At 39.2% G+C, this 576,716-nt stretch overlaps 2 protein-coding genes and 3 pseudogenes across 15 annotated transcripts; 2 read left to right on the forward strand and 3 right to left on the reverse strand.

The window, feature by feature from the left end:
* Window positions 1–16,144: 16,144 nt before the first annotated feature.
* On the forward strand, window positions 16,145–259,244 carry PLEKHA5 (pleckstrin homology domain containing A5). 10 transcript variants are annotated; one of them, XM_082851146.1, is made up of 30 exons: window positions 16,145–16,548; window positions 16,698–16,777; window positions 19,086–19,143; window positions 163,134–163,217; window positions 164,473–164,593; window positions 167,025–167,129; window positions 169,474–169,546; window positions 176,112–176,212; window positions 179,258–179,373; window positions 185,975–186,442; window positions 191,685–192,150; window positions 196,099–196,182; window positions 198,986–199,105; window positions 199,933–199,986; window positions 215,913–215,993; window positions 221,145–221,180; window positions 221,698–221,760; window positions 223,163–223,243; window positions 223,377–223,526; window positions 236,920–237,021; window positions 239,720–239,831; window positions 240,725–240,771; window positions 241,540–241,728; window positions 242,570–242,687; window positions 246,371–246,489; window positions 249,831–250,040; window positions 250,914–251,054; window positions 251,580–251,704; window positions 254,764–254,909; window positions 256,280–258,523. In XM_082851146.1, exons 1-30 carry the CDS (start codon window positions 16,457–16,459, stop codon window positions 256,372–256,374), a joined length of 3,837 nt encoding a protein of 1,278 aa, XP_082707272.1. In that variant the 5' UTR covers window positions 16,145–16,456; the 3' UTR covers window positions 256,375–258,523. The 10 variants fall into 10 exon arrangements, with proteins under 10 accessions (XP_082707272.1, XP_082707274.1, XP_082707273.1 ...); XM_082851148.1 differs by lacking the exon at window positions 241,540–241,728 and having other exon boundaries at window positions 16,146–16,548; XM_082851147.1 differs by lacking the exons at window positions 198,986–199,105; window positions 199,933–199,986; window positions 215,913–215,993; window positions 221,145–221,180 and having other exon boundaries at window positions 16,146–16,548.
* Window positions 194,201–195,376, reverse strand: LOC309968778 (ubiquitin-like protein 5; annotated as a pseudogene). The gene has a single exon. The product of its transcript is annotated as a ubiquitin-like protein 5 (transcript).
* Window positions 231,533–232,359, reverse strand: LOC309968811 (COMM domain-containing protein 7-like; annotated as a pseudogene). Its single transcript has 2 exons — window positions 231,855–232,359; window positions 231,533–231,639 (listed from the first exon to the last, which is right to left on the reverse strand). The product of its transcript is annotated as a COMM domain-containing protein 7-like (transcript).
* A 35,601-nt stretch (window positions 259,245–294,845) lies between the features above and the next one.
* AEBP2 (AE binding protein 2) lies at window positions 294,846–365,676 on the forward strand (the record flags this gene model as incomplete). 2 transcript variants are annotated; one of them, XM_082851152.1, is made up of 9 exons in its annotated part: window positions 294,846–295,516; window positions 315,685–315,892; window positions 321,345–321,452; window positions 336,979–337,165; window positions 340,240–340,364; window positions 345,201–345,268; window positions 347,341–347,454; window positions 349,785–349,811; window positions 350,372–353,955. In XM_082851152.1, 9 exons carry the CDS (start codon window positions 294,846–294,848, stop codon window positions 350,415–350,417), a joined length of 1,554 nt encoding a protein of 517 aa, XP_082707278.1. In that variant the 3' UTR covers window positions 350,418–353,955. The 2 variants fall into 2 exon arrangements, with proteins under 2 accessions (XP_082707278.1, XP_082707279.1); XM_082851153.1 differs by lacking the exons at window positions 349,785–349,811; window positions 350,372–353,955 and adding an exon at window positions 365,609–365,676.
* Window positions 365,677–515,461: 149,785 nt separating this feature from the next.
* LOC309968119 (lysosomal dipeptide transporter MFSD1-like) lies at window positions 515,462–516,767 on the reverse strand (annotated as a pseudogene). Its single transcript has 2 exons — window positions 516,706–516,767; window positions 515,462–516,580 (listed from the first exon to the last, which is right to left on the reverse strand). The product of its transcript is annotated as a lysosomal dipeptide transporter MFSD1-like (transcript).
* Between the last annotated feature and the right edge of the window lie 59,949 nt (window positions 516,768–576,716).

Here is a 576,716-nt window from a genome sequence, read left to right on the forward strand (position 1 = left end):
CAGCTCAGTGAGCAGAACGAGTATAAATTCCAGCCCCATCCCCCCTTTTTCTTAGCTGGGCATCTTGTACACAGCTCATACATCCTTACGTACAACAGTTCCTTCCCCCCTGCTCTCCTGCCTGCATCGACACTTGCACACATCTACACAGTACTGAATGAAATGTGACACATCCATCAAGATCCAGCTCAGTAGTACTTCCATTTCCAATCTTCCCTGGAGAGGCTTCTCCTCTATTACTTTATACAAGCCCTAGAGAAGCACCATGGGATAGTGACTAACAACACCAACTCTGAAGTCAAACTGCCAGTGTTTAAATCCCAGATCTGCCATTTATTAGTTGCATAATTGTCGGCCTGTTCCTTTATCTATAAAATGAGGGTAACATAAGTAGCTACCTCATAAGTTTGTTATGGATATATAGCAAGTTAATACATGGTAAGCACTTAAAACAATGTTAGGTACATAATGAACATTTAATAGGTATTTGGAATTTCTATAACAGCTGATGCGGGATACTACATCATTTGGCCCATTACATTTTTGTTAGATTTGCATGAGTCTAGTTTTTCCATTCAAGAAACAAATTTTATTCATTTTTGAATCCATAGTGCCTGGCAAAATACAGGCAAGAGGTTACTCAGTATATATATATATATATTTTTTAAGAAGATGTTGGGGGTAGGAGTTTATTAATTAATTTATTTTTCCTGTGTTCGGTCTTCGTTTCTGTGCGAGGGCTTTCTCTGGTTGTGGCAAGCGGGGGCCACTCTTCATCGCGGTGCGCGGGCCTCTCACTATCACGGCCTCTCTTGTTGTGGAGCACAGGCTCCAGACGCGCAGGCTCAGTAGTTGTGGCTCACGGGCTTAGTTGCTCCGCGGCATGTGGGATCCTCCCAGACCAGGGCTCGAACCCGTGTCCCCTGCATTAGCAGGCAGATTCTCAACCACTGCGCCACCAGGGAAGCCCCTACGCGGTATATTTTTGATGACTAAATGAATAAGCCTCTAGCACTTGGAGGCCAAGGAGATTCCTCCTTTGGGAAAACAGTGTTGCAGAGGGAGAGAGGCCCCCAAAGAATACTGTATCCTGTGTTTCTGGCCTGGAAATCCCAGATCCACTTACATGAAAAGTAGAGATGCAAAAGTGGAGATGGGCGGAGGGCGTGAACCTGTGGAGCTGAAGGAGAAAGCAAACTCACCAGAGTCTGAGGGCAAAGGAGAAAATGTCCTTGGATAGGAGACGAAGATCTTCCTTTCACATCCTAAACCGTGACTAATCTCCATTGAGAAGCTCCTCTTCTCTCTCATCTCCTTCATATAATAAAGTGAGATGGACCCTCGTGAAACTGGGCAAGGCTTTAATTGGATGGACTGAGGGATAATTGTAAATGCTAAACAGAGGTATTTCAGATTAGTCATATCTACATGCAGGAAGTTCACCAGCGACACTGAATGGCATTTAGCATACTGATTGGCACAGTGTTGGTACTCAATAAATACGTGTTGCATTGATCCACAAATGACAGAAAGAATAAAATAATGAAAGAATGAAAAGGGAGTAAATGAATCAATCAGATGCGGGGGCCAATCCACAACCTGCACCATGTAGGTGACTGGCTAGCGGTATCTTCCAAACCATGTCCCAAGGAACACTGGGTCAGGGACATGCTGAAAGGTCCATAATCATTTACATTTGAAAAAGGCAGCAAACTATACCATGGAGATTTTTAAAAATGAGCATTAGCTTATTAAGGGCTTTGTTTAGCTTTGTGTGGTTAATAGCATGGAACGTTTTTCCTCTGTAGCGTGTTCAGTCGTCTGGCTCTGATTGCTGAGAAATTTGAAGAACTGAATAATCTCAAAGTTTGAGAAACACATAAAGCTAAAATTGAATTATAGGCTCGAAAGATTAAGTATAATACACATTCAAAAACAAGAGCCATTTCTGGTCTGAAGCTGTGCCATTTTTCAAAATTTCTGTGGTAGTTGAATGCTGTTTTAATTTTTATGTTTAACATATTTTTATTATGGTAAAATATACAGAACATAAAATTTACTATTTTAACTTTTTTTTTTTTTTTTTTTTGCAGTACGCGGGCCTCTCACTGTTGCGGCCTCTCCTGTTGTGGAGCACAGGCTCCGGACGCGCAGGCTCAGCGGCCATGGCTCACGGGCCCAGCCGCTCTGCGGCATGTGGGATCTTCCCGGACCAGGGCACGAACCCGTGTCCCCTACATCGGCAGGCGGACTCTCAACAACTGCGCCACCAGGGAAGCCCTAACATTTGTTTTGTTGGAGGTTTACAGGAGCATCGTGACCTGACCTACATGGACAGCTGCAAGAACAAAGGATTCCAACAACAAGAAGTTTGCAGCAACTAACCACGTCACTCCCTCACCTGGTCTTTAAAGATGCTTTGTGGAAACCCTTTGGGAAGTTTGGGGTTTTTTGTGCACGAGCCACCCATCTCCTTGCGTGGTCCTGTAATAAACCTTTCTCTGCTCCAAAAAAAACAAAAACAAAAACAAAAAAAAACATAGTCTTTGTCAAATGGACACACTAAATAACAAGTACAACAGCCAAAAGTCAATTATTCCATTTGGATGAATTTTTCAAAGAGCATCTATCCAGCAATACACCCACTCCTTCCTTTACCATACACAATTATACATAAATATCTGTAGTGTAGTTACAGAATATTGGTATTCTGATTCCAAATTGACTTCTATTTGTTATAATTTAGCTAAAATCCAGTTTTTCATGAATAAAATGAATCTGTCTCTAAATTCTAAGTTTAGATAATTTACCAAGGGTATTGTAGAGTCAATTTATACTTTAGTTGGGAGATTAGATTATATGACCTGTAAGAATTCTTTCAACTGTAAGGGAAATATTTCAATTCACCCAAGTTTATGATGGACATTTAGTTTAGTCTATCATGAGGTTTTATATATGAACCTTAATTCTTAATTTTTCCCAATGGTAAAATATGGAATTGCTACGCTTCTCTAGGCATTTAAGAAAATGTAGATTTTCATAGTTAAAAACAGGTGAAAAAAAGTTTGTTTTATTATAAAGATAAAATATACTCAATAAAGACCTATTAGCAAATACAATGAAATAAGTTTCTAAAAAAAATCTAATTACTAAAAGTTAATCACTGCTAACATTTAAGTATGTGTCCTTCCCTGCTTTTCTAGTTATAAACAGACAGCCAGTTATATATTACAAACATTTTCCCATGTTAATAGTCCTCTAAAACCATGTTTTTAAAGACCATGTATTAACAGCATAGGTATACCAAAATGTGCCTAACAAAATCCAAATTCTTGGGCATTTATGAGAAAAAAAATCACTGTGATGAACAACTCTGTACATATAACTTTGCCCACATTTCTTATTATTGTCTTAGGATAAATTCCAAGAAGTATTATTTCTGGGCCAAAGAGTATACCCATTTTAAGACATTTGTCAAATATGACCAAGTTGCCCTCCAGAAAATTAATACCTATTCACCTCTCAGTGGTAGTATATGAGCATTCCACCTTCCCCACAACCTCTGTAAAAATGGATTTTTTCCCCCTTCAATTCTTTTTCTGCACCCAGTGTTAAGTAGTACTTAAGGAAAGAAATTGTCTTATAATTGTTTCCTTGATTCTCAATACAGTGCCTGCCATATAGTCTGCATTCAAGAAATATTTATTAAATTAAAGAAAGAATGAATATATATGATTCTAAGTTAAGCATGAGGTGAATATGGAAAAATAATAGAATGTAGAGGAAAAAAAGAAAAACTAAATAATGAAGCAGGAGGCTAGTTCTGCTCCTAACCAGTTTCATCACATCAGGCAAATAATTTAACATGTCCAACCTCTCCTCAGGACTGGCTTCGTGGACGTGCAACGCTACAGTCACATAGGGCCCTGCCCTCAGAGAGAGCTTCTGATTTGTTTAATGCTCTGCTGTCGCCGTCTTGAAACGCCTAAAAACTTTTTAACAAGGGCCCAACGTTTTCATTTATGCGAACTGTGTAGCTGGTCCTGCCTCAACTTCCTCATCTGTAAAACATGATAAAAAAAAAAAAAATGAGGCCCATTCAAGCCACAGCAATTGTGATGCGATGAGTTCTTCCTGAATACTACCCAGGTGGCTACTGTTGAGGTATGTAAATATCTTGAAACTATTTTGAGAGTCATTCTGATTGCCTGATGGAGATCCTTTGTTCTGTGAATCACTCAGCCCTTTTCTCTAACCCGTCTCTGTCAGTGATTTCCTCCAGCCTCTCTCTTCTGAATCAGCTTCATTATTGCACTGGATTATACTGTATTTACACCTGCAGTACTGCAGCCATTAAATTTTAGGATGAAGGAACTGGGAAAGAGAAAGTTACTCCTGATGATAAATTCCTCTGGTGCGAAAAGAAAGAATTATCCAATATAATTTTCTATGATGAGGGTATTGAGCAGAAAAAAAAAGAAAAACTTTGAAAAATGAATCTGAGCTTCGAAACTTTAACTCGCAGATAATCCAAATCATGGAATAGTATGGTTCCTTTCTTTCTTTCTTCCCTTCTGCCTTCTTTTCTTCTTTCCTTTATTCCTCCCTCCCTCCCTCCCTCCTTTCTTTCCTTCCTTTCTTCCTTCCTTTCTTCTTTCCTCCCTTCCTTCCTTCCTTCTATTTCTAAAAGCAATTCATCTCCACCCCCAAATTAAGTATCATGTCATAGACGAAAATTCTCATATACAACTCTTTCAGAAGGGAACAAAATCTCCTGCTCCAGTTTTATTTTGGAGTAGTCATTTTGAAACTAAGTGATGGACTATAGAGGAAAAATCACTGCAAGTTGCCCAGAGATGGGAACAGCATGCAAATTACTACTGATTTAAATTACCTTCCTTTCTTCTCCACTCTAGAAAAATGCCATGTTTATTTTAAAACATTTATATCTGAGCATTCCAAGCTATTTCAAGATGTTATCTGTTTCAACACGCATAATGAAATGTGGTGGGTAAATATTCCGCCATTTTACAGAGAGATGGAAAGTGAAAACAACCGGCCCAAAGTGACACAAGGCTGAGATCTCTGAGCCTAATGTTCTTTGCTGTTTCTCAAAATGTTTAATAAAGCACACTCCCGTTAATGAACTGGAACCATTTGGAAGCGTTTTTTTAAATGTTTCCTAAAATGTTTACTCTTAAGACTTCATTATACGTAAAACAAACTAGATGATATAAATCTACTTGACAACCTGGTCTTGCCCCTAATAAGTAGTGCTTTTCTACAAAGCATGTGTTCAGGAGAATGCTGATGATACTGGCATGGTTGGTGTTCTGAGCCTCTCCCTGAGACCTGGGTAGACAGAACACAAACACAATGTAACACATGTCCATCAATGCAGAGTTCGCAAAGACACCTATTTTGGTCCAAGTTTTCTGTCAGTTTTGCTCTTTGTTTGCAATAATGTGAAAACACATTGGCAATGTGTAGTCATAGGGAGTAAAGTAGTGTGACTATTTGAAAGGTCAACTAACTTTTAACTGTTATAGTTCAAATTAAGATTTCAAAGAAATTGTCTAATTCCCAGAATGAATTAAACTGGCTTCTGTAAGGGCCTGCCTCACTCTCAGGAAATAACAGGGTAAGCAAAGAGACCACCTGATTCATCTAAAAAAGTAATTAGGTGTTATTCAGGCATAAGGCAAACTTTGTATAAGTAATTTTGATGTGTGTGTGTAGATTCACACATTCATTCTTTCACTCTTTCAAAAAGTTATTATCTGACATGTACTAGGCAGTGTGTGATAAGGTAGATACACACACTATTACTTATCTGATGATACATCAGATAAGATTAGATTGAGCTGAGAGCAGCAGCAGATTTCCCCCTCCCCAAAAACTTCATTAGCTTAATCAAGATAGAATTTAATTTCTCCCACACTTGTAAGTCTGAAGGAAGCAGTTTAGAGTTGTTATGTTGGCACTACTGCCTGAAGTCCCTAGGGACCCAGGCTACATCCAGGTGTCTGCTCTGCATCCCTTGGGTGTGGCCTTTCTCTACTTCTTTCCAGATGGAGGTACAGCCATCCCATCCACATCCCAAGCAACAGATTGAAGAAGAGGAAATAAGCAGAACCAAGTATTTGCCAACCATCTTTTAAGGAAATTTCCCATAATCTGCCATACATTTCTCTTTTTACATCCTACTCACCAAAACCCAACCAAAGAGCTCATATCTAAGTTAAAGGGTGCTTGGGAAATGTGTCTTTAGTTCATGCATCCATGTACCCAACAAAAAAATTCAGGGGGTATCTAAGAGGGGAGAAGAGATGTTGGGGAAATTATCAATTTCTGCCATGCATGGCCCCAAACCTCTTGTACCTAATTCTCTAATAGAGCTAAAGGAGGGAGGAAGGAGGGCAGAGTCAGCTTACACTATAATTTACCAATTTCAAGATACTCTTCTCCCAAGGCAATAGAAATAAAAACAAAAATAAACAAATGGGACATAATGAAACTTACAAGCTTTTGCACAGCAAAGGAAACCATAAACAAAACAAAAAGTCAACCTACAGAATGGGAGAAAATATTTGCAAACAATGCAACCGACAAGGGCTTAATTACCAAAATATACACACAGCTCATACAAGTCAACAACAAAAAACCAAACAACCCAATCAAAAAATGGGCAGAAGACCTAAAGGGACATTTCTACAAAGAAGAAATACGGATGGCCAACAGGCACATGAAAAGATGCTCAACATCACTAATTATTAGAGAAATGCAAATCAAAACTACAATAAGGTACCACCTCACGCTGGTCAGAATGGCCATCATTAAAAAGTTTACAAATAACAAATGCTGGAGAGGGTGTGGAGAAAAGGGAACCCTCTTGCACTGTTGGTGGGAATGTAAGTTGGTGCAGCCACTGTGGAAAACAGTATAGAGGTTCCTCAGAAAACAAAAAATAGAATTACCATATGATCCAGCAATCCCACTCCTGGGCATATATCCAGACAAAACTATAATTCAAAAAGATACATGCACCTCTATGTTCACAGCAGCACTATTTACAATAGCCAAGACATGGAAACAACCTAAATGTCCATTGGCAGATGAATGCATAAAGAAGATGTGGTACATATATACAATGGAATACTACTCAGCCATAAAAAAAGAATGAAATAATGCCATTTGCACCAACTTGGATGCAACTAGAGGTTATCATACTAAGTGAAGTAAGTCAGAAAGAGAAAGACAAATACCACTTACATGTGGAATCTAAAATATGACACAAATGAACCTATCTATGAAACAGAAACAGAATCAGGGACATAAAGAATAGACTGGTGGTTGCCAAGCGGGAGAGGGGTGGGAGAGGGATGGATTAGGAGTTTGGGATTAGCAGATGCAAACTGGCATATATAGAATGGATAAACAACAGGTCCTACTGTATAGCACAGGGAACTATATTCAATATCCTGTGATAAACCATAATGGAAAAGAATATGAAAAAGAAAGTATATATGTATGTATAACTGAGTCACTTTGCTATACAGCAGTAATTAACACAACATTGTAAATCAACTATACTTCAGTTTAAAGAACTATTAAAAAAAAGAAATCTTTGTAGAGGTAGTGTTATTTAACAACATAACTCAGGTAACACTTTCTCCAGGAAGGCCGCCTCCACCCATGGTTGCAAGATGGATGTCCTTTTTACAAGCTCTCTTCCATCTTATGCAGTATCTATCATAACATTTATTACCAATATAATATTTGTTTATCTCTTCTCCACTCCCTCCCACCCCAAGTTGATTGTAATGCCTTGAGGGCCATAACCTGAATTTGTATTCTTTCTATTCCCAAGTATCCCTAGCCTAGGATGTGACATACATTATTAGATTCAAGAAAAGTGTCTATTACTTAAATTGGATAAATAAATAAACTTCAGATAGAGGCTCTCTAATCAAATATAATAAAGCTAGTTACCATAGAGTAATAGTATAATAGCACCAAACTTTTTGCTTACGAACAGAAGTGATACTTTTATTTTCATCAATATTTAGAATATCATCTAATCATCTGAGCATGTTAAATATTGTTGACAAACTTAGAACTCATTGCATTTTGCTGATGATGAATGTTATGACAATTATAAAAATTTAAAAATCATCCTATTATCAAGATTGCCCCCCCCCAAAAACTCTCTTAAAATACTTTAGTAGAAAACATGAAGAACTATTTCTATCTTCTCTATACAAATGATAAAGCTGGGCTCAGAATGACACAAGTGGAAATAGACTAACACACATGCCTCTAACCAATATTGTTTCTTAGGTTTATACCCTATACAATTCTAGCGGGGCAGACCTCCAGTGGACAAGACTGTTGTCAAAATGCGTTCGGTGGCTCAGTCTCTCCTTCCCTCTGTTACCCATACACAACTTTGAAAAAACAGAAATTTCAGCTGATACGATTTTTTTAAAGCCTTTTTCATTTCAGACCTATTCATCTCCTATGTAATTATTCGTAATTTTTTCTTGATTTTCTTAGGTCAAACATGCATGTTCTAAAAAAAAAAATGCATGTTCTTCAAATCAGAAATTCAACTGTTGGGATACTTCTGAATTTACAATTGCTTGGTTTTAAGATAAATGTAACCAAAATAGAAGAGCTTTGTTTAAAAGTTTCCAGTTTTTTTCCCCATCGCACTGTACACTGTTATGTTATGATTCATTCAATTACTAAACATTTGTTGAATACTAACTATATACAAGGCAGTGCCTATGATAATACAAAAATTTGCATTCACATTACATTTTCCTTAATTGGGACTATACAATACATTACAATTAGCTACAGGTATTCTATTTTAGGTTACTATTTATATAATTCTACATGTAACTGAAACATAGACAGTAAGTTGAAAACTGAGGAAAATTGGTTAAAAATCAAATATATACATATACATATATGTGTACATAATTTTCTATAATAAGATATGAGTTGTTGGGGAAAATTTTTCTTGCTTTAAGCAAGTAGTGACTCAAAATATTAAAGAAAAATTATTCAGAGAGTAAAACACTAATGATGAGGAAGGAAATGACTCCCCTTCTTTCTTTGTTTACTCCTTGGGCTTAGAGCATGAGATCTGATAACTTTTATCACTTATAGCTATACACATAATTAGTGATTGTAAGTTTATTTGTTTTTTCCTCCAGTTCATTCAGCTATCTGATTTTCTAAGTACTACGTATTATTTTTTATCAATATTACTTTTTCTAGGAAGAACTTATATTCAAAAGAAGGTTCCATAGGGCCCTTTAACAAGTTACAGACAATGCTGAATCCTTTCTGTCCTTCAATATCTCACTCAATAGAACTCAAATCTTAGTATTCTGTAAACCAGGTAGACAGCTCTATAGAAAGCAGCTATTTTCATACATTGCTATGCTGGTCTTGGGCCCATGCCATTTTTTTCTCTTCTATATGGGATATTCTATAAAAAGCTAAAGAGAATGTTAAACCTAAGAAAGGAAAGAAACATGACTCACTGGCAAGTTGCAGTAATAAAACACAGAATTAAGTATCAAATCAGGAGTGCTTCATAAAATATGGGGCACTATGTAAATATCAGTACCATTATTCAGTCACGTAAGTAAAGTTTATTGAATGCTAGGGGATAAAGATAAATAAAATATTTTCATTTAGGAAGTTAGGGAGGAGAAAGAGATGTCGACTATGAGAACAATTCAGTAGAGAAGATACGGCAACATGACGGAAGGAGCAGCTAGGTTGGCCCTGAGGAATCAGGGATGGTTTCCTAGTGAAAGGAAGTCTTGAGCTAAGAACATAAACGTAAGTAGGGGCTTGTTAGGTAAACAAAGAAGAAGACATTCTAGGGAGAGAGAGTAGTGTGTACAGAGACTTGAAAGAGCTTGGCTTGTTCAGAGAACAGTAGGCTGCCCTATATGATGACCCTGTAGGTGGGCAGGGCTCGGATCAAGAAGGGTCTCCAAAGCCAGGCAACAGCCTTTGGATTTGTCTTCTAAGGTTTTTGAGCCACGAGAGGATTTTCTGCAAGAAAGGAACATGATCAGATCTGCATTTTCAAAAAGATCATTCTGGTAACGGTGATGAATGCTCATATTAGGATATGAGGAATGAGGAAGAGGGTAACTTGGTGATATATTTAATGAATAATTAATACAATTTATTAACTGACTGGTTGTGGGAGGATGAGTCTGAAGTTTCTGATGAATTTCTTCGTGAATGCTGGGACCATTCACTAAGAGGGGAACACACAGGGTGGTGCAAGCATTTGGAGGAGAAGTGACTTGTTTGGGAAGGTTGAGCTTGAGTCCTGGGGGACCACCCAGAAGGAATATTCCAGAAGGAACATGTCTAGAAGGAAATTTGATATATGGTAAGGAGAGAGGTCTAGGCTGGAAATAAGATTTAGGAATTATTACCCTATCAGGCAGTGGTTCTCAGACATTAGTGTCTATAAAATCACTGCAGTGGCTGTTAGATGCCAATTCCTTGGTCTAATCTTCAGAGGTTCTGGTTGAATGGTCTAGGAGAGGCCCAGGAATCAATACTGAAATAAGCTTCCTGGTGACTGTGCTGCAGATGGTCTAGAGCAAAGAGCAGGAAGAGAACTACATGGAAGTGGCATCAAGAACCCCAAAAGTGGAAAGTTTCAAGGAGTGGAGGTGGTGACATGAATACAGCAGAGAGGTCAAGAAGTGTTGGAGCTGAGGGCTTCCCTGGGGGCGCAGTGGTTGGGAGTCCGCCTGCCAATGCAGGGGACGCGGGTTCGTGCCCTGGTCCGGGAAGGTCCCACATGCCGCGGAGCGGCTGGGCCCGTTAGCCATGGCCGCTGAGCCTGCGCGTCCGGAGCCTGTGCTCCACAACGGGAGAGGCCACAACAGTGAGAGGCCCGCGTACCGAAAAAAAAAAAAAAGAAATGTTGGAGCTGAAAGCATCCACTCAACTTGGCAGCCTTCAGGGGAGACACTGGTGACTCAGAAGAGCAGGTGCAGTGACGCGGTGAGAGCAAACACTGGCTGCAGTAGGTAGAGAGTAACTGCAGGTAAGGAAGAGACCTAGTGAATGAAGCTTGGTTAGGAAGGGAATCCCTCATGGACAGAATTTGAAATCTAATGTCCAAAGGACCAGGTTCAAGCCCTAAGTTTGCCACTTAATGGCTAGATTATATAATATCTTCATGGAGCCCATTTTCTTATTTATACTATGTTAATAATGTCTATGTACAGAGCCATATGTACAAGTTAAATATGATACTGCATGTGAAAGAACTTTGCAAATTGCCCTTCCAAATTTTTCTATTAGCAAACCATCTGAGTAGCAGAAAACCTAAACAGTTATATACAGCAGACATCTTACTTGTGTCTGTCCACTGTGACAAAACATCCCCACCTTCAGCTGTTGGAATGTTCACCCCATGAAAGCAGAGGACTTTAGAGCAAAAAAGAATCATACGTAATGTCCTAAATAGACCAATGCCCTTACTTTACAGATGAGAATCCAGAGGTGTGAGACAGGAATGGAGGTGAAATGATTTATTCAAAGTCATACACTAATTCATGGCAAAGACGGGCATAAATTCAGCCAGACTCCTGACTCACTCTAGCCAGCCCCCTCCACCTGCATAATAACATACTTCTTTTAATTCTCCACCATTTAAATTTTGGTCTTTCTCTTTTACAGCAAAGAGAGAAGAAGGTGATTGAAGCTTTGCTGACCGGGATAAAGGAAGAGGTGTTTAATTTGACCAAGTCCGGAGGTTCAAGGGTGAGTTCCTTGAATACATTTTTGATATCCATCCCTCTGAGTCTCCAAGCCTCGAAGCAGATGCCAACTTATTCTAGAATCCCAGCTGTAGTAGAGGGACCAGCCAGCAGCAGGGTTATTAGTGCTGCTACATATTTCTTTCAATTAATCCCCATTTATAATTGAAGAGCTCTCCAAAACATTAACATTAAAAGACTGCAGTTTGAGATAGGCCTTGAGTGGTTCATGGGACACCCTTAGAAAGCAAATGCTAGAGAAGGTTTGTTTCTATCAGAAGGATGGAGATGCTACTTCCACGCTATACTTAAATATTTACATCTCCATCTTCCTTTCTAAGCTGCCCAGAGCAGGCCAAGACTTTTGATTCCTCTCACCCAGCAGAATGGCTGGCACACCATATATAGTAGGGATCCTATAGATGGTTATTGAATGAATGAGTGAAATAGTTTCATCCATAACTCTCTTATCAGTTTATTCCTTAACAGAAGAAGAATCCCTAATAAATTGACTTCTGAATATTATTTTTCTTCCCTTAGACCCTCAATCTCCATCTTTTCTACCTAGATTTCCACTAAGCTAATTGTAACCTCTATTTTGCCCTTCCTCACAACTTTTCCTGATACATAACACTCTATAGTTGACTAGTTAAAGGAACTGTTTACAATATTCTTTATTTTGTGAAATAATAATGTAACAAAATATATAAGGTAACACAAATAAAGTTGGAAAGACAACCTAACCAAAGTCACAAAACTTTGTTGGTAGATTTTAACAAACATTAATGTGCATGAATGAGAAATGTTTCTTGATAGTAAAGAAGAAATTTCTCTCTAGAGCCTCTTTCTCTACTTTCCAGAGCTTACGCTTTTATCATTTCCTTTAAAAGGGGGAGAAACTTGATTTGCTGTTTTCTAAGATGTCACTTTGTTCTCTTTCCTTTCACATATTTTAAGAAACTTCCCTTTGAGTTTTTCTTGTCACAGTATGTATTTTTTCTGTTATATTTGAACTGGAAGCTCTTTAGGACAAGGATTGTCCTCTATATATGGACAGAGCGATGTTTACTTTTAGTGCTCAGTACTTTTAAACCTCTTCTTTTCTTCAGAGAAGGGGCACTAATCATAGGCTAATACACCTCAAAAAGGTAGATCATGATGTATGAAATGGAATAGTTTCATAAGACAGAAAATAAAAAAATACAATAAAATGCAGAGGTTAGATATGAGTTTAGGTCTGAATCAGTTATTGAAGAGGTACAGAGTGATAAAAAGGGAATATGTTACTGGGAAATAACTCTGTTGGGAGGTCAAAGCACTGGGAAGAACATGAAATTCAATAACCATCTGAGTACTGACTCAAGGTTGGGAAGGATTCAGTGATGAGGAAGACATGATTCTTCGCCTCCTGCAGTGAAGAAAACACACATGTACACACAACTAGAAAGCAAAGCGGACCTGCATAAGGCAACAAAGATACAAAGAAAGGACATTCTAGGAAAATTTAAAGAACAATACAGCTTTACTTATTAAGGGTGAAAATTATTCAGAGTGCCTCACATTCTAATGTATGAAGCTGGTTTTATTGGTTCCCGGAAGTCACGAGGGCTATTATTTTCCCAAATCAGGAGCACTTTGTATACGCCTCATTTTGTACATTGTCACTAAGTTTTTTATTTACTGCCTTTCCTAAATTTTGGGACACATGGAATTGTACTTAAGATTTTAGGTTACTATTTAAGCACAGCAAATGTGATTTCATAAGATACACATTTTTATTAAGTGAATCTCTATCACTTTTTGAAATATGCCTTGCATTAATGGATCTTGTAAATCAAAGATTCACAACTAAAAGGAATCTCCAGACAACATATGGTCCACTTAACGACTTCTCAGCAGTATTTGTCAAAAAGTCAAATGCTATCGCTGGACTAACAGGTACTAGATTTCTAAAGTTATTATGATATTAAAGAGTCACTTTAGATTTTTCAATCTGTAATGATAGTACAATATAAAGTCAATAGCTCTTGATTTTCTTGCTATGTTACATACTGACCACTGATGGTAATGTGAAACATTTCCTGCTATTCACTGATTTAAAAAACCCACATTTTTCCAGAGACTGGGCAGGAGATAAGAGGTCAAGAAGTAATGAAATGAAAGAGGATAATGCAAAGGAACCGAAAAGAGAAAAAGATTAAAGCGATGTTATTTTTTTCCCCTGTGTATGCAGATGGACAGGAAAATTATAGCAGTAATTGCAGACTCCTTTTCACCAAAGACAGAATGGCCTTGGGGAATTAGGGTATGAGAGAAAAAGTCCAGTGAAACTACATTCTCATCCAGGCTCCACCTGAGTTGCTAGATTTGGCCAAGGTCATTTACCCTTCTGTGCCTTAGTTTCTATAACTGTTGAAAAAGATTTTTTTTTTTAAACAACAGAAATTTATTTTCTTTATTTCTCACTCCTTTTTTTTAAAAAAATTTATATTGGATCAGTTGATTAACAATGTTGCGTTAGTTGCAGGAGTACAGCAAAGTGATTCAGTTATACATATACATGTATCTATTCCTTTTCAAAATATTTTCCCATCTAGGTTATTACAGAACACTGAGCAGCGTTGTGCTATAGAGTAGGTCCTTGTTGGTTGTATAAATATATTTATTTATTTTTAACATCTTTATTGGAGTATAATTGCTTTACAATGGTGTGTTAGTTTCTGCTTTATAACAAAGTGAATCAGCTATACATATACATATATCCCCATATCTCCTCCCTGTTGCATCTCCCTCCCACCCTCCCTACTCCACCCCTCTAGGTAGTCACAAAGCACCGAGCTGATTTCCCTGTGCTATGTGGCTGCTTCCCACTAGCTGTTTTATGTTTGGTAACGTATATATGTCCATGTCACTCTCTCACTTCGTCCCAGTTTATCCATCCCCCTCCCCGTGTCCTCAAGTCCATGCTCTACGTCTGTGTCTTTATTCCTGTCTGCCCCTAGGTTCTTCAGAACCTTTTTTTTTTTTTAGATTCCATATATATGTGTTAGCATATGGTATTTGATTTTCTCTTTCTGACTTACTTCACTCTGTATGACAGACTCTAGGTCCATCCACCTCACTACAAATAACTCAATTTCATTTCTTTTTATGGCTGAGTAATATTCCATTGTATATATGTGCCACATCTTCTTTATCCATTTATCTGTCTATGGACACTTAGGTTGCTTCCATGTCCTGGCTATTGTAAATAGAGCTGTAATGAACATAGTGGTACATGACTCTTTGAAAAAGATTATTTGCCTCTTTAGTGATTGGGAAGATAAGATAATTCTTTAGGGGCCCCAAAAAGTGGTCAGAAGAAGGTGCTATGAGAAAACCAAGTAGTACTATTATTATTGAGCTGTGTATCCTGTTGGCATGAGTCATCTTGCTGCAAAGACACAGAAGCAATTCCAAGTGTGGCTGAGCATCAGAGACAATTAGAAGGAGGCCAGTGCACTTAGCCGGTGTTAAGGTAGATTTTAGTTGCATTGAAATCTGCCCTTTACTCGTTCAAAAAAACCAAAGCCGGGGGACACTTTTAAAATAAGTATAGCAATGTGATTATACAAATAGACTTTCAAAATATTAAAGCCAGTTTGAATCCATGGTTTGCCACTTAGTACTATGACCTTGGGCAAGTTTCTTTAAACTTCATTTTTCCCATCTGTATAATAGCATCTATAGGGCTATTGTAGGGACTTAAAAACGTACAGGGTTACAAGGACTCAAGAAAGTTAGCTATTATTGTAATTTATAGGAGATAGAAGAAAGTAGAAATTCAGATTGATAAATAAGTGAATCTTTAAAAAAAGTAAGAAAAAGACAAGTTTGTATTTTATAAAACATTATATGATTCAAGGGGTCTAGGAAGAGGCAAACTTGTTTTGTCAAGTCTGAATCCACCCCTATTTCATGAGTCTACCGCAACCCGTCAAACCTATGATATCTCGCACACAAAACACAAACAGGAAAAACCTTCCGTGTGCTTCAACAAAAACAGCTTTACATTCTAAAGCCACCTATATATATTTATATATATATATTTGTTTGTTTGAAAAATCTCTTGGATACCCAGTAGCTCTTTTAAAACAAATCTCAGATGCCGTGTTTCTGTTGTTTTAAAGAGAGAGCAATCAGAGGAGCGCGGATTAGCTCCCTTTGAATCTCCCTGGGGGCTGGGAAGCCTTCAGGCAAAGCCCGGGGGGCAGGACGCTTTTTTTTTTTTTTTTAATCGATCTCCGAACCTTCGCTCCGGCGGCGGGGGCGGGAGGGGGGCGCGGGTGGGAGGGGTCTGGCCGCGGGGCGCGGCGCCGCTCACCCATCCCCCCACGAGCGCGCGGCTGGGCGGCCGGCCGGCGGCCGCGGAAGATGCGGAGGGGCGGCGGCGCGGGCCCTACCCAGCCCGGGCGGCGGGGCGGGCGCCGCCCGAGGGGGTAGGGCGCGCGCGGGGGCGCGCCGGGCCGGGGAGGCGCGCTCCGGCCGCGCTCGCTCCGCGCTCCCTCAGCTGGTTCGCTCGCTCGCTCCCTCCTCCCTCGGCAGCCGCGGCGGCAGCAGGAGAAGGCGGCGGCGGCGGCGGCGGCGGCTGGGGATCAGACATGGCGGCGGATCTGAACCTGGAGTGGATCTGCTCCCTGCCCCGCTCCTGGACTTACGGGATCACCCGGGGCGGCCGAGTCTTCTTCATCAAGTAAAGAGCTGGGGACGGCGCGGGGGCCCGGAGGGGGCGGGAGGCTGGCGACAGAGGGGAGCGAGCCGGGTCGGTGCCTCTCCGGCCCCCTCGGCTCCTCCCGCGCCCCCACTCAAGCCCCGTCTCGGCCCCTTCTCTCACCCCTGCAGCGAGGAGGCGAAGAGCACCACCTGGCTGCACCCCGTCACCGGCGAGGCCGTGGTCACCGGGCACCGGCGGCAGAGCACAGGTAACGCCGAGCCCGGCCGGGCCCGAGCGGAGTTGGCTTTCGCCGGGAGGAGGCTGCAGAGCCCTGGCCGCCCACCTCCTGCCGGCAACCTGCCCCGAGCCGCCGTCCCCGGGAGGCGGCGAGGTGGGGCGGAGGCCGGCGGGCGGGGGCGGCCGCAGGTAGAGGGGCCGGGGGACTTCCCTCGAGTCTCCGGACGCCCCTCTCCTCCGTCTTTGATCGCCACTAGCCCACGGCGCCCTCTGCCCCATCCCAACCTGCTCTTCCCCCACGCCCCTGGGTGGCCCACTCCCTTCCCCCGGGAAACCTGGGATCCTGAGTTTTTCCTCCCGCGGCCACTCCTGAGTGCTCCGACCGCCCCCCGGGGCCCCCCCCACCTCACCCCTCTTTCAACCTTTAGGAAATCCTTTCCCACTCCCCTCCTGCAGCCCGAAACCCTGCCTCTCGTCCGCGGGGAGAATGTGTCCACATCCTCCCCCTCCTCCCCGGGAGCTGCCTCCCTCCTCCTGTGCGGCTTCCTCCTCCGAGGTGGGACTTGTGGGTAGGTGGCTGTTGGAGGAGGAGGAGACGAGTTTGGGGATGCTTCGATCCTCTCCGCGACAGAGCGGCTTGGGAAATCTGCACGCTTTCCCTCGTGCCCCCGGAGGAGCAGCCGGGGCAGGCATTTGCAGCTGCAGTTGCTGGCCAGCCAGATTCGAAGTCCCCGGCGGCGGCACCGAGGTCGCACACACTGCCAGGAGGCGGTGGGCGTGCTGGGAGGTGTCCTGCGGGAGGGCACTGGTGCCCTGATAGGAGAGGGTCGCCGGCGAAGCATATCTTCCTGGTGCCTTGGGTAGCTTGTTTGAATGCTGCTTGTGAGTTGAGCTGGAGGAGAGCTGATTGGAGCTTCAGTGCTGGTCTGGCTTTCTTTTGTCATTCTTTGTGTACATTCTTGAAACTTGTTTGTCTTTGAAACGTAACATGTGTTCTCTTCCTGGCCTGCCTCTGTTTCGGGTGATTGGAAAGGCTTGAGAACAGTTTGGGTGGAAGGTGAGGCCGGCTTCAGAAGTCTGTAGAGCTTGCCCTCCGGGATACTTCTCCAACTCTGAGATTCTCTTAAAGTTGCCAGGATATTGAACAAGCCTGCCTTCTCTATTAAATTCTGGAGTTCAGCGAAGTGACTAATATCTCTAAATTTGCAAAAAGGTGGAGGAGGAAGGGGAAAGCTGGTATAGCAAGCATGATGAGGTTACATTTTTAAGGCATTTCTGACTAACGCGGCGTCATATTTCTTAACTCCCTGTCGTCTTTGACTTGAATGTACATTTCAGTGTTTTGCATACGTAAGTCAACTTTGATGGCCTCTTTGCCTTATGGATAGTAACAGGTTTGTGTCACAAGAGATAATATGATATTTATTTAGCCTAATCGTCTCGTGGAATTATTTTGACTATGTGAAATATAAATCATTTGGCTATGTGAAATATAAATCTTTATCCTATTTACCCCCAAGGATTTGATAACATTCACACCTCAGAAAATTTTATTATATGATTTCAGGTTAATTTTATTTTTGAGAGATGATCTTGAATTTTCTCTGGTTTGGTTTACTTTGACTTTGTACACACATCATCGGTTTTTTATTTCAGAGCAGTATTATGGTTAAATCCAAGACACTGGTGGTTTGTAAGTAATATGTAGCACAGAATGGTGCCATCGTTCACCTGCATTATTGCCAGGTTTATTACTTGAAACTTCACATCTATTAAAGTCAAGTCTGTAGAAACACACATGTAGGTATAAGTATGTGATTTCAGATTTCTTTCCCCCTAATTAAGTACTTAGGAAGTTCTTTCTCATCAATGACACTTCCTGGATGGATTCACTTATGTAGCTGAAAGATATGGTCTTACATAGACACAACATACCTAGGAAGAAGTGGGTGTTACCTTTTACGTATAGTCTTTTTCTTTGGTTTTGGGGGAGTTTTTGGCCTACCGTTCAAGGGTACTTACCTAGGATTACAAGGCATCCCTTTGCTTTTTTGGCTGCCAGGGCGTAGTTCCTCTCCGCTCTGATCAAAGTGTATAATTATGTCAGATAACCTCTAATATTGTTGATACTTTTCTGGTGGCTTTACATTTGAATTGCCATTTTCCCAAAAATGATATTATATCTGAGTTTTATTACCAGTCTAATGCTTTTGGGGGGGTTACAAACCTACTTAATAAATGAAAATAGCTGATCATGAAAAGGAATAATTAAAATGGTTTGAAACTTACTGTGCTGTTCTATCGATGTAATACTAATGGTGAAATGTATGTTTTTTTAGATTTGCCTACTGGCTGGGAAGAAGCATATACTTTTGAAGGTGCAAGATACTATATAAAGTGAGTTTTTTTAATTATGATTTTTTTCCTTGGTAATTCAAATGTTGTGATTAACCTTTGGTTGTGTGTCTAGGTATGATCATGATTTCTTAAGGTTTATTGTATTATATTGACTTTATGCTTTATGAGTGTTGGAATTTTGAGGTAAAAGATGACACTCTTAGTTTTCTTATGTTGTTTGCCTGGACCTTCATTGATTTGGGAGTTAGATCATTTATGGCCGCGGTTACATTTTTGGTGCCTCTGTATATATTTTTGAGTGATAGCGCATTACAGTATTTTGTCTTTAGTATGTTACCTTTTTTTTTTCTTTTTAAGTGAATTCTGTTCATGTGTATTTTGACCAGAACTATAAGTAGCAAAAGTGATGTAAAGCTAGATTACCGTTTGATGGACAATAACAGGACTGAAAATAAAAGTAAATAAATAAGGAGTATTTCACAAACATCTGTTGGAACATTTGTAATTTGCCTCAGTTTATTTAAATATATCTAAGTTTTAAAAATACATATCGAAATATTTTACTGGTAATTGTATTTGAATAAAAGGCTTTCAGTAGCACTTACAAGGGACAAATGACCAGTCCTAAAGTTAAATTAATTCTATAGAATATTGAAATAATTTTCTGTTCAGAGTTAACTTGATAGTACTTGGAGACAAATACAATGTTTGAGGGCAATATTATATAGTAAAATTTTTTATCCCTCAAGGGAAAATAAAGGTGGTTTTATCTTCATTTTAAATTAGAAACTGTTTACTTAAGAGCTTGTTTTTGTTGTTTTAAAATTTTTTGTTTAATTTTAAGGAACTGAGGCTTGAAAGAGAATGCTTAAATACAAGATTTGGTTGAGATGTCAGTGGTTTAATAATAATAACAGGTACCTAGCTAAAGGCACCTCTGTTACATTGGGCCCAGTAAGGTATTTTGCTGAGTGCCATTTTAAAGATGATGCCATACTTCACTAAATTATAATTACCTATATGGTTTTAACATTTTTTAGAATGATATTTACATAAAATGTTAAGGGATATGTATAGTATTAGCTATGCTTGCTTTTTTGGATGTAGAAATAGAGAAAGCAGAACTAAGATACAGGAATGGAGTATAGTTTCATGATGTGGTCCTTCTCTGGATATGTTTAATTTACATCTTTTATTTGGAGATTGTGCTGTGCATTGTTAGGTGGCCTAAAAAATAAAGGCATGAGTAAAGTGCAGAGTCACCAAGTATTTTTTCTAGTGGTTATTTTTATCCTGAATTAAAGTGAGTTTGTATTGCCATGAAAAGGAATGCTTCTTTTTTTTTCTGGACAAAGTATTGATATTTCTGAAGAAAGACAGTTTTTTTGGTGGAGTTCATTTATTTTTATCCAGTATAATTTTAACTACTGTACCTTAAGCCTAGCTGATCTACAGAATAGGAGTAACGTTACAATTCTCAATATTATTTAAATGTCGGTGAATGTGTACGTTCTTAGATGAATGTTTGACAGTACAAAATGTTATTATTCTGTGTGGGCCAAATATGTATGTTTTAATTTAGAAGTAGGCTGTTAGAAAGACTGAGTTTTCTTTTGTTTTACTAGCCGTTTTGATTAGAGTTTCTTGAGTGTCATGCCTAAGTAAGTTTCTCAGGCAAATGAGGACAATATTAAGAAAGTGGTAATAATTTTACTTTAACTCAGGATACATTTTTAAACTAGTGGGTTTTAGTCATGTGGTATTGATAGACAGCCAATCATTGTGTCCAAAAGTAGCAATAAAGAATTTATATTATGAAGGTAATTTGTTCTAAAATTGAGCATATTTTAGAAATATACACTCATTAAACTTCAAGTAAAATAACCATTGACAAATACATGATTTGCTGAATGTTGGGTGCTACTACCTTTCCTTTCTGGGTTATATCAGAAGACTAATTTCTTTTAAGATTAGTTAAATCTCTCATGTGGGCTGTAGTTTCTTAGAAATTTTTTACTTACTTGTGTTGTTATGAGCAATTAGGGATGCCTGATCATTCTAATATAATAGGGGCACTACTTTTATCTTAAACGTCACAATTTACAGAGTGCTTTCACATATGTTACCACGTCTGAATCTCATTTTAATCGTGGATGTAGTCAGAAGAATTACTCTTTCCATTGTCACACCACATAATAAAACAACAGAAACATGCCTTTGGAATTTATGGTCTGCAAAGACAGCAAGATGAGAAACAGCAGGAACATGAACTATATTTAGAATGTTCAGAGTAGGAGAAAGGATAGGAGTCTTCAGTAGGAAAGTGTTGGTGGATGTATTTCTCATTGTTGGTTCTTTTTTAGATGAAGGAAGGAGGTTACTGCTCAAATTATAAGAAAAACAGGTGATATAGTGAGCAGGGTGGATTTTATTCACAGGGGAAGAAGGAAGATGAAAGGCCAATAAAAGACACATTGACCATCTTGTTATTCCTAATCCTGCGTTCCTGGGAGGCTCCCAGAGCAAGAACTGAAAGAGACTGAAAGAACTTGAGTTGTTTCTACTTTAGTTCCCAAGTGAAGTACATTTAACTCTCAAGTTATTTCTCTCCTGAACAAATGTTGGTGTTTGTTCAAAATGGCAGAAGAAGAATTTATCTTTGCATAGTATTTTGGTATCAACGACTGCATCCCTGTGGGCATTAAGGAGAAGAACACTCTTGTGGGGAAGAGTTGGAAGGCAGGCCTTGACCCTCTAACACGTTGGAGCTCAGTCTTCCTGTCTTTAAATTAGGCTGGCTGGAAAAGATAACTTCTCAATTCCAGCCCACTTTCAAATTTCTTTGAATTTTATACTATTCTGGGAATTTACAGTATTCTACAAAATAATGAACTCACAGTGCCAAGAAGAGATGATGTGGGAAATGTGGAAAGTTACTTAGCTTTCCTATCCCGGTTAACTGTTTAATCTCCCTCTTTAAGCTTTGTGCAGATAACCATAGATAAGTCTAAGCAGAGCCAGAGCTGTGTTGTGCTTGCTGTCTTTCTGTTGCTGCATTTTGTGTACTTATCTTCCAGGGAGAGCTGTGTGCACGCAGTTAACAGTGCTAACTAATGTCAACAGAGGAGCTGATCAGAGTTGAGTTGTATAGATTTGAGCTGGATAATCAGTTTACTTTATACAGTTTTTGAAATTGGTTCTTTCATAAAAGTCTACAGTTCGGAAACAGAATATATAATATAGAGAAGGTATTTTACTTTAAATCAGTTTGGCCAGAAAATATTAAAATTTGAAAATTCTGTATTGTAAACATAAATATTTAGCTTTAATTTTTTATGAGAAAAGCTTGCTTTAAGCTAACCAGCCTCTTAATTATTTTATTACTTGTGTGTGTGTGTGTAAATACATATACACAGAGTTTGAATTTGATTATTGTTTCCATATTGCTTTTTAACACTTAATTCATGCTTTTTATCTTTAGGAAGAATGCTGAAAATTGCCAGTGATTTTTATAATTTATAAAGTATAGCTTTAAATATTCCAATAACTTAGCTCGTAAAGTACAGAAGATAATCTTATATATTTGAAGGTTATAAAACTTTCTGCTTACTCCTTGAAATATTACTTAATGACTCTGTAATGACAGGTCATGGTAGCTTAAAATGGATGTGTCATTGACTATTTCTTTGTGCTTCAAAGCTTTAAGATGGTTAATTTAAAGGGCTAAGTAAATCTTAAAACAGTGCTCTCCTAATAGTGAGAAACTTTGTTTTAATTATTTAGAGGTCATTGTCTTATGTGGCAGGTTTGGGGATCAAAAAATGTCTTTGCAGGGTAATAAAGTAGTATGTAAATTTTGTGAGGTTATATTTTCATATTGCTTTTTTCTTTCTTTTTTTTTTTTTTTTTGCGGTACGCGGGCCTCTCACTGTTGTGGCCTCTCCCATTGTGGAGCACAGGCTCCGGATGTGCAGGCTCAGTGGCCATGGCTCACGGGCCCAGCCGCCACGCAGGATGTGGGATCTTCCCGGACCGGGGCACGAACCTGTGTCCCCTGCATCGGCAGGCGGATTCTCAACCACTGAGCCACCAGGGAAGCCCCCATATTGCTTTTTTCTTGATTTAAAATTTTGAGTTCTGAAAATTGAACTTTTTCTTAGATATGCAAATAGAGCAGTGTTTGATTTTTGACTAATGAAGTTTCATTTCAGTATCTGCTATAGTTGGGTCTAATGTGTGCTTAGAATTTCAAACTAATCTGCAGTGATGGGAATTCTAGTATGAAATAGCCATTTAAGGTTGCAAGTGAGAGGAAAATCTGTTTCTTCACAGATTATCACAATTCAAACTATGAGTGAAGATGGAACATAGCTGCTACGAGAATGTGAGAATATATTGCAATATATTTGATATTTTAAATTGTTTGGTATAATAGTACTATAATATTATAATTAGACATAGCAACACAATGTTTCAGAACAATTCCTGGATGTTGTACATCTTTTTTGTATTCATAACAGAGTTTTTGGAATAAGTAATCCTTTTTTTAAAAAATTTTAAATTTTATTTATTTATTTTGTTGTGCTGGGTCAGCAGGCGGGCTCCTTAGTTGTGGCATGCAAACTCTTAGTTGTGGCATGCGTGTGTGATCTAGTTCCCTGACCAGGGATCGAACCCAGGCCCCCTGCACTGGGAGCGTGGAGTCTTAACCACTGGGCCACCAGGGAAGTCCCAGAATAAGTAATCCTTACATGTGTAAAGCACTTCATGCTGATTCGATAGGTACAGCATAACAACTGAACTATGACTTCAACCTTCAAGGAGTTTGTAGTATAGAGAAAAGCATGCAGTGTATTAAAAAAGGGAGATGGTGCGGGCCCCATGAACTTGGTTAGTGTGAGGCACTTCAACACAGCCTTCAGTGAATTTAATCCTCACAGTAGCCCCTAGTTTTCTTTTTCTCCCCACCACCACCCCTTTTTCAGGATGAAACTGAAGCTTAACGAGGTTAAGGGCCTGTTGTAGGTCATATAGTTTCACTATGAGTCACTAGCATTCAAATTAAGGTGTCTGGGCTGAAACCCTTCTAGACCTAAATATACAGGGCAGTATAAACAGATCCTATAGTATGTGTCTCTCCATAAGTAGGTTGCTTGGGGACAGAAATATCATTTGAGAGAAATAAGTACAATGGTTAGGTTAGTGGGCCAACCTACAAATAGAAGCTTGTTTCACCCCCTAAAAACCTGTTGACTAGCATTATTTTAGTAGAACCTTGGAATTTGGTCCTTCCTTTACATCCACTGAAGAGTGCTAGACACTGTTCTAGGTGTTTGGTGATACAACTGAGACCCGGCCTTCCTGGAGCCTACAAAACATGGAACAAACATGTAATTTTAAAATGGCGTCTGCATAAAAGAAAAGCAAAGTGTTTTGTGGCAGATTAGGAAAGTTTACCATAAAGAACAGTGTTTCAGTGATGAAGTGTGTTTAAGTTTCAAGGGTGGGGTGACAGGATTTCCACCCTCAGTGAATTTTATCTGGAATCTCATTGTCCTTTTTAGCCCCAGGAAGGTTGCTCGGCACCAGGCCCGCTCAGTGCCTTCTTGTAGTGCCTGCCTATAGCTTAATGCCAGCATCCAATGAGCCTCTGAGTAAATGGTGTCTGTACTGATGATGCTGGCCTCCACCCTCCCGAGGAGTTAATCAGGGTAGAACAGAGGAGTCCCCACAACTCAAGAGATTGCATTTGGAGAGCCCTTTCTGGATTTCTCAAATGATTTTCCCCTAATGTTGATAGACCTCTTTCTTTGTTTTCTTCTTATTCTCAAAGCTGGTGTAGTTTAGGAAGGGGGAAGAAATGGGGAGTAGAGAAAGAAGTGGTTGGAAGAGTCAAAGAGTTGGAGGCCTTGAAGACCGGTAGGATGTAAACATCCCTGTCTAGGCACCTCTGTCTGTTCTACAAAGACAAGGGGTTTCTCAGCACTTGTGGGCCAATACTCTCTCCTGGGACCTTTTCATTTTTCTGTAACAGATAATGTAGAAGTTGGGGTTAATGGTGAAAATTTACTTGTATAGATGTGTATGCATAAATTGGAGTTAATATAAAAAATGATGCTGGGGCTTCCCTGGTGGCGCAGTGGTTGAGAGTCCGCCTGCTGATGCAGGGGACGCGGGTTTGTGCCCCTTTCCGGGAAGATCCCACATGCCGCGGAGCGGCTGGGCCCGTGAGCCGTGGCCGCTGAGCCTGCGGGTCCGGAGCCTGTGCTCTGCAACGGGAGAGGCCACAACAGTGAGAGACCCACGTACCGCAAAAAAAAAAAAAAAAAATTGATGCTGGTTGTCCGTCAGATGGTGTCTTAAGAAGTCAGAGGAGGAAGGAGCTTACTTAGGCCGGGCTGACGTGGAAAGGCTTGAAGGAAGAGGCAGGAGTTGAGCTAAGCCTTAAGGGCATGGATGGAATTCAGATGGGTTGAGATAGATGACTGATAACATAAATTCATGGGGGTGGGGACATGTATAATATGTGTGATGAGTAGTGATAACTGCCCTGCTGGTGATTAGAAAATGCTAGGATAATGGGAAGTCAGAGGAGGAATGCTGTTAGGAGTACTGTTTGTTGTTGTGTCTGGTCTTTGAATAAAAGGCTGAGATTTTTATTTCTAGGCAAGCCCACTGCAGGTGTTTTTTGGTAGAGCATTAATAGCTTAAAGTGAAGGTTTTAAGGGAGATTTTAATATAGGCAGCTTGGGTTAGAAAGGGACAAACCTGGAATCGAGGAGTCCCATCCTGGGTCTGTCGCTGTAACCTGGGAGTTAGTTGCTGGAACCAACTTGGTAGCAGTGGGAATGGAAAGGAAGGAGGCCATTGATCAAAGATACTGAAGAGGAGTTGACAGGCCTTGGGAGTCTTGCTGAGCTGGGAGGTTGTCAGAGAAAGAGAGGTCAGAAGTTACACAGAAGCCTTTGTGTCTGAGTGGCTACAAGAGTGATTGGTACCCTTGACCAGAATAAGGGAATAGGTGGTTGGGGGGAGCGCTAGGTGGAAGTGTTAATGATGGTTTGGTTTTTGAGCTGCTTATCTTGAGAGGGCATAGCATTTTACGTGGCTAAAATCTGGCCTTTCCAAAGGACTCCCAACATTATCTTCTATTCCTCCCTCATGAATAAGAAATACAAACCACCCCCCATCCCCCCTGCCCCCACAAAATGCTATCTCAGCTACCTAATTATCTCCAAGCAGTATGTAGATCCAAGCCAGGAATGTCATATTCATCCATCCAATTATTCATTCAACAAACACTTACTGAGTACTGTGTGCCAAGTGCTTTAGGTTTTATGAACGAAACAGACATGGACCTTGCTCTTAAGGAGCTTATAGTTAAATTAAGGAGAGAGACAGCAGTATCATAATCACAAACATATAGTCGTAGACTGATAAATGCTATGAAGTATACATCATGCTTTGAGCAGATGTATTTGTGAGGACTCGGCCCAGTGTGGAAGAGGCCTTTCTCACAAACATAAGGAATAACCCTTCCTCTGAAAGGAGGGGAAACCTCTGTGTGTGAAACCCCACAGAGTGATGAGAACAGAGCAGTGCAAAGTCACCTGAAAGATGAATTGATAGCATCTTGGGCTTGAGATTGGACCATAACCTGAGTGAAAGCGTTGCTATAGCTAAAGAAAGACTTGGGGTGGGGTTGGTGTGATGTGGAAATTTAGAAAAAGGAGAAAAGCTGCAGAAGTTACTCTCTACTATCCGGTAGACAGCAAGGTTAAGCCAGTTGATTTGACTGTTATTCCAGTCCCAGTGGCAAGGTCTTCCAATTACTCAGTCTTTCACTGATGCATTTTTTCCCTTCACTTCTCTTCAATACATTTTGAACTCATAATGATGTGCCTTAGCAATTAGGTACAATCATTAAACAAAATAGACCAAACAACTTTACCCTTCTGGGGACTGGGATGGGGAAGAGAGAATATCAGACAAAGAAAATATAACTTTTATGGTATGTAAGAATATATAAATGCTGTAGGAAAAAAATTAGAGCAAGGTGTGTAGGATCCGGAGAGGAGTGAAGAGGGATGGGTGTGGGAGAAAAAGACAGTGGAATCAGAGAAGGAAGAGCCCAGCTGCGTGGCGGCCTCCTTGGTTGATGTAATTGGCTGTTACACGGGGAGATGTGGAGCCGTCGCAGGTCTGAGCAGAGGAGGAGATGCGTGGTCTGGCTTCGCCCTTTGAAAGGGTCAGTCTGACTGTTGTGTGAAGGTGAGACTTTGGGGCCTAGTGGAGCCCCTCCAGTGTAAGTTCTCTCCCTCAACAGATTCTCTCCTTATATTTCCTTTTAACACTTAACAGGATCATGATTAAATATTTAATTGTGTAACCCCATATTTCTTTTAAGCTGCCAGCGATTATCAGTGCCATTGATTTAATAATAGTAACAGCTTTTCAGAGGGGAGAGACATAACCATATTAAATAAACCCCTTGATCCTTAATTCAGAAACAGTATATTGAAAAAGCATGTTTTAAAATCAAGTCAATGCTTGCTTAATACCTGTTTGCCTACACTCCTTATGGTAGGTAAGCTTCATGAAAAGCAGCTCGTTCATTGCTGTGTTTTTAGTCCCTCAGCTTAAACTTTTCTCATAGTAGTTCCTCAGTAAATATTTGTTGATTGATGAATTTTGATGATGACACTCAACTTCATTCCATGCTATTCAGAAACGTTGTAATGTGGCTCTTTGTGAAATTTAAATATTCTCTTTATATGACATCTGTCGTCCCAGTATGAATTAGGAAGTCAGCTGTTTCTCGAGTTTGGCTTATGCGATTCTCCTCCAGGAGACAGATAGGATCTGCTCAGAGGCCTGATTATGGGACCAGATCCAGGATCAAGCCAAGATAATGCAGGGACCTGTGAGGGCTGTTGGGAGACAGCTGAATCCCAGACCTTGCCAGTGACCATGCCATTTCCATTTAGAAATGTTCACAGTTCAGGCTGCTGTGGTTTGGAGAATGGGGGAGATATACTGTCATCATTAGTATGAGTAAAGCAAGTGTAGACCACTGAACTCAGTGGGTCCTAGAGAGGCCTGAGAGAAATAGAAATTAGTCCTCACGAGGTACAGGTGACAGACATTTCAGAGCCACGCAGAGAATTCCTTGGTTACTTAGAAGTAGCCTCCTAGCTATTTGGGAATTATTCTCTGAAGTGGCCAGTAATTTCAGAAACACCCAAGAGAATCCCTCTGGACTGTTAACTCCTTGAAGGCAGGGACTGTGTCATGTCATCTTTATGTTTCCAGCACTTGACACATAATAGGCAATGAGATGTTTGAAATGAAGACCTATTACAGATTGTAAGAAAAACAAGTCATTGCCCAAATCTGAACATCCCAGGTCATTTTTCTGCTTTTCACTTGTCATCTAGTCAGGATTCATATTGTTGTAAATGTCAGTGACCCAAAGCCAACTATTACAAGCAAAAGCAAACTCTTTTCCCACATTAGTTCCAGGAGTGACACAAGTGAATTCTTCAAGACCCTTCCTCACTCACCTTTTTTCACTTTAGAAAGTTTTTCTCCACTTAACCATAAAAATGTTTGCCCATGGCCCCAAATTACACCCTTTTAGCTTTTTAACCCAAAAGATAAGGTTTCTTCTCTATTCCTCAATAAAAAAAATCTCAGACAAGGACTTTGACCACCTTGTATTACATGCCCATTGCTGGAGTGAAGACTGGCCCTCTGGTCTTCAGTAATTTTCTGTCCTTGGCTGAAACCAAGATTATTATCAACCAGCCTTCCAAGAAACTGTGTGATGAGAGAGGAAGGCCTGGTCACGTAGGAAGTCAGGGTGTGAAAGGCTGCATGATCAGAGATCTCCTGCTTCTCCCTTGTATACAGTGCACAGTGCTAAAGGCCAGGAAGGCCATGAACCTGAGCGTCTGCAGACTTCCTAAGAAGTGATATTATCAATGATTTTCAAGGATGCTTTCTGCCTTCCATTGAAGAAGAAGTAGTTGAAGATACGTGCAGGGTGGTTCAGGCCTGGACCCTGGAGAATGAAGAGGAAGAGTTAAATTCTGAGGAAGAAGCAATAGAAACCAATCCTATACTGGCTGCCTTGAGCAAGGGGGATTGAGGAAACCAACTTCGATTTGGTACAAGTGACAGTACAGCCTCACTGTGATCAAAACCTCCACCCTGCTACAGTGGGCCAGGGATTCCCTCTGGTTCTTCTGAAATCACTGGCCACTTCAGAAAATAATTCCCACACAGTGTCAGTGCTTGAGTAATGCTACCCAAACTTGCTTGCTACATGCCTCCCGGGGATGTTCTACATGCTTTCCACCCCCGCCCGCCCCCGTCCCTTCCAAGTGACTAAGATTCTTTACACATATTATTTCTTTGGAATAGACATGGTCTTCAAAAGAGAGAATTTGCCTCTGAGATGAAAAATAGTTTTAGACTTCATATTGAGTGAATTCCATCAGCTTTTGCTGAACTTGGTTGAAGGTGCATATAATACCCATTTTATTAAATATTTACAATGAAGCTGTTTAACCTAAAATTTAAAACTTAGTAAAAATAGGACAGAAGAGCAGAGTCTTCAGAAGAAACAAGGAATTACTCCTTGCTCATTTTTCATAGTATACAAAGCAATGGTGGAGAGAAAGTAACTTGTTAAACTTAGTGTCAATTTTTTTTCTGTTTGAAAATTCATCTGTTCCAGTTTTATTTTGAAAAATTGAATCTATCACAGAATATAGATGCATCTAATAATGATGGCATTTAAAAAAATTTAGTAAAGAAATGTCAGAGAATGATTCCAAATCTGTGTTTAGTGTGTGTCCTTTTTTCCAACCTGTTTTATAATGTTAAGTGTTTCTTTCTGATTATAGAAGTAAAACATTTGGAAAAAACTGAAGAGTATAAAGAAGGAGAAAATAAAATCACCTGGTTTCATTATGCAGAGAGAATTTCTATTAATATTTCTGTATATATGCAAAAATATTTTTAAAGATTTGGGTCTTATTGCTAGTACTGTGTCGAATGCTGTTTTCATTGAAGTTGTATCGTGTGTCCTTATGTCATTATATATTCAATGGAAGATTTTTTAATAACTGATGTTTTATCTTATGAATATATAATAGTTTAATCATCCCTCTATTTTTAGATGGTTATGTTGTTTCCAACTTTTTGCTGTGAGAAAAATCTTTATATAACATATGCATGTCTGTTTCCTAGACTTGGAATTATTGGGATAGGGTATGAGCTTTTTAAAGGGTTCATTACTTAACATTTTGCCAAATTGCCCTCTAAGAGATTTGTACAAGGTTATGTTCTCCTCTTAGTATATGAAGTGTATAAAAGTGCCCCTGTTTCTCCATACCTACAATAAATACTCCGGACAGATGAAATTTGAAGGTAACTGATGGAGAATCTGTGTGGGTTGTCATTAGTGATTTGGAGAGTTTGGAACAGGGATTAGTCTTTATCTGTTGCTACATAACCAACTATACCAAAACTTAGTGGCTTAAAACAACAATGATTTATAATTTCTCACCTTTCTTTGGGTTGACTGGGCTCAGCTAGGCTGTTCTATTTCCTGTGATATAACTGAGGGCCCTCCTGCAGATACATTCAGCTGCAACTTGGCTGGACTATCCCGTGTCTTCTCTCCTTGTGGCCTCTCATGACTTAGTAGTCTATCTAGAGTTTCTTGCTAACAACGCAGCTGGCTTCTAAGAGGGAACGTTCCAAGAAGACAAGCCTCTGGGTGCAAGCGTTTATCAAACCTCTGCTTGCATTATGCTTGCTCATGTCCTGTTGGTCAAAGCAAGTCACATGACCAAGGCCAAAATCAAAAGTGGGAGAGAACTACACAAGCCTGTGAATACCAGGAGATGTGGTTCATTGCAGACCGTTGATGTAATGGATTACCAGAAATAGTAAATAAGTTTCAACTAGCATTGCAAGTCTGATTGATGAGCAATAGCGCTTTGGAGCACTGTGTTTAGAAAAATTTGGAGATCAACTTCTGGATCAGTAGGAAAGCGTATTGTGACAAGTTAATGATGTTTGCAAGGGCTTAGGTGAGGAGGTTGGTATAATGGTGTATTTACCATCCTTAATTTAATATCTGAATTTATATCATAAAGCCACAAACGTAAACATGAAAGGCAATTCAAGAGCTTACATGTAAGCCCAAATACTTTAAAAACATTGGAGTACTTGAGTAAAGTGAGCCTTAAGCTTTTATTCATCCTGGTTTCGTACTGACAATTAATACAACTGGTAGTATAAGATATCAATAATTGGGCTTCTCTGGTGGTGCAGTGGTTGAGGGTCCGCCTGCCGATGCAGGGGACACGGGTTCATGCCCCGGTTCGGGAAGATCCCACATGCCGCGGAGCGGCTAGGCCCGTGAGCCATGGCCGCTGAGCCTGCGCGTCCGGAGCCTGTGCTCCGCAACGGGAGAGGCCACAACAGTGAGAGGCCCGTGTACCGCAAAAAAAAAAAAAAGATATCAATAATTGGCATCTTGTGCTAGATTAGTTTGCAAGATACCCGTGTTTCACACCAGGACTGCTCTTTCCCGTTGCTGAATGAAAAAGCTGTAGCAGGGTTCATAGATGAGGAGCAAGTACCTATACTAGTGCCCAAGGTCAGAGTATGGGTGGGTGGATGGCTAGATGGATGGAGACATAGTCTCATATATACGTATTTGCATGTGTGAGTGTGTGATTTTAAGAGCTTGACTGAGTTGTGAACTTGACGCTTGGATTTACTCATGTGATTTAACCAGTATTATCAGTGGCAGTATTTAAGAGTAGGCACTATGGCCTATGCCAATGGTCCCCAGCCTCTTTGGCACTAGGGACCGCTTTCATGGAAGACAGTCGTTCCACGGACGGGGTTGGGGTGTGGTTCAGGCGGTAACACGAGCGATGGGGAGCGGCAGGGAGCAATGGGGAGCGATGGGGAGCGGCAGATGAAGCTTCACTCGCTCTCCTGCCGCTCACCTCCTGCTGTGCGGCCCGGTTCCTAACAGGCATTCTGAGGGAGACCTATAGGAAAATGTTACTATTCCTCCTGATACAGTAGTGCGGGGTCTCTTTTATGCTTTTCCCTCTCACCCCATACTCTGCTCTCCCAGAGGAGGTTCTGTGCATGTCAGCAGTTTGGTGTGTGTCCTCCTCCCCCTTCTTTGCATACCTATACATTCATTTATTCATTTATTTTTACCAAAATGAGCTTGTCCTATATGTACAATTCTTTGACTTTTCCTTTTTATTTAATACCTTAGATCTTTTCGTATTAGTACTTAGAAGTCAACACTGTTCTTTCAGTAGCTACAAAATATTCATTAATTATTTAGCTGGACATTAATTATTTAGTTGGACATTTAGTGTTTTTCCATTTTTTTTCTCAGTTTCTAAAAATGTTGTCATGAACGTACTTATACATAAACTGTGGCCGTATGCAAATGTTTTTATAAAATAGATGTGGAAATTGCTGAGTTAGGCTGTATACGTATTTTAGCTTTTGATAAACATAGTAAAATCCTGCTAAACACCATAAATAGGGTCTGAAAATATTGAAGTGATTAAAATGCATAATTATAAGATTAATGAAAAGCAGTATTTTTCATTAAGTTCATGGAGTCACACACAAAAAATAGGAAAGTGGTAGAAAGTGACACATTGTGCAAAACTACATAATGAATCAGAAAGCCCCAAATGAAAACAGGGCATTCACCCCCTAAATTCCTTTTGGAATTTGAGTTGGTCCAACTATTGGAGCCCTTCGACAGTCACGTTCAGATTAATTTGTGGTTTTACTATTTGTGGTTTACAGTTAGGCCAACTTCCAAACAATCTTTACCATCTTATCCTCGCATGATGCAGTGTGTAGGATTATTGTCTCCTGTATCCTTGCCAGCACTTGGTGTTACCAGCCTTAAGTTTTGAGTAATCTAATGGACAAAAATGGTATCTTGTTTGAATTTGCGCGTTGTTGGTTTTGGCCATGCTTGTCATCTTTCCCTCTATTTGTTGCCTATTTGAGTCTCTTCTACAAATTGCCTCTTCCATATATTTTCTCTATTTTTCTATTGCTATTTTTCTTAATGATTTATGTCATTATGTACTTTTTTGTATTTTTGATATCTGAGCCAGTTAGCTTATTAGAGCTCTCCAAGGTATTTTTGCTGTGCACCCTGATAAGTAGAACGTTTTTGGTTATATACTCTCATTATATGTCTATTTATTTATATATTATATATGTGTATTGTTGTCAGTCTGTGTCATACTTTTTTTTTTTTTTTTTGCGGTACGCTGGCCTCTCACTGTTGTGGCCTCTCCCGTTGTGGAGCACAGGCTCCAGACATGCAGGCTCAGCAGCCATGGCTCTCGGGCCCAGCCTCTCCGCGGCACGTGGGATCTTCCCGGACCGGGGCACGAACCCGTGTTACCTGCATCGGCAGGCAGACTCTCAACCACTGCGCCACCAGGGAAGCCCCTGTGTCTTACATCTTAGTAAAGCTTATTTTTTCCCTGTTTTATTGTGTTTTAAAAATAAGTGTAAATAGGGGTGCTACAGCAAAGGAAACTATAAACAAGACCAAAAGACAACCCTCAGAATGGGAGAAAATATTTGCAAATGAAGCAACTGACAAAGGATTAATCTCCAAAATGTATAAGCAGCTCATGCAGCTCAATAACAAAAAAACAAACAACCCAATCCAAAAATGGGCAGAAGACCTAAATAGACATTTCTCCAAAGAAGATACACAGACTGCCAACAAACACATGAAAGAATGCTCAACATCATTAATCATTAGAGAAATGCAAATCAAAACTACAATGAGATATCATCTCACACCAGTCAGAATGGCCACCATCAAAAAATCTAGAAACAATAAATGCTGGAGAGGGTGTGGAGAAAAGGGGACACTCTTGCACTGCTGGTGGGAATGTGAATTGGTATAGCCACTATGGAGGACAGTTGGAGGTTCCTTAAAAAACTACAAATAGAACTACCACATGACCCAGCAATCCCACTACTGGGCATATACCCTGAGAAAACCATAATTCAAAAAGAGTCATGTACCAAAATATTCATTGCAGCTCTATTTACAGTAGCCAGGACATGGAAGCAACCCAAATGTCCATCAACAGATGAATGGATAAAGAAGATGTGGCACATATATACAATGGAATATTACTCAGCCATAAAAAGAAACGAAACTGAGTTATTTGTAGTGAGGTGGATGGACCTAGAGTCTGTCATACAGAGTGAAGTAAGTCAGAAAGAGAAAGACAAACACCGTATGCTGACACATATATATGGAATTTAAGGGAAAAAAATGTCACGAAGAACCTAGGGGTAAGACAGGAATAAAGACACAGACCTACTAGAGAATGGACTTGAGGATATGGGGAGGGGGAAGGGTAAGCTGTGACAAAGTGAGAGAGTGGCATGGACATATATACACTACAAAACGTAAAATCGATAGCTAGTGGGAAGCAGCAGCATAGCCCAGGGAGATCAGCTCGGTGCTTTGTGGCCACCTAGAGGGGTGGGATAGGGAGGGTGGGAGGGAGGGAGACGCAAGAGGGAAGAGATATGGGAACATATGTATATGTATAACTGATTCACTTTGTTATAAAGCAGAAACTAACACACCATTGGAGAGCAATTATACTCCAATAAAGATGTAAAAAAAAGGTGTTAATATTATTTAGTCTTTGTTTAAACTTGGAATTCTGTAAAAAAATTCTACATATTTCATGATTCATTTTATTCTACTACTGTAATTTGAGATTTAAAATTTTTCTTTATTATAAATGGTGACTGAATGATTTTGCAGAAATTATTCTTTTAAACTTCTTCCTAGATGTAAAAGAAAAAAAAAAACCAAAACCAACTTATTTCACTGTGAATCTTCAGTCTTTTGGTATGATTTCCTTTATTTGTAAATAACCTCTCATTAAATATTATTCCCAAAAAAACCAAAAACAGATGGGGTGCTAACCTGTCCACAGCCCAGTGTAGAGTCTAGTGTGCATTCACCTAGGAAATCAGGAGTTGTGAGCGAAATATGATTTAGGCCCTTTACAGGCCAGTTAGGTTCTCCAAGAAGAGCATGCTCTCTGTTCTGTGACCACAGTGTGCATATCTGTAAGCCCCTGGCCACTGAGTACTCTGGTGAAGTGGAAAGTAGCCAAGGGTCAAACCTTGGCTCTGTTACCTTTATTAACCACACAGCTTGGAGAAAATTGCTTACTCTCACTAAGAACCAGTTTCTTCATGTGTAAAATGGAGAGGGTAGTCCTTGTCTTGCCTACTTTATAGGCTTATGATGTGAGTTAATCTATGTGAATAAACTTTGAAAAACTGTAAAACATGGGGTACATATGAAATACCTGGGTACTTATTTTGCAAGGTCATAACATTGCGTATATAAGACAACATACTTCAGGATCATTTATGCAGGAAAACAGTTGAAAATGGCTGGCCTACTAATTGTGGTTCAGAAATATTTAAAGTCTTCATCGTGTGCAGATTTTAAACCTCTTGAAGGTAGAAACTATTACACATGATGGTCAATAAGTTTTGTTGTTGATGGTGTATGTACATTTAATAATATACATATTTGGTTTTTAAAATGTTTTCTATTTAAGAAAGCCCTGTGATTTAGGAATTAGAAATCAGCTTATTTGTGAAATACCCAGTGACACTAAGGAAGACTTTCTTGAAAGAGTAAAGTAGCTGTTGTCCAGGGCTGCAGAGAAAAGACAGGGCCTGGCATGAATATATTCTCCAAGATAGTGAAGAACTCAAGGCATTGTAATGGTAGGGTCTCTCATATAAGCAGTGGAACTGAATTATGAGGAAGGCGGTGTATGATACAGCGTACCCAGGAGTGATGATGAAAAGGCAGTTTTGAACATGGATAATGCTGTTTTTAAGAAATGTGTTTTATAATTTTTTTAAAAAATAAATGAATTTAACTGTAAAATAAATTATTATTGTCTGTAGAAGATAGTGGATGGAGGGAGGAGAAATAAAAGAACTGAACCCCTTGTCATTAATAAAAAAGAATAAGAAAATTGGGATTGCATATTTTACAATATTTTACAAGTATTGACACTCAGGCTCTGTAACGGTGCTGGAAAACAGGCGCTCTCAGGCCCGTGCTGCTGGCTGGCCAGGCCGGCCCATGACCAGTAGTGGCCTGAGTAGGCTGGGACTGAGCTGTGGGCAGTGGGCCAGGCGAGGTCACATTCCTTCTGAATACTCTCCCCTCCTTCCCTCTCCTTTGATTCTCAGAACAACCCCATGGGGTAGAAAGCAGGACAGGCCTAGTCCAGTTCAACTCACTAAACCTTTTATGCTCACCCAGATGAGTGGGAAGGGGTGGTGGCATGTTTACTTATTATATCTACTTTCAAAAACTTATTTAAAACTCTTGGAGGGGTAGAAGACAGTGTGCAAAAAACAAACGAAATCCTTTGTATATTTGGAAGAATAGATGTATTTCTCAGAAATAGTTCACACTGAGGAATTTCTGTATTTCAGAAAAGAATGATAAAAGGACTTTTTTTTTTCTTACACAGAGGAATTCCATGTCCATTTTGAACATTTACCTAATAATCTAGATTTCTACTATGTCAAGTCAGGCCCCCACCCCCCACCCCCTTTATTCTTTTTTTTTTTTTTTAAAGAAGATGTTGGGGGTAGGAGTTTATTTATTTATTTATTTATTTTTGCTGTGTTGCGTCTTCGTTTCTGTGCGAGGGCTTTCTCTAGTTGTGGCAAGCGGGGGTCACTCTTCATCGCGGTGCGCGGGCCTCTCACTATGGTGGCCTCTCTTGTTGCGGAGCACAGGCTCCAGACGCGCAGGCTCAGTAGTCGTGGCTCACGGGCCCAGTTGCTCCGCGGCATGTGGGATCCTCCCAGACCAGGGCTCGAACCCGTGTCCCCTGCATTAGCAGGCAGATTCTCAACTACTGCACCACCAGGGAAGCCCCTCCCTTTATTCTTATGTGAATGATTTTCAGTCCAGCTGCTGTTCCTTTCTCAGTGGAGCTGCAAAAGAAACTCTGAATTGGAAACAGGCAGTATTATTGGTAAGAGAAATAAAATCTTTTGATGGGGTTCTACGTCCTTTCTGTATCTACCCAGCCTGCTCTTAAAGCCTTCTTGCAGAATACCCTGAGATTAAAATATTTCACAATTTTTGGCTTCAATTCCTCAAAAACATTACAGGAGAAATGTAATAGATTATTCAAGTTGAATAGATATGATTAATCTTGCTGTGTCAGTTACTGCTGTATAACAAACCGTCCTCACACTCCAAGGCTTAAGATAATCACTGTATATTACTGAGCACAGGTCCCTGGGTTGGCTGGCAATTCCTCTAGTTTCTGTTGCATTTATTCTTGTCTGAGATCAGCTGTGGGTCAAGCAGGAGGCTCTGCTGATCTTGGCTGGTCTAAGATGGTCTTTTCTGAGATGGTGGGAATGACTGGGCTCTCTTCCATGGTCTCATTCCCAGTAGGCTTGCCCAGGCTTGCTCTTGTGGTGAAGGCAGGTGTCCAAGCAAGTGAGCCTTAGTGCTCCAGGTCTCTTGAGGCCTGGGCTCAGAATTGGGGCAGTGTCATGCACTGCTTTCCATTGGCCAAAGAAAGTCTCAAGGCCAGCTTGAATTCAAGGAGTTGAGAGATAGACTCCGTCTTTTGAGGGAGGTTGGAAAATCACATTGCAAATGCTGTCAGAATGGCCATCATTAAAAAGTCTACAAATAACAGATGCTGGAGAGGGTGTGGAGAAAAGGGAACCCTCCCACACTGTTGGTGGGAATGTAAGTTGGTGCAGCCACTGTGGAAAACAGTGTGGAGGTTCCTGAGAAAACTAAAAGTAGAACTACCATATGATCCAGCAATCCCACTCCTGGGCATATATCCAGACAAAACTATAATTCAAAAATACATGCACCCTATGTTCGTAGCAGCACTATTCACAATAGCCAAGACATGGAAACAACCTAAATGTCCATTGACAGACCAATAGATAAAGAAGTTGTGGTATATATATACAATAAACTACTACTCAGCCATAAAGAAAGAATGAAGTAATGCCATTTGCAGCAACATGGATGCAACTAGAGATTATCATACTAAGTAAATCAGAAAGAGAAAGATAAATGCCATATGATATCACTTATATGTAGAACCTAAAATATGACACAAGTGAACCTATCTATGACAGAACCATGGACATAGGGAATAGACTGGTGGTTGCCCAGAGGTGGAGGGGTTGCGGGGGGAGAGGGATGGAGTGGGAGTTTGGGATTGGCAGATGCAAACTGGTATATATGGAATGGATAAACAACAAGGTCCTACTGTATAGCACAGGAAACTATATTCAGTATCCTGTGATAGGGCTTCCCTGGTGGCGCAGTGGTTGAGAGTCCGCCTGCCGATGCAGGGGACACAGGTTCGTGCCCTGGTCCGGGAAGATCCCACATGCTGCGGAGCGGCTAGGCCCGTGAGCCATAGCCACTGAGCTGCGCGTCCGGAGCCTCTGCTCTGCAACGGGAGAGGCCGCAACAGTGAGAGGCCCGCGTACCACACACACAATATATATATATATATATATATCTCCTGTGATAAACTATAATGGAAAAGAATATGAAAAAGAATGTATATATGTATAACTGAGTCACTTTGCTGTACAGCAGTAATTAACACAACATTGTAAATCAACTATACTTTAATAAAAAAATTAACAAACAGACAAGAAAAACAAAAGTTGTGGATATAGGGAGAGGTGGAAAGTTGGAACCTTTTTGTAATCTGTATAGAACATGTGCCCCTAAATTTACTGAACCCATTTGAAGTTCATGGTTCCTCTGTCTCAAATAGGGGATTACACTTGATCCTGGTCACGCTGCTGATCATGCACTTCAGCTATGTAGAAAATTAAGTGGACCTGTGTGTATAAGTCTCTTCTTTATTAAATCAGTTAGTTCCTAACTCCTGTAGAGCAGGGTTATTTTTTTTCCCCCCTTTTCATGATGTGTTTAGTTGGTTTGATAGTCTCCCTGGGCTTTGTCATTTTAAGGTTCAGAATGGGTCCTAGTGCCTCAGTTGTGGGGTGTGGAGAAGATATTGTAGGTTTCAGTGTATTTAAGAAAGCTCTCAAGTATATAACCTCCCTTGTCCTACCATACCCAGAATCCATCGACCAGGCACTTGCTGTCATATTACCTCCCATGTTATTTTCCTCCTGGTACTTAGCACTGGCTCAAATTCTTGTTCATATACTTTTTGGTTATTTGTCTCCCCTCACTGAGCTATCAGCTTCCCAAGAGCAGGGACTTCCTCTGACCTGTTCACTACTGAATTCCCAGAGCTTAGAAGAGTGCCTTCCTCTCCTTAGGAGATGCTCAATAGAGATTTGTTGCATATTTATAATAAAAATTTTGTGATTAAGCAAGTCCGCAGCTCATTAAAACACAGCGTGTTATGTGCTATGTCTCTGGTACATTGTAGACACTCATTAAGTGTTTATGGAACCTTTAGGGAGGGTCGTGGGCAGTGGGAGCTCAGAGAAAATGAAGAGTTGGAGCCACCAAGGGTTTTTCCAGATGAATGCGATGAAAGACAGATGAGCAGGAGAGTTTAGAGTATGGTAGATTTGTTGAAATGTTAGACTGTTGGATTTCAGGCTGGGAAGGAAGGAAGTGGAGCAAGAAGGAATCTGAAGAACAGAGATTCTCCCAAGACCAGAGACCCCACAGAGGGAGAGTAGTTAGACGTGCATGCTGGAGGTCGGGGGTTGTGTTGATGCACTACGATCGCTGATGTGCTGGTAATTTCAGATTATGTGCCAGGTTATGGGCACGATGGGGTCCTGGGATTAAGGAAATGAATGGCTCAAGTGGTTGAAGGACCTTGAGGAGGGGGGAATTGACAGCTGTTGTTTGAGAGGGTGCAGCAGGACAGCTGGTGTCCTTAGGGGAAAGTCCTTAACAGCCAAGATATTGGGGGTAATGCTTTGAGGAGAGGTTTGCTAACAACGGAGCACCGCTTCCACAGGAAGTTTCTTTACAAGACAGAGGTGGAGTGGCGGCTAAATCAGGGACAGGCTGAGCAAAGCCTGGACAGACCCAGCAAATGGGTCAAGGGATGGATTGGGAAAGGGACTGGAGATGGTATGAACTTGGGCATTGAGAGGCTTGATGGATTTAGTTTCAGTAGAATCTTAGAGAAAAGTGACCCTGGGACTAACCAGACAAGAGGCCGTGACTCATTTGGCCAAGGGTAGTGGTCAGCCTGGAAGTTCTGAGCTCTGCCTGTGTGGAGGGATTTTAGGTGGAACTCATGGGAGTTTACATGAGTTCTAAACAGATGTGTTCTCATTTATTACTTCAGTATTTTCCTTGTAGGTTTTTCAGAATATTTTAAGTATCTTTTTAAATTAGAAATGGCATTTTCTAAATGTAAACTATTAAAAAATGTGAAACAATGATATATGCAAATACTAAAGGACAATGATTTAATCAATTTATGTAGCGCTATTTATCATCTAAAATCCAAGGATTAGGATTTTCAGATTAGTATTTTAATCTATTTTTTGGTCATAAAGTTTTTTACATAGGTATTAATCAAAGTAGATATTTTAAATGTAAATATTTAGTCTCTTTTTGCTGTTAGTCATTTTGAAAGTCCAAACTGTGTGGTGAACCAGAGCAGAATTTCATAATCTTTAAACCACAAAGTTGCCTAATAGGCAACAAAGTAGAAATGACAGTAGTGGAAGATTTTACAAAGTCCCAGAACCACCTGGCAATAATTTTAGGAAAAAACTTTTGACTATAAGCTCATAAATAGGGACTCTGTAACATAAAGAATAATTAATAGTAATTAGTTTCTTGCCTTTGAACCCTTTGGTCAGACTTGTTCCATTGAAACGAGCAAGGCAAGTTAAAATAATCTACAGAATTTAAATTGTCTGCTTGTGCAATACAGGTGAGTTTATATTACACAGCAACAAATTGTCTAAACTGTGGGTTTAGACAATAAACAAATGTTTATTTTACTACTATTTGTGTCTGATGCTAAGTACTTTTTTAAACTTCTTTTTTGAGTATGTGTTTTATTTTATTATGAAAAATTTGATTCATACCAAGTGAGTATAACATTTGTCCGACATAAAGAAAAATACGATGGTTGATCACTGCACCAGATACTCAGCTTTAAAAAGAGAGCATGTCTCAGACCTTTGGAGCCCCCTCTTGCCCCTCCTTGATGCCATTTCTCTGTCGTTCCCCCACCCCTTGCCTCCATGGGCAACCACCATCCTGAGTGTTTATAACATTCCAATGGTTTTCTTTAAATTTTAACCACATATGTTTGAGTCCATATACAATGCATGGTTTAATTTCCCCAGCTTCTTCTTATAACTTCATAAAAGTGAAGACATTCTGTATGTGATTTGCTTATTTTGTTAAACATAATTATTTGTGAGATTCATCCCAAATTGATGTGGTTCATTTTTATGACTGTGTTCAGTGTATGATTATACTACAGTATAAACATTACCCATTGGTGGACATGTGTTTGCTCTTTTTTTTATGGCTTTATGTGAGCATTATCATATGTCTCCTCATGCACATTTGCAAGTTTCTCTTAAACATATAACTATGAGTATAATCGAGGTGGTAAGGTGCATTTCGACTTCTTTGAATAAATCTAAATTATTTTCCGAAGTGGTTGTACTGTTGTACTCCCTACAGCAGTATATGGGTTCTTATTGCTTCATATCTTTGTCAGCACTTCATATTGTCCAACTTTTACATTTTTGCCAGTCTGGTGGTTGTCAAATGTTTCCTAATTATGGCTTTTACTTTGAATTTCCCAGGTTAATGAAATTAACCATCTTTTATTAGGTTCATTGTATATTCATGTTTCTTCCTCTGTGACATGTGCTTATATCTTTTGTCTACTTTTCTTTGTGTCTTTTTTCTTTGGATTTTGAGGAATTTTTTTTCTTTATTAAACATAGATAGTAATCTTTTGCAAATCTACTCTTTGGGTTTGTATCTTGCCTTCACTTTTTTTAAACGTTATACTCCCTTTATAGTTATTATAAAATATTGGCTATATCTCCTGTGTTGTACAGTATATCCTTGTAGCTTATTTTTATACATAATAGTTCATCTCTCTTAATCTACACGTATCTTGTCCCTCTCCCCTTTCCTCTTACCACTGGTAACTACTAGTTTTTTCTCTATCTCTGAATCTGTTTTCTTTTTTGTTATATTCACTAGTTTGTTTTATTTTTTAGATTCCACATGTAAGTCATATCATACAGTACTTGTCTTTCTGTCTGACTTATTTCACTTAGCATAATACCTTCCAGGTCCATCCATGTTGTTGTAAATGACAGAATTTCATTCTGTTTTTATGGCTGAGTTGCATTCCATTGTGTATGTGTGTGTGTGCGTGTGTGTGTATGTATATAAAATCACATCTTCTTTATCCATTCATCTGTTGATGAACACTTAGGTTGCTTTCATATCTTGACAGTTGTAAATAATGCTGCTATTGCTGCTGTGAACATTGGGGTGCATGTATCTTTTCCAATTAGTGCTTTTGTTGCCTTCACTTTTTTTTTTGATAAATTTATTTATTTTATTTATTTATTTTTGGCTGTGTTGGGTCTTCATCGCTGCGTGCAGGCTTTCTCTAGTTGCGGCAAGTGGGGGCTACTCTTCATTGTGGTGCGTGGGCTTCTCATTGCCATAACTTCTCTTTGCAGAGCACAGGCTCTAGGTGCACGGGCTTTGGTAGTTATGGTGTGTGAGCTCAGTAGTTGTGGCTCGCGGGCTCTAGAGCGCAGGCTCAATAGTTGTGGCGCATGGGCTTAGTTGCTCCATGGCATGTGGGATCTTCCCAGACCACGGCTCGAACCCATGTCCCCTGCATTGGCAGGCAGATTCTTAACCACTGTGCCACCAGGGAAGCCCTGCCTTCACTTTTTTTAAGGGATCTTTTGATGAATATATAATTGTTTATCAATCTTCTGTAAGTCATGGCAGATTTTTTTCTTTCCAGTCCTTTTATCCGTTTCCATTTTACCCTTTGTATTTCTTTATGTTTCTGGTTAGTACCTCCAGTACAATGATAAGTATTAATAGAAGCAACTACAGCTCTGACTTAAAAATAACTGCTTCTGGGGCTTCCCTGGTGATGCAGTAGTTGAGAGTCTGCCTGCTGATGCAGAGGACGCGGGTTCGTGCCCCGGTCCGGGAAGATCCCACATGCCGCGGAGCGGCTGGGCCCATGAGCCATGGCCGCTGAGCCTGCGCGTCCGGAGCCTGTGCTCCGCAACGGGAGAGGCCACAACAGTGAGAGGCCTGCGTACTGCAAAAAAAAACTCCTTCTTATTTTACCATTAAGAATGATATTTAATGAAGATTTTTAGAGGGTATTCTTTCTAGGTTAAGAAAAATCTCTGCTATTCCTAGTTTGGTAAGAACTTTTATTAGGAGTGAGTGTTAAATTTTATCAAATATTTTTTCTGTATCCATTTAGATGAATTTTTTAAAATTTGCTAACTCAGCAAATTACTGTGAATTGTGTTTACTACACTTGTTAATGGTAAGCCAGCCTATCATTCTTGGAGTAAACCCAACTTGGTCATGATGTACCTTCTCTTTTACACATTGCTCCATTGGGCCTGTTGATATTTTGTTTAGGACTTTGCCATTTGCGATAATAAGTGAAATTGCCTTGTAAATTCCCTCTCTGTACTGTCATTGTCTGGCTTTGAAATCAAGGTTGTTCTAGCCTCAAAAAATTAGGTGGAAGGTATTCCACTTTTTGTGTCCTGGAAAAGTTTGCGTGAGATTGGAATCAGTTGCTGAGAAAGGTATAGTAATAATTTTCAACTGTTGTGTTGACTTTTCATTTTCTCTGTGAAGTTCTGTTTGTTTTTTTTTTAAGTTTTGAAATTACATTATCAGGATGCATTTAAGTGTAGAATTGTTATGTTTTGTTAAGTGTAGACTATGTCATCAGAATGAAGTCAACATTTTATCCTGGGGAGTTGACCTCTACCTCCATTTACACTTATGGTCTTGCCTATTTGTCTGATTTTAATATATCATACCAGCTTTAACAAAATTTTTTTAATCTGGAAATTTAGTTTATATCTGTTGTGATTACTGGTATATTTAAAATTATTTCTGCCTTCTTATTTTGTGCTTTCCTCTTTTATACTTTCTACTTTTGCCTTTTTTTTTTAGAGGGGGGTGTTTAAAAGGGTAATACATATATTGTCTTTTACATTAGACCCAAAATACTCAGTAGTAGATAACAAATTTTCCCCTCAGTAGTTGACTTTACAAGAAAGATAGATTTCAGTATGCACCACAAGTTCAGTAAGAGGTTATTAGAGGAAAAGCCTGGTAAAATCCCTTCATAATTTTGGAAGAAGTTATTCTAAAGAAGAGTACTGATCTTTGTTTAGTGGGAGGAGTTAAATATGTTGGTTAAATGCTTTTCACTTTTTTTTGTTTGTAGTTATGGATGGAAGCAGAGTGTTTGGTGTGTTTTTTAGACTTAAACACTAGAATCTTCTGTTAATAGTCTGATATTTATACTGCCTTTCAGTGATTTAAAATAAAATGTCATTTTTTATCAGGACACCAGGCAACATCAAGTGACTTCTGTTCTAAGGTCTGTACTTTGTGGGCACAGAGAAATGGTAGGCTTTGTCCTGAGGGGTTCGTATGCCCCAGCATTATATATTGATGTTAAATCAATGTCAGGTAAGAGTGAGAAACCCCTTTCTTTGTATGTCAGTATTGGGCTAACCCTCTGGGTTCATACAAGCATGGCTGAAGCATAGAGTGGAAAATGAAGCAAAGAGGGGAGAAGCAGTAAAGGACCAGTCAGAAAAGCAGGAAGAACACTACTGGAGGTATGCAAGTAGACAGAATTGCCTGTCTGTAAACAGATTATTTTAAGGGTGTGCATAGGAACTCTTGGTACTTATCTGAAAGCTCGTTGTCCCATACTGGGAAGATCTCAGAAGCTCTATGTAAAATAACTGAAGTGTGTTTTTATATTATCAACTTTTTACCTGGTAAGATGGAAGTCCAGACAGTTCTGAACTTGTTTTGATCATGAGATTAAATAAAAATGCTTTTTATGAGATGCTTCTGAATAATGAACCCAACTCCATCTAGTAAGAGAGCCCCTGCCAGGAATGGAAGAAAGCAAGATTCTTTCTTATTAAATCCTTAAACCTTAGTTTTTCTTCAGGTCCCATTTGTGTACTGTCCTGTTAGTCTTCAGTCAGACATCTGCCTGATTACTGCAGTTTGAGGATCTGTAGATTTTTTAGTAAACTTTGGAATCCCCCGTATCTGGACTTCAGATGTAACCTACTTAGAATCAAGTGGAATATGTTTTCTTCCGCAAAAGAAGGTAACAGTTTAAAAGAGTGAATCATAGTCTTGGGCATACAATATCATTAATCTTTAAAATTTGTTAGTGCTCTGCACACAAGATTGCAAAGGATTCATGTACTTAGGTGACAAGATTCTATCAGAGATAGAATTACTTCTCCTAATCCTCATAATAAATCAAACACATGGGGAAAAATTGTGACAGTTTCTGGCTTCTGTGGCACTGAGTGTGATAACACCTACTGACCCAAATATCCTAATACGCCCTGAAACAACTCACATGGCTCTCTGAAGCTAACTCATCTCTGATTGAAGATCTTTATCTTCAGAGACATTCCTGAAAAGTGTACATTGAATGAACCATCCTCCTCTCTGTAGTAGTTGATACAGGCAGACCCAGGTGTACAGAGAAGGTAATTTTTATACTTAGTACTTTTGTTTGCTTTTTGAGAGGAATATTTGTATTAGGAAGTACTTTACATTTTAGAATCTTGCTTTTTGAGGTTTCCTATATCAGTTATTGTCTCTCAAGGTTAGTATTCCAGGGACCTCCCTGGCAGCGTGTTCTCTAATTGGCAGAGGGATCAAAAGGTTAGATAGGAGCGTTTCCTTGCTTTGTTTTCTTTCCTTTAGGGAATGGAGCCAAGCCAGTCATTACAACTTCTGTGAAACAGAACAGGAAGTAATTGGAGATTTTTATAGAGCAGTGTGGAAAACTGGCTCTTTACTTTAGAAAGTTGGTTGTATGGAGTTTCTCAGGTAAAAACCATGTGTTATTGGTGAAACTATATATGACACTGAATTCTTATGTTTCTTTCGGTCTTGGTAAGAAGGCACCCAAAAATCCAGTATGCCATTTAGAGTAAATGCTTCTTGGATCTAAAATGATGACACTGCTGTTAGTTCCTTAAGGTGATCAGCTTCTAAGACTTTTTCTTTTCTTTTTTCTAGCTTTATTGATAAATAATTGACATAGTCTAAGACTTTTTCTTAAAACAGAACTCCCAGCAGTAATATTTTCAATATAGCCTTCTCACACATTTGTTTGGTCTGACCTCTGGTTAGGAATTATGGTTCTGTTCCCCTGTTTTACAGAACGTGAAAATTCATGCATTTATTTAAATATTTGAGCCCCTTAATTTCTGTCAAACATTGAGCATCTATTGGGAATAATTAACCAGACAGACTTGGCCGTTACCCTTACATATGTTGTAGTCCAAACACAAAAGCCCTTACATTGAGTTAAATTACAAGTCAGAAGTTTTACGAATTCAAATTAATTTTTAATTTCATGAGAAAAGATGAAATTAACTGAATATGTTACATAATCTGCCAGGCCCTGGGATGCAGAGGTGAAATAGGCAAGGTCTTCAAACTAGAAATTCTCAGAATTTCATAATAGATTTTGATAGTTATTATTTAGTAATGTAATAATATTTATCTAATACCTACTGTTTGCTAGGTATGGTGCCAGATGCTAGGGATAAGACATTGCATGATAATAATGGGAGGGGATATTTTGGTTTGCTTTTTCAAATTTTGAGAAAACAGTTATTTGAATCAGAGACAACTTTTACTTGTATTTTAACTTTTTGTCTATTTGTTTTATGTAATATCTGCTGTTTATGGAACACTTACTACATCCAGGTACTCTGGTGAGTGTTTTACCTGCCTTACGTCATTTACTGCGTACATTTTACGGACCTATCCACCGGTTTCTGAGCATTTATATATTCAAAAACCTTAAAATGAGGACCTCAAACCTTAAAGAACTGGCAGAGTTGGAATTCAAACTTGGGATGGATTGGCAGTTGTGGGGCTGTACCCTACCCAAAAAGATCTTTTAGCAGTTGAGTTTTGTGGTAAAACTTCCATTTACAGTATAAGTAATAGATGATCAGATTAAAATTCACCAGATCAAAAAAGAGGCAATCGGGGGCTTCCCTGGTGGTGCAGTGGTTGGGAGTGCGCCTGCCGATGCAGGGGATGCGGGTTCGTGCCCCGGTCCGGGAGGATCCCACATGCCGCGGAGCAGCTAGGCCCGTGAGCCATGGCTGCTGAGCCTGCGCGTCCGGAGCCTGTGCTCCGCAACGGGAGAGGCCACAACAGTGAGAGGCCCGCAAACGGCAAAAAAACCCCAAAACAAAACAAAAAAAAAAACCCGGGACCTTGAAGAATGTCTTTTTTAGTAAAGTTTTGAATTTCTTATAGGTTCTGGGCTTCCATTGACCTTACAGTTCTCCATTTAAGAGACTAACAGAGGGCTTCCCTGGTGGCGCAGTGGTTGAGAGTCCGCCTGCCGATGCAGGGGACGCGGGTTCGTGCCCCGGTCCGGGAAGATCCCACATGTCGCGCAGCGGCTGGGCCCGTGAGCCATGGCCTCTGAGCCTGTGCGTCCGGAGCCTGTGCTCTGCAACGGGAGAGGCCACAACAGTGAGAGGCCCACGTACTGCAAAAAAAAGAAAAAAGAGAGACTAACAGAGGGAGTAGTGTCTAAAGTAGCTCTAACGAAGACATTCACCTGCTGTAGTGTTGCCTTGTCTCCATCTGAACATATCCCTGCCTCCCTGATTTCTCTGGCTAGAGTAGAAATCTTGTATCGTTTTTGAAGGGTAGAGAACAGGGCCATTTGCAGTTGTGATCCATGGCATTAACTGACCTTAGTCTGTACTGACTTGCTTTATTATTTCCCTAATTATCTTACCACAGCAAATCAGGTATGATTTTTAACTTGCCCATCTTTCTTGTATTTTAGGTTACTTGTAAGTGATGAGGCATCTCTTTTGTCATTTCTGATTTTAAATGGCATTAAATTAGAATTAACTCCTGAGTAATTCAACTGATGTTGTACAACTTAGAATATAAACCAGACAACAAATTACTGAAGCTAACATTCCAAGTAATCTCTTTTTTAAATTAATCAATCAATCAATCAATTAATTTTGGCTGCGTTGTGTCTTCGTTGCTGTGTGCGGGCTTTCTCTAGTTGCGGTGAACGGGGGCTACTCTTTGTTGCAGTGCATGGGCTTCTCATTGCTGCAACTTCTCTTGTTGCAGAGCACGGGCTCTAGGCGCACAGGTTTCTGTAGTTGTGGCGTGCGGGCTCAGTAGTGGTGGCGCACGGGCTCAGTTGCTCCGTGGCATGTGGGATCTTCCCAGACCAGGGCTCGAACCCATGTCCCCTGCATTGGCAGGTGGATTCTTAACCTCTGCGCAACCAGGGAAATCCCTCCAAGTATTTTCTAGTGTGCCTTTAACTTTTGCTGGGCACAAATGGAAATTCGCAGCCTCTGACTGTCATAAAAAGGGGTTGTTACTGTTTAGTAATACAAATTAAAACACAGCTGGGAATGAAGTAGTTAGCCCAGTCTCACAGACATTAGCCTCCTTCTGTTTATTTCCTCCTGTTTGTATTCCTAGAAGCAAACAGCTGTGCATTCAATTTTATTCTTTATTCCTTTACTTAAAATCTGGATCTCAAAAGAAGCAAACTGGGCATTTAGGCTTAGAAAAATTGCCTTATCTTTTTTAGTTGAAACAATGATTTATCCATAATGTTAAAAATTTTTTGTGAAGTAGATTTACCCACAATTTCACCATCACCCATTTTCATCTAGCTATAGCCATAATCTTTGTATCCTTTAGTAATCTTCTGTTTTCACTAGATGGTTGCTGTAACATTTTCTTACACTTTGTAGAGTCATTAAAATGTTAACCTCTGCATAGTATTCCATTGTTCAACGTTTCATTTAAAACTCTATGCAGTTCACTTAGTTCCAAAATAACATTACTTTCAGTAATGAATAACATCCATTTTAAGCTTACTGTTCAAATGTCTTTTCTGCACATTGTACTAGTTAAATATTAGTCTTCTCTTAAAGCCATTAATGTTGTGCAAATTAGCATAGGTTAAAAGTTTCAGTTCAAAGAAAGTCAGGTATGAGTAAATGAAAACTTTTAATTTGAACAGTTGAAATTACTACTCAAAGTATTTGAAGTATTTCTTAGTCTCAAATCTACGCAAGGCCTTGAGGGATGTGTCAGAGGCCTTGGTGAGTTCACTTTTTATGTAGTGTATATGTAGCAGTGTTCGCAATTTTTGTGTAATTGATAGTAGAAGGCTGTTGATTATAGCAAGTTGATGTGACTCCTTCAGCTGATAGTCTGTCTATAGTGGGATTAAGGTGATTTTACCAATTGGGCATAGTTGGCTTCTGTGATTTGTTTAGTGATAGGTCCCCACATATCTCTTATACATAACATATTATGTATCTGTCATCCACGGACTTATTTTCACTCTGTTAAATCTATTTTTTAGTGTATATTATAAACAACTTTTTGTAATATAGTGCTTTCTTCTAACTTTATTTATTGTATGACATAGAGATATACTATAATCCCAGTGTTGTTCATTGTTTTTCAGATAAAGTCCTTGATATTGGACACTTGGATAATCACCTCCTCCCCATTCCTATCATCATTATCATCATTTACCTTGTTTTTGTAGGCCAAATCATAAATTATTCCTTTTGTTTTAAGCCAAAGGATTTTTAACTTTAGTTATTATATGGCAGCCAAATGGGGCATAACAATATATTATGTGAAATAAAATTTTGTTTCTGAGTATAAAAGAAATGCTCCTACTGGGAAATATAGAAAATTAATACCAAAAAAAATACCTATACTCTGCCATCCACATATACAAACTGTTGACATATTTTTAGTTTTCTACTTATACATTTATACACATAAGGGAATTGGGATCATAGTATACACATTCATAACTTGATTCCATTAATATGTCTGCAATTTTTCTATTAAATAAATTGTCTTCTACATCTTTCTAGTAATTACTGGAAAAGCAATACATGCTGATGATAAATTCAGGCAGTTTTTATAAAGGGGCGTAAGAGGACTGAAAAAGTTCCTATGCTTTCAGCCCCACTAGTGACGATTTCTTATTCTATAATGATTACACAGTATTGTATTTTATAGGTGTATCATAATATATTTCATTGATTTCCTATTTTCAGTGGTTAGTTTTCTAATCCTTTTTGTTAAAATAATTTAATTCTATGATAAACATCCTTGAACATAAATTCCTTAGGACATTTTATTTTTAGATAAGTTCACAGTTGTATTGCTGGGTCAATGAGTTTGAATTTTTAATTTTTGACATTTTATAGTAAGGTATTTTTAAATTAAATTTAGTGGGAGGGTGCAAAGTCTTTATAATTTTAATGTTGTCCTAAGAAATAATTTTTTTGCTACTTGAATATTCTATGGCTAAATACTAAAATAAAATCAATAGTAATAATAGTGTTAATAATAATTATAGCTTATATTTATAAAAGAAAGCAGTGAGGTTTTTGCTGTCATTTAAATCAAAGGATTTGTTATAGAAACACATATTAATATTTTATATTAGAAGTGTTCAGAATATTCCCTAAAGAAAGAATATAGGAAAACTTAAGTATTTTTTATGGAATTTTTTTCTTTCACTCTTCAGTTTTACCCTCATGTTTTGAAAGGAAGAGAAAAGCAAAATTTTGTCTCTCTCTCTCTCTCATAGCTTATTTTGAGTTAATCATTGGTTTTTCACTGGGAAAACACTTCAGTAAATGTCATAAAACTTCCATCTGAATTTGCCAAAATATGTTTCTCTGTCTTTCCAAAGATTGAATTGTTAACCTCATTTGTAAGAAAATCCTTAATGTGTTCCGAGCAGACAGTTTAATAGTTAGCTACATATTAAAACACACAGCCAATACCCCTTTCCCACTCTGTGATTCCAATGTGTACCAAAGGTTACTATTTTAAACTCTCAGATTTAACAGATAGGGTCTTGCACAAAGTGAAAGTCAACCTTTTATAGATTCAGAATGGAACCTTTACTTTCTAAAGTGTGTTGGCTACTCTTCCTTCTCTAGGATTAGCAGGTATTGAGATACTGATATGTTGAGAATATGCCAGGGAAACAATTTCTAGGAGCAAAAACTTTTTGGCATTGAAAGAAGAGGATTTACTATAACATATGTGCTTTTGGAAATTAACCAAGATTGAGTTATGTGTGTGCCAGCTTCAAAACAGCACTGAGAATGTACTTTCCTTCAGGGCAAAGGAAAGAAATGTAATCTTGATTATTCAAATTAGATATCCCTTTTAAGAACAGAATGAGTAGATTTTTCTGGGGTCAGAAAGTAGTCTTACTTTTGTTCCCATAATATGAATTTGCACACTTCCATTTAAGTAAATGCCCCCCCCCCAAAAAAAATTAGTCATCTGATGTAAATCAGAGATCTTTTAAAAGCAATTGTACTATGATGCAATCATTTCTGGGAAAGTGCAGGAAGTTCACAATTAGGTTTATTGCTTTAGCAATTGCTTTGTATTTATGTTGAAATGCAAGTTTGTTTTAATATAAAATGGAATTATTATACATTTACCTTAGTTTAATGTTTTTCCTTATTACAGAGCTTACACTTAAGTAATTTGAATGAGAGGACAGGTTGCTACTCCAACTTTCAATTTACTCCCACTGGAAAGTTTTTAAACATTAAATTGCTTTACTTAACAAATACTTAGTGAGCTCCTACTATGTGCTAGGCAAGCTCTGATTTTTTTTCTGCCAGCATCTTGGTAGATGATTTTAAAGTGATGACCACTAATTTATGCATTATTCTTCCATAAGAAATGGGTTTCTGTTTAATTTTAACTCTCCTTCCATATAAGAGTGTTATATTGAACCTTTTTGGTAAAATGTTTTCTATTGAGGGAAAGAAAATGGGTAAGTTATGGGTAAAACAGATTTTTCTTGAACATGAAATTGCTGGACGTAATTCATCCCTTCAAGTCATTTCCGTGAAGACAATATTTTTTTTTCTTGCAATGTTTTAAGATTTAAAGGAACCAAAATTATAAGGCACCGTCTCTCTATGCACTTTCTAATTCGACCTTTCAGTTTTAGGATATATTCCTTGTCAGATTGCTTTGTGAATTTAAAGAATAAAGCACTTAAACATTTCATCTTGTAAGAATGTAGGCCTTGTGAATAAATTTAGATAGAAATTTTGTTCCAAGTATTATATTAGCAAGGTATTGATGAAATAATACTTGAAATTATAGGGGTAAAAACTAGACGGTGTAATTAGACGAGTACTGTAGTAAGTACGGAAGGGTCAGCATTCACAGTTACTTTGGAAAAACGTAGCTGGCTTTTTCATTTCCTTCGAGTGTTTACAGTCTTGGTGTGTCATCGCATCCCAGTATTTTCAAGTAGCAGTAGGATGCTGTTACATCACCTTGAGCTTAAAATATTCTTATTTGAACATTAATTGCTAGAATAACAAAATGTTTTTCTAAAGCTATTTTACTCATACATCAGAAGCAAAGAAATTCTAGTTTTATTTTTCTATATGTCTTGTAACTACACAATTTTTGCTTCATCTTTTAAAAGAGTAACATTGTATCATATAAATACTATTCCTCATGTTGATTTTCTGGATAATTGAGAATGTGTTTTGTGTATGAAAAACAAAAAAGGCATTTCATTGAAAAATGTTTTTATAGAGGTATAGCGTAGAAAAATAACCAATTTGTGTGTGTTTTAAAATTTATGTTAAAGCATTGAATTTATACACTGAATTTAAACTTGGCTTCGCTATGTGTATCTGGTTTTAATAATAAAGTGTAATCAATTAAAATTTGTACAAAATATCAAAATACCCCTTGTTATTTTTTTTTAAAAGATGTTTACCACTGTCTTAATATTTTCATCATTTCTTAAACTTTTACTTTCTTATGTTCTGTTCCTACATTTGTTTGGTGCTTTGGTGCATAATTAATAAAAGTAGTTCTTTGTCATGAGTCATGTTCAGACTTTATATGAATCATTTGTTTAGAACTTGCACAAGTGCATTGTCTCATAGAAATAATGTGTAGATAAATCAGCCAACTTGTGATGTGTAATACTGATAGTACTGGAAAACTTAATTCATCTGCAGTATTTTTGGGGGCAGATACATCCCTCTACTGTAACATTGTAAGGATTCTCCTTTGCCTTCCCCCTCCCTTCTTAATCAAGTGTGATGGAAACCTCTTTCTCTAGCTCTAAGCTTCGGCAGATGGCTCCTGGACTTGCTATAGGGTCTCCAGTGGAGTTTTGTTCTGGGTACATGGAAGCTGGGGAGAAGAACCATGTGAATATGAACAAACCTGGGCTTCCCATTTGGACGCTTCTTAGTCTGAACTAGGTGCTTGAGAACTAACCAAGTTAGTATCAAGAACTAACCAGCAGGTCCTCTATCTTCACTGTTCTCTATTCACCCAGTGCTTCTTTTCTTCCTGGCCCACTTCCAATGGGGACACAGTCTTACTCTTTCTTCTTCCTTTCCTGGAGCAGTTTCATAGCCCATGTGGTGGTTTCTCCAGGTATGAGTGTGTGTGTATGTGTTTCCCTTTATTCATTCCTTCTTTCCTTCCAACACTAGGAAGATGAGAAATCAAAACTCTTTCTGCAGCCCACCTCCCTTCCCAGCCCATTCCCTCCACTGCCCACCTCTCCCTATCCGACTGTCTCCTTGTTGTTTGATAGACCCCCTTCTGTCAGTTGTGTAGCCACACAGGTTATGGGTCTTTGGGCATTAAAAAGCTATGATTTGTCCAATTGAGAGTGACACGCTGACTACCCTAGACATTTTATCACTGATATTGGTGTTAGGGTTTAAGGAGCAAAGAGTCACAAAAGACGCTTCAGAGTTTAGGAGAGGAAATGTATTTAGAGGCTGTGAATATAAATAATAATCATATTTGAGGGGAGAGGAGAAAAGGGATGCAGAATTGGCCATAGGTTTTCCTCTTTGCCCTCTTTCTCTTCCCAAGTTCCTTGCATTTGAAGCCAGGCAGGATGGAAGAGGGGCGTGAGGAGGACAGACTGGGAAAGAGGAGAGAAGGAGGGGGGGAACCTCTTGGAATAGAGCAAAGTCTGCAGGGTCTTAACCATCCTTTGAAGCAGAAGTTCTTAACCTTTTTAAAATCTGTATTACACACATGCGCGCAACTGTATGATTGCAGAGCAGGCCAATTATATTGAAATATAGGTAGGACAATTTTCAAACATATTTGTGATACAGTAATATCTATATCACATTAAATAAAGTCTAAAAGTGAGTCTAATAACTGGTAATTTTGGAGTGGCAATGAGTGTAAATGATATTTCAGGATATCTGCAGTGAATATAATATGATATAAAATATCTGAATTTTCTTGTTGATAAAAATCAGAGGTGCTGCTAATACAAGTGTGGCCTGTTGTCTATATTCATAATTAAAGGAAATGTTAAATTTCAGTTAGAGATCAGTGATGGCAAAGAATAATTTCTTTCTCGCCTAACTTAATGGATTTTCTGAATTCCATCCCCAGATCTCTGTATTCCCCCGATACCTTGGGGTACTATTTGTATGTAGGCAAAAGAGCAAATTGGAGTCTATCTTCACCTTGTAGCCCCTTCCCAATGAAATAAATTATACCTGTAAATATAAAACGCAGGGAACGATTGTCATATGTAATAAATTATTAAGGAATTTGTAATCTTCCATCAGAAGCTGTTTTGCATATCAACAAACATCTACTGAGTGCCCGCGAAGCCAGGCACCAATCTAGGTACTTTTAGATAATTTATCTGATTTTGTATATTTTCTCTTATTTATGGGTAGCATTTAACATGTGCCTTTTTAAAAAGACATGTGAGGGGTTTCCCTGGTGGCGCAGTGGTTAAGAATCTGCCTGCCAATGCAGGGGACACGGATTCGAGCCGTGGTCTGGGAAGATCCCACATGCTGCGGAGCAACTAAGTCTGTGTGCCACAGCTAATGAGCCTGCACTCTACAGCCTGCGAGCCACAACTACTGAGCCCACGAGCCACTACTGAAGCCCACGCACCTAGAGCCCGTGCTCTGCAACAAGAGAAGCCACCGCATTGGGAAGCCCACACACCATAATGAAAAGTATCCCCTGCTCACTGCAACTAGAGAAAGTCCACGCGCAGCAACAAAGACCCAATGCAGACAAAAATAAATAAATAAATTTATAAAAAAACGTGAGATTCCCTCTTGCGAGAGCACCAGAATCACAACTAACTGCTGAACAATCATTGACTGGAAGACACTGGTACTCACCAAAAAAGATACCCCACATCCAAAGACAAAGGAGAAGCTGCGGTGAGACGGTAGGAGGGGTGCAATCACAATAAAATCAAATCTCATAACTGCTGGGTGGGTGACTCACAAACTGGAGAACACTTATACCACAGAAGTCCACCCACTGGAGTGAAGGTTTTGAGCCCCACGTCAGGCTTCCCAACCTGGGGGTCTGGCAATGGGAGGAAGAATTCCTAGAGAATCAGACTTTAGAAGGCTAGAGGGATTTGATTTCAGGACTTCGACAGGACTGGGGGAAACAGAGACTCCACTCTTGGAGGACACACACAAAGTAGTGTGCTCATTGGGACCCACGAGCAGTGACCCCATATGAGACTGAACCAGAGTTACCTGCTAGTGTTGGAGGGTCTCCTGCAGAGGTGGGGGGTGGCTGTGGCTCACTGTGGAGACAAGGACACTGGCAGCAGAAGTTCTGGGAAGTACTCCTTGGCGTGAGCCCTGCCAGAGTCTGTCATTAGCTCCACCAAAGAGCCCAGGTAGGCTCCAGTGTTGGGTTGCCTCAGGCCAAACAACCAACAGGAAGGGAACCCAGCCCCAACCCTCAGCAGACAAGCGGATTTAAGTTTTACTGAGCTCTGCCCACCAGACCAACACCCAGCTCTACCCACCACCAGTCCCTCCCATCAGGAAGCTTGCACAAACCTCCTAGATAGCTTCATCCACCAGAGGGCAGACAGCAGAAGCAAGAAGAACTACAATCCTGCAGCATGTGGAACAAAAACCACATTCACAGAAAGATAGACAAGATGAAAAGGCAGAGGGGCTACATACCAGATGAAGGAACAAGATCCAGCAATCCCACTACTGGGCATAAACCCAGAGAAAACCATAATTCAAAAAGACACGTGCACCCCAATGTTCATTGCAGCACTATTTACAATAGCCAGGTCATGGAAGCAACCTAAATGCCCATTGACAGACGAATGGATAAAGAAGATGTGGTACATATACACAATGGTATATTACTCAGCCGTAAAAAGGAACAAAATTGAGTCATTTGTTGAGACGTGGTTGGATCTAGAGACTGTCATACAGAGTGAAGTAAGTCAGAAAGAGAAAAACAAATATCATATATTAATGCATATATGTGGGACCTAGAAAAATGGTACAGATGAACCGGCTTGCAGAGCAGAAGTTGAGACACAGATGTAGAGAACAAACGTATGGACACCAAGGGGGGAAACCATGGTGAAGTGAGGATGGTGGTGTGCTAAATTGGGTGATTGGGATTAACATGTATACACTGATGTGTATAAAATTGATAAGTAATAAGAACTTGCAGTGTAAGAAAACAAACAAACAAAAGAACAACTAATAAACTCTCTTTGGGTTATTTTTATGGAAATATGTTAATATAGATGTTTCAGACATTACATGAAATTTCTAAAAATCTTATATATTCTGGTATAATGTTATAAGTCATAATTTTAGTTGTTACTTTAAAATATATATCTCAGAAATAACTTAATTTCCTTGTCAATTGCATTATTATGAACTTTCATCAAATCTTTAACTGTGGTCATTTTTAAGTCTTTTGTCATTTACAGACAGTTCTGGGTGTACTCTGATGCTTTTGCAAAAATGTTGCCATAAAAGGGTTACATCTTTAAGGAATCCATGGAAAAGACTCTGACAAGTACAGGTTTCTGGTAACTGACTATACTGCTGAACTGAATGAAAAAGCATTTTCGGAACTCTAATGGAAAACTGATGAATTCATAAAAGTGCTAACAAAAGATCAAGATACAAAAAAATTAATTACATGGGACTCAGTGAACTGATGAGGATGATTATAATTTTTGTGAGTTTCTTTTTGAATAATAATTTTAAAAAATCCCACAGGGACTCAGAGGCAAAAAATATACAAATCAATTTTCACTGCAAAATAAAGGAGCTGTTACAGTGGAGGATTGCTGGACTGAATGTCAATATTATGACATAGTATGAGTGTGTTTCGTGTTTGGTAATTGCAATCATCGCTTTTGTTGTGTTCATCCACTTACAATGCTTGGTGTCAGTTTATTTATCTCTTGTAAAAATAAAATACAGTGTGTGTGTGTGAAAAAAAAAAGCAAACAAAAAAAATGATCATCTCAATAGATGCAGAAAAAGCTTTTGACAAGATTCAACACCAATTTATGACAAAAACTCTCCAGAAAGTGAGCATAGAGGGAACCTACCTCAACATAATAAAGGCCATATACGACAAACCCACAGCAAACATCATTCTCAGTGGTGAAAAACTGAAAGCATTTCCTCTAAGGTCAGGAACAAGAGAAGGATGTCCACTCTCTCCACTATTATTCAACATAGTTATGGAAGTCCTAGCCACGGCAATCAGAGGAGAAAAGAAAATAAAAGGAATCCAAATTGGAAAAGAAGTAAAACTGTCACTGTTTGCAGATGACATGATACTGCTATACATAGAAAATCCTAAAGATGTCACCAGAAAACTACTAGAGCTAATCAATGAATTGGTAAAGTTGCAGGATACAAAATTAATGCACAGAAATCTCTTGCATTCCTATACACTAACAACAAAACATCAGAAAGAGAAATTAAGGGAACAATCCCATTCCCCACTGCAACAAAAAGAATAAAATACCTACGAATAAACCTACCGAAGGAGGTAAAAGATCTGTACTCAGAAAACTATAAGACACTGATGAAAGAAATCAAAGATGACACAAAGATGGAGAGATATACCATGTTCTTGGATTGGAAGAAATGATATTTGGAAAATGACTATAGTACCCAAAGCGATCTCCAAATCAATGCAATCCCTATCAAATTACCAGTGGCATTTCTCACTGAACTAGAACAAAAAATCTTAAAACTTGCATGGAGACACAGAAGACCTCGAATAGCCAAAGCAATCTTGAGAGAAGAAAATGGAGCTGGAGGAATCAGACTCCCTGACTTCAGACTATACTACAAAGCTACAGTAATCAGGACAATATGGTACTGGCACGAAAACAGAAATACAGATCAATGGAACAGGATAAACAGCGCAGAGATAAACCCACACACCTATGGTCAACTAATCCATGACAAAGGAGGCAAGGATATACAATGGAGCAGACAGTCTCTTCTATAAGTGGTGCTGGGAAAACTGGACAGCTCCATGTAAAAGAATGAAATTAGAACACTACCTAACACCATACACAAAAATAAACTCAAAATGGATTAAAGACCTAAATGTAAGACCAGACACTATAAAACTCTTAGAGGAAAACATAGGAAGAACACTCTTTGACGTAAATCACAGCAAGATCTTTTTTGACGCACCTCCTAGAGTAATGGAAACAAAAATAAACAAATGGGATCTAATGAAACTTAACAGCTTTTGCACATCAAAGGAAAGTATAAACCAAACGAAAAGACAGCCCTCAGAATGGGAAAAAATATTTGCAAATGAATCAATGGACAAAGGATTAATCTCTAAAATATATAAACAGCTCATGCAGCTCAATATTAAAAAAGCAAACAACCCAATCGAAGAATGGGCAGAAGACCTAAATAGACATCTCTCCAGAGAAGACATACAGATGGCCAAGAGGCATATGAAAATCTGCTCAGCATCACTAATTATTAGAGAAATGCAAATCAAAACTACAATAAGGTATCACCTCACACCAGTTAGAATGGGCATCATCAGAAAATCTACAAACAACAAATGCTGGAGAGGGTGTGGAGAAAAGGGAACCCTCTTGCACTGTTGATGGGAACGTAAATTGATACAGCCACTATGGAGAACAGTATGGAGGTTCCTCAAAAAACTAAAAACAGAACTACCATAGGACCCAGCAATCCCACTACTGGGCATATACCCTGAGAAAACCATAATTCAAAAAGAGTCATGTACCAAAATGTTCATTGCAGCTCTATTTACAATAGCCAGGACATGGAAGCAGCCTAAGTGTCCATCATCAGACGAATGGATAAAGAAGATGTGGCACATATATACAATGGAATATTACTCAGCCATAAAAAGAAATGAAATTGAGATATTTGTAGTGAGGTGGATGGACCTAGAGTCTGTCATACAGAGTGAAGTAAGTCAGAAAGAGAAAAACAAATACTGTATGCTAACACATATATATGGAATCTAAGGAAAAAAAAAAGCATGGACTTGAGGATATGGGGAGGCGGAAGGGTAAGCTGTGACAAAGTGAGAGAGTGGCATGGACATATATACACTACTAAACATAAAATAGATAGCTAGTGGGAAGTAGCCGCATAGCACAGGGAGGTCAGCTAGGTGGTTTGTGGCCACCTAGAGGGGTGGGATAGGGAGGGTGGGAGGGAGGGAGATGCAAGAGGGAAGAGATATGGGAACATATGTATATGTATAACTGAATCACTTTGTTATAAAACAGAAACTAACACACCATTGTTAAGCAATTATACTCCAATAAAGATGTTAAAAAAAAAAAGACACATGCACCCCACTGTTCATTGCAGCACTATTTACAATAGCCAGGTCATGGAAGCAACCTAAATGCCCATCGACAGATGAAGGGATAAAGAAGATGTGGTACATATATACAACGGAATATTACTCAGCCATAAAAAGGAACGAAATTGGGTCATTTGTAGAGACGTGGATGGATCTAGAGACTGTCATACAGAGTGAAGTAAGTCAGAAATAGAAAAACAAATGTATATTAATGCATGTATGTGGAACCTAGAAAAATGGTACAGATGAACCGGTTTGCAGAGCAGAAGTTGAGACACAGATGTAGAGAACAAACGAATGGACACCAAGTGGGGAGAGCAGCGAGGGGTGGTGGTGATGGTGTGATGAATTGGGCGATTGGGATTGACATGTATACGCTGATGTGTATAAAATTGATGACTAATAAGAACCTGCTATATAAAGAATAAATAAATAAAATAAAGGCAAAAAAAAAGTCACAAGACCTTTCCCTTAACAAGGGAAACAAACAAAAACAAACAAAAGACGTGAAATGATTGACAAAGCACAATGCAAAATACGATACAAATAAAATCAGAGGTAAGTTAGCTTGACCAACATCATAGCTAGTTAACTAGGAACAAGAGTTTGAACCCACCTATGTTTGTCTTTCCGCCATCCTGTCTGGGGTGGAGGTGTTTATGCCCCCAAATGTTACGTGTGCTGTCTGCTGCTGGTGAGTTCCAGTGTCCTCTGGAAAACTGTGGCTGACTTCTTGTTCATGTTTTCCATTCTAAGTTTTTCAGTGTGGGTACTCACCCAGATCATCTTATCCGCTTTTTGGGAAAAATAACTCTGGCATTTGGGGTCGTTACAAATTTCTAATTTCTGAGTCTCACTTTGGTCCTCAGTAATACTCAGTGACCCTTTAAATGGTTTCTAATACCTCTTCAGAGGTTATCCAACAACCCCTGTCCCTTCTCTCTCCAGAGAAGAGTAAGGCTGCCTGATAAGAATTTTGTTTTCTTTCACCACCCAAACCAAGATACAGTTTTATCCCATCTTTGCTTCCATTCTGTCTGTTTTAAAGGAGTGACCTTTATTCTTTTCTTCCAAGAGAAACTCTTCTTCCCCTTCTGTTGTTGATCCCGTTGCAACCCCGAAGTCTCGAATGTTGCTTATATCAGCGGCCCCCAACCTTTTTGGCACCAGGGACTGGTTTCGTGGAAGAGAATATTTCTACGCACCAGTTGGGGAGGGAGGATGGTTCAGGAGGTAATGCAAGCGATGGGGAGGCCCAGATGAAGCTTTTCTCCTCAAAAACAGCCAATTAAAGAACCTCCTGCCAGGAAGTAAAAACAAAAACGAAAACAACCTTGCTCTTTCCTCCATGAAGACTCTGGTTTGGGGGACACACGCATCCACTCAGAATGTGCAAAATACCTTAAAGGTTATGGTTTTGGAGCTGCTGAAAAATTTTCTCCTGGTAGGGTGAAGATGATGTTCCCACAGGTGGACAGATTACCGGTCTTCTAGGAAGTATCATGTGAAGTTTGGTTTTCTTATTTGGTATTCTGTAAGTGGCTTTGTAAGGAGTATGAACTCTTATACCATTAAGTCAGGCTTACATGCATGCATCCTTATACCTGGTCCATCCCTGATGCTTGGCACACGTTTGTTGTTTTATTTAGAAACCTAGGATGTGAGTACCTCACTTCTTTGTTGTTTAACCCTTGTTTCCTTTCAATCATAGAGTAAAGCTTCAATCAAAAGCATCTTATTTCTGAATAGGAACCTTTTATGTTAGCATCTTAGACATCATTTTTACAGATTTTGGGAGAGTGTTTAGTTCGCTCACATCCTTAATCAGTTTTACATAGGCAGTGATGGAATCTTTGACATTCAGAGATAAGGTCTGAAGCATAGAGTATAGAAAAGAGCTCAAAGTAGAAACCTGTAATACCTGTTCAGCTTGTGCGGTAACCAAGACAGGGCAGGTTCTCTGCAGCATCTGCTCTGGGGAACTTCCTACGCTTAGTGATTTATAATGTCTTGTATTCTCTCGAACTTCTGTATGTCTTGGTCAGACTATTTAAAACACACAGACCACATTAGCGGGTGTGGCGACATCCTAGTTACACTGTGAGCAGTTATAAAGAGGGTTCCCAAACGGGAAAGTAATTAGTATTGTCCCAGGTACCATTATTTACCTGCCCTTTCAAGTTGTAAAATATATAGACGTGTGGAAGATTTAGTAACTTTTCAGTAGCAAAGATTTATTGAAGGCTAACTCTGGAGGCACCATGATTGGACCCTTAGGGAATACAACATTGGGAAGAGATCCCATTCCTAAGGGGATATGCATGTGTAGACAGGTTTACAGACTAGGAAATTGGATTTCACTAAGAAACTCTTTATTTCATCTTGAACAAGTAGTGAACAGGGTGTTGTGATGTAAATCCGAAGGTAGCTGCCCGTTCTTCACTGAAATACCAGAGGTAGCTGTGTGCCTGGACGCCAGGCTCGCTGGCTTTTGTGTTGCTCCTCCCACCCGTCCCTTACTTCCTGTAAAAAAGTAATGGAGGGCTTCCCTGGTGGCGCAGTGGTTGAGAGTACGCCTGCCGATGCAGGGGACACCGGTTCGTGCCCCGGTCCGGGAGGATCCCACGTGCCGTGGAGTGGCTGGGCCCGTGAGCCATGGCCGCTGAGCCTGCGCGTTCAGAGCCTGTGCTCCGCGACGGGAGAGGCCGCAACAGTGAGAGGCCCGCGTACCGCAAAAAATAAAAATAAAAATAAATATAAAAAAAGGAGTGGAATATTGGCAATTGCATTTAGTGTTCCCATTATACTTATTTTCACATTTTACTTTCATGAGTGACTCATTTGAACTTAAAAATATGATTTAGAAATTAGGCATTTTAACTCCAGCTCTTTGCTTTGTATTGACATCAGCTATATTAATATTTATCCTGGACCAAAGGACCCCTCTTATTCAGCTCTTAGGAGGAAACCAGTCGGGGCCCCTGCTTATCCTGCTGCCTTGCAAGGCAGAGGCTTCTGCATCATCTTCAAGCAAGGGGTCAGCACTAGCCTTTCTTGGGGAGAAGTGGGGCCAGAGACTTCCAGGCCATCTGGGAATTCAGAATCATTAGTGGATGGACACAGATGTCCACATCCCAAGCCTCAGCATCTCACTTCTTAAAAAAAAAAAAAAAGAATTCCCTTTCACTCTTTTCAGAAATAAATAATATTCTGAAATTATGGTGCCCAGCATTTTCAGCTAACTGTTGTGATACTTGTTAGTACAACGATTTTTCAGTTGGTCAGTTTGATTTTAGAAGTAATTATGAGAAACTACTATGTTTATTACCAAGTGCTCTGGAATACCCATTTACTATTTAAAAACCTAGTTTTTATTAAGATCTGATTTTTTTTTTTAGGTCTACCTACGTTTAAGCTACGTATTTAAAGACCATTGTACCTAGTAGATGACAAAACTATTTTTAGAAGCAAGGTATTTTGTGATTAAGAAGATAGACTTTGGAATCAGAAAAACCCAGATTTGAATTCCAGCTTTAACCTTATTAGCTGTGTTTTAACCTTATTAGCTGTGTCCTTGGGCAAGTCATTTAACCTCTGCATCTCAGTTTCCTCATCTATGAAATGGGGTTAATAACATCTAATTTATAGGATTGTTGTAAGGGCCAAGTGACGTAAAGTATGAATAGTACGCAGTAAGTACTCAATAAGTGATGGCTGTTTTTTTCTGGCCATTCCTTTATGTAAGTTGAATAAAAGTAAAAGATGAGCACTTTTCTTTTAATAGAATTTGTTGCATGAGCAGAAGGTATTTATAGCATGAGTAGAAGGTATGAGCAATTAGATCTCTTAAAATATATACTTAGGGCTTCCCTGGTGGCGCAGTTGAGAGTCCGCCTGCCGATGCAGGGGGTGCGGGTTCGTGCCCCGGTCGGTCTGGGAGGATCCCACATGCCGCGGAGCGACTGGGCCCGTGAGCCATGGCCGCTGAGCCTGCGCGTCCGGAGCCTGTGCTCCGCGACGGGAGAGGCCATGGCAGTCAGAGGCCCGTGTACCGCAAAAAAAAAAATATATATATATATATATATATATATATACTTAAACTCTTTCATGTGTTTTATGACATGGAATTTTAGAAATTGACTTAACTAAAGGAATCAAAGAATGTTAAGAGTGTGTTTTCAACAGATACTTACATAAAGCATGCCGTGTTCCAGGTCTTTGTACTTTTATAAATATTAATACAGTTAATCCTTGTAACTAGGAAGTAGATACTATTATTTTCGACATGTTACAGAAGGAAACTGGGGCAAAAGGAGATGAGTGACTTCCCAAGGTCACACAGGTGATATCTGGTCCCAAAGTGCTTACTCTTTTTTTTTTTTTTTTTTTTTTTTTTTGCGGTACGCGGGCCTCTCACTGTTGTGGCCTCTCCCGCCGCGGAGCACAGGCTCCGGACGCGCAGGCTCAGCGGCCATGGCTCACGGGCCCAGCCGCTCCGCGGCATGTGGGATCCTCCCGGACCAGGGCACGAACCCATGTGCCCTGCATGGGCAGGCGGACTCTCAACCACTGCGCCACCAGGGAGGCCCCCAAAGTGCTTACTCTTAATGTGACACTATACAGCCTCTCCTAGTGCACTTTTTTTTTTCTTCTATAAATTGTGTGGGGGCTTTAAGAAAAAACAGTAACTGTTCTTTTCTAATGCCAAAACATAAAAGAAGTCCCAGGTTAGGACAGGATTGAAGAAAATTTAATCTAAATTTAATACTTGATTTAATATTATCTAGCTTATTCCAGGTAATATTGACCTCGTTGAAACTGCAGCCATGCAAATACATCATGGTACTAAATGTCTTGTTCCTGACGTTTTATACCTAAATGGCCAAAGATACCAGTGTTACCTAATTATGTCTGCTTTTGCCTCTGTTTTTCATTTGAGTGTCTGGCTATCTTCTCCTGGGCGGGATCTTTGTGTCTGTACTCAGCTTTCACACACTGTTGATTATCACCCCTAAATGGTCTGCCACATCCCAAATTTGTCCTTTTGTACCTCAGCTGACTAGTGACTGTGAGCCAGGAACTTGCGTCCCTGGCACCTACTCAAAGACTGTCAGCTGTCCAGGAGAAGTTCCAGATCATGCAGTTTACCAGTTAAGTGTCAGGTTTCTGTGTTGGTAGCTATTATATGTAATGATAAACAACTTTAAAATTAAAGCCCTGTGTATTTCACCTTTTCTCCCTTTCTTCCTTTTGAAGGTAGTAGTGATCATGGCAACGTCAATTTAGTTTTTCCTAATTATGTAGACCATTTGACCTGTGATTTGTCACTCTTTGTGACCCTTGTGTCTGTTACTGTGCAGTCCACCTTACATTTTGTTTAAATTGAGTTAGCAAATTTATCGAATAAGCCAGCTTTAAAACTTCTATACATAGGGCCTTCCCTGGTGGTCCAGTGGGTAAGACTCCACGCTCCCAGTGGAGGGGTGAGGGTTTGATCCCTGGTTGGGGAGCTAGATTCCGCATGCGTGCCGCGACTAAGAGTTTGCATGCTGCAACTAAAAACAAACAAAAAACTTCTATACATTCTCTTTCCACTATGAGAAAATAAAAAGTGAAGGAAGTTGTTGCACATATTCATCCAGACAGATAATCCCTACTCTCTGTTTTCATTAACGGGATGATAACTGTTCACACACCCAGGCCCCACCTTACCTTACCCCATACTTACCCAGTTGTTGTATCTGTTCAGGATGGTTTCCCTTTTTGCAGTCCCGGCTTTGTCCATAGACCAGTGATGAAAGCAGCCTCTCCAGGGTAACCTTGGAGCCGTAATCTGATCTCAGATTCTTCTGGGAACCAAGGAGAGCTAAAATGTGGCATTCAAAAGGGGTGAACTGAATGTAGCTTCCTTACGCAGAAGACGGATAAAAGTGGCAGTAGATGCAGTCGCTTATTTGATTTAGGAAACCGCAGAAAGAATTCTTGATTTTGGTGTTGGCATCACGCTTACATGAGACTCTGCAGGTCTTCTGAGGCTTCTTTTTTTTTCCACTTTGGAAACATGGCTGTGGGCAGATTCGCTCTTGCAGAGATAATGTTTTTATAGTCCTTAGCTATGCTGACAGCTTCAGGTTTTGAAATCCTGTCATTTCCCTGTAGGTTTGACCCGAGATACTTTCATGCCATGGTCTTTCATTTCTTCCATTTTCTCTATTCACCTGATCGACCAGAAGATGTGAATTCAGCCTCTCCTTTGCCCTAGGTTGTGTGTTCTTCACCAGGGTTACTGTGGTGAGCACAGATGTCCTCATGGAGCCTTTGTTTTGGTGGGGGGGCAGGCAGTCAGTACACCAGCTGTCACACAAATCAAGGTCAAATTGCAAGTGTGATAAGCTTGGTGAAGGAGGGGCTCACAGTGTTCTAAGACCTAGTCTGCAGGGAGCTGACTGAATCAGACAGAGATCCACAGGATAAATGGGAATTATCCAGGCAAAGACAGAAAGGGGGCTCATTGTAGGCACAGGGAAACGTTTGCCCAAAAGCCCTCTGGAGGGAGGAAGCGTGGTGGGTTTTTGTAGACGGAGAAGTCTGGGGCAAGCTGAGGCAGGGGAAGTAGGCACGGAATCATTACCAAACAGGATCAAGAAGGCCATGTTAAGGATTTTTGTGTTTGTCCTCAGAGCAGAAGAGTGCCAGCATCACATTTCTGTTTTGAAAACCTCATCCAGTGAGACGAGGTTAGAGAGGCCAGAATAGATGTAGAAAAATGAGTTAGGAGGCTATTGCAAATACCATTGTAACGAATTTTCAGATACAACATGGTGCCCATGTTTCACTATCTTTGTGCTTTGTGTTGGGATTTCCCTGGTGGAAGCTTGTCTTTCCACCTGACTTGCAAAGGACTTTGAATCTACTTGGAAGTAGGTAAAGGGGAAGGTTACTTGAGACCCCTCACTATCTGGCCACGTGATCGCAGATGATTAACTGTCCGTCTTAGAGAACAAGCTCAGGTGTATTGAGGTCCAGGTGCTATCTTGCCTTCTGATGATTTCATTGGCTTCTTATTTATTTGTCTATTAGATATGTGACTGGTGGTGGTGACGGTGGTGCTAGCAGCAGCAGCAGCAGTAGTGATAGTTGCAAATGTACAGTATGTCAGACAGCGTCCTGGGTGCTGTGCATATAAACATCCATTTATTTCTTATACAGTCTCATGTGATGTTCGACCTTTTATTCCCTCTGCTTATAGATGAGGATGAGGCCCAGAGAGATTTATGAAATTGCAGAGCAGGGTTTGAACTCAGGCAGCTTACTTGTAGGAGCCAAGCTCTTAACCTTTCCTTTAAGTGGTGAAAGGTCAGAAGTGGCCAGTTAGTGAGGTTAGAGCCCGAGGTCACACTGCACAGTGTGTCGTGGGTGCAGGACTCCAGCCCAGGCACTCTGATGTCAGAGCCCACGTGATATTTCCATGTGAATTACAAGCATGGGGAGAATAGTTTTCTGTAAGTCAAAGAAGGTCAGGTTGCAAGTGTCGACAACTAATTCACTTTACAGAGTGGCGGCCGATTTTCTTTTACTGTTTTCTAAACATTATTTTACATCATTGAGAACACATTTATATATAGCTTTGAAATCACATGTCATTGTAGAGGTGCACTGTAATTAAACTTCCTTTAATTTTAGATAATAAATTATTTTATGTTGAGAATAATTAAAAGCATATGGTACTTACCCACCAGAAGGGAGACAATGAAAAAGAAGTGTTGACAAGGATGTTGGAGCAGCTAGGACTCTCCTGTGCTGCCGGTGGGAGTGCAAGTTGGCGCCATCACTTGGCAGTATTTAGTTTGGTCATATTTACTAAAGCTGAACATATGTATATCCTGTGACCCAGTAATTCCTCTCTTATGTAAGTACACAACAGAAATATGAATATATGTTCACTGAAAGACACGTATAATAACAGCAGAAAAACACTGGAACCTACTCAAATGCCCGTCAGTCGTAGGTAAATAAACTGAGGCATATTCACACAATGAAGTGCTGTACGGCAATGAGAAGAAAAGAGTTTAAAACTGCGTGCAGCCATAGGGTTAAATGTCATAAAGATACGTTTTTATGCATATCTTTCTAGATCTTTTTAAATAGTTACGTGCACATACAGATTTCCTTAAAAAATGAAACTGCTGGTATTCTACGCTACTAGTCAGGGTAGACGAAGCCATGTAGGCCTGAAATGTCATGGCACAGACACAGCAGTTTATTTTTCTCCCACACAGCAGCCCAGGGCAGATGTTCCAGCTGGGGGTAGGGTGGGGCTGTTTCCACTCTTCGCAGTGTTTCAGGAACTTGGTGTCTCTGCCACCTTTAGCATGCAGCTCCAAGGTTACAGCTCGGCTCATATTGTGTTGCAGAGAACGTACTCACAAGGCACAGCAAAGTGAGTGTGTCAGGAGGAAGGATGGGGGCGGAAATGTAGTCTACTGTGTGCCCAGGAAGAATGTACTTGAATAGTTCACAGTCTTGGCCGTGCACATCATTTTTATTGTTTTTCGTTTTTCTGTGGGTTTTTTTGTGGTACGCGGGCCTCTCACTGTTGTGGCCTCTCCCGTTGCGGAGCACAGGCTCCGGACAGGCAGGCTGAGCGGCCATGGCTCATGGGCCCAGCCGCTCTGCTGCATGTGGGATCCTCCTGGACCGGGGCACGAACCCGTGTTCCCTGCATCGGCAGGCGGACTCTCAACCACTGTGCCACCAGGGAAGCCCCATTTTTATTGTTTTTTGATCTGTTTCCCGCCCCGCCCCCCACTTACTAGTAGTACATTGTGACTATCTTTTCATGTCAATGCATAGAGATATATCTCACGCTGTTTTTTAATGGTAGTAGATTATTTCATTGAAAGAATGGGATGATTATAATTTAACATGCTCGTATTGGCAGTTTTTGTTTGATTTATTTTTGCCAAGCATTAACAATGCTAAAGCAAATCCTTGATAAGAAAAGTGTTTTCAAAGACTAAGTTATTAGAAGTAGAATTTGATGGGTCAAAAGGTAAGCCCATTTTTAAGGTTCCGATACACATTCCTGTATTGGTCTCCAAATTGATTGTCTTTGGTATCCATTTTTGTTTGATAAATTAGTCATTTTCTTTTGATTTTTAATATGTTTTTCATTTGTATTTTGATTGTCATTTCTTTATTGCCAGAGAAGTTTTTGTTCTGTTGTAGTGAAATCTATCAGTCTTTTCCTTTTTTGATTTCTGTTTTTGGCGTCATGCTTGGATTTATTCTTGGCTTTTAAAAGTAGCTGTTTCCTTCTATACGTTTGTGTTTTTATTCTTCATATTTACATTTCTAGTCCACCTGGAAACGGTTTTGCATAGAGTTTAATCTGTTTTTGCCAAGTAGTTGGTTACTAGTCGCAGTAGAATTAACTTTTTAAAATGTATAGGATTGTATGAACACATATAAAACTATTATGAAGTATTTTAAATTATCCTTCTAATTAATGACTAGGATGCAGTACGGGAGAAAGTTTTCAGTTCTCTGGGCCGTTTGAAGCAGAGAGAGCCACATTGCCTCAAACATAAGGCAGCATCACTAAGCATTAAACACTGTATCGTGGAGAAGGTGAAGTCCCTTTCGTTGGCTTGGAGGGTATGGTATGCTCTTAGATTTAGGAAATCTTCTCTCCATACTCCGAGTTGGTCCCCAGTTATAGGTTTATCATCTAATTACATGAGGCTCTACTTGGCTGCCATTTCCTGTGCTCTTCATGCCATCTCACACCGAGTCATGGGGAAGGCGGGTATACCTGCGAGGCTGTGTGCTGAGTGAAGTTAAAATAGATTCTTTTTAGTGGAAACTGGGATCATGATAACTTTAGCGACTGTGGGTTTTTGTTTTTGTTTTTCAACTTTGTTCTTTTTTTTAACATCTTTATTGGAGTATAATTACTTTACAATGGTGTGTTAGTTTCTGCTGTACAACGAAGTGAATCAGCTATACATATACATACATCCCCATATCTCCTCCCTCTTGCGTCTCCCTCCCACCCTCCCTATCCCACCCCTCTAGGTGGTCACAAAGCACCGAGCTGATCTCCCTGTGCTATGCGGCTGCTTCCCACTAGCTATCTGTTTTACGTTTGGTAGTGTATATATGTCCATGCCGTTCTCTCACTTCATCCCAGCTTACCCTTCCCCCTCCCCATATCCTCAAGTCCATTCTCTAGTAAGTCTGTGTCTTTATTCCTGTCTTACTCCTAGGTTCTTCATGACTTTTTTTTTTTAAGATTCCATATATATGTGTTAGCGTACGGTATTTGTTTTTCTCTTTCTGACTTACTTCACTCTGTGTGACAGACTCTAGGTCCATCCACCCCATTACAGATAACTCAATTTCATTTCTTTTTATGGCTGAGTAATATTCCATTGTATATATGTGCCGTATCTTCTTTATCTATTCATCTGTCGATGGACACTTAGATTGCTTCCATGAGGGACTGTGTTTTTAATGAGCACTTTATATTACTTTAATTTCCTTAACGTGTGTGAGTATTCAAGTTACTATTAAAAATAACCGAAGTTCTTGAGCCTCTCTAGACATTATATTAACATAATCCTCTCCTTCGGTTTACATAACATGCTTTGAGCAAGTCTGTATATGTGCAACAACTGTAAGGTCTCTGGAAGAAGAAAGAGGAAAACCTCGCTTGCTTGCTGTATTTTGCTTACTCAGCAGTCACACCCAGCTTCTGTGAGCAACAGAAAGAGAAGCAAAATTTGGTTCCTGGACTGGTGACTCAAGCGTCAGCTGGAACCACCTGTCCAGCCTCCCAGGCTCACAGTTAGTATTTGTTAAGGTTCCTTGTGCTGCCAGGACAGAAACTCAAGTCTAACCTCATCAAAAGAACTTATTTGTTAAAATGGGTCCTTGAAAGGATTCTTGGGGAGCTTGCCGTCTTGAATGAATTGTTGCACAGGCAGATTTTGTGCGGGGCAGGGATCAAGGGCCCTAGCAGTAGGAGCTTCTGAAGCTGCTGGAGCTCTGACCATCTCTTCACGCCAGCCTCAAATTCCCAAGAGAGAGAATCAGATTTGCTTTGTGGATGGGAGACAGAGCCATATGTGGTATCAGTAGATTGAATCATAATAATTTGCTGTTATTGGGCTGTTTTTGAACCAAAAAAGCATTTTTTATGCTTCAACTTTAACAGTGTAGACGTGGCCTTTAGGGCTCTTTTAAGTGTCAGGAGAACTGTGGGGTGGTGAGCCTTCCCAACTAATGTCTATGACATATTCCTTTGATCTTCTCAACTCCGCGAATCTCATCTGATTTCCTCATGTTCTTTTCTATTTTGCTATAAACACCGAGAAAAACTCTTAACCCTAGATCAGCCCTATGCAGGGAAGCTAAATACTGCTGGGGAAAATGACAACCCTTGAGATGGCTCTCTTCCACTTGTCATTGGATGCTGGAGATCTTCCTAGGCGTCATCCTTCTGTAAGGCATCCTTCGTAGTTCTTGGGTTCTTTAAGCTTCTATATGTTGTCTCCCCCAACACCCAGCCCCTGAAGGAGATCTTGATTACTTTTGAACCATAGAGTTCAATCCATTAAAGCCTTGTGTTTTAAATAGAGACAGCCTTCAGATTGGATTCAGGATATAAGCTGTCGCAGATAAACAGAAGGAACCAACTCCTGGCTACCATTTTGCTTCATTTGTTTTGAAGTATTCTCCTTGGCTGACTTAATGGTTTTTGAGATTTACTTTTCACTGAAATCATGTATTTGGATTCCATCAGTGGAAAAAATTTTTTTCTGCTTTATGTGTAAATAGGCTATCATAATACAAAGTAAACGTCAGAGTTTGTACAGCCACAGTGAGTTATACCTTATTTACACCATAGATGAAACAGATCAACTGTGGCAAGTACATTTGTGGAAACCACAAGACTCTGAAGTGGACGCAGTTTATTGCTGTGATTTACAAACTAATAGCTATCTAGCAATTTCTTTTGGGTAGGAGAAATAAAAACTTGGTACCAATATCTTTGCCTTGGTTTGAATGTTAAATTTACTTAAAATTCTGTATCTTCCCACGTATTCCTCTTCCCCCGTAAACACACCTGCACACGTTCTGATTTTCATAATGCTTTATTACAAATAACATCAATAAGAAAGAGCTCTTCTTTCCCTTATAAGGAGAAGGGTGTAATAGTAGTGGGTAATGCCAGATTTTGAGATTTCTTTTAAAAATGTGTTATATTCAGAAATACAGTTAAAGGTAAGTGAATGATGGTGAAATAGTAAATCAATTATGGTGAAATAGTAAATCAATATTCTGGAGTCAACTTGATGAAATGGAAAAAGCTGGGCTTTGGAATCAGCCAGACTTGGCTTCGAATCCCAGACCAGATTCTAAGCCATATAACCCCTTTGAGTCTCTTGTTTCTTTTTCTGCAAAGTGAGATTAACTACTGTCACACAGGATTAAAGTAACATACTTTGAGTTCCTGGTACATAGTAGACATGCAAATAATGAGATGCAATAGTTATTATTTCAAAATAACTTATGAAAGATAAAACAAATTGCTTGGTTTATTTTATTCTGATAGTAGTCCTAGGAAGTATGTGTCATCCTTCTCTTTCTATGCTTAAAGAAAAATTGGGTTATCCCTAATGGGTTTAGCAGCTTGGCTGATGTCATACAGCTAGTTTAGACCCAGTGATTAACTTAGACCAGTTTTCAGCTTTATCTTTGGACCTAAGTAAAGGTCTATTTAAAGATTATCAAGTTAAAAAAAAAAAAAAAGGGTGGGGGGGGAAGTGGTTGTAAACTAAAGCCACCACTAACGAATGGCGTTAGTGTTGCTTGCCTAGTTGGTTTCCGCTGATACTACATGGAAGGGAATCAGAGCCCTCTCTTCCTGTCCAAGTACTGGGAGGGCCTCAAACACCTTCTGGCCTTTACCCATCCAGTTTACAGTGATTCGTATGACAGTGCTGAGTTGACTGCCTCTGTCTAGCAGTGGTAGACTTGAGTTTCACACTGACTTCTGAGACACTTTGAAAGATTGGCCAGTGGTTTAATACCTACTTTTCTAGGGGAAAAAAACAAACAAACTACTGCATTAAATTCAAACATTGAATCTAAGATGAACCCAATTTCATAAACATTAAAATGTGAAACAGAATGTATATGCCTCCAGGACTTGGAGGGCATTATGCTACGTGAAGTCAGAGAAAGTCAAATGCTGTGTGACAGCACTTACATGTGGAATCTAAAAACACAACAAACTAGTGAATAAAACAGAAAAGAAGCAGACCCACAGACACAGAGAACAAACCAGTGGTCACCAACGGGGAGAGGGGAAGGGGGGGAGGGGCAATACAGGGGTGGTGGGAGAGAAGAGGGTTATTATGGGCTTATATGAAATCATTTGTGTGAAACTTTTAAAAAGTGTAAAGCACTATAGAATTTAAAGCATCTTTCATTCAATTTAAAAATATATATACATCCAGGAAATATATAAATTGAAGAACCCATTAGCAAGTCTTTTTTTGTGACCTTACATGTGTTTATACAATTAGGGTCTCCCAAACCTGTCTTCTGCATCCCTCAGGATCATCGGTGGCTCCCGTGAAAGGGCTTAGGTGAAAACCAGGTTAAGATTTAATTGGGCCACAGTCTCTTAGACAGAGCTTGGACTGGGCATCTGTCGGGCCATTACTGATAACCTGCAGTTCTTCTACTTCGTGTACCTTTTTCTCTGCTCTATTTTCTAGAGCAATTTTAGGTTCACAGCGAAGTAAAGAGGAAGGATATCTCCCATACGCCCCCTGCCCCTGCACATGCATAGCCTCCCCATCGTCAACATTCCTCACCGGAGTCCACTCTTTTTTGTAAACTGTTTGTCATTCATCCTCTTCTCATTCCTCACGCAGCCGTGTGAGATAAGACATGAATGTTAAGCACCATGTGTAGAGAGAAAGCAATATGCAAAAGAAATGAATATTTTATCAGTATTTACTATGTATTGTTGATTGTGTGTGTTCTGTCTGTTCTAGAACTGCCTAGCAAGCCCTAGCCCTACGTGAACCACTCTAGGAAGTAGCCTGCATATAAATCCTGCATTAAAATGTAAAACAAGGTCAGGTAGAAACCCGGATCCCAGTGAACTCCATCTCTTGCTAGTTTTCATTTATTGGTAAAACACAAGTGTGGGACCTTTGCTGTATGATCAAAAAAAAAATCTTTTTGTGGTTGGCTTATCTGGAATGTTTCTCTTTTTCCCCCTTAAATTTAAAAATAAACCCTGTACCAAACCTATACTTGGGTATTGAAGTTTCTGTGAGTATTTTGTTTCTAAACAAAAAAGTTGGAAGTATAAAAATGAGTGAGGTAAAAACGTTTAATTGGGGCTTCCCTGGTGGCGCAGTGGTTGAGAGTCTGCCTGCCAATGCAGGGGACACGGGTTCGTGCCCCGGTCTGGGAAGATCCCATATGCCGCAGAGCGGCTGGGCCTATGAGCCGTGGCCGCTGAGCCTACGCGTCTGAAGCCTGTGCTCCGCAACGGGAGAGCCCACAACGGTGAGAGTCCCGCGTACCGCAAACAAAAACACAAAAAAACAAAAAACGTTTAATTGTATGAGGGACACTGGTAAGGTAGCAATTCAGAAGAATCTTAATGACGCCATTTTTATCTTAGTCCTTGACTTTAGCCTAATTAAATTGTGGGAAACTCGGGTCATAAATCGAAGAGTCACACTCTTCAGTTGGAAAGGTTTCTTCTTAACCTTTGGAGTGGAATGGATCACCCATCTGACTTGTGGTAGGTGGGATGGTGTTATATGTATAGAGATTCATTTTCAACCTGGCCTTAAAGACATTCAGTGAATAATTTAATGGCTTTCTTTTGTGTTTTAAGTTTTGATTTACCATATTTACACTCTGTGTTTACAGAGTGTTTTTTTTTCCCTGTAAACAAACTGTAAGGGGGAAGAAAAGGGCATCAGTGACTGATTATCTAAGGTTTTGTTGTTGGGCATTTAAACCCAGTTAATGGAGATCAATAAATTTCTGCACAAAATATGACTGAAATCTCCCTGTAATTATTTTATAGGTAGTTTATCATCCTTCATTTTTAGAGTCCACATGATTTTTTGAAACTTGGCTGTCTTTCCTTGTATACTTCAGTTAAAAGTGAGCAGCCTGGCTGGCTGGGAGGGTAGCTGAATTACTTGGGAGGGTGACTGTGCCACAACTCATATACTTCAAAAACCACAGTTGTAAAACTCTTGTTTATAGTTGTCATCTGTTACTGTTGCTAATTTCTGATTGTCTTTGGGAATTTGTCCAATAAGACAGTTGTACAAAGTTCATAAAATCTTAAGTGAAAATTTTTCTGCAGTTTAAGATGTAAAATGAGAATCATAGCTACAGTAGAGATAGAGATATTTCTCCTAGTCTCTTTCTTCCCACTACTCCAGAGAGAAACCCCAAGCAGCCTGGCTTGACTGAGGGGCAGGGGGCGTATGGAAGATCTCCTTCCTCTTTACTTCGCTGTGAACCTAAAATTGCTCTAGAAAATAGAGTGGAGAAATGGGGCGGGGGTGGGGAGGTGCTAGAGAAAAACAGCTTTTTTTTATAGCTTGAGGACTGTAATGCCAAGTTATGTCCCCCCAAACTGAGATTATTAAGAAGAAATCAGTTGAGGGGGTGAGCATTTAAATTCTGTCACAGACTTTGATAAAAGGTCTGGGAAACATAGAGATGATCAGCTCCTTTAACTGCACCTGGGAAGATTTTAATATTTCTTTGAATATGAGGATAAAGAAACACTTGATATTGGCTGTGAGTTCCAACAACACCCTGTAAGAATAGCTGCTTGTAAGTATAGATTTACCCTACTTAAGACAGCTGAATTAGCTCTTCTGAAATTTATGTGGATTTATTTATATATTTACTTAATTTAAGCCAGAAAAATGTTTTAAAAGAACAAAGTAGGAGAACTCATACTACTTGTTTTCAAGGCTTACTCTAAAGCCTCAGTAATCAGGACAGTATGATCTCAGGGAAAGTCTATAGAATAATAATATAGCAGTGGGATAAAATAGTCCAGGAGACCCACAGAAATATGGTCTATTTATTTATTTATTTTTACAAAGGTGCAAAGGTATTGCAGTGGAGAAAGGTTAGTCTTTTTAACAAGCAGTGCTGGGACCACTGGGAAGTCATATGCAAAAAAAGAGAGAGAACTTCAGCCTGTATCTTATGCTTTATATAAAAATCCAAATGGATCATAGATCTAAATTTTAAAACTATAAAACTTCTAGAAGAAAACATAGGAGACACTCTTTGTGATATCATGAATACTATATTCTCTACCATATTCAGTGGGTCAGTCATGTGCTGCTGGGTTCTGAAGTTCGTGGTAGTGATTGTCGGCCTTGTGCCGGCCGGGACTGTGTTTTGCACCTGGGCAATAGAATGGGAAGTTGTTTTGTTTTTTTTTTAAGGAAAATCGCCCCTGATTTTCCTTTCTTATTTATAATAGACTCAGGCACACAAAATTGTGCCATCTGTTTATGGGAAAATACTGTTTTAATTTCTTTTTGTTGCTAATTTTCAACCTTTGCCCATCAGAATAGGAAGGAAAGGATCCTCAGAAAAAGACTGGCTCCATTCTTGGAGCCAGCTACAGTTGAGGGTGGAGACACCAGTTCTAGCTGGGACCAGCACTTTTTTCCCCCAGACAAAGCCATGACATGGTGCTAGTGCTTTTTATTAGCAAAAAGATCTTGGGATGCACAAATCACTCACCATTCGAAACTGTCACTATCCTACTAACTAACCCCTTTGACTCCCTGGAACCGAGTCAGGAGTGAGTAGCCTGGGGATGGCCTAAAGTGTCATGTTTGATTTATAGTAATTAACCATCTCATCAGAGGAAGCACCATGTATTTTTATCTTTTAAGGCTTGAGTTTGGCCAAGTCTTATTGGGATCCAATTCACGTTAGTAGTGCGGAAAGGTCAGGGGCTACACCCTGTGCCCTCAGCCCTCAAAAATCAAATAGTTAAGTTTCAAGTGTTGGAAATGTGAATTTTTCACCTTTCAATTCTCATAAACTAAAGCTACTGTGGCTATAGCAGTGATTTTCCACCTACATAAAATTTGTGTTTGAGACTTTTTTTAAAACACAGTTTTTAAAACTATAAAATGAATAAGCATAGGCATCATAGTCTTGAAATAATTATTCAAATGGGAGAAAGGTGATTTGTGTTTAATAATTTTATGAGTGGAAACATGAAAACTTGATCACAAATCTCAATTGATTTTATGGGTAGGAACATAAAGTCGAATACAAGTCTAGTTAAATGTGATATATCTCATTTAAAACAACAGTTGAAAAAATTAAAATAACATAGATGCCAGTGAGTGGCATGATATTATTCCAGCAACAAGAAGCTTTTAATAGCAGTGGACTCTTAAATAGGCTTATTTTTTATTTCTGCTAAACTACTCATAAAATGATTATAGAGAAAATTTGAAGGTGGTAAGTTAATGCTTTGAATATATTCAGTATATGCGTGTTTTCCCAAGTTCCTAACATATTGAGTACTTTAAAAAAATGAAACGTCTAGGAAGTGAGATATTACAATGTTGATAATCTTGTTACGATTTAGTTTTATTTTTTTAAATACACATATTTTTCATTATTTATATTTATTATTATTTTTTTACTCTGTAATGATCAAGTTATTTCATTATGTCCTTCTATAGGTATTTCATGGTTCTATGAATCTGTGAAGAAAATGTTGAAAGCTCTTAGATTTATGGGATTTATACCTGGAAGCAGTCTTAGGGATCATTCTGCCCAACTTTTTCATTTTATTGAATGAGGAGCTGATTCTTTGAGGCTGAGGTGACACCTATGGGTTATTCAGCTTATTGGAGCAGAGCCGAGACCGGAATTAGATGGACCCTGGCCTCTTGGCTGTTCCCCTGCATGATGCTGTGTCCCTGTTAGTTCCTTCCACACTAGAGTGCCACTTGGTTGCATTTTTATTGATCTTTACAATAGATTTATACATATAAAAACAAATCTACATGTGATCATTTCTGTTGGACTTGGACAGAAGTAAGTACAAGAATTCTTTTTTTTTTTGCGGTACGCGGGCCTCTCACTGCTGTGGCCTCTCCCATTGCGGAGCACAGGCTCCGGACGCGCAGGCTCAGCGGCCATGGCTCACGGGCCCAGCTGCTCCACGGCATGTGGGACCTTCCCGGACCGGGGCACGAACCTGTGTCCCCTGCATCGACAGGCGGACTCTCAACCACTGCACCACCAGGGAAGCCCAAGAATTCTTAACAAGCAATTCAAATGACAAGAAAACTACAGCCAGTTTTCATAATTATTTTTGTAATGAAGGAAATTTTATCGAGTGACCTTGAATATGTAGCACTTTAAAATATTTGATTCCCAGTAAGAAAATAATGAGCAGACTAGTAGACAATGTGGGTAAAAGATGGGAACAGTGAAAGTCAACTCACACTAAAACAAATACAAATAGCCACTAAAAATAATGCCAGCTGGAATGAGCTATCCTATTCACCTATCAGATTGGCCAAGAATTAAGTGTGGTAATGCCTCGTATTAGTGAAGGCATAGAGAAATAGTCATTCTCTTTTACTACCTGTGGGAATAGTCAAATATAATATGCTCATAACCTTCGATCTGTAAATTCTACGGCTGTAACTTTGTCCTACAAATATAATAGTAATAGTATGAAGTTAAACTTTTCATATAGTTTATAATGATGTGCAAGGATGGTTATTGAAGTTTTGTTTTTATACATTTACACAGATCAAAAAAAAGCAAAAACTGGTAATTGCTCAAGTATCTTTTAATAATGAACTAGTTATATAAATTATAGAACTGTAAAAAATAATAGAAAATATATGTAGCAGAAGATTGGTATGTGTTGAAGTCCAAGATTTATTAAGAGGAAAAAACAAGCAAGTTTTAGAGATGTTTGTATACTAATAAAGATACACATATTTATGTTCTTTCTATTTAAAAATTCTGGTAAGATACAAATGAAAATGTTAGTAATAATGTATGTCTTCTGGGTTTTATTGGGTTTTGATGAGGAATGTTGAGGATAGAGCAGAGGAGATATATATACATACATATATATATGTACTCTCTACACATATGTTGGTTTTGTTAAATTTTTTTAAACAGTAAGGTGTGTTCATTGTTAAAATGATTTTGCTTATTAACTGCAAGTCAGGAAATCTTCCCTTATTTTGAAGTAATTTTGAAAAACTTGTTCTTGATTTCTTTATAAGTTAATTTCTCTTAAAGAAAAAGCATATTTAGTTCCAACATTTAATTAAAGTTATTGAGAGTCAACCAGAAAAGTTTCAAAATCAGTAGAATTCTACCCCACTCATGTCCTATACCCCAGTCTTCGTTCAGGAAGATAGGTTCCTAAGAAGTACATATATCAAAAGTCATAGAGGTAATTTTATTCTTTGACTCTGTAATTCCATTTCTGGGTCTAGGTGCTAAAGAAATAAAAATTTTAAATCTTAATCATAGTAGAAAATGACTGTAATACAAATGTCTAGCAATTGACTCCCATTGACCAAACCGTGAGATAAGACGGAATGTTATGTTGTCTTTACAAATACTGAACACAGATAAGGTATGCATACAAAATAGTACCAGTGGTTAAAATAATGCTTTTTGAGTACCAGACATGCATGGTAGAAACCATGTTTCCTATTATATTAAATCTAGACATTGCCTCTGTTTGATAGAAAAGGAAACTAAGGGTGAGGGGAGCTCAGCAGTTGTCATGTAGATGAGCTTTGTTTTGAAGCCCCAATGTCAAAGCCCATCAGCTCCCACTCCAATCCATCCATACACTCAGAGCACATGCTGTCCTCAGGAAGAAGTTCTGCACTCATCTTTTGGAAATATTGCTTAAATAATCAGTAATAATGATTTTAAAGCACACCAAGAGTAGATCTGGAGCCTCTTTGAACTCTGGGACGCCCAAGTGGTGGTTCCCTCCATATCTCATTTCCAATTTATAGCTGAGAATAATCAGACCTGTACTATGACCTCTGTGTACTTCTATAATTATAATTTATAGGTAGATTTGTAATTTGAAGGATAATTCATAATAAATGATTTTCCTGCTCAAAAATGCTTGATTTGTCTTTCCAGCAAGCAGGAGTACTTGCTGCCATTGTTAATTTTCTATGATTTAGGCAACACGGATGATCAGTTTCTGTGTGCATACCTTTGTGAGTTAACTCTAGAGGTATATAGGTCCTAGCTTTGAAAATGAGCAAATCATTCATTATGGAGTTGAGCCTGTGATGGTGTCCCCATAATTTCCATACTCCAGTTTACAGCTTCTGCTGCTCCTGGTCTGCAGTGATCAGGTTCCAGAGGCCTCTGAGCACCACACCCCACCCTCCCCCACAGCCTTCAGGGCTGGAACCGACCCCCAGCCCCCACTCTGTCAGTCCCCTTGGTCCGTTACTCCTGTGTGCTGCTCAAGTATTATCATTTCCTTTGTGCATCTGTGACATGAAAGAAGTGGAGGAAGCACTGCTAGCAAAACACATGTTTATAAAAGTGTAACGCAGATATCGGTTTGAATTTCACTCGTACCTTCCATTTTGTTCAGAATTCATTATTCCCCAGGTGAAAGCTGCAGAGAGAGATGAAATGTCAAAGTAATCTCATCATTAGTTAAAGACATATTCAGGGATTTTTGAATTCTAGGCCAGCATACTCAATTTCTAGAAAAACAGGGAAATCAAGACCTGGAGAAAACAAACAACCCAATCAAAAAATGGGCAGAAGATCTAAATAGACATTTCTCCAAAGAAGACATACAGATGGCCAAAAAGCACATGAAAAGATGCTGAACATCGCTAATTATTAGAGAAATGCAAATCAAAACTACAGTGAGGTACCACCTCACATCAGTCAGAATGGCCATCATTAAAAAGTCTACAAATAACAAATGCTGGAGAGGGTGTGGAGAAAAGGGAACCCTCTTGCACTGTTGATGGGAATGTAAATTGGTACAGCCACCATGGAGAACGGTATGGAGGTTCCTTAAAAAACTAAAAATAGAGCTACCATATGATCCAGCTGTCCCAGTCCTGGGCATATATCTGGAGAAAACCATAATTCCAAAAGATACATGCACCTGAATGTTCATTGCAGCAGTGTTTACAATAGCCGAGATATGGAAGCAACCTAAATGCCCACTGACAGATGAATGAATAAAGAAAATGTGGTACATATATACAATGGAATATTACTCGGCCATAAAAAAGAATGAAATAGTGCCATTTGTGGCCACATGGATGAATCTAGAGATTATCATACTAGGTGAAGTAAGTCAGAGAAAGACAAATATCATATGGTATCACTTATATGTGGAATCTAAAAAAATGATACAAATGAACTTATTTACAGAACAGAAACAGACTCACAGACTTAGAAAACAAACTTATGGTTATCAAAGGGGAAAGGTGCAGGGGGAGGGATAAATTAGGAGTTTGGGATTAACATATACACACTACTATATATAAAATAGGTAATCAACAAGGACCTACCTACTGTATAGCACAGGGAACTCTACTAAATATTCTGTAATAACAAATGGGAAAAGAATCTGAAAAAGAATATATAACTGAATCACTTTGCTGTACACCTGAAACTAACATAGCATTGTAAATCAACTATATTCCAATATGAAATTAAAAAAAAATTTTAATCCAAAAAAAAAAAAAGACCTGAGAGACAGATTGCAACCGTGGGGCTTCCATGAAATAGGCTGTGCGGTATGATGCTTGACCACGCTTTCCAAGGGGGTAGTTAATTTTATTCTTAATTTTCATGATTGAAGTTACAAAATCCACATAATGAAACAGATTGTGCTGATGTGCACAGAGGTAGTATGGAGCCTGCTTACCTCTGTTTGGTGAGATACTGACAGGGTTTTCCTGGTTGACGTGCGTCTGTCCTGAGCAGAAAGTGGTAGAACTTCGGCTTCCTCCGTTTCACTCCGCATCTCTTTCACCGGGTGTTAGTTTCTTCATCTCTACAGAGGAGGTGTGGGCTATCATGTGATGATGTCTGTTAATTGCTTTCTTTAAAAAGGAGAAAAGAAGAAGTAGAATTATTTATAGTGAGTGGTGGTATGTTAGCCTAATTAGTTGAAATCTAGAAAGCCATGTATATCTTACTTACTTGGTTTATTCTGTTTGGGAATAGAAACCAAATGCTCTGGAGAAAGCAGGGAAAATCTTATCTTTGTGTTGTTTTAATTGCAAACACACATTGCCTGTTTCAGAAATTCTTATGACTCTTCTTATGACTAATGATTACATTACATTTTAAAGCAAGGCATTTAATTCCTTGGCACTGGGAAATCAGTTTTGGGGGTACAATTTTTTTAAGTGTGAAATTGACTCTTTTATAACTATTCTTGAATACTTTTCCATTCCTTTTTCTTTTCTTTTTTTTTTTTGATTCCATGCATTATTGTTAAAGACCTCAGCATAGCAATATTATTTGTATTGAAACAGAAGAAACAAGTGTGATACTCTGGGATCACAATTTTATAAATTTATGCATACTGCTAATGACTGGAGGGGAGCCTGAAAAACAATTGGAATTGCAAAAGAATGAAGTGTTAGTTGCATACAGATTTTGGGGATATAGGTTTTTCCCTGGTGCATGGGGGAGAAATGGGCTTTTCCAGTAGTTAACAAGTAAGTTAATTTCAGGATAGTTGAGATTTAGCCTCTTGTTTGTAACAGAATAGTAATATAACTTTTTTTTGTGAAAGAGATACAGAAAAAAAAAATAGTTAGAATGAGGTAGAAGGTAACCTGATAAATTTATATGAAAAAATGGCATTTATTTAAGCAAAAGTCTTTCAGAGCCTCCCTCCTCTCCTATATAATTAATGTTATACTTAGTTTTATGCTTTGTACCAGAGTGCAGTATACCAGTGATCTTTTTAGAGCTTGGGAATGCCAGAGGTAGTAAGCAAATCTCAAACTGTCGGCTTTGAGATTTATTATGTGTGTCTGCTGTTTGAGTCCAAAAGGGCTTAACAGCTGAATATAGATTTTTAAATCACTGTTGGGATTTAAATTTTTAGTCTGAAAGACTAGGTCATTTGACAGTAGTCAAGGGCATTTTCATTCTCAAGACTGTTCTGCAGGCCCAGCAGAAAGCTCCTCCCTCAGCCCACGAGGGGCGTCATTCTCTGGGCTGAGGCGTTCTAATCTGGGGTGTTTCACACACAAAAATAATACAACACAGGGGGATTTGTTCTGTAGACTGATCCAGCAAGTGGGTTTTAAATTGGCAGCGCGCAGATAGGAAACAATTGGTCCAGATACCGAGGATTAAAGGTATTTAGAATGTATATTGTGTTATTACGTTTGATGTGCAAGAAATTTTTACACCTGAAAGTTTGTTTTAGGAACTCACCAATATGAAGACTGATCAGTTGGGGAAAAAATTTGACAGTGATTATTGCAATTATATTTTCAAAGATACATGCAGTACATTGATGGTGTAAAATATGTTGGTTACGTGAGATTTTTAAATTAAATGACTGATTGGATGCAATATACATATTTTTTAAATATATATCTATATTTATATAGATCTTTGAAATATAGTATTTTCTTTTAAAGAGAAGAAAGGTTCTGCAGGCTGTGCTTCTTATTCACTGGTTCCTCAACAGACATCCGCAACAGCATTCAAACTTGGGCTTATCAGAGACCAACCAAGTCAGACCCCTCTGGTGTGGAGCCTGGGGTTCTACTTTTCAAGAACCCCTCAGATGATTACAGTGCACAGCCAGGCTTCCGAGCCACTGTTCTAAAGTTCTTTGTGTTTCACGTGGAAAGGCACATAGTTGAAAGAAATCTTTTAGTTACCTTGTAGTAATTGTAAAAAGAAAAAAAAATCAGTTTAGTTCTTTAATATTCTGGAAAATATCAGATTAAAAAGAATACCTCCCTCTCTAAGAAATAATTTCATTCCTTACCTGAGATGCCCGGAACTCAACATAACCAAATAGAAGATGGCAGAACAGCTGATAGCTGCAGACCAACACTGGCATGAGTTAGACTTGAACTAGGCTTAGATTGTCAAGCAAGTTAAATTCAGCACCAAGCTGAGGTTAAAGGGGGGAGGCATGTGAGTAAATGAAGTAGAACAGTAGTACTGTGTTACCTTTTAAAGAGGTTTGAAATCTCTGGTTGAATGAAGCATAGTAATTTCATAGAACTGAAGTGTAGACTCTGAAGGCTTAAGGTACAGTGGCTCACTGTAATTAAAAGTGGAAATGCTGGAAAGCGTGAATGTGTCTATGTTGATTATTATTTTGGTATTTTAAAATGCGATGCATGGAACAGGTTAGTACATTAAGATAATTAAGGTAAGGTCGTGTAAAGAAATGTCACTGGAAACCTGAGGAAAGTGAAATGGCATCAGGCATTTATAATTACAAGCAAAGATAAATTTGCCTGGGTTCCTGTTTTGGTACCAGTGGTTGGGGGAGGGGTGGTAAACAAAGATATTTTTGCTGACTGGTCACGCAACTGCGGGTCGGATGTGACTCATTTCATCCATTAGCTTAATCAGTAAAACTGAGTGTGTTTAGATCTGGAGGAATTCAAAGATGATTACTATATAGTCCTTGCTCTCAAGAAACCTGTAGGTAAACAAGATAATATAGGTGTGTAGGTGAATAGAACATATACCAGTAACAACAATAACAGCACGTTGACTTTTTTCATTGATACAGTAGTGGGAAAAGGGGTTTGTTTACTGGAGAAGCCAGTGCTAGAAGGGTTAACTCATGTACCGTCAGTTGTTAAAGTCATAGTATTTAAGTGGATAAATAAAATGGTGCTTAAGAAAATATGTTAAGGATCTGATCTGGGAGTGGGGGATCGGTCAGGAGGGGAAAAGGGGAAGATGGTAAAAGGAGGTACTGCTTCGTGGTGATCTCTGTATTGCAGTACCGGGGATTGGGAGTTGGGGTCCATCTGGTGGAAATAGAGGCATAGCTTGGCACTGTGGAATAGGGCACAAGGTCCAACCTTCTGGGAGAGGGGAAGGTAATGATTAGCCGTATCACTTGTGTCGGCCAAGTGAACTAAGACTGAAGGAGGAAGCCACTTCTTGAAGGGAACTGCAGTAAAAATCAAGAACTCTATATACCAGCTACGCTGCCAGCTACTTGTGCCATTTAATCCTTGAAACGGCCCTATAAGGAGGATACTATTATGTTCCCCACTTTTCAGTTAAGGAAGCTTAGTCCAGAGAAGTGAACAACTGCCCTAAATCACAAGGCTGGGAGGTGGTAGAGCCAGGATTTGGATCCAGGGTGTCTGACCTAAGAGATGACGTTGCCACCTCGTTTAGGCTAAGTGGATCGTTAGTATCCAAAGCCAAAGGGAGCTGGGCAAGGCAGGGACTGGTGACCGGTACAAGCAGAATTTTTGAGGACTTTGTGGCTGGTGTACTACTTTTTTTTGGGGGGGGGGCATGGTTTTTGATAGATGCACAGTCTAGATGAATATCATGGAACAACAAAGGATATGGAAGTGAGACAGCGGCAAAATATGGGCCCAAAGACTGCATTTGAATGTGTCTTGCAGTGTTTTGAGGCAGTAGTACAAGGTGGAAAGGTAAGATGGGATCTTTTTGAGATCCGGAAAGGATTCCTAAAGTCAGATTCTTAAAAAGGAACTTAGGTTTTACTTGATTATATTCTGGAGAACTGAAAGCTTTCAAGTGAGACATTACATGACTGAAGCTGATAATAGGATGTGAGTTAGAGTATTCTTTTTATCCAAGGGATTTGTTCTGCTTCAGCGTGGTCAGAGTGGATGTCGAAGGTAGAAGATAGAATGAGTCAAAAGTTGGTTGAACAGGGAGAGTGACGATGTAAATAGTTTCAAACAACAGTAAGTGGGAGGAAGATGTTGCTTCCACTTACTGTTGTTTGAAACTGTTTACATCATCACTTTCCCTTGGGAGAGTGAGGGTGGGAGAAATTTGTGGAGCCCATTCGGCGCCGAGAGGCCCCAAGTACTGTGCTTACAGATTGAAGGCAACGATCGAGATGGACATCATCCTTGCGTGATGCTGATATCAGATAGACAAACCCAAGTCTGAAGATTATTTAGCTGTGTGACCCCAGACAAGTTAATTGGTCTGTCTTTTTTTTTTTTGCGGTACACGGGCCTCTCACTGTTGTGGCCTCTCCCGCTGCAGAGCAGAGGCTCCGGACGCGCAGGCTCAGCAGCCATGGCTCACAGGCCCAGCCGCTCCGTGGCATGTGGGATCTTCCCGGACCGGGGCACGAACCCGTGTCCCCTGCATCGGCAGGCGGACTCTCAACCACCGCGCCACCAGGGTAACCCCTGGTCTGTCTTTTTAAGTCTCAAGTTCCTTCTGCTAAAGTAGGATTAGTAGTAGTACCACCCTCACTAGCATGAGGAGTAACTGAGTTTAGCTCAGTGTATTAGTTTTATGTTGCTGTTGTAAAAATTAGACACACTTTACTGTTGTAAAAATTAGCCAGCAGTGTTGCATCTCTCCCAGCCTTCCTGCATGGCCCCACCCCCCCTCTGACTCTTCTGCCTCCCTCTTCCATGTTTAAGGGCCCCGGTGATTCCATCGGGCCACCCGGCTACTCCAGAACAATCTCTCCATCTTGTCTCCCCATTTTAACCACGTCTTCAAAGTCCCTTTTGCCATGTAAGGTAGTGAAGTAACCGAATCGCGGGTTCTGGTGATCAGGACGTGGATATCTTGGTAGGGGGGTACCCTGTTACCCCTGCAGTGCCACCGTGCCTGCAAATTGCTACCATTTAAGCAATTTCTAGTACTATTAGTATTATTATTGTCATCATCATTACTGTTAATGACAGGATTACTCGCCGCTAGCATTTCATTGGTAACAGTGTCACAGCACAGCTGAAAGCTTTATTTTCATTTGCTGGATCTGTTGGATCTGTTTGGCTCTACTGGATCTGTTTGGCAGAGATGTCAATCTGATAATATAAGTAGTTTAACTTGAGGTGGCATGTTAGTTTTTAGAAGTACTCAGGAAGGAAAATTCTGAACTCTTAAGTTGTGCAAAGATATTTTTTTCCAGATAATAGCATATGGCAGTCATTAATCAGCCTTGTCATCAGAATGTAAAGTTATGTGTGCCATTTTATTATTAATGATTTGCAAATAAGAGGACTGGTAACTATTTTCTTCCTAATACATTTCTAATATATCTGGTTGGTGAGAGACTACATATTATATAATTTGCTTTATATTTTATGGTTTAAATAGTTGTTTTTGAACAGCAAGTAGTTATATTTGTAAAAAGCAGAAAAAAATTTTATGCTGTTGGCTTGCTACTTATTTTTTTAAATCTTCAGATTTATTTATACACCAATTAAAGCCCTGTAAATTACACTTGAACAGGCGTTAATACGAGCATCTAAAACGTTAAGTTTTTTGTTTGGCCAGATGAGGGCACTTTTTCTTTACATTTCTGGAGTTTGAGCTCTGAAGCAGATTTGTTTTTCTCCATCCAAGCTGTTACTTACTTTCTGTTATTATTGCCAGTGAGAGAAATAGTTCTGACATTTTTAATGTTTTGATTTTGTTGTATTCTTAGAGGTTGATCTTTCCCCAAAAGGAAGAAGCTTCAGCTTCTTGCAAAATTTTTGTATATGGGAACTTTAAAATGAATGACAATTTCTGTGGTACAGGGTAGTTTTAAGAAATACATGTATACGTGATTTGTAGTTTTGCTTATAATTAGTAATAGCAGTTGAAATTTACTTTTATCCTAATTCGAGTACTCTGTCCATAGCAAGATGAAGTGGAATTAGATGGACTCTTCGTTTCCTCATCAAACTTCTTATGCCTACTTTACATTGAATCAGTGTCACTTTGTATCTCCATCAAAATCCAAGTAATGAAGAGGAAATAAAATACCAGAAATATTTTGTCTTAAAAACAAACACCAGGGCTTCCCTGGTGGTGCAGTGGATGAGAGTCCGCCTGCCGATGCAGGGAATACGGGTTCGTGCCCCGGTCTGGGAAGATCCCACATGCTGCGGAGCGGCTGGGCCCGTGAGCCATGGCCATTGAGCCTGTGCATCCGGAGCCTGTGCTCCGCAACGGGAGAGGCCACAACAGTGAGAGGCCCGCATACCGCAAAAAAAACAAAACAAAAAAAACCCCACCCAAAACCAAAAATAAATAAATAGAAAAGATAGACCAAAGGTTAGATAGATGTAGCATGTTTAACTTTTTTATTTGTAGTGCTGGCTGTCAAGGGCTAGGGTGAGTTGAGTAGGATAAGGTTTCTAAGGTTATGTGTGATGGTACTAAAAACAGTACAGACTGCAGTTGCTTCGTGTTGATGTGAATAATCTAAGGAGAAAACCAAACAGAGTAATGTTGAGGATTATTTAAAAGGCCCCCCGTCACAAAGCTCTTGTCATCTCACCGCAGATAAAACACGTTTACAACTTCTTTTGAAAGTTAAGTTTCTGAACAGCAATGAAACAGGGAACTTGCTTATTAAAGTTTAAAAAACACTAATGAAAATAAATGTCATCAAAACTTGATTGACTGGAAGGAGATTAAAAAGGGGAGAAACCACCATGAATGAGTCCAAAGAGCAAGTTTGTTTAAAATTGTGCACACGTTTAAAAGTCATGAGAAGGAATGAATTAGTTTTAAGATATACGTATAGCAAGATGAGGATGAAGAATACCTCCCTGGAGTAGAGTCAAGCAAGCTGCTGCTCTCAAGTAACTCTGGAAGCGGGTAGGGGCATCAGCTTAGTGCGCCAGCCGACCTTAGTGTCCCCTGTGACTGCCAGGCCGCGCTGTGATCACCGTCATCACAGCCCTTACTATGGGCACTAGCTGTGCTGCAGGGGCTTCTCCTTCACTTACTCTCGTCAGCGTCCCTGTGAGACGCATATTATTATTCCCATTTTAAAGATGAGGACATTTAGGCTCAGAGACATTAAGCAATGCGTTCAGTGCCACAAAAACTAGAAAATAATGTATTCTCAGGCCAAAATTCATGTCATAAGAATTAAACACACTTTAAAGATAGGAGGAATGTCACCAAGAAGCAAGGGCTTCGGGTTGAAAGGATGGAGTTCCCAGTCAGCTCTGTCTGCCTCAGAAGGCCATCTGAGCTGCTTGGTACCTACGAGGAAAGATTTGTTATGGCCTCAGCAGCACGCACATCTTCGGCCTATCAGTGGACTGTTCCTGTTAGTCCCTCGGAGAGAAAAAACAGAGTATCCTAGTGTTTAATATCTACCAACATTATTATTTTTTTAACCTAGGGGATTACTAAGAAAAAGGAAAGAAGACAGTAGTGGCTTTTCACCTTAATTCTGTTTCTGTTCCCTGACTTTTTGTTTTATAAATTTTGGTAGTGGTCTTTTGCCTAGACACATACTGTTGGAATAGTAAAGCCAAACTTTTTTTTCTTTCTGACAATCCTTTTTAGCAAGTAGTAAATATTTTAAACCAGGAAAAGTGTAGATCTTTAATAAGAATCCAACTTTTCTCTCCCTTTCATTAAACATTCATTGGGGGCTTCCCTGGTGGCGCAGTGGTTGAGAGTCCACCTGCCGATGCAGGGGACACGGGTTTGTGCCCCGGTCCAGGAGGATCCCACATGCAGCAGAGCGGCTGGGCCTGTGAGCCATGGCCACTGAGCCTGCGCGTCCAGAGCCTGTGCTCCGCAACGGGAGAGGCCACAACAGTGAGAGGCCCCGCGTACCGCAAAAAAAAAAAAAAAAGAAAAAAAGAAAAACACAAAAAAACAAAAACATTCATTGGGAACCTTCTATGTACCAGCCGCTCTGCTTGGCCTGTTGGATACAGATGTAAGACAGCTGTGCCCTTGCTGTTGGTTTATAGTCTGGGGTGGGAACTCAGGAAGTACACCAGTCATTATGGTGAAATGGGATAAATACTGTGACAGCGGGCGGGGTGCCCTGAAAGCAGTACCCCAGCCTGGGCAGGAGCGGGGAGGGACGGCGTCACGGAAGGAAGATGTGACGTTTGAGCTGAATCCTGAAGCACAGGTGATCAGAGTCTTTCTCACACAGATAACTGAGAGAGAGGAAGGGCTGGGTTTTAAAGGAGAGATGTTTGTTTTGGATATTTGGGGTGCGGTACTTAGGTTCTGAGGTGTATATTTGGTTTTTTAAATGTGGGAGTGGAATTTTTATAAGGACTTTTTTTTTTTTTTGGTCCGGAGGTGAATATTTGAGACTCGTTTGAATAGAAGTGACAGAAAAGATAGATTAGTGATAGAATAAGGTAGAAAAAGAGGGGAGGAAACTGGGGAGTGAATGCCTGAGAAAGTCAGAGAGGTGCCCGGAACCTCAGTCAGAAGCCAGACCCTTGCTTCGGGAAGAGGTGACGCGGCGTCTGCGGACCGGGTGCAGTGCCCCCACGTGGATTCGGACGAGGAAGGCACCGGCTGTGGTTAGGCCTCCAGTCAGTGTCGTGCAAGCTTAGATTTCAGTAACGTTTTAGAAATGTGCCTGTTCTTCTCTAAGCCTTTTTTACACTGGTTCTTGACTTTGGAGAGGGCATCCAGGGGCCTCTTTGAAGCCGTGTACAGACGTCGATAGTGTCTCTTTATTTTGTTCCCTGCCCATCGTCCTCTTTCTCCTGACAATCTAACCTGCATTTTCTTTGGGAAATAACTCCCTGCTGGCTCTCAGGCCTGGTCTTGCCCTGTATTTGATGCACACCTGACCTTAGGAATGTGCACGTGATGTGACTGGACCAGTGAGACTTGACCCTGGGACTTTGCTGAATCTCTGGAGGAAAAGAATCCCTTTGGTTGGATTTGAAGCTGTAAAGGTGTAAGCTTAGAGCTGTCCTCATGGGACAGGAGACTCGGGGAGGGAGCGGGGTGAGGGGCTGAGACAGACAGACACACACCCCTTTATCGTGTGAGTTGAGTCTCTGGATCGATTCCTGGACTTTTCAATTTTTTAAGCCAATAAGTTTCCCTTGTTTTGTTTAAGTTCTTTTGAATTGGATTTTCTGTCATTTGAGGCTCTAAGAGTCTCTCATTCCTCTGAAGAATACTATGTACTTACGTATTTTAAATCCTGCAAATGATTCAGGGGTTTACAGATGAGTAGAGGCCCACTGAACAGAATTAAATGCTTTACTCTGTTCAATTATTATCAGTAAGATTTGCCCCACAAATGTAGATTCAGTATGGTTATCATTAACTAATTTATAATGGTCATTCTTGGGACAGTTTGATCTTTATTACAAACATACGTGTAACATTTTGTTTTTTTTATTGTAGATGAGGGGAATGGGACATTTTTATTAATGCCTTTTAGATTAATCGAGGGTTAACCCATTTATCTCCTTCAGCTTCTTTCAGTAAGGATATCCTTTTGGACATGTTAGGATTCCATTTTATTCGTTATCTGTCTCTATAGGCTTATAAATATTCTTGCCAACCATAAATCTTAGATCTAGGAATCAAGCCCATGAACCATAAAAGCAACATAACTTGCCAAAGACCGCATAAAATAAAATATGAAGTCGTCCCTGGCTCTAGCTAAGTTAAGTAACTCGAAGAAAAAGGAAAATGGTTTTGCTAATTTTGTCATTAGGAGTAGGCTTCCAATTCAGTAGAAAATGATGGATATTTTAAAATTTAATTCAATAAAAACTATTTACTAGAAGGCAACATTAAAAATACTAGGGCAGGGGCTTCCCTGGTGGCGCAGTGGTTGAGAGTCCGCCTACCGATGCAGGGGACGCGGGTTCGTGCCCCGGTCTGGGAAGATCCCACGTGCCGCGGAGCGGCTGGGCCCGTGAGCCATGGCCGCTGAGCTTGTGCGTCTGGAGCCTGTGCTCCGCAACAGGAGAGGCCGCAACAGTGAGAGGCCCGCGTACCGCAAAAAAAAAAAAAAAAAAAAATACTAGGGCAGTTGGGAAGTACTTGCTCTGATAAAAAGATTTCCAAGGGCACTGTGACATCTGCCCTCTGTGTTGAGTTAGTGAGGCTGGCCACAGAGAGGGTGATTATTTCTTTCTGGGCACTGCACGTGCCATGGATGGAGCTTCTCCCAGGCACACACTGATGCTTGTTTGGGTTACATAGAACAAAAAAGTTGGATTATAATCACCTGTGGAGAGCTGAGACCGTGCCTGAATTCAGTCTACTAAATTTCTTGTTTTCTGTAGAAAGAGACATTTCCTAAGAGAATAATACCAACTCATTTCTAGTTAGTAGGTAGAAGAAAAGGAGTAAGAGTAAAAAGGTTGGATTGAAATTGAGTCCCAGACCACATTCCCTATGCTCTGGTCATGTGTTCCTTGATATTGGTCTGATGTTCTCAGCCTCCATGCTTGTTTGTCTTATTCTCTATCTAAAATACCATTTATGATTTAGTTTTAAATTATGTAATTTATGAATTAGCACTAAGTAGCATTAGTATATGAAGTCCTGTACTCTAATGCAGCTCACACTCCAAGAAGCTTTTTGAGGCATTATAGTCAGACTTAATCTCTTCCCACTTATGAACAAGCATCCTCCCTTTCTCTGTCCCTCCATTTGTGCAGACTATATATTTTTTTCTTACTACATGCTTTAGGCATTGTAAGTGCTAGTGGGTCAAAGAAGAACAATGTGCCACTCCTGCCCTCTGGTGGTTGAAAGAAACATTGCAAACAAGTGACTATAAAGATCTGTGTGCTGTGATTCTTCATCAGCCTTGGCATCATCCGTTTCTTTCATTCCTGCTGCGTTTATTCATTCACTGATTGGTCAGTCATGTAATGAGCATCTTCTGTATGACAGCCTTTATCAGTACTCTAATGGTGCCTTGTCTTGTGTAGCAGCATTCTGGGCTTCAGTAGCAACAGTTTACACATGTGAGGTCTTTCAAATGGAATTACAAAGGCATGCTTTCCATGTGTCTAGATCTGACTTTCTGCCTCCCTATTTGGGTTGCAAAGTGTTTTCCTATCTGCATCTAACATTTCTAGGCCTACTGAGCTTCAAATTGGTTGTACATGTGATGGATGAAAAATAAAGAAGTATTGTACCTTAGTTTTCTCTTGCTGCCTGACAAATTATGTCAAAACTTTGCAGCTTAAAACTGTAAGCATTTAATATCTCAGAGTTTCTGAGAGTCAGGAATTACGGAAGTGACCTAGCTGGGTGGTCTGGCTCTGTCTCTTAGGGGAATGTGGTCAAGGTGTTGGTGGGCTGTAGTCGCCTGAACGCTTGGCTAAGGCTAGGATATGCTTCCAAGTCGATCCTGATCGGTGGGAGGCCACAGCTCTTCAGGTCATGGTGCTTGGCTTCCCCCGGAGTGAGCGATTCAAGAGAGAACAAGAGGGAGGCCTCAGTGTCTTCAATGACCTCGCCTTACAGGTGAGGCAAGAGGACTGCGAAGGGCGTGACTGCCAGGAGGTGAGAATCACTAGGGGCCACCTTGTCTGCCGGCCACCACGTGTTACAACGCCATGTTTGTGAGCCTCTGTCAGTGAATTTGGGCCCATATGAAGAAGACACTAGTAAATCTTCAAATGGAAGTATTTTAGAGTGAAATAAAGGGTTGAAAAATTAGACCAGCTCATCTTCACTTTAATTTCATTCTTCATTCCCCTGGGAGAATGCCAATAAGTCCTCAGTGCTCCCAATCTCATGCTTTTAAACGGAGCACTTAGAAATGAGTCTCGTGAGAACAAATTTTTATGAATGTGAGACAAACATTTTCATTTTTTAAATCTGTGATCTGTTTCTGTTTCTGTGCCACTCAGTGGTGAGAAGTATTTCTGCAGAGAGGATGCTTAGTGATGGCTGCTTGTTTCTCAAAGATTCTTTGTCAAATTACTTACGTTTTAATTTGATCAGTGAACACCATTTTGGGTCTACGGTCTGTCAGAACGCTGCTAGCCTCAACAAGGTTGTGATGAAAAATGGCAGATATACAGATGATCGGGTGGTAAGGGAAGTGTGACCACCTCATGCATATGCAGGTTTAAACATTGCTAGGTTACTAAGCACAGATGTGAGCAGAGCTGAGAGTAAAGTGCTAGAACAGAATCTTACTTTAGTATTAAGAACATCGGGTCTTTGAAGTAAAATTAGAAAGGAAAATTAAAGTTGCCTCTCCTCTCTGCTACCTTCCCCCCAAGTAATTTTCCTCCCTGTTTTCCATCCCATCTTAATACATGTTTTCATAAGTAAAATCTGTTTTCAGGTTGGTGTGTTCATTTTGAAAGTACAGCAGTGCCACTTTCAGCATTGTAAATGGATGGGAAAGGAAAATATGGGAGGATATAAACAATTTAAAATATTAGAATTCTATTGATCTGGTTTTCATGTCATGGTTTCAATACCATTATAGAAACAAATCATATTAGAAATGATATTTCTAGCTATGCAATTTTATTGATGCTTCTGGTAATAGCCAACCTAGAATACACGTTTCCATGGAATAATTATAATAGCTCATAATGTTTATCTTTAAGGTCTTATTTTGCAGATATGACTCATGAAATTAATATATTAATAAGTTTGTAATCCCCAATGGCAAAAGGATAGATGATAATATACATTGAGATTATTTCCTTTAGAACTTATTTCATTGACCATATTGTATCACATTGATTGATTTGCATATATTGAAGAATCCTTGCATCCCTGGGATAAACCCCACTTGATCATGGTGTGTGATCCTTTTAATGTGCTGTTGGATTCTGTTTGCTAGTATTTTGTTGAGGATTTTTACATCTATGTTCATCAGTGATATTGGCCTGTAGTTTTCTTTTTTTGTGACATCTTTGTCTGGTTTTGGTATCAGGGTGAAGATGCCTCATAGAATGAGTTTGGAAGTATTCCTCCCTCTGCTATATTTTGGAAGAGTTTGAGAAGGATGGGTGTTAGCGCTTCTCCAACTGTTGGATAGAATTCGCCTGTAAAGCCATCTCGTCCTGGGCTTTAGTTTGTTGGAAGATTTTTTAATCACAGTTTCAATTTCAGTGCTTGTGATTCGTCTGTTTATATTTTCTGTTTCTTCCTGGTTCCGTCTTGGAAGGTTGTACTTTTCTAAGAATTTGTCCATTTCTTCCAGGTTGTCCATTTTATTAGCATACAGTTGCTTGTAGTAATCTCTCAAAATCCTTTGTATTTCTGCAGTGTCAGTTGTTACTTCTCCTTTTTCATTGCTAATTCTGTTGATTTGAGTCTTCTTTTCTTTCTTGATGAGTCTGGCTAAAGGTTTATCAAACTTGTTTATCTTCTCAAAGAACCAGCTTTTAGTTTTATTGATCTTTGCTATTGTTTCCTTCATTTCTTTTTCATTTATTTCTGATCTTATCTTTATGATTTCTTTCCTTCTGCTGACTTTGGGTTTTTTTGTTCTTCTTTCTCTAATTGCTTTAGGTGTAAGTTTAAGTTGTTTTTTGAGATTTTTCTTGTTTCTTTTTTCTTTTTCTGTTTTTAACTTTTTGTTTTATAAAACAATCATATACTTGTAAAGGAATCTTTATACTTGACTTTACTATTAGTTTTTAATAAACATTATCAAGGGACTATATTAAATTCTTACATTTTCCATATATCAAAAATGTGGAACGCTTTATGAATTTGCGTGTCATCCTTGCACAGGGGCCGTGCTAATCTTCTCTGTATCATTCCAATTTTAGTGTATGTGCTGCCGAGGCAAGCACTTTTCTTGTTTCTTGAGGTAGGATTGTATTGCTATAAACTTCCCTCTTAGAACTGATTTTGCTGTTTTGGGTCGCTGTGTTTTCATTGTCATTTGTCTGTAGGTTTTTTGGGGGTTTTTTTTTGTTTGTTTTGCGGTACGCAGGCCTCTCACTGTTGTGGCCTCTCCCTTTGCGGAGCACAGGCTCTGGATGCGCAGGCTCAGGGCCCAGCCGCTCCGTGGCATGTGTGATCTTCCCAGACCGGGGCACGAACCCGTGTCCCCTGCATTGGCAGGCGGACTCTCAACCACTGCGCCACCAGGGAAGCCCTGTAGGTATTTTTTTATTTCCTCTTTGATTTCTTCAGGGATCTCTTGGTTATTTAGTAGCATACTGTTTAGCCTCCATATGTTTGTATTTTTTACAGTTTTTTTCCTGTAATTGATATCTAGTCTCAGAGAATCGTGGTTGGAAAAGATACATGATTTCACCTTTCTTAAATTTACCAAGGCTTCATTTGTGACCCAAGATATGGTCTATCCTGGAGAATGTTCCATGTGCACTTAAGAAAAAAGTGTATGCTGTGGTTTTTGGATGGGGACTGTCCTATAAATATCAATTAAGTCCACCTGGTCTAATGTGTCATTTAAAGCTTGTGTTTCCTTATTTATTTTCATTTTAGATGATCTGTCCATTGGTGAAAGAGGGGTGTTAGAAGTGCCCCACTATTATTGTGTTACTGTCAGTTTCCCCTTTTATGGCTGTTAGCATTTGTCTTATGTATTGAGGTGCTCCTATGTTGGGTGCATAAATATTTACAAGTGTTATATCTTCTTCTTGGATTGAGCCCTTGATCATTATGTAGTGTCCTTCTTTGTCTTTTTTAATAGTCTTTATTTTAAAGTCTATTTTGTCTGATGTGAGTATTGCTGCTCCAGCTTTCGATTTCCATTTGCATGAGATATCTTTTCCAATCCTGTCACTTTCAGTCTGTATGTGTCCCTAGGTCTGAAGTGGGTCTCTTGTGGACAGCATATATACAGGTCTTGTTTTTGTATCTGTTCAGCCAGTCTATGTCTTTTGGTTGGAGCATTTAATCCATTTACATGTAAGGTAATTATCGACATGTATGTTCCTATTACCATTATCTTAATTGGTTTGGGTGTGTTTTTGTAGGTGTTTTCCTTCTCTTGTGTTTCCTGCGTAGAGAAGTTCCTTTAGCATTTGTTGTAAAGCTGGTTTGGTGGTGCTGAATTCTCTTAGCTTTTGCTTGTCTGTAAAAGTTTTATTTTCTCCATCAAATCTAAATGAGATCCTTGCTGGGTAGAGTAATCTTGGTTGTAGGTTTTTCCCTTTCATCACTTTAAATATGTCCTGCCACTCCCTTCTGGCTTGCAAAGTTTCTGCTGAAAAATCAGCTGTTAACCTTATGAGGATTCCCTTCTATGTTATTTGTTGTTTTTCCCTTGCTGCTTTTAATATTTTTTCTTTGTATTTAATTTTTGATAGTTTGATTAATATGTGTCTTGGTGTGTTTCTCCTTGGATTTATCCCGTATGGGACTCTCTGTGCTTCCTGGACTTGATTGACTTTCCTTTCCCATATTAGGGAAGTTTTCAACTATAATCTCTTCAAATATTTTCTCAGACCCTTTCTTCTTCTGTTTTTCTTCCGGGACCCTTATAATTCGAATGTTGGTGCATCATTTAATGTCCCAGAGGTCTCTGAGACTGTCCTCAATTCTTTTCATTCTTTTTTCTTTATTCTGCTCTGCAGTAGTTATTTCCACTATTTCATCTTCCCGGTCACTTATCTGTTCTTCTGCCTCAGTTATTCTTCTATTGATTCCTTCTAGAGAATTTTTAATTTCATTTATTGTGTTGTCATCATTGTTTGTTTTTCTCTTTAGTTGTTATAGGTCCTTGTTAAACATTTCTTGTATTTTCTCCATTCTATTTCCAAGATTTTGGATCATCTTTACTATCATTACTCTGAATTCTTTTTCAGGTAGACTGCCTATTTCCTCTTCATTTGTTTGGTCTGGTGGGTTTTTACCTTCCTCCTTCATCTGCTGCATATTTCTCTGTCTTGTCATTTTGTTTAAGTTACTGTGTTTGGGAGTCTCCTTTTCGCAGGCTGCAGGTTCGTAGTTCCCGTTGTTTTTGGTGTCTGCCCCCAGTGGGTGAGGTTGGTTCAGTGGCTTGTGTAGGCTTCCTGGTGGAAGGGACTGGTGCCTGTGTTCTGGTGGGTGGGGCTGGATGTTGACCTTCCGGTGGTCAGGGCCGTGTCTGGCGGTATGTTTTGGGGTGTCTGTGAACTTAGTATGACTTGTAGGCAACCTCGCTGCTAATGGGTGGGGTTGTGTTCCTGTCCAGCTGCTCGTTGTTTTGCATGGGGCATCCAGCACTGGAGTTTGCTAGCCACTGGTTGGAGCTGGCTCTTAGTGTTGAGACGGAGATCTCTGGAAGAGCTCTTGCTGATTGATATTATGTGGGGCTGGGAGGTCTCTGATGGTCCAGTGTCCTGGACTCGTCTCTCCCACCTGGGAGGCTGAGTCTCGACACCAGGCCGGAGCACCGACACTGCCAGCTGCACAGCTCAGGAGAAAAGGAAGAAAAAAACAAACATAAAAACGGACAGATACAACCTCAAACCAAATGGTAAAAGCAAAACTAAACAGACAAAGTCACACAAAGAGACGTACACACACACACTTGTAAAAAGAAAAAACAAACGAACACCAACAACAAAAACTTAAAAAAAAACAGACAGAACCCTATTACAAATGGTAAAAGCAAACCTAAATAGACAAAATCACACAAAGAAACATACACACACACCCCCACACACACTTACAAAAAGAGAAAAAAGGGGAAAAAATTTTTTAAAAAGGGAAGAGAGCAACCAAACCAATAAACAAATCCACCGATGATAACAAGCACTAAGAGCTAAACTAAGATAAACAGAAAACCAGAAACAAATCAGACGCAGAGACAGCAAACCCCAAGTCTACAGTTGCTCCCAAAGTCCACCGCCTCAGTTTTGGGATGATTGGTTGTCTATTCAGGTGTTCCACAGATGCAGGTACATCAAGTTGATTGTGGAGCTTTAATCTGCTGCTTCTGAGGCTGCTGGGAGAGATTTCCTCTCTCTTCTTTGTTCGCACAGCTCCGGGGCTCAGCTTTGGTTTTGGCCCCGCCTCTGTGTGTAGGTCACCTGAGGGCGTCTGTTCCCCACCCAGCCAGGAGAGGGTTAAAGCAGCGGCTGATTAGGGCTCTCTTGCTCACTCAGGCTAGGGGGAGGCAGGGGTACAGTAGTCATAATTGGAATGCGGGGCGAGCCTGCAGCAGCAGAGGCCAGCATGACATTGCAACAGCCTGAGGTGTGCTGTGTGTTCTCTCAGGAAAATTGTCCCTGAACCATGGGACCCTGGCAGTGGTGGGCTGCACAGGCTTCCGGGGGTGTGTGTGTGGATAGTGACCTGTGCTTGCACATAGGCTTTTTGGCGGCAGCGTTAGTGGTCCATCCCCGTCTCTGAGGTCCGCACTGATCGCCACAGCTCGCACCCGTCTGTGGAGCTCGTTTAGGCGGTGCTCTGAATCCCCTCTCCTCGCACACCCCGAAACAATGGTCTCTTGCCTCTTCAGCAGCTCCAGACTTTAACCCCGGACTCCATCCCGGCTAGCTGTGGCACGCTAGCCCCCTTCAGGCTGTGTTCACGCAGCCAACCCCAGTCCTCTCCCTGGGATACGACCTCCGAAGCCCGAGCCTCAGCTCCCAGCCCCGCCCGCCCCGGCAGGTGAGCAGACAAGCCTCTCGGGCTGGTGAGTGCCGGTCGGCCCCGATCCTCTGTGCGGGAATCTCTCCGCTTTGCCCTCCGCACCCCTGTTGCTGCGCTCTCCTCCGTGGCTCCGAAGCTCCCCCCTCCGCCACCCGCAGTCTCCGCCCACGAAGGGGCTTCTAGTGTGTGGAAACCTTTCCTCCTTCACGGCTCCCTCCCACTGGTGCAGGTTCCGTCCCTATTCTTTTGTCTCTGTTTTTTCTTTTTTCTTTTGCCCTACCCAGGTACGTGGGGAGTTTCTTGCCTTTTGGGAGTCTGAGGTCTTCTGCCAGCATTCAGTAGATGTTCTGTAAGAGTTGTTCCACATGGAGATCTCCGCGTCTTACTCTTCCGCCATCTTGAAGGTCTCCTCAGTCTTACTCTTAGTATCATTTTTTCCAGAGCTTTTCCGAAGCTTCATTGTGACTTTTTCATAGAAAGAAAATCATCAGTTCACAATACAGCCATCGTCACCTTGAGCTGTTTTTGTTCATCCTCTCTCATTTTGGAGTAATCTTGAAATCTTCCCTCCTATTAGACAGTTTTAAGAAATGTTTGGCTCTAGTTATTTATATTTTCAGTGGTAGAAATACTGCCTTAATGCTAGGAAAACTTCCTCATGGATAATAATGCCTTCCTCTTGAAGCATTACAAATTAGTAAGTGAATTATCCGTTGATTGGATACATTTATTTTTTATTTACCAAAATAAATGCCTTTTAAAAAAACATTCATTCTTTGATCAGCTTAATGCAAAGCCTGTACCAGGCACTACAGAAGAGAGAACTGGAAGATAGTTCTGCACGGAAGATACGTCCTCTGTCTGCAGCGCTTGTCATAAAAGCAGAGAGCTTTTACCTACTGCATATTAGTAATAATAACGAGAACGTTCACATTACAGAGTTAAAAATCAACTTATAAGCCCAGTGTATCTGATTATTTCTAGCATGTTGGGAAAGTGAAGGTGATTCATTTGGTCAGTAGTGCCAGTGATCTCAGGGTTATTTCAGGTTCCCTATGTGATCTTCCTCTTCTTGCTTGCCTTACTCTTTCGAGACAGCCACTGAGTGTGTTTCAGAAGGGATGTCCCCAAGGAAAAGGGACTCCCCTATTCCCAACCCTCAAGATGGACAGAACTGAAGTTAGGAAAAAGCCGATTTCCACGTGGATTTTAAAATATCAATGTGAAAACAAAATGAGCAGTGAAGCCCAGGTTCTTAACAGACAGAAGAGAAGTCGGAAAAGGAAAGCAAGATGGTGAGAATTGGGAGAGTCTGGTGACTCATTAGTTTTCTAGGATGTTAATGTATTTGGCATTTTATGTCACTGGTGTTAAACTTTTTTGACCACTATCTGCAACAAGAAATACATATTATTGGGCTTCCCTGGTGACGCAGTGGTTGAGAATCTGCCTGCCAATGCAGGGGACACGGGTTTGAGCCCTGGTCTGGAAAGATCCCACATGCCACGGAGCAACTAGGCCCGTGAGCCACAACTACTGAGCCTGCCCATCTGGAGCTTGTGCTCTGGAACAAGAGAGGCCGTGACAGTGAGAGGCCCGCGCACTGCGATGAGGAGTGGCCCCCGCTCGCCGTAACTGGAGAAAGCCCTCGCACAGAAACGAAGACCCAGCACAGCCAAAAATAACTAAATAAAATAAGTAAATAAATAAAATTAAAAAAAAAAGAAAAAAAAGCTGAATAGGACCTTAAAGATCATTTAATCAACTCATTTAAAAAAAAAAGAAAAGAAATACATATTATTACATGACCTAGTGTTCACATACAAATACATTTCTTTATATAAAACTGAAATGAAAAATTATTTTTCCCTTACTACCTGTACCTTCTCTTCTGTGTCATTATTTTAAAGTGCTGGCAGAAAGCATCCCATTAATTGCATTTCATTATCCTCTAATGGGCCAGACCAGGGGTTAAAAATACTGCCTTGGGAAACAGTGAGATTCACATGGGCAAGAATAGAAGTGAAGTAAGGATTGTTTTTTGGATGTAACTGTGATTGTGGGTTATCTGCCAGTTTGTAGAAATCCAACTACTTTGATCATCTGACACACAGCTTTCCACCCAGCAAGTGTCAAGTTACTGTTGAAGAAACACAGCACAGCAGTCATTACTACCGTACAGCCAAATCAGTTGTTGCTTATATCAGTCTAGTCCCCTAAACTCATCCTGTTGCAAGACAGGAGATGCTTGTTGATCAACTGCAGCTGCCACTGACCAAAACAGCGATACAAAATAAGCTAAACTGTAACTTAATCAGACGAGGAGGATCCCCTGTGACTTCAGATCACTCCAGAACTTTGTACAATAACCATTTCTTGTCATCCACAGTTCCTGCAGGGCAGGAATTGAGCTGCTCAGTAGGGCAGTTCTGGCTCAGGGTGTCTTATGAGCTTTTAGTTTGATGTTGACTGGGGCTTGGGAGCTGGGGATGGAGGGTCACATGGCTAGCAAGTTGGGACTGGCCAGTTGGTTTCTGTCCACATGGACCCCTTCACCGGGTTATGTGCCTCTCGACATGGCAGCTGGCTTTGTCCAGAGCGAGCCATCCTAAAGACCAAGACGGAAACCCAAGGAGGTGCGATACATAGGTGTGCGTACCAGGAGGTGAGGATCCTTGGCTATCTTAGAGGCTGGCTACCATTCCTTAAAAGAATATCTTTATTGGGCTTCCCTGGTGGCGCAGTGGTTGAGAGTCCGCCTGCTGATGCAGGGGACACGGGTTCGTGCCCCGGTCCGGGAAGATCCCACATGCCGCAGAGCGGCTGGGCCCGTGAGCCATGGTGAGCTGAGCCTGCGCGTCCGGAGCCTGTGCTCCGCAACGGGAGAGGCCACAACATTGAGAGGCCCGCGTACCGCAATGATAAAATTTAGAAAATGGGGTTCATGAGGAAATACTGAATCATTAAGCAAGTAATATTTAAAGTGCAGAATTATGAAAAATTAGTTAAATATTGGGAAGAATCTAAATGGAATTAATAAGGATAGAAAATAATTTAGTAAAATTAGTAATGCTAATCATTAAATAAGTAAAATGACCCATCAACTGGTCAGAGACATGTGTCACTAAATTTTTACAGAGTAGACAGAAGACTGTCATACACATTTCACTTAATTGCTGCTCTAGATTAGGCATTGGAAACAGTGGCCTGTGGACCAAAGCCAGCCTGCTGCCTTTTTTTGTAAATAAAGTTTTATTGGAATGCAGACACATCTATTTGTTTACATGTTGTCTATGACGGCTTTCTCACTACAAGAGCAGAGGTGATCACTGTGACCAAGACTGTTTGGTCCACAAAGCCTAAAATATTTGCTGTCCTTTGCAGAATAAGTTTGTCGACCCCTGCTCTAGATTTAGATTTTAGACTTTTAAATACAAGGTTAGGTTTTGTACTGTTGATGAGATGCATAAATCCAAGGACTGTAGCATGTAAGTGGACTTATAAACACAAAGGAAGGTGCAGTGTTAAGTGTTTTTAATTTTTTTTAGAAGAAAACTCTTTAATAATTAGAAGAGGGGTAGAATATAGTGAGATTCACAAGAATAATGCTTCATTAGGGAAGACTTTAATTAGGATAATTCATGAGCTTCATTCACATGGGGCTCGTGGGGGAACACATGAGGCCAACATTAAAAAGCAAATGTGAACATTATGTTGACTGAATTAGGTTATTGTGAAAAAGCAATTTAAAATTTTTAATCAGTTTCTTACTCTGAATTGGAAGTGAGGAGTATTATTATTTACTTGGAATTCTATTCTGGTTTATGATTAGAGTTTTGATTTCCTTTTTTTTCTTTTTAACATGAAAATATAGTCTTAAGAACATGCCCCTGAGTAATACCCATTTTCTACCCATGTACAGTGGGATGACTTGAAGAGATACAGGTACTTATCAGTCTTATAATATGCTGCAGACAAACAAGAATGAAATTTCTGGGTAAGAAGCACAAAGTTCAGGGCTCAGGGTCAGACAAGTGAGGACAAGATGCTAGGTACTTATGTGCAAGGGTTGCAATATATTTCTGATAGTACCAGCAGCATATATTCTCCAACTGGATTGGTTTTATGGTCATTATTAAAAACTACTTTTCTAAACTAGTGAAAAGAATTTATACCAAATATAATATACTTTAAGAATATGGTATAAAGAAGAAAAGATTTAGAGATGAAGTTATTAGTATTCCCTGAAGTTAACAGCTACCATTTATTATTGGGTACTTACACTGGGCCAGGCATTGTGTCAGGTACATTTCAAAAATTAGCTCCTTTAATGCTCACAGTAACTCCATAGGGTAAGAAATGACGTTATCTTCACTCAGAACATGAGTAAACTAAAGCTCAGAGAGTTTAAGTTGCCCACATTTAGTAGCAGGACTAGGGCTTGAATGTGGGGGCATCTTGCTCGGGTCTCTCCACACCACGCTGCTCACCTGGGCACCTGCCACCTTGCTTCTGGCTCCTGTTGGTTTCCTTTCTGTTTTCCCTTCTTCCCATCTCTTTTTCCCTTTCTCATTTCCTTTTTTCCCTTTTTATCAGTTAATTGCATAACTGATAAATGCTGTAGAAAACAATTTATAAAGCCCAAAAGGGTACAAACTATCAATAAAACATGAAAGTCACTTCACCCAGGCTGCCAACAGTCACTGTTCTCTCACCTGCTTCTGGGATGATGTACATGCACCAGAGACACCTGCCAGGATGGGACACACAGTTCTGCCCTGTTCTTTTTGACAGGTGCACGACCTGTTCCATAGTACAGATACTTTAATTTATGCAGCCATTCCTGTTGAGTATCCTTTCAACTCTTGGCATCTTGTTTTCCCTCTTTGTTGCTGTTTATGTAACTTTGCCTAATGAGCTTCTGGTGTTTGCCTTACCTACACTAATGGAGACGACTGAAGTGTATCTGTGAGTCTAGATGATCTTTGAAAAGCCATAGTTACGTTCTTCTACGACCTTAAATGGTATTTTATTGAGTGTAAGTTCTTGAATAGGATTTTGTTTCTGTGTCATGAAGTCTTGTAACCCTTTCTTAAACTCCTTGAGAAGTGTCCTTCTTTGCTCATTTGTCAACAGATTACGTTTTGTATGTCAATTCTGATTTAAAGTTTTTTAGGGATCTGCTATTTCAAGCAGATGTTTTAAATTACCACAGAAAAGTAATTTTTAGAGTTGATTTGTCATAGGTCATTAAGCTGTAAAATCATATATATTGTTAAATCTATGTAGTGAAAAAATTTGAGCCACAAACTGTCAGGAAGTAATTTTTCCAAAAGAACATTAAGATAACCTAATTTCTGGTGTCATTTTAGTAATTTATTTAAATGAAGATCACAATTTACCATCATTGTTGATATATTGGTTAATTATACTTTTTATACGGCAGTTTTTCTTATTTTGGAAGGTCTCTTTTATTTTTTTTAGAAAATCAACTTCTCTAAAATGCAATAGGACTTCGTGTGCATAGTGGCTATTTGTATATAGCAGACACTGGTACATATTTATAAATGATAGAAGAGGGGGTGGATGGATAGATGGGTAGGAGGGAGGAAGGGGAAAAAATAAAACGAAAATTAAAAACTTATCATGTGTATCTAGCAAGAGTGTCTTACAAAGCAAGAAGAAAACCTACCCTGTCTGCCTCTTGTTTTAGGTACATATAAATAGAAGAGAGACATGAGGTGGCAGAGAAGAGAAAACATGAACTCCTTCTAACCCCTTCCCTCAATTTCCTAACAGTGAGACTGTGGGCAACCTCTGTCTGTTTCACCTTTTTCCTCATATAGGATGTGTAGTAAATCTATCTGACAGTATTCTTTTTTTTTTAACATCTTTACTGGAGTATAATTGCTTACAATGGTATGTTTGTTTCTGCTTTATAACAAAGTGAATCAGCTATACATATACATATATCCCCATATCTCCTCCCTCTAGCGTCTCCCTGCCACCCTCCCTATCCCACCACTCTAGGTGGTCACAAAGCACCCAGCTGATCTTCCTGTGCTATGCGGCTGCTTCCCACTAGCTATCTATTTTACATTTGGTAGTGTATATATGTCCATGCCACCCTCTCACTTCGTCCCAGCTTCTCCTTCCCCCTCCCCGTGTCCTCAAGTCCATTCTCCACGTCTGTGTCTTTATTCCTGTCCTGCCCCTAGGTTCTTCAGAACCTTTTTTTTTGGATTCCATATATATGTGTTAGCATACAGTATTTGTTTTTCTCTTTCTGACTTACTTCACTCTGTATGACAGACTCTAGGTCCATCCACCTCATTACAGATAACTCAATTTCATTTCTTTTTATGGCTGAGTAATATTCCATTGTATATATGTGCCACATCTTCTTTATCCATTCATCCGATGATGGACATTTAGGTTGCTTCCAGGTCCTGGCTATTGTAAATAGTGCTACAGTGAACATTGTGGTACATGTATCTTTTTGAATTATGGTTTTCTCAGGGTATATGCCCAGTAGTGGGATTGCTGGGTCATATGGTAGTTATCTGACAGTATTCTTGTACAAATGAAAGATCAGTCATACATCCACAATACCTGCAATGATTCTCAACAGGTTGGTACCATATTGCTGTTGAAGCTGCTTCTCTGGCTTATGAGTTTTTAGCTCTTTTTCTCTATTTTCTTTCTTTCTTTTTTTTTTTTTATAGCACAGAATAAAGTGACCTTTATTATGTTCAATTTTTAAGACTAAATGTGAATGATATAGTGAACAAAGATATGTAAATGCATTTTAAAGGATTTACTTCAAACTTAAAGGAATAATAAGGTTCATGATGTACAGTTGATCCTTGAACAACACAGGTTTAAACTGCATGGGTCCAATTATACATGGATTTTTTTTTTCAGTAAATATATACTACTATAGTACTACACGATCAGCAGTTGGTTGAATCCATAGATGCAGAACTGCAGATATGGAGGGCTGACTGTAAAGTTATATGCAGATTTTTGACTGTGTAGAGGGTGGGTGCCTCTACCACCTTCTGTGGTCAAGGGTCAACTGTAGTTATTTGATAGGGAGTTAGATGGGCTATGGAAAGAACACATAGATAAATTATTCACACTAACTGTTGGATTAGAAATTTGGTTCCATGGATTTTGTTGTGGCATGCTTTTTTTTATATATATATATATATACAGCAGGTTCTTATTAGTCATCTGTTTTATACACATCAGTGTATACATGTCAATCCCAATCTCCCAATTCATCCCACCACCACCCCCTACCCCCGGCTGCTTTCCCCGCTTAGTGTCCAAACGTTTGTTCTCTACATCTGTGTCTCAGTTTCTGCCCTGCAAACTGGTTCACTTGTACTGTTTTCTTTTTTTTTTTTTTTTTTGAGAAATAGAGTAGTGATTTTTGAGTGGTTTGTAATTAATAGAATGAGAAAATAAGCAAAATGGGCTTTTTGGATTCCAGAATTGATTGATGATGTTGACATTATTAAAAATTTTAAATCCTTATATGATGGCTGTGGCAAATCGTTAAGTCCTGAGAACCTATCTTCTTATTACATTTAGAAGTGAATATACCGCCTGCCAGCTGGACCTCCTTCCCTGCCCTTCCATAGAGATGGCTCTCTTCTCTACTGGCTCCACACTGCACTTCCAGCTTTAAGAACCTCTTTGTTCTGGTCTTACTCATACTCTTGGCAGCGTTCAGCATAGTTGGTCCTTGACACCCTTTCCCCCTTGGCTTCCGTGACATCATGTACTTTTGGGTTTCATGCTGCTTTTCTGGGCACTCCTTGCTGGCTCTTCTTCTGCTCCAGCCACAGTGGTTTCCCTGCCATTCTTCAGATATGCCAGTGATCTTACTTATTCCTACCTCAGGGACTTAGCACTGCCCTTTCCCTCAGCCTGGCCCTTCGTGCACATCTCATCTTTTTTTTGTTTGTTTGTTTGTTTGTTTTTGCGGTACGCGGGCCTCTCACCGCTGTGGCCTCTCCCGTTGCGGAGCACAGCCTCCGGACGTGCAGGCTCAGCGGCCATGGCTCACGGTCCCAGCCGCTCCGCAGCATGTGGGATCTTCCCGGACCGGGGAACGAACCAGTGTCCCCTGCATCGGTAGGCGGACTCTCAACCACTGTGCCACCAGGGAAGCCCCACATCTCATCTTTTGAATGAGCTCACCCAGACCCCCATTTAGCTCCACCACCCTAGCCACACCCTTGATTCCTCTATTTTTTCTTTTTTTCACAGCACTTACCCACCCTGTCATACAACACAGTTTACTTATTTGTTATGTTGTATTTGTCTTCTCTGAGAGAGTGTAAACTCCATGAGGGCAAGGGTCTGAGTTTTTCACCCATATTCCAAGCACCTGTAATAGGCGTTGTGGATTGATGAAGGCACAGCATCTGTCCCGTGTTCCCTTTTCCGTCACCTCATTCACTTCCAAGGCGCTTTGCACACCATTTGCCAGTCACCCATAAACCCACATCTCCAGCCAGACCTTGTCCCCCTTCTCCACCTACTGACCTCACCACATAGTGTCTCATGGACCTAATCAGAAGAACAGTAAAATCTTTGCACCTTCCTTAATTTCTCTCTTTCCTTCACTTACCCACCTACTCGCAACCTCCAATCAGCAGGCTCTGTTGACCCTTCCTCTGCCCAAAAAGCATCCTAGATCTGCCCGCTTCTCTCTCTCTCTCTCTGCCATACCTCACAGCTGTGCCACCATCACTTCTCACCCAGACAATTCCAGTGGCCTCTCAACTGTTTTCGCTTCTCTTCTTGACCCTTTACAACCCATTCTCCATGCTGTAGCCAAAGGTGTCTTTTTAAAATGTACAGATGTACAAATCACATCACATTACAGCCTTTGAGCGGCTTTCCTTAGCACTTAGAATAAAATCCAGAGCTCCTTCTCTGGCTCATAAATCCAACACCAGTGGACCTGCGACCTCTCACACCTCATCTCTCAGCTCTTTCTCTCGCCCACCACACTCTAGTCCCTGGGCCTTCTTTCTTCTCTTTATATATGGCGGCCTTGGAGCCTTTACACTGTCCACTCTGTCTGGGTTTCTTTTCCGCCTTCTCTGCCGTTGTTCAAGCCAGTGCTTAAATGTTACCTCCTCAGGACTTTCCTTGGCCATCCAGCCTTCATTCAGTCATTTATCTTAGCATAACCCTCTCCCGCTGACTTGTAGTCGGCCCTCCATATCCACGGTTCTGCATCCTCGGATTCAACCAACCACATATCGAAGATACTTAGAAAAAAAATTCCGGAAAGTTCCAAAACACAACACTGGGATTTGTCTTGCACCAGCAACTATTTATGTAGCATTTACATTCTATTAAGTATTATAACTAATCTAGAGATGATTTAAAGTATACGGGCTAGGTTATATGCAAATACTGCACCATTTTATATAAGGCGCTTGAGCCTCTGCAGATTTTAGTGTCCTTGGGGGGATCCTGGAACCAGTCCCCCGTGGATCCTGAGGGAATATGGTACATTCTTTGTTTATCGAGTTTCTTCCCCAAGGGAAAGTAAGCTCCGTGAGAGCACAGACCTATTTGCTGCTCTCTCCCTGGTATGTAGAACCGTGTCTGGCACAGAGTTGATGCTCAGTCACTGTTTGTGAGTGTAATGAATGTAGACAATAATATTGCACTATAATGATGTAACGTGATAAATATTGCTTCAGTGGCAATCATAGTACAATATATAAATGTATCAAAGTAACATGGACACCTTAAATTTACAAAATGTTACATGTCACATTTATCAAATAAAAAATTTAAGTAAAAATAAATATTTGTGGGGACTTCCCTGGCAGTCCAGAGGGTAAGACTCTGTGTTTCCACTGTAGGGGGTGCGGGCTCGATCCCTGGCTGGGGAACTAAAATCCCATATGCAGCGCGGCCAATAAGTAAATAAATATTTGTAGAATGAATGAATGAACAAAGGGAACAAATTGCTTTTTTTAGGTTATAAATTTCTGTGATACTTATGATAATATTTTAACCAATTGACTAAGAATCCTTAGAATGGAAGGAAATTGACTATTCTGGTTTTGGGGAAGAGACACTAAGAAATACGTTCTGTCTCTCAGTAGAAAGCAGAAAATCGTTCTGCCCCACCCTCGTTTTTTCTTTTCACTTACACAATACAATATTTTTAAAATATGTTTCTCTTATGTCTTTATTTGGAAGCAACATTTTGCATTCGCTTTTGTTTTTCTCATAAAGCGCCAGAGATTTTCGTATAGCCTTAAGCATTGTCTATAGCAAGAGACAGCTTGAATTCCAAAATAATGTATAATTACATCTATTCATTATCTTGCCACACGCTAAGTAGATGCTAAGGGTTTGCCACTGCAATAAAAGTCATTGGGGTATTTAGGTTTACTTTATGAAAATATGTTTTAAAATTTACAATTCTCCTTTTGTCAGACAGTAACAGATTATTGTGCAGAAGATATTCCTTTACCAAAGGCTTTTGCAAATATATGCCCTGGATTTTGCAGAGACTCGTCCTGTTATTTATTTATTTATTTTTTTAATTGTACATTGCCTGGGCTCGCTTTATTGCTATATATTTGGGAAAAAATCCCAGTTGTATTAGTTATTAAGATTGCATATTTTAAAAAGTCACGGGGCTTCTACTCTTTTTTCTCGTTGATACGCTCTGAAGATCTTTGAATTGGAAAGCAGTAAAATCTGAATAGGACTCTTTTACCAACAAGATGTATAGCGTGAGTACTAATGACTGATTGTTACTGTGTTGTACTGAGGAATGTCATCCGTTTGTCCCAAAGAAGGAAGTGGTGACAGTGGTGGCTGTGGCTGCTTCTAACTTGTGGCTTATTTCTCCTCTTCAAGAGCCTGTTGCTTGGGGCTGGGAGTGGAAGTGGAGATTGACTGCAAACGGGGCATAAGGGAACTTCTAGAGGTGATGGAAATGTTCTTGAAGTGGATGCGGTAATGGTTGCACGACCTATACATTTACTAAAAGTCACTGAATCGTGCACTTACCAGGTATGAGTTTCATGAATGTAAATTTAACTTCAATAAAACTAAATAGAAACCGGTTTAGTCCTCCTTGCCTCATGTTCATTACTTCTCCCTTAACTATCAGTTCTTCTCTTCACAGTTACTCTCGTCTCTTACCCCGCCTCTTTTCCACATTGTCTCAGCTATTGAAAATCCTTTTTTTTTTTTTGATAATTCTGCCTCCTTCGTAAGCTTACTGCCCTTCAGATCTCATTCAGACCATGGGTTTTGGGGTCCAAAATTTTGGATCCACATTCCTGTACTGATTATCAGTGACACTGGGTAAGCCTCTTGAGCCTCTCTCCAGATCTGTAAAATAGGTAGAATAATAATCAGATCTATTGCATAGGGATGTTGCTAATATTAAATGAACCCATATGTTTTTAACATTCTGTAAGTGTTATTTATTGCTTTTCTTTTTTTTTTTTTAAGCATCCTAACAGTTGAGTTAGTGTAGCAAGTTCCTGGTGAACACACCAACTAAGGAATCGTAGCATAGCTGTACCACTTGCCAGCTGTGTGAACTTGGGAAAGACAGTTAAAAAGCTCTTTGCCTTCATCTTCTCACCTCTATTTGAGATTTTAAATAAAGTTATCACGTAACGTTGTTGCAGGGGCAAATGATGCAACCCTTGTAAAGTTTGTAGCACAGTGTCTGACAAAAAGTAAGCCCTCAGTAAATATACTTGTTATTAAGTCTCTTGAGGACTCAGTCCCACCTGAGCCTTTCCTAAGCTGATTTTCAACCCCACAAGGCTATTAAAAAAGTGTTCCCGGGGTCTGTAGTGGTGAACCCCAGATGTGTATTTCCTTCAGCCAATAGTAGATATCACCAGGGAGCTGTCAGGATGCTAAACTCCACCTATTTCAAACTGAGCTAACTCTGCTTCTTGTCCGCTCTCCTTGTGCTGAATCACTCTCCCTGAGATGCAACCCTTACACCCGTCTTTGGCATCTGTCTTCTCTGGCTTAATTAGTCGCCTCACTGCACCCACTTGCCCCAACCAGAATCCTTATAGTTGTACTCTGGTTTTCCATCTGTTTGACCCCTCCATCCAGTCCAGCACCATATCCTATTGATTCTGTCCTTAAAATCTGTCAAATTTATTATTTCCTCTCCAGTCTTCCTCTTACTGTACTACTTTTGACTCTCCCTCTAATTCTCATATCAACGATCAGTCCCCAGCCATTAATCTCCCTTCCCTCATCCATTTTCTGTGGACGAGTTACCATCAACAATATATTTAAAAACATAAATAGGACCATGTCAGTGCACTATTTAAAATTATTTCGTGGGAATTCCCTGGCAATCCAGTGGTTAGGACTCTGCACTTTCAGTGCCGAGGGCCCAGGTTCAATCCCTGGTTGGGGAAGTAAGGTCCTGGAGGCTGCATGGCGCCGCCAAAAAAAAAAAATTGTGTCTCTGAAGAGCTAGCAGTGATACATGTGTTCATTCATGTGCTTAGTGCATTCTAGAATTACTTGTAAAGTCTTTCATAAACTGTCCGTGTGCCTTGCTGGCCTCTTTCTGCTTTGCTGCCCCCATACCATGCACACGCTTCCCGCCTTTCGCCACCCGTACGCATCTGCCCTGGCTTTCTGCCTTGCCCGTGTTGTTCCTTTGTTTGCTCTGAAAGGTCCTCTGAGGTATCCAGCTGCCTTTTTGTACCAGAACATCTTCATTCTTCCTGCCAATCCTGCTCAAATTTAACTGATCTGTAAATCATGCAAAATTATTGTATCTTTAACATCCTCCTTTCCCTGTCTCTATCATTGTCTTTCAATTATTTATGTGTCCATCTCGCTCTGTAAACTGATGGGTACCTCAAACAATGGCTCTTAATCAGAGGAACCTCAAAATCATGTAGGGAGCTTCTTCATAACGTCTGGCCCCCACAACGAGTGTGCAGACTGAAAGATTTCTGGACCCTGAACGCGTGTGCTTGAGTGTGTTTTTGCTACCCAAATGATTCTGCTGTGACCCTCTGGTAAAAAACAAAACAACAAATTGTAATATAAGGCTCGTATGTTCATTTCCATTCTCCCTCCTCCCCTCCGCTTCCTGTGGTGAGGAATGAATGCCAGGTATGTTTATTACACAGAGAGATCCACCCAACCTCGCATGTGTACATGCAGTGAAATGCACTAGAACTGTGTACGGTCTTCAGAGGTCTCTCACTCTTCATAGACATAGGTTATATCTTCTGTTGAATTTTTACAGATTCATCCATTCTTATCAGGGTAGCATTTAGGAAACTTTTTATCAGGTTTTGTGGGTAGAGAAAGCGTAAGCAAGTAAATTAAAGAATGAGTGATGAGAGAGAAAGATTTAAAAGAAGAGAAAAAAAAACAGGACCTCTCGGTAAAATCAAAGGATACGTGTAATTACAAGATGACCTCAAATTTGAATCAGACAGCTGAGGTCAGATTTTTAGGAGAGAGGAAGTTCAGTTTGAAGAGCTGTTAAGTGATACGGAAGAATTCAAAAAAGTGCTTTGGACAAGGGATTTACTATGCCATGTGCTGGAATAAATGCCTCTTTCCCCTGTTTTCGTATCTGCCTGTCTTTCCAAAGTTGACTCTTCCATTCTGCATTTTAACACATGACCCTAACCCTCCCATTATTCAGGGTATAAAATGCTTCTGGCCAGCTGCTTCCAAGTACCATCCCAGAATAATGAGCTTCTTTGTCCTCTTTTCCCTCGTCCCAGTGTTGACACTTTCTGGTCCCCATACCAGTTCCCAGGTCCTCTGCTGTCCTCCCTCCCAGTCCCTGACCTGGCTGTTTCCTCTTCCTTCCCTCTCCTTTCTGGGCCAGATCCTCACTATTCGTCTAGGCATTTCAAAAAGTTCACCCCCTCGCAAAACCTTTTCTGAATTCCCCTCATAGCATGCTTTCTGTCTTCCCTCCAAACTCCAGAACACAGAGGAACCTCTCTTCTGCCGTGGTGATCTCACCTTAGTTATTTGTCCTCTTGCCTCATCGTCTGTAAGCTCTGCTGGAGACAGATAGTCTTTCTCGTTTTTTCTTCCACTCCACCTGCATTGCCTTGTACCATGTGTCATATATAGATTTTTTTTGTTTGTTTGCTAGCTTTCAGTGAAGAACTTTTCCTGTCTCATTCAGGAATCATAGAGCTTTCCTTGAGTACTTTAGGTAACTTACTCTTTCTGCAGAATCCTCACCCTGACATGTACAGTACACAAAACTTACTAGACTTAACAGTACACCAGACATATACATATTGACCGTTTTTGATAATTTGCTTTTATTCTGTGTTCCTTCACTTCCTGTGCTTTTTCCTTAAAGATAGAATGTTTATGTAGCACACAGCACCCACAGACCTTGTAGTTGAACTTATGAATTTTTCTTCGGTACATTTCTTTGGTACATGCTTTGGTAGAATGCTAAAGAAACTAGTGTGTTGGTACGTTTCTTTGAATGTAACACTTTTGTTTTCTAGAAGGGTATTGGAATTAGATGTGGTTCCATAAATGGTTCTCTGTGTTTGTTTGTTTTAAAACTTTAACATTTTATTTTTTACAACCTCTCTGAACCTTTAAGGATCTTGTCCCACCATTTATGAGGGACCTTATCCCGGCTGCTACCATGGAGTTTGTCTATTTCCTACGCCTTCTTACTTTCCCAGGCCTTCTGTGTTAATTTGGGGGTTGGGGGAGGAGGGAGAGAGTTCACAAAATGAGACATCTGTAGCAGGGCGGGGTATACGTAGTTTACAATAGGGAAGTGGTAGAAGTAACCAAGGAGGATTGTGAAGAAAGGAAAATCGTAAATTAGCACATGGGCCCATTTAAAGGGCAGCCCCACTCTGTCAGTGGTTTGCTGTCCCAGGCTGGGTGTGTGTTGAGTGCATGGACACTTCCTAGTTTGCTTGTCTGCCCAAGGTGAAAATGGGAAGTGGACATTTGAGAATTGTCTGGTTGGTTTGGTGGGGCTGGCTGTATCTGCTGTGCTAGGTTTCTGTTTCTGGAAGACTGAACTGGTCATGGTGAGCAGAGGATAAGCTTCTTGACCATATTTCCATCATATAAAACTGTATGGTCTTTGCAGCAAGTTACTCAACAAACCAGGCAAATTAGTTACTTGGTGACAGAAACATGCATACACAAACTATTTGGTTGATTTGTGTCTGTGTGGCATTTTGGTAAGATTGTTCTTGAAAATGCAAACAAAAAAAATTAAGTCCTATTTAAAGCTTTATCAACATTTGGGTGAGGTCTGTTTTATATAAGCATGTAATCTGTTATATAATGTATAATCTATAGGTGAGAAAGATCCTATTTGCTATAGTTTGAAGAGAGCAGACATTTTTAATAAACACACTGAACATTCTAGTTTACTGATACTTACTAATATTTCCAAAGGAGAAATTAAAATACTACTAGATAGTCTGTAGATGGCTTTATTTAGTGAATAGGCAGGAGGACAGAAGAAGAGGTTAAAAAGTGAAATATGAAAGGCTTATAGTTTGCTTAATTTATCAGTGGTCAAATTTATTTTTGAGGATCACATCCTGGATATCTTGAAATTTCCAGTTCATTCCAGCATTTTGTTTGTTTTTGTTTTTTTGCGGTACGTGGGCCTCTCACTGTTGTGGCCTCTCCCGTTGTGGAGCACAGGCTCCGGATGCGCAGGCTCAGCGGCCATGGCACATGGGACCAGCCGCTCCGCGGCATGTGGGATCTTCCTGGACTGGGGCACGAACCCGTGTCCCCTGCATTGGCAGGCGGACTCTCAACCACTGCGCCACCAGGGAAGCCCCATTCCAGCATTTTGGATGCTTATGTGGACATAGTTAATGAAACCTAAGGACTTGTTTGAATAACGGTATAGGAATAATCATTTCCAGTCACATCACGTTAAATGAACCAAAAAAATCATGAAGTTAAAAACAAATCAGTTATCATTGGGTGGTTCTGTTTAGTTTATTGCAGTAAATGATCTTCGACTGAATTTGCAGCTCTCGGAGTTTGGAAGTAGGCCATCACATGCTGACATGAAATACCAAGTCATTTAAATTAGATACCGAGCATGCTCATATGAAGTACTTATTCTTGGAGGCTGCAGTGTGGTTCAGTTTTCTTCTAGCAGAAATAGCAGAAAAGAGATCACGGTGTGCCCTTTTGTCATCATTCTGTCAGAGAGCCTGTAATTTGTCTTTGGAAGCCAGAGGCCTGAGACAAAGAGAAGAATGCAGCTTTTAGCCAAAGGCTATTTGGTGAGTTAATTAGCTGTTTTATTCTATTCTGTAATTCCTAGCAAGGCTCTGTCTTTACTTATCTCTGCTGCTTGTTTTGTACTAAGCTGAAGCTTTATGTAGCAAGTAACTTAGCTGAGACTGGGAGAAAATTGTTTCCGCTGTCCAAATCTCAATCTTTTGAAACATTTTCAGTATATTTCTCAGGTGACAAGTTTGTAAATTGCTATGATGATATTCCTCCGTATTCTCCACAAGTTTCATTTGCTCACTGGTGCTGAATAACGCTGGCAGAATTGTGTGCTGAGGGAGTTCAGGATTTGTCTATGTGAACAGTTTAACATTTCTGTTCTTGTATTTTAATTAAATTGTGATTTGTGCTTTCACACTTTTAAACTGTATCTAATAAAGTAGTGGCCTAAGAGCAAGAATTTAGCCTAAGAGCAAGAATTTTTAAACCGTATGCAATAAAGTAATAGCATAAGAGCAAGGACTCTTCAAAGAGAATGACAGGCTCCGTTGTGATGATATGTCCATGTATGTTACATAGGTGGTTCAAAAATAAATTGGCTCTATAATATAACTGGTCATTTAAAATACTCTAAAATAAAATGAGATTGACAACACTTTGTGAAATATGTTACAGTTATTCAGGATTCATATTTGGAATTTGTTCTGTTTTTAGCTATTGAATTAGCTACAGAAGTGTTGGAAGTACAATAATAGTTTTGCCATTTGGGACTCTTCTCACTTCCCTTGAGCTCATATATGGTGATTGCTAGGCAGATAATCTTACTTAAATGTTTTGTGATTATTTTCTGTTATCCAACATGTTCATGTTTTACCATGAAGTTAAAGGGGGGAAATCTTTTTTTGCAATTTTTTGTCATGTTATCTTCTCATAACATCAGGCAACATTTAAAATCTGTAAATTATTATTTCATAATGAACATGATTTTTATTATATATTTATAATAGATAAACTTGGCAAGCAAATCTTCAGGGTATTCTCCTAGAAATTAAAATTGCATACTCTGCTCGAGATTAATCGTTGTATTTTTTGAAGATTTGAAGAAAAAGCATAAAATTACCATGATTTTCCTTGGGGGAAAATCATGTTTGTGAGTAAACGGAAATGTCAGGTAGGGAATTTGAGGTATAGAAGGTGCATTAAAGAGCTCTAGAAAAACGATGAGGGGGTGGGAGGAATAGGAAAAGAATACTAAAAGCCCGGTGCCTTCAAACGCCAGGCAATTATGTGATGCTTTCCTAAAATATCTTTATTTTGAGAGCTGCCCCCACTATGCCATTTTCCAGGATTGGCACATGTGAAGGAGGTGGGTGTATACTTAAGCTTGTATATTCATGGAAAAGGGAGGATTAGCAGTTAGAGATGAGCACTGCATGACAATACTCAAAAACTCTATCCCCACTTCTAAATACTGACTCACTTGTGTGTCCTTGGGTGGCAGCTACACCCTGTTTATTTACACTTATTTTTAATATAATATTTTACCATGGTAATAGGAGGTTCATTTAAGGTTTCTAAAGTAATAAGATGATTTCTTGGACTGTTGCAGAGATTCATGAGGGCTGTAAGTCATTCACAGATAGCTACTGTGGGGAAAGAAGCAAGTATTGCTTTTACAGAGTCCTATCAGCTGTTTTCTTTTTTTAATCAAAAATATTTCAAATGTGTAAGTTCTCTGTGGTCTTCAGAAATACACATTCCATGTCTATTATATAAGTAGAAGATTACAGATTTTAACTTTTTCCCCCATATTTACTCACGAAATAATCATGAAATTTGCATGGCAAAATGATACTTTACACTGCTTTCTCTTACGTATTTAGTCCCATTTACCTCTAATCATAGATCTTCAGTAGAAGAGAAATGGATAATAAGCAGAAGATTTATTAAAGAAAAATATTAAGGAATACTGGGAAAATGAAAAGACAGGACTATGAAAAGAAAAATTACTGATGACAAGGATTTCTTTGCCAGGTTTCTAAAGATTAAGTGTATACCTGTATATTTTGTTCATTTCCAAATCATTAAGTTCAGGTACTCACTTATTAAACTTAGCATCTACCAGTTAAGGAGCATTTATTTCCATAGCTTTTATGGAGTTCAGTAGTGCTTAGAGATCCTGAGTGGTGTTACTTGAAAATGGGGGCAGTGGTCAATTAAGTCTGGGTAATAATGGGCCAGGAGGCCTTGTTTATAGCACAACTTCTTGGCCTTTAACATCTTGTTCAGAACTTTTTCCTCTGGAATATGGTTTACTTTTGAAAAGAAAAACCAATACATGGTATTAAACATTTAGCAAACATTATAGTAATTCTGAACATGTATTTCTTATGTTGAAATATATGGAAAAGTGAAGGAAGAATTATGGGTTTGCATATATCTTCCAGAAAATTACCTCAGTTCTTTTCTCATTTTGTATTTAGAAGAACCGTCTTAGAATTACAATGTAAATGGGATTTAGAGGGTATGATTAAATTTGGTGATAGAAATGGTGATATAAGCTAAAATTACATTCTTAAAAGCCCCAAATGCTAGAAGTGTAGGCAGTGAATACCCTGTGGAGGATTTGGGGCACAATATGACCAAGTAAAGATTTTGATAATTCTCACAAGTTCTAATTCATACTCTTAAAGTTACGCCTAGATTAGTCCCATGGAGAAACAAATTAATTTTTAAAATATGATTTGTAATGGGAAATAACGTGTTTATAATCTGTTGGGCCTGGGTTCTAATCTAGCTTTTGCCACTTGTAACTGTAGGCAAGTATCTGCATTTCTCTATTTTCTGTGTTTTCAGTAGTAAACAGAAATGTCAGTACTTTTCTTTTAGATTTATAGGAATTGAATTTTATAAAAATAACCCAAAGATGATGTTAGTCAAAAAGTAGGTGTTGAATAAATGTCTGTCTCCTTAATTTCCTCTCCAAACAATTATAGATTTTCTGTATTAAAGTTTTTTCAAAATATTACCTATCAGCTGTCTGAAATATCAGATTCATAGAAGTATACTGATTTGTAAATAATAATGTACTTGGAATCTCTTTATAATAATATATTTTTAAAACCTGAATGCATACATGATAAAATGTTAAAAGGGTCTCAGTTGCTTAGCCAACTTCTATAAATAGAATAACTGCTAGATACCTGTTATGTTCCAGCTGTGTTTGACCTGGTAGACAAAGTGATAAATATTTTAGCTAAAAAGTACCTCAAATTTGTTTCTATTAGTATATAAACAATGTTAGATAAATAAAATCACACTTATTGAAGTGTGAACTCCTAACTTAGTGGAAACCCAACTGTACCTGGTACACAATAGGCACTTACTAAATGTTTATTGAATTAAAACATTTTCCATCTCATATTTTTCAATCCATATCAATGAATAACCTATTTAATATTTAAGAGCTTATATTTTCGGTTCTTTTTGTTTCTTTACTTTTGTGAAACTTGCTGTTTTTTAAAAAACAAAGACCTTTTCACGCTACTATTGTTTAAGAAACACATTAAAATTATCAGACTCTGTTATGTAATCGCCTTATGAGCCAATAATAAGAATAGATAGGGCCTTTTTTTTTTTTTTTTTTTTTTTTTTTTTTTGCGGTACGCGGGCCTCTCACTGTTGTGGCCTCTCCCGTTGCAGAGCACAGGCTCCGGACGCGCAGGCTCAGCGGCCATGGCTCACGGGCCCAGCCGCTCTGCGGCATGTGGGATCTTCCCGAACCGGGGCACGAACCCGTGTCCCCTGCATCAGCAGGTGGACTCTCAACCACTGCGCCACGAGGGAAGCCTGGGACTTTTTTTTTTTAACTGTAAACAATTCTTTGTTGACCTTGATAGAATTTTACAATTACTTGTAGCCAAGAAGCCTGGAACTCTGTGGCCCATCCATTGAAAATTTGGTTAAATGTGGCCCAACAAAGTCCTTATAGAGAGCAAAGTTGTTCAGCTATCAGAGACTGAATGGGTGTGTGGATTGGCACTGGAAGAATACCTCAAATGCTTTGTCTTTGGGGCCATAGCCATTGTACACTAGCTTCTCTCTAGTACATTTCTTCTAACACTGGCTTTTTGGCTAATTCAAGGTCAGTTAACTAACTCGATATTAAACTTTTAATGAGAGCTCAGGGGCATGAATGATTTAAGATATGTGCGTCAAAATATACGTATATGTAATCCCCTTACTTAACCTAACGTGACATGGCTCTTAATAGATGCTCACTAAACCCTCAGCAAATTCATGTGAGTTCCCCCTCAGTCTGTTGTTTCCTCGATGTTGTGCTGATGGTGCCCAGATTACCTGCTCCAGTTCAGGTTGTCAGCCTCTCTTGGTTGCACTTCCTGACTTAGTGGCTTCCTGGTTCTTTTTCTCATCTAGATCCTTCTTAGCAACCTTTTACCAAGTACTTGCTTGCATTTATAGCTCAGACATTTAGTCCAGGAATCACATTTCAGTATTTGTGTCTTAGGTTCGTTTTGCTCTTTCTCCCTGTTAATCTTGGATTCGCTCATGCATAAGCCTTTTTTTTTGGCCATCGTGCCGCTTGCGGGGATCGTAGTTCCCCGACCAGGGATCAAACCCAGGCCCCCTGCAGTGGAAGCGCAGAGTCCTAACCACTGGACCGCCAACGAGTTCCCAGGATGCACTCATCCAGATCTTTGCTCGCACCTAGCACAGAAGAAGGGGACTTTCGGTTAGCCACATGCATGGGATCGGTCTTGCCTAACTTACTCTAAACATTTTCAGTTTTGTGTAACCTGTATTTCCGCAGCTGTCATCAGTTTGAGCAATAAAAAGTAAGAACTACAGGTCAGAATAAACGTTAAAAATAATAACAGCAACAATAACAATAGCCTTACAGGAATTCCCTGGTGGTCCAGTGGTTGGGACTCCGTGCTCCCAATGCAGGGGGCATGGGTTGTATCCCTGGTGGGGGAACTAAGATCCCGCATGCTGCATGGCCCGGTGAAAAACAAAAACAAAAACAATAGCCTTACATCATTTCCAAAAAAAATATCTTCCTCCCACCCGTGTTAAGCTTAATGTTCGAATGCAAACAAACCGTCTCAGGCTCTACCGTTTCTAGAATGTCTTTGTTACGTTTGATTGACCAGCTGTGGGCATGCTCTCCTAGCCAAATCTGCCACACAGATTTTCTTAGGGGTTTTAAGCCTTAAAACGGTTTGAACTACAATGTACTGTAATAACCTCAGAATGACTTCTCCTCAGCAGCTCTTTAGCCCACTGGCCCCGAACTGAATTTTAAACTTTTTCTCTTCCCTCATGACGAGGTGCTAGTTCTTCCCCATTATCCTGAATGCTGCCAGGGAAGTTACAGAACGGCCTTTAGTTTCCTTGAGTCTCAAGCCTTCTGCCTCTTCAGTGAAACACATCAGACTCACGTGGAGGTGAAATACCTGTTGGCTGGTCCGCCGGCCCACCCACTCACTTGAGGGGCCCTTTGTTTTGATTTTCTTTGAAAAATTGATAGTTTGGTTTGGTTAGCAGTTGAGGCTCTTATTCTGGCACCTCTGTTAAATTTGAAATTAATCCAAACTGTGTTTTTTCTTGCTTTAACCTAACAAGTGTACAAGTTCTCAAATACTATTGTATTCTGAGAAGGGCGGGTCCAAATGGTACCGGATCTGGGGGCAAGGACTCCTACCCCGAGCTACTTGGGAGCCTGAGATGGGCTTGGTTGCTTTACCCCAGGACGCTCTGCAGATTGAATTTCGGTCTTGGTTGGTTTCTGAGAGTGGCCATAGACCAAGTTTCTTATTAAGCCTAGCATAGAATTGGTATTTTGGTGGTTTAGTAGCCATATTTACTCCACTGTAAAGGACTAGACATTAAAAGTGCAGTTTAGAGAACCTTTAATGAAAAATCCGTGTCTTACTAAAATCCTGCAAATATTCTGAGATTTTTATTTCTGACATTTTTCACGTATAAGTTTAAAATCTACTTCGCGAAGACAGAAAAATCACAAGTCGAGAACAGAGGATCTGTGACTTATTTAATACAGATGGAATTTCCCCTGCCCAAAGCCATCATTTAGCATGGATGGTTTCCAATGGAAGAGGTTCAGAATTAAGGATAGGGATCTTCTCCAGCCTTCTTCATGTCTGGTAGATAGCTTGTCTGCTGTCTAGCACACATCTCTGAGGTTTTTTTGAATGGTTCTGATGAACTATGTTAGAAATTTTTTTCCTGTCTGTCAGAAAGGAAAGTATGCCTTGGATATAAGAATAAATTTTTCTTGGCGCTATACTTTTTCCTTAAGAATAAATCTCTGAAATTGCAGTTTAAGTCAATGAGAAAGTATGATTTTTCTCGACTAAAAACAACTTTTTAAGTGTTTCAGAAGCATATCTTTCCTTTGAGGCCAAGTTGCTTATGGCAAGAAAGGGAGAACTGTGGCAGTTAACGTCTAGCCAACAAAATCCATCTGGGAGATGGATAATTTAATCTTAGTAAATAGTGCAAAAATCTTTCTGTGTCAAAAAATAGAAATTGTAGGGCAAAGGATGTGAAGATTGGGAAACTTAATCAGCATGTCTGTTTCCTGGTTGGTCAGAGACGTTCTCATTTTCACTACCTTTTTTCCTCTACTTCCCTAAAGAGTTAATAATGAAGCAAGGGTTTTTTCCCATAACCAAGGAGTTGACCGGTTTGTAGATTTTTAGCAGTGGCATTTGAGACAGTTACTGATGTAATTCTAGACATCAACCTGAAGCTTAGCACATTGGATGCTTTTTAGGACTTTTGGAGGAAGATTACGTTGTACCCTTTTTCTTTCTTAATACTTAAAAATTACCTTAAAAATACTGTAAAGGTATTATAGGCCTACAAAGGATAGGGGTAAAAATACCCATATACTCACTATCTAGTATAAGAGGAAAGAAATTGCCAGTACATTTTAAACCGTGTACTGCATGTGTACCATTTACGACTGCATTGCACATTTCAATTATTTTGGCATAGCTGAGAAGTGATTTAATATTAAATGTATAATTCCTTATTTAATGTTAGATTTCTATCATATATTTGTAAATAATTTTAAGAGACAACAATATATTGTTCAGTTTCTCTTTTTTCCTCCTGTTTTTTGTACAACAGATTTGAATCTTCGATAGTGTTTTCCTCTGTATAAAATTGTTCTCAAGAGTAACTGAAGCTACTTGGTCAGGTAACTAAGATGGTGACTTTCAGCAGTATTGGGGGATCGTGTTAGGGCTGGAATAGAAAGACCATAGCTGTAGGAGCAGTTTTTGTAAAACAGCTGGACTGTGAGTATAAAGAAAGGAAGATAGTGGAAGTTGCTCCTTCACAACTTTGGGACTTTGTTCTTGGGTCTTGTAAAACCCCCCTCCCCTGGCTAAGTAATGGTCCCTGGATGTGTACTGATCATGTTCTAGTCCCTGGAACCTGGAAGGTCACCTTATATGGCAAAGATTTTGTACCTTGAGATGGGGACATTATCCTGGATCGTGGGAGCTGGGACTAAATATAATCACGAGTGTCCTTATAAGGGGAGGTGGGCAAGGGGAGATTTCAGGCATAAGAGGAGAAGTCAGTGTGACCCCAGAGGCAAAGATGGAATGTTGGGGCCGCAAGCCAAGGAATGCCAGCAGCCACCAGCACCTGGAAGAAGCAAGGAACTGATTCTCCTCTAGAGCCTCCCTGAGGGATCGTGGCCCTGCCAACACCTTGATTTTGATGCAGTGAACCTAATTTCAGCCTGATTTCTGGTCTCCAGAACTGTGAGAGAATAAATTTCTATTGTTTTAAGCTGCCAATGTTGTGGTAATAGTCCTAAGAAACTAATAGAACACCACCAAACTGGGTTCATTGGGACACTCACCTTCCACCTTTGTCATGTCAGCCTTCACAGATCTCTGCCAGGCTGCACAGTTCCTTCTATGAGATCTGTCACACTATCAGTGTGTAGGTATAATCTCACAGCCTGAACGAGGTACCCAAAGACTTGGGTATTATTAATCCTACTTAGCTCTGAGACTTTGAGGAATTCCTGTGTAAACATACCTGCCTTGCTCTAAAAAGGATTGAGACAGCTTGCTCACACATGTGAAAGCAACACAGGGAGAGAACTTTAATTTAAAACAAATAAGAAAGATGACACATAGAAAAATAGTGATAGAAAAATAATGAAGTCAGGAGAGACTTTGAATAAGTCACTTTACCTCTGCTGGCCTTTGATTCTCAACTTCAGAAATAGGCCTGTTATTACCATCCATGTGCGGATTAGGTTGAAAATTATAAAATGCTGCTAATGTATTAAGGTGTTTTATAATTGTCATTACCATGTTTTACCCCATGACCACAGTGTTTGCTGATTGAATTATTGGAAGAGATGGAGTTCTTTTTCCTCTTTGTACGTTAACACAAAACATCTTGCAAATCATACATCTGATAAGAGACTTGTATCTAGAATAAATTTTTTTAAATTCCCACAGCTCAATCATACAAAGATAAATACCCCAATTTAAATATGGGCAAAAGATCTGACTGAACATTTCGCCAAAGAAGAGTAAGTACCTGCAAAGATGCTAGACATCATTAGCCATCACAGAAATGCAAATCAAATCCATAATGAGCTATCACTTCAGACCCACTAGGATAGCTCTAATCAAAAAGATGGGCAATAACACGTGTTAGCAATGGTGTGGAAAAATTACAGCTCTCCTCCATTGTTGGTGGGAATATAAAATGATGCAGCTGCTTTGAAAAGCAGTTTGATAGTTCGTCAAAAAGCTAAACATGGAGTTACCAGATGACCGGGTAGTTCCACTCCTTGTTGTATATCCAAGAGATTTGAATACATATGTGTATACAAAACAGGTACGTGAACATTCCTCCTAGCGTTATTCAGAATAGCCTCAAAATGGAAACAACTCATGACAGCTCGTAAATGGATGAATAAAATGCACTCTATCCATACAATGGAATACTGCTTGGTGACAAAAAGAAACGAAGTACTAATACATGCTATAACATGAGTGAGCCTTGAAAACATTATGCCAAATAAAAGAAGTCATTCACAAAGGACCACATATTATGTGATTCCATTTATATGAAATATCCAGCATAGGCAAATCTGTGGAGACAGAAAATAGATTGGAGGTTTCCAGGAGCTGGGGAGAGAAGGTAATGAGTGACTACTCACGGGTACAGGTTTTCTTTTGGGGTGATGAAAATGTTCTAAAATTGATTATGGTGATAGTTGCCTAATTTTATGGCTATCTAAAAACAATTGTACAGTTTAGGGCTTCCCTGGTGGCGCAGTGGTTGGGAATCTGCCTGCCAGTGCAGGGGACACGGGTTTGAGCCCTGGTCTGGGAAGATCCCACATGCGGAGCAACTAAGCCCGTGAGCCACAACTACTGAGCCTGCGCATCTGGAGCCTGTGCTCCGCAGCGGGAGAGGCCGCGACAGTGAGAGGCCCGCGCACAGCGATGTAGAGTGGCCCCCGCTCGCCGCAACTGGAGAAAGCCCTCGCACAGAAACGAAGACCCAACACAGCCAAAAATAAATAGATAGATAAATAAATAAATTTAAAAAAAAACAATTGTACAATTTAAATGATTGAATTCTATGGTATATGAATCCAAAAAGCTGTTATTTTTTAAAGTAATGCTAGATCATCGTAAAGAAATTAGAAAATACAGAAAAATGTAAAGGCCATAAAAATTACTGGTAATTTCACCAACAGAGAAACCAAGAACATTATTTACATATTGCCTTCTGGTTTTTGTCCCCATATGTGTAACCCCCCCCCAATGTATACACATTTTCTTTCGTAATGGGTACCATCTGGAATATACAATGTTATAATTCTACCTTTTCACTAACAGTTTATTTTGAGCATTTTCCAAAAGATTTTTAAAATAATTTTATTGGAAAAAATGATACATGCTTATTGTAGAAAATGTTTTTTAAAATGAACAAGTAAAAAAGAAAATCATTCATGATCCTGTTTTAATATTGATATTTTGCTGGCGGCTCTTGATTTTTGTATGTTCAGTTTTAACCTGACGGTATTGAATAATGGCTGTCTTAACTTCAAATGACTTTTCCATATCTAATTTATGTGGCTTTTCCCCTTATTAGCTAATGCCTGTTAGCTCAGTCTGTCTTTCAGTCACTTCTTTTTAATTTCATTTTGAAGCACCAGAGTTACTGAGTAGTAAGATAGAGGAAGTAATTGAATCTCAGTCATGCTGAGTTTGAAAAAGTAGATGAAATTAGTGATTTTATGCTTCTTTCTATTACAAGGATTAGAAAAACTTTAAATATGGAGTAGCATCAACCGAAATCAAAAGAGAAAGAATTCCTTTAGTTTTAATAAAAATATAAAGCATCTGTTAAACTATTACTTCTATGTAAATGTGTTGATAAGTAGGTTTTGAAAAGTTAATCTGTGCTCACATGTTTAGTCTTCGTCTTAAGTATTTATAACTTTCGAAATGTTATGTGATCAGTATGCTCATAAATTCCCCAAATATTTCATGTACTTCATGTTAGCAGTTGTTGAGTGCCTGTTATCTCATATAATCCTCACAACTGTCTGTGGGAAAGGTATTATTATCCCCATTTCAGAAACAGGAAAGCATGTTGAGAGCGGTTCTTTGAAGTTCACAGAGCCTGGTAGGTAGCGGAGCCAGGATGTAAACCCAGATTTAAGTAACTTCAGAATTCTTCATCTCCAACCTGAAGAACTCTTGTGTTTTTTATATTGTTCCAACCCCCGTGCTAGATTCTGGCGAGCCTCAGACAGCTCTGAATCTGACCAGTAGAGGGGAACAGGGTCTAAAAAGATAATTTCTGTCAAATAATTAAATAAACATTTACACATTCCAGACCAGGTGACCTGAATCTCCAAAGAGGGGCGAGGGATCCTTCTGGGGCGAGTACTTAGGACAGGGAGAGAAGTGTGCAGCGTGGGAGATGGCACAGCGGAGGAGGTGATCCCTGCTGCCAGGGACCTGAGAGCGTGGGTGGCTCCCCAGAGGACATGATGTCTGTGCTGGGTGTTGAACGATGATTCAGAATTTGCTAGGCAGAAGAGCAGGGATGGGTCGCAGTCAGAACAGAGTGACCAGCAAGACTAAAGGCTTGTAGATCTCTTCAAGGAGCAGTTATTCCAGGGCTGCTAGAGTATTGGGGGTGAGGAACTTGGGGGCAGGAAGCTCAGGAGGTGAGGAGGGCAGGTCCCTGTAGCACTGGTGGGCCATTTGTAAGGGTTTAAGTAGGAGAGCAGAGCAGGACAAATTTGTGTATTAGAAAGATAAACCTGCCACGGTGTGGAGGATACTTTGTAGGAGGAGGAGGCTGGGCCTGGATTCCTTAATGTTTGAAAGTGAGACCAGGATTTCAAACTCTGGCAGGAGAAAGGGAGAGAGGATTGGTGCAGTGGATGTTAAGGTGGCAGACTCTTAGGGTTCGATGAGCTGGGAAAGGGGAGAGCAAAGGGGTGGGGAAATCCAGCATTTGGATTATATTTGAGATGAGAAATTTAGGAGAGAAACAGGTTTAGCTGGGAATAAAGAGGTTTGGACATTTTGAGTTTGAAACATGGGTAGGATATTCCTTTTGCCGAGAGAGCACAAATTAGTTATAAGACCCCACAGAGCGGGGGAAAATACCAGCCAAGAGATGTAGATCAGAATGTATAGGTTTAATGAAAACACCAGTATTGTTATTGTGTGATAACTGGAGTCGTTAAATAAAGACTGAATTACATCGCTTAAGGATGGAGAGTGTAAATGAAGGGGGATTGAAGATAGAACCTGAAAGGAAACCGCATGTCTGTGGGGGGCAGAGGAGACCTGGAGGAGATCGTCAGCAGGAGAGAAGCAGAGGAGTGAGGTTAGGAAAACCAGGACCATTAACCATATCAAGTGCTGCACGTCAGTCCTCTGAGGCGATGGCCAAGAAGCGGCCTTTGACTTTGTCCGTTAGGAAGACATCAGTGACCTTCACTGAGGGAGAGGATGGAAGTGGGGTGACAGTCAGTGGAGGAGTGAAGGGAGGCAGGGGGAGTGCACGCAACCAGTGTGAACTAGTCTTTGGGCTGAGAAAGAAAAGAGAAATTCATTGACAAGATGCGTTAAAGAATGGGAATGGCTAAAGTGTGATTTTTAGCTGGTAAAGTAGGAGCCAGGAGAGAGGAGATTGAAGATGCAGGAAAGAGAAGAAACATTGTTAGAACAAGGTCCCAGGGAACTTGGGAAGAAAACAGGTCAAGGATATAAAATGGGGGGCAGGCATCTCATCTTCTGAAGACTTGAAGGAAGAAATAAGAATGGACGTAAATTACACTTAAGATTTGAGCTGTAGGGCAACAAATGTTTACTAGGGGGCACAGGAAGGATTAGGTAGGTAGCTTAAGGAGAGTGACAAAAAGTTTTAGAGTGGCTGCTGAAGTAAAAGCAGGTTTAAAAGTTGCTGAAGTAAAAGCTGAAGTAAAAGCAGGTTTAAAAGTTGCCTGCCAGGCTTCCCTGGTGGCGCAGTGGTTGAGAGTCTGCCTGCTGATGCAGGGGACACGGGTTTGTGCCCCGGTCCAGGAAGATACCACATGCCGCGGAGCGGCTGGGCCCGTGAGCCATGGCCGCTGAGCCTGCGCGTATGGAGCCTGTGCTCCACAACGGGAGAGGCCATGGCAGTGAGAGGCCAGCGTACCGCGGAAAAAAAAAAAAAGTTGCCTGCCAAGTGGTGTTAAATCTGAAGCTGGAAACCACGAATTGTTAATCACATCAATCTGCACGGGTAGATAGATGCTGCCTTTTATTTGAAAGCAAGCATTTTCTTTTCTTTTCTTTTCTTTTCTTTTCTTTTCTTTTCATCCCCTCCCCTCCCCTCCCCTCCCCTCCCCACCTCTCCTCTCCTCTTCCCTTCTTTTTCTCCAGAATTTATTTGCTTCCTAAAAACTAGTCCTTCCCTTCTTTTGCAATACTTGAAATCCCTGTCAGTTTGTTTCTTTAGGTTAGCCAAAAGTGTTTTTTTTCAAATGTGAAATATAAAAACATTATTTATTCTATAAATAATATAGAAGCTATAACAGAATCTAGACATTGTTATGTGCTGTCTAGCATGCAGAGACAGACGGCCAAGGTAATATGGACTCTGACATGTTAACAGCTGAGATTTTAGCCATGTATGTGCATGTGCATGTGTGGGTTGCGTATATAGGGTGGTCTCATTTATACCTTTTTTGGAATTAATTCTCAAGAAGAGAATTGCTGGATCACAGGATGTATGTGGATTTAACTTTAGAAAATACTGGCAAACAGTGTTTGGAGTAGTTGTACAACTTAGGCTTGCAAAAGCATTGTGAGAAAGTTATGATTGGCCCACATCCTCACCAAAACAATATTGCCAGTCATCTTTTTATAGATTGTTATTCTACTTTGGCCCTTTGCATTACCATATAAATTATTGAATTGGTTTTAATTTTCACAAGAAATCTTGCTGGAACTTTGATTGCAATTGCACTGAATCTGCAGATCAATTTGGAGAGAACTGACATCTTCACAGTATTGACTTTTTGTGATATACCATGAGATATTCCTCCATTTCTTAAGAACTTTTAAAACTTCACTCTGTATTTTACAGTTTTCTATGTAGAGGTCTTGCACAACTTTTGATATGCTGGTACTTTATAATATACATGGAATGACATACATGTGCTTTAGAAATGGGACAAGCAGGTTGAATTCCTAATTATAATTATAATAGTTGTAAGCTCTAAGCCAATAGTCTATTTTTTATGGCAGTCCACCCTATGTCAAAAAGAGGTGGGATGTGTGTGGGTTTTCCAATCTTTTATGCAGCAGATATACTACCATGTGCTTCATAGACATTACTGTGTGTCAAGCACTGTTCTAAACACTGGGGAGATGGTGATAAACGAGAGAATAAGGTACTCGGAATGCAGTTTACTAGCGGAAAAGGTAAGAAAGCTTGACTAAAGTGGTAGGTAGGCCAGAATTGCAGAGTATATTTGGGCACCAAGGAGTTAAGAGGCTAGGCAAGTATGGGGTGATATGTAGGGTATGTAAAGAGGTTGGCATAAGGTCTAGCACATTAGTACTTGATAAATTTTAATTGTGCTGGTTGCAGCTGTTGTTACTACCATACCTGTTGTGGGAAAAGATGGGGACAGAAGTCAGAGTCTTGGAGAAATACCTGTGTTTAAGGGATCTGAATAAAAATACAGCACATGAAGAAAGTCAGAAAATTAATCCAGAGAGCCTGGGTCAGAACTTGGGGGAATTCAGTATTGTGGAAGCCAAGGATGTAAAGATTTCCAATTGTCAAAAGATGCATGGACATCAAAGGGATGAGAAAGAAGCAGAGACCATTGATGTAGCAATTATGAGAATATTGATTGACCTTTGAGAAAGCAGTTTTAAGTGGCATGATTGGTAGGGACTCTCTAGAGAAGTTTGGCAGAAGGAGAAAGATGGAAGAAGCAAGGGAAGAATGCTTTTACATTTGAGAAAACTTAGTAATATTTGCAACCTTTAGGAAAAATTGAATGGATTACATTAATTTGCCTATTGCTGTGAAACAAAATCATCCCACAGTGTGGTGTTTAAAACAGCAGTAAACATTTCTGCGGATCAAGAATTTGTCGTATGATTGAAATGAATTATTTTTGCCTAACCTCCAGCTCTTGACCTTCTTTGTAAATAAAAAGTTGGGGACACCAGAGTTGGTTTTTTTTTTTTTAATAATACCAACTCTTTAACCTAGTTGTCAAGGACACTACAGAATGAGGAATAAATATGTTTAGTTCTCATTTGGGAAAGGAACCTTACTTTCATTAGACCCAACAAGAACAGGAGATAGCAACATATTCTTCTGTATTAAAAATTCATGATCTTAGCAGCAGTATCCAAAAATGCTGTAGAACAGAAATGTTTCCCCATAAAATAAATTATTTTCTCTGTAAAAAATATGTTGAAAGTTGTATGTATGATTGACTTTGCTCCAGTGGCAGGGAGGAGGGGATTTCAATAATAGGTATATCTGAAGCAGAAGGTAACACATGTTGCCTGGATTGGGAGGGTAGGGTTAGATGGGTTTCACTTCTCACTCTCTGCCTAAATGAGCTTTTGAATCATCAAATCATGTGTATATATTTCATTTATTTATTTCTGTGTGTCAACAGATTATTCTAGGCATTGGGATCATTGGCCTATTTTGTTCTATTTTCTTCTATATGTCATTGTATATTTTAAAAAAACTCAATATTCATTTTAAATAAAAGACGCACTATGTATGTAGTGAGATATAGTATAAAATACTTAAAAATGTAATTATATTTCCAAACTTGAAATGCAGTCAAACCTCTTAATAACAAATCTGTTGATTATACTTCTATTTTTAATCCCCTAGGGCTGTAGATATATTTTTTTTAAGTTTTGGGGGGTTTTTTTGGTTGGTTGTTTGGTGTGTGTGTGTGTATACGCTTTGTTTTGTTTTTAGAAACAACTGCAAAAGATTTGTGATTCATTTGGATATATACTGCTGTGGATTACCTCTGTTTCTTGCTTTTTAAATTTCCTACCATGAATTGGCAATCATAATTGAAATAGAAAGACTAACTTACTATATGATGAGTGCTTATAGGTAACCTACTGTTATTTAAAAAGCATACTAATGTAACATTTCACATATCCCTATATTTTAAAAATACAGTTAAATTGTTTTTAATTTTAGGCTTCAGTTGAATTTTTTTCCCTATGGATTTTTTTCAGAAGGAAAGATGATCTTCAACCTAATGAATGGCCTGAATTTCTGGTATCATTCAGGGAAAGCTGTCTCTATAAGATCTTAAATAATTGGTTTAGGTGGATCTGGAAGTGTGTGGCGGGGGGGTCATTTAAAAAATGGGAACAATAGAAGCACCTTTCTTTCTGGTTGTGTCAAACACTATAGAGTAACAGTTAATACATACAGTTGCCAAAGATTTTTTTTTCCTCAAAAAACAAATTCACACAAAGAGAAAGTCAAAAACATCTTCAATAGATGTTTTTTAAAAACCAGTGGTTGAATGCATCCATCACATTGACTCATTGAATACAGTTATAATTCCTAAAGAAAATAGAGAAGTTAATTTCCTTTGAATTGTAATTAGCTGTATCTCCAGGTAAAATGCCCAATACCGCTTGAGAAAAATGACCAGTTAACCGACTTGGAATCTGCATCGTTAAGTTCTACTGAGATATGGAAATGGAACATAGATGTTTGCCAAAGCTCTGATAGTGGACAGGCTATGCCATTTATGTGGCTTGTATTTTAAACAATACAACTCTCAATCTTTAATAAAGCCAGAATGTGCTCAGAATTTATAATGAACTTGTTCAAAGCTCTGTAGTGCACTGTTTTCGTGAATGTACCTTAATTTCTTTAATTATTTCTCCATAAGAGATTGTGACATTTGGGACTGATTTCATTTTATGTGCTGTTTTTTAGAAAAATAAAACCAAAGACTCAAGTAGTTAGTTATTGGTTCTGTTTTTGCTGACCTAGATGAAATGATGAGATTGATTTATAATGTGTTCTCTAGTAAATTATGTAAATCTGAACAAAAAATAATTCATTAAAAATGTCTCTATCCCACAATAAGAAAACAAATAATCCAATTAAAATATGAACAAAAAAAGATCTGAGTAGACATCTTGCCAAAGAAAATATACAGATGGCCAATAAGTATATGAAAAGATGCTCAACACATTTGTCATTGGGGAATTGCAAATTAAATAATAGTGAGATAACACTACACACCTATTAGAATGGCTAAAATACAAAAAAACTGACAATACCATTTGCTGGCAATGTTGTCAAGCAATAGGAACTCTCATTCAGTGCTGAGTTCAATGCAGAATTGGAAGACAGTTTGGTAGTCTCTTATAAAGCTAAACATAGTCTTACCATATGATTCTGCAGTCATGCTTCTTGGTATATACCCAAATTAGTTGAAAATTTATGTCCACACAGAAACTTGCACATGAATATTTATAGCAGCTTTATTCATAGTTGCCGAAACTGGAAGCAGCCAAGATGATAATCCTTTAATAGGTGAATGTATAAACAAACTGGTACATCCATATATAATGGAATATTATTCAGCAGTAAGAAAAAGTGGACAAGCCACAGAAAGACACAGATGAATGTTAAATGCATATTGCTAAGTGAAAGAAGCCAGTCTAAAAACTCTACTAACTGTATGATTTGCACAGACATTCTGGAAAAGGCAAAACTATGGAGTCAGTAAAATGATCAGGGGTTTGAGGGAAAGGAGGGACCAGTTGAATACTTGAAGCACAGGGGATTTTTAGGGTGGCGAAATTATTCTGTGTGATGCTTTCATTGTGGTTATCTGACAAAACCCATTGAACTTTACACACAAAGAATGAATCCAGACTATATGCAAATTCTAAAAATCATTTAGGAGGTCAAGGGATCCCAGGATAGGATGCAGACTGTGACAAAAGAAGCTAGCTGTTACAAATACATGACACAACCTTATTGGACAGAGTGGGGCAGAAAGGTGCTGACCAAAGCGACTATGGAAGTGAATGGCGTCTCTAAGACTAAAGACAAAAGAATGTACATAAACACTCTATTCTCTAAGGTCAGGAAAAACAAGGGAACTCTGAGAAAGTGTCACAGCCAAGAAAACGCCTAACGACATGATGACTAGATATAACATGGTAACATGACTAGTTAGCATGGTTAACTGTCCAACCCTCTTTCAGATTATAGGGTACAAACATCCTCAAACAAAGATGCATTTTTAAATTTTTCCAGAGTTACAGTTGATTTGGATTTAGGCATGTCTGAGTTCATTTCGTAATTAGTGCCGAATTGGTGCGTAACAATTTATCTATTATGTACACCAAACATTTCTGTACTTTATAAAAATCTTGATAGAAGTATCTTTGGAAAATGTAAGCAGTGCCTAATTTAATGATTTGTTCGTTCTCAGCTGTAGGAATTACAGAGTGCAATTGTGTGTGTGCACCCCTTACACACAACACCCCCTCTTGCTAATAAGCACACTCAATAGTTGTTGAATGAAATAGTGAATAAGTGAAGAGCTGGTTCAAGCACTAGAAACTTTCATTTATTCACAACCCGCCTCTTCCCATGAAAAATTTGAAATGGCCTGTAACAGAAAAGACAGTAAATTAATAACATATAAAGAAGGGAGGTGAAAAATCAGTGCCAGAGAAAATACATGTTTGAGTCAGACCCAGAAGTGTACGTAAATATTTTTTGAAATAGAAGCACATCAGGTTTTCTTTGAGCTACTCTTTAATTCTGGGATGACATGCCTGAGAGGGAGGCGGATACTGTGAACACGTGCAGTTGGGTCAGGCGTGTTGCCATCGGGGCGGGGAGGCTCTGCCCTCCCTGCCAGCAGCGTTCACATCTCCCGACACCATGCTTGGGGACATAGCTGCCAGTTTGCTTTGGTATAAATTTTTGCCCAGTGCACCAGCTCACACAATCCCAGAGATGTTACTAGATAAACATTTGTTTTACTTGGGTGGGAAGCACACTAGATGTGAGGGAAATTTTTTGTTGTTATTTCCTTCAATTATTGTGCACATCAAATCTATGACTTTATCCAGATAGCTTTGCAGTTAGTTAGTCCTGGCCTAATTTTGATTCCTGCCCCCGAAATGTTACTGAGGGCCTCCTCCCCGTAGCCTCTGGGTTCTAGGGGTAGAGGTGTGCTCTGCTGTTGTCTCTGGGATCTTATTCCCTGCTGTGGATGCACACACTGTGCTTCTGATATCCGAGCATACACAGGTTATGAAAATGGTATCACAACTGCCTCCTGGTGGACGGTGGTCGTAAAGTGCCATGAGATGTGAGAAGCCTCCCACTTTCAGAGCTGTTACATGTTTTTAAAAACATCCTTCTTGAAATAAATGAATAGGGTACTCTAAGCATGTTTATATAGTTCTTATTGTGAGATGGTAGCTATACTAGTACTTTTGAACACCAGCAACTCATCTGGGAAATCTGGGACTTTCAATCTATAGCCATAGTTGTTTGTTTTGTTAGAATAAATAGTTGCTTTTGGGCTTCCCTGGTGGCACAGTGGTTGGGAGTCCGCCTACCGATGCAGGGGACGCAGGTTCGTGCCCTGGTCCGGGAAGACCCCACATGCCGCGGAGCAGCTGGGCCCGTGACCCATGGCCAAAAAAAAAAAAAGTTGCTTTTTTTTTTTTTAACATAAGGTTTCATTTGGCATTTCTCAAAGCATGGTATGCATGTCACTGGTAGTATATTAAATGATTTTTAGGTACGTTGTGAGCTGAGATAAGCCAACTTGGGCATTTGCCTCTGTTAATTCAACACTGGCAAGTACCTGTAGCCTCTGACGGTTACAGGTAGACGTGACCCCTGTATACCATCAACTTGTGAAATATGTATGTTTTGTATTTTTAGAATCTGTCAGCATTGTAGTTCCTCTCTTGCAGCCACAGTGGGACAGCAGTTGTAGGGCAGTAAAGGATGGACACCCATAAGAAGGGTTTTTGCCATCTCTTAACTCCCTCTGTGAAGGCGAGGCAGTACCAGCTATTGCCTGTGCTGCTGATCCCAGTCTACGTCCCTAAGGGCGAGGATCTCAGTATCTAAATATTTCATGGCCCAGGACTGCTGCTGTTGCTTGGCCTGGAGGAGAGATGATAGCAGCTGACAGGGGTTCCCTGCTGCCTCAGCCATAGCCCAGCCACCTCCTGTTCCTGTCCACAGGGCAGAAATTCCGGACCCGTGCAAAACTTGCTTACCACATCGAAAACATCTGCAAACAAGGAAACTTTATAGACAAAGATGGAATTTTAATTCCAGAGTGTGTGGAGTTTTAACACAGAATTGCAAATGTTGCTTGTTCTTTTCCCTTGTGAACAGTTGTATTGTACGGCCTGCCTTCTTGGAAGGACCAATCTGATCCTTGTAGAACATTTCCATTAAAACAACAGCGGTAGCAAACTATCTGTTTATCCCATCTTTCTCTTGAGAAGCAAAAACAGACTTACAAAGTGATTTCAGAGGGTCCTAAACCACCAAGAAATCTCCCTGGGGCTCTCCACAACAGTAAATAATTAGGTTCTATTTCGTTTGTAATTTAGATGAGAATGCTTTTTAACTTAGCTTTTTCCTGAATGAGCTGGGTGGGCAATACCATTTGTGTTGTGGGAATTAATCTGAAATTCAGTATAATAGACTCACATTTTAAACCTTAGAATGCTGGATGTAATGGAGAAGATCCCAGATTATATCCAATCAGAGGAAGAGTTGTAGAATGCTATGCTGTATTAAAGCAAGTTGAAATATTACTACTTCTGATCAGGATTGACTAAATCCCAATGCACATCTTCCTTCACATCTTTACGTATTTCATATTACAGCTACATTAGATATTTTTTAATTCCTGTAAAATTCATATAGCATAAAATTAGCCATCTTAAGGTGTATGATTCAGTGGCACTCAGTATATTCACAGTGGTAGGCACCGATCACCTCTAGCTAGTTTCAAAATAATTTCATCACCCCGAAAGGAAACCCTGTGCCCATTAAGCAGTTGGCTCCCAATTTCCCCCTTCCCCCCCAGCCCCTGGCAATCATTAATCAACTTTCTGTCTCTATGGATTTACCTTATCTGAGTATTTCTTATAAATGGAATCATACAATATGTGATGTTTTGTGTCTGCCTTATTTCACTTAACATAATGGTTTTGAGGTTCAACCAGGTTGTAGCATCTATCGATACTTCATTCTTTTTATGGCTGAATAATATTCTGTCGTGCGTATATGCTGCATTTTCTTTGCTCATTCACCCATTGATGGACATTTGGGTTGTTTCCACCTTTTGGCTTTTGTGAACCGTGGCTAGGAATACTTGTGTACAGGTGTTTGTTTGAGTACCTGTTTTCGGTTCTTTGGGTTGTATACCTAGGAGTTGAGTTGCTAAGTTGTCTGGTAATTCTACGTTTAACTTTTTGAGGAACCACTGAACTGTTTTCCATAGCAGCTGCACTTCTACATTCCTGACAGTACTACGTATTTATGCTGGGATCTCGAACTGACTCTGGGGCTTCCAGATGAAATTCTGAACAATCGAGATGTGTTTTTTTTTGGTCAGATAACACCAGTATATATTTTTTTGGAAAATTTTCAAAGGAAGCCTGTGAAAGTGATCCATTCCTAAAGTTTGTATTTGAGTATCCATAATTTGTTATGCCGTTGATCTTCAGGCATCTGAACAAAACTTTTAAGAACAGTGTTTAAGAACTGAATTTACTCTGTTATTTAAATTAATATATCTAGTCCTTTCTTATTTTGTCTTCTACATCTAATATGTAAATAACACTTTTGAAATATTTAGCTGATCTAGCAATCAGAGAGTAATGGACACACAGATTGCTTAGAGTAGGAAAAAGTTTCTGACTAGTAATTTTCAAATCAAGTGTTTGATTTGATTGACAGTAATTTTACTGCATAAGGAAGTGGGTTCTATCCTTCCAGTTTCCAGTTGGGTACATCTTTTCTTTAGTTTTCTGTTGGCAGCTTAATCTTCCTTTTGTTGGTCGTTGCTAATGTTTTCCAGTCACTTAATGCACTGAACTGGTTTCTCCATGCTGAATTACATTTTGATTCGTTTAAACATGGCTTATTACTTTGTCACAGAATGTGATGGACCCCTTTTGGTGCCTAGCAAACTGCTGTTGACACATCCCTCCAACTTTCTTCCTGTTGGAAAGAGTCCAGACTTTGTTCTAGTGGTTGTTTCCTCCGTGTGTTCTGGGAAGGTGAGCCTCCTAAGCCCCAGGGTATAGATCATAATTATTCTTAGGGAGTTAGTCCTATGCCTTATGCCATAGGTAATTGGTTTAAGCTGAAGAACTGTGAAGGCTTTCTTCATTTTCTTAAAAAAAAGAAACGTAAGACAGGAATTCGTTCCCTTCTTTACCATAAGAACATGATACTTGGAGCTGCAGGGGCAACAGTGGAACTGTGAGAGAAAAGTAAGGGATTCACAGAGGAGCCCCGCCCAAGCGCCCTGACATTACTGAGCTTCTGAGTTAGTCAACCCAGAGACTGCCCTGCCTCTTCTTGCCATTTGAGATGCTAAATTCTTCATTGTCTGAGACACTTTTAAATTGATCATTCTGTTACTGAAAGCATCCTAACTCATACCAGAAGATAGATAGAAAATGTTTTGTTAAAATGTGAAAAAAACAATATACTTCATAATTCCCGCATGTAAAATTCATGAAATTTTATAGGTTAAAAAAAAATTTTTTTATAGGTAAAAATTCAGGACATTTTATAGGCTGAGACATTTTCTTTAAACGCCTTCCATTTACCATTGAGGTAACTATTATCCTCCATCATATAAATTATAAATAAAGATGGGTTTTACCTAAGGGAAGAAACAAGTAGGACTAGTTTTGTTCACACATACATACCAGCTCCTCAACCTGTTTGTGCCTGAAAGTAGTTTTGTGGCCTAGAATGTAATGCCCAAACTAAACCTGCTGAATCAGAATCTCCTGAGCTTTGGTTTGGTAGTGTGTATTTTAAGCCAGTTCTCCCATGATTCTGAGGCAACCAGTATTTGAGTTTAGGAATCACTGACCTAGGATAAATGTCTAAATTTCTCAGTGCTTTAGAACTCTAAATACTGCTGCCCCTTTTTGCTGGTAATAAAAAAGTATTTGAATTTCACATTTCAGAAGCTAAATTGATACCGAGACATTGACTGTCAAAGATATGAAATACATGTGAAAGTACCATTCTTGAATTTGTCCTTTGTTCTCTCTGCACTGTTTATTTAGCGGCTTTGTTTAGACATGGCAAATATTGTATAATTTGAGGAAAGCGTTTTTTTTGTTTTATTTCTTTCCTGTTCTGTTTCGTATACCTTGTAAACCACTTTACTTTTTCCTAAACACATTGTCTTAACTCAGGACTCTTTTGTTATGGAAATCGAACTCAAACTTTTAGGCAAAAAGAGGAATTAGATGGTTTATATACTCAAAGTCTGTAGAAGGCATGGGTGCAACTCTGGGGAGTGGCAGTAGGGTTTGGAAGTAGTAACCCTTAACTCTGCAGGAGTTTTGCTGCTTCTCACTGGTGTTTGGCCTTATTATCTCAGATTCCACCCATCCTCTGTGGGTTTATGCTCAAAGGCCATTTACATTTGTCTCTGCATTTTTGATCCACGTGTCTTTCAGAATAGTAATTGTTATTGCTTAATGAGCTCTAATTATGTGTCAAATACTGTTATAGGGGCTTTAATGTTTGTATTCATCTAATCCTTATAACAATCGTATGAGGATGGTGCTGCTGTTATATCCGTTTTAGAGGTGAAGAGCTGAGGCACAGAAGAGGTACAGTAGTTTTCCTAAGGCCTCACCTAAGCTTCTGACCTAGGCAGTCTGGTTCCAGAATCCATTTATGCTATAGCATCTCATACTCTTACTTGTTTTTTTATTTATGTAGTTATTTACCCACAACTAGTTTGGACATTTCATTTCTTTTTCTTTCTTTTTTTAGTTCTCCCACAGGAGCCAAAGCAAATGCTTCTTCTGCAGAAGAAGCAATATCTTCAATAAATGTTCGTTGAATGAATTTTAAAAATCTGTTAATAGTAGCCAAGGAAATTAAATCTCAACCCAGGTTTGTTTAATTTTTCTTTTCAACACTGGACAGCAGTATGTGTAACATTTCTAATAAACTTCTAATGTAAGGTATTTTCACTTAAAAGCAGAAAAAACTTGTAGGCCAAGGAATTGTGCAAATGAGGTGTAAAAACAAAGAAATTACTCCTCCAGTGCCAGAAATGTGAGTGTAGAAGTGTAGTACATTAAAACCTGTTTTGTTTTGTAAGGGAGAATACTCATACCTCGAACTTGGCCTTGGCAGGCAGACGGTCTTGAAGTTGTTGCCACAAAACCACCCGATTGTGTCTGTTATATAATGTCATGAAGAGAAAGGGATGACTTATGAGGACCTTTCGTGCAGTCATTTGTAGATATAAATGTCTCTTTGGTCCCGAGGCTATGTCTCAATTATGGGTCTCCATAACATACTACATCCTGTTCTGCGGTAGTAAAACCTTTAAAAAACATGCATGTTCTCTTGCCTCCTTTCAAAAGAGTAAGAAGTACTTCTATTGACTAAATGAAGCCGACACACAAAGCACCATTATAATTAGTTTCTCTGAGGCCTGTTTTTTGATGATAATGAAACCGGTGACACTGTCATATGTTTGATTCTATTCCCGCATCAAAAATAGGCCATGTATCTTCCAGGCAGACGGTATAAGTGTAGAATCTATTTAGTACTTGAATAATAGATGTTTTGTTGGTAAATCAGGCTCTGTAGAAAACCAGTTAGATTTTATAATTTCTTTCAGAATGAAAGTCTATATACAGGTAGAGTGTAAGTCACAAACTATTGTTCAAAAATGTATATTCATCCAGAGTTGAAGTTAGGACCTAGTCAAGGAAATTAGGTGTAAATTTGTATTTGTTTTCCTTGGTTGTTGATATATTATTTCATATTCATCAATGTGTTCTGGAGTCTGAATTTCTTTATTATGTTAGAATTTAAGATTATCTTTTATAAAATGCAAAATTTAACATTATCTTTTATAAAATGAATTTCTTTATTATGTTAGAATTTAAGATTATCTTTTATTATTTCCAAATCTAATTTTTTATTAGTTACCATTGGACGTTAAAGTACAAAATTAGCAAAGTTTTCATACATTACTTGTTGTGCACATACACTTTTACCTGGAATTTTTCTAGAATTGAAATGGTTGCAGTTAAAATATAGGTAAAGATGCCAGAGCCTATCAAAAAATTGACTACTCAGAATCCATTTCTTTCCCTATCAAGTGAAAAGCACCCAGAGACAATTTGGGAGTTTAGATATTCAAAGGAGGTATAAACATAACCAGACATTTCACCTGCAGCTCCGAAGTTGAGATGTCATTTGCTAGTCGTGAAAGGGAAGAAAGATGATCGGTTTTAATGCCCACATCATTGCTGCCTTTTAGATTTTATCTCTCACTTTGGTTTGTATTTGGTTTTATAGATGTGTAAGCTTATTAGAGTTAGTCCACTTTCCGTGAGTATATATGTTCTATTTATTTTTCAGACTAGTTGACAAACATCTTTACTAACAGATCCTTTGAGATATAGGTGTGTATGACTGCACATTTTGTTGGTCATGCTAACTGTTTGTGATATGTATTACTGCAGCTACCTGAGTGAGGGAAATTGGGGGAAATCTCTCCAAGGAGGTGACATTTGAGCTGGACCAAAGGTGTAAATTGGTAAGATACACAAATTATGACAGAGTTCACAAGGAGGAAGTCATGGCTAGCAATCTCACACAAGAAGTGGAAAGAATTTTAAAAGGATTGGAAGAAGGCTTCCCTGGTGGCTCAGTGGTTGAGAGTCCGCCTGCCGATGCAGGGGACACGGGTTCGTGCCCCGGTCCGGGAAGATCCCACATGCTGCGGAGCGGCTGAGCCCGTGAGCCGTGGCCGCTGAGCCTGCGCGTCCGGATCCTGTGCTACGCAACGGGAGAGGCCACAACAGTGAGAGTCAGTATCTTATTAAACTGGCCTTTAAGGGCCAGCTTGGCCATCAATGACCTGAGAACTGGATATTTTCAAATTAGAAGGTTCCTTGTCCTGTTAGTAAGCAAGTATATTGTAGCTACCACTCCCTGGGGAAGAAGACTCTAGTGGTATGAAGGACTTTTTCATTATAATTGGTTCCTTCCTAAGCAGGTGTTTGCGGATTAATCTGATTCTTAAACCATTCAGCTCTTCCAATTACTTTTTCCAAGGGTTTGCTGTGTTATGAAATTTTAGCACTAGTAGAAAACCCAGCTGGTAGTGTGGAACAACCCTTGAACATTTTTGTGTAGTGAATGGAGAATATCTGAACTCTTACATCAGAGTCAAGTGAGGATGACTCCAGCGCTCACCATGATTGTCTTCCTTAGTGGTGTTGAGTTGGTTTCTGTGCTGAACTTCAGTTGATGTAGCGGTTACCTGTCCGAGCACTAAGTTCATGGGACATTTGGATTGTCTCTCAGGCTATCGTTGGGGGTGAGTGTTTGATTTCTGTGAGTTGACAGATTTACTCTTTACCTGATTGCCACCTTTTAACAGAAGATAATGAGGATGTGAGACACCGTAGTTTTGAATTATAGCCAGTCCTTTGTATCCAAGGGTTCTGCATCCACTGATTCTACTAACTGGATCAAAAATATTTAGGGCGAAAATTCCAAAAGGTTCCAAAGAGCAAAGCTTGAATTTGCCTATTTACATACCATTTACAATGTATCATGTATTACAAGTAATCTGGAGATGGTGTAAAGTATGCTAGGGGCTGTGCGTGTAGGTTATATGCAAATACTGTGTCATTTTAGATAAGGGACTTGAGCACCCATGAATTTTGGTATCTGAGGGATGAGGGTCTTGGAACCAAAGCCCCACAGATACTGAGGGACGACTGTATTTTTAATTTCCTTTTGTAAATTGATACCTTGATGTTTCTTTTTTAAGTCATGAAGATATGGTGGTTGATATGCCAAGACGAATTAATTTGGAAATTTGGGAGAAAGGAAAAGGAGTCTAGCCGTATTCTTACTTTACCTTTGTAAAGTATGTACCTCTCCATCTGGCTATTTATCTGTATCCTTTATAATATTCTTTTTAATAAACTGGCAAATGTAAGTAACTCTGTGAGTTCTGTGAGCCACTCAAACTAATCAGTCACACCTGAGAAGGGGGTGGTGGGACCCTCCATTTATAGCCAGTGAGCCAGGTAACAAGCTGGATTTGTGATTGGTATCTAAAGTTGGGTGGGGGTGGGATGGGGCTGGGGGGACAGTTTTGTGGAGCTGAGCCTGTGGGCCCTGACGCTATCTCCAGGTAGATTGTGCCAAAGTTAATTGCCTGGTAGTGTCAGAAGAAACACACCTCCGAAATATGTGGTTGCGGCCTTCTCGTTGCACTAATATTTTTCTGACCTGAAAGATCTGCATTAATTAAGTGACCTTGAAGCTAAAAATCAGTAATCAAGTGATGGGACATTTGAGCACTTTGTGTCATCCAGCACTGTGAGACACAGTATGGAAAAGACATTGGTGGATCTGTTTCTCACCCATTAAAAGAGCTTCCGCTTTGGGTATTAGTGACGAGTAAATGGGCACCAAATTATAGAGACAGTTGGGTGCTGGATTGAGTCGTTTGGATTCATGCCTGTTTTGCAAAGTGAAGGCTGGGGAACCAGGTCACATAATTCAGGGTCAGTGGTGGCATTTTTAAGAACTGAGTGGGCAAGAGTTTTAAATGCCACTGAGAAGCGAAGTAGCCAAGAACGGGAAAATGACAGTTACCACAACTGAATCCTCAGTCATTATCACCAAGAGCCCTAAAGAATGTCCTGAAGCACATTGTTTGGTGGCACATGTTTTGGAGGCCCTCACTGGACTTTTTTTCTGTGGCTTTTTAACAAAGCATGGTTCCTGCCCTGTAGTGTAGAGATTCATGAAAAGAGAATCAGGATTACTTGAGATTTAGGATTCTCTACTGATTTAAAGAAGTTCATTAGCTCTGACAAGGTAATGCGGCAGACATCCATGATCTACCTCAGCTTCCTTTCCTAAAAATGTTGTTTGGGCAGAATCAAAAAAGCTAAACTAGCCATCCCTGACTTTGGGGGAAGCAGGGCAGAATCTCACGAGGCACCTGTAAGAACTGTCCTATTGGTATGCTTTTTTTTTTTTCCTTAAATGAATAGTTTCTCTGTTAATTGGGCACCTTTCGTAGGTGTAAAATTTAGATTACATCTTAAATTTGTGCTTTCACAACTACTGCTACCTCTAACTGAAATCTCCTCTTGAAATAGGTCAGCTGTCATTTACTGTACGTTGTTAAGTCTTTTCCAGCTTCCCCCAGGCATTTAGCCACTTCCTCTTCTGTGCTCTGCAAATCAGGTTATGTTATAATGATCTGTTTATAGCTCTCTCTTCCCTATTAAACTGTCAATTCCAGACTGTTCTGACCTTGAGAGGAGGGGCCTTATCTTAGTCCCTCTTTTATGTTCCTTGCTCAACCACACTGTTCTACCTGTGGAGATCCTGTAAACCGTGGGTGGTGGGTGGAAGGACCTGAGCCTCCCAGGTCCTTGAGAAATAGTGCAGGGTGCTAGTAATTTCATAAACCAAACACTGGTCGGCTTGTTAGTTCTCGGTAACCCTGGTAATCTTTCAGAGTCTCTTTACAGATCTCTGCTGCTCCATTATTGTTTTTCTCCTGGCAACCATATAGAGAACCACCATGCCACTGTGATTCTGCAAACATATTATGCTGCCATTTTATTACAGAAATGTTTGCCTTCAGATGGGATAATTTTATAGCATATACAACAGTGACTGCACCTAAACCAGATCTGCTAGAATAACATACAACTTCCTTCTTAGTTCATTTTAAAAGTGTTTTGTTAAAACTGTCCTGATGGCGTGAACAGTTGAAGACTTACATAACACAAGGTCACATTGGTTTGGGGTAGATATAATAGGCTTACTACATTTTAACCTTCAAATATTCTGCTTAAACATTGTTATGATTTGTGTCATTTAAAAGGGGCTGTCCTTTGCTTTTAGAACTATAGCAAAAGTTATTTTGTTGACTTCTCTTTGACGTTTTCAAGAATGGGTTTTGTTTTCCTTTTTAGTGTGAGAAGTTTAAACAGAGACTAATTGAGGCTAGGAAAACCTTCACTTTGAAAAAAAAAATAGGACAGATCCATGAATGACTGACTACTTTTCTAAAACATATGCAAACCCTTCTGGTTACAGCAAACTGTGTCGGCTTGCTTGTCTATATTTCAAGCTACATGATGAAACAATTTTGTTTTCTCAACTTGAAATGCTATTTTAAATTTTTGTTATAGCAGTTTCCTATGAAAGGAGTGTTTCAGCTCCAGTTATGTTACATGCTAAATTTAGTTGTAAGACAACTTACTTTGATGTATCTGCACATTTTTATGTCATTAGCATTCTAACAGGATATTTCCAGTACGTTTTGTAAAATGGTTTGTCCGTACTCTTGTTAAGAGTCACCATTTTGGTTGAAGGGCATGAAATGCAGAAGAAATATAGTCGGTCATTAAATATGAGTTAACATTTAATCAAACACTTGTTATGTGGTAGGCACTTTTCCAATTTCTTACATGGTTTTTCTCATTTAATTCTCACAAAAATACCATGAGGATTAAATTGTTATTTTTATTTTCCATGTAAGGAAATTGAAGCATGGAGAGGCTAAGTAACTTGCCTGTGGTCAGAAAACTATTGAGAAGAAGAGCTGGGCTTGAACTTGGAGTCTTCTGACTCCAGAGCCTACGTGCTTGTGGCCATTAGGTAGACTGCCTCCTGTGTGAATAAGCATATGAAGAAAGGTTTAACCTCACTTGCAATTAAAACACACACACAGGACTTCCCTGGTGGCACAGTGGTTAAGAATCCGCCTGCCAATGCAGGGGACACGGGCTCGAGCCTCCGTCTGGGAAGATCCCACATGTCGCAGAGCAGCTAAGCCCGTGCGCCACAACTACTGAGCCTGTGCTCTAGAGCCTGCGAGCCACAACTCCTGAAGCCCAGGCACCTAGAGCCCATGCTCTGCAACAAGAGGAGCCACCGCAATGAGAAGCCCGCGCACCGCAACAAAGAGTAGCCTCCGCTCAGCGCAACTAGAGAAAGCCCACGTGCAGCAACAAAGACCCAATGCAGCCAGAAATAAATAAATGAAATAAATAAATTTTTAAGATAATAATAATAAATAAATAAAACACACACACACACAATTATAACCGTATTTTCTGTTAGATTTGCAGAGGAAAGTAATTGTCAATACCCAGTATGTGGGAAAGGAGAAATCTAATGCACTGAGGTATAAATATAAATTGTTACCTCTTTTTGGAGGGCCGAGCGTGTGGATATTGAAAACATGCACATGCTTTGACCTGTCCATCCCACTTATAAGAATTATCCTACACAGCTAAATACAGAAAAGTACAAAGGTGTCTAGACCGTGATATACATTAAGCACTATTTATAAGAAAAAATTTAAGTGTCCAGTAGGAATCAGGTTTGGGGAATTGTGATGTGCGGCCATCAAAAAAGAAAAGTTAGGGATGTAGTTACTGACATGGAAAGCTGCCCATGGCATATTGTTGAATTTAAAAAGCGGGTTGTAAAACAACATATATAGTTTGATTTCCTTATATTGAATAAATATGTATTTATATACACACAAACTCTGGTCTAAAAGAATGTTCACCAAAATGTTAACAGCTGTTATCTTTACTGCTAGTTGGTATAACTTAGTGATCAGATGTATGGGTTTTGAAGTCTTGCAAAGTCACTTACTAGCATTGTGACCAGAGGCAAGTTCCCTAACTACTCTGTGCCTCAGTCTCTTCAGGAAAAGGGAGATCATTACAGAACCTACATCTTTGGGTTCTGAGGCTCAGATGAGTTTGTAAAGTGCTTGACATAATAAGTGATTAATTATTATCATTATTGTTATCATTTTTAGGTGGTGGGACTGCAGGCAATTTTAGCTTTCTTTATACCTTTTATTGGCAGAATGTTTTGAAATAAGTATGAATCAACTTTGGAAACAATAGCAACAAAACAAATGTTTTTAAAGGAATCATTTAAATAGGTTTGCTTACAGTTTTAACAGAAAATATCTGTGAAGAGCTAAGGTTATTTAAAATTCCTCCCAGAACATTCTTCACGAGCTGTTTGCAGCCACATATGCTGGTACTTTACCCTGTGCTATGTGCCAACTTTAAGGGAATTGAAATCATATTTTACTCTCATGGCTGGAAGGCATGCATAATCACAACAAACTCCTCTGGAGAAGCTGCCTCAGTTTGCAGCTGCAATGACATACTGGTACGTGACGTCAGTCTGGTGTCAGACTGGCAGAGTGGCAGGCTGGCCGACAGCCACAGTGCATTTCCTGAGTGCTCAGTCCTCACAGCGCTCATTTGGGAGCAGCTCAAAGACAAAGCAGTGGAGTGTGATTTTTATTCCAGTATCCCCTTTTGCCTGTAGTTGAATGTCTGTTTACGAATGTGATTTTGGTGGAGGCTGGTGAGTAATCCTTGTTACTTTCATGTATAATAATAAATAGCTGATGGCTAGATGAGTGGTAGTCCTTTTTTCTCAGTTAATGATCCTCTGATAAGTAATCTTTGTAGCCCTAGTGCCAGGCACAGTACCCAGTGCAAAGGATTTACATATTATAAATATTTCTATAACTGAAGTGTTGTATTCTTGTAGAAATGTAAATGCATTGTTAGGCTTTTCAAATGACTTGAGGATTTTAAGATGTAATCTTCCTTTTGGTCTCTCCTTAACTTGAAGTTGCATAAATGCACAGTAGTTGCAAATTGCTTGAAAGCCTAAAGATTTTTGTTTATTGTTTTAACTTCTTCAGAGGAGAAGCTTGATTTTTTCTTTTTCCCCCTTCACTAGAGCCAAATGAATAATTCTCAGAAGTTCCTTTGGAGGAGATGCAAACAGTACTCATTATATAATACTTTCATTAAAAAGTATATTACTAGTCTAAATTAATTAACAGCTGAAGCTGCTAGTTATTTAATTCTTTAATTATCTGGTAATGTGATTCAAAACAGGAATTCACAAAGTAAGATCCTCAAAATAGGAATCCTCATTTACCTAAAATTTAAGAGCAATATAACGGCAGGAGATTATTATAGACGATATTTTGGCATTTAAAGTAATTAAATTACTACTGCCTTTGATTGTAAAGGCCGGCAACATGCCTTTAAAGATTTCTTATTAGCAATTTTAATTCATGTCTCTTTGAATTGCACTATATGAATTGATTTAGTTGTTTTGAAATCATTAGTTTAAGAAGTAGGCTATGTTGGGTAAGTTTTGTGTGTGTGTGTGTGTGGCTATTTTGGGTTTTTTTTTCCCCTTCATTTTGAGTGGATGAATGATATTTTAATTTTAATTTCATACTATATAGTATAAACTGAAGCCTTTAAAGCCTTATGCTTTGTCATTTCTGGCATAATTCTTTTCTTGCAGGTTCAGTAGCAGCCTTGTGATTTCAAGGTCTTTTAGAGGAATTTTCCAACAAAGTTTTCTCTTAAAGAACAGGCACTTTTTACGTGTAAGTCTAGTTGAAGAAAAGACAATACGAAAATTCTTAATAAATGTAAATATTTTCACATGAATTTTCTGAAGCAATTAAAGAATAAGACTATTTGTACATATTTTTTAAGTGAATAAGATAGGTACTGAAAGGAAGTGATCTAAATCAGTCGTTTATATGCAAATGTGCGAAGATATCAATAATTGCCTTATTATGACTCCTAATACATTGTATTTCTTCTATATTTAGAAGCACAGGATATAGAAGTAGGGTTTCAACTTTATTTTATTTGACTTGACAGTCTTAATTCAAGATCCACAATTTTTCCCATAAGCTGCAGAATTTTCAGCTGAAAATTCTGCTGAGAGCTAGAAAGTATATAGAGAATTCATTAATATTTTTATTCCCTGTAAAATTTATCTCAAATCTACCTAAAATATTTTAACATGGTTTTAAAATAGCCTATATTTTAAACTTAATCAGTAAGTTACTGTAGTAATGATGAATTGGTATATATTCAGTATACATTCTAAACAAAGATGTTTTTGAAGCATTATGACATCAGAGGTCATTGGCCTAAACGCTATTAAAGTTCAAGTGAAGACAAGCTACTTAAACTTTTTTGTATGAACAGGAAATTAAGTCTGGCAAAACACAAAAGAAGGGAGGATGAGCAGAGCTTGTTGAGGGGGGAGGAGGGATAACCTGAAATTGACTTAAAAATCTGACTCAAGTCTAAAGCACTGGGGATAAAGTGCTTGTCTGTTTTCTAGTGAATAAGGTGTGCTTTGAGGAACTCTTTCCACCAAAACTAAAGCCTGATGGTAAAATATAATTGCTGTATTCTTCAAGTTTGAAATTTAGCTTAATTAGTAAACTCAGATGGAATAGTAATTCTTTAAGCCCGTTATAGTCTTGAACTATATTTTTGTTTCCTAGTAGGGACAGTACAAAACCTTGTGCTTAATAGATGCTTAATGAATATTTGAGCATGAATAAGTGAATTGATGAAGCAAGTGAAATGAGTGAGGAGAGTATCTTGATCCTGTATTAGAGAGATTTCATCTTTTCTGGGATGATGAACACCTTCTAGTTATCTAACCAACTAATAGCATGCCGTGGCCTTGCATTCTGTTCGAAGGAAGTGTCTCCAGAGTAGAATGCGGCCATCGCAGTGGCCTACAGTGGCCATTGGAGTTCATTGCCGGCTTTGCTCACTGTGTCTCGGTCTCTGCTGTGGGAAGTGGGCCCTGCCCTGGTATTCTGAGTCAGATTTCTGTCCAACTCCTACCTCATCTGTAAGTGAGAAATCTCTCAGTACTTGAGGATAATGATTTGCTGACTAAACTGAGCCTTAGTTAAAGTGCTGTGTGCGTCACATAAGTGCATTATTATTTGGACCTTTTCAGAGTTAAAAATATATATATTCCTTTGAAATTGAAGTGACAGAGAACCTAAGAATGGAGCAAATACATTGCTTCAAAACTTATATAATAAAATTTTTATATGTAAATATATTTTCACTCAAAGCCTAGATTTTCAGCCCCATTTCTGTGCCCGCATCCCTTCAATCTGTGCTAAACTCTGGCCACATCCGAATATTCTTGCTGATTCATGGAGGCTCAATTCAAATGGCAGCCACTTCTGTGCCACCTTCCGCACTCTTCCCCTTTCTAAGCAAGATCAGTCCCTAATCTGCCTCCCCTTTGTGTTTCGTTTTTGGTTATATTACTCCTCCTGTTTGTTTATGTATAACTTTGTTAGGGCTGTGTATCATCAGTGCCTGTCTCATATTGAATGAATGAAAGTATATAAGTTACACAAAAACACAGCCATTTTGAAAGAAAGTACTGTTTTTTAACAAAATCTTTTTGTTGCATAAAGGTATCATTTGACTTATTAGTTAGTAACTCCCTTTTTGTTCTTGAAGTGGTTGTTTAGATAAAGCTCATGCAATATTAAAATGATTAAAAACTATGCAATGAAGGATAGTAAAATTCAATGATGACTGATTTTTTTTTTTTCTATTTGAATTGAGCTGTTCAGTGTGTCAGCTTGATTCTGTTGGGAAGAATGTTTCATCTACAATAAAGTAATTGGATCTTTTTTGCAACTGTGTGGTTATTTAAGTGTAGGTTAGAATTAGGTTAACTTTTTAAAGTAGTGTATAACCACCCACAAAAGCAAAAGAGATGGTGTTGAAATTCCTCTTTTCTCATTTGTTGTTTGCTTCCTTCCCAGTGGTATAGTAAACTTACGTTTAATGCATGTTACAATAAAACATTACTAATTAGCGTTCATTAGTGACTAGCAGAGTTGTCTGAATTAATGAAATCCTAGGTTATATATATATTTTAATGCCACATTATTGCTTTTAAATGCTAAGAATATTTCTGACTACTGACATGTTTCCAAGTTGGAGTTCTGCTTAGTTTTATTTTAAAACTCCATTAGATTTTTGTAATTAATAGTTTTTTTAATACAAGTGACTGTAATTTTTCAAATAAGTATTCTTGAAACCTCTAAAATACACCCTGTGATCATTTTTACTCTGTTGTGTGGTTTTACAAGGACTTCTTCCATAGATCATTCAATAGTAAGCTTTAACCTTAGATTAGTTGTACTTCACATTAAAGATAGGTCAGAGAGCCAGCAACTTTTTAAAGCAAGGGTGTGACATAATCTTACTTCTTTTCAGGAAAGCTAACTCTGCCTGCACATTCAAGTTTAGCTCCTGTTTAGTGAGGGCTTTATTAGGTAATGGATGGTGGTGCTACCAGGTACTTGATCCTTTACAAAGCCCCATGGAGTAAAGTTTGTTGTGGTTTTGGTTTTGGTTCCTGTTTTACAGAAAGAAGTTGAGGCTCAGTGAGGATGGTCTAAAGGGGAGATATCCTGATTAAAATGAGTTGGATTTGGACGTTAAGAGCCTTGGAGACATAAGAGCCTAGACTAAGGCAGTGATGGAGATGCCATTAGCTGTCTACTTGCATAGGGTAATTTCTGGGTAGCATCCAGAAATGTCACTTGATTCTTGAGTGCTTGACAGAAAATTACTCTGGTGGATTAGCTTGTACATTCTAAGAGCCATTTTTCTGTTTTAACCATAAAGTGTCATTTAACCTTCCCATTTAAAAGCTTCTTAAGAATCACTTATATGGCTTCCAAGTGAGAGAATTATCTAAATTATTTTAAGCATTTTTGTGTATAATGTAATTTATCAAGTGATCTAAAGTATAGCTGTCCCATAACACTCAGGATGGATAACAGTTATTAACGTGCTGGGTACATTTTGTTCGTAACTAGCATGGTGTTAATTGAATTATTCTTACACTACTTCCAAAATTATTTAAAATCTATTGTAAAATTTATTTTGTAGATTCTACATGAGCATATTGGTTTTATTCAGGAAGATTTTTTCAGAAGATGATTTAGAAATTATCTGTAAATACAAAAAACTAAAACAGATGAATTTATGTCTCATTTTTTGAATTTTTTATTTTTTTCTTTATTTTGTTCCTAGTCTATAATAATGCTTTCAGCTTTGTACTCTTGCAGCGTTGCCTCATACTCCTATTTTCCCAGTGGAAAAAGCAAGTTTCCTGTTCCTGTTGGGTGATTCTGTAAAGCCCATTCTTTACTGTTGTTGTTATTTGTACTTAAATTCTTTGGGACCGATAATCAAATGTGAGGTTACATTTACAATTATGTTGTGATAATGTTGTCTGAGCAGCTAAGCGTGGAAAATGATTGCAAAGGCTTAGAAAATAAGAAGATGGAAAAGAAATACTGGGTTTAAGATTAAATTGGAATCAGAACAGGTTTCATTACTGTGCTTCAGATAGAAATAGTCTTGGGGTGATGCTAAGCAATGAGACAGAAAGGAGAAGAGGGAGGATACACGTCCATGGTCTGTGCAAGAGGGAAGGACCTCCAAGGAAAGGATTGTGTTGTGTTGTGCTGTGTTTGTTACATTGGGAGAAGATGTAGGGCAGAATGTAGAAGTCCCACTGGCTGAGATGAGTCAAGGAAGGGGCAGCTGTTGAAAGGGGGGGAAGGGGGACTAAACAGGGCACAACTGAAACCTTGGGGACACGTCTCCATGTGACTTCTGACACCTTCGTAAATGCTATGAGCCTCAGTTTATTCACACGTAAAGTGAAGATAGTAATGCAGACCTCAGAGGGTCTGTGTGAGGATAGATGGTCAGGTTTCCAGTGTAGGGTGCGACAGAAGGAGTGTGTGAGCAGCACTGAGTGTGACTTCACGTGGTGATTACTATTTAGGTGATGATTTTAATGTTTATTGTTGGGAGCGAGGATCATCGAGGCCCTCACACCTGTTCAGTCCTTCATTTCCCCCAAGAAATCTGAGCCAGTCCATTTCCTGAATGATGAGAGGAGAGAGGATAGATTATAAAGGGTTAAGAGTGTAGGGAGAATTTGTAGATGTGGGTAAGTGAATCACTGAGGTTTGAGCAGGATGTCTGGAAGCAGTTAGCTCTACGTTAAAGGCAAATGGCATTTAGAACTAAATGTGGGGAAAGGAAATATATACTTTACATGTTTTGCAAAGAAAAAAAAATTACAGTCTTTTAGATTGCTGACTCAATGGTTATTTCTCCACAAAACTAAGGCTCAAGAATTCAGTTTCTCTCAAGAAAAGGCATGGCACTTTTAGTGTTTTCTTTTGTTCTTAAGACACTGCTTTTAATTGTAGGCATAATTTTCCATACTCCAGTTTAAAAATAAATTGCAGGGCTTCCCTGGTGGCGCAGTGGTTGAGAGTCCGCCTGCCGACGCAGGGGACGCGGGTTCGTGCCCCGGTCCGGGAAGATCCCACATGCCACAGAGCGGCTGGGCCCGTGAGCCATGGCCGCTGAGCCTGCGCTCCGCAACGGGAGAGGCCACAGCAGTGAGAGGCCCGCGTACCGCAAATAAATAAATAAATAAATAAATAAATAAATAAATAAATTGCAGAGTCAGTCATTGTGGTAGTCAGATTTTAACATAACATTTTTCTCCTTTTTATTTAAAGGAAAATGAATTTAAATAGTTATCTGCATAGGACATTAATCAACTTTACATTTAACAATATTTTAAAATTTACCCTGGACCACCATAGAACCAATTGTGGAATTCATAACTAGAGAATAAAAATAATATTTAATAACTAAATCACTGCTACAAACATGTTTTTTAAACCTAATTTGAGACTGAGTCTCAGAGGGTAACATGCAGCGTTACGATTTCTATTGATAAAAGTTGTTCAACTTTTTTCTTTTTCTTAACTGAAGTATAATTGATTTACAGTGTTGTTAATTTCTGCTGTACAGCACAGTGATTCAGTTATACACACATATATGTATATATATTCTTCTCCATTATGTTTTATCACAGGATATTGATTATAGTTCCCTGTGTTATACAGTATGACCTTGTTGTTTATCCATTCTATATGTAATAGTTTGCAAAACTCTTCAATTTTAAAGTAAGTTGAAAAGTATAATTGTCTGATAGTGTAATGAAACCAAGGCCAAATTGAGAATGTACAATATTCTTTTTGGTTTGAGTGGAAGGATCTTGAAGAGTTGTCAGTGAACATCTGAGCTGTTTGCTGTCTGGTTTTCTACCTAAATTTGAGAAATACAGTCGCTTCCATAATCCCCACATCTCTCTGCCTTGCTCCAGTCCACATTGTGGGTATGTGGCAGCTTGTGTGGGTTGGGCCCTTGTAAAAGTCCAAGTCATGATGGTGGCTTCTCTACCAGGGTTGCAAAAAGAATTGCCAAACCACTATGATATCCTATTTTTCTTAGACTAAATTAAATCCTTCTTTCTCTCCCATAAGGGAAATACATGATTCTGAGCAAATCATACAAATGGGTTTGCAGCTGAATTTAATAAGAGACAACCAAAATCTCTTCTGTGGGACAGAGTTTTCTAAAATAACATATTTTGTTTGTGCATAGTGGATAAATTTTCAACCTTCTTGCCATGGATACACATATAAAACACTACCTAATAAACCTTGCTTTGTCTAATGTATTACTCAGAAGAATTATTGGCTGTTATTGACAATGTTACTAGCAATTTCAATATTTCTTTCTTAAATTAAAAAACAGAGTGGATTTTGTAGTAAAGCGGTCATTGGTGTTACTCGTGAAGCAAAGGTATTTAAAAAAAAAAAACCACAAAAACAAGTACTCCCGGGGAGAATTGCAGTACTAAGAAGTAGCCAGTATATAGTTATTAATGGCCAAAACATTAAAAAAATTTTCCTAACACCAAATGCAAAGGCAACAAAAGCAAAAATAAACAAGTGGGACTGCATCAAACTAAAAAGCCTCTGCACAACAAAGGAAACAATCAACAAAATGAAAAGGCAACCTACCTAATAGGAGAAGATATTTGCAAATCATGTATCTGATGAGGAGTAATAATCTCAAATATATAAAGAACTCATACAACTCAATAGCAAAAAAAAAAAATCCAGTTAAAAAAACTGGGCAGAGGGTCTAAATAGACATTTTTCCAAAGAAGACGTACAGATGGCCAACAGGTACATGAAAATGTGCTCAACAATACTAATCATCAGGGAAATGCAAATCAAAGCCACAGTGAGCTATCACCTCACACCTGTTACATTGGCTGCCATCAGAAATATAAGAGATAACGAGAGTTGGTGATGATGTGGAGAAAAGGGAACCGGGAATGTAAATTGGTGCAGCCACTGTGGAAAACAATATGGAGTGTCCTCAAAAAATTAAAAATAGAACTCCCATGTTGATCCAGCAATTCCACTTCTGGGTATTTATCCAAAGGAAACAAAAACACTAACTCAAAAAGCTATCTGCACTGCCCCCCACCTCCCACATTCACTGCAGCATTATTTACAATAGCCAAGATACGGAAACAACCTAAGTGTCCATCAGTGGATGAATGGATAAAGAAGATGTAGTGTGTACATACACATACATGTACATATGCACATGATGGAATATTATTCAGCCATTAAAAAGGAAGGCAGTCTTTCCATTTGCAACAACAGGGATGGACCTTGAGGGCATGATGCTAAGTGAAACAAGTCAGACAGAGAAAGACAAATACTCTATGATCTTATATGATCTTATATGTAGAATCTTTAAAAAGGGAGAGAGAGCTTATAGATAACAGAAAACAGATGGATGGTTACAGAGGCAGGGGAAAGGGTAGGGAAGGTGAAATGGGTGAAGGAGGTCAAAAGGTACAAACTTCCAGTGTTAAAATAAATAAGTCATGGGGGTATAATGTACAGCATAGTGACTATAGTTAATAATACTATTTTACATATTTGAAAGTTGCTAAGATCTTAAAAGTTATTATCACAGGAAAAAAAATTTTTGTAACTGTATGGTGACTGATGTTAACTATTAACTAGACTTACTGTGATCATTTCACAATATATTCAAATACTGACTCATTATCTTCTATACCTGAGACTAATATAATGTTATATGTCAATTAATTTCAAGTTTGAAATTAATTAATTAAAACAATGCAAAGGAAAAAACTTTTTTTCTGAGGGTGTAAATAAAACCTCTAGAGTTTCTAAAGTTCAGCTTAAATCACCCTCTTTACCTTCCCAAAGCTTCACAAAAGAATAACCTGGTAAAGCATTTTCTTCTTTTATCAGACAGAACAGGAAAATCTAGTTTTGAATATGCTAGTACCAGTATTTTCTTTGAAAACCTATGTGAGTTGCTTTCTCTAAGAAAAATGAAATGTTTCCTTAGCTAATAGCCTTTCCCTTCTCCTCCTTCCTTGCTATTATAATATAACCTCATTTTATTCACTTTCCTCTCTGTGAGCCACAGACAAAATTGTGAATCTTGAATGGTGTGAGTTCACTTACCATTGATTGAATTAGACGTAGACGCATATGTCTGGCTAATGAGAGCCTGGACAAGGATGGCCAGGGAGCTCTTGGGAAATTTCTTGAAAAGGAATATGTAAGCAGAGACTTTACTTTCACCTCTGGACTCTATGGTCTGCATGTGATGTTTGGGACCACAGCAGCCAGTTTGGGACTATGCAGATGCCTAACTAAACAGGACGAGCCAGTCAGTGTTGCCGTATATTATGCAGTCATGAATTATATCTCCTTGAAATCTCAAATGTTCTTATCTTTAAATCAGGAATAGCGCCTTTCCATGCTTGGTTCAAAGAATATAATACCATGTGCTGTACTGATTCATTATATGCAGCATTGCTCTAATTTTTCATTTTAATTTTTCGATCTAGTACTCTCAGTACTATATTCTTTTTTGAAAAAATCAGACGAATCCTGATGTTTTAAAGAACTTGTGAGGGTATTTTACCTATTTATAAATATCTGATATAAAATTTACATTTACGCTCAACAAAAGTTGTAAAGGTTTGGCCTTATTGTTGGATGACAGGAGTTTTATAACCAGATTTCATGTGTCAGTTCATAGTCAGTTGTGTTAATAAATACTTCATCTTTGACCTTGCGTAGTTTGAAATAACACTCCATTAAGAGTGAAACAGTTCCTTCAGTGTTACTGAAGTCGGTGTTCCTGACTTTCATCATTATACTAAAAAATTTAAACACCATATTAGCAGACATCTTTTTTCCTCTCTTTCTAAACCTGTAATTTTATTGGGGTTTATATTTGAAATGTGCATTTTATGCATCTTTTTAGTGTATGGGAGTTGTTTCCTTAGGGACGTCGTTGGTTGGAATCCTCCCTCTGCTCTCCTGCTGAGAGCAGACTAGCAACGTGGACTGAACCAAAAAATGTCTTCCTTCGGCAAGCCTGGAAATGGACACCCATCATCCCTGATTTTCAGAGTGCTGCCCCACAGTCTCAGTTACTCTTCATATAACAGAACCTGCCACTTAGAGTTGACTCTAACCCACTAAATTTTGTTTCCATAAATAGGTTATAGGAACCATGTAGTTTATCAGCTTATTCCCTTTTGATGTAAAGCTCAGAACTGCTTAAACAGCACACCTTTGCCCAGGTTTTCTGGTACAGTTACCTCCATGATGCATTGTTCACTTCACAGATAAGATCTGAAAAAGAATAAGGGAGTAATGAATTTCTGTTCCATCTGCAGTAGATATGTCATTTTTAATTTGTTTTTTATATAATTTGGTGGAAATATACCATTTTATACACACACTGATTTATTCATCTTAATATCTTTTAAAACCAAATTATTATTGAATGGAATAGTTCCATAAAGGCTGGAATTAAGGAGGTCTTTCATTTGATTTTCTAGTTTTAGTAAATGATTAAATGTCTAGTAATAAATAGTGAAGAGGGCATAGTGCCAAAGAACAAGCAATTTGTGTTGCAATGTGTCCATTTCTTGATAACCTTTTCTAAAAATGGCATCGATTCAATCCTTTATCTGGGCCTTTGATAGAGCATGATCCTCAGATTCAGCTGTTGAATATGACCAATTTCCTTCAGTCCTGAACTCTGGAAGAGCAGAAGCCTTTTTTGTTTTTTAAGTGTTGTCTGTTACTATTTAAAAACCTTCTCGAATACTGCCTTAAAAACATAGCTACTCTTGGACTCCCCTGGTGGCGCAGTGGTTGAGAGTCCGCCTGCCGATGCAGGGGACACGGGTTCCTGCCCTGGTCTGGGAAGATCCCACATGCCGCGGAGCAGCTGGGCCCGTGAGCCATGGCCGCTCAGCCTGCGCGTCCGGAGCCTGTGCTCCGCAACGGGAGAGGCCGCAACAGTGAGAGGCCCGCGGACCGCAAAAAACAAAACAAAACAAAAAAAACATAGCTACTCTTGCTCTGGAGCTTTTATATTAGAATTACTTTTCTCCTCTATTTTTTGTTTTTGGACATATTAGGGGTATCTTGACCAGAAGCATGAAAGCCAAGAGCAATCACAACTTTATTCTTTTACAATAAATACTGAGTAGTGGGATAACATGTGTTTTTAAACAGTTTTGGGGGTACGTGTTAATATGAACTGTTACGGTTTAAACAGGTGACTGAACAGTAGTCTGATGACGACAACATATGCTCAAAGTCCTGTAGTGCATAAAAAAAGTAAGTAACAGTTATCGAGGGCTTGTCTGTTCCAGGCCATGTTTATACTCTTTACTCTTAACATCCCCACTAGACAGTAAGTTCCATGAGGACAGTGATTTTTATGTTTTATTAACTGCCATCTCCAGGTGCCCAGAACAGTTCTGAACAAATAAAGTAACAACCTGTGACATAGCTACTGTTACCTAATTGAGGCAGTTGGGGCATGGACAGTCACAGTAACTTGCCTAAGGTCACCTAGCTATGGGATTAGCTAGAGCTGGGATTCACACCTAAGTAGTCTGATTCATGGACCAGTGGTCTCAATGGCTGCTTCTGTTGTCTCTAGAGAAGAACAGGAACACAAAGAAATAATAAGTGTGGCTTATTTGGTAGAGTTCATTGTTAGAGGGCTATGGTGGTCTAACGCAGGGCTTATCAACCTCAGCGCTGTTGATATTGGGGGCTGGATACTTCTTTCATGTGGAAAACTTTCCTGCACATTGCAAGATGTTGGGCAGCATCCTGGCCTCTACCCACTACATACCAGCCCCAGTTGTAACATTCAAATATATTACCAGACAATGGATGGACAGCAAGGTCCTACTGTATAGCACAGGGAACTACAGTCAATGTCCTGGGATAAACCATAATGGAAAAGAATGTAAAAAGGAATGTGTATATATGCATAACTAAGTCAATTTGCTGTATAGCAGAAATTAACACAACATTGTAAATCAACTGTACTTCAATAATGTATATATTACCAGACATTTCCAAATGTCCCATGGGAGATAAAAATCATTCCCAGTTGAAAACCACTGGTCTAAACCTACACATTAAACCATCACAGACAGAAGTCTGGAAGAGTTAGGTGGAGGCGAATACTTGATCTCATATTTAGAAAAGTTTGGACCTCCTCCTATGCCACAGTGAGTCAGAAAGAAGGGAATTAGTTTGTTCTGTGACCATAAGGGTATTTTATATCAAGACCTGAATTTTATCCCTTCTTTGTAAGGATTCCTCTAGAAGCACAAATTTATATAAAACCATATCTTTTCAACTTTTCCCTTTCGGTCATGAAGAGCATAAAATCTCTGGCAAGGGTTTTTTGAATAACACCTTGTCTAGTAAAGCTTCAAATGCATTTTTAGTAGCACAGAGGTATGTTAGTTCATAATTTAGTAGTACAGTCACTTTTGCTATAACAGTATCTGAAGATACAGTATCTGTATCTTCCTAAAAATCGCCTCTCTGTGCAAAATTTGACAATGAAAGCATGGGGCTTTTGTGGAAAATGGGTTTAGGGGCACAGCACTAAAAAACCTCATTAGTAACACATAAAAATAAAGATAGGAACCTAGTGAAAGTGGTAGCGCAGTTTCACACATATTAAATGGTTAGAAAATACAAAAATACTACATATACTCTCTGCGTTGAGAAAGCCCTGCAGTTTGCTTGTGGAAATGGAATTGGAAGGGTTTCAGCTTGTGAATTATTGGGAACTGTTGGAAGTAGGGAGTTGTGAAATTAGAAAAAGTTGTATCACTGCATGTGGATGGGTGTGTTTTGTAAAGCAGGCAATGAACTGAAGTAGCTGGTGGACGTTTGAGAGTGTGCAGGTGTGTGATCTGTGTGCTCCTAGGGGCTGCATCATCAAGGTGCAGTTTCTGCACTCACCTAGACTTTCTCATGGATGGGATCATGCATAAACAAATGCAGGATTTATATGACACTCAAATTGTTCCTTAATATATGAATTGAATTGGAACACACTTCTACATGAATGTTATAGGAAAACTGATGGTACTCTTGATCTGAATTTTGAGGCCCTTCAAAAGAGGAGGGAAAAAAAAAAAACCTTTGGACTACAAAAAGGATGGCGAGTGTAGGATGAAAAGACACCCTTTGTAAATAATGCTGGGGACAAACTGGTAGAATTGAAGGCTGGAATCTTGTCTTCCCTGCCCCCTCGTGGCCCTAAGCAGTCACTCCTCTTTTGCACCAAGGAAGGTGGTCATGACATGATACCTCGGCCAGCCACCTCCCACAGTGCCCAGTTGCTGTGTGTATTAAAGAACTCATGTATTATGCACTAAAAGAATCCTGTGCATTAACAGAGATAGCTTTTTCCTTATGTTTTCAAAGGTTCATTTGGATTTCATTTACATTGCTGTCATTTATTGGCACTCAGTATGCTTTTAACTCATATTTTTAGTTTCTGTAATTTAGACATTATGTTTATCCTTTACCATTACGGTACTTAAAAATGCAAGATTAGTATAAAAATGAAGTGTAAATGCCAACATAATAAGAAGGAATGGTTTTGAAATTTAAAAATGTGTATAAAAATAGATTTGCACAAGAGCAGTGAGAATTGACAATCCTATCAGGTAGTGGAAAATTACGACGTTTCAACAGTTAAGACTGGAATTTGGTTTGGCTGATGTTTTGGTTTGTCATACTCTTAATTTATTTTAATTCATTTTTAACAAAATGATTAGAAAACATTACTCTGATTTTTTATTTGCTAAGTATGTTGTTTTATGGGAGATGACAATTTTGTAACTAAACTAATTGCCTATAAAACCTCAGTCTTCTGAATTTGGATTTTATAGAAACCTAGTAATCTTGAATGACTGTAATTTAAAATATAAGTCAGAACAAATAAATAAACATTTCAGAGGACTTCTGTGTTTATGTTACAATTAGGTGTACATAGTAGGAAAGATTATTTCTTTCGTTAGAGAACAGCGAAAGACTTTCATGTTAGAGTATCCTTCGAAATAAATGAATTTTTCTGTCAATTTAATATCATAACATTAAAAGAAAATACATTGGGTACTTTGGAAAAGTAAAAGAACATAAATATGTTCATTTTTCATATTGGTTTTAGTCACTGAACTTTTAACTAAGATGGAATGCTAAGATTTTTATTTAGTTAGTTTTACTTTAAGACACTGTGATCTTAAAAGTACTTGGACAGGGCTTCCCTGGTGGCGCAGTGGTTGAGGGTGTGCCGATGCAGGGGACACGGGTTCGTGCCCCGGGCTGGGAAGATCCCACATGCCGCGGAGCGGCTGCGCCCGTGAGCCGTGGCCGCTGAGCCTGCGCGTCCGGAGCCTGTGCTCTGCAACGGGAGAGGCCACAACAGTGAGAGGCCCGCGTACCGCAAAAAAAAAAAAAAAAGTGCTTGGACAATAAAAATGTCAATTTCATTGAACTAGCATCCACTTTCCGGGAAAAGAATGTTTGTGTGCTCCTTTTTTTTTTTTTGCAATCACTCCGTTGTCACAATAGTCAATATATAATTTTTTTTAACTGTATACCTTTTCTTTTATACGGTTTTAGTTTTATTTAATAAAGTTTCCAGTACTTGAGTAACCAATAAAAATAATATTACTGAAAGTTCAGATTTGGAAAAGGAACTTAAGTATCTGAAGTTTGCCAGAAAGTTTGTGGCCTGCGGTTATAAATGTCCTACAATACAGATCACATGTAATAATCTTTTAAGATTAACAAAGCAGTATTCAGTACAACATCTTGACAATTTCCTCCATAATGAGAGTAAGTTTTCTAAGATCTAGCACACCAATGATTGATCTTCCTTACAGGTCGCTTTGTGGTATGTTACTAAACGGGAAAAAAATATTTGTTTACAAATGATGTATTTTTTTTATTATATCAAATGTATACTGCATATTATTTTGGGCATCTGTTATTTTTGGCTTAGATAAGTAGTTTGGGATTTTTCTCCTCTCATTTCTAGAAAACAATAGGAAGCCTAAAGGTCTTATTCTCCAAAAAATAGTCACTCTTTAATCAAACCAGATTTTTTTTCGGCAAACATAATAAGTAGATTTTTCTTTGCTTGTGTTGTTGTTTGTGCATTTCATTTAAGATTTTTGTTTTCTCCTTCAGATTCCATTTTTCTATAGCATACTTCAGGTATCATAAAAATCAATCCCATTACATTATTTATGTAAAGATTCCTTTGTGAAGCCAAAACGCCATAAATTATTGCTCTTCCAGTGGTACTATGTTTTAATGTGCCAGTGCCCATCTGGTAGTACTGTTAGATTTATTTTTCCATCATGAATTTGGCATTAGGTTTCTGTAACGTACCTAGATTTATTTTTCCATCATGAATTTGGCATTAGGTTTCTGTAACGTACCTAACGTATTGGGATACTAAATAATGAAGGTAGGTGGATACTCATACTTTTCTGTGGCCCACCTGTCACGTAAGATGCAATGATTGGGGAGTCAGATCAACTTACTTTTGTTTATCCAATAGAAGAACAAATTGAGGTCATACTGGCGGTGGGCATGGGGTTGGGAGTGGTGAGTCTAGCTGTACTGTAAAACTGTAAGTAACATTTACACAAACGTGTACACACGGTAGATAGTAGAAAAGGTTATGTAGGAGTGTCAACACCTGGGGGTTTGAATTGCATCTCCTTTATTCACTAACTTTAATGTTGCTATAAAGAAATGGCTATTTTGCTACCAGGATATTTTTTTAAAGTTTGTGGTAATGGCATGTACATTTTCTCTTATTCTGTTTTCTTCCAGCCATAATGAAAGGAAAGTGACCTGTAAACATCCAGTCACAGGACAGCCATCACAGGACAATTGTATTTTTGTAGTGAATGAACAGTAAGTAAAGCGTTTCATGGAATGCCTCTGTTCAAAATGGGGTTAGTATAAGTGTCCATCAACAGATGAATGGATAAAGAAGATGCGGCACATAGATGCAATGGAATATTACTCAGCCATAAAAAGGAACGAAATTGGGTCATTTGTAGTGAGGTGGATGGACCTAGAGTCTGTCATACAGAGTGAAGTAAGTCAGAAAGAGAAAAACATACCGTACGCTAACACATAAATATGGAATCTAAAAAAAAAAAATGGTTCTGAAGAACCTAGGGGTAGTACAGGAATAAAGATGCAGACGTAGAGAATGGACTTGAGGACATGGGGAAGGGGAAGGGGAAGCTGGGATGAAGTGAGAGAGTGGCATGGACATATATACACTACCAAATGTAAAATAGCTAGTGGGAAGCAGCCTCATAGCACAGGGAGATCAGCTCAGTGCTTTGTGGCCACCTAGAGGGGTGGGAGGGAGACGCAAGAGGGAGGAGATATGGGGATGTATGTATATGTAGAGCTGATTCACTTTGTTATACAGCAGAAACTAGCACACCATTGTAAAGCAATTATACTCCAGTAAGTTTAAAAAAAAATGGGGTTAGCATTGAAATTGCTGTTATCCGTACTTAATACAGTACAATTTAACAGTTTTCTTATCTGGACATTTGCAGTCAAGTATAATAACAGAATGCCATCTGTTTACTATGTATGGTATAGAAACATGACTTAAATTTTTTTTTCATGAGGAATGTAATTCCAGAAGCTGTTTTTACAATAGGTCAGACACAGATAGTAAACTCAAGAGCGCAGGATGCAAGGTCAGGGAAAACTGTAAACTTGGTCAAATTATTAAACTAATTTGTGGGATCTCAGTTCCCCAACCAGGGATCGAACCCGCGCCCTCAGCAGTGAAAGCACAGAGTCCTAACTACTGGACTGCCACGGAATTCCCTATCATTGTTACTGTTTTCAATATTAGAATCGCTAATCTTGTAATTAAATTTTTAATGTTCCAGTTGGATGACCAAGTAGCATATCTGTATTAAGGCTTATTAAAATAAACATGATATTAAGTTGTGCTTAATTATTTTTAAAGTAGTTATAAATATTAAGCTCCAACTCTGGAGCTTATTAAGCTCTAACTAGTACCCAGCTGTTTTGAAAAAGTCAGACACCAGCATTGTTAAATCTAGGGAAATGTTATTGTGCAGTAGTTTACATAAACAGCAAGTTCTAGCGTTCTGGCATATTATATTTTCAGGACCGTTGCAACCATGACATCTGACGAAAAGAAGGAACGACCTATAAGTATGATAAATGAAGCTTCTAACTATAACATGACTTCAGACTATGCGGTGCATCCAGTGAGCCCTGTAGGCAGAGTAAGTTACTTTGCTTACTGTTAATTATTGATAACTGGTGTAATTGGTAATAGCTATTACTCTTAATGGACTTAGAGTTTTAGAATAATCATTTCATTTTTATTATTATGTGAACCTAATTACGTTCGAGGTAATTGACATAAGCAGTGGCTTAGAATATAAAGTAGTAAGCTTATATTTTAATAATTTAATGATTTTTTAAATATTGTAGAGTTCAGATTTGGAATAATTTTACAAATGTAATGGATGTTTGTGTGAGAAAATGGAAGTTTATTGAATCAACTTAAGTTTTAATGGTGAAGGTTAATATAATGGCCTAGAACTCCCATTTTCTGACTATTAAGTATACCTAGAATAATATATATTCTATCATATTATACTGTTTTCTTTAAAATGTAAAATCTTTTACTGCTAAAGGGAAACCCATCAAGCCACTGTGCTTGATGACTGATGTGTTTAGAACCCATGATGTGAAAAGTGCCATAGCCACATGGAAACAGTAGTGGGTGGTTTTTCTTTGTAATCAGAAACAAAAATGTTAATTGTTTAACCTCTAATCCCAGACTTGTGTGTCTATAAAAGTTTGTAGTTGTTGCTTCTTGTACTTTAAACCATAACGTTAATGTTTTAAATTTAGAATTTTAATATTAAAATGTCTTCAAACTCGTAGAAAACATGCTGCTAAACCTGAATAAATAGTTGCTGTAACATTAATGCTCAGGTCCTAAATTAAGGATAGCAAGAAAATCAAGGGATGATAAAAGGATTTTCTTTATTTAGAACATAATTGTGTATTTTATAATAGTAAAAGAATTGTAATAGTAAATTATGGTTATTGTAAAGAGATGGGTAATAGACAATTATCTATTTTAAATGCCTGGTAAGGTTTTTTAAATGAAATATTGCAGAATATTACAAGTAAATATAAATTTTCAAATAATGTAAATTATTTCTAATTCTTGTATAGCATAAAACACTAGCAGGATAACACAGCATTTTAATGCTTGTAAATTTATACTAATTAAAATCTAGAAAAGTGACTTACCAGTTGAGGGCCAGTAAGTCATTGTCTGGAAAGAAGGTTGGAGCCGTGCCTTACACTTTACACCCAAAATTTTCCAGATGGATCAGGTGTTAAAGCGGTAAAAACAAAACTCTAAAAGCAGTACAGAAAGCAATGCAGGTTTTTTAAAATAAACTCAGAATGCAGATGGGCTGTCTAAAATATGACATAAATCCCAGAAGTCAAAATAGAAAATGAGAAATCCAACCACAGAAAACTATCATGCATGCATAATATCTGTAATTTATATGATAATTAAAGAAGGATACTGAAGAGTAGGTATTATGTATGCAGCTATTTGAGGAAAAAAAAAGAGATATTCCATAACTATGAAAAGTTATTCAGATGGATAGACACATATATACACAGTGGTATCAGTCGCCTCACAGGGTTGTGTTTGGGTTGTTTGGGTGCTGGGGTCCAGAGGTGAGAAGTAGACTGGTCCTTTTGTATCTTTTTGTAACATTTGAGATTTATACTGTGTTTAAGCATTATATGTTCAAAAGTAAATTAAAATGTATCCCCCAAAAATGGCTGATATTGGGCCTTAAAATTCTATTATGTACTGATACAAGCCTCATAAAAGGAGATTCTAATGTAATGTGCTAGATTTCCAAAGATTCTAGATAAGTTGAAAAATAAGAGAGAAATTGATATTACTTACCTTCATAGAGAAATTCAAATTCAGCTTCTTTGTCTTTATGTTTGTTGGTTACTGCTATCATTCCCACCAAGATAAAATGTTCGCAATAAACAACAGCAGTATTTTAAAAGATTATGTGTACTTATAAGAATATGGTAAACACCATCTGTCTGGTATTATCCACATTCAGAGTTTGTCCGTAAAGAAGAAAACACTACATGACGTTAAGCAGATCCTTCCAGTCTTGTTTTGACTTGATGTGATATGTTTGTTTCTATTTTATCTGTTAGATTTGCTCTTGTGACATGGCACTGTTAACTTGCTTTAATTGGAGCAACACGATTAAATGCAGATATAAATCAAAAAGTGCTGTCATTTGGTTTATTCTTTAAAATGTGTTAATATTATTTTTACTCAAGGTTCCTTCTATTTAGCAGGTAATGCCACACACTGTGCCTTTTTAAAAAATTGTACACGCGGATTTTAAAGGAGACATTTGTGATCCTTCCGTAATATCCTAGAGGAGGAAAAATCTTTGTGCAGAATTCTTACATTTGAAACAGCTAAGACACAAAAGTGGAATTGCAGTAATTCATCTGAACAGATTAAATCCTGGAAGTTTCAGAGAAATCTGGAAAGAGATTAAAATTCTGAAGATGAAAAATAAACTCAATATCTAGGCATTAATACCACATTTTCTGTTGGGCTTTTTTTTTTTTCCTTAGACTTCACGGGCTTCAAAAAAAGTTCATAATTTTGGAAAGAGATCAAATTCAATTAAAAGGAATCCTAATGCACCTGTGGTCAGAAGAGGTTGGCTTTATAAACAGGTATTTTTTTTTTTTTCCTATTTGATGTGAAAAAAGGACAGAATCAAAAGGGACCTTTTCTGCCGAAGGCACCTAAGACAATTGTATAGAGTGGAGAAAGAACTGTAGTGGTCATCCAGATTCTTCACTTCTTATTACCATGGAGAGAGTTACGGGAACAATGGAGAAGGAAAAAGTAATGGATGTTACTTAGAGATATTGTGGGCGGGGGTGGGCAGGTATTTCTGAATTTGAAATTAAATATATGCTGGCTGAAAATGTTAGGAACAGCATGCTAAAATTATCTAGGCAGAAATATTTTTAAAATGGAAAAAAAAACAGGTATTGCACATTTTTCTATCCTATAAAAATCATTGAAGAAATGTAGAATTATGTACTTCTCTGCTTTAATTTATAGAGAAGTCTGATCATAAGTTGAAATTTTTCTGATTTTTTCAGATTTTTGCTTCTGTGCTCTCAAGACCGCTCTGTTAAGTGTCTGTACTGTTTTTTCTTTCTTTTGTTTGGTTGATCAAGCATGGGTCACTCAGATACCCTGAGAAGTTGGGGTTTGTATAGTTGCGTTACCTGGGAAACCTGGTAACTAAGCTTTTTTGGAACATTGTTGTACGTTTTGGAATTAGTAGGGATGCATGTACGTTGGACTTGGTGACATCTATTTGGATTACTTAGAGGCTTTTGTTTTCTTTTTCGCTTTCTAGTTTGCAGCTGGGTTTCAGATAAATGAACTCCAGATAACTGAGATAACTCGGCATTCAAGACCTTTATCTTTCTTTGTCCTGTCTCTCTGATTCTACATGTATACAGATGATGCAGAGCAAGTTAAATATTAGTCCATTGATAGTGTTAATTTATTCTGTCAAATATTGCTAATTGCTTTCAGATGGCCTAATAATTATATTCAGTAAAATTCATAATGACTTTGTTACGAAACATTCATTAGACCTTGCTCTGTCTGAAAGTTGGGTGGCAACTAAACTACTGTATTGGCAGAAGACCCACTTAAAATCCAGAGAGTTCCCATTCAGATTAGTTTCGCCAATTTCTTACTGAGTTGATTGGATATGTAACTTGGATACCAACTTTTCATTTTTACTTAAAGATCATTTACTATATTTTAACCATCTGACATTTAAACTTATCCAAGCTAAAAGGTTTTTTTTAACTAGACTTTCTGAGTCCAAATTCTATTGAAATAGCTCCGTGTGATATTGAGCTTTGTAGAGGATATAGGATTCCTTATTTTAAATGATTGCTGTTCTTATTTCTTGATCCCTTGGTTAATTTAGTATTGCCAAAGCGTTACCAACCAGTTTCTCTACCATGAGTGTTTATTTTGTAATAGGTGTGTGACTTACAGAGAATATTTGTTTGCAGAGCCGCTTAAAGATCTAAACTTTTTAATTATCTGTACTAAAGAGATAATTAATTAGGAGATTGAAAATACCATGTAATTTGGGAGGGCGGGGGAGAGCTTTCCTTAGTGTAGCTGTCAATTTTAAGGACAGATCCCTTACTTCAGGAGATTTTTACCCATATAATTTCTTCACTTCTAAAGGCATTTTTAGATGATAGTCACAGCTAGAAGTAAATTAAGAAATATAAATCAATGCACATACAAACTGACCTCTTTTTTGCCTTTGTGTGTGTGTGTGTGTCTCAGTCTGGGTCTGGGTTTCGTTTTCTCTTGTGGTTTTGCTCTAGTGCATGTGGGAAGGTAATTTTCATTAAAATTGTGATTTTGTTGGAGCTTGGCATTTTTATTACCTAAATAACTTAGAAAAAGCTGCCAAGTAGGTACTCTTTTCTGCTGGATAAGCAAAACCCAAGCTGTCTGTGTAAGAAGAAAAAAAATGTTTATGAAATGTGTTTATATGCTAAGGTTCCTTTATTCGCAGTCATTTAAAATCACGTTACCTTTGGAATAATTTCAAATCACATACTTTTCTTCTTGTTGAAGATTACCATATTTATTAAATCTGGTTTTCCAGAATGCACACGCTGCTGCACAGTTACATTATTCTCATGCTAGCAGACGTGTTCAATAGAGGGGATTCCAAATTGCTTGCAAATAGGAAACCAAATCACATTGCTTCAACAGAATTCCTTTTACATGACAGTGTTACTCTTCAAAGACCAGTGTACTTGGGAATATCTTAATATGATACAAGTCCCTAGACAACAAATCCAAAATTTTGCTTAGCGTTATAGCTCGATTTCTGTATAGCATATGTCAAACACACCTTGTTTTAAAAGCTTATTTTAAACAAATAAGAAAACCAGAAATGAGTTTTAATTTTCTGAAATGAAAAAAAAAATCCTTTAATATGCTGATCTAATGCAGGACAGTACTGGCATGAAGCTATGGAAGAAACGCTGGTTCGTGCTTTCTGACCTTTGCCTCTTTTATTATAGAGGTGAGTTTACCGTAAACAATAGAATATATGTTAAATATCAGATACTCTTTTAAAGAGAAAACATTACAAATCTTTTTGCTATTTTATTATCAACAAATAGTATCAAGAAAATCTTTTCTTTATTGACATGTAATTCTGAGTAAGGCGGAGGGACAGAAGGATATTGTGCTTCAAGCAGATTGGTCTTAGTTTTGGTCCAGTTTCTGTAATCTGATTGTGCTGAACTGATTTGTTTTGTGTGAAGAACATGTGAGTATTCACTCTATAATGTTATCCTTGAATTCAGTGCCTAATAGACGAAAAACGTTAGTTTGATGTTTGATTCTTTTTACTTGTCAGTTTTGTCAGATCTAGCCATCAGTCTGTTAGATATCCCATTCTCCCCAGCAAATGATTTTAGTGCATTAGATTAGAGACTGCCATGATGTACTAGCAAATAAGAAAAATAACATAGAATGTATTTATTATGATCCCTTCCAGCCCTTCACACACACACACACACACACACACACAAACACACTTTTTTATAAAACAAAAAGACCTCCATGAAACATTGAGAAAGTTACAGAAGGGTTACAAACCAGGCTACTAATGTTGGTGGAGAAGAAATAAAGGTATTATTAAAGGCAGTCTTCATTTCTCTCTCTCTCTCTCTAATTTTTTTTTTCTTTTTAAAATTTATTTATTTTGGGGCGCGGCAGGTCTTAGTTGTGGCTCACAGAATTTTTCCTTGCGGCACACGGGCTCTTTGTTGTGGCACGCGGCCTTCGCTCTCCTTGTGGCTCAGGGGCTCCAGAGCGCGTGGGGACTCTGTAGCACGCGGGCTCTGTAGTTGAGGCACGCGGGCTCAGTAGCCCGGCAGCACGTGGGATCTTAGTTCCCTGACCAGGGATCCAACCCGCATCCCCTGCGTTGGAAGGCGGATTCTTTACCACTGGACCACCAGGGAAGTCCATCTTTTATTTTTCTTCTTCTTCTTTTAATGTTTTCTGGTTAATAAGTTGTTGATTAATAACAATTTTAAGTCAGAGTCTAGAGAAGTCTCTGATCACGTGCCATGTGGATCTGTTAGATACCACAAAGCTGGTATGAACAGAGAAAGGGGTGCGTAGGCTGTGCTCTCCCTAGAAATCTGCTTCAGCTACAATATAAAATCATGAATTTGGACAACCATTCCTTCTTCCCTAAAGTCTGGTTGGAAACAGTCACTAAAGAATTAGATTGTCAGTGCATGATTACTCATTTATATACCACAGAATACAATAGAATTTTAGAGCCTATGAGCAGTTTTAAAATTTACCTTGTGATTGTCCGGAAAAAGGTGTGACAAAATTCTGTGGTCATCTATCAAAGCAACATGTGCATATTGACCTTCAGATTTAGAAATTACTAGAATTGTATTCATCTTTCCCCCCACTGAATACTGTGGTTGAGAAGTACTGCTGAGTCAGAATTAACCAGACCTATCAACTTTCATTTTGTCATAGAGATGTTGGTCAGGCTGCAGCTGTGGCATTATCTTTAGTTAAGTGCCAGACTTACTCTACAGTTTTCCTTAAAGGTTTTCCCAGTCTTGCAGAAAGTCAGGATTTGTAACTCATACATTATTCCTAAGCTTATAATTTGTACTTTTCTCCCTTTTTCAGTACGTTTTATAGACCATTTAGAACTTTAAATAAGAACAAGAAAATGTTTGTTGCTTCTCATATAAAAATTTCTTAGTGTTAATTTGCAACAAAAAGCTCACTGAGTTCCTTGTCTTTTGCTGTTATTATTGCTCATGGAAAGGTGCTTGCTACTTGTCACCTTTATGAAAACAGAAAAACTTTTAACCTAATTTTTAAAAAGTAAAGGTGAATTCAGAAGCCATGTTGAGTATGAGATTCCATATTATTATTAACCATATGCATTTTACATTCAATGTATTTATTAATTTTAGTACAGTTCCCCAGACAGGAGGAATGTAAAAAAGAAGATATAGAAAGGAAAGGTATAACATTTAACTCACTTCCATTCTTCAGATGGTTGGAAAGAAGCATATGATACTACACTCTCACTATTTTATCAATAGGAAATGTCAGATTTTAAATAAAAACTATCAGATTTTAGTGAGATGATCATAATAGCTTGCAATTTTTGGAGTGTTTACAATATGCTAAGCACATAACATTATGATCTTGTCCATCTTTTCCTCACAGCCACCTGATAAGGTGGCAAATCTTATTATTCCCATTCATACGAGAGGAAACTAAGGGCAGCAAGTTCAATTGCTGGCCTGTCTCCCCAAGCAAGTCTCAAAGCCAGGATCTGCACCCAGACACTTCTCCTAAACACCCAGATCTCGTCTTCTCTCTCTCTCTCTTTTTTTTTTTTTTTGGCCACGCTGCACAGCTTGTGGGATCTTAGTTCCCCGACCAGGGATCGAACCCTGGCCCACGACAGTGAAAGCGTGGAGCCCTAACCACTGGACCGCCAGGGAATTCCCAATCTCGTCTTCTCTTGTACCCTGAATACAATGGCCCCATTCATTTCTTCCATATGTCTCAAAGCATTTAATATACTAACATACAGAACGTGCTGTCAGAATTTTTTGACAGGTCAGTCTGTGTTTTACGGATATGGGAAATAATTCAGAGAGAGAATAAGAGCTTTGCTGTTTTTTTGCAATAGGATAGCATCCAACACCAGATGGAAGCTCAGGTTCCCACTGTTCTTTACAATATACCAGGCATATCGTGAACACTGTGATAAAGTACTGAAATTGCTCTGTTCTGTAGTCAGTCTATTGATGAAGTTTACCGTGGGACGCAATTCACTCAACGAATGTTTACTGAGCAGGACCCGCTTCGTTCCAGGTATTTTCAAAATAGCAGTGAAAGAAGGCTTCCATGAAGCTTGTCATCTAGAGAGGTCAGGGAGACAGTAGATAAACTCAGATAAATAAACAAGACCATGGTAAGTGTTTTTAGGAAAATAAGGTCATGATATGAAAAGAAGGGCATGGGGCAAGGGCCTCTATGGACCAGGGCTCTGAGCCGATGTTTTAGGTAGCAAGATCCCAATGACAAGGAGGAGGCAGAGTGAGCAGAGCATTCCAGGCCGGGGGGAGCAATAGCGCAAAGGCTCTGTGGTAGGAAAGTGTTCGGGATGTTGAAGAAGCAGAAAGAAACCAGTGTACCAAGCAGGGAGGTTAGCAGTAGGGAAAGAGATGGATGGGAGATGGATGGGAGATTGCACCAGTCTTGGATTCTGTTGGAGTTTAGGGTCTGCCCAAGATACCATAAGGAAACAGCTGTGTATTTTTAAGCGTAAGAGTGATATACTTTTGATTTACATTTCAAAAAGCTCACTCAAGCTGCTGTTAGAGAATGAGTTATAAAGGGGAAGGAAGGAAACAAGAGTTAGCAGTTACTGTGTAGAAATGATGATGGCTTTAGACTAGGGTGGTAACTAACAGGGAGCTTTTTTTTTTTTTTTTTTTTTTTTTTGCGGCGTGCGGGCCTCTCACTGCTGTGGCCTCTTCTGGTTGTGGAGCACAAGCTCCGGACGCGCAGGCTCAGCGGCCATGGCTCACAGGCCCAGCCGCTCCGCGGCATGTGGGATCTTCCCGGCCCGGGGCACGAACCCACGTCCCCTGCGTCGGCAGGCGGACTCTCAACCACTGCGCCACCAGGGAAGTCCCAGGGAGCTCTTTTGATGCACCAGACATCTTATTAGGTGGTAGGATGCAGAAATTAACAATATAAACCCTTCTCCTTATGGAACTCACAGATTAGCAGAAGGAGTCTGAGAAAAAATGTTATAGTATTCAGTTGTGTTGATGAGTGTTGACCAGGCCTGTGCAAGGAAGGGATTAGGAAAGAAGGGTGATCTTGACAAAGGACTTAGCATGTACAAAGCATGAGTGAGCATGACATATTTGTAAAATTTACATATAGGACTTAAGGAATGAAGGTTATGTCTGAAGACGTAGCAAGAGTAAAGGCTAAAAAGTAGATCAAGGCACAAAAGGCATTTGTTTGTTATTCTAATGAATTTAAACTCCTGTCTTGAATACAAAAAATAGTATCAAGATCAAGTGTACATTTTAGAAAAATCACCGTAGCACTTGAAGCCAAGGGACCAGTTAGCAAAATATTGAAGTATTCTGGCGAGGAACGATAATGAGTAACAACATTCCGGTCTGTAAGTTACTTACCCAGCTGTGACTGTATGTATTTCTTGTCTTGTTCCCAAACGTCTTTAAAGCGAAAGAAGGAATGGGGCAATCTAAAATGTCACTTGAATCCGCTAAAATGTTGAGATTTTTATGGTTCCTGTCCCAGGTTGTGTTCCTCAGGAAGCGAGCCTTGTGATGGAGATCAGGGTGCAAGAGGCCTACTGGGGAGTGCTCTTGGTATCGGGACCTGGGCCTGGGAACGGAGGGAAGTAGGATAGAGCAGAGGGAGAAGTTAGGCTGCCGTGCAGTCTAAGAAAGGCCTGGCCGACTCTCCGTGCCCAACTAGGAGTTCGTTCTTTCTACAAACATCACTCAGTTCCTACCCTTCGCTTGGCAGTATACGAGGCCCGCTGGGTGATAGAAACTAAGACAGTTACCTAGGTAGAGTTAAGACAGTAAAAAAATATCAGTAAGACAGTTGCCTAGGTAGACAGTTACCTAGGTAGAGAACTATAAAGAAAGCCATGATTAGGAACATTTTAGTGATCTAGCAGGGGACTCTTCGGTTAGTCATTTGACAGATGAAGATTTTATATGCCTTCAGTTTTATGTAATAATGGCAGTAGTTACTGAACACTTAGTATGAGCTGAGTGCATTATTGCGTTCATTATGTCTGTTAAATAATTTAACCCTCACAACAAGTTCCTTAGTGGTAAGTCTTGTTTTCCTCAGTTTTGTAGTAGATGAAACTGAGATGCCCAGCATCAGTAACTTGCCCAGGATCTCAGAGCTGCTTGGAATCTGGCCAGGAAACAGTCCATGCTAATCCAGTGAAGTCACCCTGTGCTTATTGATGCTGCATATTCTGAAATAACTTTAGGAAAGTTATTTCCTAAAGTTCCAATTATGCAACATAGAAGAAGGTATTATTTGATAAAAAATGATCTTTTAATAAAGATGACTTCAAGCTGTTTCTGATTATATGCTTTATATAAGCATAAAGTTGGATTTAAAATTAGAATATGACTCAATTATAGAAAGTTGTCATGTTCTCTATAATTGATGTCTGCTCTCTGCCTCTTTTTTTTTTTACCTTTTAGAATAAATCTGCACTTTTGTTCATTCTTACTTGTATTAGTGAACTGTACCTGAGTGAGTACAGTATAGTAAAAGCAAAATTTTGTCCCACTGTTATGAGAAAAGCTATAGAAATAACCTCTAATGTGACTTTTTTCTTTTGGAAGTTTTACCATATAGTCTAGAAGTGAGGGGACAATAAGTAAAATCCCTCGTTAAGTTCATAATAATAAAAAAACATGGTAAGCATAATAAAAAGAATTATTTCTCATTTATGGTTTTTCTCATCGGTGAGTTCATCAGCCTAATGCACAGCTTTATTAACTTGTCTTTGGGTCTCTAACAATGTACTATGTGTATTTCAAGTTTCATAAACATCTCTGCCCCCAGGCAGCAAGTTAATAATGTGAATCTATACTGTGCCGAGATTAATGTTTTATCTTTTTCCTGGGTATATTTTATGTGCTTGCCTTGTAGGCCTGTAATTTATTCCCATAACTTTATTGTATATTGTAGCGACTGATTAAAAACAACCCTTCAAAGATATATGCTTAAAAAGCGTATGATTTTTATAGCATAGTTTACAATAATGTGTTTATGTGTATCATCATTTATTCAAAAGTTTTTGAGTATCTGCTACTGTTGTTCTAAGTGTCTTCATGGAGTTACATTCCAGTGGAGAGAGCAAGATGATAAATAAAAAACTAAAACATACAGTGTATCAGCAGTAATTGGAGTGGTGGTGAGGGGAGACAGTGGTGGAGTTCCAGAAGGAGAAGAGAGGGCTTTGGGATGGGTCAGGGTGGGAAGCACTTTAAAATAGAGCAGTCAAGGAAGGCTTTATTAATGAGAAATTGAGCCAAGTCTGAAGGATGTGACAAGTGAGCCGTGCATTTGTCCTAGCTTTAAAATGGTTGCACATTTATATCCTACCAGCCATGTGGGTGGATTCCTTTTATAAATTTTCTGTGTCCTCACTTATATGCTAATGTAGTTTCAGTGAATCACATGTCAAAGGGCTTTGTAGCATGCAGTCTATATGCCAAAGAAATGTATGCTGTTTTTCTGTCTAATTGACCTTTTTCTGACATATGGGCCAATTTCTGATTTGCTTAGGATAGGGAAGCGTGTTGAAAGTAAAGCAGTATATATACTCTGCTATTTAATATTTTCTTTTAAAACCTTACAAAGAACTACCTAAACAATACCTGAATTCTTCATTAATATATGAAAATCTTTTGATTTTTTGCCAAAATAAGTTTCAAGAAAATTTATTCTGTTTCATGAGAACATTTAAAAGTCTAATCAGATGTTCAATTATCTCTTAGATGAGAAAGAAGAGGGTATTCTGGGAAGCATACTGTTGCCTAGTTTTCAGATAGCTATGCTTACCTCCGAGGATCACATCAATCGCAAATATGCTTTTAAGGTAAGGAAATGATCATACTTTTTTATTCTGCATTTGCATCTTGCACTGATTAAAAAGTGGATATTGACCATGGATTATTGCAAAAAGATATTTTAGTAACAGTTATTTTTATATTTAAAACATAATAGTGGTCTTCGGGTCGAGGAGGAGAGTGTCCCTTTAATTAGGCAGTATGTGCTCAAATATTTAGGGGCCAAGGGTCTTTTATGTCTCTACTTTCAAATGGTTCTAGTTAAAGCAAATATGTTAAAATGCTAATAATTGATGGATATAGCTGTAGGTATCCTGGTGATCATTGTACTGTTCCTGAAAGGTTACTGTATGTTTGAATTTTTTCATAGTAGATTTGGGGGTGGTGTGTTATTTAACATAATACATGTGCATTCATGATTTTATAGGATATTTACAAAGATATTCTTGGGTCTAAGTACTTCATGAACATCAGATAGTTTTGAGAGAATATTGCAGTTGAAACATTAAATCTATCACTAAATCTAAGCAGACCTGAGCCTCCCTCCCCTAAGTAACAATACCCACCCATCTCTGCATCTCTGTGATGTGCTGGCTTGTAGAGCACCCTCAAGTAAGAGGCCACTTGAACGCTCAGTTGGTTATTTTTGTTTTCAAAGGCCATACTGCATTCTTTGCTTTATGATTATGGCTGAAATAAATTTCAGAAGTCACCTATTTTTTTTAAAACCAGTGTTAAATTAAGAACTCTGAAGGGTTTAAATTTTTCATTTTAAGGAAAAGAGGAAATACAAGGGTAACATATGCTGTTATTTAACAATGAAAATGTTTGCACCATTATAAAATTGATTCAATTTTTAATTCCTGTCCACTTTTAAAGAATACTCAGGACTGCAGCTGATTTACAGCTTTTGCCAATTAATGTGTTACATTATTAGCTGTGGAGAAAAGAGAGGGAAAGGCAGGAGTGGTGGGAGGGTGATGGGTGACCTCAAAGAGAATGTAATATCTGAGCAAAGACCAGTGGCTACAAGGGCAGTCGCTACCCATTTCAATAAATGTTATTAACAGTATGAACCAGAGAAATGCTATAAGATGCTATAGCAAACTCTAATACTGATAACTTGAAGTAATAACTTTTTAAAAGTACATTGCCCAACTCTGTGATACTAACACTGTTATTTGGGCACAGGTTTAAATTTTTTTGTTTGCTCATCAACTTGTCAAATGTTTATTGAATTTGTACTAGTCATAGGACATTTTGCTGGTTCTTAAACTCTAAAAAAACATAGATTTTTTAAAATATATAAATAAAATGTTAAAATAGCAGTAAAAGTGACCATGCGTGTTAAGTATATTGTCTCTGTAATTATGCGGCTTAATCTTGATTGGATTTTATCTGTAACGAGGATAATGATTTCTATTTCAAATTCTCTTCTCTGCCATGTTGTTTTCTCTGAATTTATGAGCCACTTTTACTACTCAGTCCGTTGGCACTGATGCTGCTGCTTTCACAGTGGTAAGTAGAAGTTATAGACAATTGTTGAACAAAACTGTGGAACTTAAAGCTAAATCGGGAACTTTGCCATCATCTTGTAAATATTCCCATTTGACGGATCACAAGCTTGGGTGTGGTTTGTTAGTGTCTTGAGTCCTGGCTACACCTGGGTCTTCTGAGCACCAGCCCAGTGTTCCTTCCGTTGATCACAGATAGGGGCAGTGGTCTTCATCCATTTCTCCAAAACCCCACTCAGCCAGTCCAGTGACTCTTGGTGGTGGTTTTAATCATTTTAACAACTGGTGGCATTTGAGCTGTTTCTGTCACGTGGTTTCCGTAGATAGTGTTACATCCCTTACATGGTCAAGTGAGATTTGTTGGTTCTGTAAGTTAATTTGCTCACTGTGTTGATTGAATTTATTTATATCCTGGTTCTGAAAAAGATTCTGAAGCAGCTAATTTGCCATTGTAAGTAAAGCAGATAGGTAGTCAAGATCTCTGAGTGAAGTGTGTGGCTCCAGATTTACTCCTCTCGTCTCTTTAGACTAACTCTGTGCTTAGTGCCCTTCCTTCTGCCTCATTCTATGCTGAAATAGCTTTTGTTTCTTTTTCCTTGTCCTTCAGTGTCTACCAGGGAGCTGTCACAGGCATTCTTAAATGGAAATTAAGAATGGTCCCCCCCACAGAATTCCCCACCCTGGTCTTTGTTTTCTTTCTTTCTTTTTTTTTTCCCCTTCTTTTTTAAAGAAATTTTATTAAGTCTAGTTGATTTAACCATGTTGTGTTAATCTGGCTTTGTTTTCTGCTCTGATGTAGCTACTGCTGCTGTCCATCTTTGCGCTGCAGGCCCAGGGCTAAGCTGAGCACTCAGTGCTTGGACTTGGGTAGCTGTCCCTCAGCAGCGCCTTCTTTGTGTTGTTTTCTGTTTCTCTGGATAGAGGCAGATTGCCACCATAAAGAAAGAAACCTACTTACCAGTTATATAGGCCTCAAACCCAGTGTATTTACATTTTCACTCTGAAACTTGAGAAGAAAAGCTAAAGGGCAGTGCCATTTTGGGTCATTTATAGATTTTTTATGTTTGTGTATAGATGTCTGTAAGGATTAGTCAACATGCTTTAAACAGCAGCACCTTTTAAGGGCTAAAGGAACTGGTAACACAGGAGGGAAATGCTATGACATGTACATTTCAGTGACTTGTGTTGCTGGTTGCTCTGGAACATTCTTGAATAAAGAGATGTGAATTGTAGTAAATGGAAATTGCTAGGGATGTGTGCATGGAACAGGGATGGCCAGCTGCTTCCTTTCTTACCTCTTTCCCCTCCTATATATCTTTTTTTTTTTTTTAAGAAAAAGAAAAATGGTAAAGTTAGGAGAAAAAATATAATATGTATGTATTTTTCAATATTGAATTGTATTTTTCTTAAGTCCCTCATTTCTATATCGTTATGTAAGACAAGTGTGCTTTCTTTGAAATTGGATAGTAATGATCTGTGTAGAGAGCCACTGAACTTTCTTTCTTTTTCTTTTACAGATACCATATTTCTATTTAAAATGATCGTGCCATTTTCAATCAGGCAGCCCATCCAAACATGCGGACCTATTATTTCTGCACTGACACAGGAAAGGAAATGGAGTTGTGGATGAAAGCCATGTTAGATGCTGCCCTGGTACAGACAGAACCTGTGAAAAGGTAAAGGCTTGTAGGGAAAATAATGGTGATTTCCACTTACATTTTATTCCATGCCTTGCAAGTATGTCATTATCATAGTACATATCATTTTAGTAGTCATGATATGAAACCACTTCTTTCTCAGAAAGCAAGGATTAATTCATGTTTTATATTAAACTAATACACCTTTAGTTAGTTTGAAATACCACCTGCATTTTTTTTTTCACCATTTCAGCAAGTCTATGACTAAGTCCACATCCTTTATTTTATTTTTTTTTTTTAACATCTTTATTGGAGTATAATTGCTTTACAATGGTATGTTAGTTTCAGCTTCACAACAAAATGAATCAGTCATATATATACATATATTCCCATATCTCCCCCCACCTGCGTCTCCCTCTCTCCCACCCTCCCCATCCCACCCCTCCAGGCGGTCACAAAGCACCGAGCTGATCTCCCTGTGCTATGCGGCTGCTTCCCACTAGCTATCTACCTTACGTTTGGTAGTGTATATATGTCCATGCCTCTTTATCGCTTTGTCACCGTTTACCCTTCCCCCTCCCCATAGCCTCAAGTCCATTCTCTAGTAAGTCTGTGTCTTTATTCCTGTTTCACCCCTAGGTTTTTCATGACATTTTTTTTTTTAAATTCCATATATATGTGTTAGCATACGGTATTTGTCTCTCTCTTTCTGACTTACTTCACTCTGTATGACAGACTCTAGGTCTATCCACCTCATTACAAATAGCTCAATTTCGTCTCTTTTTATGGCTGAGTAATATTCCATTGTATATATGTGCCACATCTTCTTTATCCATTCATCCGATGATGGACACTTAGGTTGTTTCCATCTCCGGGCTATTGTAAATAGAGCTGCAATGAACATTTTGGTACATGACTCTTTTTGAATTTTGGTTTTCTCAGGGTATATGCCCAGTAGTGGGATTGCTGGGTCATATGGTAGTTCTATTTGTAGCTTTTTAAGGAACCTCCATACTGTTCTCCACAGTGGCTGTATCAATTTACATTCCCACCAACAGTGTAAGAGGGTTCCCTTTTCTCCACACCCTCTCCAGCATTTATTGTTTCTAGATTTTTTGATGATGGCCATTCTGACTGGTGTGAGATGATATCTCATTGTAGTTTTGATTTGCATTTCTCTCATGATTAGTGATGTTGAGCATTCTTTCATGTGTTTGTTGGCACTCTGTATATCTTCTTTGGAGAAATGTCTATTTAGGTCTTCTGCCCATTTTTGGATTGGGTTGTTTGTTTTTTTGTTATTAAGCTGCATGAGCTGCTTATAAATTTTGGAGATCAATCCTTTGTCAGTTGCTTTATTTGCAAATATTTTCTCCCATTCTGAGGGTTGTCTTTTGGTCTTCTTTATGGTTTCCTTTGCTGCGCAAAAGCTTTTAAGTTTCATTAGGTCCCATTTGTTTACTCTTGTTTTTATTTCCATTTCTCTAGGAGGTGGGTCAAAAAGGACCTTGCTGTGATTTATGTCATAGAGTGTTCTGCCTATGTTTTCCTCTAAGAGTTTGATAGTTTCTGGCCTTACATTTAGGTCTTTAATCCATTTTGAGCTTATTTTTGTGTACGGTGTTAAGGAGTGATCTAATTTCATACTTTTACAGGTAGCTGTCCAGTTTTCCCAGCACCACTTATTGAAAAGGCTGTCCTTTCTCCACTGTACATTTCTGCCTCCTTTGTCAAAGATAAGGTGACCATATGTGCGTGGGTTTATCTCTGGGCTTTCTATCCTGTTCCATGGATCTATCTTTCTGTTTTTGTGCCAGTACCATACCGTCTTGATAACTGTAGCTTTGTAGTATAGTCTGAAGTCTGGGAGCCTGATTCCTCCAGTTCCTTCTTTCGTTCTCAAGATTGCTTTGGCTATTCGGGGTCTTTTGTGTTTCCATACAAATTGCAAAATTTTTTGTTCTAGTTCTGTGAAAAATGCCAGTGGTAGTTTGATAGGGATTGCATTGAATCTATAGATTGCTTTCGGTAGTAGAGTCATTTTCACAATGTTGATTCTTCCAATCCAAGAACATGGTATATCTCTCCATCTATTTGTATCATCTTTAATTTCTTTCATCAGTGTCTTATAATTTTCTGCATACAGATCTTTTGTCTCCTTAGGTAGGTTTATTCCTAGATATTTTATTCTTTTTGTTGCAATGGTAAATGGGAGTGTTTTCTTGATTTCACTTTCAGATTTTTCATCATTAGTATATAGGAATGCCAGAGATTTCTGTGCATTAATTTTGTATCCTGCCACTTTACCAAATTCATTGATTAGTTCTAGTAGTTTTCTGGTAGCATCTTTAGGGTCCACCTGCATTTTTATTCCACCTTCCCTCTTTATTCATTTTCACCTATCAGTGTACTGAGGTGAATGCAGAATCCTAACATTCCAACTGAACGTTCTTTCTTCTTACAGAATTATGTTTAATTTCCGGTAAGTATATTTTCAATTGCTATCTTAAAAGTACACAAGACAGTGTTTTTTAAGGTTCTGAATCTTAGAAGGGAATTTATATTCATGAAGTTAATTTTATTGTGTTTTTGTATTATGTTGGATGTTTTTCAAGTTTAATAAATTAAAATAAAATTTTTTGATGAGTTTCATTTCTTTTGCATTTCTGGGTTAATTCTGATTGTTTTATGATGAATGTCTCCAGAAAATAGTTCATCAAGCATTTAGATTATTTCTAAATATATCTACTTCTTGATGAATTCTACCTTCTTTCTTTTAAAACTCCAGGGCTTAGATTCTTCAGTGATATAAATATGTACTGTTAAAATTGATCTAAGTGTGATTTTTTTCCCCTGCTTTAACATATGAATCATTTTAATATTTGACTATATTAAGAACTAGTGAGGGCTTCCCTGGTGGCACAGTGGTTGAGAGTCCGCCTGCCGGTGCAGGGGACACGGGTTCGTGCCCCGGTCCGGGAAGATCCCACATGCCGTGGAGCAGCTGGGCCCGTGAGCCATGGTCACTGAGCCTGCGCGTCTGGAGCCTGTGCTCTGCAATGGGAGAGGCCACAACAGTGAGAGGCCCGTGTACCGCAAAAAAAAAAAAAAAAAAAAGAACTAGTGAGAGGAAATCTCTTTCTAAAATATGTAAATAGCAGCTGAATAATGGGCTTACAACATTTTTGTTATATATTCCTATAATTTGAAGAAAGATCTATGATACAGTTAAATTTTTCTTCCAGTCAGCAACAATTGAGCGCATATCTCATATAAGGAAGATCGCTAACTTGCAAATTTGATCTTTTTGCTCTCTTCTCAGGAAATTATATGATTGTTACATTGTAAATCTCTTTTTTTTTTTAAAGTGTACCTGTTAATAAAGTCTTTTGACTGTGTTGGTTAAAAGACTCAAGTTGATGCTATATAAGTAAATTTGTGTTTATTTTTTAAAGCATCTATTCCAAATTAACTAATCACTAGTAATTAGAGCTAGGGAAAAGTATGGAGAAAAAAAGGAAAGAAGGTCCAGGGTTGAACTCTGGGACACCTATTTTTAAGAGTAACCACCTCGGGGCTTCCCTGGTGGCGCAGTGGTTGAGAATCCGCCTGCCAATGCAGGGGACACGGGTTTGAGCCCTGGTCCGGGAAGCTCCCACATGCCACGGAGCAACTAAACCCGTGCACCTCAACTACTGAAGCCCATGAGCCACAACTACTAAATTCCACGCTCCTAGAGCCCATGCTTCGCAACAAGAGAAGCCACTGCAGTGAGAAGCCCGCACGCTGCAGTGAAGAATAACCCCCGCTCGGCACAACTACTGAGCCTGTGCTTTAGAGCCCGTGTGCCGCAACTACTGAAGCCCATGAGCCACAACTAGTGAGCCCACGAGCCACAACTACTGAAGCCCACATGCCTAGAGCCCGTACTCCACAACAAGAGAAGCCACCGCAATGAGAAGCCGGCGCACTGCAACAAAGAGTAGCCCCCGCTCCCTGCAACTAGAGAAAGCCTGTGTGCAGCAACGAAGACCCAATGCAGCCAAAAATTAATTAATTAATTAATTTTAAAAAAAAGAGAGAGTAACCACCTCAACCGTATACATTTTCTGGGTTGAGAACTAATAAAAGGAAAATCTGCTTTTGGAATTCCATGTGTAAAAGCGACCTGAATGGATGTAAAAATGAGGTGATTATGATTGACAGCTAGAGAAAATTTGTAGGTGAAAAAACTTCATTGAAAATCTTAAGATAATATTAAGAGTAGAATTTTCAGGGAATTGTTTAGAATACAGAAATCAATATAATAATTAAGATATAAGATTGCCAGGTAATTTCAGTATTATGTGTACACTTATCCCAGAATTTCAACTTCCATTTTCTTTTCTTATATTTTCCACTCTAAAAACTAATAATTACTCATAATTTATGGTGATAAAGATGATATTCAATATTTTGTTTTGACTGTGACAACTATTCGTTGATTATGTGCTCACAGCAATTTTTAGCCAGTTGTGTTGATATAATTTGCCCTATTAGCCAGGAATTATTGAATACCACCTAATGGCCCAACCTGGTGTCAGTCGCCATTATCCTCTAGAAATTATGTCCTTTATTCTACTTCTAGCTCTCAGCATTGTTATTCTGCCTTGGTAGTCTTAATCATTCAATATGAAGGTACCTAATTACTATGCTATTTCATTTCATAAGATGGGGAGATTTTGTTTACTTGGTTTTAAGGTATTGGGCTCTTTTTCCCGTGTGGCCAGAATACTTACAAATGTTTATCACGGCATATCACCTAAGAGATAGAACATCCAGTTTTTAACTAGATAGTTCATTTCTTCTAAATTTATAAAGTATTTAACCTATGAATTACAATGTCATTGTCCCCGAGTGTGCAGAACCTTGATGGCATTAAAAAATCTAAGCATAATGTACATTCTCTGAATAATTTCCATCTCTGGGCCCATTATTTTCATTTTCTATATTTGCATGTATTTTCTGCAGTAACTTAAATGTCACTTTTTAAAATTGGATCACAAGTTTTACATTATTTATGTTATCTTAGCATACATTTCTGAATCAGTTTTGGTTCCACTTAGAGAAAAGTCAGCATGTGTCTTTTTTGATTACATCTCTTAAATCTCTGAGAAAAAAATTGAGGAAAAACTCATTGCAGTTCTAATTTAAAATAATAGCTTTTGGTAGACAAGAGGTAACTAGTTTTAAAAAACCTTTTCAGATATTTGATATTCAATGTTAAAAAATCCTCCCCACCCCTGAATTTAGCACGGATAAATGTGCTTTTAGTATAGATCTTCTCTGACTTTTATCTTTCAAGGGAAAGAAGCTCTATAGCATATCTTAGTAAACGTTAACAGTGTCTGATATTCCTTCCAACCTGGAAGCTATGAGTTTTATCTAACATAAATATATGGATAGTCCATAACTGTACTCCAAAGAAAATAGTCACATTTCCTTTTATTTTTTCTCACTGATTGTATTCCTAACGAGCTATCTCTGTATAGCTGTATAGGATATGTATAGATTATGTATTTTCTACACATCACTGAAACTGGCAGCAATAGCACACTTAGGATCCAATAGGAGCATTATTATGTATTGAAATGTGCAAGGTTGGCCACTTCCCGAGAGGGGCCTCCCTGGTGTGGTATGATCTTGGCAATTTCGTGCAGGTTCAGACACTCAGCTTGGTCTTGTCAGATCCTGGAAGTGATTGGTCTCAGGGAAGCTGATTCTCATCAACAAGACCCAGATACAGCAGCTGGCATGGTGAGCAGTAAAACTGCCCAGTGGCCCAGGCACATACTGCTGAGCAGCCCATTCTTCCTGCGGTGATGTGGACACGAGATGCCAGATTCGAATCCACAATTGCTTGATGAGATGGAATGGTAGTGGTAATAGAGTCTGTGGCAGCCACTGACTTACTTGTCTAGTCCTCACAACAATCTTGTCTCCTTGGTGCTACAATTTTCCCCATTCACCACAGAGAAGATTGAGGCTTGGTCAGTTTCTGCACCTTGCCCAAAACGCAGCTAGTAAGAGGTAGAGCTGTCAGCTGAGCACATGCAGTCTGGCTCCAAGAGCTCTTACCTGAAACTCAGGTCCTCTTGAACATAGACACAGAGAGTTAATCAGTCGTAGGGTTCAGGTCTTTGATAGCATCAGAATGTAATTTCCATTGCCACAAACCAGAATCATGTTTGTCTCCTGGTGAGTTAACCCTCCTGGCTGGAAACCATGTTATTTCAAATGACTAGTTACTGTGGTCTTTTAAGTGTGGATTTTTGTGGTTTCACTGTCAAAGGGCAATCTTATTTGCTTTCTTTCCAGATTTCTAATGGTGGGGACACTCATCACTTTTTTTCCTCTAGTGCTTTATACGCTGTATATTTTAGGTTTAATTTTTTTTCCTCTTTCTGTTTATACATTCTGGTTTTGTACTTGAGTTTTCATACTACAATACTGGGGATTTGTGCAGACTTCTCTGTGACCATTTCGGGGTTTTTTTTTTGGTAAAGTCGAAGGTAATTTTATGTTTTTCCTAGATTGAATCCCAGAAATAACATGTGCATTACTTCATCTGATTTACTCTGGCTTTCTTCTCTGATTTCAGAGTGGATAAGATTACATCTGAGAATGCACCAACTAAAGAAATCAATAACTTTCCCAACCATAGAGTGCTAATTAAACCAGAGGTCCAAAATAACCAGAAAAACAAGGAAATGAGCAAAAATGAAGAAAAAAAGGCATTAGAAGCTGAAAGATATGGATTTCAGAAGGATGGCCAAGATAGACCTTTAACAAAAATTAGTAGTGTAAAATTGAATTCTCTGTCGTCTGAATATGAGAGCGGGTCAACGTGCCCGGGTCAGACTGGACACTACAGGCCAGTCAATGTGAATAGTTCAGAGAACAAAACGGTCAATGTTAGCCTGGCAGACCTTAGAGGCGGAAGTCACCCAAATACAGGGCCCTTACACACAGAGGCTGATCGAGTCATACAGAGAACGAATTCAATGCAACAGCTGGAACAGTGGATTAAAATCCAGAAGGGGAGAGGTCATGAAGAAGAAACCAGGGGGTAAGTGTCTTGTTATGTTCACAAGAAACCTTGTGAACCCAGGTTTCTTTCCTGTTATGTTGGTGGGAGACTGATTTCTGAGATACCAATTCAAAGTATTGAGTTCAAATTGCGTTTGAGATATTACAGCTTCATTACTCATCTTTTTTTGATAGTAATCATATATCAGTGTTTTTTCTCTGCCTCTCAGTGTTCTGTCACCCAACTTTACTAATAGCAAGGAGTCATCCTCCCTGGCCCAGCACAAGAGAAGGCATAGGCTGTGGGTACAGATCATGTTTGTTTGGGATGAGGAAAGTCACAAGACCTAGCCTCACCCCTCTACATGCACACGTGCGTGCACACGTACACACACACGCGCACACACACACACACACACAGTGAGAACTTGTGTTCACTCTCCCCACCGCCCTGCTGTTTTCCACTAGTAGCTTCTGCAGCTTGGTGTAATACAAAGCTCTCCTGAGACATGTAACATGGAGACCAGAAAGGCTTAGGCTCTCTAGTTCTCAGTCTCATTCCTTGGCTTTCTTAAACTCATAATGCACATGGCTAAGTATTATATTTATTCATCTAAGCATTTATTCATTCATGTACACATTTGTTCTTTCATATACTTATAGTATAACTACTCTATGGTAATCATGGGGCCAGAAAGTGAAATACTGAAAAGATATAGTCCAGATTTCTCACAAAGGTTCTTAGTCCAGTAGAGGAGAAAGTTAAACAAACCGGTACAGTATATGGTGATAAATACAGTGATGGAAGAACAGAATGCTGTAAGAAGATGTTTCAGGGACAACCAACACCACCTAAGTGTTCAGGAAAACCTCTTTGGAGGAAGTGAAATATGGGGCAAGATATGAAGGATGGTATGCTTATCTTGGTTTACATATGCAAAACTGATAGAGCTGGGAAAGGACTCCGAAGACGTGAGTCTGGCTTAGGCACAACTGCTGTGGTGATGGATGGGAAGCGAGGCTGGAGAGAGAAGCCAGAGGAGATGTATGCAGATCGGTGTTTCAGCAGTATCATCCCTGCTGCAGAATCTGGAGAATGAATTGGAGAAAGTTCAGAAACTATTGGCATGAGTGAAATGAGGAGAGGAAGGGGATGTATTCACGATATAATTGACAGGGCTAGTTGGGTGCTTGGATGTGCTTGATCGCAAACTGGTCTCGCTCAAGTCTAATTTGAGCGGCTGGGGGAAATCAAGAATGACGCCCTGCTTTTTGGTCTGGTCATCAAGCGTTGTCCTGTGCCTTTCACTGCATAGAGAAGGTTTGAGAAGGGAGAAGGTAATGAGTGATTGGACAGGTTAGATCCGAGGTGCCTGCAGTCTGTATCTCCAGAGAGAGATCTGGGCTTGAATAAGATTTGGGGTGTCATCATTATATCAGATATGCTTAAAGGTAAGGATGAAAATCAGAAAGAACATTTACATTTAAAGGGAAAAAAAAGGATGGTGAGCCTGCAAAGGAGACCGAAAATAAGGGCTAGAGGAAACGGAGGAAAAGCAGGTGATTGTGGATGAGAAAAAATGTTGTGTTGTGTTGTTAAGGTGGGAAGCTGGTGATGCAAGATTTATAATGTACTTTAATGAACTAACATAGTAAAATTAACTGAAGACTTACTGTAACTCTTACCTCTCGATAGTAGGAAACCAGAAAACAACGAGTTACTAATGTTTTGGTTAAAAGGAGATGAACTTTTGTAATAGTGGAATGTCCTTCCGGTCTGGGTGGCTGTCTGCCAGTCTCTTCTCTCAGGAGTGCAGCTCAGCCAGGGCTGCAAAACCCGACTCCCGTGATTCAGTTGCTCACTTCCGTTTTCTTCTCCTCCACCCTTGGTGCTCACTTTTCTAATTTTCTCAAGGGACAAATTGTGAGAAACAGTTGCTGTTTCAAAAATAAAATTTGATTAGAAGAAAAGCCAGAGGTAGTTCTGGGCGGTGGGGGGGAAGAAAGGATGTTTGAAAGTACTTACTTACTTATACAGGTAATTGTTTTCAGGGAAACAATAATAAAAATCCCAGCCAGGGCTTCCCTGGTGGCGCAGTGGTTGAGAGTCCGCCTGCCGATGCAGGGGACACGGGTTCGTGCCCCGGTCTGGGAGGATCCCACATGCCGCAGAGCGGCTGGGCCCGTGAGCCATGGCCACTGAGCCTGCGCGTCCGGAGCCTGTGCTCTGCAACGGGAGAGGCCACAGCAGTGGGAGGCCCGCACACCGCAAAAAAAAAAAAAAAAAAAAAAAAAATCCCAGCCAGAAGATTTGCTGCATCTCTACCCAGCAAATTAAATCTCACTTCTCAATAGAAGCACTTTTCCTCAAATAAAATCATACTTTCTTAAGGTTGAATGGGTATAGTTAAAGGGGTTCAGTATCTGGAAGTTAATTTTTTTTAATTGTTGAGCATAAGTATTAGTTTTCAAGCACTTGTTAAAGCCCTTGGTTGAGTATAATTAACACACATAAAGGCTCTTTATTTTGACTGCAGACCTTCAGCAGCTTCGGAAGGCTAGTCTTAGGTTATTTTGAGCTAAAGTTTTCTCCACGTTGCTCCTCCAGCTTCAGCTTCACTGACTGGAGTCCAGTTTGGATCACTGAAATAGATCATCTACATTATCATATGAACTTCATGCTTAAGAAACAGTTGCGAGGTTTTATAATGAAATAATTTTTATTGGTGGGAAGAAGCATGATAGTAATACATGGTATAATTGGTTTTGTGAAACTTTATGAAAGGCTGGCTTTTATTCCTAAAGTTCTGATAGAAAGAATAGAGGTTTAATATGTAGTCATATAGTAGATGCCTGCATCTGTGAGCAGAGCCTGAAAGTTTCTTTGTGAGTAGCGGGCACCGTTCAGATGCCGGGAGCCTAAGCCATTGTTCCGCGTGGCAGAATCACAGGTCAGGGTTTTCATGGTGTTTGACAGGCAACTGCTGATGAATGGAGCACTAAACCTGATGAAGGCACTTACAAAGTTCGTTTCTTAAGCTTTCACTTAAAAGTAAATCACACTTTGCTTAATTTGAATTTCTTTGGGGAAAACCACTGAAGGAGAATGTAGTTTTTTTTTTAAAAAGAGGTCTCAAAATGGTAGAAAGTATATGGGATAAAAATAAATATACTTGATGACAACCAGATTTTCCATTAAAACTCTCCAAAAGGAGTTCGAAAGATGGCAGAAGAGCCTTTTATACTTTGTGATCCCTAATTAGCCAAACTTGGTAGGAAAATAGCCTGTTGTTAATGATCATATGATAAGTGTTCAACTTCAATATCCATCTCGCCACAGGTTCCAGCTCACGTGTTATGAATGCTTGGGTTTCGTGTAATCAGATTTTCTGAACTGGAATTTAAACATTAGTCCACAGGCAGTTTTTCATGTACTTTAGATCGAAAATGTGTGTCCCTTCTTTATGTGATTATATATGATCTTTTTACAGATTTCCAAATAGGGTATAAAGTTAATATTATTTATGTTCTCAGTATATGCTTCTATGATATAGTTCTATGCCTAATCCAGAGCTTCTTGCACAGCAAGGTCTCTATAATATTTCTTGAGTTTATGAATGGCCAAATAAACCAAGGTATATTGGGGTACGTTGCTTGAGTGCTAGGGCAGAATTTCTTGGATGGAATCATCGTCTCCCTGTCTGACACGCTTCCTAAGCATATAGCTGTGGGGTTGCCAGCTCTGGACTTTTTCCAGTTTCTGGCTTGACGGAGAAGGTAGGAGTAGGAAGGGAGACCAAGCAGGGGAAAATTAGGAAATGTACGTGAAGAGAAAGCAGCAAAAAATTAAATTCTTTCTACTGCTTATATCAGAGTATTATTGGGTACTTGTCTCCCTCACTTCAGCCCAAAAGTCATCAGATGGTTGGCCCTTGTGTAGTGGTTCTTGGGATGGAGGTATGGGAGGGAGGGTGACGGGGATAAATTTTGAGCAAGCCTGTTTTAAATCAAGACATTGAAAAGCTGAGGGATGATCAGCGTGATGAAGGAAATTCAATTCAGGGGAATGGTTGAAGAGATTGGAAGTATTTCAAGTACAATATAAGACATGGGATTTTAGAGTTGTAAGACCACTCTGTGATCAAATCATCTTCTAGATGAGAAAGCCGAATCCCAAAACGTTTCAGTTGGCCAGATATCAGTAGCATGTGAAGGACTCTAGCACTTTTAAGATTATGCCCTTCCTTATTTAGGGGTATCTTTTTATCTTTAAGTATATCATTGCAATAGAATAGTAAAGTTTTTTTAAAAATAATTTTCATACTTTTGGCACAAATTTTAAAACAGAAAGTTGATAACCCCAAGTATTAAAAGGAGTATGATCTCTCGGTCTTCGCCACACACACACTTGAACTTTCTCTCAGTCCCAGAGGCGTAACTTTTCTAAGGTCTCCGCACTTAGTGCGAAAGCAAGAATGAAAGCTTGGCCCTCCTGGTTTTTGATCAACTGCTTTTTCCCACTTGACTAATAATGAAGTTCACTAATATTAAAACATTGTAAAATTCCAGAGATTTGCAGTTTTGTATCTGAAATATTATACTGGAAGTATTTTGTCTTTAAATAATTAAATTTTGAGCTTTGGCTTCAAGTCATTTTTATTTCTCAAATTAAGAAAAGTTATCAAGGGAAATTATTCCTTCAAGCCACAAATGTACTGATTGATGTACTTCTTCCCATAAACAGTCATGCTCTCAGAAGGCCATGGTACAGTAGAGCATCACCACCTGCAGTCCTTCATTTCCTGTCTTCACATTCTTAGGCACAACTCAAAACCTCTAGTGTTCCATCCACACGCAGAAACCCTATTTAACTATTCTGGTGAGATGTGTGAAGATGAGATTCTAGGAGTTTATTTATATAAAAACAAATAAGATATGAGGACAGACTTGAGATGAGATCTTGAACATTCTTATTTCTGAAAAAAGTTTAATACTCTTCTTTCTTGCAATAAAACTGTACCTTGTGTGGAACTAATAGTCTTTTATGTGAGTGACATAGATGCTGTTCACTTAATATATTAAATCCATTGAATTGAATTTCATAAAAAGATTAAAATCTGTTCATTAATCACTTGTACCCTGTATAATACTTTGGTCTTTAAAAAAAATAAGTCCTAAGTATATATTTTACCTACCAAGAGGAAAAAAAAATTTTACTCTAATTTAGAATCTGGGAAACAACTCTCCTTCATTTTTACATTCCAATTGTTCTTTTATTTCAGAGTAATCTCTTACCAAACATTACCAAGAAATATGCCAAGCCACAGAACCCATATCGTGGCCCGCTACCCTGAAGGCTATAGAACACTCCCAAGAAACAGCAAGACCCGGCCGGAAAGTATCTGCAGCGTAACTCCTTCCGTTCACGACAAGACAGCTGGGCCTGCGGCCGAAGAGAAGCGGAGATCCATGAGAGATGACACCATGTGGCAGCTTTATGAGTGGCAGCAGCGTCAGTTTTATAACAAGCAGGGCACCCTCCCTCGCCATGGCACCCTGACCAGTCCTAAAACCATGGTTAATATTTCTGACCAGACAATGCACTCCATCCCCACATCACCTTCCCACGGCTCCATAGCTGCTTATCAGGGCTACTCCCCTCAGCGAACCTACAGATCAGAAGTGTCTTCACCAATTCAGAGGGGAGATGTGACGATAGACCGCAGGCACCGGGCCCATCACCCCAAGGTAAGACGTCTGTTCATCCAGGCTTCACTGCTCCTCCAAGGATGCTGCGTTTTACTTCTAGTACACGTCTCTCTTTCTCTGAATGGGAGAGACAAGAACATGGGGAGGAGGTAGGCAAGGCCAGCTCTTTTTTTGTTTTAAAAATTAAGGAAGAGTATTCTGCAGTGTCAGAATCTCATGTAGAAAACCTAAGCTTGCAATGCTTCATCCCTCAGGAGCAGCTCTTTGGAACAGATGCATTATGTATTCTTCCCTGCTTGATAGCATGTCTCATCAGCTTTCTCTGTAGGGTAAGACCACACATATTTTGATTGGCCCTTCATACACTCAAATTCTACGCCCACCCTCTTCTAGCATCCCTGCAGTCCTGTGTCAGGCCTTTCATGTTCTTTGCTAAGATAAAAGTGCTAACCTCAGGACTTTCCTGGTGGCGCAGTGGTTAAGAATCCGCCTGCCACTGCAGGCAACCCAGGTTCCAGCCCTGGTCGAGGAAGATCCCACATTGCTGCGGAGCAACTAAGCCCGTGCGCCACAGCTACTGAGCCTGCGCTCTAGAGCCCGCAAGCCACACTGCTGAGACTGCGTGCTGCAACTACTACTGAAGCCCGTGCACCTAGAACCTGTGCTCTGCAACAAGAGAAGCCTGCGCACCGCAACGAATAGTAGTCCCCGCTTGCTGCAACTAGAGAAAAGCCCGCGCGAACGAAGACCCAACACGGCCAAAAATGAAATAGATAAATTAATTAATTTTTTTTTTTAAAAAGTGCTAACCATATCTTCTAACCAGCGGAAGATATGGCATATTGAAATACTCCTCAGGTGCCCAATTGCATATTAAAGTAACAATGCTTACTGATATATATACTTTTTTTTGCTCAGCAGCCATGACTCACGGGCCCAGCCGCTCTGTGGCATGTGGGATCTTCCCGGACCGGGGCACAAACCCGCGTCCCAAACCCGCGTCCCCTGCATCGGCAGGCGGACTCTCAACCACTGCGCCACCAGGGAAGCCCACTTTTTTTTTTTTTTTTTGGTCCATGCCTCGTGGCTTGTGGGATTTTAGTTCCCTGACCAGGGATCAAACCCATGCCCTCATCAGTGAAAACGAGGAGTCCTAACCACTGGACTGCCAGGGAATTCTCTACATATACTTTTTAAAAAATTAAGTTATAGAGATCATGCTTTAATTTGCACCTTAAGTTGGTATAAGCCTTGCTTAGTAGATTTTTTGAAGTGAATTCGAGTGCTTTGCATCAATCAGCTTTTCATAATGCTGAAGCAGTTGTTTTGATCAGTCACCCTATGTGTGCAGCTGGGTCTCTAATGTCTGTCCTAAAGTGAAAAGGAATTTTCCTGTCACTTTCTTTTTAATTCTAAAGAACACCTTGCTTTATTCCATTTTGAAAAGCACCTTTTCTTATCCTTGCGATGGGCTGACTCCTTCAGTTACATCATTGCATCATTACATCATTGCATCATACATCATTTGCTTGATTTTTCCATAAATAAGCATTAGATAGAAATTAATAAGTCAATCAGGAATTTTCTTCAGGAGGAAGCTTTAGTTTGTCTCACCAAAAAAAGCTCACTTTGAACTCTGCTGTAGCAAAGGTCAATATTTTGTCACTTCGTACATCCAAAGACTAATAAAAATAGTAACAGTATTCAAGAGAAATCTGATCTAATACAAATTATCAGTGCGTGGCTGATGAGTGTTTTCATGGCCAAAATTCATCATCTCTTACAACAGCAGGTATGAGATGCGTGTGTGCTCTCTAGCCAGTTTTCCCAGTCAACTAAACATCTCCTCCTCCCGAAAAACTTCTCCAACATTGCCAGTTTTTCTTTCAAACTGTCCCATCATCTTCCTTGATGTGATCAGTGGTTCTTAAAGTAGGGTTCATGGACCCTTAGGGAGTACCTGGGGGGGTACCTGAGGGTCCCCATGACCCTTTCAGGGAGCCTGTAAGTAAGCTCAGAATTATTTTTATAATAATAATAAGGCATTATTCATTGTGTTACCATTTTCTAATAGTGCGAAAGCAACAGTGGGTAAAAGTACTAGCACCTTAGCCTAAGTCAAGGGAATGGCTCAGACTATACTAGTGGTCATTGTAATGCTTCACTGCCACAGACTTGCCTTAAAAATAAATCCCTTTGATGAAACAGTAAAAAATAATTTTATTCAATCTTGACTTTTCATTCCATAGCATTTTAATATTCTGTGTGATGAAATGGGAAATGTACTTAAAGCATTTCTCTTTGCATACCAAAGTGCTAATAGTTGTCTCAGGGAAAAACACTTGAGTGGTTATTTGAGTTGCCAGCAGAACTAGCTCCGTTTTTGTTTTTGTTTTTGTTTTTCAGCCTCTAAGTTTTTATTAACATGGGTTTTCAAAAATAAGCATCCAGGGACTTCCCTGGTGGTGCAGTGGATATGACTATGCACTCCTAGTACAGGGGGCCTGGGTTTGATCCCTGTTCAGGGAACTAGATCCCACATGCATGCCACAACTAAGAGCCCGCCTGCCGCAACTAAGGAGCCTGCGAGCCTCAACTAAGACCCGGCACAACCAAGTAAATAAAATAAATAAGTATTAAAAAAAAAAAACAACAAACAAGCATCCATACTAGTGTTGTGGGAAGAGGGTGGGAGAAGAAATTATGCTGTATTGGTAATAAAGCTCCAGGTTCATCCCGTCATGGATCTCATAGTCCCCCAGAGACACGTGGTCCTTAAAAATCATGTACCACTTCTTCAAAACAATCTTGTTCCAATGGGTGCCAGTTTGGGCTGCAGTCAGCTTCTAAGGTCCCCGATGGTGTCATCAGTATTGCATTTAACTCGGACCTTCGTCCCTAGACGGTCGTTGCAGACAACCTCGATCATCCTGGCTGGAACTCGAATCACCCAGAACCATCTGATGCCACAACCTTCTCACTCTAGTGCAGAGCCCAGGCCTTTTTTTTTTCTTCTTTCTTTGTTTCTTCTTCTTTTTTTTTTTTTTTTTTTTTAATGAAACACCATTTTTACTTGAAAGAACGAATGACAAACTATAGTTGTTCAGACTTGGTATTTGACAGACACTTCCTCAGAGTGAAACGTTAGCCTGTCACTTCAAGGAAAGCAACCCACAGTACCTGTCACCGACCACAACATTTGAGCTTTCAAGCAAAAATCAGAATTTTGGAAATCTTGTATCTGCCTCTGTGAGCTTGACAGCTCTCTGGTGCTTAAAGGTCAATGATGGTATTAACAGATAGGCGCTACTGATCTTGTAGACTAACATGTGCCAGCATTTGGAACATCTGCATAACCCACTGAGCCAGTGTTTTCTGCATGGCCAGTGTTTGATGTCTCAAAATCATGGATGGGTAAAAGATTCCTTTAAAGTGCAAATAGACCAATGAATGGATGTCAGTGTGACAGAGTACAAAAAGTTCATTGATACGGTTTCAGACACCACTTCGCAACTAACCTTTAAGAAAGTACCACTTTTTGACCTTTAGTGCAGTATCAAAGAACATCTGCAAATATCCAAAAAAGCTATTCAAGTTCTCTTCCCTTTTCCAATTACATATATCGAAGGTGGCTTTTCTTCATGTACTTCCCCTAAAAGAGATGATCACAACAGATCGAATACAGAGGCAGATATGAAAATCCAGCCAGACATTAAAGAGATTTGCAAAACTGTAAAATAATGCCACTCTTGTCACTAAAATCTCCTTTTTAAGGATGTAAAGGGCTCCTGAGACCAATAAGTTTGAGAACCACTGAGCCATACTGTATGGAATTACTCTGTTCATCAGTGTCTGTATTTTAGTCCTGAAGTTTTAGTATCTGTCTTCTTTCATAAGCACCAATAGCAATTTTAAATGGCATTTTATAATATAATTTTCATCACTGACATTGACCACAGAATTTATACTGTGCCTTCATCTTCCTAGCACGTGTATGTGCCTGACAGGAGGTCAATGCCAGCCGGCCTAACCTTACAGTCCGTTAGCCCCCAGAGCCTCCAAGGCAAAACGGTGAGTACGATATCTTTATTTACCATATCATGTTTTATTTATGTGCTACCCATGATAGCACACATCTGACATAGCTTTTAAGTTTGAGTTTTCAGAGAGGTGCCTCCCAGAGAAAAACCATTACTAGTTTTGTGGAACAGATGCTCGTCAGTAGGATTTGGAATCATGTCGCCATTTCAGTGTCTTCCTGATACCTTTCCCTGAACGTCTGGCTGCCTAAATACAAGATTCTGTTTTCCAGAATCTTTATAACCTGGGAGGGTGTCTTTACTTTATAACCTGGGAGGGTTTCGTTACTTCATTGAATGTTAATATCCTCTTCCTTAAAACGGAAGTTGGAGTAGTTCCTTAGGGAAACAAATCCAGCAAGCAACTCTGTGTCTATAGTCAAACCACAGGCCTGTCAAGTTTCTCCTGTGGATTTTTATATAGATTAACTACCTTAGAGCAGAAAAGAAACCGATTTACATATTTATGCAGAGAAAGAGAGACTGTTAGAATACTAAATTCAAGCAAGTACTTACCTTTATCATTTCATAGTCAGTGTTATTCCTGTTCACACTGGAAAGGAGTTATGTTACCAGGACACTATTACTCTTCAAATTAAAGAGAAAAGGTGACTTTTCATCACTTCATTTTATTTTAATGGCATTCTTTTATCAGGGGAACTATGCTTTCATATTAGTAGGTAGTCTTAATTTCTGTAAAGATATGATTTGAGGACCATTCATTATTTAAAATCCTCTTCCTGCAGTAATCAAAACAAGTTTATCTTCTATGTATTTTTCAAACATTGTTTTATTTCATCTCTTACATGCTTAGATATGAGGCAGATTTCTTGGCTTTAAACTGCTTGTGGTTTACTTATTAAAGGCGATAGATATTGCTTGACTATAACTAAAAATTCTTAACTGTTGGAAATTTTAAACATTAGATCGTTGATCTGGCAAACAGACCTTAATCATAAGATAATGCTAAGTATCATATTATGAAAGTTTCTCTTCTACCTTGCTCCCTCTAGTGGATATTTAGGACAAAATGTATTTACCACGTCCTCCTTTTGGAGGAATCAATTGTGCCTCTCTTTATTTTGCCACAAATTTAAACATCTAGCAAACTTATTGTAATCTTTCATGCTTTTGAAAATCTCTTTAACTCCATAAGTAATAAAGAGTTTTAAGGTTTCTTCTTTTAGTATTTCTGTCACATATCCCTCTGGGTCTTAGGCTATCTAATCCCTTACCCCACTCTCCTTTCTCTCTGGCAAGACCTCTAGAGCTTGATATGACGACATAAGATATGGACTGTCTCACAGTCATGAGGTCACAAGATGTGGTTGGCCTCAGAGCAAAAGCATCTCTTCTTTTCCTGTTAAGAAGTTTCTTCTTTAAGTCACACATGCACACACATTCTTTTGACTGTTAAGAAGCTATTGTCTCCTCTGTGTGGATACTCAGAGAATCCAATAGTAACTATGGTTTACTTCTGACATTTTTTCCTCTTGAAGGCAATAACCTTTAATGTAACTTCAAGTAACACTTAAAATTGATTTATAACAGATACAGACTACTATACATAAAACAGATAAGTAACAAGGATTTACTGTATAACACAGGAAACTATTCAATATCTTGTAATAACCTATATAGGAAAATAATCTAAAAATATATATATATATATGTAACTGAATCACTTTGCCATATACCTGCAACTAACATAAAAATCAACTATACTTCCATTTTCTTAAAAATATATTTTTTTATGGAAAGTAAAGAGCAACAGCAAATGAACAGAACAGAAGAGACCTAAGTGTAACGCTGTGCTGTCGGCAAAACAAGTCAATCTCGGGAGCGCTTTTTGGCTCGGAAGTTTTAAGAGCACAGCTGTAGCTCTTAAGTGAACAGAGTCTCCCTGTGGTCTCTGTGCAGTTTTTAATCATAACAAAGCTCAGTCAAACACCGAATGATATTTTATGGCCTGTAAGACTGCCAATGACCATACTTTACTGCATTTCTAACGAAAAGAAATATATCGGATTGGCCTGTTAAGGAATTGTATCTACCTTTGAAAGTTTATTCCCCTCAGAGATCAGAGTAACCAATCAGGAACCAAAAGTTTCTCTGCTCTCCGCCAAGGGTGGAAGGAGGGTTTATGCGCACATGGAAACCTTCTGTGTGTAGTAAATACATTTTTTTCTTCCTTAAAAATAAAAACTGGTCTTTTGGTCAATATAAAATATCCTGTGAAAACACTAACAGTGACATTTAAAAATATAACTGGGAAGCAGTTAATAGATCTCAGGTACTGACTGAGCTTCATGATGTGAAGATGTCATCCAAGTTTTACATGAATTTTAATTCTTTTTGTTTACCTTCTGTTCTCTAAGATAGAGTGTTGGGCATGCAGGTATTGTTCTATTGCTATAAAAGTCTTAGGTGTCATTTTTAAACATCTCATTAAATTGTATTTTAATAATAGCTCTCATGTACAAACCTTTATAATGGTGGGGGGGTTTTTGGCATTGCACTTCTTTATACTTAAGATTTAAATTTTCTCTCATGAGTTCTGAGAAAATGCCTTAATAGACTGTTGTTTTGCTGTATCTTACCAAGTAATACTGTTCCTTCTATTTCTCTAGATATCTATGCATTTATGTATGACCTATCATCATAGTGCCTAGGCACTATGTTTGATGTCAACCATAAGAGGATACTTGCCAAGAAATCTTGGTTTAATATCTGTCACTTAAGACCACAATTAATCTGTTTTCCACTGTTTGGATTCTTAAATTGTACTCCTTCAGCCAGAGGAGCTTACGCTGCTGCTTATAAAGCTGAGACGGCAGCAGGCGGAACTGAGTAGTATCCGGGAGCACACGTTAGCACAGCTCATGCAGCTAAAGCTCGAGGCGCACAGCCCAAAGGTCAGCTATGGAGAGATGTGTCTGTGTGTCTGCTCTTGTCACTCACGCTGAGCCATTCATTATTAATCGGTTTGATCAGCGTCATTCCCGTGAGCATGAGCCCATCCCACCACTGCGGCGACGACATCGGGATCTCCTATTGACCCTTTGAGAATTCCCTTGGTTATACGTTATTAAAGGAAAACGTGGGTCGGCTGCATTTCTTCGTAGCCTTCCACCCACCCACTCACCCACCAACTCTTGGTTGTGAGGGAGGAAATGCATGCAGACTTCAGAATACTATTGTCATTCCTCAAACACTAACTTCCACCTCTGGTAAAACAGGTATTGAAGAGTCCCGTCGTTTCCCATGAAGTATTAAGTTGAGAAGTGATTAGCGTTTTAATAGTACTGCCTTTTGAATGTGAAAGATTAATTCCGTGTGTTCTTGATTTTTAAAATGAACACACGTAAACATTTCTCAAAGGGTTTAATAGCCTCTGGTTATATGAGAAACATCCAAAGAAGTAGTAACATATTGCAGAAAAGAATTAACATGTAAAGCTTCTAACCTTGAGTCTGCTAAAGCCATTTGAAGGATTTTTCTGCTTAATGTTTCAGCTTATATGCATGTCTACTTAATTTCTTACAAAACTAAGTGTAATTTATAATCATTGAATGCATCATCTGTGCCGTTTACAGGGGAGCATGTGTGTGGAAGTCGTTGTGTGCTGTGGTATAATATAGGTTGTGACAAACTACCTGTTTTCCCTGTTTCAAAATTGACCTTTTCATGAATTCCGCACCCTCTTTCTCTGTCCGTTTGTACCTTGATTGATGCCTACTAGAATGAAATCCTTTCACATCACCTTCAAAGGAACACCATATATTTGGATCATCAGGTGGGCCTTGAAGAATTTTTCTTACTTCTCATACCTTATGTTTTAATGTTTTCAATGTAGTACAATTTTCGGGCTACTCAGATATTTCAGTCGTTTTGCGTTAATAGTGTGACTTTTACAAGTGGCAGGCTAAGAGACCCCTCACCAGGGGAATTCAGGAATACCAGAATAAGCAGGTTAGAAAGGACAGTTGTGGAGATGAGGTGGGCTACAAATGCCAGCTCTCTGGAAATTGAGAGCCTGGATTCTCTAGATTCCTTTTTTCTTATCCCAAGAATACTTGTACTTATTGGCTTGTATCAGCTTGGAGGTGACCTAATTAAAGAAATAGGCACCCAGCTGTGAATGCCTTGTTGAAGCCCAGGAGGAGGTGGGTGTGGTGCTCTCTCTATTCCCAAGGGGAGGTTAACGATGGGTAAATGTTGAAAAGTGAGTGGAAGTTGATGAACAAGGACTGACACTCCTAAATGTTGGCGTCTATGAACTTCCCTGTTAATATTTAATTTTAATTTGATGAGGATTTTTTATATGTTCTTAAACATAAAATTTCTTCTAGTGGATGCTTTCTTTTTGCATATAAATTAGGCTAGAATTTTCTTTAGCTTGTTTTCAAAACGTTCAAACTTGAATATTTTATCAAATGAAAGAGGTTACTGCGGAAAATGCTGTAAGACAGTATTTTCATATTTATATTTGCCCTGTTTGAAACAAAATAATAATGTACTGCTTTAAATTAGTTACATTTAAAGAGGGATTTTGCATTAGGATGACCCTTGAAAGGATGTTCAATCATTTTTCTTTTAATTTTTAAAAGAAATATGCTTTTGTTAATTTGTAATTTATTTTCCCACAAAATGTTTTCATCATAGTTTTACCTATTGGAATGCTTTAGAAATCAGCATTTCATGAATCCAAACTCTAATCTTCACTTCAGAGACTGGTGCTATTAAATTTAACCACAGTGTACATTATACAATCTAATAAAGACATGTTTGCCAACAAAATAGTAAGATAAGCCTTCCCTCAAAATTCCACACTGCCAGAAAGCTTCTAAGATACATGGGGAATAACTTTCTTAAAAGCACCTCTGTCTATAAAGCTAGAGGTCGTTCTGACAAATGATGGGATATTACAAAAATTAGGGTTCAAAACGGCGAAATGAATGTGACTCTGAAGTTATCTAGAATCTCTGGAAATAAACTTAGTGGTATATTAATCTGTTGTTAATTTACTGCTCACTTCAGCAAATCAAAACTGGCATTGCAGACACACAGAACTTGAGCAGCTCTTGGGAAAGGACAGGTGCATATATCGAAAAGACCACCGTTTGCTAAGATGATGCCTCTCCTCACCTCCCTTTCCCGGATTGAGCTGTTTCTTCCCTTGGCCTTAGTGGCCCAGATTCAGTTGAGGCTTCTGTTCCTGTCCTTTGCTCCCTTGGCAAGGTGACTTCTACAATCTCAACTTGTAGGCGACGCGCTAAGGAGCGCCGCTCTAGAAAGTGGAAAAGGCAAGGAAATGGGATCTCCCCTAGAGCCTCTGAAGGGAGCATGGCCCTGCCCACACTTTGGTTTTGGCCCATTAAGATGATTTCCGACTTCCAGCCTCCAGAAGTATAAGAGAATAAATGTGTGTTGTCTTTTAATTAATTAATTAAAATTAAAATCTCAACTTTGTATCGATCCTCTCTGTTCTGTCAACATGTCAGCAGAGCTTTTCCAGTAACTCACCTTTTTCTTATATTAGATCCCAAAATAGTTATATTATTCCACTTTTAAAAGTTTGTGATAATGAGAAGAATTGTAGAATTTGATTGTTTAAATGATGATTTGCATTGAAATAAGACTATTTCTGATGGCAAAAATTGGACCATTTTTAGATAATAATTTGACAGTGCATAAAAAACATGGTGAGGGCTTTGCCCAGAAACTCAGATATGCCTAAATGTGTACATCCTTAAGGTTTCCTTAAGGTTTCCTAAGGAAAAATCTCTCTTTAAATAAATCAAAAAATTTTATGATTTCAAATGATTGCATTTAATATAAATGAAATATTTACCCTTGAACTGTCCTGTATTTTACATCAGTAGTAAGTTTATTAAGTTATGTAGAAAGAATTCTTGGTAATGTTGAATTTTAATGAAATTTTTCACTCAGCTCAAACATTTCCAGCTTTTAATCTTGTTACTGCCAGTAGCCGATTCTAGGTGACCAGGTGTATTTTTATGGGCATTATTGGTTGCCTGGGTTTATAAACTGATTCACGAGTTTTATATAATTATAAATTTGAAAGTAGATTTTAAAACCTGAAAGTCAGAGGCTCTGGTCACATTTTATAGAACTGTATATCATACCAAGAGAACAGATACTAATTGATACTCTTCCGACACTTATTCTGCTTGCTCAAATAAATCATCAGAATAACCTAAGGCCAACATTTAATTGATTTAAATTCTCTTAATCCCTATCACTATTCATGAAAAATAGAACCAAAGGGTAGTCTCTGAGTTACTTCAGAGGTAAATTCATTTCTGATACTATAACAAATAAAAAATAAAAATGCCTTGTCTGAAATTCTGAAGATTTACATATTATACAGTCAGTCGAAAACTCTTGTCTTCTGGTGCCATATCACCATCATGAGGACAAGTCATGTACTGAAGTGTTTTTAAAAATAACAAAAGCTGTACTAATTATATGGTATAATTTTCTTCTGCTTTTTGTTTTATTCTGAAGTACGCTATTATAGTTTATGTTTTTATAGCCCAGTTCGTAGACTGTTCAATGTCTACATTTCTTAAGACGAGCCTAGGTTTGTCATTTTTATGAATTTTAAGATAAAGCCCCAAAGTATAACCTGTGAAAGTATAATAATCCTAACTGGGTACTTTATGAACCTCATCCAGGTTCTATTTCGAAAATGAATAAATACATAATATATCAGTAACTCATTTTCTTCTCATTTAGCTTAGTCATCACTGAACGTTAGAGAAGCTTTTGGGTACCGTTTAAGTGAAACTTGGAAATTTCATCCTACAGTATACCTGTGGAATGGATTTGACATTGTCTTTTCCCTCGTTCATTCCTCTACTACCAGAATATAGGAGAGGGGAGAAAGGTCATAAGTGCAATCTTGCAGTGACCCTGTACTTGCCAGGAAGTTGGAGTAAATTCGAGATTATCAGCAGTTGTAAGGGCATCCCCTCCTGGAGAATGGAGTGTCCTGTTGCTGTTCTTTGACAGTGAGGGAAAAGAGACTGTCTTGATATATTTTCTTTTTTTCTCAGAACAGGGCGGATTGAGCATGAGTTTTAGAGCAATATGACCCTGCTGAACATGTATTTGATGACTAGGAGTTCCTAATATTTCGTGGAGCCACGTGCATATCATCTGTTTGAAGCCAGCGTAACAGGTCCCCATAGAAGCTGACTGTTATCAACCTCCTGCTGTTCAGCTGGGGCATATATATCCCCTTCAGCAGGTCTAACATGGCGAGTAGGGACTTCATTTTCTTACTCTTGTCCCTTACGAGGATTTCCTCCGGTATCTAGTTCTTGGCTCCTGTAGTCTGGACCAGGACTGGTTGTACTGAGCAAAGGAATGAAGCTGGGATCGTAGAAACTAGAGCAGGGGCTGAGGAGAGGGAACTAGGCAAGGCCTCTGTGGGTGAAGAGGTAGAGCAGGGGCTGGAGCTTCTTCGATCAGTCGTAAAGGGAGGATTTATAGGATTGGGGAGATGAGGCCATGTTCCCATCCCTTCATCCATCTTCTTCCCTCCATTTGTTTCTTTCTTCCTCACTTGCTTTTTCTTTCTTTTTCTGTTAGTGATTGAAGAGCAGTTATGAGGGAATTTCTGCCAGCTTTCCATGTAGGCCATGGTAACAGAAAATAAGTCGCTTAAGAACTGAGATGAAGAAATGTGTAGGGGGCTCCCCTGGTGGCGCAGTGGTTGAGAGTCCGCCAGCCGATGCAGGGGACGCGGGTTCGTGCCCCGGTCCACATGTCGCAGAGCAGCTGGGCCCGTGAGCCATGGCCGCTGAGCCTGCTCGTCCAGAGCCTGTGCTCCGCAATGGGAGAGGCCACAGCAGCGAGAGGCCCGCGTACTGCAAAAAAAAAAAAAAAAATTATGACATTCTGGCTCTACCCCTGTCCCTTCAAGAGTCACTGTAGTTAACTGCATCAGAAACAGCTGCATGAGAACGGGAAAGGAAGGGAAATCCCTCAGTCAGTCACACCTGTGTTGGGGATGGCCAAAAGTTCTTTGTGAAAAGAATATGACTCTGCTATGGATAATTTTATGAAATTCACTTGCCCCTACCCATCTGGAGCCATCTCCCCCCGCCCCCCCAGCATGGAGCATACCTAAGTCATTCCTGAATTTAGCATCAAATGGTATATTCTTTAACACCAGATGGCTAAGGGACCTTATCCTCAAATTTTCATGGAAAAGCTGGAAGTTTCTCATAACAAACCAGTTTGCCATAGTACAAGAAAGGAAAAATACAGCTCAAGCATACCTGTGATGTTCTTTGTTGCATGAAAATGTTGAAGGTTAGCAAGTCAGTAGCTCAATCCTTCTTTTATCAGCACATTTTTTTAAAGTATGAGCAAACGCTTGAGAGAAGAGTCATTTTTGATCATACTAACCTCTAAAACATCTTGAAGAGTAAGCTGAAGTTTCTAATTTGCAAAAGTTTTATAGTAGCATTCAGGTTTTATAATGTAATTCTTTTATAAAGATTAATATTTTATGAGCCGTTCGCTAAAACTACTAGTGACTTTTGGAAGAAGTCTGATATTCTATTAATATTACTGGTTGCTGTGGACATTGCTCATCAGCATGCTTTCTGTATCCTTTCAAGAAACCGCAATGTAGAAACAGGAACTCTGACCACTTTTAAACATACTTATGCCAAGGGAAATGCAAAAAGGAACAGTTAACTGGGTGTATGTAATTGGTACTGAAACCATTCAAGGTAAAAATCTCAGTACTTTCTTGCCTTTTGTTCTTTGTGTTCATGAAAGACAGCTTCCCTATAAGGGAAGAAATGCTAACAAGATGATTGAAAAGATTCTTGATGGCTTTCATTGTTGTCCATTCAGCAACCTCATTCTATTGAGCTATTAAGCAAGATCCCATTTTCTCTAATATTTGAAGGGGTCCTAGAGCTTCTATTTTTAGGGATGACTGAGAGCTACAGGAGCTAATGTTTGTAGGGGATATAGAAAAGGCATTTGAAAAAAGCAAACTGGAAAGTTGAAAGAATATTATTGAACACTTACTGACCCAAACTAGTTACATAGTGTAGAATATCTGTATTTTCTTTTGCTGTGCTATTCAAAGCATTCCTCTCTCTCTCTCTCTCTGTCTCTCATACACCATTCCTCCTTTTTTCTTTTTCTGTCTCTCCCTTCCTCTGTATATTTGATCATAGAAGTGGGAGAGGGAGATGACACTGAGAAAATTCTTAATCAGGATATGACATCATAATGGCAGAATATAAATAAATGGACAGTGGGTAGATTAGAATTTAGAAAGTGGAAAGATTTAATACATGTGTGTCAGTACTCTGATCTCTCAGCCTATCGGATGCTTAACCATTATTATATGGTTCTCCTGTTTCTTACCAGTGACTCATCAGGCCCTTCTTGAAAGCTGTTTTCACCCCTCTCAACCCTAACTGGGGAAGTGCCCTGTTTCTTGGTGTTCTCTCATCTGAACATTCATCTACTCATTATTTTACTAGTTCTCTCTTTGTTACTTTTCATCTCTAGCCCCTGGGTTTCTCCCAGAAAGCAGAGCCTGGGATGTGGGCTTCCTTGGTGTGGGCTTGTTTGCAGGAAGTTTATTTTGGGAAGTGCTTCCAAGGTACAGGAGTAAAGAGAGTGAGACTATATACTATCAACTACCATAGGCAACTGGGGCCTCATCTGATACTTGTTAACAAATAGAAACCCAGCTGAACTAGAGAAGAGTACTCACTCCCGTCTTCCACTGACCAAGGGTTGTCCCTTGAGACTAACTCTCTAGCACACTGAGGTTATGCATACATGAGCACCCAGTGGGTTCCCATACACCCAGCAAGACCTGAAACCGAAGATGTGGAGAGGGGCACAAAAGGCATCTAAAACACCACTCGCTGCAGTTTCCGTTACGTAGTTATAGTTGCTCACAGAGATCTCCATTTGGAAGTTCTGCCTTCAGTACATCTCCAGCATGTCCAAAATTAAGGTTGTTATCTGATCCCTCAATTCCCTGACCAAAAAACTGAAAGCAGAAGTGGTTCAAAATATTGGTCACCTTTAACCCCATTGATGTAACAGACATTTATTGAACACATCATCCTTGGGGAAGAGCTTGATGGACTTCGAGAAGGATTAGGACCTTTCTTTAGCTGTTTGCTTAGACCTAGAACATAAAGTGGGAAAAGAGGAAAGTCTCCTCCAGCTATGGCTCGGACAGCCTCTCACAGCCTGGTGGATGAAAAGAAAAACAACTGGCAGGCTACTTGGAAGGACCCCCAATGTGATGGTCCTTGGCACCCTGCCTGCTTTTCCACCACTTTGAGTGTGGAGATTCTACAAATTTATAAAAATGGCAGAATTAAGTCATCCAGCCTCCTGGAGTTGTATTACGTTCTCCTAATATTTCATGTGCCCAACACCAACTCCTGTTAATGCTAACGATACCTTGAAACTGGAGTTAAAAGTACTTTCAAAACACTTTTACTGAAAACAGGAAAATCAGGCGATTCTGTAGAACCATCCGAACAGGTTTTACTTTAGCTGGTACATAATATCTGCATAGTCAGGATCATAGAAGCCACCAAAACACCTTCCACGTACTAGCTCCTTGTTATACCATTTAGTCAACAAATCCTGGCAGTACTCAAAGCACCTGCCTCATTGCCTTTCAGCTAACTCAGGAAACTTCAAACTCCCGGTTCCCTACAAAATAAAGTCTCTTTTTGGTTTGTCACTCAAGCCCTCGTTTCATCACCACCAGCCCCTACCAGCCTGTGAAACACTTCCTCCCCCATAAACCCTTTTCTGCAGCCAGCGCCCCATCGTTTCTCAGATACTACAGAAGCACCCCCATTCTCTGCAATGTGCACCTGCCCAGCGTCTGTCCATCCTAATAGCATAAGTATCACTTCACAGTTTTCAAACTGCTGTTATATACCGTGTCCCATCTGCTTCTAATACTTGCCTCTGCAGCATGTGGCCGGTTACTTTTATCCCCAGTCACGTTGAATGACTTGTCCAAAATCACAAAGCTGGGATGAATACCTTGTATTAGTGAATTTTCTTTCTTTTTTAAATCTATTCTTCCTTCAAAGTCAGGAGTTGTTCTTGTACCTATAGAGTAGTTCTATTTCAGGTTGCTGATCTTTGTTACCTGAAGAATACCAGCTCTTGGTTATATAACTGGTTATTCTCCTATCTAACAAGACGGGAAAATGAAAACAAAATTTCCCCACCCCTCCGAAAATGCATAATATTTCTACAGTTCCACAGTTTATTTACAAAAGCAGCTATTTTAATAAGCCAATTATTGTGGCTTTTGTTTGCTTCTGTCTTATTTGAATGTATTTTTTCAGAAAGTTCATTCAGCAGAGATTTATGGAGCTCAGTGTCAGGCAGGATGTTAGAGCTTGCAAAGTGGAATTGTAAATGATTTTCAAAGCTCAGGAAGGAAACAAAGTTGAGCATAAATGCCAAAGTCATTTCTGGGATCAACCTAAGGATGTGATTATGTAGTTAAAACATAAGCTGATAAATCTTTGAATTAATGGTAGGAATTCTGCTACTCAGTGCCAATTTTAACTCAGTAAGAATACAATTGCTATTAATAAAACCCAGATCCTGTATCTAGAAGATATTTTACTTTTGATTTAAAGCTCAAATGTATTTTTCTAGTAGATTTACCCATTGACCAGAACAAATACTTTTTTTTAGCTAACAGAGATGTAAGATTTTCACTTTCGGAATGTTTTGTCCCTTTAAAATAGTATTGTTTTATGGTATTGTTTCACAAAATGCTTGCAAAGAAGAGAAATATGTGACCATTTCAAACACAATATTTATTTATTTCCACAATAAAGCATTTTTACAAAATGGATTTTGAGCTTTTTTAATATTTTCAGTTGCCTGTGGATGCCAGGAATAAAGATGGTGGCATCAGATAATACATTACTTAAAGTTAAAGGAACATTTTTTTTAAAAAAAAAAAAACCAGTCCTTAATAAGGAAAACAGGTTTAAGCCACTGAAGTAAAAATCAGATCTATAAAATGTATCCTGTAGCCAAAAGGATTTTAATTTTATTTTAAATTCTTGAGACTCGTAGGTGAAAAAGGATGAAACTCACGGTAAGTAAATTATATATGTAAATTATTTGGAAAGACATTAGCCTAGACCGTAAAAGTTTCCTTCAAAATATACCACAGGTATGTACCTCAAAATGGTGGCTTAAAAAATTCAGCAATTTAAATAAGGTTGTGTGTAGACATTGCCCACCTTTTGTTCTGCTGGATTAGGGGTGTTTTCATATTTCTCAATAAATGGACCTTATTCCTGAAGCCAGTACTTAACAGCATCAGTCAGTCTAGAAATGCTTTTTTTTTTTTCCTTCTTTTCTTTTAAGGAAATGTCGGGTACATTTGACTTCTGTGTTAGTGTCGCAATTTGTTTTTTCTTTCTTTGTTTTTAATCTGTGTTTCTCCCTTGAAGAAAAAGAGGATATGTTGTATGGTCTAGCTACATCATTTAAAGTACCACTGATTTTTCTGAATACATACAATAGTAATACTTTCCCAAAGTTTTACATTTAGAAACCATACATAGCATAGAAGAGTTTGTTCTGATTGCTGTAAAATTTCCAAAGAAATAGACCTCCATACTTTGCCCCATCGTCTATAAAAAGACTTATTTACATTCTTCTATTTAAAAAGTCACTTCAGATTTTCCTGCTTCCTGTTAAACAATGCGTGGTTTCTATAGGTAGTCATACCCTTCAATCTCAGGTTCTCGGACTTTCAGAAGTGCCTGGAATGAGAGTGGAAGGCATTTACATTGTCATTATCCAAATGACCTGTTTACAAAGGCCCCTGCATTCCTCACAGCTTCACCCTGGGCATGTCAAATTCTCTAGCCTTTTATTTTTGCCACACATCTTAGAAGTTTATTGATCTAGACACAGGAGGACATTCTTGAGAGATGGATTCTTCAGTGATTAGGCTATCAGGGTTTTTGGCTATTGTTAAGACAGATTCCCAACTTAAAAATTCTTTTTCTAAGGTGTCTTTAAGAACTCAGGAAAAATCCATTTTCCATTTGAATGGAAAATGACAGCACAGAGATGGGTTATCAGTGAAGGACAAAAGCTCTGTAGGGCGGATAGAAATCATCCTGACTTCTTGCACCCGCCCCCAAAAGAGGGAGGAAGCTGTTACTGCAGAATTCAGACTCGAGTAAACTCATTTACTCGACAGAGCTTGGGCAGATGTTTTCCCTTATGGGAATGAGATCCAAATCTAGGGGGAAATTATACTTACTTTACTGGTCTAGAATTTCTAGACTTACAATCCAGTATAATAGCCACTAGCCATATGTGGCTACTTAAGTTCGTTACACTTTTATAAAAATAAGATTCATTTTCTCTGTCACACGGGCCACATTTCAGGGGCTGAGGAGTCATTGGTGTGGCATGTTGGACTACACAAATGGAGAACATTTCCATCATCAGAGAAAGTTCTGTTGGACAGTGCTATTCTAGATGAATCATTATGTAAACTTTTCAAAGAGCAGTTAAGGGACTTCCCTGGCGGTCCAGTGGTTAGGACTCTGCGCTTCCACTGCAGGAGGCTCGGGTTTGATCCCTGGTCGGGGAGCTAGGATCCCGCATGCCGCGCGGCCAAATAAATAAATAGCAATTAAGCCACTACTTAACCACTTCTTAAACCGAAAGGGGGATTGGGAAATTAATCTTCCCAAGGATAAATTATATGCATGATTGTCCTGGCTTTGCTCACTGCTAGTCTTTCTTCTTCCCCCTAAAAATTATTCTGGAGCATTTATCTCATGACTTACAATATCCTGTTCCTTCTGCATCCCTAGCTGGTCCAATTTCTGTAGAGACAGAGACTTTGAAACGAATAGTAGAAGTTGCCACTGGCAACTGGAAATTGGATTCGTAATAATACCCCGCCCCACCACCCCGTGATTCTGCTGAGTCCACTAATATTATTAATAAGGAGATTCAGTTGATTTTTTAAGGGGGTTAAGTCTCTTAATGCTGTATTTCATACAAAGACAAGACTATTTTAGTCTACATGCAATATACTTGTGTTTAGATCATTAGTTTGAAATTTTTCATCTTTTGATAGTTGCACAGGTATCCTGACCAATATTTAGTACCAACTCATCAAGACGTTGAAGAATTCCTTATTGGTGATGGTTGAATTGGTCCTCAATGACTTAAATTAGTGCCAGGGTAGGACCATTGTTCTCAAACCTGATTTCCTGTCATACCTACCGGGGGATCTTCAGAAAGACAAAAACAAAGTACAATTCTCAAGGCTGTCTGCCCCCCAGCCCCCAGTGAGAGTTGCCAGAGCCCACTCTGTTTTGAAAACTCCACAGGTGATTTACTTTTTCTCCTCAGTCAGGTTTGAGAACTACTGAGATAAATAATGACAAGGAAAGCCAAAGAAAGAGGAGATGTCTGGGGGTTTTTTTGAAACATAAAACACTATCTTAGTGCTTTCTAACCTTATTCCTACATGGCCCACATAGAAAAGTGACAGTAGGTGTGCACACCTTGACAGAAACTTGAGGCCGTGCTGTTGGGAGCGTGTTAGGCACTCTGAGGACTGAGGTGGTCCCCAACTCCAGACACCTGGAACCCTTTCCAGCCCGCAGGTGTCAGTTGGGAGGTTCCACTCAAGATCCTGCCAGCTGTGACACGGTTGCATAGAATTGTGTTGAGTAAGTTTTTTGGTGATGGGTTTTTAAATCAAGATATTTCTAACAGTAACATCAAAGGATGCTCTGTATTCATACTAGCCCAACATACCTCAAACCTCAGAAAGAGGCTAGAGTTAAGTATCTCATTTTCTAGGTGGTTTTTGTAAACATTTGGACTTACACATTTCAAGTAAAAATATGTCTTTGTTGTAAACAGAAATATATTGGCATTGCCTAAGTGTATTTCCAAGATATTTCCACTTAAGTTTTCTTATTTATTGCTGAAGTTAATTATGAAAATAGTGTCATCCCCAATTCATACATTCTCATTTTTATTATTATAAAATAGTGGGCCTTTTATAATAGCTTTATAATTTAGCAATTAATTGGAAACTAAACCTGTATTACCGTTTAGTTCAAAGAAGGAATTAAAGCAGGAAGCGAAGCATTTAACTCATTTTCAAGTAAATTATTAAACATCCCCCAAGTACTAATTAGTCTTTCTCTTGCTCTGATTCCTTAAAACAAAAATACATTAGCTATTAGCAGCAGTGCCTTAATGCTGCCTAGGATTCTTGTAGTAGTCAAACCAGAAGAGAATTGCTGGATAGTCCTTTTTTTTAAGAACTGAGCATGAAATTCTAAGGTGCTCATGGAGCATCACGTATTTGGGGGGGGAGTCATATTTTACTGCTTTAATTCAAAAGCTGTTGTATAAAGTTTACGTAGCAAAAGCCAGATAGCATGTGCTGTTTCAGTGTAAATTTCAGAGATGATCAGTTTCTAAGTTTTAAAATACAGATATTTCATGAAACAAATGAACCTGTCTACGAAACAGACTTACAGACATAGAGAACAGACTTGTGATTGCCAAGGGGGAGGAGGGTGGGAGAGGGATGGACTGGGAGTTTAGGGTTAGCAGATGCAAACTGTTACATATAGGATGGGTAAACAACAAGGTTCCACTGTATAGCACAGGGAACTATATATATTCAATATCCTGTGATAAACCATAATGGAAAAGAATATAAAAAGAATGTATATGTATATGTATAACTGAATCACTTTGCTAAACAGCAGAAACTAACACAACATTGCAAATCAACTATACTTCAATAAGATAGAGATATTTCAGAGGTGATTTAGTGAAAGAAATCACTAGCCTATTTCTAGGATCTATTTGGAGAGAAAGCAGATGTAATATTTCCAATTCAGTAAATCTGGAGAGTCAAATTTCAGGCAGATCATTGAAATTGTTTAATGTGGACCGAACTCCCATTTTGTGGGATCCTGAGTACTGTGTTTAGCTGGCCTCAGCTGTTGCATGCCACGTGCAAGGAGAGTGCCACCACATACAGGACCACTTCCCTGTGCAGATTTTTCTTACAAGCCCAGTCATCCTAACAGCCCTTGGTCAGGTGAGTGTGGTGCCCAGGGGAATTCTGAAATACTTCTGCTCCTTCTGTCTGCAGATAGACTTATCCCATCTCTCTGACTTGAGTAAAATGAGATTCCCAAGGAGTATGTAAGCTGAAGAACATTCACTGTTACCAGATTACATTTGACTTACTTCAGCACCTTGAGAAAGAACATTGTAGTTACTTCTGCCAAAAGGAATCTTTAAACCAGCCTGTCACCTTCATGTTTTAATGGTATTGTCTACATCAGAGATTTTCAAATTGCGCATTATAGTTATCTGGGAATCAGGGTCTCTGTTCTTTTCAAGTTCCTCAAGTGATTCTGGGTTAAGAACCACTGGTTGAAATAAGCTTGAACTTTGATTTCTGAAGTAGCCAGTAATAAAAAGGAAAAAAGATATTAATAAGATAGTCATAGGTATTTACAAATGCATTGGGGCAGCTTACTTTTTTTAGTTAGTTAACATTTCTTCAGTCAATTTCTGATGTGGATACAGACTCATACGGCAGAATAAAGGTTGTGAAAACAGTTTAGATCAGGGCCTCGCTGCACTAAAGGACTCCCAACAGCTTTGAACATGATACAAACACATGTGCTAAAATTTTTTCTTAGCCTCTTTGTGTCACCAAGGGGTGTTTGCCAGAGGATATAGTTGTTCCATTAATCTAGTTTATTTGGTATTTATTTTTTTTTATCCTTGACTAATAACATTTATTTTTTAATGAGAAAAGCAGTATCTATTCAGTGGAGAAAATTTGGGAAATGTAGAGAAGTATATAGAAAAAAAAATAATGATCTGGTCCCACAATTTAAAATAATTACTGCTAACATTTTTCATTTCTTTGCTGTACTAAATTGTCACTTTCCAAAGATGCCTTCTAATTTTAATATTCTAGGATTTGATATATACATTTGAAATTTTTCATAATGAAAAACAGTTCCAGAAGTGATCTCTGAGACACTCTGTACACTTTAAATGTTATTTTTTGTTAGACAGAGAAAGACAGATACTCCATGTTATCACTTATATGTGGAATCTAAAAAGTAAAACAAACGAATGAATATAACAAAACAGAAACAGTCTCACAGATGTAGAGAACAAGCTGGTGGTTACCAGTGGGAAGACAGGAGTGGGGAGGGGCAAGATAGAAGTAGGGGATTAAGGTACAAACTACTATGTATAAAATAAATAACCTACATGGATATATTGTACAGCGTAAGGAATATAGCTAATATTTTATAATAACTTTAAATGGGGTAAAATCTATAAAAATACTGAATCACTGTTGCACACCTGAAAATAATATAATACTGTAAATTAGCTATACTTCAATTTTTTACATTTAATCTTTTTTTTAATGTTATTTTTACTCTTAGTATTTTAGTTTTTCTGTTCCTAAATCAGTGTCTTCCTGCAAGATCCTTCTCAGTGACTTAATATTTAATGATCTTTGACAGGTAAATTAAAGAGTCATTTTTAAATCACAAATGTGGCTTCCCTCTATAATGTACATATTTACCCTCTCAAAGTATACCACTAAATAAATCAGGCTTGATTACCCTTCTGCAGAAATCATACTGTCTCTTCTCCCTTTATAAATACATTTCAAGTAAATTCCTCAGGCCTAGAGGCTGAACACTAGTCATTGATCTGCTCCACTTAAAGGTGGGAGCCGCCATATTGGCAGACCCAGCCCTTTGACAGTGGCCTCTTTGTAGTGCCAGATTTCCGAGACTCCACGGCAGTTTCAGTTTGCCCTTGATTGACTTTTACATTTGGATACTCTCTGACCTGCATTATTTCTTAAATATTCATGTGCTCCTGACCTTTCTTTCAAACCCCAGCCCCTCTACCACCTCCCCCCAACCCCCCAACCTCTGAGTCACGTACTCTTCTGTCTAATTTTCATGGCATGCTATTGAAAAGTAGCAAGTATAGATGAGATTGCTTTGAAAATCAAAATTAAATAATACTAAAAAATGAAGAGAGACTTAAGCTACCTATGTTATACAAAGTATGTATCAATGCAGTCAAATGATTGAGCCAAAAACAAAGGCAGTTACAACTGTTCCAAGATCAACATTTGGTTAAGATAAAATAACCAGCGTTCCTTTAAAATATAAGCATGTAATAAGCATTTTTTTCCTGAAAGAAAAATTTATATCTATAGTTGTCTCTTTATGTTACTTTCCAACACTGTAAATTTTTTTCCTGTACTGCATATCAACACAGTTCTTACCTGTGTGCATGAGATGTCACCTATAAATGCCTTGGTCCCTTATTGGATAACATTGGGGAAAAAAAGAAGTTTGAGTTCAACCGATGAGTAGATTTAACTGATGTATAGAAGTTTGAGTTTAATAAGTAAATGTGTAGATTTAAAAGCAAATTACTTACCTTGAATAAAACTTTTTAAAAGTAAATTAAACCAGTCATTTCACAACCAAAACAGGTATTATTGACATGAAACATTGGTAACTAGACTGAAAATAAAAATGTCTAGGTATAAAGTTTTCAAGATTTAATTTTTACTTATGCATTTAATATTAGTAAATTTTTGTTGCAGATTTAGCTAACTCAGTAAAGTAGCATTTGTTAACCATGATAGAAATGCTTATTTTCTATAATATGGGGGATGAAAATTATATAAACCAAGTATTAAAAATTGCAATTATAAACAGACTTGTCTGCTTACAAATGGTACAAACTTTGTTGGCCTTTTACTATATGTATATATATATATATATATATATATATATATATATATATATATATATATATAAACTGTCTTTTGAATGCTTTAATTCTTGAGTCCAGAGCCTGCTAAAATAAATATTTTTCTAGAGGCAGTAATTAAGTACAATATAGCTGGAAATGTGAAACATGGTTTCAGCCTTTTAAGGACCTAGGGAGATTCACTTAGTCTTTGCTGAATAAATTTTAGTTTGCATGTCTTGGAAATCATTCTACATACAGTGTTATACTTTGAGAAAATCCAAAATAGAGTATATATAAGTGTCTATCAAGATTAATAAAATGTGTGATTGTCTAAGTGACAAGATATATTATTATATTATTTGTAGAGAACTAAAATTTTTCTGAATAACCTTATAAAGAACTGAATATCATTTTAAGCTTTTTTTTTTTTACTATATAAGTAATTGATTAAGTCATGCCATTTTTCTCCTTTTAAGTTTATAGGTTGTCACCCTTTAGTTTATCCCTTGAATCTTGATGCTTTTATTATCTATTCTAGTATTATAGGAATATTCATTAATTGACAATATTGGTTATGTTTATAAAGTAAAACCTTTATTGCAATTAGTAAGCTTTTTTATAACCTTGGAAGTATTTTGTAACATTTAATACTTGTTTGAAATGGTTTATATTAAGTTGATTCTATGCAACCTTGGGATAATATGTAAACAACTGCACTATTAGGAAGATATTAAAGTAGAGGCTATATTTACAGTGTCGTCTTTCAAATCTAGCTATGCTGTAAACTGATGTTTGCTGTATGCTCCTCCTGATTTGAAATAGATGAAAGAAAATGAACCTATTATCACCATGGTTCACACAATGATTGAGAACTCGGCGCTAAGACCCCAACTGTACCAGCAAGTAAGGTCTTGGACAGTGAATGATACTGCTTTATCATCTGCAAAATCCCTCAGTGACAGTTTTGGTTTATCCTCAGAGTTACTCATAACATTAGTCTTTTTCTTATTCCATTTTTTGTTTCTGTCTTTTTGGAAAAAACGCAATTCATCCGTGCTTTTCAAGATGCTGCGGTTCTTAGCATGGCTTTGCTGAACATTTCGCTGTTGGATATTAAGTGTGCCATTTTCCTGAAGTTTTTGTGCAGAGTATTTGATTGATATGTACTTGGAGGTCTGCAGTACACTTGCAAAATTTTTACGAACTTGCCATTAATTTTGATTAACTCTAAAAGCATAACTGATTTTTAGGGAAAACTTTAAAAAAATATTTTTTTCCTTTCAGCGGCTGCCTCCCTACCCCGCCCCACCCCACCCCAATGTTTTAGGAATAGATTATATTTGTATGGGAGTTATTTAAAGGTTGTTTATGTACTGTGGTATGGTAAAAACTAAAGATAGCCATTTCTTACCATACTGGGAGTATCTTCTCCCCGTATTCTTTTCCGTCTTATGTAGTCGTCATCATGATCATCATATCTTACCCCATTCTTTTCCCTAACTCAAAATATGTGCCATGGAGTTGGCTGGCTTTAATTTAGGACCTTGGTAATCTGCAGATCTGCAAAAGAAGTCATGTTATACATTCCTCTCCAGTTTTTTTGTATTTCATGGTCTAAATGTTCTTAGCTGTGTGTTTTGCAACATCAGCTTCTTCCACTTCAACCCCCTCAAATTACTGTGGCCTACGACCTGTTACAGTATCTTAAAAATCATACAGAGGGAGAAAATTAACTAACATGAAAAATGAATATATATTTTGATTAAAATATGTAAAAGCACCTGGTAAAAAGAAGCACCTTGAGCTCACACTGGCTTTAAAGGCCTCTGGTTTGCACTGGGCGCCTTGAGGGTCTGCATCGTGGGCCTTGTAAACTGGGAGACTGAAACAGTTGGCGGGTGGGAGACTCACTTCTGAGCACAGTTTTCAAAACATTTAAAGTCTGTTATGTGACTGAGCATAGTTTTTAATTAGCAATAAGGAGATAAAGTACTAAATATTTAAAGTTAAACAGCTTTTCTTTTCAAAAGAAAATGGAATCTTACCACTCCTTTTAAAGTCACCAGATTTTAGAATCTTGACACTTCATTCCAAAAAGCCACACTGACAGCCTTAGCACTTATTCTGGAATTGATACCTTTTTCAGTGTCTGAAGCTGTCAGCTTATAATTTTATATGATGCTGATTGATGTGAGATCAAAGGCCTTCTGTTTTAATAGGTTATGGTTTCATTTTTCACATTTTTTATATTTACAGTAAGAATGAGAGCTGGGATTTTCTGTTCCATTTGGTTTGGTTTTTCTTTTTTTATATTGATCGGTAATCAAGGTTGATGGTGCAGAAGTCATTGCTGATTGAAATCACTCAGTTGCACTAAAAGTTCTTACTGGAGTCCTTCAAAAATGTGGAGGTATCTGAGACTGGTCTTATATAGCATCAGTAACCTTGAATACTGAAAGAGTAATAGATTCATATAAACATATTTCCTCATCTTGATACCTGAAAGAAAACAACCTGATATTGCATAGAACAGGAAGATCTGAATGTGTAACAGCAGCAGCCATGCCTGGGTATGACATGGGCAGCCAGGTAATGAATATTGACTGTCAGTGCTATCAAATCTAGGGAGTTTTTAGACGATACTTTTCTTTAATCAGCCAGTAGTAAAGTACATAATTATGGCAGAGCATCATTGGTAGATAAAAGTGACAGATGCATTTCTTAAACTCTGTTAATATAAACTTCTGTAAATTGAAATTACATCATTTTTTTTTCCTCCAGATTTCCATTATCATGTTATTATTCAAAGAAAACCTTTGTGAAAGTTTATATTGTACACCTGATGGTTTGCTTTTCTGACATTGCATTGCAATGCTGTGTTAATAGGTTCCTGAAATTTAGCTGAAAATAAAGTGGCAATATAGTGTTTTATGACCAGTTTTTCTGAATCATAGCCATTCAGGTTTTCTCTCAGGAGAACCTCTGTGTTTACATCTTCCTAGAAGAAGGAGGACACCTGAGAAATTACCTGGGCAGTAATTTTTTTTTTTTTAATTTTTTGGCTGTACCACACAGCGTACAGGATCGAGTTCCCCGACTAGGGATCGAACCCACACCATACAGTGGAAGCGTGGAGTCTTAACCACTGGACCACCAGGGAAGTCCCAGTAATTTCCTTAAAATTAGTCAAAAAAAAGAACCTAAAACTGAATCAAAACAAATGCTAAATGAGCTTCAAGTTGAAAAACTCCTCTGCGTTTATTAATCATTCTACCACCTTTCACGAGTACCATTTTGTACCAGAATTTTTTTTTTTTTTTTTGGCGGTACGCAGGCCTCTCACTGCTGTGGCCTCTGCCATTGTGGAGTACAGGCTCCGGACGCGCAGGCTTAACGGCCATGGCTCACGGACCCAGCCGCTCCTCGGCACGTGGGATCTTCCCGGACCGGGGCATGAACTCGTGTCCCCTGCATCAGCAGACGGACTCTCAACCACTGTGCCACCAGGGAAGCTCATGTACCAGAATTTTTATAACATACTTAATATCAGTGAGATTAGTCACATGATAAATAATTGCTTTAAAGGTTACAGACTAATTAGCAAATACATACAGTCCAACGAGCATTTTTGAGTTTTCATAGAAATTAAAGTCTAATTTTATTAAATATTTCCCCAAAAGTCTTTTTTTGTGTTTTGTATATATATTCATATGCTTTTAAAATATATATACACATATATATATTTCACATACTTCAAAAGGGTTACTATAGAAAGTTGAATTTTAATTGGCAAAAGTGATTTTGTTTTAACTTAATACCAAACCAGTTTTTAAAAAGATTAAAAGATACCTTACTATGAAAAAGTTCTGACTTTGTAAACATAATATACATATCCTTATATAGTCAGTAGTCTGTATAATACGCTTCTGAGATTGAAGCTTGAGCACTGCTCAAGCTTATATAATTACTATGTAGCCCCCTTTCACTTACTTTTCTAGTGTTGCTGAGGTACCTCAAACAAACGTATTCAAACTCAGAGCTTTTTTGCTAAAGATGAGTTTGAAAAATGCTAAAAAGTATTGCCATGAAACATTATTTCATGCAGAACTTGAGTTAATCAGAATATTCATGAAATTACATTTTTCTTCTTAGTAGAATTTTCATATTGAGGACAAAATAGTAAACTTCAATTCTAGATGGAAATTTTTTTAATAAATTATATTCAGGAATTCCCTGGCTGTCCAGTGGTTAGGACTCTGCACTTTCACTACCATGGCCCGGGTTCAGTCGCTGGTCGGGGAACTAAGATCCCGCAAGCCATGCGGCATGGCCAAAAAATAAATTAAAAAAAAAATTATATTCATCTCTTCTTAAGAAAAACTTCAGTAATTATTATCAGTAATGGGAAATAGGCCATGCTTAAAAGTTAATTATTTAAAGAATAATCTTGTTTTCTCATGCTTTCCTTCTGACAGGCAAAAGAAATGAATTCAATATAGTGGAAGGTTGATTATTTTAAGATTTTTATTAGTTGATATTTAATTATCTTTATTGAATAAGTTGATAAAAGGTTTAAATAAATTTTCATTGGTACCAAAAATATAGGTACAGCAAAATAAATCTAATATATATGTGTAATATTATTTCTATGGCTTTAAGGAGATACCACTCTAAAGTTATAAGTACACAGTACACATCTTTCTTTTTTATAATAAGCCAACTGATATGAAAATGAATATGCAGTAAGATTCCTTAAATAAAAATATTAAACCATTACCCTAAATATTTCTTACAAATTCTAAGTATCCATTTTAAAATACTTGTCTTTTTTTCTTTTGACCGTGGGATATAGGGTACAAAGCATATTTTAATCTAGATATAGCACTAGCCACTAGTTATGTTCAAATTATGCATTCCATGGTTTAGTAAAGCTGTTTGGCGTTTAACTTTAAATATTAAATAAGCAAAGTATATGTAGACATTTAGTAGCTAAGGCTTTACATCTTTTATTTCTTAAAAATGAGAAATACTGATTTTAGCATTATCTCACATTTTTTATTCTGGATCTAAGCATTTTAAAACTTATTTTTCATTACTTCCTTTTTTCAAGTGGGAATATAAATTATTTTCTTGGTTCTAGGTGCTTTAATTTAGAATGACAATTGACACTTCTCAGGACATATTCAGTGGTCTTTATTTTAAAATAGTGCACAAGTAATCTGACTTTTGTCATCAAATTCATTTTTCATGTGATGTTCACTTCTATGAAAGTTTTGTGGCTTAATAATCACTGTGTATACCCCTAAGTAGTCACAGAATCATTTGCATGAGGTACGTGAAAGCAGTGTCTTGAAGTGAAACATGGAAATCCAGGATTTATTATTGTATGTTTGGAATGCTTACATTTTTGATCTCCTGATTCCCACATTCCTAGACCCACTTAAAGTTATCTGCTGTTTAAATTATGCCTCTTGAGATGTAAATGTCAAGCAGTATTTTACAGACAGGTCATACATAGTTGTAACTTTTACATTCTTGTGCATTTGTATATGTATATACGAAATTTAATTTTCCAATCTAGAATGTAGTTGGGATACATTACTCCTATCCCCACTTGGAGAAAAAGTATACCATTTAGCAAACATGCAATGAGCCCCAATTACATTTTCCTACTATGTTTTTTGTTACTGTCTAGCAGACAATATAAAGTTAAAACACAAGAGAGAGAGTGCAGTTTTGCCTGCAGAGGCGCTATGATGTGACCTGGGGTATAACTGATTGGGATGGCTTATTGAAATCTTGGTAAACACCATCAGAAATGAGGATTTGCTTGACCAAAAGATATTTGGAAGAAGCTGAAAAAAGGATGTTTAAATACACTGAATAATAATTCACTACAATATAATGAAGCAAATGGTGTCAGCAAACACATAACCAACTTTTTATGCAATTTGACTGTCCATAGTTTATAACATAGGCTTTTAGTTTTAAGAAGTTTTTGAGTGCTTTACCCCTTTTCGATTAAACCCATCCTTTTCTTCCATTATCTTTTAGTTCTTAAGACAGAGGAACAAGATAAGTCTATATTGTGTATGTGTGTTTATATATTATGTATATGTATACAACGTGTTATAGGTTTTGTTAATAATATTGCACTAAGATGTGTTGGCATCTGAGTGTACACATACACAGTTGTGTGATTATGTGTATACCGTGAAGGTACGGTTTTGACTGTTGAAATATGCCTGATTCAAAATTTGATTCAACACAGTTGCTACGATTGTATTTGTCAATTTTTCATTTAAATAATGTGTGTCTCGCAAATGGAAAATGTAAGGTGCTGTATGATTTTGTTTGGCCAGCTTATTATTTTGTTTGACAAGCCTAAGTTAACATCATTCTTATGTATCTTGCATATTGTATCACTGTTAAATAATTTTCTATTTTTGTAATGATCTGTGTTTGAATTAAACTTCTAAAAGTATAAGAATCATTAAAAACCCATTTTTGTTACTGTTATATAAATCTAAAATATTAACTATAAGCTAATTAAATGTGTATTTTTAAAATTATTTTTAAAGTTGTTCTATGACATTTTCTCTTATAGCTGTCACAGGATGAATGTAGAGGCACATTATACAAATACAGACCTGAAGAAGTAGATATTGATGTACGTATTAGCATGCGATATATTATCAATGCTCTGTCATACTCTCTGGCAAAACACTGGAACTAAGCATGACAAAAAATTTCCTCTTCCTCTCCTGCCGTCCAAAATGACATCAAATAAGTAACGTTTTCTTCTTTTGCGCCAATTAAATCCTCACTTCCTGATTTATTCCCTGCCCACCCCACGCCCATAGCAGCTGAACATAATTTAGAATCATTTAAATGAAAGTAAAGACTATTTCTTATATAAAATTATGCAGGATTGGAGACAAAGTAAAATTGTCTGTCATCTAGAGAAAGTATTAGCCTCAAGAAATTCTGTCACTGCATCCTTTGTTATTGTTGTTAATCATATTTTACATCACTGACGTCCCTATTTATATCTCATTCTTCCCTCCTTTCCCCTGGTTTTATTCCATTGAATTGTACCTCCTTCTCATTTCAGTTGTATCCCGTCTGATGTAGCTTGAGTTGTGTTGTCTAACAAAGTTAAGGTGGTTACTTTTTTTTTTTTTTTTTTGCGGTACGCGGGGCCTCTCACTGTTGTGGCCTCTCCCGTTGCGGAGCACAGGCTCCGGACGCGCAGGCCCAGCAGCCATGGCTCACGGGCCCAGCCGCTCCGCAGCGTGTGGGATCTTCCCGGACCGGGGCACGAACCCGTGTCCCCTGCTTCGGCAGGCAGACTCTCAACCACTGCACCACCAGGGAAGCCCAAGGTGGTTACTTTAATGGAGAAATGGCAAAGAAAGTGGAATCTCAAATTTCTTGCTTTCTTATCATTATGCAGTAATGTTTGGGACATAGTTACAGTTTGTCCAGGGTTTTTATTTTCAGACATGCAGTGAACTGGTTTATTGCGGGATTGAAATTTTATTAAAGTACCCGCTCATATTTTTATAATTTAATAAATTGGGGTATTACCAAGAATTTAAAACATTAAAACTATTGAAAGTGATTTTTCTCCATTAGCAATGTTTTTAGTTAGAAGCGATTTTTCTGAAGAACATAAGAACATAATTTTAAAAATATAAAAACAGAATCCAGTCTGTGTTCTAATTAAGGACTGCATAAGTTACTTAACCTATCCAGCAGTTTGTAGAGAAAATATCTTAACCACATTAAAATGATTCATTAAAGTTATATGAGACTGCCTGATTACTAAGAATCTTTCGAATTATGTAGGTTAAATAGTATGGTTGAAATGCTTTTTCACTCTATATGCATTTTTTAAGCATTCTATCTTTCAAGGCTATATTTTGGTTTTTATTTTACTGATTGAAATAAAGACTGACCTAATTAGCTATTCCATGGCTGTTTTAAATGTATTTTTTTTATTATGCCTAAATCCAATTACAGGGAAAATTAAAAATTGCTAACAAAAGATGTCTTCTCTTGTAACCTAGGTCAAGTTAAGCCGATTATGCGAGCAAGATAAAGTGGTACATGCTCTGGAAGAGAAACTTCAGCAGCTCCACAAGGAGAAAGTAGGACAATGATGTTTATTATCTACAATTGATGTTACTTTATATCACTATTATCAGGACACTGATAACTAAAGTAAAAAAGAATTAATTCGATGATGCAGAATATTAAGTGTAATCATTTTTATTATAATAGTACACACTTGAGCAAGCTTTGCTGTCAGCCAGCCAAGAGATAGAAATGAATGCAGATAACCCAGCAGCCATTCAGACCGTGGTGTTACAGAGGGACGATTTACAAAATGGACTGCTTAGCACATGTCGAGAACTCTCTCGAGCCACTGCCGTAAGTAGCAGATTTTCTGTCCTAGTGAGAGTCACTGGAATGTTACGTAGTTCTTTTTTTCTTTTTTCTATTTATTTATATCTCTATTTAAGTGGGCTTTCTTTAGGATTTTTCTTTATTATAACAAAAATTTAATTTGTTATTAGTTAATAATAACAAAAACAAAGGGTGGTCTTTGTTTTTTTAATTAGTGGGGCTTTTGTTCTTCGTGAAATAGTTTTACAGAGAAGATAAATACACCTGGTTATATATTATGAAAATGAAAATTCTTAAGAATGTTAAAATTTATTGTGTTAAGAAAATAAATGTTTTATTATAATAATTTTTGGAAGGTAGTAATTGGATTCATTTAACCACCCATTTCAATTATAGGCTCCTGTGAAATGCTTTTAAGACGCTGTCAACATTACCATTTTATAGCTACAGTGTGATCTAAGTTTAGATGATAGTTTTGAGTGAGAAATATAATTAGCAGAGTCTTTTAACCCATAGTCAAGTTACTTGATAAAGAGTCTCTTGGGATTACCAAATCTAAAAGTCTTACTTAGGGCTTCCCTGGTGGCGCAGTGGTTGAGAGTCCACCTGCCGATGCAGGGGACATGGGTTCATGCCCCGGTCCGGGAAGATCCCACATGCTGCGGAGCGGCTGGGCCCGTGAGCCATGGCTGCTGGGCCTGCGCATCCGGAGCCTGTGCTCTGCAGCGGGAGAGTCCACAACAGTGAGAGGCCCGTGTACCGCAAAAAAAATAAATAAATAAAAATAAAATAAAAGTCTTACTTAGAGTATATAAATTGAGTGTTTTATGAGTTTAAACAGTCTACTTTAGATCCTGTGATGTCATCATTTCTAAAGACAGTAAGAGCACCCGCCCAAGCAGCCCTTTGAAAGGGGAAAAAACCACCTGTTATAGAAAACTGCTAACACACCCTTGTCTGTACCTTCAGTGGGCTGTTTAGGGGGCAGCTACTTTTTAAGAAAGTCCACAGACAGTATAGCTTAACTAAGAGAGGTCTTTCCAAGCTGCGAAGCTACCAGAATCTCAACATGACTTCAATTCTAAACACTAAATTCACATTCCAAACATGAACTGTTTTTAAAGGAATATGCCATGGTTTTATATAAATCAAAACTTAGTTTTTGTGCCTCTTAAGTACCTTATATTTAATATACTTATTCTTTTTTAAAAAAAAATACTATTATTGGAACTTCCCTGTTGGCGCAGTGGTTAAGAATCCGCCTGCCAATGCAGGGGACGTGGATTCCATCCCTGGCCCGGGAAGATCCCACATGCCAGGGAGCAACTAATCCCATTTACCACAACTACTGAGCCCACATGCCGCAACTACTGATCCTGTGTGCTGCAGCCACTGAAGCCTGCGCGCCTAGAGCCCATGCTCCGCAACAAGAGAAGCCACCGCAACGAGAAGCCCGTGCACCGCAATGAAGAGTGGCCCCCGCTCACCACAACTAAAGCCCACACACAGCAACAAAGACCCAACCCAGCCCCCCCCCAAAAAAAATGTGATGAATGATTGAACTGAATGACTTACCCAACATTACAAAGCAAATAAATGCAATGCCCAGAGGTCAAATGCAGGTCTTCTAACCATAGTCCTGAAGACTTAGATCTACATGGCTTTTTATAATATCATCATAGAGAAACTATATGAACCTAAAATGTTGTCTGCAAGCGAGAAGTCATTTAGTTCGTCAGTGATGGGTAAGATTTGGAAGAAAGAGGAAGTCCACACAGGACAAAATGCTCTGAACCATAGCCCAGAGATGAGAATGTGCAGGATATGTTTGGAGAAGCAAAAAATAGAACTGACTGGCTGACTGAAATAGAGGATGCGGATTATGAGATAAGAAAGGGGAAGAGGGGTTAAGCTGTCAGTTCCAAGCTAATGAAAAGCTCAGTATCCCTGTGACAACCTGAGTCAAATCAAAATTAAGTTAGAAACTATTTCATGATGTCATGTCTGTTATGGAAAGTTCTAGGGATGTACAATGTTCCATTAAACTGTTACTTCTTCCCTTACCAAATAGGTTTCATAACTTAAATCTGATCAGTAGGTTTAGAATTTGCTCCATCCCAAGGTAACTCCAGTTGTGATGGAAGTTTTATCAGAATATGTTCAAAGAAATTAATCATGTTTGAGTATCTCATTTTCTGGTTGTTATCCCATATAATCACTTTCCTGGGTTTTTTTTTTTCTTTGCCTTTAGCATTATTCAGTGGTCATTACAAACCCTCAATATGTTCTTCTAAGACATGTTTTAATGCATAGAATAGAAAGTATGTTATTTGTGCCTTTATGTAAACATACTCATTTTTGTAGCTTAAGGCTATAAATGGTGTGTTTATAACAACATACTGGACATATGGTTGGCACTCAATGGATGTTGATTAGACATAAATTTGAACTACATTTATGCCAGCAGAATCCCAAAGGATTCCTCTGATTCTTTCACAGTTGATTTGGGGCCTTGGTTCAAATCCAAGCCTTGAGTTATAAAAGATACAACATAAGAGGTATAACATTAAGGGCTCCATAGATCAAAGCCTTGATTCTGAGAACATCTTCTCCTCACCTGGTCGGCCACTGAGGTATTAAAACTAGGATTAACACAAGGTAAACATGTAAAGCAGTGTTCCCTTTGTGTTTGATATAATTCTTTTTTTTTTAATTAATTTATTTTATTTTTGGCTGCATTGGGTCTTTGTTGCTGCACCGGGCTTTCTCTAGTTGTGGCGAGCAGGGGCTACCCTTCGTTGTGGTGTGCAGGCTTCTCATTGCGGTGGCTTCTCTTGCTGCGGAGCATGGGGCTCTAGGCACGTGGGCTTCAGTAGTTGTGGCACGTGGGCTCAGTAGTTGTGGCTCACAGGCTCTGGAGCGCAGCCTCAGTAGTTGTGGCTCGCGGGCTTAGTTGCCCCGCAGCATGTGGGATCTTCCCGGACCAGGGATCAAACCCGTGTCCCTGCATTGGCAGGCGGATCCTTAACCACTGCACCACCAGGGAAGTCCCTTGATTTAATTCTTTTTTTAAAATAAATAAATAAATAATTTTTTTTTTATGGCTGCGTTGGGTCTTCGTTGCTGTGCATGGGCTTTCTCTAGTTGCGGCGAGCAGGGGCTACTCTCTGTTGCAGTGCATGGGCTTCTCATTGCAGTGGCTTCTCTTGTTGCACAGCGCGGGCTCTAGATGCGTGGGCTTCAGTAGTTGTGGCTTGCAGGCTCTAGAGCACAGTCTCAGTAGTTGTGGCGCACAGGCTTAGTTGCTCCGCAGCATGTGGGATCTTCCCGGACCAGAGATTGAACCCTTGTCCCTGCATTGGCAGCCGGATTCTTAACCACTGTGCCACCAGGGAAGTCCTTGATTTAATTCTTGATGCAGCATCTCCTCTCCCTAAGCCCCACCCACCAGACACACACATGCTTTAAGCATATAATGACTTTGTGTGCTCTCCTGGCCTCTACTTCTTTTTTTCTTTCTTTCATTTTAATTTTTTAAATTTTATTCTACTTCTTTTTAACCTAAGCCTGATTAGTGAGAAAAATTTTTATAGCAGTCAGTTATACCTTGAAAGTTTTCAATGTGTTGCTGTCTTTGCTTAGGTTTTCTTCTGAAAGCAGAGCCTGGGATGAGGACCTGGGCTCAGAAAGTTTATTTGGGAGTGATTACAGGAAGCAGAAGTGAGGAGGGAGTGTGGAGAATGAGACAGGGAGGGAGAAAAGCCAATAGAGGTTTCACTTCTGAGTTGGTCACCGCTGTGGGTGACCCTCAGGGGACCGTCTGAGGAAATGAGCTGAGAATGTTTGAACATGAGAATGTTTCCGAATTTTCCGCTGAGAGGCGGAGAGGCTAGGGTATCTATCACTCCTTGGTCGAAGTTGCCCCGGGGTCCTTAATTCACCCACATTTCCAATCCACCTTAGCTAATTGACCACGAACGCTGGCACACGTGGAGCTGAACCACAGTTTCTTGAAATCAGGTGGGCAGAGGGCATAAACATCTGCTGCAGTCACCTCTCTTGGGGAGTTTACATTAGGCCTTGTCTCTAACTGTAAGAGACATATCCTCATGCTTTATCCGCTTAACAGGTGCTGCTTTTATTCTTTCCGACAATTCAAGGAGCCAGGTAAAGCAGACGCCATGCACATGTCTTAGATGAGAATGTGGGGCTCATCCAATAAAATATATTTGTATTTCTATATTTTGTACATATATTGTCTGGTTTGGTCCTTAAGCAAATGCTTTGCAAAATAGATATAATTATTATCTCCATTTTATTTTCATTTTTATTACCTCCACTGCACAGATGAAGAAGAAACTCGGGTTCATAGAGGTTAAATGACTTGCGAAAGTGACATAGCCAATACGAAAAAGTCAACACCTAAATCAAGGACTTTTTCAATTCTAGGGCTTCTGTACTGTCTATTCCACTTCACTGTCTGTGTGGTCACTAATTTGTACTTTCTGAAACTTGGAATCAAATCTAGATTCTCTTACTCAGAAATCTCAACTTGGGATTTCATAGTTCAATCCTGGGTTTTGGCACCAAAATAATTAATTAGTTAATTAATTAAAATTGGACTTTCAGATATCAGAAAACAAGTATAAAGGCCCCCAGTCATCCCGAATGGCTGGTAGATGGCTTATGCGTTTATCTACTGCAGAATAGGACCAATATATGAAATAATAGTAAATACTGTGACTATTTCTGGAGCAGTTCATTGAGTGCCAGGTTCCATTATAAGTGCTTTTACATGTACTTAAGCCACGTAATAACCCTTTGACAAGGGTACTGTTATTACTATGTTAAAAATGGAAAACTGAAGCACAGAGAGATCGCCCAGGGTTACATAGTGAATAAGCATTATGCATAGACTTCCATTAAACTTATTTATGTTTTAAACCGGCTTCTGCATGGGAGGGCCATGAGTAAATGGAGATTTTAGACTAGAATGGATAAACTTAAAGGGGCAAGGGAGGAGGACAAATGAACCTCCTTGAGGAGAAGCTTGCACATTAAATGTTTTCATATTCTCATTCTCAGTGAAACAAAGAGCTACTGAGAATTATGGTGACAGCAAAGTGTGTTTTTTTTTTTTTACAGAAGATCTGTTGACATCTATGAATTGTCACGAATACGCTTTGAAAGATTTCAAGATAGTTTTTAAATACCCTGGTCATTTCATGATCACAATACTGCATTCCCAGAAATAGAGACAGTCAGGTGTGATACACCTCCTGATGTGCTGCAGTGGAAAGTACCCAGCAACACTTGTGAGGTTTGGAAAATCAAATGTGAATCTCAGCAAGCCTCAATATCCAACTAGGAGTTTATAGGAAATACAGGAAACAGAAGAGCAAACTAAGCAATACCACAGGAATTCAATTAACAAAATCTAGCCTTGGAGAAATTCTACAGAACAAGTGACCCATTCTCTTCAACAAATAAGTAGCAAGGGAATAAAGAGGGGGGTGTAGGGAAATCGTTATAGTTAAAAATATTTTTTAGGAAATTCCCTGGCAATCCAGTGGTTAGGACTTGGCACTCTCACTGCTGGGGCCCCAGGTTCTATCCCAGGTTGGGAAACTAAGATCCCACAAGCCTTGCGGTGCCACCACAAATATATATATATATATTTTTTTTAAATATTTTTTAGAGGAATACATATTAATGATTTAAATAAGTAAGAATTTGCCTGTTATTTTCATTTTCATTTCTTTTCTTTAGAAATGCATACTGATTTATAAATGAAATGATATGATGGCTGGTGTTTGCTTTCAAATAATCTCACAGGGATAGAAAATGGATGCTGTAGATGAAACCAAATTGGCCACGTATTGATAACTATTGAATTAGGGTGCTAGTGGGCTACTTTTGTTTATATTTGGAAATTGCCATTGTGTATGTCTGAGAAAGGTTAAAAGAAAATTCACAAAAATGCTAACAAAAGGGTAGCATAATAATAGGTCTTTTTTTTCATCTTATCCTGTATTCTAATTTTTCTACTTTTTTAAAATTTATTTTATTTTTGGCTGCGTTGGGTCTTTGTTGCTGCGCGTGGGCTTTCTCTAGTTGTGGCGAGTGGCAGCTACTCTTCGTTGGGGTGTGTGGGTTTCTCATTGCAGTGGCTTGTCTTGTTGCGGAGCATGGGTTCTAGGCACACGGGCTTCAGTAGTTGTGGCGCATGGGCTCAGTAGTTGTGGATTGCGGGCTCTAGAGCGCTGGCTCAGTAGTTGTGGCGCAGGGGCTTAGTTGCTCTGCGGCATGTGGGATCTTCCCAGACCACGGCTAAACCCGTGTCCCCTGCATTGGCAGGAGAATTCTTAACCACTGCGCCACCAGGGAAGCCCTTTCTACTTTCATAATTATAAAAATTTATTATATCTTCAATTTGTACAGTAAAAAGTAACGACTTTCTTTGAGATGGAATATTGTTTTGTTTCAAAGAGAAGATTAGAAGAGAGACTAAATATATGAGTTAATGATTATAATTAGCCAATGAGTTAAAGATTATAAGTAGTCAAAACAGATGACTATAATTGTTATCGTAAACTAGAAATTTAAAATAAAGGTGGCTCTATAACCATGCCTGATTTAGTTGAACCTCACTTTATACCGTTTGAATTTGGTCCCTTGCAACATCTTTTTTGGTTTAAAAAAGCCAGTATTGGGGAATTCCCTTGTGGTGCAGTGGTTAGGACTCCACGCTTCCACTGCAGGGAGCCCAGGTTTTATCCCTGGTGAGGGGAACCAAAATCCTGCAAGCCGCGCAGCATGGCCAAATAAATAAATAAATATTTAAAAGCCAATATAGTAGTCATTATTAGATAGTATAGTAAGATATGTGCTTAGTAAATAGTGATTTTTATTTGAGATGCAGTTATGTAGTAAGGCAAGTATAAAATCATAAAAGGCATTCTTTTTTTAAAAAAATTATTCAAAGTACTAAACACATTCTTAAAAATCTATGGCAAGAAATTTCTACATCCTGAAGGTAAAAACGAAATCAGATTGACTTTATCTTGACTGATCTCAAAAATCAACTGCTTCTAATACCCAGTTGACAGAATTGTTATTGTTGAGTGGTAGTGGCCAAAATTAATATCTTTTGTGCCTAATCCCCAAAACATAACAGTAAATTTACATAGCGCAGTATTTTAATTATCCAAGGTTTAGTAGTGGACATTAATCTGTAATATTTAAAATTGAAGAGTTGGCGCTTAAGAAGCTAATAGTCACATATCTATATTATTGCCTCGTCTCTATTTTGAAACAGAAAATCTACTGCCAATTCCTTACCAAAGCCTTATGCTCCATTTTTTTTTTTTCTTCAGAACCTTTTTTATTCTTCTTCTGACCACCAGAGAAGGTCAGCTTGAACCAAAACAAGCTGAAATAGCCTCAGAAGGCCCGCCTCATTACACACAACAGGGCAAAACCTGAAGTGAAGCCTCAGTTTTTTTCAGAGCAGACTCAGCATGTATTCTTACACAGGTGTCCACTAAAGACTGATCAACAAAGCACCACCACCACAAACATACAAACTCTGTTGGGGGCTCCCCCGTGTGTCATTCACGGAGTCCGCCTCTTCCTCAGCCATAAGCAAGCCCTTCCTTGTTCTTTTGCGGGGGAAGGTCCTCCGTGCATAGAGCGATAGACCATTTGTTTACTCTGGAACTTGGAAAGGAAGGTGACTCAACTTATTCCCTCCCCTGCATCTGAGATGCAGTCACTTCTCTGAATATGTGAACGGTGACCTGGGAGATAGGTGGTAGAGGGTCCCTCAACAAAGACTCTTCAGGACCAGCCTGTCAGGCTCCTTAAGTACTTAATCCTTTGTTTTTCAGAAACCTTTGCACCTGGGCTCCCAAGGGGCAAGCAGGTCCAAAGGAGCGGCCACAGGCCTGGGAGCGAGCGGCCTCTCTGAGCAGTCACGGGGAGGAGGAGGGGGCAGGGAGGGGCGAGGTGGAGATGCAGGGGGACAGAAATCAGCTGAAACACTCCATGCTAGTTCTGACTCGCTCCATCTCGTGCAGGAAGCTGTAGAACTGAGGCAAGGTTAATTCTATGTATAAATTTTCCGTTTGGGGCTTCCCTGGTGGCGCAGTGGTTGAGAGTCCGCCTGCCGATGCAGGGGACACGGGTTCGTGCCCCGGTCCGGGAAGATCCCACATGCCGCGGAGCGGCTGGGCCCGTGAGCCATGGCCGCTGAGCCTGCGCATCCGGAGCCTGTGCTCCGCAACGGGAGAGGCCACAGCAGTGAGAGACCCGCGTACCACAAAAAGAAGAAAAAAAATTTTTCCGTTTGATTTCCTTTCTTAACCACCAACTTTAATTGTAAAAACCTACTTCCCACTTTTTCCAGTTCTCTGCTCCCAGACGTCACTCCAAATGTCCACTCCATATCTATAAGCTGGTTAATCATCAGAGTCTGACCTGTGGCCCATCGAGCAAGGGTGGGAGCATTCTGTTTCCACTTTTCAGAAAAGTAGGTGGCTTTCTCTTCACTGAGACTCAGAGTTATGAAATCAGCCTGGACCTGCTCAGCTGTGAGACTCTTCTTCAAGGCACCATTTGAAATCAGGAGGAGCTCTTCACGATGCTTCTGACGGGGCTGGGGCTGATTTGCTTGGTGGTGGCAAATTCAGAGAGCTGAGCCAGAAACCTTTCCATCTCTTCTGGCTCAGTGAGGCAGTGGAAGAGCACTTCCTTCAGGGCTGAGAACTTCTGCGCGCCCAGCTGGTTCAGCTGCTGCGCATAGCCACCCATGGCCCCGGGCACGGGTCGGATCCTCTGTGCAGTGCCGGCGGCGCATGGCGTCCGCTCAGCCCCACGGACCCCCAGCTCCCGCGCCTCCCCAGACTTCCTCCTTCACGCCACCCTTCATTTTTAAAATAGAAAACAGAGCAAGGACTTCCCTGGTGGCTCAGTGGTCAAGAATCCGCCTGCTACTACAGGGGACACGGGTTCGAGCCCTGGTCCGGGAAGATCCACATGCCGTGGAGCAGCTAAGCCCGTGCGCCACAACTACTGAGCCTGCACTCTAGAGCCCACGAGCCACAACTGCTGAGCCCGCGTGCCGCAGCTACCGAGGCCACATGCCGCAACTACCGAGCCTGCGTGCTGCAGCTACTGAAGCCTGCACACCTAGAGCCCGTGCTCCGCAACAAGAGAAGCCACCGCAGCAGAGAGTGGCCCCCACTCGCCACAACTAGAGAAAGCCCGTGCGCAGCAATGAAGACCCAATGCAGACAAATTAATTAATTAAATTTTTAAAAAATCCTCTCTCATCTTTTTGGTAGTCTGGGGTTTCATTGCCTCTGAGGATTACAAACCTACTTGTAGTTTGTTTATTTTTTTCCCCACGGTGGCCGAGTCTTGCCTCAGTACAGACTATAAAGAAGTAACCACTATTAAAATGTACTTGTTCCAAGCCTTAAACTTGGACTAAGTCAAATTTTTAAAAAGTTTTCTGCCATCCCTCAAGCAACTCCACACATTTTTTTTTTTAAACCTTTGTTATAGTAGGTCACATTCTCGGAAAAGTACACAGGTTTAACTGCGCAAACATGGCTAACACCCGTAGCAAGGCACTGAATTCTACTAACGTGCCAGAAACTTCCCTCCCAGTGATGGCTCCTCCCCAAACACCACTGCCTGACTTTTAAACTCTACATTAGCTTTGCCTGTTTTTCTGTTTTTGTTTTTGTTTTTGCAGTACGCGGGCCTCTCACTGCCGTGGCCTCTCCCGCTACGGAGCACAGGCTCCAGACGCACAGGCTCAGCGGCCATGGCTCATGGGCCCAGCCGCTCCGCGGCACGTGGGATCTTCCCGGACCGGGGCATGAACCCGTGTCCCCTGCACTGGCAGGCGGACTCTCAACCACTGCGCCACCAGGGAAGCCCTAGCTTTGCCTGTTTTTGAACTTAGTAAAAGTATAATCATGTAGTATATACTATTTGGCTTTTTTTAACAGTATGAGGTTCATCCACGTGGTTGTAAATTGCAGGATTTAACTCATTCTCTTAACTGTATGGCATGAAGGTCCATGTTTTTATTGAAAGCACTGCTGTGTTTCCTGACTTGTGCCTGTGATTTTAAGATAATTGTATATTTGCAAGTCGTTACCCCTTTTAATTGCCTTAGTGCACCTATATATTATCTTCTTGACAAAAAAAAAAGAGTAATCTCATATTTAAAGATTTTAACGTTGTACTTGTATAAGCCACTAAATTCTTTAATGAAATACTCAGCCAGGTTTTAGGAGGACTGATGTTATGCCAGTGCTGCCTCTTTTCTTTCTGTCCCCGTTGACTTGTGTTACCACCCTCCCATAATCATGCTGGAGGAGCCCAGAGGTAAAGGCAGAAACAGGCCCAGCAGGATAATGGGACTCAGGCCAACTGGTACAGTACAATGGCAGGACTTTCCAGGTTAGGAAAATTGAAAGTATATTGTGTTTCTTCACCCCTAGAATATTGGTAGAGTAACCTCTACCTCTCAATCTCTATTTTTCCTGTGTTTCTATAAGAAAGACAAGAATTTCCACCATCCTAAAATGTTCTTGTATTTAGTTGCGTCTGCAGCACCTTTGGTCTCCCCTTGAACTTTTCTACAAAAGAAGCTCAGTGTCAGCCTGGCAATGCCATCTTACTTCATTGCTGGGCTGCCACTGGGTCTGTTATCCTCATTTTACCCTCCCTGAAACCTTCAAAGGCCCACTATTTAAATTTGCAGTTTTTGTGGTGCTTACAATTTAGAAGATGGCTAGAAGCAATTTTTCTTTTCTTTTTTGGGCACGCCGCATGGCTTGCAGGATCTTAGTTCCCCATCCCGGGATTGAACCTGCGTCCTCAGCAGTGAAAGCGTGGAGTCCTAACCACTAGACTGCCAGGGAATTCCCTTTTTTTTTTTTTCTTTTCTTTCGTTTTGCAGGCAATTTTTCTTGAAGGAGATCAATATCCTTATTGATTCAGGTGAAAACAGTTTGCTGAAGCCAAGTCAGGAGGGTAATATTTACACAATATAAATGAGATTAAAATCTTTAGTCATTTACCACTTTGCCTTTTTAAAATTTAATTCACTGTGAAATCTGCGTAATAACTCCCTCAATTATATAATATAGAGATGATAAAAAAAATCTCCAGTGGTTTATCTCTGCTTTTTTAAAAAACGTAATCCAGGGCTTCCCTGGTGGCGCAGTGGTTGAGGGTCCACCTGCCGATGCAGGGGACACGGGTTCGTGCCCCGGTCCGAGAGGATCCCGCATGCCGCGGAGCGGCTGAGCCCGTGAGCCGTGGCTGCTGGGCCTGTGCGTCCGGAGCCTATGCTGTGCGGCGGAAGAGGCCACAGCAGTGAGAGGCCCGCGTACGCAAAAAAAAAAAACAAAAAAGAAAAAAGCGTAATCCATTGTAAAACCCGCTTATGGACTTCCCTGGTGGTGCAGTGGTTAAGAATCCACCTGCCAATGCAGGGGACACGGGTTTGAGCCCTGGTCCGGGAAGATCCCACATGCCGTGGAGCAACTAAGCCCGTGTGCCACAACTACTGAGCCTGCGCTCTAGAGCCTGCGAGCCACAACTACTGAAGCCCCGTGCGCTTAAAGCCCATGGTCCTCAACAAGAGAAGCCACCGCAATAAGAAGCCCGCGCACCACAGCAAAGAGTAGCCCCCTGCTCAACGCAATTAGAGAAAGCCCGCCGGCAGCAACGAAGACCCAACGCAGCCATAAATTAATTAATTTTTTAAAAAACCTTATAAGGAGACATCTTAAATTCAAAAAGCAGTTATTCCAAATGGCCCAAATTTTAACACTCATTTTAATTTTTAAAGGTAATTTTCATTGCCTAAGTTTTTAAGCAATTGTAAGCTAGTTGCAGAATATGGAAAATAGAGAACCTCTAGGAACTTGAATATTGGCTGCTTTATTTTTTTTTTAACTGTTAAGATAATTTTCAGTAACCTCTCTTCTACATTCAGTACCCTCTTTTCTTATCCCAAAACTATTGCTGTTAAACTAACATTTCCCAGGGGAGCTTTGCTTAGAGCAGTTCAAGTCAAGAAATCTATGGTCAAGGGACGTTCTTAGACAAGAGTTACTAATTCATTTTACAACAGCATTCAGTAAACATTTGTTTGTATCATGTGTGCCAACACCACGCTAGATACTGGTGACAAAATAGTGATCAAATATAGTTCCTGTCCTTAGTTTATCAATTTGACCTCATACCACTCTCTGAAATGTCTGAAGAGTACGTACACTCCTGTGGAATAGCTTCCCTGAAGCAGAATGACATGACAATGTACTTTTGAGCACTTGTAGAATTATTCTATATTAAATAGATGACAGGTGGATAAGGATCAAGTATGAAAGTTTTCTCTGTGATTTGAGGGTTGGGGGTAGTTCTTTTTCCCCAAAGGAGAAAAGTATAGGTGGGTAGTACCTCTATTGCGTCTCTAGGAACAAAATTCACTAGATTAGTTAGCTGAATTAGCTTCATTACATTACTGTAAATTTATTCTAAGTGAAGTCATGTCAGGCTTCTGGTGTTATTGAAAATCCAACATGCTAAAATACAACCTATTTAGTATTTTTATTCCTGGACAAATTTTAATCATGTCAGATAAGAAAGTGCTTTATTTATGCCTCTTCTGCATTTAAAAAAATCACTTTCAAGAAAAATTTAATGTATTACTATGAATAAAATAACACATTTTGGGCTTCCCTGGTGGCGCAGTGGTTGAGAATCTGCCTGCTAATGCAGGGGACACGGGTTCGAGCCCTGGTCTGGGAGGATCCCACATGCCACAGAGCAACTAGGCCCGTGAGCCACAGCTACTGAGCCTGCGCGTCTGGAGCCTGTGCTCCGCAACAAGAGAGGCCGCGATAGTGAGAGGCCCGTGCACCGCGATGAAGAGTGGCTGCCACTTGCGACAACTAGAGAATGCCCTCGCACAGAAATGAAGACCCAACACAGCAAAAATAAATTAATTAATAAACTCCTACCCCGAACATCATCTTAAAAAAAAAAACAACACACATTTTCTCAAAATAAAACTCTTTAGATATTAGAATCAACTGAATATTTTGATGTCATGAATGAATAAATAATAAATAGTTGAGGTGGGTTTGTTTGGGTTTTTTTGGTTGTTTAGGGTTTTTTTGGGGGGGGGTTAGTAATTTTGAGTATAGCAGCAGCACAATAATAAATAATTCAGTTCCTCAGTAAATTTTTCTTAAATTGAGCAAAAAAGAGAGGAAAAAAATAAAGGAAAATGAGTTATAAAATTTTTTATGTTGTCCATTGTAAACTACAGGATTAATAACACACCAGCACATTTTCTCCATTAAAGTAATTAAAGCTCTGATTTCAGGAACTGGAACGAGCATGGAGAGAATATGATAAGTTAGAATACGATGTAACTCTCACCAGGAACCAGATGCAAGAGCAGCTAGATCGCCTTGGTGAAATTCAGGTACAGAATTATAATATGTTTACATTGTTTTAACTGGCTTTGACTGGTACTGTACAACCCATCTTGTTAGCTTCATGCACACCGTTAACAGTTTTTGCATTATTGGCTACCTAACCTCTGGGTTTCAATACTTTCAATGACAGGAATCTTACGGTCTCACAAAGTAGCCCATCCCTCACTGTTTAAAAGTTCTTTATCCTATTGGGCACATGGTGAGCCCTAGAGTGTTCTGTGCTCCTAGCTAACTATGTCACTTAGCACTGAAGTGTCAAATTATCTTATCCATTCTATATTAAATCCCTCTCATTTATCAAACCGTTATTTAGCCTATTGTCTTGACTGCTATTTTATTAGAATAGAGGAAGATGCAGCACCATTTGGCATAAAGAATCCAGTTTTGTGAATAGGCAGATATGGAATGAAGTTCCAGGTGTTTGTTTTCTTATCTATAAAGTTGAAATAACAATACCTGTCTTAAAGTGTTGCCCTGAGGAATGGAAATAATACGTATTTAAGAAAATAATAAAAGTCACTTTATGCTTGTGACCCTATGTAAATTTGGTCATCTGCATTGGAAGCCCAGTAGACTCAACAAATCAATACAACAAATAAAGAGTAAGGTTGACTCATAGAATGTCAACTGTCTTCTATGCGTGCTGTCCAAAATAGTAACCACCAACCACGTGTAGCTGTTGGGCACTTGCAATGTTGCTAGTGTGACTGAGGAACTGAATTTTTAATTATCTGAATTTAAGTAGCCATGTGTGGTTGTGACTTCTGTACTGAACACTGAAGTTACTAAATACAATAGAAAAAATTGGTAAACATCTAAACCTCAACCAAGGGATCAACAAACTTTTTCTGTGAAAGGCTAGATATTAAATATTTTAGATGTTACAGGTGTATACGCTCTGTCACAAAATCTTTGGTGTGTGGGGGTTTTTAATAACCCCTTAAGATTATAAAATTTATTTTTAGCTCACAGGCCATAAAAAAGAAGCCATGGGCCAAAGCAGTTTGCCAATCCTGATTTAACCTAACAAAAATAAGCTCATCATGAAAGTTTAATTAGTATATTATAGGACATAAGAGAAGACCTGAATAAATGGAGAGGTATAATTGCTATACTATGTTCACGGATGGCCTGATTTAACGTTATCACGATGGAAATTCTTCCCATAAGCACAATTCCATTCCAACCAAATTTCCAGAAAAAATCAACAAAATGATTCTATATTTTTAGGGTATAATAAAGACCACAGTAGTTAGACATTTTTTGAAAAAATAAAGAACTAGGAAACACACCTTATGAGAAGTAGCATTACGCATGTAACCTTAGGCCAGTTACATAACAGCTTTGTACCTCAGTTTCTATAGCTGTAAGATGAAAATAATAATAATACCTACCCCTGTTGGGTTATTATCATGGTTAAATGTGTTGATTTTTTTTGAAGCACTTAGAATAGAACCAGGCAAATAAAACAGACTATATATATGTGTTTGTTAAATACATAAGTAAACAATGAAGACAATATAGAAAACTTGAAAAATGACATACTAGGAAGAAGTGAAGTATCTTTGACCTCTAAAAATTCAACAAGTCACTGTCTAGATTTGCAAAGAACTTTTTAATTTGGAGAAACAATGCATTAGAAAAACAGACAAAGAACATGAGTAGTTTTAATTAATGGAAAATTTAACTCACATTGCTAACAAGTGTTTGAAAAGTTGATCAGTGTAACTAGTAACCAGAGAAATTGCAAAATAAAACAAAAATGAGATTTTCATTGTACACCTTTCAGATAGACAAAAATATGTATATTTTTTAAATTAGTGCAAAAGTAATACATATTCTATATGTGCAATTATCTGATTTTTATAGTTTATATTCCCTCCCTATAAGTCTTTATCAGTATTCACATCTCAGGGCTGACATAACTGTTACAGTTATCGTACTTATTTACCTATTTCTTTTATAGTTATATTCTAAAAATGATATTTATCATTTTTGTATTTATCAATAAGAGTCATAGAGTTTTACTAGAATCTTACTAAGATGACCTTATTTTGGCTTCAGTTAGAGTATTTAGCCTAAGGGACATGAACTAGGGTAGTAAAGAAATAACTTTAGGATAGAGTAAAAATGGCAATAATCAATTTCAAAAACTGAAAATTTGTCCTGCAAATATATTTAACTCTATCAGTAAAAACTCTTCAAATTGCCCTTTCTTTTTTTTGTTTTTTGGCATGTCTCTATGTTCTAGAACTTAAGAGGCTAAAATACTTTCCTTTTTTTCCCCTAAAAATGTTTTGTTTAATTTGGGATTTGTGAGTTTCTGATCTGTTGTGTTTTTGTTTTGTTTTGTTGGTTTTGGTTTGGGGGAGGGTTCCGCATTTTTAGTCCCATCTAATCAGTATTCCTTCCTGGGATTGTAAGTAACTCAACACAGTGCGTATTGAAAAGATGTGAAATAGTGTGTGTTGGTCTGAAATATTAAATTTTTCTGTTTCTCTGCTTTTTTTCTTTTATCTTTGCCATTGACATTGCAAAATTGAGAAGATCACACAGATCATATTAAATATTCTTAAAACTTAATCCACTGCAATTCTCATTTTTTAAGTATATAATTAGTGGAATTTATAACTGTATTTAATGATTTTTTCCCCCTGTATGTGGTCTGTCCATTTTTACTGATAGACTGAATCAGCAGGAATTCAGCGTGCACAACTTCAGAAAGAACTCTGGAGAATTCAGGATGTCATGGAAGGACTGAGTAAACACAAACAGCAGAGAGGCACTGCAGAAACAGGTACATTAGCTTCATCTTTTATTCTGCACTTACTGACCATAATAATATATCTAAATGGAATAACACATAGAATTGGATTTCTCGTGTTATTTTAATGGATTTTTGACATTAGAAAACAGGCACTTTGTAATATTGAATCAGTACCCAAGTTTATATATAATATAGAAAGCAAAAGTTTGACCAACCACACTCACACAAAAATGAATCATTGTTTTGTGTCTATAATTATAAATGCACACAGTGTTTTGGTTTGGGGAGTTTTTTCCCCATAACAGAAAATGTTGTTTTTCATCAATATGTTTTTTTCTCCTTAACAATACAATACAATAACAGCTGTGTAAGAATCATTGTATAGATGAACGATAATTTATCCATTTCGGTGTTGATGAACAATGTAGGTTGCTTCCAGGTTGTTGGGTGGGTAGGTGGGGTTTTTTGTTTTTCTTTCATAAGCCATGATGTAACGAACATTACTGTGTACATAATAAACACACCTGCTAGTACTAACGGGTTCTAGGAAATGAGAAATAAGTGCACATTTTTCATTTTGATATGCACAGCCAAATTGCTCTCCTAAAAGATTATATCAAATCATACTTAAACCAGTAGTATTTGAGAAAACCCATTTCCCCATACTCTTGTTTATATTAGATATTTCAGTTTGTATTTTTTAATGTATTGGGGTTTTTTAAATATATTTCATTGAAGTGTGGTTGATTTACAATGTGTTAATTTCTACTGTATAGCAATGTAATGGGTTTTAAATTCAGAAAACAAATGAGGGGTTAGAAACTAAAGACTTTGTTTAAAATAAATGAAATTGTTCCTTTTTTCTGTAGATTTAGGAAAATATGTTTAGTGTAAGTAGTTATATTTTACAATTTTTTTAATAGGCATGATAGGATCAAAGCCTTTCTCAACAGTTAAGTACAAAAATGAGGTAAGTTTGGATTGTTTCTCTAACTATAAATTAATTTATAATTAAAACATGAATTAGAATTTTCTCTACTCATAACAAAAATGTTTTCTAAATATGTTTGAGTTACTGTTTTGATCTTGAAATTTTGCTGGTTCAGTAATTTGGTTCTTCTAACAAATGTGATCTTCTTCCCTTTTCTTAATGGAAAAAAAATTGAATCACTACTTCTCATCTATGTTAGAACTTTAACATTGTCATACTTTTTCTAATCTAAGTAATTTGAGTATTTATTTATCATTGTTTGGTATGATAAGTTGGCTGTGTATCATGCATACCATAAAGAAATGACAACTACAAAGAGATACTGTCAACCTAGTTGAAAGCATCTGTGGTCTTGAATTTTGTATAAAAGCCAATCAAAAAGAAATGTTCTTTCTTTTCTCTTAAAAATTAGCAAAACAATACAGAGTGAGATTTTTTTTAAATGAATTCTTTCCTTTTATTTTTAAAATGAAATACAGTAGTTTCATACATTTGTTTTGATGTTGAGCTTTAGAGTAAAGCTAACCTGTGTGTTACAGAAAAAATTAAATGCAGTCAAATTTAAAACCCAGTTATTGGCTGTCATAAACATTTTTTTGTTTTACTTTATAATATGAGACTCTTGGCTTGGCAGTGTCCCTTTAATTATCTTAAAGTGAATGTAAGTTAACTTACCATTGCAAAGAATTTCGATATACTTAATTCAATATGCTTATCTAAATAAGGTGACTATTCTACAATCTTTAGGAAGAGGAAGTAGTCCCACCTCGTCCTCCACTTCCTCGGTCCTATGACTTTACAGACCAGCCTCCCATAATCCCCCCTCTGCCCAGTGATAGCAGCTCCTTGCTCTGTTATAGCAGGGGCCCAGTCCATCTGCCCGAAGAAAAGAAGATTCACCAAGTTCAAGGATATCCAAGAAATGGATCTCACTGTGTAAGTGGCTGCAATAGCCACAGAATAATCAATCGTACATGCCCTCATTTTTCAAACTTAATTTATTTTAGACTCAAACTTTTTTTTATTATAACACCACTTTTAGCCAGCACTTTTTTGTTCATATATAACATTATCATTTGTTTTTCCTGTTTTAGTTTTACCATTCTTATTTTGTAATATTTTCACAATTTTAATAAAATTTCATAGTTTCTGCTTTTCATGAATATTTTCATAAAGTGGTTACTTTATGTGCCTGTGTTTAAGGAGCCATATTTTAAATATACCATTTCAGGATATTAGAAGCAAAATGATATCTTTAGATCAGAAAGACGCAAGGAAAAGAAGATTCTTACCAGGAATGATCAAAAGGTTGGGATGTGGGCAGTTCAGTCTAGGAAAACTGTTAGAGGATGTGGACATTGCCAAGGAAAGACATTACCCATGGAAACTGGAAAAAAGGAGTTTGGGGATTAAACAAATAAATGTAAAATGTAATAAGCAAGGAGAAGAGAACAAGGAGAAAAGGAATAGGGCTAATTGAGTTAATATGATATAATTATTTTTAGACTTTAGTTTTACTATGATAAAAATGTTCTGATGACTTTGTCCCTAAGAGGAATATTCTTAATTTTAAAATCAAAAGATATGCTGGTTAAAAATCTTTTATAAAGTCTTTTTTTCTACCCTGATTGTAACATATATATTAATTGTGTTATACCCAAGATAGCTGACTGAGGCTTTTAATTGTTAGAGTGTGAGTTTTTAGAGATAAACATTTTAAAAGAGACTTTTGCCTTTTTGTGTGTGTTTGTGTGTGATTACATATCTTCCTTTCAAGGGTCCAGATTATAGACTCTACAAGAGTGAACCAGAGTTAACAACAGTGGCAGAAGTTGATGAGTCTAATGGAGAAGAAAAATCAGAATCTGTTTCAGAAATGGAAACTTCTGTTAAAGGTCAGCATTTGAGATATGTTTTATCTCCTGCGTTTTTCAGACACCTTAGAAATAAATTTAGTTTATATGTTGACACAGTACATATACAAGTCCACAGTCCCTCATCTGAAACCTTTGGAATCTGATGCGTTTCTGAATTTAGAAGTTTCAGATATTGGGAAGATAACATGACCCATAAACCACACATCAACATGTCATCTCTCTCTGCTGAGACAAATATGGCAAAATGTGGGATTTTTCAGAAAAATAATTTCTGATCATAACCCACTAGTCAATTTTTTTTTAATAATCTGCTAAAGGGTCATAAAGTAAAGCTTGAAAAATAGTAAGTGGTAATATTCACATAGCTTTTTCCATAATTGGAATATCCTTCTAGGTTTTCTAACGCTGGGTTTTGTGGTGTTGTTGTTTTGGGGTTTTTTTTAATTAGAAAAAATACTGCCATCTTGAAAACTTAATATTTATATGCCTTTCTCATTCTCATCCAAATCATATCTTTTTCTCATTGAAAGTCTTTGTTAACTTTATCTTTTCATACACAGATGTAAGTGAAACAGTCATAGTCTTCGTCCTTACCATATTCGTGCATATAATTATAAATATGCAGGAAATATCAGACTGCAAACAAAAGTAAATGTTTTTGGCAAATAGGTAACTAGATACCTGGCCAATCCTCCACAGATTATAAATGCTGGTTCATATCATTTTAAATATTTTTGAGACGCTTCAACAAGTTGCAGAAAAGTAAAGAGGGGGATGTTCAGGCCAAAAATTATATGAAGGGTAGTGCATTAGTCTGCTCAGGCCGCCATAAAAAAATACCATAGACTGAGTGGTTTAAACAACAGAAGTTTATTCTCACAGTTCTGGAGGCTAGAAGTCCCAGACCAGGTTCTGAGAGGGTTTGGTTTCGGGTGAGGACTCTTTTCCTGGCTTGTAGATGCTGCCTCCCTCACATGGCCTTTCCTATGAGTGCCTGTAAATTCTCTGGTATCTCATTTTATAAGGACACTAATCTGTGGGGGCCAGGGCCCCACCCTTATGACCTCATTTAACCTTAATGACCTCCTTTTAATCCCCATCTCCAAATATAGTCACATCAAGAATTAGGGCTTCAACAGGAATTTTAGGAGGACCAATTCAGTCCATAGCAAGAGGCATCCAGGAAGTAAAGTGGAGCATGAAAGCCAGCTTTCACCTTGTGACAGGACAAAGCTCAGAGCATGAACAAATTAGGAGTCTGCTAGGAGACCCCCTCAAATAAAGCTGGGGCCCTCTGAGGGCTATACTCTCAGTGAAAACTGATTAACTCAATTTCATCAAAATTTAAAACTTTTGCCCATCAGAATGGAAGAAAATATTATCAGTACATATACCTTACAAAATCCTTGTATCCAGAATATATAAATAACTCTTGCAAATCAGTAATAAACAACCCAATAAAAAAGTAGGCAAGGGCTTCCCTGGTGGCGCAGTGGTTGAGAGTCCGCCTACCAATGCAGGGGACACGGGTTCATGCCCTGGTCCGGGAAGATCCCACATACCGCGGAGCAGCTGGGCCCGTGAGCCATGGCCGCTGAGCCTGCACGTCCAGAGCCTGTGCTCCGCAATGGCAGAGGCCACAACAGTGAGAGGCCCGCGTACCGCAAAAACAAAACAAAACAAACAAACAAACAAAAAAAATAGGCAAAAAAAGCCTTGGAGAGTTAACAAACCAGGTATACAAATGGCCAATAAGCACATGGAAAAGCTTACAACTTATTAATCACAAAAGAAATGCAGTTTTAATGCAAATAAAAATCACATTTCACACCTTCTAGAATGGCTAAACTTGAAAGACTGACTACCTAGTGTTGGTTAGGATGTGGAACAATTGGAATTCACACACATTTCTGAGGTGGTATAGGATGGAACAATGGTTTGGCAGTTTCTCATAAAGTTAAACATGCAGTCATCATAGCCAGGAATTCTGTATATTTACCTAAGAAAAATGAAAACATAATCCCTCAAAAGACTTATACAAGGGTTGTTATAGCAGCTTTAATTCATAATAGACAAAAACTGGAAGCAGTCATATGTCTGTCAACAAGAGTACGGCTAAACAGGTTGTAATGCTTCTCAGCAAAAAACTGATAGATGTATTTAGTCATAACAATGATATCATCTGAAATATGTTCTCTAATATGGCTTGAATTCTTCCTGGAAGTTTTTCCTCTTTTAAATTTTGGGTTTTTTTTTTTTTTTTTTTTTTTAGTATATAATCATAAGCTCTCATGTGATAAATTGTCTGAAGTGTACAGATCGATTACAGTGTAATTTATTTTGTACCACATGACTTAAAGTCGGGCTTTTAAAAATGGACCACTGACTAGCATAGTAGAAGGCTTTTCTTTATTTGAACTGTAAAAATTACTTGTAAGACATCAGTCCAGCTCTTCACATTCTCAAATATACAACTGTAATAAACACAGAGTTCATAAACAATATTAAAACTTCATTAAGCTGCAGATAGTTTGGTTCATAACCTAAAGGGGCCCTGAATGATTGACCACCATTTGTCTTTGGGGGGAAAATAAGATTTCATTTTTCTACTTAGTTAATGTAACTTTAATGAGCCCAAAGAGAATGATTTTTTTTTCCAGCAAACTATTGAGATTTGAATAATTTCTTATTTTACTTGTGTCCTCAGTGGACAATAGTGTATATATTCTGCTTACACAAGATGACTGTGGTACAGATGAATACATTTTATGTGAACTGATCCTTAGCTTTTATTGTTGTGTTAATGATTTTGTGTATGTGTATTGTTTGTTTTCTAATTATAAAAGTAGTGTGTGTTCATTTTAGAAATTTTTCAAAAATGCAAAAGTAAAAGTAACTTCAATTACCTATAGTCAACTATTGTTAACATTGTTGGTGGATTCTTTATTGAGGTGGTGCAGTGTGATTGAAAGAGACCAAATGGGAATTAAGGACGTTTAGGTAAATCACTTAACCCTTCTGGCCATAACTTTTCTCATCTCTGTGAGAGGATTAGATTAAGGTACTTTTTTAAATTTTTTATTTATTTATTTTTGGCTGTGTTGGGTCTTCGTTGCTGTGCACCGGCTTTCTCTAGTTGCGGCGAGCGGGGGCCACTCTTCGTTGCAGTGCGCAGGCTTCTCATTGCCGTGGCTTCTCTTGTCGCGGAGCACGGGCTCTAGGCGCACAGGTTTTAAGGTACTTTTAACCTGTGAAAATATTGTAAATACGTCATGAAGAAGCAGAGCAACAAGGGAAAACGGGCCAAAGCAGAAGCTCTAGCCATGCTGCTGCTAAGCTATATGTACTTGAGGAAGTCAGTTAACCCAGATTCTGCACTTCATTTACCTTCTTTTTTTACAGGGTTGTTGTGAAGATATATGATCCACTGCGTATCATTAAATTTTATAATTTTTTTAATGTCATCTGTTATCATCAGTAGAACTTTATTTCTAAAGCTAACCCTAAATTTGTCTGGTTAGTATCATTGCTGGCTTATTAGGTAAAACAAGTAACAAAAGGTTATTACATTTCCCTGTCTCTTCTCAAACGATACATTTATTTGCCTTCTGATTTTAAAAGCCTCAGAAATTGAATATGTCCAAGTAAAGCCATGTCATGTGAAGATGTTTTGTAGAACTTAATGCTGTTTTTATTTTTAGGTTCCCACTTTCCTGTTGGAGTAGTCCCTCCAAGAACAAAATCACCAACACCTGAATCTTCGACAATAGCCTCATATGTAACTTTAAGGAAAACTAAGAAGATGATGGATTCAAGAACGGTATTTAATTATACATTAATTTCCAGAAGGATTCTCAACCTATTTATTGCCACCTTGTATATGTTTTCATTTTTAGAGGTTTCTTTCAAAACTTTTTTTTGGGGGGGCCACACCACACGGCTTATGGGATCCTTCCCGGACCAGGGATCGAACCTGTGCCTGTGCCCCCTGCAGTGGAAGTGCGGGGTCCTAACCACTAGACCTCCAGGGAATTCCAATCAGAACTGTTTTTTACATACTCTTAAGAAAAATTTAGTAATCTTAATTTTTTAAATTATATTCAGGGAATGAACACCTCAGAGGACAGGCCTAATCTAGGTTTTCTTTGCTCAGACTCCACATGTGGTCTTTGGGGCGCAATTTGTGGAATCTGTTCTCAGATAGCTGCCCTATGTTACCTCTCCTGACACCTCTAAAAATTTCCTTAGGAGAGTGACAGACATGTGCTGTGGTCACCCAAGCTACTGGACTTCCAAGCCAGCCTGAGTTTGCAGGGCCTTTCCGCTGCAGTAGACTTGGAGTTGGCCAATCCTCTGGTTACAATGAGCAATGTCAATTGAGAATGAGAAGCAAATCCTGTACTTCACACTTTCATCAGAGATCCATTTAATTCAGACTGGCTTTTAACCCGTCTAATCTTGGTCTTCTTGGGAAGATTCTCAAAGGACTTAACTCCCTTTCCCCAAGTACTCTCTAGAAATTTGGGCTGCAAAAGAAATTTTACTTTTTATGTTTATAAATTCTATTTATTTGGTATGAGATAACTTAAAACTATAAGAAAAGACTGAAAGGTACAACAAATGATAAGATTTATGATTATTCTTGAAAAATATTAAAGTATGGTACAAAGTATATGCCAGAAATTCTGACAGATTTATATATATAAGAAATATAATGGTCCTGTAATACTGCTGTTCATAGAGTTAGGCATTTTTTAGTTTAAAAGGGTATTTTTTTGGAAATTATAATGTGAAATAAGGCAACAGAAAAAAAACCTTTAAAAATGCATGTTGAGATCAAACAGAAAGATATTAGTGGATTTATGTTATTCTGTAACTATCTTTTTTTTAAATAACTATCTTTTTTTTTTGCGGTACGCGGGCCTCTCACTGTTGCGGCCTCTCCCGTTGCGGAGCACAGGCTCCAGACGCTCAGGCTCAGCGGCCATGGCTCACGGGCCTAGCTGCTCCGCGGCATGTGGGATCTTCCCGGACCAGGGCACGAACCCGTGTCCCCTGCATCGGCAGGTGGACTCTCAACCACTGCGCCACCAGGGAAGCCCTAAAATAACTATCTTAAATACTACAGGAAAGACTTCTACATAACCAAGTACTGGGGGGAAAGTATAGATGACTAGTTACCTAATATTGTACCGGAAAGTCCTTTATAAGCAATACAGATACCAGAAGAAAATACTTGCAGTATAACAGACAAGTTTCATAATATTTGAGGAATTAATATAAATCAGTTATTTTTAGGGTTTTTTTAAACGGAAACTATGTAACAGTAATTCACAAAAATATGAAAATTGCTCAACACTGATAATCATTTTTAAAGTGCTAACTAAAACCCCAGTGAGATACTCTTCTCCAGTTATACTGGCAAAAAGATCTAAAAATTAATAATATCTGGCATTTTAAAAGAATAGATTTGTACAATACGATAACTTGGAAAAGGAAGTTTCAGTGAGACAACACTTTTGCACAAACACAGAAAAACCAGGAAGAATACATGTTTCTTGTTACTAAAAACAAAAGGAGGGCTTCCCTGGTGGTGCAGTGGTTGAGAGTCCTCCTGCCGATGAAGGGGACACGAGTTCGTGCCCCGGTCCGGGAAGATCCCACATGCCGTGAAGCGGCTAGGCCCGTGAGCCATGGCTGCTGAGCCTGCGCATCCAGAGCCTGTGCTCCGCAACGGGAGAGGCCACAACAGTGAGAGGCCCACATACCGCAAAAAAATAAATAAATAAATAAAAGGAAAGAGTGCTAACGTAGCCAACTTCCCAATCAGTATCTAGAATTTACCTTTATTTAAAAAAATTTTTTCACAAAAGCAAATGCTTTGTTTCACAAATGAGAAGCATCATTTCTGCACTCTAAGGCTTTTCATTTTCCTTTCAGTTTCTACGTGAGCTCTTCAAGATATTCTATACAATAGAAAACAGTTCTAGATCTGTAGCTACTGCCCTGCAGACACATTTTAGATTGCAGTGGAGAGAAGAGGACCTTGGCCGTTATCCTGACATACTGCTTAGTCACGGAAATACTTACCTCTGCCTGGGGTTCTTTCCAAAACACCAGCAACTCCACCAATGTCTCAGTCAGTTCCCAGCAGTTCAGTCCAGAGGACACAAAGAAACCTATGCATTCTATTCTATAGATCTTAGAATATGTTTAATCTCTAAAATTTCTGTTATATAAAACAAGCTAAAATTTCCTTATGACAGTTATTGATATACTTATTTTGGATCTCATACCAATATTGTTTTATATCTTTAGTAAGAAAGTGAGAAGTAAGAACTGGTTGTTTAATGTGACTAATATTTTTAAACCCTTCAGTAAACCATAAAAATGAGCCATGTAGGGCTTCCCTGGTGGCACAGTGGTTGAGAGTCTGCCTGCCGATGCAGGGGACACGGGTTTATGCCCCGGTCTGGGAAGATCCCACATGCCGCGGAGCGGCTAGGCCCGTGAGCCATGGCCAATGAGCCTGTGCGTCCGGAGCCTGTGCTCCGCAACAGGAGAGGCCACAACAGTGAGAGGCCCGTGTACCACAAAAAAGAAAAAAAAAGAGCCATGTAAATGTATATATGTATATAAAATATAACCTTCTGATTTATAGAAGATAGATTCTTCCATAGTTTTTCATGAACTAAGGATGTTTTCTCTACCAGTCTTTTCACAGTAAAAAATGTGTGACTTGAAACATTACATTTTTAGTATAATAAAAGAAATTGCTGATTTTTAGAAGCTATGCCCGCTGTTTTCTCCTAGTTTGAGTTTTATACAATTTCCTATCTCAGGGCCGTGGGGTAGGGTCACTCCAGAGCTGCCATACTTTTTTGTATTTTGTTTTTAAAAACAAGCAAATCCCCTCCTTAAGTTCCTCTTCTCTCCCCTCCCTTCTACCTCTTCTCTCTCTCTCTTTCCATCGCTGATCCTGCATCAGTGCCTGCATAAAGTAATCTGCCGTTCTGGTGTTATCTAAATGACATCCAAAACCTCCACTTGAGATTTTGCAAACAAAGTCAATGCATTGCAGGACATTTTTTATTCTAACATACTTTTCAGAAGTTATCCTGTCTTCAGATATTCATCTGTTTGTTTACTTTCAATTTAAAGGAAAGACCAAGAAGTGCAGTGGAACAGCTCTGTTTGGCTGAAAGCACTCGACCTAGGATGACTGTGGAAGAGCAAATGGAAAGAATCAGGAGGCATCAACAAGCATGCTTAAGGGAAAAGAAAAAAGGATTAAACATTATTGGTGCTTTAGACCAGTCACCCTTACCAAGTCCTTCAAATTTAAGGGATAATCCATTCCGGGTTACCCAGGTATATCAATTGCTTTTACTCATTCTTGTGGGTAAATCTAATATCACTTGAATCTTAGAATCGTAGAGTTACATGGTTGATGGGCTTTTAAATGTCAGCAACATGGATAGTTATATTATTCAACTCTTATAATGTGCCAGGACAGCTTAGTAAAATGGAAATAGCCCTGGGTTCAGAAAACCAGAGCTAAATTACTTGTTGGATACCCTCCTATACGTTGTGGACTTAATCTCCTCTACTGTAAATCAAATAAAGATACAACCTGTCCTATCTACTTCATGGAGATAGTAAGAAGATAAAAGTGCTTTCAACAAAGGTAAAATGCCATGCAGGTTAGCAGGATGGTCCCCAGTTCCCCTCCCAATGAAATGTGCATTACTCTGTATACTAATTTAGCATGACCTAAATTGTAGCGAGAGGGTTTCTAAAGAAAAGTTCTACTATTCATTACATTTTAACTTCAGTCTTATAAAGAGACACCATTCCGTTTCTTATTACTTATTTGTTTGTTTTGTTACCCTGATTCATAAATCAGAGCAGACTAAGGAACCTTTCCAGTGGCTTCTATCCCTGTTAGTAGACATGCACCAGCTGAAAGTGATTCCCTGTCATCATAGAAATCCTCTTTCTGTCTTGTCTAATGGAGAGCAGGCATTGCTAATGGTGGTTCAACCAATTAACAGTTGAATAACTGCACATTCTACACATTACAAAATAGATGAGTAATATATATGATTCCTCTGTTGTTTTTCATAAGGAAACCCTTGCAAGTGAAGAACCAACTTTAAAGAACAAAAAATTAATAGGTACTATCTAAAAACTATGCATGACCGTATAGTATGAATCTAAAAATGCTGTCTATCTGTTGAACAGACTCGAAGGAGGGATGATAACCTTAAGGAACTGGATGCCGTCATTAGAGAAAATGACGTGAAGCCAAACCATGAAACCCCTGCCCCAGAAACTGTTCGACTAAAAGAAGCTGAACCTCAAAATACAGATTTCAGCGAAGAGGTAGAGAGATTATTTTAGGACTGATGTTACAAAGGGGTGGATTTTTGAAGACAAGATCAAGTGAGAAGGTTGAAAATAGTTACGTGTCATTCTGTCACAGGGGCTATATAGCTCTTAGTGAAATGATAGGCTTCGTATAATTTGATTGATGTATTCAGCCACAACAAAAACTGGGTTAATTGAAAACTTAAAACATGATCAATCAAGGCTGGAATAAATTATCATTAACCCAATTAAAGAATCTTATATCCCAAAGCGGCTAACTAATGGCAATGTACCTTTTATTCTAGTAGCAAAGGACATTAATTTTTTTTTTAGTGTTTTTTTTAAGTTTTGAATTTTATTTTATTTATTTTTTATAAGACATTAATATTTTTAATGCACTTGAATATAAATTTATATTTCAGTAAATATTTGATAGGGTATGGGTTTTTTAATAAACTTTAGGAATCATTTTAGATAATTCACTAATATATTAAATGTGGTAAAAATGATTTGAAAAAGAGAATTTTTCTTCTTCTGTAGTTTAAAAAAACTGAAAATGCTTTTTCCGAAACACTTTTCACACCTGAGCCAAATGGAGTAAATTCTGAGGAAGTGGTGGATAAAGAAGAAAACAAAGAAAAGATGCCCAAGGATGTTCCATACAGGTAATAATTAGGAAAAACAAACAAAGGAGTCATTCACAAAATTGTATACCTGCTTAAAAATGGTAAACTTCAGAGTCAGAGGTCTTGGATTCCAGTCCCAGAATATCTCTTACGAGCTGTAGGATCTTGAACAAGTTACACAACTGTCATGGTTCCTCACTTGTAAAAATGAGGATAATAATCGTATCCATCTCACAAGTGTATTATAGGGATTAAATAAGAAAATATGTGTATAGCACTTAGCACTGTGCTAAACACCTAGCAAGTGATCAATAAATACCTTTTTTAAAAAAATGCCAGGGCTTCCCTGGTGGCGCAGTGGTTGAGAGTCCGCCTGCCGATGCAGGGGACACGGGTTCGTGCCCCGGTCCAGGAAGATCCCACATGCTGCGGAGCGGCTGGGCCCGTGAGCCATGGCCGCTGAGCCTGCGCGTCCGGAGCCTGTGCTCCGCAAAGGGAGAGGCCGCAACAGTGAGAGGCCCGCGTACCGCAAAAAAAAAAAAAAAAAAATGCCAGAGGCACACAAGCTACAGCAAAGTAAGCACCTCAGCGTTGCCTGTATAATGACAGACATTGATCAGATATCTAAGATGTCTGATAAGCGTTCCAAACATTATAGTGATTTGCAATTTATTTTTTAACTGTATTTCTTAACTAGCATTTTTAAATGCATATCCTCAGTCTCACCATCCATAAAAAAATTCCTAGTGCTGGAAAAGAGGAATGCTGTGATCTCATGTTATTAGGAATGCCTTTATCTCTTCAATGAATAGCAAGAGGGAACTTGAAAAATATTTGGCGATAGCTGATAAGAAAAAAATCTCTGCTGAACTTTTGTTAATAGACGTAGATTAAAACACATCCAGTATATTACAAATCTATGAGTTCATAATGATACAACAACAACAAAAAATAATTTGTTGGCCCCTTCAGAGGATGCTCGGGAATCGACTTATTGTTCCAAAACCTGGTACATAAAGAGAAAGAAGTAAACATTTATCTTACCTTTCCCAAACAAACTGCAACCAGAGAGTTTATGAGGAAACTCTTCTTTATTAGAAAAATTTCACTCAATAAAGAATGAGAGGGCTTCCCTGGTGGCACAGTGCTTAAGAATCTGCCTGCCAATGCAGGGGACACGGGTTCAAGCCCTGGTCCGGGAAGATCCCACATGCCGCGGAGCAACTAAGCCCGTACGCCACAACTACTGAGCCTGTACTCTAGAGCCCGCAAGCCACTACTACTGAGCCCGCGTGCCACAGCTAGTGAAGCCAGCGTGCCTAGAGCCCGTGCTCCACAACAAGAGAAGCCTGCACACCGCAACAAAGAGTAGCCCCCGCTCGCCGCAACTAGAGAAAGCCTGTGCACAGCAACGAAGACCCAATGCAGCTGAAGATATAGAAATAAATATTTTTTAAAAATTTATTAAAAAAAATAAAAGAATGAGAGACTTTGGGACTTCCCTGGTGGTCCAGTGGGTAAGAATCCACCTTCCAATGCAGGGGACATGGGTTCAATCCCTGGTGAAGGAACTAAGATCCCACATGCCGTGGGGCAACTAAGCCCACGTGCTGCAACTACGGAGCCTACGTGCTCTGGCGCCCACACACACACCACAACTAGAAAGCCCACGCACCACAACTGCTGAGCCTGTGCGCTCTGGAGCCCCCATGTGCCACAACTAGAGAGCCCACACACTGCAATTAAGACCCAATGCAGCCAAAATTTAACTAATTAATTAAAAAAAAAAGAATGAGAGACTTAGAATATCACTGCTTTGCTAAAACCCTATTAAAATAATGGATGAACAATATTCCTCAGTGCTGCTAAAGCTGTTAGCTAAAAAAAATTTTGTTTTGTTTTTTTTAAAGATTTTTTTTATGTGAACCATTTTTAAAGTCTTTATTGAATTTACTACAATATTCTGGTTTATGTTTTGGTTTTTTGGCCACGAGGCATGTGGGCTCTTAGCTCCCTGACCACCACACCCATTGCATTGAAAGGTGAAGTCTTAACCACTGGACTGCTAGGGAAGTCCCCTGATCATTTTTAACATCAGGAAAAGAGACAGACTATTAATGCAGTAGTGCAAGACAGCCACCTAAAAGAGTATTACTTACCTCCTTTTCCCCAAAACCTAAGTCTGATCAAGCCTAAGAATCGTATCAGTTTATAAAAAATATGAGGGATACAGTCATCAAAATCCAGAAATGTAGTAAATTATTGGACAGATAAACCAGGTTCTTTCCTAAATAAATGACAAAGAATAAAACGGGTGTGTGTGGTGGTATATTTTAGAGTAGACTTTAAGGGACTTCTCAGGCAAATACAGTGTATGGACTTTGTTGTGTGGATCCTCATTCAAACAGATAACTCTAAGATGATATTATGAGGCAATCAGGATCATTTGAGCATTGACTGGATATTTGATGGTATTTACAGACTGAATGATATGTCTGGAATCTGCTTTAAAATAATTTGGGGAGGACTTCCCTGGTGGCGCAGTGGTTAAGAATCCACCTGCCAGTGCAGGGGACACGGGTTCAAGCCCTGGTCCGGGAAGATCCCACATGCCGTGGAGCAACTAAGCCCGTGTGCCACAACTGTTGAGCCTGTGCTCTAGAGCCCGCGAGCACAACTACTGAACCCGTATGCCACAACTACTGAAGCCCGCGCACCTAGAACCCATGTTCTGCAACAAGAGAAGCCACCGCCATGAGAAGCTCACGCACCACACCGAAGAGTAGCCCCCGCTCGCAGCAACTAGAGAAAATCCGTGTGCAGCAACGAAGAACCAATGCAACCAAGAATTAATTAATTAATTAATTAATTAAAAAAATAATCATCATCATTTGGGGAGTAGGGGGCTGAGGGTTTAGAATGAAACAAGATTGGCAAAATGTGGACGAAAATGCCAACAAAATGTTAGCAATTGTTAAGTACAGATGGTGACATCTTTTATGTACAGTTAAGATTTTTCATAACACTAAGTTTGGAAGAAAAAAAATTAATTGCATTCTAAAATAACGAACTTTAAAACTTCCATCTATTTTCATTAGCCCTCAAGATGAGTCACAGATCCCAAATCATAAACCAGAAGGCCACCCTGAAGAAAATACAAAGGACAATATTCATGAGCAGGAAGAAACTGTTATTTCTTATGAACTAACTCCTGAGGCTTCTAGAGGAAGTCAGACAATGGCAGGTAGATATTACATGTTTCCTAATTTTCTTACTGGTGCTTCCTCTGAACCTCTGAATTTATTTGCCATGTGGAGACTCTAGCAAGGGAGCCACGCAGGGACGTCAACTGCAGACCAAGCAGCCTTTGCCTTCCCACACTTGCACCGTCAGGAGGGCTGCAGTTGCACCAGAGCACAGGGCCAGCCCCGCGTGAGCAGCTAGATCTGCCCTCTCTCCTGTCTTGGGCGTCACTTCCTTCTCTTTGTTTTGTTTTATTTGTTTTTTTAATCTGAACCTTTACACATACCTTAAGCTTTTTTCTAAGAAGAATATCTTTTAGTACTTTTCTCTGATGCTGGATTCTCAGAGTATTCATAAGCCTACCCCTTTGGGAACTGTGGAAGATTGAATATCTACACTAGTAGAATGGATTTACTTACTTAGCTCCTACTATAACCCACCTCTGGGTTTTTCTTTGGTAGTGGAAGATCATGATCCAGAGCATGTTAAGAAAAAATAAAATTTTCTGTGCTATTCTTTTATACTTTCTGGATTCTTCACACATCTTTTTTCTTTTTTTTTTTCTTTATGACTTTTGCCAAGGGATGGGGGTAGGGGAATCATCCCACTAGTGTAATGTATCAGTTTTGCATCTCATAGTCCATAAACAAAAAGCTATCCCTAGTAATTCTTTCTCCTCCCCCCACCCAACCCCGCCTCCAATCATTTTGCAGAAGGGTAAGTCCAATGAAATTCAATTATGCAGGACTGTTCTTAAGAGCATTTTCTGTATCTTATATACATATAACATGGAAGTTTATATCATCAGCCATGTTCCTTTGTAACCAGTATGAAGCACTTTTTCCTTTGCCTCTTATCACTCACAAGGCAATGTGTACAGGAATTCTCACTTTCTTTAAAAATTGTCATTGATCACATTCGGTTATTATGATGCCAAGTCTGTGTTAAAGGTTGTGTGGGTGTATTAAAACCCCAACATTTATACCATCTGCAGTATTTAGCTTCATGCAACTAGAAAAGCTTTTAAAAATGAGACCCAACAGGGGTGAGTCACTGATATACACCTGAAAATTAACCTTGAAGCCCCCCCAAAAATTTTTTTTTTAATTTTTCCCAGTTTCATTGAGATATAATTGGCATATAACATTATATAAGTTTAAGATGTACATGGAAAAAGAATTTTTAACCAGTCTTCAAGAGACATTTCATACTGAATAATCAGTTGCCAGAATAACAAAGAACAGAGCCGAAATGCAACTAAGAATTCCTTCCCGACACACGTTCTGTGTTGGGAATCGCAGCGTCAGGATTTCCTTCTCCGAAGGTGTCTCCAGGATTTTGATCTCGTCACGTTTTCTCGGTGTGTTTTAGTGCAAAGCCTGTCCCCGTCTCCCGAGTCCTCGGCATCACCCGTTCCGTCCACTCAGCCGCAGCTCACAGAAGGCTCACACTTCATGTGTGTGTAGTCTCAGAACAAGTACGTCGTTTCCTTTCATTTTCGTGCTTTACTGTTAGAGCTTTCAGCCTGACTTTTGTCGATTTGGTGAATAAAAACTGTGATGAATTGCGGCCTGTGTGTTAGGGATAGTTAGCAGAGCAAGTGTTTGAACCACGGGCAGTAACTCAAAATGTCCAACATCAGCCCTTCAATGATTTGCTACGTAACAGCATTTTCTCTGTCTCTTCTTTCTTCATCCATAAAAACAGCTAAACTTGGAGGGGAGGTTTTGCAGTGTTTTGCAGCTGTGCTCCCACCTAACAGTTTCTTTCCACCATTGGGTCTAAGAATTCTGTTCAAGTCGTTACATTTTGATACAGAAATGTTTTTTACATTCAGCGTGACCTATCTACCACCCTGGGAATTTGCTAATTATTTTTAAGGATAAAGAAAAGTTTATGGTACAGCCAACTAGGTATGGAATGTAAAATCTTTAAGAGCCATCAGAAATTATTTCTAAATAATAATTTTTTTTAAGTCAGGGAGGTAGCTTTTGGTTTTTTTTAGGTAGGGAGGTAGCTTTTAAAAAAGCCACAGGTGGGGGCAGGGAGACGGGGCCTTTCTCAACCAGTGTTCCTTAGACCACACTTTTAGAACCACGAATAATTTCCTAAGGTGTCTTACTTTTAAACTTTATCAACAATGGCTAAACTTTACCTCAATTTTGTACTTACGTACTTTTTTTATTTTTCAGAAAAGCTGTGAGGTATGGAGTGAACATTTTATGCCTTTTTCTGCACTTTTTTTCTCAGTATCTACCAGATCTTCTCATGTTTGGGGCCTTCGGAGTATCACCAATTTCTGTTAAACAGTTATAAGCTGAGCAAACACCTACAGACGTTATGAGCACGGCTACAAACATGTTCTTTGATTTTTAGGTACTCAAAGGAGTACAAATACCAACTTAGACTAAGTTTTTCATCCAGTAGTGCTCATTTTCTAGCCTCTACGTCCATTCACACCTTTTTGTAGCAGCTATAATCTGTGTCCCTTTATTTCAGCCAGAGGATTTATGTTTAACTGTCTTGTCATTTCTGTAACTTTTATTTGAGATCACGTCTGTCTGGAGCCTAAAAGAGGCTTTGTTTGTCGTCACTTGGTATCTCTTTAGGACTTGTTGTATTTGTTGTAGTCTTAACCTGTGTCTTGCCTCTGTCACTCATATATTTAAACTTTTAACTTAATACATTCAGAAGTGGCAGTTGCCACTAGTGACAGAATAACACCAAACAGGGATAATAAACATTATGCTCATTTTATTCCTCCTGTGCAAAGAATTGATTGATGGCCTCCTTCTGTCTTAGTGGTGAAATGTACTTTGAGAGCCACTCCCATTATCTCTTGGTTCAATAAACAGGTTACAATTCATTGTACTCGGACCATTCTGATAACAAGAATGTTCACAGTTAAAACTGGAGTACATTTCCAGGTTCCTTAAGTTGTTATTATTCACTTTTGTTTTGTTTTACTTTCATTCCAAAAGCCAGGAGTATTACGTACTAGAGTTAGGTACAGTGATTGCCGGATATTTTCTAGCTTTGTGGTGTGCAGTCACCACAACCAACCAGTGGCATTCAGACTTGCATTATTTTATAATCCATCTTCTCATTGTGCATGTGTCATCTTTCTGAACTAGTGGTTTTGGCAAGACTTAGGAAAGTTTTACAAATGACACCGCTATGTAGGCAGCTTAATATAGTATTACGTATTTTAGTAAAGTTGTGCAAACCTCTGCTCATTTTGTCAATCTTTTGGATTCAGCCACAAGTTTGGGTCCTTTTTTTCATCTGACTTGCTGTGCACATATTGCGTTATGTTTCTTTGCTTTGTGAATTAAGCTTATGGAAATGAAGAGAAGATGTCCTTCAATTGTATTATGTTTGGGGATTTTCATGGCCATGCTTGTCAGTTCTATTGCTAGAGAATGTGGCCCTTAGTTACTTCAGGAACTGGTCATTAATTAACTTTGCAGGTGTCAAAGTAATTTTACTTCTTTGTATTTTTCAGCTATACTGACTTCCGTTGAAACGATTCAAAGCTGAGGACATGGACCTTTGGCAATGTGAGAAGATATTGTACAGTATATTTTAAATCTATGAAATTCATAGTTCTGATGCTTTTGGCCACAGAGCATCATTTTATCACTTCTGGAAAATGTTTATTCCAAAACAGCTTTAATGGCCCATATGTACACTCAAGGTCATGTAATGTAATCTCAAGGTTATTATTCTGACACCAGCTTGCTGCTATGATTTCAGAGCACATAAGTAAAGGTGCTTTTTAGTGTGTGGTCTACAGCCAGAGCTTACTTAGTTGCTGATTTCCAGATTTTGATGTTTCTAAAGTCTAGGTGGATTTATATTTCTTTTCAATTTTCAGTACATAAATTTAGTTATTATTTCCAGTGAAGCTTGTTTTCCTTTTTTTTTTTTCTTCTTCCTCCCATTTTGGCTACTGCAATGCTTTGTTTCACCCTTGATTTGTAAAAATTTTATATATATATTTAAAATGTGCCATTTTATTACTGCTAAGTGAAGTATGTCTGTTTCCTGCTATAATTATTTCTCAGTCAGATTGCATTGTCAGCAGTTATGCCACACTCTTGTCAGCTTAGATACAAATGTTATCGCTTACTTTTTTCTTAAAAAGCAATTTAAAATGTAGGCATTTTGAAGTACTGGGCTTATACTTCATTGGACTAGATGTGTACAGCAATAAGCAGGTTTTCAAATCCAGTACTTAGTTTGTGTACAAATGTAATTATGTTCATTGTGTATATATTATACAATGAGCACATGTAATGTAAGTATTAAAGGCTACTTACTGTTGTTTAAATGCAAATGTTCATATCTCATTTCTTTTTTATCATGTTAAATAAATGTTGATGTTCTTAAATCACTTGTGTTAGAATTTTTGCTCTTCCCATCTAAAATGGAAAGTCTGAGACTTCTAGATGAAAAAGTAGTTAGTTAATCTTACTGGAAAGAGCATCGTAAAAGAACTGTGTCTGTCATCCAGCTCAGCTCTCCCACGTCAAAGTCGGGAAACTTGAGGCCCAGAGAGGGAAACTGACTTGGCCACAATCACATTACATTTAATGACAAAATTTGCACCAGCATAAAGCTTTTCTGACTTTTCAACACCACTGGGCAAATGTAGTTTTGTCAAGTCTTCTATACCCATTTCTGTTGGTTTCCGTGTCATAGAAGGCATCTGCAGCCTTGCTTTGCTTAGTGGACTGAACTTGGGGTTGGGGGCGGGGGCAGAGTTATTTCTCTGACATGGGTAACTAGAAACCGTTTCATCCTCATAAGCAGAGATCATTGTCTCTTACACCACATTCTCTGCAGATGTTCACGCTCTTCAGAATCAATTACATTTCCTTTCCACTATAACCTTTTGTTCAGGCTATATATTGTTCCCAGAGTACAAGGAAATGCAAGGCTTTGGGATTCCTATATAAAATTGCTGAAACTAAATTGGTGCTGGTCAGTCTTTTTTTTTTTTTTTTCATGCTATGTTAAAGAGGATTTAGATATAATTTAAAATGCAGATGTATAAGAGTTCATCTGCTCCAAACAGAAACACACAAAATGAAGTGCAAATAGATACAGGCTTTAATGTAGGAGGTGAATGAGAAGAGAGGTGAAAATGGGAGAAGAATGTTTAGCTCCTTATATCCATATGAACATGTTTACATATATTACCTTTTTCTAAAGACACACAGAAGTCTTGTCAGGGGAAATAGTCAACAGATTATGATTTCCCTTTAAGTCATGACACAATGATTGTTACCAATCTTTTATGGGTGTGTTGAGGGGAGAGTTGATGTTATTCTTTGGGATTTGTTTGGGGTGGTTCTATGTGGGGCTTTTGTCTTTATGTTTGCCTGGTATGTGTGTGTGTATGGTTTTACTTGAAGCACTTTTTTTTATAAATTTATTTTTATTTTTGGCTGCTTTGGGTCTTTGTTGCTGCACGTGGCTTTCTCTAGTTGCAGCGAGCGGGGGCTACTCTTCACTGCAGTATGCGGACTTCTCTCATGGCGGTGGCTTTCTTTGTTGTGGAGCACGGGCTCTAGGCATGCGGGCTTCAGTAATTGTGGCACACGGGCTCCAGTAATTGTGGCACACGGGCTCAGTAGTTGTGGCTCGTGGGCTCTAGAGTGCAGGCTCAGTAGTTGTGGTGCACGGGCTTAGTTGCTCCACAACGTATGGGATCTTCCCGGACCAGGGTTCGAACCCGTATCCCCTGCATTGGCAGGCGGATTCTTAACCACTGCACCACTAGGGAAGCCCCGCTGGGCCCCATTCTTAAAATTTCTGATTCTTTCAGTCCGGGGTGTGGCCCAAAAATTTGAATTCTAATTCTAACAGGTTTCCAGGTGATTCTAATGCCGATGCTCCAGGTACCACACCTTGAGAACCACTGGCACATAATAAGGCTCTGTGTTATTTTTTGAATTTTTGTTTTATTTACATGTGGTAGTAAAAAATTAGGATAAATTCAGTTTTTATTTACAAAGGTGTGCACAGAGTGTAGAAAAACTAAAAAAAAATAATGCAACAACTTAGAGATGTTCTACCCCTAGGCCCAAAGTGGTAAGGGGAGAAGTAAGTGGAACCCGTAGAAGAGAGTCACTTGAAAGAAGCCTTAATCTTTTTCCAAGAGACCAAGCCAGCCTCAGTGTATGCAACCCTGCAGGGATGGGGCCAGAGCAAGAAGTATTCCCATGGCACTGTCTTACTGCCAGGGCTCCCAATGGCTGAACCCAGTGGGATTCAGAAGTCACAGGAGTTGTGTTGAGTGTGGCCGGGAACTGACGGGGGTTTCCCAAACCTTCTCAGAGGATCCTTGAAGTCAAAACTGTTTTCATTATAACACTAATATGGTATTTGCCTGTTTCACTTTCATTCCTTCAGTAGTGAATAGCGGCGTTTCCCAAAGGCTATCTGACCTGTGATACGTCAACAGACTGAGTGCAGAAGCAGATGTGGAAATCCAGCTGTCTTCTGTTAATCCCGATAGAAAAGAGCGTTACAACAATGGGAATCAATTTTTTTTTATTAAAAAGCATGTTATTTATGTTAACACGTAGTGGGTTTATTACTGTTATTTTCGATGAATGAGAATATTTTAAATGTTTCTCAGCTTTAATTTCTATTGCCGTAAATGCCAATAGATATAACCCACAAAACAAGCTATTTAGAGTCCTCAATAGTTGTTAAGTTGTGAGAATCCTGAGACTCAAAAGTTTGAGAATCTCTCATATAGTCCTTAGAGGTCAGCCGCCTGTTGCAGGGCGCAGTTGAAAGCTTTGAGGGGCAAAGGAGATACCAGCCCACCTCCCTAAGGACAATGCTGCTTACAGTCACTACTTGCAGATCACCACCGGTCTGCTCCTTGAACTGAAAGCCCCAGCGTCTGTGAGTGATATCCAGAGCCTGTGGGTCCCTCTTGGGTCCTGCCGGCTGCGAATCATTCATAAAAAATGACTCAGAAAGGCGGCGTCCATACATGCACAAGTGTAGAAAGGCTGAGGCTCTCTGGAATATCTGTTCTCTCTTTTTCTTTGTCCGCTTCAACACACACTTTTGGCCTTGCCTCGGTCCCCAGCTGTGTTTGAATTTTTACTCTAGCCCCCATACCCAATTCATACTTCCTTATTCATAGCCTTGGGTGATTAGGAAAACAGTTCAAAATGGGTAAATGAAGACGTGCCATTCCACGTCAACATGGAGGAGCACCCCTGAAAAAATCCATTACGTTATTCCCCCAAATGATGTTATTTGTTATACGGTACGTGATTTATATGGAGACATTCGTGTCACCTGTAAGAAATTGCTATTCTCTGACTGCCGGACTGTCTGGTTCCACCCAGCGTAAGAAAGTGAATGATTCAACCCTTTGTATTTGAAGTAGCAACTCAAGCTGTTCAGAAACTTGTTCAGCATATACCTTAAAATAGCAGCAGCTCAAAGATCCCTAGCTTTTTTTCTTTTTTTTTTCCCCTTGGAGACATAACATATCTCACCAAGATCCTTCCCAAGTGTGTTGGGCTTGTGGAGACATCTGGAAAGTGCCGAAGAGCAGGCCTGGAACAGAGCTCGTGTCTGTAATATCCTACTGGAAAGTGACAGGGATGTAATGGAGGTGCTGGAATTTCAAACAAATTGGCTGCTAGCCATATCCCCCAACATTGCCCACAGCCAAAGACGAGGGAAGCAGCTGCTTCCAGTAAGTTCCCTGGTCTAACTCGCAATTTACAAAAGAAGGAATAGAAGCGTTCACTAAATGTATGAATTATCAGTGGTAATCAAAGATAGACAAATTAAAATGAGACAAATTACAATGAGATATCTTTTTTACCCATCAGTTTGGAAATGGTGCAAAACAAAGTGATAATGTAGGCTTCCCTGGTGGTGCAGTGGTTGAGAGTCCGCCTGGCGATGCAGGGTGATACGGGTTCGTGCCCCGGTCCGGGAGGATCCCACATGCCGCGGAGCGGCTGGGCCCGTGAGCCATGGCCACTGAGCCTGCGCGTCCGGAGCCTGTGCCCCGCAATGCGAGAGGCAACAACAGTGAGAGGCCCGTGTACCGAAAAAGAAAAAGAAAAAGTGATAATGCAGTCCACAGTCCATGTTGTGCACTTCAAAATTTGCTAAGAAGTAAACTTATACGATGTTATATGTCAATTATAGCTCAATAAAGCTGGAAAACAATTTTTTTTTTTTCCCTTTACGGAGCACAGGCTCCGGACGCGCAGGCCCAGCGGCCATGGCTCACGGACCCAGCCGCTCTGCGGCATGTGGGATCATTCCTGGACCGGGGCATGAACCCGTGTCCCCTGAATCGCTAAGCGGACTCCCAACCACTGCACCACCGGGGAAGCCCTGGAAGACAATTTTAAGACGGCAGATCTCACGTTAACTGTGCTTACTGCCTGCACGCACACAAAAACACGATGGGACACAGGGACACTCTGGGAAGGGTTAGATGTGTATATTCCCTTGATTGTTGTGATAGTATTACAAGTCTTTGAATATGTCTGCGTTCATCAAATTGTGCAGTTCTTTGTATATCAATTATACCGCTATAAAGCTATTTTGTTTTTTATAATATAAAAATAATAAGTGATAATATCCTGAGTTGGCAGTGTAGAGAAAGTTGTAAATTTATATAGAGATAGCCTGGGACCTGGGACCCACTACCAGAGTGCTTGCACCATGCAATAGCTTGGGACCTGGGACCCTTTACTGGCGTGCAGAGTGTAATAAACGCCTCCTCAAGCAACAGCATACAAAGAAACTATAAAGGACTAAAAATAACTGCAAGCATGATGCAGTCCCAGCAGTTATCAACAACAAGCTACAAAAAGGCCACAAAACTACTGCCATGTCTGAGGTGCCGGGAGCAAAAGCACGATACTGCGCATGACCCCTGCGCACAGCACCACCGAGGGAGGGGCTGGGCAGACCACCTTAGCCACGCCTCTGGTCCCACCCACCAATCCGCCTCACCCGCAGCCATTTGAGGAACCAGCCAGCCATACCCGGAAAACGAGCAAGATCACCTGTTTCTTGTTTCCGTTCCCTGGTGCTGCAGCACGAGCCCCAAGAAAGCCTTGCGTGAAGTTCTCGTCTGTCCTCTTATCAATTTCTATTGATTAAAGAGTCCAAGGACGCAGGTCAGTAATAATACAGGACTGGTGGGAGTGTCAATTGATAAAACGTTTCAAAAGTATTTAAAAACGCATACTCTGATCCAACAGTTCTACTTCTGGGAATTTTTCTTGGAAATAACCTAGTGAGTACCCAGCGGCATTTTGTGGTTTGTTTTGTTAGTGGTTTAAGTAAGGTGTCTATCTCATGCCATTAGAAGTCCAACAGAAGGGCATCCAGGGCTGTCTGGAGACTGAGGGATGCTGTGAGGGAACCGGACTGCCCCCTTCCAGCTCTGCTCTAGGCAGTGACTGCTGGACCTGGGGCCCCCAGGTGCAGGCCCCCTGGGGAGCAGGAAGCCCAGGAGGCAGTATTAGCTGCTTCCATTTCTGTCTCATTGGCCAGACCCAGATGACATGGCCACCGGACCTGCCGGGGTATCTGAGAAAGCAAGTGTTTATCTTTCCAGCTTTTAGAATTGAACAGGGCAGTGAGAAGGGAGTTGAAGTGGGTGTTGAGTAGGCCAAGCTGCAAAAAGTACCCCACAACCTACATGTCCATCTTTGGGGAACTGTTCAAATAAATGAGAGAATACAGTCACTTAATACATAAGCAGTCACTTCTTGTGGTGTGGTTAATCTATGAAAAGTGGTTCACTGTATATTAAGTGAAAAGAGTAGTTGATAAAATAGTATGTTTCATAGGACTCCATGTTGTTAAAAATACATGTGTATACTATACATTTGCAGAAAAACCTGATATATATGATAATGTTAATTCTGGATCTTTAAAGATTCCTACATTCCCTGAATTTTTTTGGCAAGCAATCATGTCTTAGTTTTAGAATAAGGAACAGAAAATAAATGTCTATTTTTAAGTTCTCACTGGACCTGAAACAGGAGGTAAACTAGTCAGTCAGTTAAAATCAACCTGATGAGGCCTTCTGCCCCCACTTGACCTCCAAATCTTAGCCTTACCATCTCAACTTTCTGATTCACTAAGTCTGGAGCGTATCCAAGGAAGCCGCATTTTTTTTTTTTTTAACCATTTCATGTTTTAGATGAACTGTTAGGAAGCTGTAATTTACATAAAATATACCCATACAAAGGGTACAGTTAGGTGATTTTTTTTTTTTTGGCAAATATGTATGCCCCATCTAACCTCTACCACAATCAAGGTATAGATCATTTCCATCTGATGAGGCCTTCTTCCCCTAAGTGACCTCCAAATCTTAGCCATGAGACTTTCTAGAATGATTCAAAACCAAGTATAACGAGAAAACCGTAACACCCAAAATTGTTCCCTTGTACCTTGGCAAATCATGTCCCCAACCCACCCCTGGCAACCTCCACCCCAGGCAACCACTGATGTACTTCCTGACCCTGTGGATTGGTTTTGCTTTATCTAGAGTTTTGTATAAATAGACTCATATATTCCCCAGTGAATTGCCTTCACAGAGTCAAAAATCAATTGAAAAAAGAATTTTATATACATAAAACATATATTTTATATAATATATATGTTACATATTATGTTATAAATTATATATAATAAATATGTAATATATAAAAATTATGTACACATTTTATATATAATTATATATATGTAATATAATTATATATATAATATAATTATATATATGTGTGTGTGTGTGTGTTTCTGGACTCTCCATTCTGTTCCGTTGGTCTATATGTCTGTCCTTTCCCCAATGTGACATTATCTGGATTACTGTAATATGTCTTGAAATCGGATAGTGTAAGTTCTCCATCTTTGTTCTTCATATTTGAGATTGTTTTGGCTAGTCTAGGTCCTTTGCATTTCTGTTTCAGGACTCAATTTGATAATGCTTTGTTAAGGATTTTTTGTGTTTATCCTTCACAAGCAATATTACTCTGCAGCTTTCGTTTCTTATAATGACTTTGTCTGGTTTTGGTGTTGTCAGATAGTGACCTCATACATAGAAGGGTTTCCTCTTCTATTTTCTGAAAGAGTTTGTGTGTTATTTCTTCCTTAAATGTTTAATGGAATTCACCAGTGAAGCCATATGAGCATGGAGTTTTCTTTGCAGAAAGGTATTTAACTATAAATTTTATTTAATTATTACATATAGAACTATTCCAATTTTTTATTTTTTCTTGAAATAGTTTTAGTAATTTATGTCTCCAGTGAATTGGCCCATTTCATTGATTGGCATAAAGTTGTTCATGCTACTCCCTTATTAACGCTTTAATATCTTCAGAGATGTCCCCTCTTTTATTCCTGATATTGATAATTTGTATATTCCTTTTCTTCTTTCTTAATCACTCTAGCTAGAGTTTATCCATTTTATTGATTGTTTGATGGATTGTGTTTCCTTTTAAATATTTTCTAATTTCCTTTGCAACTTCTCTGACCAATGAGTTACAAGGAAATTTGTTGTTTAATTTCCAGATATCTGGGCAGCTTTCCAGATAACTTCTGTAATTAATTTCCAGTTTAATTCTATTGTACTAAAAAGGAACATTCTGTAGTTTTTCAGTCATTTTACGTTTATTGGGATTTATGTCTCTAAATTTTCTCTATCTCAGTAAATGTTTCATGTGTACTTGAAAAGATAATGTTGTTCACATCCTTTGTGTCCTTCAAGATATTCTATCTTCTTCTATCCGTTGCTGAGAGCAGTATTGGAAGCTTCAACTAAAATTGTGGTGGTGGATTTGTCTATCTCTCCCTTTGGTTCTGTCAGGTTTCACCTAGCATATCTTGAAATTTTGATATTAGGTACATGCATATTTAGGATTGCTATGTCTTCTGAATGAATTGACTTTTTTTGTCATTATGAAATGTATTGCTCTTTAACTCTGGTGAAATTCCTTGTCCTTATGTCTGTTACCCAAAAACTGGGTTAGTCTCTTGGTGGGTATCAAGCCGAAAGACACAACGAAGAGAAAGATCTGGATAAGGAAGGATTTATTATTACTTGCAGCAAGTAGGGAGAACACCAGGGATCCTTCCCAAAGCAGTGTCTCCCTGTACACCAAAATTGGGTAAGTTTTAAGCTAAGCATTCATGCATATTCATGAAGGGGCTTGGGTGGTCCAGTCCAAGCTTTAGTTGACTGAAGTCACTGAGGATCAGAAAAAGTCAACATCATCATCCCTTAGATTCCAGTTAATCTGGTGGTTGAGCAACGGAGGAGGAATTTAAATTCTGCAAGACAGCACAAGACAGTGCTTTAGGCCAGTCTTTACCATTGAAATAGAACTGGGTGTCTTTACAACAGATTTGTTATCTTTGCTTTTGTTACTTCACTTGCCTGATAACAGTCCTCTGTTTCTGCATTTTTTGTTCCCTGAAGGTCATTGATTACTGAGACCTGTTCAAGGGCAAGCATTGTGGCCAGGCTTGGATCACAAAATGCCTTAGGCCAAAAATGGCTTCTCTTATGTCAAGAAAGCCCAGCCTGGTTCTCTATCTTCAGCGACCCCTCGCCTTATCTGCTGGCATGTCTACTTTGTCTGGTATTAATATAGGAACATCACCCTTTTTATGATTAGTGTTTGCATCATATATCTTTTTCTACTTTTTACTTTCATCCTACATATGTCTTTATATTTAAAGTGCATTTCTTTTTTAAAAAATTTTCTTTATTTTTGGCTGCACTAGGTCTTCGTTGCTGCACGTGGGCTTTCTCTAGTTGTGGCAAGTGGGGCTACTCGTCATTGCAGTGCGTGGGCTTCTCATTGCAGTGGCTTCTCTTGTTGCAGAGCATGGGCTCTAGGCTCGCGGACTTCAGTAGCTGTGGCACGCGGGCTCAGTAGTTGTCGCTCGTGGGCTCTAGAGCGCAGGCTCAGTACTTGTGGCGCACAGGCTTAGTTGGTCTGCGGCATGTGCGGTCTTCCCCGACCAGGGCTTGAACCCATGTCCGCTGCATTGGCAGGGGGATTCTTTTTTTTTTTTTTTTTTTTGCGCGGTACGCGGGCCTCTCACTGTTGGGGCCTCTCCCGCTGCGGAGCACAGGCTCCGGACGCGCAGGCTCAGCGGCCATGGCTCACTGGCCCAGCCGCTCCGCGGCATGTGGGATCCTCCCGGACCGGGGCACGAACCCGTGTCCCCTGCATCGGCAGGCGGACTCTCAACCACTGCGCCACCAGGGAAGCCCAACATGGTTGAGTTTTTTTGTTTGTTTATTTGTTTTGTTTTGTTGCTGAGCCATGAGGCTTGCAGGATGTTAGTTCCCCAACCAGGGATTGAAGCCGGGCCATGGCAGTGAAAGCTCCAAGTCCTAACCACTGGACCACCAGGGAATTCCCTCAACATGGTTGAGTTTAAATCGACCGTCTTGCTATTTGTTTGCTATTATCTCATCTGTTCTTTAGTCTTTTTTTCTTTTTTTCTTCTTTTGAATTGAGTGCTATCTCTGCTTGGGATCTCCCTCCCTGCACCATTGTCCTTAAAATGCCTCTGGAGCAAAGTAGGGCTTATCTCATTGGTTTCACTTCTCTCAGCTTTGTTCACAGTCCTGCACTCTTGTTGTCCACTGTCTGAAAAGAGTAGTTTCATATATTTGTCCAGTTTTCTAGTTGTTTACAGAGGGAGGGTGTATGCAGTCGCAGCCACCCAATCAGGGTTTGAAATTAAATTCTAGAATAAGTGGTGTTAAAATATCTAAAATAGGCCCAAGATGGAGTTGCTCACGCTAAGCCCCACATCAGCAAACCAAAACTTAACCAAGTTTCTCTCCTCAGCTCGCCCAGAAAAGGAAGACCTAGGTCAACCAGTCAGCGCTTGCCAGCTCAGCACAAGTTACCTGACCCAGCTAGAGTTCCCCTTTACCCATATAAGGAAGGTAGTCCGCTTTAACCAATCAGGGAATGCCTTGTACCTTCTAGCTTTTGTCTATAAAATCTCTAGCCTTGCACAGCTCTTTGGAGTGCCTTTCTGTCTGCTAGATTGGATGCTACCTGATTCATGAATTGCTGAATAAAAGCTTACTGGATCAGTACATTGTCTGTGGGCTTAATAGTATTTAACAAGTTTAAGTTAAGCAGAATTAATTAGAAGTATGTATCTACTAGGCAGGAAAATATTTCTAATACTTATTTCTGTTCTCATCCATTCAGCCAGGTTTTATTGAATGCCTACTAAGTGCCAAGCACTTGGTATGGCTCTTGGAGATGCAATGTGAGCAAAAATAGAGATGGCCTCTGCAGACTTTTAGTTTGGGTAAGGAGGTACTAACAGGAATTCAACCATGTGGTTATTTGTTCTAGAAAATTCCTATGAAAGCATGTAAAGGAAGCGATCTAGCAGGTGTGGTAGAGATGGTGGAAAACTTTCTCACGGAAGCAAATTTGAGCTGAGATCTGAAGAGTGAGTAGGAGTTAATTAGTAGAAGGGGAACAAGCCGGGGGCTTAGGACAGGCTTTGGTGGTAGAAGGAGCCTGAAATCGAGCCAGACGTGATTGCAGTCCTCAGCAGAAAATCAGCAGTTCTCTACTGCTTGAGGTATCTTGAGCAGGAGATTGACATGATCGGATCTGCCTTTTGAATAGATAAGTGTGTCATTCTTGTATATGCATACAATGGAAAGATTCCACTGCATTGAAAATAAACGGACCAGGACAACACGTTTCAGCATGAACACTTCACACTAACAGGAGCTTAATTGAGGTGCGGGTGGAGAGCAGTGGCAGAGTGACACATGCAATGTGACTTTATCTCTGTGAGGCGTTAAAACATTCAAGAAAATATACAAATACACAAAGGGACGCATACTAATGTTGTAAAAGTACACAGATACGTGAGGAAATGATAGCGGTACCTACCGTGCTGATATGGGTGTTTATCTGCAATATTTAAATACAGGTAGACTGAGGAGAGGAGAATATGATTGGAGAGGGTTACAAGAGGGACACAACCAGATGTATTTTTATTTTATTAATTTATTTACTTAGGCCACGCCACGCGGCTTGTGTGTTCTTAGTTCCCTGACCAGGGATTGAACCCAGGCCCTTGGCAGTGAAAGCACAGAGTCCTAACCGCTGGACTGCCAGGGAATTCCCTATTTTTATTTTCTTAACATGTGAGTTGGATACATGAATATACATTATTCCTTACCCCTTTCCGTATGTCTAAAATACTTTGTTAACATCACTTTGCAATGCGGAGACGAGATTAGAAAAGATCGAGAATAGATATGGAATAAGAATAATAATTGAGATGGAAAAGCTCTGGGAGATCATTATAGCCGTCTACTTGAGAGATGATGATGGCTTAGACAGGTGAAGTGACAGCAAGTTGGAGAAATCGCGCCGTATTTGAGTAACATTTATGTCTAAGAGGTAAAATCAACAAGATCAGCGTATGCTTGCGTCTGGTCCATGCGCCTTCCGTCCAGTTTCTTTTCTGAGGCTCTCTTGGTTATATCTGCTTAGATCTGATGCCAAAAGCTCTGTGCACCAGTGCCAAGTTCAATCTCGGAGACAGAGTTTGGGGTGAAGTAGAAAAGAATAGTTTTATTGCTTTGCCAGGCAAAGAGGGACACAGTGGGCTCCTGCCCCAAAATACTATGTGTCCCAACCCAGGAGGATTTGATGAGGAGTTTTATAGCAGGGGTTCAAGGGTGGGGTTGCTGATAAGATTAGGGTGTGTGCAGGGCCTGCAATCCTCTAACCTGGTCTCAGGTAATCTTGATGAGCTTCTCTGGTGCCTGGCCTCGGGTGGTTTCCTGGCTACTCCTCCCTTGATTAGCAACTGTTTGAATCTGCCCTTTGGAACTCAGGAAAGGTCACGGAGGTTGGATTCTATTTCCTACAAGCAAGAAAACGGGACAGAAAGGCTTGTGTGCCCAGGAGCCTCACAGGATCCTGCTCGGTTTCAGTTCCACCCTCAATGCCACTGTGATTTCCCACCTGGATTACTACACCAGCCTCTAAACCAAACGCAGAGTTACCTCTTACGTTCAGTCTATTTTCTTCTTTTTTTGGCCGTACCGCGGGACCTGTGGAATTTTAGTTCCCTGACCAGGGATCAAACCCGTGCCCCCTTCAGTGGAAGCATGGAGTCCTAACCACTGGACTGCCAGGAAAGTCCCTCAATCTATTTTCTTTCCTTTTTTTAAAAAAAATATTTATTTATTTGGCTGCGCCGGATCTTCATTGCCACATGCGCGGTATTTAGTTGCAGTGTGCGGGATCTTTACTTGCGGCATGCAGGATTTTTAGTTGTGGCACGCAGACTCTTAGTTGCCGTGTGCATGTGGGATGTATTTCCCTGACCAGGGATGGAACCCAGTTCCCCTGCATTGGGAGCACAGAGACTTAACCACTGGACCACCGGTGAAGTCCCTGGGATTTCCATTTGGGGTGATGAAAAAGTTTTGCAACTAGATAGTGGCGATGTTTTTACACAAGATAGTTGTGAACGTACTTAATGCCACTGAATTGCACGCTTTAAAATGGTTAAAATGGTAAATTTTATCTTACGTGTATTTTACCATAATAGTTTTAAAAAAGACAGAGGGCTTCAGAGTCTGTGCACTTAATCCTCTCACTACCCTGTCCCCTCAAATCTGACTGCTGGCGCACACTTCACAGAGTGTAGACACGCAAACACTCACACACACACACTCTGCCCTTGTCTAAGAAATGCCTACTTACCCTTGAGTCAGCTTAGACCTCACTCTTCCAGACGCATTTCTGGACTGTGTCACCCCTCTCAGGATGAAACTCTCCTCTTTTGTGTCCCTCACAGCTTTAACTTCTCCCCTATCACAGCACTTAGTAACCACTGAGGCCAGCGACTACATGTGTGTATCATCGCTGTATCCCTGCCACTTAGCAGAGTGCTCTGCACGTAGTAAATCTTCACTGAATGCGTAAGTATGTCATAAATGTTTGTTGTTTTTTAATATGGGCAAACTTGTTTTATTGAGCTTCGCTTCATTGCGCTTTGCAGATTTGTCTTTTTTACAAATTGAAGGTTTGGGGCAACCCCACGTTGAGCAAGTCTCTTGGAACCGTTTTTCCAACAGCATTTGCCCGCTTGATTTTCTGTGTCAGATTTTGGTAATTCTTGGCAATATTTCAAATGTTTTCATTATTATATCTGTGATGGTGATCTGTGATCAGTGATCTTTGATGTTACTGCTACACAACTTGCTGAAGGCTCAGATGATGGTTAGTGTTTTTTAGAAAATGGACTCAAATGATGACCAAAATCTGTTCACAGAAGTGATGACAACTGACATTAAACGTATGTTTTTTGTTTTGGGGGTTTGTTTTTGCTTTTTTGTTGTTGTTGTTTTGGCTACACCGCGAGGCATGCGGAACTTCCCCAACCAGGGATCGAACCCATGCCCCATGCAGTGGAAGCGCAGAGTTTTAACCATTGGACCACCAGGGATGTCCTAAACATATGTTTTAAAGGATGATGATGGAATTAATTCTAAAAACCTCCTTTGGGCTTCCCTGGTGGCACAGTGGTTAAGAATCTGCCTGCCAATGCAGGGGACATGGGTTTGAGCCCTGGTCCGGGAAGATCCCACATGCCACAGAGCAGCTAAGCCCATGCGCCACAACTACTGAGCCTGAACTCTAGAGCCCGCGAGCCACAACTACTGTGCCCGTGTGCCACAACTACTGAAGCCCACACACCTAGAGCCCGTGCTCTGCAGCAAGAGAAGCCACTGCAAGAGAAGCCCGCGCACTGCAAAGAAGAACCAAAGCCAGCCATAAATAAATAAATAAGTAAACCTCCTTTGAGGATCCACCGTATTTCCAGCGTTGTGCTGCATGTTGTATAGGATGTATAAGACATAGTTACGGCACAGAGGGACACTCTGTTAGCACTGCCCAAACGAAGAGGACACCCACAACTACTTGCTCTAGTTGAATGACAGTGAACCCTGCCTTTCTCCCTTCCTACCAGGGATCCCTTGTTCAGCAAGGTACTGGGGATGGTGGCATGAACCAGACTGTGGTCACTGCTTACGGTTTACCCAACCATCTGCCCATCCTCAGACATCATAACTTCCCCAAAGTTTCCTCTTCTATATGTAAAAGAAGTTGGGAAATTCCCCAGTCCTGTACCTGGCTCTAAGGAGAAGCTCAAAAACTATTAGTTCCCTTTGCCCCCTCTCCATCCTCCCAAGGGCTGCGAAAGAAGGGCTGTGTGTTCTGGAAGCCCGGCTCCAAGTTCAACCATTTGATAGACTAAAATGTTTCTTAATAAAAGAGAAACTAGAAACTTACGAAGAGAATGCCTGCCTTTTTGTAGAAACATGGCTTTTTTTTAGAAACATGGCTTTTAAGTTGTTAATGATATCTAGGTTCAATGGAACTATAATGATTAGAGAATCAAATCTCTGTCAGAGCAGAAGTCTATGTGATTTTTCTAGAGAGAAGACCATTAAAAGACACTTTCTCTACCAAATTCTTTTTTTTTTTTTTTTTTTTTTTCCCCGGTACGCAGGCCTCTCACTGTTGTGGCCTCTCCTGTTGCGGAGAACAGGCTACGGACACACAGGCTCAGCGGCCATGGCTCACGGGCCCAGCCACTCCGCGGCATGTGGCATCTTCCCGGACCGGGGCACGATCCCGTATCCCCTGCATTGGCAGGCGGACTCTGAACCACTGCGCCACCAGGGAAGCCAACCAAATTCTTATTCTACCTCCTAAGATTTCTTCCCAACTAAGATATCCTATCTTTGCTAGCTGTTTCTCCAGCCTGTTGCATCTTGCCTACAAAGATAACAAACAAATTAACATTAATAAAGCACAATCTTGCTGGCAGGTTGGATGAGAAGGCTTTCAATGTGAGAAATTGCTCTGGAACTATGGTGGAAGGTAACATGGGTTATAACGTGAACCGGTTTGCAGGGCAGAAATTGAGACACAGTTGTAGAGAACAAATGTATGGACACCAAGGGGGGAAAGTGGCGGGGTGGGGGCAGTGGTGGTGGGATGAACTGGGAGATTGGGATTGACATGTATACACTGATGTGTATAAAATTGATGACTAATAAGAACCTGCTGTATAAAAAAATAAAATTCAAAAGAAAATTTAAAAAGGAAAACTCTGTGAATGTTATATATATATAAGTATATGTTAGATGTATATACCAAATCAATCAGTCAATCACTGTGAATGTTCAGCGATTCCTAGTGGTGACCTCTTGTTATAGCAGGGAAATAAACTCAATGTGTAGACAGATTCAGAAATGAGGGGAGAAACACAAGGGTTATTTTTCTACCCCTAGCATCTCACTTAAAACATTCAGGTACAAGGGACTTCCCCAGCGGTCCAGTGGTTATTACTCCACCTTTCAATGCAGGGGGCATGGGTTTGATCCCTGGTCAGGGAACTAAGATCCCACATGCCTTGGGGTGCAGCCAAAAAATTAAAAATTAAATAAATATAAATAAATAAATAAATTGCACATATCTTTAAAAATTTTTCAGATGTGAAATAATTGTGTTTAAATGAAGAATCTAGGCCAACTCACTCAGTTTGTTGTACACTGGTGCCAGGGAGACCAAAGGCTTCCCCCCAGGGGACCAAGGGATTCAGACACAGGCACATTTTCTTCCATCATCACCACCTCTAATCCTGCTTTGTCACCTCAAAAACAATGCTGTAAATTCCCAAGGGATTTAAGAAAGCAGTGTAGACAGAACCCTTTCAACACTCCTGGGGAAAGTGTGTCTTTATATTTTCTTTTATATATCAGTAGCATCCTCTTCACATTCAAGGGCCTGCCTGATCTTAAAAAATAAACTTAAGAAACTTATATTAAGTGAATAATGTTGAAGTTCATGTTCAAGGGCAGCATGCCTCTTGACAAAGGAGACTTGGACGCATAAGAGCCTCACATGTGTAAGTGCTTTAGATCCTGATTTCCTTTTAGGTCACAGGTCTCTTTTCCCTTGCCAACCTCATACATAATGCAGTGGTATCCACTTTCAGTGAAAGCTTGATTGATTTCTTCTCTTTCAAAAGCAATCATGAGAATGAAGCAATTAAACTTAATAACACACAGTAGAAAGAAAACAGCTCTGTTTGTGTTTCAGTCTTACCTCAGGAAGATCATATGGCTTTTGCATAATTTTAAAGAATTTTATAACAATAGTTACATGGATTTTTTTTGGGGGGGGGTATACTCTTAATTGAATCAACCTGTCCAAACAGCTCACAATTTATGAAGTTGAAGTGTTCTTAAGTAATTGGATAGGAGGTTTCTTAGTAGGATATTAAAGGGCATTTCCAGTGAATAAGGACAGCATTGTAGATGTAACTTACGACTTGGGTTTATCTTACAAACAGGCAGATATTAATGACCTAATGTCCTATCTCTTCCAAAATGATATAGAGCAACAAATTATTGTCATTTATTTTAATCAGCAAAGAGCTAAAAACTTCCTGAAGTGTTTCTTTAAATTTTTAATCAACTTCTTCATTTAGATTTCCCTCCTAATCAACATGCAGGTACACCCGGTAACTACTTCTTTCTTGTTCTTATTAATCTGCCAATGTTACGCTTTTCATAAAAATATAGAGAATACTTTTTATAAACTAATTGGAACCAGATAAATTAAATCTACATTTTATTTCTTTATTTCTTTTTTTTAAAATAAATTTATTTATTTTATTTATTTATTTTTGGCTGTGTTGGGTTTTCGTTGCTGCGGTGGGCTTTCTCTAGTTGTGTCAAGCAGGGGCTGCTCTTCGTTCCAGTGTGTGGGCTTCTCACTGCGGTGGCTTCTCTTGTTGTGGAGCACGGGCTCTAGGCGTGTGGGCTTCAGTAGTTGTGACTCATGGGCTCTGGAGCACAGGCTCAGTAGTTGTGGTGTATGGGTTTAGTTGCTCCGCAGCAAGTAGGATCTTCCTGGACCAGGGTTCCAACCCGTGTCCCCTACATTGGCAGGCAGATTCTTAACCACTGCACCACCAGGGAAGCCCCTACATTTTAGTTCTAATCTAATTTTCACAGAGTTTTAGAAGTTTGAGTTTGGGGCTTTCCTAAAGGGAAACCCCAGAGTAATTCTTAGCTCTGAGGTTTTTCACAGCACCTTACCAATAAATATAATCTATCCATTTAGGTAGAAAATTTTAAAACTTTTTAAAGATGTTTTGGCTGTTTTAATAGGTGTGTAGTAGTGCTACAGCAACTCTCATTCATCGCTGATGGGAATGCAAAATTGTACAACCACTTTGGAAGATAGCTTGGCAGTTTCTTAGAAAACTAAACATACTCTTAGCGTACAATCCAGCAATCACACTCTTTGGTATTTACCCAAATGAACTGAAAATTTGTGTTCACACAGAAAACATGAACACAAGTTTATCTCAGCTCTATTCATAATTGCCGAAACTTGGAAGCCAAGTTGGTCCTTCAGGAGGTGAATGGATAAATAAATTGTGGTACCTCCAGACAATGGAATATTATTGAGCACTAAAAAGTAATGGGCAATCAGGCCATGAAAAGAGAAGGAAGAGCCTTAAATGCATACTACTTCATGAAAGAAGCCATTTTGGAAAGGCTCCATAGTGTATGATTTCAACTGTATGACTTTCTGGAAAAGGCAAGACTATGGAGACAGTAAAAAAATTAGTGGTTTCCAGGGGTTAGAGGGCGGGAGGGAAGAATAGGCAGAGCACAGAGGATTTTTAGGGCAGGAAACTCTTCTGTGTGATACTATAATGATGGATGTCATTATACATTTGTCCAAACCATAGAATGTACAACACCAAAAGTGAACCCTAACATGCACTATGGACTTTGGGTGATTCTGATGTGTCAGTATAGGTTCATCAGTTGTAACGAATGTACCACTCTGGTGCTGGATAGGGGGAGAAGGTATGTGTGTGTAGGGATAGAGGTATATGAGAACTCTGTACTCTGCTTCACTTTGCTGTGAGCCTAAAACAGCACTAAAAAGTAAAGTTTTGATTTAAAAAATGTATTGAGCACTTCCTACTTTGAGCTAAGCAATGTGCTAGAGATACAAAGGTGGATTCTGACAACATATCTGCCTTGAAAGAGCTCACAGTCTTGCAGGGAAACAAAGAAACACTCGATGCTCTAATGGAATGATGGGTGTTGCTGCCGTGAAAGTGTATCTTTCATATAGGGAGATACAAAGATGGGATTTTCTTCTATGGGATGGGGAACACAAGGAAAGGATTTCCAGAGGAAATGGAAGCGAGGTTTGGTGAGACGGTGGTGGTTAGAGTTCTTTTCTATTGTGCTACAACCAGACACCAAAGAAATGATTCTTAGTGTTGTCTCCTTTCCACTCCCTAAAAAATGTGTAACTGAGAGGGAACTAGGGAGGGAGACACACCAACCAATGTTTTACTTGCTCTTATGAGCAGCCCAGGATGAGGTCCAAATAACCATTGAAAATATTAAAAGATTCTATTCTTCAAACATTTATTCAGTACCTATTAGGAACCAAATGATGAGTGGAAGAGAATTTGGTCAAGTTCATAAACTACATTATCAACCCAGGCTTCAGCCTCCAGCTTTTCTCACTTTATATTCTGTCCCCCGTGATATCGGGACTAGCCCTAGACAGAAATATCTGGAAGCACATCATTGTCTCAGATGAATATCTCCAGCTGCATGTTTGACATCTCCACTTGAATGTCTCAAAAGCACCTTTAATACAACGTGCTGAAAACTGAGTTCACACACTTTCACTCTAAACGTAGTCCTCCTCCAGTTCTTAGCTCATGATTGGCGTCACTCTCTGTGCAGCTGCGCAGACGGACCCCAAGGAGCTATCGCAGTCATGGCTCTTCCTGCCTTACCCCCGACATCTGCCTCCCAGTCCTGCTGTTGGACCTTCGTATTCCTCAAGTGTATGCTCTTCTCTTCATCTCTTCCTCCATCTCCCAGATCAAACTACCATCAACACTAACTTTTTATCTCCCCCCAATCCATTTTCCCCCTGCACAAAAATGGAAACTTGAGCACATCCTTCCACTTAAAATCTGTAGTATCATAAATAATAAAGATTTAGGGAATTCCCTCATAGTCCAGTGGTTAGGACTCTGTGCTTCCACTGCAGGGAGCACAATCTCTGGTAGGGGAACTAAGATCCCGCAAGCCGCATGGCCAAAAATAGTAATAATAAAGATTTAGTCTCTGTCCCTGGTTCCTGGCATATAGCTCCTAAAACCCTTGGAATCTCTGAAGTGATAAGAAAATCTTTTGTATTCTATTGAGGTGACTGGTGTCTGGGGACACCTAGATAGCTCTAGGCTAGGGACTGTTCACCAGGAAAGACCAAACCATGTGATTAGAGGGTTGGAACTTTCACACACACCCTCCACACCCGACCTCTGGAGAGGGGAGAGGGGCTGGGGGTTGAGACCAGTCACCAAGTCCAATCACCAATGACCAATGATTTAACCATTTGTTCCTGTATAATGAAACCTCCATAAAATCCTCTAAATAATGGAGTTTGGAGAGCTCCTAGTTGGTGAACACATCAAGGTACTGGGAGGATGGCCCACCCACCCAGAAAGGTCATGGAAGCTTCGAGCCTCTTCCCCCATACCCTGCCCTACGCATCTTTTCCACTGGCTGTTCTTGAGTTCTGTCTTTTATAATAAACCAGTAACAGCAGGTAAAGCAATTTCCTCAGCTGTGTGAGTCAGTCTAGCCAATTTCTAAATCTGAGGAGATGGTTCTGGGAACCCCCAAATTATAGTCGGTCATTCAGAAGTAAGAGTGTTCTGGACTTGCAGTTGGCATCTGAGGTGAGAGCAGTCTTGTGGGACTGAGCCCTTTAACCTGTGGGGTCTGACGCTAACTCCGGGTAGATCGTGTCAGAATTGAATTGAATTCTTGCACATCTAGTTGGCATCAAAGAGTTGGAGTCATGATGTTGGAAAAGACAGAAGTGGTGTCAGAAGTGGTATAAGTAAAAACAGCCCAAAACCCTTCAAAGGGTTTCCATTGTTTATGGACCAAAGACCAAAATCCCTTAAGGTCCCACAAAGTGCTGCACACTCTCTGGCTCACACCTGCTCCTTTTTCAGCCTAACTGTGAGCTGTTCTCCTGGGTCACCAGCGCTCCAGTAGTTCTCCTTGCCTAATAAATATTAGGTTTCATGACCTGTTCAAAATTTTGTGTCAGTTCAGGAAAAATAATATGAATCATTTTGAAAGAGTCACCAGGTGTAAGATTAACCTCATTAAAAAAAAAAAACAGGGCTTCCCTGGTGGCGCAGTGGTTGAGAGTCTGCCTGCCGATGCAGGGGACACGGGTTCGTGCCCCGGTCCGGGAAGATCCCACATGCCGCGGAGTGGCTGTGCCCGTGAGCCATGGCTGCTGAGCCTGCGTGTCTGGAGCCTGTGCTCCTCAACGGGAGAGGCCACAACACTGAGGGGCCCGCGTACCACAAAAAAAAAAAAAAAGTTTGTGTATCTGTTCACCTGCTGAAGAACATCTTGGTTGTTTCCAAGTTTTGGTAACTATGAATAACGCTGCTATAAACATGTGTATGCAAGTTTTTGTGTAGACATAACTCTTCAGCACACTTGGGTAAATACCAAGAAACACAATTGCTGGATTGCATGGTGAGAGTATGTTCAGTTTTGTAAGAGACTGCCAAACTGTCTTCCAAAGTGGCATTTTGCCTTAAGCCAGCAAAGAATGAGAGTTCCTGCGGTTCCTGTGGCTCCTCGCCAGCATTTGGTATTATCAGTGTTTTGGATTTTCACCATTCTAATAGGTGTGTAGTGATATCTTATTGTTTTAATTTGTAATTCCCTAATAATATATAATGTTGAGCATCTTTTCATATACTTACTTGCCATCTGTATATCTTCTCTGTTCAAGTCCTGTGCATTTAAAAAATCTTTTTTGGGGGGTGCCTTGCCACACGACTTGCGGGATCTTGTTTCCCCAACCAGCGATTGAACCCAGGCTCCAGCACTGAAAGCACTGAGTCCTAACCACTGGACAACCAGGGAATTCCCATCCAGTGCATTTTTAATCAGGTTGTTTGTTCATTTTCTTATTGCGAGGCTTCCCCCCCCCCCGAGACACCAAATATATGATGTCTTTTCCAACACCATCAATTCTCCAATTCTCTGCCACCAACGTGGTATCCAACGATTCCATTCATCTGGCAATGTCTACCTGGAGTTAGCATCAGATCCCACAAGTTAAAGGGCTCAGGCTCAAAAGACTGTCCCACTTCAGATGCCAACTGCAAATGACATACCCAGGCTACATACAGTTTTGCCTGACCAACTACAAATTCACGGGTTCTCATGAGCCACTCTCATGTTCAATAATTTGCTACAATGGCTCACAAAACTCAGGAAAGCATTTTAATTATATTTAGGATAAAGGATGCAACTCATGAAGAGTCAAATGGAGAGATTCACAGGACAAAGTATGGGGGTAGGAGGAATCAAGAAGCTTTCACACCCACTCTGTATATACCACCCTCCTAGTACTTTAATGGGTTCACCAACTCTCTTAGAGCTCAATGTCCAGCCTCCTGAGGTTGGTGGGTGGAGCTGAGAGCTCTGACCCTCTAATCATTAGGTCTAGGTTATCTAAGGGCCCCACCATGAGCCACCTCATTAGCATAAATCCATTGTGATGGAAGGGGCTGGTTATGAATAAAAAGATACTCCTATTACTCAGAAAATTCCTAGGGTTTTAGGAGTTCTGTGTTAGGAACTGGGGGCAAAGACCAAATATATGTTCACGATACTCAATTATTGTTGAGTTTTAAGAGATCTTTGTATATTTTGGATAACAGTCCATCATCAGATATGTCTTTTACAAATATTTTCTCCCAGTCTGTGGCTTGTCTTTTCATTCTTTTGACAATGTCCTTCACTGAGCAGAAGTTTTTAATTTTAATAAAAAATAGCTCATCAATTGTTTCTTTTATGGATCATGCTTCTGGTGTTATCGTTTTTTCTTTCTTTCTTTTCTTTCTTTTATTTTTTTGGCTGTGATGCACAGCTTGTGGGATCTTAATTCCCTGACCAGGGATTGAACCCGTGCCCTTGGCAGTGAACATGCAGAGTCCTAACCACTGGACCACCAGGGAATTCCTCTGGTGTTATATTTAAAAAGGCATCCACCATACTCAGGGTTATCTAGGTTTTCTCCTAATCTGTTTTCTAGGAGTTGTATACTTTTTACATTTTACATTTAGGTCTATGATCCTTTTTTTCTTTTTTTTTTTTTTGCGATACGCGGGCCTCCCACCGCTGCGGCCTCTCCCGCTGTGGAGCACAGGCTCTGGACGCGCAGGCTCAGCGGCCATGGCTCACGGGCCCAGCTGCTCCGCGGCATGTGGGATCCTCCCGGACCAGGGCACGAACCCGTGTTCCCTGTATAGGCAGGCGGACTCCCAACCACTGCACCACCAGGGAAGCCCTATGATCCATTTTGAGTTAACTTTTGTGAAGGGTGTAAAGTCTGTGTCTAGATTCATTTTTTTTTTTCTTTTTGGATGTGGATATCCAGTTGTTACAGATTTTGCTCCTTTGTCAAATGTATATTTTGAGTTAAAAAAAGGTATGGCACAGATTCATATTTTGCTATGCTACCCTTTGTATAAAAATAAAGATTAGGATTTAGAGAATACATATATGTAGTTACCTAAATATCCATAAAATGTCTCAGAAAGAGTTACACTCCTTACTGCAACAAAAACAAAATCAAAACAAACTTACAACATTAGTTGTTTTGGAAAGGAAAGATTGGGCAGCTAGGGGTTAGGGATAGAAAGACTTTTCCTGTATATCCTTTCTCAGTTTGGATTAACGTGAATGAATTACCTATACTAGTCAAATGACAAAACTAGAACAATTTAGTAGCAAGTTTGATGTCCTTTATTTAAGGGAAATATTCCATGGATTGGGGGAGTCCAGTGCCTCAGGAGCAGTGGCCTAAGATCTGGGGCAGGAGCGAGTTTTACAGAGTATTAGAAGAGGTAACGTGGAAATAGGGCATGATGGGCTAGGAGGTGGGGGATTTCCTAATAAGGCCAGCCGTCCTATTTTCTATGGTCAGGTAAGCTAGTGAAAGCTGAGTTAGAGGATTTTGATTGGTTAGGTTCAGTATCTTGACAGGTGTTTCCCATAAACACAGGCTGATTTAGGTTGAAATTTGTGATGTGGGCCAGGCCACGGAGGCTGGCTTCATTTTGTGAGTCCCAGTGTACAAGTTGTCTTGATCAATACAGAAAAAGAAAATATAAAATATGCAAAAATTACCAAGTTTTTTTTTTTTGTGTGTGTGTGTTTCTCTTCTGGAAGATGTATTTTATGCATATATAAGCAAATATGTATTTATCTTTTCTACCTGGAATAGAGTTGGGCTTAGGATAGGCGATAAACTAGACAAGGGAAGAATGACACTCCAGAAAGAATCCAACTTGACTACAAAAGCTAGCAGTCTTCAACTGAAGATTTTTTTTTAAATTTTATTGAAGTATAGTTGATTTACAATGTTGTATTTAATTTCTGCTGTACTATAGCAAAATGACTCAGTTTTACATACATATATTCTTTTTCACATTATTTTCCGTTATGGTTTATCATAGGATATTGAATATAGTTCCCTGTGCTGTACAGTAAGACCTTGTTGTTTATCCATTCTATATATAATAGTTTGCATCTGCTAACCCCAAACTCCCAATCCATCCCTCCCCCACACTCCCTCCCCTTTGGCAACCACAAGTCTGTTCTCTATATTTGTGAGTCTGTTTTTGTTTCATGGATATGTTCCTTTGTGTCATATTTTAGATTCCACATGTAAGTAATATCATATGGCAGTTGTCTCTCTTTCTGACTTATTTCGTTTAGTATAATTTCTAGGTCCATCCATATTGCTGCAAATGGCATTATTTCATTCTTTTAAATGGCTAATATTCCACTGTATATATGTACCACATCTTCTTTATCCGTTCATCTGTCGAAGGACATTTAGGTTGGTTCCATGTCTTGGCTATTGTAAATAGTGCTGCTATGAACATTGGGGTGCCTGTATCTTTTCGAATTATGGTTTTCTCTGGATATATGCCCAGGAGTGGGATTACAGAATCATATGGAAACTCTATTTTTAGTTTTTTGAGGAACGTGCATATTGTCTTCCATAATGGCTGCATCAACTGGTGTTTTTTTTTTCAAATGGTGTTTTTAATTAGCTTATTTAATTTTGCAATACCAAAGCAAAAAAAAAAAAAAGTTTTCTGTATCATTTAATCTACCTGCATTTGTATTTCCCTGGCAGATGGCTGCAAAATCACATTAGTTCAGTTACAGAATTTTGCACTATATTAGGCACAACTATTTCCCTTGGATCCTCATTAAATAAGGTTGAATCAACTTTCTGCCTATAGCATTTGCGCTAAAAAAAAAAAAAGACCAAAAAAAACCAAACAAAAACTCCATTGCATTATTCTCCATTCCCTTAGAGAAATAAAAAAAGTGAATGAATATCTTCTCTCAAAGGGTTAAATTCAGAATTTTTTTTTTTAAACCCACTGGAAAATGGCTTCCACATTCCAAAGGATAAGGAAGGAAAACTATGAAATCCTTTTGAATGGATTTGTTCAGCAGGGGAAGAGCTGGCTCATTTTCCACGTGGGCTGCCAAGTTCACCAGGCGTGGGGGGAAATGATTTTATTCTTTCTTACTTCACATACATTTTTAAACTGCAGTCTTATGGAAATGAAAATCCCATTTGGAGATCAGATTCTTCAGATGGATTTAATTTATATACCATTTGACCAAGTCAATCAGGCCAGGCTTAGTAGATGGCTTTTTTCATTACAATGTTGTGGGCTTTGCTGAGGAATCTTTTTTTTTCTAGGTTACAGAAAGTCGATGTAGCAAGTACTGCATCTAATTTAGGTTTTGTAGCTAATTATCTGTGGACTGCATGAAAATTTTCTTCAGAGCAATAATTATGTTGCCTCTCCTTAAAAGCAAACTTTCTGAATTATTGTCTGATTTAACCTTCTAAAATCTAGAGTTTTCCCCAGATTCGCTGATAGCTAAATATGATCAAGGGAACTGAGTTCAGCCTGTAGCTTGTGTAGTTGTCAGAAATGTGCAAGGATGGAGCAGACCAGGGCAAGAAAACAGTACAAGCAAAGCTTCTCCTCTAAGAGATCAGACTCTGTCTCATTCTAAGAAAGGGCCCAGTGTCCAAACTTCGCTGCTACGCCTCCTTTTTCTTATTGTTTGAAAATACCAATGAGTTAATTTTCTGTATCTTACAGAGCTGAAGCCTGTTGGATTTAACAGATAATTGTGTACCAGCAAGTGCACCCACACGAAAATGTGTGCCCTGGGATTAACAGAAGAAACTTTAGCCACTATTCTCCCTTCAAGGGAAGTTGGAGTAAAGCATGCCTCCTGCCACTTCATTATGTCAGAGGTTTGTGTCTCCCGTTAGTAAATCCACAGAGAGCAGGGACTTCCTGCCAGCCAAATGGTGTAGATGGAATAGATTCAAATATTTGAGACAGAACCTGCATTGTGTCTGGTCTTTTCACAGACGTTTTCTCTAGCTGAGGGAGTCTGTGCGAATGCCCTGCTCTCTCCACAGCCTCCCTGTGCCTCTAGGAATTGCCTCTCTCCTTTTTCTAGGCTTCCTCCATCTCCTTTCCAACCGGCAGAAGATTTCTGAATTCTCTGCCAGAGACTCTACAAATCCTGGCACATAGTAGGTGTTCAGTCAGTATTTTCTGAATAAATAAAAATACCAAATTATGACATACTTGATCTGTTTGCTGGAAGGCTGGAAATGATCAAAACTCTTTCTGCCCATGTGGATCTTGATAGCCAAGAATTCTGGGGCGGGAAGCATTTTGAAGACCTTTCATTGATGTGAGCTTGAAGAGATCTGTCATTGATATGCCAGCAATGTAAAGCGCTGCTTGGGAGGCAATGGAGAGAAGACATGACATGCTTTACAAATGCTAAAATGCATAATTTGTTGTGGGTCAACTAACTTTTGTTACTTAAAGTTAACTTCCATATCAGTGGCCTGGAGAAGTTGATGACAGAAGTGACTAGGTTCACTGAAAGTTCTCAGAGATGCTAACAGACGTGAAACGCACACCATTCGTGAAACACACAACCATTTTTTTTGTTTTTTTGGCTGCATTGGGTCTTCGTTGCTGCATGTGGGCTTTCTCTAGTTGCGGCGAGCGGGGGCTACTCTTCTTTGTGGTGCGCAGGCTTCTCATTGCGGTGGCTTCTCTTGTTGCGGAGCACGGGCTCTAGGTGTGCGGGCTTCAGTAGTTGTGGCACGTGGGCTCAGTAGTTGTGGCGCATGGGCTTTGTTGCTCCGTGGCATGTGGGATCTTCCCCGACCAGGGCTCGAACCCGTGTGCCCTGCACTGGCAGGTGGATTCTTAACCACTGCACCACCAGGGAAGTCCCCACACAGTCGTTTTGCTGACCGATAAACTAAAGGACTGGCAAAGCTTTTGGCAAATGATTGAAAGTCAGCATATGGGAACTTGGACTACAATTTGGGAGTGGATCTTCTGAAACCACTTAACTCCACTAAACAAACCAACAAACCTACTCTCATATTTTATAAAACACAAAGGAAATCATCTTAGGATCTAGTGTTCATCATTAGCTCTAGTGTTATACGAACAGCACAGCTTATTTGATAACTCACAATATTAGAAACTGGTCAGAGGAGAGGATGCTCCTCATTTCAGCATGGTACCCCCCTGGGCAGGCAGTATGTGCCCTGACTGCTATGCCACAGGCCAGGTAAGGAGACCCAGCCTGGCCAGATATCCACATGGATTCGAGAGAAAAAGCAACGAGAATTTCCTCTTCTGCCTTAGCTCACTTAACCAGAGGAGCCTCAGGACTCTGGAGAGGGCCGTTTTGCATCTCTGCGCTGGGATTTTACAAATTACTACCTCATAGGGTTGGGAGAATTAAATGAGTTAATCCACATATAATTCTTAGAACAATGTCTGGCAGAAGTAAAGACAATAAATTCTCCTTCTCCTGGAACTTCCCTGGTGGCGCAGTGGTTAAGAATCCACCTGCCTGGGCTTCCCTGGTGGCGCAGTGGTTGAGAGTCCGCCTGCCGATGCAGGGGGCACGGGTTCGTGCCCCGATCCGGGAAGATCCCACATGCCGTGGAGCGGCTGGGCCCGTGAGCCATGGCCGCTGAGCCTGCGTGTCCAGAGCCTGTCCTCCGCAACGGGAGAGGCCACGGCAGTGAGAGGCCCGCGTAAAAAAAAAAAAATAATAATAATAAAAAATTCAGTGATTGGAATGATATGGGCACTCGTCATTCAGAATGGATAGAAACCATGTGACAGTAGGAGGGGCCTGGGGGGGGGGGTCCTGATGCCTTTTGTTGTCCCTGTAGTTGCTGGATCTTGGGAAGGATCTGGGAGTCCTAGGGAGGTAGTGTGCATCAGGATTTTAAAATCTCTATGTGGGGAATTCCCTGGCGTTCCAGTGGTTAGGACTCTGTGCTTTCACTGCCTTGGGCCCAGGTTCAATCCCTGGTGGGAGAACTAAGATCCTGCAACCCTTGCGGCACAGCCAAAAAAAAAAAAGATCTCTATGTGAAACTTGGGAGTTCTGAGCAACCGTACTTCCTGCCATGTTGTCATATTGCCTCTGTAATAATTTATTTTAAAATACTTCCTTATAAACAGTGTAATGTACTTGTGTGTAAATTAACTTTAATCTACACTCTAGGGGAGGTTAGTTATCATTAGAGTTACCCTATTAGGAATTCACACTCCAGAGGTGGTTAGTTATCATCTGAAGTGCCCTAATCAGGAATCCATACTCCCCAGGTGGCTACTTGAGCATTTCAAGGATCTTTATTGAAATTTATACCAGAAGGTTCATTAATTAGCATAAGGGATGTTAGAAATACATTTTCATTGGTGAAATAAATGATGTCCCAGATATATGGCTGGCTAGAAAGACTTCACAGCCCTGTCACTCTTGTGAGAATGAGGTATGAGAACACCTAACCAGAGAGTAAGCTCTATGAAAGTAGGAATTTTTCTTGACTTTACCCACCATAGGTCTATATCCAGTGCTGAGAACAGCGCTTGACACATAGGAGACACTCAGTAGGTCCAATATATGGTGAATAAATTGCTAGAAAGCCCAGCAGCCTACTACCTTCTCAGTCTAAATTCTATATGGTTCTGTGTTATCTACTTCTCCCCAGTGCCTTCTATTCAATTTTTTAAAATAGTGTCTATTGTTTTCTTTATTCTTTTATTTTTGTTTTTTATTTAATTTTGTTTTTTATTTATTTATAGTTGATTTACAGTGTTGTGTTAGTTTCTGGTGTGCAACAAAGTGATTCAGTTACATATATATGTATTTTTTTTATATATATATATATATATACACATACACACACACACACATACACGTGTATATATATATATATATATATATATATATATTCTTTTTCAGATTCTTTTCCATTATAGTTTATTACAAGATAGTGAACACAGTTCCCTGTGCTATACAGTAAGCCCTGTTGTTTATCTATTTTGTATATAGTAGTTTATATCTGCTAATCCCAAACTTTTAATTTATCCCTCCCCACCCCCCTTTCCTCTTTGGTAACCGTAAGTTTGTTTTTTATGTCTGTCAGTCTGTTTCTGTTTTATAAATCAGTTCATTTGTATCTTTTTTTTTAAGATTCCACATATTAGTGATATCATATGATACTTGTCTTTCTCTGTCTGGCTTACTTCACTTAGTGTGATCATCTCTAGGTCCATCTTCTATTCAATTCTTGGAGGCATCTACTGACAGACCTGAATAGAAGGTTGAGTGATTCTGCTGTTTGGATACTGCTGCACCCACCTCAGAGTGAGCCTCTCCTACAAGATGCTTTAGGCATGCTTCAGGACAGAGAGTGAGGATTTCCTTAACCTTACATGCGCAGGTTATAACTTTTTTTGCCCACTTGCAGATAAAAATTAACACATTTGGAAAATTTCGACGAAGGCTTGCTTTCCTTGTAAGCTACCACCTGACATCAATGTTGGGTGGGAGAGGGGGCATGCTTAACTTCTGCCTAGTCCAATCAGTGGACTTTGAGTAAATTGATATTTACTCAGAGTACCTGACAGTTACTGAAGAACCCAAAAGGCTGAAGTCAATTGGCAATACATGAGAAGACTGTGGGACAGACACACAGACAAGTTTTTATATTGGTGCTGTATAAATGAGGGATCCTCTGTTGTAGGGAGGCATTGGTGCTCTCCAGCCATGTGGAGGATGAATCTGGGAGGCTCTCAAGATTCATCAACAAGGGATCAGAATCGGGAGACTGGATGTTATTTACCAGGAAGACTGTAGAACAAGAAGAGACTTGGCCAAGTATATAGACTTGGGAGCCAACATTTAAAGAACAGGAGATCAAGAAGAAACGATGAAAGGTATTGGCAATCTATCATAGATAAGTGTGGCATCGTAGAATTCAAGAGAGAAGAGGAGAATATGCCACAAAGTGCACAACGCAGAACTTGACCTGAGACTTATTTTCATCGTAGTGTGATAGCAAAGTTGTAAGCCAAGAACTGAAGAGTATCCCCTAGGTTTGGCAATTAATGATTTTACTGAGAGTAGTTTTCAAAAATGTAGTGGGGTTGGATATCATGTTGCAGTAGAGGGACAATATATGGGGGGTAAGAGAGTACAACAAGCAACTCTTGTTCATATTTTTATTTTGTTTGTTTGTTTGTTTTTTGCGGTACGCGGGCCTTTCGCTGTTGTGGCCTCTCCCATTGCGGAGCACAGGCTCCGGACGCGCAGGTTCAGCGGCCATGGCTCACGGGCCCAGCTGCTCCGCGGCATGTGATATCCTCCCAGACCGGGGCACGAACCCGTGTCCCCTGCATCGGCAGGCGGACTCTCAACCGCTGCGCCACCAGGGAAGCCCTTGTTCATATTTTTAGAAGTTTAGATGAAAACAGAATCAATACTTACAAGGATGAAAAGACCTGATCGTGTTCATGAACTGAAAAGAAAGAGTCAGTGGAGAGGGTGGGATTGAAGACAGAGTAAGAAATCGACACTGATGGGTTAAGATGTAAAGTAAAGGTCCGTTCATTTGAGTGAAAACTAAGTTGTCATTTAAAAAAAAACAAACTATGGTATTTATGTTATTCACTTTTCACATTTTGCTTATCCTTTCATTGCTAGTTTATAGAAAAAGCAGTTTACTAAATTCAAAATTAGAAACTATTCACAATACCAGACATGCTTATGATGTCCTTATTGTCGAAAGTTACCAGCCAAAGCAGTTACGTCTTAAAATGGTCCTACTGAGGACAGAAACTTTAACTCAAAAACTAATCATGAAGAAGGTGATGCTGACAGATGATAATGATGGTAACTAACATGTGCTCTTCTGAGCCCCTTAGGGATACTCAGCTTTTGATCTTTACAACAACCCCGAGGGAGATACTATTATCAACCTCCTTTTACAGATCAGAGAACAGAAGTGAGTTGCCCAAGGTCACAAGTGTAAAGGGAAGAAACAGGACTTGAACCCAGGCAGTTTGGCCCCAGAGCTCATGCTTTTTTTTAAAAAAATAAATTTATTTTATTTTTATTTATTTTTGGCTGTGTTGGTTCTTTGTTGCCATGCGTGGGCTTCTCATTGCGGTGGCTTCTCTTGCTGCGGAGCATGGGCTCTAGAGCACAGGCTCAGTGGTTGTGGCCTTCGGGATTAGTTGCCCCGTGGCATGTGAGATCTTCCCAGACCAGGGCTCGCACCGCACCCGTGTCCCCTGCATTAGCAGGCGGATTCTTAACCACTGCGCTACCAGGGAAGCCCCCAGAGCTCATGCTTTTAACACTGCACCACACAGCCTCTCCAGTTCGATGAGATGAGGGATGCTACAATGCTTTAGAAACCAGAAAGTGCTACAGTAGATGTAAGATACTTCTTCTATTTAAAAAACAAGCAAACAGACGTAATAATTAGTTGGTTGTATTTTTGTTGGATGACAATCTACAGATTGGGGAAGCTTTCATCAGCTTTCTAGTTCTTTTCCAGCTTTAAGATCCTATCATTCCATCTTTCAGTAAGATGTTCTCTCTTTTCACATGTACTTTCTTTAGATGTCAAGTCAATCAGAGAATGAGGTCATTACACTGCTACTGATTCTGTTCACCATGGCAGTGTCAACAAGCAGAATGAGGAACCTCAAATAAAGGTGCAAAACCTGCTATGGCTGCATATTTTAGAGAATTTTTCAGAAGTATCGTACATGTAGTATAGCAGGAATCTCAGCCTGAATCTAAGCTGGGTCTGATGCTGGGGTTCAAGCATGTCTCGGCATGTCTGGCAAACTGGTGAGGCAGGGCTGAAAGAAACCTGCTGGCCTGGGGGCTGAGACTGCTTCCTTGAACAGGACTCATGTTCGTGGAAAAGAGAATTAGACAGAGAAGCCCTATAAGAAAGACTTAGTCATTGGATGGGGAGTAATAAATGCAGCTTGGGGTAGCTGTTACTCAAATCCATCACCAGTCTAGGCCCATGAAAGCATGTCTGGGTTCCTAGGAGAGACAGAGCTCTGAGTAATACCATAAAGACCTGTTTCATTGAAAATCGTATATGATATTGGGCCAAGCAGTCTGCTCTGGGCTTCCCCTAAAAGAGGTCAACACAGCGATCTCCATTTCTTCAGGCTACACCATGGCTTTGGCTGTTTTGTTTGTATCACAGGCCCCGGTAGGAGGAGCCTGCAGTGTCTGGTAGGAGCAGAGCAGGGGAGGGGGCCACTGGGTGAGCAGAGATCCTCCTACCCCAGGGGCTCCCCGAAAACTGGCAATGACCTGCCTGTGTTAGCAGACTTGGTAGGTAGAAGCGCCAGTAAAATTCAAGTTATTGTTGCTAGTTTGACCCATTGGTGCTGTGGTTGATGAGTTTGAATACTATTCCTAATCAAATAGCTCTTATGCAATGGTGTATTATTGGGTAACTTATAATTATGCATAGAATCACATACTCTCCAAGCAGGCAGGAGGGAAATAGAACAGTGATTCTCAACTGAAGGATCAGTTTTTTACTTACCAGTGGACTGAGGCTTTTGAAAAATACAATAAAAGTGAATTACCAGATGGGACTTGCCTGGTGGCACAGTGGTTAAGACTCCCGCTCCCAATGAAGGGGGCCTGGGTTCGATCCCTGGTCAGGGAACTAGATCCCACATGCATGCTGCAAATAAGGAGCCCGCCTGCCGCAACTAAGGAGCCTGTGAGCGGCAACTAAGACCTGGCACAACCAAATAAATAAGATAATAAATTTTAAAAAAGTGAATTACCAGAATTATAAGATAAAAAATAAACTGATGACATAAAAAAATAAGCCTCCATTTTTTATTATTAGGTTCAGCAGATGTAAAATTACTCTACCATGTTGTTAAAGTTTCCTGAAGCTAATTTCAGCATGTATCTAGCTGCAGGCTGGTAACAGGGGGTGGATGGGCACTGGTCTGCAGACCACACTGCTTGCATTTCATCCAACCTCTCACCTGATGTCACCTGAAAAAATTCTATCACCCAGAGGTCCTGCCTTTAGTCAGACACTTCACTGAATGCGATAATGACATTGTGACACTGTGGTTATGTACGAGAGTGGCCTTGTTCTAAGGAGATGCATGCAGAGTAATGATGTCTGCAACTAAACCAAGAGGGAGAGCGAGAAAGGGAAAGGGGGGAGGGAGAGGGAGGGGACATAGAGAAAGAAACAGAGACAGAGGGACACAGACTGTGCAAATGTGGCAAAATGTTAGTAATTGATGAATCTAGGCGGGTGTATAGGTGTTTATTATCCAATTCTTTCAAATTTTCAGAAAATTTGCAATTAAAAAAAAAACCAACAAAAAACCTCTCCAGTGATGGGAAACTCACTTTTCTTCAAAAAGCCAGTTCTAAGATAGCTCGTTTTCATATTCAAGTATAAATACTGCAGTCGGAGCATTCATTTGTGGCTTTGATACCTGCCATTTCCACGTGTCTAATCTCCATTCGCCTTTCAGTCTTTTCACATTTTTCTCCATATCATCTATAACATACCCTTACATACCCTTATAACTTTAATCATGGCACACCTTTAAAAAATATTTTTTCTAAATACACACACACACACACACACACACACACACACACACACACACACACTGTGGTATATAAATACACCTGTCATCTTTCAAAGTCAATCTTTTTATTCAAGATTTTCTGTAATCTCATCTTGAACTCTTTTTCAGCTTTTTAGCTTCGTTTTCTCATGGTTAATTAACAGTCACAAATTAAATTTTTATGCTTTTCCAGTGTTATTGCTTCTCAGTCCTAGAATTCCCCCTCACACAGAATTCTAGTCTATTCACTCTTCAAGATCCAGCTCAAATGACTTAAACTTAAATGTAGTATATCTTACATACACAGCTGTTCAAATCCTACATTCTTCGTTAAGTTTTCCTTAAATAACTCAGCCAAACTCAGCCAAAATCTCTAGGGCTTCTTACAGTGCTTGGCACATACACTTAATACACACTTTTTAGCTAAACTCTCTCATAGTTCTTTTTTTTTCTTTTTGGCCTCACTTCGCCGCATGGGATCTTGGTTCCCAGACCAGGGATCAAACCTGTGCCCCCTGCAGTGGAAGCGTGGAGTCCTAAACAGTGGACTGCTAGGGACATCCCTCTAATAGTTCTTAACTGACAACACAGAAAGATAATACCTTCCTAGTCTATCTCAAAGAGTGGCTTTGAGGTTAACGTATTTGCAATTAGCATTTTGCATTGTATGTGTGTGTGAAAGGTATCTGTAAGCCATAATGCCCCATACTATTATTTCTTATTTTTATTTTTGCTTTCCCTTGAGGCAACATATGGAACATATAACAGCTGTCCAAAGGCCTAAGGCAATAGACATAATACTGGGGTATCCATGGTGTATGAAGACTTTCTAAGATGTGTTTGAGCAACGAGCCTGTTTCAGGCAATCCGTTCTCTGATTCTCACTTCCCTTTTACCTGAAAGGATCTGCCGGAAAATGTGCTCTGGGGTCAGAGGGTAATGTGGGCTCCTTTGCAGCTTCCCTTATCCCAATTGCCCCTCCCCTACTTTACAAAAAAAAGGCATAATTCTGCCCCACCTCACATCTTCCTAAGGTGCTGTACCCCGGGGATGCAAAAACCTCCACAACACCGAAAAAGGAACTATTGACTGGTGAATGAGAATGAGTAACACATCCTTTTACAAGTCAGGTGGTTTTCAGTTACTTGCTTTCAACAAAGTTGAAAGAGAATCTAGTCTGTGTTGTCAGCAGATAGACCATTAAAAGTATTTTTTTCTTGTTAGATCTTTGTGTGACTTTTGGGGGCATATAATTTGGAAAGAGTTCAAAGAATTGAGTTGCATTGCTGTAACAAAACTCCATTAATTCTCATGTACTTATTTATGTGAACAAGTTTTCTCAGTGCTTACATCCATGGAATTGTAAGCTTGGAATAGAATTGAAGCAGCTCGTTCTCATTCTAGAAATACTCATCCACTGATAAATAATCTAGTTTAAAAAAGTATTCAATTCCATCTTTGTGAGGTGCATTGCCAACAAAACTTTACTTTTGTGTTTAATATTTATATTTTGAAATATATTTGTTTTGATCAGTTGAAATAATAAGACTTAAGAGTGTTATGATCACAGGAGATTTAAAAACAACCGTTAAATTTCAATTTCTGTACACATTTTTGTTACAAGGAAATATAAGATGATCAATAAAACAGTTCGAATATAAAATATATTATTAAGATAAAATTCAGGACAGGATGTAAAATGTACATGAGTCCCAGAAGATAAAGGATGGAAATTGCCCAAGCATAACAGAGATCGGATTCTAAAAAGTGTATATTGGTGGGTGTTAAATCCCTATGGTATTTAGGGTTCATTGGCTACGTTTAAAATAGTGTGACAGTTATAAAACATAAGCTGGAAAAAATGTGGATGTCACTTTAAACCGTATAAGGATGTACAAAATCATTTTGGAGGGCTCAGGAGCTAAAAAGTTTGAAGATCTTGAACACACGTTTGCTCTGAGACTGTGATTTAACCATTCCTCGGGTTATTCGAACGCAGGTTAGATGATAACCTGTGGCTCTATGTCGCGCGTATGGACTCAGTACCTCGCACTGTATTATTGATTTTTACTCATTTTAATCGCCTCTCCTCGTAGACTGTCAGCTCTCAGAAGCCCAGGGACTTGTTCGATTCTTAGCTCAGCGCCTGTGCTTCGGGGACTCCCCAAACACCCCCCGGAATGAATGACTTTATCTTGAGACCTCGGAGGGCTGTTAGAATCGCCGGCTAGCGCTCAGGTTTTCGTTCCGCGTGTCCCGCCCGCCGCGCGGGCAGGGAAGCCGTGGGAAGGCCCCGCGGAAACTCTGAGTCCTCGGCGGGTCGGGGCGGAGGCCGGGCAGGGACCAGCGGGGGCGCGGAATCCGCGGCCGGGGGTGGGGGGGGGAGGTGCCACCGCGTGCCGCCGCGCAGGCGCGCAGCCGTCTCCCCGTGAGTGCGCGCAGTCGCGCGCCTGTCCCCGCGCGGGCTCCGTAGCGCGTGTGCAGGCTGACGCAGCTCGCGGGCCCTCCTCCTGGTCTGCAGCGGCGTCGGCGGAGTTTTGGGCGTTCGGGAGGGGGCACGGGAGCGAGAGTCCAGAGAGGGAGGCGGCGGCGGCGGCGGGGAGGAGGAGGAGGAGGAGCAGGCGCCGCCATGGCCGCCGCTATCACCGACATGGCCGACCTGGAGGAGCTCTCCCGCCTGAGCCCTCTGCCCCCTGGCAGCCCCGGCCCGGCGGCGCGGGGTCGGGCTGAGCCGCCAGAGGAGGAGGAGGAGGAGGAAGAGGAGGAGGAAGAAGAGGCGGAGGCCGAGGCGGTGGCGGCGCTGCTGCTGAACGGCGGCGGCGGCGGTGGGGGCGGTGGAGGCGGCGGCGGAGTGGGGGGCGGCGAGGCGGAGACGATGTCGGAGCCGAGCCCCGAGAGCGCCAGCCAGGCCGGGGAGGAGGAGGACGAGGAGGAGGACGAGGAGGAGGAGGACGAGAGCAGCAGCAGCGGCGGGGGCGAGGAGGAGAGCAGCGCCGAGAGCCTGGTGGGCAGCAGCGGCGGGAGCAGCAGCGACGAGACGCGCTCGCTGAGCCCCGGTGCCGCCAGCAGCAGCAGCGGGGATGGGGACGGCAAGGAGGGCCTGGAGGAGCCCAAGGGACCGCGGGGCAGCCAGGGAGGCGGCGGGGGCGGCAGCAGCAGCAGCAGCGTCGTTTCCAGCGGCGGCGATGAGGGCTACGGGACCGGGGGAGGCGGAAGCAGCGCGACCTCCGCGGGCCGGCGAGGCAGCTTGGAGATGTCGTCGGATGGGGAACCCCTGAGCCGCATGGACTCCGAGGACAGGTCAGTGCACGGAAGCGTTTCCCCTTCCTTTCCTCCTCTTGCGCTCCTAGGCCCCTCGGAGGGGCCCGAGGGGACTTTTTGCTGAGATCCCCCTGCTCCCCGAATCCTCGGCCCCTCCCCCCGGCTCTCAACTCGGAAACCTCTGCCGGCCGCCGCGCCCCTCTCGCTGCGGATAGCGGCTTCCAACTCTCAAACCCTTTTCCCCCCAACTCTCCTTTCCCCGCCCTCTTTCCCCTCGGCTCTGCACTCCGTACGGACCGAAGGACGGCTCCAACTCGGAAACAATCCCCAAAGTAGGCCCAGATCCTGTGGCGGAGCCGAAGAGGGCCTTGATGTACGCACCTCGGTACACAAGGTTAGCTTCATCCAGCCGTGTTCGCGAATACTTGTCAGAACCGTAATTGACAAGTGTTTTCCAACATGGCTGGTTTCGCCTGGATGTAACAGAACTTCCTTGTTCAGGGAGGAGACCCCCAACCATCACTTTCCTTTACTTAGAAAAGTGAAGACTATTCTTTTATATTTAATCAGAGCTTCCAGAATTCCTCATGTGTGGTCATTAACATGGTCTCCAAAGTGATTTTAGTAACTTATATTTCGTTGGTGATCAAATTGGGGAGAAAGTTTTAAAAACGTATAAATCGTTGTGTAAAAGAATAATGAATTAGTGTCCTTTAAAATAACTTTGCGGAATCGAAGAGAGTTGGAATTGTAACAAAATGCAGTCTTAAGGTACAGCATGTCAGTATGCGTTTTAAAATCTTTATACAGTAATGCTTCAACCTGAGAGTCATGATTTTAGATGATAATATTTAAAGTCATGTTTTGGCGAGATCTCTGAAGGGATTAGTAGCATTTTTCTAAAGCTTCTTAGAAAGAATGTGGAGACTGACAAAAATGCGCTTCATTTTTTCGGGACATTAAGAAGTTTATTGTTATGGTATGTTTCAGTTGTTACTATCATTACTTTTGATCCCTGGAAAACTTCGTACTTTAACTAATTGGCTTTTAATGTACTTTTTTAAAGAGAGAGAACCATGTCATGCGTATTATAATGCATCTAAAGTATATTAGTTATTTTGACCATCTGCTAATGTTTTGATGAGCAGTAGAATTTTTAACAATCTTTATTGACTTGGATTTAAAAGTTAAAGTATTCTAAAGTTCTAGGAATTCTATTGTTAACATAAAAATAAACACAATGGCTTATATTTAGTGTTATAAGGAATTCACAGCTCTAAATATTTTGAAAATACAGCATCAAATTCTGTTTGACATTTACTCTAATGTCTAGTTAAGGAAACATCTTGAGTGGGGTGAAGTAGAGAGTGCAAACCTTGGAAAAATTGTCCTGAACTATACAGGCATGGCAGGAATGAGAATGTCTTCAAGAAAATTAAAAATTGATGTGAACTGCACAATGAAGCATATGTCATTTATCATTTTACTGTATACTCCTTCTTCGGTACCAGTAGATATTTGAAAGTTGACATTAATTTATACAGTCAGCATCTACCACAATTGTTCCATGTACCTAGTATACACATACACCCATGAAACACACTTGCCTAGCACTGCACGATTTAAATGCCTTAATCATTTCATTTCCACAACTCTGGCGCAAGGTAGGTATTATTTTGACTTCCATTTAACAGATGAAGAAGCAAGTTGAGTGTCTTACTCAAAACAATAAGTATAGAATGGAAGTGGTGGAGCTGGATCTGAACAAAGGTTCTCTGCTATTTCCACTTCACAAGAGTTAGAATAATTCACTTTAAATAGCTACAAGCAGGATGTGCCAGGTATTTGGTGTTTTGTTTTGTTTTTTTTTTAGTTAATATCTGTCTACTAGTCCTTTTAGGAGATAGTAATTGGCCAAGCAGTATTTCAGGAAGTGGAGTTTTGACTTCATTTTTATTAGATATTCACTTGAATATGTAATTTTTACATCATATTTCAGAGTAAGGAGTAAGATATTGGTGCCAAATAAGGTTAAAACCTGATAACCAAATGTACTTGCTTTTCTTGATGCTTAAACATTAGAGACTACAAAACACTGTAATCATCTTACCATTACAGGGTAATAAATTTATCACTTGTATGAAAAAACCTTATGTGACTAGTGAAACTGGTTGTGGTCTTGATAATCTTAATTTTGAAACTCCCCCTTTTATGCTTTTGAGTTTTTTTAAAGTTTTTTTCTTAAATTTGCAGAGGATTCATAATTCTTATAAACTGTCCTGCAGATTACATCAATCTACGGATTTTATAGATTGATTTCACGGTAGGAAGTCTTTATATTTGTAACTGATGGGAGGATATTGTGGTTTTAAAGTGCTTTTTAGAAACATGAGGCATCCTATTGCAAGAATTTTATTATCATTAGAATTTACTCTTTCTCTTAGAATGCCAGTTGAGTTTTTCTTTCAGTTTGAAATTAGTTTATACTTTTGAGTTTATCTAACATACTTTGTAAGTTGTTGAAATTATCTTAAATATTTTTAACTGTAAGTGTTCCGTTTTAAGAAAGAATTAACTTTAAAGATTTGGATATTAAAGCTTGTGATCCAAGGAGTCAGTTTACAAAACGTATTCGAAGTGTTGTGAAAGTGATTAATTTATAAAATGATTAAATCACACTTGGTACCAAAAACATTGTTTTTCCCAGGAGAAAGTTATTCAGAACCAGCCTAAATGTATTGGTGTATTTATTGTGGTAAAGTTAGAAAACCTTAAAGTTAATGTGTAGTTTCCTTTTAGTTTGGTTATAAAGATAATGGGATTTTCTTTGAGGGGAATATTTAGCTGCGTGAGGCCACTAAAAATCAGCTTTTATTTTATTTTACTTTGAATCTAAGCTTAAGTACCTTTTAAAAAGTTACCACCTTTTTAAGTTAATTTCAGAGGCTAAGTTGACTTTTAAATAGAATTTTAGAATGCCTCTGAAATATTTTTAGTGTAGAAATTAGTTCTACCTGTTGAATCAGATTATACATTAAAATACTCTTCAGTTGCTTATCTGTATAAGCGAATTGATAATAACAGCCTCTGTTTTGTGGTTATTTGTCTCTATTACGGTTCCCCCCTCCCATCTAGAATATAAGATACGACTTATTTTGAAAAAGCCACTTTTATCAGACTTTCTGGGTAAATCCAAGTGTCAGGTGAAGAGTGCGTGCATAAGGTTGGGGTGATAGGGAAGGGCATTTAGTATGAAACTTAATGATAAGCAAAGACTACAGGCCCTTACTGTTTTGTGGATTAAAATTTGGATTACCAACCTAATGGGTTGCAAACTTTGAGGTATAATTAAGGTTGTTTTGACACTGGGAAAACAGGGTTATGTTTTGCACTTTCCCAGTAATATGATTAGGAAGATCTTTTTCTAGTATGGAGGCTAAACTTTTAAATCGGGTTAATATTAGAAGGCTGCATGTTGAGGTTATCATCAAGACCTATTAAGGCTCTGTACGGTTGAGGCAATAAAATACTTTTATAAGAGGTAAGATTTTGCTCGTATTTCATGAAGGAACTGCTTTTCACCATTCACTTTTCAACTCTGAAGCAGCTGTTCATAGTCTCTCCAGAATCCCTGTTTTAAGCTACCTTTTAATTTTGACTAAATTTAGGGAAGAGCTTCTATAACAGGTCTCAGTTGTCATTGATTACAGATTGTAATTCTCAGTTAAGAAAGGTACGGCTCTGTGCTAAAAAGTAAACAACAGTAAAACCACAGGTTTCAGGATTGAACTTACATGGAGAGATTCTAAGGGGTCATTTTACTTTTAAGAAACATTGAGACTATTGCATTGGATCAGTTAGGAAATCTTGTGTGTAATCTAGTTTGTTACCAAGCATAGGTATTTACTGTGTGCAGGAAGGACTCTACTGGATATTGTGGGATACAGGAAGACAAAATGCTTCCCAGTTCATCCATCTTGTATATTGCTCTGAAACTTTTAATTCCAAAGTGTGGTTTTGCCATAATTCCTAGCACAAAACTTTATTGACTCTAAACAAAGTTAGAGATGTCACACCTTGCCTGTTGTATTAGCTATTTATTGCTGTGTAACAGATATATCCCCCAAATTTAGCAACTTAAACATTTGGTATCACATGTGGTTTCTGAAAGTCAAGAATGGAGAGGCTTAGCTCGGTGGTTCTGGCTCAGAGTCTGCTGTTGCAGCAAAAGTGCTAGCCAGCACTGCAGTCATCTGAAGGCTGGGCTGGGGCTGGAAATCAGCTCACTTAATGTACCTTTTGGCAGGAGGCCTCAGTTACTCACCAGGTCAGTATCTCCATAAGGCTGTTTTTGTGTTCTTAGGACACAGCAACTAGTTTCCCCCAGAGCAAGTCATCTGAGAGAAAGAGAGCCAAGGATTTTATGACCTAAATATACCTGCTCACATATTTATTCTTCATACATCTTCACTTAGCAGATACATTTTTCCTACTTTTCTTTTTATTCATACTGTGATACATAACAAATGCTTCAGATTTTTGTTGACTGAGACAACCTTTCAAAACCCATCAAAATGCCACAACAAATTCTTTCCTGGTCTTACTAAACTTGATTTTAATTTTTTCTTTTTAATTACTGTATTTGTATTTCTCCTTTATTTTTTCATTTCAATTTCTGGCTTTGTTATGTAGGGATGTAGAAATTGCAGTATAAAGAGCCTGTAATCAACAGTCAAAGGACAGGGGCTTCCCTGGTGGCGCAGTGGTTGAGAGTCCGCCTGCCGATGCAGGGGACACGGGTTCGTGCCCTGGTCTGGGAGGATCCCACATGCCGCAGAGCGGCTGGGCCCGTGAGCCATGGCCGCTGAGCCTGCACGTCCGGAGCCTGTGCTCCGCAATGGGAGAGGCCACAGCAGTGAGAGGCCCGCGTACCACAAAAAAAAAAAAAAAAAAAAAAGTCAAAGGACACAATTCTGATTTTAGCATTGCTACTTACATTATGATTTTAAGTAATATCTTTGACCCTTAGTTCCTCAACTGCAAGACGACAGGGTTAGGTTTAACCATGAAGGTGTTTTAAGGTCCACGTGAACTTCTGTTAAGGAGCCCTGTGGACCGCTTGGAAGAATCCACGTTGTTCAAAGCCCTTGAATGCTTGCTTCATCCTTTTTGTTGTAGCATGGTAGTTTTGAGAGCAGGGGTAGTTTAGCTCATTTATATCTTTGTAGTATCTAGCACAGTACCTGCATATGGTGAGTACTCAATTATTAGAATTAAATTGAAATACCTGCAGTAGAATTTGTATAAAGAAGACTATAAAGTGAGGGCCAGGAATTGGTGCCTTTGGCTGGATCATTGTATTTAGTATAGTGAGTTTAAGGCCAGCTTTTCTCTGGGGGTGTACTCTAGTAAGGCCTTTGAGGTCGTATGCAAAATTTTATGTGGGCGTTTCTCTGAGAAGATGTCAGCAGTTTTTCTCAGAGTCTTAAAAGGGTTTGGTGTAGGGCTTCCCTGGTGGAGCAGTGGTTGGGAGTCCGCCTGCTGATTCAGGGGACACGTGCCCCGGTCCAGGAAGATCCCACATGCCACGGAGAGGCTGGGCCCGTGAGCCATGGCCGCTGAGCCTGCGCGTCCGCAGTCTGTGCTCCACGACAGGAGAGGCCGCAGTGGTGAGAGGTCCACGTACCGCAAAAAAAAAAAAAAAAAAAAAAGGGTTTGGTCTAAGTTAAGAACTACCAATTTAGAGGTGATCCAGAGGTGCATAATAAATACTTTTTAAATGATTGGACAACTTTGAAATTGTAAATTTCTGTAAAAAGCTTATTTTAAAAGTAAGTATAAGGATGGAAAATCTGAAGTGGATAGTCACCCGAGGTTTTTTTTTTTTAAACCATTGTTTAGAAGCATTTATTGTACAAAAATGCCCAACATTCTATCAAAGGTACATGGAAAATTTGAAGTTAAGGAGAGAAGTTGTTAAGAGTACAAGATGAGCCAGAATGTTTGGATTTGAATTCTGGCTCTCACTGAAGCTGGGTGACCGTGGGACAGTCATTTAAGTTATTTAATGGCTTTCTACTACTTCAGGTTTCTTATCTGCAGAAGGGGGACAGTAATAGTTCCTATCCTGTAAGATAGCTATGGGGATTACATGTACAGTATTTCGCACACAATTTACTAAGCATGTATTATGTGATAGGTATTTATTCCACAGATGTACACAGAACCCCCGTTATGTGCCAGGTACTATTCTAGGTGTTGGGTACACAGCAGTGAGTAAAACAAAGCACCTGACCTCATGGGTGGGGGAGACAGACTGTGAACAAGAGCTGATAATAGTCAAGCTAGCACTGGTCTTTGGTTGAAGCAGTTTAAGATCTGAAATGCCAAAAGTACTGTACCAGCTGTTAAATGTGTGGCAAATATCTGTAAATGAGTGCTGCAGAAACTTGCAAAAGGATACGCTATACCAAAATATTTCATTACAAAATCTACATTTTAATCATTTTCTTTAACATATATGGTTGACCTAAAAGGCCTCTTAATACCTTTTGTTTTTAATAGTTTTTAATATGTAAGTAATGCTGCTGATCTATTACTAAAAGGTTTTGGGATATGTTTTCTAGTAATGGTAATGGATCTCCAGTTATCTAACCGCATATTGAGTTCATTTTTATGACTGATAGTATACATTTGTGAAAGTAATAGTGATATTGACCTTAGAACTAAACGGACAATTTTGGGCATGGATAGGAGATCAGGTAGATGTTTAGATGTTTAAAAAATCATTTTTGGGCTTCCCTGGTTGCGCATTGGTTAAGAATCCGCCTGCCAGTGCAGGGGACACGGGTTCGATTCCTGATCTGGGAAGATCCCACATGCCGTGGAGCAACTAAGCCTGTGCGCCACAACTACTGAGCCTGCGCTCTAGAGCCTGCGAGCCACCACTACTTAGCCTGCGTGCCACAGCCTTGATTTCCGTGTGCCGAGAGCCCATGCTCCGCGCGACAAGAGAGGCCACCGTGGAGAAAAGCCCGCACACCGCAACAAAGAGTAGCCCCTGCTCGCTGCAGCTAGAAAAAACCTGTGCGCAGCACCAAAGACCCAATGCAGCCAAAAATAAATAAATAAATTTTTTTAAAAAGTCATTTTTGAGCATTTACTGATGGTTAGCATTTAACCCTGTTTAGTGATAAGAAAAATGTGCATCCCCAGATAGTTTTTAAAGAGAAGACTAAAAAGGTGATTCCATTGTTTTCTAGTTTTCCTGTAAATTGTTTGTGACACAGTGCGTTAAAATTAAAACTGTGGAGTATTATAGTCGATGACTAAAGTTTTGATGGGAGAGGGACTGGATTTTAGGGTTAGTTGAGTGATGAAAAGAAATTTCTAGGAAGCCGAAATGAAACATAGGAAGGAAAGAGCCTAGCATATTCAGAAAACTTTCTGCCTAGATTAGAGGATCCACATTGGAACAGGGAAATAAGAATTAATGACTAAAATGTGACCTTTCATGCAAACACAAATTTGCCCATCTTTCTCTCTATAGGCTTGTGAATTGGATTCTTTGCCTCTCCCCAACTTCTGTGTTTGTAACTCCTAGTCATGATCAGGTCTTAACTTGAACATTTTCTCAGGCAAACTATCCCTGATTCTTTGTTGGACACATTGCTAGCCCTTCAAGTTCTGCATTGCCTTTATCACAGTTTGAGTAATTATTTACTGTTCATCTCTCTTCCTAGAATATGAGCTCCTTGAGAATAGAAACTACATCTGTTTTGAACATTGCACTATCTGCAGTACCTGGCACAGTGCTTGACAATCATTTTAGGTATTTTAAAATATATTTTGAATGAGTGATGAAACTTGTGTTACCGGAAAAGCAATCACATGTGGCAGAGGTAGAGAAGGAAAGCTTGGGAGCTGGGAGACCATTTAGGAGGTGGTAGGAGTAGTACAGGTGTGAAATAAAGAGACTCGAGCTGGGGTAGAAGTTGGGGAAAAAGTCATGCTTGGGAAACTGAATTAAAGGAAAGAAAAGCTAATTTCCTGAGTGATCAATAAGAGAAATAGTGTTACTATTTCTGAGTAAAAAGTTTTTTTCTTGAAGGTTTAACTGGAACAGTACTTGCATATTTTTCTAGACACATCTATCACTAAAACAGCTAAAGGAACATTGGGTAGTGAAAGGGCATGAACCTCTAAGTCAGAAAGACTTGGCGTTATAATTTAACTTTTCAGAAGTTGTTTCCTTACCTTTAAAATAGAAGTAGTATCTGTCTGTCTGTCTATTTATGTATGGCTGCATTGGGTCTTTGTTGCTGCACGCGGGCTTTCTTGAGTTGCATCGAGTGGGGGCCGCTCTTTGTTGCAACGTGCAGGCTTCTCATTGTGGTGGCTTCTCTTGTGGATCATGGGCTCTAGGCGCGCGGGCTTCAATAGTTGTGGCACGTGGGCTCTAGAGCGCAGGCTCAGTAGTTGTGGTGCACGGGCTTAGTTGCTCCATGGCATGTGGGATCTTCCCGGACCAGGGATCAAACCCGTGTCCCCTGCATTGGCAGGCAGATTCTTACCCACTGTGCCACCAGGGAAGCCCTAGAAGAAGTATCTTAGTGTTATGGTTAAATGAGACGGAATATGTAAAGGGCCTAGGGCTGTAATTAATTCAGTGTCATTTATTTTCCCATTTTTCATGTGTAAAATGTGGGAAGAATACTTTATTGAGAATAATCAGTATTGTAGTACTGGCATTACTAGAGACTGCCTGCAGGATATTTGGCAAATCGTTTCATTTCTCTGAGCTGTAGATTGACTCTTTCTTTAAAGTGAGGGTTTTGGACTAAACAGTATAAAGAAATTTGGAGCTCAGATGTGATAAATCTGCTGTAGATTTGGCAAGTGCTCTAATGGAAGTCAGAAGATAAATATATGTATCATATCGTGAATCACATTCTTTTCCGTTCTCCAGTTTCTGTTTTTGTAACTCCTAGTCACGATCAGGTCTTACCTTGAGCATTTTCTCAGGCAGACTGTCCCCAATTCTTTGTTAGGCTCATTGCCGCACTCAAGTTCTGCATTGGCCCTATCACAATTTGAGTAAGTATTTACTGTTCATCTCTCTTGCTGGAATGTGTGCTCCCTGAGAATAGGAACCTATTCTGTATATATGCTGTGTGTGTGTGTGTGTGTGTGTGTGTCTGTCTGTCTGTGTGTGTCTGTGTGTGTTTCCTATCCTTTAGACAAACCCAGAATATTGCAGGTGTGTCTTTGCTCCATCCAGGATCTCAAAGATACTTTAGGTTCTTCTGAGTTCAAAAATCACCATAATTCTAATTCATATTTATGGCATTGCATTGAAATATCCATTTGTGTTTGTGTTTGTCTTCTCCAGGCTATAACATTTTTAAGATTAAAATCAGGTCCTATTTATACTTCCAGCGCTTACCTGTAGCGCATTCACCTGTTACACTCTGTATATTCAGTAACTCTCTAATTGGTTGAATTCAGCTGAATGTGGATGTACCTGATACATATTTCTTCTTTCTCACTGTTGTTAGTGTGGCTGCATGAAACAAGGAGTTGAACCAGTCTATGCCTTATTTCTTCCCCCAGTTCTTTTAAGCAGCATATGTGAAAACAGTATTTGAAAAAAGTTGTGGTTGTTTGAATAATTTTAAAAAAGCAGGATTCCCCAAGTTATATTTTGTTTCTCAAGAAAAATACGTATTTACACACTGTTTTAGAAGAAAACCCACTATTGATTGTCTGGTTTGCTTAAGAATCTGAGACTTGAGCTTATTGAAAGGAGTCGGTGAAGTTCATCCACAGGACCAGTGAGGTGAGGAAGCACGCACAGACTGTCTCGTCTACAGTCACACAGCTCCTGGAGAATGTTGGCAGTCCTGGCTCTAGACGCGGTCTTAGCTACTACACTTACATTGCCTATAGGACTGTTGTAACAGCCTTGACCAGGGAAGTTTAATTAAAATATCAGTAGTTTACATTAGCGGCTGTTTTAATTTTCATCCTGTCCCTTTAGCAAAGAATAACTTAGGTGCTTGAGTTCAGTTACATTTCTGGGCTTTATTCTCATTTGTAATTATATAGTTAGACTTTGTAACCTGGATTCCTCTTAAGACTATGAAATACGGAAGTTAATTTTTTAAAGTATTATAGTTATTCAGTCTTTAGGGGAATAGAGAGTCTTTATTGACATTTTATTTCTTTAATTTTGACACTTTTCAAAGCCCTTGACTTGTTTTCTGGTTTTCATTTGTATTTTGAGTTTCTAGAAAGATAAAGTGTTATCAATTAGAGAAAACACAGATTTCAGAAGGGTATTAGTATTTCTTAGTAAATACACTTACTAGTTCATTTCTAAACTATAAAATTTTTGTCATTACAAAATTATGAATATATAAATACTTGTTAAAGTACTGAGGGTGGGATTAATGGGCAATAGCCTTTCTAGTGATTTACATTCCTGTTGGCAGTCATTTGAACTTGTCTTCTGAGGTGTTGAACTCTACTGTAGTTATTCTTGTCAGATATGGGTACACTGAAATGATCCGATAAAATCATTTTTATGATTTAACACTAACTTAAAAAAACACGAAATGAATATGTGATTGCTTCTGTATAAAATGGGTATTGTTTTTCATAGCAGATTTTTTAATATACCATCATTGTGTATAGACGTTTTTCTGGAAACCTTTTTAAGATGGTAAAAGGTGACTCCTTATAGTGTAGTTTTACTGAAGTAGAATGTTTCTAGTATTACAATCTTTTTGAAGATAATTGCTTGCTGATCTCTTAAGCTGGATGAAAAATGTGGGTGGAGTAATCTTAAAGGGCATAGACTAGAGATGAGAAACAAATTGAAAATAATGTGCGCAGTGCATAGTGGTGATAGAAGAATGTAACGTACTTGTTTTCCATGAACTATATTTCATCATTGTTGCATAAAGTCCCTTTTGGCCAATTTGGTGAATACTGCTGGGTCTTGGGGAAAAATCTTTTGTCTTTATTCAGAGAAATAATTGTAGGGATAGAGAGTAGTCTTTTTCTGGATTAGAAAAATCCATTTAGCTTTTTAAATTACAGTGATAATAGCTTATAATTACAGTAACAATAGTAATAATAATATCTTGGTGTTGGCTAATGATTTTTACTGTGCCTCCAATTAATTTTAATGATTATCTCAGTGTGACAAAGCCATATATTTTACTTGCCTTAAAAAGCCTACTTAAATTTGTCACTGAAAACTATATGAGCATTTACTGTGTGCAAGGCACTAGCTAGGTTTAGGAGTTTACTCTGAGTAAGAGGTTTATAGGTGACTCACAGTACAGATCAACCAGATCATAAAGAAGCAGAATTCCTTCCACCTTAGGTGGGTAGGAAAGACCTTAGGCAGGTTTGACCTGAGCATATATATAGCACATACAATAAACTGGGCACTTATCTTTCCTTTTTTTTTCCCCTAATTGTTTCTGAGTTTAAAGCTCTGAAAGCCTATAGCACCACAGCAGTTTGAAAGACCAAACCAGGCAGCCTTACAGAAATCAGATGTGGTCTAAATTCCTTAATCCCAGTTAAGACCAATCTCATAACTTACTCTTTGTTTTTGATAAATAAAAACTAAAGTGTCCCCTCATTGTTCCTGGAGTATTCTGGAGCTGGATTTTACACTGACATTGTTTGTCTCATAATCTGGTTCAGTGGCCTAAGTTCTAAATTTGGAACAAGTTCTACCTGAGAATAGTGTTGCTTTGTATGACTGACCTTGAATTAATTTTTTTCATGGAGCTAATTGACTTGTAGAAATCAAATTTAATAGTTTATCTTGTAAAACCATCCGACTCATCTGTTCAAATGAGTCACATTACACGCAATGCTAAATATCTTTTGTGTGTGTGTGTGTGTGTGTGCTGTAGATGTACAAAAGCAAAGGAACAGCTTCTTGTGTGTGCACACCAGATGAAACCGTCACGTTATCTTGATATGTAATATAGGCGGCATTTCAGTATTTCTTAAATCAGTAATTTACTCATTTTTCTTTTGTATAAATGTGGCAAATAGATTGTTTGGCATTAATGTTTTGTACTTGTGTGACTGGGCAAGTCACATAATTTTTGTGTTTTTGTCCCTTTTATCTGCTCAGTCTCTTTTATCTGTAAGATGAGGCTACTAATACTTGAGTATTAGTAAATAATGAGTAATTACCTCATTTGGTTGCTGTAAGGGTTACATGAGTTAATTCACATCCGGCATTGTTCCGGTTATTATGACTGCGTGGCAATCGACTTCCAACATTTAGTAGTTTAAAACATTATTTTGCTTACAAATCTACAGTCCGAGCAGGGCTTGGCAGCTTGGAGCAGTGTAAAGTCTGGGGACTGCAGTCACCAGAAAGCTCGCCTGCTCACGAAGCTGTCACGTGTGTGGTGCCTGAGCTGGGAAGACTCAAACAGCTGGGAGCTAGAACAGCTGGAGCTCCTGGCATCTCTCTCTAGCTCTGTGTACTTTCTTCACAGGATCTTTTTAGCACAGTGGCTTCAGGGGAGCCAGATTTCTTTATAGGGTAAGTAAGTAGTTCAGGGCTCCCAAGCTGTATGTCCCAGGAGAGACAGGCCGAGCTGTATTGCCTTTGATGACCCAGCTGTGGAAGTTCTGGCAGTGTCACTTCTGCAAGAGTTTTAGGACTGCTCAGATTCAAGGGGAGGTAGTATAGATCCCTCACTTCTTGATGCCAAGCTGTAAGAAGAGGATGTGGGAAGCTGTGTGTATGGGGGTGGCTGTCTTTGGAAAATACAGTCTGACACAAGCGCAAAGAACAATGCAGGGCATATAGCAAACAGTACTTGTTAGCTGTTGTGATAAAGAATGGGAAGTCAGATTTAAAAACAGCACCTTACTTTTGTGATACAAATTTTGATATAGTAAGTTACATAATCCCTTTTTTCCTTAAGATAAAGTCATAAGATGTAACAGGCAGGCAGTTCATAGTTTTCTTGAAGTATCTGTTTCTTCTTTTAACGGATTCAGTTTTAGCCTTTAATTCCTTTGTCAATGCCTAGAATAAGGAGCAGGGCACAAAACCATGGTCTCTTCCAACAAAAGGAGGCGAGGACTGGTACGGATAATTGAAATAGAGAGTTCACTCAAAGTTGTATCATATCAGGCATACAACTTCAGATTTCTCAGAAATAGAGGATTGCCACTGGTTGACCAGCAACTGGCACAATTTGACATCAATAAGGGCTTAACGTCTCCACAAAATGCCTTAGTCTGCCTATGATAGAATATGGTCTTTGTTTTAATTAATTGAATTAATTAGATTCAGTTTTTTGAATTAAAAAATATAGGATTGTCTTACATGTTTTGTACTGTTCTGGATTTTAATAATTTTGATTACAGGTATGGGAGAGACACAGAGTAATCTTTCTAGTATTGAGTGGCAGTTTTATTATAGATGAAAGGAACATCACCTTTTAACCAAATAATAGCTTACCTTGTTATATAATTAGATAAGGAAACCTGTGTGTGTGGTTATGTTTACCTACAATTTGATAAGTATTTTGAAAACTATATAGTATACTTGTATCTATCCAAAGTTTATTACCAGTTACAAAATAAAGCTAATTTTATAACGCTTGACCCTGTTAAGTGTTCCTTACTTAGACCAGTAGAATTTTTGTCTCCCTGTACCTCGTTGCACTTTCTTCAGTCCATATGGGGAACCATGTTCCATTCTTAAAAAGTTAGAATGAGAGAATGTTTATTTTATAATAATTCAAATACAGTCTATGAACTGAAGGCTTCCTAAAGATTATGTGTTTTTCACTGATAGAACAAAAATAAAACAGCCTTGGGGAATTCCCTGGCGGTTCCGTGGTTAGAGTTCCTTGCTTCCATTGCAGGGGGCACGGGTTCGATCCCTGGTTGGGGAACTAAGATCCTGCGTGCCGCGTGGTGCAGCCAAAACAAAACAAAACAGAAACAGCCTCGATCCTTTAGAGATTAAGGGGGTTCTTTTGTGGAACTTCAATCAGTAACTTCCAGATCCTGAAGAGAGTTTCTCCATGCCTCGATCATTCTGTTTTCCTACTACATTTTTAAAGCTTATGGCACTTAATCTGTACATAATAGAGCTCAGTGGTTTCTAACCTTTTAATATAAAAGTTAGTAGTTTGACAATTTCGAGGTCTGTTGTTATGAATTTTTATGTGGAACCCCAATGCATAAGATATATTAAAATGATATTTTATGAGTATTTTTTTTTGTAAGTTCAAAAAGTTAACAATTTATCAGGTCAATCAGAATAGGAAGTTTTTTTGAGATGAACTTAAATTTCATGTGAGGTTTGTGGATGATACAAGTTTATGTCAGTATTAGCATCCAGTTTTTTTCTTACTCTATTTTGGCTGCTTAATCTTGAAGATGTGACTTGTGGACATGGGCAGCTTGTCTGTAGTCTCCATATACACTTTAATTCTCCTGGCCAAGAGCTATGAAAGGGAATTACCAGTATGGAAACCTTGTTTGGAATACGCCATTACTTAATGGTTGGTCTTAATTGTCTTTACTTCATATCACAAATGCAACAGTGACCAGAATCTTTTTTTTTTTTTTAATACAGCAGGTTCTTATTAGTTATCTATTTTATAAATATTAGTGTATGTATATATGTCAGTCCCAAAGTGACTAGAATCTTAAAGTCAAGCAATAAAACTCTTAATATCGTTTCATGTCAGCTGTTTGATTTGTTACCAGCTACCTGGCTAGTCCCCTAGCAGAAGAGAACATTCAGCAAGTAACTGTGAGTCTTTTTGGAAGGCATTTAATTGGATAAAGCATAAGATATGGGATTTGCAGACCTAATTTTTATATGAATGGACAAGTGGAGGCCTAAGTTAGGGTTGGAGAAGCACCAGTACAGAGCTGCAGCTTTGCTAATTAATGACATATTTATAGGAAATTCTGAAATTCTTATATTTTAGTTTTTTGATGACAAGAGTAAATTATATTTGATTTCACATTATACGCTTGTATCCCCTTCAGGTCCCTGTCCTCAATCCTCCTTTAAAGTTACACATTCAGTAGCCTAGAAAGAGAAAGACTCAAAGTTACCAAGGAAAATTCATACTCCAAATGAGTTTCCTCACAGATAACTGAAAAGTAGATTGCAGATAAGGCTGCCCCTACCCGTTTCACCTCAAACTGAATTTCAAATTCAACAGTTAACCTTAGAATAAAATAAAAATATTCCAGGTCAGAAACATACTCTTTCCAGTCTATTTCAGAGAGACCTTTAAGCCTTGCTTTAAATACAGTCTAGATCAGTGGTTCTCAAACATTTTGCTTGTAAGGACACCTTTGCTTTCTTAAGTATTGAGGAATATGAACTATATCTCAGTAAAGCTGTTAAAAAAGTTACTGAAGGGCTTCCCTGGTGGCGCAGTGGATAAGAATCCGCCTGCCAATGCAGGGGACACGGGTTCAAGCCCTGGTCCGGGAAGATCCCACATGCCGCAGAGCAACTAAGCCTCTGCGCCACAACTACTGAAGCCCACACGCCTAGAACCTGTGCTCCACAACAAGAGAAGCCACCGCAATGAGAAGACCGTGCACTGCAACGAAGAGCAGCCCCCGCTCACCGCAACTAGAGAAAGCCCACGCGCAGCAACAAAGACCCAACGCAGCCAAAAATAAAATAAATAAATTTATTAAAAAAAAAAAGTTACTGAAGAAACCATAGAGCTTGTTTATGGACGTTACATTTATCACTGTTACAGGATCAAAATTCAAAACTGAGAACATTAAAAACATTTAATCTAAAAATAAACCAATTACATGTAACAGGAAGTTTGGTTTTCGGTTTTTTTTTGGCTGCGTTGTGTCTTCGTTGCTGTGTGCCGGCTTTCTAGTTGCGGTGAGCGCGGACTACTCTTCGTTGTGATGCGCAGGCTTCGGTAGTTATGGTGTGCGGGCTCAGCAGTTGTGGCTCGCGAGCTTTAGAACTCAGGCTCAGTAGTTGTGGAGCATGGGCTTAGTTGCTCCATGGCATGTGGGATCTTCCAGGACCAGGGATCGAACCCATGTCCCCTGCATTGGCAGGCGGATTCTTAACCACTGTGCCACCCGGGAAGTCCCAGGAAGTTTTTTTAAATGCAAAATAACTTTTTCAGTTAAAAAAAAAATAGAAGAGTGACATTGTTTTATATTTAATGTTTGACTTAAAAACTAGTTTCTCATACCTGCTTCTGCATTCAGCCTGGTGCAATGAATGGATTTGGTTGAGCCATATGAAGAAAATCTGGCCTCGTGCAGATATTTAGTTGGAAAAGGAAGGAGTATTTTAATACACTTCTTAAGATAATTGTGTGGCTCTTTGATAATATACCAAAACTTGACAAGTGATAGTTTTTTTAAGATTATTTGCAGTGTGGAATCTGAAGCCATGTCAGCAAACTTTTTTACTGCTACATCAAGACCGTGGTCTCTTCTTTCTCTATCATAACATAGCATCCATGTTTTGCTTCCTCTGCTCCTGTATCTTGTCATTTAGCAAGCTGATCTTGTCAGTGTTGATAGCCCTATTGACAGTGGTCACGTCCACCAAACATATGTTTTGCTTGGAAGTAATTTGAGTTATCAGAAAAGGGCTATTCTTGTATGTATGTGTGAACTGGCCCTTGAATTCTCAAGGGAAACCATTTTCATAAAATCCATGTAGTTACTCTAGACGTTAGGGTCTGCTCTGCCAGATAGTTTCTTAACAAGGCCCATGGAAAAGAGGAAAAAGGGAACGTTGTTATGTTAAAAATGTCTTACATCCTTCCCTGAATATTGCGTAGGAATCTCTAACAATGTGTGTGTGGTTTTCTGTTTTTTTTAAACTTACGGATTTTCTGTCATCGTGTGTGTGTGTGTGTGTGTGTGTGTGTACACGCACACACGTGGTTGCTTTAGCTTACTATTCTACAATATGAGACAATTCCTTAGATAGTCTGGTCAGTTTCAGTTGGGTAATAATAATGAAAGAGATCTTTTAGAGTCTTGCTACTTAAAATGTTGTAGCAGCAGCATCAACAAGTAGGCTCTTGCTAAAAATACAGTATGTCTAGTCTTACCCCCAAACCACCGGATCAGAATCTGCGATTAATAAGATCACAGATGTTCATACACATATTAGTTTGAACAGCACTGCTTTAAATTATTGAAACTATCTGAATAGAGTGAGTGCTTTTTCTGGCTTAGGTTTTCTTAACAATACCAGGCTGCTTTTGTTCACATTTTACAGAATCAGTAAGTTCATTGGGAAGGAGAACTAACCGAATGAACAATCTTAATATATACTTGAACCTAGACACAAGGTCAGGTGGAATGTCACCTTTTAGTTCTGAGCATCTTGTTATCCTACTATTATAGGAAGAAGAACTTTCTATGAAATCTTTATCTATCTCAGGGCCCTGTCAAAAATCAGAAATTGCTTGTAACTTGTCTCCTGTGCTCTCCTGCATCAGGACTGTTGCCTTTATCAGTCTTGAGACTGGAGAGAACCACTGATTCCAGCATGGATCTGGGGCCAAAAGGTAGCCTGGAGATTTAGGATTAGACACTTTCTAGAAGTTGGAGGAGTCAAGAAGGGATCATAAGGCAGGACTCCAGTTTGCCCTGCTGGGCTCTGGGAGGCTCTGTGGGGATGCTGCCCAATTGTGGAGTGTCTCTTGCGTCTTCCAGGGTAGGGTACCTGCCCTTTATCTCCTCTGCCATTGCATTTGCAGCTTGTTGCCAATGGTGGACAAAGTTCATGTCCTTTAACACCTGCATTATGTTCTCCTTTTATGAGGATCCACATCCACATGAAGTACTGTTTTTCAAGTGAACAATACTGCATGTAGACAATATTGCACTTAAAATTGTTAATATTTTGTTTGCCTTTGGAGTTAATTACTATGGTTTACAAAAGTAAGAACTTTACAGTTGAAGTGTTTTAGAATATATGAAGCAAGTGATAAGGAAAATAGGTAACCATTTGGCAGATAAAGGCCTCATGAGACTTGAAATTTCTAGTGCTCAAGTAAAAACTTGTGTTTCAGTATATACCGTACTTACAGTTTATTCCTGCAAAAACAAACAGTATGTAAGTAGATTTTCAGGTATTCAAGAATTAATTCACATTGGAGAGTTTTCTTGAGATTACAGAGTTTTAGAATGAAGTTTTAAAGTTGCAATTTAGAATCTATGTATTGACTGGTAGGTAGTTAGCCAGATGGACTTAAATATGTGAATATCCTTCAAAGGGAAATCTGAGACATTTTTCACATCTGAAACATCCTACAAAAACATTTTCGTTATCTTTGTAAAATGGGTGCATTTGATGTTAGACACAAGTCATTATTAAGCTTATTTTAAAAGTTCAGTTTAATTCTTGGGTGTGAACAAATAAGGCTGTAGTGGTTACAGGTGAATGTTCTTGTTTTTAGAAGGCATGTGCTGAAATAATTGTGGTTGAAGTATTATGTTAGCAACCTGCAGATGATTGAGAAAAACAAATTATAGCAATATAGCAAACAGGACAGGGACTTTCCTGGTGGTCCGATGGTTAACACTCTGCACTTCCAATGCAGCGGGTGAGGGTTCGATCCCTGGTTGGGGAGCTAAGATCCCGCATGCCACGCAGCATGGCCAAAAAACCCCCAAAAACGAGAAAACAAAAAACAGCACAAAGTGTTAATTGTTGAGTTCAGATTTAATTATTTTTATTAAGATATAGTTGATGGTACAATATTATATACATTTTCAGGTGTACAGCATAGTGATTCACAACTTTTAAAGGTTATATTCCATTTACTAGTTATTATAAAATATTGGCAATATTCCCTGTGTTGTACAATATATCCTTGTTTATCCTAGCTTATTTATGTTATGTATAGTAGTTGGCACCTCGTAATCCCCTGCCCCCGTCTCGCTCCTCTCCACTTCCTGCCTCTCTACTGGTAACCACTAGCTTGTTGTTTGTATCTGAGTTCAGGTTTAGATATATTTTTCTGTGTTTTTGAAATTTTCTATAATAAAAGCTTGCGGGTAGGGGGGAAGCATACCCCTTAAAAGTTAGTATCAGTTTTATAATTTACTGGTACTTAAATTACAAGCAGTTATATAGCTTTTAATGGATTTAGTCTGAAGCGTTCTTACTGTTGGTCCTTCTGTGATTGATGCCATGTCCATGTAATTTCTCTATGGAGAAGATATTGAAAAAAGAATTAGAAAATGAATTGCCTTTAAGATAAAGGCAAAGTATTACATTTTATTATGATGTGAAATTTTGAACATTCAAAATTACTCAATTTTATTTATTACTTTTATTACTAATGTAATAATTTTTTAGTAAATAAAAGAATTACTAACATGTAATACTTTGTTTAGTAAATAAAAAGTTAAAGGGATTGATTGGCATTTTCAGTCTTTTTGGTGCAAAGGAGTTTAAAAAAAAAATGAGGGCCAGGAAAGTACTTCTTATTTAGACTTGGGTAAAATCAGAGAAACTTTTATTGCACTCAGATTTCTCTCTTCTGCCTATTATTAAGAAGGGAAAATACAGCAAAATTTCCCAACTTCTTTGAGATGGAAAGAGGTAGGATGTGATAGCAGTTGTATTCTCAGATTAGTGAATAGAAGAAAAGATTTCAGATCAACAAGTGATTTGCAGAACTGTAAAGATAATCTTTTGATTCTGAATTATTTGCAGTTGGAATCTATTACTTTATCATGCCTCTTAGAACTGTGGAAGGGATGAAATGTGAAGAGCTGTGTGTGTGTGTGTGTGTGTGTGTGTGTGTGTGTGTGTGTGTGTGTGTGTGTGTGTGTGTGGTTTGGTTTGGTTTATTTTCTGTAGGGTATGGTGTTGGGGACTTCATGTCTGCCAAAAGTTGCTCAAATTATCCCGCATCTGGTTTTGAGGAACTAGCTTTTCTTACCTTGATTTGCACTTTATTGCAAATAATATTTATTTGAAATTTAGTTTCAGAGAATAATTATTTGAAACTAAATAATTTTAAAGCAGTGTTGTTTTCTAATGGAAAATATGGTTAGTATGCTTTATGGGGCAGAATGTCAAGTGGTAATCTTAATTATTTATAAGATCATATTCATGTTAGTGAATTTCTAGGAATAACACAGCCTTTTTTCTTCTTTTGTAGCATAAGCAGTACTATAATGGATGTAGACAGCACAATTTCCAGTGGGCGTTCAACTCCAGCAATGATGAATGGACAAGGAAGCACTACTTCTTCAAGCAAAAATATTGCCTATAATTGTTGTTGGGACCAGTGCCAGGCTTCCTTCAACTCTAGTCCAGATCTGGCAGATCACATCCGTTCCATACATGTAGATGGTCAGCGAGGAGGGGTTGGTTTTGTCATTTCTTTTTTTCACTCCCTGTTTTCATTAGTTTTATTAATTTATAATTGCTAGTTAGGCTTTTTTTTTTCAAAGTAATTTGGGATTGCTTTTACACAGGGTTTATTTTTTTCAAATGTTTTTTTTCCCCCTTTTATTTACTTCCCACATATTTGATGGAATCAAATTAAATAGAACATATTATGTGTTGGATTTTAATTTGCTCTTAGGTATATTACTTTGAAGAAATTAGACTTTCTACAATACAGTGGGAGTATTGTAAACGAATACTATGTATTTCAAGCTTCTGATGTTTTGAGTTGAGGACATTTAGGAATTGGCACTGTTTGGGATTTCTGTTGTTAGAGTGGTCTTAAGTTATCTCTGATGCTGAAATTAACTAGAGAAACTATTGGTACGAGGATTAGTATAAACAGTCCTGTTAAATGGCAATCTGTACTCATTATTTGTGATAATTGATCATCTTTCCCAAGTCTTGTCAGAGCTGGCTTAGTATTGACCTGTATTCTTTCAGGAATCCATTTAGCTGTGTCAGTTCATATACTTTTTATTGAATAGTAAATAAAGAGCTAAAGCAGATTAGGTGAGGCACAGTGTAATGGACCAAAATATTTATAAAATTGATAATATTATAATTTTTTTCAACTTTATCTAGGTTTATGTCTTGGTTAACCATACTTAGTATGTTTTCCAGAAATTAATGTCACATTTTAAGTACAGATAATTTATTAGGCCACACATTGCCTGTCAGTGTGCCATCACTTTTGAGATATACTGATGATACTGAAATGGTTAAAATCTTCTTGGTTTAAATAAGTGGGTAACTGTTTCCATGGTGGTATTGATATTTAGATTGTATTACTGATCTTTTTTTTTAAACACGCAACCGTAACAGGCACTCCTCACGTTTTTACCAATGGTGTTGCATTTGAAATTTCTTTTAAGAGATATTTGCTGTTATCACAATATGTAATAATGTTTCAGCAATCTTTTAGTTACTTGATAAGTAAACATTTGTCATATTATTAGATTTAACGTATATGGGGTCTGGGTAGACACCAAAGCGTGTATTAATGAACTGTGCCCATCATATGGTATTTTCACTGCATAACCCACCCAGCTCAGTGGTTAAGCTCCGTTGGTAACAGTCGTTATTTCCCCCATATATATATCTCAGATTTTTAGTGAAACTGTCTTAACCAAGTTGGTGTCTTGGTCATTACAGAGTTGCCTTTTGTGAGCCAGTGCTTGTTGTCACTTGGTATATATCACTAAGGTAGTCTTTTGAACCATGGCATGATGCTTTTTAGTCACTTGACTTCGCAACTGCATATAGGATCCCAAGCTATGTAGGTGATCTCTTAGGAGGTATGGGAGAATTTCACATTTCTAAGTCTTGATCCTACAAGTTGAGTTGGCACACAGCCTTTAGGAGAATGTTTTCTGCCTTTTACAGATTTGAAGAAAAAATGGAGTTAACAGTCTGAATATATCATGTAATCCCTGCAGCTGCACGTGTCTTACTGATATTACAGAGCTAGGCATGAAGTTGTGGTATTTCTACAGTAACTATAAACTTGCTGAAATGGAAACCCCCTCCCCCATGTCATTTCTTGAATGCTTATTCATAAAATTACTTTATTACAAATAATAAGATTTTCTGGCTAATTTTAAGAGTAATGCTGTTGACTTCAGAAAGATGTCCTGATCTTTGAAGGACATTAGTTGCTAAACTACAAACATAAAGGATCAGCTAAATGAAGAAAATAGTTTCCATTTATTTCTACATATCAGTCTTTGATATCTAGACTTAAGCTTTCAGAATGAAAGTGTGAATGAGAATTTGAAAACTTGATACTGCTAGATAAGACAGGAAATCTTGATGTAGTTTGTGCTTTAAAATAGAATAGTTGTGTCTAGGCCGTACCACCCTGAACGCGCCCGATCTCATCTACAATAGAGTAGTTGTTGGTTGGAACATTTTTTTTTAAAACGACCTCTTGGAAGGGAAATTAAAAAGAAATCATTTTAATTGTTTTTAAATGTACAGTTCAGTGGCATTAAGTACATCACATTGTTGTGCAGTCATCACTACTGTCATTCTCTGGAACTTTTTCATTATCCCAAACTGAAATCTGTACCTATTAGACAATAACTCCCTAATCGTCTCTTCCGCTAACCCCTGGTAACCACTATTCTACTTTCTGTCTCTATAAAATTGACTATTCTAGATATCTCATGTATAGTGGAAAACAGCTGATTTTGATGACATTTTTAAAGAATTTTTATTTCTCTTCTTTCTACTCCAAGTGTTAAACTGTCATAATAGAACAGAAACAAATGAGTAAATTATTGGTAATTCTGCAGGATTTTATGTTTCTAATTACTGAAAGATGACAGTTTTTCTGGAGCAGTAAGTTAGTAAGATCTAAATACTATATTAATTCCTGTTCTTTTTCTCATCCCACTCTAATCTTCGCCCTGGGAAAAACAAAACTGTCATATAACAGCTTAGAAACTTCTTTACTTTCCAGTAAGCTGTTTGTGTTGCCATGTCATGTGGACTTTATATTTGAAGGATGAAATCAGGTGGAGTTTAGGTTTTCCTGACCCTTTCAAAGTGGGTGGATACTTAATTCTACATTGAAGGAACTTACCATTTAAACACCTTTTATGAATATACCTTTTTAACAAAGAATCATGAGAGTACTTTCTTGTATTTAAAAAATAAAAACAGGGACTTCCCTGGTGGCGCAGTGGTTAAGAATCTGGCTGCCAGTGCAGGAGACACAGGTTCGAGCCCCGGTCCGGGAAGATCCCACATCCCGGGGAGCAACTAAGCCTGTGTGCCACAACTACTGAGCCCATGTGCCTAGAGCCCGTGCTCTGCAACAAGAGAAGCCACAGCAATGAGAAGCCTGCGCACCGCAACGAAGAGTAGCCCCTGCTCACCGCAATTAGAGAAAGCCCGCACGCAGCAATGAAGACCCAACGCAGCCAAACATAAATAAATAAATTTATATAAAAAAAATAAAAAGCAAGAAAAATTTAACCTTTTTTGTTAAGTAAAATAGAATTGTGTTCTTTGGCTCGTACTTCCGTGCATGACTGGATTTCAGAAACGAGGCTGAGCTGTTTTACTAATCAAATTTCAAACCCCTGTGTCCTCTTAATATACATGTAAGTCTTGGTAGGCAGGGAACTTAATCTTGTAGGATTTCAGTGGTTCCGTAAGATCCATTAGTGTTCTGTTTATTTTCTGTCTTAACTATTTCTTACTTTAAAAGCAGTTGCCAGAAAGAAATCTGTTTATGTTTCTTGTTGCAGGGGTGATTTTACATGTGTCATTTTATTAAGTTCACTTTTGTATATGTTCTTTGGTGTGTTCGAGGGAAGAGGGCCAGAGGGAGATTTTGAGGAGGGGCGATAATAGGATATTATTATTCAAAGACTCGAATGAGTTACCTCTATGTTATTTAAAATGATAGTTTTAGACTCTCATGGTTAAATCCGAATGCTGCTAGGAAGTGGAATCAATCTTAGGAGGTTACTTTGTGTTTTGATTGCCAATCTGGTATCTCCTGAACACAACATGAAGTTGGTCATATCTTTTGCAAGAAATGAGAAATATTTTATTCTTGTATTTGGACAGTTTATCGAATATTTTGTCCTCTGTTTATTAAATACCTTTTAACAGAGGAAATTGAAAATGTTAGCACATTTAATGTGGCTAAAAATTATGGGATACAAAATTATAGCCTTCATTTTAGAAGATCTTGAAAGAGCAGACTGATTTGAGACAAAATAAATATCAAAGACATTTGCTTCCCTTTTACATGTTCACATTTTGTGAAAAACTGAGCTAGTTTTTTCCTAAGAGCTTAAAGGAACCATGAGATCATCCATTCAAACCCCTTCCTGACTTTAGATTGTGTCTCTCTTCTTTAATATAAAATCTTTTTGTATCATTTTACTGCAGAAGGAATCTAATTAGTAAAAGTAGGCTTTCTTTCGCTCCCTTTGAGCATGTAAATTATGCTGCTTACTGGCTCTGTATTTGAGTATATCTGACTGATCTTACTTTACTAATAGTAATGGAATTTTCCTTATGCATGCTTGTTAGACTTTTACAGGTTGCATTGTATTACTTTGCAGTGGGTTTTACAATTTACCTAAAGAAATTTTTGTCTACATTCATTTAAAAAGTAGCTTTTAATTCTGGTAACTTTAGGAATCACTTTATAAACATGTATTAGGGTCAGGAATTTTAAGTACCAAGGAGGAAATGTTATGACTTACAATATCTGCTTAACTAAAAGAAACCAGCAAATCTGTTGTAGAATCGAGATATGCGCTAACATTCTTTAAGCGTATCAAACAGCAGCAGCAGTGTTGTCTTGTAAAATGATTTTGAGTAAAAATTGATCTCAGTTACTTTAGACTGTTTTTCTAGACTTCTAAAAAGTTTTATTTTACACTTACTGTTTAATGATTGTTTCCTCAGTCCTGTGTGTATCTTTGTTCTGTTCTATATGCAGTACATTATAATCTTCAGAGTGTGGCTCTATCTATAATTGTTCTAACCTTAGAAAAGAACAGAGCCTATATATGGTTTTTTGAAGGTAGCGGTTACAGTAGATTCGTACTTCTTTTACTGATGATGGGGAGCAGTTTTCAGTGTTCAGTTTGATAAAAGTAGAATCGGTCAAAAAATTGATACCTCAATGGTAGGAAAAAGATTATGTTGTTAGTTGTTAACCCAGTCACACTCGGTTGCCTGAACCCAAGAATGTGGATCTATTATGATGATAGAAGTATCTCATGACATTGCTTTTGCAACTGTATTAATTTTAACATTCTATATTAGATTTTGCTTCGTAAGCAAGATAATTGGAAATCATTTTTAATAAGTAGAATGATATAAACATAAGTAGTGTTAGTATACATTTGAGAATAGGAAATCAAGAGCAGAAAGACTGTAATTGGATAATTTGTTTACTCATTCTTTGAATGAGTGTCCACCAATTGACTGTTTTATTTTTATTGTTTCTTTATACCTTAATATATTTCTGATACTTACAATTAATACATGCTTGTTCCCTCATGCAGTAAATACAAAAAATGTAAATAATGGTCCATGGTTCTAGTTCCTAGGGCTATATTGTTAATATTTTGTATATTTCCTTCTGAATGGCACTTTGGGATTGGTGTATCAGTTCCTTATTGAGGGAATAGACAGCAGCCTTAATGGGGAAGGGTGAAAACTATGCCTCTCATTCTGGAAGTTCAGGAAGTTTATCTACAGTAAGCATTTTGATTGACTTGTACAATAAATGTCTCTGTGAATTGAAGACTTCCAACATGTTTATTTGAATTTACAAGGAATAAAAGTCCTTGTTGAAATAAGTGATGAAAACAATTATGGCTCTTCTTTTAACAGGTATTTGTTTGCTTATGGAAAGGTTGTAAAGTATATAACACTCCGTCAACCAGTCAGAGTTGGTTACAGAGGCATATGCTGACACACAGTGGAGACAAACCTTTTAAGGTAAGTAAGTGTATGTGAGTTTTTTCTTCAAGTTAACATGTTTTTTAATGGGCATACTTTTGCCCTTCTAAAAGTTTTTTAAAGAACCATTTGTTTTAAGATTCCCATAGATGCATGGAATTTATAAAATAGATGAAGGTAAAGATAATTTAATCTAATTTTTTAAAATTTGAAGACCAGAAAAAAGTCACTGTGAAGGTAGGGTCTTGAAAACAGCTAGTGTGCGGATCAGTGACTTGAATGTATGTCTTTAAAATTGCTTGGTTGTGGTTAATGCCTCGTGCTCTAATTATATTTTCTCACTGTCATAGGTTTGAACCTTTTTATTAGCAAACAGTACTGATTATTATATGAAAAAATGAAATTGTAGAACATGAAGGAATTTGATTCTTTTCACTCAGTTTTGAGGTCATGCTACTGAGCTCAGTCGTAAATTACCGAGTCAAATAGATGTATTTGGGGAAATCTGTACAAAGAGCAATTTTCTGTAAAGACCATTTTTCCTTTTATCCTCATTAAAAGTTAAAATATTTTGGTTTGTAACTATGGAAAGTGTATACGGTAGAGGTTAAAAGTTTGTATTTAAAGAAGTTTCATAAGTTAACACAGTATCTGCTGGTATATAAATACTGTGCCAGAAACTTCCCTTGGGTTTCGTTAGAGAAGGAGATTATTCTTGTAGAGTTATTTTTTTAAAAATTACTTAATTTTTTTGGAAAAGACAATCATTAACAATTTAAAAAATTATAAAGAAAAAATTTAATTGAGAAATCTTGCTCCCTTTCTTGTTCCTTATTTTCGCTCCCCCGAATATATAACCATTGTTCTTAGTAGTGAATTCTTTATGAAACTACAAGCAGATACATATGTAGGATCATTCTCCTTCCTTTTACACAAAATCTAATAAACTATATACTGTCTGTATCTTATTTTTTATAAGCTTTTTATTTTAGAGCAGTTTTAGATTTATAGAAATATTACAAAGATTGCAGAGTTACTGTATGTCCTATACCAAGTTTCCCGTTATTAACATTTTTATTGTATGTATGTGTACCTTGCTTTTGTAACATACTTTCTAGTAGAGATCTTTTCATATCTGTTCATAGACAATATTCTCTTTTTTAACAGCTTTACAGTATTCCATTGTGTTGCTGTAGCAGTTTATTTAAGCAAACTTGTATAGATACTTGGGTTGTTTTTAGTCTTTTCCTGTTGCAAATAGTACTGCAGTGATAAATCTTTGAACATATGTCATTTTGTACATGTGTAATTGTATATGTAGGAGAAATTCCCAAAATAATGTGAGTGGTTGGATCAAAGGCTATATAAGCATTGGTAATTTTGATAAATATTGCCAAACTGCCCTCTCTAGGGGTTGTGTCCTCATCAGCAATGTTAGAGCGTCTGCCTTCTTCACAGCTTTGCTAAGAGGGTGTTGTCAAACTTTTGTGTTTTTGCCCATCTAATAGATGAGAAATTGCATCCTGATGTAGTTTTTTATTTTTATTTTTTGGCCGCGCCTCATAGCTTGCAGGATCTTAGTTCCCTGATCAGGGATCAAAACCCAGGCCCATGCAGTGGAAGTGCCAGGTCCTAACCACTGGACCGTTAGGGAATTCGCTCCCCTGATGTAGTTTTGCTTTTCCTTTATTATTGATGAAGTAGGGCATCTTTTCATATGTTTAACCATTTGGATTTCTTTTTTTTGTTCTTTTTAAAATAGTCTCATGGAGCCTTCTGTTGGCATGTGGGTCCTATAATGTTAACCCCCTAGTCTTCCCTATAGTCATACTACAGATCCTGGCCCTGAAGTACGTGACCTGGGACAGTTTTTTGAACTTCCCATCTAACACATAACTGGTAATAATAGTTACCTCATAGAGTTGTACAGTATATAGCTAGTAAATGTAAGAGATTATTGTTGTTAAAGTAAAAGAATCATTTCATTTCTCATTTTATTTCCATATATTTTTCTTTAAGGCAGCAATTCTGTTGCTGGTCGATTATGATGTTCAGGTTAATTTCACAGCCTGTACAAATGGATTCCCCCCGCCCCAGATCTCTTTTTAGAAACTAGAGAAGATTCCCATTGGAGAGGGGGGAAGAAAATGTCTTTAAAAGGCAGAAGTTAAGGAGTGTGATTTAGTGAGGCATTGTTCCATAAGTCATAGGAATCATTTGAATCAAAAAAACATTTTTTGATGTCTGTAGTACATGGCAACATGCTAGGCATTTGGGAAGCAAGGTGAGTAGGAAAGGCAGGCCTCTGCCCATCAGGGAACTTATATCTTTAGGTTTATACAGATATAAGTAGATTTAAGTAGTGAAATGTCACTATAGGTCACTATAGTGACCTTCAAAAGGTTCTCTGGAAACATGAATTAGTGATGAATGGGGCTGGAAAACAGTAGTAGGAGGTGAGTGGGAGTTGGCTATAGAGAGGAGGTGATGAGGTGATGATGCTTGAGGCAAGTCCCTTTGAAAAAAATTTTTTTAGTTGTAACATGATATAATGTACAATAAAGTATTTAAAGTACATTTAAGTGTTCAGCACTTTAAAGGTTTGTTTCGTATGTTTGTATGCACCTGTGTAACTACCATTCTGATGAAGAATATTTTCAGTAAAACCAAGTTGCTTAATGTCCCTTCCCAGTCTATCCCCCTCCATCCTCTACTCCTTCCCCCAGGCCATGTTACGATTTCTATCATCCTGGCTTAGTTGTATGAACTTTTGTGTCTGGCTTTTTTTCACTCAACAAAATAGCGGTGAGATTTGTCCTTGTAGGTATCAGTCATTAAAAAAAAAACTGCTGTGTAGCATTCCAGTGTCCAATAAACCATAGTTTATCCATTCTTCTGCTCATGGTTTTCTAGTCTTTGGCTGTTATTAATCAAGCTGTCCTAAACACACTGTCTTCATGTCTTCTGATGGCACACATGTACTCATTTCATTTCTCTTCGTTGTATCGTTAGGAGTGGAATTACTGAGTCATAGAATATGGCATATTTAGCTTTAGCAACTACAAACTCTTTTTCAGATTGGTCATATCACTTTACATTACCACCAGCAGTGAATGAGAGTTTTAGTTGCTCTGTATCTTGGTATTTGCCATCTTGTTAATTTTAGCCATTCTGGTGTCTGTGTAGGGGTATCCCATTGTGGCTTTAATTTTTATTTCCCTGGTGAGTAATGATATGTTGCACACATTTTCATGGGCTTTTGGCTATTTGAATTTCCTTTTTTGGATGAAGTGCCTATTCAAGCCCTTTTCTATTATTTTATTGAATGATTTGTCTTTTATTATTATATAAAGTTTTGTATATATTTTGGATACAAGTCCTTTGTCAGATATGTATATTGTAAATGCCTTCTTCCAGTCTGTCTTTGGTTATCCGTCTCACCTTTCCTAATGAGATCTTTTGAAGAATAGTTTTTAGTTTTAATGAAATCTAATTTATCAATTTTATGGTTAGTGCTTCTTACATTCTATTTAAAAATTCTTTGCCAACCCTCAGTATATGAAGATGAGGAGGATCGTAACAGAGCTAAGAGTTTTGTCTCATGGTAATAGGGAGGTCATTTCAGAAGTGTGTGTGTGTGTGTGTGTGTGTGTGTGTAATATAATTTACAGGGGCTTCCCTCGTGGCTCAGTGGTTGAGAGTCCGCCTGCCGATGCAGGGGACATGGGTTCGTGCCCCAGTCCGGGAAGATCCCACATGCCGTGGAGCGGCTGGGCCTGTGAGCCATGGCCGCTGGGCCCGTGAGCCATGGCTGCTGAGCCTGCGCGTCCGGAGCCTGTGTTCCGCGACAGGAGAGACCACAGCAGTGAGAGGCCCGCGTACTGCAAAAAAAATAAAAATAAAAATTTACATATCATAAAACTTACCAAGTGTATAATTAAGTAGTTTTTAGTGTATTCACAGGTTTGTGCAACTCACCACTAATTACAGAAATATGTACTTTTGAAAGAAAGAAAAGGAAGCATAAAAGAATGAGTGGACTATTTAGGGAATCACATGTAGTTTCATATATTTAGCGATACTATATGGTGGCAATTTGAAAATATGTAAAAAAAATTTCTGACTAGTGAGCTTGGACTCTTTAGAAATTAAGTATAAAAGTAATTGGTTGCAAAATGTTTTCTTTGCATTACTGTTCTTATCTCTTATTACCTACTAGTCTGGAATCCGATTATTATAAGGAGTTTGCATTGTATTTTTTGTCTTTTATTTTTACCATAGGCTTCAAGCACTTGCCAGAGAGTTCAGTTGTGTTCATATCTTAAACAACATCGGTGTGGCTGCTTTGTGGTTGGATGGTTTGTGTGTGGGATAATTGATAGAATCATCTTGAAGAGAAATTTTTTAAAATGTGCACTGTCTTTACTGAAAACATTTAAAGTTGTTAATTCTTTAGAATGAAGCCTGAATAAATAAAAGGGATAGAGGGATAGGGAAAGGAAGGGCTAGTATAGTGCCTAGTGTTGCCTGGCTACGACAGACCTTGGGAGTTCACAGCCAGCAAAGCTTTTCCTTAGTTCCTAGTAGACTCGCTCTTCTTCCTCCACTCTGTCACATGGAAATAAGTGTGTTATAAAGGTTATGCTTGCTTCATATTAAAAAATTTGACATTGACAAGCTTAAATAAGAAGATAGTGGAACTATAATCTAACTATCTATGATATTTGACTTCTTAACATATATGTACAAAGTAAAGAAATAAATGGGATCATTTTGCACCTACGTGTATTGTACCTTTTTTTTTGGGGGGGGGTCATGTTGCTTGACTTGCTGTATCTTAGTTTCTGGACCAGGAATTCCCTAGCCTACCATTTTAGTTTTGTATTGGACATCATTTCATGTCAATAAATTAACTTTTTAGTGGTTGTGTGATCTTTCTATGTAATAGTTTACCATATTTAATCATTCCTTGATGGATTTTGTTGGTCCAGTTTTCCACAATATAATCAGTTAACACATTTTTATAAACTACTTTTGTGAGCTAATATAAATTCCTAGAAGCTATTTTGCTCAGTCAAAGGGTATATGTCTAGGCTTGCTTTTGAAAGGTATTATTCCCCCTACAGAAAAACATACCAATTTGTATTCTAACCAGCAGTGTATAATATAGTGCCTGTTTCTCAACAACCTTGAGGCTTGTTATTCTATCTTTACCAATCTGCCGGTATATGGTAACACATTTCTACTTATATGCAGTGCAGACACATACAGTGTAAATACAGTATAAATACTTTTCTGTGTATTCACATCATTTTTCCTCTGTATTAATTATTTTGTATTTTTAGAATGGAAATCCTTTCTGAGCTCATTATTCTTTTTTATAAAGTAGGAAAAAATTTCCCTCCTGTGATAGGAATTAAATATTTTCCCCATTTTGACCTTTTTCTTGACTTTTTATGGTACTTTTTCTAAAACACAGATTTTTTAAACTTTTAATTTTGAAAAATTTCAACTTGCAGAAAAGATACAAGAACTCCCATATATTTCTCTCTCACACATGTATGGGTAAAGAACTCCTGTATACCCTTCAGCCAGATTCACCAGTTAACATTTTGCCACATTTTCTTTCTCTGTATCTTTCCATCCAGCAGTACATCATCCATCTCTCCATCTGTCTCCCTCCCCCCATCTCTCTCTCTTCTTTCCTCCCTTTTTTCCTACATACACACACACGCACACGCACGCACACTATTTTGGGGGAACCATTTAAGAGGAGCTGTATCCCTAGATACTTCAGTGTGTGTTATTTCCTAAGAGCAAGGACGTTCATTTACATAACCTTAGTACAGTTACCAAGTTCCAGAAATTTAACATTGATGCCATCAGCTATTCAGATTTCACTAATTGTCCCAATAATGTCCTTCATAGCCGTTTTTCTCCCCCCTTGGTTTAGAATCCAGTTGAGGATCATGCATTACATTTAGTTTTCATGACTCCTTAAAACTTACAGTTTCCTCAGCCTGTCTTTATCTTTTATAGCACTCATATTTTTGAAAAGTATAAACATTTTATTTTGTAGTATGTTGCCCACTTGGGGGTTGTTTGATGTGATCAGATTCAGTTTATGCATTTTTGGTGAAAATAGAATAAAATTGTCACAGTATCACTTCAGGGGACACTTGATGAGAGTTTGTTCCATCATGGATGAAATTACCTAGCATCACTTGGTTAAGGTGGAATTTGCCAGGTTCTCTACCATAAACTTATTTGTCCCTTTACAATTAATGATTAATTTTTGGAGAGATACTTTGAACTATATGAATATATTGTTCCCCATTAGAACTAGTTTTAGTATCCATTAATGTTTCTTGCCTGAATCATTTATTACTATGAGGGTTACAAAATGAGTTTTTTTCTCTCTTACCATCTAAGTTTATAAGTTGACATTCTACTTTCAGCGCTTTCTACTCTTTATTCTATCAGTCAGTCAATCATCTGTCTACAGAATGACTCATGTATTATGTTATTCTTTTTTTTTAAATAAATTTATTTAATTTTTGGCTGCATTGGGTCTTTGTTGCTGCACGTGGGTTTTCCCTAGTTGCGGCGAGCGGGGGCTACTCTTCGTTGCAGTGCGCAGGCTTCTCATTGTGGTGGCTTCTCTACTTGCAGAGCATGGGCTCCAGGCACACGGGCTTCAGTAGTTGTGGCACGAGGGCTCAGTAGTTGTGGCTTGCAGGCTCTAGAGTGCAAGCTTACTAGTTGTGGCGCACGGACTTAGTTGCTCCGCGACATGTGGGATCTTCCCGGACCAGGGCTCGAACATGTGTCCCCTGCACTGGCAGGTGGATTCTTAACCACTGCGCCACCAGGGAAGCTGTATGTTATTCTTTGGCTTATCATACATGACTATCATTTTGATGCTCATCTAATACAGATTTTTATATATTTATCAGTTTTTGCTCATGTGGCTTCTGGAGCAACTGTCTACAGATTCAGATGGTAAAAGTCCATTGGAGTGTTGGTAATGGCAAAGGCTAGAAACTGGAAGTCTGTAAGACCTAATTGAGTTGACATGGGAAATAAATGAAAGTCATGGATGTGTCATTTATGTTTAAGTTACATTTGATGTTTCTTAAACTTGTTGTTTTGTGCTTGAGAAGAAGTTAATGTCATATGAAAATAATTGATCATGTCAGCTCGTTATGAAATTTTAGTTTTGTAAAATCAAACATACTCCTAAAATGTAAATATAGTTTTTTCTTTTAATAATGTTTATCTTTTATAATTAAAGTGCAAAGATTATTCCTAGATAAGCACCTTCTGCCCCAGCCTCTCCCCATATTCTCTTTGTCTTGTGTATATACCCTTGCTTTGTATGTGCATTTAGAGTTTGTGTGAAGGGGAGTTGCTGCTGCCATTTTGTTTAACGTAGTGAAACCTTTTATTATTAAAGGTTTGGAAAACATTACATGTGTTTATAGGACTAGGATTTTGGAATTCTTTCAACTATTCTCTGGTCTTCTTTTTTTTAAGTGTGATTTTGATTTTTCTTAGTCATTTGGTATTAAGCTTTATCATGGCTAATTGGCTTCAACTCACCGTGCTCAGAAATATTTTACTTAACTGAAGAAAATAAAAATTAGTCATACATAGCATGTTTGGTGATCGTTTTGATTTCCTTTTTTGCCAGTGTGGCAGTGGCTTGTCTGGACAAATTTGTATAGTATGTTAGAAATTACATAGTTGAACTTTTCAGATAGGCTCCATAGTTTTTTGTTTCTTCCTACATGTTTCTCCCCTACTCTAGTATTTCTGTTTACTTTGAACACAGTACTTGTCGTCACTTAGTTGTCATGGGTTAATGAATTTATTGTAAGTTTTCCTCAGCAGCTAGTCTCCAGCAGCTCAACATGATTGGCTTCGTTCATAATAGTGACACATCTGAGTGACTTCTTATTGTGATAGAGTATTGCTTGAAAAACTCAGATTTTCTTTCAGGCCTTATACATGAAATAGACAGTCTTTTTAGGTGTTTTGGAATCAAGAACGTAGCCTAAATTGTCGATGAAGAAAAAAGAAATTTTATCAAGCCAGACTTAAACTATCATATCTTCATTACTGTGGGTGGCTTACAGTTGTGCACACAGGCAAATTCTGGTAATTTTTACAGGACATAGTGATGCTAATAATACATCATTCACTGCGATGGGTGATGCAATAATTTCCTTCTTCAGTTCCTTTGTAACCTGTTTTATAATGTTAGTCGATACTGATAATTTAAAAAATCTTCTGCTTTTTCCCCCCAGCATTTTTGAGGTATAATTGACAAATAAAATTGTAAGATACTTAAAGTATACGTCGTGATGATTTGATATGCATTAGTCAATTGTGAAAGTATTCCCTCCATCTAGTTAATTAATACATCCATCACCTCACAGATATATGTATAAAATACATTTTAAAATTATATATATATATATTTATTATGTATCTTTTTAAATTATATATATGTGTATATATATATTTTTTTGTGAGAATCTTTTGCTTTTCAACAGACATTCTCTGTAATAACACAAAGCTTAAAGCACCCTGTTCTAGCTTTAATTCTCTGTGTGTATGTCTCTGTGTGTCTGTGTATTTGAAGCTCTCATGTTCCCTAGCCTTGGCAGACAGTTTTTAAGAGGCTCCCACTGACCAAAGATGGTACAGTTTGAGTAAAATAAGGAAAATAGCTGCACTGAACATGATGATACTGAAAAACAAAAGGTGATTCCTCTCCCCTCCAGAAATGAAAAACCGATTGGTCACTGTTGAGAATGGTAGGGATCTCATTATTTGGAAATCTGGTAAGAATCAAGAGGTAGTTCTTTTTTTTTACTATATGAGCTGTGCCACTCGGTATTCAAATTCTGGTGCCTGAGTTGCACCCATGACCAATTAAATTAGAATTTCTGGGATGTGCTGCCTGTCATTGCTGTATTTAAAGAAATCTTTCTGGTGATTTGGGTGTGTACCCAGGCTTAAGAACTTCTGTTTACAAGATATTTCTCTTATGGGGGGACCTGTAAGAGAAATACCGCTTATTATAACACTAGGTGAACTTTGTTAGTTATAAAAGCTGATAACTAAGCAATATTTCTCTGGTAAATGAGGTTACCAATTCAGTGCTCGTTGAAAGGAGGGAAAAAGGCACAGGGGAAGAAAGGTGTATGCTGTGTTTACTATGTGCATGTTGCATATGGGATCTTGTTTTTACTCTTTCTTCTCTGGGCCTCCTTGATATCACACTTGCCTGTTGTTCATCCCCACCCAGACTCAGTGGCTGCTTCTTCCCAGTCTGCTTTGCTGACCTCTGTTCTGCCTCACTTCTAAATGTTGGAGAGTGCTGTCAAAAATTCTCACCCTAGGGCTTCCCTGGTGGCAGCAGTGGTTGAGAGTCCGCCTGCCGATGCAGGGGACAGGCTCAGCGGCCATGGCTCACGGGCCCAGCCGCTCCGCGGCATGTGGGATCTTCCCAGACCGGGGCACAAACCCGTGTCCCCTGCATCGGCAGGCGGACTCTCAACCACTGCGCCACTAGGGAAGCCCCATAGTCCTTTGGTTTTAAATACTGTGTATATTCTGATTACTCCCAGATTACCTCTAGCCCTGACTTTCCCTCTTGGATTCCAGAATAGAATATTCAGCTTGGATGTCTAATAGGGCATTTTGAACTTAACATGTACAAAATCTTGGTTTTCCATTTCAAACATGGTTCTATTTTAGACTCAGTAAATACTAAGATCTTCCATCCAGTTACCCTGACTTTAAGAGCCCTGAAATAGTCTTGATTCTTCTCTTAACTTTTCCTATACCGCCCCACCCCCCCATGCATTAGCAAATCCTATCGATTTGCTTGCCTCTCAGGGTATTTTGAATATTATTACTACTTCTCACTCTGTTATTCCCAGTTCTTCTAAGGTTCACTTAGTTATTACTATTTGAAATCCTTGATAACTCCTCTCTAAATTAAAATCTATTTCTTAGCATGATGCATAATATCATATCTGATACTTACCTGCTTCTCTACTCTCATTCATTCCCTTACTTTACCTTCATAGGAAGTTGTGTTCCAGCCATACTATATTACTTGTAGATCTCAAATGGGTCACATTTTGCCCTCATTGTGGTTTTGTATAGGCTGTGCTTTCTACCTGAGAATCTTAAAAGCTTTTTGTTTTGGAAAGATTTTAGAATTACAGAAAGGTTGCAAAGATGGTACAGAGGGTACCAATGTACCTTCACCCAATTTTTTCCCCCCGATCTTATCATCTCACATTCTGTGGTACATTTGTCAAAACTAAGAAACCAACGTTTCTACCTGGAATTTTTGTTTTCCTTTAGATTACCTGCTAATAAATACTGCCATATCTTCTGTGAAACTGGTGTTTTCTGCTCTATGTTTCAGTCGCCCCTTGTAGATTTTCATACTACTTAACGGGAATATGAGTATGAATAAGACAGTCTTTGTACTAGCAAAGAAAGTCTTAGTGTTGCTTCATTCGAACAAATCTGTTTGAAAAAACTGTCATTCCACGTTTCAAATTTTATAACAGCTACTTGCCCACAAGAGTAGCTGACATATTCAATGTTTCAGTGGATTTGGGAGACAGAACATTTAAAACACTCAATGTCCAACAACCAGTTTTTCCCCTGATTGTTGAAACAGACTTTTTTTTTTTAAACCAGAGCACCATGTGTGGTAGCTTGAGTTCCGTAGTCATTGTTGTATGTGTGGGTGAAACATTGAATATTTGAACAGTAAAATCACTCAGCACCATGAGATGCTTGTGTTAAGAGGAGTGAAGGCACTAAGACCATTTGAGGCCGCAGATTTGTCTCTCACCTTGTTCTCTGGGATAAACACTAAATGAGTGGAATATTGATTAGATGGTGCTTAAAATTACTTTCTCTATTAGGGTAAAAGAATTTGTGTTTTAGTGAAAGGTGTGTGATTCTGTTGTATTTCTTTTCATTAAAAGTACTCTTTTGGGGCTTCCGTGGTGGCGCAGTGGTTGAGAGTCCGCCTGCCGATGAAGGGGACACAGGTTCGTGCCCCGGCCCGGGAAGATCCCACATGCCGCGCAGCGGCTGGGCCCGTGAGCCATGGCCGCTGAGCCTGCGCGTCCGGAGCCTGTGCTCCGCAACGGGAGAGGCCACAACAGTGAGAGGCCCGCGTACCGTAAAAAAAAAAAAAAAAAAAAGTACTCTTTTTCTCTCATTCTAAATTCTCATTGTACTTTCTATATTTTCTTTTTTAGATTTGTTTTTTATTCTTGACTGATGAATAATCAAAATCAAAGATAAAACAATTTTCTGTTAGAATTCTCATTATTGATTTTATGTCCTGAGCATTGAATCATTGCTGATTAAAATAAACTTGTGATATTTACTCTCTCACTTCTAGATACTACCAGGGCTTATTCTTTGTAATTTTGAAGGAACCCAGGACAAAATGAATCTGTTAGCCTATTTGGGCCCTTGTAATTAAGGATAATCCTGGGTGGATTCATATCACAAAATCCCTTTCAATTTAAACCTGAGGACTTGGACCAGAACTGTTATTATCATTGCTGCTTTAACTGTAGTCACGTAGCAAGCAGTTCTAAAATTTGAAATGTGGAGTTTCTCAACAAATTTTTTTGAATAACCAGTACTAAACTGGGAATCCAAGGGCAAAGACTGTTTTATTTATATCGTATTCCTTGAAGTATCTGACACATGGGACACAAATTATGCTTATTCAAAGTATGTTTTTATTTTTTATTTATTTTTTAAAATTTATTTATTATTTTTGGCTGCGTTGGGTCTTCGTTGCTGTACGTGGGCTTTCTCTAGTTGCGGTGAGCGGGGGCTACTCTTCATTGTGGTGTGCAGGCTTCTCATTGCGGTGGCTTCTCTTGTTGCAGAGCACGGGCTCTAGGCGCACGGGTTTCAGTAGTTGTGGCTCGGGGGCTCTAGAGCGCAGGCTCACTAGTTGTGGTGCACGGGCTTAGCTGCTCTGTGGCATGTGGGATCTTCCTGGACCAGGGCTTGAACCTGTGTCCCCCGCATTGGCAGGCAGATTCTTAACCAGTGCACCACCAGGGAAGCCCTAAAGTATGTTTTTAGGATAGGTGTTAGGAAATACAGGGATGACATCTAAAATTGAAAAGAAAAATAAGTACTGCATGGCTTAGTCTATGGCAGTACTGTAGAATGGAAATATGTGTGACCCAAATGTGTTGTTTAAAATTTTCCAGTGCTGTGTTAAAAATAATTGAAAAAAGTGATAATAATTTAAGTAATATCTTTGACTTAACTGATTATATCATTTCAGCACCTTATCAATATACAGTATAATTAATAAGATGTTCTGCTTTTTTGGTACTAAATCTTCCAAATTTGGTGTGTATTTTATACTTAACAACACTTTTTAATTCAGACTAGCCACAATTTAAGTGCTCAGTAGCTGTATGTGTCTAATGACTAAAATGTATTGGACAGTGCAAAACTAACCCATTAGGGCAATTCTACTTCATCACCCTTAATTCAGGTGCTAAACAATTCATCTTTATTTAATTTATTTTTTTAACCATTTTTTAAAAATAGAAGTATTGTTAATTTACAGTGTCGTGTTAGCTACAAGTGTACAGCAAAGTGATTCAGTTATACATACATATATATAAAATGTATATATATTCTTTTTCAGATTATTTTCCATTATTGGTTATTACAAGATATTAAATATAGTTCTCTTGCTACACAGTAGGCTTTGTTGTTTATCTGTTTTATATATAGTAGTGTGTATATGTTAATCCCAAACTCTTAACACCCCCCCCCATCTTCATCTGTATTTAGATTTCATAAAATTTGCAGTTGGAGAAGTAGATTCACACACTCAAGTTTTCCAAACATATTTAAAACTTTTTCAGTAGTTAAACTGAATATCAGATTTTAAATTAAAAATTAAAAGTTATTAAGGAAATACAAATAAAAACCACGATGAGATAACACTTCATACTCACTAGGTTGGTTTTAATAAAATAAATGGAAAATAACAAGTCTGGGCAAGGATGTGGAGCTATCCTTGTATAACCTTGTATTTGTTTATACATTGTGAATACACTGAATACCACTGAATTGTATACTTTAAAATGGTATGTTATGTGAAATTCACCTCAACAAAATTAATAAAAATAAAAGTTCAGTTTCTTATAGTAGCCTTATTTAAAATGTTAAGTAGCAGCATCTGGCTAGTGGCTTCTGTAGTAGACTGTGGTGTTCTATGGCAATGTGGTAATCTACAGAAGACAGAAGCTTTAAAAACCATATTCTTTTCTGGTACTCAAAATACGTGTAGTAAGTTTTTAAATTCTAAGAATTCAGCATCCGTTAGGTGCTAAACTTCTCATGGTCAGAATCTGTAGCTGAACATTCTTCATGTAGGCTATCTGAGGACCACACTATTGATAGGATTGTAAGAATTAAATGAATTGGTAAGCATTGAATATGGCTAATTGCTTCTTTTCAGGGTTCCCATAACACTCTGTGCCTTACCCCTGACTATAGTCCTTTGAAGTTGTTGCTTTGTATGTATGTCTTGCTGATCACATGTAAGCACTTTCAGGGCAAGAACTGTGTCTTAATCATCCTTATACTTCTAGCATCTTACATAGTACTGAATATAGAATAGATAAGTATTTGAACTAAAATCTTGAGTCATTCCTCTGCCTCTTAACCTTTTGTTAGCAATTCTGAGTACAGTTAGAGCCCATAACATGTCTCTTGTATATTGAAATAAATAGAATAATTATTAATGGCACTATATAAGGATTTTGCTGTGAAATGTCTTAGCTAGCATTGGTTTTTTTTTTTTTTTTTTTTTTTGCAATACGTGGGCCTCTCACTGTTGTGACCTCTTCCGTTGCGGAGCACAGGCTCCGGACACGCAGGCCCAGTGGCCATGGCTCATGGGCCCAGCCGCTCCACGGCATGCGGGATCCTCCCGGACCAGGGCACGAACCCGTGTCCCCTGCATTGGCAGGCGGACTCTCAACCACTGCGCCACCAGGGAAGCCCTAGCATTGGTTTTTATCAGAATCTATAAGCCAGTGTATTTAGAAATACCTGTGATTTGCAAGATGCTTGTGGTAATATATATATATTCATGAAAGTATGTTCCTGCCTTCAAAATGCATGGAAAAGATGAGTTAGGATAAATTATCTAATTATGCTCTGAAAGTGTGAGGATGTCCTCAAAAGAGGATGAGCTCCCTTTCACGTGGGCAGATTTAGAGAGATTTTGTGAATAAAGTTATAATCTCAACTAAGAGAGGGTTGTAGTGTGTTTTTAGAAGTTTAAAATGGTAGAGGTACGGTACCTAGATTGAAAGCAAGAGCCTGGAAGCATGTGGATTTTTTTGTGGTATTATCTAGAAAAATGTAATTAAGTTGAACCACCTGGGAATAATGTGATGGAGACATTTAGTAGCATACGTGGCAAATTTGTGTACTTGTAGTTTTGTTTTCAAGTCAGAAACTAAGCAACTTTAATAACTTACTAACGGAAGGCCACCAGCAAAATCCAGCTGTGGATTTTGCTATTTGGGGATCGTTTTGGAAAATGTTTGTTTTAATTAGTAACATTCATTTGTTAGAAGACCTGCAAATACTATTTTCTAAGATCTAACTAGAAATCACACACTTGCTCTGTAGCTAATTTGAGCATTGTAATTTTAGTGATATCCAAACATTCTGCATTCATTGTTGGAATAGCAGATCTGCCAGGTGACTTGGGTAGTTAAGTTGACCTCTTGTTTTCTCAGTCTTGCAAGTACAGAAGGCTGAGGAGGCAGTATTTAATGGAACTTATAGAGGGTTGCATAAGACCAACCCTGAGCATACAAGTTGTCTTCTCTGAGCGACTAGATCCAGTAGTTTAAAAGTCAGTATTATTGTATTTCTTTCTTGTCTGTTAAAACAGTGTAGAGCAGTTGGGAGCCTGATGAAGGTTTTGAAGTAGCATATATCTTTTTTTTTTTTTTCTTGCGGCTTGTGGGATCTCAGTTCCCTGACCAGGGATTGAACTCGGTGAAAGCCTGGAATCATAACCACTAGGCCACTGGGGAACTCCCTGAAGTAGCATATATCTTAAAATAAAAATAACTTTGAAAATCCAGGAATCCCAGTAATTGTTCGATTATCTTATTCTTTGATGTGAAAACAACTTACTGCTCCTCTTAGAAAAGTGACTAACCTCCAGATTTTTCTGGGAAGAAGATTCCACTATTTTTGTCTTGCACATGGTGGGAAGAGCAGTAAACTAAGGAGTCATGAAAGTTTCCAGGCTCTGTCACTGGTTAATCTGTATTTTGTGCAACCTATAAAGTGAAAGGGTTGTACTAGTCCCTCATAGATCCTTTCTGGAATTAGTTCTGTAGTGTTACTGATTTACTTCTGAAAATATGAAATATTCACTAGTTCATATTTTGCTTCTATCCTATACAGCATCCCTGACATTTTTTTAAATTTTTTTATTTAGTGTGTTGTTGGTGGCTGCAATGCCAGCTTTGCTTCTCAGGGAGGGCTAGCTCGCCATGTACCCACACACTTCAGTCAGCAGAACTCCTCAAAAGTTTCTAGCCAGCCAAAGGCCAAAGAAGAATCTCCTTCTAAAGCTGGAATGAACAAAAGGAGGAAATTAAAGAACAAAAGACGACGCTCATTACGTAAGTGTCTCACTGAAAATCAGTGTGTATTAGATGGTTTTGTTTTTGTCTTGGGCTTTCATGCAAATTCAGTTTTTACCATTCTTCAACTCTGCTTATCTATTTTTGTTAACAGTAATGAACAGATAGGATCTTGGTCTTTCACTGTGAGAATTCAGTGATGTATGTTTTACCTCTAGTAGCTAAGGGAATGTAAGTATATGTGGCCTTAGAATCCAAGCTCTGTAATTAGATTTTGAGGACTACTTTGATTCTCTTCTAAATTAAGACCAATTATGGCAGTGTTGGTATTTCTGACAATATTTTAGAAAATTTGAATATGTTAAAGATAAAAATCAAGTAAAAGTTAAGTAACCTGTCTGCTCCGAAGTGGTGTGTGTGAATAGCGAAGCTCTGTGTAGTCTGTGTTTCTACTTAACAGTCTTGCTGTGACACACATGTACAATGGTTATGGGCTTACTCATCAAATTATGTGATGTATCCTTGATATTTAGGATAGAACATAATTAGATGATTGTATACTTTTGAACCGCAGGCGAAGAGTCTCTATTTTTGTCGTCTTCAAAGGTATTTCATTATACAGCTCATTAAAAAAATGGTTAGGCACCCAATCTTAACTTGTGTATTTATACAGTATATATAGGTAACACTGCTAGTGTGCATTATAATTACTAAGAAGGAATACTGAAAAACAGAGATGAAAAAAATCCAGAAGTGGTATTATTTTCTTCCCCACTCTATTGGATCATGACACACACCTGGTTTGGAGACTGTTATTTTAGTTGAGCATTCCTGACACTTTAATAGTGGACATAACATGGTTAAGGTCTGAATGCATAGAATCTGACATTTGGGAGCTTTTATTATTCTGAATTTAATTCAAGTGATGACTTCTGTGTTTGAATCTTGAGTGAGGAGTGATATATTTGAATGATTTAGAGGGGTGAGTTATTGTTATTTTCTCTAAGTGCTTATCCTTCTCAGGAAAAAGCATATTTGGAGAGCATGGAGAAAGTATACATTTTCCCCCCTAGTAGCAACAGATCAAAATAGGAAGGGGATTTGTTTCTCAGCTTTAGGTAAAATCATGACTTTTTTCTCTCCCATAAATCTCTCTTTTTAAAATTTTTTAACTGATTTCCCATTGTCATTGCATCCTTAGTCTTGTAGGTTCTGTTAGTTTATCACTAGCTGGCGTTTTGTTTATTTCCTTTTGAGCAAAAAAATCCAGTGAGAAAAGAGCTATTCATGTTGTTTTATTGAGTATGCCAGCTGTTAGATTTGTGTAGGTGTACAGTGAACTCCATGAATAGTAGAGATAATTTCACTCCACATAGTGGTAAGTCAGAATAGTGTGGTAAATCAGCATACATGTAATTCAGAGTATGCTGTACCAGGAAATCAAGCCATTTCTTTTATTGTCGGTAAAATTCACTTTTTTTTTTTTTTTTTTTTGCGGTACACGGGCTTCTCACTGTGGTGGCCTCTCCCGTTGCGGAGCACAGGCTCCGGACGTGCAGGCTCAGCGGCCATGGCTCACAGGCCTAGCCGCTCCGCGGCATGTGGGATCCTCCCAGACCGGGGCACGATCCCGTGTCCCCAGCATCGGCAGGCAGACTCTCAACCACTGCGCCACCAGGGAAGCCCTAAAATTTACTTTTTAATTACAGATGATCTTGAGATATTTTACATATATTAGAAAGCTCCACAACTGTAAAATAATAAATTCTTTTTCCTTACTTTGAACAGTGTTTTTCTTAGGAATAAAAACAACATGTTTATAATAATATTAGTGGGATAAAAATAGAAATTTTAAAAATGTTTTTATCAAATATTCAATGTTTAACTTTGTTACGATCATACTAAAAGATTGCTTACTCTAAGTTTGTGAATTGATTTTTTAAAAAATGGTGTGAGCATATTAATGTAAACTGCGTTATGACTGAAGGCATTTTTCATATACATTTATTTTACTTATTCATAATCTATAGCTGTTATATTTCCATTTCTCAAATAAGGAAACAGTCTAAGGTAGATCAAGCAGTTTGTGCAAAGTCACATTGCTAATAACTGGTGGCATTGAGAGTTAGAAAGAATTTTGGTGGACTCATTGGCATTAAAAATGTATTTATGGGACTTCCTTGGCGGTCCAGTGGTTAAGACTCTGTGCTTCTCCTGTAAGGGGGCACAGGTTCACTCCCTGGTCGGGGTACTAAGATCCCGCATGCCAGGCAGCAGGGCCAAAAAATTAAAAACAAAGCAAAACAGTATTTATAATTTTCTTAGATTATTGTTAGAAGAGTTATTCTTTTTTTTTTTTTTTTTTTTTTTTTGCGGTACGCAGGCCTCTCACTGCTGTGGCCTCTTCCATTGCGGAACACGGGCTCTGGACGCGCAGGCTTAGCGGCCATGGCTCACGGGCCCAGCCGCTCCGCGGCATGTGGGATTCTCCCGAACCGGGGCACAAACCCGCGTCCCCTGCATCGGCAGGCGGACTCCCAACCACTGCACCATCAGGGAAGCCCTAGAAGAGTTATCCTAAGAAAATGCTTGTCAAAAATTCCAAAATAATATGACCACTGTGTCAAATCTGGAAAAATTTTTGATTACATATTAATGTAAAATGTTCATGAAATGTATTTCATATGTTTGGCTGAGGTGAATGAGATCTGTGTGTAGGGCACAGATGGAGACATTTATCAGATTGTTGAAAATGTAGGACTGCTGCTCAGGAGAGATGCTGGAGTAAAATATAAAATTATATGAAAAAGATAGTAGCTGAAATATGCAATCATGAGGTTGGAGGCTAGAACCTCACACACCAAGGGGCAGAATTAACCCACACTTACTCACTGGTTGGAGTTCTGCTTTTGTATATCCTTACCTTGTTAGCTAGGTTCTGTGTTTTGAAAGCAAAGAAAATCTTGCATTTAAACACTGGATAGGTACTTATTCATTGTTTCAGTCTTTTTTACTTATTACATATTTTTGTGGAAAATGGACTACTAATATGGCTGCTTGGAGACTGTTATATTTTTCTAAATATTCTTTACCTCTTTTATATTGACTTTTAGCACGACCACATGATTTCTTCGATGCACAAACACTGGATGCGATAAGACATCGAGCCATATGCTTTAACCTCTCAGCTCATATAGAAAGTTTAGGGAAGGGACACAGTGTTGTTTTTCATAGTACTGTAAGTATTTGATTTTATTTTTCAAATATTTCCCACAATTTGACATTTTAATGATTATGATGAATTTTTTTAGCCTTTAATATGAACTATTTAAGTATATTGGGGTGGCATTTGGGCTACTAGGCATTTGAAGATCAGTCTCTGACCTTAAGTAAACTAGGTGTCTTTTCTGACCTCTGGTTTCCTTGCAGGTAAAGTTAGAGCGTTAGACTTCTTTTAACTCACATCCCTATGTGGTGCATGCTCCTCCATCACCCATAAAATGCACATCTAAAGTTTGTGTTAAATGAAAGGTTTATGAAGGAGGGAATTTTAATCTGTTTTGTTCTGTGAATGTATTCCAAGTGTCTAGAATTGTGCCTGACACATAGTAGGAACTCAGTGTATTTGTTGAATAACTATGTTGTTCTACTTGGAAAAAGAAAAGTATTGAATTTGAAAAGGCAATAATGAATTTATTTTTAGTTAACTAGGAGTTAATAGAGAGCTGTTCTTTCTTCTCATGCCCCCTGCCATTTTTATTATCCAGTCATCTTTATATTGCTATAGTTTGGTGTAGGTCAGTTAGTAGAAATAAACTTTAGACCAGACTTTTGGTGATTTGAATCCCTGGAAAGAGAGATTATTTAATTTTGTCTGTTGAAATAGAAAATATACTAAATTTAGGTTTTATTTTTATATTCTAATCAAAATGCATGAGAATTTAAATATAAAAGATCAGTATTGATATCTCTACTGGTTTGAACCTCTTATTCTTCCCATCTTCTCTAATAATGAGGTTTTCTTGTATTTTCATTTTTTCTTTTATGTATACTTACAATTCAAAATGCCCAATTTTGATTTTGATTCCCCAAATTACAGGCAAGAAGGTAGAAGATTAGACACAAAGGAAAGGGAATCTTTTCTGAGATTGGAGCACATAATGGTGTGAGTTTGGGTTTAAGGAAAGTTGTACCATACTTACGCTCTTTTAAAGAATGTTGTAAACATAGTTATCTAAATAAGAATGAAGACAAAGTAAAAATGCCTGTGCTGGGAATTTTGTTGGGATTCAGCAAGATGAGGAGCTTGCTCAACAGTGATGGTTAAAGTCCTCCTTTGGAATTTGATAACATATGTGTATGATTTGGTAGGTCTATAATTGTTCTTTTTTTTTTAAGTTGAAAGCTAACATTTATTATCCAAGTTTATATTTATGTATTGATAATAGGAGATAGAAAATATTAATCATTTTATAAGTTGAAATAAGTGGAGGATTGACTGTAATCATAAAATATTTCATGATTTGATAAAATAGACTTTTAATTATCTTACTGAATAAAAGCATGTCAGATAAAAAATAAGTTAATTTTTTTATCCATGAGTTTTTTTTAAATTGAAGTATAGTTGATTTACAATATTGTGTTAGGTTCATGTGTACAGCAAAGTAATTCAGCCGTATATATATACATATATACACACACGTATATTTTTTCAGATTATATTCCATTATAGGATATGACAAGATATTGAATATAATTCCCTGTGCTATACAGTAAATCCTAGTTTCTTATCTGTTTTACATATAGTATTTTGTATCTGTTAATCCCATACTTCTAATTTGTTCCCCCTTCCCTCCCTCTCCCCTTTGATAACCATAAGTTTGATTTCTATTATTATTTTTCTTTTTTAATCAGTAAGATGTGGTCACCAAACCCAGAGTTGGCATTAGGGATAATTTGTTAATTTACTTAAATATTGAGCACCTACATGTGCCAGGTACTAATGATACAGCAGTGAACAGAACGGGCTAAAACAAAACAAGAAGCCATGCCTACACTCCAGTGGAAGAGACATGATAAACAAGATAAATTAGTAAAATTAAAAACTTAAAAGGAAAAAAAAAACAACTTGAAAGGAAGTGAGGGTATGAGCCATTCAGTTATTAGGGGGATGAGCATCATAGCCAGACGGAAAATCAAGCATAAGATCCTCAAGTGGGGACATGCAAGCATGTTGAAAAGCCGTGAGGAGGCCCGTGTGGCTGGAGGAAACAAGTGTGGCAGAGAACGTAGGAGCAGTCAGAGAGGCAATGGGGGGAGTCTTGTTGGACTGAGACGTTGACTTTTGTTCTACGTGTATTGGGAAGCCATTGGAGGAGTTTGAGTAGCCATGCTCTGTTGTGATTTCTTTTAAATAAAATTTTTATTGAGATATAATAAATACAGACTCACCCATTTAAAGTATACAAGGGAATTCTCTGGCGGTCCAGTGGCTCTCGCTGCCAGGCCTAGGTTCTGTCCCTGGTCAGGGAGCTAAGCTCCCGCAAGCCACGCAGCACAGCCAAAAAAATACATATGCAATTCTGTGAGTTTTGACGGTTGTACTTACCTATGAAACCACCACACCACCACAGTTGAGCTGTAGGACAGTCCTGTCACGCAGAACATTCCTGGTGTAGCTTTGTAGTTCATCTCGGCCTCTGCCCCCTGCCTTAAGAGAACTCACTGACCTCTTTCCTCTCATGCAGGTGTTAATGTGCTCACTCTGGTTTCTGTACTGAGAACAGATGATAGGTCAGGGTTGGGGCGAGAAGGGATCAGTCTTTTCAGTATCTCAGGTGAGAAGAGGTCAGAATGGTTGAAGTGGAGATACTAAGAAGGGTTAGATTTTGGATATCTTTTGAAAGTGGTATTGACAAGAATTATGGATGGATCAGATGTCAGGTATGATAACGAGAGGAAAGGATGACTCCAATGTTTTTGGCCTGGGCAGCTAGCCAAAAGGATGGAGTTGCCATATAATAGAGGCTGTGAGGTGAGCAGATTCGGGGAGAGGGGAGTATCAAGAGCCATAATTTCGGCACATTCTATAGAACATCTCGTGCTTCTGTCATGTAGGCAGAAGGATTTAAGAGTTTGAGCTTAGAGGAAAGGTGTGGCTACAGATAAGAATAGAACTTTCTAGCGTATTAGTGTTATTTAAAGGTATCAGACTGGATAAGATCACCTAGGAAGTATTAAAGAGAAAAGAGAAGAAATCAGAGGATTGAGATTTGGGGCCTATCAACATTTAATGATTTAAAGGGCAATAAATCTGATGAAATAATGGTCTAGTAATGAACAAGTATCTCTACATGTTAGGGAATAGAGGTGATGATGATAAATAAGGTTGTGTTTTAAAAAATGAAGCATCAACTTCATGCTTTCATTAGAGCAGCTTTTTGGATGAAATCCTTAGGCTCACCGTGGGAGGAGTAAAGATGATCAAGAAAATGAAGGAACTAGAAATGTGATATTAGGAGTCTGGAAGAAAACTTAAAATTTACTCAGAGTGAAAATAGTCTGAAGATGAAAATAGGTTTTCGAGCTGTAGAAAACATCTGAGAGGATTTAAGAACATGATTGATTACCTATGTTTATCATAAACTTTAAAAACCTAGGAATAAGAGTGATTCACACCCCCAAGCGACATTGGGGTGGCAGAGGTACCTTGACTGAGGAAAAGTCACAAAGGTGTAGTATAATCTGAAGAATGCTTTTTCCTGGGGGAAGTGGAAGGAAGAAACATCCCTAATGGGAAAAGGTCTTCCTTGGGGCCAGGTGAGGAGGTTCTCTAAGGTTCCCTGAGTGTGACTGGAAAGGTTGGTGGGGGCAGTTCGTGTTAAACAGTAGTCAGATGTTCAGTGCTAACTGCAAATATAAGTTTCCTCGTTACCAAATTAACTTTTATAGGAAATAACCATATTTGTAGTGAAAAGATTTGCATAAAAGTATTTATGTGAGGTACTATGCCGTGCAGTTTGCCTAATTTGTCTTCTTTAATGGAAACATTTTCTTTTGAGCCGTCTCCAGAAGAGGTCAGCAGAATCCTAGTTACCAGTCAGTTGGCTTGCTGTACTTGGTTGCATTGCATTATTTTTATATCTTACTTCTTTGTAGAGGTACTTTGTTTTAGCATCTGCAGATCTGTCTTTGAGCTTTTTAATTGATTCCATTACCGAGTCTAGGATTAGGGTACTTAACTATAGGTTTTTAAATAATGGGGCCAGAAACTTTTATATTTTTATGAAGTGCTGTTTTTACTTCTAATATGTTTTGAGAATGACACATAACATTACTTTGTGAGGCTGTTTGGAAGTTAAACTTGGTAAAAATATTGAGATTTAGATTATTAAAGCACTAAAGAGCTAACTTGGTTAATATGGCAGTTCTAAGAGTTAATAAAATACCATTTTGATCGATTTTTAAAAATCGTTACCTTAGTTTTCTGAATCTGGTAATGAGTGACAAGCATATTGTTTTTACTACACTTATATAGGTCTTTATGTTCTGGTTGATCCACACTTTAACTTAGGTAGATTCCTAACTGAACTGAACACTGATTGGTTAATGTTTCATTTAAAATAACAGAAATCAACCAACAAACAGAAAACTCCCAAGCAAACGACAAATACCTTAATCCTAAAAAGGAGACCTCTCCCTTTCTAGCATTATTTTTTCTTTACTCTTCATTTGTCCTTTAAAAGTATTTCAGCCAATATGGATTCTTGGTTGGCAGTCTGGCTCAGCTAAAGAGTTTGTAGAGAGTAAAATAAATAGCATTTTCAAAGATAATATGGTTTTAGTATTTGGCTGTACAAAGCTACTTCAGTTCGTTTTTTCTTTTTCTTTTGTGAAAATCTATGATCAAAGGTGGGAAATTGCTACAAACCGGGGCAGAACAAGATGTTGTGGTGGTAATATCTGGTCCAGGACATGAAAACTTAAGTTCTTGATTAGGACCAAAAGCGTTTTTTAAACATATTAAAATGATCTTTTATAAATAGTTTTATGATTTCTTTTATATCATTGCTAGGTAATAGCTAAGAGAAAAGAGGATTCTGGAAAGATAAAACTTTTGCTTCATTGGATGCCTGAAGACATGTAAGTATTTGGAATACTATATATATAACTAATAAACTGATCAGTCTTCTTTTTATTAAAATCTTATACTCAAAAATTACTTAAGCTATTGGGTTCAAAGTAAAAGACTTAAAGAAATGAAACCACGAAACATTTTGAGGTCGTCAGCCTTAAAAAGATAATCTGTAAAAGCTCTTAAGAGTACCTGGCTCAAGGTATAAGCTTTAAAACTAGCTTTTAAAATTGTTTTTCATGGAAGCTGTTAAAGCAATTTTTAATCATTTTTAGGATGTGATTATTTTTAGAATTTTTAATGACCCTCAAGTAGGATAGGGTGCAAGCAACCTTATTTGTGCCTTTGTTTGAATCATTTATTTTAAAAATTTCTAAACATTTTCCAGCACACAATTAATGACAGTTTATAGAAAAAAACAGTTGGTCAGTTTTCCAGGAGTGTTAAATTTTTCTTTTGAGTTTTAGTACCCTTTTATTAGAGCAATTCTGGTCCAAATGCTCCTTAATTTAATTTCATGCTCAATTTTCCTTTTATTCTCAAAAATAATTTTTTTTGTTGTTGCAAAAGGTAATGAAGATGTATCATAGAAATCTTAGCAGCATCAAGAATAGAATAAGTTCAAATGAATGGAATCTCATTAAAAATTAATAATATGTGGTTAATACTTGTTATTAAATATTTTTCTGTAATATTGTTTCCCAAACTCCAGTCTAAAGAGATGTTAATGAATCTGATATGACTTAAGAGCTTTAAAAGTAGATTTGGAAGATTACAATGCATGTTAGCATATTGAAGTAAAGAAATCTCTTTAGCTTTTTAAAAATCCTGTGATTGTCAAACTTCTATTAGTGTAGAACATATTTTCCACTTCCTTTTACCCCTGCCCCTTCCATGTTTTAGGGAAATGCTACTCTAAAATATTTTGAAATAGCGCGTAATATTTATTTAATGAACTCCTTTTTACCGAACATTAAAGTTACCCATTTTTCTCTACTGTTAAAAAAAGAGACATTAAAATGTCTTTATTTACAAAGTATGCGAAATGTTATGGGTTTTGATACTCATCGCCTTCCCGAAAGTTTGTACCAATTTCTGATCTCATCTACTGCATTAGAGAGCTTATTTCCCTGGCTTATTATCAACACTGGCTATTGGCATTCTTACATTCTTCATTTCTTTGATTATGAGCAAGATAATTTAAAAACTATCTTTGGTGAATTAATGGTTTGTGACCTTTGTCTCCCTTGTTCCTTTTTACCTAATGAGTGTTCACTTGTTTCATATTGATTTGTAAGAGCCCTTTTTATATTAAGTTTATAAACAGTTCCTTTAAAAAATATCATATTCAAATATCTGTATTCTTAGTATTTTGGAAATCGATCAGTCCAAATATCAAAATCATTTTTTTTGAATTTTTCTATAGGATTAAATTTTTTTAAATTCAGGATTTTGGTTGTATGTGCCTTTTTTTTAAAGTGGAAATTAATCTGGTGGGGTTTTTATTTCTTATTTCTTCAGAAAGAGACTAGGTGTCAGATTTTCATCAAGTTAAGCTCAGATATAGTTCCACTTAGCAAACTAAAAGGCAGACAGTGTCTTCTAATATTTGTTTCTAAGTCTGATGTGGCTTTGCCATCAAAAATTTATAATTCAGGGCTTCCCTGGTGGCGCAGTGGCTGAGAGTCCGCCTGCCGATGCAGGGGACACGGGTTCATGCCCCAGTCCGGGAAGATCCCACATGCCGTGGAGCGGCTGGGCCTGTGAGCCATGGCCGCTGAGCCTGCGCGTCCGGAGCCTGTGCTTCACAACGGGAGAGGCCACAACAGTGAGAGGCCCGCGTACCGCAAAAAAAAAAAAAAAATCATAATTCATTTCCAGATTTATGCCTAAAATTTCACCTTGCCATTTTTTTAGCTGGGACTCTACATCCCACTACTTAGATCACTGAGTTTCCTTGGCATCTGAGAAGCTCGTTAACCTAGGTGCCCCAGTCAGACTAGCAGAAAAAGCTGGGTAATGTGAAGGGTAAATTTAAAATTAATGTTATTTTATATATGACTTGTTTTTTAATTCATAGTCTGCCTGACGTGTGGGTGAATGAAAGTGAACGACATCAGTTAAAAACTAAAGTAGTTCATTTATCAAAGCTACCCAAAGATACTGCCTTGCTTTTGGACCCAAACATATACAGGTAATTTAATTCTTGCTTTGATGTTTTATTTTTTTGAATTGTAATCTTAAATCTCCTTAAATTTTGGATATTAAGTTAGGACTTAATTTTTAAGTACTGAATTTCAGTATCAAGCATATCTTGCTTTCTGGAGTTTCATATATGGACATTACATCACAATGATTTATAAATTGTAAACTAGAAGGGTAATATTTTGGTAAAGTTTATATGCCAGGTTAATTCCAAATTTACCTTAAATAGCTTAAATTGTGATATACATAGTGTTTTGAAAATAAGTTCCTTTTGTTTAAGTAGGTAATTCTTTTTTATAATATCACACGTGTTGACCTGGGAATATATCGCATGTGCCCTAAATACCATTAATGGTTGAAGTTCTTAAACTTGTACTCTCGCCAAACTTTTCAAAAGAGCATTTTAAATATTACTGTGTTTTTATTTAAGAGGTAGCTTGGAGTGTTCACGTTTCTAACAATTTTCTGATCTGACCTTTGTTTTAGTGTGCTGTGCATATGAAGGTATAGGGGGGGAAGGAGAAGATACCAACATTACTGGCTATGTGCTGAGTCACTGTGCTAGGTGCTTTACATATACTTCATCCTCACAGCAGTCCTGTGAAGTAGGTGTTCCTATGTCTGTTTTACAGATTGGAAATCTGAGGCAAGAGGTTAAATAGCTTAAATCTGAGGCAAGAGGTTACACAACTAGGATGTGACTGAACTCCATACTGCCTCTATCCACATGACATATACTAGGGTGATTAAAAAAGTGGTGAAAATGTTTAAAAGGCACTCTTAATGAGTGAACTTTATATATTTTAAAAAGGAATTCTAGTTTAGTATAGCAATAGGTTGGGTAAGAGTAAGATGACATAATAATTGATAATCCCAAATGTGAATTTTAGCTATTGTAAAGGTACTATGTCTTATGCCAAATTTTGAAACAATTAAATACTTTGAAGGTTTTGTTCATTCCATGACTCAACTTTTTGGAATGTGAAGCATCTTCTGAGAACGAAATTCTCACATAATGGGCCTTGTGGTGTGTGGAAACATCGAGACTCTTCCAAACTTTTAAAGCATCTTTTGGTGAAGGTCCTAAATGTAATGAAAACTTGTTTTTTGTGGGTTGAGCTAGGTTCGCAAGAGATTAACTAGCAGAGAGAGTAGTGAAATGACCTTAAAGGAAAAGGTTGAGGGACATTCACTACCAAAAATATGAGAGTTATGATTTACCTTTCTCTTTATAAAGAAAAATAATTGAATATTCTTTATTTATTGGCACCTAATTTAGGGTTTATTTCTGCTTATTCTTTGAAGGGAGTGATTAAAATTTGCATTCTAAAAGAGTGGTATTTGGGGAGAGCCAAGACTGGTAGTGAACATGCCTTAAGCAGTGAGTTGACAAAGGGGCATGAATCTTAATTATAAGATTGAGACTAACTTCTGTGTTTCTGCCCTGCATTCTACTTCCCACTCTCAAAGGGTCTTCCTTTTTCACAGAATCAGCTTATTTTTGCTGTTCTTATGCTATATAGGAAACAATTAAGATATTTTGGTGAAAGTGACAAATAAATATCATTCAAGCTCAGAACTGATGTCCAGAAGTACATAGGACTTGCATCACCTGTTTTCAGGGTATAATTCTGCAATTATTACTGATTACTGGAGTAATGAAGATGTTCTTAAGATATATTTGGTGCTTCTGTGGTGTTAATTTTCTTTAGCTGTAAACCAGCCTCCACCCCATCTTAACATTTAATCTTGAGTCTAAACTTTCATGCTTCTACTATTCTGGAAATTAGAATCAAGTCTACTCTAAAGTGGTACAGAGTCGTAGAACCCACTACATTTGCCGTGGTGTAACATCTTAGCAATGCCTGGATTTTGACTGGGAAAACTTGTGAAATTAAGAGGGGACAAAGCAATGATTCTAATTTGTTTCAGGAGAAATAAGTTAACAGCTTATGCGCATCTCAAAATGAAAGCATGACAAACCTTCCAAAAATATATTAACTTCAAAATGAGAGTAAAAAGGACATATTTATTTGAGGTTTAAACATTAGTTTTAAAGTATGGTTAAAATGTATGTGTTAAACATGAGATTCTTTTTTAGAAACACATTATCAGGCTACATAAAAAGGATTTCTTAACAAGCTATATATATTATGTAACTAAATTTATATCCATCATGTGAATGCTTTGGAAATAAATTTTCATGGTGATCAGTGATCATCACATTGCCTATTTCTTATACATATTTGTATTTTTGAAGCACTTAATGTGTTTTTCATTCAATTGAATAAAAGAATACTCCTTTTTCTCTTTTTCTAGAACAATGCCGCAGAAGAGGTTGAAGAGGTAAAAAATAAATAAATACATAAAAAGCAAACAAGCGGGGACACCTGCAGTCTTAGTCACTGACAATGGGTTTAGTAAAAGTTGCACATTAGAGTCAACCCCCTTCCTTTTTTTTCCTTAAATCCAGTATTTAGAATAATATTTATGCTTAGTGTAAACATTCTGTGAATGAAGTAGGCTCTTCTGTGGAATATATTAATATATTACTGTATATCCACATTTTCATGGAATGGTACTGTGGGAGACTGAGCAAACACTCTTCTGGCAACTTAGTAGAACAGCTTCTTAAAGGCTTTGCATGCTTGCTGCTTTAAGCTGCCTTTTTTTTTTTTTTTTTTTAAACCCTTTAGTGATTACAGTAGTTTATATTGAAAAGAAAACCAATTACAACATGTGCCCTTAAAAATACCAAAAGCACTGTAAGGATATTTGTCTTGACAGTGTCTATTGATCTGAAGTCATATAAGGAAATATTTAGACAATGAAAATTATCAAAAGATAATTTACCTTTCAATTATGATAAATAGATGTGATTGGTTGCCATTTGTGTTCTTTTGCAGAACTCTGATAAGAAAAGTGTTCAATTTGTATTTAAGCAAACAGTGAACGACATTTGCAATCAACTAAAAATTCGTCTATCGAATTAGGGCTGAAAATTTCTGTTAAAGAGTGTTGCAGTATGTCTGGTGGCTCCCCTTTCAGGACTAGGGTTTTCTCATGGAGTACAGTATGTTAATATTTACCTATATAACTAATCTGTTAACGGTTTTTGAAAAACCTTTATTTCAAATTATTTGAATAATCCTCATATTTTCATTTTAACCTATATAAGCCTCTAATTTTTTTTTTTTCTGAGGAAAGCATTTGGTTATGAGTTGTTTTTTCTTAACATAAGACAAATTGTATTTTTTTTTAAAGTATCTTCAAACTGAATCCTTTATGCACCAAAGTTGGTTTTGAAAAGGAAAATAAAATCACTTTCTTGCTTGGTAAGCAAGAAGCCATATGGATTTTTTTTTTTAACTTACAGAAATGGAAATATGTGTAACTTGTTAGTATTGTATCAAACAAATGTTGCATAGAGATAATAGAACATTGCTTGTAAATAATTCAGCAGATTTGTAATATATTTTTATATTATGAAATGTACTGTAGATGTTTTTCTAGAGGCATGAAAAGTTAAATGTATATATTATGGGTAGAGATAATATTGAAGGATATTGTAATTCACTAGTGCTGCCAGAGGAATTGTTAATAAAGCACCTTCTTTAACAATAAATGTCTTTTGCAGACTTAAGGGACTATGTACTACTGTTAATATCTGTAAGAACAAAACACATTGAACATCCTTCCAGAAAGTCTTTGAGGGAGGACCTATACCCATAATAGAATTATGGCACTCATTTCTGACAGTGACCGTGAAATCAATTATTTCCTTACTGTTGGAAGGACATATTGTAAAGTATGTGGTTATATGCAGTCAAACTGCAGAAAATACTCCTGATTAAGGAGTTTTCACTTTACTACAGTGATATAAAAACCAGCAGTTTTTACACTAAAATTTTTTAAAGAAAGAATAGACAAAAATATAGAATTAATAAGCCTTTTGGTTCCAAAATGGGAAAGGTTCCATGATACATAAATCATTTCTCATTTACTTTAAAAAATTTAAAAAAAATAATAAAAATTATGGGAGACTTTATTCGTTAACAATGGGGTAAAGAGCTATATACGTGAAGTGAGTCATATAAAATTAAATGAAGTGCAAATAAAAGCACTGCTTCTATAAGACATTCTGGAATGGTTGTTTAATAAGGGTATTATTCATATGACTTGTAGCAAATGTGGTTTTATTTTTAAAAAGAAGAAAAGCAGTGTGTTTTCTTACTATTTTTTTGTTTTCTTTTGCTTAAGCACTTCATCAGTTGCTTTATTCTGTATCTGCGAAGTAATCTGCAATCTCCTTTGTTCTTTTTAAATTTTGATTTGTTATAAAATTGCCAAATAGAAGTGTTTCAGATATATAGTTTGTACTTGTATTTTTATTTTATTGCCTCATGTTCTTGTAAGTCATTCTTAATTGACCGATGATTGTAGACCTTGCCTGAGTATTTTTTCTAATAAAACAAAGCAAATCACATTTAGTTTCAAAATTGTAACAATTCAATTAAATTTTAAAACATCTAAAATATACATCTGTATTCTTCAGGGGCACAGCAAATAGATTAGTTTTCCCATTGTGTAGAAATACTAAGATGTCAAAACCAAATTTCATGGTTATTGATTAGCCTCTGAGTACTCAGTCGCTCAAGATACTCTGCTGCTTATCTGACTTTGTTCTGATACTATTTACACACCAAAAAGAATATTGAATTAAAATGAAATAGTTTTATAACTTGTATGTATACATATATACACACATGCAATTATGATTGGGAAACAAGTGTGGAAATTTTTATTTTATAGTGTTCATTTAGTGATAGCTATCCATCTATATTATTTTTCCTACCACTGTGGCCCCCCCTGCCCCCCAATATATGACATATTTGTAATATGGCACCTAAAATAATTAGTCTCTCATTCAAAATCCATTGTCTTTTCAGCAGCAGGCAAAACTGCAGCTCACAGGCATACCCATTCATTTACTTGTGACTGCTTTCTCCCTGTTGTGGCAGAGCTGAGTAGTGACACTTTATTGCCTGCAAACTTAAAATACTTACTGTCTCACCTTTTAAGGAAAAATTTGCCAATCCCTGGTTATAGTTGATAAGTTGTTTTGAAAAATAAAGCTAGACCGCACAACTTATATTTTAATATGATAGTATTATCTTGGTAATAAAGCACATTAAATTTCAGTGAGTTGTTTAATATACATCAGAGTAGATATTGCCATATTAGGTACATGCGACAAATGATTTTTTTTTTTTTAACTTTTACATTGGAGTTCTTAATAGTTACTAACATTTTGCCGTTTGTATTTTGTTTTACTAAATAGGACTAAATGAGATTTTGTAAATCAGATCATGTTTAAATCGTACGGCACATCTGCTCTATCTGAAAGAATCTTAGAAGTGGAAAATACTGTAAAATTTAAAGTTGTTTATTTTTCTAATAAACTTACTTTTTCATATATAAATCTTCCCTAAAGTAGACACACATTACCTCTGAATTTCAGATGAAAGGAAATTAAGATGGACAGTAATTGACTCTCAATGTGTATTTTAAGATTTGTTTTACTCATTTGAAAGCATTGATAATCACGTCAGTAAACCTTTGTGAAACTTTTTTCCCTTTCACACCTTAATAAAGTGTTTTAAATATGCAAGTATTCTTAAAAGGATAGAATTTGCCACAGTTATTTAAGACCTCTTTTATTGTTTGCTGTTTGAATTCTTTTCTTAATACTGTATGGTTAATAAAAGTGTTAGCTATTTGAATAAAATATAAAAATGGGAAAATATGGTTTAAGTCTTTCAAATAGTTTATGGGGGGGCTTTTTATATAGTTACAACTATTTTTTTCTTTTCAAGTCTTTAATACCTCTCCATAAGTTCTCTAAAAGACAAAGAGAAATTCTTAGTTTAGGTAGGTTCTCAATTTGAAAAACTGATACCTGTATAACAAGGCCTAGGGTTGCAGACCTCAAGGAGATGCTTATATATATAGTCTTTAATAAAAAGGGAGCTGAATCATATATGTCATTTGAATGTCTTGGGGTTTTGGTGGGTTTTTTTTTTTGAGAGAAGTGGCACTTTTTTGGGGTTCAATGAAAAATATTTTTCTATTCTAAAAATGTATAAAGTATTTCTTAAAAGGTAAGATTTTTAAAGAAAACGTCTTACATATTTTTCTTTTTTAATTATTAAAGAATCTGACCTAGTGGAGAATGTTTTGCAATTCCAGCACTATAGCTTTAATATAAATAAGGTTTGAGGATTTTTTTTTTTTTAAGGGTTAGAGTCTTTTGTCATTTCTAATGGTATGAGCTTCAGTAGCCTTAAGAATGTGACAAAATGATGTATTATTTTAAATTAAAATTAAAAAAAAATGTTTACATAGTCCAGTTCATTCTCTGAATCAGATTTGCCTGGTATATAACACATGGTTCTATTACTCTGAAAATTAAAAAGGACTTGTAACCAGTTAGAGCAGGAATTGCAACCCATATATTTTTCTAGGTTTCTGCCATAGCTAGTCCCTAGCATGATGCATGGTACGAAATTAGTCTCTGAAATATTTGTTGAATGAGTATTGTAGGTGAATACTTGTTAAAGAAAGGTATTTTGGAGAGTACTGGTTGAAGCAATGTGGCTTAAACCACCCTCTGTGATAATATTTAACTTTATATATGAACCTATAAAGGGAACTATATTTCAGTTTGTCTAAACATTCTCAATGGAAAGAATTATTGATGTTATATTTTTACATACTCAGTTGTAATGTAAGTATTTTTAGTTTGTTTAATTTTGTTAAAAATGTCCTCAATCATGTTTTTGTGGAGGCCCCTCCTCCCTTTTTAGTTGAAGTATAGTTGATTTACAATGTTGTGTTAGTTTCTGGTGTACAGCAAAGGGATTCATACACACACACACATATTTGTAGAGCCCATATTTAAAATAATTAAGACCTCAGTTATATTTATGATATGAATAACATGTTTTGAAGTAATAACACTATTTTAAAGGAGTTACCCAGTATTTGATTACTTTATCTTATTGTTTTCATCTCACAGCATTGTCACCCAAAGGACCTTTTTCCCTCTTCAGTATTTATAAGATTCTGCTAACGGAAAAGTTAAATTTTATAAATCTTACAAATTTATTATGAAATTACCAAGGATTTATATGTTCCTGTTAAAGAAAACCATTTCAGAAATTCGTTTATATTTGGATGACTGATAAGTCTCATATAAGATTATTACATGTTTGAGGGATTTTTCCTTTTAGAAAAGTAAAGTTTTTTGGGGTGAGTGTGTAGCTAGGGAAGAATAATAGATTGTAAAAGGTGAGCATTGTGAGCAGTTACTCTTGATAGCTGGGCCCAGTTCAAATAGTTTAGCATAAACATCACTGAGCGTTGCATCAGAGTAGGTCAGAAGATTCCCAGCTTATGTCTTCTTTTTTAAAACTTGAGGTAACGTTGGTGTTTATAACATATGTTGACTTCTGTATACACTACAGTGTTCTCACCATCAAAAGTTTAGTTTCCATCTGTCCATCAGTCCACCAGTTGACTCCTTTTGCCCATTTTATTCTCCCACACATTCCCCCTTCCCTTCTGGTAACCACTGCTGTCTCTCTGTATCTGTGTGTTTGTTTTTGTTTGGTTTTCTTCATTTATTTTTATGTTCCACATATGAACATATGAGTGAAATCATACAGTATTTGTTTTTCTCCATCTGACTTGTCTTCACATAATACCCTTAAGTTCCTTACAGATTGTTGCAGATGGCAAGATTTCATCTTTTTTTTTTTTTTTAATGACTGAGGAGTATTCCATTTCGTGTGTGTGTGTGTGTATGTGTGCATATATATACACACGTGCACACACACCACATCTTCTTTATCCATTCATCTGTCAGTGGTCACTTAGGTTGGTTCCATATCTAGGATATTGTAAATGATGCTGCTATGAATATAGGGGTGCATATGATTTTCTGAATGAGTGTTTTCATATTCTTTGGATAAATACCCACAAGTGGAATAGCTGGATCATATGGTAATTTATTTTATTTTATTTTTTTTGTGGTACGCGGGCCTCTCCCTGCTGTGGCCTCTCCCGTTGCAGAGCACAGGCTCCGGACGCGCAGGCTCAGCAGCCATGGCTCACAGGCCCAGCCGCTCTGCGGCATGTGGGATCTTCCCGGAACGGGGCACGAACCCCTGTCCCTTGCATTGGCAGGCGGACTCTCAACCACTGCGCCACCAGGGAAGCCCGGTAATTTTATTTTTTAATTTTTTGAGGAAGCTGCATACTGTCTTCCATAGTGGCTGCACCATTTTGCATTCCCACCAACAGTGTCCAAGGGTTCCCTTTTCTCCATATGCTCTCCAACACTTGTTATTTCTTGTCTTTCTGATAACAGCCATTCTAACCAGAGTGATGGAATACCTCATTGTGGTTTTGATTTGCCTTTCCTTAGTAATTAATGATGCTGAGCATCTTTTCATGTACCTGCTGGCATCTGTATGTATTTTTAGGAAAATGTATATTCAGCTGTTTTGCCCGTTTTTAAATCATGTTTGCTTTTTGTTGTATGTGTTCCTTATATGTTTTAGATATTAATCTCTTATTGGATATATGATTTGCAATTTTTTTTCTCCTATTGGTAGGTTGTCTTTTCATTTTGTTGATGGTTTCCTTTGCTATGCAGAAGCCCTTTAGTTTGATGTAGTCCCATTTGTTTATTTTTGCTTTTGTTCCCTTGCCTAAGGAGCCAGATCCAAAAAAAATATTGCTAAGACCTTCGTCAAAGAGCGTACTGTCTGTGTTTTCTTCTGTTGCTAAGACCTTCGTCAAAGAGTGTACCGTCTGTGTTTTCTTCTATCGGTTTTTTATGGTTTCAGGTCTTATATTTAAGTCTAATTCATTTTGTGTATGGTGTAAGATAGCGGTCTAGTTTCATTCTTTTGTATGTGGCTGTCCAGTTTTCCCAGCGCCATTTATTGAAGAGACTCATTTCTCTGTTGAATGTACTTTGCTCCTTTTTCATACATTAATTGTTCACGTACGTGTGGATTTATTTCTGGGCTCTGAATTCTGTTTCATTGGTCTGTGTGTCTATTTTTCTGTCAATGCCATCCATGTTCTTTTGATTACCATAGCGATGGAGTATAACTTGAAATCAGGGAGTGTGATACCTCCAGCTTCTGATTTGTATTTTATTTCAGAGTTGCTTTGGTTATTTGGGGTTTTGTGGTTCTGTATAAGCTTTAGGAGTTTTTGTTTCATTTCTATGAAAACTCTTATGATTTTGATAGGGATTGTGTTGAATCTGTAGGTTGCTTTAGGTAATGTGGACATTTTATCAATGTTAATTCCAGTTCATGAGCACAGAATGTCTTTCCATTTCTTTGTGTGTTCTTCAGTTTCATTCAACAATGTCTTAAGAGTTTTCAGTACACAGATCTTTCACCTCCTTGGTTCAATACATTCCTAGGTATTTTTTTCTTTTTGTTGTAATTGTAAATGGAATTGTTTTCTTAATTTCTCTCTCTGCTAGTTTGTTGTTAGCATATGGAAACACAGCAGTTTTTTGTATATTGATTTTGCATGCTGCAACTTTAGTGTATTTAAACAAATTTTTTAAAATTTATTTTTGGCTGTGCTGGGTCTTCGTTGCTGCACGTGGACTTTCTCTAGTTGTGGTGAGTGGGGTCTACCCTTCGTTGTGGTTCGTGGGCTTCTCATTGTGGTGGCTTCTCTTGTTGCGGAGCACGGGCTTCACGCACGCATGCTCAGTAGTTGTGGCGCACAGGCCTAGTTGCTCCGTGGCATGTGGGATCTTCCTGGACCAGGGCTTGAACCCATGTCCCCTGCACTGGCAGGCGGATTCCCAACCACTGTGCCACCAGGGAAGTCCCTGTATTTATTATTTTTAATAGTTTTTTGGTGGGGTCTTTAGAGTTTTCTATGGATACGTCATGTCATCTACAAAGTGGCAGTTCTACTTCTTCCTTTCCAATTTGGATGCCTTTTTTTTCTTTTTCTTCCCTAATTGCTCTAGCTAGGACTTCCAGTACTATGTTGAGTAAGAGTGGCTAGAGTAAGCATCCTTGTCTTGTTCCTGATCTTAGAGGGATGGCTTTCAGTGTTTCACTGTTGAGTATAATGTTAGTCATGGGTTTGTCATAAATGGCCCTTGTTATGATGAGGTATGTTCCTGCTATACCCATTTTATTGAAAGTTGTTATTATACATCAGTATTGAATCTTGTCAGATATCAATATTTTTCTACATCTATTGAGATGATCATATGATTTTTATCTTTCATTTGGTTGCTGTGATGTGTCATATTGATTTGCAGATGTGGAACCATCCTGCATCCCTGGAATAAATCCTAATTGATCATGGTGTTTGATCATTTTAATTATTGTATTTGTTTTGCTAATATTTGTTGAGTACTTTTGTATCTATGTTCATCAGGATATTGCCTATCATTTTCTTTTTTTGTATTGTCCTTGTATTGGCTTTGTAAAATGAGTTTAGAAGCATTCCCTCCTCTTCAGTTTTTTGGAAGAGTTTGAGAAGGATAAGTATTAGCTGTTCTTTGAATGTTCGGTAGAATTCACCTGTGAAGCCATCTGGTCCTAGACTTTTGTTTTTTGGGAGGTATTTGATTACTATTTCAGTCTCTCTCGTAGTGATTGGTCTATTCAGGTTTTCTATTTCTTCATGATTCAGTCTTAGAAGGTTATATGATTCTAAGTATTTATGTATTTCTTCTAGACTGCCCAATTTGTTGGCATATGATTTTCGTCGTATTATAATCTGTTGTATTTCTGTGGTATCCATTGTAATTTCTCCTTTTTGTTTCGGATTTTATTTATCAGAGACTTCTTAGCCAGTCTAGCTAAAGGTTTGTCAATTTTGTTCCTTTAAGAAAAAAAAGCTCTTAGTTTTATTGATATTTCCTATTTTTTAGTCTCTTTCATTTATTTCTGCTCTGATCTTTATTATTGCCTTCCTTCTGCTGACTTTGGATTTTGCTCTTTTTCTAGTTTCTTTAGGTGTAAGGTTTGAATATTTATTTGAGATTTTTCTTGTTTCTTGAGGTAGGCCTGTGTTGCTGTGAACTTCCCTCTTAATACTACTTTTGCTGCATCCCATAGGTTTGGTATGTTGTATTTGCATTTTCATTCGTGTTCAGGTATAAAAAGATTTCTTTTTTTGTTGACCCAATAATTGTTCAGTAGCATGTTGTCAAGTCTCCACATATTTGTGAATTTTCCAGCTTTTTTCTTGTTTTTCATTTCTAGTTTCCTACCATTGTGGTTGGAAAAGATGCTTGATCTGAGTTGAGTTTTGTTATTGAGACTTGTTTTGTGTTCCAAAATTTGGTCTATGCTTGAGAATGTTCCACATGCTCTTGAGAAGAATTTGTATCCTGCTGCATTTGGATGGAGTGTTCTTTATTAAGTCCATCTGATGTAATGTTTCACTTGAGGCCGCTGTTCCCTTGTTGACATTGTGTCTGGGTGATCTGTCCATTGATGTAAGTGGGGTGTTAAAGTCCCTTACTATTATTGTGTTGCTGTCAATTTCTCCCTTTAGGTATGTTAATAATTGCCTTATGTAATTTGGTGCTCCTATGTTATGTGCATATATATTATTAACTTTTATACCTTCTTGATGAATTTTCCCCTTTATCATTATAGAGTGTCCGTTTTTGTCTCTCATTACCTTTTTCTGTTTTGGCATGAAGTCTATTTTGTCTGATATTGAGTATGGCTACACCTACTTTTTCTTTTGTCTGCTGTTTGCTTGGAGTGTCATTTTTCATTCTTTCACTTTGAGCCTATGTTTGTCTTTAGAGCTTAGTCTCCTGGAGGCAGCATATAGTTGGGTCTTGTTTTTCTAATCTGTCCAACCACCCTGTGTCTTTGTTTTTTGTTTGTTTGTTTGGCCCAGCCTTGTAGCTTGTGGGATCTTAGTTCCCCAACCAGGGATTGAACCTGGGCCATGGCAGTGAAAGTGCCGAGTCCTAACCACTGGACTGCCAGGGAATTCCCACACCCTGTGTCTTTTTGATTGATGAATTCAATCCATTTATATTTAGGGTGATAGTTGATAAATAAGGATGTAGTACTGCCATTTTATCTTTTATTTTCTAGTTGCTCTGTATCTCCTTTGTTTATTTTGTGTCTATTTCTGTCTGCCATTTTAGTTTGGTGGTTTTCTATGATGTTTTTCTGTTTCCTCTTTCGTTATTTTTCGTGTCTGATCTAGAATTATATGGTATGGTTACCATGAGGTTTGTATACATTTCTCATAAAGTGGTTCTTTTCCTGCTGATCGCCTCTCCATTTGCCTATATGACTTCTGTCCTTTTCCTTTTCAGCAATGTTTTTGTGGTCCCAAATTATCCCTTTTTATGTTGTAAGCTGGTTACCAAATTGAAGTCGCTTTAGTTATTTTCACTGCTTTTTCCCCTTTAACCTTTCTGTTGTAATTAAGTGTTTAACCTATTCTAATACAGAGTTACAGTTTTCTAATTCTGTCTGTCACCTTACTCAAAAGTTTTGTGTACTTTTGCCTTTTCATTTCAGAAGGAAGTTGTCCTTTCACCATTTCTGGTAAGGCAGGCCTAGTGGTCATGAACTCCCTCAGCTTTTGTTTGTCTGGAAAAGCCTTTATTTCTCCTTCGTATCTAAGGATAAATTTGCTGGGTATTCTTGGCTCACAGTTTTTATCTTTCAATATTTTGAGTATGTCATTCCGCTCACTCCTGTCCTGTAGTGTTTCTACTGAGAAATCTGGTGGTCTAATGGGGGTTCCTTTGTAGGTTGCTCTTTTTTTTTTCCCTTGGCTGTCTTTAAAATTCTTCCTTTGCCACTGACTTTTGACAGTTTAATATGATGTATCTGAGAGAAGGTCTTTTTGTATTGAGGTAATTAGGTGTTCTTTTAACTTCATGGACTTATACATCCAGTTCATTCACCAGGTTTGGGAAGTTCTCGGCTATTATTTCTTTAAATAAACTCTCTTTTCCCTTCTCCCTCTCTTCTGGGATACCCATTATTCTTATGTTGCTCTTCCTAGTAGAGCCTGATAGTTCTTGTAGAATTTCTTCTTCTTTTTTTAGATCTTATTCTTTCCTTTTCTACCTGTGTCATTTCTAGATTTCTGTCTTCAAGCTCACTTGAAGAAGATTTCTTTTCTCTCTTCCATACCACCTGCTTTATTTCCAATGCTTTCTACAGTTCCAGAAGTTTGTTTCTTTTTTTTACAGTTTCAATCTGTTTGATAAAGTATTCTTTCTGTTCATTAATTTTATTCCTGCACTCTTTGAAATGCCTTTCTGAATTTTCTTGTAGCTCATTGTGTGTTTCTTCATGACAGCCAGTCTGAATTCTCTGTAGTTAGATTGCAATATTCTGTGATTTTAAGTTTGGTATTTGGAAAATTGTCATTTTCTTTGTGTGATACCATGGTGTTTCATGGTGCTTGATGAATTTGTCCTCTGCTGGTGCATTTGAAGTAGTGAATACTTTTCTTTTAAATCTTTTTTTTTACTTGATTCTAACAATTCAACAGGTTAGTAGTTGGAGGCCTTTTCTTTTGTTTTCCAATAGGTGGTGCTGTAGCACAAGTTTTTGGTTTCTCTTACCCGAACTGCCTCTGGTTATGTTTGAGAATCAACGCTTTCCAGCCTCCACTGCCTCTGCTGGGGGTGTCACCTGGTGCCCTCCTTGTTGCTGCTTGTGCCTCCTCAGTCACCGGTGCCTTTGCTGCTGCCGCTGCCACTGCTGTTGGTGGTGTTGCTCCCTGAGGCACTGGGAGGGCAGGCACCTCTGACACGCCCAGGGTTGCCTGGGTCGTGGGCTGTGCCACCACAGGGGGAGGTGGGGGAAAGCCAGGATCCTGGGTGCCTCTGCTTCATCTGGGGTTATTGGGTGACACTGCTGTGGGCGATGGGGGGATAAGGGGCAGACTCACGGGTGCACCTGTAGCCGGAGGTTTGGGGTCGCAGGCCCCTGTGCCACTGCTGCCAGTTTCACCCTGACCGCAGGCGCTGCTGTAGGTAGGATGCTGGAGTCTCGTGCACTGCCTCCCCTACTGCTACTTGTGTTCTCCTGGGCTCAGCTGCTGCAGCCAGGGGTGCTAAAATCATAGGCACCTCCTCTGGGGGGTGTAGTCCACTCACCTTTAGATGTACAGGTGTATGGAATTCTCTGGTGTTCTGGTTTAATGAGCAGAGGAACCTCTGTTGCTATGGATGTTTTACTGGATGTAGATTGAAAGGGAGTGTCTCATGCCGCCATGATGTTGACGTCACTCCCAGCTTATGTCTTCTTGAATTTCATAAATTAAGAGGGCTTAATTGGTTATCTTTGTGTATTTTTAGTACTGGTATAATACCTTTAAAAGATTGCAGTAAGTGTCATAGATGTCATTCTTTGTAGAAGTTGAGGGCTTATTTAAGTTTCATTTTATTTCTTCCTTTTCTCTATATGTTCTCCCCTAAATCACCCAAAATACCTAATTTCCTTTTTAAAGGTAACTCAGAATTGTCAGCAGTTCATTCAAAATTTATCTTAAACATCAATAGTATTTTAAAAATACTTAGTTTCTTTGTTATTAAAATTAAGAAATGATGGAATTCCCTGGCAGTCCAGTGGTTAGGACTTGGCGCTTTCACTGCTGTGGCCCAGGTTCAGTCCCTGGTTGGGGAATGAAGATCCTGCAAGCCACACAGTGCAGCCAGAAAAAAAAAAAAAAAAAGAAACCATACAGAAAATAGGGATAATAGGGTTACTTTCAACTGACCATACTTTCCTAGTCTCCAGATTAATATTTTGTTGAATTCTTACAAAATGTTTATTTTGTGCTATTTAAATTGCTATTGTATGCCCAGTTCTACTGTTTGGCTTTTACTCAAGACATTCACATAACTATTTCTTATTCTTTTTTATGGCCAGGGGTGATGTGTACTGTAAATCGTTTAACCATCCCTGCTTGTTGACACTGAGATTGTTTACAGGTTTTGTGTCATGTAGTTAATACAGTAGCATCCTTGAAAATATACTTGCAGAGAGATTTCTACACTGCAGTTTCCTGTGAGGGACTACTAGCCGACTTAAAGAGCTTGTGAGTTGTGTGTTACCAGTTTTGGTATTTTGCCAAAATATCTTCCTAGAAGCGTGGCGCTAACATAAACTCCATCGACCGGTTGTGGATGCTCTTTTCCCCTATGCCGCACCAATACTTAAGTACTATCAATCTTTAAAATTTTAGTCAATCTAAAGTGGAAAAGTAGGTTAAGAGTATGAATTGCCTGGATTTAATTCTCAGTTCAGCTGAAAACTGACTTGGTGGTTTGGGGGAAGTTAAACTCTCTGTACCTGCTTTTTCATTTATAAAATGGCATGCTGTTAATCACTTTCCTGATAGGATTTGTTGTGAGGTGAAAATGAGATGACGTGTAGTCGTTGTTTTGCATGTGTGTGGTTTGAAGAGTGCAATCTTCCCCCCACCCCCTGCCTCTTCCTGGCTTGCGGGATCTTAGTTCCCTGACCAGGGATCGAACCCAGGACCATAGCAGTGAAGGCACTGAGTCCTAACCACTGGGCCACCAGGGAAGTCCTTGAAGAGTACAATCTTAATCTTTCTGTCTTCTTATGATCCCTTCAGACCCACTGTGGATGTGGTCTTTTCTTGTCATTGGAAGAAATCTCATGCGGGTTCTGTTCGTTTTTCTGATTATGCTTGGGTAATAAAAAGCTCCCCAATCTCATGTAGTCATAAAAATAATCTCATTTTAACATTTTATTAATTTCATTAAGTATTCATCTCTTAATCAATTTTAATTGTACTATTAGATGAATTTTGACAGTTGCTCACAACCGTGAAATCGCCAACACAATCAAGATACAGAACACGCCCACCACCTCCCATAAGTTTCCTCCTGCGGGGTTGCAGTTCATCCTTTCCTCCAGCCCCAGACACTGGCAACCGCTGTTCTGTATTCTCTCTTAATGTATTGATAAGATTGGTTTGCATTTTCTAAGATTTTATATAAATGGAATCATACATACATGTACTCCTTTGTGTCTCATTTCTTTCAGAATAATGATTTTGAAATGGATCAATATATACTGTAAATAGTTACATTTTCTGTTTCTATAGTGATATTAAACACTTCTGTATTTTTTGTCTGTATTCTAAGTAGGCATTGGGAACACTAAAAATTATCAATTCTTCTGACTTCAGTTATTAAAGATTTACTAAGACTTCTGGTTCTGGGATATGATTGGGCAGCATTAAATACATTAAGGCAGTTGTTTTAAAACAAACTGTTCAATCATAATTTCATAATTTATATCTGTTTTTAAGGTAGTTGTGTGGCTTAAGATGGAAGTTTTTAGGTATTCCTTTATACTGGAGATGTGAGAACAAATATTTCTAGCAAATAAATATAGCTGTTGTACTTAGAATGTCATGAAGTTAGCTGTTAGCCTACAACATTAATAAAATAGTAATAGAAAGCAAAATCTTAAGAGCATCTGCAAAGTGCAAGGCACTGCAAACATTCTTGGTCTCGTGGGACTGAAAAGGGTGTGGATGGGAGATGGGAGTGTAAGGGTAGTTGGTAAGGCGACACTTGAGCAGAGCCCTGAAGGAGTTGAGTGAGGAGTCATGCCGGTATCTGAGCGAAGAGCGTTTCTGGCAGAGAACAGCAAGTATAAAAAGCCTTGAGGCAAGAGCAGTTATTCAAATAGGTTATCAGGTTCTTAACATTATCCCAGCATGATCCCAGGTATTGGTGATGCTGCATTGAACAAAACATTACAAGAATAATTCCAGCTTCTTGGAGCCGATGTTTTATCAAGCTTGGTGTGTTGTTGGGCGGCCGTTGATGCGAAAGGACTTTGAGGTGGCGGGAAGGTCCGATGACTCTTTGAAGAAGTGACTGTAAAGAGCAAGGGCAGAGGCAGGAACCAGAACAGATGGTGGTAAAAAGCTGGAATTTGGGTGTTCATTTGCAGGTAGATTTGCTGGGAGTTTGGATGGGGAATGAGAGTCAAGAATGACTTCAGCTTTTGGGGTGTGAACGAGTGGACTGGAGCTGCCCTCCCGATAGTGATGGGAAAGACTGCGGTGTGGAGAAGGTTTGGCGGGGGGTGAATTAAGCTTCGAGTGGTTTATGTTTGGGATGCTTATTAGACATCCATACAGGGGTGTCATGAGTCAGAAAGGAATATATAGTGCAAATGATTTGAAGTTGAAGACCGTGAATGCAATTTACATAGTTTCTTTGAAATCTAGGCTAAGTTAAATATTTATAAAGACGAGTTTATCATTTCACCTCCAGTGGAGAGTTCATAGACTTCCTTTGGAGTCTGGGCTTGAGCAAAAGCAGGACGCTGGGCCGTTTTTGAACAAGCTAAGCAGCAGGAATTCAAGCAAAGACCTAGAAGAAACAGATAGTTTTTGATTGGTTTATCAACTGCCAAGTGGTGGTAAAGAATGGTCAGTGGTTTGAGAGTTGCTTGTGATAAAAAAAAAAGGAACAGAAAGACAACTGCTTATCCCTTATATCCTGTATGCCAAATACTGATTTAAGTGAATCATCTTAAATCCTTTCTACAATAATGTGGGATAAGAGGGCATTAACATCATCACTTGGAATAATAGGAATAGTGAACATTTCTCAGACAACAAGGGCCAGACTCTGTTCTGAGTGTCTTAGGCATACTATTTCATTTAATCCTCGTGATATCTCTGTGAAGCTGGGATCATTCCATTTTTATGGTGGAGAAAACAGGTGCAGAGATTAGGTGATGGTTAAGTGATGTTTCCAAGATCACACAGTAAGTATTTGGGAAATCTCTTGGAGAATTTGTGAATAATATCCCGGAGGAAGTGACTTTCAAACTTGACATAGAAGGACGTGGTGAAATTTGCCAGAGGAAGTAGCATGTGCAAACAAGACACAAAATTCAGTACAACTGTGAAAATGTTCAGTGCCCAGCACGTATTTAGTACTTTGAATAAAAATGAATCAGTTGTTCTGTTCATACTTTCCAGACTTGGGAGGAGGAAGGTTATAGTGCGTTAACATAATTTCTGTGCAGTGTGAAGGGCCACGTTGGAGGTTTGCCTGGACGATCATGGCAGCGCTGAGAGCATCTGGCCAGCCTGGAGCACTGGGGCAGGTTCCCTCGGAAGAGAACTCAGAGTTACCTTTTAAAGATTACCTGGGACTCAGTGCTGGAGAATGGAGGACAGGATGGAGTAGTTTAGGACAGCGGGCGCTCCGTGTGCCGGATGCTGGAACGGCCTGTGTGAGGCGATGCTGGAGGTCTGGAGTGGTGGAGGTGATCCTGCAGAGGTAAGGAGGGACCTCTGTTCACGGCCTTATTTCCATGCATCACAGTTTGGGTTTCATGTGGAAGATTCATGGGAAACTATTTAAGGTTTAAGGAAGGGAACAAATGGTCAGATTTGTTTCGGCCACTGTGCCCAGTAGTAAATGAGAACCTGGGCCTGGTAGAGGGATGATGGGGAGACTACTCAAAGTCTGTTCTGCCTCGCTCTCCAGAAAGGGGAAAATAAGAAAATCGTAATTTTCAAAAGTGTGTAAGTTTTACTGAAAAGTAGGTCCCCAAGAATTGAAAATAATAGAATTTGTTACTGGGGAAATTAATATATTTTCTTACAGTTCTTAATCAAATGTATTATCTATTAAATTCAGACTTGCTTCGGTGAAGTTGAGGGCTAGACTAAGTGACGTTTTTAGCTCTGCGTTGTGTGTTGCTCTAATTGTACCATCATGTTTTCTTTTAAAGTGGGGTGTGAAGTACAGATTTTATCTTTGTGAGAGGTAAAACATCAAAAATGTCCTTAAAGCACTTAAAGACGGTCTTGCCTTTATGGTATATCATATTCAAACTGGCAGACAAGTCCTGCTTAGATGTATTTCCAAATAGGGGAAAACATAGCCTCATTAACATGGAACTGAGCCAAGAATTATTTGTTTTTTGCTTCTAGCATTTTGATTTAATTTGTGACATTGTGCACATCACTGAGGAACTTAGCAACATAGGGAATATTCCCTGAAATAGAGAATGATATTTAGTACAGAGAGATTTGTTGATGTTTGTAGTTTATAAGGAAATTAGAACATGAGGCAGGTAGTCAAAGCAGATTTGGTAAACATCAAATAATTGAAATCTAATCCTTGCCAGGAAAAAAAAAAAAGCAAAGTACAGAAATGAATCATAGTGACCCATAAATATGTGTGTGATAGGCATTTCCTGTGGTTGGGAACATGGACCAGCGGGTCTGCCTTGGATGCCGTATTATGAAGATGGGCAGTTGAGGTACTACTAGAAGATAATTCTGAGGATCGTTTCATCCATTCCTTGGAGAAAATATAAAACTGTTGGTTTGGTCTCTACCTTTTTATTTCTCTTCTTGTTTCAAAAGGTTTCATACTATTATGAAGTATGAAGCAAGATAATATTTTTTAAAACTAATACATTTAATACATAGGAAAAATTTCAATGTAAAATGCAGCTGGGATGATGTCCGCAAAATGCATGCTCTGAAATTTTATACATTTGCTAGAGATTGATCATCGACTTGCTACCTCTAAGCTTATTGTGAAGCTAATGTAAAGAGGAAGTTGCCAGGTTCATACTGTTTACAACTCAGTCATTAAGCACTTAGAATTAGCGGGACAGAGGGCTAGGTGAATTTGCATATCCTTCACGTTTGATCCTTACACTTAACATATGAAATGTGGGTTTCATTATTTTTGTTTTACAGATGAGTTACTCAGGCAACTTACCCAAGACTATACAGTCAGCAAGTTGCCTAGCCTGGAGTTTGAACCACTTTTGCCTGATTCTAAACCTAGAGGTCTCTTACCACGATGCCTTTTGGATAAGTGGGTTATTATTTGAATGTATTTTGCAGGCCTGTGTTAAAAGCATAAGCATCTCTGAAAGAAAGCATCTTAGTTACTGTCGAGGAATCTTAACCAAGTGTTGCTCATCTTTCTCCTTGTCTCCTTCCAAGCGATTTTCACTTATTAATGCAACTCTGCCTAAGGATTGAAATTGGTTTTAATTTATGACAAACAGCAAGGTAAGTGTTGTACAAAACCATTGGAAGTATTTTATCTTCATTTATTCCTTGCTTAATGCTCTTTATTTTTTCAGATCTGAGTTTCTGACATATATCATTTCCTTCTCTCTGAAGAACTTCTCTTAATATTTTTTGCAAGGCAGGTCTACTGGCAAGAAATTCCCCCAATTTCTGTTTGTCTGAGAAAGTATCTCTCCTTCACTTTTGAAGGATAATTTCACATGATATAGAATTCTTGGTTGCTGGGTGTTTTGCTCTCAACACTTTATTTTTAGTTAATTTTTTTTTATTGGAGTATAGTTGATTGACAATGTTGTGTTAGTTTCTGCTGTACAGCAAAGGGAATCAGCCATACATATACATATATCCACTCTCTTCTAGACTTCATTCCCATATAGGTCATTACAGAGCACCGAATAGAGTTCCCTGTGCTCTACAGTAGGTTCTTATTAGTTATCTTTTAAATACGGTAGTTTGTATATGTCAATCCCAATCTCCCAGTTTATCCTCCCACCCACCCTTACCCTCTTGGTAACCATAACTTTGTTTTCTACATCTGTGACTCGATTTCTCTTTGGTAAATAGGTTCATTTGTATTATTATTTTTTAGATTCCACATACAAGCGATATCATATGATATTCGTCTTTCTCTGACTTACTTCACTCTGTATGACAATCTCTGAGTCCATCCATGTTGCTGCAAATGGCATTATTTTGTTCTTTTTTTATGGCTGAGTAGTATTCTTTTTATGTATGTACCACATCTTCTTTATCCATTCCTCCGTTGATGGACACTTAGGTTGCTTCCATGTCCTGGCTGTTGTAAATAGTGCTGCAGTGAACACTGAGGTGCATGTATCCTTTCAAATTATGGTTTTCTTCAGATGTATGCCCAGGAGTGGGATTGCTGGATCATATGGTAGCTCTATTCTCTCAACACTTAAATATTTCATTCCTCTTTCCTTGATTGCATGGTTTCTGAGGAGATGTCTGATGTTATTCTTATCCTTGGCCCTTAAAGATAAGGTATTTTTCGCCCCCTCTGGCTTCTTCCAAGATTTTTATCTTGGATTTTCTGCAGTTTGAATATGATATGCCTACATGTAGATTTTTTTTGGCATTTATCCTGCTTATTGTTGTCTGAGTTTCCTGTATCTGTGTTTTGCTGTCTGACATTCATTTTGGGAAATTTTCAGTCTTTTATCACTTCAGGTATTTCTTCTGGCCCTTTCTCTCTTCTTCTAGAGGTATTCCCATTACACATATGTTATACCTTTGTAGTTGTCCCACAGTTCTTGAATATTGTTTTTTCTTTTTTTTTTTTTTAAGTCTTTTTTTCTCTTTGCTTTTCAGCTTTGGAAGTCTCTGTTGATATATCCCCAAGCTCATAGGTGCTTTCCTGAGCCCATCAGTCTTTTTTCATTTCTTTTACAGTGCTTTCTATTTCTAGCATTTCTTTTTGATTCTTTTAGCTTTCATCTCTGCTTACATTACTCATCTGTTCTTGAATATTGTCTACGTTTTTCATAGCATGTTAATACTTACTCTCTTAGCATATTAATTTTAATTATTTTAAATTCCCAGACTGATGTACACACTGCTATATTTAAAATGGATAACCAACAGGGACCTGCTGTATAGCACAGGGAACTCTGTTCAGTGTTATGTGGCAGCCTGCATGGGAGGGGAGTTTGGGGGAGAACGGACCCATGTACATGTATGGCTGAGTCGCTTTGCTGTGCACTTGAAACTATCACAGTGTTGTTAACTGGCTCTGCTCCAATATAAAATAAAAAGTTAAAAATAAATAAATAAATAAAATAAATTCCCAGTCTGATAATTCCAAAATGCCTGCTGTATCTGAGTCTGGTTCTGATGCTTGCTCTGTCTCTTTAAAAATGTGTTTTTTACCTTTTAGTACCCATGTAATTCATTGAAAGCTGGATGGGATGTACCTAGTGAAAAGAACTCTGGGTTTTAGTGGTGTGAAGCATTCTTTAGTCCTCTGCAAGGATTTTCACTGTAAACATCTTTAGTGCGAGCAGCCTCACCACAAGCAGTTTCACCACATCGCTAATTGGCCATAAGGCGATTATGCTGTTAAAGATAAAATAATGAAAATAAAAGAGGAACATTCAAAAAAAGGACATAATGAAACATGAAAAATCAATAACAAATTTTAAAAGATGTTGTTGTGAAAAATAAATCCGAAAAGCATTTAAATACATTTAAAATATGTGTAGATTCACGCTGATGGTTGTGTTTGAGTATATCTTAGAGGAAGAAATGATACCATCTTTCTCAAAGACAGTCGCTAAAGATTCAGGATCTAACGTCAGACATAAACTCTTTACGATGTAAAGAGATCTGAGTCTCTTCAGATTTCCCTAGGAGTAAAATGAACAGACGGGGATGCTGCTGTTTCTTTTCCATATGTGTAACGTATGTAAGTGGTAGTACATATCTGGACTACCTTTTTTAAAGTTCCATCACACTCTCAGTTCCTTATATTTCACTGAATCATCTAAGCCCGGTTCTGTGCCAATACCAAAATTCCATCCACATAATGTTCTTAACTATCAAATAGCAAAAAGCTTTCACCATTTTCAAGAAACTCGTCAGGAATCACATAACCATTTCTTTTGTGGGGGATCGGAGGAGTGTGATTCCACTTTTGCCTCCAGCTTCTAATATTGCATGAAAAATTGGGTAAAGATGGTGTTAGAGAACAAGCTGTTGGATCTAAATTAGCTTAAAAATCGAGCATGGGGCTTCCCTGGTGGCGCAGTGGTTGAGAGTCCGCCTGCCGATGCAGAGGACACGGGTTCGCGCCCCGGTCCGGGAGGATCCCACATGCCGCGGAGCGGCTGGGCCTGTGAGCCATGGCTGCTGGGCCTGCGCGTCCGGAGCCTGTGCTCCGCAACGGGAGAGGCCACAACAGTGAGAGGCCCGCGTACTGCAAAAAAAAAAAAAAAAAAATCGAGCATGAGTGCTCTCGAAGCCTGTTGGGAATTAGCCATAGCTTGGTAAGCTTTTGGTTTTGTAGAGCATGAGGGTGGTGGTACTCACCAAAAGATCTGCAAACCGATTTGTTATTTTCTAGTATGGTATGCAATCTGGCTTTACACTCTCTTATCTCACACTTCCAGTAAGTTTTCTATCACCATATTTTCTATCAAGTTGATGTACATTTGTTATTCTCCACATCTTAAGACCTCCACACATACTGATCACTGTATAGACCATTGAGGCCCAAGATTTCTATGATATAAAGATGGGAGTACTGCATCAATGGAGAAACGAAACCAAACTGGGAAACAAAACTATCAACCGGTTATTCTAGCTTTTACGGCATTGAAACCAAACTGTCAAACCAAACCATCAGCCAGTTATTTTGTCTTTTACTGCAAAAGTGCCTTATGGCCAATCAGTTGTCTGGCGAAACTGCTTGCATGAAGCTTCTTATGACAAAATACCTAGAGCCAGTCCTGTGACTGGGTGAGCCTGTGCCTAGGCTGTGACCTTCAGGAGTGCTTCTCAGTCTTTCCTTCCGTAGGTGGGGCAGGGTGGCTGGAGGAGGCTGGAGTTGGGACTTTCCCTCTCCCACCTGGAAGATTCTCCCAGGTCAGTTAGGCTCTGATAAAACTCCAGTAGGGTTAGGCTCTGGTGAAGCAGTTTCTTCTTTTGAGGGTGGGCCTTGTTAAGAATTGCGGAATGCTTTGGGTGTACAGTTGGCCCTCTGTATCTGCTGTTCCGCATCCTTGGATTCAACCAACCGTGGATTGAAAATATTTTGGAAGCAGAAAATTCCAGAAAGTTCCAAAAAGCAAAACTTGAACATGCCATACTTGGGCCACTATTTACACAGCATTTGCCTTGCATTTGCAACTATTTGCATAGCTTTTACATTGTATTAGGTATTATAAGTAATCTAAAGATGGTTCAACGTATACAGGAGGATATGTGTAGTTGCATGCAAATTTATACGACTCTTGAGCATCCGTGGATTTTGGTGTCTTCAGGGGTCCTGGAAGCAATCCCCTGCGAATACTGAGGGACGACTGTATTTCAGAATGACTGCTTTTCCCTCATCCTGCAAAGAGCAGGAGGGGACTTTTCTCTCTTTCCACTGTGAGAATCGGGTAGAGCTCCTGGAGGTAAAACTTACAAAAGTGTGATGGGGCCCCCAAAACTGGGTCTCAGAGTTTTCAGCTCTCCAAGTTGTCCACACCGTGCCTCCCTCCAGCAAAGTGCCAATTACAGTTTAGGTTCTCCTATCCCGTTACTGGTCCATGGAGGTTTCTGCTCTGGTAAGTTGTCATTCTCTGTATCTGCCTGTCTCTACAGTTTTGGGGGCAGTGGTTTGCCCTGTGACCTCAGTTCTCTGATGGGTCTAAGAAGAGTTGTTGATTGACAATTCAGCTTTTTACTTGTTAGGGCAGAATGATGACTTTCAAGCTCCTTACGTGCCAGACCAGAAATCAGAAGTTTAATCCATTAGAAATAAAGAATACTCTGCTGTTGATTCATCCATTGGTTTGGCTTCAATACTGTGAGGGTTAAGCATATACAAGGATCAGGATTGTGTTTTCAGACTGTATGTTATGTGATTTATGTCATCTTACATTGAGCATTCTCAAACAGAATTACTGTATTTTTCTTTTTATGATTTTTAAGTTTTGTTTTCCCCTACATGACTCCAAAATGGAGGAACTTCAAGGAAAAGGAGGGATCGAATGAGCAAAAAGGAGGGAGGGATCAAATGAGGATTGAGAAAATTCATTAATTCAGTACTTACCGAATTTCTACTGTGTGCCGTGTTCTGGGGATACAGAAACAAAACGAAAGGCCCAGTCCTCATGGAACCCACATCCTTAATGGGGAAGGAAGGGCTGAGGTAATAAACGGATGCATGAAGTCAGTGACGAGGCCATGAAGGAAGACAAAGCAGAGTGAGGTGCTGGAGACAGGGAGGGCGTGATTTTAGCTCAGCCACGGAAGCGCCCTTGGAGGCGGCAACGTCTGGGGAGAGAGAGACCTGACTAACATGGGGGCAAGGCGTGCGTGTGTGTGTGTGTGTGTGTCTGTGTGTGAGAGAGAATGTTCTGGGCGGAGGCCTGAGTGGGGAGGAGGCCTGGCCTGCTGATGAATAGAAAGCCAGTTGGCATGGCTGGAACCCAGCGGGTGAGGGGAGATGCCAGGCACATCATGAAGGACAGGGATCAGCAAACTTTTTTCCTGTAAGAACAGTCATTTAAAAAAATTGTTTTTATTTTGGGGGCTTTAAGGTCCCTGCCATTGTAGTGAGAAAGCAACCACAGATGTTACATAGACAAATGGGCAGCTGTGTTCCAGAGAAACTTTTTACAGGAGCAGGCAGTGGGCCAGATTTTGCACATGAGCCATAGTTTGCTAATTTCTAACATAGGGTCTCATAGGCCATTGGAAAGCGCTTTGGGTTTTAGTCTAAATATGATCATAGTCACTGGAGGGTTACGAGCAGGTCAATGAAGTGATAGGATTAATTTTAAAAGGATTACTGGTGGCTTCACAGGGAACAGAACATTTTCTCCACACAGGAATGGAAGCAGGGAAAGCTGTTGGGCGTTTTGTATGAGTTGAGGAGAGAAGGTGCCTTGAACTGAGGTAGTAGCAGCAGTGGTGTTGGCAAGAAGGGGTGTTAGATGAAGTGTGTGTGTGTGTGTGTGTGTGTGTTTGTGTGTGTGTAGAAGTGGCCAAGGATGACTGACGCTAAGACTATTTGAGCAACTGAGTAAAAGGCAGTTTAGGGAAGACTTCACAAGGATGAGATTTGGTGGAGAAGTCAAGTGTGGTTAAATTTGAGATGGCTGTCAGACATTTAGGTGCCAGAAGTGAGGTAGGCAGTTGGAGGTATTCCAGTCTTCTCTCTTCCAGGGAGAAGAGAAGGTGTGTAAATCATCTGGGAGAGTGAATGGAATAAGGAAACGTAAGAGAAATACTAGACAGCCCTGAAATAGCACAAGGTCTGTCCTCATCAATTTAAAGTGGAAGTAGATGCCATTACTGTGTACATCCTCCCGCAGCCATGAGGAGCTGTGTGGGTGCGGGTGTGGAGTTGGTGGAGGGTTGGATTGAACTAGAACTTGGATTTTATTAAGCAGGTAGAATGGAGGGAGAGTCCTGGGAAAGTATGTGGTCTGTGGAATCCATTTCGGGTGGGGCGTGAAAAATGAATAGATCGTAGGTCCTGGTGGGGTTGAAGAATTGTTGGACTCATTGTTACTGGAGGAAGTGAAATAGAAAGGCAAGAGTTTGGTCAGATTTTGCTATTGATACATTAATTGATACCAGAAAGATGCAACACAGGACCAGGGGAACGGGTGGTGGATGTGAATGAAGATGTGATCGTTGGGTGTAAGGAAGTCCAGTAGCTGAGAGGCTAGAGTGGGCCCTTGCCCTTCACGTGCATTTTGGAATCACAGTGATTGTCAGAGTAGTACTGGAGACCAAGGCAGTGAGCTTGGAAGCAAGTGAAACTCCTCAGTGAATGTGAATGATGGCAAATGAGCCAGAAGATGGTTGTAAGTGCTGATTTTAATCAGCTCTGTGGCTTCAGGTCAATCAGTTAACCACTCAGGTGTCAGTTCCCTTCTGTTTGTGGTAGTGAAACACAGTGAGTGAGGGGAGACGAGAGACACATTACGAGGGACAAGGATCGGCGAACTTTTTTTATATAAAAATAGTAAATATTTTTTTAAATGTTAGGGGCTTTATGGTCTCTGTCCCAACAACTAACCTCTGCTGGTGTAGCAGCATTTTTATAAACGTGAAAACCTGGACTATCATAGCAATTGGAAGAAACGAGAAAGGGCTGGGAAGGGAAAGAATGGAAGTTTCCTTCTAGGGCAGTGATATCTTCGAGCATTATTTACTTCAGGCGTCAGTTTAATGAATCCATTGATCCGGAGTGTTCAACAGTGATACAATCACAAAGCTGTCACCAAAGTCAAAAGCCAAAATACTTTTCATTGATTATAACTGACTTTTGTATCTCATGTTACCTTTGTATTTTTCAGTCTCTACCATGGTGTTTCATATGTTAAAAGAACTTTAATAAATTGTTATCGAATGAAGATAAAAGACTTCCTAAAGTTAACTGTTTTTAAGAGGCAGTTTTCACCCTTTATGCAAATACAGTATGATGAAAGATTAGGAAGTAGTGGTTATACTTCTGCATAGTTTGCTTAAACTATGAGGCATTTACTAGCTTTTTGTATGTAAATAATTTTAATGGGTATAAAGTCTTTCTATTAGTAAGGTTTTTGTAATGTGTAATATTGAACAACCAGTGTGTGTTGTAGCTAAAGTATATTTATAATAAGATCAGAGTGATTTAAAACTTAATTAGGTCATGAGGAAGCAGGAACATTAATCCATTTCCGATAAGGTTTGCAATTTGATTTTCACTTTCTCAAGGATTTCATAGTCTCAGATACGGGTATTTCTTTTTCCTTTAAGCAGTTCCTAAAAAGTCATCTGTAAAGGAGTAGTCTCTAAATCGAGGCGCTCACTTTTCATTGTGGACGTATAGCTGTCCATTCACATAGAACAAAATCAGTCCAAGACCAGGACAAGGCATAGAATGCACGCAGAGGTATAGTGAGTTTATAGACTATTTAGAAGGCAGCAGGAAAAGAATCTTTTATCTACAAATAATCTTTCTCCTGGCTGACGGTATGGGGCCCACAGCAAATGCTTAAGGAGTTGTTAGTGAGTGAATGGTGATGCCAGGATAATGTTCGACTTTGTCTCTGGAATTCTTATTTTTTTAATGTAAATTTATTATTTTTTTAAAATTAATTAATTTTTGGCTGCATTGGGTCTTCGTTGCTGCGCGTGGGCTTTCTCTAGCTGCGGCAAGGAGGGGCTACCCTTTGTTGCGGTGTGTGGGCTTCTCATTGCAGTGGCTCCTCTTGTTGCGGAGCACGGCCTCTAGGCGCACGGGCTTCAGTAGTTGTGGCACGCAGGCTCTAGAGTGCAGGCTCAGTAGTTGAGGCACACGGGCTTAGTTGCTCCGCGGCATGTGGGATCTTCCCGGCCCAGGGCTCGAACCCATGTCCCCTGCATTGGCAGGCGGATTCTTAACCACTGCACCACCAGGGAGGTCCCTCTGGGATTCTTTTAAAATTTACAAATCTCCTAAGAACCGTTATGTGCATTAGTGATACAGAATGGAGATAATTTACCTGTGCAAACAGTACTGGACTGCAGCTGGCTTTGGAAAGGCTAATGTTTTTGACAATTTATTTGCTTACTTGGCTAAAACAGCAATAACTTTCATATCTCGCGGTAGTTTGTGCAGACTGCTTTGGTTTTATAGTTGTAGCTTTTTACTCTTTGTCTAATGAGAAATAGCTGAATTATTTTTTTCTAGGTGCCATACAACTGGCTGAGAAAAGTTGCTTTGGTCATAACTACAAGGAGGAATTTGGGATAGCTTTTGTTTTTCACCCAGGTATAGCCAGACAGGAGTAAGGAGAAAACTTAGGATAGTATTTGGAAAATTGGTAAAGAAAACTCTTTAAGTTGTTTCAAGTCTTATATGTATAGCGTATTGAACAGGATGATTTCAGTCCTAAATCAATTATTGTTTCAGTGACAAGACCCAGCCAGACTGATTGATCCCAAAGGAAATTGTGTAGCACGTCTGAAGGAAGCTTTCCTTTTTGGTTTACAAGATTATCTAATCCATAAAGAGGATATAGGTATAGAATATGAATTTAAGTTGTGTAGGCTTTTCTTTGGGGGAGGTCCAGATTTCAGAAGACACTATAGTGCTCCAAATAGTTAAATTTTTATTTAAAATAGCAACTGGATAGCATAAAAGGAAAAATAACCCCTTGGTAAAAGAACAAAAAATTAGAGAAATTCTTAGTCAATAAAGTACATTTTCCAGAAGTATTCCAAAAGAAATCAAATAATTTCCTTGGAAATTTTCCAAATACAGTATGACAGTAACATATTCAATATAGAGAATTTAGAAAATACTGACAAAAAAGAATGAAAATAAAAATTTATCACCTAATCATGTTTTAAAAACCACTGTTAATATATTAGATACCAACGTGTGAGGTGAGGATTTTTTTTTTTTTTTGGCCGCGCGGCTTGCAGGATCTCAGTTCCCTGGCCACAACAGTGAAAGCTCGGCATCCTAACCCCTAGGCCACCAGGGAACTCCCCAAGGATGTTTTCTTCTATCTACACAGACAGATCTTTTTCCATGTTGGGTTAATAAAGTATCATGTATATGCTGAGCATCTTTCCATCATTGGACTGCTCCTAGCACTGATGTTATTCCACTGTATGTATGTGTCATACTTCAGTCAGCTGGGCACCTACTGAGTATTTTACTTGCCAGTGTCTCACCAGTATGAATAATGCTTTCCCAAACATCCTTGTTCTGAAAACCTTGTGTATTTGGTTACTTCCCTAGATGGAATTCCTACAATGGGAATTATTTTCTCAAAGAGTAGAAACATTTTTTAGTTCCTGGTATCTTTTGTTGTTTGCATTCTAGAAAATGTATGTGACATTGGTTTTAAGTGCGCTTCCAACCCTTAACATTATCATTAAAATTTTTAAAAAAGTAAGTATAGCTCATTGTTTTAATTTACATTTATCTTATTACAGTAAAGCCTGGGCATATTTTTATGCTTATTGACCAGGTCGTATTTCTTATTTTAATATTCATATGTAAGAATATTCATCCTTGGGCTTCCCTGGTGGCGCAGTGGTTGAGAGTCTGCCTGCCGATGCAGGGGACACGGGTTCGTGCCCCGGTCCGGGAAGATCCCACATGCCGTGGAGCGGCTGCGCCCGTGAGCCATGGCCACTGAGCCTGCGCGTCCGGAGCCTGTGCTCCGCAATGGGAGAGGCCACAACAGTGAGAGGCCCGTGTACCGCACCAAAAAAAAAAAAAAAAAAAAAAAAAAAAATCATCCTTTTCTCTGTATGTTGCAAAAAATGTTTGTCTAACTTTGTTATTTTTATATAGATTTTGAATCAAAACTCAATCTTTTTCATTATGGATCTTTTCTTTGTTAAAGTGTAGAAAGTCCTTTCCGATGAAATATCAGAGTAAGCTATTTCCTTCAGGTTATTTCTTGATTTCACTTTTTAGAAAACAATTATGTAAAATTTCAAACATATTTAAGAGTTACAGAGAGGAGCATAATGAATCTGTGGTCATCACCCATCTTTAACAAGTATCAGTACATGGCCAGTCTTGTTCCATCTATTTCTGCCCCCAAATACTCTTGCGGTATTTAGAAGCAAATCTCAGGCATTTGAGTATCATTTAATCTGTTGGTATTTAGGGTTGTATCTCTAAAAGATAAGGATTTCACTTTTTCAGACATAACCACAGTACCATTATCGCACATAAAGAATTTAACAGTAATCCCTAATATCAGTCATTCAGTTTCATTTTCCTGATTGTCTTATAATTGTTTTCAAAAGTTTGAAATTAGGAATCAAAAAAGATTTGTACATTGCCTTTGGTTAATACACATTGACGTTTCTTTTAGTCTGTAGGCACCCCCTTTATATTTTTCCCTTTCCTTCTTCCTTTTTTCCCTCCTTCTTTCCCTCATTTTTTGTTGTAGAAATGGCTTAAAACATCAGGTGATACTAGTCCTCCAACTTTGTTCTCCTTTTTCAAGATTGTTTTTGGCTATTCTTGGTTTTTTGCACTTCCGTATACATTTTAGAATCAGTTTGTTCGTTTCTACAAATAGACTTGCTAAGGTTTTGATTGGAATTGTCTTGAGTCTTTAAGTCAATTTGGGGAAAATGACGAGTTAACAATATTGGCTTCCAATCCATGCATATATCCATCGATTTTTTAGGTGTTTTAAAATTTCTCTCAGTTATGTTTTTAGTTTTCTTTGGCTAGGTTATGTAGATGTTTAAATTTTCCCTAAATATTTTGTGCTTTTTGATGCTATTGTAAATTTTTTTTTAATTACCACTTCTAGTTGTTGGGTTTTTTTTCTACTTTTGTTTAATTTTACTATTTTGAATATATAAAATTTAACATCATTCAAAAGTCAAAACTACATATTAAAAAAAAGTGTACTTAGCAGTCCCATTTCATCTCCTGTACTTTCTGCCTCTTTCCTACCCACTGCCTATATAGAATAATTTTATTAGTTTCTGTTTTAATCTTTGAGGGTAGAATTACTTTGAAAGTCTAAACACTCTAGAAACTCTGATCTGTCATGTCTCACTTGGTGTTGGAGGGCAGTCAGTTTGGACTCAACATAGAGCGTTTTAAAAAACAGGGAGCGTTTCTGACACATTTTGTGTCTCCCTGAGGGTAGAGGTGATGACCCACATGACAGGTTCAAAGTAGACTTTTTCTAAAATATATAATATGTAGTAGGCAAACGTAATTTGTGGACAGAGAGATGTCTTACAGAACTTTCACAAGCTTTTTCTCATCCTTGTTGCAAAATGTATATATAATGTAAATATAATTTATCCCTTAGGAAAACATTAGTAAAAATTGGATGAGGTCAAAGGACAGCAGTGGCAGTTCCCTAGTCCTGTTTGTTAGCCACAAGGAGATGTAGTAGACAGATGGGCTGTCCTCATGGTTTCTGGCTCTGTGCGTGATGGATTATACTTCACCTCCTTGAATTTAGGTATAGCCATCTAATTTGCTTTGGCCAGTGAAATAAGAGTGGAAATGGCATATACTTCCAGGTGGAAACATTTAAGAACCGGAGCAAAATTTCCCTTTCACTCTCTCTATCTCCTTCCCACTGCTGCTATCAGTAGCATGTTTCAGATGGTGAAGCCTCTCTGTCAGCGTGGGTCCCTAATTGAGGAAACATGGAACAGAGGCCCCATTGGTGTGCAGTGGGTATATAATTTGAATAAGAAAGAAACCTTTCTTGTTTTAAGCTACTGACAATAGGGGTTATTTCTTGCTGCAGCATAACCTGATTTTTCCCCTCTAATATAGGAGAAGTTTATTAATTTTATGGTAAATGGTGGAGGTTTGGGACTTCAGACCTAGACAGAAATTGAACCAAGGGTCTCCGAGAACAGAGAGATATGGAGATCATGAGTTCAGTTTTCGACCATTACTAGTAAGCAGCAACAGTCTGTCTAAAAAGTGACAAAGATATTATCATGTGGACTTCTGCTTTTTTTGAAAAATTAATTAATTTATTTAGACTGCACCGTGTGGCTTGCAGGATCTTAGTTCCCTGACCAGGGATCGAACCTGTGCCCCCTGCAGTGGAAGCTCAGAGTACTAACCACTGGACCACCAGGGGAATTTCCATAAAGTGGACTTCTTGTTGTGGAGATGTAATGAGTCTAAAGTTTACTGTCTCATGATGGAGAGGAGACTATGGAGAAGATAAGATTGAAGATACAGAAATGAGGGAACATGATAATAACCATGTCTTGTAGAGGCTAGGACAGATGGGATCTCCAGAGCACAAGAGGCTTAGACAGGAGGCGGGACGTTACTCTTTTTGAAGCAGGAGGAGGAAAGGAAAATTGGTGGGTGCAGATGTAGGTAGGTTTATAGATTTGCTGGGGAGGGGGAGTTGAGGGATAATAATTACAATAGCTAAAGTTTAATGCTCCCTAACCCATTGCTGATCTGAGTGCTTTGTGTAAATTATAGCTCATTTAATCCTCATAACATATGTCATACTGTTATTCACCTGTATGTCATAGATACTGTTATTCCTATTTTACAGATGAGGAAATTAAAGAGGTTCTTGATTTTTTTTTTTTTTTTTTTTTGGCCATGCCACACAGTTTGTGAGAGGATCTCAATTCCCCGACCAGGGATCGAGCCCACGCCCTCAGCAGTGAAAGCGCAGAGTCTTAACCACTCTGACCACCGGGGAAGTCCCAAGAGGTTCTTGTTGTTTTTGTCTTAGGTGTTGGAGATGAGGTCATCTGATGGGATTGAAGATGGAGGTGAAGTGGGAATAGCTTCTTCAAAGTCCATGCATCCTCACCCCCAAAATAACTTCAGATTAAAAAATATATATATTTAACAAGGGCAGTGGATATTTTTTGTGAGAGCCTGTGTGAAAGGAACACTGGTCTTCCCTAGTTAGCTCTTACACCAGTAGCAGCTCAGGAAGTTGTTGTAAGAGGGGAAGGAACAGCAATGTGATTGGTGGAGAGGCTAAAAGAATTATCTTGAGCTGAGTTTGCGTAGCAGTCACACAATTTGTACTTAGATGATCTGTTACATATCAACTAAAGTAACAAAACCATTGAAAGGTATTTTCACTTAGAAGTTTCAAAAAACATCCAGTCCCTTTCTTTAAAGCTGTCCATCCCTAAACGTTATTGTAAAATTGCCCATCTTTGTAAGAAAAGCCACTGTCTTCTCAGAAATCTTTTTAATCCTGGTTGATCAAAACTCCTGTCTTGGCATCAAAGTTTCTGGGCTTTATGTGCCTGTGTTTTCTTCTTTTATTTCTTCTCCTTTCACGGTTGTTAAGTATTTCATCTTATAGAATTTTGGTTTTTGATCACCTCCCTCAGTGGTTATTTCTTTAGAGATATGGGAGGTCCTACCTCCCCCCAACTGCATGGTTCTAGTGTATCAGTTAAGGAAGAAAACAGAAAAAGTGATTTTTCGTTTTAGCAATATGACAATTTAGTCTGACCCGAATATCCTTCTTAGCATAAGTTGAGGTTGCCCTGGAGAGCGATAGTGGTGGTTTCTGTTGTGTGTATGTGTGGGGATGGGGGACTGTGGAATAGGACAGGATGGGATGGTGAGTCCCTCTTGATGATCTAGACAAGAGACTTGGTTTCTACCATCCATGGAGGATGTAGGAGATAAAGACTTAGCCTAGGTGAATTAGGGAGTTAGAAATGAGATCCCTGCAATCAAAACAGGATTCAGGAAGGGAGTTGGAGAGAAATGTCAAAGGATTAATGAAATCTGCTCAAATATGGTGTGAATGGGAAGAATGAATACGAGTAACCACAGACAGCTGAGATGGAGAGGGAATGAAAGATGAGTAAATGTTCACGTTGAACTAACATGTGACCGGATGTTTGTGGAAATAGATTTTGGTTTGTAGAGACTTTTTTTTGGTTTTGGTAGACAGATTTCTGTAAATACTTCTGTCAGAGATGTGAATTAATAAGAAAAAAAGGAATTGATATTTTGGGTTTTAATTTTGCTGCTGTGGGGAATTCCCTGGTAGTCCAGTAGTTAGGACTCGGCGCTTTCACCGCCATGACCCGGGTTCAATCCCTGGTCGAGGAACTAAGGTCCCGCCAGCCTCGCAGCTCGGCCAAAAACAAACAAGCAAACAAAATACTGTTGCTGCTGTGTATTTCATCGGGAAGCCTAAATTATCCCTGTTACCACTCCTACCCCAGAAGATGAGCCCAGCATTGTTTCTTAAAGGTCTGAGTGGCTCTACAACCTGCTTTTACCTCCCAGCCCCAGTGAGGAAAGTGTTGGGTTTTGTATTTCAGATCCACTGATGGGGATCAAGCTGGATGACTCAGAGAATAAGAGGATGGAGGCAGGGTTGGTTGAAAGCTGATTCTGGGAAGAAACTCCCTTGACGTTGGGAAGAGTGGTGAAGGCCATTGGCCTGTAACACCCATGACTGCATGTATGAGGGTGATGGCAGGAAGCCTGTGCAGACTGGACTTTAAGGGCCTTGGTTTGGGGCCCATTCCACAATAAGTGGAATGATATTCCCATTTGCCTCACAATCTTTGTGGAGGAGCAAAATTAATTTCAGAACATGGAATCTGAAAAGTCTCTGGAGAGCTGCATTTCTCAGTGTTTTGCATCATCAAATCTTTTGTTTGACCTCAAAAGCCCAGCAATGACTTCAGGTGAAAAGCAGAAAAGAGGGTGATGCACTTGCCTGGCTACGAGCTGGCCACTGATTTCTGTGGGTCTCAGGGCTTTATCATTAACTAGGTGACTAGAAAGGGCACACCGCCTTGCATGCTTCTCTGTGCAGTGGGGCAAGGTAACAGTTTTTATTACCAATCACAAATCAGCTTGCTTCGCTCACCAGAAAGCTGCCCAAGGCCCTGCTCTGTCTCCACCTTCTTGTTTGCCTGGGAAGAGAGATTCCAGCTGCAGTCAATTGATGCAATGAAATGCCTTTGCTTTCTACTCCAGAGCATGGGGCCAGAGTGTTTGCTGGGCAGTAAACAGTTTTCAGTGTCATATTCCTATTTTCCAATGCTGCGAGAAAGACCACTGATGATTTTAGCACCAGGAAACAAAGATTGTTTCCTTAATAGCAAAAAAAAAAAAAAAAAAGCACCTTACAAAATATGAACCAATTCAGGCAAAGCCATGATGTTTGAGGTAAATATAATTCAAGCTTTTCTAAAGCTAAGGGATTTGGGATACCCACCCGTAGCTTTGCTTAGGATCATTATAGGTTCTGTGAGCTTGCTTTCTGTTTGAGAGGAAAACTTGCCTTTTGAAGAAATGTGGCACACACGCTCTTAATATAACATGAAAGAAAAGGTTCTTCATGCCAAGAAATCCCTCACGTGAGATGGAATCCCTTTAAACAAATCTGGTGGCAAGCTTTTTCTGAAAGCTTGAAGGAAGGATGAAATAATCTTAAACTGTGTTCATGGCACTCCCCCCTTGGCCTTTCATACAGAGTTTGCAAAGCCTGCCTGAAAACTCAGACTCGGCCCCGGCAGCCCCTTTTGTACAGCCAAATGGTGTGCAAAGCCTGCTTCTCTGGCTAATTGGTACAGCTTCCAGGTGGCGGTGATGATGTTTAGATCTAAGGCAAGGTCTAGGTCTGCCTGGAGACACAGCATGTTTGAAAAAACAAGGTGTCAGTATTTCTGGGGTGAGGGTAACCAACCAGGGCCTCTCAGGGTCACGTTCAAGTTCATAAGCGCGATTCAGCAATTCAACACCAAGGGAAACAAGCACCTTTGCAGGTTTTGGGGTTTTTTCTTTTCCCTATAGCCAAGGACTGAACTTACTTTCCTTTATCACACTGGGCTCCTTTCAGTACCGTTTTGCATCAAGTACCATCTTGATGCTGCTGGGAGTTCAGGGACTTTCAGCCTTCAATCCCCAAGTCTCCGTAAACTCCACCCACCTTCATATTTGCGAGTTTTTCCCATGCTGTTAACATTCCTCTTTAAAATGGAAACACACTGTTTCCATCTCAGCCCTGCTTTCTTGACCCTCCATATCACTGATGATTTGTAGAAATCAAATAGGCATCGCTGCCTCTGCATTCTTTTCCCAATTTGAGTCTTTCCTCTGTTTACAGAGATGGAGGCCTGCTGTTAGTGAGGCCCCTTCGACCTCAACCTTTGGAGAGAATTCAACAAAGGCAAGAACTCAGCCAAGAAATTAAACTGGATCAAACTTCTGAACAGCGTCCAAAACACAGTATTGGGGCTTCTATCATCCCGAATAAGACCCGAATAACCCCTGAAAGTTACGTCTTTCAGCGACACAAGCGTAATAAAAAACATGGAGATGTTACTACTTTTTTTTCTTTCTTTTTGATCAGTAATATCCTAGGGTGAAAAAAAGTATTTTGTTCATATTGGAAGTGGTAGCCTTCATGAATCCCCCTTTCTTTTTTCTTCTTTTTCCCCCTGACTCAATAGATGCAATTTTGTTTTAAGTTTGCTTTCGTTGTCATAAAAGTAGGAATTTAGCTCTCTACCCAAAGACGTGAGAATTATTTTTAAATTTATGACAAATCTCAGACGGGTCTAGGGTAAAGAATGTACACTTGTTAAAATATGAAAGGCAGTCCCTTGAGAGGATTGTGTGGGAAGCATGCTATTTAAATATTTCTATGCTTTCCCAAATCATCCTTGGCTTCTTGCCCTGGAGAGTGAAACCTCATTCCAAAGGGGCAGGAGAGAAATTCTGGATTAGAAATCAAGAGATGCAAAAGCCCGAGCACCATACCTACTGTGAATGTGTTTTGTCATCTTGGGCAAGTCATTTCCTTTCCCTCTACACCTTGGTGAACTGATCAGTAAGATGATGTGGTGAAACTGAGTCAGTGAATTTAAACTTGATTTTGTTTTTTTCTTACTGCAGCGTCCTCTTATCAAACATAATCTTACATAAACTCCAGTACGTCATTTAGATAAAAGACAATTTATGAGATCTAAATTAATCTTTATTAAAAAGTTAAGCCATAAGAACAGAGGCCATTTGGGCATTCATAAACAACTGAAAGGGGAGTTGTATTAATTTCCTAAGACTGCCGTAACAAACTACCACAAACCGGTGGTTTTAGACAATAGAAATTTATTCTCTCACGGTTCTGGAGGTCAGAAGTCCAAAATCAAGGTGTGGGTAGGGCTATGTTCCCAGTGAAGTCTCTGGGGAGGATGCGCCTCCCCTGCCTCTTCCAACTTCTGGCAGCCTCAGGCATCCCTCGGCTCCCAGCAACATAATTCCAATCTCTGCTCATCTTCTCATGGCCGTCTTCCCTCTGTGTTTGTGTCTCTATGTCGTCACATGGCGATCTCTTCTCTGTGTCTGTTTTCTCTTCTTATAGGAGCATCAGTCATTGGGTTAAGGGCCCACCCTAATCAAGCCTGACCTCAGCTTAGCTTGGTTACATCTGCAAAGACCCTATTTTTTTTTTTTAACGTAAATACCCTATTCTCTTTTTCTTTTTTTTAAAGACCCTATTTTCAAATAAGGTCACATTCACAGGCACTGTGGATTGGGATTTCAACATATTGTGTGAGGGGATGCAATTCAACAGTAATAAGAGTGACAGATGACAATTGCAGGGTTATATTAACACCAGTAACCAATTCACTTTTTTTTTTTAACATCTTTATTGGAGTATAAGTGCTTTACAATGGTGTGTAAGTTTCTGCTTTATAACAAAGTGAATCAGTTATACATATACATATGTTCCCATATCTCTTCCCTCTTGCGTCTCCCTCCCTCCCACCCTCCCTATCCCACCCCTCTAGGTGGTCACAAAGCACCGAGCTGATCTCCCTGTGCTATGCGGCTGCTTCCCACTAGCTATCTACCTTACGTTTGGTAGTGTATATATGTCCATGCCTCTCTCCCGCTTTGTCACAGCTTACCCTTCCCCCTCCCCATATCCTCAAGTCCATTCTCTAGTAGGTCTGTGTCTTTATTCCCTTCTTACCCCTAGGTTCTTCATGACATTTTTTTTTCTTAGATTCCATATATATGTGTTAGCATACGGTATTTGTCTTTCTCTTTCTGACTTACTTCACTCTGTGTGACAGACTCTAGGTCCATCCACCTCACTACAAATAACTCAATTTCGTTTCTTTTTATGGCTGAGTAATATTCCATAGTATATATGTACCACATCTTCTTTATCCATTCATCCGATGATGGACACTTAGGTTGCTTCCATCTCCTGGCTACTGTAAATAGAGCTGCAGTGAACATTTTGGTACATGTCTCTTTTTGAATTATGGTTTTCTCAGGGTATATGCCCAGTAGTGAGATTGCTGGGTTATATGGTAATTCTATTTGTAGTTTTTTAAGGAACCTCCATACTGTTCTCCATAGTGGCTGTATCAATTTACATTCCCACCAGCAGTGTATGAGGGTTCCCTTTTCTCCACACCCTCTCCAGCATTTATTGTTTGTAGATTTTTTGATGATGGCCATTCTGACTGGTGTGAGGTGATATCTCATTGTAGCTTTGATTTGCATTTCTCTAATGATTAATGATGTTGAGCATCCTTTCATGTGTTTGTTGGCAGTCTGTATATCTTCTTTGGAGAAATGTCTATTTAGGTCTTCTGCCCTTTTTTGGATTGGGTTGTTTGTTTTTTTGTTATTGAGCTGCATGAGCTGCTTGTAGATTTTGGACCAATTCACTTCTGTATTTTGTTTGGTAGCACCATATGGAGAAAAATCTTGCTCCACACTAATAAGTAAATGTAAATGGTGGTCCTTTTTTTTTTTTTAAATGTAAACATGTCATTTTGCAATCTCAATCTTAATGCCTTCATTTCAACTGATCCCGAGGTCTGAAAGAGCCACATTGGGAAATTTATGCATCAACGTTAAATTACTGACAATTTCCTGAACAATATTCACCTTCCTTACTGGAGAGGGTTCACTTTTTAAAAGGACTTGATAACTGGACTCTGGAGGAAGCGTAGATCATCATTATATTTGGCTGACACTGTGTTTCCAAATGTCATCATACCCTGGGTTTAATAGCACCGTTTGAAAACATCTTGCTAGTGGCATGTCCTGTCTGACATTCCTTCAAAATTTCACAACAGTAGGGAGTAGTGTTATTTTGTATCTTAAGTCTCAACTTGGTTTCAGTTTTGTTGCTGAAACTTTCTCTGCAATTGTAAGCTGTAACGTGGGGACTGTGAACTCCCTCAAGGAGCCCATTCAGCGGGTTGAAAACAGTATCTAGATACTCCAGCTGGTCCGACTAAGTTACATTCGAGAGATGTTTAATTAATGGAGGTTTCTTTCTAACACAAAAGTTATTTATATTTTGATTTGAAATATCTGTTCCAGAACCTTGCCTTGAAACTACTAAAAGCTTCAATGTAAAAACATACATTCTGGAACTTACCACCCTTATCATGAAAATAACTCTGAAATGTCCCCAGTTTAAAGACTGTGCCTTAAATTTGACAGTTTTATGGCTTTATCCAACTTCTTGCAAAATGCTGCACAGACGACCATTTAGCACAAGTGCAGTGACCACCAGTATGTTTCAACAACTTCTTTTATCTGAGCAACTCTTTCCATAGCCTCAGAATAGACATGCTACATTTTTGACAAGTTGTTCAATAGTATATTATAATCTAATCTGAAAACAATTTTTTTCCTCCAGTTGTGTTTTATCTAATACATCTTCCTTGAGTTTCTTTTGGATGACTGTATAAAAAACAAGCAAAACACAGAGATCGGCAAATCCATATTTTCTTTCAGTTGAATCATAAAAGCTAAACTTTAAGGGAATTCACCAGAAGTGTTTTGATGTGTATTTTGGGGGTAAGAACAGTGGTGCTACCCAGCGTGATGTGGGTCCTTAAGGGTATTTGCAAATCTGTGGGAGCTTTTTGCTTGTCTCAATACCCAAGGGCACACCTGGCACTAAGTTTCTTTGAGCCAAGGTTGCTAAGCCACTTATACTTGTCTCACCTGAAACGCCAGCGGAAAATGAGGGTAATTATGTTTCTGTAAATGTCTGCTTATTTAACATAGCCCAGGCTTTAACAAGAATTTGTCTTTTCCTCACTTGTAGCTTTGGATGCTCCTGTTGAGGAGTTTTCATTGACAGATTTAAATTTAGTTCACATAAAATTTGTGCTGATGACGCTGAGCAGGAACATCTGAGTTCCTTGCTTTTGGGACTTTTGTGTTTTGTTTCCAAATCCTCTAATTTAGCAGGGTTAAAGATGGTGTGGGGCTTCCCTGGTGGCGCAGTGGTTGAGAGTCCACCTGCCGATGCAGGGGACATGGGTTCATGCCCTGGTCTGGGAAGATCCCACATGCCGCTGAGCGGCTGGGCCCGTGAGCCATGGCCGCTGAGCCTGCGCGTCCGGAGTCTGTGCTCCGCAGCGGGAGAGGCCGCAACAGTGAGAGGCCCCTGTACCTCAAAAAAAAAAAAAAAAAAAAAAAAAGATGGTATGATTTCACTGCATGAAGTACAAGAAGTTGAGCAGTTTTAGATACACTGAAATGACTTTGCATTTCATATACTTTTGTTACAGTGATGTGGTTGACCATTGCTTGACTATCACTTTGGGCCAAATAGGCACTTTCTGTCTTGAGACAATCTTATTTTACTCATTATCTTATTTTCTTGTTAAATTTAATTCCTTAACCAATGATTCCTTTCTACTTTTAAAGATAATTACTTTGTCTCACGAGAAAAAATATTTTAATTTAAACAAAAAGTATCCAAAACTTACCATAACACTTAAGCCTAAATAATTATCATGACATATGTTACTTGTTTGCCGTACAGATTTCTGTGGCTTTCTGACAAGAGCAAGCACTGAGCAGCAGCATCTGAGCCTTGTCTGGCATTTGATGAATCTGATTAATGCATGTTAGGGTAAGTCTACTCGCCAGTATAATTTTACGGGAGAGGCCACATGCAAGTCTGACTTGGAAAAAATAAAAAAAGGACTGGTGCAGAGTTACTACTTATTCGGTTCAATGTATTATATATATGCTAGAGATGGCTGAAAAAGCTGTAATTTAAGGTCTGTATAAAAATGAAGAAAACTGAAAGAGAGGTAACGGAATGGTGATCTCCGATGTGTTCAAAATTGGTGTTTTTAATGACATTTTAAAAGTAGTTAGAATCTAATGGCTGATTTCTGACCAGCCTGAGCTCTCAGCCCCCTAGTGGTGTTCAGCTTGGTCTAGTCCTTTTCATCCTTGTCTTTCCCTCAGTCCAGTCTCATCATTTCCATGTCAGCTTCATAAATAATTCCAGTGTAGGCATGACCCCGTCTCAAGGTTTTTCTCCTTTTCCCTTGCCCAGCTCCCAATGCTAACCCCCAAGAGCTGCCTCAGATAGCTGAGGAGGGGACACTTCACATCTTGGTCTTCCCTTGGCTTGTTTCCCCTGTGGAGTACATGGCAAGGCTGTCTCTGTTTATTTAATTCATATCAAACAACCTGGCAAAAATGATGGCTCTGAAATTGAGCTACGGAGTCCTCTTTTACTTATATCAAGAGGTTCAAGTAATGTACAGACCTTTGCCCTGAAGATGGTCTCCTGGCAGGTGGACACCATGCCTACACATGTGGGGCCCACGGAAACTTCTGGATCTTCACCCTCCCCTTAGGAGCTGCAGGGAAACCCAGGGGGGGTGTTTCTAGCTCCTCTTTTGTATAGATACACCTTGTTGCTTTCTCCGCAGTCTTGTCCCCTTACAATGCAGAGCGATTCTGTATGGCTGGGGCTTTCAAAATATCCCAAAGTTGGAGCTGAACATGTGTCTCTTTACTTTGGGATTTCCCAATGAAAGGTTTTCCATATTGCCTTCTCTCTCCTGGTGACTGGCCACTATGCCACCACCATGCTGTTTCATTCCCTGAAGCTCTCCTTTTTCCTTCTCCTACTGGGATCTATTTGGGGCAAGAAATAAGGGAGCAAAAGGAAAATCTGTCCTCCCTGTTTGTATCTACTTTTTGTAATATTTTGTTGTCTTATCAGAGTAGGAGTTGGGGAGGCAATTTCCTCTGATTTAGAGATTAAGAATGTGACATCTTTTTTTTCTCCCTGTTTTACAGTCAAAGATATATTGACAAGTTGTAGGAAAATCAGTCATTTTACTGGGCATGTGGGAAAGAGCACATCATTAATACTTTGAAATATCATCATGCCACATAAGTTTAGCAAACACAATGAAACAAAAAATTAACACCTTAAAATCAACCATTTCTTCTTTGAAATTCACTTGAAACTGGTTTGGCTAGAAGATGTCTAAAGTTCCTTCAAAGAAACTGTCCAGTTTTCCATTTGCTGAGTGATGACGACAATTATACTTTGATTTCTCAAGGATTAACACAGCAGGACAGAATCACTGGTCATTCCCTTAACCACTGGCCATATCAAGGAGATTTTCTTTGTAGAGAAAATGCCAGTTGGTGTTCTGAAGGAAGAAAGGAGAAGAGAATTATAGAATCCTTAGAATAAGGGAAGCAGAAACCTTGTTAAAAGGAAAAAACTTCTTTCCCTACCCCATGGACCACTTCTGACGCCAAGTGTGTGTTTTTTTCTCGCAAACCGAACAGTTCTCCAACTCTCTCAACACCATTTGGGTGCTACAATCCAACTCTGACACTACTGACTCAGAATTAGCAGAGACCCCACAGGTTGAGGGCTCAATCCCTCAAGACTGCCCCCACTTCGGTAAGTCCCAGGATGTCACCTGTACTTCTGATCAACTGGCTATAAACCAGGCGTTCCCACAACCCCCTTCTCCAGTTCAATATTTGCTAGATGGCTCACATAAGTCAGAAAAACATTACTTACATTTACGGATTTATTATGAAGGATATGATAAAGGATGCAGATGAACAGCCAGATGAAGGGGTATAGGGGGCAAAGTCTGGAAGGGTCTGGAGCACAGGAGCTTCTTTTCCTTTGGAGGTGGGGTGTACCATCTTCCCAGGTTGTGGATGTGTTCACCAACCCAGAAGCTCTCCGAACCCCATAGTTTTGGGATTTTTATGGAGGCTTCATCACGTAGGCATGATCAATTATTAATTCCATCTCCAGCCCCTCTCCGCTCCCTGGAGAATGGGGGATAGGGCTAGGAAAAAAAAAAAAAATCCCAGGCTAATCTAATCACGGCCTGGTCTTTCTGGTGATCAGTTGCCATCCTGAAGCTATTCAGGAGCCCACCAAGAGTCACCTCATTAGGACAAAAGACAGTCCTGTGACTCGGGAAATTCCAAGGAATTTAGGAGCTCTGTGTCAGGAACCAGAAGTAGAGACCAAATGTATATCTCTAGTTATGCCACACCTGTGTTAGGTGAGATGAACTTGACCTGATAGGTGTAACATTCAGAGGGAAAAGGCAATGACTAGTGGGGCCTAGGGAGATTTTAGGGAGCATCTATCTAGCACTTTTCTTAAGCAGGCACCAAAGAAAAGTTAGTTTGGACTGGAAGACTCATGAGATATTTCTGTAATTGTGAAGGGTCAAATAAAAGAGATCCAAACAGTATATACAGATAGAAGTGAGGAAAGATTAATGATTATGTATATAATTTTCAAATAAAAAATTAAAAGATAATTTATCAACAGATTGTTTATGTAAAAACAATATTTACATTTTGAAGAGATCATAAAAATGTAGGGCTTATGTAAGTTGGTTATCAGTATACTTTCTTTGAAAAATTTTAATAAAACTATCATTGAAAAGATCTGTTACTTTGATATTAATGCATGTCTTTAAAAAGATAAACCGAAGGAGATATTTTCTTCTTGAGAAGAACCAATAGATATTATAATAGATACGATAGTGTCTTAAAGAGCTATCTAAGTAGTTAAAACCCAAAATGCTTTTATTTAATTATTTTCCCTTTTGTTTAATCCATACACATTTCAGAGAAAAGTTCATCCAAACATCAGATTAATCTTTTAATTCATAAAAATGCTTATTTGGAAGATTTAGTGTTCTGTTCCCAAGTATCTTGTTTATTAGATATTCAGTATTCATGTGTTTTGCTGAGAGAAATCATAATTAAACTTCCCATGGTTATAGTTGGGAAACCATGCCTCCTTTCATGGTGATAAAATGTTGTGACACACTATAAAGGCACAGTGTCCTTGTTACAAGTTTATTGAATTTTTATGAGGAGAAAAAGGACAGAGAGGGTTATATAAGATCTTATGTGAAAAGAGATTCTAAACCCAGAATCCAAGAAAAATAAAAATTCTAAAACACAATTCATGGAGGGAGGCCTTTGAAGAAAGAAAGAGGAGGTCTTTCAGGACCATTTAAATTGGTGAATTGAGACTTAATTTTGGCTTACTTATCAATTAACAACAATTACTTCTTTCCCAAGGCAAGGGGCCAAGGCAAAACATGCAATTTGTTCAAAGCCTATAATCCTTTTACTCTGGTGAAAACAAGTGTAATATAATTACTAGAAATAAATATATCATCCTTTTAAATATTTATATTTTTCCCCTAAATTTTGATACTTTGGCTGGCAACACTGAGCAAGTCAGTTGGATACTTATAAATCAATAATAGGTCACATGGTGTCATTTGAACTGAAAACATTGAATTTTGTCAAGTTTGTTTAAGTACTTGCAACGGTATGACAGTGAAAATGTCACATTTCTCCTTTTAGGTCTCATTTGTTCAACATGTAAAGTAAAACCAAACTTTTGTTGCCAAGTGTTTCTCCTCCAAAGCTTTTTCACGTGTATTCATTTAAAAAGACAACAATTCAGTTGAAAAGACTACAAATCCAATGGTTGATGCTTCCAAAAAATAGGATAGTTGTCAGAGAAATCAAAGATGAGCAGGTGGAGTTATGTTTGTAAACCTGCTTGGGAGTTAATCATCAAACAGTTTGAGAAAAAGAGTTTTCATGGGTAAGAATGATTTCCTAGAGACTAAGGTAGCTTTAGTTTGGATTGCCATCCACAGGATAGCTAAGACTTCACTTTCCATGAGCATTTTCCTAACCTTGAATGGCAACATATGGTCGGCAGATCTCCTTGCCACCTGGAAAACGACTCTGAACAGCAGCCAGATTTTTTCTGTTCTTTATAGAAACTTTTTTAGATGAACATATTTTCTTCTTTATCAGCCTTTTTTCTTCTGAAGTTTTATGCGAAGAGAGACATCCTCTAAATCATTTGTCTGAATAAACTGATCAAATGTTGCTTCATACATGCCACATAGTCATAGAAATATCTTCTCAGAAACTCTAGGTTGACCTAAGAAATTGCTACTCCTGCTTTTTTTTCCAAAGAACAAAACAGGATTTTACATCATGTTCAAGAGTAACTCTGAAATGTATCTCTGTGGTTTAGAGAACACAGGTCTGTTCAATGATTTTTTGCTTTAAGGACTCTAGAGATTGGTAAAGTAGGAGAGATGGATTCTAGAATTTTGTGTCCTTATGAACTCACTGTGTGGCCTACAGTTTTTCTCCTGGAGTGAACACATTGATCTAAAATAGATGATCTTTACAGTGTCTCCAGTCATATGACTTGACTCCTTTTCTACATGATCATCAAGTACTATGCTCATCTTTTTTGTCAGTTATTTATTCCTATATAACAAACCACCTCAAAACTTAGTGGCTTAAAAAAACAAACACTTAATCACTCATGAGTCTTTGGCCTGACTAGAATTATCTAGGGCGACTCTTTTGCTCCATGTGATGTTGTGGTTGGAGTGGAGGGCATCTAAAGGCTAAACTGGGCTAGAATATCTAAGATGCCTTCTCTATTGGGCTGTTGGCCCAGAGCTCAGCTGGTTTCACTGACCTTGATTATCCTCAATTATCCTAATTCTTCTTACAGCATGGTTCCTGGCTTTCAAGTGAAGAAAGTATGAGTAGTCAGTTCGTTTAAGGTTTGGGCTTGGAAGTCCCCAAACATCACCTTTGCCAGATTCTACAGGTGAAAATAAGCACAGGATTAGCTCAGATTCAAGGAGAGGGGAGACTTAACTCCATCTCTTTTATTTATTTATTTATTTATTTATTTGGTTGTGCCGGGTCTTAGTTGTGGCAGGTGGCCACACTCCCCTTTCTGTAAGAAATGGTGTGTGCCTACATCTGAGTAGCGTTCTCAGCTTGATTTCTGCCTGGAGGGCTCTTTTAATTTGGAACTGACTTGACCCGTTTAGTCCAAGCTTTCAAAAATTTTTTAAAAAATTCATTTATTATTATTTATTTGGTTGTGCTGGGTCTTAGCTGCAGCACGTGGGCTCCTTAGTTGTGGCATGCAAACTCTTAGTTGTGGCATGCATGTGGGATCTAATTTCCTGACCAGGAATCGAACCCAGGCCCCTTGCATTGGGAATGGGGAGTCCTAACCAATGTGCCACCAGGGAAGTCCCCAAGCTTTTAAAACCTTTGTGGACTTCCTACATAACGTGTGCTCATACCTAATTTGTGGATCAAGTTATGATCTACGCCTCTAGATGAAAACCACACTTACAGATCTCCTCCTACCTTATGCTGAGACACAGGGTGCTGTGGGAGCAATGCCCTTAAGATTCTTAGCAGTCCTGTGGTCTGTCTGAGAGGATCTATGAGGCACCAACTTAAATATTTCTGAGGTTTAACCAAGGGTCTTAAAGCCACATTCTTAATCTGAACTTTGCCCTGAGGCTGCATTTAACTGGCATATTATTACTCCCTTTTACATATGAGACTTAGAAGTTTAAATGACTTCCAAATATACATACTGCGAATTTCCTCCTTTCCTGAAGTTCAGAATCTAATAGGGGAACCAGAAACATATAAGACAATTAAAAAATAAGGGAGATTCTGACTCTACTGCAGGTTCAAAATGCTGAAGAGTCTGAGAAAGAAAGCAGAGCAGACAGTCTTCTTGGAAAAGATGGCACTGGATTTGGGCAAAAAAGGAGAGAGAGAGGTGTTTTAGGCAGAGAAAAGCAGAGGAAGAGGATCAGACATGAAGAGAAAGTATCTATCATTGGGCTGTAGGGGACCCCTTGGGGTGGATGGTGGTGATGATGATGATAGTGAAGAGTAATGAGAGCTATCACTGGAAATGAAGGGCTGGGTAAATTTTGGAAGACTTGAACTAGACCTAAGAGTTTGGATTTAATTGAAGAAGAATTCAGGCTTTTTCCATATGATTTATTTGCTCATTCTGCTTGTCTGCATGATCATTAACACGTCTTTGTATTTTAATTCTCTGGGAGATTATTGTTCTTATGGTATTTCGATCTGAATTAATGCATATGAAAACAGTGTAAAATGGAAGCAGTGTGGCATAGGAGCTGAGATCTTGGATTCTGGAATTAGGCAGACCTGGATTAAGACCAACTCTACCACCTACCACTTGTGTCTTTTGGTGCAAGTGTCTTAACTTTTCTAAGCCTCAGTTACCTCACCTTTCATGGAAATACCTACCTCAGAAGGTGGTTGTGAATATCAAATAAGAAAATATGTAAAAACCACTTAGTATAGATTAGGGCACATGGTAAATTATCATTAAATATTGTTATAAATAATTATTATTTATATTTATATAAATATAAATAATTTATATTTCAATTCCAGAGTAACCAGGGTCTTCCTGGTTATCTGAGAAGCTGTCCTGTATTTCGAGGGATTTTAAGACCTGGGGTGGGGGGTGATTGATCCTCTCCTTTGAGTCTGGTGCATTCTCTGAGTGACGGCAACAAATGGTCTAAACATGGTCTTTGAGTTACTAAACTTGCTGGAATTACTGGATTTTGGATTATACAGTGTGTAGAAAGAAACCTCTTGATGCAAGTAGTTTGCAAGCCTAGAATATTTTGTTCTCCTCTGCTACAAGCTTTATTGTTTCCAGCTGGTCCATGGCTTGGGCAAGGACTCCAAGATGGTTAAAAAGCTGCCTGGTGGCTGCAGGGAGAGGCCCAGGCAGAAGCCCTGAGGCTGCTAGGCTTCTCAGGTTCCTGGTCATGTTTGAGGGTGAATGGTACTTGCCCAGCCCAGCCTGGGGGCCTCCAGCCTGCAGAGGGCAGTCAGGTGGGTGCTGACTTCGGGATGAGTTTCACCTGCTCATCTCTTTAAGGAAGCGGCTTCCAGGAGGTCAGACTGAGTCTGCGCGAGCAGAGCGCAGGGCACGCAGATCCCAAGCCGCTTGGTTCAGGTTCTTCTCCAGGGCCTTGGCGGCTTCCGTGTCGTCCAGGGTTTCACCCCACTCCTGATGGGACAGCTTCTGCTTGTCCTGGAAGATGGCGTGTCTGACGCACTGGTTTTGCATCTTCAAGAGACACCCGACACCCTGGCGCTTCTCCTTTGCCAACTCGCAGAAGCCGTGGCCCAGGCCTTCTAGAGCCACATCTTCGCGGTGAAAGTAGAAGCCCGGAGAGAGGTAGGTGTCGGAGGCCTGCAGATGCAGGTTGAGCTGGAAGTTGACTGCGGCCTCCACCTAGGTGGACTTTTTCTGGCGACTCAGGGAGCTCGCGGTTGGTTGGCAGTAAGGAGCTAAGCACAGAAAGCGGTATTGGCTGGTCCTGGAGGCAAAGGGTGGTGGGGAAGATGGTCCAGGAGGTTGCAACCGGGAAAGAGGGTGGTCAGAGGCTGGAAGAAGGGGCGTCCCGGGCTCTGTTCTGTACAAACGCCGTTGAAGCGAGACAACGGGTACGCGGGGCCGCCGGGTGCCCTGCGAGCTGAAATCACTTTTGAGAAACTTTTTCGGGACTTGGCCTCACTTATAGTACAGGATGTATATCCAAATATATATATCTGAATAAGTTTATGTTCTCTCCAGTTGTAAAAGGTGTATTTAATCATTTGTTAAACACTTTCAGAAACTATTTCTGGGATGACTTCTAGGATAGATTCTTGTGTAGTAAATAATCTTATACCTGCTTTGAAAACTGCTTTCACCTTCTTTTGGAGAATTAATGATGCTTCCTTAGCTCAAATATGTGGTTTTTGGTGAGGCTGACTTTCTCTGCCACAAGATGGGCCTCTCACTGTGCCTCATTTTCCAAGCACCAGAATGCTTGATCAGGGATGGGAGAAATTAGTTGGACCAATCAGAGACTTTCCGTAGCTTTTTATTTATTTATTTTTATTTTTTGCGGTACGCGGGCCTCTCACTGTTGCGGCCTCTCCCGTTGCGGAACACAGGGTCCGGACGCGCAGGCTCAGCGGCCATGGCTCACGGGCCCAGCCGCTCCGCGGCATGTGGGATCTTCCCGGACCGGTGCAGGAACCCGTGTCCCCTGCATCGGCGGGCGCACCCTCAACCACTGCGCCATCAGGGAAGCCCTCCGTAGCTTTTTTTAAAGGAGAGGCTGATGGGCACTTTTCTCTGTGGTCTCGTAAGAATGGTGCTGGATTACCCATATACAGCCACGGAACTTCTAGAAGCAATCATCTTTATGCTCTTGATTCTCCACTTGTTACTCCAAGGCATCATTATTGCCTTAAAGAAGAGAGCAAGAAAACGGAATTTCAGGGTTTTTCTTCCAATAAACAAGGTTTTGAGAGTCACAAGAGAGGGCCTGAAGGAATCCGGACTCAGAGTTTAGACTACAGCTTATACAATTAGCTAGAAATTTGAAGAATGAGATTGGCCTCATCTGTACCCTTGAGACCAGAGGAGGGCACCTGGGCTAGGGAAGATGGGGCATTGCTTATAGGAGATCAGAGTTGGAGTGAGAGGTCCTCACTCCGTCCAGGTGAAGAAGAGTTGGGTCAGGATTAGGAGGCTGATGAGTTTCACCGGTGGCTTCTTGAGGCAGCCAATGGGAGCCCAGCTGATGCTTGTAGCTCATCACCCTTCTAGGGTGCATCACATGCTGTGTGTAGATTGACTTTGATAAGCTCTATTGAAGTCCAGTCTGTATATTTCATGGGTCCAGTGCACTTCTCTCCCTGTTTTTACCTCTTTTCTCCAACGACATGGTAAGGAGGAATCTTAGATCCAGAAGAAGGATTTGTTTTTCCCCATACAATGAGCAGTTTTCTCAACCCCATCTAATAAACAATCCATTCTTTTCCCATTACTCAATTGATATCATATGTAACACTTACATATATAAATGGGCCTGTCTCTGGCAGGCCACCATTTAAAATAAGAGGCCTCAAACTTCCTGCATTTTCCGTAAAAGCTGAAGGACAGAAGGAAAGAGCTGTGGAATACACCCACACCCTGTTAATGGGCTGAGGCGGCCGGCAGGCAGCACTGGAACTGCAAAACTCATCAGCAGCGCCTCCGTACGTGTTTAACATCTGGGGGACAGCACAAACTTTATTTATGGAACTTCATTAATTTGAGTGGAGAAGGTTGGAGAATTTGGTAAAGCAGGGATATATCCACACTACTTAGTTGAAAATAACAAGCTGGGGAAAAATGGGAACAGAGCAGGTGGGTTACATAGAAATTTCTGGAATGTTCTGAGAACGTTTTGGGTTAAGCACAATTTTGCGAACGTGCCGGAAAAGCTGATGACTGTTTCTCTAAGAAAATGTATTCCAGTTTTCAACTCAGGATGTCTGGAACACATCTCCCATTATCACAACTCCAGAAGGATTCACAGGAATTTCACTTTTTCTTTACTCTCATCTCAGAGATGGGAATTGCACCCTCTGTAAGCTGAGCCTCCGCAGATAGAAGCAGGAACAAGCTTGCCCAAAATGCACGTGGTGGGTGGGAATGTTGACTTTTATCTCTGTGGAGAAAAGGAATTTTACAGAAATGAGAGAAAGGTCTCTGGTGCCAGGGTCCTAGACATACATATCTTTATGAAAAGTAAAAAGTGGGAACAGAGTCCAGGGCTTAGTGGGAAAGCAGGCCCGAGTTCCCCCTTTCTGCATGTGAGCTCTTGACTTCTTCATGTGCTGGTTGGTTTGCGAGTGGCTGAAACTGTCACTGAAGCCTGGACGCTGTTCAAAGCCCGCCTGGCATAAAATGCCATATTGATGTTGTATCTCCTTCCCTTTGTGTTCTGGGGACCAGTGGGGTGGATCAGATGCCTGGGCATACATACCCTGTGAACTCGTGGACTGGGATGGGACAAACCATGGCCAGCACCTGCCAGGTTCTGTCTGTGAAGCTAGGGAACATTGTTCCTCCCTGACTGAATTGGTTAGAACATGGGACAAAGATGGGATTTGATCAGTCTTGAACAGATTTGGTTCAGAAAAATCTTAAAAATATACTGAAAGTGGCTGATATTTTCTTTTGATCTGTTGCCTAGATGCAATAATTTTGTGATAGAAAAATATATCTATCTAAGCACATAGAAATGGAAGTATTAGGTGTTAGAGAAAAACAGATGGATAAGCTCTCTCTGGACCCCTGCCACCGCACCCCGCCTTTCTCTATCCCCATTTCCTCCTTTTTAAAAGTTAATTTAATAGATAAGGGACATTTTTAAATGACTGTAAAAATAAGGTTCATGTTTAGGCCATTTTCCCAGCTGGAACGCTCTGTTTTGTTTCATTTTGTTTTTGTGGTATGCGGGCCTCTCACTGTTGTGGCCTCTCCCGTTGCGGAGCACAGGTTCCAGACGCTTAGGCTCAGCGGCTATGGCTCATGGGCCCAGCCGCTCCGCGGCATGTGGGATCCTCCCGGACCGGGGCACGAACCTGTGTCCCCTGCATCGGCAGGTGGACTCTCAAACGCTGCGCCACCAGGGAAGCCCTGGAACGCTCTGTTTAAAACACTCTGTTTTCATGGCCTGAACTGTTTATTTTACATTCAGAGATATGGGCACATGGGAACCATTTGCAGAAAATATCTTTGTTTGCTTCTACGATTGATATAATACAGAAGCAAAGGGTAGAGTTTTGACAAGCTGCCTTTCCAAAGCCAGATGTACACTCTTTCCTTTTACTACTATTGGCAAGTACATTTATAAGAAAAATAAATGGAAGTTATGGAAAGGAACAAAGATATAAATCCATTCTGTCTTTCAAAGTGTATGTCACACCCAAGATTTACAGAGAGGAGAAAGTTCTCAGGGATCATTTGGGGTCAAATTCTGGTGGCAGTGCTCAGGACCTTTTCATCTACTTGTGCTGAAAAATTAATAATCGATGATAAGTGTTGTGCCTTGGTTTCGACTCTCAGCATATCTGTTACCAATGGTTGATTGCAGAAGCCTTCAGATTTATCTCTCCACGTTTGATTTCAATTTCTCCTTCCCCTAATCAGTCCATCCTATACTCTTCCACCAGAGCGAGCTTTAAAACTACAGATCCGACAGTGGCTCCTCCCTGCCTTAACTTTCATAATGGCGGTTCTTTATTGCTTCTAGAAGAGGTAAAAACGTGTGGTCTGTTGGCTGAAACCAGCTTTCAATCGTATATAATAATTTTTTTTTTACCGCATACTATGAGCCTGAAGAAACATGTAATAGTTGCCAACATTTAAAAATTGGAGAATTTGACAGAAAACTCTGGATACTCTGCTGTTGTTAAAGTGGAAGGCCTGGCAAAGCCTTACGTGTTGTATAAAAATAATTGAACTCCATTCGGAAGGGCACAGTCTCCCCAGTTTCCCACACTTCCTTTTTTTCTCATTTACATGATCTCATTTTGCTCATTTGCACAATCCGTTTGGCGTTTACGGGCGTTTAAATTGTCACCTCCTGGGCCATGGGCTCAAGTCCAGCGCCTGAGCCTCACACGTAAAGACCATCTGACTCTTACTTTTTAAGGCTCATTTCTCACATTTATTTTCTCTTCTTGAGCTTTATACTCCAAAAATACAGGTTTCCTCTAAGCCATTGTGTGATGTGACCATTTCCCAGGCCTTCCCATCCATCTGAAATGCCTGCCCTGCTTACCAAATTTATTTTTTCCTTGTTTTTCTGATTTCCTTAGAGCGAACCATGCGTTCCTGGTGTTTTTTTTTTTGGAGCATCTGAACATACTTCCATTAATGATTACATTACTCTCTATTTTACTTATTAAGTTCTGGAGAAGCTATCTCTTATGAGCGGCAGGTATAAAATTCCTTGTGGGGAGATGCAAGGCTTTGCAGAGGCGGAGCTTCGACACGTTTGCTCAGGACCTGCAGCTGAGCCCACCAAGCTCAGAGGACCAGCTGAGTCTCTGTTCAGGTTCCTCTTAGGGAAGAGGAACGGGGGTCTGTGCAGTGTGGCTGGAGGGTAAAGTTGAGAAGACAGAGGAGGCTTGAAAGGAGGGGCGAAATTTCAAATGGAAGATTTTTCGAGTCAAAACTGTCAGAAGAACCGAATGGAGAATTAACTGAAAGGAATGACAAGAGGTTGGGCCTGGAGAATGGACTGGGAGTGGAGAGCGGGGACAGGGGTTGGTTCATGGGGTAGGCCAGTTGCTTCTCACCGTAAGCCTTCTGGCGTTTTTGATTTTTCAAAATCAAATTACTTTGATAAATCACTTAAATTATAATTAGGAAAACAAATGTAACAATTGATAGTCTGTGCTGTGATCCTCTTCCATGGTCCCAGACATCACCATAAAGAATTTTTAAAAAATCACCAAATTTGGAGTGATTCTTTTTCTTTAGGGAAACCAGTGAAGAAGCTGGGTTCTAAGTACTGGCTGATGTGAGACCTGCAGTGTCAGCTTTTGAACGTTGCAGAACAGCTGGGATCTTAGCTACATTTATGTTTTTCTGCGTACAGTCTTAAGAGGATTGATCAAACTAATATGTGCAATTGATTAAAAAAAATATTGCAGAAGGCTTGAGATAAAAAGCCACAGTCCCATGCTTTTGGCCCAGGGTCAACCATTTTTAGTTTATTAAACCGATTCTGTATTTAGTTCTTGGTGGGGATCTTCGTATCCCAAAATAATACGCTAAGGTCACTGCAGCAATTATATTTTTTAATGATGATCAAGACAGTATCTCCTCCTAGTTCACATAACTTTCTTTTTTAAAATGCATTTTATTATGGAGAGAATACTTAATGAGTTCTACCCTCAAATTTTAGAGTGTACAGTGTAGTATTGTTGACCACAGGTGCAAGGTTGATGGCAGATCTCTACAGCTTATTCATCTTCCTTGCCTAAAATTTTCTGCCCGTTGATTAGTGATACCTCCTTTCCTCTGCCCCCACCCCCCAGGCCCTGGCAACCACCGTTCCACTCTTTTTAATTCCATGAATTTAACTATTTTAGGTATTTCGTTTAAGTGGAATCATGTAGGATTTGTCTTTCTGTGACTGGCATATTTCACTTAGCCTTTCCTCAAGCCACATAACTTTCTAGAAACTTCCCATTCTCCTGTCAAGAGGTAGACTTTTTGTCCCTCCTCCCCTTGAATCTTGAAGGTTCTTCCGCCCCCCCCCCAATCAAAACATTTTTATTTCTTTAGCTTCATGACTGAAGCTTTCGTCAGGATACAGGCAAGACTGTTCCACACACTGATGCCATCAACCATATCATCGTGCCAACAAGTCCTCCTCAGATAACAGGTGTGTTGCCGTTCTTACAGCTTTATACTTGAGAAAATAAGTAGTCGTGTAGTTCGTGCGTAACCAGAGCACAGTGTTCAGGCTTGACCCCCGCCTCTCGCTCGCTCAGGCATCCTGGGGTTGCAGCAGGATCTTCCTCTGGCTCCCTACCGTCGCTTCCAGATGGCAGAGCCAGACACCTGGATCAAGGAGAGCCACTTGAGCTTCGAGGCAGGGGCCTCCTGGCCATCAGCAGTGTAGTTATCTTTGGAAATTTACCTGTGGCACAGCAAAAGCTGTCCTGAACTGGGATGTACTAAAGGGGACTCTGCCGGTCAGAGGGATTGAACTCCTGTCCTAAGCCTGACTGGGCCTGACCTTCCACTCACAGAAGGGACTTGCTGAGCCTGGCTGACCTCATAGCCTGTGCTGTCCCTCGAGCCAGTGAGTAATGATGGGCTTCCCCCATGGGGTGATGCTAACAAGGGGAGGACATGGTGCCTGATACAGTCTTATATACATGAATGTTTGCTTGTTGATCTACATGAAGAAGAGAAGACAGTGACTCAATAAATTACCCCAAAGTAAAGCCACAATTCAGATCAAGAAATAGAACGTCGTCAGCAACCCAGGAGCCTTCCCAGAGCTCCCTGCCGTCACTACCCCCTTTTCTCCCAAAGGTAAATACCGTCCTAATTTCTAACACCATAGTTTATTCAGTTTTACAGCCACAGAAACTCACACGTGGGAAATAATAAATGTTTACTCTAATATCATCATGAGATATGCCTGTTTTTGGACTTTATATAAATGCAGTTGCACGGAATGTATGTTTGTGAGATTCATCCCTGTTGAGGCACATAGTTGTTTCATTTTTCACCCCTGTTCAACTGCATGCATGTATCATGATACATACAAGTACCTTTCCTACTGTTGAAACATTTGGGGTTGTTTCTAGCTTTTGGCTATTATAAGTAATGCAGCAATGAACATTCTCTGGTATGTAATTCTAGGTACGTCAGTATGCATTTCCCTGAGGTATATATAGAGTGAATTGCTAGGTTCTAGTGTATATGTAAAATTTTCATTCTTTTCCAGCTTTATTGAGATGTCATTAACATATAACATTGATAACATTGTATAAGTATTGCACAATGATTACCACAATTGGGTTAGTTAACATCTCCATCACCTCACATAATTATCCCTTTTTATTTTGTGGTGAGACATTTAAGTTCGACTCTTAGCAACCTTCAAGTATGTAATACAGTATTATTAATTATAGTCACCATGCTGTACGTTATATCCGCAGAATTTATTCATATTATAACTGGAAGTTTGTACTCTCGGATATTTGCCCATTTCCCTTACCCCTCAGCCTCTGACAACTACTGTTCTACTCTGTGTTTCTATGAGATCAGCTTTAAGATGTTACATAAATGAGAACATATAGTATTTTGTGTTTCTCTGTCTGACTTTCATTTAGCATAATGCCCTCGAGGTCCATCCACGATGTCAAAAACAGCGGGATTTCCTCCTTTGCCATGGCTGAATAATATCATTGTATATTTTCACCACATCTTCATCATCCGTTCATCTGCTGATGAACACTTAGGTTGTTTCCACATCTTAGCTATTAGGAATAATGCAGTGACCATTGGAGTTCAGGTATCTCTTCAAGAACTTCATTTTACTTCCTTTGGACATTTGCCCAAAATGGAGTTCCTGGATTATATGGCAGTTCTATTTGTAATTTTTTGAGGAACTTGCATAACACTCTTTGCCATCGTGGCTGTACCAATTTGCATCCCCACCAACAGTTCATAAGGGTTCTCTTTTCTCCACATGTTCATCAACACTTGCTATGTCTTGTCCTTTTAATAATAGCCCTCCTAACAGTGGAGGTGATATCTCACTGGGGCTGTGATTTGCATTTCCCTGATGAGTAGTGATGTCGAGCACCTTTTCATGTGCCTGTTGGCCATTTGTAGTCTTCGTTGGGGAGTGTTTTATTGACTGCCTTCATCAATAGAGTATTGTGGAAGTGATGTTCTGTGACTTCCAAGGCCAGGCCATAAAAATGCCGTGGGACTTCTTCTTTGTTCATATGTGATGGAAGCACGTAGAAGCAGAAACAGAGAAGATGCTGCCCACAGCGTTGAAGTTGGAGGAAGGGGCCTAGAGCCAAGGAATGCAAGGAATATAGCTCTAGAAGCTACAAAAGACAAGGAAAGGATTCTTCCCTAGAGACTTCCAAGGGAGCAAAACCCTGAGGAACATTAATTTTGTCTCAGTGATACTGATTTTGGACTACTTGTCTCTCGAGCTATGAAAAGATAAGATTGTTATTTTAAGCCACCAAGTTTATGGTAACGTGTTACTAGCAGCCATAGGAGACTGATACAGAGGCAAAAAGTACATGAAAAGACGCTCAGCGTCATTAATCATAAGGAATATACTGATTAAAACCACAGTGCAGTATCACTTCATATCTTTCAGAAAGAATAATATGGAAACAAATTAATAAACTGATCAGCGTGTATTGTATACTAATTTTAGTGAAAAATGGAGTATACAAATAGATTTGTATAAACTCTGGAAGGATATCCAAGAAACTAATGAGAGTTTACTTTTGGGGTGGGAGTAGTGGGGACCTTGGTGCGGGGCGTGGGGAAAAGTGAGAGTGTTTTGATTGTATTTTTATATTATTTGATTTTTTATTCTGAACATGTGACTATATTTGATTTTTTTAAGCGAATTATGCAATAGAAAATACATCTTGAGGGATGTGAGTGAGGCTTCTTGAATGGCAGGCTTCGTAGTAAAGTGTGGGGCCAGGGAGCCTGCTGTTACTCAGGATTCTTCTTTTTTTTTTTTAAATTTATTTATTTATTTTTGGCCGCGTTGGGTCTTCATTGCTGCACGCGGATTTCCTCTAGTTGCGGTGAGTGGGGGCGACTCTTCGTTGCGGTGCACGGGCTTCTCATTGCGGTGGCTTCTCTTGTTGTGGAGCGTGGGCTCTAGGCACGCGGGCTTCAGTAGTTGTGGCTCGCAGGTTCAGTAGTTGTGGCTTGCAGGCTCCAGAGCACAGGCTCAGTAGCTGTGGCGCACGGGCTTAGTTGCTCCGCAGCATGTGGGATCTTCCCGGAACAGGGCTCAAACCTGTGTCTCCTGCATTGGCGGGTGGATTCTTAACCACTGTGCCACCAGGGAAGTCCTTAGACTCAGGATCCTTAAGTTCCGGAAGAATTTGTTGCATTACCACTGGCTGTTCTGGTTCACCCCAGATGGTGCATCCTGTTTCACTGGAGATATGTCATTTTTTATTTTCCTAGCGGTGGTGGGGACAGGGTTATCTGGAGGCTGACCCTTCTGCTCAAGGAGGTGGAGGGAGAGGAAGCCAGTCTGTGCACATTCAGTGTTTGCAGTGTTCAGCCTCTCTCTCTCACCCCGTAGTAATCAGTGTTTCTGAGTTTCTAGCCCTACTTTAACTCTGCTGGGCAGACTGTCTGCATCCTTATCCACAGCCCTCTCTATGCGTATTCTAGGCTGCCCTACTTCGTTACTAGTCTTCTACCTTTTAACTTCCAGAAATGTTTTGAAATGCTCTTTGGATGTGTCTGTCTTCTCTCCTGTTCTCTGTTAATTGAAGTTGATAGCTTTTAATTCTTCTGCTATCATTTTATTATGGTCTTGGGAGCGAGAGGAAAGCAAGATGGTCCGTCTGCCATCTTGAAGACAGTTTCTGGGCTCTCTTCCTCCCCTGACTAGTCCGTGAGCTCCTGAGAGCAGGGAGGTTTCTTATTCCTCTTTATATACACAAAGTATATTAGTCACTGTCCAGTCAGAAAAACAGAAGCCATGCTAGAGATTTCAACAGAGGGAATGTAATACAGAGAATTGTTTCCACAGATACTGGAAGGTGGAAAAAACAAAAGGGGGCACTGAACTAACGCGGAGAGAATTACGAGGAGGCTGCCACCAATCCTAGTCCTGGGGAAACAACAGGGAAGAGGCTGGGATTGTAAGAGTAGGGGAACTGCATCACTGGGCCTCTGATGAGTGGTTGTGACAGAGCTGCAGCTGGTAAATCTGAGGGCCTGAGATGAGGTTGGGTATGGGTGCCAGAAGGGCTCGAGGCAGGAACCAGCTGTTGCAGCTGTGGCAAGTGCCTCTGATAGGAACAGTAAGCAAAAGGGGAGAAGGAAGGAGGAAGTTGCTCGTCTCCTTGGCTTGCTTGCCTTCCCATCGCTCTGTCTCTCTGTCTCTCTGTCTCTCTGTCTCTCTGTCTCTCTGTCTCTCTGTCTCTCTGTCTCTGTCTCTCTCAAAACTTAGCAGGAAGCCAGCTGGCAAAGGAGTCTGGGAAATGTAATTTTCAGAATATCTCCCAGCCTCACATAATACAGTACAGAAGACTAGATTTGGAGTTGAGAGACAGTAGCTAAAAATGGCACAAAGAACATCTATATCTTTGTACACGTACACTATGTATTTTTTGATTGTGTGTGTGTGTGTATATATATATATATATATACACACACACACACACACACACACAAAAGAAATGTATTTCTATCCCAGATCTTTCTTGAGGGCTCCAGACTTGTATTTCTCACTGTTCATCAGTTATTGCCTTTTGGTTATTCCATGGGGATATCAAAGGCAAACAGAAAATTAACTGGTAGGCACAAATCAATTTCTCCATATCTCACTCTACCTAAAAAAAAAATGCTACATGTCAACTTTGGATTCAGTGAAAACAGAAGCAGAGGGCTGTTTCCCAAAGGAAAGATATTTACCAAAACCGAAAGAATCATGTTTTGACCAAAACTTGCTCTTCTTCATATCTCTTCATATCTCATAAAGGACAACATTGCCCAGCCACCAAAGACTGACTTAGGAGTCATTCTCTACGACTTGTTCTCCCTCAGTCCCCATATCCCAGACCCTGAGCCTTGGCAGTTTTATTTCTTGGTGTCTCCTAACTCTGTCTTCTCTCCTATGCTGCTTCTACTGTTGCCTCCATTGGGCCCTGATGACATTTTCAGTGGACACTGCGGTTACCTCCCAAATTGGTCTCCCAGCTGCCATCTTATCCTTCTACTCATTTTGCTGATGACCAGATTGGTTTTTAAAAAATATACAAATCTGGGACTTCCCTGGCGGTCCAGTGGTTAAGACTCCACACTTTCAGTGCAGGGGGCGTGGGTTCGATCCCTAGTCAGGGAACTAAGCTCCCACATGCCACACGGTGTGGCCAAAAAATTAAAAAAAAAACCCAACAGATCTTACCAGATGAATGTCAAGGTTATATCCTTTAATGGATAAAGGTGTTGGTGGTGGGTAATGCTTTGAGACCAGTCTGAACTGGGGAGGGGAGAGCAGTGCTCAGCTAGAGTCAGTGAGTGACAGAAGGTACAAGGAAAAGAGAGAGGGCTGAGCATGAACATGTTTGATTGAATTCCTGTGCAAGGGTAGAGGGTGGAATGGAGCAACAGAGGAAAAGATTGATCTTGAGGCTTAGAAATGGAAAAGGTGAGATAAAAGGAACACGAGATAAAGATCAGAAAGGGAAGAGAGAAGATTCAAATTGGAATCATAACTGTTGTTTCAACTGAGTTGGGCAGTCACAGAATTTTCGCATTAATATGCAGGGAATTATTTTATAAATCACAGAAGTGTCTGTAACAATTCCCTAGAAAGATGTAGAAAAAGAGACCTCAGTTGATACTGTAAAGGAGAGGGAAAGAATGTAAAAGAGGGAATGAACTTGTGGTTGCCTTTTGAAGTTCAGAAGAACAAAGTTTAAAAAAATTTTTTTGCAGAGTTGCTTTTTGTGTATGTGTTTGTGGGTTTAATATCAAGAGAGGCACCACCATTTTCATGTGCCTGGAATAGCAGTTTCTGACATCTGTTAAGTAATCCTGAAACAAGAACAGTGCAGGCCTGGCTGGTGGCATACAGTGTGGTTTATAGATTAGGTTTGTCTTCTAAATGGTTACGTCTGGTCCATCCATTATTTGAAAATAAGAGAATTAAAAACAAAATAAGGAAATTTATGGAAAATTGATAGCTGATGAAATACAATGTGCTCACCTCTCTGTTAGAAATAGCTATGGCTCGACTTGAAAAAAGCAAAACAAAACAAGAGGCAGAATAGGGAAATGTACCTTTTCAAGCAAGAGGGGAGATGTATGGCAAGGAGACTAGATCTATTCAAAATTTTGTTGCTTTAAACATTTGAATATATGGTGGATAAGAAGGTAGCTAATATAAGATAGCTATTTCATTGTGATATGGATAAAAATATTGCCGCCCTCAAGAACTTCCTTAATAATGCTTTGAGTTTAACTTGCAATGGTGACAAGTCATGGTGGGTACTTCATGAATAAAGAAGACCACTAAAGGCTTGTGTGGATTACATACTAGAATAATTGCATTATTAAAATGCTTTGGTTGATTAAAAAAATGCTTTGAGTATAAACACATTATAAGAGATCAAAAACAAAACCAAGAAAAACAGATTTTACAGTATAAATATGTATTAGAATTAGTAAAAGAAGCCCTTTGTAGTTTAAAAACAAAATCAAAAGGAGTCCCGGAACTTCAGTTTACAGAGAGGCTATAACAGTTGTACCGTATGCGTGCCCACGTATGATTGGGTGGGATGTGCTTTGCACAGAAACACCTGGCCAAGGTGGCCTGTGCCTGGGTAGGGCCTGACTTAGCCTGGAGGAAGGGGAGGTCTTTTTCTAATTTGTCTTAGAAGAAAACTTTTTGTAATTCATGCCCCAGAGGGAGTACTTTTTCCTAATTCATTAAAAGTTTTCTGCAGAGTTAGCAGCACACATGAAGACCAGGAGGAATGCTTGGATAAGTGTGATAGAATATGGGTATGGAAATACGTAGGCCCAAGTTTAAGACCTTCTTGAATGATTAACCGTGAGTGTGGCCTTGACCTCTCAGTCTCAATTTCCTCATCTGTACAATCACCTAGATTACTTCACGGTATTCCTGGGCATGAAGTGTGATAGCATAGGTGAAAGTGCTTTGTAAACTGTAAAGCACTGTGCAGTCTTTGCTCAGCAGATGTATACTGAACAGCTATATGTGCCAGGCACTGTTAAGGTCTGCAGATACAGAGCTGAGAGAGACACCGTCCTTGCCCTCAGGGAGCTCACAGTCTGTGACGGCAGGTGCGCCCATAGCCAGAATGCACTGTGATCTAGAACATAAAAACACTGTGGATTTGTAGATGATTGAGGGACCTCTTGATGTAGGATCCCTGGACCCCTAGTGCCCCTCATCAGAAGTTCACACAGTTGATTAGACGACTTCAGATCTATAGCATTGTGTATATCTGGGGAGAAAAATACACAGGTACTGGGCCACTTCTGTCATGGGGCTACCTTTGTGCAAATTGGAAAGAGAAACCCCTTCTGGACAGATACATTGCAAAATGTGTCCCTCCTTCCCATACAAAGACTACTCAGAAAAAGACATCCCTCTGGGTGGGTCGGTTCAACCTTGGGTCAGGGTGCAAGGGCTGGTGGTCAGAGGGCTGGACCTAAGCCATCGCTCACTCCTGCCTGGCAGGGGCCACTGTCTCAGGCACAACCTGAATCAAGAAATGTGGTGACCTGGCAGGGGTGGGTTTTTGTCATTCTTGCTTTTGAAGATTACAATTTAAAAAAAAATTGGAGCAGGATGCAGTACATGCACCCATATGTGCATGCAGCTTAGGGGAAGGATTTAATTTTGTGAACTTGGCTTACAGAGACAGACTGATATCCTCCGGGGAGGGATCGGAGCGCATTGCAGAATAACTGGGGAAGACACTTGGCAGCCTTCCCGTGGGAGGTGGAACAGGTTTTGTAGAGTTGTTTCAGAGTCCACACAGAAACCACGGTGAGTCATTAGAGGGAATTTAATGCAGGAATCGGTCAAGCAGGTGATGGAATTGCTGAGAAGTTAAACAGGAGGTGGGGAGCCAACCCTGATACTGGTGATGGCAGGAAGCTAGTGTCACTCCTAGGCTGGAGGGACAGAGGCGCTCCTAGAGCCTAGAGGCCAGGGTCCCTCTGTGGAGAGTGAGACCGCCGTGGGCTGGGTTGTATGAGTTGCACCCCAGAGGGAACCGAGAAGGAGAGGGAGAAATAGCTTGGGTTCTCCTTTACTCCACGACTCCAGTCTCCCTCCCCTTCCTCCCCTGGCCGATTTCAGATCCTCTGACTACAGGGGAGCCTTGGACCTGCGGGCCGTGCAGGGCCAGCCCCCCTGCCATCCAGAGCAGGCCAGAGGAAACAGAGGAATGCCATCTGGGGGCTCACAGGCTCAAGCTTGGAACAGTGGGAGAGAAGAAAATCTGAGACTAAACTGCATAACCAAGAACTCTACAAAGCGCTTTTAATAAAGTTGTTTAGAAAGAAGGCACGTGGAGGAAGAGGGGTTTAGGTTGGCCATTAAAATGTATCAGTACACAGTGACCAACAACATGAAACATGAAAATTTTCGATTGATATGACTGAGACTGAGTGCACATCTTGCAGTGGAGAAATTACCTTCCTTCGTTTTGTCACAGGTACCAGCCATATGGAGGAACAGCCAGGGTGAAAGACAATGATAGTCTCATTCTCTGATGATGAGCTATGACAACAGCCCCTGCCCTCGTCTCTCCCTGTTGCTCAAGGGAGGGAGTGATGGTGGAGGTCTTTCCAAAAATGCCCATTACCCCTGCTGGGTGCCCCCTCACCATTCTCCTGGGTGCTGAGGTGAAACCACCTTACTCTAGTTGTGAACCCGGATGCCTGGTGCCAAGATCAGTTCAGCTGTTAGGGACTCCAGTGTTTTTCTTTGCAGTACCCACTTGGCTCTCTCTTGTGCACGCATCCTCTAAGGCAGTGCTGTCCAGTAGAATTTTCTGTGATGGTGGAAAGTACTTTGAATGTGGCTGATGTAGCTAAGGAACTGAATTTTAAGTTTTATTCGGTTTTAGTAATTTACCATTTAAACGTAAATGTCCGTATGTGGCAGGTGGCTCTGCCATGCTGGACAGGGTATCTTTATGGTACTGAGGCTGAGCCTTTGAATAATCTCACTGGTTTCTTCCACAAGAGGGAAGAGGCTTTCCTTTGCTTTCAAGTCATCCAGCTAATTAACTCAGACCATTAAGATAGACTAAACTTTGCAGCCTCAGATTTTAGAGAGCTCTCTTGTTTATGTCCCCAAGGCCCCATGCAACTGGGGAGTTTCCAAACCTCTCTTCCTGATGAAGTCAGAGGAGACAGACTTGGGGAAAAGTTCCTTGGCCAACGTGAGGCTGGGAAGAGAGGACCTCGGCAGCGCTCCGATGGTTCACGGTCGCAGAATCCTGTGGCAGCGTATCTGGAAGGTGTTCTTTTTCCTCCCGAGAAAGGTACAGAAGGGCTAAGAGGGGGATCTGTGACATCTCTGAGCTAGCCACCCGAGAGCAGGGCCAGACCAAAACCACAAGAAAAATAACAAAACCAGGATGAGAGATCCCAGAGGATGTCAGCGGAAGACAGTACGGCAGTGGACCAGAAGTTTTCTTGCCCTACAAAATTGACTCCTGGACTACATTTCTCCACTTGGATGAAGGAATCAGAGAGGAAAATTCTGAACTGACTGAGCTTAAATCTAAACTGAGAAGATACAGAAGTGACTAAAGTTACTCCCCACCCTCCCTACCCCTGCCAAAACCTGAGTTACAGAGCAATAATGCAGTGATGCTTTCATATGTTTACTATGGGCATGGTCAGGCATATATATATATATATATATATTTTTTTTTTTTTTTTTTTTTTTTTTTTTTTGCGGTACGCGGGCCTCTCACTGTTGTGGCCTCTCCCGTTGCGGAGCACAGGCTCCAGACTCACAGATTCAGCAGCCATGGCTCACGGGACCAGCCGCTCCGCGGCATGTGGGATCTTCCCGGACTGGGGCACGAACCCGTATCCCCTGCATCGGCAGGCGGGCTCTCAAGCACTGCGCCACCAGGGAAGCCCGGTCAAGCATATTTATAGCCCCTTCCCCCCAAAAAAAGATTAAAACAACAACACAGACAACAAAATAAAACCCATCAATAAGAGACTAGGTCATTCGTGGAATTGCCATACAAGGTAGTACAACGCCATGGTGAAAATAAAGGAATTATTGCTATGTGAATCAGTGTGGAAGAATTTCCAAACTGTTGAGTGTAGGAAGCAAGTCATTAGAAGAAGATATGCAAACATTATATGAGATGATAAACGGGCAAAACTGAGTAATACTTGCTCTAGGGATACAGACAGAAGTGGTAACATTCTTTTTCTTAACCTGTGGGGTGGGTTGTTCACTTTAAAAATTATGGTGGGGCTTCCCCGGTGGCGCAGTGGTTGAGAGTCCGCCTGCCGATGCAGGGGACACGGGTTCGTGCCAGGTCCGGGAAGATCCCACATGCCACGGAGCGGCTGAGCCCGTGAGCCATGGCCGCTGAGCCTGCGCGTCTGGAGCCTGTGCTCCGCAACGGGAGAGGCCACAACAGTGAGAGGCCTGCGTACCGCAAAAAAAAAAAAAATAATAAAAATTATGATGATTCTTTTTCCTTCCAGTTTTTTTTGGAAAAAAAATTGACCTATAGCACTGTATAAGATTAAGGTGTACAGCATGATAATTTGACTTAACTGTGCTCATCATTTCATGAATTTTGTAAGTTTAGTGAACATACATCATCTCACATAGATACAAAATTAAAGACAGAAAAATATTTGTGTGTGATGAGCTCTTAGGATTTACTCAACTTTCATGTGTAACATGCAGCAGTATTAATTATATTTATCAAGTTATATATTAGATCCCTAGTACTTATTATTAAAATAACCCACAATGTTGAGGGAATAGGATATGTACAATGAGATATCATTTCTATAAAGTTTAAAATCATATAGAGCTAGATATTCTTCCTAGAGTCATATTGGAAGTATAACATGTACCCCCAATGCAGGATAGTGGTTAATTCGGGGGGAGAGAAGAAAAAAGGATCATGTAGGGTTCAGAGGGGCTTCAGTTGAAGCAGTTGTTCTCATTTTTTATTTGTTTAGCCGAGTGCTGTTGGTTGTAGTTCTGTATGCCTAAAATATTTCAAGAGTTATAAAAAGCAGAAGCCAATGTGGCTTCATTGGAGAATATGCAGGGAGTGCAGCCTCAGAAGAGCAGATGGAGAGGAGAGGAGTAGACCCGAGGAAAGACGGATGCCAGGTTACCTCCAGGTTCATTACAGCCAGTGCTGAAGACAGACAGGAGTCTGGAGAAAACCTGTGCGCAGAGCAAGGGGAAAAGCAGGGAAGTGTTAGGCCTGCTGGCTTAGGTTAAGCTAATGCTAACAGATGGCCCTGTGAAAGTAGAGGGTCCTCATATTTTCATTCATTCATTCAACACATTTATTTATTTATTTATTATTTATTTATGGCTGCGTTGGGTCTTCATTGGTGCGCGCGGGCTTTCTCTAGTTGCGGTGAGCGGGGGCTGCTCTTCGTTGCGGTGTGCGGGCTTCTCATTGCAGTGGCTTCTCTTGTTGCGGAGCACGGGTTCTAGGCGCGTGGGCTTCAGTAGCTGTGGCTCACGGGCTCTAGAGCGCAGGCTTAGTAGTTGTGGCGTACGGGCTTAGTTGCTCTGTGGCATGTGGGATCTTCCCGGACCAGGGCTCGAACCCGTGTCCCCTGCATTAGCAGGCAGATTCTTAACCACTGTGCCACCAGGGAAGTCTCCATTCAACACATTTTTATCGACTGTTTCCATCCGAAGACTTTCTTTTCCTCCTCTCCTATTTTGTGCATCTTCAACAACTGGAGACCAAACTGGAAGGGATTGAAGAATTCCAAATATAATCAATGTAAAGTAGGTACGGGGTTAAAAAGGGGTTAAGAGACTAACTTTAGCATCTTGCATTTCTTTTTGTTTGTGCGTTTGCTTGCTTATTTTTGTGAGGCAGCCTAGGATAGGAGTTAAGGATAAGGATTCTGGAAGAAAGCTTCCTGGGTTCAGATTCCGGCTCCACCGGTTTCTAGCTGTGTGTTCTTGAGCCAGCTGCTTAACCCCTCTGTGCCTTCTGTTGTCTGTAAAAATATGAATGACTGTCCACTTTATGGAATTGTGAGGATTAAATGGATGGATGTATGTAACAATCTCAGACACATACCATATAAGGGTTTCCTATTATTAATTTTAGCCTCCTTAAGTTTATTCACGTTTTCAGGGCTAAGTTAATTACTACCTTAGGAACATGTCAGAAATTATCACACAACTTGTTGTTCAGGAGGACGTGAATGGAGTGAGGTGTGGTGGGGCTAGGACAGGTATGTCCGAATAGATGGGTTGACTAGAGATAAAAACTTAGGTGTCATTAGCATCCAGATTTCAGTGGCTGGTCTTAAAATTCTCCAGATGATGCTGGATACTCTCCATTATGAATAAAAACTCTCCCCACTACTCTTCAAGTGAGAAGTTTTATCCTTGCTTCATTGCTCCCATTTACTTTCCTCTTAAAACTCCAAACTAATGCCATCCTGTCTTTTTCCATGTATCCATTTCTGCATTCTTGCAGTGATAGACATCAAAGAGTGAGGAGTTACCGGTTTGCCATCTAGGAAGAACGATAAAAGTTATTAGTAGCATACATGGGACCAAATAACATACTTTAAAAAAAGGGGTGCAAGCTTGTTTTGAAAAAGAAAACACAAATTCCTGTGTGATTTAATTCTGATTCATAACAAAAACTTCATTGGCATTCAGCCACCTAGTTCTCTCTCTTTTTTTTTTTTTTTTGCTGACAATGAGGTCCAGAAAGCATATATTTTATTTTTTTTTCTAGCTTTCTTATTTCAGTAACTAGAGATGAAAATCGTATGTTTGAGGTACTTCTATACAGCATTTCTTATATCTGAGATATTTTTATGTCTCTGAAATGTATTCAAATTCTCCATGCATGTTACTACGCTGAAGGCTGTTCAGAGCAATGTAAGTTGGTGTCCTGCTCAGAAGACCTTCCCAGTTATGGTCTGTGTCAGGAGCCTGCACTGCCATTTAGGAATGTAAACAGTCTTCTCTAGTCCTTAAGACCAAGGATTAAAAATTAAACTTCTGTAGAAAAATAATTCTTGGATAAAATTGCAGACTGGCTAAACTTTCTATCCTATTTATTCGATTATTATCGAGTCCCTAATTTGTGCCATTCATGTTGATTCTGAAGATGCAGAATCTAATGACAGACCTTTTCCAGAACACTTCATTAAGGTTCTAATTTGGTTGGTGTTCTGTGTCACTATGTTCATTGTCATTGATTTTTCTCTTTGTGCTTATTGATTCCTTGGACTACCTATGCTTTTTCCTATAGTTGTCAATCCGAAGAGGTTTTCTTCTCCGAAGAAATGCCAGGTTACTGTCTGGGGAGCATTAAACAACTCCGTGGTGATTGTATTCTGAAAACCTTTTAGGATGGAAGTAGCCAAAAAGTGGTCACTTCCTCTTATTTTGCTTGGCTTATTTGTCACTTAGTCTTCAAACCAAGAAATCTCTATATCCATCTTAGTGTGTGGTCTCAGGTTTAGAAAGGATGGCTTGGTAGGGACTTTTAGAAATATTAAGAACTCCTTTGTATCATTTACCTACTCAACGTAATGGAAAAATGACACCAAACTCTCTGAAATTGCAATGAACTCATGAGAATAACGAAGAGGAATCTGCCAAGAGAGAACATTTCACTACTTGGTGATAATTTAGCTTTTTAAAATTTTATTAAAGAAATCACTAACCAAAACAATAGCAGTAGTGTTTCTACCAGAACAGACATTTCTAATTAATTCCTTGGCCGTTAAACCCTTGAGGCAATACACAGGAGCAATAAAAAGATAGTGAGAGATGAGTGATGGAGAAAGTTTCCCTTTTTTGCCTGTCAGCATTACCAGTCATATTTTTTTTTCACTCCTGAGTAGCAAACCATGAGCTGCAAAAACGGCTAGGGAAAATATGTTAAAGTATTAACTAGTCTCTACGTGGCTATTAAAATAAAAATTCTATCTGTATATTATAGAATTAAGTGAGTCAAAGGAAAGTATTAGCTCTTAATGCTCCTCCAGGAGTTCTCTTGTTGCATCAACTTCCCACCAGGAAGACTTAATGCAACATGAGCTTGGCTAGAAAGAAGCAACATGGCTCTGATTTTCTTTCCAGAAGGTAATGATTTTTGAAACGGGAACATTTATTTTCCTTTGAAATTGTGTGCATAGATGCTTCTCCAAGAATGCCAAAACTGAACATTTTTCATCCTTATTTTCCTTCTGATTTGGGGGCATACAATCATTTGCCTTCCATAACTACAGATGGCTAAAGGCTCTCCCTTTTTCTTAGCATCTTAAGTTCTTTCCTTGGATTAATCTTAAACTGAATTTGAATAGGGATTCACTGTTTGCAACTCTGTGGCTAGTGAAGCTGCAGGTTCCGTTTTTCTCCACGTTAAACGGTCTCTGAAATGGAGGAGTTGAGTTTCAGTACCTTCCACTGTATAAATAGGAAATATCTAGGATTGTTCTGGGTTCCATACCTGCCCAAGGCACCTCCTCCGAATGCGAGTGCATAAGAACAATGCCTGACTTTGTAAAGGCTTTACAGTTCATAAGGTATATGGACATACTTTATATCATTGCATCTTGACAACCCTTTGAGGTAGGCATGGCAGGGATTACTGTGTCCTCTATACGATGAAGAAATTGAGGTTTGGAGAGGTGAAAATAATTCCTAAGGTCACTCATCCAGTAAGCAGTAGAAGCAGGACTAACAATCAAGTTACTGAAGCCGTTCAAGGTCCCCCTACACCATTAAACCACAATAACTCTCTGCCGCTTGCCCCTTGTTATAATGCAGTTTTTTCAGATACCCAGAAAGATGCAGCTACAGTGTAAATGAAAACGATGCAGCAGATTTGGGAATGACCAGATGGGGGCTTGAGGTGCCCTCGCTAAGAATTCTGCTTAGTGACGTTGGACCCTTTGCTCATCTCCAAGAGAAGCGTGCTCCTTCCCACACACACACACAAAAATCCCAATGTTACATTCCAGAGTTTCACAAGCATTTTTCTGACTTGTGAGTTGGAAAAGCTGACTGACTTGTCTTCAATAGTCTCTTATGAAGGCCTCCTGATAGAAAATACTGGCCACTGTTATGAGTCAAGGAAATCATGACTTCAGTCTTGAAGAACACTTACTGCTCAATGAATGGAATGATTCTTCTCTATATTTGAAGTTCTTTTGACCTTGTAGTTTGATTATTATAACTTCATTTTATGAATTAAGAAGCAAAAAATCTTAGTACTCCCGAATGTACTATAAGTTCTTAATAGTAACTTCTAAGGGTTTTTGAGGAATACATACTGTACTAACATTATTAGTGCTACATACAAAAATGGAAATCTCAAAGAATGAGGCAAAAAGCCGTAAATGGCATATTTTCTTTATCCATTGAATCTGTTGGTTATTCCCTGGAGCATGTACAGCCCACATTGGCAATTGCTGTTCTAAAGAACGAAAAAAAAAAATATCAGCCACCATGGAGAATAGTACGGAAGTTCCTTAAAAAACTAACAATAGTTACCATGTGATCCTGCAATCCTGCTCCTGGGCGTATATCTGGAGAAAAATAATTCAAAAAGATACATACACTCCAATGTTCATAGCAGCATTATTTACAATAGCCAAGACATGGAGGCAACCTAAGTGTCCATCGACAGATGAATGGGTAAAGATGTGGTACATATATATAATGGAATAATACTTAGACGTAAAAAAGAATGAAATAGTGTCATTTGCAGCAACATGGATAGACCTACAGATTATCATAGTAAGTGAAGTAAACCAGAAAGCCGAATATCTTATGATATCACTTATATGTGGAATCTGAAAAAAGATACAAATGAGCTTATTTACAAAACAGAAATAGACTCACAGACATAGAAAACAAGTTTATGGTCACCAAAAGGGATAGTAGGCCGTGGGGGAGATAAGTTAGAAATTTAGGATCAACAGTTACACACTAGTATATATAAAACAAACAAGGACCTACTGTATAGCACAGGGAACTATATTCAGTATCTTGTAATAACCTATTATGGAAAAGAATCTGAAAAAAAAGTATATAACTGAATCACTTTGTTGTACACCTGAAACTAACACAACATTGTAAATTATACTTCAATTAAAAAATTGGTTAAAACACTAGTAGACCATATTGATGAACATATGAAATCTTGTCACGTGTTTTGTGACTCATTTTCACTAGTCCAAGGCAAACGCTGGTTTCCAAGTTCCATGTTAAGATTATCTGCACAGATATGAGATGGACAAAGGGGAGAGAAGAAGAGATGATGATAGTTTTCTTTAGATAATTTCGCTCTTTGAGATAGGGGCTAATTTTTAAGAAATTCATATGTATTTGAGTAGAAGTTCTCAACATTGTTGAAACTCAACTGTTATTCTTACAAAATGGGAATTAATCATATATCCTTTGACTTTCCTTTCCTGTTTTTCATTCATTTTCTTTTATCTCCATATTCCACTCCCGTCTTCCTCCTCTCATCCTAGAGCACCCACACTGATAATAGTGAGCGCAAATAGCCTACTATTTGCCAGGCACTGTTTTAATGTATTCAGTATGTATCCTGTTTCTGTCTGTATGCTCAGAAAACAGCCATGGTCTTGCATGCATTTTTTTCCCCAAACATTTTATTGTGAAAAAATTTCAAAATACAGAAACATTGGAAGACTTATATAGTGAACACTGTCTAGATGTTTACAAATAACATTTTGCAGTATTTACTTCATCACATGTCCATCATCCATCTTAATTTCTAGATGCCTTTCAAAGTAAGTTGTAGACATCAGCACCCTTTACTTGTTAACACTTAAGTATGCATGTTATTAATTAGATTTCAGTATTTGTTTATTTAGTTAAAATTTACATGGAGAAGTGATCCACTTTTAAGCATTACCATTCAATGAGTTTTGATAATTTGTATATGTACTGTTAATTTACATGAATGTTAGTGTGTTCTACAATGTTTTCTGTGTTTTACTTTTTCTCACTGAGCTCTGTTTCTGGGGTGCATCTCTGTTGCCGTGGTACACCTACCTAATCAGTTGCTGACCACGCTCCCTTTTCAGGGTAGTTGTGACTTAGAAATAATCCTTTTGAAATACTTAGTAGAGTGCCCTTCTAAGGCACTAAATGATCATGAGCTTTTGTTTTTCATTAATTCCATATTTAACAAATAATTATTCAGTGTCTACAGTGTGATGGACTTTGGGTTCATCGTGATGACCTCTCTTCTGCCATCAGTACCCACAGCCTTTCAGGGAGAGAGTCATTTAACCATAACTCTTTTTCAACAGTAAATTATTGTGTGTTTTCTTATCACACTGAAGTGTGCTATAGCTGTTGTTCCTTAAAACATGCAAAAGGAACGTTTCAAAATGGGTTAACTGGTTAGAATTAAAAATGAATTTGGAAACCCGTCTGTGGAAGTATCTGCTAGCATGGTGTTTAGGGGAGATAATGAAACAGCTAACACTTACTGAACGCTTGGTCTATGCCAGCCACTGTGCTGAGCATCTTACAAGTATTATCTCATTAATTATCACAACCACCCTACAAGGTAGCTGCTGTTTCTCTCATTTTGTAGATGAGGAAAACTAAGGTCAAAGAGGTTAATAAATTGCCCAAGGGTAGGTAGAGGACAGGGCAGAGTGGAATTGGGATTTAAATCCATCTCTCTCCAGAGCTGTGCCATTAACATTTATTGTACTGAGAAGCAGAGGAGAAAAAGAGCTCCAGTGAGTGGTGAATATTTTGACCTAATAGGTCACGGCAGGTTATTATTTTTGATCCTGTGGAAATTCTGTTGTTCCAATGCCCATACAAATCAACAAAACCACATGATAACATGCCACATAGATGTTGCTGCTTCCTTGTGTACTTCGTATGGAGGCAATATTTAGTGAGGTTAAAATATTAACCTCATCATCTGGTGATTTGTATTTCCTGGCCCCTGATGTTCTAGCGCACACAGATGGCAAAGGCCAAAAGGACTAAAACGATGGGATTAGATTATAATGGAGGGAGGGGAAAGAAGTTGGTAATAGGTTATCTGAGGGGGAGGAGATCCCAGTAGTTACTGGGATACAGTGGCACGGGTAGCTCTCTGTGGAATTTTCCCCAGCGGTTCTTTTTTTTTTAGATGTTGGGGGTAGGAGTTTATTAATTAATTTATTTTTGCTGTGTTGGGTCTTCGTTTCTGTGCGAGGGCTTACTCTAGTTGTGGCAACGGGGGCCACTCTTCATCACGATGCGCGAGCCTCTCACTATCGCGGCCTCTCATTGAGGAGCGCAGGCTCAGTAGTTGTGGCTCACGGGCCCAGTCGCTCCGCGGCATGTGGGATCCTCCCAGACCAGGGCTCGAACCCGTGTCCCCTGCATTAGCAGGCGTATTCTCAACCACTGTGCCACCAGGGAAGCCCCCCCGCCCCAGTGGTTCTTAATGAGGGATGCATCATCCTCACCAGACACTTGGAAACATGGGGGCTTTTCAGTTGTCAGTCACTTGGACCTGCTGTGAAACTTAATGCCCAGGGTCAGAAATGATAAACATCCTACAGTGCCCGAGTCAGGCTTACACAGAGTAGAATGGTCTTTCCCCAGATGCCAGGTCTACCCTTGCTGAAATCATCACGGGCTAGGCCTGCTGACCCCAAAGACACACCCTGGTGGTCAGTGGTTGAGGAATGAGGAAAAGGCACAAGGAAGCCGTGAAAAAATTCTGGGAAGACACCAGCTGTATCTTTAATATGTTTTATTTGTATGGTCGCAGTGCTTGTGTGTAAGAGACTGATTGATCAGTCTTAAAGGGTCTTGTGTTATTTTGAGAAAATTATTGAATTCTCTCATATGTCGACATGGACGTGACCTGCTAATGATTTAAAAATGGGTTATGATGGGGGCTTCCCTGGCGGCGCAGTGGTTGGGAGTCCGCCTGCCGATGCGGGAACACGGGTTCGTGCCCCGGTCCGGGAAGATCCCACATGCCGCGGAGCGGCTGGGCCCGTGAGCCATGGCCGTTGAGCCTGCGCGTCTGGAGCCTGTGCTCCGCAACGGGAGAGGCCGCAACAGTGAGAGGCCAGCGTACCGTCAAAAAAAAAAAAAAAAAAAAAGAGTTATGATGAACTGTTCTTCTAATGCACTGCCAGAATCTGATACCATTTTAAATATTTGCATCCTATTCCTCAATGAGGTTTGCCTATCGTTTTTTCTTATGTTAATAAGAACATGATAATGCATAAAATAAATGAATTCCCTGCTTGAGAATAAATAATATAAATTAGAAATTATTTGTACTTTAAAAATTAGGTATAATTCAGCTGTTATATTATCTGGGCCTGGTGTTTTTTGAGAAATGGTAGACCTTTACTTTGCTTTCCGATGTCTTGTGATTACTAATCTGTTCAAGTTTTCTCCCTCCTGTTTAGTCCTTTTTGTTACTCTTGAGACAATTTATGATTATAATTTTGAAGTGAACAGGGTCCCTGTGGAATAACAATTTCTGACCCAAAGTGTGGTGCCGCACAGTTTCTTTAGGAAGATTTGGGTGTATTTATAGGTCTTAGACTCGCGAATCAAACTTTTCCCTCGGGATCTTCTCAAGTTAATTTATAATGATGATAATTTACGAAAAGTGCTTGACGTAAGCCGAATCCTGTTCTGGGTCAATAGACATAGCGAGTCCCTGACCTTGGCATTGACCGTCTTTGGGGAAATGATCCCTTGTGTTGTCTCCCACGTTCAGGACAGTTGACTCCTTCACATTGATCTTGGTGTTCTCCTCCCACAAAAGTTTTCACCCTGTAGATGTTTTGACCTTGTGTGCCTGAATATATGCATTTTAATAAGACTTATACAGACATTGATGATCTTTCATTAATTTCATTACTAAAATAGATTTTGGAGTAAACTCTATTAAGCAAATTAAATTCCTGTCTACTCTAGCCTTATTGCTTATTGTAGTTATTAAGCCAGTCCTCTTGTGATTAAGTGACTCTGTTGGCCTCTTCCACTCTGGATCCCATAATCTTCATTGAAATAGTGGCACCCATTGCAAAGGCAGCTTTCCCACTTATCTTGATCCACAGAGTTCAACCATTATAGTGCTTTTCAAAGACATCAACATTTAACTATTCCTCAGTGCTGTGGTAAAGACGTGGGGCCTTCTTGGGAGACGTAATTGGGAACAGGTAAACATGTTGTATATGGTAATTTTAGTTTAGTTTATTTCTGTCTCTAGACCTCTGTATTTTTTTCTACTACATCATATAATCTTGTATCTCAGCCTCATTTAGGTAGGCCATGACTGAGTCCAGATTTGCGTTAAACAACCAAGAAAACAGTTAGAAGCAACCTGGCTCACCCAGAACTAGTATATTGGATGAAGCATTTTTGGCGTTTGTTTCCACATGCATGACTTGAATAAATCTAAAATGATGTTCTTCTCCCTCTAATCTAGCATCCCCAGAATCCGTTTTCACATTTATTCTCCAGATTTTTGGTAATAGAAATTAACCAATTCTTGTGATTTTTTTTTTTTTTTCTTGTTGTGTACTCATGGTTTGATTTTGTAATTTACCTCAAAGAGCGTTCTGGAGTATACATCCAGTTTTAGGTAGAGAAGCAATGAAGAGTGGGACATGGGGAGGATTGACACCCCTTGAAGTTACTTGCTGAGGTGAGGTATTTATAACCAAGCCTCCTGTAGTAAGTCAGGAACAGACTAAACTTAATGGAAGAGGGAACTACTTTATCTGGCAAGGGAAAATGGGTGGTTTTATTTTTTTTTAAGTTTATTTATTTAGGCTGCTTATGGTCTTTGTTGCTGCACGTGGACTTTTCCCTAGTTGCGGTGCGCAGACTTCTCATTACGGTGGCTTCTCTTGTTGCGGGAGCATGGGCTCTAGGCACGTGGGCTTCAGTAGTTGTGGCACACAGGCTTAGTTGCTCTGCCTCATGTGGGATCTTCCCAAACCAGGGATCAAACCCTTGTCCCCCGTATTGGCAGGCGGATTCCCTGTGCCACCAGGGAAGTCCCAGATGAGTGGTTTTAAATCCAAGTTTTGGGGTATCAGTGGACTCCACTTGAGCTCTTAGGGCCTCACTCTTTCTCAATCAGTTCCCTAACTTGTACTCAAGAGGAGGACTGTGAAATCAGCCTGTGTTGCAGTTGTGCAAATTAAGGTCATACTCAGTGTCTGACCTTCCATGATCTCAGCCAAGCAACTACAAGATATAGGGGACTCTCTCTTAGGGTAGGTAGTCATAGAAACCCTTTATTTGATGACCGTGCCTTGAGCTAAGAATTTTAGATACTGAGCTTGCCACTTTCTCTCTTTAAGCTTTCCTGTGAGGAAATGGGGATCATGCCGTCTTGCTCACAGTAGTGCTGCATTGCGACTTACTACAGGGTAATCATGTAGGTCATACTTTTGCCCCATGTAAAATGAACTACCAGTCCTTTAAAAGTCATGTGATCTTCACTGCCTTCAAACCCAGTTCAGGAAGAAAATCAAAGATTCCTGTTTCTTTGAGGGTCTTTTGATTGCAGACTCTTCGGCACCAGTGACTCTGGCTTACTTTAAGTTTGAATCCTCTCTTGCTAGTTTTAACAGAAAGGGCTTTATTAAAGGGTATATAAAAAAGGGTGTATAAAGAGTATTAGGTAGCTCACAGAATCTCTGGGATGCTCAGATAATCAGGCTTCGACATTAGCAATACAAATTTCACATTGTACCAATTATATCTAAAGGAAATCCAGCCTATCCCTGCTACAGTGCCCTAATATCATTTCCTTTTACCCTGAAGATAATTTCCAGTGAAGACAGTCGTGTAGAAATATGTATTTAAGGGTTTCCTTAATCCTTTTGGCTTATGTTGCTACTAATAGAGGCAGGCAAAGATATTAAAACTGAAAGGTAAATCCTACACTCATTCCTAATTGGCAAGGAACACTGCATTAAATGTTCTATAAACATTATGTTGTAATAAAGCCAGTGACTTATGCATTTGTTCTTTCTTTTGCCTGAAAAGACTGGCAATTGACTCTGATTTACCTTTGGGTGAACTTTTGTTTTTGACAGTAAGCAGATATTTTGCTCTGAAGTTCAGGAGTTGGTACTTTTACTTTTTCTTTTTAAGGAAAATAATTACTTTAGTGACTTTTAGTTTTCCAGCTCTGTTAGCTGTTAGTAGAAAGGTAGAAACCCAATTCCTGCTTAACATGAAATTCTTCAGTAAATGAACATTGACAAAGAACTGTTTTCTATACGCCTTTCAAAATGCCCTTTGGGTCCCATGCATAGGGTTTCAGAATTTTTAAAAATACCCAGGTACTTGATTTCAGGTTAAGTGACCATGGTCCCAGCAGTCAGATCCTTCAGACAAAGAAACTCTGCTTCTATGAGGGAAAAAAAAAAATCCTTTAAAATAACAGGAAATAAAAATGAAAGGAAAGCCTAACTATATTGGTAGTTTATTCTGGTTCTGTTGGTCAAATTTGCTCCACTCTCTCCTCACCTCCTTATTTGCTGATGCTAGGGCCCCCATAGCGTTTAGTCTATTCTCTTAGAAGCCATTTTAGAAAATGTACACAGTTCAGGAAGTGTAAACTCATGCAGAATCTTTACTTCATCTGCCTTGAGTTTAATATCCTGTGATGTTCCATCTCCATCCAGGAGACCTTTCAAGAGAATGATCTCAAGTAACTATTTTTATGCCCTTTGGTGACCTCAAGTAAAAATCCCTAATGGTGATTATGTTCGATTATGAATGGATTTGTCTGAAATTTGAGCATAAGAGGGAGTGAAGTGAGGAAGAAAGTTGTAAATAGCTAAGGCCTCCGCTGGGTCTAGGCTTTGTCACAAAGTGTTGGTGAGGGACTTCCCTGGTGGTGCAGTGGTTTAGAATCCACCTGCCGATGCAGGGGACATGGGTTTGAGCCCTGGTCCGGGAAGATCCCGCATGCCGCGGAGCAACCAAGCCTGTGCGCCACAACTACTGAGCCTGCGCTCTAGAGCCTGTGAGCCACAACTACTGAGTCCACGTGCCACAACTACTGAAGCCTGTGCACCTAGAGCCCGCGAGCCACAACTACTGAAGCCCACGTGCCTAGAGCCTGTGCTCCGCAACGAGAGAAGCCACCACAATGAGAAGCCCGCGTACTGCAATGAAGAGTAGCCCCCACTCGCCACAACTAGAGAAAGCCCGCGCACAGCAACGAAGATCCAATGCAGTCAAATAAATATATAAATTTATAAAAAAACCAAAAAAACCCCAACATGTTGGTGAGAATCCTGAGGATGTACAGAAGCAAAGGGCTTTCCCCATCTCTGGTCGGGTTTCTGAGAACAAACTCTCAGACTCTGAGATTTCTGTGCAGGAGGTTTGTTGGATGATTTTATCATAAATATTGCCTGTATAGAAGTGAAGGAAGCAGGACTGGATGGAAGGAGGAGTTCAACCATGATAGAATTTTAACAGCGGCCTCAGCGATCCTACGGGGAACCAGTGGTTCTGGGATGGCCATTTGGTGAGGTCTTGGATTGAGGCAAAGGCTCAAGCCTTTGTACCTCATCATTGAATGTAGGCTTCCCTTGAGGAGGGAGCGACTCTGGGGGCAACTTTGCCCTCCTTCTGCCAAGGGCAATCCCAGAAAGTGATACAGCCAAGAGGCCTGGCAACAGGGAGAATGACTGCCTTGGAGCTGAAGGGGGGAATCTGGGCAGTGCCCCCCAGTAGACACTATACACCACTCTTTCTTCACGACTCTATTTGCTTTTGCAATTCTATCCAAAACAACAGTAGTCTTGGGGTTTGTGTTTTCTGAAACTGGCAATATTCCAGCTTTTGTTCAACCGTCTTCATTTTCCCAGAAGAATTGACTAGTGAGAAAGCGACATATATCATGAGAAATGCAAAGGGTCTGAGATTTTGCCCTATTTGCTAGCTAATGAGTTAGCCTGCCAGTTTCATAGATGCTGGCAGAAGACAAGATATTCTTGGGTCAGAGACAAAAGACTGTTAATCACGGCACAACAAGCAGTGTGAACTTCATGTTCACACAATTCTTCCTGTCCAGTCCCACGGGGGTCACATGGAGTGGCCCATGTGGATATTGTGTGTGCAGTGGTTTTGTGTTCCAGCTGAGGAAACTCTAAGCTTAAGAAACCCAGAGCTCAGGAAGCCTCGCTATTTCATACTGGGTTGCAAGCAAACCTGCTCAGACTTGACCCTAAAAAGACAAACACAGTAAATTCTGAAATGACTTCTCATTAGTGCATGTTTTTTATTACTTATTGTTTGGGCTCAGGTTCTTAGGATGAGATGTCAGAAGCTTGGGCAAGCCATTGGATTGCTTTATTACTTGAGGTGAAGGTAGATACAAGGAAGGTGAAGTTTGGGAGAGAAGAAGGAAGCATTGCTCAAATCATGAGTCATTCTGCAGTTGTAATTGCATAATTGATGGGGGTGGTTCTGGATTGCAGCCCTCCCACACTCTCTTGAGCTGTCTTCTGGCCAGCGTGGGCCACAAAACAGCCATCCCTCATCTCCACCACTGCTGTGATCGCTAGATGACACTTTCAACTCAGACACCAGTTTGAAGTTGGACTTGGGTCTGATGCTGTCTCCTGTGTTGGATCATCTGACTCGACAGTGACCGTGCAGTACTTAAGACTGGGGAGTCTACACTTGGCAGCTGCAATGGACACAAAGATTAAGAGCGTCAGACTTTGTCGAATGCTTCAAAGCTGTGATTCCATATCACACCACACCTAGGTCAAGAAAACACGTCAAGCTCTATTTGGGTTTACCTGGGAGGGCCAGGTGGCCATCTCCTTCTGTTTAGAGATGAATTGTTCTGTCTGACCATATGCACCATGAAGTCTTGGCAATGGCGTAGAACCACCTTTTCTAGTTAATGGAAAGCTTAAAGCTATTTGCAGTCCATTGTCACTCGAGGGCAAAAGTTTAGATGTGAGCCTTGAAAACCACTTAATCATGAATTTCTGACTTGCGTTTCCAGTTGTCTAACTCCCATGGTAGAACTGTTGCTAGAATGTTGTGCATAAGAAGTGAGTCAGTGAGTCCTTAGGTTCATTTCCTAGGTTCGTCTGTTGCGGCTTCATTTTGTAAGTTCCTGGGTATGTGCTTCAGTGGCATAGTCCATAATGGCTGTCGGAGAGTCTAATACCTGAATAGTATTAAACAAGGAAAAGCTTAGCATGCACATAAAAATGAGTGTGTATTAGTTCTGTTGTATAGATAGAGGAACTGATGTTTAGCAAAGTTAGGTAACTTGACCAAGATCATAGGACCACTAAGTGAGAGAGCTGAGATTTGAATGCAGCTCCAAGTTCAAAGCCTTGTTTTAAACCACTGTGGAATGTTTACCCTTGTGCATTGAGACTGCTTCCTGTTCTTTGGGGCTGTACTCTGAGAGGAGTAAGGGTAGAGATTGAGCTGTTGATGTTATCATTTTGGGAAAATGACCCTTTCACAAATCTTGGGAAAACTCAGTGGAAGCTTAGGGCTGCAGCCGTAATGCCTCACCCCTCAGTTCATTAGTTAGAAGTAGAAATTGTTTCCTTGAATTGGTTTGAAAATCTTAGGGCTAAAAACTCAAGTTAATGAATTTTTTACCAATCACATAGCTATGTGCAAGCCTTTTGGAAACAAAGTTTATAGTTTAGGCAAACTTGACATGAGCAAATGAAAAATACGTAGCTACCTAGGTGAAGATTTACCCTTTCTTTGAAGATTTTCAGGTTAATGCAGCCCCTTAAGGGCTGGCCTTAAGATTAGTAAAAGAATGTAATTACTCACAGGGTATGATATGAGAGGTATTCTGAACACAGACACCCCAATCCCCCAAACTTTGAAGGCTTTGTAATTGTTTCTGAAATTTTACCATTAGAGATTCATTCCTTTGAGATGTAATACCTTTTTAGACTTCACTCATATGTATGAACACTGAGGGAGGAACACCTTAAAGACTTTGCTAATACCTAAGTGGAGGGGGAGAATTGGCAGCTAGCTGAGAGCAGGACCCTGAGGATTGAGATTGACTAGGCAGGAGGGAGAGGCAAGGTTTTCTGGGCTGGAAGGTGACCCACTTTCCAGCTTGGAACCCTTAGCTCCGCACTTCCTCAGTGTGTCTTCCACAAGCTCCAAATTTCTTTAAATTTTGCTATGAAACATACTGTTTGCTTTTCACATCTGTTTCCATATTGCCATATAATTGCTCCCTAGCTCTGTTAAGAAACATGTTTTTGTTTCAGACATACACACATGGGCTCATCCTAAACCTCACAGCTAATGCAGGAGTAGAGATGATCTCTTGGACCTCAGTGTCTAGTATGGCACTGGTTAAAGGTCAGCGTTCAGAATAAATGAGTTTTATGTCCTTCCTTGAACTATGGCAATAACGTAGCAAGGAGATGAAGTAACTTGGTGAATGATGCGCGGCTAGGAAGCGGCAGAGTTAAAGTGTTTCTGTCTCTAAATCCAGCATTTTGTTCTGTACCCAAGAGACTCTGTTTTGTTAAAAGGAAGGAAACAAAAGTAGCAGAGCCCAGGAGATAAGCTTTTCTATTCCATAACTCAACTTGTCCCAAAGTGTGTAATATAAACTAAACCTTTATCTCCTTTGGGATACCCTAATCTCTGATTTTTTCCTGGAACTCTGGAGAGAGAGCATTCCAATTACCTAAGTTTTTCAGCCAGAATTTCTCTCCTTAAACCAGTAGGATTGGATAGGAGAGTGTCAGCCAGGCTGAACATTCCTGTCCAGCTTTGTATCTTGAGGGAATGCTATTCTTTATTGATTGAAGCCACTGCAGGGAAACCCCTTGCAGATGATAGTGTTGGGATGTAGGGCTTACATTTGCCTTTTTGTAATGTTTGATTTTCCTGAAGATAGAACTGTGGCAGAATTTTCCATTTTAAAATATTTGAAATCAGTTCACTTTTGTAATAGCTTGATGCTCTTGCTTAAGGAAAAAATGGTTTCATACTATATTAATTATGGTGCAGCAGTAACTATGTAGGAGTGCCAGGCTGGGACAGTTTTTGTTCAGAGAATACTGCTGTTCTTTACATGAGTGTGTTATCAGGTTCTTTAGGGTAGCCATCAGTGACTTAGGGGACCCAAGATCCAAGTTATTATTGGCTTCTCTGCCTTCTCCCATTCATCCTCCATTGTTCTCTCCATTATCCTTGTTGGGTCTTTAGGCTGAGTCTGGAGTCATACTGGTTAATGACTTTCTGCAAACGGATCTCTGACTACATTTCACAGTGAAATTTCACAGTGGAATTGAATCTGAGCATTCTGTAGTCTGTTTTAATCTACAGCTGCCCTTGGCTCTTACTATCAAAATAAGCATTAAAATAGTCAAGTATGAGACTAATTTTTTAAGATTGCCATCCAGCTGAGAGTTCAGTCAGCCTTAAAAAAAGTAATACTGTACTTTCTAAAACAGGTTCCATTTGGGTATCAGAAAGCACCAGAGTGCTTTGTGTCATGTGTTAATTTTGTAGTAAAAGATCAATCTTCACACATCCTGATTTTATTGAGGCCCGGATGAATTCCATCTCCATGACTGTGGCTTGCATTCCAGGAAAATTTGCATGCCTTTTCTGTTTTCCTGCTTTTTTCACGGGTATGTTTTTAAATCATTGTGGTCTAAATGTTTAATTCTGGAAGAACCCAAGTGATAAAAAGCTGGAATTGCTTTATATTCTACCATCTGTTTTACTATTTGTCTTCTGTAATGAGAATGTTAAACTGAGCTTCCCTACCTATTTCTCTTTAAGGATCTGATTTAGTGCATGCGGGAAAAAGAGAAACCGTATGTAGGTCTTTCCGGCCAGTAAGGCTTAGTTGCCAAATAGTTTATGATGGTCTTCTGTTGAGCCATAAGTTATATAGGAGGGCAATTCATCGAGCTTTATTCCCAATTCATGTACAAACTGTATAGTAAAACGTTTGTGGATACCCCCATGTGGTAAAATGAAGTTTCCTATGCAATAGATACATTTCGATGGGATTCCCTCTGTTTGCTTATTTGGTTGTACTATCAAGATGGTTTATGTTTTAAAAATATTTAGAAGGGAGACAAGGGAAAACTCAGGAAAATCTGATTGCTAAGCATCTTACTTCACTAGGGCCAAACAGCAGGCAATGAGTTTTGACTCTAGACATATGAATAGCAAAAGAAGACAGCTGCTAGATACTATAAAGTAGCTAAATTCTCCATCTGGCTTACAGTGTGGGTGAGGACTGGCTGCAAATCTGGATTGAATTCCATGCTCCAGTTAGTTGACAAATATGGCGGGTCCTTTTAGTTCTAGATCATGAAGTGTGGTCCTAAGCACCAAAGAATTAAACTCTCTTAGAAGTAACAGTAAAAATGGGGTAATGATAAAAGCAATACCGCTTTATTTAAAATTAGCTCTGTGTGGTTTCTAAAAGGGATTTTTTACATCTTCAAGAATCTGGCAAAGAATAGAAAAATCATAGGCTTAGTTTAAGTTTGGGGTGGCAGTGAAGTGAAAAGAAGCACAAAGACATTTGTTAGAATCAAAACTGGCCTAATGGATAAGACCACACTTTGAGTCTGGTATTCCTTCCTTGTAAAAATTTTATGAAAATTTTTTTTATTGAGAGATAGTTGATTTACAATATTATATAAGTTTCAGGTATACAATAGAGTGATTCATAATTTTTGAAGGTTATATTCCATTTGTAGTTATTATACAATATTGGGTACATTCCCTGTGCTGTACATATATCCTGTAGCTTATTTATTTTATACATAATAGTTTGTACTTCTTACTCCCCTACCCCTAACTTGCCCCTCTCCCTGTTCCCTCTCCGCCCTCCCCCCGGTAACCAATCGTTTGTCCTCTGTATCTGTGAGTCTGTTTCTTTTTTTATTTGTCTTTTTTCACAAAGCATAATCCCCTCTAAGTCCACCCATGTTGTTGCAAATGGCAAAATTTCTTCCTTTTTTATGGCTGAGTAGTATACCATTGTATATATGTACCACATCTTCTTTACCCATTCATCTGTTGATGGACACTTGTGTCACTTCCATACCTTGGCAATTGTAAATAATGCTGCTGTGAACATTGGGACGCATGTATCTGGTATTCCTTCCTTTGAAGAAGTTATTTTGTTTAACAAAACAGTCAATATTTTTACTTTAAAAATCATTTTTAATTTATTTTAATTTTAATAAGAACTAATAAGAACCTGCTGTATAAAAAAGTACATAAAATTCAAAAAAAGAAAACCTGGGATGTCTTGAGCATCAAAATAAATAATGATAATATCAGATATAATCCATTAATAGGATAAAACTCTAAGTCACATTTGATATAAATAAATGGAAAAGGAGGAGAAGGTTTTCCTTTTAATAGTTTGCCAATTAATAAATGAAGGATGACAGCTATCATTGTCATAATTGGTTCAGGCAAAAATTATGAATGCATGCTAAAACCAATGATGAAAGTTTAGTAAGGCATTGCCTATTTGGAGTCTCAAAGTATGTTCTTAAAAATTACTACTTAATTACAAAGGGCAAAGTGGTAATCTTACAGTGAAGAAACCGGGGAAGCATCACCTTGATCAAAGTTAATATCCCCCAGTATTGGGACAAATAATGGGTGCTTCCTGATATGATGCCCCTAGGAGGATGACCATTACTTCTGTGGTATCCCTTTAAGAACTGCATAACCTAAATCTAATCATGAAGAAACATCATGATTAACACCAGACAAACCCAGATTGAGGGACATTTCTACATAATAACTAGCCTGTATCCTTCACAAGTATGAAGTTCACGAAAGACAAAGATTATAGATCTGTTCCAGATTAAAGAATACTGAAGAGTCATGACATCTGACGGCAATTTGTAATCCTGGTCTCAGGACAAGGTGCTCGCACATTCCTTCTGTCCTGCTCCCTCCTCCCCCGTCGTTCATATAGCATGTACACTAGTACCAAGTCAGTGTTAAAATCCTCATTTTGACAAGTGTACTGAGGTTATGAAAGACAAAGTCTTCGTTATTAGGAAATATACCATAAAGAATCAGGAGTCAAGGGGGATGATGTCTCAACTTATTCTCAAATGATTTATGAAATACCCACGTACACACAAACATATATATCTAGAGAGAGACAAAGAAGAAGATGATAGTAATTGTGGAATCTCATCAAAAGTTCTATAGAATTTCTTGCAGTATTTTGAAGTTGAAGTTTTATAAAAATTATATTAACGGTGTCGCACAGGTCTGAGTAAATAGGCAGTAGATAGCCTTGTAACAAGAACCCTGTGGCATTTGCTGTCCCGGGGGGGATAGGCAGAGTGGACAGTTGTGGAGGACCACACCCTCAACAACCTGGGGCAGAAGACAAATAATACAGTCAGTCAAGTAGAAAGTAAAATCCTTACTTGTTTCAGAAAAAACTGAGGTGGGAGGTCGGAGGATCCGACCATCAATCACATTGCTTAGTGGTCACTGCACAAGGTGTGTAGTAAGATGTGCTAGGTCAGTAGCTATTAGAAAGCTTAGAAAGCCAGGGAAGAGTTTTCTTTGCTATATAATTTAGAATTTCTGATGTGTTCTACTTGGGTTTTTTTGTTTGTTTTAATACAGCAGGTTCTTATTTATTTTATATACATCAGTGTATACCTGTCAATCCCAGTCTCCCAGTTCATCCCACCACCACCCCGGCCCTGCCACTTTCCCCCCTTGGTGTCCATACGTTTGTTCTCTATGTCTGTGTCTCTATTTCTGCCCTGCAAACTGGTTCATCTGTACCATTTTTCTAGGTTCCACAGATATGCGTTAATATACGATATTTGTTTTTCTCTTTCTGCCTTACTTCACTCTGTATGACAGTCTCTAGATCCATCCACGTCTCTACAAATGACCCAATTTTGTTCCTTCTTATGGCTGAGTAATATTCCATTGTATATATGCACCACATCTTCTTTATCCATTCGTCTGTCAGTGGGCATTTAGGTTGCTTCCATGACCTGGCTACTGTAAATAGTGCTGCAGTGAACATTGGGGTGCATGTGTCTTTTTGAATTATGGTTTTCTCTGGGTATATGCCCAGTAGCGGGATTGCTGGGTCATATGGTAATTCTGTTTTTAGTTTTTTAAGGAACCTCCATACTGTTCTCCATAGTGGCTGTATCAATTTACATTCCCACCAACAGTGCAAGAGGGTTCCCTTTTCGCCACACCCTCTCCAGCATTTGTTGTTTGCAGATTTTCTGATGATGCCCATTCTAACTGGTGTGATGTGTTCTACTTGTTATTTGTTTTTTTTATAAGTAGAATGTTGACCAAACTAAATTTTAATTAATAAATTAAATTGAATTTTATTGACCCTCCTTCCGCCTTAACCCTTGGCAACCACTGATATTTTTATTGTCTCAGTAATCTTGAATACGGGATGGTTGGGATCATACAGTTTGTGGCCTTTTCAGGTTGGCTTTTTCCCCTTAGTAATATGCATTCAGCGTCCCTCCGTGTCTTTTTCATGGCTAGATTGCTCATTTCTTTTCAACGCTGAATAAGATTCTTTTGTCTGGACATACCACAGTTTATTTATCCATCACCTACTAAGGGATATCTTGACTGCTTCTCAGTTTTGGCAGTTGAGAATAAAGCTGCTGTAAACATCTGTGTGCAGGTTTGGATGAATGTAAGTTTTCAGTTTCTTTGGGTAAATACGAAGGAGCATGATTGCTGGATTGTACGTTAAGAGTTAATTTAGTGTTATAAGAAACTGTCAAACTGCCTTCCAGATTCGCTGTACCGTTTTGCATTCCCAGCAGCAATCAGAGTTTCTGTTACTTCACATCCTTGTCAGCATTTGGTGTGTCAGTGTTTTGGACTTCGGCCAGTCTAATTGTTGTGTTGTGGTATCTCATTGTTTAACTTTTTAATTCTCTAATGACATCTGATGTTGAACATCTTTTTCACATGCTTATTTGCCATTAGTATATCTTCTTTGAGTTGTCTGTTCAGGTCTTTTGCCCATTTTAAAATCGGATTGTTCATTTACTTTTTTTTTTTTTTTTTTTTTTGCGGTACGGGGGCCTCTCACTGTTGTGGCCTCTCCCGTCGCGGAGCACAGGCTCTGGATGCGCAGGCTCAGCGGCCATGGCTCACGGGCCCAGCCGCTCTGCGGCATGTGGGATCTTCCCGGACCGGGGCACGAACCCGTGTCCCCTGCATCGGCAGGTGGGTTTGTTCATTTACTTTTGAGTTTTAAGAGTTCTTTGGATATTTTGGATAACAGCCCTTTATCAGATATGTCTTTTGTGAATATTTTCTCCCAATCTGTGATTTATCTTCTCATTCTTTTTTTTTTTTTTTTTTGCGGTACGCGGACCTCCCGCTGTTGTGGCCTCTCCCGTTGCGGAGCACAGGCTCCGGACACGCAGGTCCCGGACACGCAGGCCCAGCGGCCATGGCTCACGGGCCTAGCTGCTCCACGGCATGTGGGATCTTCCTGGACCGGGGCATGAACCCGTGTCCCCTGCATCGGCAGGCGGACTCTCAACCACTGTGCCACCAGGGAAGCCCCATATCTTCTCATTCTTTTGAGACCTTATGCTTTTCATCAAATCAAGATGCAAAGAGGGAAATTTGATCTGATAAAACAATTCAGAGTATCTATTAGATTAAAGCAATCCAGTTCCTAAAAGAATATAAATGTTCCTGCTTTTAAGAACATAAAGGCATTTATCCCCATGTCCTCAATAAAGGGGATTTTATTTTTTGTAATAATAATGAAAAAGGGTGCTTACTGCAGGCTTCTCTCTCCTACCCACCAAACCATGTAATGACCCTTTTTTATTTTGAAGAGACCTTGGAACATTTAACACTGTGTATTAAGATTATAAAGCAGAGGACTTCCCTGGTGGTCCAGTGGTTGGGACGTCGCCTTCCAATGCAGGGGGTGCGGCTTCAATCCCTGGTCAGGGAGCTAAGACCCCACATGCCTCGTGGCCAAAAAACCAAAACATAAAACAGAAGCAGTATTGTAACAAATTCAAAAAAGTCTTTAAAAATGGTCCACATCAAAAAAAAAAAAATCTTAAAAAAAAAAGATTATAAAGCAGGAAGATATTCTGGGAATGTATATGAGAAATAAAATTGACCTTTGCCAACCTGTAAGATGAATAGGGAAGGGCTTTTGTTAAAAATGTGCAGAGGTAGAAGAATAATTAGGGTGCTGAGATAGTGCCTAGACGCCCATTAATGGTAGCAGTAAATAATATGCACCTGTCGAAAAGGGGACTCCCAGAGTGCAGCAGGGGCAACTAGGCATCCCCAGCTCACGCTAAGCAGAGGCACTGGCAGCTGGTTGGGAAAGTAAAGCGTATTACTAGCATTCACTTCCCAGGTCACAGATTCACACAGCTGAGCGAGCCATGCCACGATGGGGTAGCTCCCGAGACGGTGTCTACCACCACGTTCCGTAAGGAGTCTTCTTACTGTTTACTCCTCGGCTAACCAAGCCTTCAGCATCTAGGAGGTATTCTGCAGCCCCAGAATTCTTTCCCTGCCTTTAGCGCTATAGAGATTCTTTCCTTTTCCACCCTCTATCCCTCTGCTCTTTGTGTTTATCTTTCCTCCCCCCTCCCTCCCACCCTTCCTCTTTTCTTTCTTTCTTTTTCCTCCCTTCCTCCTTTCTTCCTTACTTTTTCTTTTTTTCCCCTCCCTCCCTTTTTCCTTCCCTACTTTCCTTCCTTCCTTTCTTTTTTTCTCCCTCATCCCTCCCTCCCTCTCTCCCTCCCTCTGTTCTCCATATTTAATTACTGGGAGGGGAAGGAAGAGGAAATAGAGCTTGTCGAAAAGCTATTTCAAAAGTCTCTGCCTCTGTGTTTCTTCACCTGGTTTCCCAACTGGCATTAGTGTACAGTTCCTGGGTGGGTTTCTATTCACAACCACTGCATGAAGTGTGCTAGGTCTTCCCCGAAACCTTATAGTAAATACAACTCCCCATCATGCAGATTGATGTCTGTACGATCTTTTAATATAGATCAGTGACATCGCACTGATGTAGCATCAGAAACATCTTTTAATACCTCACTTGTCAAAGTCCTGAAAAAGTTAGCTTCCCCATGGAATTTGTATTAGAAATCGCCTTGCCAACATTTACTTTAGAGGTGAAACAAAGCTGATGTCCACCCACATTGTACTCAGTCAGTAACTCCAATGACGTACTTTGTGCCTTTAGAGAAAGAAAGGAGATTCAAGTCCTAAGTTCACTTTCATTTCCTTCTTCTGGCTGCTGGAGCGTTTATGGGAGGTGTAGTTCAGATATTTTAGGTGAACTTCTCTAGAGAGAGAACTGAAGACTGTGAGAGTCGTAAGCACACCTCAAATAGTTATGTATCACGGCTAGTGTGAGTACAGGACATCTAGATAACATCCTCATGCGTGTCCCTCTTTACCAGCAACAGGGTGCTTTGTGGAAGCTCTGCTCCACTCGTTGGTGTAGAAAACCAGGTAACAGGGTCAGTACAGAAGCCTACTTTCTCCCTTCTTCCTATAACCCTGTTGAGTTTGGGGAAGTACAGGGAAGAATTAAACATCTCTGCGTACTGGATTAGACTAGGAGGCGGGAGTCCTGCTTTCTTTGATAACTAGCATAAGGGGCCATGCCGTTCATTTGTGCTGCAACTTGTAGTAATTTTGACTACATAAGCAGGGACTCGGAAATGACTGTCAACATCCAAAGCCTTGGCACAGGGCCTTGGGGCGGCATGTAGGCCAGTGGATGATGCCCTAGTAATTGAGTTGCCTTCCATCTTAAGTTTATAGTCACTTGTGAAGAATTTGACGTATCTGACAATAATAAAAGTCCTGGGCTTTGGTATTCTGTGATAATTAAGATCACTCACTACCATACTGTTGAAACTGTATGCAGAACATAGGTTTAGAAAACATGTATTGAGCTCTTAACATGTGACAAAGAGCCAACAGTGTCGCTGCCCCATCTCCTTCCCCCACTTTCTGGCCTCCCATCCCCTCCCCAGTTCCAAGTTTTTGTCTGTAGTGCAGTTGGCACCCAGTCAGGTACCACTTGCCTAAGGAGATGTTAGACATGGGAAAGGAATGAGCTCAGTTACTCAGCTATGAGCACCAGAGAGAATTTTCCTCGTAGGGAATTGATAGAACCAGATTGAAAATGTAAAATGTTATATGTTATGCTCAGGATATAGAAGTTACTTGGTTTTATTGAATAGTCTCTTGAAATGATATTTGCTTCTCTAATAAATTGTCCTTAATGATTATTCCCCTGCCCCACCAGTGACAAAATGAGTGTCAGTAACATGGAGGAGGTAGCAGTGTCTTGAGTTTATTTTAAAGCAGGAGTGGCTCAGTTGACTCTTAGCAGGACTTTATGGAAACCCTCCACTTTGAGTAAAAGCCCAGCTTTCCCCTGTTGGTAACCCCCTAAGCAGAGCACATGTAGCCTTGAAGAAATGTGCACATCATCTGTTTTCTTCCTTCAGGCAGGTTGGAATGTGCTGCCCTTGCCTCTCTGTTGAGTCTTATGAAGTATCTCCAGGGATTTTTTAAGGCCAGACAAGAAAATGCTCTGAAGGCAGATGAAAGGAAAGTCTGTACAGGGAGCCCCAGCACAAGCCAGAAGGCATTTTCTGTATCTAAAGGCAGTCTGCTTTGTTGTTCCTGGACAAAGCCCTGGGAGGAAGGGGAAGCATGGGCTGCCTTCCAAATGGTAAGGACCGTTGCGTCCAACTCTTGCTGGTATGAGCTTCTTGTTGGTGGAGCGTCTTGTCATACGTGAGAAAAGAAATGGATGACGTGGTCTTCTGAACTGGAACGCTTCCCTGCTACCTGTAGCTTCTAAAATGTTATACCTTAATTTTTAGGAGATTTCGTGTTTCATCCAGAAATCGACTGATAGGACGTTGTACTTCAAAATATTTGAGTTACTTCAATTATGAAATTTTAAAGGTGGAAACTTGCTAGAAGGATTCTGAAAAGAACCACTGAAACATTACGAATAAAACAAAATGTCTTGTTGGAATTTGGTAAACAGGTTGAGTCTTTTCAGTGCTACTTAATGAACCTACCGAGATGATGAAGACCCTGCCCTTTAGGGTCCTTCAGCCCAGTGAATGGTCACGCCACCCAGTGCGGCATGAGAAGGATGTAATGGGGCATGTTCTGCGTGCCATTGGAAGGCAGGGGTGAATGTGTCTGGAGAAGATTGGGGAAGTGTCCGCTAGGGCGATGCCATTGATGATGATGTCACGCAGGTGTTTTCCAGGGGCAGGAGAGGGGTGTCGGGCTGCACCCTGCAGGCCTGTAAGCCTTGTGCTTGCCCAGCCTCAAGACTGAAGAAAGCACAGAGTCAACGACAGAGACATCAGTGGTTTAGTGGATGGGGGAGTCTTACATGTCTGAAGCAAGTTCCTGGAGCCACACCCCACCATGTGTGGCAGATGAGGGGCAGGACATGGCAGTAGTCTCTGCTCCCGGGGGAGAGGGAGGTTACCAGTTACAGGGGGAGTTGACGTCAGGTTGGCTTATTGGTTACCAGGGAAACCAGCAGAGGAGCATGCCCTTCACTGTTCCCTTTGATAAGCTATCATGGTGGAGATGTTCGGATCTAAAAATTAGAACAGTCACTAGCTGGGGCACGTATGTAGGCATTTGCTGCACAGGTTCTGTGATTAAGAGGGAGGGTCAGTCAGGTGAGTAGGGTGTAGATGAAGCAGGGACTGGTTGAGTAGGAGATGTACAGAGAGCAAGAGAACAGCCCTCTTGGTGGCCTGATGCAAGGGGAAGGGACATTGCAAGTAGAGGGATGGGTGTGTGCAAGGACAGTGGGGCATGGCGTACTGCCTGTGCTGGGACAGTGGGGAGGTTTCGTGGCTAGAGCTTTGTGGTAGATGTGGCATAAGGTGAGTCTAAGATCGGCTGGGGTTAGCTGCAGAGGGGAGGTTGGGAGCGTGGAGGTAGGGTGAGGGTAACGAGCATCCTAAACCGGAAACGGGGCAGCTGGGCACACGAGGCAGATGTGACCTAAAGATAGCTTGTGTGTTAAACAAGCAAGATATGTAAAAGGTCAACTACACACAAATTAGTTCACTTCTCGTACTGACCCTGTGTAATTTATTCAGTGGGGTGAAATTCCCTTGTCTCAGGATGCAAACCCCAGCAGGCCCATGACTTTGCCGTTTGCTCTTAGTAAACTGACTGTGGTACCTGGGCTGCGTATGTACGGTCCTGGTTCTGTATTTACAAGTGTCTAGTTCATTGTATTAACATATCAATATTATTCAAAGATATGACTCTTCCTCGTCCACCCTGTAGCTGGGGTCTCCAGTGAGTTCCTTTCCCCACTGCTGATTCATCTGGAACAGGTGAGAGGGACCAGTCATCTCAGGGGAAGCAAGATCAGGTCTGTTACTCTCCATCCTTCCCTGTCTCTGGATGTAGTTTTGACCCCATCAGCGGGAAAGAGCTTTCCATGAATGGATGGCTTCACTCCCTCCAGACCTGACAGATGTTTAAAGCTGGCTTTCTTCCTCCTGGGAAACCAGTTCTCAGACTTTGCATTTGTAAATTTTGGACATGCTCACCTGGCACCTTTCTTTGAAGTTTTACAATCGTTATTTCCTGGGATCTCTGTGAAAATGTTAATTGTAATATCCTGTCACATATAACATCTGGGTGTGTGGAGTATGGAAAGCTAACTTGGAAATAAGTTGAAATAAGGGAGGAATGGCATGGGTAGTTAAAATTAAATGATTAATGTTTATTGAGAATTTATAATGTGTTAGGTGCTGTTCTAAGCACGTGACAGGGAGTAATGCTCTCAATCGTCCTAACTCTGAGGTAGGTACTAATATTTCCCCCATTTTATAGACGAGGACATAGAGGTACAGAGTGTTGAAATAATTTGCCCAAGATCAGAGTCTATGGCATTGCTGGGATTCCAGCCTCTGGGCATTCTTGACTCCACGGATTACTCTTAATCTCTGCGCTCCGTTGATCGTTGATCGCTACAGACTGCCAGAAATTGGGCTAAATGCTTTATGTAGAGACTCACATTTAACCATTTTAACAATTCTCTGAGGTATGTTTTATTATAATCCCTATTTTAGAAATGAAGACATTGAATCTCAGAGAGGTTAATTGATTTGCTGAAGGTCACATAACCAGCGGAGCTGGGATACTAACTCAGGTTGCATTGATTGCCAAGGTTTTGCTCTCAGCTGCTGCCCTCCTGGTTTCCTCGTAGAGAAGGTGGCCTGGCAGCTCACAGGTGTGCAGTATTTTGGGGATAGCACAGGAGTTCAGAGTGTCGTCTCTGGACCCAGACCTCCTGGGTTTAGGTCATGAGCCCTCCCTTCTCTGCTGGGGGACATTGGATGCACTCTGAACTGCTCTGCTATGAAGAGTTCTTAGGCTGTGCCTCATCCAAGGTCATCTGTAAACTGGGCGTAATAACGGTACCTACTTTGTAGAGTCCTTGTAAAGATAAGGAGTTAACGTGGATAACGCACTTAGAAGATGCCTGATGCATAGCAAATGATCTACAAATGTTAGCTGTTATTATTATATAAATATATATAGTAATTCAAAATAGAATCGGGAGCTTTTACTGTTAGCTTGTGCCTGTTCCTACACTATTAATAAACAGAAGTACACATTCAGGTTGTGGAAATAATCTTCTTAGTCCCAGGGACTAAAAACTTCTGTACCAAGTAAAATGGCTTTCTGTCAAGGTGGTAATAATTCTTACGTTCCTTTTTTGTTTGCCTTAACATTCCTATCTTGTCATTGGAATACACCCTTGAGCGATTACCTAGGAATACAGTACTTCAGGTTTCCTTGGAAAGAGCAGACTTGAACAGTCTGCTGTCTTGCTCTGATCAAAAGCTTAGTTGACATTTACAGCCAAGATAGGATCATACACTAAAGTGTATCATACGAATCCAGTCTGTTCCTTTGACTTGAGTGGATTCATTAATTCAGAAAGAAATTATTGAGTGCCTTCAGTGTGTCTGCCACATTTCTAGATACTGAGGATACAGCAGGGAACAGAACAGACAAAAACACCTCCCTTCAGGACACTTATGTTCCAGTGAGTGCGACAATGAATAAATAAGTAAAATATGTAGTAAGTCAGACAGAAATAAGGCAATGGAGGGAAATAAAGTTGGGAAAGAGAGGACATGCTGGGGAGTTTGTAATTTTAAATAGTGTCAGGTTTGAGTGTGATGATGTGATTTTTTTTTTAAGCGCCTTTACCATTTGGAGATACAGTCAGCATCCTGTCTGTGGGTTCCTCACCCTGCATCCAATCCCCTTGCAGCTGCCTAGGGATGGCTGTATATGCAGATGTATTATGGTGAAGTATACTGAGGTATGATGGTGAGAAAATGTCTGAGATGTGCTTTAAAACCATCCAGAATTGGGCCAGGGGCATCAGGAAGGTGTTACAGCTAAAGCAAGGATTATGTTCAGTGTTGAAGTAGTGATGAGTATGTGGGAATTCGTTAACCTGTTTGCTCTACTTTTCTGTGTGTTTGAAAATCTCCACAGTAGAAAGTTAAAAATACATTACAGCAATAAATACGTACCCAAATTAAAACAGTAGGATTCCCTTGAAAAAACACAGACAAAACCCCCTAAATCTACGAAGTTACAAAAACAATTGAAAAAATAATTACTTAGATATTTAAACTGAATCAAACAATTGATGTAAAATTATTAAAAATTAACAAATGGATCACGTTTCAGAGACTGCTTCACTGAGAAGCTGCCGTCCAAGTGGAGACCTGAGGTAGGGAGCAGGGGGCAGTGAGGATGGGGGAGGTAGGGACGGGGGCGGGGTGAGCGTGGAGCCCAGGAGAACTCTGGAGGAAAACCCTCAGACTGAGGAGTGCAAGGGATCCAAACTGCGAATAATCAGGTTAACTGTGACCGTTGTTGGGGGAGGAGCCTTGATTTGTCAGGGAACACCTGGCCCTTGCTGATGCCCTTCCTGTGTATCATGGTTGCAAACTGAGGAAGCACTTTGCAAATCCGCGTGGTAGGGTCCTGTGCCCCATTCATCCTGGCTTCACCAAGGCCTGGCAGAGATCCTGTGCTTCTTGAGTGTTGACCATTCATTCTCTCGTACCTTCTCCTACAAGCAGTCTGTAGGGTGGACGGGGAAAGGAATCTGTATTCTCATTTAATACAGACGAGGTACCATTTTCTACCATCAGGAGTTTCCATTTCAGAGCCCCTTGCTAAGTGGTGAAGCTCCTTGATTTCAAGTGCCGTGGGCCTTTCCCCCGCCCCACTTCACCCCAGGATCTGTTCAGGGGCCCAATCCCTTGGCAGAGAAGGACCAACTGATGATTGTTTTTGGTGGTGCAGTTTGAGAGGTAAATAAAAGCACGAGTGCCTCGTGTGTAGACTCTTGGGGCCAAATTAAATTTCCTCCGACTCTGTGTGGCCAGAGAAAATAAGAAATCTTGTTAAAGTATAAACCCAGACATGAAACTGTTGCTCTAAAGCTCAGTATCACTTAACAGTGAAAAAAGTAAAACAGAACAAGACCCACAAAAGCATTTTATATGCTGCTTAGTTACCCAGGAAACACTGTGCATATGTCTATATGCACATACATTGAGTTTCAAGTTCAGTGGTTTTAAACTTTCTTTCCATGTGTAGAATCTTTATAACCAGCAGATAATGGGACTTTGGGGTTTAATGAAAAGATTTGTACGGATAACGTATGTTTCCCTTTATAGAAAGTAATCTTTCAGCCTATTGAAAATGCCTGAGTTTTTAAGTGCCCATGGAATAATTTTATTTGACCCTTAAATCATACCATGTTCTTATTTATTTATTTTTGGTGTGTCATTTTTCTAAGGGTCTTATTTTTAATTCTGGAGGCCTGTTCAGAATAAGAATAAGGAATACTTCTGTGTTTTTAGTTGATTCTATGTGGACATCCATTGTACAAATGTTAAAATATTTTGGGTGTTGGGAGGTATATGGAGGGTATATTTAAAATTGTAACTTCATGTTGTTTTCTTCATCTTTAGGGGACAGATTTAATTAACAGCCTAAATGAGTTTCTTTGCTCTTAGAAGAACATGCTTTAGGGAAGTTATCTTAGAGTAAGTTAGAGGCAAGTCTGCAATTTCTTGATCTTAAATTCCATTTGGGAGAAACGGTTTGAGTTAGTGTAGAGTTACCCAACTTGGGGATCCATTGTCTTTTAAACACACACTTTAAAGAGATCATAAATTTGTGATAGAACTTCCTGCAGGGTCTGATTTTATATTTTAGGCTCATCCTGGATGTGTCCTAAAGTCTGCAATAATATGTCCCCTGCAGGCAGTTCTAAAGGGTCAGCCATTTGAGATTTCTATGGAAACCCAAATAATTTCAGTAGAAATAATTAAACCCTGGGAAGGTCTATGGCTAGCCATGGTGATAATTCTTTGTAAATAGTAATGTTGGCGTTGAAGAGTTTACATCAGAAATGTAGGCTTAACCTAAAAAATACATACCAAAAAACTTTTTCTGAAGTTATAATGAAAAACATGATCATCACCTGCAAGTTATTTGAATAAATGCTTTTAAATTGGCAAGTCTTTTTAATTTATTCTTTTATCGTGAATTTCTACTCCTTTTGTATTAACGTTGACAAATTTGGCCTGCATCATTTTTTGAATTTTGCACTTTATGAAGTTTTCTTTTTCACTTATTATATAGTTGAATTTTGTAAGTGCTTCCTGGTTACTTAAAAATGGTATATTTTTAGGAAATATAGTTTTATTTACTGTGTGTGTGGAATACTGTATGTGTGCATCTCTAGGAGTTTCCCTGTATATTTCCATAAGTTATTGCTTTATTTACTTACATGCTGTGTTAACATCAGTGTGACTTTGATCAAAATAAAAAGACTTCTTAAAACTCAGCAACACATATATATGTTGGTAGAATATTACCTTATTATGGCGATATAACATTTTCTTTCTCTGTAAAAATATGTGACAGACTGCCGCAACTCCCTAGTCAGTATAAGAACATATTTCTTAGAAAAAGAATGTACAAAATCTCACCATGCTAGGAAGCCTACTTGAGTTGTGGTGAGGTCTGTTGTCTTCTCTGCAAATCATCAGTGCATTTGGATCTTCTGTAGCTGGGGGCAGGGGGAGTCTTTCAAAGGAGAGGTGATGTGTACCGTGGCAGGATGCACCAGGTCCAAACTCCATTTGGATTCTTTGACGTTGAAAGGCAGCTGATGTGTGAACAGGGCTAAAAGGTCTCACCAAGAGAGACCTACTTCATTGTTGAGATTATAAGCTCAGCTGTCAGGGTCGTACTCCTGGGTGGAGAATAGTATTCAGAGGCGTCTCCTGCCATCCTGGGGTGAGTCATTGGTAGTGCAAAATGGGTCCTTGGACGAAGAACATGGAGGAGGAGGCGGCAAGCAGGCTTTCCGGTAGAAGTCTGCTGGCAGAGGGTAGGGGATAGTCTCTGGTGTAAAAAGACCCTTCATCTTGGGACTGTCACTCATACGGGGGATGGGGAGCATTGACATTGAGAAGGTGTATGAATTTAGGTAATTTTGGACTTCTGTAAACATTTGCTTATCTTTTTTTCTTCTAATAAAATATATTTTTGATATCTGTTGGCCACTGTGATCAATATTTATGGAAATGATGTCATTCTAGGGCTGTACTATGGTGAGATTTGTGATTTTTAAAAATTAATTTTATTGATTTTTGGCTGCGTTGGGTCTTTGTTGCTGGGTGCAAGCTTTCCCTAGTTGCAGTGAGCAGGGGCTACTCTCGTTGTGGCGCGTGGGCTTCTCTTGTTGTGGCGCACGGGCTCTAGGTGCGTGGGCTTCAGTAGTTGCAGCACTCAGGCTCGGTAGTTGTGGCTCACGGGCTTACTTGCTCCGTGGCATGTGGATCTTCCCGGACCAGGGGTCTCCTGCATTGGCAGGCAGATTCTTAACCACTGCACCACCAGGGAAGTCCCTAAATTTGTGATTTTTAAGAGGGGTTCCTCAGGCAAATAAAGTATGAAATACACTTAAAATAAAATCACTTGGGCCTCTCTTAGATAGGACAACCACCCTGTTCTTGATTTTTGTTTTTATTGTAGCATTGATATTTTCCTAGTGTTTGAACTCCAAAATTCTCTTCAGACTCTTGAAAGTCTGAAATGGCATATGTGTTGTCGAAAGGATTCAACCTGTTGTGATATCCATTGCATTTAAAATCTCAGGCTCTGATGAATCCAGGTTATTTAAGCCTGACCAAATAAGTATTGAAAATCTTAATGAAAGGAAGCTTGACGTTACCGGCTTATTTCCCACCTTATTGAGTTTCTGTCACAGTTGCCTGAACAATGTTTGGTGACTTAATTTAATTTACTTTCTTTCTGGGGGACAGGTGGAAAAGTAATTCACATAGAAATAGGAAGACCTTAACAGTTAAACAGATGGATGTAGATAATTAGAATGTAGAATGGGAAATCTGAAATAATTATACTGAAATACTGATTGGACTTCACAAAAGGGGTTGAATCATCTGATAAACTTGCTTGCAATGCTAAGTACTTAAAAAAAACAAAAACAAACAGGTCGAAGAAACTGATTTCATAGCCATGGTCTTCTAGAAAAGAATGCCAGCTGAAACTAGGCGGCCTGGTTTGCATTTTCAAAAGTTACATCCCCATTTCACCTGTAGTGTAGTGAACTGCATGGGCTCTGAAGCCAGGCTACTAGGATTCCCACCTTGAAGTGACCCCTTCCTAGCTGTGTGAATTTGGGCTCTTTGCAGAATCTGTCTGCAAAACGGCGATGTGACGGTAACCTACCAGATGGGTTTGTTGGGAGGATGAAATGAGTACATGTATGGGAAATGCTTAGAAGAAATGTCTGGCACATCTGGAGTGTGCTCAGTAAATGTGAGAAGTTATAATTTCCAAGTAATGTAATTTCTCTAGATCTCAGTTTTCCTATTTTGTATAAGAATACATTTGTTCTGGGCTTCTTGGTATGGGCAATAAGAAAGGGTCTCACTTGTTCTGAAGGAATTTTCTTTCCAAGAGGAGAGAGAAAAGAAGCTCAAAGGCCAAAGGCTCAAAACAAAATAAATGATATCAGAAGTCACTTTGAATCTGGAGAATAATGGAAGGCTTGCTGGAGAAGGTATCAGTTATGCCTTAAAGTGGTGGTTGCCAGACATGGGAACATTATAAAGCGAAAACATCTAGAAAACAACATTAGAAACCAAATACAATGGCAAACTTTATTTGGCCAAATAATGGGTGATGGGGGAGCCTCTTCTGCCATCTAAATATATCACTATTATTTTATAAAAGAAGGCATTTAAAGATGAAAGGAGTTATCTCAGTCCAAGAACAGTGCTTTAAATTCAGTATATTTGTTTTTCTGGAAACTTACTACATTGTCATTTTCCTATTTCCTTCTTGACTTGGGTACAATTTCATCATGGACCAGCCAATTGACATACCAAGTTTTGAAAATACTACTTTTTTTTTTTTAAAGATGTTGGGGGTAGGAGTTTATTAATTAATTAATTAATTTTTGCTTTGTTGGGTCTTCGTTTCTGTGCGAGGGCATTCTCTAGTTGTGGCAAGCTGGGGCCACTCTTCATCGCGGTGCGCGGGCCTCTCACTATCGCGGTCTCTCTTGTTGCGGAGCACAGGCTCCAGACGCGCAGGCTCAGTAGTTGTGGCTCACGGGCCTAGTTGCTCCACGGCATGTGGGATCCTCCCAGACCAGGGCTCGAACCCATGTCCCCTGCATTAGCAGGCAGATTCTCAACCACTGCGCCACCAGGGAAGCCCGGAAATACTACTTTTAAGGATAAGAGGGTTTCAATAGCTAGTAATCATGGGTGGGAAGAGAAAAAGGGACTTTAGCAAAGACATCTGTATAACTGAAGGCACAGGGGTAGAACATTGGGGTAATTGATGTTAGCTGCTTCATTAGGCAAATCCCACATCCTAGTGGTGTAATGAAATCTATTTATTTCTCACTTGCATAAAGTCCGATACGGGCCAGTCCATCTTTCTTTATCTCATAGCTATGGCATTTGGAACATGTGCCTCCAAGGGTTCTGGTGGGGAGGAGAGAGGCAGAGGAAGCGCTTGGCTGTCAACTGCCTCAGTCTAGAAGTGATGCCCTTCATGAGTGGCACCTAGTCACTTGGTCCTATTCTTACTACAGAGGGGGCTGGGAAGTGTCAATGCCTGAGTGTCACCACGGTGGAAAGGTAGGAGGAGGCACTGCTCAGAGTTTGGGATTATCTGCAACTGTGGACTGAGAGTAAGAGGGTGCTGAGAACTGGAAAAAAAATCAACTGAGATAAATTGAAGAAAATGGACTCTGGGCTAGGGAGTTTAAGCTTTATTAGGGATACATTACACTTTTGGAGCAGGGACTAATATCAGACCCTTCTTTAAAAAATTGAGGTAGCGTTGGTTTATAACATTATATGATCATGTGTACATTATATTTCGATTTCTGTATACACTGTAGTGTGCCCACTACCAAAACTTTTGTTTCCATTTATCACCATACTGTTGATCCCCTTCAGCCGTTTCAACCTCCCCACCCCTCCCCCTCTTTCCCTCTGATAACCAGTACTCTGTTCTCTGCATCTCCATTTTTGTTTTTGTTTCATTTGGTTTGTTTTGTAGATTCCACATATGAGTGAAATTACACAGTATTTTTCTTTCTCCATCTGACTTATTTCATTCCATCCATATTGTCACAAGTGGCAAGATTTCATCTCTTCTTATGGCTGAGTGGTACTCTGTGTGTGTGTATACATATCATATCCTCTTTATCCATTCTGTTGATGGGCACTGAGGTGGTTTTCATACCTTGGCTATTTTAAATAATGCTTCGATGAACATATGGATGCATATATCTTTTTCAAATTAGTGTTTTTGTATTCTTATGATAAATACCCAGAAGTGGAATAGATGGATCGTATGGTAGTTCTTAATTTTTGGAGGACTATCCATACTGTTATCCACAGTGGCTACACGACTTTATATTCCCACCAACAGTGTAGGAGGGTTTTCTTTTCTCTACATTCTCTCCAACCACTGGTTATTTCTCGCCTTTTTGATAATAGCCCTTCTAGTGGGAGTAAGGTGATGTCTCGTGGTTTTGATTTGCATTTCCCTAGTAATTAATGATGTTGAACATGTTTTCATGCACTTGTTAGCCATCAGGATATTTTCTTTAGAAGAATGTCTGTTAGGCTGCTACGCCCATTTTTTTTTTTTTTTTTCGGTACGCGGGCCTCTCACTGCCGCGGCCCCTCCCGTTGCGGAGCACAGGCTCCGGACGCGCAGGCCCAGCGGCCATGGCTCACGGGCCCAGCCGCTCCGCGGTATGCGGGATCCTCCCGGACCGTGGCACGAACCCGCGTCCCCTGCATCGGCAGGCGGACTCCCAGCCACTGCGCCACCAGGGAAGCCCTATGCCCATTTTTTAATTGGTTGCTTTTGTTGTTGAGTTGTATGAGTTTCTTATATATTCTGGATATTAATCCCTTATTGGATATGTGATTTGCAAATACCTTCTCCTCTTCTGTAGGCTGTCTTTTCATTTTGTTGATGGCTTCCTTTGCCATGCAGAAGCTCTTTCGTTTGATGTAGTCTCATTTGTTCATCAGACCCTTCTTAAAGAAATAGATTGAAAGAGAAACAGCGTAAATGAGGGTAGTCATTCTAAAGTTAAGTTTGAAAGACAGGATGGGAGTAGAATTGATAGAAATTTGTGGCAACTGCTCAGATACCAGGGGAACAAAGGAAAAACTAAGAGAAAGGCATTGAAGTAAATCCTAAGGCCTCTTGGAGCTCGGGTGGGTGATAGTAAATGAAACATGATCCGCAGGCTTTGTGGAGCTGCGTTGTGCTGTTGCTGAATTTTATGAACCGGTGGAAACGTTCATATCCGGATGGAAATGTTCAGGAGACAAACATTTGAGTCTGGAGATGAGGTGGACATCAGGCTCTACATCCGGGAGAAGATAGCTGAACTCAGGGACTGAGAAGGCATCGCTGAGCAGGGAAATGCAGAGGTGAGAGAAGATGGCAGAGAGAAAGCCTTTGCAGACTGCATTTTGGGCCCTGTGTTAGTGGAAAGGGGACAGAAAGCTGAGAAAAAGAAGAAGCCAGAGGAGTGATGAGGGAGACCTGGGGAGAAGCCAGAGGGCCTTCCTGATCCATCTTCCTGTGGCTAGAGGAAAACAAAACAAAGCAAACATGAGCTGACAAGTCTAATTTTCAGTCTGTGGCCCCAAACCTCAAGGAAGCCTATGGAACTTCCAGACGTCTTATTGTAGTCTCCCTAATGACGTCACCTTACTCCTTCCAATGAGGAATATCCGACACCTTCTTCTCTCTCATTGAACCTTCAGCACTCCCTACCTCTCCTCACTCTTGGCCAGTAATCTTCTTATTTCATGGGGAAGATGGAAGCAATCTCAAGAGAACCACCTTATCGCCCCCCACCCCGTGTCTGCAGGGTCCGGCCTCTGGTCTGGCTGTCGTCACTGTGCGTCCTTTCTGGAGCAGCTTCCCTTGCTTCGTGCTGAGGCCCTACCCCGACTTGTGTGATGGCTTTCCTCCTCCGTGCTTGGTTCTGCTCGTCAATTATTCTTCCCTTTTCTCCGGCATCACTGTTCCCTTCTCTCTGCTGGACCCTCTGTACCAGGACATAAGTGTGCTGGAGTTTCTCGCACCTTTAAAAGCTCTTCCTTGTGTCCCCAGCTCCCTCTAGTTTCTGCCTCCTTTTTCTGTTCCTCTTTATAGCAAAACTCTGCAGGATTTCTCTACTCAGCATCCTTCCCCTGGTATTTCCCCTGGTTCACCCTAATCGATTCTTTCCCCACATTCTGCTAAGAGTGCCCTTGTCAGCACTGGCAGTGACTTTCACTTTGCTAAATCCGGTGGTCAGTCCTTGGCACTCGTTTACTCAAACCCTCAGAAGCTTTTGACAAAGTTGATCACTTCGTCCTGATTGAAATAACAACTTCTGGAACCCTTTACCCTGTACCCTTTCTAGCCCTTTTACTTTGTCTTGTTTTTCCTCATAGTCCTTTCACTACCTAAATTTACATTGTATACCAAATTGTTTACTATATATATATATATTTTAAATAATTATTTATTTGGCTGCCCCAGGTCTTAGTTGCAGCACGCGGGATCTAGTTCCCTGACCAGGGATCGAACCTGGGCCTCCTGCATTGGGAGCGCAGAGTCTTACCTACTGGACCACCAGGGAAGTCCCCAAATTGTTTACTTTTTAATTGTCTGTCTCCTACGCTAGAATATAATAAGATGAATGAGGGCAGAATAAGTGAATGAGAATGATCTATTTTATTCATCTCTATATCCCAGTATTTATTCTCTGTTACCCAGTTCCTAGACACTACTTCTGTTTAGGACTGTCTACTACCCTACTGTATCTGGCACAGGTAGGAAGTTCATAAGTATGTATGAATGAATGAGTGAACAAATGAATACATTTTGTTCAGAATTTTGCAAGTAATAGTGGGATTTGGGGACGATGACCCATGTGTGTGCTCTTTGGCACGGATGGTAGCTGAAACATTTGATTCTGCAGACAACTTCTGGTTTCCCTGTTCTGCACATCTTCACCCTCAGTGACTCTTTCTGCCCCTCTCAACCTCTCCATCTCCTCAGCACTCCTCAGATAATTCAGCCTTAAAACTCTTTTTCCATTGTGAGAATTGTATAACTTGGGGGAGAAGGGCAGTGAAGTGTTAGGGATCATGCTGCCATCTAAAGGACAGAAATGGTAGGAGCCCTGTCCTGTTAGCAAAAGCAAGAGACCAGATTGGAAACTTCATTAGCCGTGAGACAGGTAAGACCAACACAGCCTGCCCAGAAAACCTTGTTCTCTCTGGTGACCTACGAAATGAAGGTTGTTGGGTAATTAGTCTGGGCAAATGTCTGCAAAAGATTTAAAGTCAGAAAGTCATCTGACTTTTCTCCCCTCCTTTATTTTTACTGTGTGTGTGTGTGAGTGTGTATGTATGAAGTAGAAGTGGACATTTTTTTTTTTTGCTCAGAGAAAAGATTAAAAAAAGTTAGCAATGGTTGTCTTTGGGTGATGGAAATATAGTATTTTTTCCCTTTGTACCATTTCTCTGCTGTTTCTTCAACGTGTAATATTACTGAAATGATTTTTAAAAATTTAATTTTAAAATTTAAATGGGGGAATGAGCAAGGTTGATCTAGAGAACTCATGCCTTGTAAAGGTCAACTTGAAAGAAATCTTTAATCAAATGGAAATGTATTATGTCTAAGGAGTAATATGATACTTTGTGTTTTCTCTGTTTCAAGAGGCCTATTTCCTAGGCTCAACTTGACAAAAATGCAAAGAATTAAATTTGGAAAATTAGTATGATTTAGTATAAATTAGGATAAGTACCCAAATTCCAGAAGATAGTTGGCTAGGTCAGTATTTCCTGATTTTTATAGGTAGAGGCTTGAGAGAGATAATTTGACCTGTGAGAGAGAGGCAGCCCAGGAAGGTCCCAGAACTGCCCTTGGGCTGACAAACAGGAGAGGCTGGAGAAGAGCAACACAGCTGTTAAAAGTCAGGAAAAAACCTAGAAAGGAATCCCCAGAGTAAATACGCTCTGTCTGCAAGGATTACAGCCGAAAGGGAGTGGTTCTCTACTGCGTCCACCAGAAATCATCAACCAGTGCCTCTAGACAGACAAAATTATTTAAGCTGGAAAGAAATTGTTGCTAAATGTGAAACCCATCTCATAATTGAGTAGCTCAGCAAGGGCACTTTGAGCTCATGGTCATTAGAGATCTTTTACGGAACAGGAGCAACCATTAGGAAGAAACCTGGCTGGAGTATGTCTAATGTAGGAGAGAACTCATGTCCAATGTATGCTTAGGAAAATGCGAGGATTCCAACGCTAGGGCACCTGTCCATGCTGAGCTGAGGCTGGGATTAAGGACCCACCCTTTACTGTCGACCCACAGAACCTGGAGGGAGGACCAGAGAAAGACGAGTCTGGTGGGACAAGCCAGGCATCGTGTTCCTGTATTAGAGGTCTCGGTGGGTCATGTTCTGCAAATGATACTTGCTGAATAATAACAATAGCATTTGTTGAGGAGCAACTGTGTCAGGAAATAAGCAGTGCTTTCCAAATACTATCACAGTTACTTCATCTGGTTTGGGAGAAGATTAAGTGCTACTAATATAACATTAAAACAACAACAGCCCCCAACTAAGGGATCCCATTTAAGTAACTGTCCTAAATTCACACAGCTGATACATGTGTACAGTACAGTCTGAGTTTGTTAACAGCTACACTCTGTTGCCCTAGAACTTGTCTTCAAACACTTTTGCTTGCGTGACCTCCTAAAAGAATATTGATAATCAGTACACACATACTTCTGCATCCTTTTATGTTGACGCCTAAATATTTTATCCTAAGTTGAAGATTTTTACAAAGATGTAATTAATACGTTTTAAAACACTCATTTAAAAGATTTGATTACGATATTAAGTATTGCATTATTCTCCTTGTACTCCTTGAAATTGTGTTTTCATTCCACCTCTTTCACAGAATTTCATCCTAATGTAACGTATTTTTGCATGCTGTATGGTTCACTGATACTTTGCTGTGTCAACTTGGCAGGCTTTAGTGCTCAGCTACTCAAACAGTAGTCTAGGAGCTGCTGGGGAGATATTCTGTGGATGTGGTTAAGATCTATGATCAGTTGACTCTAAGTCAAGGAGGTGACCCTTCCGCATGTGAGTGGCGATGTATCCAATCCTTTGAAGGTCCTAAGAGCAATAATAGAGGTTTCCTGAAGAAGAAATTCTGCCTCACAACTGACATATTAACTTCTGCCCGAATTTCCAGCCTGTCCCACTGCCCTACTGGTTTCCAGCTGCCAGCTCCCACAGTCACAAGAGCCAATTCCCTAAAGTAAATTTCTCTTTATCTCCCATTGGTCGTGTTTCTCTTGAACCCTGACTGGTACATTCACTCTAGTAAATTTAATTGCAATGACAAAAAAATATGTAAATGGAGGTTAAAAATTACGTATCTTTTTCTGTGACACTAAGTTTATGATGTTAAAATATTTCCTTAGCATTGAATTCTCCTAAACTGCAGCAACTCAAAATGATATAGGTATATTGAAATATCTGATAACTTTTTTAAAAAGTAAAAATATATAAGAAATACGTCTCTTGATTAGATTCATTAGGGTGTATGTATGTGAAACTGCTTATGGGGCTCTCATTGAAGAAATTACCAAATTGTCTTTTTGTTCCTGGAATAATTTTAAGGTTTGAGATGGGTGAGAGGTAGGCCTTTCTTCTGTAAATTGAAGTAAAGTGACTGTAAAAGCCTAGAGTGCATTATCAGTCAGAAAATAACTTCCTCAAAGGAAGGGATACCAGATACATGCACCCCAATGTTCATAGCAGCATTATTTACAATAGCCAAGATACGGAGGCAACCTAAGTTTCTGTCAATACACGAATGGATAAAGATGTGGTGCATATATACAATGGAATAGTACTCAGCCATAAAAAATGAAATTTTGCCATTTTAGCAACACGGATGGACTTGGAGGGCATTATGCTAAGTGAAATAAGTCAAATACAAATACTGTATGATAATCACTTATATGTGGAATCTAAAAAATAAACTAGTGAATATAACCAAAAAAAAAAAAAAAAACAGGTTCACAGATATAGAAAATAAACTAGTGGTTACTAGTGGGGAGAGGGGAGGGGAGAGGGGGCGATATGGGGGTAGGGTATTAAGAGTACAAAGTATTCTGTATAAAATAAGCTACAAGGATATATTGTACAGCACAGGGAATATAGCCAATATTTTATAATTATAAATGGAGTATAACCTTCAAAAATTGTGAGTCACTGTGTTGTACACTTGTAACATATAGTATTGTACATCAACTATCTATTAAAAAAATTATGTGATTGGATGAAAGCATTAGCTAATGCTATGGTGATAATCATTTTGCAATATATAAATGTATCAAATCAACACATCTTAAATTTACATAATGTTATGTCAGTTATATCTCAAAGCTGGAAAAAATATAATTAAAAAAAGTGAGATAGGGGCTTCCCTGGTGGCGCAGTGGTTAAGAATCCGCCTACCAATGTAGGGGACACGAGTTTGAGCCCTGGTCCGGGACGATCCCACATGCTGTGGAGCAGCTAAGCCCCTGCGCCACAACTACTGAGCCTGCGCTCTAGAGCCTGCGAGCCACAGCTACTGAAGCCCACACGCCTAGAGCCCGTGCTCCGCAACAAGAGAAGCCACCGCAATGAGAAGCCCACACACCGCAATGGAGAGTAGCCCCCACTTGCTGCAACTAAAAGAAAGCCTGCGCGCAGCAACGAGGACCCAACACAGCCAAAAATGAATAAATAAATTTATTTTTTTAAAAAGTGAGGTAATAAATAGATGTTATTTTAAGCTGCTAAGTATGTGATAATTTATTAACCACTGTAAGAAAGTAATGAAGCGTTCGTTCATTAAAAAAAAAGGTCTGAAGAATGCTTTGAAGTGAATACTCATAGAACTACTACTTAAATTAAGAGATAGTATCAGTATATTGTCAGCCAGCACCTTAAATGAACTTGTGGGTCCCATGTTCACACCATAGAACAAAAACTTTCTGGTTTTATTTTATCCCTTTACTATCTGGGAACACATTCCTAAGTGCACGATTTTAAAGTTTGTTTGAATAAAATTGTATATAGATGTAAAAATATACAGGAAATGTATATCTTAACTAGATCCACTGGGGTGTATATATGTGAAACTGTGTATGGGGTTTTCATTGAAGGAATTACCAAATTGTATCTCTGGTCCTGGAATCATTTTAAGGTTTGAGGTGGGTGAGAGGCAGGCCTTTCTTTTTTAAGTCGGGAGCCAAGTGAGCGTAAACGACTGGGTGTATTATCAGTGAGAGCAATTACAGGGATGAAAGCTCGTTGCTTTAAAAGTAGCTGTGACCTTGTACTCAGTCTCTAATCTTTGCACACCTCCAGGGTGAGCATGAGTGTCTTCCATGGGAGACGGCTGCTTGTTTCTGTCAAATAAGGTTTCAAAGTTACCTTGTGTCTCTCTGATGTCTTGGTTGCTGACCTGGTTTGGACTTAGTGAATTGGGGCAAACCCTCTGGTTTCTACTTGTTTTCTGGCTTCTGTTAATTGAGGCGTATCGTTTCGCTCTGATCTTTGGAGTCACTGTCTATTCTGGGTCTATCTTCCTGGTGTTTTTGAAGTCTCCTGGCCCAGCAGTTTCCTTGGCTTCCTAGCTGTGTAACTGGATGGCTTCATCTTCCATTATACACATTTCAGGAGGCACGGCTGCTTACGTGGGTGCTGGAGGTAGTGACCTCAGTCCACCTGACAGCCACCTTACTTTCATTGACTTTATCATGAGGTACCAATTAAGTTAAAAAATACTTCGTTGTCCTGCTTGGAAATCTGGCCCCTTTGTCTACTTCAGTCTGTGTTCGTTTATCCTGCTTTATTCCTACTTAACCTCTTGGTCATCTTTGCCCTTTTAGGCTTACGTGCTTTTTACATTTCCTTCTGAGATTTCAGTTTGCCCTGTTTCACATTTTCTGAATGCTAGTGAAGATCAAACCATAAAAAATTCAAAATTTACCAAATTTTAGACACTGAGGGAATATTGTAAGTCATAATTTCTGTGTGTGTATGAAGTAGATTTGGGGGTTGTGCAGAAGTCATTTAAGCCTGGGGGGTCTGAAGCTGTGAGAGAGAAGTTTGAGGACCACCATTCCTGTAGGAGTTGCTCATCCCTGTGTGATAGCACATGACATATATGCATCCTTCACTCTTTCCATCTTGCCAACCAATGTTACTGACCTGGGCAGTTGAAACAGAAAGGAGGTAAGAGAGATGAGGAAAGGGGCAAGAAACTTCTTGCTGGACATCTACTCTTGCAGAAGGGGATTTGCCAGTTTTCAAAATGGACTTTTTTTCCTGGGATGCTTTCTTGTGTTCTGTGGACACCCATTTCCTCTCATGGTGGGGGGCTGCTCATCTGTAGTTCTCTCGTTCCAGCGGAACGCTCTTGCTTATGGCATCTGCAGACTCTTAAAGTCTGGTGGTCCACCTCTGGCTTCTGTTTGCGTTTGCTGAGGTTTCATGAACCTCTCCAGCTCGATTGAATGGAATTCAAGGTAGTCTCTATGCTGGCTCTCTCCCTCTCTCTTTCTCACAAAGCCTGCATGGTGCCATTGCTTGCCCATGCGGTGCTTTTGTGTTTATTAAGAAAATGTGCACATTCCTCAAGACAATTTGGTTCTGTTGGGAAATTGTGGTAATGTATGCTGGTTTTGTTAGAACAAGACCCTCTACTGCCATGTGCAGAAAATAAATATTCTACCATGTGAAGACCCCACCCCCACTTAGTTAGATGTTGTACTCTTTTAAAAAAAATTATTGAAATATAGTTCATTTACAGTGTTGTGTTAGCTTCAGGTGTACAATAAAGTGATTCAGTTATATATAAATATATATACTTTTCTTTTTTTTACATTCTCTTCCATTATAGTTTATTACAAGATACTGAGTAGAGTTCCCTGTGCTATACAGTAGGTCCTTGCTGGTTATCTATTTTATATATAGTAGTGTGTATATTTTAATCCTAAACTCCTAATTTATCCCTCTACTTCTCTCCCCTATGGTAACCATAAGTTTGTTTTCTGTGTCTGGAGTCTGTTTCTGTTTTGTAAATAAGTTTATTTGTATCCTTTTTTTAGATTCCACATATAAGTGATATCATATGATATTTGTCTTTCTCTGTCTGGCTTACTTTACTCAGTATGACAGTCTCTAGGTCCATCCATGTTGCTGCGGATAGCATTATTTCGTTCTTTTTTATGGCTGAGTAATATTCCATTGTGTGTGTGTGTGTGTGTGTGTGTGTGTGTGTGTGTGTGTGTGTATACCACATCTTCTTTATCCATTCTAGATGTTGTACAGTTTTATTTTGTTTGTTTTCTTGTTTTTGTTTTTTTGGCTTTGCCATGCAGCTTATGGGATCTTAGTTCCCCGACCAGGGATTGAACCTAGGCCAGGGCAGTGAAAGTGCCAAGTCCTAACCACTGGACCACCAGGAAATTCCCGAGATGTTGTTCTCTTATTTTTTAATTTTTTTATCCTAACCCTAATAAATTGCAAAGACATTCTTTGTTCTGTTTATTCTCAGTTTTACTGATTTTATTAGGCAATGTGGCTTCCTTTTTTCATGTGAAACCTGGGTCCCAGGCTAAGGCTAACCTCTACTCAACCACAATGCAATTAAACCTATTCTGTACCAATTCAGTTTCTATCTATAAATAAATTGAAAAAAACTACTAAGAAGAATACATACTTTATCGTTATATTTGTATTTGAGTAATGTGGAATTTTTTTTAAAATTTTATTCATTTTTTTAAACAGCAGGTTCTTATTAGTTATCCAGTTTATACATATTAGTGTATATATGTCAATCCCAATCTCCCAATTCATCACACCACCACCCCTACCCCGCCACTTCCTCCCCTTGGTGTCCGTACTTTTGTTCTCTACATCTGTGTCTCTATTTCTGCCCTGCAAACCAGTACTATTTTACTGGGTTCCACATATATGTGTTAATATATGATACTTGTTTTTCTCTTTCTGGCTTACTTCACTCTGTATGACAGTCTCTAGATCCATCCACATCTCTATAAATGACCCAATTTCGTTCCTTTTTATGGCTGAGTAATATTCCATTGTATATATGTACCACATCTTCTTTATCCATTCATCTGTCGATGGGCATTTGGGTTGCTTCCATGACCTGGCTATTGTAAATAGTGCTACAGTGAACATTGTGGTGCCTGTGTCTTTTTGAATTATGGTTTTCGCTGGGAATGTGCCCAGTAGTGGGAAGGCTGGGTCATATGGTAATCCTGTTTTTAGTTTTTTTTTTTTTTGCGGTACGTGGGCCTCTCACTGTTGTGGCCTCTCCCGTTGCTCAGCACAGGCTCCGGATGCACAGGCTCAGCAGCCATGGCTCACGGGCCCAGCTGCTCTGCGGCATGTGGGATCTTCCCAGACCGGGGCACGAACCTGCGTCCCCTGATCGGCAGGCGGACTCTCAACCACTGCACCACCAGGGAAGCCCTGTTTTTAGTTTTTTAAGGAACCTCCATACTGTTCTCTATAGTGGCTGTATCAATTTACATTCCCACCAACAGTGCAAGAGGGTTCCCTTTTCTCCACACCCTCTCCAGCATTTGTTGTTTGCAGATTTTCTGAAGATGCCCATTCTAACTGGTGTGAGGTGATACCTCATTGTAGTTTTGATTTGCATTTCTCTAATAATTAGTGATGTTGAGCAGCTTTTCATGTGTTTCCTGGCCATCTGTATGTCTTCTTTGGAGAAATGCCTATTTAGGTCTTATGCCCATTTTTGGATTGGGTTGTTTGTTTTTTTAATATTGAAATGCATGAGCTGTTATATATTATGGAGATTAATCCTTTTTCCGTTTGTTCATTTGCAAATATTTTCTCCCATTCTGAGGGTTGTCTTTTCGTCTTGTTTGTAGTTTCCTTTGCTGTGCAAAAGCTTTTAAGTTTCATTAGGTCCCATTTGTTAATTTTAGTTTTAATTTCCATTACTCTAAGAGGTGGATCAAAAAAGATCTTGCTGTGATTTATGTCAAAGAGTGTTCTTCCTATGTTTTCCTCTAAGAGCTTTATAGTGTCTGGTCTTACATTTAGGTCTTTAATCCATTTTGAGTTTATTTTTGTGTATGGTGTTCTAATTTCATTCTTTTACATGGAGCGGTCCAATTTTCCAAGCACCGCTTACTGAAGAGACTGTCTTTTCTCCACTGTGTATCCTTGCCTCCTTTGTCATAAATTAGTTAACCATAGGTGTGTAGGTTTATCTCTGGGCTTTCTATCCTGTTCCATTGATCTATATTTCTGTTTTTGTGGCAGTACCATATTGTCTTGATTACTGTAGCTTTGTAGTATAGTCTGAAGTCAGGGAGTCTGATTGCTCCAGCTCTGTTTTTTTCCCTCAAGACTGCTTTGGCTATTCGGGGTCTTTTGTGTCTCCATACAAATTTTAAGATTTTTTGTTCTAGTTCTGTAAAAAAAAATGCCATTGGTAATTTGATAGGGATTGCATTAAATCTGTAGATTGCTTTGGGTAGTATAGTCATTTTCACAATATTGACTCTTCCAATCCAAGAACATGGTATATGTCTCCATATGTTTGTGTTATCTTTAATTTCTTTCATCAGTTTCTTATAGTTTTCTGCATACAGGTCTTTAGTCTCCCTAGGTAGGTTTATTCGTAGGTATTTTATTCTTTTTATTGCAGTGGGAAATGGGAGGGTTTCCTTAATTTCTCTTTCAGATTTTTCATCATTAGTGTATAGGAATGCAAGAGATTTCCGTGCATTAATTTTGTAACCTGCAACTTTACCAAATTCATTGGTTAGCTCTAGTAGTTTTCTGGTGGCATCTTCATGATTCTCTGTGTATAGTATCATGTCATCTACAAACAGTGACAGTTTTACTTCTTCTTTTGCAATTTGTATTCCTTTTATTTCTTTTTCTTCTTTGATTGCCATGGCTAGGACTTCCAAAACTATGTTGAATGATAGTGGTGAGAGTGGACATTCTTGTCTTTTTCCTGATCTTAGAGGAAATGCTTTCAGTTTTTCACCATTGAGAATGGTGTTTGCTGTGGGTTTCTTGTATATGGCCTTTATTATATTGAGGTAGGTTCCCTCTATGCCCACTTTCTGGAGAGTTTTATCATAAATCGGTGTTGAATTTTGTCAGAAGCTTTTTCTGCATCTATTGAGATGATCATATGTTTTTTATTCTTCAGTTTATTAATATGGTATCACATTGATTGATTTGCAAATATTGAAGAATCCTTGCATCCCTGGGATAAATCCCACTTGATCATGGTGTATGATCCTTTTAAGGTGTTGGATTCTGTTTGCTAGTATTTTGTTGAGGATTTTTGCATGTATATTCATCCATGATATTGGTCTGTAATTTTCTTTTTTTGTAGTATCTCTGTCTGGTTTTGGTATCAAGGTGATGGTGGCCTCGTAGAATGAGTTTGGGAGTGTTCCTTCCTCTGCAGTTTTTTGGAAGAGATTGAGAAGAATGGGTGTTAGCTCTTCTCTAAATGTTTGATAGAATTCACCTGTGAAGCCATCTTGTCCTGGACTTTTGTTTGTTGGAAGATTTTTAATCACAGTTTCAGTTTCATTACTTGTGATTGGTCTGTTCATGGTTTCTGTTTCTTCCTGGTTCAGTCTTGGAGGGTTATACCTTTCTAAGAATTTGTCCATTTCTTCCAGGTTGTCCATTTTATTGGCATAGAGTTGCTTGTAGTAGTCTCTTAGGATGCTTTGTATTTCTGTGGTGTCTGTTGTAACTTCTCCTTTTTCATTTTTAATTTTATTGATTTGAGTCCTCTTTCTTTTTTTCTTGATGAGTCTGTCTAATGGTTTATCAATTTTGTTTATCTTCTCAAAGAGCAAGCTTTTAGTTTTATTGGTCTTTGCTATAGTATTTTGTTTCTATTCCATTTATTTCTTCACTGATCTTTATGATTTCTTTCCTTCTGCTAACTTTGTGTTTTGTTTGTTCTTTCTCTAGTTCTTTTAGGTGTAAGGTTTGTTTATTTGAGATTTTTCTTGTTTCTTGAGGTAGGCTTGTATAGCTATAAACTTCCCTCTTAGAACTGCTTTTGTTGCATCCCATAGGTTTTGTATTGTCATGTTTTCATTGTCATCTGTCTCTAGGTGTTTTTTGATTTCCTGTTTGATTTCTTCAATGATCTCTTGGTTATTTAGTAATGTATTAGCCTACATGTGTTTGTGTTTTTTGTTTTTTTCTCTGTAATTGATTTCTAATTTCATAGTGTTGTGGTCAGAAAAGTTGCTTGGTATGATTTCAGTTTTCTTAAATTAACTGAGGCTTGATTTGTGACCCAAGATGTGATCTATCCTGGAGAATGTTCCATGTGCACTTGAGAAGAAAGTGTAATCTACTGTTTTTGGATGGAATATCCTATAAATATCAATTAAATCTATCTGGTCTGTTGTGTCATTTAAAGCTTGTGTTTCCTTATTAATTTTCTGTTTCGATGATCTGTCCATTGGTGTAAATGAGGTGTTAGGATCCCTCACTATTATTGTGTTACTGTCGATTTCCTCTTTTATAGTTGTTAGCAGTTGCCTTATGTATTGAGGTGCTCCTGTGTTGGGTGCATAAATAATACAATTGTTATATCTTCTTCTTGGATTGATCCCTTGATCATTATGTAGTGTCCTTCTTTGTCTCTTGTAATAGTCTTTGTTTTAAAGTGTATTTTTTCTGATATGAGAATTGCTTCTCCAGCTTTCTTTTGATTTCCATTTGCATGGAGTATCTTTTTTCATCCCCTCACTTATAGTCTGTATGTGTCCCTAGGTCTGAAATGGGTCTCTTGTAGACAGCATATAGATGGGTCTTGTTTTTGTATCCATTCAGCGAGCCTGTGTCTTTTGGTTGGAGCATTTAATCCATTCACGTTTAAGGTAATTATCTCTATATATGTTCCTATTACCAGTTTGTTAATTGTTATGGATTTGTTTTTGTAGGTCCTTTTCTTCTCTTGTGTTTCCCACTAAGAGAAGTTCCTTTAGCATTTGTTGCAGAGCTGGTTTGGTGGTGATGAATTCTCTTAGCTTTTGCTAGTCTGTAAAGCTTTTGATTTCTCTGTTCAATCTGAATGAGATCCTTGTTGGGTAGAGTAATCTTGGTTGTAGGTTCTTCCCTTTCATCACTTTAAATTTGTCATTCCACTCCCTTCTGGCTTGTGGTGTTTCTGCTGAGAAATCAGCTGTTAACCTTATGCGAGTTCCCTTGTATGTTATTTGTCATTTTCCCCTTGTTGCTTTCAATAATTTTTCTTTGTCTTTAATTTTTGCCAATTTGATTACTATGTGTCTTGGCATGTTTCTCTTTGGGTTTATCCTGTGTGGGACTCTCTGTGCTTCCTGGACTTGGGTTGCTCTTTCCTTTCCCATGTTAGGGAAGTTTTCGACTATAATCTCTTCAGATATTTTCTCGGGTCCTTTCACTCTCTCTTCTCATCTGGGACCCGTATAATGCGAATGTTGTTGCGTTTAATGTTGTCCCAGGGGTCTCTTAGGCTGTCTTCAATTCCTTTCATTCTTTTTTCTTTATTCTCTTCCATGGCAGTGAATTCCACCATTCTGTCTTCTAGGTCCCTTATCTGTTCTTTTGCCTCAGTTATTCTGCTATTGATTCCTTCTAGTGTATTTTTCATTTCAGTCATTGTATTGTTCATCTGTTTGTTCTTTAATTCTTCTAGATGTTTGTTCTTTAATTCTTCTAGGTCTTTGTTAAACATTTCTTGGATCTTCTTGATCTTTGCCTCCATTTTTTTTCCGAGGTCTTGGATCATCTTCACTATCACTATTCTGAATTCTTTTTCTGGAAGGTTTCCTATCTCCACTTCATTTAGTTGTTTTTCTGCAGTTTTTATCTTGTTCCTTCATCTGGTACATAGCCCTCTTCCTTTTCATCTTGTTTGTCTTTCTGTGAATGTGGTTTTTGTTCCACAGGCTGCAGGATCGTGGTTCTTCTTGCTTCTGCTGTCTGTCCTCTGTGAGATGTTGTAGTCTTGACAGCATACAACCTGCACACCATATGTGGGCTGTAGGCCCACATGGTCTACAGGAAACAGTCTTTGATTAATTAAACTCTGGAAATGAAGGCTGATTCCACCAAGGCAGCAAACTCTTTATCATCTTGTTGCCAAATCAGTTAGCAGAATTGTTTTTTCTTAGAGTAGTCTCCTTGAAGCTCTTTCTGCCGTAAGGGTAAGGGTAAGTCTTTCCCCCAAACCCAATGGGGTATTGAAGCACTGGGATTCAGAGGTATAACAGCTACCTTCCAAGAAATCCTCTTCACAAATTTTAAACTCTACCTAACAATCTGTTCTTTTATAATCTTAATGCTCATAAGGAATTTCAAGAGTCACGTACCAGGTTTTTGGTTTACTCCTTTGTAAATACTGCATGTGGGTCTCATACCACCTTTTTCATCTGTTTTTATCTTGGTGCTTTCTTTGGAACTTCTATTTTAACATTCTGTTTTAAATATAAAATGCAAATATTTCTCCAAAGATGATAAACATCTTTCAGTTTACTTCATTGAGAATAACTTATCATGGATAGAACTGGTCTTCATTGGAAAACTAAAATATACCAAAGAGTCATTTTTATAGGTTTTGTGTAGCAATGACAGGCAAATTTCTTTTAGAACAATTTATTAAGGAGAAATACCATGAGAGTCTTGTATTTTTGTCCCTTCTGTAAGGCACAAAGAAAGGATCTTGTGAGAGATATCCCTGGGGACAGTTTAAGAGGATATGGGTTAGAGCTGCAAATAGCAAGATTTAAGGTTAAGTATGAAGAGTTTCCTGACCTAGAAAACTTTTTAATACTAGAATGAAATATCAAAAGGACCCTCCCTCCAGCACTGCCTGGCAAGCTGACTTCCTGTGGTCTGTTTAAACTGCTTTGTTTTCTGTAAGTGTTCATTGATCTCTGCAAGTTGATGATTGTTCATTATACTTAGTCTCTGATTAAACTAGGAAACTTCTGCTAAGAAGATCTAGTTACAATTTCTTTTTCCACAGGTATATAGAATTACCTAGGCATTTTAACCCATATAGACCAATATAGCTTTGTGATCCAGATTCTGTCAGGTGTCACAGTAAACAAAAGAAAAACAATAGTACGAGAGCAAACATACAATCTAAAGCAATTAAAATCTCTACTCAGTTTCTTATGTGAATATATGGGGGTAGCAAGTGGTGATGAGTATTGGACAGTTTTCCATGAGTGTCTCACATTTTCTTGTGAAGGAAAGGACTGACTGCCCTTTGCTCTGGACTGTCTTTTCAAGGATGTTTGTATGTCTAACAGCCTTGGAAGTTAGAGATTATGTTTCCTTCTGGAACAAAGGACAGTCTTGAGTGGTAGGCAGAATAATGGCTCCTCCAAAGATGTCCATACCTTCATTCCAGGAACCTTTGAATATGTTACTTTATGGGGAAAATGGGAATTAATGTTGCAGATGGAATTAAGAATGCTAATTAGCTAAGTGATCTTGAAATAAGGAGGTTATCCTGGATTATCAAGGTGGGTGCAATGTAATCACAAGAATCCTTTAAAGTGGGAGAGACAGAAAAGGTTAGAGTGATTTGAGGTAAGAAGGACTCATCTTCTGATAATTTTGAAAATGGAAGAAAGGGGCCATGAGCCAATGAATGCTGGTGGCCCCTAGAAACTAGAAAAGTCAAGACAGTGGGTTCTCCTGCCAACACCTTGATTTCAGCCTAGTGAGATCCAATTTGAACTTCTGACCTCCAGAACTATAAGACAATACATTTCTGTTGGTTAAGCCACTAAGTTTGTGGTAATTTGTTACAGCAGCAACAGGGAACTTACATTTCTTGGTAGATAGGGATAGCGTTTCCCTCTGGGGCCAAGGGTAAGTAAGCACACTCACTATAAAATATGACAAAGAAAATGTTTCTTTTCAGGGCAAAGGCAGGCATACTATTTTCCATTATAAAATCTTCAGGTTCCCAGAGGTTTTCTCTGCTGTAACACAACTCACTGTGGATGCAGGTATGATCTGACTTTCTTTTCATTGCCCTGTGGGTGTTGGCGCTTGGAGCAACTGGCTCAGATGCTGACATTCCAGCTACTGCTGTTGCGGGGAGTAATGCCCTGTCGTTTGTCTCTGACCCAGGAGTGTCATGTCTTCTGCCAGCATCTGTAAAACTCCCACAGGCTAACTTGTTAGTTTGCAAGTAGGCTCTTCACATTTGTTCATTGTTAATGCACTTCTGCAAAGTTTCTTTGAAAATCCTCTAAACCAGAGCTAAGCAACTAGGTAATTATTGCTTTCACGATACTGTGTACTTTCTTCTCATAATATAGGGATAAAGTGTCTCAATGTCTCTTCCTTTACAAAGATCAGAGATCAGTTGGCAACAGATTGGAAATTAAAAACAAACGACAAAAAACTGGGACTTTTCTGGAGGTCCAGTGCTTAAGACTCCGAACTTCTGCACCTCCCCTGCAGGGGGTGAGGGTCTGGTGCCTGGTCAGGGAATTAAGATCCTGCATGCTGTGCAGTGGCCAAACTGCACCTCCCACCCCCCCCCGTACCCCCCAACCCCCACCAAAACAGAACGTTGTTGTGTACCACAGATCGTTTAAGAAGCATTTCTGTGTTCTGAAAATTGACTGCTGTGATAGCTGCTAGAAAGTGTCTTGTCTTTTGATTTCATGTACAGAATTTCCTTACTGCCTTGCTTCTCCTGTTTACCTTTTCTTTTTCCATGCCGTGCTGAATGAATGAAGAGAAGATCCTTGGGAATTAGTCTCTCAGAGCTCTTCTCCCATGAGAGAGGCTTTCCCACTCTCAATTTTTCCCACTCTCAATTTTTGATAAATTAGATTTCCTTCTTGGTTATACCATAAAGCTCCCTGGCTTCCATAGCCACTTTCTTGTTTTTATCGTAAGGTCTGTGGCAAAAGTCATGTCAGAAGCCATCCAGACCAAGGATTTTGTTGCATAGATGTGAAAACCAAAGCCTCTAATGACCAGACAAGCTATTGCCTTGTTTAATTCTTTTCAGACCTAACTATCAATACATCCTGTCTTGGGAGAAACTGTCTAAGCTACTTTCACTCCCCTTTTCCCGGACACAAGGTCTGGCTCAGTTGTTAGTTTGTTAAACAGTATTGCTTCCCTCCACTCCTCCAGAAATGTAACTGTGAAATTAAAATTACTGTATTTTACAGGCTGTGCCTGTGGCTAGAGAAATTGACCTATGAAAGAAGTTGGAAAGAAACTTACAACTATGCTTATAATTAATTAACTGAAGCATCTTTTGAGGGTCTGATACAGACAAGGCACTCTTTTAGAAACTGGAACAGTGCTTGGAGTAAAGGCTGGGAGACCGGAACTTCCTGAGCAATGTTGAAAAGGACTTTATTTGGGAAGAAATTGACAGATGTATTCCAGGGTCTGGAATTGTGAAGGAGTTTGGGGATTCTAGAGAAGGGGAATTTTGTGCGGTTTTATCCTTGGATTTTTTTTGCCAGGAGCATGTCATTTTTTTTTTCCCCCAGAGTTGGAAGTTTGAAACATTTCTTTCTCTTAACAGGTGTAGTAAGAAAAGCTAGAGAATTTTTTTTTTAATTTTCCAATTAATTATCTTTGAGAGAAATAATTAAAAAATCTTAATTGCTTGTGCTCTTGGATGTCACTAATAGATAATGTGGGTCAGAACTTTGTCTATTAAGCAGTGGACCTGTTACCCAACGCAAGTTCATGTGCCTGACAGACAGTGAGGCCAAACAAATTGGAACATCGGAGTTTGGAGTTTGGAGCTGAGAAAGGGCCATGCAAGGAGAATGAGTGGCTCGTGCTCAAAAAACCCTGAACTCCCCAAAGGGTTTAAAGCCTTTTTAAAGGCCAGGTGAGGGAGGGGCGTCCCAGGGTGTGTGGTCTGCTCGTGCACAATTCTCTGATTGGTTGATGGTGAGGTAACAGGGCAGTTAACATTATCAATGCCTAGGCGCCAGTAGGTCTGGGGGCTACATGCTCATGATCATCAAGTAGTTAACATTCCATTTGGTGGTGGTTTTTAGCATCTGAAAAACTCAGGAAGTATGCATGAGATACTAATGATACTTCAGAGAGGAGCTACAGCAGAGGATATGGGGGAGGGGTCTGTTCCCGGAAGGCCCGGTAGGGTCCTTCTGGGTTACAGACCCACAGAATTCTCCGTGCTGCTTCTGGGTTAGACATCTAAAATGTCTGCTCCATTTGTTCTGAGGACTCCAAAAAAAAAAAAAAAAAAAAAAGAAGGAGCTGGGGATTACCAGGTTGGGTAATGTATAATCTTAATGTAGTCTGTGCAAAATACATTATGCATAAATATCCAATTTTTAAGGAAAGACAGTTGGGTTGTATAGAATTTTGATTCATAAAAGAAACATTTCTTGATGGAAACACATAAAAAAATAGTTTTATGCGTTTTGGTAAAGTTATGTAATCTAAGCTTTTCTTTTCTGACCACTACAAAAGAGAGAAGCTTCCATGTGTAGCAAAAATTCATTGCAAAAGGAGATCAGTCAGCTCTACTCCATATCTGTTCAGCTTTTGAGTATGAGGATGTTCTACAAAGCAACAGAAGATGCTTCAGAACAAATTATGAGTCCTGAAGAAGAGGCAGATGAATGTCTTTTTTATTAGTTGCAAAGGAATGGTTATTACCAGAAATATCCTGTATTGAGCTTAAATCCTGAAGCTGTCTCTCAAACTGAATTTATATATAGACAGGAGATCACATGTAATTCATTAACTGATACAACTGTAGGTGAGGACAAATATGATTCCTACCATTTTTATAAAACTACATTCGGATTTAGGAGCAGTTTGTGTTTATTGGTTGATAATTAGCTAGTTAAGGTGATTAACATATAATATTTAACAAATCTTCCTTCAGTGGGAAATATAGAACAATGCTTACAATAAATTTTTACATGAAGACATTTTGCTGTAGAAGAAACATATATTGTGATTCATATTCTCATTCTTGGTATTGGCCGTTTGACCTACTAAACTTAAGCCAGGCACCACTCTATACCTGGTAACTTTTTCTAGAACTGGAGAAATGATGTTTAGAAAGAGAAACTATTTGGGAGTATACCTTATAAGTCTGTAAAGTACTGGTAAAATTCAGTGATGGAATAAAGATGTTTGGAAAAAATACTTTTCACAGATGAGTAAGATAAGAAAGCAAAGAGCAAGACAGAATTAAGGGCTATGTAAAAATAAGTAAACATGCTGTATTTCCTCTCATGGGATAGATTTTTCAACAAGTCCTAAGGACCAAAATATAAATGATGACGTCTTAAGTTCCTTTGTGGTTCTGTTCTAAGAAGTAATTAAATCCATTTAGTATTCCTGCCTGTTTACAACATTAATTTATTCCTACTTTGACCTTAAGGGTTCTGACAGAATTTATGGTTCATTCATTTGCATAAATGTTGTAGATTGTGTAAAAGTATCTTTAAATGAGTTAATGTATATGAGGCACTTGGATGAGGGTCTGGTACAGGTTTGCACTATGTAAATGTTATTTTTTCACAAGAGGAAAAAAAATCTTAAAATCTCAAAAATCTTAAAAATCTAAAAGCATTTACGCTGTTTATGGTCAATCTGTAGAGTGCCTTTGGTCAAACTTTCTGCAGCTCAGCATGACATTAGATTGAATGCAGTGAGCTTGTTTCCCAGATGGCTGGATGACGTTTTTGACTTTTAGATGACTTTGAGGCTCTTTGTCTGATGGTCTATGTCAAAGAATCTCTTTTCTAGCCCCTTGAGTTTTGGGGGCAAATGGAGTTGTTTTGAAGTAACCAACCATTAGATGTCGCTTTCTTCTCATCACTTTGGTTTAGGAGCAATATCCTGGGTTTAAGCTTTTTAGTTTTCTACTTAAAAAAAAATGCCTATAAATAGTCTTTATGTCAAAGCTAAACGGGAAATTTAATTTTAGATTAGTAGATAAGGGGCACAGTACTCAACTCCTTGGAATGATTAAACTTTGTGCCTGTTTTAAGTGGCCTGACTCAGTGTCCCTAGTTGACTAAATTTGGAAATGCAGTATTTGTGTTTTTCTTTCTTGCTGAAATTAGCATAGTCCTGTTTCTACACCAGACACATTTGCCTGGGAATACCTTTATTCTGGTCAAAGTTCATGGGTTTTTATCTATTGATCGCTGGGTAGAAAGTGTGTTCTTCAGATATCCGTTTAGAGTTTTTCCTCCGGGAAACCTCAGTGACCCGCCCCCTTCCCCTCCCCCAAATCGCTTAGGAAAAGCCCTGTGCTTAGCCCGTCTTAGCGCTGATGACACTCTATTGAAATTGTTCACTTATCTTTCAGCTGTATTGAACCTTCAGTATCCTTGGAAATGTAGACTCTGTCTTTTTCACTCTTATTACGTTCCCAGTTGTTGAAGGAGGTCATTGAGAGGACGTGACCTCTGGTTGACCCTCGAGCTGTACCCCGGCAATCAGATGCTTCTCACTCCCTCCCCTGCCCTTGGAAATGTACATTCTGCCCACCGTTCGCATACTAGGAGCGGTTTTCTAGGTTCTGGCCTTGAGAGACTGAGGTGGTGTTAAGACCATCTGGACTGTTTATGTGTCTTAACCCTGTTAAAGCCTCTCTATAAACTCTTAAGATTCTGGAGGGCGGGTTTGGAGATCTGTTCATTTTTCGACCCCCCCAAGACAAGCCTCTTATGTAAATTCCCTTGCTTGTTAAATCCACCACCTACCCATCTGGACGGGTCTGCCTTTCCTTCGGTCTCTCCTCGCCCTCAGTGTACAGGTGGCCAGTTTCAAATTTCAGCCAGGGGAACTCTTGAAGCTTCCAACCAACACCAGTGCATTTCACAGCCTTCTTCTATCAGGTGCGTCATCAATAAGTATTTGTTAAACGAATGAATAAATAATTAAATGGGGCAGAAAATAATTTGGGAATGGTTTGATCTTGTTGCCTGCTATGTATCCAGAAGTTCTAGCTCTTTTCCTCCCCTGGAACTAACCACGCAGAGACTTGCTTTGAAAAGGTAAGTCATAGTCTGGGTGGCATGAAGCTAATAGGAACTTTCTTCAGCAAGAGGCAGAATTGGGGCAATACTGGTTTTCACTTGGCTTCTAGGCTCCTGTCCATCTTTTATCTGGGCGTTTCCTTTAGTGTACACCACAGTACCAGCTTCTAGATGAGGTGGGGTTTTGTTTTGTTTTGTTTTTCAGGAATTTCTCATCAAAAATTTCCTTGGGGAGGGGCTTCCCTGGTGGCGCAGTGGTTGAGAGTCCGCCTGCCGAGGCAGGGGACGTGGGTTTGTGCCCCGGTCCGGGAAGATCCCACATGCAGCGCAGCGGCTGGGCCCGTGAGCCATGGCCACTGAGCCTGCGCGTCCGGAGGCTGTGCTCCGCAATGGGAGAGGCCACAACAGTGAGGGCCCGCGTACCGCAAAAAAAAAAAAAAATTTCCTTGGGGGAAAAAAAAACAGTTCCTTGGAACTTGGAAGAACAGAACCTTAAACAGAAGGATGAGGGTAATTATAAATTAAAGTGAAGTTTTTACTTGCAGTTTGAGTAATCGTTTCATTGCTCCAATTTACTGTAACTGGGAGGCCTGGCCTGATGCCTATGCTGACTTTGTCCCCTGGAGGGGAAAAATGTCACCTAAACAACTTGTGGAGATTATTTCCCAACATTTAAAGGACTATATCCCAGACCCTTCTGTAAACCTCAAGTTCAGAAATAGCACTAGATGATAGAATTTCCCTCATAGAATATGATAAATTAAAACAAAATGTAAGTGGCCTTGGTAGATCTCCAATACTGGTATAAATAGCAGATTAAACTCATTTATTATCACAATAAACTCAGCCACAGTGAATAAAGTTCTTAGCATGGCCATGTTATATGACCTCATTGCTGTGTTTTTAACTGAGTTTTTAGTCCTAAAGATACGATGCTTACTTACTTCCTTGGTATATTGTACAGTGAGCTTGGGAGTGTTCCTTCCTCTGAAGTTTTTTGGAAGAGTTTCAGAAGGATAGGTGTTAACTCTTCTCTAAATGTTTGATAGAATTCGCCTGTGAAGCCGTCTGGTCCTGGACTTTCTTGGGAGTTTTTAATCACTGTTTCAATTTCAGTACTTGAGATTGGACTGTTCGTCTTTTCTTTTTCTTCCTGGTTCAGTCTTGGAAGGTTGTCCCTTTCTAAGAATTTGTCCCTTTCTTTCAGGTTGTCCATTTCCTGGGCATAGCGTTGTTCGTGGTATACTGTGCAGTGAGATCGAGTCGGGTTAGTTAAAGCAAAGCCCTTCAGACCTGCTGGCAGTTTCTTGGTGTCACATTTCAGCAGAAGCAGCTTTAACAGCAGTGGAGATGATTTGGGAGACAGTTACGAAGTAGAAGATGTGAGACTGGAGACAAGATACTCTTGAATCGAGTTCTTTCTTGAAATAATAATTGACATTAATTTTTCTCTTTTGCAAAATGTTCTGTGTTTCTGGTGTGAAGTTCTTTGAGATTTATTTCTTTGGTGGTCATAGGCTTTGCTCCTTTGAAGAATCGTAACTAGTAAAGATCATTAGCAAGTTTAGGTATGAGAATGTGTTCAAAATTGAGGAAAAGCTCATCCAATATGACAGGATGAAAATTTATATAGATGTCCAAAAACAAAAATGTAGCTTTTTGCATTTTATGTAACTTGACCTCATATTGCTTTTGTTCTTACTGGCGTGGAAGGGAAAAACTGTAAAGTGGCCAATTAAAAGTAAAGCAGTTTTTGTCTTAGAACCATCTCTGTTAATCTTTTTTTTTTTTTTGCGGTATGCGGGCCTCTCACTGTTGGGGCCTCTCCTGTTGCGGAGCACAGGCTCCGGACGCGCAGGCTCAGCGGCCATGGCTCACGGGCCCAGCAGCTCTGCGGCATGTGGGATCTTCCCGGACCGGGGCACGAACCCGTGTCCCCTGCATCGGCAGGCTGACTCCCAACCACTGCACCACCAGGGAAGCCCTCTGTTAATCTTTAAAGGGGTCACCCCTCATTCCTCCTTCCCAACATAGTGTCTGGATTCAGGCCTAAGCTTCATATCTTGATAAGCTTGGTGCCCTCGTGGTGGGCTGGTTGGATCCTGTTGAGGGTATTTTCCTTACTTCCACTGCTAATGACCTTGAGATCTGCCATTGCCTCTGGAGGTGAGGTCTCTGTAGGCTTTCTGCCTTCTTCTCCAGATCCCAGGCCTCTTCCCAGTCATTCTGAAAGACTACACTGGGAACAAGATTACTCAGTGCCTTAATGGAAAACAAGGCATAGCCTAGCACACTCTTGGTTACCTGATTTTATGGGGGCTCTATCCCTTTCATTGTCTTTTTTTTTTTCCTTTCATTGTCTTTGAGCTATTTTACAGTTCTGTAAATTGTGGAAAACTAATAATGACGCAAGCAAATGACTCTTGTCTACAGAAATGCAAATTAATTGTACCCAGTGGAATGCACTAGTTCATTGCCCTGTGGATACATCCATTTTGCATCTATTTGTAAATTTATTGCAGCATTCATATATATGTGTGTGTATATATATGCATATATATATATATTTGTTTAAAAAGTATAGTTCCCTGTGCTATATAGTAAATCTTTGTCACTTATCTGTTTTATGTATAGTAGTTTGAATCTGTTAATCCCATACTCCTACTTTATCCCTCCCTCCTTCCTCCTTTGATAACTGTAAGTTTGTTTTCTGTCTGTGAGTCTTTCTGTTTTGTATATAGATTCATTTGTATTATTTTTTGAGTCCATATATAAGTGATATCATAATAGTTGTCATATATGTGAATGATAGTAGTTGTCATATACATATACTTCGAACCAGTCATACCTTACTGGTTCCCACCTTAATTAATGAGTTAAATACAGTCTTTGAGTGTTCACTTTATATTTGTGTCAGAGTCAGTATTATAAAAATATTATCCCTTTGGGCTTCCCTGGTGGCGCAGTGGTTGAGAGTCCGCCTGCCGATGCAGGGGACACGGGTTCGTGCCCCGGTCCGGGAAGAGCCCACATGCCGTGGAGCGGCTGGGCCTGCGTGTCCGGAGCCTGTGCTCCGCAGTGGGAGAGGCCACAACAGCAAGAGACCCGCGTACCGCAAAAAAAAATTATCCTTTTTAAAAAAATAAAATTATCCTTTAGCAAGTCCATCTTCTTCTCAGAATTTCCATGCTTCCCATGGGGGCATATGCAAGTTTTAGGACCCCCTGCATGCTGTACACAACTAATTGTGGGCAACTAGAAGTGCTGTCTTTGGCTTATTTAACTATCCAGGCCTGAGGGGCAAGAGAGCTGTGGTCTGGATGTTCATGGACTTTCTTCCATTATTTGGGAAGTCATGGTCCAGGAGGGCAGTACACGGGCCATGATTTATTTCTTGGGATCCCAGACAGCATGTTGTCCTAGCTTTTAAACCTTCCAATTTTTTCTACCTTTTGCTGGCTACTTGAACTTTTACTTCTTTTTCTGTGCACGGGAAAGCTGCTTTGATGTCGTAACCTGCATCCTCTCTACTTTGTCTTATAGAGAAATTCTATACTCAGAACTTAAAGCTCTGTGTTAATAGGAAAAAGAAAGATTTTAGGATTAAAAAAATTTGTTTCCCTGAAAGTAAAGCCAGTTATCTTAGTTGTATTCAAATATAACCTAAAACTTAAAGTTGACTTCTTATACGTCATTAGTACCATTGATTTTTACTTAAAATTACTTAATGATTAATCATACTTAATATTACTTTAAAGAAATTAATACCATGTTATTGGTGTGAAAAATACATTGGCTTTATATCTAAAAATATTATCCTTTTTTTTTTTTGAAAAAAGCATTTTTAGGTTTACCATAAAACAGAGATTTCCCGTTTACCCCTGTCCCAATGCATGCATAGCCTCTCCCATCATTAGTATCAGTCAGCAGAGTGGTACATTTTTCACCAAGGACAAATCTGCATTGGCATAGCATAATCACCCCAAAGCCCACATTTTAAAGTTTCTCTTGAGATTTTTTTCTTTAACCCTAAATGTGTTATTTAGAAGTGTGTTATATCATCTCTACATATTTTAGGATTTTACAGCTATATCTGTTATTGATTTCTAATTTAATTTCACTGTGGTCTGAGAATAGACATTGGATGATTTCTATTCTTTTAAATTTAAGGTGTGCTTTATAGCCCAGAATGCGGTCTGTCTTGGTGAATGTTCGAAGTGAGCTTGATAAAAATGTTTGTTCTGCTGTTATTGGATGAAGTAGCCTATATAGATGTTAATTATATCCGTTCGATTGATTGTGTGGTTGACTTCAACGATGTCCTAACTGATTTTCTGCCTGCTTGTTCTGTCTCTTCAAATTGTGTTTTTTGTCTCTTGGTATGTCTCGTGATTTTTTTCTTGATAGCCAGACACGATGTCCTGGGTAAAAGTAACTGCTGTAAATAAGCCTGCAGTAACGTGGTGGAGAGGGAGGTCTTAGACTTCTAGTGAGCCTATGCCTCTGAACTGTGAATTTAAGTGCTTTTCAGTTTCTCTTCCCCGTAGGTGGAATAGGATGGCTAGAGTTGGGTGTTTTTCGTCTCCCTCATGGAAGTTAGACCCAGCTGGGGTTGGGTATTTCCTTTCCGCAGGTCAATTAGGTTCTGATCATACCCTGGCAGGTTAGGCTCTGGTTAACTAGTTTCCCCTGAGGTCAGATCTTGTTAAGAAGAACAGAGTGCTCTTGCATATTTAAGAATGTTTCTTTTTCTCCCTTTGCTGGAATTTATTTGGGAATCTGGTTGAGCTCCTGAAAGCAAATCTCACAATATTGTGGAGGGTCCCCCGTGACTGGGTCCCCCTGAAGTTTTTTAACTCTCAGACTTGTCCACACTGAACCTCCAGCAATTCATCAATTACAGTTTAGATTTTCCTACCCCTGCGCTGGTTCTCACAGTGGTTTCTGCTAGTAAGTCTGTAACAGTAATCTGTGACTCCCTTGTTTTTGCCTGTCTCTCCAGTCTTGTGACACAGGTTTGCCCTGTGTCCTCCTCTCTCTTAAGCATCCAAAAAGAGTTGTTGCTTTTTCAGCCTGTTCAGCTTTTTACTCATCAGAACAGTTAGGGACGAATTCCAAGCTCCTTGCCTGTGGAACTGGACACCTACTATCATTACCTTCTTTTCATTATTGTGATTTTTTCTGTTGGCTCCATTTGTTCCAGTGTATAACCCAATGTGTTCTTTGGCACTGGAGAAAATGCTTCCATTGCAGCATGTTCAATTAATGCTGTATCTCATGGGTACTTCATATTCTGGGCTGAAAATGCTTTGCTAACACTTTGAATTTACCTTTCTTTTTTTTTTTTTTTGCGGTACGCGGGCCTCTCACTGTTGCGGCCACTCCCGTTGCGGAGCACAGGCTCCGGACGCGCAGGCCCAGCGGCCATGGCTCACGGGCCCAGCCACTCCATGGCATGTGGGATCTTCCTGGACCGGGGCACGAACCTGTGTCCCCTGCATCGGCAGGCGGACTCTCAACCACTGCGCCACGAGGGAAGCCCCTACCTTTTTTTTATAGCAAAGGTCAGTTTAGTGCCTTTGCTCTCCATTGCTTCACTGAAACGGGTTTTTTTTTGTTTTTCCTTTTTCTTTCTTTTTTTGATACTGGTCTCTGGCTCTTTTTCTCTAATCACATTTATCCCAAGGGTCATCTGTTTTTTATGCATTTCTTCATTTTATAAGTTGACCCTCTTGATATTTTTGCTACAGTTTGATTTCTTATATGTAAGCAATTTTTGTGCTTGGCTGGAAAGCTCCTTGAGACAGTCTAAAACATTGCTTTTTCTCATTTTTGTGTAGAGCATATTTATATCATATCTTGCCTTTTCCTGAATTCAACATTTCATGCTTTAATTTATCCAAAACATAAATTTTTTTGGCTTCTAACCATCTTTTCGCTTTCTTAGATTTATTTACTTTATCTTCTCTTACATCATCAGCCAACTTTTTTTTTTTGGTGGTGGGAGAAGCATATGGGAGGGCATTTTCACAGAGAATCAAAGAAAGTTTTATTACTTAACAAGAATAACTCTGGAGATCAGACTGTAGGGATCTGTGTTGAACTGTGGATTTTGGGCCATTGTCCACGGCCAGTCACTAAAAGCATACTCACCTTGTACTCAATTTAATTCCTTTCTTTGCAAAGTTAGACATTATCAAGACGTCATAAAGCTTCAGTGTTTTTCACGTTTAGTTAAACCCATGGCTGTGAAATCCTTGAATGTCAAAGCTAAAAGTAACCCAGAGTTTATAAAGTATGCTGGTGTAGAATACTAATTTTAGAATCACTTATTTTTATGACTGGGCATTAAGCACAGTAATACTAGCTAACAGCTATTGAGTGTGTGCTGTGTATTGAGTACTAGTCTTAACATTTTCTGTGTATTAATTACCTTAATTTTATAACAATATTTTGAGGCAGGTAATATTATTACAGTGTCATTGTAAACACAAGGAGCTTGAGTCATAGGGCGTTTAGAATCTCCCCCAAGGTCACAGCTTTAAAATGTACCTGGTTTTTGTCCTAATCAGGTATAGCAAGATGTGTACACATAGAAATGATTATCATGAAGGAAGAGGTTTTTATTCACAATTCTCTGGAAATACAGACACAGTCCAGCACACAGGGCCACGTGGGGAAGCACCAGGGTCAATCAGGAGGCAGAAGGAGCAGGAGGAGAACATGGGCAATAGTCTTCATTGCAGTGGCCCAGGGAAGGAAAGAACGGGAGAGGCAGGGTAAGGACGCAGAGGACTGGGTAGTTTGAATAAGTTCAGTGGGCTCTGGGGCCTAGGGACTCCCCTGGTTTTCTGGTACCTGACCCTAGGATGGTTAGGGCAGAAGAATATTGCTCCCTGGTGTGTAAGAGCCAGATACAGGGGTTGGTTCTGAGTATGGGCTCTGGATTAGTTGGATTGCATATGAAGGGTACATTTGAATTGACTAGCTTTGGGAGGGGCAGTCTCTCCCTGTCAGGAAGGCCCTAGGTGCTCTACCGTCAAGAATAGAGGAAAGGGGCTTCCCTGGTGGCGCAGTGGTTGAGAGTCTGCCTGCCTATGCAGGGGACACGGGTTCGTGCCCCGGTCCGGGAAGATCCCACATGCCGCGGAGCGGCTGGGCCCGTGAGCCATGGCTGCTGAGCCTGCGCGTCTGGAGCCTGTGCTCCGCAACGGGAGAGGCCACAACAGTGCGAGGCCCGCGTACCACAAAAAAAGAAAAAAAAAGAAAGAATACAGGAAATAAGAAAATACTGTTGATACAGTCACACAACTGGTAAATAACAGAGCAAGGATTCCTCTGTAATATTTTGATCTACGGCCTTCTGACGTCATCTTAGTTGGTACTGATGGATTGTAGATAATTATAAAATATGACATGGATTAAAATGCCTTCCAGAGTAGTCTTACTGTGCTCCCACATAACTGAATGAAGAGCTTCAAAGAGATATAGTACTGCTGCTCTAAAGCTGTTACTTGACATTTATTGGGTCCCAGCAGTGTACTCAGTCCATCCCCATATATTGAGGTGAGGCGGCAGCTGGTCCTACTTTGTCGACTTTGACCTCAGTTGTGATCGTCAGCCAGGCCACAGTGGGCAAAAGGCTATTAGCTTTTAGGTTACGGGAACCACTATAAAAAATAATGATCCTGACACGTATTTCAATGCAAAACTATAATCAGTTGTAAAAGGCCTTTTATGAATTACTTTAACTGACCTTAAGCTAGAATTTTAAAACATTTATGCTTTTCCCAGATCTATGCAAGATGCTGTAGTAAAACAAAAACACCCCACATTAGTCCCAATCAGGAGGCAGGGTGATAAGGGCAATAAATAAGTGTCAAACTTCGGATGATACAGACTAAAAGTGCGATGTGAATTTAGATAAAGCATTTCAGATTGTTTTGAGATGAAGGTAATGGGTTACTTAATGTCTTTGAGCTTTAGTGGTTTCATTTGTAAATTCAGAATAATTACACTTAACACCTAGTACTGTGGGATGAAAGTGAAATAATGTGTGTAAAATAGAGTACTGACATCATAAGTCAATTCAAATGGGCTACTATTATGTTATACATGTATTATACATTGTATGTATGTAAATTCTATATATGTACAGATCTGTCAATCACAGGTAGAACAGCTTCACTACTAAGATGTTAACTCTTCCTTTTCCCCTCTCTCCCACTTTGTCTTCTCTTTCCTATCAGTAAAAATAAAGCCATGTTATTTCTGGAGTTTGTTGTTTTAGGTTACTTTAAAGAGCTGATTACAGATACCTTCTCACCCATACGCAGGACATGGGATGGGAGTTGATAACTGATGATACAACAGATACTCTATTTTTCTTTATTAAAACATGCAGTAACAATAGCTATTCTGAGTTTGGTTACATTGGAGGGTTGGTGCCACTGTCCTGACTTCTGGAGAGGTCCCGTCTCACCAGGTAGGCTCTATCTTACTGGGCAAGGGCTGTCTTCCTGAGTCACCTCAGGACAGGACTTCCTTGGGTTCTGAGGATCTGCTAGATCAGAGACTCAACCCGATGTGCATCAGAAGGGACTTGTTCTCCATGAGATTACAGCTATGTGTTTTTAAAAACATTTTATACTGTGGTAAATACTAAGTAACATGAGCTCTACTTTAAGTATACAGTACGTATTGTCACCTATAAGCATAATGCTTTACAAAGCAAATCTCTAGAACTTTTTCATCTTGCATGATTGAAATTCAGTACCCCTTAAATGGCAACTCCCTACTCTCCCCCCTACCCCTGCCCCCGGCCTTGGCAGCCACCATTCTACTTTCTCTTTCTATGAGTTTGATTGCTTTTGATACCTTATATAAGTGGAATCATGCAGGATTTATCTTTCTGTGACTGGTTTATTTCACTTGGCGTAATTGTTTTACTGCTATGGAAAACAGATAGTTTCCTTGAAAAAGTAAAAATTGTTTACTGCTGTGGAAAACAGTATGGAGGTTCCTTGAAAAATTAAAAATAGAACTACCATATGATCCAGCAATCCTACTTCTGAGTATTTATCCAAAAGAATTGAAATCAGGATCTCAGAGATATGTGCCCTCCTATGTTCATTTCAGCATTATTTACAATAACCAAGAGGTGGAAAAAATCTAAATGTCTACCCACAGGTGAGTGGGTGCTACAACATGGATTATAACTATGTTTCAAGGGAAAATCTGGGGGGAGAAACTTGTACCTTTCTGTCATTCTCAAAGGGGTCTGGGGTCCAAACAAAGTTAAGTATCGCTGCATCAGGGTAGGCATAACATTGAACAGATTTGAGATAGGTTAAACCTGCCCTTGTGCTTCCATGTTTGGGGCCTGCTCCAGGTAATGATGTGCTCACGACACTCCTCTCCCTGCCCCAGATTTTAAAGGGTCCTTCTCTGTAGTTGCTCACTTCGGTCTGCACTGTCTGGATGGAGCCCTAATAGGGACACTACCATCCTATCCTTTAAAAGCATCCTTGTCCCAGCACTACTCTTTTCCAGGGAAATGAAAATGTACAGAGCCCAGATGTAATGACTTGCCTTTCTCAGATGTGAGTATTTCTGTGGAATTTCAGGAACCGAAGCTGAAGAATGCAAATGGTAGATTTGGGGCACAAGGGCAAATTAGAATGGTGGAAGAGATTATGTCAGCTTTTTCAGGTCATAGGACATACACATTCTCTGCGTGCAAGACAGATCAGCCTACTTAAAAAAAAAAAATACAGATCTATTTAACAGTGGCATCTAAAATTCATTTCTGGATCTTCAAGAAGGTATCCTTAAAATAAATGTTACTTTGGGAAATTCCCTGGCGGTCCAGTGGTTAAGACTCCATGCTTCCACTGCAGGGGGCACGGGTTCGATCCCTGGTTGGGGAACTAAGATCCTGCATGCCACACAGCGGCCAAAAAAATAAATGAAAAAGGAAAAAAAAAAAGAATGTTACTTTGTAGGAAATGTATCCATTATTATAGTTGCCTTTCTTAGGATCACAGTTTCAGGGGTTAAGGATTCTGTTAGTTTTTCCTCTGTGTAAGAGCTTGTGGCCGGAGGTTTCTGTCACACAGGACTGAAGAATAAATCTCGGGTGAAAGTTTAACTTTTTTTTTTAACGCTCAGGACACTTCTAATGAGCTTAATTTTTTCCAAAGCAGTTTCCTAGTAACATAAAGATTTGGTAGTGAGAGAAGAAGTTTCAATTTTTTTTTTACTTATAGCTCCCACCTACCTTTTAATGTTTTCTTAAGGGATACCTTAACCTTTTGCATGATCTTGAGTAAAATTTGTGTAATTCATGTAACAAAAAGTTACACTGTATTTCCTATAGATTTAAAGTATTGGGATGGGGTGCGGGGGAGAGATAGGGAGTTTGGGATTGACATGTACACACTGCTATATTTAAAAAGGATAACCAACAAGGATAACCAACATTGACATGTACACACTGCTATATTTAAAAAGGATAACCAACAAGGATAACCAACAAAGGATAACCAACACCTGAACTCTGCTCAGTATTCTGTAACAACCTAATTGGTAAAAGAATTTGAAAAAGAATAGATATATGTATAACAATCACTTTGTTGTACACCTGAAACACACAACATTGTTAATCAAGTATACTCCAATATAAAAGTTAAAAAAAATAAAGTATTGGTATAAACTCAAGTGTATTCTGTATAGACTACTTTGTTTTTAGAGTTTAAGTCACTTTCTCATTCAGAAACTAAAGAGAAGCCTGTAGTCACTGGCTTAAAGATTGATTCCAAATAAATTTGTAGACATAGTACTTCCCACCCCAACTTCATTCCCATTTTACCCCCTTTATTTCCTTACAAAACAGACGCGAAATTTAAATATTTCTCTAATGTTATTGGCATAACCAACTTTGTCAAAGAGCCATATGGTTTATGCAAACACAGAGATAATCTTGGAACATTAACATATGTAAGTTTAATTTTAAAAGCCTATGCAAATAGTAGGAAACAGATGGAGTGTTGCCATGGAAATCACTAACAAGTAGAAGAAGAGGAATGTTACTTTCGGGTCATTGTTATTTCTAAAGGAATGGTCAGACTTGCAAGGGTTTTTCCCACCCAGTTTTCAGTCATAAAAACAGTTGTTTGCATGTCATTATATTTTTTGTTTATCTATGATTTTGTAACGCTTCTGTTGCACTCAGTGCATTATAGGTATGCATATTTTCATTGGTAAAGGTATTTTTGGTAGTGAGAATTAGACCAATTCACCAGTATTTTAAATTAAAAGATTATTTTCCATTTTTTTCTGAATGAAATTTTAAGTTGTCGCTTATTAGTTTTTGTTATCTATAAGCAAGTTTTCATCTTAAGTCTCAGAATTACGTAGTCTTTAAAAGAAGATAAGTTAAATGCATTTATGGGTTAATTGTATTAACTGTCAAAAATGGAGACTTAAGTCTGGATAGCTCAATGAAGGTGATAAAAAAAATTGCTTAGGCCAGATTCTTTATTAGAAATTATAATTTCTAGGCACTGCTCTTTACTACAGTTTAATCATAGAGAAAGTTAAAAAAAAAAACAATAGGAAGTCATTTGCCTTGCTCATTTTGCACCAGTGATTGATTATTTATCACCTGATTGTTTTATGTATTCATTACTATGCACTTTGGAAAAGTCAACAACTAAATTCTAATTCTTTCGCCTTTCCTCTGAGGCAATTTTAGTTGCTATGGTTCTGATGGAATAGACTCATCAAAAGAAGGAAAAGAATTAGAATTGGGCCACAGGAGATCCTGGAACATCAACATATTTAATGTGAAGTTGAATGAATGCTGCTTTTGACCTTGAAAATGGAATATGAAGAATAAAGATAAACATCTAACAGTTTTTCAAATTTGCAGTAGGAATTCATAAAAATTTACTTTTTTGCAAAATACTAAAATTGCACAGTGAAAATCAATGGGAATTGAAAATGAGAATGTAGGAATCAAAGTAAAACATGCTAAAATTTTAAAAGAATACGGATGGGTTAGCATCTAAATAATTAGTTTTTGTGTTTTCTTGGTAGATTTGGATGGCAAATTGCCTTTCTGTAATTGTGTTATGGCTACCATTGCAATTAAGAAATGGAAAATGAATTTCTGAGATGCAACAAAGTCTGTTCTCATCAGCATCAGAACCATGTAAGGAAAGCAAAAACAAAACACAGATTTAAGAAAATGGCAAAAAAGATCCATGATTGAGAATGGGAAAAAAATACTCATAAGTGGCACAGCTGAATCTTGTGAATAAATCAGCCTTAGGAAAATTGCAGCCTGAGACATCTGTCATTTGTGAATGGGCAAAGGTTTCATTGGATTTATACCTGAGCCAGGAGTTCTTGAGAACCCTCATTTGTTGTGGGCAAAGAAAAATGAACGTTTCTATTTTGTGGAATGCTTTGGGAATTTAAATGTTTCATTGAAGTATAACATAGATACTGAAAAGGGCACAGACCATAAAGTGTAAGGCGTAGCTCAATTTCCACAAAGTGAAGGCAGTTGTACCCAGAACAAGAAACAGGCTGCTACCAGAAACCCCAGCGTCCTCCTTCCCCACCAGCATAACCTCCTGTTGCTGTGGTCCCAAATGTAACTACAACCCTGACTTCTAAGCCCAAGAGTAGTTTTGCCTGCTTCTGAATTTTACATTAATTTAACCACAGAGGATATGCTTTTCTGTCTTTGTTAGCTGAGTATTATGTTTCTGTGATTTATTCCTTTGTGGTATGTAACAATGTTAATTCTCAGTGCTTTATAGTTTTCTGTTGTATGAGAAATCCACAGTTTTTGGCTAATATTAACAGTGCTGCTGTGAATATTCTTATAAGTGTCTTTCTCATAGGGAACAGAGGTACACATTTCTTTTTCCACATACCTAGGAGTGGAACTTTTGGGGCATATGGTAATCATCTTTAGTGGAGACTGCTGAATCGTTTTTCCAAAGTTGTTTTATGAGAGTTCTGTTCAACTTCTTGTCCTTGCCAACTCTTGGTATTACCAGTCATTTTTATTTTTGGCCATGATGGCAGATGGTGGTGGTATCTCATAGTGGTTTTAATTTGCGTTTCAGCTAAAGAAGTTGAGCATCTTACATGTATTTGTTGACTCTTCGGATATCCATTTGCAAAGTGCCTTTTCAAGTTACTTGACAAGTTTTTCTATTGGATTGTCTGTCTTTTTCTTATTGATTTTGGAAGTTCTCTTGGTTCTGGATATGAGCTTTTTGTCAGTAAGATGTATTGCAAACATCTTCTTCCACTGTGGGGCATTATTATTCTTAATGGTGTTGTTGACAGACAATCTTAGATTTCATATAGTAAAATCTATCAATTTTGTTACACTTATGATTAGTGCTTTTTGTATTCTGTTTAAGATGTCTTTTTCTATCCAAAGTTCATAAAAATATTCTCTTATCATATATTCCAGAAGCCCTAATGTTTAGCTTTCACATTTAGATCTACATTACATCTGGAACTGATATTTGCATATGGTATAAGGTAAAGGTTCAAGATTCAAATTTTATATAATTGACCCAGCAACACTGACTAAAAACCATCCTCTTCCTAATTAATTGTGTTATAAATCAAGTGGATACTTTGAATGTTTGACTCAGCCTGTCAAGTTCCTTAAAAAAATATCCAGCTGGGATTTTGATTGGGATTCATGGAATCTACAGATCAGTTTTGGAGGATTTGATAATTTTACAACACTGAATCTTCAAATCAATGAATATGATACATCTCTCCCAATGATACTTTCTAACTTTCTGAGTACATGGTGTTACATATCACTCAGTGAATTTATTCCTGAGTCATTGATTTTTTTTATTTTCTTTGAATTATTGAATTTTATTTATTTATTTTTACAGTAGGTTCTTATTTGTTATCCATTTAATACATATTAGTGTATATATGTCAATCCCAATCTCCCAATTCATCACACCACCACCGCTACCCCGCCACTTCCCCCCTTGGTGTCCATACGTTTGTTCTCTACGTCTGTGTCTCTATTTCTGCCCTGCAAACCGGTTCATCTGTACCATTTTTCTAGGTTCAACATATATGCATTAATATACGATATTTGTTTTTCTCTTTCTGCCTTACTTCACTCTGTTGAGGGTCTGTAGATCCATCCATGTCTCTACCAATTTCGTTCCTTTTTATGGCTGAGTAATATTCCATTGTATGTATGTACCACATCTTCTTTATCCATTCATCTGTCAGTGGGCATTTAGGTTGCTTCCATGATCAGGCTATTGTAAATAGTGCTGCAGTGAACAATGAGGTGCATGTGTCTTTTTGAATTATGGTTTTCTCTGGATATATGCCCGGTAGTGGGATTGCTGGGTCAGATGGTAATTCTGTTTTTACTTTTTAAGGAACCTCCATACTGTTCTCCATAGTGGCTGTATCAATTTACATTCCCACCAACAGTGCAAGAGGGTTCCCTTTTCTCCACACACTCTCCAGCATTTGTTGTTTGTAGATTTTCTGATGATGCCCATTCTAACTGGTGTGAGGTGATACCTCATTGTAGTTTTGATTTGCATTTCTCTAATAATTAGTGATGTTGAGCAGCTTTTCATGTGTTTCTTGGCCATCTGTATGTCTTCTTTGGAGAAATGCCTATTTAGGTCTTGGGTTGTTTAGGATTGGGTTGTTTGTTTTTTTAATATTGAGTTTCATGAGCTGTTATATATTATGGAGATTAATCCTTTGTCCGTTAATTCGTTTGCAAATATTTTCTCCCACTCTGAGGGTTGTCTTTTCGTCTTGTTTGTAGTTTCCTTTGCTGTGCAAAAGCTTTTAAGTTTTATTAGATCCCATTTGTTTATTTTGGTTTTAATTTCCATTACTCTAGGAGGTGGATCAAAAAAGATCTTGCTGTGATTTATGTCAAAGTGTGTTCTCCTCTCTTATCCTCTAAGAGTTTTATAGTGTCCAGTCTTACGTTTAGGTCTTTAATCCATTTTGAGTTTATTTTTGTGTATAGTGTTCTAATTTCATTCTTTTACATGGAGCTGTCCAGTTTTCCTGGCACCACTTATTGAAGAGACTGTCTTTTCTCCACTATGTATCCTTGCCTCCTTTGTCATAGATTATTTGACCATAGGTGCATGGGTTTATCTCTGGGCTTTCTACCCTGTTCCATTGATCTGTATTTCTGCTTATGTGCCAGTAACATACTGTCTTGATTACTGTAGCTTTGTAGTATAGTCTGAAGTCAGGGAGTCTGATTCGTCCAGCCCTTTTTTTCCAAGACTGCTTTGGCTGTTCAGGGTCTTTTGTGTCTCCATACAGATTTTAAGATGTTTTGTTCTAGTTCTGTAAAAAATGCCACTGGTAATTTGATAGAGATTGCACTGAATCTGTAGATTGCTTTGGGTGGTATAGTCATTTTCACAATATGGATTCTTCCAGTCCAAGAACATGGTATATGTCTCCATCTGTTTGTGTCATCTTTAATTTCTTTCATCAGTGTCTTATAGTTTTCTGCATACAGGTCTTTTGTCTCCGTAGGTAGCTTTATTGCTAGATATTTTATTCTTTCTATTGCAGTGGTAAGTGGGAGTGTTTCCTTAATTTCTCTTGCAGATTTTTCATCATTAGTGTATAGGAATGCAAGAAATTTCCATGCATTAATTTTGCATTCTGCAACTTTACCAAATTCGTTGATTAGCTCTAGTAGTTTTCTGATGGCATCTTTAGGATTCTCTGTGTATAGTATCCTGTCGTCTGCAAACAGTGACAGTTTTACTTCTTCTTTTGCAATTTGTATTCATTTAATTTTTTTTTCTTCTCTGATTGCCATGGCTTGGACTTCCAAAACTATGTTGAATAATAGTGGTGAGAGTGGACATCCTTGTCTTATTCCTGATCTTAGAGGAAATATTTTCAGTTTTTCACCATTGAGAATGATGTTTGCTGTAGGTTTGTCATATATGACCTTTATTTTGTTGAGGTGGGTTCCCTCTATGCCCCCTTTCTGGAGAGTTTTTATCATAAATGGGTGTTGAATTTTGTCAGAAACTTTTTCTGCATCTATTGAGATGATCATATGGTTTTTCTTCTTTAATTTGTTAATATGGTGTATCACATTGATTGATTTGCATATATTGAAGAATCCTTGCATCCCTGGGATAAATCCCACTTGATCATGGTGTATGATCCTTTTAATGTGTTGTTGGATTCTGTTTGCTAGTATTTTGTTGAGGATTTTTGCCTCTATATTCATCGTGATATTGGTCTGTAATTTTCTTTTTTTGTAGTATCTCTGTCTGGTTTTGGTATCAGGGTGTTGGTGGCCTCGTAGAATGAGTTTGGGAGTGTTCCTTCCTCTTCTGTTTTTTGGAAGAGTTTGAGAAGGATGGGTGTTAGCTCTTCTCTAAATGTTTGATAGAATTCACCTGTGAAGCCATCTGGTTTTGGGCTTTTGTTTGTTGGAAGATTTTTAATCACAGTTTCAATTTCATTACTTGTGGTTGGTCTGTTCATATTTTCTGTTTCTTCCTGGTTCATTTTTGGAAGCTTGTATCTTTCTAAGAATTTGTCCATTTCTTCCAGGTTGTCCATTTTATTGGCATAGAGTTGCTTGTAGTAGTCTCTTAGGCTGCTTTGTATTTCTGTGGTGTCTGTTGTAACTTCTCCTTTTTCATTTCTAATTTTATTGATTTGAGTCCTCTTTCTCTTTTTCTTGATGAGTCTGTCTAATGGTTTATCAATTTTGTTTATCTTCTCAAAGAACCAGCTTTTAGTTTTTTTGATAGTTGCTATAGTTTTCTTTGTTTCTATTTCATTTATATCTGCTCTTATCTTTATGATTTCTTTCCTTCTACTAACTTTGGGTTTCGTTTGTTCTTCTTTCTCTAGTTCCTTTAGGTGTAAGTTTAGATTGTTTATTTGAGATTTTTCTTGTTTCTTGAGGTAGGCTTGTATAGCTATAAACTTCCCTCTTAGAACTGCTTTTGCTGCATCCCATAGGTTTTAGATCATCATGTTTCTTTTGTCATTTGTCTCTAGGTATTTTTTGATTTCCTCTTTGATTTCTTCAATGATCTCTTGGTTATTTAGTAACATATTTTTAGTCTCCATGTGTTTTGTGTTTTTTACGTTTCCTGTAATTGATTTCCCTGTAATTGATTTCCCTGCAGTTGATTTCTAATCTCATAGTATTGTGGTCAGAAAAAATGCTTGATATGATTTCAGTTTTCTTAAATTTACTGAGGCTTGATTTGTGACCCAAGATTTGATCTATCCTGGAGAATGTTCTGTGCGCACATGAGAAGAAAGTGTAATCTGTTGTTATTGGATGGAGTGTCCTATAATTATCAATTAAATCTATCTGGTCTGTTGTGTCATTTAAAGCTTGTGTTTCCTTATCAATTTTCTGTTTTGATGATCTGTCCATTGATGTAAGTGAGGTGTTAAGGTCCCCCACTATTATTGTGTTACTGTCGATTTCCTCTTTTATAGTTGTTAGCAGTTGCCATATGTATTGAGGTGCTCCTATGTTGGGTGTATATATATTTATAATTGTTATATCTTCTTGGATTGATCCCTTGATCATTATGTAGTGTCCTTCCTTGTCTCTTGTAACATTCTTTATTTTACAGTATATTTTATCTGATATGAGTATTGCTACTCCAGCTTTCTTTTGATTTCCATTTGCATGGAATATCTTTTTCCATCCCCTCACTTTCAGTCTGTATGTGTCCCTAAGTCTGAAGTGGGTCTCTTGTAGACAGCATATAGATGGGTCTTGTTTTTGTATCCATTCAGCGAGCCTGTGTCTTTTGGTTGGAGCATTTAATCCATTCATGTTTAAGGTAATTATTGATATGTATGTTCCTGTTAACCATTTTCTTAATTGTTAAGGGTTTGTTTTTGTAGGTCCTTTTCTTCTCTTGTGTTTCCCACTTCGAGAGATTCCTTTAGCATTTGTTGTAGAGCTGGTTTGGTGGTGCAGAATTCTTTTAGCTTTTGCTTGTCTGTAAAGCTTTTGATTTCTCCGTTAATCAGAATGAGATCGTTGTTGGGTAGAGTAATCTTGGTTGTAGGTTCTTCCCTTTCATCAGTTTAAATATGTCATTCCACTCCCTTCTGGCTTGTGGAGTTTCTGCTGAGAAATCAGCTGTTAACCTTATGGGAGTTCTCTTGTTTGTTATTTGTCTTTTTTCAGTTGTTTCTTTCAATAATTTTTCTTCGTCTTTTATTTTTGCCAGTTTGATTACTATGTGTCTTGGCCTGTTTCTCCTTGGTTTTATCCTGCGTGAGACTCTCTGCACTTCCTGGACTTGGCTGGCTATTTCCTTTCCCATGTTAGGGAAGTTTTCGACTATAATCTTTTCAAATATTTTCTCGTGTCCTTTCACTCTCTCTTCTCCTTCTGGCACCCCTATAATGTGAATGTTGTTGCGTTTAATGTTGTTCCAGAGGTCTCTTAGGCTGTCTTCTTTTCATTCTTTTTTCTTTTCTTTTTGTTTTTTTTTTGAGGTACGCGGGCCTTTCACTGTTGTGGCCTCTCCCGTTGCGGAGCACAGGCTCTGGATGCGCAGGCTCAGCGGCCATGGCCCACGGGCCCAGCCGCTCCACGCCATGTGGGATCTTCCCGGACTGGGGCACAAACCTGTGTCCCCTGCTTCGGCAGGCAGACTCTCAACCACTGAGCCACCACGGAAGCCTCGTTCTTTTTTCTTTATTCTGTTCCGCAGCAGTGAATTCCACCATTCTGTCTTCTAGGTCACTTATCCGTTCTTCTACCTCTGTTATTCTGCTACTGATTCCTTCTAGTTTATTTTTCATTTAAGTTACTGTACTGTTCTTCTCTGTTTGTTCTTTAATTCTTCTAGGTGTTTGTTCTTTAATTCGTGTACGTCTTTGTTAAACATTTCTTGCATCTTCCCGATCTTTGCTTCCATTCTTTTTCTGAGGTCCTGGATCATCTTCACTACCATTATTCTGAATTCTTTTTTCTGGAAGGTTTCCTATCTCCACTTCGTTTAGTTGTTTTTCTGGTTTTTATCTTGTTCTTTCATCTGGTACGTAGCCCCTCTGCCTTTTCATCTTGTCTATGCTTCTGTGAATGTGGTTTTTGTTCCACATGCTGCAGGATTGTAGTTCTTGCTTCTGCTGTCTGCCCTCTGGTGATTGAGGCTATGTAAGAGGCTTGTGCAAGTTTCCTGATGGGAGGGACTGGTGGTGGGTAGAGCTGGGTGTTGGGCAGAGCTCAGTAAAACTTTAATCCGATTGTCTGCTGAATGGTGGGGCTGGGTTCCCTCCCTGTCGGTTGTTAGGGTGAGGCGACCCAGCACTGGAGCCTATCCAGCTCTTTGGTGGGGCTAATGGCAGACTCTGGGAGGGCTCACGCCAAGGCGTACTTTCCAGAACTTCCGCTGCCAGTGTCCCTGTCCTCACAGTGAGACACAGACACCCCCCACCTCTGCAGGAGACCCTCCAACACTAGCAGGTAGGTCTGGTTCAGTCTCCTGTGGGGTCACTGCTCCTTCCCCCGGGTCCTGATGCACACACTACTTTGTGTGTGCCCTCCAAGAGTGGAGTCTGTGTACCCCAGTCCTGTCAAAGTCCCGCAGTCAAATCCCGCTAGCCTTCAAAGTCTGATTCTCTAGAAATTCCTCCTCCTGTTGCTGGCCCCCCAGGTTGGGAAGCCTGATGTGGAGTTCAGAACCTTCACTCCAGTGGGTGGACTTCTGTGGTATAAGTGTTCTCCAGTTTGTGCGTCACCCACCCAGCAGTCATGGGATTTGATTTTATTGTGATTTTACTCCTCCTACCATCTTATTGTGGCTTCTCCTTTGTCTTTGCATGTGGGGTATCTTCTATGGTGGGGTCCAGTGTCTTCCTGTAGATGATTGTTCAGCAGTTAGTTGTGATTCCGGTGCTCTTGCAAGAGGGAGTGAGTGCATGTCCTTCTTCTCCACCATCTTGAACTAACCTCCTGCATTATATTTCTTTTAGACATCTGTGGTCTGTTCTTCCCTGGCCTCCCTTCTCCCACCTTTTCCTGTTCTCCTCAACTCTCTAATCAGAGTAGAGATGCCCCTTGTTCTGGGCATCTAAAGCCGTCAGACTCTGTTATTGGCCAGAGCAGGATCTCCTGTGTCAGTCATTGATGTTTTTTGACTGCTATTTAAAAAATCTCATCTTGTTTGTTTGATGCCAGTATATACAATTATAATTGAGTTTTGTATGTTGGTTTTGTGTCTAGAAACTTTGTTGAATTCTAGTAGTTTGTCTGTAATCTTTTGGATTTTTTTATATACAGTCATGTTATCTGCCAATAATGAAAGACTTACAGCTTTATTTCTTCCTTTCAAATAGTCAGACCTTTTATTTTATACCCATTACTGTTTTTTTGTTGTTTTGCCTTTTTTTGCACTGACCAAGTTTAAGACCCCAGTACCATGTTGATTAGAAGTGGTGATAACAAGTAACTTTTCTCCTCTGTCTCAAGGAGAAAGCTTTCAGTATTTTATTACTCAGTATGTTTTCTGTGAGTCTAGAAAGGTTTCATGTAAATATGTTAACTTTATTGTGTAAGTTTTTTATTTTTAAGTGATCTGAAATTTTTATATCTTCTTTTTGATAACCAGGGAGCAGTTGCCATTTCTTTCCCCACATAAAGAAAAAAAAATTGTTTCTAAGATCCCAGACATTGTGTGCAGAGTTGTCTTCAGAGCTGTTGATATTGCTCGTGAGTTCTGAAATTTTGGAAGGTGCCATCATGTTAAAGGTGGTAACTGGCTATATCATTTAGCTAGGTTTTTACACTAATGTGAATGTTTGAGAAAGAAGGAAGATAGTATGCTTTCCAGTCATACAATTTCTGGAATGATAGAACTTTAGTAAAGTCCAGACATTAATTATTTACTTCTAACATCAAATACTGACTAATTATTAATGACATACATATTTAAAAGGTAACGGTTAGAGTAACCCCTAAAATCTTCAACTGTTTCCAGCCTTTGCCTAGTCTGATTATGGTTCTTACTCTGCTTTAAAATTTTTTTTTTCATTTTATTATTATTAATTGAAGCATAGTTGATTTACAATATTGTGTTAGTTTCAGGCACACAGCACAGCGGTTCATTTATATATATATATGTATGTACATGTATTATATATGTGTATATATACATATTTCTTTTCAGATTTTTTTTCCCTTATAGATTATTTGTTCGTATTCTGCTTTGAGCAGGAACAAGTAAACAGTTCATCTTTCCTTTTTTTTCTTTTTTTGGCGATGCCCCATGGCGTGTGGGATCTTAGTTCCCCAACCAGGCATCGAACCTATGCCCCCTGCATTGGAAGCATGGAGTCTTAACCACTGGACCGCCAGGGAAGTCCCGAACAGTTCATCTTTTGAAAGGTCTTTAATGGTGGAAGATGCCTAAGCCTGTGCATGTTCCCCAGATACTCTTAAAACTTGCTACAGCTTGTTACATATTGATGGACTTTTAGTCACACACTGATGACCACTGACCAGCTCTTTTTTTTTTTTTTTAACACTTTTATTGGAGTATAATTGCTTTACAATGGTGTGTTAGTTTCTGCTTTATAACAAAGTGAATCAGTTATACATATACATATGTTCTCATATCTCTTTCCTCTTGGGTCTCCCTCCCTCCCACCCTCCCTATCCCACCCTTCTAGTTGGTCACAAATCACCGAGCTGATCTCCCTGTGCTATGCGACTGCTTCCCACTAGCTATCTATTTTACATTTGGTAGTGTATATATGTCCATATATACACTACTGCTCTCTCACTTTGTTCCAGCTTACCCTTCCCCCTCCCCGTGTTCTCAAGTCCATTCTCTAGTAGGTCTGCATCTTTATTCCCATCTTGCCCCTAGGTGCTTCATGACCACTTTTTTTTTTTTTTTTTAGATTCCATACATATGTGTTAGCATATGGTATTTGTTTTTCTCTTTCTGACTTACTTCACTCTGTATGACAGACTCTAGGTCCATCCACCTCACTACAAATAACTCAATTTTGTTTCTTTGTATGGCTGAGTAATATTCCATTGTATATATGTGCCACATCTTCTTTATCCATTCATGCGATGATGGACACTTAGGTTGCTTCCATGTCCTTGCTATTGTAAATAGAGTTGTAGTGAATATTGTGGTACATGACTCTTTTTGAATTATGGTTTTCTCAGGGTATATGCCCAGTAGTGGGATTGCTGGGTCGTATGGTAGTTCTATTTTTAGTTTTTTAAGGAACCTCCATACTGTTCTCCATAGTGGCTGTATCAATTTACATTCCCACCAACAGGGTATGAGGGTTCCCTTTTCTCCACACCCTCTCCAGCATTTACTGTTTGTAGATTTTTTTGATGATGGCCATTCTGACCGGTGTGAGATGGTATCTCATTGTAGTTTTGATTTGCATTTCTCTAATGATTAATGATGTTGAGCATTTTTTCTAGAGTTTGTTGGCAATCTGTATATCTTCTTTGGAGAAATGTCTATTTAGCAGTGACCAGCTCTTGGTAGCGAATTAGACCCTTTTTGTACCTTCTTTTCCTTTTTGCCTGAGGCAGAAGTTACTTTTCTGTATTATGAAGTCTACAATTTTGTCTCTCAGGGGAAGGAATTAGGAGCTCCATTTCCATATCCATGACCTTCTTGTGTTCTAATCAGGAGATTTCTTTTCCACTCACATCCTCTTTCTTCCTCACTGAGGCCTCGGAAGTGCAAACTTGTATATATTGATACAATATTTATTTCACTTTATTATATGTGGATATAAACCACCGGCTGGGTTAAGATTTTCTTTTAATCCATTTTTTTCTCAGAATATGGTTGTGAACTACCTGCATCAGAACCAGTCATGGTACTTGTTAAAAATGCAGATTTCATAGCTCTACGGTGGATCTGTGAGTCAGCAATTCTGGAGATGGGGTTTAGGGGTTGTATTTTAAAAACAACATGCCACTTAATTCATGTGCACACTAAATGTTAACATTAAGTCACTTGTGTAAGGTTCTAGTGTATTCCACATGTGTTCTGTATATTTCTAAGTTGCATTTCACAGTGTAATTTTTTTGCGAGAAGATAATGCGAAGTGTTACAGAAAATGTAGTTTAGCTGCAAGTCCAGCCCTGAAGGGATTATAATGGTTTATCTTTTATCTGTGAATGTGATGTTATTAACCTCTTGTTAGTAGAATGTGTCCCTTTTGTTTGGCTGAGGATGCACATAGGTGGTGCTGGTTCTGGTCCCTCTTGTGTCCTTCAGCCTAACTTGGCTTGTTCATTCTCTGACAGTGGAGCATCAATTTCTTTTTTTCCCTACTCTTGGTGAAAAAACCCCTGTGTTATTTGCACCAAAAACAAAAACCAACACAAAAAATCCAAAACAAAACTAAATCTATTTGCAGAATAAACTAAAAAGTATTAAAAGTAACACTTGGCATCTAACAAAAAATTATATTTTTATTAATGGCTTCAAGATTGGATGGTGTCAGAGAATTTCAGAAATGTTCTCTCTCTCCTGTCTCTACTCTTTTGACAGCTTTTAAGAAGAGGAAGGGAAGCAGAGTGAGAGGCTATAAAGGCTTTGCTTTTACTCCTTATATGATGGTTGGAATGTCTCAGACCCCTCTAAGGTTCACTCTCCTCGTTGTAAAATGGGAATATGTGATACAAGAATCCACTTTATAGATTTGCTGGAAGAATTAAATTAGGTAATGTGTGTAAAGCACTTGCCATAGTACATGGCACACAGTAAGTAGTTTTATTATCATATGCAACATTTGTGATGTGTCTAAATCAGAGATTTAATAAAATGCCTGCCTCAAGCTGCTTGTATGCTGGTTGTAAAGATAGTGCAGAGAAATACAATTATGGAGGACTCTAGGATGGGGGTGATGCCTTTGCATGTGTGTACAAAGTCCTGTGTCGTCATTATGACACCTCTGATGAATGTGGTGTAATCCCTATTTTACTAGTCAAGGAAAGTTGGACTCAGACTTAGTGAAATGTTCAATATCAGAAGCTAAAAGCAGCAGAAGCAGAACTTAGACCAAGGATATTTGACTCCTAAGTGTAGTATTGAACATCCTATCTGCACCCTCATCCATTTCTCATAGCAGGTTGTGATCTCCTTAGACATCTGAAGGGCCCCATCTGATGTGGAGGTGTCAAGATATGATCTCATCTATTTGTCTAATATATCTACTGAATCAGGCAGGTTAAGGAAAAGGGCCATTTCCTGGCTCCCGAGAAATTGTAATGATTGTTCATTGCAATGCTTTGTGAAAGGGCTATAGTATGTGATTGTCATAAGAATCAGGATTTCTCCTCTTTCCGAAGGAACATTAAAGGAGAAACACATGTATTAATTATAAATCTTTTAAACAAACAAAATGACCGGTTTGGAAGCAGTTTATTCTGATTGATCAAATTATAAACATGAAGAAACCCTAAGAAGTGCTGTTTGAGGGGTTAGAAATAATTTCACATAGACATTCCTGCTTCATTTTAGTGGCGAGTCATTCCATAAATATCCAGTGCTTGAAATTGGAGGAAGTGAAAGATAGTAATGTTGTGCTCTTTTTGGCAACTTAAAAACTGCTGGTTCTCCTAGAGAACAGACTTGCCAAGGGGGGGTGGAAGGAGGGATGGATTGGGAGTTTGGGGTTAGCAGATGCAAACTCTTATACATAGGATGGGTAAACAACAAGGTTTACTGTATAGCACAGGGAACTATATTCAATATCCTGTGATAAACCATAATGGAAAAGAATATTAAAAAAAAAATGTAGCTACTTCCCTGGTGGTGCAGTGGTTAATCCGCCTGCCAATGCAGGGGACATGGGTTCGAGCCCTGGTCCAGGAGTATCCCACATGCAGCAGAGCAACTAAGTCTGTGTGCCACAACTACTGAGCCTGTGCTCTAGAGCCTGTGAGCCCCAACTAATGAGGCTGCATACCCCAACTACTGAAGTCTGCGTGCCTAGAGCCCGTGCTCCGCAGCAAGAGAAGCTACCGCAATGAGAAGCCTGCGCACCGCAACGAAGAGCAGCCCCTGCTCACTGCAACTAGAGAAAGCCTGCGTGAAGCAACGAAGACCCAATAAATAAAAAATAAATTTCTAAAAATAATAAAAAAGTATACATATGTATAACAGAATCACTTTGCTGTATAGCAGAAACTAACACATTGTAAATCAGCTATACGTCAATTAAAACAAGAACAAATAACAACCAAAAAAACCCCTGCTGGTTCTCTGCTGAGGAATGCTCTGGCTTAGCTCTTACCATCTTGTTTCTTGTGAAGGTAGGTGAACCAGATGTTGTGATGTGTGCCCAGGTCCCCCTTCAGGGCTGAGGAGCTTAGCCATCGGCAGCCCTGAGCTGAAGAAAGCCACCTCGCCAAGTTCATGATCCCTTCCGGGGGTAGGGAAACATCCAGTGACAGGTTAGCACCAGGTATAAAGACCCAGTCCCCTTGTCCCAACTTGAAACAACTCTGGAGAACTGTTCCAGCCTCAGAGCTCCCTGTGAGTCAGCTTCAGTCTTCCTCGTGGCGGTATCTCAACCCAGTGTCTCCCTCTGCCCAATCCTGCTTCATTTCCTCACCTGACAGTTCATATCCCCCAGTAAACTTCCTGAATCCTAATCTCTGATCTAAAACCTGTTTCCCATGGAGCCCAACCTGCCACAGTGGGGAACTGAGAAGGCTTGTTCTCACAGTTGTAGGGTGGTATTCACAATTAGTGTACATAGTTGGCGTAAATACTAATCAGCGTAGTGTGATTCTGGATTGGAGTATACTGAAGATACTCTTAGAGACTTGAGAAGTTATTTAGACCCATGGTCCCTAAAATTGAGATGTATATCAGAATCTCTTGAAGAGTTTTTTTTTCTTTTTAATTTGACTTTCTAGATTTTCGGAATAATCTTTAGAGGGGTGGCCCAGAGCTAACCAAAATAATTCTGATGAAGCCAGTCTATGAGTGACAAAAAATAATTCATTTCTAGATGACAAAAAATTATAGTCTCAGATGCCTACACCCTAATTTTTGTTGTATGTATTTTCTTTGGCCACACCTCGAGGTTTTGGGGATCTTAGTTTCCTGACCAGGGATTGAACCCAGGCCCTCATCAGTGAGGGCACAGAGTCTTTTTTTTTTCTTTTGTCCTACCCAGGTACGTGGGGAGTTTCTTGCCTTTTGGGAGGTCTGAGGTCTTCTGCCAGCCTTCAGTAGGTGTTCTGTAGGAGTTGTTCCACGTGTAGATGTATTTCTGGTGTATCTGTGGGGAGGAAGGTGATCTCCGCGTCTTACTCTTCCGCCATCTTCAAGGTCCCCCCGAGGGCACAGAGTCTTAACTACTGGACCACCAGGGAATTCCCCCTGTTGTACGTATTTTTAATGGCTGAAGGTTCTCTAGATATGAAGGCATGTAGAAAGTGCTGGATAAATGGAAGGAATGAGAGAATAAACCTGCCATTTACATAGGGGTTAATGATTACTACTGAGTGGATGTGGACGTGTCTAATGACCCATGGGACGTTTAAGCAAACATTACCAGACTCTCTATGACTAAGACAGGGAAAAATTCCTAGTCGAGCTGCCCCCCTAAAACAGATTGCCGCAGGAAGTAATGGTGAGTTTTACATCATTTGAGGCTATTCAAGCAGAGTATGGCCTTTTGCTCCTTACGTGGGGATTTCTGTACAGTGATGTAACTTTAGCTAAATAGTCTGGAAGAGTCTATGATGCAAGAGGCAGATGAGGAATGTATGTGTTCAGAGAAAGGCCAATTTCGGTGGGATCGTGTCAGTCAGTCCTGAGAGCATTTAGCTGTGATTTTCAGTGGATCATCTGTGGATTAAGGCATGGCTTTTTCTGGGTCTTTAGTCAAAAATGAGTGAATGCTCTGATAATTTCCTTTCTTTAAAAAAAAAAAAAAAAGGTTAACTCTTGTCAATCTCAAATGGAAGGGATACTGTATGTGTGTATGTGTGGGAAGGAGTGTGTGTGTGTGTGTGTGTGTGTGTGTGTGTGTGTGTGGGAGGGTGGGAGGGTGGAGTGGAGGGGGGAGATATAGCATGAGTGGTCTTTCTCCCACCATGTGCCCTGGAGATCTCACACAGTCAGATTCCTCTGGGACTCTAATTGGGAGAACAAAGCTGTTTTTCTTAATGAAATTTGATCTTTTTGTTCCAGAGATGAGCTCAGAACAACAACAAAAAAGATTATCTTGTCTTAGAGAACAACTCAATATAGGTCACAGTGACATATAAGTTTCATATACTTAATTGAATCTTTTTATGAATGGCATTCCTTAATGAAATTTTTTATAGAAGATACAGTGTTTTCATTTACTAGCAACAAAAGGAAGAATTGCTTCATAGACATTTTAATAGAGAATTTATATATTGAAAACTGTGCTGCCTATTCAAGTGATTGTTCTGTAGATGCCCAAAAAGCAGGTGGGCTGTCAGTTTGTGGCCTCAGGTATTGTCTTTAAAGAGCTCCAGTATTCAGAATTATGTGAACAGACATGTGAACCTACATCTATCTCTCTCTCTATAATATATATATATATATAGATAGATACACACACATATATATAATCTTTTCAGAAAAAAATATTTCTATATATATGTGTATGTGTTTTATATATATATATATCAATATATATAATATATATATAAAATGTGTAATCTTTTCAGAAAAGAAACCATTTGGGGAGGAGTTAGGGTAATTTTTGAAGGCAAATATTCAATCATTTTGATTTGAGTTTTGAGTTCAGTGATTGAATTGAAGTGTGATATAGTGGAAAGAATGATGAAACAGTAATTCTGGTATTGATGTCATTCCCATTATCTAGATGTGTGGTCATCAACAAGTCTGTTTTCTCTCTGAGTACTGGAATTTCTTTATCTCTAAAATGTTGGGGTAGGTGATCTCCAGGGACACTTCCAGGTATAAAATAGAAGCTCATATTATCTGAGTATTTAGTTTAAGACTTATTGGTAAACATTCTTTTGGTTCTACTACATGAAGATGAAAAGCTATGGATACATGCTCTTAACCACTACTGCAAATAATGATGTCTGTGTTGTAGAGCTACTCTGAGAATTAAAATGAGATAATATATTTAAAGTAATGAGTATAGCTCATAGCTATAGCTTAGAAAACATACAATAAATGCTATTTTTAACGTCTTATAGATTATACTACCTTAACAAATTACCCCCTCCCCCAAATATCTTTATTACTTAGACTCGTTAAATCTTAGTGACAATGAACCTATTTGTTTTCTAGGGATGAATTAAGATTCCCAAATGGGGCTTCCCTGGTGGCGCAGTGGTTGAGAGTCCTCCTGCCGATGCAGGGGACACGGGTTTGTGCCCCGGTCCGGGAAGATCCCACATGCCGCGGAGCGGCTGGGCCCGTGAGCCATGGCCGCTGAGCCTGTGTGTCCGGAGCCTGTGCTCCGCAACAGGAGAGGCCACAACAGTGAGAGGCCTGCATACTGCAAAAAAAAAAAAAAAAAAAAAAAAAAAGATTCCTAAATGGGTGTTACAATTTTTTGGGTAGTTATGACTGATGAAAAATTATACTTAAGGTCCTCATTTTCAAGGCCTTATTTGAAATTTGGCGAAAGTTCTCTGGTCAGGGATAAGATGTATTAGCATTTATGTACAAATATAAAATATTTTTATTTAAATTTTTTATTATAAAACCAAGTTATAAAACTTAGCATATGGGGAAAATTCAACCATCAAAACACATTGACCATTATCATTGTAGTGTGCCTCTTAAATCATTTATTCCATATTTAATTTTTTTTTTTTCCCCAGGTAACTGCTCTTCAATTTATGACCTTTCTTCTTGTTTTTTTTTTTTTTTTTAACATCTTTATTGGAGTATAATTGCTTTACAATGGTATGTTAGTTTCAGCTTCACAACAAAATGAATCAGTTATATATATACATATATTCCCATATCTCTTCCCGCTTGCGTCTCCCTCCCTCCCACCCTCCCTATCCCACCCCTCCAGGCGGTCACAAAGCACCGAGCTGATCTCCCTGTGCTATGCGGCTGCTTCCCACTAGCTATCTACCTTACGTTTGGTAGTGTATATATGTCCATGCCTCTTTATCGCTTTGTCACCGTTTACCCTTCCCCCTCCCCATAGCCTCAAGTCCATTCTCTAGTAAGACTGTGTCTTTATTCCTGTTTCACCCCTAGGTTTTTCATGACATTTTTTTTTTTTTTAAATTCCATATATATGTGTTAGCATACGGTATTTGTCTCTCTCTTTCTGACTTACTTCACTCTGTATGACAGACTCTAGGTCTATCCACCTCATTACAAATAGCTCAATTTCGTCTCTTTTTATGGCTGAGTAATATTCCATTGTATATATGTGCCACATCTTCTTTATCCATTCATCCGATGATGGACACTTAGGTTGTTTCCATCTCTGGGCTATTGTAAATAGAGCTGCAATGAACATTTTGGTACATGACTCTTTTTGAATTATGGTTTTCTCAGGGTATATGCCCAGTAGTGGGATTGCTGGGTCATATGGTAGTTCTATTTGTAGCTTTTTAAGGAACCTCCATACTGTTCTCCACAGTGGCTGTATCAATTTACATTCCCACCAACAGTGTAAGAGGGTTCCCTTTTCTCCACACCCTCTCCAGCATTTATTGTTTCTAGATTTTTTGATGATGGCCATTCTGACTGGTGTGAGATGATATCTCATTGTAGTTTTGATTTGCATTTCTCTCATGATTAGTGATGTTGAGCATTCTTTCATGTGTTTGTTGGCACTCTGTATATCTTCTTTGGAGAAATGTCTATTTAGGTCTTCTGCCCATTTTTGGATTGGGTTGTTTGTTTTTTTGTTATTAAGCTGCATGAGCTGCTTATAAATTTTGGAGATCAATCCTTTGTCAGTTGCTTCATTTGCAAATATTTTCTCCCATTCTGAGGGTTGTCTTTTGGTCTTCTTTATGGTTTCCTTTGCTGCGCAAAAGCTTTGAAGTTTCATTAGGTCCCATTTGTTTACTCTTGTTTTTATTTCCATTTCTCTAGGAGGTGGGTCAAAAAGGACCTTGCTGTGATTTATGTCATAGAGTGTTCTGCCTATGTTTTCCTCTAAGAGTTTGATAGTTTCTGGCCTTACATTTAGGTCTTTAATCCATTTTGAGCTTATTTTTGTGTACGGTGTTAGGGAGTGATCTAATTTCATACTTTTACATGTAGCTGTCCAGTTTTCCCAGCACCACTTATTGAAAAGGCTGTCCTTTCTCCACTGTACATTTCTGCCTCCTTTGTCAAAGATAAGGTGACCATATGTGCGTGGGTTTATCTCTGGGCTTTCTATCCTGTTCCATTGATCTATCTTTCTGTTTTTGTGCCAGTACCATACCGTCTTGATAACTGTAGCTTTGTAGTATAGTCTGAAGTCTGGGAGCCTGATTCCTCCAGTTCCTTCTTTCGTTCTCAAGATTGCTTTGGCTATTCGGGGTCTTTTGTGTTTCCATACAAATTGCAAAATTTTTTGTTCTAGTTCTGTGAAAAATGCCAGTGGTAGTTTGATAGGGATTGCATTGAATCTATAGATTGCTTTTGGTAGTAGAGTCATTTTCACAATGTTGATTCTTCCAATCCAAGAACATGGTATATCTCTCCATCTATTTGTATCATCTTTAATTTCTTTCATCAGTGTCTTATAATTTTCTGCATACAGATCTTTTGTCTCCTTAGGTAGGTTTATTCCTAGATATTTTATTCTTTTTGTTGCAATGGTAAATGGGAGTGTTTTCTTGATTTCACTTTCAGATTTTTCATCATTAGTATATAGGAATGCCAGAGATTTCTGTGCATTAATTTTGTATCCTGCCACTTTACCAAATTCATTGATTAGCTCTAGTAGTTTTCTGGTAGCATCTTTAGGGTTCTCTATGTATAGGATCATGTCATCTGCAAACAGTGACAGCTTTACTTCTTCTTTTCCGATTTGGATTCCTTTTATTTCCTTTTCTTCTCTGATTGCTGTGGCTAAAACTTCCAAAACTATGTTGAATAAGAGTGGTGAGAGTGGGCAACCTTGTCTTGTTCCTGATCTTAGTGGAAATGCTTTCAGTTTTTCACCATTGAGGATGATGTTTGCTGTGGGCTTGTCATATATGGCCTTTATTATGTTGAGGAAAGTTCCCTCTATGCCTACTTTCTGCAGGGTTTTTATCATAAATGGGTGTTGAATTTTGTCAAAAGCTTTCTCTGCATCTATTGAGATGATCATATGGTTTTTCTCCTTCAGTTTGTTAATATGGTTTATCACATTGATAGATTTGCGTATATTGAAGAATGCTTGCATTCCTGGAATAAACCCCACTTGATCATGGTGTATGATCTTTTTAATGTGCTGTTGGATTCTGTTTGCTAGTATTTTGTTGAGGATTTTTGCATCTATGTTCATCAGTGATATTGGCCTGTAGTTTTCTTTCTTTGTGACATCCTTGTCTGGTTTTGGTATCAAGGTGATGGTGGCCTCGTAGAAGGAGTTTGGGAGTGTTCCTCCCTCTGCTATATTTTGGAAGAGTTTGAGAAGGATAGGTGTTAGCTCTTCTCTAAATGTTTGATAGAATTCGCCTGTGAAGCCATCTGGTCCTGGGCTTTTCTTTGTTGGAAGATTTTTAATCACAGTTTCAATTTCAGTGCTTATGATTGGTCTGTTCATATTTTCTATTTCTTCCTGATTCAGTCTTGGCAGGTTGTGCATTTCTAAGAATTTGTCCATTTCTTCCAGATTGTCCATTTTATTGGCATAGAGTTGCTTGTAGTAATCTCTCATGATCTCTTTTATTTCTGCAGTGTCAGTTGTTACCTCTCCTTTTTCATTTCTAATTCTATTGATTTGGGTCTTCTCCCTTTTTTTCTTGATGAGTCTGGCTAGTGGTTTATCTATTTTGTTTATCTTCTCAAAGAACCAGCTTTTAGTTTTATTGATCTTTGCTATTGTTTCCTTCATTTCTTTTTCATTTATTTCTGATCTGATTTTTATGATTTCTTTCCTTCTGCTAGCTTTGGGGTTTTTTTGTTCTTCTTTCTCTAATTGCTTGAGGTGCAAGGTTAGGTTGTTTATTCGAGATGCTTCCTGCTTCTTAAGGTGGGCTTGTATTGCTATAAACTTCCCCCTTAGAACTGCTTTTGCTGCATCCCACAGGTTTTGGGTCGTTGTGTCTCCATTGTCATTTGTTTCTAGGTATTTTTTGATTTCCTCTTTGATTTCTTCAGTGATATCTTCATTATTAAGTAGTGTATTGTTTAGCCTCCATGTGTTTGTATTTTTTACAGATCTTTTCCTGTAATTGATATCTAGTCTCATGGCGTTGTGGTCAGAAAAGATACTTGATACAATTTCAATTTTCTTAAATTTACCAAGGCTTGATTTGTGACCCAAGATATGATCTATCCTGGAGAATGTTCCATGAGCACTTGAGAAAAATGTGTATTCTGTTGTTTTTGGATGGAATGTCCTATAAATATCAATTAACTCCATCTCGTTTAATGTATCATTTAAAGCTTGTGTTTCCTTATTTATTTTCATTTTGGATGATCTGTCCATTGGTGAAAGTGGGGTGTTAAAGTCCCCTACTATGAATGTGTTACTGTCGATTTCCCCTTTTATGGTTGTCAGTATTTGCCTTATGTATTGAGGTGCACCTATGTTGGGTGCATAAATATTTACAATTGTTATATCTTCCTCTTGGATTGATCCCTTGATCATTATGTAGTGTCCTTCTTTGTCTCTTCTAATAGTCTTTGTTTTAAAGTCTATTTTGTCTGATATGAGAATTGCTACTCCAGCTTTCTTTTGGTTTCCACTTGCATGAAATACCTTTTTCCATCCCCTTACTTTCAGTCTGTATGTGTCTCTAGGTCTGAAGTGGGTCTCTTGTAGACAGCAAATATATGGGTCTTGTTTTTGTATCCATTCAGCCAATCTGTGTCTTTTGGTGGGAGCATTTAGTCCATTTACATTTAAGGTAATTATCGATATGTGTGTTCCTATTCCCATTTTCTTCATTGTTTTGGGTTTGTTATTGTAGGTCCTTTCCTTCTTTTGTGTTTCTTGCCTAGAGAAGTTCCTTTAGCAGTTGTTGTAGACGTGGTTTGGTGGTGCTGAACTCTCTCAGCTTTTGCTTGTCTGTAAAGGTTTTAATTTCTCCATCAAATCTGAATGAGATCCTTGCTGGGTAGAGTAATCTTGGTTGCAGGTTTTTCTCCTTCAACACTTTCAATATGTCCTGCCACTCCCTTCTGGCTTGCAGAGTTTCTGCTGAAAGATCAGCTGTTAACCTTATGGGGATTCCCTTGTGTGTTATTTGTTGTTTTTCCCTTGCTGCTTTTAATATGTTTTCTTTGTATTTAATTTTTGACAGTTTGATTAATATGTGTCTTGGCGTATTTCTCCTTGGATTTATCCTGTATGGGACTCTCTGTGCTTCCTGGACTTGATTAACTATTTCCTTTCCCATATTAGGGAAGTTTTCAACTATAATCTCTTCAAATATTTTCTCAGTCCCTTTCTTTTTCTCTTCTTCTTCTGGAACCCCTATAATTCGAATGTTGGTGCGTTTAATGTTGTCCCAGAGGTCTCTGAGACTGTCCTCAGTTCTTTTCATTCTTTTTTCTTTATTCTGCTCTGCAGTAGTTATTTCCACTATTTTATCTTCCAGGTCACTTATCCGTTCTTCTGCCTCAGTTATTCTGCTATTGATCCCATCTAGAGTACTTTTAATTTCATTTATTGTGTTGTTCATCGTTGCTTGTTTCATCTTTAGTTCTTCTAGGTCCTTGTTAACTGATTCTTGCAATTTGTCCATTCTATTGTCCATTCTATCTCCAAGATTTCGGATCAACCTTACTATCATTATTCTGAATTCTTTTTCAGGTAGACTGCCTATTTCCTCTTCATTTGTTAGGTCTGGTGGGTTTTTATCTTGCTCCTTCATCTGCTGTGTGTTTTTCTGTCTTTTCATTTTGCTTATCTTACTGTGTTTGGGGTCTCCTTTTTTTTTTTTTTGCAGGCTGAAGGTTCGTAGTTCCTGTTGTTTTTTGAGTCTGTCCCCAGTGGCTAAGGTTGGTTCAGTGGGTTGTGTAGGCTTCCTGGTGGAGGGTACTAGTGCCTGTGTTCTGGTGTATGAGGCTGGATCTTGTCTTTCTGGTGGGCAGGTCCACGTCTGGTGGTGTGTTTTGGGGTGTCTGTAGACTTATTATGATTTTGGGCAGCCTCTCTGCTAATGGGTGGGTTTGTGTTCCTGTCTTGCTAGTTGTTTGGCATAGGATGTCCAGCACTGTAGCTTGCTGGTCGTTGAGTGAAGCTGGGTGCTGGCGTTGAGATGGAGATCTCTCGGAGATTTTTGCTGTTTGATATTATGTGCAGCTGGGAGGCCTCTTGTGGACCAGTGTCCTGAAGTTGGCTCTCCCACCTCAGAGGCACAGCACTGAGTCCTGGCTGCAGCACCAAGAGCCTTTCATCCACAGGGCTCCTTAATTTGGGATGATTCGTTGTCTATTCAGGTATTCCACAGATGCAGGGTATATCAAGTTGATTGTGGAGCTTTAATCCGCTGCTTCTGAGGCTGCTGGAAGAGATTTCCCTTTCTCTTCTTTGTTCTCACAGCTCCCAGGGGCTCAGCTTTGGATTTGGCCCCGCCTGTGCGTGTAGGTCGCCGGAGGGCGTCTGTTCTTTGCTCAGACAGGACGGGGTTAAAGGAGCCGCTGATTCGGAGGCTCTGGCTCACCCAGGCCGGGGGGTAGGGAGGGTCACGGAGTGCGGGGCGGGCCTGCAGCGGCAGAGGCCGGCGTGACGCTGCAGCCTGAGGCGCGCCGTGCGCTCTCCCGGGGGAGCCGTCCCCTTATCCCGGGACCCCGGCAGCGGCGGGCTGCACAGGCTCCCCGGAAGGGCGTGTGGCTAGTGACCTGCGCTCGCACACAGGCCTCCTGGCGGCGGCAGCAGCGGCCTTAGCGTCCCATGTCCGTCTCTGGGCTCCGCACTCTTAGCCGCGGCTCGCGCCCGTCTCCGGAGCTCTCCCAAGCAGCGTTCCCAATCCCCCCTCCTCGTGCACCAGGAAACAAAGAGGGACGTAAAAGTCTCTTGCCTCTTCGGCAGGTCCAGACCCCTCCCCAGACTCTCTCCCGGCCAGCCGCGGCGCACCAACGCCCTGCAGGCTGTGTTCACGCCGCCAACCTCAGTCCTCTCCCGGCGCTCCGACAAAAGCCGGAGCCTCAGCTCCCAGTCCCGCCCGCCCCGGCGGGCGAGCAGACAAGCCTCTCGGCTGGTGAGTGCCGGTCGGCCCGATCCTCTGCGCTGGAATCTGTCCGCTTTGCCCTCCGCACCCCTGTTGCTGTGCTCTCCTCCGCGGCTCCCAAGCTCCCCCACTCCGCCTCCCGAAGTCTCCACCCGCGAAGGGGCTCCTAGTGTGTGGACACTTTTCCTCCTTCACAGCTCTCTCCCGCTGGTGCAGGACCCGTCCCTATTCTTTTGTCTCTGTTTAGTTTTTTCTTTTGCCCTAACCAGGTACGTGGGGGGTTCCTTGCCTTTTGGGAGGTCTGAGGTCTTCTGCCAGCGTTCAGTAGGTGCTCCGTAGGAGTTGTTCCACGCGTAGATGTATTTCTGGTGTATCTGTGGAGAGGAAGGTGATCTCCGCGTCTTACTCTTCCGCCATCTTCCCATATTTAATTTTTAACAATTTAAACAATATGGTAGGTGGGTAGAATTTGGAATTCTGTTTTTATCATTTAATATGATTTTATAAGCATGTGTCGTGTAATTTGGTATCTTTACAAACATTTTTTGAAAAAAATAATTTTTATGTGGTCATTAGTTCCCTGCTCGCTATCACTTCTATTTATTGCCACCATTTATTTATTTTTTGGCCTCACTGCATGGCTTGCAGAATCCTAGTTCCCTGACCAGGGATTGAACCTGGGCCCTCAGCAGTGAAAGCTCAGAGTCCCAATGGCTAGGCCTCCAGGGAATTCCCTACAAAAATCATTTTAATGGATGCACATATTTTAACTCTTGTTCTTATCAGCAAACCTTTTTCTGAAAAAAAAATTCTTTTTTCTAGGTGTACAGTTTTATGATCCACACATGATTATCTTTTAATAATTTCATATTTTCCTGTTGCATATCATATTGCATTGTCTAGAGCTCGAGAATTGCTAGTAGTTTAACATATTTGAACTAAGGCTCCACAGGATGGTGGTGAAAGATGACATAGGAGAGAGAAAGTAGATTTAGATCATGAAGATCTAAATGCCCTTGAATGTTATGCTAACAATTTTGAACTTTATTCTGTAGAAAAAAGATGTGTGAAAAATGAAATTAGATCCTTACTTCACATCATTCAGTTCCATATGGATTACGAAGTAGATATGGAAGGCAAATATGTAATACACTAGAGAAAAAAAGAAAGAAGACTATCTTTATGACCTCAACATGTGGAAGAATTTCTAAAACAAACATGAAAAGCAAAATCCATAGATTCTTATCAACAGATGGTTATTGAATACCTACTAAGCAAGACACTATTCTTTGTCCTTGTGATGTATCAGTGGTCAGAACAGAAAAGACAAAAATCCCTTTCATTATGGGATTTTTTTTTTTTTTTTTTTAATTTTTGGCTGCATTGGGTCTCTGCTGCTCGTGGACTTTCTCTAGTTGCATTGAGCAGGGGCTACTCGTCGTTGTGGTGCTCAGGCTTCTCCTTCCAGTGGCTTCTCTTGTTGTGGAGCATGGGCTCTAGGCACATGGGCTTCAGTAGTTGTGACGCGCAGGCTCAGTAGTTGCAGTGCACGGGCTTAGTTGCTCTGCGGCATGTGGGATCTTCCTGGACCAGGGATCGAACCCGTGTCCCCTGCATTGGCAGGCAGATTCTTAATGACTGCATCACCAGGGAAGTCCTCATTATGCGATTTTACATTCTTATAGTTCATAAAATACAAAACATAACACTGTAATACATAATTTGTAATATTGTAAAATAAATACAATACATAATAAATTACAGTCAGCCCTTCCTTTCTGTGGGTTCCATATCCACAGATATAGAGGGCCAACTGAATGTAGTATGACATTTTATGTAAGGGACTTAAGCATCCACACGTTTTGGTATCCATGGCGTCCCAGAATCAATCTGTATCCATTAGGGACAACTGTATACAGTATATAAGAAGGTGGAAAATGCTATTTTCTCCTGAATCATTCTCCAAAACTAGTCCTAGTTGTCTGTGTTTTTCTGTCAGTCTCTTTCCCTTAGTAATCTTAATGCAGTTGCCTGGCTGTAAGTACCATTTATATGATGATGGTTCCCACATTTTAATTTCTGGCCCAGAATTCCACGTTTGTATATTCAGTTGCCTACATGACAATTTCACTTGGATGTCCTATAAACATCTTAAACTTAACATATTCAAAACTAAGCTCCTGATTTCATCTACCAAACCTCCTCCACCCAGTCGTCCTCCATTGAGCTGATACCAGTTCCATTCTACCAGTTGCTCATTATTTGGCTCCCGGTACAATCTGGTTCCATCTCCTGTCATCATTTTTCCTAGCCTCTTGGGTCTCCTTTTTGTACATTTTAACAAAGTGCTAGACTCCCACTGAGTGAAGGGCCTTTGCAGTGATTGTTCCCTCTGCCTGGAATATTCTTCCCTGAGCAGTTGACATGGTGAACTCCCTCACCTTTTCTAAGTCTTAATGACATTTTTAAAATGAAGCCCATGATGACTGCTCTATGCAGCTTTATAGCCATTGATCATTATTGCCTAGATTTGTTATTTCATTAATGATTTCAAGTCACAATGTTTAATTCTATAAGTTCTTCTTTGTTTATTAGCTGGAATACTTTTATAAAAAGAAATAATCCTTCATCAATTATTTGGTAATCCTGAGGTATAATTATACAACAAAGGAGAGAGAAATGCTTGATTCTTTTTATGAAAAGACTTTTAACTTTTGATTGAATGCCTTCACTGATTATAGGATCATTCATATTTTATGTCAGTCCTCTTCCAAGTTACATTCTAATTTGCTCTGAATTTTATTTTTTCTACTAATTTTTAATCCCATAAGCTAGTCACTATAGATATTACTATTATTTGCATTTTATGTATTAAAGTTGTTTTAATATAAGCTATAAATGGTTGATTTTATCTTTTAACAGAATAGTTTATTCCATTTACATTTATTGTAATTAATATACTTGAATTCATTTCTACCATCTTATTTTGGGCCTTTTCTTCAGCCCACTTTCTTTTTTTCTTTTCTGTTATTGTGTACTTTTAGATTAAGTTGTTTTTCTTATTTTCCTCTTCTACTAATAAAGATATATACACTTCATTCTAATCTTTTTGTAGTTACCCTCCTGCTAGACAATATAAAGACTTAGAATGCTCAAATTTTGATTAGTATTTTAGTTCTATCTTAATATTTTAACTGCCACATTAGATGCTGTTGCTATTGATTTATACAGTGCTTTTTCAGATTCACCTCATGTTTGCCATTTTCATTGATTGTTGGCATATCTTGCATCTTAGCCCTTGCCTAAGAAGTTATTTTCCTTCTTCATGAAGTACTTACTTTATACATTCCTCTAGTGATGGCTATTATTAATAAACTCTTTGAGGTTTTATTCTTTTGTAGATGCCCTTATTTCACCTTTATTCTTGAAAGATGGTGTTGATGGGAATACACTTCTGTCTGAAAATTGTTCTCTCAGTGTTTTGAAGATATTCCACAATTCTTTTAGCTTCCATTGTTACTTTTGAGAGATTAGTCATCAGTCTGTCATTCTGTTGTAGGAAATCTATTTTCTCTCTCTGGTGGCTTGTAAGATCGTCTTTTTGTTTTCAGTCTTCTATAATTTCACAACAATGTGCCTCAGTGTGGATCTCTTTTGATTTTTCCCTCCTGGGGTTTGTTGCCTCCTGATTGTGAGGATTTATATATATATTTTTTACTTTAAAAAAAATCTGGAAAGTTATCAGCTCTTATCTATTTAAAAATTTCTTCCCATTCTCTTTAGTCTTTCTTGTAACTCTATTTCATCGTGTACACCCTACCTCTTAAACTCTTTTGTTTTCCATCTAATGGTTTCTTTGTGATACATTCTGTGTATTTTCTCACTCTGTTTTCTTGGTTTCTTAGCTCTTCTTTTCTCCCCAATTTTCCATCTGAGAAATTCTTCTGAATAGGTTCTTCAAAAATATTTTCTAGTTCTCTGATTCTCTCTTCTACTTTGTTTATTTATATATTTAAACCAATGTTTCTAATTTCAATTATATTTTCATTTTTAGAGGTTTTATTTGGTTTTATCTTCAAATCTGCATGGTCAATTTTGTTCCTTCATTCATACTTTCAGTACACTATTTCTTATATTACTACATAAATATATTATTTATTTTTATTAATTATATTCTTACATAATTACCTTTTATTCAGTATCTGGTCATTCTAATATATGTAATTGTTGCATGTGTGATTTTTTTCTCTTCTTGATTCTGCTAGTTTTTACTCATAGTTGCATGTTTCTGCTTTTCTTTGTTTTTATTGTTGAGCTCCTAACCTTGGAAATTTAGATTTGGAAATTATTTGAGAGAGGGTTACAATGTATTTCTCCAGAAAAAAATGTTTGTTTTTGTCAGGTGCCTGGGGGCACTACTGTCCTAGGGCTACTTTAAACTTCATTTCAGTTTGGAGTTTTTCCAATAACAGAGGTAATATAAATTTCACTTCTGATTCCACCATGGGACAGCCTATAATTATGAGTTCTCCAGGTGGAATGTCTATCCCCCTTCTCCCAGAGCCAAGGCTACAGCAGTATACATTTGGTATCTTCCTGTAATTCTTTCCCTTTACTTCACTAACTTATGCTTTTATGCAGGATTCTTTGATTTGCTTTTCTACTTTGTAAAGAATCAAGGCTTTGTGTTCTTTCCCTTATGTTTGAGTCCCATTAAAACACAATCACCAGAGAGCTATCCAGCTGGATTCCAACTTTTATGTGAATTTAGGCCTCTTAGGATTTCTTTTTTTGGGTGCTGCTAGCCCAGTAATGTATTTTTAAAAATGGTTTTGCATTTTGTCTAGCTAAATTGACATGTAAGATTAAAAAATCTGAATAGATAAGAAACCATGGAAGAACTGTGATGTTTTAAGAACTACCTTAAAAATGAGTTTTCTAGACTCAGAAGATGTTGTGGGCAAGTACTTGGAACTGTTATGAAATTGACACTTCTCATATTCTATAAAAATTTTTAGATCATAGGAAAAAATAGCCTTGATACAAAACCTAATGAAGATAGTTTCAATAAAGTTTGTGGGTCAGTCTCATTTGTGCCTATCAATTTAGGAATCTGGAAAAAAACCACAACGTGTTAAATCAGGATTTATTTCAGGAGGACAAAGATAGTTAACTATCAGGGAATCTAATATGTAAAGGATAAAATATATATTATCTCAGTAAATCCTGAAAAAGCATTGATTATATTCAACACAAATTTAGCATAAGTACTTAGTAAACTGGGAATAGAAACATTCACAACATAATGAAGTATAGTTATTTTAGTTCAGTAATTAATATATTGTTTCATGGTAAAAACTTGAGTTTAGAGCCCAAATAAAAGTGTCAAATTAGTGGTTTTATTTTTGAGAATCATATTTTTATAGTTCAAGATGGGGAAAAAGGGATCACTAAAAGAGGAAGATTAGAATTGAAAAAGAAAAGAACCAAGAACAGAACTTTGAAAGTGCCCATAATTGGGGTTGGTTGGGGGGTGGAAACTGAAAAAGATGTCGTTAAAGAGTTTGAGAACCTGGGCAAAACAGCTTCTTGGAAAATGTAATGAGGAAAGAATTTTAAGAATAAGACAAGACTAAATGATGTAAAATATCATAGAATGGTTGAGAAAAAAAGGGACTAAGGAAAAAATCATTGGATTTGACTATTAGGAAGTCATGGTGACTTTTCAGAGTGATATTTCAGTAGAGCGTTGTGGATAGAATACAGATTGTAGTTTATTGAACTGTGGACTCAAAATGGAGTAGATACGTGATTATACATTTCCCCACCTTGTTTGTTGGTAAAGAATAAGAGAGAAACAAGATAGACCTCAAGTTTTGTTTTTGGTTTTTAAATAAGCAATGGTATTTATAGACTAAAAGGAAAGAGACTTGTATAGAGAGATTAAAGACTTTGATGGAATATGTTTTGGATATTAATACACTCAAAGGAAGTAAACTTTCAGATGGAGAGATTAAAGACTTTGATGAAATATTGTTTTGGAGAAGTCAGGAAACCATAGAGTAAAGAACTAAGTAGTGAGAATTAACCTTGGTATGGAAAGAGACACTTTATTATCTGAGAAAGAAAAAAAAGATAAAAATATGTGTTGAGCACACAAAGAAATTTAGGAGTGGGAGGAAGGAGATTAAGAGAATTAATGTTTAGCCTTGATTTCAATGAAGTGAGGTCATTTATTGAGACTAAAAGTATGAGTAGGCTTTTGGAGACTTGAATAATGTAGGAAAAGTTCTCAATTGGTGATGTTTCATAGTAAATTAATCAAGGATTGTTAAAAGATAAATTACCAGAATTAAGAGGAGCTGAAATAACATTAACTTACAGATAAGAAGCTTAAAATGTAGTGTTTTCCATTATGGTGTAATTATAAATGTTGCGGGTCAGGTTGCCTAGAGAGCACACTCTGAGATAGAAATTTGCAAACAGGATGTTTATTTTTTAAATTTATTATTTTTTTAAGTGGTTCTTGTTTACATGTTTAATCTTAATGAACAGACCAACTCGGCACACTAATCTTCAGGACACAAACAAGGAGCAGGCAGCCGGGGCTGCGGAGCCCAAGTCCGCCAGGACAGCCTGTCGACCCGCAGCCAACAGGATGTTTATTGAGTGAATGCTCTTGAGATCAACACCTGTGGCAGAAGAGAAGGAAGCAGGATTGGGCAGAGAGAGCTGTGATACAATCTCGGCAAAAGCTACCACTAACCTCAGAGGATGGGTGCCCTGCAGAGCTGTCCTGCATTAAGTTGAGGGGGCCAGGCTGTTATAGCCCCATGTTGATCTGTCATAAATGCAGGCAGCCCCTGGTAAGAGGATGTGACCTTGGGCAAGAAGGCTGTCTTTAACTGAGGGCTTTATAGAAAGGCCTGATGGCTAAGGGCTGTTATCTGACAATACTTCTGTAATGGGAGAAGTTAAGTCTGTAGTCCTGAAGGGACAGGGCTTCACATTATAGCATCCACTTCAGTCTACCCCTTATACTACTTAAATCCACTTTTTAAGTATCGCTTCTGGGAGGAGGTCCTCCAGCATTCTGTTGGACCCGTTTCTGTGGGGGAAGCTTACAAGAGGATAGTTAGTGGGATAAACCAAGGTCTGTATTAGTAAGCTGGGCTTGAGTGGCAATTGACAGTCATCCACTCCCATCTCTTTATCTATTTTATGTTGCCCTCATCCTCAGCTTGCATCTCTTCTGGTCTAGTTGGCTTATCTTCTGAGCTAGTTGAGCCCCTGGTCACCATGCCCTTTACAGGCTATGGCTGTTGCGCTCATTGGTTTACCTTCAAACTTGGGCAAAAGAATACCCAGAGATGCCCAAATGGATCACCGGGGTGCCACATATATTCCACCCTGCCTTATCTCCTAATGATGATCAGGGCCAGTTATTCTTGACAGGATGATGATGCCTTTCTTGCATACTGCTTCTTTGGCAAAAGGATGCCAAAGTGCTTGGGTACCAACTATAGATTAAAAATCGCTGAGTCTCCTTTGGGAGCAGGAGGGAAGCCTCGACCTCTAGTTTGAGCAAGGGGGAAGCATTTGTCCTTAACAGGGAGGAGTGGGCCACTTCTACACATACTCGGAGGACTTAGAGGAATCTATGGATTCTGGATTTATAATGAATCAACTTAGATGACTCCTATCCCATATCTCACAGTCCCATTCTTTGCCAGCAACAGCCTTGACCTTAGCATAGTGGATTGAGAAATTAATTTTCTTTGGAACTCTGCTAAGTACTGGGCCTATTCCTCAGCGTTCTCTGTCCTCCAGCTGCAGGAGATAAGATTATGTGCTACCACGGAGACCTCCTGACTTTCACACTTAGCTGTTTATTTTTTCCCCAAACTTTGGATTTTAAAGAATTGAGATGTAATTCACATATCATAACATTCACCCTTTTAAAGTGTAAAATTCTTTGGTTTTAGTATATTCATAAAGTTGTACTTCTAATTCAAAACATTTCTATTTCAAAACATTTCCATCACCCCAGAAAGAAACCCTGAGCCCATAATACTCTTCATTCCCTTCTTCTAGCTTCTGGAAAGCACTAATCTACTTTGTCTCTATGGATTTGTCTATTCCACACATTTCATATAAGTTTTAATGAAATATGTGATTTTTGTGTCTGGTTTCTTTTACTCAGGATGTTTTCAAGGTTCATCCGTATTATAGCATGTATCAGTACTTCAATTCCTTTTTATGATTAAATAATAATCCACTGTTTGGATATAGCATATTTTGTTTATCCACTCATCAGTTGATGGACATTTGGGTTGTCTCCACCTTTTGGATGTTATAAATAATGCTGCTGTGAACATTCATGTACAAGTTTTTTTTTGACATATATTTTTGAATTCTCTCAGGTATACACATAGGAGTAGAATTGCTGGATCATATGGGAACTCTATGTTTAACTTTTTGAGGAACTGCCAGACTGTTTTTCAAAGCAGCTGCTTGATTTTACATTCCCATCAGCAATGTAGGAGGGTTCCAATTTTTCCACATTATGGTCGATACTTGTAATTGTTTATATTTTTGACCGGTCACCTAGTGAGTGTAAAGTGGGATCTCATTGGGGTTTTGAGTTGCATTTCCGTAATGTCTCAAGACAGCCATGTGCTTGTTCATTTGTATATCTTCTTTGGAAAAATGTCTTAGTCCTTTGCTCATTTTTAAATTTTATTTATTTTATTTTTGGCTGCGTTGAGTCTTCGTTGCTGCACACGGGCTTTCTCTAGTTGCAGAGAGCGGGGCCTCTTTGTTGCGGTGTACAGGCTTCTCATTACGGTGGCTTCTCTTGTTGCGGAGCACAGGCTCTAGGCTCATGGGCTTCAGTAGTTGCGGCGCGTGGGCTTAGTTGCTCCGCAGCATGTGGAATCTTCCCAGACCAGGGCTCGAACCCGTGTCCCCTGCCTTGACAGGCGGATTCTCAACCACTGCACCACCAGGGAAGCCCCTTGGCTCATTTTTTACTGGGATTGTCTTTTTGTCATTGAGGCGTTCTTTGGATATTAAACTCTTATCAGATATGTGTTTCGGAAATGCTTTCCCCCATTCCGTGGTCTGTCTTTTCACTCTTCTGATAGTGTACCTTTTTTTTTCTTTTGCAGTGTTTGTTTATCCTTGTAGGTATGCAATTATCATAGTTTACAGGACGTTTTTTAGTAATTAATTGGACTATAAGAAAAACCATACAAAAAGTTTGTACCACAAAATTATGTCCCTAGGAATTAGGGTCCTCAGTAACAGAAATAAAGAAGCTCGAAAGGGTCACTGCTCAGCAACCTCTGGTAGCTAAAGAGAGCAGAACACAATCTGCTCTTTGTGGAAATGAGGCTTCATAAAAATATCTTTCAAATATTCCCTATTACAAAAGGGAATGCCTATTAAAATGCCATTGTTTATTCTATATAAAGTATCCATTCTACCCCCTCAGAAACTTTTTTTTTTTTTTTTGCTTTAAGATAAAGCAAAGGCCATATTCCTAAGATACACTTTGTGGAAATTATCTCAATACAAGATCCAAAGATTTCCATTATTTACTGTCCTTACTGAAAATCACCTGCATGTACCAGATGCAATTTTCTAAACTTCATCATTGATAAGCCTATTCCAAAGCAGAATTCTTCAGCAGTACAAAAGACACAGGCTGAAATAGTCCTCACAGTTATACTTTAAAGTAGATGTATTCAAAATATAAATATAATAATTCTCCAGACCATTATTTTTCCTAACGAAAAATAAACTCTAAATTAAAAAAAAAAATGGAAGTTTTCAAACCAATGATGTGTGCAGCCCATTCTCATGACACAGTCATTTAAACTTCTCATTCTGCATGAGAAAGTTTTATTTCTTCCCTTTGTCTTGCGGAATAATTTAGGTTCCCACCTTGGGCACGATTCACCAAGTAGAGTAAGACCACAGATAAAAGTGAGAAAGAAACACAGGCAATGAAGAAAACTTCTAAAAACAGATATCCCCACGCATCCAATATCATGCCAGCAATGATGGAAATGAATGCCAACCCAAGATTCTGAATGGACTGCATGAAGCCATATGCAGTTCCCAGTTGATGTTCGGGAACTACAAATGCCACCATTGGCCACAATGCACAGGCAGGCAATGAGTAGAGAGTCCCAGGAGACACATAGCAATCCAAGGGTTCCACAGCCTGAAGGCCAGCATCATATGGGAAGCAAGAGTGGTCACCACTGCACACAGAACCCAGATGATGTTCTTTCCTGTTTTATCCACTAGAAGCCCAAATACTGGGGACATGGGAGCTGATATTACATACACAATACTGTTAATAGCACTCGCTGCCTGGGAGGAAAAGCCAAATTTCTCTGTAAGAAAACTTGCCCAAGTCCAGTGAACGGGAACACAGCGACATAATAGCAGACACAGATGATGAATATGAGCCACAGGGGGAAGGAGAAGTCCTTCACATCAGTGAACTTGATAACTTCAGCTGTTTTTCCTTGTTCTTTATGAAGGATTCATTCTGCTCTCTGATCCGAGTAAGCAAGGGCCAAGGCACAGACTAGTGAAAGAAGACGTTATACCCCCGATCATAAGTGTGACCCCAAGGGTTGTGTGACCAGCAGAACCCAATGAAGCTTCAACCTTAGAATACAGCCATCCCATGGGGTTCATGTTTACTGTACTTCCATTTCTAGCCATGCTAATTTGGAGTCCAAACACCAAGGTTAATTCTTTGCCTTTAAACCAACTCACAGCATAGGTATTCTGGGCAACTGCTAAGGACTCCCCACCAATCCCAAACACAAACCTTCTAAATTTCATCAGCCAAAAAGCGTGAAATATTCCACCCAGAGCAAAAACAACCTGTCCAACGCAAACAAAGCAACTAAACATAACGGCGCCCCATCGTATTCCAGATACGCAGTCTATCAAAAAGCCACCAAAGAAACGCAAAACTATATTGGACCAAGAATACCAGGCATACAGCGTCATGAATTTCGTGGTATTCACCTGAATATCCCGTTTAACCTGAGTCTGAAGGGCAGCAGGATTATCATAGCAAAAACAGCTGCCGAAACCAAGGAAGCAACAGCACCAAAAGCTGGTGCGCCAGGCGACTGGGGTCGCAGAGGGCCGGCAGCGCCCCGGGGGCAGGGGGGAGGTAACTGGGGCGCCTCTGCTGGCCTCGTTGGGGCCGCCAGGCAGCGGCGCCCCTGCTTCCTCATCCTCCATCGGGCCAACGGGAGACCGAGAGATGACAGTGACTCCTGACAGTGTACTTTTGATACACAGAAATCTTTCATTTTAGTGAAGTTCAATTTATCTAATTTTGTTGCCTGTACTTCTGGTTTCATGCTTAAGAAACCATTGCCAAATCTAAGGTTGTGAGGGTTTGCCCCTGTATTTTCTTCTAAGAGTTTTACAGTTTTAGTTCTTTATTTATTTATTGAAATATAGTTGATGTACAATGTTGTGTTAGTTTTAGTTGTACAGCAAAGTGATTCAATTATATATATCTATTCTTTTTCAGATTCATTGTGTTAGATTATTACAAGATACTGAGTATAATTCTCTGTGCTGTACAGTAGGTCCTTATTGGTTATATATTTTTTATATATAGTATGTGTATACGTTAATCCAGAACTCCTAATTTATCCCTCTCCCCCTTCCCCTTTGGTAACCATAAGTTTGTTTTCTGTGCCTGAGTTATTACTCAGCCATAAAAAAGAATGAAATAATGCCATTTGTAGCAACATGGATGGACCTAGAGATTATCATACTGAGTGAAGTAAGGCAGAGAAAGACAAATATCATATGATATCGCTTATATGTGGAATCTTAAAAAATGATACAAGTGAACTTATTTATAGTTTCAGTTCTTAAATTTAAGTATTTGATCCACTTTGTGTTAATTTTTTGTATATTCTGAGTTAGAGGTTCAACCTTATTCTTTTGTATGTGGATATCCAGTTGTCCCAGCATCACTTATTGAAGAGACTATTTTTTCCCTATTGAATAGACTTGGTACCATTGTCAAAAACTATCAATATATGAATTTATTACTGGATTCCGTTGATTTATATGTCTGTCTTTATACCAGTACTGCCCTGTCTTGATTACTGTATCTTTGTAGTACGTTTGAAATCAGGAAGTATGAGTCCTCCAACTTTATTTCACATATAGCTTTTAATTAACGATTTATAACCACCAGACTTTCATTCTTTTTCTCCAGAGCATAAATTCTCAGAAACTGCTCTAACTATATTTTTCTTAGAATGTCTATTTCCTCAAATTCTCCAAGCCCTGATACATTGCACCTGCTAAACCGTTTCTTCCCACTGGTGTACCATCCCAGTTCACCACGGGTGAAAATAACAATTGCACTGTCTACTTCGATCCAGGTTTCTTAGAATCTAGTTTTATAATATTCTTCTGGCTCCTTCTGGTCCATGTTGAGTAGGTGGAGGGCAGGTAGGAGGACCTGGAGTTACCTGAGATCCACCACCAGTGATGGGGTTCTCATTGCTAGTCAGCCAGAGAATATTCAAATACCAAAACCTCATCTTCATATTTGCTTTCTCAGAGGCTGCTGGTACTAACTGAAGCAGACTCTGAGACAGACATTAGTGTGCAGGGAACTTATTAGGGGCCCAGTATTTGTGGGGGAAGGAAAGGAAGAGGCATTGGGCAGAGGCAGAAATTGGGCTGTGATGCAGTCTCCACGTAGCCTCAGCCAACTTCACGGGGAGCTCAGAAGCTGGGGAGGCCCTGCAGAGTTGCCCTGAGTTGGGGTGAGAGAGTCAGTAAACTTGTGTACGGACTAGTCATCTTATGGGCTTCTGTTAATGGGGGATGCAGCTGTCTTCAGCTGAAGGCAGTTCCTGGAGAGGGCTGAGAGTTGAGGAATCTGCCAGCAGCTCTTACAGCCACTGAGAAATAGGCCCTTCAGCCCTGAAGAGGGGATCTGAACGCTTATCACAGAGCCCACCATCAGAATCTGTCAACCAAGAAATATAATTCCAGTGATATGTCTGAGACAGTTACAGGCTTTTGGCATCCTCTTATTTTCCCACTGATATGAAAGAGGGGGTTGGAGAGCAGGAAGGCATTAGGCCCTGGAGGTAGTACAGGACCAAATGCAGGGGGATTGTAGAGAAGGCTGAAGCTGCTGAGGGGAGAGAAGACAGTTCTCTGATTCCATGATTGCATCCAGGATCTGCTTCCACTCAGTTGTGAAGAAATGGAAGCAGAAGGCTATATTTAATTTAATATAATTTTTAATTTTTTTGCCTTTACACAGCAGAAATTGATCTTCTCACAGTTCTGGAGGCCAGAAATCCAAAGTCAAGGTGTCACCAGGGCTGTTCTCCCTCCGAGGGCTCTAGGGGAAGATCCTTCCTTGCCTCTTCCAGCTACTGGTGGCCCCAGATATTCTTTGGCTTGTGGCTGTGTCACCATCTTCTGGCCTTCTCCTCTCTATTTTCTCCTCTTCTGTTTCCACTTCGATATGGTTTTCTTCTCATTGGTCTGATGTGTAGTCATTGCTCGGTCAGCCGTTAGGTTTTTTCAGAGGTAGTTTTCCATATGTAGCTGTAGACCTGGTGTATCCATGAGAGAAAGTGAGTTCAGGATCTTTCTACATTGCCACCTTGAACCAGAACTGCTGCATTTTATTGGAACTTAGCCGAGACCTTCTCTAACCCTGCAGCACCGGTGTGACTTCGCACGGTTTGTAAAGATTTCTTCACCTAAGTAAAGGAACTTTATTTTCAGAGGATTCTTGTTAGAGTGTCGTTTTGTTGGAGTTCACTGTTAGTGTCAATGACGTCAATTTATTGGTGTTGCATGTTGGGTTCTCCAGGATTCACGCTCTGAGACAGGGGTTATCGTTATGGTTGTGTATTAGGGAGTGTCCTTGGGGTGAGACCTATCGGCAGGGCTGGGCAGGTGAGGAGCCCAGCTAGATAGAGGCCCAGGCTGGCAGCCTCTGCTGACCCCTTGGGGAGCCCTGGAGCTGAAAGGGCCTGTCAGAGATGCCTCACATGGGGCCAGAGCTTCCAGTCCTTTATCCCTTGATTAGTCATTGTATGCAGGCTACTCCTGGAAGGGTGTGACTTTGGGTGAAGGGGTTCAGCATGGCCGAGGCAGAGGGAGTCCTGAGGAGGCTGCCAGGCAAGGCCACACGCTCCGACTTTCTCAGTGTCACGCGGCTCCTCAGCGTCAGGAATGTAGATTTTCTGACTCCTACTTAGGAGGTGTTTCCTCTCTCACCTCCTGTAACTGCACAGTGGGACCGGCACCAAGCTTGCCACTGTGTTTTCTGGGCCTTGTTCTTGGCGGCAGTGTTGAGCTGTGTGGACTTTTTGTGAGAGTAATATTTTTGAAAGACCTCAGGTGGCCTAGGTTTAGCAGAGTCAGCTCCAGGATTGGCCGAGGCAAAGCATTCCTCGAATGGATTCACTGCTAATTCACCAAGTTCCCGCGGACAATTTATAATAAATCTGAAGGGACACCGAACCAGCCGGCTTGCTTCCCATTTTTGTTCATTTCCAGGGTGGATACGGAGTTTGGCGTCTCCCTGGCTCTTTTTGCTGCCTGAATATGTCAGTCTTGAACTAAAAATAGCCTGCAGCTCACTGGGGTCGATGTGGGTTGACTAGAGCTCAACTTCTCAGCAACTCGGAGGAGGTTGGAGAGGAAGATGAAGGGGATCATTAAAGGAAAGAGATTTTATTTAGTGGTTAATATAGATGGCTTTGAGCTTTAGAAACTAAGAGTGATTGCTTCATGAAGTCTAGGTTAACAAAAAGGAGGTTATTTATCAACATTAGGAGAGCAAGGAATTGTTTTGCAGACGTGTAGGCACGATAGGAGAGAGGCAATGACTGATGGCTTAGGAGGCACTATGGAGGTAAAGCAAAGAGCGTAGTCCAGGAGTGGATACGGAGTCAGTCTCTGGGTGCTAGTTCTGATTCTGCTACTTACGAGCACATACCTTTGGGTCAAAGTCTTGCTCTCTCTTGGTTTTAGATTTTCCATCTTTAAAATGGGTCCAATTACATATGATTTGCCTTATTCCTTTGATGGTTACAAGGAGCAAATGAAATAATAGATGTAAAGGTGTGAAGTTCCATAGACAAAAGAATACATTTCTAGGGCTCTCTCACATGAATCTCAAGGCTTTGGGCAATTCTTGAGACTCTGGGATACATACGAAATGGATAGAGTTTGGAAGATCATAGATCTGGGAGGTCCTAATTACCTCAGGAAGCATGGTTTAGAGGAAGGAAACCGGTTTCCAGTTCCTCTTCTCTGGCTTCCAGGAGTCTTGATTCATCTGTTCTTTTGGAGGTTCTCTGGAAATTGAGACTTCACTGGGCCCTTATAGGTGGCTTTAGTCTGTTTGGCCCTGTCTCAACTGTCTTGGACAAAATGAGCTTCTCTTGGAGCAACTAAAAGTTCAGGAAATGAGTCAGAATGACTGATAGTATCTAGTGGTGCAAGATGATGCGGCTCTAACAAAAATATATTCTTTGTGTAGAAATTGAAGGTTTGAGAAAAAACGCACATCTCTTGTGAGAACTCAGTCAAGTAATAGTGAAATTTTGGAATGAATATTCTCTACAGATTCCTGATGAAGATACGTATGTGAGAAGACCATGATGTTTCATGGAAGACATAGCAGAAGCAGGACTCATCTGCTCTATTGACGTAACCTTCTGACTCATCTTACTGTGTCTAGTTTCCTCTGTTCCAGTTCATTCTTCACACTCTCGAAAGAGTTACCTCTGTAAATCTGCTTGTGCTGTTTTTCCTGCTTAACTCTGTTGCTTTCAAACTAAGGTCTAAATTCTTCAGCGTAGCATATGCTAGACTCTAGGGCAGGGATTTTGTTTGCCATGTGCCTACATTATCTAGGATAATTTCTAGCAAATAGTTAAATGCCCAATGAATATTTGTGTATGAATTAATAAAGAACATTCATGATTGGGCTTTAATCCACCTTTTCAGTTACCTCTCCTGTCCCCTCTTGCTCTACCTATTGGGGACAGGTGACTCGCTGTTCCCAAAATCAGTTTGCTTATTTCAATCCGTGTCTTTGAAATACTTTTCTTGCTGACTGGAATGATCCCCTTTATCACCTGTGGCTGAAAAATATTCTTTTGATTCTTTAATATTCAGCTCAGTTGTCACCACTTCTTTGATGACTTTGTTGACCCTCATGGTCTATGTTCCATTTGACTTTGTTCTGCAGTGGTCGCACTTCGAATGCTGTAAAGCAATTGTGTCCACGTCTGTGTCCCTCACAAGGTCTTATCTTGCTTATCTTTGTCAAGTTCCTGGGCATAATAGGTGGTTAATTAATGTGTGTTGAATGATCAAATGGATGTATTTTATGATGAACCAGTTAGCTTAGTGATAAGTGTACCATGTTCTCTCCATGGGCTATAACTAAGGAACTGGAATGAAAGACAGGTCAAACAGTAGGTACTGTGTTCAAATACTGTTTTGTTCTCAGGTTCCAAGATGAGAAATAGCAACATGTTTCACGGTCACAAACCTTATGGGCTCAACGGCTAATCACAGGTTTAAACTCTGGTGCTAATGAGGTTTGTTCTCCCCATGAAGTATCCTCTGTCATTTGAGAGAAAACTCTCTTCGGAGGGTACTGACTGTGCTACCAGGATGGCTCAGTATTTCACACATTCCCAGTAATAAGTCAGTACAATTTTTCTTTTACTCCTACTGGAGGAACAATTTAAAGTATTTGTATATTGGATGGCAGGACTTTGGGTAACAGACTAGATTTTGTGAGACAGCGACTCAAAATAACGTGATTTAGTGTCTGACACGGTACCTAATACAGTAATATATTCATTAACTATTATATCACCTTGGAAATAAATTCTTGTTTGGATCTTCATTGAAGAGGGATAGTTATGATCTATGGTAAAAATGGAGACATATTTCAAAGTTAAGCAAAGCCCTGGAGAAAGTTTTTCATTTCTCTTTCCCATGTTTCATATTTACTGGTCTTAAATAACTCTTTAGTTGGTTAGAGCCTTTTTAATGATAACCAGGACGCAGAATTAATTAATGACTTGTTAGCATTGTGAGAGCTGGGGACAAAACAGAATGTTCTGGATCCTCAGCCGTAGTGTATTATCATGCCCATTTTAAGGATCACATATCACCTGTGATGCCCCATCACCATATTTTGATTATTATGGGATATCTGGAATTTAAGACTCAGTCCTTTACTTTCTTACACCTCCCTGGTTAGCTATATAGTGAGAGTGTAGTTAATTTTTAGCTCTCTCAACACAGATTGTTCCAAATCTGTTCCACTGTCAGTTTTCCTAATCTAGTCTATGTCCTTGTATGCTGGTCTGGCTTATTTATATGTTGCAAGCTCTCTGTGCCAAAGGAATCCATCTCTGTGTCATCTGATCTACATAAAAGTCTTGTGAAGTGAATATTGTCCTTCCTATTTCATGGAAGGGAAAATGGGCTAAGAAGCATTTGCAAGACCATACTAGTATTCATTCATTCACCAACTGTTGAATGAGCTCAGTGCAAGACACTGAATTGATAGTTGCCAAACGGGGGTCTTTGCCCTCATGGAGCATATATTCTAGTGCATGTAAGTTATAGAGCCTTTGACTTCAAGACTGACACATGGCCAAGCACCCCAGACTGTAAGATTCTTGAAAATAGGGACCCTATTCAGGAACTATATCAATTCAATTACTGAATTGAATGGAATTCTGGCAACTAGGATTTATCCTTATCTGCTATCCCTTGTTTTCTCCTTAGTGGATGTTTAACAAGGTGAATACACATGTGTGGGTAGAACAAATGGCTAGCCAGTTCCTAAGCTGGTATCCTTTGATGACTTTTCTTTCCCCCAAATTCCCACCAGTGGTCACTTATCTGAAGGTACTGTCATTTCTGGCTTCCCCTAATAAGCTTCGAATGTATATGGTATGGGAAATGCATAATCTAGTAACTTAATACCTCAGTACAAATTAGTTTATTAGGTAAATAGCCTGTTTTGGCTAGAGGGGCCCAGGTCTGAAGCATATGCCAAGAAAGTAGAAGTCCAGGTAGGTTGTTCTGACTGAGACTTTTGTTTGTTTGTTTTTCTTCAAGTGAAGCTGGGTGTGGCCTAAGTAGGGTGAATCACAAGGCCTGGGGCAGTGAAGGTGAAGGTGTATATGGAAGTATAGACCAAGTGCTAAGGAGCTTCCGATGATATATGGGCAGTGTGTGAGACTGTGTGTGTGTGTGTCACAGTTTGCCTTAAGCACAGTTTGTATCCAGGAGTTGTCATGTGTAACTAAGACAACAGCGCCCAAGTGAAACTTGTGTTTCTCCTTGTATTTGGCTGCTGAAAGACTGTACAGTTTATTTAGTGCTTTCATTAATGGGACCCCGTTACAGTTCCTGGGTTAGGTTGGGTCAGCAATGCATCAGAAGGCCAGTGCTGTATATTACCAGCTAAGAGGATGCTCCCAGTCATGTATTACCATGACAGTAGCTTCTACTCCGTGGTGCCCATCTTTCACTTAAGGAAGAATTAAGGGAAGAAATGGCACAAATGGATGTTGTTGCTATAGATAAGGGGCTAGAGTAGCTTTGTGGTCTTAATTTAAAACCTTTTATAGAGAAGGGATACTCAGAGGCAGGAAGTAAGAGGTGTTCCACACAGCTAGCTAAACTAAATGGGAATGTGGTTCTTAATGACTCTTGAGACAATGCTGAGGACAATAACGGTTGTCATATTTTTGAAGAGCAGTGTGTAAATCCAGTAAAAGGAGAGAAGAGATTTCTCATTTTCCTGTTTTTGGAGCCAGCAGGATTTCCAGCTGCATGTAATTTCAGGAAGTAATGTGACTATTTATTCAGTAATAGTTTGCAAATTTCCTAGGAAATGATGAAATCGTTCTGATGGAATTAAAATGGCTATTGAAATATATGTCATAATATTTGCCAAGTATTGTTTCTTGTCTGTTAAAACCATATTAATTTATTTCAAAATGGAAGTAAAATCTTAACAAATACGTCATCTAGGCATATTTTCCCGGAGTGAAAATACAGTATCAAAATTCACATTACCAAAGCCAATCAAACAGGGCATATGGACACGTGAAACTACAACTTTGGTAAGTGCTCTGCAAGAAAGGCACATGGTGCTGTGATGATACCTGAGCATTGATGGAAGGCTTCCGTGGAAGTGGAATTAAAGCCAAGACCTAAAGGATGACTAGGAGTTAGCTAAGACTCGTGGCAAGAGTCCTCCGGATGGCAGACAGCATCTTCAAATGCCTGTGGTGGAGGGAAGCAGTACAGAATGTAGTTTGGGGATGGATGGCGGGGGCTCATGGTACAATATAGGCTGGAGAGTCGGGGGTTAAACCCAGTGAGGTTTGTAGACCGTGTGAAAAATCTTCATCTGTATTTTAAGAGCAAGTAGATGCTGTAAAGGGGTTTTAATAGCAGGGGTGAGAGTGGAGGGTGATACAATCAGATCTCTGCTTTGGCTGCAATGTAGAGGCTGGATTGTAGAGGGACAATAGTTCAGGTGGCCTCATTACTCAGTAATGAGAAAGAAGGTTAGATAAGCCTATGGATGTGGACATGCTTTAAGGTTTGGTTTACATGAATGTACAGTATCCTCTCACCAGATTCTCACCTGTACTCACAACAGCACACACACAGGAAGCTGGTGGAAGATGTTTAAGAACCTTTTCTTCAGAGTCCAGTCCTTGGTTGTCTTCTCTTGCTTTGCATCAGGAAGACAAATGGTTTTTTAATTCAAGTGCCAACTCTGGTTGGTTGGTGGTGGATGCTGGGGGAGCAATACTGAGAAGGTTTCTGAAATCCTCTTTGGGTTTAGCAAGAGAGAGCGCTCCGATAGCTTTGTGATGCTTTCCCTGGGCACGGAGCTAAGAGTCCTGAGAGTGGTGGTGTGCGTTTCCCTCTGTATGCCCTCAGTCCTTACCATGGCTTCATTATGTATGTTGTGCTGATTCAGAGTTTTGGATTTTTTCAACATTTGAGTCAAATCTGTCCCTCTAGGTGAGTTCTTTCCCTAATTGTAGATAATTTCCAGCTTTCTATAGAACTTCTCTTCCTAGATGTCTTGTGGTAACTTAAACATTGTGTCTCAAAATGGACTACATTATTATTATTATTTTAATTTATTTTTTATTTTTTTGCGGTACGCAGGCCTCTCACTGTTGTGGCCTCTCCCGTTGCGGAGCACAGGCTCCGGACGCGCAGGCTCAGCGGCCACGGCTCACGGGCCCAGACGCTGCGCTGCATGTGGGATCTTCCCAGACCAGGGCACGAGCCCGTGTCCCCTGCATCGGCAGGCGGACTCTCAACCACTGCGCCACCAGGGAAGCCCTTGACTACATTATTTTCCCTTGTCAAAGGGATTAGTTCTGTCATGTTCCCTATTTTAGTTAATGACATCATCACCATTCCTATTTCCTAAGCTAGAAGCAGAAGATTCATTCTTGCCTCTTTGCTTTACCTTTCTCCCTTACATCCAGTTGAGAAAAATATTCCATTAATCCTACTTTATTTGTTTTATTCTTAAAAATTTTTAATTGAAATATAGTTGATTTACAACATTGTATTAATTTCTGCATACAGAGTGACTCAGTTGTACATATATATTCAATCATACTTTATAAATGTCTCTGGAATCCTGCCTTTCCTCTCTATTCTATAATATTACAATCGCCCTAGTTCAGTGTCTAGTTTTCCTCCTAGAGATAAGAAAGTCACAGTCTCCTGGCTGGTTTCTCATTATTACGTTCTACCTGCACCCTGATTAGCTTTTGTACTACAACCAGAATTGTCTTTCTAAATCTGATCATGTCATTCTTCTGTGGAAATTCCCTTCTTGCGCATAGATAACCTGCAGTGGCCTCTCCTTAGCGTAGAAGCCTTTAGTGGGTGGGCCTGTACTTGTCCCCATCATTTCTCACTCTTCACACCATGCACTCCATTGGTCAAACATGCTGAAGCTCTTGCTGCACCTGAGGCTTGCCATACTCCTTCATGACTATGTATCTGTACAAGCTGCACTGTCTGCCTGGGATGTCCTACTCACGCTACTCAAAGTTGTACCAATCTTTTAAGTATCAGTTTAAACATCCCTTTTGGTCCAGTTAATTCCTCCAGAGATGAATCTTTTCACATCCTGTTTTTGAGGTATAAGTCTGGCTGCCAGCATCCCAGAAACCTGGGACTACCACTCTTGAACATGTAGATTTTCACATCATCCCTTTGTTTGTGACGTGGTACTGCAAGCCCTCCCGCGACTGTGCCTTTGGGTTTGCATTCTCCATGGCAGACTTTCTTTTCCAAGGTGCAGGAGTGGTGCTTGCCCCAGCCCTCATAGCCACTTTCATAAACACTCTGTGCCTCTAATTCCTGTACTTTTCTGAGATTCTGCCATACAACTGGTCATGGGTCGTATTTGTTCATCCTCTGAATGTATTCAGCTGTCTCGGTTACCATCCATTCATTTGCTTTCCATATTCCCCAATTTTGTTAACATCTCTCCTTTGCTGTTGTATTCATTCTGTCTGTCTGGTGGATCACTCACTTTTTATTTAGCAACTGTTCTCTTTTAGTCCATTTATATTAGTGCAGTTTCATTTATTCAGTCTTCTATTTGTTCAGTCTACCATGTTTCATCAGAACCTGTGCAGTTGTTTTCCAGTTATACTCTTTGTCATATACTTATTTATCTTTAACAAAGGGGATATGTGAGCATCGAAGAATAAGCATCTATTAGAAGAAGCAGCTTTTGGAATCAGGGCTTTGGCAGATCTTTCCAGCTCCATCACTCACGACATCTCCGCATGTAGACTGTCATTCAGTCACACCAACCGACCTGTAGTTTGCTGTTCTGATACAATTTTCTAAAGACAGTTGTTGATTATGTTCTCTGGATTTGGAACTCCTTTTATCTAGGGTAAACCTAGATAAAAATCTCTCAGTCTTTTAAATTTGGTTCAAGCGCCCTTTATTCTGGAAGCATTTCCCTGTCCAACCCCAGGGTGCGATTTATACACTCTGTCTTTATCCTTCATCTAAATGCCTCTGCTGGGCTCTTACAATGTCTTTGCCTTCTTGATTATAAGAATTATCAGTGTATCATAATACTGATGTTCTTGCCTACTCTATAAACTAGACTGAGCTCTTTGAGAACAGGGTCTGTGTTTATTCCTACTGTATCCTCCTTACCTGTACTACAAAGTAGCACTCAATACCCATTTGTTGAATTAATGATGACATGATACCCTACTCATAGAAGTGATCTGTTTTCCTTCCTTTAGGAAGTTTGTCTTACCAGGGGTGGTTTTTTCATAGTTGCCACCACTCTGTGGACTCAAGTGATCAGGAAACAATTTGCAGAGAATACACGTATACGTGAAACATGCAGTTACGGCAGGTCAAGCGCGTGTTTCTGATTGCGGCACTGGGCAGCTTGATGAACCTTGCAAGCACCCTTTAGAAATTCTCAAGTCTACATACTGCAGGTGAAATACATTTGGTGTTGAAGCAAGTGGCTAATTATTGAAAATTGGTTGATTATTAACTCAATAGCCTCTTGTTCAATCTGTTATGCATATGGGAAACACAGCTAAAAATATCATGAATGTTCTGAAAAAGCCAGTCCAAAAAAAAAAGCAGTTAGCTTGAACAGCTGGAAGCATATTTTGCCAGGATATGTATTTACTAATATTTGAGTAACATTGGTTCACAATTTTTACTTAGGGTACTAACATCACTCAAATCCCCAGAGGAGGAAAATGTCTTTATGCTAGGTATTTCTCTAAGCATTCCCCCTTTTTCCTCTTCTTCCTCCCCACAACTTCAATCACACAGTCAGAAATCTATGATACATAATTTCAAAGACCCAAGAGGGAAAATAGAGAGGCAGTATAGTAACTCATGTAAAGCACAGGCTCTGGGCGTGGGTTGCCTCAGTTTGAGTCCCACCTTCAATAGTACTAAGTGTATGACCGTGGAGAAGGTCATACACTTAGTACCCTTATGTACCTCATTTGTAAAACAGGGTTACAAAGATTGATCTTAGTGTTGTTGTAGGATTAAATGAGATAATACTTACAAATCTCTTAGGGAAATGCTTAGCATATCATAATCAGTTAATTATTGCTATTATTCCCATACAGTCTTTTTTTAAAAAATATTTATTTTTGGCTGTGTTGGGTCTTCATTGCTGCGTGTGGGCCTCCTTTAGTTGCGGTGAGCGGGGGCTACTCTTTGTTGTGGTGCTCAGTCTTCTCATTGTGATGGCTTCCCTTGCTGTGGAGCATGGGCTCTAGGTGTGTGGGCTTCAGTAGTTGTGGCACGTGGACTCAGTAGTTGTGGTGCACGGGCTTAGTTGCTCCACGACATGTGGGATCTTCCCGGACCACGGCTCAGACCCGTGTCCCCTGTATTGGCAGGTGGATTCTTAACCACTGTGCCACCAGGGGAGTCCCCCATGTAGTCTTGAGGCTATATATCAGTATTGATCCTTTTTTGAGGTGTGGTGCTAAATTTCTATTTTTCCCCATAATTCTTTGTTAATGGTGTGATGTATATTCATACCAGTAACATAAAGAATTAGTGCCAAGATCCCCCATGTGTGCTTTGAGTTAATGCTTCTTAGTATTTGTAATCTCTACCTGCATCCTAGGCTCCAACTTTTAGCTCTCATTGAAGAAAGGGAGTGTTTATGGCCAAGGAACAAGTGTGCCCTTTGGTCAATATCTTGTTTAATTCCTATATCACATGCATTTTTTTTGTTGTTTTTTTATTCTTGCGGTACGCGGGCCTCTCACTTTTGTGGCCTCTCCCGTTGCGGAGCACAGGCTCCAGACGCGCAGGCTCAGCGGCCATGGCCCACGGGCACAGCCGCTCCGCGGCATGTGGGATCCTCCCGGACCCGGGCACGAACCCGTGTCCCCTGCATCGGCAGGCGGACTCTCAACCACTGCGCCACCGGGGAAGCCCCCACATGCGTTTTTTTTCTAAGGGTGAACTCTCTAGAATGGAACTTATAGAAATCTCAAACAGAAAAGTGGAATTTAGTAGGTTTGTCAACCCACAGGAGTTATTGATTAAATATCTGAAGTAGTAGCTGTGTTGTAAAGTCTAATACAAAATATCAAAATGGGTTCCTACAATCCCACACATACTCTCTATATGTGGTATGAGGTGTCATGGACTCGAGCTGATACAGTGTTTCATATGTGAATAGAGGCTGCTCAGAGGCTTGAGAATAATTTGTTAATTAGTACAACTCCATCTCCATTTTACTTATAGTACACTTTGCTCAGTAATATTGCCTTTCATATGCTGTATGAAAGCAAATTTCAACCCTGTCTTGTTGAATTATGACAGAGTACAAATTGTGTGTGTGTGTATATTTACCTATATATATATTTCTGCATATGCCAACTATCCTTGTTAAAAAGTGACAACATGTGGAGCCTTTGGTTTATAGATGAAAACACTAAACTGCTATTAATTTTTAAAATTATACTATACAAAAATAAGCCACTAAAATTAGTATTCCAGGGCTTCCCTGGTGGCGCAGTGGTTGAGTCCGCCTGCCGATGCAGGGGACACGGGTTCGTGCCCCGGTCCGGGAAGATCCCACATGCTGTGGAGAGGCTGGGCCCGTGAGCCACGGCCGCTGGGCCTGCGCGTCCGGAGCCTGTGCTCCGCAACGGGAGAGGCCGCAACAGTGAGAGGCCCGCGTACTGCAAAAAAAAAAAAAAAAAATTAGTATTCCAGAAGGAACCAGTAGATGTCAGATAGGCCGGTAGGATCTGTAGTAATGGATGGACTCACTGAACAAACTTTTAACAGGATAAGTCAATCAAGTAAGCGTAATGTGACTTCCCTATGAGAACTTTTTTCTGAATAAAATGACCAGGTTTATTAAGAAGTAAAAGGAGGAGTTTAAGTACTTCACCAAGACTTTCAAAAACTCTTTGAAAATATCTTCAAACATAACTATCAAATTAGTCACTGTGAACTTGGAAAAATGTTTTATAATGTAGAGGTTTAGAGACAGAAGATAAATAGTAGGGAGATACAGATACTTCTTGAGGTGAAGAGAATTCATAGTGTTGGGTGCTAGGGTTTGGAGGAAGGGAGTGAAAGGGTGTGCTACCCAGGAGCAAAGAAATGTAGTTTGCTTCCAACAGCTGACTCGGTAGCTGTTGAGCTGTGTTTTGACTGTTGGAGAAGCAGAACAGCAGGCTGCCGAGAGCGCCAGCAGCTATCCACACGTCGTCTGTATTCTTGAGGGGTGGGAAGTGGCTGCTTCAGGGGTAACTGCTCTGTGATTATCAGGGAGGCTTGGCGTCAGATGTCCCTTGCGAGGCGCCCTCCACAGTCAGCAGCCTTTGGAAGTGTGCCAGTGCTGCAAACAATAAAATTCACCTTAGCTTAACTACGCAGGAAAGAAACTTATTAAAATATATTTGACGCATCAAAGAATCTGCATTATACTTAGGGTGTCTGGCTTAGTCACTGCACATCCAGAAACGATACCTAGACCAGACCTCGGTGGCTACTCCAGCAGAGACACCGAGGCTGTCTCCACCTCGTGTGGACGTCGTATTTTGTTTTGGACATTGTAACTTCCAATGATGATACTGGACTGGGCGCCAGAAGCTCTGGGCTTTCTGACCTGAAAAGATGGATGCTTCTGCTGCCACACTTACTGAAAGATGGGTTACATCTGCATCTATTTTCTCATGTCACCAACTTCCCAGACTAAAGTCCTGTGTGGGTGCATCGCATGCCTTTACCCTGCTGCAAGTAAGTTGGAGATCTGGCTTCTGTGTTGAAGAGACAGGGCTCAGTATGTGTGAGATTGTTTAGTCAAAAGTATAGTGTTCAAAGGATGCTGGATTGCCACAGACGTGACAGGTATTCGCCACACCCCCAAAAGTGGTACTTAGATGGCATAGGGTCTTAGAGGGGTGTTACCAGCTTTGTATACCGATCATTTAATTAATGCTGTTTGTATTAATAATATAGTATTAATAAAATGCTGTAGTATGAATACCTGTTCTGTATTTTAGGTTATGTCAGGAGTGCTGTGAGTGGAAAAAGCATATATAAAGGCTAGAAAAATGGAGTATTCACTCGATCCTTAAATCCCAATATATTAGAATGAAAGAATAGTTGGAAGCTCATTAAAACATGAGTATGAACACATAGTATAGAGTAATGAGCCTGCTAGCCTTATTTAGATAAACTTGACAGTTCTCTCCTTTACTTTTCATTGAACCATGTACATAATGTTACCATAGCAAATATAATAGTTTATTCCATTTTTTTCCCTCACATATCTGTCTCGAGTCTGTTTTGTATAGGGTCTTGTACTGGCACGTGGTAAGAAATGAAAATGTTTGAATAAAATAATAGTATCAGAGTGCAAACAGGGATGTCTGGGTATGTCATAACTTTTCTGAGATAGATATCTTAAGCATCAGCAATGTTTTTCCCATAGGTACATTTTGGCATCATAGTTATTGAGAATATAGACGAGGCAGTGATGTGGCCATGGATAGGAGCAAAGCAAAGTGCGGGCAGCTACCCAGTATGATGGTTAGGATTTAGGTCAAGGAGAGGTTGGCACGTCTAGATCAGCCAAGAGAAAGACTCATTTCTTGGTTTTGTTTTGCCTTTGATTGGATGACTGGTGAAATAGTTATTTACATAAAGGTAGGGTAAAGTTGACATGATCACCTCAATCTTCTTTTCTAGATAATTTTATTTATGCTCTTTCTAAGAATGCAGTTAAACACTTTATATACAACATTTTCAAATTTGAAGTAAAAGGGTTTTGATGTGACTTAGTATGTTACACATTCAATGAGTAGAAACAAAAACACATGAACGACCTATTAAAATATTTGTAGGAAATGACTGGTGTTGGTTTTAATTTAATATATTGAGATATTAAAGACATTTTTGTTTTTTTAAATAAATAAATTTTATTTTTGGCTGCGTTGGGTCTTTGTTACTGCATGTGGGCTTTCTCTAGTTGTGGCGAGCAGGGGCTACTCTCTGTTACGGTGCGTGGGCTTCTCATTGCGGTGGCTTCTCTTGTTGCGGAGCATGGGCTCTAGGTGTGTGGACCTCGGCAGTTGTGGCATGTGGGCTCAGTAGTTGTGGCACACGGGCTTAGTTGCTCCGTGGCACGTGGGATCTTCCCGGACCAGGGATCGAACCCGTGTCGCCTGCATTGGCTGGCGGATTCTTAACCACTGTGCCTCCAGGGAAGTCCCAAGGCATTCTTTTTGAATAAAAGGAGACATTGTGCTTCTAACTGAGCCTTTGTTCAACCAATGAAATTAGAGCATTATAGGATAGATTATTACAGTTTTATTAAAAATACTTGTTACCTAAATGCATGTTATAAGGAGCCGTCTCTTGCTAGAGATTTCACAGATCTCAAACAGAATTGTATTTATATTTAATTTTATATAGTGGATTATGATTTATCACAGGGTCAATTCCTAAAAGATGCTACCTGATTTTAAGACCACCGTTGAAGTTACTGCTTAATGTTTTATGAGGTCTTTCATATAGGGACTCAAATGAAGCTACATTCCTGTTTGACTACAGTGCCAGGGGAGAAAAACCCCTGAATAATGTGTTTTCTATAGATAGAAAAAGGAACCTGCTACTCCATTTTTGCCTTAACTTCCAGAAAATTAAGAGCCAGAAGAATTGCCTAAGTGCTAATCCCCGTTTAAATGTGCTTGAAAACACTAATTTTATAACTGGAAATTTGTACCTCTTAATCTCCCTCACCTACTTCATTCAGTTCTCCCACTGCCCTCCACTCTGGCAACCAGTTTGTTCTCTGTATCTATGAGTCTGTTTCTGTTTGTTCATTTGTTTTGTTTTTTAGATTCCACATGTAAGTGAAATCATATGGTATTTGTCTTTCTCTGACTTATTTCACTTAATATAATACCCTTTTGATCCATCTATGTTGTTGCAAATGGCAAGATTTCATTCTTTCTATGGCTGAATAATATTCCATTGTATATAATATACTACATCCTCTTTATCCATTTGTCTATCAATGGACACTTAGGTTGCTTCCATATCTTAGCTATTGTAAATAATGTTGCAGTGAACATGAGAATGCATATATATTTTCAAATTAGTGTTTTTATTTTCCTTGGAAAATATCCAGAAGTGGAATTGCTGGATCATATGATAGTTCTATTTTTAACTTTTTGAGGAACTTCCATACTGTTTTCCATAGTGGCTGCACCAATTTACATTCCCACCAACAGTGCACTGCGGTTCCCTTTTCAGCGTATTCTCACCAGCACTTGTTGTTTGTTGTCTTTTTGATGATAGCCATTCCAACAGGTGTGAGGTGATACTTCATCGTGGTTTTGGTTTGCTTTTCCCTGATGATGCTGAGCGTCTTTTCATATGTCTGTTGGTCGTCTATATGTTTTCTTTGGAAAAATGTCTCTTCAGCTCCTCTGCCCATTTTTTAATCAGGTTGATTTTGTTGTTGTTGAGTTGTATGAGTTTTTTGTATAGTTTGGATATTAACCTCTTATCAGATATATTGTTTGCAAATATCTTCTCCGGTATAGGAGACTGCCTTTTCGTTTTGTTGCTAGTTTCCTTTGTCGTGCAAAAGCTTTTTAGTTTGATGTCGTCCCGTTTGTTTATTTTTACTTCTATTTCCCTTGGCTGAGGAGCCAGATTTAAAAAAATGTTGCTAAGACCAGTGTCAGAGAGTATACTGCCTATGTTTTCTTCTAGGAGTTTTATGGCTGCAGGTCTTATGTTTAAGTCTTTAATCCGTTTTGAGTTAATTTTTGTATATGGTGTGAGAAACTCATCCAGTTTCATTATTTTGCATGTAGCTGTCCAGTTTTCCCAACACCATTTATTGAAGAGGCTGTCTTTTCTCCATTGTTTATTCTTGCTTCCTTTGTAGTGGATTAATTGACTATATACACTCGGGTTCATTTCTGGGCTCTGTTCTGTTCCATTCTTCTATATGTCTGTTTTTGTGCCAGTTTTGGTGACTAGCTTTGTAGATTCTTTTTTCAGGGTCTTTTGTGTCTTCGTACAAATTTTAGAATTATTTGTTCTAGTTCTGTGAAAAATGCCATTGGTATTTTAATAGGGATTGTATTAAATCTGTAGATTGTCTTGGGTAATTATGGTCATTTTAACAATATTAATTTTTCAATCCATGGACACAGTGTATCTTCCCATTTGCTTGCGTCTTCAATTTCTTTCATCAGTGTCTTACAGTTTTCCAAGTACAGGTCTTTAACCTCCATAGTTAGATTTATTCCTCGGTATTTTTTTCTTTTTGATGCCATTGTAAATGGGATTATTTTACTGATTTCTCTGAGAGTTCATTATTAGTGTATAGAAAGGCAACAGATTTCTGTATATTAATCTTGTATCCTGCAACTTTACTGAATTCATTCTAATAGTTTTCTGGTGGAGTTTTTAGTATTTTTTAAATATAGTATCATGTCATCTGCAAACAGTGACAGTTTTACTTCTTCCTTTCTCATTTGGATTCCTTTTATTTCTTTTTCTTGTCTGATTGTTGTGGTTAGGACTTTCAAATTATGTTGAGTAAAAGTGGTGAGAGTCGGTAATCTTGTCTTGTTCCTGATCTTAGAAGAAATGTTCTCAATGTTGAATGTGATGTTGGCTGTATGTTTGTCATATGTGGCCTTTCTTAGGTTATGTCCCTTCTATACCCACTTTGTTGAGTATTTTTGTCATAAATGGATGTAGTGTCTTTTTATGTGTGTGTCAGTGTCTATATATTTGCTAAATATGCTTATTCTCAAATATTGCCTTAATTAGGATCATACCTAATAGATACTTTTTTATATCAAAATGTATCAAAAGCATATATCAATACATCAAAATATGCTAAACCATTTTTCCAGCTCACAAGCTATTTTTCTCAAATATGATTTTTCTTGGCTCCATAGTATTCCATTATAATGAGAGAAATTCATTTTATTTTTTTAAAGGATACATTTTTTTAAAATTTTATTTTATTGGAGTATAGTTGATTTACAGTGTTGTATTTCAGGTGTACAGCAAAGTGATTCAGTTATACATATATTCATTCTTTTTTAGATTCTATTCTCATATAGGTTATCACAGAATATTGGGTAGAGTTCCCTGTGCTATACAGTAGGTCCCTGTTTGTTATCTACCTCATATACAGTAGTGTGTATGTGTTCATCCCAAGCCCCTGATTTATCCCTCCCCCTGTTTCCCCTTTGGTAACCATACGTTTGTGAGAAATTCATTTTAATTTTAACAATTCAGTATAGGTAGACATTTATAATCTATTATTTACCTGTTGTAATTAACTTTGAGATCAACAGCCTTATAAATAATTTAGTGTTCATTCTAGAAATTGGATTAGTGGGTGAAAGGGTATGGATATTTGTATATTTTAAAGGATATATCTGTATCATCTATATTCTTATCTGTATCTAAATGCTGTATCACTTTACTTTCCTGCTGGCTGCTTATGTGGGTAGTGTGGTTTCCCCACACTCTCAGTAATTAAATTCTCAGCTAGACTGGTGAATTACAGAAATTCTTTGACTTTTAATTTATTGGCCACAGATGCTTCTGTTTTTACCATTTTGATGAATGATTTCACATTTCTGAAACGCTAATTTCTGGACTCCAGGTTAGAAGCAAGTTCTAGCCTTGACTCTGCTACTAGCTATGTAGCTAGTATGCTACTATAGGAACTTGATAAAATGTAACCTTCGGTCCTCTGTTTTTTTAATCTAGATAATCTCAAATATATTTTGGTACTGATATCGTTTTGATAAATTCAAAAAGCAAATGTGATTGTGTGACTCCATTGTTTTCACTTGCTAGTGGCATCCCTTGATCTAGAGGGAAATGTCATTTCTTGCTCCGTGGGGCAGGGCCAACTATTTGGCTGATGGATGAATTTCACCTATGAATTTCATCAACAGAGAATGTAGTATAGTTCTAGCAGATCACCAGTATGCTTCATTGTACTGAAGCACAGTGAAGCCCACCCAGTGTGCTTCATTGGGTTATGTCAACCTATGGTTTATGGTTTAGTGTTTACTAGTATATTACAAGCTCTCCTGGATTTCCAGTCTTATGGTAAACATGATTCAGGTGGAGAAACCCCGTAGGTATTTTCCAATTGTGAAAAATTGAATGACGGATCTCAAGTGATTTGTAAAATGGTCTGCCTGTCTCAGAGGGTGACTTGAAAAACAAGTGAAATAATCTATGGGAAAATATTTTATTATGGAGTGTAATACAAATATAAATTACTCTTGGTCAGAATGTTGTCATTGTAGTTGCTCTGTGGTGGTTTTCAGTGTTGAGTAAGTATGAAGAGTGGTGTGTTCTACATGAACTAATTTCCTCCGAGTTGTCTGCTATCATGAACTTGGTGTAAACTCATGACTGGGTTCCTGCCTGCTTGTGGAGATGGTTTCAGAGGTCTGTCATTATTACTTTGGCAAGGCTGGTGGAGACACACAAACTGACCTTAAGTCATTCTCTGAGAGTATGTGAGCTGCAGGCAACTGCATCCTTACATCCTGGTGCCAGTGATGAGAAAGTTGTGAAAATATGTCACTAATACTAAACAAAATGACACTTTGATCATGAGAGAGTTTTAATTCAAAATGCAGACTGTGAGTGATGTGTAGCGTGGCTTTACTCACACTCATTCACATTCATAGACAGAGGAAACAACAAATTGATACCATCTTTCAACAAAAGAACAGTAAATATATTGTTTTTTTTCCTATGTAGATTTTGTCTATCTCTATGCCTAAATTCATTTAAAGTATATACTAGTTACTCGATTTAATATTTTAATAATTGGCATTTCCAAACAACCTCACAGCATGGCATCATGAGAAAATAAAAGATCTTTAGTGTCAAGAATCAGTGAATTGTTATGGGATTATATTTACAATATAGGTAAGGCAGAAAATGAACAGGAAGCCAAGGACCCTTAAGGTCTGTGCTTGTCTATCACTTGGCTTCTTGGTGATACTGAATATCACCTACTTAGAATAGTTATTTTCTTCTAGTTCATTGTTTTCTGCATAGGAAGTTTCATGTACTTCTCTGAATAAAAAGTATTCCAATTGCCATATACACCTCCTTAGGTGATTTTAGGATTGTGCTAATCAGTTATCCAGTATTTCAGGCGATAGAATACACTTTCCTGGCATCATTTCAGGCTTAGTGCCAAGTCATTGGTTGGATCATTTTGTTTTTATGTGAAATAGTCTCTGAGCAGCTCCATTGCTCTAGGGGGTCCGTTTAAAAGAAAATCTTTCCTGAAGGAGATTTTGGGAGGGATTAAGAAGAATGAGTATACTTGGTGGGCTAGATGTTACCATCACAGCACCTCATAAAGGACATAAGTGTTTCAGCCTGGCCTCCATCTGCCCACTGACGTCAGTGTGGAGGCGTGAAGTGATGGTTATATCTGCTGTATGACTTTTCAACTTAACTGTGTGCTTGCTTTCTTTTTTGGGGGGGGGCTGCGTTGGGTCATTGTTGCTGTGCACGGGCTTTCTCTAGTTGAGGCGAGCGGGGGCTACTCTTTGTTGTGGTGCACGGGCTTCTCATTGCAGTGGCTTCTCTTGTTGCGGATACAGGCTCTAGATGCGCGGGCTTCAGTAGTTGTGGCACACACGCTCAGTAGTTGCGGCACGTGGTCTCAGTAGTTGTGGCACACGGGCTTAGTTGCTCCGTGGCATGTGGGATCTTCCCGGACCAGGGATTGAACCCTTGCCCCCTGCAGTGGCAGGCGGATTCTTAACCACTGCACCACCAGGGAAGCCCTGTGCTTGCTTTCTTAATTGAATTCTGTTAACAGAGCTACCCCTTAGTTTGCTGCTGTGAAACTGAGGAAACTTCTGACAATTTTGACACTATTTCCCACTGTTATAAACACTCCAAATATTCTAGCTTTTTAGAAGGTTTTAAAAGGAAGACATTGTCTGCTTATTCTTAGACCTGATAGGTTTACAGTTTTTTGATATGGTAAATATTGTACAGTATAATTAAAATAAGTACTTATTTAATTCAGAGAGTAATACTTCGGTATGTTCAAATGGCTTGTATATTTTAGACATTAAGACACATGATTTTCCTGTTTAGGCTCTGTACATCAAGTTATTGAAGAGCTCAGAGTCTTCATAAGGCAGGGTATAGACTCACGTTTTAGAAGCTATTTGCAGTTAATTTTATTGACTAGGAAGATACTTTTAGACAGCTTAGGCCAGCAGATGGCACTCTTACCTTTGCGCTTTTATAAAGAGATGTTTGGACTCGTGGTGACTATTCTCAGCTAGATCTCAGAAACCGCTGAGGATTGCATTTCCCTGTTTTTATTTGAACACAGTTTTATAACAAAGCAATAAAGATATTTTTACTGTTATAGAGAAAAGCAGATGAATGGACAGAACCATTTCTGTAGATAGGCTGTTCAGTTATTTGTTAGCGCGCGAAATAGTTGACATCCATATGGATGAAAAATGCGCTTCCTGCAAATGCAAATTCTATATTGTATCAGTGTCTTTTCTTCCTTTATTTATAGCTCAGAATCTTAATCTGATAAATCCAGCTGGGTGGACAATAGAATGAGAACAATGCCCCTCTTTTCCTTTCTTTTTGGGATTTCATAATATCTTGGAATCAAAATCTTAGTGCTTCAGGCAACATTATAGGGATCATCTAGTTGAACATACAAACTTTTAGGTAAGGAACTCATGGCCCACAGAGGTTAAACAATTTGTCCAGTCTGAAGGTAGAAACACCCACTTTCAATTAAAAACAGAAAAGGGGCCTCTTCAGAGCAAAGCTGGCACAATTGCCTAACACTCTATCATCTCATATTTCTCTTGCTGTTCTCTGGTGGCATAGAAGGCAGGAAGCTTTAGGCACTTACTGGTGGAGATGGATTCATTCACCACACTTTGTCTGCCTCTGCTTGCTTCATAAAATTTCTGCACAAAGCAGTTAAGATTCCCGAAGTACGTCTCAGATATAGTTAAGTGTACAAATGATACCAAAAGGTATGTCAGGAACAACATTTCTTCCACGGTAATTACTAAGTTAAAGAGGGCTACCTGCATCCTTAATCAAATTTAACCAGAGGGGGCATCCCAAGACTTAGGGTAACTTACTTGCTACAGATATAAAATGTCAAAACCCTGAGCCGGCTCAGTAAGCTTAACTTCATGAGTAGTTAGTTCCTTTGCAGTAGAGATATTTGTGGAGCCAGGGAACATTCATAGGAGTATGGGATTAACAGGGTAAGGTTTCCAGTTAGCCTAAGGCAAGGGAGGATTGTAGAAAGCCCTTCCTGCTACAGTAAAGCTATGTCGGGATTTTCAGTGTGTCACCGAGATGCAAAAAGCATCTCACTTTATTGTTCTGAATCAACTTAAATATGGATGGATCCGCTTGGCTAGCAGGACATCCAAACTCAAGTTGTTTTTTTCAGTAGACCTCGCCTTACCCACACCCTGCCCCATCTCACTCAGAACAGCAGAAGAGCCAAGGGGGCTGAACAGAACCAGAAAAATTGGACAAGGGGGCCTCTGTTCTCTGTCCTGGTTGAGGTGTTTGCTGTTTAAGCTTGTGTGGCTCATTTGAAGGTGGTTCCCCATTACCGTTCACTGCCTCCATGGGGCAAGGGGCTTGGGCCCCCGAGCTGTGCAGCGTTCAGCATCCTGACGGTCACACAGAAGCTCTGCTGCTTGTGCTCCCAGCCTCCCACCTCCACTCGAGGTCATCACCCCCAGCTTCCAGTCCCTGCAGATCCATTTCTCTCCATGGTCTGTTGGGGCGAAAACCTCCATGCCTTCCACCTCTGAGACAGTGAGTTTAATCCACCCCAATGGTTCTGAAATCAGAACTGGTTCCTTTTCTCCCAGGAAATTCAGATTACAACGACATGTCTAGGAGAACAGAAGACAGTGATTTTTTAGCAAGGAAGAGAAGACAAATTTTAGTTTCTCAACAATATGGCCTGTTTCACGAGGCTACACTTTATTCTAGACGAACGTTTTTAGGATGGATAATGTTACCTGAGGAGGTGAAAGGAAAATCCAGATTCACAGAGGCTGCTGCTTCTGGTTGATTTTCTAACTTAAGTCCCTGAGCACTTGCTGGGTGAAAAATAGGTTGAGTTTAAGTGGGACAGCTGTTAGAGTATTAAGATAGAAGTGTGCAGGGGAGAAAGATAAGTTGTTTTTCCCAGAGGATTGGGCCTCATCTACCACGCAGCTGAAAAGGATTCTTGCTGCTCAATGTTCTGTGGCTCAGTGTGATTTCTTATCTTCTCAGAAAACTCTTTGCTTCCTATTAAATGGAATTCACACTTACCGCTTATTTTCTCCTTAGCGGTCCTGGAGAATTCCCTGGGCTAATTCATGCTAAGTGCTTTATCTTAGTCAATAATAATACTAATAAGGGCTATTATGACATCATCTAGACAAGTGAAACTAATAACTCTCCCCTCCCTTTTTTTCTTTTGGCTGTTCTTGATGTATCTCCTAGTCTAGGATCTGGGATAAACTACTAGAAAACTTTCCAGTCAGGCGGAGGAAAAAATCATTTCTGTTACGCTCCCCTACCTCCTCAAATGTTGGTGTGACAGCTGAATTTGGGGGGTGTGCTTCATCTTCCACGTCAGTTCAGGTGTCTCAGAGTGGATTCATGCCAGTTTGTGCGTATCTCTTCTCAACGTAGCGTTGGGAACATCATGGTGGTAGCTGCAAGTCAGCCACCGCGGGAGTGTTTACAAGTGACAGCTTATTCTTAAACACTTAGCACATCACAGCCTAAAAATCACAGTCAAATTGGTTTACTAAATAATTTATTTCAAAAAATGACCGAAAAGACCTAGTCTTTTTTTTTTTTTTTCCAATCTCATATGAAAAGAGTGTCTATAGAGAGAGTTTGGGTGATTCATAAGGGGAGGGACTATTCATTGCCTCCCCTTCAGAATATATTGATAATAGTAATTTTAAAATGCCAACACTATGTTTGTTTAATAAAGGTTAATTCCCTGTGTGCCATTGTAGCATGTTTTACATTTTCTAAAAAGAGAAATCTTTTGAATTGATGCTGAAAAAAAGTATATGGAGCGGTAATAAAGGAGTACCATTCATTTCTACTGCAGGTGACCTCTATTTTTAGAAAGAGCTATTTGTACTGTAGTCTTCATTGGGTTTTTTTTCCCTCTAGCTTCTTTTTCCCAAGCTCTGTCAGATCTGTCCTGCTAAACCTAAATTACTTTGACAATTATCACAGATTCTAAGGAATATTGTGCTAATAAGCCTCAGGAGATGTAAGTGGATTAAATGGGATAATGAATTAACGGCTGCAAAGTATTGTGCTACTGAAAAAAAAATTCCTCTTTTCCCAAACACCTCCATCTCCATAAACAAAATTCTGTGCTTGACTCAATGTTTATCACCATCAAGTGTGTCTTTATTTTCATTAGAGCCATGGTGTGAAGGGCAAAGAACTGGTTTTCTATATATTGTTATTATATTGCACAGCAGGATTGCTGAAGGGTTGAGGATTCTGTTAAGTCTCCAGGAAGCTCAGGTATCAAATATTATCATTCGAAAAAGAGAGAAAAAAAAGGCCTCCATGGGAAATTAAGGCAAGTGGTGGGAGGCCTTTCCTAGGATGTGGAACCTTGCGTCATTGCTAATGCCATGGTCTCTGTAGTTACTGTTCATACTTGAAATACTGTCAGCTACACAGCCATGGACTGACGAAGCAATGCCTCCAAGACCCTCAAGAAGTCATCTATACAGGTTTCTAACTTTAGGAACATCTCATGTTGGCTTTTTAAAAATATCTTAGGATCTGGTGTGAACCACAGATGCACTGGAGCCCTGAGCCTCAATTCAGAGGGGCAGGTGAACCACATGTGCGTTCCCCAGATATGCACCTCTACCCAGGTGGCTGGATCCCCTCCTCCATCCCTCCAGGGAAGAGATGGCCTGCTATAGAGTCTGGCTAGAGTACCAGAACTTATCATAACATTTGTACTTTATAGTCTTCTCTTCTTACGTTTTCTAGCTCTGAAATGGTTATCCAGAAGTTACTCTCCCTGCCCCTCCCACCCCGCATTTCTTATATCTTATTAGGCATGAGGGTTAGAGACACATGAATGACTGGGTTTTCCTGTGAGCCTAAGCATGCCAGATCTTAAAAGTTCATGAACTTGAGTATATACTTCTAAAGTCAATGTAAAAAAAATAAATAAAGTCAATGTAACCCTCATACTTAACCTTATTAACCCAACCCAGTCTAAAAAAAATGTTCAGAATTTCTGATACACTATAAGAACAGTGCTCTGAATTTCTGACACGGGGCCATTTATAAATTAAGATACTCAGGTTCCATCATTATATTTCCATGTATTGGAGTTTATGAAAGTAGTTATTTAACAGACATTTCTTGAGACCAAAAATCTGTATATGGAACAAATCAAGAATTTAAAATAATAAAGCAAACCATAAATAATAATACTTAACATTTGCTGTCCACTTTTCCTGTGCCAGGAACTGTGGCAAGGGCTTTCAAGGGACTGTTCGTTTCTGAGAAAATCTCAGATCACATAGCCCGTAATTTTTAGAGCCAGGATATGAACACAGCTGGTCTGCGTCTGGGTTTAACCCCCTGCAGTACAGCTATCACACTGTACGCAATAATGTAAATGGGAACCAAGGGGACAGCTGCAGAGGGATTGAGGAAGGAAGATTTCTTGAAAGATGTAAATTTGGAGCCAGTTTTTGGCATATGTTCCTGTGGTCTAATGCCATTGGGTGTATTAACAACTCAAGTACATAGATTTACAATTTGAAAATCATTTAAAATTTTGGAAGGAGTAAATGCCACACGTACTAACAAATTTACAGGGACAAAATACCTTCCTACCATCACCTTCCCAAGTTTTGGTCCACAAATTCCTCTTTTGCAGTTGATCAACAGAATACTTTCATGAACTTAGCCCTAATCTTGGTGTCTGGCTTATCGTAGGTTTTTATAGATGGTTGAATGAATTCCGATGAAACATTCTCATTTTTGTCTTCAATTCTTTCTCTTGTTTTTAAATCCACACTATTTTTATTAACGAAACTTTCTCATTCCGAACTGCCTCCACCCCTCCCCTTGCAAAGAGGAAAAATATGTAATATAGAGCTCTTAACGAGAATGAGAAGGGTGGGAGGAATTACAACCTTTCTGAGACTTGTGGTGAATGCAATCCTAAGACAGGAGATGGAAGTCTCTGGAAAGATAAAAAGTTCAATTTGGGCAGAACGGCTTCTTGAGCCTCATGTGTGTTGAAGTGGTGTGCATTGGAAAGTTGTTCTATCAGTGGCTGCCAGCTAGATTCTGTTGATGATTTGACTCTGAACGTATTCAAAGGAGTGCTTGTAGAAGTGGTCAGGAATTACCTAATTGCTGCTTTAGACTGGAGAAATACACTTCTTTTTGGATGACACTCATGCTTTTCCCAAAGGGACATTGTCACATAATGTTTGCACAAGTGCTTCCTATTTGTAACTTTGCCAGAACTGCGTTCTGTGTGATTTTTGCTTACATATCCAAGACTCCCTGAGTTGCCAACATTCAGACATCACTAATGACCTCATTAATACCATTTTGATAAAACATTTACATCACTGCTGCTCTTATATCTTGTTCTTGACGCATATCAGAATGTCTGTGCTATATTTCCCCACATCCTTCATTTACCACATATTTGTTTGATGTGTTTTTTGAGCTGTTAGTAAGTGTTCTGTACTTTTAATTCCCTTTTGGCCAGAACCCAAATGTTTGGTTCGCCAGGTCATGAGCCTTGCACGTTGGCAAGAAAAATTCTGCTAAAGGCACGATAGATAATGAGTAGTATTGCCCATTCAGAGATCTCATGTGGTTCATCTCCCTGCCTCGCTGTTACTTTGAAAAGAGTTCCTTTTCTTCTCTGTGCAGGACAGCCGGTTGACCTTGAAGGGTATCTGCAATTGCTGTTCTTTCTTGTACCATTTCTAGCTAATTTCACTTCCAGGGTGGTTCTCTTCCACGGGTCCTGAGTTGTCTATTCTCTGGAACTGGTTACTTTCGTAATAGAAATGCTTTTTGCCTGGGTTTACTGTCACTTCATGGTCCCCTGGTCCTGATATTGACTTTATTTGTTCAGATTCCTGAATGACAGCTTTATATTGACCTCTGCACTCTATGTGCTCCTTAACTTTGGTCTTCCTGAACTTCCTGTTTTATGCTGGCATAGTTCATTTATATCTAATCTATCTCGGAAATTCCTGTAAGGATATTGGTCTGAGACTAGTAAGAGGGGATTTTTGTCCTTAGTTCTTCACTCGGCTGTTAGCTCTTTTGTTCTCTTTGCCAGGACCCTTCTTTGTTAAGTAGCCAATCCCACCTCCCACCCCAAACAAAAACCCCAAACAAGAACAAAACATTAACTAACTTTCCTTACTGTTGAATGCTTAATATGCAATTGTACACTTCGAACCTTTAGAGGGGTATATATTATGTAGCTAACAGTAGCTACTACAATATTTACTGCTTGGTTACCTTCTAAACCTCCCCTTCCCCAGTTTTATGGGTGTATCCCAGTTACTCTGAAGTGGTTTCTTATCCCTGGCTTCATATTTGAATCATCTGGGGTGCTTTAAAAAATGCCCCAATTGGGGCTTCCCTGGTGGTGCAGTGGTTGAGAGTCCACCTGCCGATGCAGGGGACACGGGTTCGTGCCCCTGTCTGGGAAGATCCCACATGCGGCGGAGCGGCTGGGCCCGTGAGCCATGGCCGCTGAGCCTGCGCGTCCGGAGCCTGTGCTCCACAACGGGAGAGGCCACAACAGTGAGAGGCCTGCGTACCGCAAAAAAAAAAAAAAAATGCCCCAATCCCCTTCCCTTTCAGACATACTGAATCAGAGTCTCTGGAATGTGGGAACTGTGTGTTTTTATTTTATTTATTTATTTATTTAATTACTTACTTACTTACTTACTGGCTGCCCTGCGTGGCATGTGGGATCTTAGTTCCCCACGCCTCAGAGGTTGGAAGCACGGTGTAGTCTTAACTGCTGGACCACCAGGGAAGTCCCAGAACTGGGTGTTTTTAAAAGTACTTCCTGGGTGATTCTAAGTGCAGTTGTAATGGAGAACAGTAGTCTCATCCAATCGGTGTGCTCTGCCATTTCCCCTGGTGGCTGTTACTGGTTTACTTTTTAAGGCAAGGATGCACATTCACACTTAAGGGCAAAGTGAAGGAGGACAACCCCATCATCCCATGATCAGCCTTAGGATGAAGTTGGTGCGTTGGACTAAATGTGATCTTTTAATGACATCTTCAAGCCACTGAATCAATTAACCCTGAAACTTGCTGTACCTTTAGACTTGCCCTTGTTTATGTGAGAAAACAAACATCTAAGCCAAGGAAACTCAGATCAAGAGATTAAATGACTCATGGAAGAAACTGAAACCCAGGTCTTACAGGTCAGTGTTCTTTCTGTGTACTCAATGAAGATAGTCCTCAAGAAATTAGTAAGTATAAAAGAAATGAGAAAACGGTGCCTACACCCAAGGAAGTCACAATCTCTTTGAGGGAGATAAAACACATTTGTTGGGAACCTGGTCAAACAATCACTGTAACCGACTCTGACAGCATGTTAGAGTTTACAGAGAATTTTGACATCTATCCTCCCTTTTAATCCTCTCAAGAAACTCTTAGGTAGGATAATATTTTACCTACTTCACAACTGAGAAGATCCGAGGCCGGGAGAGGATTTACGGTTTGCCCAAGATGATCCAGTTGGTAACTGTGCTAAGAGCTGAACCCAGATCTTCAGCCTCAAAATCCAGGGTCTCTTTTGGCTGCATCTCTACCTGTGAATGGTCTTTATGTTTTGGAATTCCATTATCTCTTCCTTACCTGGATATAGAGACACAGGGATTCAGGAGAGAGTAGAGCTATCCTGTCCCCAGGAGCAACAGTGATTTGGGAAACACAACAATCTAAGCTATATGGGGAGTGGTGGACTTCTGTTCTGATTTCTGGAAGGTAGATGAAGTTCATGGAAATTGTTGAGTTCAGGGGAGGAAAGTTTTGTCTTGGGAGATTAGAGTCTAGGGTTTCTGGGGAGGATTTCATTTGGGTTAAATGGCGCAAGATTACCCATCAGTGGGACCTGGGTTCAATTGGGGGAGCAGGAGGGACACTCCTATTTTATTCCTGTGTTGTCTGCTCTTGTGCACTTTTGTTACTTCCTTTTTTGGATATAACAGTTACATTCTTGATATACATAGAAGTTCCTGTCATCTGTGTTCTGGAACTTTCTACTCTTTTTCCCAGTCCACCAAACTCAAGGTAAACAGATTGCCTCCATCTATAAACTGCTTCTGCAACACATTTTCCCCTAACTTCCCACAGGATGAAAAGAACAGTCTAGCAGTCTTCCCCTCGTATTGCTCATAATTCTGGGAAGATAGTAAACCAATTAAATAGTGCAGCTGTACAAACATTCCAGCTATAATCTATGAAGTTCAGATCGTGACCACAGTTTCATTGTCTTCTTTCCCCATATGGAATTTCATTGTTTCTTTTGATTGTATTTTTAAAACGGGTTTATGTAAGATGGAATGTTTTGTAGCTAGTGAAAGTACATTTAAGCTACACTTGAAATGTTGAACTGAATTTTTTGAGGAGAAAATAGGTTTGGAAGGAAATTTCTTTTAGAATAAATAATAGTTTTGGGGAGTGGAAAAGGCTGAATTTCTGAGTCTATCTTAGACTACGTCCGCATGAGAGTCCCCTTTTCGTTTCTCGGCAGTTATTTAGTGGGACCACCTCTTGGGATGGGTGCCGGCTGAGGAACCTGAGTCACTCTAGAGGCTAAAGGTGTGATCAGTGCAGTGAACATTTATGAGCACTTACTATAAAGCAGAGCCTGCTCGAAGCACTTCACATGAGTTATGCTGTTTAATCTTCAAAATGACCTGATGATGTGCTTACACTTACCATCCCCATTTTGCAAATAAGGTAACAAAGGTATAGAGCGGTGAGTAAATTGCTCTATCATCTAAGCCAGGCATTTTGACTCCATATCTGTACTTTTAACCACAGTGTTCTATGACCTTCAGAAGGAAGCAACCCATTTAATTGGTTTTCCTTTAAGTGACCTCTTTCTTCTTAGAGCCCCTAACTAGTCATCAACTGACTGGTTAAACAGGTGTCACATGACAATGACAGAGTTTTTTGTATCTCGTTACCAAAAGGCAGACCAGGAAAAAATCATTTCCTGGAAGCAATTAGAAAGAGAAAAGAGTTTTGCAACTCTTTTAAACATGTGGACAAAATTTCCTGTTACACTTTTTTTCCCTTTCACTTCTTGATTGTTGAGACACTTTGACTTTGCATGTAATCAAAAATAGAACCGTCTGTTGAACATTCCGTATCCCATACTTTTATGCCTCCTCCTAGAAAATGGTTCTTTGAGTCTCAAGGACAAATTCATTTTTTTTTTCCAATTCATACTTGTAACTGTCTAGGAAGTGACAGATTTCCAAATGAGCTGCTCCAATTGATGGCTCATTGTTCATAGGCTCCGCTGTGTTAGGGATGTAGCTTTGCTTCTCTTTAGGCAAGTTGTGAATCAGTGGCGGCTAATGATTGAAAGGAGTTCACGTCTAGTTCTTGATATTTCTTTGTATAAATCTAACTTTTCCCAAAGCGTATCTTAGATACTTTAGGGATGGAGACACAGAAGATAAATGACTTTTCAAAGGTCATGCATTTGGGGAGCCAGAGCTGGAATGATTGTCTTAACTTAGAACATTTTCAGCTTAATTTCTCTCCCTCTCTTGTATTAAATTGTACTTTGATCATCGTAGATACTAGTCAAGCAAGAAAGTGTGCTTTGAAGTGGTCTGCCTCTTTGAGGGCTGGTCGTATATATATATTTTTGAAAATGTACCAAATGTAAAAGACCTGCTGTGTTCTGAGGACCTGAGGAACTCCTTTTCTGGCTTCTGTCGAACTCTGTTGATCAGTATAACCAGGAATGATAAAGCTTTAAGAAGCTGAGTCACACCAGCAGGATAGACAATAAACAGGGATGCTAATGAGCTAATTTGCCCCTTTGCTAAGCATTGCTCCACTGAGCTATTATTCCTATGTTTCTTGGAGGAAAGCAGCAAGAAGCATTCTTGTGAACTCTGATTGTCGAGGATGCTGCCTACAACATGGCTCAGTGCCCCATGAGCAAAATCCCATGTGAGAAATCCCACTTAGCCCTAAGAGCTAAGAAAAGTTCTGCTTTCTCTGATGAACCATTGCATCTTTATTTCTCTCCTGTTAACAACAGAAAATCAACCACAATTTCCTTTTCCCTTTGACTACTTTAGAAAAATGAATTACATAGACACTTACGATCTGAATACTTGCTTTACTGCCTCCCTTAAATTTTCCCAGGAGTGATTTATTATTATCGACAGTGTGAATGAAGAAAAATGAAGAGCACTGTTCATCGCCCAGTTCTACAAGGGTTAAGTCATAACCCACTGCAGTTGCCCACCAACAGTGCACCCTGAGAGGAATTCAGGATGAAAAACAGGATGAGGCACTCTGTGCTTTGGGTAAACACGGCCTTAGGTAGTTAGACATGTATCTCAGGAAGAATTTCAGTGACCCCAGCTTCTTGCATCTTCCCATACATAAAAAAGCACTAAAATCATTAACTTGAGATATATTTGTGATTAGCATAATCTTTCATCACGATGTATGCTTGACTGCATGTATTTCCAGGCCAAAAAAAATCATATATAAACTGGCTTCTCCTCTACCCCTTTGGAGCTGTTCTCTCAGAGCTACTGAGAGGCTGTCTCCTGAACTATAGTCCTCAGTAAGTCCCTGAATAAAACTTAAACTCACAGCTCTCATGTTGTGCATTTTTCTTTGTCAACAATAGATTACTCTTTTACTATATGGGTTTTTGTTGGGTATTGCTTAAAATTCTTTGTAAGATTTAGCATGGGTATAAAATATCTATAAATGGAACTTGTGAGAATAACAACTGGGTGCAAAATGGGTTTTGTCTTTTAGCTAGTTCTTTTTTATAAAAGAAATTCTTTTTTTTGTTTTCTTCTGTTAGGGAGGAAAACCCTTTGCTCTACCCTCTTATGTTTAATGATTGTGGGTGTGCAAATTAAACTGACAGACAGATTAGCAAGAGAAAAGACAGATTTTTATTCACGTATATACAGGAGTGTTCACAGAAAAATGTGACTCACAGAGGCAGTTAGAATTTGGGGCATATATACCATCTTAATGGGGAAAAGATGGGGAGAAGGCCACTTATGAGAAAACAAATGACTTTGGGAAAGAGAAATATGGGCCTTTAGAAGATTAGATGTGAGATAACGATAGTTTTGTGACGTCTGTTTTAGGCAATTTCTTATGCTGGTGCCAGCTTCTTGTCTGCTGTCATAGGAGTTAATCTTCCCTGATAATTTCTTCCGGGGTGGGGGGGTGGGGGGGTGGGGGTGTTTATGACAAGTGAATTCTTTTGAGAGGCTCTGCTTTTAGGCAGTTAAGCAGAGTTCAGAAAAAACAAAAATAAAAACAAAAAACTTTTCACAGTGATATATTCTGAATCCTTTCACTTCCAAAGACCACTGCTGTCAGGAAGGGAAGTTAATCTGGGTAGACTATTTGACATTGCAAAGTTTGTTTGTGGGTTAGAATGGGCTCCAGTGTTGTATTTCTCCAGGTTTTAGTCAAATCTGATAGTTCAACACACCCTTTCTTGGCTAGTTGTGGTGTCATATCCTCTGGTAAAATTTCCAGAGCACAGGGTTGACATTCTGATTTCCCCAAACCCTCCATTTCTCTGCCCCAACTCACCACACAAACCTTCAGGATTATGGTAGTTCCTGACATCTCATCTCCTGGTTTTTCAAATGTAAATGTATTCTCCTTCCTTCCTTCCTTCCAATGACAAATTTGTGCTCATTTTGTGTCAGTCAACACTTCTTTGAATAATAATTAATACTACTTAGCACTTATCACATTAGGGTAGAACATACATTTAAAAAAATAATTAATTTTATTTTTGGCTGTGTTGGGTCTTTGTTGCTGTGTGCGGGCTTTCTCTAGTTGCGGCGAACGGGGACTACTCTTCGTTGCAGTGCACGGGCTTCTCACTGCGGTGGCTTCTTGTTGCGGATTATGGGCTCTAGGGTGTGTGGGCTTCAGTAGTTGTGGCATGCAGGCTCAGTAGTTGTGGCTTGTGGGCACTAGAGTGCAGGCTCAGTAGTTGTGCTGCATGGGCTTAGCTGCTCCGCAGCATGTGGGATCTTCCCGTACCGGGGCTTGAATCCGTGTCCCCTGCAGTGGCAGGCGGATTCTTAACCATTGTGCCACCGGGGAAGTCCCAGAACATACATTTTTATTGAAAGAAGTACAGATCAAAAGGAGGTCCTTTCTGTTTGCACTTTTATTTTGCCCTAAATTTGTTTTGTTTTTGGTTTAACTAGGCTCACAGGATCCTAATCACTTTATTCCTGCCAATATTAAAGACTTAAGTACTAAAATAGAAGTTAATTTGGGTACATAGAAATTGCTCAATCAAAAATTGGTAGTATCTTATAAAACTGTGTTGTATTATCAAGTCCAAAGTACATTCTCAGTCTGTCTACTTTATGCCCCACTGTTATCCTGGTTTTTACCAAATCAATTCCCATCTGTACTATAATAACTTCCTAATTTATTATTTTGCTACCTTTCTTGCATCCCTGTAACCAATGCATTTGTCCTGCAGTGTGGACAATGTGATCTCTTTTTTTTTTTTAACATTTTTATTGGAGTATAATTTCTTTACATTGTTGTCTTGGTTTCTGCTGTATGATAAAGTGTCAGCTGTATGTATACATATATCCCCATATCCCCTCCCTCTTGCGTCTCCCTCCCACCCTCCCTATCCCACCCCTCTAGGTGGTCACAAAGCACCAAGCTGGTCTTCCTGTGCTATGTGGCTGCTTCCCACTAGCTATCTACCTTACATTTGGTAGTGTATATATGTCCATGCCTCTCTCTCACTTTGTCCCAGCTTACCCTTCCCCCTCACTGTGTCCTCAAGTCCCTTCTCTACATCTGTGTCTTTATTCCTGTCCTGTCCCTAGGTTCTTCAGAACCATTTCTTTTTTTTCAGATTCCATACATGTGTTAGCATACGATATTTGTTTTTCTCTTTCTGACTGACTTCACTCTGTATACCAGACTCTAGGTCCATCCACCTCACTACAAAAACTCAATTTTGTTTCTTTTTATGGCTGAGTAATATTCCATTGTATATATGTGCCACATCTTCTTTATCCATTCATCTGTTGATGGACACTTAGGTTGCTTCCATGTCCTGGCTATTGTAAATAGTGCTGCAGTGAACATTGTGGTACATGTCTATTTTTGAATTATGGTTTTCTCAGGGTATATGCCCAGTAGTGGGATTGCTGGGTCATATGGTAATTCTATTTTTAGTTTTTTAAGGAACCTCCATACTGTTCTCCAAGTGGCTGTATCAATTTACATTCCCACCAACAGTGCAAGAGGGTTCCCTTTTCTCCATACACTCTCCAGCATTTATTGATTTTTTGATACATAGATTTTTTGATGATGGAAATTCTGACTGGTGTGAGGTGATAGCTCATGGTAGTTTTGATTTGCATTTCTCCAATGATTAGTGATGTTAAGCATCCTTTCATGTGTTTGTTGGCAATCTGTATATCTTCTTTGGAGAAATGTCTCTTTAGGTCTTCTGCCCATTTTTGGATTGGGTTGTTTGTTTATTTGATATTGAGCTGCATGAGCTGCTTGTAAATTTCAGAGATTAATCCTTTGTCAGTTGATTCATTTACAAATATTTTCTCCCTTTCTGAGGGCTGTCTTTTCATTGTTTATGTTTTCCTTTGCTGTGCAAAAGCATTTAAGTTTCATTAGGTCCCATTTGTTTATTTGTTTTTATTTCCATTTCTCTAGGAGGTGGGTCAAAAAGGATCTTGCTGTGATTTATGTCATAGAGTGTTCTGCCTATGTTTTCCTCTAAGAGTTTGATAGTGCCTGGCCTTACATTTAGGTCTTCAATCCATTTTGAGTTTATTTTTGTGTATGGTGTTAGGGAGTGTTCTAATTTCATACTTTTCCATGTAGCTGTCCAGTTTTCCCAGCACCACTTATTGAAGAGGCTGTCTTTTCTCCACCATATATTCTTGCCTCCTTTATCAAAGATAAGGTGACCATATGTGCGTGGGTTTATCTCTGGGCTTTCTATCCTGTTCCATTGATCTATATTTCTGGTTTTGTGCCAGTACCAGACTGTCTTGATTACTGTAGCTTTGTAGTATAGTGTGAAGTCAGGGAGCCTCATTCCTCCAGCTCCGTTTTTTTCCCTCAAGATTGCTTTGGCTATTCGGAGTCTTTTGTGTTTCCGTACAAATTGTAAAATTTTCTCTTCTAGCTCTGTGAAAGATGCCACTGGTCATGTGATAGGGATTGCATTGAATCTGTAGATTGCTTTGAGTGGTATAGTTATTTTCACAATGTTGATTCTTCCAATCCAAGAATATGGTATATCTCTTCATCTGTTTGTATCATCTTTAATATCTTTCATCAGTGTCTTATAGTTTTCTGCATACAGTTCTTTTGTCTCCTTAGGTAGGTTTATTCCTAGGTATTTTATTCTTTTTGTTGCAGTGGTAAATGGGAGTGTTTTCTTGATTCCACTTTCAGATTTTTCATCATTGGTGTGTAGGAATGCCAGAGATTTCTGTGCATTAATTTTGTATCCTGCTACTTTACCAAATTCATTGTTTATCTCTAGTAATTTTCTGGTAGCATCTTTAGGATTCTTTATGTATAGTATCGTGTCATTTGCAAGCAGTGACAGTTTTACTTCTTCTTTTCCAATTTGGATTCGACAGTGTGATCTTTTAAAGGTAAGAGTGGTGATTAAAGGTCAAAACCCTTTCATAATTATCCACTGCCCTTAGAATAAAACCCTAACTTCTTAGTAACCGTGACCTACAAAGCCCTCTATGACTTTGGCCCTGCCTCTTATCTCGGACCTCCTTTCTTATCTCCCCTTGCTTGTTGCTTTCCAGCCACACTGGCTGCCCTGCAGTTCTTGCCTTGGGCTTTTGTACAAGGTGTTTCCCTTGCCTGGACGATTTTTGTCTAGATTTCTCATTGCTAGGTCTTGTCATGTGAGTATCACTGCCCCAGGGAAGCCCTCTCTTAACCCTCTCCACTTACTCTGACATTACCTTATTTTATTTTCTCCATATCACAATCACTATCTGAAATTATTTATTTATTTATTGTCCATCTCCTCTACAGAATGTAAACTCAGTTCATACTAAGACACTGTCTACAAAGTGAGAGCGTGGTAGTGTATATATGGACCTATAAACACTACCAAATGTAAAATAGATAGCTAGTGGGAAGCAGTCGCATAGCACAGGGAGATCAGCTCCGTGCTTTGTGACCAGCTAGAGGGGTGGGATAGGGAGGGTGGGAGGGAGATGCCAGAGGGAAGAGATATGGGGATATATGTATATGTATAACTGATTCACTTTGTTATAAAGCAGAAACTAACATACCATTGTAAAGCAATTATACTCCAATAAAAACATTAAAAAATAAAGAAAAATAAAAAGGACATGCCATCATTCTACTGCAGTCAGTTTTGTTATTGAAAGAATTTGGAAATGCACATTATCTGTGAACTTCCTTGATTTTTCTAAACTGAGTATAACTCACAAGGCATACCTATGGGCCACTAGTTGGCAAACCTTGGCTTAAATCCTGTCAGTTAATGAGAAAGACAAGAACACTAAGGTACTCATTGTCATCCCAAATTGAACCCACAGTTTGGAAACTAGAGGCAAAGAGGAACATGGAAGGGGCAAAAGGAGACACAATCACTTTCTTATTTCACCATGTTAGCATGATTTGATATTTTATTGAACTGTCTGCAATTAAATTAAAATCTCAGAGAATGTGCTTTTTTAAAAAAAATAAATGATTACTACCTGGAAAAAACCGCACACTGTCTACTTTATTATGTGCTGGAACCTTATTACCTTTTCTAATATGTACTCATGGACTGTATTTGTTGAATGCATCGTATCAACTAGAAAAAAAATACCACTTTCTCAATAGTTACAGAATGATGTTTTCTAATCAAATAGCCAATTAATGGAGCAGATGTGGAAAATTGGTTTTGAATTAGTTTTGTATAAATATTTTGGCAATAATTTTACTTAAATGCTTGGGCAGACTTTCATATATGTAAGTTTTAAAATTTTGAAATGAGCATTAACTTTCAGAACAGTTGGAAGTACAGTCCCAGAATTTTTTTTTTTCTGAATCATTTGGTAATATGCTGCTCACTCCTGAATACTTTTGTGTGTATTTCTTACTGACAAGGATATTCTCCTACATAACCAAATTTAACCACCAAATCAGGAAATTTACATTTATACATTGCTTTGGTATATTCCTCAGGATTCATTTAAGTTTCATCCATTGTACCAATAATGCCACTAATAGAAGAAGGATCCAGTAGAATCACTTATTGCATTTAGCTGTCATCTCCTTTTAGCTTCCTTCACTTTGGAACAGTTCTTTAGTCTTGACTCTCACAATCTGGACACTTTTGAAAATAAAAGGCCAATTATTTTGAAGATAATTGAATTTTGAATGATCCCTTCATTTGGGTTGTCCTGATATTTCCTCAAGATTAGACTCAATTGTGAGTCTGTCAGGAACGTGCCGGAAGTGATGCTAAGTTCTTTTCGTTGCATCTTATTATGTGGCATATGATTTTGATTTGTCCCATTGCTAATGATTGATTTTTTGATTAAGGTGGTGTCCGCCAGACTTTTCCCACCGTAAAGTTACTGTTTTCTCTTTGTAGTAAGTATTTTGTGGGGAGGTACTTGGAGACAATATAAAATATCTCTTTCCTCACCAAACTATCAATTTATCTATTTATTTAAATACGATTGTTTCCCACTTTATTCAGTGGATTATACCCCATTACTGTCTATTTGATGTGATCCTCAGATTGCTCTCTGCCTAACCACTAGAGTTTGTTGAAGCTGGTTTCCATGTCCTTTTGACATATCTCCATCATTCTTTGTGCACATCCTTGGTCTCTGGCATAATAAGATGTTCCAGGGTCGTCTTGTTCTTTCCCTGTTTCAATCATGTCTATAGTCAGCCATTTCTCCAAGGAGCCTTAATTTCTTTTAGCTGAGAATGGCAATTAAAAGCCAAGATCTGGACACTAGGTGTGTTCATGGTTATTGAGGTATCATTGTTTCCAGGCCCTCTCAGTGGGCAGATGTAGGGAATCAAACTATAACTAATACACATATTTATATCTGTATTTCTGTGTGTATGTATATGTGTATATATAGCTCTATGTGTATCAGTCTGTCAGAATTTATAAATTCACACAGTTCATCCAATGCAGTCTTCCCTAACCATATCCTAATCTGCTCCATTGGGTTAGTTTATACACATGATGACTTTGTCAGCCCACTTGTACCCCAAGTCTAGTCTGGCCTTTGCAACTTAAAAGAAAAAATTCCATCCATGATGAGTATTATATTTATTGTCCAAGAAAAGCTGTCGGTTGATGGGACATTTGGGGGCAAGACATAAGGAAAACGATTGAAAAATGTATACTAAATATTAGATTAGTGTGTAGTAACAGGTTTTCACAACTATCATACTTTTTTTTTTTAAATTCATAAGAAAGTAACACCCTTTCCCTATCTCGTCCATCTGGATTCAGGGAATCACTACTTATGCTTTTTCTGCCTTTTTAGTTAAGGTAAGTTTCTTGATGTTCTTCAAGTTTGTACCATTTGTTTCCTCATTATATCTATCTATCTATATCTATGTATCATATATGATACTGAGGTAGTTGTATACAAATAGGATCAACTTATGATATGGGAATAGATGAAATGAGATGTTTAGCAATTTCAGGTTTCCTCAGTAAAAATCAATGTCAAGTCATCTTACACCTGGTAAATACTGAGTGACTGAGAGAGAGAACAGTGAGTATTCAGGCTGTCAGAAATGAGGTGCCCAGAAAAGTGAGAATAACAACTCTGCCTGATGATTGGGTTTCTATTTCAAATACAACCTTAGTGTTTTCCTAAACCAATGTGAGTGCAAAGTGGCCATGAAATATTAAAGCCCACTTTTATATCAGTAAAAATGGGAAGCTATGGTAATTATGAGAAGAAAAGGACCAGCCCTGAGATGAGAAAAGCTGGTACAGGGAGAGAGCTAGAAGTGCTAGGCTGGTTCCCCTGGTGGGGTGGAGGAAAATTCCTGTCTTGAAGGCAAGGTAAAAACAAAACACCTTGCGAATTAAATAACCATTCTGAAGTTTAGTCTTGAGTAAGATTCCACGTTGGTCTGCTGAAATGATTCAGGTCAGTAATTAAAGTCAAAACATTGTACCTGTTATCCTTAATAATATACGCCTTTTGAGACCCAGATCTAAATGCTCACCCTTTTCTTGTCCTTTGCTCTACAACTCTCCAGAAATATCTGAAAAAGCAGTTGCCTTTCCTGTTCCAGTAGGAAAGAAAGCTAGTGGGGAGAAAGAGTATTTGCACTGAAGTCAGTTTTTGCTTAATTTTCAGTCTCATTTCAAAGAAAGACACAAAAAGATTTCTATAGAAGAGACACATAAGAAACTATCTTAAGGTTACTGAATGGTTTAATTAAGGTTCACTGTTATTTCATTTTAATGGTTTCATTTGTGATACAGATCATTAGTTTCCTATTAGTTTTTTTTTAATTACAGTCATATTGCTTAAAAAAGTAATGCTATTTAACTAATGTTCTACAACATAAGGGGAATTGATTTATTCTGGCTTTTGATGTCTCTGGAAAGATTAATTTTGGTAAAACTGTTCTTTTATCTCTTAACAGTACTATGGCTTGAAAAAATAGAGAAACCTGATGGGAACAAATCTATCTTGGCTATAAGCTTAATTTTGTTATCATGAAAAAGAAAAAGATTCAGTTCAAATTCTTTGCTTTTTTAAGTATTTTTTTCTTTCTGAAATACGGTTATAAATACTGTAAATGGCCATTATTTAGAGTTCAGGGTTTTTTTCCTCCTTGATTATACAAAGGTGAAGCAAAGGTAAAATTCAAGTGTTGTTGAGGCCAATAACTGCATTGATTCTTCTTTGCCACTAGATGTCCCTGTATAGATGCTCCTTCTACCTGAGAGGCTTTCTTAAAAAGATACCAACAAAATCAGACAGACATTTGCTACTCCTAAGGCTCTTTTCCCTTCTTTAATTTAGCACCCTGGTTATGACCACATGCTTTCCCCTTCTTTCTGGAGGATTAATTCCAGAGGACTGGACAGGACTTGAACTAAACAAAAAGTGAGTAAAATTAGCCTTAGGCATTGGTCCAAATATGTACATCTACTAACTACTCATCCTATAAAATGTGAGAATCCTTACAGATATAATTTAGATGTATAGGAAACTTTCAAGTAAGCACGATAAAATGAGGAGGGGCTTGGATTTGCATTAGATAAACAGTGGCAGATAATTTAAAACTACATTTGGTAGTAAAATATATTTGTATTTTTATTTTGAATATGGTATTCTGGGAATCAATAATGGACATACAGATAATATTACTCCTCAAGGATTGGAGTTTTTGCGATTTATTATACAGCTTCTTATCTCATAACTCGTCTGTTTTCCATACTTGACAAAGATTAACCATGTCAGCTACCAGAATAATGTGATAGGATAGCTAAACTTCAGCTCATTTCTTTGTAAGTTTGTCTAATTTTTAGTTCTAAGTTTATCTGCATAGGAGGAGGTAACTAATGTTTGTTTCAAAACATTCACAGAAATAGAACAAAAAATACTAAAATCTGTATGGAATCATAAAAGATCTTGAATAGCTAAAGCAATCTTGAGAAGGAAGAACAAAGCTAGAGGTATCATGCTTCCTTATTTCAAACTGTATCACAAAGCTATAGTAATTAAAACAGTATGGTGTTAGCATAAAAGACACATAGGTTGGGGGAACAGAATAGAGAGCCCAGAAATAAACCAGTCATGTGTGGTCAATTAAATTACAATAAAGGAACCAAGAATATACGATGAGAAAAGACAGTTTCTTCAAGAAATGGTGTTGGGAAAATTGGGCAGACACATACAAAATAAACGAGACCACCATCTTATGCCATATACAAAAATTAACTCAAAATGGATTAAAGATGAATGTAAGACCTAAAACCATAAAACACCTAGAAGAATGAGTAGGCAGGAAGCCCTTGGTGATGAATTTTTTGGATCTGACTTCAAAATCAAAGGCAACAGAAGCAAAAATAAACAAGTGGATGACATCAAACAAAAAAGTTTCTGCACAGCAAAGGAGACCATCAACAAAATGAAAAGGCCACCTACTGAATGGGAGAAAATGTTTTCAGAAATGGGAGAAAATATTTGCATATATCCAAGGGGCTAATATCCAAAATTTATAAAGAAGGCAACTGCCTCAATAGCCAAAACGAAACAAAAAAAAACCCAATCGGATTGAAAAATAGGTAGAGGATCTGAATAGACATTCTTCCAAAGAACACATTCAGCCTGGCTACAGTAGATGAAAAGATGCTCAACATCACTAATCATCAGGGAAATGCAAATCAAAAGCACAATGAGATATTACCTCATACCTATTAGAATGGCTGTTACCAAAAAGACAAGAAATAAAGTGTTGGCAATAATATAGAGAAAAGGGAAAAAAAAAAACCCTGTGCAATGTTGGTGAAATGTAAATTAGTATAGCCATTATGGAAAACAGTACAGAGGTCCCTCAAAAAATTGAAAATGGAACTACCATATGATCTGGCAGTTCCACTTCTAGTACTTATCCAAAGAAAACAAAAACACTGCTTTGAGAAGATACATGCACCCGCATGTTCATCACGGCATTATTTACAACAGACAAGATATGGAAACAACCTGAGTGTCCATTGATGGATGAATGCATAAAGAAGATAAGATATATATGTGTGTGTATTTTACATATTTGTGATATGTATATATATACACTCACATGCCATTTGCAACAACATGGATGGACTTTGAAGGCATTACGCTAAGTAAAATAAGTGAGACAGAGAAAGATATATAATATGTCAATTATACCTCAATAAAATGATGTCCTTTGCTCGGGTTGTATAGAGTCATAACACTAGTTTGAAATAATAATGAAATTACTTGTTATACTCTCTGTTTTAAATTATCAGAATCATTCAATAACTTTTTGGTAGTAAAATGCAGTGTTAATAATCTTCCTATTTAAAACCTGAATTTTATTAAAAACTTTTTGTGAAATAATTATTCATTAGAACCAACAGATCATTTCGAAAGGATTAGATTCTGCATTTAAAATACTATGGTATTCATTTATTGATTGAATATATTCTACTCAATTTTGTGTGCTTAACCTTTTCTCTTATAATACTGATTTATATTTCATGACATGTGACTTATTATAACTCAATATAGGAATAATAGAGGGAAATAAAAAAGTAGTGCCAAATAACCAAAATTAACTTTTTTTTTTAATCATCTGTGTTTGGGGGGTTGTTTTTATGCAAAATTTTTTCTCAGTGTTGAAGAAAAAGACACAAGTGGATACCCAGTCTTCGGTTTCTCTCAGTGCAAAGTGATCTTTGAGAAATGGTGATATTTGGGCAAGTTTGAAGAACGGGCATAAGTGCAGGAGCTGGGCAAAGGCCACTGTCTCTTAAAAAGAAAATTTTTACAACCTGAAAGCTGGAGAATTTGGTAATACTGGGCAGAATTCTTGAAAATATCCCGGAATGGAGTTTGCAAGCCCTTTGGAGAAGGAAAAAGTGATCATTAAAAATAACCATGTGGCATCTTAACCAAGTTGGAAAAGAGTTGAGGAGGATGTGGAGAAATAAGAACCCTCATACACGGCTGGTAGGAATGTAAAGTGTTGCAGCCAATTTGGAAAACAGTCTGGCAATTCCTCAGATGATTAAGCCTGGAGTTGCCACTGACTCAGCAAATGGATATATGCCCAAGATAAATGAAATCCACACAAAGATTTGTACCCAGATGTTTATAGCTGTGTTATTCATAATAGCCAAAAGGTGGTCACAACCCAGCATCTATCAATTGGATAGATGGATAATGGATAAAATGGATAAAATGGATATGCCTACAATGGAATATTGTTCAACCATGAAAGGAATGAAGTCCTGATACATGATGCAACATGGATGAGCCTAGAAAACAGTACATTAAGTGAAAGAAACCATCCATAAAAGACCACATACTATATGATTCCATTCACATGAAAGTCCAGAACAGAAAGCATATTGATGGTTGCTTAGGACTGGAGGAGATGGGCAGAGTAGGGTGATAGTTAAAGGGTACAGGGTTTCTTTGGAGGTGACAAAAAGGTTCTAAATTGACTGTGGTGATGCTTGCACAACTCTGAATATACTAAAAACCAGTTAATTGTACACTTTAAATGAATGAATTGCATGTTATGTGAATTCTGTCTCAATAAGTTAAGAAAAAAGAAAAGAAGGAAGTGAAATACTGATCCATGCTACAACATGGATGAATCTTGAAAACATTAGGCTGAGTGAAAGAGGCCTGTCCCTCAGGGGAGCCCAGAGGTATTTATTGGTCTCTCAGATGCAGTCTGCCAATCAGAAATCACTTCTACCATAAGCAGAGTTGCGTGGTAAGGTATGTAACTTGTCAGCTTTTATTGGGTTACCAAGAGGACAGAGCTAGAAAGTTAACTAAAGGGCAAATGCTCATATAGAAGGTGGAAAGGTATTGCTCCCTTTGCCCTCAGGTATGTACTGAACTCCTTACTCATTTATTACCTGTTCGGATTCTATTCATCTTGGCTTAGATGATTTCCTTCTTATCTTCGGAAGAATCAGTGTTATTTATGCCAAAAAGGCATTTTGATTGTTGTTGCTTTTTCTATCCATCGACTCTACCCATCATCTTCTTTCAGGTAATTGGAAAACCAGTTGTAAGGATAAAGATTCCCAGTGACGAGGAGTTAACAAAGTCAGGACATTTTAGGCATTCCCAGAGCATAGAGTTTTCTCTATTAGTATCAGAGAGAGCACCTTCTATGCACTTAGAATGATTGGAGGTAGATATATCTGACCAAAGATGACCTGAGATGCAAAGTTCTCAAATAGTGACAGGATTTTGAAATGATGACAACAGCTGACATTCCCAATGTAACTGGCCTGCGTTTTGTGGAAATGTGCCTGATGTACACATATTGGTCTTTTTACCCTCTCATATGAAGTTACGTTCTAAACATATTTTCCTTGAGTGGCTTTCTTCTGTGAAATGAAACAGAGATACGATATATGATGTAGCTAAATCAATTATTCAACCGGGGTCCAGTGACCAGCCAATTAGTGATTTATTTGCAAGTTAGCATCTTTAGGCAGGGGAGTGTCAATCTAAAGGCTGTTTGATGTCTGTTGTTTTTGTTGAGGGTTAACAGCAGTTCAGATTTATCTTGTCGAGCCTAGCAAAATGGTAAATTAGGTTTATGTTGATTCTGTTGATTCGCAATGCATGTTTTTTGAAAACAGAAAGTCCACCGATACTCATAGAAAGCAATGGCTGTCAAATTATTCTAGCCATATGTGTTCCTCAAATGAAATCTAACGTGGAAGCCAATATGTAAAACAAATGGAGTTGCTTAGTTTGAAATGGTGAAAGGATAATGGGGTCTGGTATTCTGCAGCAAACTGCTAAAACTCTTCCTTAATACCTGAGGCACGCTTTGATCCAAAGCATCTGTAGATCCAGAGGTTGTAGAGAACAGGAAAATCTCTTGTATAATGCCCAGGATATTAGTTGGAGTTCTAGACTCATCTTCACAATTAATTAGCTAGGTGATTCTAGATAAGCCTCTCTATCCCTCCGGGTCTTCGTTTTCCCTGTGTGGAAAATGAAGGGGGGTAGAATAAAATGATTTTCAAGGTTCTTCCAACATAGATACCTTTAGATCAGGACCTAGTCCCTATAATGAAGACAGGCACACAGAATATTAGGTTGAGGCTAGAACTTGGCTAAAGGCATATCACAAAATTTAATTTTAATTCATTGATCAATATACAAAGATTTAGAAGATGACTTTTTAATCAGTTTTTAAACTCTAGAGCTATAGGACTATTAAATATAAACCAGTACCAGCTTTCCTATTTAAGAACCCTATTTAATTTGCTTCTATCTGTGGGAATTAATCGACAGCATATTTCTGGTGTATGATATTTACCTTATTTGATCCTCACTGAGTTTTAAATTTTGTATCACAGGCTATAATAGAGGAAGAAAGTCACATTTTTTTATTATTTTTGAATGACTTTTCATTTATGCTAACCGCCCTGCTTTTTTTTTTTTTTTTGATACAATACAGTGCTCTAAGCATCACTATGACAAGTACATGCAATGTCAGATCCCAGGAAAGACGCTATTTTGGATGAAGTTTTCCACCCTGTGCTTCACTAAGGTTGCATAGGGACATGTTCTGGCGGCCCACCAGAGCAAAGCACACATGGGTGTGTGTGGGTCTGGGCAGTAACCTGGACACCCACCTGGACCACAGGTGGTCCTTCCTCATTATTGCTATACTATGTTGTGCAGTGTCCTGGTGTTCAGGTGAGTGACGTGGAGGTATGAGGATGTTTTTGCTACTCACAACATTGAAACAGACAATACTCTTTTTAAGAACACTTAAACACTTTCTTTAAAAATCCCTCTTTTGTTTCTCTGGGACCAGCAATGTTCTAGATCTTGGCCTGTGGTGCTGGGTATTATATGGATGTTTACTTAGCGATAATTCATTGTGCCTTACATTTATGCTTTGTGACTTTACTTTGTGTTAGACTCCAATAACACTAATTAAGAAAAAAGAGTCACAATAATATCAAGTAGGTGCTAAAATCAATGTGACAAATATCTTCTTTTCTGATGTCCAGCTCCCAATCTTCATGTCCCTTTGATGGAGGGTCTTTACTCTGGTTCTTAGACTCTTTAAACAATTTTGGATCTTGTCCTAGTTCCTCATTTAAAAAAACTCTCAATTGAAACCTTTATTTTAATACCTGTACATTCATTTTAACTACAACCTAGTGAATATTAGTATCAGATATCAGCCTCTTTCTTACATCGTTTCAGGAAATCTTCCTGCAAACTCAAAAAGGTTAAGAATTGTTACTTTCATTCTTCAAATGAAGGCTGTAGGAGTCAAGTAACCTGCTCAAAGTTGCAGAACAAATAAATGGCTGTGCTAAGATTTGAACCCAAAGTTCTCTGATCCCAAAGCCCATGCTTTGACCCATAAGACCATTTTTAGTCTCAGAACAAGGATTCAAGTCTGGTGAACAAAGTCAGCTTGAAACCAGAGGAAATTCTCTGGGAGGTTTATGGCTCTCTCGGTGGACAGAGCTGGGCCTGTCCTACACCAAAGTAAGAGTGAAAAAGGAGAAGAGGTTGTCCTCAGAAACTTACTCAGCCATTGTGGTCTGCCGGACACCATTTTATCCTGCAAAATAAATTGTTAGTTGTCTCAGGACTAAGACCATCTATTTAGGAACTTGAGAAGGGTACATCATTTAGGGCTCTGATACGCAGCCAGGCAGTAATTGCCTATTAGACCAATTTAGGGAAACAGAACTTGAGCTCCTGAAGAACCAGGTGTCTGGTCTAGCGAGAGTAGCGAAGTGAACGATGGGGGGCTGGGGTGTAAGTTCTGTTTTGCAGAATTTCCTTTGTGGTACTAAAGCATTAGGATCTCACTGAGATCCCAAGAGTGGTTTAATTCTACTCCTTGTTGAATAAAATGTGTGAGGTGCTGGTGAGTCTGATAGCAGTGTCCATGTTTGGGAACCAGAGTGTCATGTGTTGCTTTGCATCAGTGTCTTGGTAAACTCAACCCATTGAATTTAAAATGTATCCTGAAAGTATTTTGTGTACAATGTGACTTCCAATTTTCCTTATTATAAACATAGCAAAGGGACTTCCCATGGCAGTCTAGTGGAGTCTAGTCTAGACTCCATGCTTCCATTGGAGGGGGCACGGATTCGATCCCTTGTTGGGGAACTAAGATCCTGTATGCCCTGTGGTGCGGCCAAAAAAAAAAAAAAAAAATCCACTATAGATAATTGGAAAACTAAAAGAAGATAGTATAATTATCTATAACTCTACTATTTTAAGATCTGCATTGCTAATAACCTTTTTCATCTTAATCTTTTTTTGATATAGCTGAGCTCAGAGTATGTAAACAATTGCATTGTCTTTTGTTTCAGTTAACTTTAAGATAAGACGTCCTCCGTGTTGTTATGAAGTTCCTTTATATATATATTATATATATTTTAATATTTATATGATTCATCATGTGGCTAAATAACAATTTACTTAAACATAACCTCATTATTGGATCATTAGTTGTTTTTTTTTTTTCCCCTGTGCTATTAAGGCTACAATAAATATATTTGTGTATAAAACTTTTTTGGGGGGGATATTTTGACATGTTTCTTAGGCAAAGTTCACAAGAGTAGAATTACTGGGTCAAAGGGCAAATACAATTTTTTTTTTTTTTTTTTTGCGGTACGCGGGCCTCTCACTGTTGTGGCCTCTCCCGTTGCGGAGCACAGGCTCCAGACGCGCAGGCCCAGCAGCCATGGCTCACGGGCCCAGCCGCTCCGCGGCATGTGGGATCTTCCTGGACCGGGGCACGAACCCGCGTCCCCTGCATCGGTAGGCGGACTCTCAACCACTGCGCCACCAGGGAAGCCCCAAATACAATTTTTTAATGCTATTTCTCAAGAAATGGCAGAAATAGATTGTAATAGACACAAATCAAAAGTGATTTTCTTAAGAGCAAGTGGTTAGAAAATAAACTATGGTTGCCATTTGTTCCCTTTTTATGTTTCCTTTTTAAAATAAGGAGACTCAAAATTAATGGAACAGTGTGAAATAAGTTTACTTATTTTTAGAGTGCTCATTTTGAAAGAACTCAAATTTTATCACATTAATTCACACAATTCTTTGAAGTAGGTGGCAAGATTATTATATCATAATGAAAAAAATGGAGCTAATCCTTTTTTTCAAATTCACTTAGCCAGGGTTTAACAGAACCCCAAATAGAGTCTATCTTTTTTAAAAAAATCTTACCTGCTGTGTATTTGTGACCTTAATTATAACGTCTACAGAAAACGATATATTAAAGGGAAAAATTATAGGTGCCACAAATACTTATTTCCCTTAATAGAATTTCAGCAAAGAAGAAAAGGACTAAAAGAGAATAAAGATGAAATTTCCTCATTTTAAAGTGTCCTAAAGAATTCATGTAGAGAATGAATTAGCACGTGTTGTTTTTCCTCCTTGGATACATTTAAGCATTTAAAAAATGGATATTATTCATCAGTGATGCCAGACTTTCTACTTCCTCCTTCCACATTTCCCCCTTCAATTCTAGATGGATAAGTGTGTGTGTTTCTTTATTTACAAGTATGTAAAGATTTTTCCAAATCTTCATTCAACAAACATTTATTTTAAAAAGCTTTTCTTATTTTCTTTAATTATAGAGGAAAAAACACAGTCTTATATTATAAAAAGACCACAAAGATATTAAAACTAACAATATCAGCTTCACTGGTTTGTTGTGAGGATTAAATGTGTGGGACTGAGCCCAATGCTGTGTTATCTCATAGAAGAGCAATAAGTATTAGCTATTGGGAATATTAGACTTGCACATTGGTATATCAGAAAGCCAAAGATGTGGGAAAGTCTAGAGAGCAGCGATGGAGTTGCCAAAGTGAGTGGTTATGTTGTCCAGATTGGGAACCTAGAGAATGGTTGGAAATGTTAGCAGAGGTAAGGTTGGGCATCTTTAGTTAGGAGTGGAATGAAGGGTGGATGAAAGGGGTCTTTTGAAGTATTCAAAGTCTATTCAAAGAACTTGATAACAGAAAACTTCTCCCAGGGAGCCTGTAGTTATCAGCAAAGCTCTGTTGAGGCGAGTTGGCTCATATACAGTTGATCATTTTACTATTTCTCTCTGAAATGTAAATAAACAATTAACACACTCTTTTACATATATATTTCATGGCAAAAGAGAAAAGAAAATAAAGTTTTTACTACTATCATTATTAAAGAATAGAAAATATAATAATCCTAAGATTATTTCACCTCACTGATAAAGAAATTTGAACTTGGAAATGGTATCTTGAGAAATCTTTGAAATTTTCAGAGGGAAACTATCCTTTTCTTCATAAGATTTTCTACTAGCCATTAAACAGAAAAGATGCCATTGCACAATGAGGAAAGAAGTCCAACAGCAGAAGAAAATTCATAAGAAAGAATACAAGTTGAGCATGTCTAACCAAAATACGTTGAGAAAACTTTCAGAGCCATGGGCCAAAGATTACAGAAAAGGGCAATGCATTATATCTTGAGCTGATATAAAAATATGCTTCACAGTTTATTAGTCTGTCCACGCAAGTGAAAGTAATGTGTTGCCATTTTAATCAGAGGCAGTAAATCTCATTGGGTGAAAACTCCTGAATGAGTTATAGTGGAGATTCACTTAGGGAAGGAAGTTCAGGAAAAAGGACGTGATCATTTCAGGAGAGAAAGGATTAGTTTGCAAAGGATGCAGCAGAGAGGGTATTCTGCCGTCTATGATGTAAGAAATTTGAGAGAAGACAGTGTTACGTAAGGATGACAAAGGTGATATTATGGAAAATGGAAATCATTTGAAATTGAAACGTTGATTTCTGTATGCACATACCAGCCCATTTGCAGTGATTCTAGACTTTAAAATCCAGCCTGATTAAACAATTCATTTTATAAAGTTAAATTTTTTTATAAGTAAAATAGTGCTAATCACCAATGGGGGCGATTTATTAGATATTTTTTAGAACTTCCTCTAAATTTTAACCTGACAAATATTTATTCTTAATAATAGTTTTTATTGCTTTTAATGTTGTAAAGTTTTCATATTCTTTGCCTCAGGACACTTATTTTCTTTTTAACCAGTTTGCAGGTGAGCTGAATTTGGAATATTAATAGCTAACAAGGGGCAGGAGATAAAACCACATAGGTATGGCTGCTTGTTGAGAAATAAATTTGGAAAAAAAATCATGAAAATGTGAAGAAAGATCTTACCTCTGAAAGTAAATATAACTCTGGAAATGAGCAGAAATGGCTTGATGCAGGTGTGATGGCAGGATATTCTCTTATTTTTGGATGAAATCAGTTTAGAGCGTTTGGCTTTAATCATTTTATAGGCAGAAAAGCCACAGGAAACGTTCTGATAATGCAAAAAGTGTTCAACCATGTTATATTTAAAACATTGAAATCAGATGGTCTTTTGTTTATACTTAAGATTTGCTTGGAGTTGGTGTCCCTCTAAGAAACACTAATCAAAGGGCTCTGCCAGTAAATGCTGTGTGTGTGTGTGTGTGTGTGTGTGTGTGTGTGTGTGTGTGTCTGGGAATAGAGCAGACAGCAAGACAAATATATAGTCCTAATCCTTATGTAGCTTACTGTGTGATCTCATGAGGCAGAAAGATGTTGAACAGCTACAAAGAAAACATCCAGGATGCAATAAAATGATAAAAGAGGGTGTCTAGTCTACTCTGCAGATGACATTTTGCTGAGGATGAGAACATAGTAGTAATACAATAAATACTTTTTGATTGATTGGATGCCAATAGCATTATTGGAGGTCTAAGGTTTTTGGAAAATTCATAGTTGAAAATTTTTTTTATTGAAGTATAGTTGATTTACAGTGTTCTGTTGCAGGTGTACAGCAGAGTGATTCAGTAATACATATTGACTTGGCCAGAAAGTTCGTTCGGGTTTCCCATGTTATGGAAAAACCCGAACGAACTTTTTGGCCACTGTGTGTGTGTGTGTGTGTGTGTGTGTGTGTGTGTGTGTTTGTATGTATGTATGTATTATTTTTGAGATTCTTTTCCGCTATAGGTTATTACAAGATATTGTGTATAGTTCCCTGTGCTATACAGTAGGTCCTTGTTTAATTCATAAAGTTTTTACTTGTCAAATTCCGTATTTTATCCTAGCTCTCAAGTAACTAGTCTAAGAAAGAGCAGGCATCTGCCTCTAATGAAAACTTACAAAATGTTCTGTACGTCCCAATCCAAGGAAACTATAACTAACGGAAATAAAGAAAGATGGCACCAGCTGTGATAACTTTCTTTTTGGACTACTGCCATGTTTTGTTTCATTCACTGTTATTTGGGTCTTGAGAGATGCTGCTGCCCATTGACGTGGTTGTTCTGTAGATAATTGTATGTTCTAGGAATTTTGTGAACCTTATTTCCTCCATACAAATGAATTGGTTAATAATTCAAACATATTTGGAATAAGAAAGTTAACCCGCCGGAATCCCAGATTTGTAGCCCATTACATGAATTTAGGTCAGTCTAATCTCACTGAGGCACAGTTTTCTCATCTGAAAAATAGGCATTTTTCATTATTGCTGTCAGAATTAAATGAGATAACATGTGGAAATTGCCATTACAGTGCCTGGAGCATGAGAGTTTCTCAGCAAGCATTAGGCGTCCCTAGTTGTCTCAATAGCATAGTAAAGTATTTAGCCCATGACAGCATCACAATAAAGGTCAACTTCTTTTTCCTGAATTTTACTAGTAAAGAGCAGTTATTAGATGAGGCATTCTTTAGGTAATTCCAGAGAAGGAAATAATTACAGAATAGGACAGAGAAAAAGAAAAAATCCCAAGACTCACATCCCAAGAGAAAATATTATGGGCAGTAGTAAACAGAGTGTTTGGCATAGTCACTAGGTACCCAGCTTTTATGAAAAGAGTTCACAGTTTTATAGAAGTTGTTGAACAAATTATAGATTAAGTGTGTGATATATATATTATAATAAGTGGTATACTATGAGCTGGACTTGGTACTTGACATTCATTGTATATATGTGGCCTGTTGATTGCGAATATATATATATATTTTAAGTATTGTATGTTATTTTTAACTGAAGTATAGTTGACTTACAATATTTGCTTAGTTTCAGGTGTACAGCATAGTGATTCAGGTATTTTTTTTTGCAGATTACATTCCATTATAGGTTATTATAAGATACTGAATATAATTCCCTGTGCTATATGGTAAATCCTTATTGCTTTCCTATTTTATGGTTAGTAGTTTGTATCTGTTAATCCCGTACTTCTAATTTGTCCCCACCCCCCACTGTTGGTAACCATAAGTTTGTTTTCTGTCTGTGAGTCTGTTTCTGTTTTGTATATAGATTCATATTTTACATTCCACATATAAGTTATATCATATAGTACTTGTCTTTCTCTGAATGTTTCTCTAAGCATAATATTTTCTAGGTCCATCCATGTTGCTGCAATGGCAATAGTTCAGTTTTTTTTATGGTTGAGTAATATTCCATTGTGTATATATATATATATATATATATCACATCTTCTTAAGTCAGTCGCCTGTTGATGGGCACTTGGGTTGTTTCCATGTCTTAGCTATTGCAATTAGTGCTGCTATGCAGGACCTGTGCTGCAGGGGGAAGGCAGCACAGCCTGAGGGCTGAGGGGGGCCTTGGACTGTGGAGTTCCGGAGTTTAGAGTGACCTTCAGTGACTGTAAGGGAAATGACAAGCTACACTATGAGGTTTCAAGCCCATACTTCAAGGTGAGCAACGATGGCACCTTAGTCGCCCTGAGAAACGTAAATGTGGTGGGCAAGACTCTGTTTTTCCATGCCCAGACTTCCCATGTGGAAGACATGGCAGAACGTGTGATTGTTGGGGGGAATGACATCCAGGGCTCCTTGCAGGCTCCTCCTTGCCCCCATCCCATCCCACAGCCTGTTCTGTGGTTCAGACCATGGAAGCCAGACACCTGGTGGAGAAGCTAAGACTTTCTATTTTCTCTGCTCAGGTTAGAGTGAGGAAAGACAGCAGCATTTCCAGTGCAGACCCTTCACTCTCAATAATTCTGTCAGACTGACTCACAAGTCTTCCCAGCCTGTCTGCTCAGACTGTACAATCTGGTGATTAAAACTTAGAACAAAACTTAGACCCTTTATTTTTGGAGCAGATTTGGTTTCCAGACCAGACTTCAACATTCATTACAATACAGACTAATAAAAACAAATCCAGGAGATTGGTTCAAGATGGTGGAATAGAAGGACGTACGCTCACTCCCTCTTGCAAGAGTACTGGAACCACAACTAACTGCTGAACAATCATTGACAGGAAGATACTGGAACTCACCAAAAAAGATACCCCACATCCAAAGACAAAGGAGAAGCTTCAGTGAGATGGTAGGAAGGGCACAATCATAATAAAATAAAATCCCATAACCCCTGGGTGGGTGACTCACAAACTGGCAAACAGTTATACCACAGAAGTCCACCCACTGGAGTGAAGGTTCTGAGCCCAATGTCAGGCTTCCCAACCTGGGGGTCTGGCAATGAGAGGAAGAATTCCCAGAGAATCAGACTTTGAAGGCTAGCGGTATTTGATTGCAGGACTTTGACAGTACTTGAGGAAACAGAGACTCCACTCTTGGAGGGCACACACAAAGTAGTGTTCACATCAGGACCCAGGGGGAAGGAGCAGTGTCCCTATAGGAGGCTGAACCAGACCTACCTGCTAGTGTTGGAGGGTCTCCTGCAGAGGCGGGGGTCAGCTGTGGCTCACCGCGGGGACAAGGACACTGGCAGCAGAAGTTCTGGGAAGTACTCTTTGGCGCGAGCCCTCCCGGAGTCCACCATTAGCCCCACCAAAGAGCCTGTAGGCCCCAGGGCTTGTGTTGCCTCAGGCCAAACAACCAACAGGGAGGGAACTCAGCCCCACCTGTCAGCAGACAAGTGGATTAAAGTTTTACTGAGCTCTGACCACCAGAGTAACAGCCAGCTCTACCCGCCACCAGTCTCTCACATCAGGAAGCTTGCACAAGCCTCTTAGATAGCCTCATCTACCAGAGGGCAGACAGAAGAAGCAAGAGGAACAACAGTCCTGCAGCCTGTGGAACGAAAACTACATTCACAGAAAGGTAGATGAAATGAAAAGGCAGAGGACCATGTACCAGTTGAAGGAACAAGTTAAAACCCCAGAAGAACAATTAAATGAAGTGGAGACAGGCAACCTTCCAGAAAAAGAATTCAGAATAATGATACTGAAGATGATCCAGGACCTTGGAAAAAGAATGGAGACAAAGATCAAGAAGATACAAGAAATGTTTAACAAAGACCTAGAAGAATTAAGGAACAAACACCTAGAAGAATTAAAGAACAGAGATGAACACTACAATAACTGAAATGAAAAATAAACTAGAAGGAATCAATAGCAGAATAACTGAGGCAGAAGAACGGATAAGTGACCTGTAAGACAGAATGGTGGAATTCACTGCTGCAGAACAGAATAAAGAAAAAAGAATGGAAAGAAATGAGGATAGCCTAAGAGACCTCTGGGACAAAATTAAATGCACCAACATTCACATTATAGGGGTCCCAGAAGGAGAAGAGAGAGAGAAAGGACCTGGGACAATATATGAAGAGATTATAGTTGAAAACTTCCCTAACATGGGAAAGGAGCCACCCAAGTCCAGGAAGCACAGAGAGTCCCACGCAGGATAAACCCAAGGAGAAACACGCTGAGACACATAGTAATCAAATTGACAAAAATTAAAAACAAAGAAAAAAATTTAAAAGCAAGGGAAAAAAGACAAATGACATACAATGGAACTCTCATAAATGAATGACATACAATGGAACTCTCATAAAATTAACAGCTGATTTCTCAGCAGAAACTCTACAAGCCAGAAGGGAGTGGCATGATATATTTAAAGTGATGAAAGGGGCGGACATACAACTAAGATTATTCTACCTGGCATGGATCTCATTCAGATTTGATGGACAAATTAAAAGCTTTACAGACAAGCAAAAGCTAAGAGAATTCAGCACCACCAAACCAGCTCTACAACAAATGCTAAAGGAACTTCTCTATGTGGAAAACACAAGACAAGAAAAGGACCTACAAAAACAAAGCCAAGACAATTAAGAAAAAGATAATAGGAGCATACATATTGATAATTACCTTAAGTGGGAATGGATTAAATGCTCCAACCAAAAGACACAGAATGGCTGAATGGATACAAAAACAAGACCCATCTATATGCTGTCTACAAGAGACCTACTTCAGACTTAGGGACACATACAGACAAAGTGAGGGAATGGAAAAAGATTTTCTATGCAAATGGAAATCAGAAGAAAGCTGGAGTAGCAATACTCATATCAGCTAAATTAGACTTTAAAATAAAGAATGTTACAAGAGACAAGGAAGGACATTACATAATGATCAAGGGATCAATCCAAGAAGAAGATACAACAATTGTAAATATATATACACCCAGTGTAGGAGCACCTCAGTACATAAGGCAAATGCTAACAGGTTTAAAAGAGGAAATCAACAGTAACACAGTAATAGTGGGGGACTTTAACTCCTCACTTACACCAATAGACAGATCTTCCAAACAGAAAATTAATAAGGAAACACAGCTTTAAATGACAATGGACCAGATAGATTTAATTGATATTTATAGGATATTCCATCCAAAACCAGCAGATTACACTTTCTTCTCAAGTATGCATGGAACATTCTCCAGGATAGATCACATCTTGGGTCACAAATCAAGCCTCAGTAAATTTAAGAAAATTGAAATCATAGCAAGCATCTTTTCTGACCACAACCCTATGAGATTAGAAATCAATTACAGGGAAAAAAATCATAAAAAACACAAACACATGGTAGCTAAACAATACATTACTAAATAACCAAGAGATCACTGAAGAAATCAAAGAGGAAATCAAAAAATACCTAGAGACAAATGACAGTGAAAACACAATGACCCAAAACCTATGGGATGCAGCAAAAGCAGCTATAAGAGGGAAGTTTATAGCGATACAATCCTACCTCAAGAAACAGGAAAAATCTCAAACAATCAAACCTTACACCTAAAGGAACTAGAGAAAGAAGAGCAAACAAAATGCAAAGTTAGTAGAAGGAAAGAAATCGTAAAGATCAGAGCAGAAATAAATGAAATAGAAACAAAGAAAACAGTTACAAAGATCAATAAAACTAAAAGCTGGTTCTTTGAGAAGATAAACAAAATTGATTAACCTTTAGCCAGACTCATCAAGAAAAAGAGGAGATAAATCAGTAAAATTAGAAATGAAAAAGAAGTTACAATGAACACTGCAGAAATACAGTGCATCGTAAGAGACTACTACAAGCAACTCTGTGCCAATAAAATGGACAACCTGGAAGAAATGGACAAATTCTTAGAAAGGTATAACCTTCCAAGAGTGAACGAGGAAGAAATAGAAAACATGAACAGACCAATCACCAGTAATGAAATTGAAACTGTGATTAAAAATCTTCCAACAAACAAAATCCAGTACCACATGGCTTCACAGGTGAATTCTATCAGGCATTTAGGGAAGAGCTAACATCCCTCCTTCTCAAACTCTCCCAAAAAATTGCAGAGGAAGGAGCACTCCCAGACTCATTCTATGAGGCCACCATCACCCTGATACCAAAACCAAACAAAGATACTACAAAATACTAGCAAACAGAATCCAACAACACATTGAAAGGATCATACATCATGATCAAGTGGGATTAATCTCAGGGATGCAAGGATTCCTCAGTATATGCAAATCAATCAATGTGATGCACCATATTAACAAATTGAAGAATAAAAACCATATGATCATCTCAATAGATGCAGGAAAAGCTTTTGACAAAATTCAGCACCCATTTATGATAAAAACTCTCCAAAAACTGGGCATAGAGCGAACCTACCTCGACATAATAAAGGCCATATATGAGAAACCCACAGCAAACGTCATTCTCAGTGGTGAAAAACTGAAAACATTTCCTCTAAGATCAGGAACAAGACAAGGATGTCCACTCTTGCCACTATTATTCAACATAGTTTTGGAAGTTCTAACCACGGCAATCAGAGAAGAAAAGGAAATAAAAGGAATATAAATCAGAAAAGAAGTAAAACTGTCACTATTTGCAGATGACATGATACTATACATAGAGAATCCTAAAGATGCCACCAGAAAACTACTAGAGCTAATCAATGAATTTGGTAAAGGGGCAGTACATAAAATTAATGCACAGAAATCTCTTGCATTTCTATACACAAACAACAAACGATCGGAAAGAGAAATTAAGGAAACAATCCCATTCACCCATTGCAACAAAAACATAAAATACCTACGAATAAACCTACCGAAGGAGGTAAAAGACCTGTATTCAGAAAACTGTAAGATACTGGTGAAAGAAATCAAAGATGACACAAACAGATGGAGAGATATACCATATTCTTGGATTGGAAGAATCAATATTGTGAAAATGACTGTACTACCCAGAGCAATCTACAGATTCAATGCAATCCCTATCAAATTACCAGTGACATTTTTTACAGAACTAGAACAAAAAAATCTTAAAATTTGTATGGAGACACAAAAGACCCCATATAACCAAAGCAGTCTTGAGAAAAAAAAAGGGAGCTAGAGGAATCAGACTCCCTGACTTCAGACTGTACTACAAAGCTACAGTAATCAAGGCAATATGGTACTGGTACAAAAACAGAAATACAGATCAATGGAACAGGATAGAAAGCCCAGAGACAAACCCATGCACATATGGTCACCTTATCTTTGATAAAGGAGGCAAGAATATACAGTGGAGAGAAGACAGCCTCTTCAATAAGTGGTGCTGGGAAAACTGGACAGCTACATGTAAAAGAATGAAGTTAGAACACTCCCGAACACCATGCACAAAAATAAACTCAAAATGGATTAAAGAGGTAAATGTAAGACTGGACACTTTAAAGCTCTTAGAGGAAAACATAGGAAGAACACTCTTTGATATAAATCACAGCAAGGTCTTTTGTAGATGTAGAGTAATGGAAATAAAAACAAAAATAAACAATGGGACTTAAGGAAGCTTAAAAGCTTTTGCACAGCAAAGGAAACTATAAACAAGATGAAAAGAGAACCCTCAGAATGGGTGAAAATATTTGCAAATGAATCAGTGGACAAAGGATTAATCTCCAAAATATATAAACAGCTCATGCAGCTCAATATTACAAAAACAAACAACCCAATCAAAAAATGGGTAGAAGACCTAAGTCAACATTTCTTCAAAGAAGACATGCAGATGGCCAATAAGCACATGAAAGCTGCTCAACATCACTAATTATTAGAGAAATGCAAATCAGAACTACAATGGGGTATCACCTCACACCAGTGAGAATGGGCATCATCAGAAAATCTACAAACAACAAACGCTGGAGAGGGTGTGGAGAAAAGGGAACCCTCCTATATTGTTGGTGGGAATGTAAATTGATACAGCCGCTATGGAGAACAGTATGGAGGTTCCTTAAAAAACTAAGCAGAACTACCATATGACCCAGCAATCCCACTACTGGGCATATACCCAGAGAAAACCATAATTCAAAACGAGTCATGTACCACAGTGTTCATTGCAGCACTATTTACAATAGCTTGGTCATGGAAGGAACCTAAATGTGCATCGACAGACGAATGGATAAAGATGTGGTACATATATCCAATGGAATGTTACTCAGCCATTAAAAAGGAATGAAATTGTGTCATTCATAG

The sequence above is a fragment of the Leucopleurus acutus genome (assembly GCF_964270905.1).
Source record: "Leucopleurus acutus genome assembly, chromosome: 11".
Classification (NCBI taxonomy): domain Eukaryota; kingdom Metazoa; phylum Chordata; class Mammalia; order Artiodactyla; family Delphinidae; genus Leucopleurus; species Leucopleurus acutus.

Bases quoted from the DNA above. Each gene is read 5' to 3' on its own strand.
- PLEKHA5 (XM_082851146.1), top strand. From the start codon at position 16,457: ATGGCGGCGGATCTGAACCTGGAGTGGATCTGCTCCCTGCCCCGCTCC. The intron at 179,374-185,974 runs GTAAAGGCTTGT...CTCTGATTTCAG, and splicing joins CAGACAGAACCTGTGAAAAG to AGTGGATAAGATTACATCTG. The intron at 223,244-223,376 runs GTAGGACAATGA...TTATTATAATAG, and splicing joins AGCAGCTCCACAAGGAGAAA to TACACACTTGAGCAAGCTTT.